Source organism: Scardinius erythrophthalmus, assembly GCF_964197995.2.
Source record: "Scardinius erythrophthalmus genome assembly, chromosome: 11".
In the NCBI taxonomy this organism is placed as follows: Eukaryota; Metazoa; Chordata; class Actinopteri; order Cypriniformes; family Leuciscidae; genus Scardinius; species Scardinius erythrophthalmus.
Genome location: NC_138231.1, coordinates 35,214,026 through 35,780,161, shown reverse-complemented (window position 1 = coordinate 35,780,161; position 566,136 = coordinate 35,214,026). Strand labels below are relative to the sequence as shown.

The 566,136-nt window shown below is 37.8% G+C and overlaps 24 protein-coding genes and 1 long non-coding RNA gene across 59 annotated transcripts in view; 12 read left to right on the top strand and 13 right to left on the bottom strand.

Moving 5' to 3' along the window:
- The window catches only part of katna1 (katanin p60 (ATPase containing) subunit A 1), a 6,096-nt gene extending 3,793 nt beyond the window's left edge, over positions 1-2,303 (top strand). Inside the window, exons 7-11 of the mRNA XM_081378748.1 lie at positions 428-586; positions 685-811; positions 893-1,024; positions 1,151-1,277; positions 1,383-2,303. Coding sequence (XP_081234874.1) covers positions 428-586; positions 685-811; positions 893-1,024; positions 1,151-1,277; positions 1,383-1,581 — 744 coding nt within the window. The 3' untranslated portion in view covers positions 1,582-2,303. The remainder of the gene's footprint in view (positions 1-427; positions 587-684; positions 812-892; positions 1,025-1,150; positions 1,278-1,382) is intronic.
- Positions 2,304-2,347: 44 nt separating this feature from the next.
- Positions 2,348-5,637, bottom strand: ginm1 (glycoprotein integral membrane 1). The gene is made up of 8 exons (XM_081378749.1): positions 5,464-5,637; positions 5,088-5,150; positions 4,887-4,986; positions 4,613-4,770; positions 4,278-4,437; positions 3,976-4,184; positions 3,382-3,545; positions 2,348-3,193 (listed from the first exon to the last, which is right to left on the bottom strand). The coding sequence occupies exons 1-8, from the start codon at positions 5,551-5,553 to the stop codon at positions 3,082-3,084; spliced, it is 1,056 nt and encodes a 351-aa protein (XP_081234875.1). The 5' UTR covers positions 5,554-5,637; the 3' UTR covers positions 2,348-3,081.
- A 5,841-nt stretch (positions 5,638-11,478) lies between these two features.
- LOC308698719 (tripartite motif-containing protein 16-like) lies at positions 11,479-15,499 on the bottom strand (the record flags this gene model as incomplete). Its single annotated transcript, XM_081378978.1, has 6 exons — positions 11,479-12,005; positions 12,150-12,209; positions 12,301-12,460; positions 12,666-12,887; positions 14,373-14,468; positions 14,897-15,499. 6 exons carry the CDS (start codon positions 15,497-15,499, stop codon positions 11,479-11,481), a joined length of 1,668 nt encoding a protein of 555 aa, XP_081235104.1.
- A 5,616-nt stretch (positions 15,500-21,115) lies between these two features.
- LOC308698753 (uncharacterized protein) lies at positions 21,116-23,651 on the top strand. Its single transcript, XM_081379039.1, has 5 exons — positions 21,116-21,430; positions 21,579-21,677; positions 21,778-21,846; positions 22,047-22,108; positions 22,211-23,651. Exons 1-5 carry the CDS (start codon positions 21,175-21,177, stop codon positions 22,322-22,324), a joined length of 600 nt encoding a protein of 199 aa, XP_081235165.1. The 5' UTR covers positions 21,116-21,174; the 3' UTR covers positions 22,325-23,651.
- Positions 23,652-24,598: 947 nt separating this feature from the next.
- Positions 24,599-74,479, bottom strand: sh3rf1 (SH3 domain containing ring finger 1). Its single transcript, XM_081379038.1, has 12 exons — positions 74,158-74,479; positions 71,353-71,912; positions 46,474-46,749; positions 45,895-45,990; positions 43,058-43,375; positions 35,987-36,097; positions 32,818-32,948; positions 32,110-32,280; positions 31,197-31,480; positions 30,423-30,751; positions 27,423-27,769; positions 24,599-27,335 (listed from the first exon to the last, which is right to left on the bottom strand). Exons 2-12 carry the CDS (start codon positions 71,776-71,778, stop codon positions 27,167-27,169), a joined length of 2,658 nt encoding a protein of 885 aa, XP_081235164.1. The 5' UTR covers positions 71,779-71,912; positions 74,158-74,479; the 3' UTR covers positions 24,599-27,166.
- A 6,281-nt stretch (positions 74,480-80,760) lies between these two features.
- On the bottom strand, positions 80,761-109,210 carry nek1 (NIMA-related kinase 1; the record flags this gene model as incomplete). Of its 4 annotated transcripts, XM_081379034.1 has the most annotated exons (35): positions 80,761-81,940; positions 83,026-83,158; positions 83,612-83,745; positions 84,828-85,177; positions 85,256-85,395; positions 92,195-92,400; positions 92,620-92,696; positions 93,210-93,318; positions 93,440-93,655; positions 93,754-93,924; positions 94,675-94,815; positions 95,698-95,938; positions 96,094-96,159; positions 96,242-96,397; positions 96,489-96,584; positions 96,804-96,878; positions 97,138-97,221; positions 98,886-98,988; positions 99,093-99,218; positions 99,318-99,559; positions 99,659-99,739; positions 99,840-99,887; positions 100,664-100,723; positions 102,039-102,104; positions 102,310-102,464; positions 103,089-103,161; positions 103,337-103,537; positions 103,898-103,952; positions 104,977-105,063; positions 105,143-105,210; positions 105,572-105,655; positions 105,893-105,990; positions 107,081-107,177; positions 108,049-108,188; positions 109,117-109,210. In XM_081379034.1, 34 exons carry the CDS (start codon positions 108,163-108,165, stop codon positions 81,927-81,929), a joined length of 4,170 nt encoding a protein of 1,389 aa, XP_081235160.1. In that variant the 3' UTR covers positions 80,761-81,926. The 4 variants fall into 4 exon arrangements, with proteins under 4 accessions (XP_081235160.1, XP_081235162.1, XP_081235163.1 ...); XM_081379036.1 differs by lacking the exon at positions 102,039-102,104 and having other exon boundaries at positions 109,117-109,189; XM_081379037.1 differs by lacking the exon at positions 102,039-102,104 and having other exon boundaries at positions 96,242-96,394; positions 109,117-109,189.
- A 499-nt stretch (positions 109,211-109,709) lies between these two features.
- Positions 109,710-115,160, top strand: cbr4 (carbonyl reductase 4). Its single transcript, XM_081379033.1, has 6 exons — positions 109,710-109,867; positions 110,556-110,707; positions 111,001-111,121; positions 112,301-112,434; positions 113,778-113,912; positions 114,009-115,160. The coding sequence occupies exons 2-6, from the start codon at positions 110,563-110,565 to the stop codon at positions 114,185-114,187; spliced, it is 714 nt and encodes a 237-aa protein (XP_081235159.1). The 5' UTR covers positions 109,710-109,867; positions 110,556-110,562; the 3' UTR covers positions 114,188-115,160.
- Positions 114,623-205,380, bottom strand: palld (palladin, cytoskeletal associated protein). 5 transcript variants are annotated; one of them, XM_081379022.1, is made up of 23 exons: positions 205,148-205,380; positions 201,777-202,700; positions 170,466-170,641; positions 167,534-167,600; positions 165,974-166,091; positions 165,418-165,486; positions 158,321-158,462; positions 157,634-157,657; positions 156,411-156,530; positions 154,383-154,764; positions 151,578-151,613; positions 129,653-130,273; positions 127,868-128,006; positions 126,767-126,868; positions 126,221-126,259; positions 123,462-123,680; positions 121,996-122,145; positions 121,028-121,116; positions 120,099-120,231; positions 118,491-118,698; positions 118,121-118,286; positions 117,452-117,585; positions 114,623-116,356 (listed from the first exon to the last, which is right to left on the bottom strand). In XM_081379022.1, the coding sequence occupies exons 2-23, from the start codon at positions 202,697-202,699 to the stop codon at positions 116,196-116,198; spliced, it is 4,218 nt and encodes a 1,405-aa protein (XP_081235148.1). In that variant the 5' UTR covers position 202,700; positions 205,148-205,380; the 3' UTR covers positions 114,623-116,195. The 5 variants fall into 5 exon arrangements, with proteins under 5 accessions (XP_081235148.1, XP_081235149.1, XP_081235150.1 ...); XM_081379023.1 differs by lacking the exon at positions 126,221-126,259; XM_081379024.1 differs by lacking the exon at positions 126,767-126,868.
- A 2,111-nt stretch (positions 205,381-207,491) lies between these two features.
- Positions 207,492-217,864, top strand: anapc4 (anaphase promoting complex subunit 4). Of its 3 annotated transcripts, none has more exons than XM_081379031.1 (29): positions 207,492-207,747; positions 208,518-208,634; positions 208,756-208,861; positions 209,293-209,425; positions 209,502-209,576; positions 209,721-209,747; positions 209,884-209,928; positions 210,003-210,087; positions 210,266-210,373; positions 211,016-211,099; positions 211,186-211,272; positions 211,452-211,516; positions 212,223-212,265; positions 212,373-212,449; positions 212,520-212,620; positions 213,380-213,431; positions 213,518-213,573; positions 213,824-213,870; positions 214,115-214,171; positions 214,252-214,308; positions 214,397-214,490; positions 214,626-214,723; positions 215,300-215,361; positions 215,506-215,544; positions 215,717-215,818; positions 216,498-216,584; positions 216,680-216,847; positions 216,998-217,121; positions 217,457-217,864. In XM_081379031.1, the coding sequence occupies exons 2-29, from the start codon at positions 208,527-208,529 to the stop codon at positions 217,700-217,702; spliced, it is 2,433 nt and encodes an 810-aa protein (XP_081235157.1). In that variant the 5' UTR covers positions 207,492-207,747; positions 208,518-208,526; the 3' UTR covers positions 217,703-217,864. The 3 variants fall into 3 exon arrangements, with proteins under 3 accessions (XP_081235157.1, XP_081235158.1, XP_081235156.1); XM_081379032.1 differs by lacking the exon at positions 207,492-207,747 and adding an exon at positions 208,085-208,250 and having other exon boundaries at positions 209,727-209,747; XM_081379030.1 differs by lacking the exon at positions 207,492-207,747 and adding an exon at positions 208,105-208,250.
- Positions 217,865-219,525: 1,661 nt separating this feature from the next.
- Positions 219,526-241,102, top strand: slain2 (SLAIN motif family, member 2). Of its 9 annotated transcripts, XM_081379014.1 has the most exons (12): positions 219,526-220,283; positions 223,781-223,923; positions 232,470-232,640; positions 233,380-233,550; positions 233,736-234,077; positions 234,193-234,333; positions 236,950-237,030; positions 237,275-237,301; positions 238,316-238,354; positions 238,958-239,165; positions 239,254-239,285; positions 239,440-239,603. In XM_081379014.1, exons 1-12 carry the CDS (start codon positions 219,826-219,828, stop codon positions 239,466-239,468), a joined length of 1,842 nt encoding a protein of 613 aa, XP_081235140.1. In that variant the 5' UTR covers positions 219,526-219,825; the 3' UTR covers positions 239,469-239,603. The 9 variants fall into 9 exon arrangements, with proteins under 9 accessions (XP_081235140.1, XP_081235142.1, XP_081235139.1 ...); XM_081379016.1 differs by lacking the exon at positions 237,275-237,301 and having other exon boundaries at positions 239,440-241,102; XM_081379013.1 differs by having other exon boundaries at positions 239,254-239,475.
- Positions 241,103-241,124: 22 nt separating this feature from the next.
- On the bottom strand, positions 241,125-251,082 carry LOC308698744 (uncharacterized protein). Its single transcript, XM_081379011.1, has 4 exons — positions 250,636-251,082; positions 243,867-243,957; positions 243,285-243,627; positions 241,125-242,209 (listed from the first exon to the last, which is right to left on the bottom strand). The coding sequence occupies exons 3-4, from the start codon at positions 243,616-243,618 to the stop codon at positions 241,560-241,562; spliced, it is 984 nt and encodes a 327-aa protein (XP_081235137.1). The 5' UTR covers positions 243,619-243,627; positions 243,867-243,957; positions 250,636-251,082; the 3' UTR covers positions 241,125-241,559.
- On the top strand, positions 245,326-251,540 carry slc10a4 (solute carrier family 10 member 4). Its single transcript, XM_081379010.1, has 3 exons — positions 245,326-245,984; positions 246,607-246,817; positions 250,664-251,540. Exons 1-3 carry the CDS (start codon positions 245,455-245,457, stop codon positions 251,204-251,206), a joined length of 1,284 nt encoding a protein of 427 aa, XP_081235136.1. The 5' UTR covers positions 245,326-245,454; the 3' UTR covers positions 251,207-251,540.
- A 138-nt stretch (positions 251,541-251,678) lies between these two features.
- Positions 251,679-255,586, top strand: zar1 (zygote arrest 1). The gene is made up of 4 exons (XM_081379012.1): positions 251,679-253,981; positions 254,160-254,252; positions 254,355-254,429; positions 254,660-255,586. The coding sequence occupies exons 1-4, from the start codon at positions 253,334-253,336 to the stop codon at positions 254,801-254,803; spliced, it is 960 nt and encodes a 319-aa protein (XP_081235138.1). The 5' UTR covers positions 251,679-253,333; the 3' UTR covers positions 254,804-255,586.
- Positions 255,587-255,793: 207 nt separating this feature from the next.
- Positions 255,794-363,739, bottom strand: fryl (furry homolog, like). Of its 10 annotated transcripts, XM_081379006.1 has the most exons (63): positions 363,467-363,739; positions 346,218-346,293; positions 315,082-315,296; positions 311,922-311,975; positions 309,352-309,491; positions 309,063-309,159; positions 308,818-308,897; positions 308,162-308,242; positions 307,122-307,290; positions 305,736-305,828; positions 304,048-304,146; positions 302,010-302,111; positions 300,485-300,529; positions 298,986-299,089; positions 298,669-298,777; positions 298,362-298,448; positions 297,342-297,513; positions 296,724-296,856; positions 296,486-296,593; positions 295,806-296,043; positions 291,963-292,127; positions 291,767-291,853; positions 291,343-291,611; positions 290,964-291,174; positions 290,719-290,843; positions 290,372-290,429; positions 290,095-290,186; positions 288,560-288,732; positions 288,310-288,470; positions 288,104-288,214; positions 287,861-288,015; positions 287,669-287,768; positions 286,833-287,001; positions 286,435-286,691; positions 285,742-285,882; positions 285,433-285,601; positions 285,093-285,177; positions 284,623-284,735; positions 283,802-283,952; positions 283,613-283,716; positions 283,332-283,514; positions 283,005-283,200; positions 281,614-281,735; positions 281,290-281,477; positions 279,350-279,444; positions 278,639-279,267; positions 278,252-278,520; positions 277,329-277,469; positions 276,816-277,016; positions 276,562-276,723; positions 276,383-276,457; positions 276,127-276,303; positions 275,273-275,467; positions 273,205-273,387; positions 268,665-269,047; positions 266,675-266,882; positions 266,192-266,341; positions 265,856-265,954; positions 263,674-263,742; positions 262,437-262,454; positions 261,568-261,678; positions 258,548-258,741; positions 255,794-257,696 (listed from the first exon to the last, which is right to left on the bottom strand). In XM_081379006.1, exons 3-63 carry the CDS (start codon positions 315,199-315,201, stop codon positions 257,393-257,395), a joined length of 9,279 nt encoding a protein of 3,092 aa, XP_081235132.1. In that variant the 5' UTR covers positions 315,202-315,296; positions 346,218-346,293; positions 363,467-363,739; the 3' UTR covers positions 255,794-257,392. The 10 variants fall into 10 exon arrangements, with proteins under 10 accessions (XP_081235132.1, XP_081235133.1, XP_081235124.1 ...); XM_081379007.1 differs by lacking the exon at positions 300,485-300,529; XM_081378998.1 differs by lacking the exons at positions 346,218-346,293; positions 363,467-363,739 and adding an exon at positions 337,295-337,984.
- Positions 363,740-364,673: 934 nt separating this feature from the next.
- On the top strand, positions 364,674-369,377 carry ociad1 (OCIA domain containing 1). 2 transcript variants are annotated; one of them, XM_081377935.1, is made up of 9 exons: positions 364,674-364,768; positions 364,866-364,936; positions 365,116-365,200; positions 365,375-365,428; positions 366,542-366,589; positions 366,723-366,855; positions 367,134-367,363; positions 367,534-367,683; positions 368,646-369,377. In XM_081377935.1, the coding sequence occupies exons 2-9, from the start codon at positions 364,868-364,870 to the stop codon at positions 368,681-368,683; spliced, it is 807 nt and encodes a 268-aa protein (XP_081234061.1). In that variant the 5' UTR covers positions 364,674-364,768; positions 364,866-364,867; the 3' UTR covers positions 368,684-369,377. The 2 variants fall into 2 exon arrangements, with proteins under 2 accessions (XP_081234061.1, XP_081234062.1); XM_081377936.1 differs by having other exon boundaries at positions 364,677-364,722.
- A 3,887-nt stretch (positions 369,378-373,264) lies between these two features.
- On the bottom strand, positions 373,265-376,389 carry ociad2 (OCIA domain containing 2). Its single transcript, XM_081379677.1, has 7 exons — positions 376,161-376,389; positions 375,076-375,169; positions 374,417-374,470; positions 373,987-374,034; positions 373,741-373,864; positions 373,557-373,639; positions 373,265-373,326 (listed from the first exon to the last, which is right to left on the bottom strand). The coding sequence occupies exons 1-6, from the start codon at positions 376,242-376,244 to the stop codon at positions 373,558-373,560; spliced, it is 486 nt and encodes a 161-aa protein (XP_081235803.1). The 5' UTR covers positions 376,245-376,389; the 3' UTR covers positions 373,265-373,326; position 373,557.
- Positions 376,390-383,869: 7,480 nt separating this feature from the next.
- On the top strand, positions 383,870-402,527 carry dcun1d4 (DCN1, defective in cullin neddylation 1, domain containing 4). 7 transcript variants are annotated; one of them, XM_081378483.1, is made up of 12 exons: positions 383,934-384,294; positions 387,813-387,883; positions 389,139-389,178; positions 392,015-392,102; positions 393,219-393,307; positions 395,164-395,201; positions 396,682-396,752; positions 396,841-396,932; positions 397,034-397,142; positions 399,033-399,137; positions 400,141-400,243; positions 400,385-402,527. In XM_081378483.1, exons 7-12 carry the CDS (start codon positions 396,711-396,713, stop codon positions 400,438-400,440), a joined length of 507 nt encoding a protein of 168 aa, XP_081234609.1. In that variant the 5' UTR covers positions 383,934-384,294; positions 387,813-387,883; positions 389,139-389,178; positions 392,015-392,102; positions 393,219-393,307; positions 395,164-395,201; positions 396,682-396,710; the 3' UTR covers positions 400,441-402,527. The 7 variants fall into 7 exon arrangements, with proteins under 7 accessions (XP_081234605.1, XP_081234608.1, XP_081234609.1 ...); XM_081378484.1 differs by having other exon boundaries at positions 383,952-383,993; XM_081378485.1 differs by having other exon boundaries at positions 383,965-383,981.
- A 146-nt stretch (positions 402,528-402,673) lies between these two features.
- Positions 402,674-414,334, bottom strand: lrrc66 (leucine rich repeat containing 66). Its single transcript, XM_081378476.1, has 5 exons — positions 414,217-414,334; positions 413,436-413,867; positions 410,294-410,463; positions 409,724-410,066; positions 402,674-409,556 (listed from the first exon to the last, which is right to left on the bottom strand). The coding sequence occupies exons 2-5, from the start codon at positions 413,854-413,856 to the stop codon at positions 402,925-402,927; spliced, it is 7,566 nt and encodes a 2,521-aa protein (XP_081234602.1). The 5' UTR covers positions 413,857-413,867; positions 414,217-414,334; the 3' UTR covers positions 402,674-402,924.
- Positions 414,335-414,722: 388 nt separating this feature from the next.
- sgcb (sarcoglycan, beta (dystrophin-associated glycoprotein)) lies at positions 414,723-420,093 on the bottom strand. Its single transcript, XM_081378477.1, has 6 exons — positions 419,824-420,093; positions 418,310-418,519; positions 417,456-417,641; positions 417,160-417,351; positions 416,843-416,974; positions 414,723-416,567 (listed from the first exon to the last, which is right to left on the bottom strand). The coding sequence occupies exons 1-6, from the start codon at positions 419,836-419,838 to the stop codon at positions 416,361-416,363; spliced, it is 942 nt and encodes a 313-aa protein (XP_081234603.1). The 5' UTR covers positions 419,839-420,093; the 3' UTR covers positions 414,723-416,360.
- Positions 420,094-473,252: 53,159 nt separating this feature from the next.
- On the top strand, positions 473,253-478,947 carry spata18 (spermatogenesis associated 18; the record flags this gene model as incomplete). The annotated part of the gene is made up of 12 exons (XM_081377906.1): positions 473,253-473,339; positions 475,084-475,189; positions 475,341-475,456; positions 475,598-475,716; positions 475,989-476,084; positions 476,215-476,349; positions 476,434-476,665; positions 476,921-477,079; positions 477,251-477,426; positions 477,668-477,791; positions 478,030-478,095; positions 478,891-478,947. 12 exons carry the CDS (start codon positions 473,253-473,255, stop codon positions 478,945-478,947), a joined length of 1,473 nt encoding a protein of 490 aa, XP_081234032.1.
- A 29,291-nt stretch (positions 478,948-508,238) lies between these two features.
- On the bottom strand, positions 508,239-529,024 carry usp46 (ubiquitin specific peptidase 46). 2 transcript variants are annotated; one of them, XM_081379446.1, is made up of 10 exons: positions 528,904-529,024; positions 528,153-528,385; positions 521,897-521,977; positions 518,842-519,055; positions 516,740-516,981; positions 514,853-514,929; positions 514,681-514,764; positions 513,729-513,926; positions 513,315-513,393; positions 508,239-508,435 (listed from the first exon to the last, which is right to left on the bottom strand). In XM_081379446.1, the coding sequence occupies exons 2-10, from the start codon at positions 528,186-528,188 to the stop codon at positions 508,331-508,333; spliced, it is 1,116 nt and encodes a 371-aa protein (XP_081235572.1). In that variant the 5' UTR covers positions 528,189-528,385; positions 528,904-529,024; the 3' UTR covers positions 508,239-508,330. The 2 variants fall into 2 exon arrangements, with proteins under 2 accessions (XP_081235572.1, XP_081235573.1); XM_081379447.1 differs by having other exon boundaries at positions 508,239-510,838; positions 528,904-528,998.
- On the top strand, positions 528,567-530,565 carry LOC308698947 (uncharacterized protein). The gene is made up of 5 exons (XM_081379449.1): positions 528,567-529,161; positions 529,527-529,590; positions 529,759-529,832; positions 530,067-530,111; positions 530,374-530,565. The coding sequence occupies exons 1-5, from the start codon at positions 529,081-529,083 to the stop codon at positions 530,437-530,439; spliced, it is 330 nt and encodes a 109-aa protein (XP_081235575.1). The 5' UTR covers positions 528,567-529,080; the 3' UTR covers positions 530,440-530,565.
- A 4,023-nt stretch (positions 530,566-534,588) lies between these two features.
- Positions 534,589-542,728, bottom strand: LOC308698651. Its single transcript, XR_014031090.1, has 3 exons — positions 542,638-542,728; positions 542,076-542,197; positions 534,589-535,121 (listed from the first exon to the last, which is right to left on the bottom strand). It is a non-coding gene; the product is annotated as an uncharacterized lncRNA (long non-coding RNA).
- Positions 542,729-557,818: 15,090 nt separating this feature from the next.
- Positions 557,819-562,006, top strand: rasl11b (RAS-like, family 11, member B). Its single transcript, XM_081378882.1, has 4 exons — positions 557,819-558,189; positions 558,328-558,384; positions 558,485-558,561; positions 559,653-562,006. The coding sequence occupies exons 1-4, from the start codon at positions 558,078-558,080 to the stop codon at positions 560,139-560,141; spliced, it is 735 nt and encodes a 244-aa protein (XP_081235008.1). The 5' UTR covers positions 557,819-558,077; the 3' UTR covers positions 560,142-562,006.
- Positions 562,007-562,221: 215 nt separating this feature from the next.
- The window catches only part of scfd2 (sec1 family domain containing 2), a 139,656-nt gene continuing 135,741 nt past the window's right edge, over positions 562,222-566,136 (bottom strand). Inside the window, exons 8-9 of the mRNA XM_081378879.1 lie at positions 565,031-565,150; positions 562,222-562,583 (exon numbers count right to left, since the gene is read on the bottom strand). Coding sequence (XP_081235005.1) covers positions 562,491-562,583; positions 565,031-565,150 — 213 coding nt within the window. The 3' untranslated portion in view covers positions 562,222-562,490. The remainder of the gene's footprint in view (positions 562,584-565,030; positions 565,151-566,136) is intronic.

The window sequence follows — 566,136 nt, the reverse complement described above, 5'->3', positions numbered from 1 at the left end:
TCAAAAGTTTGGAGTCGTTAAGACTTTTTATGTCTATTATGCTCACCAAGGCTGCATTTATTTGATCAAAAATAGAGTAATACAGTAGCATTGTGAAATATTATTACAAAAATATCTTATCTCTGATAAGTAGAAAGTTTAAAAGAAAAGCATTTATTTAAAATGGAGATCTTTTGTAACATAATAAATGTCTTTATTGTCAAGATTTGTTTATTCTTTTGAACAAATTAATCCTTCCTCGCTGAATAAAAGTAATAATTTCATCCACAAAAACATCTTACTGACCCCAAACTTTCGAATGGTAGTGTAATTGTTGCTTGGGTGTAACATACTTTCATGTGTGTTACCATCCTCTTTTGTGGTGATCTTTGCTGCATTATACAGTATTTGTCATGAACATAATAACTGAACTCGCATATGATTTTAGGGAGTGTTGATGGTGGGGCCTCCAGGCACAGGAAAGACATTGCTGGCCAAAGCTGTCGCCACCGAATGCCGAACCACATTTTTTAACGTGTCCTCCTCCACCCTCACCTCCAAATACAGAGGGGAGTCTGAAAAACTTGTACGGCTGCTGTTTGAGATGGTAAAATCACACACACTTCCTGTATTACCCCTCATGCAAACATGTACAGTAATAAAAACAGAAAGCAAGTTTGGCTAACATTTTACATGTTTATACAGGCACGCTTTTATGCCCCCACCACCATCTTCGTCGATGAGATAGACTCCATATGTAGCCGCAGAGGAACCTCAGAAGAACATGAAGCCAGCAGACGTGTCAAAGCTGAACTACTCGTCCAAATGGATGGTATTTCTGCATGCAAATGATTGAACAACATCCTTTAATTGGGGGGAAAAAATCAACAAATACACTTCTTTTGTTATCCAGGTGTTGGAGGGACGTCTGAATATGACCCTTCAAAAATGGTTATGGTTCTGGCAGCCACCAACTTCCCTTGGGACATCGATGAAGCTCTGAGACGGCGACTAGAGAAGAGAATTTACATCCCACTGCCCTCAGGTGTTCAGAATTACCCAGAATTCATCACTCATCATACCATATTACATGCCATCAGCTTAATCCATCTCAGCTCAAGACCAATCAATCTAATTGAAGTATTTAAAATCACATTATGTATTTCCGTAGCTAAAGGCAGAGTGGAGTTACTCAAGATCAGTCTAAAGGAGCTTGAGTTGGCCAATGATGTCAACATGGACAAGATCGCTGAGCAGCTGGAGGGGTACTCTGGTGCTGACATCACCAACGTTTGCAGGTGCAGCTATCGCTTTATTATGACTTTGAGTTGAGCCTGAAATTATTTTCAGTGTTTAAAGTGCCACAGTTCTAGAAGTGATTAAATGTTTTTAAATAATTGCAGAGATGCATCCCTGATGGCAATGAGAAGGCGGATTGAGGGTTTGACCCCCGAGGAGATACGGAACTTATCAAAAGATGACATGCACATGCCCACTACAATGGAGGACTTTGAGGCGGCACTGAAGAAAGTGTCCAAGTCTGTATCTGCTGCTGATATAGAGAAGTATAAGCAGTGGATAACAGAGTTTGGCTCCTGCTGATGATGCCAAAGAACCTTGATTTGTTTTTTTTCTCACAATCGCTGTTAGCACTTTGAAAGACTGAGGATCAGTTTCTCTAAATCTTATAGCGCATTTCCATTCTGGACCAGACTGAATTCAAAGAGCCCAGATAAATCTGGCTATAAATGAAGTGTGTTTGTATGGCTGTACAGGTTAATAGTTTAATATTTATTAGTATTAGGTTGGGTTTAACATACACATAACTTTCAGAGCTGGTTAACTCATGTTAAAATTACTTTGTAATGATAAAGGCAGAACTAATATCCAGGAAAACCAAACTGGTTTTAGTGCTCTTATTACAAACTCACTATGTGTTGCTCTATTATAGTGTGTACAGACAATAGTACAGAGGTTGTGGGCATGATTTTTTTTTATTGGCTTGATTTGTCTGTTCCTATAAAATCACTGCCACTGACCAAAGACCAGCAAACCCTTCGATCTCCAAACGCTCCGTTAAGTGAAGAGTTAATGAATTTGCTGCTGTGCCAATATGGTTGTTTTAAAGCCAAAGTTTCCAGAGTTGGACAATTGTCTTAACTAAGTGATGAGACTAAGTGATGTCTTAAAGGTGTGTTCAGATCTTGACTTTTATGAACACTATGGAGAACCAGTTTCTGGTTTATTTCATTAGTGACATTCCATTGACATGATGACTTTGAAAAATTATATATTTTGTTGAATAAATATTTTTTAAATTTGAACAGGACTGTTGTTTTTATTTAAAATAAATCACTGAGATTTAAACTAATTTGTGAAGAATTTACTAAAACTGAAGAAAACAAGTCATAACATGCTTCAGAATGACACAAATTACAGATTTCATTAACAGCCAATGACAAGGCTACATGAAATGTACATGTCCAGTTGAAATGCTTAAAATGACTGAAAAGTTTGACCCACTGCCCAAACCAAAATGTGTTAATTTAACTCGTGCAGGTCAAAGCTGAAATGTATTGCTGGTATTGATGCTTAATCTAACCACAATATCTCAAGCAACATGAATATTACATTAAGCAACATAGGCAGTTTCATACAGGCCTATAAAAACGGTAAGAAATGAGGAAAAAATCCATTTAAATAATATTAAAATTATGAGTTATTTTGATGGTTAATTACATTAACCTTGATGGATTTTCCCCCATTAGTTTCATAGCCTTCACATTTTCATGTCATTTCCATTAATCAGGTAAAGATAATTCACCGTATAACCGTGAAACAAACAGTTTAGTGGGGGTAAAAGGCAGGGGCATTTTAGGTACTGTGCTTATTTAAAAGTGTGCACCTTTACCATTCCACCTCAGCACAGTGTCGTCAAGAATAAAAAAAGTCTGATTATGCTTTCACACAGATGCAGATGTGAAAATAGAAATCGGTTTCTTTAGGAAATGTTGGAGACATTTTTTTTTTTCTTTTAAAGTGCTAAACTGAAGTCATTGGTATTATCAACCAAATAAAGCCAAACTGATGAGAACACGTCCATCACTTTTCTATCAAAATGCTTTTTTCTGGTATTTCTCCCTCCATGTTATCTATTAGACTCTGTTTTTCATCATCTGGCATCAGAGTCTCTGGATTCAGATGAAAGAATCCCCTATGAAAGACAGAAAAGAAAAATGTTGCATATTAGTGCTCAGGTCTATAGTCCGAAGCGAACAAAAACCCTGATTGAGTTATAATCCTTGGTTCTTCAAATCAAATCATTTGAATATCACCTATACGGCCGTGCATTTACTATAGGGTCTGTTGAGAGACCCAGTGGCAGGTTGGTGCAAGTCGTACCTGTGTTCACAGGAGGGGAACAGAACATCAAGGATCTTAATGATGATAGCTGAGCCTGCAACGCCAACCACCACCACCCACATGATCAAGAAGAAGAGCGGGACTGAATCAGAACAGAATCGGCGAAGTTTATCCCTCAGCTCCACAACCCACTGACACGCCACCTGCCCAAATAATAAATGCAACAGGTCTGTGAAAATGACACTACTGAGAAACAGGAAATTAGAAAGAAAAAATGGAATGGAATATTACAGCATTTACTCTAAATGATTTATCCGTGCACATCACAATTTTATTATTATTAATCTGCCCTCGTAATATTTAATCAAAATAACTTCCCCTCCCTCTTGCAGAAACATCTCTTCTCTGATGACACGTTTAATGGCGCGAGGGCGGGGCATCCTGTCACTCACATGACATCATAGCAAACTACAAACATCCAACAATACAATCCATTCCAATGGACAAAGTCAAGTCCTACCCTACATTTTATTCTTGTTTGTGAAGCCTCTTCACTCAGATCCGTTTAGAGAAGCATCTATACCACATTTAATAAACCCCAAGAGTTCACAGTGGTGGTGTAGAAGCACTTACACTGTAAGAGGATACGGATCCACTTAAAGGAACCCCAAGCAGCACTGAATCGGAAGTCCTTTCCTCTTCCTCTCTGGACTCATACAGGGTTTCAGGGTCCATCCGCAAGGGTGTTTCAGGAAGTTTCCCTGGAGCTGCAATCTCCTCCTGGGTGGTCTCTGCATGTTTGAGTAGGTAGTGGCTAGTGGTGTTACGCACTTGGTCTTCAACTGTGAAGAAAACAATACATAGAAATTATTTCGGTTAAAGCAACACAGTCACTTTTCAGATTACAAAGAGGCATTTTACGCCACATAATCTACCTGTATTGTGTATGGACGCATCAGTAACCAAGACGTCATTCTCTTGTGGAATGACGGAGAGCTTGCTTCTTGATAAAGGGTAAATATTGGTGACTTGTGTGATCTTCTCAGAGCTCTGGTTCCACCGGATCTCCACCTCACACACGTTAGGCTGCTGAACCTACAAAACACGACATCAAGCGCTTGATCACATTCGTGTGCACTGCCTCAAGCTGGAGTTTGGTTTCTTTTCATAGCATTAAAGCTGTAATTTTGAATTTAAAATGACTCTGTGAAAGCCGTATAACAAATAATTAAATTACGTCAGTCATCATTTATAGGGTAACGGTTAAAACCTTTTCATCTGCCAACTGGATTATCTCCTGACTCAGGAGGAGTAACAGAACCTGCTCTCCAGCATCATTCTGAACATATGATTGATTGATCATCAGCCTCAGCTCACTGCTGACCAACCCGTCCGCCAGATTACCAGAGCTCACGTTATAACCATCCACTGCAAACACAAAGAACAGTAATAAACATGATCATGGTCACTGTTTCTCTTAAATAGATTTTAAAATCAACAATACGTTTGATTAATAAATAAAAAAAGAAGACAGAGATGCATACACAAAAATGCAGGACATGTCATCCTTGTGACTCCTGTAGACTTGAGAGGAGCTCCATTAATAAATGTTTCATTGTCCAAGAAACCTATATTCAAATTAATCTGAAAGAAAGAATGAGAAATCATTTTAAATGATCTTTCCATAATTTTTTTTTTTTTAATTATGGATGTAACAATGCACTATTCCCCAAAATACTTATTACCTGTACACTGTACTTTGTCTGGCTATTTTCACTAACCGCTGTCACATTTAACACGATGGTCTCCTGTGAAATAAACAACATACAACGTTAATAACAAACGCGTTTGTTTACATGATTCTGACTTTACAGTCTTTTCCTGAAGTTTTCAAAGCTTATGGCCACTGCTTTGGGTAAATAAACCGTGAATATTATATTTACTTAACGTTAAATGTGTCAGTGACAGACAAACAATGGTTTAAGCATCTTTATAAACCAAATTGATGTCTAATAACTTGTCCGTTATTTATAATCTGATAAGCATTTTGTGTAGCTAGCTACACATGTGATGCAACAGAAATACATTAAACTACCTCAAAATATAAGAAATATCACTCACCGTGGTTATTTGTTTCGATTGGGTATTGGCCAGAATAAACAAGACGATCAGATAAACCATCGTTAAATGTATTTTCCATGTAGACGCCATTTTTTTTTATCATGCTAGTTACTGCGCGGATGACGCTCTACGCGTCATGGGTGACGCAGAATTGTTTATGAAAACTCTTGAGCCCTCTATTGGTCTTTAGAGGTACTACATGAAGCTTCACACAATAATAGCCTCATTTTGAAATAACGAAGAACTTTAGGATTTGCAACCTTTTTGTTAGATGAACCCCTGTGAACAGTTATTTACCTGAAGTACCCATGAAATTGTTAATAATTTTAACCTTGTAAAAATATAATGAATTTCACATTTTTCCACTTTCATTGTTGAAATATTTCTGTTGATATTATTATTGAATTTTTCATGAAGATCACAATTTTATGAGCTCCAAGTGGTCAGAAAATCCCTGGAAGGGGAACCACAATTTACCTGACTGTGACAATTTACATTGTATAAAATGTTTTATTCAGTCCTCAGAACTTTCCTATTCAAATATGAGTGAACAATGTTTGTGTAATAATACCTGTCTAAAAATAATATAATTAATAAAGAAAATTTTGGAAAATTTTAGAATTAAAAAGTCTAAAATGCCTATATTTCACTTTATTTTGATGGTCCCTTTTGAACATTCTGTTGACTATAAATAACTTTGCAACTACATGTCAACTCTCAGTAGCGTATTAATGAGTAGATTGTCTGCTTAATATCTGCAAACTCTTTATTGTGACGCTCCTCCAACAGACATTCTACTACTGACCATAAGTAACTTTGCATCTACATGTCAACTTATTCTAAACCTAATCCTACCAGTCTACTAATACTCTAACACTCTAGTGAGAGTTAGTAGATGTAGGTAAAGACAACAGAATGTGTTAAAGGGACCATCAAAAAAAAAAAAAAAAAAAAAAAAAAAAAGGTGAAACCCATTGCTCTGCTCAGATTTTGCTGAATTCTTCCAACTCAAGGAGCTAACAAACAGATGGGGGGCAACAAAAATAAATGTATTTAATATCATTTTAGGTATTCGTTGTTTTAATTCAGAGGTAAACATGAAATCTGTCTGGACAAACAACCAATTTTAAAAAGTTTTGTTTTACGAACAAAAACAAATTTTCCTGTCATACTTGTAGGCCTACTCCTTTTTTATTTCTCGCAAAGTAAAACAAGGATACATAATGTCAGTTATTCAATGATTTTATTGTCATACCAAAAACATGGTACATGATCTCGAACAAAATTAGTACTGAGGTTAAAGGAGAATTTTAACAATTTTAACATTGAGCTCATTTTTTTGTAAATTTGGAGTGCTGTCAATACAGAGAACAACGACAAAAATCGGTGTTGCCTACACCGTGTCAGAGAATGTCTAATAAGGGACCGTGTTATCCTCTTTTTAAAATTTACACCCTGTTGACTTCAATGGGGCACGTTTTAAACCAGCTTTTAGCCTCTTAACATCCTTGATGTGTCATTACAAGTGCACAGCTAATGTGAGTGATTCCTTCAGAGTGATAACGGGTGAATCTGACTGCAGTAGATGCGAAAGATATTAATAAAAATGATGTTATTTCAGCCAGCGCTCATACCTGTATTTTCTTCCTGTTTTCGGTCGAAGTCCATAGTAATCGATTATCGAGTTCACACGCATAGGTTTAGTTACCTATGATCACGCGCGTGAACTCGACAATCGATTTATGGCTGGCTGGAATAACATCATTTTTATACATATCTTTCACATCTACTGCAGTCAGATTCACTCGTGTTCACTCTGAAGGAATCACTCACATTAGCTGTGCACTTGTAATGACACATCAAGGATGTTAAGAGGCTAAAAGCAGGTTTAAAACCATTGAAGTCAACAGGGTGTAAATTTTAAAAAGAGGATAACACGGTGTAGGCAACACCGATTTTTGTCGTTGTTCTCTGTATTGACAGCACTCCAAATTTACAAAAAAATGAGCTCAATGTTAAAATTGACCAGAGTTCTCCTTTAAAACCAACTCAAGTAAATAAAAGATCAGCAACTCATAAATAAATAGCCTACCCACACATATACACACTATAAACTTGAAGAAATAGCCACATAAAAGTGCAACATAACTCAAGACAAGAAGTTCTTATATATATTATATTAGATGAAGGGATCACAATTTTATAGATCACACTATTTGACAGAAGGTATTGGTGTTGAACCCAGAGCACTCTGGGCTGAGCAGATCTCCAGAACCTGATGCACTCACTGTATCAGAGACGTTGTAGAAAGAAAGAGTTCCTGCTTTGTATTCCACATAAACATTGCAGACTCCAAGATGTGTTGTTATTTCCAAACATACGGACTGCTAGCCTATTTTGTCTGCCCTACTCATTTGTTCCTATTTGTTTAGGCTATATGAGACTGATATGTGCACACATCTCCCGCCAGAGGTGGACTGTAAGTACACTTTTTGAGTATCTGTACTTTACTTTGTTTTTTCTGGAAACTTTTTACTTTAACTCCACTACATTTGAAAGGCAAATATCGTACTTTTTACTCCACTAGGCCTACATTTCTGTCAAGGTCCTTTAATGGAAAGTTGTAAAGTCAGTCAGGGGATGATTTTGATTCCAGGGGTTGAAAATGAAAGTCGGGTTGACGTCAGAACACAACATCAGATTGACGTTAACAACGACGGACAGACGTTGAATTTTGGTTGGAAATGAAAGTCAGATTGACGTCAGATCCCGACGGTTGTGTTGTGAACTTTTGCAGCGCGTTTCTGTATGGTTGAGTATTTGCAAAGTCCTTTTAGATAAATTGTCTCTGGTATTTGGAGCACACGTGTGTTGCAAAACTGATGAAGATGTTTTCTCAATTTGCGGTTTTTTTTTCTATTTGCATTTGTTTTCTTAAGTTGCAGCGTGAGCTCTCGGCCACCGTAGATTTCTGGATATTGGTAAAATCTGAATTCTTGCCACTATAAATGAACAGAGTTTAAAACTGTAGTTTGCATTCTGTAGGCTATATGTAGTGCAAAAAAAAAAAAAAAAAAAAAGTGGGGAAGAAAAAAACCTGAGTGAGAATTCCTTAAATGATTTGATGTAGGATGGATTCTCTTGCCAACAGAGATGATCGATCTCCTCCTGACAAAAATTTTCAAAATGTTGTTTTAGATCAGAGAGAGATTTCCTCAGTCCATCAAATATATCCATACTGATGATGACTCCTCGGATTCAAAAGAAGCAGAGTGATTCTGCAAAGTTCATATTAAGATTTTTTTTTTATTTTTTTTATTAAGTTTGAAGATTTAGACTAACTCGAAGATTTAGATGTATTTACAATTTGCATTATAGATTCCCATGCATAGCGTGACCTGCATACACTGAACCAGAGAAGATGCCTCAGGCAACCACTGGTTTTACCTTCAAACGAAAATGTTCTGCTGTGTGTGAAAGTTGATCCAGCTTTGCGTCTCTCCTCTCGAGAGCTGCTCCACGACTCACTTCAGTCCTCTCAGTCCTCTCCTGATCTCTGATCAGCTCTGTCACCTCATGCTGTCTTTCCTTGATAGAGGATCAGCTCAGTGACATAAAACAAAGACAACACAGACAAGGCTGTCATCAGAACCCTGACAATTTCATGGAAAATAGCGACCAGCAAAAATGATCTTCCTTTATGTTGCACAGAGGTAAGAAATGTTTAGAATGGCATGAAGGTGAGTAATTTTCATTTTTGACACCTTTAGTTCCCTATAGCTACAGTAACTGTGCCTCATAATACACTGATTCTTGAGATAAGGGACAAAACAAGTTTTAGATGTTATGAACACACTATTATGAACAATCCAGGTCCTAAATTCCTTAATTCTCAACCCTATTTTTAATATTTATCGTATATAACCAATATTCTTAGGTAAATAAGACATAATATAATGTAGTTCAGTTGATTGTTTTAATATTTTAACACAATAAATTGAAAAAAAATATATATATATTTTTATATACCTATTTCAGTAACACTTTACAATTAGGTTCCATTTGTTAACATTAGTTGATGTATTAACTAACATGAACTAACCATGAGCAATAAATTTGTTTCTGTATTTGTTCTTTGTTCTTTGTTAACGTTAGTTAATTAAAAAATATATATGGCTGTTCATTGTTTGTTCATGTTAGTTTACAGTGCAACTAATGTTAACAAATACAACTTTTAACTTTAATGATGTAAAGTAAATGTTGAAATATAACATTAACAAAGATTAATAAATGCTGTAGAGGTGCAGTTCATAGTTAGTTCATGTTAACGAATGTAACCTTATTGTAAAGTGTTTCCAATATTTCTTTCAAAATTCAACAAGAATACAAGAGGGAGGGGAAGTTGTTTTGATTCAAGAATATGAGGGAACGCTCCATTTTGATTTCATGGTGACTTCAGAATGTTTACACAAGGAATTTGTTCTGGTGACAGAAGCTTCAACACAAACAGAATGACAATGACAAGACAGATAATAAAATGAATAAAACTAGAATACGAAATATATATATATATAAAAAAATAGACACAGGGCTGTGTGTGCGTGCTTGCATATCTGTAGTAAATATGTTATGTTTACAAGGCATGTAAATTAGGCCAAATATTTACAGTAGCCTTTGTAAATAAAATCATGATTTAACATTAGAATAATTCCCCATATGCAAAATATATTTTATTATATAACTCCTGACGGAGTTGACGCAAAGTGAGGACACAGCGACCCCATTGTAACATCCTACAAGGTAAAAAAAAAAAAGGATGACATCTAGTCGAGAAGACTAATAATATTTACGTTAATCAGAGATTGGTTTGTATGAATATGTTAGCCCTACTGTTATCTATAGGCTAAGCTAGTGTGCTTCAAAACAATGACAAAATTTGCATTTAGAAGACCAAACCCAACGTTGGAAATGAAAATCAGGTTGATGTCAGAATCCATCGTCAGATTGACGTTAATCTTCAACATTGGACAGACGTTGTATGTTGACGTCAATCCGACTTTCATTTCCAACCAAAATGCAACCCCTGCAACCAAAATCATCCCCTGACTGACTTACTACTTTTTACTTAAGGACCTTGACAGAAATGTAGTGGAGTAAAAAGTACGATATTTGTCTTTTTCCAGTTTCCATAAAAAATATCACTCTATTAATAAAATAATAATAATATTAAGTACAGTAGCTACTCAGGTAAATGTACTTTTTTACGGGGGGGGGGGGGGGGGTATTCAAGAGTTACTTTTTGCATTGTTTGATCTTGCAGATCTCTGCCTTTCAATTTAATATACAGTATTAAGAATCAAGGATATAAACTTTTGAACAGGGTCATTTTTATAAATTCAACTTTTATTTTGTCTTGTGGACTGTAAACATCTTTCATGTAAAATATCTTACTCAGGACAGTACTAAATAAAACATAACATGCATTTTGTATGATTAATTTTGTTAAATTAATTAACATTTTGCAGGTTCAGCAAGGTAAATTTTTGATCACAAACCTTATATGCATATAAAATAAAAGCATATACATAACATACATTCCTATTCATATCGTATTCTTTAGATAAAAGAACCATTTTAATATTTTTGGTTATATTTTTTTTTTCCCCACAGAAATCAACATATTAACATTTTAATACTTCACCATTACATAATTGGAAAATATTTGTAAAAAAAAATATTTTAATGTAAATGATACAATATTTGTAAAAAATATTTGTATTTTTGTAATATTTGTATATTTGTAAATATTGTATTTTACAACATTTGTAAAAAAAAGTAACATAAATGTAAATGATAATAGTAGGAAAAGTATATGACTCATGTCTTCAAACATTTCACTATTCTTGCTTCTCACAGCATAGAACATTTGTGCAACAAAAGTGTTGTGATATGTTTTACTTTCTTAATAAAAGTAACATCACACAAACATTCCATAAACAGCAAAGGCAGCACAGCTCAGAGGTCACACAGCGTTATTGAGGAAGACATACTGAACCAAAACCCAGGATGAAGGGGCTGAGTGAATGTGGTCTGGACTGTGTGTAAGAGAGTCATCGTGTCGGAAATGTCATAAAAGGACAGAGTTCCTGCTTTGTAGTCCACATACACACCTATTTTAGAGGACAGAAGGCCTGAGATCTGAGTTTTTTTGTTGTTGTGCCAAATACAGGGAGTTGAAGAACATTCCAGGCTCCAGGACTTACTGTTGTGTCCAAACCAATGCGCACGATCCTGTCCTTTTCTTCCCACCCCTTTATATGAAACTGCAATATAGACCCCCGCTATCCCTTTCTCCCATTCAACTTCCCAGTAACAGCGTCCAGATATACTTTCTTTGCATAGTATCTGGGGCCAGAAATCAAATCTGTCTGGGTGTTGAATATACGGTCGGACTGTCTCACGGCATGTTGCTTCTCTGTTGTTTTCAGAAATGCGGAGTTCACTGTGTGCAGTGGTGGTGTCCATTGTAAACTTCTGAAAAACTGAAGATAAAAACAGACACAAAACCAGAAATGTGTACATTACCTTGTAATTTGGAGGGAACAGATTAGTAGCATTTTTAAAACAATTCACCACCGATTTACAACATTGTGTTCACAAATGTATATACAGTATGAGTCACTTACAATTTAGAAAATGCCTGCTGGTTGTTGGCACAAAAGGAAACCTCAACTGAATATTTGCAACTGTAAACATACAGAAATGGTGCATTATTATTGATAATCTATGTGAATGGTTCACTTGTGTATAATCATATTGATTTATATTTTCTCTCACCATTTGAAATTATTTTGTATTCCTCCTTGCCAAATTTCTGGAATTCCACTTTAAGATCAGAAAGAAATTTCCTCACAAGATCAGGTTTAGTGTGTTGATTGACAGGTAAGCTGGGTGAGTTCACAGATGCAGACACTGAAGAAAAAGACTGAAAATGCTGCTGAAAGAAAAAACAAAAATACTTTTATATTTATGTTGGATTTCAAATAAAAAAAAAAAAAAAAAAAAAAGAAAGTACAGAAAATCCACAAAAAAGCACACATTAATGAGGGGTTAAACCTATGAGGATTATGCGTAGGGCCCCTAAATGAGGAGCACCAGAGGGTCATAAGGTTGTTGCATGTATAGCAAGAAGTAACAATTACCTGTAGGAAAGAAACATTATTATCCATGTTTAAAAGCTTCTGTAGCTCAGCATCTCTCCTGTGGAGCTCATCAATCTCCTGCTCCAGCTGCTCATGAAGTCGGGCAACGCGACTATACTCCATCTTTTCTTGTGCTCTGATCAGATCTGCCACCTCAGAGTGTGTTTTCTCAATGGTGTGGATCAGTTGAGTGAAGATCTTTTGGTTTTCCTCTAACGCAGCCTGTGCAGAGCACTGTTAAAGCAGAGTGAGCTGGCATCTCTCCCTATTGACCTCATGCAGTGTCTTCAGTTAGTGAGGAGGACAAAGTACACAACTTCCTTACTTGAGTGAAAGTACAGATACTACTGGTCAAATATTACTCCGTTACAAGTAAAAGTTGTAAAGACCGATTTTTACTTAAAGGGGGGGTGAAATGCTATTTCATGCATACTGAGTTTTTTACACTGTTAAAGAGTTGGATTCCCATGCTAAACATAGACAAAGTTTCAAAAATTAAATTGTACGTTTGAAGGAGTATTTCTGTTCCAAAAATGCTCCTTCCGGTTTGTCACAAGTTTCGGAAAGTTTTTTTTCGAGTATGGGCATGTGTGACGTCAGATGTGGCGGAATTTCCTTATACGGGTCCTAAGGGCACTTCTCAGGAAGGACGCCCGCGCGCACGCGCAACCGTAGACCAGAGCGAGAGAGCGAAAGCAGTACGCCCATCAAAGCGCTATGCTCGGCTTTAGGGAAGTCAGTGTCACCAAAGAAGTGGGTTTTTGGTTGCCAGGGCAAGACAACCCTGCACAGATTCCCAAAGAACCCAGCGTTAAGGGTCCAGTGGATGGAGTTTGTTTTTTCAGAGCATCAACGGAGGTTGTGTAAGACTGTTTGTTCCCTGCATTTCGACGATGATTGTTTTATAAACAAAGCCCAGATCGATGGATTTGCAGATCGTCTAATGCTTAAGGATCGAGCAGTCACAATAATAAAGGTTCGCGGTCGTGCGTTGGAACCGGGCGGTGAGTAAAACTGCCTCAAATGTCTCTGTGTGTTGTTAGCTCGGCGCGTTAGCACAGCTTTAGCTCCGCCCACACGGCCCGCCTTCAGCCGCTCGTTTTTTTCCGGAAAGACTCGGTACAGCCTATCTTTCTTTTATAAATATAATAAAACTAAAGACTTTTTGGAGATATGAAGGATGCAATACTACTCTATAGGTACTCAAGATTAACATGAGATTGAGTGAAAATGAGCATTTCACCCCCCCTTTAAGTAAAAGTACAAAAGTACTCGTTTTTAAAAGTACTTAAGTATCAGAAGTAAAAAGTAAATGTCAATGCATTGTTTTATTATTGTTGCATTGTTGTATGTAATACTTACAGTACCTTATGCCTCTGAATCTATGCCTGCCTACCTACCCTCATATCAATATCAAATTTATTTCTAGAACACAGTTCCAGTAGTGGGATTGAATGTGAGATTGACTAAGTGCACTCAATAACGTCCGCAATGGTTTCGGACACCCAAATGGCTGTTCCCTCAAATAGTGCCTTATTTAAAGTTTTCTGGCTTTTAGTATGAATATGTTAGCCTTACTGTTATCTATAAGCTAATGTACTCCAAAACAATGACAAAATTCACATTTAGAAGACCAAACCCAACGTTGAAAATGAAAATTAGGTTGAAGTCAGAATCCAACGTCAGATTGACGTTAATCTCTCTCACCTTCAGTGCATCAAAAGCCTGTTTCAGCTCCTCCAGCTCTTCCTGTTTGTCCTTGATTCTCTGCTGCACTTCCCTTCGCTTTTCTGCAATCTCAGCCTTAAGGGTTGAAAAAATATGAAAGATATTCCTCAAAAAAATGTATCATAATGGCTTCAAATGATTGGCGCTTTTGTGTCATCATTCATTGTAATTGCATAGAAAAGAGCGACCAGCACAAATGATCTTTCTTTACGTTGCACAGAAGTAAGAAATTAATACATGTTTAGAATGGCATGAGGGTGAGTAAAGTTTGAATTTTCATTTTTGACACCTTTAGTTTCCTTTGGCTACAGTACATAACAACATTTGTTACTGTATTTGAAGGAAAAGTATCAGGTTCCCTGACAGGTCTAACTAGTTTACTGCTATGATCATGTGCTCTCATGTGCATCTTTATTTTCACAGCATTTTACAACCATTTTACCACAGAGAACTGCATGTAAACATCATCAAAAGTCAAGCATATAACACAAACAAGTTCTGACCTGTTTCTCCGTCCGTTCTGTTTCAGCTTCAACTGTATCATGTCCTTTGTGTTCATTCAATGCACACGAAGCACAAATACTTTTCTGGTCTGTGCGACAGTAGAATTCATTGATTTTTTGGTGTTGGGAGCAGATGTTTTCCTGCAGGTCTGAGGAGGCTTCGATCAGCTTGTGTTTCTTCAGAGAGGGCACTGTGGTGTGAGGTATTAGGTGACTCTCACAGAAGGAAGCCACACAAGTTAGACAAGACTTGACGGCTCTGTGTTTTCTCCCAGTGCAATCATCACACCATACGCCTCCAGGTATGTTGTCATAAATTGGTTCCAGAGGAAGGGTTGAAGAAGATGGTTCCAGTTTTTTCATCCTTGCCAACGCTTCATCGACCTTGACGCATCTGCGTGGAACAGGCTTTGGAGTGAACGTTCCACACCGAGGACAGCTGTGGGAGCCCTTTTGACTGTCCTGCTTCCGTCTGCCGTGAACACACACCGAACAGAAACTCTGTCCACAGTTGCAAGTCACTGGATTTTTCAATCGATTTTGACAGATTGGACAGCTGGCCTGGTCTTTTACTGATGTCCTAATACTAGCGTCTTCTGCCATGTCAATGAGAAAGTGGAGTGTACAAACTGGACTCCTTTCTGAGAGTATGCAGTGCTTATTTCAGCGTTAAAATATGACAAACATTTGTTCCCAGAAATGAAAACTTCTTCATTCCATCGGCATACTTTCATTTCTGAGAAATATGTTACTATTAAGATTTACATACCACTTATGAATAAGGCAGTTTAGTCCAACATTTTTGAAGAGACTCGATCATTTTATGATGAGCAGATTTAATTTAGGCTTTTATTCACATATAAACATTGATCAGGGAACATACACAGAAGCTCAACCGAACCTGCTTGAAGAGCAAGAACAAGCCTCATTGGTTCTTGTGGAAGCTCAAATGTGCTGCGTAACATAAGAATGAACCTAGGGTTGCAAAGGGGCGGAAGATTTCCAGTAAATTTCCGGAAAGTTTCCGGGAAATTTCCATGGGAAGTTAAGCTGGGGAATTTTGGAAATATTCCCCCCAAAAAATGTAATAAAATGTCTCCAAACATCGGATAGTGCACGTGGCATTTTTCTGTAAAATAATACAAGAGCTTGTAAGAATACTAATGCAATGCAAGAGCTTGTAAGAATACTAATGCAATGGCATGAACAGATATATAAATAGTAAGGCTAGCTAAACAACTGGAATGATCCTCAAAACATATTGCAGGAGGCAGAGAAAAACAGCCACATGAGGTAGCTAGCATCTGCCTTATGTGGTAAATAAAGTTATGCTACCTTATTTAGCATCTAACTTATCAGCTTGCTATCTACTAGATGAATACATTTGTATGTGATATTTGCAATTTAAACATTTAATAAATATATTTCCCCATAATATCATCAAAACTTACTTCACTTTGTTTAGTCCACAGGCTCAAATGTGTGCCTTCAATAGTCTTGTGCTTTGGGCTTCTGTACATGTGATGGAGGCATGCACAGTGCCAGTAGGGGGTGTGGTCTCAATAGCCATGCAGTAAGCAGTGTGCTATGTGCATGTGATTGAGGAATGGCATGGATATTCTAGTGTATTTGAATGGCATCTGTTTGTTTTAGTCAAGATTATGCTAAAATATACTTTCCTCAACTATATTTAAGTTCCCTATGAAGAGCCAACCCTCAGCTTTGAAAATTCCCAGTTTATTCCCGTTTATTCCCATAAATTCCTGCTAATTCCCTTAAATTCCCATGGAAAGTTTCCACCTTTGAAAATTCCCAGAATTTTGCAACCCTAAATGAACCTCACTGGTTCTCGCACGTCAAGCGAATATGCTTGAGTTTCTGTTTACAAACTTTTTGAAGCGTCAAAGTGGTAGTTGCGTAGCTGTCTATGGAGGGACAAAAATCGTTCAGATTTCATAAAAAAAATCATTTGTGTTCTGAAAATGAACGAAAGTCTTACGTGTTTGGAACGACATGAGGTTGAGTATAATAAATGTGAAGGTGAGGATTCTGGAATCCACTGCTTCAATGTATATCTAATATGTGATTATAATCAAGGTATTAATCAATATTTTTCCTTCTAAATATCACATGAGTTAAATGACTTTTTTTTTTTTATGTATTCTCTAATGTCTGTATTGAATATCTGAGAGGTGACTGAAGGTACTGGCCCATGCCAGGAATGCAGTTACAGTGCTTGGTCATTTATTCTGGCTTCCAGAAATGAAAAATGGGTTTGTGTTTGAGAAATGTCTTCAACATGTGTCAATACATCTGTTTTTCTGGGGTACCCTGACAGCTATGGTCACAGGGGTCATTGCATAAAGTCTTTTCTTTACTGTGTTAGATTAAAAGTGTCCTCTCCTTGATAGAAAGAACATGTTATCTTGATGTTGTGAGAAGACTCTCCTGTTTATAGTTAGAGCCTGGCCAAATCCAACCTTGAAGAAGCTGTGTGTCTGTGTGTGTGTTAGTATTCTTGGTTACAGGGTATGGGAACAAGATTGACTGACTTGTTATCTTCGACATGTTGGCAACTAGAAACGCAGATCTGCGACCTGGAAGGCCAAGACGTGTGGCATTATCGATGGAGATATGTTTCAGTCTATCTGTTTAGGAAATTGTGGAAAATGTGTGTTTATCTATTTCTTAGCCAGTCAGAATCCTTCAACATGGAAGCTTGTTTCTGCCACAGAATAAAAAATAAAAAAGCAATTGCAACTGGTTACATGCAATGCTGTGCGTGCAAGTGTAGCTTTAGTTATGAACAATCTCTTTCTCTTTCTCCAGGATGAAGTGGCATCTTCTGCTGTAGTCTATGTTGAAACAGCATCCACACCTGATCACAATGACCCAGTAGAGCTCACTGTGTACATCAGTACCAATGCTAAACGGACTTTCTTTTAGTATTTTAAACTCAGAATTCACATTCAAAATGTTTAGTAATTGAGCTTATGACCTTTGCAGTCATGGTACTCTACATGTCACCTGATTAAAAGTAGTAACCATTGAAACATGAACAAACATATAGTCTATAATTGTATGTAGAATATAGTGAATCTACTAATAAGCATTTTTGAGTTATGTATTGAAACAGCCTTATTTTGTCCAATATGTCTGGTAACTGTTTGAAGCAAAAGCATAAAACTGCTTTAATGTCTATGGGATAATGGGAAATGGGATGAAAGAATAATCAATACAGGCTTTTTTGGCGTGTAAAAGGAATACAAATGTGTGTGTAATAAATCCTCATGATTAGTTTGTTTATGGGAATGAGTGACAGACAGACAAAACGAATTATAACAAGAGGAATTATAAAGGGGTGGTGCAACTTTATTGTGTGGGCACGCGTGTGATTGATATAAATAGATGTGTTTTAAGGAAGCAACTGTGTTTGTGCGTGTGAGGTCATATGTGCTTTCATGCGGAAATTGACACAACACAAATCTGTGCACTTCTGTTTTCTTGTGCAGCTTCGTTCAGGTTTTTTACATAACAATTACAAAAGATGAGCTCACAAAACAGAGTATAATGAATAAAACACCAGGGCAAGACAGAAGATTATCATGTGTGTCCTAGACGAGTGAGCATCTCTCTCGTCTGCATAGCTTCTCTTCATGTTTCCTCTGAAGGTTTGTGGCTTGAATCAGTTCTGCTCTCTTCTGCCTCTCAAAGCCAACAAAGAAGCCATACAATAAACATACAGTGGTCAAAACTAGATGTTTTTGGTTTATGACTTATTTGATGCTTTATTCAAAGAATATTTGACCAAGATATTACCAAGATAATATTGCCAAGATAATCCTGTTGTTTTATTATTTGAAAAGGCCATGAATAAGAAAAGCAATGGAGGAACACAAGTGAGTAAACTGTACAAATATTGCTTAAATATGGAGATTTATAATGAGGAAGTTGTGGTTTCTGAGAGCTAACAGGAGCTAATAAAATAAGACAGAGTCCACATAAACTCGTGAGTGAGAACCAATCAGCCATGAGGGACCATTTATATCTATTCCTCTTCATGATTCATTTTAGTACTGGTAAGTTAAGATTTGTATTTATTTATGTTATTATTATTTTTTTTTTATTTAGGAGGAATTGGTGTGAGATCAGTGTGAAATGGTTGTAGAAAAACATACTAAAGCATCTTTTAAGAAAATTTAAAATTGTATTTTGTAGTTTTTCTAAGACCATTCACACATGCAGATCAATGAATTTGTCAATTGCAGAGACATTCAAAAAATGGTCTTTGAATTCCTAAAAGAAGGAAATTTACATTTTGGTTGTTTTATAATAAATCAGGAAGGCAAGTTTTTTTTTTTTTTTTTTTTTAATAGTGAAGTCATACATACAGAAACTAAAATTTGTATTTGTGCATACAAATAAAAAATTTTTTTTCCTCTGACTATTATATATTCCAGTAAAGCCCATTGTAAACTTTTAACAAGCTCTCTCGTTTGCAGGCTGTATTCTTTCAAGTGTGCAGCAGACAACAGAAATAACCGGATACAGCGGTGGTTCAGTGGTGCTGCCCTGCTCCTGTGCTGATCCTCAGTCTACAGCCAACACATTCACCTGGCGGTTTGATAGTCAAAGACAATGGGTTCAAGTATTTGATGATGAGAAGTACAGCGGCAGACGTGTGCTGTTTAATGAAAGTTCACCAAAAAACCTGTCTCTTCTCATTTCTGGCCTCAGAATGGAAGATGAAGGGTTCTATCAGTGTATTACAGAACAATATATTATTTCATCCATTCTGTTAAAAGTGAAGGGTAAGTGAATGCTTTTTCTAGAAATATAAATAGATCATGTTAGACATGATTGATAGCTCAGCAACAGACATAAAAAAATTGTTACAAAATGATTATTCAGAGAGTAAAAATATATACTGTTGTGGTCAGAATTATTAGATGTCTGTTAAAAAAAATCTGCATTGTTTATCCTTTTGATCTTTCATTCAAAAAATCGAACTTTTCCCTTAAGTACAAGATTTGAAAGTGACACATTATGAAAAAAAATGCTTTTCTCCAAAACATGTTGGCCATAATTATTGGCACCCTTTTATTAAATAATATTTGCAATCTACTTTTGCCAAGATAACAGCTCTGAGTCTTCTCCTATAATGCCTGATGAGTTTGGAGAACACTGACAAGAGATCAGAGACCATTCCTCCATACAGAATCTCTCCAGATCCTTCAGATTCCCAGATCCATGTTGGCGCTGCTTCTCTTCAGTTCAGCCCACTCATTTCAGGTTCAGGTCAGGGACTGGGACGGTCATGGCAGAAGCTTCATTTTGTGCTTAGTGACACACTTTTGTGTTGATTTTGTTGTTTGTTTTGGTTTGTTGTCCTGATGGAAGATCCAAATATGGCCCATTATAAGATTTCTAGCAGAGGTTGTCAGGTTTTGATTTTTTATCTGTTGGTATTTGCTAGAATCCATGATACCAGGGATCTGAACAAGATGTCCAGGACCTCCAGCAAAAAAATAGGCCCACAACATTAAAGATCCAACCGAGGACATGGGGTACTTTTCATCCCTGTTTGCTCCAAACCCATCTGGTGGATTTGCTGCCAAAAAGCTCTTTTTTATAGTTTCATCTGACAGTAGAACTAGATCCCTTTTGAAGTATTATGTGAAGCTCAACAATCTTTTGCTGCAAATCAGAACAATATTATTTGGTTTTGTGATGGATGATTAAGAGAATTTGGCCTTTGTGTTTACTCATATTTATACTCCTGTTAAACAAGAAGTCATAGCTAGACAATTTAATGTTCCTAGTCACCCTGGTGTGCTAATTTTCTTTTAAAAATATGAATGGGAATATAATTCAGAGACATATTACTCCTAAAAAATGATAGGGGTGTCAATAATTGTGGCCAATGTGTTTTGGAGAAAAACATTTATATCATAATATTAACACACTTTCAATTATTTTACTTCAATGAAAGTTTGAAAAAGATTCAACATTTTTTGAATAAAAGATTTATTTTTTTGATCATATTTATCAGGGGTGCCAATAATTCTAATCTAACTGTACTAAGAAATTTAGAAACTAAGAAAGAACCACTGACAGACGGACCGTTGAGTTTCACTTGTGTGCTTACTACAATGCTAGTCAGTGTGCTTACTAGTCATTCATGGCTTTTTTCTTGCATAAATATTGTTTTAGGCTGTAATTTGGTTGAGAACACACCAACGTCAACTACTGTTGTGACTGGATATTCAGGAGAGTCTATGGTTCTGCCCTGCTTCTGCACTGAACTACTGGCTAAACCTGAAGAGATACAGTGGATGTATTTTCTAGAGAACACTTATGAAGAAATTTACCCAAATGAAAAGATTGAGAGCCACAAGAACAGAGTCAAACTGTTAAATCAAACTCTTCCAGGAAATCTCTCTCTACACATATCAGCACTGACCGCAGAGGACAAAGGAGTCTATATTTGTTCTGTATCATCTAAACGAGTCTCCTACATACTTCACGTTGAAGGTAGTTTTGTTCTGTTGATGCTGTCACTTTGATAATCGTTAATTTTGTTTATGAAGAATCGAAATATTTAAAGAATGAGGCAAGCTTGTTGGATGACATGCTGTTTGCATTGTTAAATTATCATTGACAGTTATTCTCCTCTGAACAGAGAAACCACACATCCATACAATCAGTTCATCAACACATCAACCTTCACACCAAACACAACAACTTACACCACCTCGACAACCACACCACACACCTCAATGTAAGTCATAGGCTTGGTTTGCTTTTCATTATACAACAGTGATGATTACAATAATGAATTTTCTCATTATCATCAGCTTTCTGTTTTTTTTTTTTCACAGATGTTTTCATCCTGTTGGGGGTGATTCTCTCAGTACTGTTACTGGCATTTATCTATTGGAGATACAGAGGTAGATGAACACACATAATCACATGTTCTATACAGATATACTCGTAAATGACCAGCTAATGGAGCTGTACTCTTCAAACACTGTAGAATAATAGCCTAGGTACAACATATTTAGTGTTATCATGAAACAACATATTTAGACCGTATCTGATGTTTAAATTTGACATGAAAACCTTCTGGCTAAGATGTTTTATGTTGTAGGAGGCAGAAATGTGAAAAAGATAACCAGTGATGAAGAACTAAATAAAGAGCAAGACAATCAGGTCAGCACTCACTCAGCACAAACTCACTGTTGCACAATGGTTACGTAACTTATTGAAACATGCAATACTGTAATCATCCCATCTGTGTCCATATCTCTCCAGGATGACGTGATGTATTCTGCTGTAGTCCACGTTAAAAAAGATTCAACACCGGCTCACACAGAGAGTAACCCAGCAAAGCACACGGAGTACGCTTCAGTCAAAGTTAAACGCTAAACGGCAAGAAAAAATATAGTCAATTTATTGGCGCATGAGCATTTTAAAGGGATTGTAAGGACTTGAATTAAGGAGTTGCCTGTTTCTAGTTTCCAACAGCTGAGCTCTAATAGAGGAACAAAGAAATGAGTCAGACACTGTGCATGCACTTTCAACAAAACGATCACGCAAACTCACAACCCTTGGCATATTTAAAGGGTTAGTTCACCCAAAAAAGAAAATATCGTTCCAAAGTCCTTCGTTCATCTTTGGAACACAAATATCTTTTTGATACAAAAAGTATTCTTGTCGCTTCACGACATTAAGGTTGAACCACTGTAGTCACATGGACTATTTTACTGATGTCTTTACTACCTTTCTGGGCCTTGAAAGTGGTGATTACATTGCAGTCTATAGGGGGGACAGAAAGTTCTTGGAGTCCATCAAAAATATCTTCATTTGTGTTCCGAAGATTAAGTCTTACGGGTTTGGAACGACAAGAGGGCGAGTAATTAATGACAGAAATTTCATTTTTGGTTTCATTTTTGGTCCCTTTAAGGTTTAAATATGCCATGAAATGATTATTGATCTCATAGTTAACAATTCATCCATGCTCTTTTTTTTTCCTTTTCTTTTTTCTTACTTGAGCCTGTAATTTCTAAAATGTAAAACTAAAATGTCAACTCAATCTTCTGGTGAAAACAGCAGACTTCTCTCTCTGGTTACGCATGTCAAACTTCTTCAATCATTTTTGTCCTCATAATCCACTTTCTTACAACTGACTGCAAGCTCACATTCAGATCTGCCTCCAACAGATTAACAACCAATGGATAAAACCAAGTCCCCTCCATCCATTTTTTACTTCTCTGTTTCACTCTGATGAATGTCACAATATACATATGGTACTACTTTTGATTAGGGAAACATATTCATTATTAACTAGTTGATTATTAGCATGCATATTACTAGGATATTGGCTGTTTATTATTAGTGCTTATAAAACACATATTAATGCTGTAATCTGCATGACCATATTCTAGAACCTACCTACCTATATATACACACACACATATTGAATTGTATAATCAGTCTGAAGTGCTAACACTAATTTTCTTGTGCATGTAGCTTCTATTCACTTGCACCAAGCTCACATATAGATCTCAAACATACTTCACTCACAACAGCATTCCAACATGTTTTATAAAGGTTATTACTTTATTTTATACCCCTCACATCTAACACACAGTTTAATGAGTTTAAATTAAATGTTAAGTGATTTTTGTTCTGCTGTGTGACTAATACGCCATTTACTGACTTGCAATCTTGCGTGAGTAAAATCTTGTGACCGAAATCAACTGTCTTTTTAATGTATCAACTCTGAAGATCCTCCTGGTTTAATCTAGAGAGGGCTCAGTAATGTAGCGGTGGGACATCAGGTAGTCCATGATTAGAGATGGAAACCAGCTATCAAAAACAGAGAATAATGATTCAAATAAAACCTTTTAACAGGCGGTCTGCTAAATTTCAACAATACAACAACTGAAGGCCATCTTGTTAGTTGTAAAGGCATCAAGACAACAACAGAAGAGAGCAATCTCCAAAATAAACCAATGTTTTAAGGGGCATAAATCATATCTATCAATACTAAAAACAAATCTATCAAAGATCAATTTTGTGCTTTCAAAATAATAATAATAATAATAATAATAAAAACATTTCATCTACGGTATAAAGCATAGAAATACACAAACACCATTTTCAAGTATACAGAACATGAAATATCACATAAAATACAGCAGACAACATCAGATCAGACCCGACTTAAACAGAAGCAAAAACCAATGTTTGTGAATTTGGGGTTAGACATTGTTTTTAAAGGACATTTTAACTCGCTCATGTGAAATCAAGCAGTTTGTAATGTCAAGGCTACTGTCAACGGCGTAACTGTAATAATAAATGAAAGTGATTTTCAGGAGCTCAAACAGAGGCAAACGGGTCAGTTGGTATCCATGTATGGGTCGGTACAGCATTCTGAAGGAAACTAAAGCAGTTGTAAAAACCAGAGAGGGAACAAACACACAAACCCATGCACACAAAAGCAAAATGGCATTATCACTGTAAGATACCAGGGTGAATGTGCTTTTACTACGGTGATTGTTTATTTTCTGTGTGTTTAACGACTTCTCTGCCATCCAAAACCATCAATTATTAGACCATAATGGTATTGCAAAGGATTATTAGTACTATTTCATTAAAATGTCTGAGTGTAATCCTGATCTTTTTTTTTTTTTTTTTATGATATGCTATCCTTCAATCCCTCACTCAAACCTTTACAAATGCCTATATCCAGTGTTGGGTGTAACTCATTACAAGTAACTTGAGTTATGTAATCAGATTACTTTAAGTAACTAGTAAAGTAACGCATTACTTTAAAAATTTACAACAAAATATCGGAGTTACTTTTTCAAATAAGTAATGCAAGTTACTTTGTTTTCCCATTTTTGACTGACAGCTCTCCTGTCCTCATGTTGAGACAAATTGAAGTGCAGAGGCGTTGTGTGTGTAAACATTAGGGGTGGTTAATCTGTCTGATTTCCCGATTCGATTCGATTACGATTATTGAAGTCCCGATTCGATTACAGTCGATTTTCGATTATTAACGATTTTCGATTAGCGATTATTGATTTTCCAGTTCACAACAGTAAATAAAAATACACTAAGTGATTGCAGTATTAAAAAAAGTCAGCTGCTGAATTACATAACTCTTTTATTGAGTAACAACTCAAAGCACTTTCTGTGTCGTGTAGTTATAACTTCAGAATTATTTGTATGTAGCTTATGTTCTGTAGAACACAGAAATGAATACATCACATTGTGTTGTGACTCATCAAGTTGAACCAAACTAGCTTTTAATACAATGTTGGTATGAGCCACCACAGTATTTTACAAATATAAAAAATAACACAAAGTGAAAATAAAGTGGCATTTTGGCGTTAATATTGAAACGACAGTTACCATGGTGAATACACAATACTAACAAGAACTGTTAATGAAACATGGAAACTGCTCCTGGTGAATAGAATGAAAATCATGCCTGCATGCAAATCCTTCTCAGCTAACACATGACGTAGCCTACCAGTAACGTGATTTATTGGTATTTTACTTTTATTTCATGACTTACTAATTTACAACGAACAACGTTGCATGCTCGTAGTTTCCTTTGCACTTTGCACTATACAGTGAAGCGATACACGGCGCGCCCCTCCGCATTTGCGCGTGCAATTGAAGAGTGTGCGCTACGAGTACAGTATAACGGCTGACAGGACAGGAACGTCCGTTTTTCTGAGGTGAAATACTTTTTATTTCAGCGTACACATACGTCACTGCCTGGTAGTTCCTATACTGTGCTGGGTTTTCTGAAGTAGTTGTGATTCGCCTCTCATAACATAACATGCTCTAAATGCACGCAGAGTGGATTTTTTTTTTAAAATTTTTTTTTATAAAAAATCGATTTTTGAAAATTTGATAATCGATTCATACTCGTCCATAACATACTCGCGATTAATCAATAATCGATTTTTTTCACCACCCCTAGTAAACATAACAATTATTGTAGTTCTAGACTAAATGTGAGCGTGCATTTACTCATCTCACTTGCACAAAAAAAGATTCAGTATTCCTCAAAATGAATAAAATCAGTGAAATGCAGAATCAGAATACTACATGCAAACCTCCAATAACTAAATATGTTAAAACAAATTTTATGCATTTAATCTCACTTTATTGACCGAGGCACTTGCTTCTGACCTTCGATGATTCAGTTAAACCATAAGCAAAAATGACTAAAGATTTTTTAATTTATTTATTGGTAAAGTCAGTGTTAAACTCTCTTCTCCTGCATCCTATTCTTCTGTTCTCCAGAACCGAAGCAGCTGAAAGGTTTGTTTGAGGGGCGCCCTCTACTGAACACGCGTGAATCTGCATTTCCTTCAGCCTGAGGATTATTATTTCACTTTTGGTGTGAAAGGGTCTTATAACACTTTTTATGTTATAAAAAAACAAGCCCAGTCGAGGTGGAAAAAAGTAGCCTAGCGCATTACTTTTCTAAAAAAGTAACTAAGTAACGCAATTAGTTGCTTTTTAAGGGAGTAACGCAATATTGTAATGCATTACTTTTCAAAGTAACTTTCCCCAACACTGGCTATATCACCTTTACAGTTTACACACTGTTTGTCGTGTCGTCACTCCTCATCCTATGACTCAAAGAGCCGATTACATGCAAGCTGAAGCAAATACGGATGGTCAAACCAACCTTTCTGAGTTCTTCATCTGGTATTGATGTTTGTTTTATTTCAAGCAAATGACCATCAGTGACATTATTCAGGCTCTACAGGCATTCGACCAATCGGCTGACAAAACAAAACGTCCCTCAAAAACTCAGTCCCTACAAAACAAAAATAAGTTAAATGTTTTTCAGAATTCATATTGTTCTTGTCATGACTCAGATCAGCTTCGCTTTGCTTATATACAGTAAAGTGAGACAGTACAAGGCACACATTAAACGTCTTTGAAATGTTACAGATGCATAAATTAACAAATCCTATCACAACTTCATCTACTGTGCTAAAAATAGGGTACTTCTGTGTGTTTTTAAGAAAAGAATTTGATCTAATGCTAAACGACTTGGACCGGTCTAGGTGGTTTTGAGATTTTCATAAGAATGTTGTCAAATTTGATGACTGTCATACTGATCACTGCTACACATCAATCTGAACTATTAAGGCTGAAGTTCAGTGTTGTATTTTCAGTGATGGAGAATTTGATATCTAATTATTACATTCTAATTATTAGACACCATGTGCGTTAGATACTGTCAACAAAGCTGCCAGGAAACAGCCCGGTTCGACCGTTTCTCTGTAGTGTTCCTTTAAACCAGCCGTCCTCTCGTTTTCTGTGCACGAAAACAATGTCTCCCTCCTTGAGTTCCAGCTCTGCTTCGCTTTGGGGAGGGTAAGACACCACCACACGGTACCTGGAGGAATAGTCAAATACGATGTTTAGAACTCAGGCAATGTTTCTTAAGTATGAAGTGAATGTTGATTCCTGGGTATTATTGTACCTTTCGCACACGATTGGTCGTCCGTCGTGCTGCATGGAGAGGAGGGAGGAGCACGGCTGTCGTGGAGGCGGGGCGATCGGGGCAGTGTTGTCCTGGGAGCTGCACCTGTGTGACGCTGCGTCTGTGTTTGACACAGAGAGCTCAGAATCCATCGGACAGGCCCCAGCACGACCGTTGTGTCCTACCGCCACCGATGCCGTGCTAGGCGGAGCCATTTCAGGTCCAATGGCACCATGGGGCATCTCCATGACTATAGATTGCTCTGCTTCCAGTGTAGGGGAGGATGGGGGAGATGGGCGGAGCTTCTTTTTATTAGAAAGCAGTTTCAGCAGGCCTTTCTTCTCTCTCTGAAATGACACATTTGATTCACAAAGAGGCTGAGTGCAACCAGCCTTTTACGCAAACATGTAATCAAATGGAAATCATGTGAAACATTTTAAGTTGTTTTTGCAAAATCTCTCAATTTTGCAAAAGTAATTTGCAGATAAAACAGCGTTTCTGTTTAAAGGGTTGTCCCTATTTTCTTAATGAGTAATGGGTGTGTTTTGGGCTTCACGTGGAATAAACCAATCAGAGTCTCATCTCCTATTCCCTTTAAATGCCAGTTGTGCTCACGTCTTGGCAGATTCGCTATTTACATGACGGAATTTGAATAGTGGAAACACCGAACACGTCTCCAGAGCGCAAACGGATATGCTCCTGCACGTGCGCTCGGATTCCACCATATCTTTATGTACACTGTACACAGTTTTACATTGTAAAACTTTTATTTGTAATATTTGGCATGTTTGTGTGCTGCTGCACGTCCCTGTGTGTTTAATAAGCAGAGTGTATGCGTGTTGTGGACCCGCCTATAGGCTCACATTACTACCGCACTCTTTAAATACAAAAAAAATATAGTGTCATTGACTTTAGACCAGGTTTCAGTTAGTCAATGGCGCAGTCTATTTCATTCAGTTGCTTCAAAATAGCAACGAGACAACAATGCGCCTGAACACACCTCGTTTTCAGACCAGCATGCCCATAGACGCACTGCATTTGCTATTTAAACAACGTGGCACAGGACGTGAAAATGATAACTGCGTTGGGCTGAAACTAGCAAAAAAACACTCGCGTCGCGCTTGGAGCTGCGTTGCGCCGGGTGTATGATAGGGCCCCAAATGTGTTTCGACACACAGCATGGTTGTGCTTGTTCCAATCCCACACTTTCACTTCCTGTCACCTCTTAATCTTTCCTATCCGTCATAAAATATAAAAGACAAAAAGACACAAAAAAGTGGATGTGGAAAAAGTCTACTGCCATGACATTATCATACTAGTTTTATTTAATTAATTTTGTTCTTATTTAAAAGACTGTCCCTCTCTTTAATTGCTCTACTTTACATTCTACTCATCACTTTTCTTCCTTTTCCTTTTTTCTACATCTTTATATCTTCTAGTATCACAGCTATCTAAAGCAAAAAGAAAAACATGTTTTGGGAAAAGAAGGTTTATAAAAGTGAACTATGAAGATTTGTGAGTCAGCTACACTGTACATGTAAGAGTAGTGAGAAATCTCCCAGAACACTGAGCCATAGAACACTCAGGGTTGTGTCCTCAGGGTTCGCAACAGGCAAAATCATGAAACAAAATGATGATTTCAGCTCCATCCAGCTCAGCAAATGAGGTGAAACAGAGAGAATTTCTAATTGCCAAATGCCCTAATGCAGTACATTAAAGGGTTAGTTCACCCAAAAATGAAAATTCTGTCAGTAAATACTCACCCCCTCATGTTGTTCCAACCCCATAAGACTTTCGTTCATCTTCAGAACACAAATTAAGATATTTTTGATTAAATCTGAGAGCTGGATCACTCCTCCATAGGCTTCTATGGGATCGAAACTTGCCGGCCCAGAAAGTTTCCCGGCAAGTTTCGATCCCATAGAAGCCTGTGGAGGAGTGATTCAGCTCTCAGATTTAATCAAAAATATCTTAATTTGTGTTCCGAAGATGAACGAAAGTCTTACGGGGTTGGAACAACATTAGGATGAGTAATTACTGACAGAATTTTCATTTTTGGGTGAACTAACCCTTTAAAATGATACAGATGGGGGGAAAACACAAAAGCAAGAAACCATTAAAAAAAATGCTGTAGAGGGATTCAGGAGACCATGATACCTACATTATTTGGAAAAGCTTTAAGCCCCGTTCACATTGCCAGCGACACGCAGCGACAAAACGACATGATCCCACTCATTTCAATGGAGGGCTGGCCACTTCCGGCAACACGAGCGACAGTGACCGTTGGCGACAGAATGTGGGTGTGTCAAGCGACGCGAGACACGCAACAAAAGTTCAGAAATTTCAAGTTTATGAAAATGAGAAGCGAATTTTGCGAGCGACAACCAATAGGAGTGAAGACTGTCAGTGGAGCTCACGTAACTGTCTCGACTGCATTCAAGACAGAACAGAGTTTCGGAGCGATTTCACTGTTTTATATGATTTGACTAACCACATACATGGAAATAATAAAACGATGCATGGAAAAGAAACTGTTGACAGTCTTCATACATTAATAGTTTGTGTGTCGTAATTTTATGATGCAAATTTAGCATCATTTTACAGTTTACCCTGCATTGTGTTGTTTATTAGGGACAAGAACATTTATTATTTGTCAAATTTGAATGACATTTTAGTCATTTTTGACAGCATGAGTGAGTTTCATTTGTCAATTGAGCACTGCTGTGGTTAATATAACAACACCCTCCAACAGCATAATGTTACTTTTAATTATTTTAAGCCTAAATCCTAGTCAAATTAAATGATATCTTAGTTTTATATATCACTCACTTGTGTACTGTCTATAGATATGGCAAGACGTGCAGTCTACCAGTAACATTAGAGTGACAACACTAGGAATGCCCACAAGTGACTTCACAGTACAGAGACTAGCGACATACAGCGACATACAGCGACAAAGTCGCTGGCGGTGTGAACGGGGCTTTAGTTCAATGGTCTTACCTTGCTGTCTTTATCCAATCTACAAGCAACACCATGGTTCGAGGCTGCACCCAGAGATTTTGTGCTGCCAGGGTTCACAGGAAGTGCTACCACAGAGACAGGTCTCATAACATCACCATCCAAAGAAGCAGCGCTAACATTAGGAGGGGTCAAGGAGGCGGCTGCACATCCCATAGCCACACCGATTCTGGCTGAGGAGGATCCCGGGCTGGAGCCGAGGACAGGCGAGGCCTGAAGAATCACAGCTGTGCTTGGAAGGTAGGCCACAGAATTGTGGGATTGGATGGGTGTCACTGCTGCCGTAGGCCGGTCCTGACTATGACTCACAGCTGGTGGGGAAAAAGGTGGAATATGACTTATAGTTTTAATGATAAATTTGAATGTCCATTAGATATATATAAATGTAGTTCAAAACACATGCCAAGTTTTTAGAAATATACTCTTTGTATTAATGTTGGTTTTACACGATTTTGAAAAATGTTCACGAAAAGTATTAATTTAGTGCACGTGATTGTACACATTAATTATGATTTGCTAAAAATAATAATAAATGGCAAAACTACTTAAGGTTTTCTTTTTTTAAGAAATATTTTTTCTCTTTTCTCTTCATTATGGTATCTTTTTTTAATGCTTTATTCCCCCAAAAATATCAAGATGAATTTTAATTCAGAAATCAAAAACATGTTTGGATATATCAGGAGCACATAGGCCTGTTTTTGTATTAAAATTCTGAGTGGTGTCTATTATTAGGTGTGTGAGTGCATTTATTTCTACCTGTCCTGACCGCACTGCGTGCCTGGTTAACAGTCATCTGTGACGTCACATGCATGAGCACTTTGGGGTGCTGACCAGTGGGTATGTGTGCAGCTGTTACTACAGCAGCAGGCAGTGAGCAAGATGGGGTGGGATTGGGGCAGACTGGAAGGGATTTGCTGGGGTCGACACTCCCAAGGGTGGCTCCAAGAGGAGCAGAGGAGGGGCTAACAATGGTGACGCCACGTCCAGCCTGGGAGCACAGGGTCAGGGGAACTTTTGGCTGACTGCTGCCAGTAACAGTCCTGCAGTAAAAGAGAAGTGTGAGGTTCAAGACCCTTTACACTGATTATGCAACAGAAACATCCATACATTTAACACATCCGCCCGAACATTTAAAGGGCTATGTCTGGTTATATTCCTTCTTACGACATAGGTCTGCTAAGGAAAAACTAAATTTAATAGGAGTTGATATAGAAAAAAAGTTACTTGACTGTGAGGAGGACATTTTGTAGACCTCTGTACTTTGAATGTAAATGGCTAATCATGATGAATGCTTTTCAGGTGATGCATTTTCATTTAATAAGTGAATGATAATGTCTGTAATTCTCATGCCTTCCACAAGGTAGTGCTGAGGTGAAAAATAAACTTCATTGTCAGTTCATATAAAAATTTTTTTTGACTTGCCCCACATTTTATACTTTTTTCAATTGGTAATCGACATTCTGTCAATAAACCGTACCTTTTATTGAACCTGGAACCTTTTATTCCTAAAACAATTCCATGTGTTAATGTGACCAGCTTAGATTTATCTGCAAGTGGTGTGTGTGCCTGAAGGACATAAACCACTGGAAAGCCAGAGGACAATCTAATCTTTCCATAGCTTACAGGGTGTATGAGTGATAACATGTACAAGTGTGTGTGTGTACCATACCTGTTGACAGGACTCATGTAGTTACCAGGGAACACTCCAATCTTGCCAGTGTGCATGGATGTTCCTTTAAACCAGCCGTCCTGACAGCGCTCCAGCACCAGAAACATCTCTCCCTTCCTCAATTCCAACTCATCTTCCTTACGGGGTGTGTAGGGAAACATCGCCACATACCTGAATACCACATACCATTTTGAATTAGTTTATCCTTATTATTAAAAAGTTTGCCTTACATGCAGTACTGCTGATCAAACAGGCATTGGCGCTGTTTCCACATGGCAATCATACATCACAATCTACTATCAATCTACATAATCTTAATTTCTAAGGACACCAAAAAGGCATGAAGTCTTTAAAAATTGCCTTGGAAATGGGAATGTCATGAGTAACAGGCATAAACATACTCCACTCAGGGCACTACGGGCGGATCCAACAGAAATCAGGTGTGTATAGTGCTGTGTTTAGTTAATATGAAGGCAAAAGGTGAAAGGCAAGGGATCAGGGTTCAGGTTAAATCCCCAGAGACAAACCTAGTCCCCTTAGAGATGACCTCTGACCCCTCACCTGTGTGTTCAGTCACGCTCAGCTGGCATTGGGTAATAGCAGAGAGGTGAGTTAGAGTTGAAAGGACTCTCTCATACTCTCTCCAATAGCATGCACTATAAATTGAATTAACTTTGTATATTTAAAGTGAGTGGATGTTCTACTCACACTGTAGGTCTCTGACGACCACTCTGGTCACCCACTGCAGGTGACGGCCTTTGACCAGCATTCAAGGCGGCAGCGCCCACAGCTGAGGACCGAGACTGAGGTGGAGGCGGAGGTGGAGGAGGAAGAGCATCCTGCAATAATCAAACACATCTGTTAATACATCACAACGCCTACTAAATTATGCATACCTAAGAAACAATGCATTTAAAGTAGCCTACATAAATTCTTGTTATTTTCATATAGCCCATATATTTTCATATATATCATATCAGCCCATATTCATTGTTATTTTGCTGATATATTTCATATACATAACTCAGATTTATGTGTAGCAGGAAATTATGTCAGAGAGATCCCTACAAGTTTGGACAATGCCATTAAAACCATAATCCCACTGACTGTGACTTTCCAGCTTGTGTGTTGGTTGCTAACAAGCGGGGAGTTTGGCAGGTGTTGTGATTGGTGGATATCCAGCCTGGGCTACATGTCTGGCTGAAGACGGATAAATCGGTTCCATATGGACCAACGCACACACACATCTGCAAACAGACTTTATGAGCCCAGTGGCACCACTACGAAAGCAACTCTCACACTATAATGCTTGTTTTGTTGCTTTAAGTAAATTCTTTTTGTCAGTAAGATCTGTTCATTTTTAAGTTCTCCTACAAGGCATTTGTCTACTAATGCTCATCTAATTTGTTTTATGAATTCATTTGTCTTGTGTTGTTATTGCTTAATGTGGATTTACAGCAATTAGAAAACAATGGTCTTGCTCTCTGGTGCTTTTAAATCCCGTATGCGAGATATGAGAGGCAACTGATGCACACTAAGGCCACAATTACAAAAACAATGCGTTGAAAACAAAAGGAAACAGTACCCACATAACACTGCACACACATCAATCTCAGAGAGCCATTAGTGTCCACCCTGAGGCCCACACAACTCTCTGAAAGTGTGTGTGTGTGTTTGTATTGAGGGTGATCAGATGGCAAACTGTCCTCGTTTAGAATTAGCACTTGAGTGTATGTGTATGCAAATATATATGAGAATGAGAGAGAGAGATTATATTCTGCCTTGTTTATGTGAGTGTGTTTCCATTTTGATGAACTATGGTTTTAAAAGTTTGGGGTCAGAAAGTACACATTAAACTGATCAAAAATGACAGTAAAGACATATAATTTTACAAAAGATTTAGATTCCAAAGAGACGCATTTTTTTTTTTAACTTTCTATTCATCAAAGAATCCTGGAAAAATAATATCACGGTTTACACAAAAATATTAAGCAACAACAACTATTTCCATCATTGATAATAATGAGCAGTGACATTTCACAACATTATTTTTTTACTGTATTTTTATTCAAATAAATGCAGCCTTTATGACTTTTCAAAAAGATCTTACCGAACACAAACTTTTGAACAGCAGTGCACACTGTTAATGCTGAAACTGAGTAAAAGATTACGTTGCATTCTTAATTAAGCACTCAGCTTTAATACTGTTTTGCTTTATATGGGATGAATTTAGAAACATAACATCTTAGAGAGTTTTTAGCTCACAGCATGCTGGGTTTTACTGTGCTAAAAGTCATTGTTACTGTCAGCACAAAAAAAAAAAAAAAAAAAAAAAAAAAACCTAAGAAGCTGCATCTTTATATTCTTTACCTTTCAACAACCTAGCAACAGCCATCAAAACAGTCATTTAGTTAAAAAAATCCACCGCCTCCAACAATAAACTTTAGGACAACTGCACTCAGAATCCAAATACTTCTTGCACCATAATCATTGCATTTTTATAAAAAGATATTACCATGATAACTATAGAAAGTTTGGGGAAAAGATGTCAAAATTGGTCAAGATCATCTTTAAAACTCATGGATGTCGTCAATACCAGTATATTGCAACACCCCTGCTTTCTCAGTTTCATTCTGTATTTGAACAGAAGAACGCATCTTGTGTGAATGCCCCTAAAGAAAATCTATAAAAAAATAAATAAAAAAAAATCAAAGTTTGCACATCCCTAGTTTTTATCCATGGCACTAGAGAGCAGATAGATGCTGTAAATATTGTGCACTTTAAAGGGTTAGTTCACCCAAAAATGAAAATGCTGTCAGTAATTACTCACCCTCATGTTGTTCCAACCCCGTAAGACTTTCGTTCATCTTCGGAACACAAATTAAGATATTTTTGATGAAATCTGAGAGCTGAATCACTCCTCCTGCAGGCTTATGGACACGTTAACTTGCTGGCCCAAAAAATTTATTAAAGACATTGTTAATATAGTCCAAGTGACTACAGTGGCTCAATCTTAAGTTTATAAAGCGACGAGAATACTTTTTGTGCGCAAAAACAAACAAAAATAACGACTTTATTCCACTTTTCATTTCCTTCTCTCTGGACCTCGAGTCTTTTTACGTAGTGTTTAAGCGTAGCGCGTCTGTGTTTCACGTCACCACGTAGGCTCACTATTGGGCGACTCAGGTCATGTGTGATACGTGGTGACGTGAAACACAGACGCGCTACGCTATTACACTACCTAAAAAAAACTCGAGGTCCAGAGAGAAGGAAATGAAAAGTGGAATAAAGTCGTTATTTTTGTTTGTTTTTGAGCACAAAAAGTATTCTTGTCGCTTTATAAACTTAAGATTGAGCCACTGGAGTCACTTGGACTATATTAACAATGTCTTTAATACATTTTCTGGGCCAGCAAGTTATAGTGTCCATAAGCCTGCAGGAGGAGTGATCCATCACTCAGATTTCATCAAAAATATCGTAATTTGTGTTCCGAAGATGAACGAAAGTCTTACGGGGTTGGAACAACATGAAGGTGAGTAATTACTGACAGAATTTTCATTTTTGGGTGAACTAACCCTTTAAACCGAATACTTTTCAAAAGTAATCATAACTTGAACTTTCTAAAACTTTGCTTAAAAAAAAGCTTAACGATTCTGTTAATTCACCAGTTATCGGTCAAAACAGAAAATCCTGAAATGGCGAACATCGGCCACTTATTTGGCCTGGCTTATATATCAAGTAGCACTGAGTAATAGGGTTGCGTGTGAATACTGATGTACAGACAGGGTGACTATATATACAGGTCAGAAGAATGTGATATGAGTAAATGATAGGATGATGAAGATTTTTGACATACTAAGTAAATTTATAGACTCACCACTGGAATAGAGGCATAGCTGGTTTCTGGGGGAAATGTGAAAACTGTCGCTGTGGTGACAGGACTGCTTGGTGGAGGAGTAACAATGAGTCCCGTTGTGCAAATGTGAACCTAAGAGAAGACAAATGAGACGAAATGACAAGTTAATCAACCTTTCCTAAACCATTCCCACTCCTGTATCATCAAGCAAGTGGAAGCACGCTATGACACACTGAAATTCTGCTCAAGGGACGACATAGAAAGGCATATAAGCGAGAGAAATTTGGGCAGATAGCCACACACGTATGTGCACCCGATGACTGTTGTTTAGACAAATAAACTTTAATGCAACTAGACATCATCTAAGATGCATGTCGGCCTGACTCTACATTTGTAGTTCATGCCTGAAATCAATCCACCTCAAGAACACTGATGGCCTAAAAATGTCATGACCAATGAGAACTTGCCTTTGGTGAACTTAAGCATGTGTCAAAAAGACTTTGATTCTGATTGGTCAGCTTGGAGTGCATGGGTGAACAAACTGATTATTGATTGGTTGACAGAGAGCATATGAAATATTTAGAAGGTTTCTAAAGATTTCCATTTCAAATAAATGCTGTTCTAAACTAACTTAAGCATCTTTTGAATGATCAACTTATAAGAGTCAACTTGCAGCAAAACAAAGCAAGTTATTTTTGTATAGCAGATGTTTTAAATGCTGAGATGAACTTCAATTTCTCCCGGTTGTCGGTTGTCTCTAGTCAGTGATCAATCACATGGCATGTTTCCAAAACCAACAGCCCATAAAACAAAAGATAGCACTCTTCAGGTTACATACTTTCAAGGGGTCATAAGCCACCTGAGCAACTGCCACTGAGTCTCTTTAATTCTCCTTCTAACAAGAGGTCATAGAGAATAAATAAAAAAATGAAGCTTTATGCCCAGACTTTGTCAGAAAACATTAATACATGAATGGACCACCTAGGGCAGCTACAAGTGAAGTATCATGTATACATTATATTAAGTCCTCAGATGTTGGGATCACAGGGCTTCATACAGAACCTTCATAAATAAACTTTGAGAAAACATCTGAGAGACACTACAAACAAGCGAGAATCAAACAGATTTGTAGTTCAAAGGGATGTGCTGCTGAAATTTTCTGTTGTGACATATCTATATCAAGTCCTGAGCGAATTATGTGCTCTTTTTGAGTGAAACCACTTCATGTGTGCTGTGTGCTTCAGCAAATCAGTCACAAGAGTCTTCAGACAGACAATATAGAACATCTACAAAAAAAGAAAAATCTGCTCCTTGTGTCTAAAGGTATTTAGAGAGGAGCTCAAAATAGTCCTCATCAAAAAATAGACACGGACATAATTATACAGAAATATGCAATTTATTTTTAAGTTCGAATTAATTTCCTGTTCTTTCATTCTCCCTTTGCCTGAGGGAAATGCAACTATTCTGCATACTGTATCTCAAGGTGGCATTTGTCATTAATGACATGGCTTTTTCTCCCATCTTCACCTCAGGTCCAGATTTAGATCTGTACCTCTCACTTCGTGACCTGAATGTTCCCTAGCCAATAAGCCCAAACTACAGGCTTCTCCGGGTTAGCCTCTTCTAAATTAATTGCAGGTAATGAAACGGGCATGAGAGAAGGCCAAACCATTTCAAATCTGCAAGAACTGACATTGCTCTCCACACTAAAGAAAGAAAGATGGACTGTTGTGTGTGCATATAATAAGAGTATTAAGAGACTTAAAGCTGTGATAAAACTGAAGTAGTGAAAGATAATTTCTTCCATATCCTCACATACATCCAATGGAAAAGGATTTTCAAAAAGTAAAAGAATGTAGGTCAGGGCCTTGGTTCTATCTATCATTTTTATCCGAACAATTGGAAAAGTCCGGAATATGTCACCAGAGAGACTAGTGTTGTTTCACTGGAAGCTAATCAGACAAGGTTAAAATGTTTTCAGAAAATTTCACCTGCACAGAAAATAGGGTGAATTTTCATTTCATGCCAACTTTAAAACACTTAAAGGTGCAGTATGTAATATCGACAGCTAGTGGTTGAAATAGGTACTGCAGTACTAATTCAAAATATTGGGAGAGGGTTGTTTCTCCCGCCCCCTCCTCCTCAGACTTGACGCTCACGTGGGTTTCCAGATTGAGGACGCAACAGGAATGAGCGCAATTCACAATGGAAGACGTCGAGCCTTACACTGTAAGTTGACGAGTTGATTTATCCGCGTTTTAATATGCGTCTGTTCATAGAGCTTTTTGTGGATGGCGAGGCTTTTAAGGTCGGTTAGAATCTGCGATCTTTGATTCAGTTCGTTTGCTGGCTTCGATGGCTGAAATACACTGTTTTATGGAAAATGAGGTGTTGAAATACTATTGGGTAAATTGGCAGTGGACGGATTCATAGAGGTAAACGAAAAAAGACATTCCGACACGGAACGCACATTTCAAAGTAGAATAACCGGCTGTAGCATTGTTTTTCAGAGAAATGAGTATGTAAATTTAGCATGTTTCCTTAATATCTGAAACATTATGGTATTTTTATGCTTTAGTATAGTCAAAAAAATTACATATAGCACCTTTAAAAAATGAATGTCACGAAAACTGCTCTATTACATAAAATATAAAATCAAGTGGCATACAAAAAAAGCATTTTTCAGAACTAACTTTAGCAGAACGTGTCCAATTTTTTTTTGGTCGTTCTGAACAGTATATCTTCTGCATGAGCGTGTTGAGCTGGGAGCTAAAGCTGAATGTTTTCTCCACAGAGATCTCACAAAGAGTAAGTGCTAGAGGAGTGTGTTGAAGTACATGAGAATCTCTGTGTGTGCATCACTGCAAACAGCATATCTGCCTGCCACAGGCCCGCTCAGCTTCAGGGTACATCAGCTCTCAAGTCGCACCCTACAGGTTAGATTGCACAAGGTACTGAGTGAGTCAATGTGTGGGATATGAACAAACTGGAGGGCACACAAGCTCTCACAAATATTGTGTTATTCTCGTTGACAACACTTCCTGCAGGTGAGAATGACATCAGCGATTGCCGACTGGATAAAATAAGCCAACAGCTGGATGATAGCACAGCTGCGTACAGGCCTGCATTTCCACAATGCTGAATAAATCATGTAAATTAACTTTGCCAAATACTTTTTTTCTTACAAGGACCCTATTGTAATTCAACCCCCAAATTTATGAGATTAAAGGGTTAGTTCACCCAAAAATTACAATTCTGTCATCATTTACTTGCTCCCATGATGTTCCACAGCTTTTTTTAAGTAAGAAAGACTTACTTTCTTCTGTGGAACATAAAAATAAGACATTTTGAAGAATGTTTAATATTGGAGCCCACTGACTTCCATTGTATGGACAACAAAACATTTCTCAAAACATTTTCTGCAGAAGAAAGCAAGCCATGTGGTTTTGGAAGGAAATGAGAGTAGGTCAACGATGAAAGAATTTTCATTTTAGGGTGAACAATCATTTAAGGGTCTGAGCAATTAACTCATTTTGTACTCTATTTTTTTTTACCACATATATCCCTTTGTTACAGAAAGTCTCTCAACTTTGTTGGTAATGTGGCTTTTCTCATGAATATTAGACTAATAATTAATTATTTAATGATTAAATGATATTTTACCATTTTGATAAATAAATCATCTATGTGATGTATTGATATCTAGTACTTGTACTGTTTTTAATTTCCAAGTCATAACTGGAATGCAAAAAATTAACATTACAATTAGAAAAAAAATTCTATTGAGTTGTCCATTTGAGCCGAAAGGGCAATCATTCTTGCTGACTTATTCAAGTGTGCTCAAATGAACTTGTGACATATTAGTTTGATAACTTCATTCCTACATCTGCCATTGTCAGTCATGGGGTCAGTGGCTCAGCAAAGTGTGATGCATATCTGCATGTCTCGGACGATACTCAAAGCTGAGACTTTGGTTTAAAGGTTTTATAAGTTACAATAAAAGTTATATTAGGGTGGATTTAAGTCAGTAAATTTCTATCAGTAATTTTGCAGTTTGTGACTTTTTTTGTGAGCTGCAAAATTGGAGGGGACGTCTGAGAGCTGTGTGCTGAAGAGAACATTGTTGCTTTCGTTTTCCGCCACTAATGATAACCGCAATGACCACTCAGCAAAACATTAAAACACACACTAACGAAATGAAAACTCCTGCTCGGTAATTAGAGAAGCATCCCTGCTGTTTTTTATAATGCAGTGGGGACAAAATCAGCTGTGGTAAAAAGTGAATGTAAAAGCGCATATCATTCTTTCTCTCTTTTTTATCACTTCAAATATCCTCACCCTTCTAAATGGCCTTTTCCCTCCGTTTTTCCTTTCTCTCTTTCCCTCAAACCAGAATTATATGAGAAAGCAATAAGTCTGTGGTTCATATATTCCAAATGTGTCACAAAAATCGTGTAAATCGATACATCACTCTCATAAGAGGGCATAACTGCTGCCACAAAGGAGGGGGATCACTTTACAGGCTCAAACAGGCTTTTATGAGATCTGGAGTGTCTGGATAATTATTAGCGCTAAAACGCCTAGATAGGAATGTTAAAAAGAGCGTGAGAGAAAAAACGTGGGCATGCAAGAGAGGGACAAAAAGGGAGAGGGAATGAGAGAGATGATATCGATATTCATAATACTAGATGACATAAAAACAACAGATCAATTGTCATTGTGTTTTGCTGTAGTGCAGTTGCCTGACAACATTACTGATGAAAAAACAAAAAGAGAGCCAGTATGATGAGGGGAAAAAAACTTAATGAAACAATATGCTGCAAGTCTGCAAAAGGTAAAGGAAAAACTAGGACAAAAACACCAATTATAGACTTATAAACAGACTGTAGATGATAAATATTCTGGTTACGCATACAGGAAATGGACTGGTGTCTTGTGTAAATATACTCACTAGGTGTGAGCACAAAACACTGTGCTGGTTTCATATTAACACACGATGACGAATTCTGTCGCTTGAGAAACCATCTCAAGTTCTTAAAGCGTTAACACATGTTCGCTAAGGCCAACACACATGCTTCCTCATTCCATCTGCACCAAGTATTCACTCTCATAAAACTGAATTGGGGTCATCTTTCACAACACCCCGTCTCAACAGTTCCTTTATTAAGATGAAAATGGATCCAGAAGCATACAGACAGGCCGAAACTAAAACGAAAGGGGTATAGTGTGTCTTCTGTTGTGTTCAGTGTTTTGTCCCACAGAAGAGGACTCCAGAGGGGTTCACAGATAGGTGATGACATTAATGGAACAAAGTTACCAGTGGAACAAAAAAATCCAGTTACCAGTGGGATTCTTACACATTCTTATAACTTCAACAACAAGGAAAGTCTTTAATACTATGAGAAACATGGAGATATCAGTTCAACTATAAGAGAATTTCTTTATCCTACTTCTACTTCAGGTTGGATCTCTGACTGTTTCTGGTCACTGAAACTAGGGGTGCCAGGTCTGTTAGAAACACTTTCTTGTGTTTGTATACCATCACAAACTTTACCAATTATGTGACAAAATAAAAAGAAGGGAACAATAAATTAAGTTTACAAGTCTACAAAATATTACACACTATCGTCCTAAGGTTTTGTTACTCTTATACTCAAGTCTGCATTTTATTTGGTTAAAAATACAGTAAAAAACATAACATTGTGAAATACTACTACAATAAAAACATTATATATATATATATATATATATATATATATATATATATATATATCAGGAAATATGATATGATGACGAGGCTGAATTTTCAGCATCATTACTCCAGTGTCCTTAGTGTCAATTTTTTATTTTTGAACGGAAAATAAATTCTAAATCATTAACTGAAATGACAGCTTTGTCTGTAGCACCGTTACAAATGCATTTTTTAATGTTTCCAGACTATTTTAATGTTCAAGTACACTAGTTTTGCTATTTTATTAACGTTAGGAAAGACTAAGCTAGGTCATGGATCTGACTGTTACATTTTAATTGGTCTTTTTAAGTAGAGGGGGAAAAGCCACATTCCGGGAAATTTCCTAGAACTCCCCCCACCCACCCCAGAACATCACATGAAATGACAAGTCTGTCTGCCATCTCCTTAGAGACAGCATTGCTCGGCAACCAGCGGAACAGCTGTGAGTGACTGTCATTCCAGGGTTGCTGCGGTAACCTCTGCGAGCAAGTGGTGGGAGTGTTTGATGTGGTGGAGCGCTGTCACGCATCAGTGCTCTCAAACGCTCGGACAGCATGTTGGACAGTGTGGAATGAGAGGGAGTAACTGGTGACAGAACAGGGGAGAACAGTAAGCTGCGGTGGACAAGCATCAGAGCTCTGGAGTGTGGGTGGGATGCCTGACTCGATGCTCACTTTCCTTCCCCTTCAAGCTATTATTTGAAGTTATTTGTCAAATTTACCAATTGGTACTTAACCATTGTTGCACATTCCCTCTATTTCACGGTTACTCGACAATTATTGATTTTCAGCTGAAGCGATTTTAGAGCAACATACAAAAGTGCACAGATCACCTTTAAAGAGAGATCGTGGGCAATTGGATATAGCGCAGCATATTTTATTCACCAGCCCTACAATAAATTAATTTTTATGATACAAAATATACTAACAGTACCATAATCAAACATACCAACAACAGTGCTATCTAATGAAGATAACGACAGACAATTAATATCTCCTCCCAGAATATGAAAAAGTCTTGTTGTTTTAGGTGTGTGTGTGCGTGTGAACTTATCAGGCTGTGTAACCATGGCCACAGCTGAGAAGCTCATCCTCAGTGAGAGATGATGTCCTTACCTCCACTCAGTATGAGTTCTAATCTATATATAACATGGAGAGAGGAAGAGTGGATGAGGAACAGAACATTTAGAGGTCAGCTATTGTCATGCTGGAATAATAATCGTGTTTTCTCATTATCTTCCTCTCCTTTCTATCCTGCACATCCATCCTCTGTTTCCCTATCACCAAATCTCTCCATCCATCACAAGGCTATATGGTGGTCTGATATGCTGCATGAGTGCCAATCCATCCATCATCTCTCACCTGTGAAGGTGCGCTGGAGGACAGGCCTCCGCTGAGCTCTCCGATCCGGGCCGCAGCTGTGGGGTTGGAGGAGCTGATCAGAACCGGCCCGCTGATCTCCATGGAGTGTCTCTGAGGTGGAGGGGCCAGGCAAGGCTTATGGGACATAGTTAGGGAGGTGAAGGAGTGCCGCTTTTTACTATTCTTCTTCTCCCCAGTAGCTTTCTGGGAGCCGTTGGCCTGGGGGCCCGAGGAAGAGGACGATGGCCCTTCACTGGAGTCTCCTCCACCTTCAGATGGCTTGTCCAGTTCTATGAGCTGTCGAGCTGCACTGTTAAACTGAAAGTAGAAGAGAGAGTAAACAGAAATAATACTTTACTCCACATGCTATTATTATTGTACCTATTTTTGGCCTTTTGGAAACATTGAGAGCCAGATTCAACTAACAGTGCCCGTATGAGCACCAAGGCTCAATGTCACATGAATTAACTGCTAGGCCACAGTTCTCACACTTTCTTTATATGTAATCTAACGAGGAGTTGTAGAGAATGAAAGAAACAGGAGTACACAGAAAGGTACAGAAGTTGCTATAGTCTTTTCTTCCCTATTGTGACATATATCCAAGTAAAACCAAGAATGTAAACAGGGATTGGAATTTGTCCTTCAGGAATTCATAGGAAGTCCCTACAAAGTACTGAAAGTGGGCTTTATGTAATAAATGAACCCCCACCCCCCTTTTGATCTGAAAATCGATCCGATCCATGACTCAAAAACCGCAATATGATCTGAACCGTGAGTTTTTTGATCTGTTGCACCACTAGTAAAAAGTGATGGAAAAGTTCAAAGACTCGTTGGTGTACAGTATGTGGGGTGGTGGGTGTGATGTGATGGGACTCCAGGCCATGTCTGATTTCATGTGAAACTGAAATCAAAGGCATACAAGCAGAGAGTCTCCAGCTAATGACAGAGTAACACACATTGCCCCGAGAAACTCACTCTGCACAAATGAGAGAAGCCAATCAGACCACTCATATGAAGAACCCTACATTCTGAATTCAGCTGATCTAGGGCATAAAGATTGATTAAACGCTGCTATAGATAGTGAATACAGACGTAGAGTGCTCAATGCATTCTTGGAATTTATTAATTTATTCAAACATAATCTGATTTGTAAAAGTATTCATAAATGAAACCATATGAGATAGGTACATTGGCGAGAAATTAGACCTCATGCTCAAAACAGCAGGAGTGGAATTAGCATAGATACACTAACAGTCAAAAGTCTGGAAACACGCTTGATGTTTCTCATGACTTTACAAACCCTTTTGATCTCAAGGCTTACAGTAAAATGCTTGAAATAAGTTTCATAGGCAAACATAAATTGTGCCTACATATGAATTTCTTTACTAAACTAAAATTTTAATAAAAAACTAAATTGAAATACATGAGTTTGACCGCCTAGAGAAGGAAAGCAGTCGATAAGTGTCCAGCATACAAGCCAACTTCAAAAATATTTAAAAGCATTCTTGGATAAAGTTAGCTCAGAGAACAACCAGTGTGTGCAGAGCTGTAATCTAAGCAAAGGATAATGACAAAGAAAAAGCTAAAATAATGATAATTAAAAGATAATATAATAATAATAATAATATAAAACATTTGATTATAAGTAAATATAATAAAATATTTTGGGTCACTTCTAAACAATGAAAAATGAAAATAATAATAATAAATGATAATGAATTGACTAGTAGAGCAAATGATATTAGACCCAAAGCTACAGCAAATCCTAGAATCAAAAACAATACAGGGCTGCAACTTATGGTTCACCAAGCATGAATGGTAATATAATGTAATAACTTCAAGATCAGCTCATCATAACTTAGTGCTGACCTTGCAAACTCAGGTAGACATAAAATTGTCCATATATGACAGCCACTAAAAGACACATGCCTGATTCCATTTCAAAGTCACTTTGAAAACATAAATTTACGGTGGCAGGTGACATGGGAACAGAAAAAGCTTTTCCCCCTTTTACTCTATCTCAAGTACCTGAGTGAATGTCACTTTTGATGTCACTGGTATCAGAGATTACTTTCTCAAAAGCATTCACTTGGAAAAAGTCTGGTTTAGTGAAAATTGCCAAGGCTTTTGTGTAAGCTCGAAGCCTCCGCCCCTCTTTTCCCTCGTCCTCTCGCTCTGAGTGAGAGAGATGCAATTCAAGAAGCACCATTCTGACAGAAGCTATTTTTGAATGTCTTTTGATGGTTATTTTTTCCCACAGGTTAGACACGTGGCTGGCAGAGCTCACGCTGGCTCTGCCAGGGTTCATAAAGGTTGTTGTCTATGTTTATGGGAGTAAAGATGAGAAGTGTTTCGAGAACTGAGATGCTGCGACTTTCAGGAGCGCACATGAAGTTGGCCACGATAATTGGGGCTATTCTTGTTTGAGGTTGAGTGATTAAAGAGAGCAGTGTTTTAAAATTGTGCATGTCTGATTAAGAGACACAAGGCTGTTGGTGTTTTGAGATTTGAGGCTGATGAGAATTCAATACAGCTCAAATAATTAGCACCAATTTGAGAGCTCTCTGAGATCTGCATGCTTAAAGAGCTGTGGGTTTCAACAAGAGCAGAAACAAAGAAATGGTGGGGATGAAGAACTGGCCAAATGAACAGGATGTCATGTGACAAAAATGGCAACAACTAATGCTTTTGAAAGCAAACTCTTTAAAGGGTGGAGAATTGTTTGAAGGTTTCCAAGACTAAAGTCATGCTGAAGAGTACAACATCTAAATATAAAAACATTAAATGTGAAAATGTCAGGAAGCAATGAAAGTTTTAAATGCACTGATATGACTCACCTCTACATAAGATATGGGGAAGATGCCAATCTTATCTCCCAGCATGCCTTCCGCCCAGTTCTCATCCACACGACGAATCACAGTAAGAATATCATCCTGAGGGTAGACGGAATAAAACCGGATCCTTGTTATTCAGCCACAAGCCTTCACAGCAATTTGTTAAAAAGTTCATTAAAAATGTGCAACTCGAAGGCATGAATGAAAGCCAGGCATTTTTTTTTTTTTTTTTTTTTTTTACAAAAATCTATCCAAAACACAAATAGCTAGAGGGTAACTTGCACACTTATGTTGTAAGCAGAAGAAAATGTTTCTTTTTGTCTCTGCAACATTATAGCAGTGCTGTTCGTTCACCCTTAAAATTAGTCACTATTTGTTTTCACTAGTGGAACATAAGGAGAAATTCTGAAGAATGCTCATGCTTCTTTTTCCATTCAAACTAAGAATATCTAATGCATTAACTAATTCTAATGAATTGACTTGTAAAGTGTTACCATATTTCTTTATGAACTTGTGGATGGGTGTGTGTATTTGAATGGGAGAGTAAAGACTAATTTCGAAGTCTTTACAAATGTTCAGCACCTTTGAGAATGGCAAGCAGTCCTTGTCAGCCTCCTTGTCTTTCAGCTCAAAGTCATACAGGGCCTTGCATTGAGGAGGCGGCTGTGGGAGAGGTTTGATGACCTGGACAAAGTTGGTGGGGAAGAATCCATGAACTCCGCCCATCTCTCCATGGTACCAGTTTTCATCCACCTGCCGGCGCAGGATGATGATGTCACCCTTGCTGAACTTGAGATCTCCGGGTTCTTTGCCATCATAGTTGTATAAGGCCTTGGCACAGGGTAGCTGAGGTACTCCCTGTAGTAAAGAGAAATAAAGGAGGAGGATTACTAAAAGTGAAAGTTCAGGGTATCCAAAGTAACTTGGATTCATGGATAATGCAAGATCAGCACTCAAAAGCACATTCATTTTTCAAACTCATAGGACAGGCGAAGGGTGACCATGATAACCACAGCCAGCTTTCATAGAGCGTGACGATGTGTGGAGTGGAGGAGTGTAAAGTGAAAACAGCGATTCTATAATAAACCCTTGGCTGCAAGTTTTTTAAAACGTATACACTGCTATCTTTGGAGCCTTTCACACACTATCCTTAACATTGACATCTGCAATATGAAAAGAAATAAAAGAACCACACTTTGCTCAGCTATACACAAAGTCAAAATGCTAACATAAGCTCAATGATAGCTTTTGTGCTGTATAAGAGTGATAAGTCTGTCTGGCTTCTCTTTCAGCCTGACCTTGTTGCCTTGTCTCTCTGTTTGACTGTGCCGGGCTGCTTTTTCTGTCTTCCTTGCACCGTTTGTGTTGCTTAACTTACTGACTGCCTCCTTGTCTGACAATCCCAAAATACCCTGGGATATGCCAATGGATTCAAAATGTTGTGGGGCAAGCCCATTTATCAATGTGTGTGGAGTTTTATGGTGCAGAACCAGTCGTCTGGAACCGGTCAAAGCTCCTTTCAAGCCTGACAATGATCCACAGCCAGAAAGAGGGAGGAGGAGGCAGACGCAGTCCTGCTCAACTGAATGAGCCCTTTTCAGGCAAACTGTTCAAGAGAGAGGCCCTCTGTCCAAGAGGACCCCCTCCAACCACACAACATAAAGCGCAATGGGCTTCCTCCACTGTAGCATGTATCTCATGCCCATAGTGAGGAGAATGATAATCACAACACCAATAACAAAGAGAATCAGAAAATAACCATGAAAGACATAAAGGTATTGGAAAGGTATAGGCATAAGTACTGTCCCCCTTTACTTAACATACACACAAACTGTAAGAATATGACTAATACTGACAAATAAACAGTAGGCCTATGAGGTAAGGCTTTTAAATAGCAGTCCCAAACTAGTTTTTGTTAATACAATGTTGGTATAAGCCACCACAGTCAATAAAAAATAAACAATATATCCCAAAGTGAGAATAAAATGGCATTTTGGGGTTACGGAAACCCCACACAATACTAAAAAGAACTGTTAATGAAACATGGAAACTGATGTGAGAGATTTTTTATTTCAGCATACACTTACGTCACTGTCAGTTCGTATTGTGCTGGGTTCTCTGAAATAGTTATGATTCGCTAGCCTGGTAATACCAAACTCTGCTACTTCGCTTTGCTTCGTAGACAGAGTCTGGCATGGCATAATTGAAAAACGTTTTCTTTCTCGCGGGGGTCGCTTGTCTGAAGTTTAAAATCATTGGTTACCTGTAAGCCAATCACATAACGTTTGGTAATGGCGTGTGTTATGTGCATGCTCAGCCGAATCTAACTTCCACTGTAAACACATGTATGATGCGAAAACAAAACCATCGAGCGAAATACCGGAGTGAACATGGCTGTGAACGACTTTTGCAGATTATGTAGTAAATCTACGCATCCACGGTACAATCAGCGTCTACGTCACGGCTCTCAGCCCGCCCTCTGTTCGTTGATTGGCCAGCTGTTTTGAGGCTGGAGGAAAACGGGGAAAACGGTCGCTATCTCAGACTGAGTACAGAAGCGAACTGAAATTGAGCAGAAGTACGAAGTCTGATGTAGTCAGGCTAATGATTCGCCTCTCACAAAGTAACATTCTCTAAACACACCTCTTAAGCACACACAATAATGTAAGTGGACTTTTTTTTTTTCAATCGTGGCTTTGCACGATTACGTAATCGTGGCATCCGTAATCGTGATTAGAAATTCGATTAATTGTGCAGCCCTAATGGAAAGAAAAGAAGATGGTATACAGGTTGGCATGTATTTGGGTGGGTAGGAATAAAGGAACAATTGTAAAAAGGAAGGAAGGAAGAAAGGATGGACAAAAAATTAGATGGTATGCAGGTAGGCAGGTACTTAGGTGGGAAGGAATAAAGGAACAATTGTAAAAAAGGAAGGAAGGAAGGAAGGAAGGAAGGAAGGAAGGAAGGAAGGTAGAAAGGCAGATTGAGAAAAAGAAAGAAAGAAAGAAAGAAAGAAAACAAGGGAAAACAAAGAGAGAGAGAGACTGATGCGGTACTTTCAGCCCAGAGTAGGATCAGACAGTGACTAAGCAGCACTCACCACAGAGAGGACAGACGGTCAAGCCAGACAACGAGACGACTAACTAGAGGGCAAACTGACCGTTCAGAAACCACATCCTTTCTTCAAACTTAAAAAACAAACCAAAAAGGAAATAAAGATTAAACTAAGAAATGTTATTTGCTCACAATTCTATGTAATTTGGACCGACAGCTTTATTTGATGTAATGTAACTCTGTGCCAAAATCCGACTCGAACAACTCAGAAATCAAAGCTCCATCCGTCTGTGCACCTCTGTGCACTCTTCGAACCCCCTTCTGCTGGCCTCTCTCAAAGGCAGCTGTCAGCAGATCAGGAGATTTACCCACTTTGCACAGCTTAGAGCATGAAACAGACAGAAAGAGTGAGAAAAGAGGAAAGACATGAAAGAACAAGGGATAAGATGGAAGGAAAAGAGACAAAAAGGGTAGGACGGTAAGAAGGAAAAGGAGGAAAAGAGAAAGAGTTTGATCAAAAGAATTTTAGGATGGCCGGTGTGTGTTTTTCCGGTCCAAGCCTTGCGTGTGAAAACGAAGGGTACTAGAGATTGCTTGAACTGGACTGACATTAAAGAACATTCAGGCTTTTATCCAGTCCAAACAGAGCACTGAAGGTGTGCGTGTGTACGCTTGCCCGTTTGTTAAAGTTACATGAATCTCAAAGAAAATTGTGCCCACTTGCAGTCTTTGAGGTTTTCTGATCTCAAAACTCATTCTGGTCCAAGAACTCTTATATGAGACTGGAGGGATAAACACCAGTCTGTCTCACTAAGGATCTAAAGAACATGATGAGAACTACAGGATATTATAAAAATAATGTCCAGTGGACATGAAATTACTCAGCGCTGCACAACTGTGCTAAACTTCTCTCACTGCAGGGAAAAACAACAACACCTTTATTCTTTAAAGTGCTGAAGCAAATGAGATTATAATGTAAACAAGATACCTAAAAATACCTAGTAACAAGATACAAACCTTTGGTGGTTCACAGAGGGCAGGCATGCTGATTTCATCCTCTCTAACTGACAATTACAAGTGATTTTTCATTTAGCAGATGCTTTACAGTGACTACAGTTCACCACGATATGGGATTCCCTCAAGCATGGAAATTTGCAACTATTTCACTGCACCAATCAAATTGGTAGAAGTTGTCATGCTGTCACTAGTAGGCATTCCTTTAGGTTTTTTTCCCCCTATTGGACTTTGGTCCAATCGTTTCAAATTAGATGATAAATTAGTGGCCAAAATCGTGCAGTGTGAACTTGGCTTATTCATGTCAAAGATTTCCAGGACTAAGCTGTTACTGAAAAATTGAGATGAATCAAGAACTATTGGACTCTGAACTGAATCCAAAGTGCCATAAGATTCCCAGTCCCACCCCTTATATCATTGTTAAATGTCTAGCTCAAGGGCAAAATGGTAACCATTCTCTGGTCATTTTATGTGGGGTTTGATTCTATAACCTTTAGGTTACTAGCACAGATATTTAACCACTCCCCAATAAAAAGGGTGGATAAAGTAGAACTGGAAAACAAAATTACATCACAATATGTCGAAATACATGTGCTAACCACTAGGCCACGACTATTGGTAGTGATAAATTTAATAAAAAACTGAGAGCAAAAAAAAACTAAATAAACAGGGGATCTGTTCTTTAGATTTCATCACACAATTTGGCTGGCGGCGATGTTTGACGTTTCTTAGTGGAGTGTAACCTGCCTATAATTTGTCAATGTGTGACAGCTAGATGTGCCTAATAGACCACTAATGAGAAATGTGTAATCCAATACTAATGAGCTCTCCAAGTCAACAAGCCATCAATCACTATTAAGACTCTAATATCCACAAACATCCCGACCGTCTCTAAATCACTGTTAGAGGCAATCTAATGTCATACCATACATCCTTTTAGCTCACTTGGGTAAGACTTTTTCTAGCCACCCACGTATTCCTCGTTCATTCACTTTCAATTCACACCCATTTCATCTGTGACCCATCAGTGTCTAGATCATGTTTTGGACAGGTTGGCAGGGCTCCAGAGTAAAGAAATGACTAGAGAGCCACTACAATGAAACAGTTAACTAAGGCTCGTTCACACCAAGAATGAACACTGTAAAGATAACTATAACGATTTCTATATTAGCATTCACATCAGCGGCCTATTTTGTTCTGTTTAATATAAGCGCATGCTGCAGTTCTGTTGTCTGCCGCTTTAAACGCTTGAGCGTTTTAAAACCGAATGGATTCTGATTGGCTGTCTACGTTCATCAGCTGGAAGAAATTGTTCTGAAAGTAATTCCAAATATATTGTTTCTCTGTACCATTATCATCATTTGAGATGTGGTGTGGACTCCGATATTCTTTTATATTCAGAGTGATTTGTAGAGCAATATGTTTATAGTTATCGTCCTTGGTGTGAACAGGCAAATAAATTATTTTACTTGACTTCTTGTCACTTTAATTACATAATAAATAAACATTTCAGTATATAGATTAAGATGACAATTTAATTTATATAAAGTTTAATTTATACAATTTTATTTATTTAGTATAAATTTGCTCAAACACCAGTTAATTATTAATTAAAACAAAACTCTGTTGTGGAGATATATCTTCAATTATAGGTCATATGAACAACAAATCAGTGAACGGATTGAAGTCTCACAATCCTAAAGTATTATCAAAGTAGTGGTTCCCAGTTCATCTGAATCAGGCATAACTGAAAAATTACGTTTTACAATCAGTTTACAATCTTCTTTGTGACTGTCTCCTTAACAAGAAGATTCATAACAATCATTCGTTCATGAATCGGACATCGCAGCTGGTGTTGCTTCGTTTTATTTTAGTCACAGTTGATGATCTATTAAAGCAGTGCTAAGAGTCGATGTTAAAGGCAAAATTACAATGAGAAAGTAATTAAAAAAAGGTTACACCAGCTGGGGTGCAATACCAAACAGACACCCCACACATCAAATGAATCAGTGCGTGTTTGGAGTTATAGAGGGTGCATTAAAATGTACACAGTGCGTAGAAGAAGGGCAGTGCAATGTTTCCCTGATGATTTAGAAAAAAGCTGTTATAGGAGTTTGGGGGAGGTTTGGTAAGGCAGGAGACCATCTGACCCCCATCTACATGTAGATCATTTAGCTTAAGAAATCCCTCAACACTGACAAAGATGACAGGAAAAAGAGGACAACTCCCAAGGGGCACAAGCAATCAAACCCATCCATCACACTTTAGTGCTTCCCTCATAACCCTAGCACAATCAGAATCACCAAATGGAGATGACGCCGTGCAATTGACAGGAGTTTGTGCGTGTGGCGTCCATGTTGTTTTCATTACGGCTACATTAGCTGAAATGGGCTGCTAATGGCTCTGTTTATGACCACTGGGAAATGACCTGACCTGTCCCTCATCTGTGTCCTCAGCTAAAAATGGACTCCCACCCACAGCTGCTGCTGAAGCCTCATACTTTTCACCTCAAGACTAACGGGCATCCCTGCTGAAGCTTTAGTGGATAATTACTTTGTAAAGGATGATAGATCAGGTGTGGAGGATGCTGAGTGGGCGCTTACGACTGAGGGAAGGAGTGAAATTGATTCAGTCAATGCAGGGCTGAATAGCAAAACATCAGGTTTAACCAGGCGAAGGAAACAAATATTCATCTGCAGCAATGATTTTAGTCTGTCATGAACCCAGTAAGGAGCAAAAGTTCATCAGACTGCAGCAAGACCTTGATGAGGAACGGAAAGAACAGTGTTCACGTTAGATCAGAGAGAGAGAGAGAGAGAGAGAGAGAGAGAGAGAGAGAGAGAGAGAGAGAGAGAGAGAGAGAGAGAGAGAGAGAGAGAGAGAGAGAGAGAGAGAGAGAGAGAGAGAGAGAGAGAGAGAGAGAGAGAGAGAGGGAGGGGGGAAAAACAGTTAGAGAGCTAATCAGGTTAGACATGTACTTGTTGTCCTGTCCTTCTACATTCAACCCTTGACCTTTATATCCAGTAAATGAGTAGTGTTCTCCGATGATCAAAATTTAAATGGGGTATAAAGTTTCCATGGCAACATCTGCAGAAGATTCACAGTTCTTGCTGTCACTTTCATAGCAGAACACAGAAATGAGAGATGGGGAGGTGGCGAGATGCAGAAGTTTCATGGCATAATGTTAGAAAACAACATTTGCTTTCACGCACTCTGAGAGGGAAAAATAGCTCATAGAAAACAAATGATATTTAACCCCTTCATGTGCAAACTTAAGATATATAACAGACGGCCCCAGATTATTGTTGTTCAACATTCACTGCATTTTAAAACATCACACCGCACCTACTTGCTCGGGACAAACTGAGTATCATTAGAACGATTAAAGACTCAAGCTTCGAAATTTTACCACTGTTTATGATAAAACTGGGTTGCAGTGACGTTCATTTCTTAATTTCTTAAAATATTTTATCTGTAATTTTTTCTATTTTGAATAGAATATCATCACGCATATGAATTCTCTCACGCCTGCTTCGGTTTATTTGTGTTCACATAGGCTAGATGCACTAGACAGCGTCCGTTAGGGCTCTTAGTCCAAAGGTGCGCATATTTGGAGAAATATTGATTTATCACGTTTGCCAAATATTTTGTCATACAGAATACCATTTCTATTCATTTCACACTGAATTGTGCGATCTGAAATGATGCCTACTTAAAATTCAGTTGAAATTTCATTGATTTGATATTTAAAAATGACATTAATGTATTATTTTATTGCTTAACTGAACTAATAGTAAAATAAACATTTGAAATTAGGGGTGCACCGATCCGATATTAGGATCGGATATCGGCCGCGATACTGATAAAATAGCTGGATCGGGGATCGGAAAAAATAACAGATCCACGGGCCGATCCAGGTTTTTTTTTTTTTTTTTTTTCTCTCGTCGTCGCAGCAGAACCTACGTCATTCGTCAGCTTCACGCGTGTCGCATGCTAGAAGCAACATGGAGCGAGCCAGAGGCCGTTTCTCAATACCAAGTACGCAAACTTCGGACTTGCGTCCTCCTTGGTAGTTCGGACTTGCCAAGTTCGACTCAGGAGAACAAACTCCCGAGGACGAGAGGACGCGAGTCCTGTTATTCTGCAAATGGAACAGCATGCGTTCTTGATCGCGTCACTCAGCTCGCTCTGGCTACTCCGGTAATCTCTTTATGTATATTTTAGCCAAAAATAAAACGAAGTATGTTATACAACACCACTCTGCCTCTTTTCATTTAAAAAAAAAAAATCTTAAACATATTAATGGCCACATAAATGGTTCAGGCAAACGCGTACATTGATTATCTTTACTGCATAATAACAACACGAAATATAAAACACAACCCTGCTTCTTTTTGTTTTCATTTTTTAAAATATGAAACATAATGATCATTAAAATTGACATTTAAATTTGCCATTCCTGATTAAGTGAGCCTTCACAGGTCATGTTTGTGATGGTGGTGTGACACACATTACAATGTTTGATTATTATTATTTGTATGTGTGATCAAGTTGTTGTTCGACCAACTTTTTATTTTTTTATTCTCAGGTTCAGCTGCTATGTTGCATTTTAAATTCCTGTTGCAGGACTTTGCACTTTATATTTTTACATGTTTACAATTTTTGGAAACACAGTTTTTTTGTTTCCACCGCTACATGTTAATTTGATTTTTTTTACATTTATTTAAAGAAGTTTGATTATATTCCATTTTCGATTTGAATGCACAGTTGTTTTTTAAATAAATAAGAATACAACACATTACATACATCTGTTATTTTGTCTTAGTTATGTTTAGTTAGTAAAGTCTGGTGCCTTTAGTCTCTTCAAGGAAGGTGGAAGGTGGAAGGTATACAGTTTATTATTAATTCAACTATAGTATCGGATCGGTATCGGGTATCGACAGATACACAAAGCCCAGGCATCGGTATCGGTATCGGGACTGAAAAAGTCGGATCGGTGCACCCCTATTTGAAATGTTATTGTTTTTCATTTTTATTTTTGAATAAATTAATAATTGATTCCTTTTTATTTTTAAATCCTAATCCACTATAGTTTAACACTGCCTTTTCAACCCTTTAGACAGAAACACGTAACACACAAATGCAATCTTGTCAACAGCCTTGTTATTTTTATTTTATAGGATGCTGGAAAAAGGGCTGATTGTTTAAATTACTTCTAGTCTTTTTTTATTAACTTGCAATGTAGCGTATACACAAACACACAGACATCACACTTTATCGTGACACTGCATGAATGCCTGTGAGATATTATCCCAACACCAATAAACAACAGAACAGAGGAAGAGAGAATCACAAAAACAGGAGGCAAAGTAAAGCTCAGAAAACACATGCGGCTAGCTGTCTGGACCCCAGATGTGCATCTGGACCACGATCACAGATGAAACTGAGCAGAATGGCTTTCTCCTGATCCCTCTTTCCCCAGCACTCTCATTTATCTTATACTTTAGTTACGGCCATGGCCATCCAGTCACACACTTGTGTCTATTTAAGCCATGTGACCATCCCACCAGACATCCACCTCATAACAACCCACACCTGTTCCACAGTCACCGACCTCCATAAAACCTCTGCATTTCACCTTGCCGCGGGGAACCGGACTACACTTTAGGGGCTCATGGGAACCACGGCCATTACAACTCGATTGAGTCAATCTGCCACAAAACGGTGTACAAAGTCTCATGGGAGTTGAAGTCCTTTCATGAGATCAAAGCTGCCCAGCCTAAATGTGTGGACAAATGAACCATGAAATAGGCATGTGTAAAGCTAAATTTCAAACTAGAAGCAGAGGCCTAGTTAAGAGGAAAAGAAAAGCCTTTTTCAATGAGTAAAACACTAAACATATGGGAGTACAGAGGAGATGTTGCCGAGGCAGAGACTTTTCTGTAAGCTACAGATTAGTCATCAAAAAGAAACTGTTTTAACATGGAGGGGGTCTGAGCTTTATAGTGGAATTATGGAAAAGTAGCATGTGGTTTTCATGAAGCTTGTGCGTAATGGTGTGCATTTGTAACTTACTTGCTGGAAAACTAAAGTAAATGTGTGCTGCTATTTTGCATGTGGACAGTTTTTCTCTCACTGTGGGTGTGTGTGTAAACTTGCCTGACCTCACTTACTACAGTAAAGACAGGTGGTTTGGGGTGTGCTGAGGATCACAGATTGTATATCTTAACACTGCATGGGCAGAATAACACAACCCTCAATCTACAGCACTGGGGAAAACTTCTATTTAGCATTCAGTTTTAACCTCACCACATCATCTTTATTCATCAACTCATATACCTCAAAGAAAACCACTGACCAGTCAGACGGGTTCAGTGCTTTCAGACCCCAGGGTTCCAAACTGCCATTTTCCCCACACAATTTTGAATGAACCCAGCTTGATTTACACCCTTAAAAAGATCATACACATATACCTGTCCATCAAACGCATCATCGGAGCCTTTTCTATCATGTAAATAGGACTATCCTTATTTGAGGCAATGTCCGTTTTTTTTGTTTTTTTTTTACATTGAAAGTTAATTCAGCAAGGATCAAAATTCACAGACATTTATAATGTTACAAAATATTTTGACTTCAAATAATTTATTAGAATGATTTCTGAAGGATCATGTGACACTGACTCGTGATGCTGAAAATTCAGCTTTGCCATCACAGGAATATATTACATTTTTAAATATAATAAAACAGAAAACAGTTCTTTTCAAGAACTAATATTCAATTGTAATACTATTTAACAACATTACTGTTTTTACTGTGTATTTAGTCAGCCTTGGTGATGAGCATCAGAGATGTCTTTTAAAAACTCTAAAAATCTAAATCAACCTACCGTTAAAAAACAAAATAATCTCATAAATCCTCACAATTACGGTATATAAAAACTCGGGAAGACAATTAATGTTGGAAATTCCAGCTGGAAACCAGTACCTTTTTACACTGTATTTGGGAATGTAGTCTTGTTAAACCATTCTGGAAACAAGTCATGGATGTTTTAAGTGTAAAATATCTTAAACTCCTAAACTGTGTTAAAATGAAAAAAATACCTAATGTTTAAAAATGTGTATTTTCGGTTATTATGGTATGTATTACAATGGCAAGTGGGATTATTTTGAGACACTAGAAGACAATGAAAGCCCCAGAACTGAAAGAGTGGGCCAGTGCAATGGTAGAAATAGCATCTTATGAATCTATGCTATAGCAGAGTGAACGATGTTAGAAAGTCTCCTTGGGAAGAGTTCTGGACACATATTACAGTAAGGTCTTAAAATGAATAGATAACTTTGTGTGTGGTCTTGTACTGTATTTTATTTTTTTATGATCAAAATGTGCATGTAACCCTGTTTTTATCGTAATGTTGTACTGCTGTCCCCCATCAACCTCCCAAAAGAAGCAATAAAAAAACAAATCAACTCCAAACTTTTGAACGACAGAATTCCTAAAGGTAACATTTTTGCGTATAACGTATAGACACATATTACTGGATGTTTCTTGCCTGTTTTGAACCTACAACCTTTCACTCATGAACCCGAACAATAATATCCAACAATAACCAACACGCCACACCACCACATTGCCTATAAACGCTGTCTCTGAGTATTCTGTAGCCTATCTCTCAACCGCTATTTTCTTTTTTTTGTTCCATCTCCTTCTCTGTATTTTTCTCTCTTTTTACTTAGCTGACAACACTTCTGGTCTTTATGCACGCTCTCTCTCTCTACCGCAGCATGAAGCCGTTACAAATGCAGAAATAATGACGAAGCAGTGTGTTTGAAAGTCTGTGAAACACATAATGTGAAGATGAGTGTGTGTGTGTGCACATTAGTGACAAGACAGACTGAGTGAAAAGAGGCAAAGAGAAGTAATTAGCACTGGAGAGTGCATTCTTTTCTCTTTCCCCTCCCACCAATCTTTCTCAAAACCAATGCTTTTGGTGCAGACCAGAGTCTCTTTGAGTTGGTGTGAAAATCGCCTGAAAAGGTGGTCTTAGGTAGAGTTCTCTGGTACGTTTTGCAGTTGGAATGAATGCAATCGTTGGTAAAATGCTACTGATGACGTATAATTTGCATCTTTCATGCTCCTGGTCACATTTATACTATAAGCACATTTTTCAAAGCTGTTTATCTCTGAATAAATTGTCTTCGGAGAGCAGCTTGTGCATTTCGCATCTCTTGCATCCGTGGCAGACAAATGAAAGTGCTGTTCTGTGCATGTAAAGTTTTGCCGGTAAATCCAATGCGACAAAAACATGAATAAAACAACTTCTCAGTTCCAAGTCGTCAGGACTAAGCAATCAAAGTAAATGTGAAAAAAAAAAAAAAAAAAAACGCCTGTGTTTTTCCGCCTGTGCTCCCTTTTTCCATCTATTCCTGCCGGTTCTCCCATTCCATGCAATTCATCTCTACTTCTTATACAGTTTAACCCTCAGAGACGCAAACCCCCTCTCTATCTCTCACATGTCAAATCTCTCACCTAACTGTCAAGGCTTCGGTTAATTTCATTGGCTGGTTTATTGGGCCCAGAATGCAATGCTCTGCAAGCTAGGTGACGATACAGATACAGCTTGGCGAAGTGTTAATTCAAAGTCTTTTTCATAACCCGACATAGAGCAGAGTAACTTGGTTACAATCACACTTACATATTCACTTTCGAACATTCAGAGCTATCAGAGGAAGTAAAAAGAAGAAAAAGAAAAATTGAAAACAGTGGGCTGGTTGCAATGGTGACAGGAAAAGGTCTAATGTAATTTGGTGTGATCAGAGGGGGAGAAGCCTGAAAGAATGAGACTAATGAGGTTAGCGTAGCAAACTTTATTAAAACGCTAAACACACACTTGCACTTTAGTGCCAACAGGCAACGCAGAAGCTGTTCCATCCCGAGTTCCCCAGGCCTGATTAGCACAATATTCAGAGCTGATTCCTGCAGTTTCATGCACACCCACAGAGCTGCCTCTCTAATCCACTTCATAGTGTTACAGTCACACAACCATCAGCACTTAATCACACATCAGCTGAGATAGAGCTAGAGATAGAGAGAGGAGGGGGGAGAAAGAACGGCATAATAGAGTCAAAGACAAAAAGCAAAAGAATAAGCCAAACAAAACGAAAAAGAAGTGAAAGGATTGCAAAGAGAAAGAGAAAAAGCAAAGAAAAAGAAAAAGAAAAAAAGAAAGTGAGCACAAGCAAGAACAAGAGTAAAAGAATAAAGCAAAAGAGCAAAAATGAAAATATTAAACAGCACAAGAGGAAAATGAGCCAAAAAGAAAGAAAGAAAGAAAAAGCAAAAGAGAGCAAATATGGATATGAATGAAACAACATAGTAGAGTGTGCAAGAAAGCAAAAAGTTCGAAAACAATTGGTGAAGGAAAGGGGAAGGCACAAAAGAAAGACTTAAAGAGAGCAAAAAAAAAGAAAACTGAGCACAAGGGAACAAGAAAGAAAGAATGAGCACATGAAAATTGAAAAAGAAAATAAGAGAAAAGAAAAAGAAAACAAAGGATAATAAAAAAGTAGGCTAAATGAAGGAATAAGAGCAAGAAAGAGCAAAAGAGTGTGAAAAGGGAGAAAGCAGGATATGAGTATAGGAAGAAAACTAAATGGGAGAAATGAGGCATAAAGGAAGTTAAAGAAACGTCACTCGAGGGACAAATGCAGATGAACTGAGATGTAGAGCCCCCTGAGGACCTCATCTGAACTTTCACAACAGACAGAGCCGCAGAAGAGCGTGACACACAACAGAGCCACAGGAAAACTCCTCCACACATCACAGTCAACCACAAGACCAGAGAGAGGTGAAGCAACATCCATCTCACACACCAGAAGATCCTTGAAGGAGATCTCGGAGCGGTTTTATAAGCGGTTTAATACTAGAACTCAAAAATATTCTGCATGATTATGGAAGAATGCAATTATTAGGCTTATTATTATTATTTATAAAACACACAGCCTCTTCAGAATTAATGGAATATTCTTGGAATGTATTGGATTCCAAAACAATTTTTGTTAGACGAACCCCTTTGACCTAAAATATTTATTTTTAAGTAACCCTGAGATTTTAAGTGTTTCTAATGTTTTATGAAAAAGTGTTTGTTAATTTTTGTTAAATTTATCAAGACGTATTTTGGGGATGTTTTATGCCTTTATATATAGAGAGAGAGACAGAAAGCAAAATGGTAGAAAGAGCCAGGATTCAATCTCGGGTCTCCGAACCTCAAATATGTGTTATATGTCAGAGCACTGGCTGTCGTCTAAGACTACATTTTTATGATGTTCCCTCCTTTCTGCAGTTCCTTCACGAACCCACAAAAGTTTGGGAAACCCTGCCCTACAGCAAAGGAACGTCCATCCTGAAAGGATGTGGATTTGAGGAGGAGGAAGGGAATGTTTGGACACACACAACCACTGAAACTATGTGCAGCTTAATCTTTCGGGTATGGGGTCAAAAGTCAGACCCCAAAAAGCCCATCAATCAACATGAGGCAGAAGACCTGTCAATCAATCACCTTTACCCATCAGCATTAAGAATGAGGGAGCGTCTCCATTTCAAATACTAAACAACTCCTCGAATAGAGCTATTATTTATAGATAATTTAAAATGCTGATCAAGATCAAAACAGACACACAAACGGTGAGATTAAGCGAATCAGATTCGTCTGATAACAGCCATGAGAACACACACGGTGACGTGTAGATTTGTGAGTGTGGTTCAGTCCAGGTGGGCCATCACAGGTGTGACAGATTTACTACAAAACAGCACCAAAAGAAAACATTACAAACACAAAAACACAGCTGTCAGGAGAGCTCAGGTGTCTTACGAATATGCCACCCATCACACACACACACACACACACACACACACACACACACACACACACACACACACACACACACACACACACACACACACACAGTGGCATGATGAAATATGGATTGGTTGGAGTTTATTGATTGGTGAATAATGACCAGATGTGACTCAGCTGGGAAAGATGCAGATGGCAGCAATGAATGAATGCATGCGCGTGTGTATGTGAGTGTGTGTGTGTGTGAGTGTGTGTGTATGTATGTGTGAGGAGCAGATGTTAATATTACCAAATGAAATATTCAAGGGTATATTGGTCTAGTCCAACCTACAGATTGAGATAACCTAACCATTTACAATCTGACTGGCTGGTTTAGGAGTAAGAGCATGGAAAACAATTTTTATGTGAATGGTCCTGATAGTAATGCTTAAAAAAAAAAAATAATAATAATAATAAAAAAAAAGACAAAATCTATATTTTAAGGCCTGTTCATTCCAAGGACAATAACTATAAAGTTGTAATAGCCTAATCACTGTAACTCTACACCACAGCTATAACGATAAAGACACAGCTAATGTAAGATACCGTCATTAACAACCAATCACAATCCACCTGAGCATTTAAAGTGCATGCCAGATGACAAAACTGCAGCACAAGTTTACAATCAATAGAACGTTATCTTTTGTTAGTGTGGACACTAATATAGTTTAGCGTTCTTACTGTGAACTGGCCTTTACTCTGTGAATGGTGCTAGTTGAATAGTCCAAAATGACAAGTCATTGATTTGATTCAGCCTTAACTTCTGCCCTGTGAAATATACAGCATTAGCAGAGAGAAATCAAACATTACGTGAAACATACTAATTGGAATAGAATCAAATAAAATCAGAATCAAAACAAGAGCTTGTGAATCAGAATAAAATATAATCTAGAAATCCGTATTGATACCCAGTCTCCATGTTTAGTTAAAATTTCTCAAATAACTAAGTGACTCTCAGGCAGAATAAACTGAATGAGGACCAAACCGTGAACAAAAAAGTCAGTGCAAAAATAATATCGGTCATTCGCACTTCAATACACCAAAAAATTAAACACTATTTTCAAGGAAACCATGTCGGAACTGAAACTGCAATTAGTCTAGTTTCAGCTTAAAGACATGAGTAATTCCTGACATCGAAGACACTTAAACACACAGAGACAGAGAAACTCACACACCCTTCCCCAAGGGCCCACCGGCGTTCTCCACTAAACAGAGAGTCAGTCTCCATGGTTACGCTTTTAACACCTGATTAGGTCTTTTGATCCCTACCCTGAAATTATGTAACCTCAGGGCAGAGAAATGGACAGTCACACCCAGCAGAACCACAGCATACACAAACACATCCAAAACACAACAAACCCCAAAACACCTGCCTGCGCCGCAGCATGCTAACACACACACACCTCTGAATACGCTCAAAAACAACAAGGCTTTTCACAAATAGCGGGCCAAACTGTGAAATACAACTCACATCAGCCTCATTTATTGTTAATACGCACATACACACTCAAACACAAACCATCTGGAGGCCTGTGGGACACATTACGCTGTTGAGAATGACTTCCTGCTAACGGCTGTGAGAGAAATGAGGGAGGGAATTAAAAAAGGCGAAACAGATGAAAAGGCAGAGAACAAGAAAATGGAAGCAAGGGAGTAATGGGTAATGAAAGGGGAGAGAGGGGGAAATGAGCTGATACGCTTGCAGAGACTACAGCGGGAAGGAAAAGAGAGAGGGGGGATCTGCGTGCACTGAGATCTGTACAGCGTTGCCTACAGGGCCTTAATGAAGGGGTTATTCGACACAGGCACGGGTCAGCCAGAGGATGCCGCGGTAACCATGACATCATCAAAAAGGGCCAGTGTGAGTCAACGCCGCCCGCTCGGCCACAGGGAAGCAAAGGGGCGGGTCAAAGGAATGTCACTTGTATACGTGCCAGGACGTAATAAACAGCATTCCTTGTTCCTTGCGTAAAACACCAAGTACCGCCAAAAAAACACAGCGAGGCGAACACAAGCAAACAGACTGCTGAGAGGAGGCAGGGAGAGAGGAAAAGCTTTACACATCAAAAGAGCGGCCCGCAGAGTTTAGATTTTAGGGCTTTTGGGGTTTGAGGAGGTTTCCACCAAGGAGGTTGCTCTCACGAAACTGTCACTAAAGGACTAATGGTCCCAAGCGGTGCGTGTGGGTGTGCGACCGGGTGAAATGTTAAGGATTTCTCTTGTAATCTGTAGGGTATGTGGGGTAAAGAGAGAGAAAATGAACTTTGTTCGCAGTGATTGTAGTCCAGCACTCAGACAGACGTTCTTTTTTTGTTGTTGTTGTTTAGCATCTCACACTTGATCCAAATATAACCAGCTAACTTTTTTTGTAATAAATAACTTTGAAAAAGCTTAATAAGCAATTAAAGCACTCTTTCAATGCCATGAAAATCGCAAACTTTGACAAATACTGTCTATTATTGTTATTCTTCTGAAGTGGTTATTGTTTACCGGTGGACTGATAAAAATGTGCTTTCCAAATCCAAGAAATTGGCGTTAGTCCAGCCAATCAGATCTCAGTTTTTTGAGAAATTATGGACATTACAATGTTGTTTATTGTTTCATGTTTAACTTCTTTTATCAGTGACAAAAATGACTGAAGAAAATCATCAGTGGATTCAATAGACACTGTGTCAATTTGCAGGGTAAATAAGAGTTACAGTATCAATGATTATAATGGGATGGGATAATCAAAATACATTAAGTATTTAAATGTTAAATCTATTAATTGAAATAATAATCCCGATCACATGTTTAGGGAAATATGAGCAAGCCATCTGAAGAAGAGACTAAGCCTCAACCCACAAAGCCATTAAACCAAGCACTCGTTCATCAATTAAACTTAAGGCCTTCACCATTTTGCCATTCATATCAAGATATTAGATTTAAAACGTGTGCTCTGGGCTAACACAGCAGCTGCTAACGCTTTCTCACTGCCAGATATGGAGATTCATTACATCATTCCTTCATCCAAAGCCGCTTTAGAATCTGATTAAATATTAATACATTTCTGAATGCGTGTATGAGGAAGATCAAAGAGTGGCTTTGAATTGCATTACTGCTCTCTACCTCCTGCTCCAATGCTGACCCCAGTCACGTGACCTCTCACATCTGACCTACGACCCATGAGCTGTTCCTCTTTGTTTCATCTCTGACAACCTAGCTGACCTGCTGGCCACAGAAAGCCGAGTCCCGTCGTCTCTGAACGGGAGGAGAAAGTGATGAGGTTAAACCATCATTATGTCGGCGCACAGTTTCCTGAGTCTCACAGAAAATCAAGACACCAGTGTTTCCTGCTGAGTTCTGTTTTTGCTGAATGTACACTACCGTTCAAAATACTTTGATTCAGCATTGATGTATAAAATTGATCAAAAGACATTTATAATGTTACAAAAGATTTATATTACAAATAAATACTGCACTTTCTATTTATCAAAGAATCCTTAAAAAAAACACTGTTTCCTCAAAAATATTAAGCAGCCCAACATTTTTTAACAGTGATAATAATAAGAAATGTTTCTTGAGCAAATCATCATATTAGAATGATTTCTGAAGGATCATGTGACACTGAAGACTAGATTCTTCCATCACAAGAATAAATAACATTTTAAAATATATTCAAATAGAAAACAGATATTGTAGACTGTAATAATATTTCACAATGTTTTGTGACAAAATAACACTTTTGAATGGTGGTTTTCAAATAAAAAAAAAATTGAATATCAAAAGAATATCTTTCAAACCAGACAGTTGTACAAACCTTACCTATACAAAACAGGTCTTGGTCATTTCGATACACGTGTCATGATCAGTAACAGAATCAGATATTAAAGGGGGGTGAAATGCTATTTCATGCATACTGAGTTTTTTACACTGTTAAAGAGTTGGATTCCCATGCTAAACATGGACAAAGTTTCAAAAATAGAGTTGTACGTTTGAAGGAGTATTTCTGTGGCAAAAATACTCCTTCCGGTTTGTCACAAGTTTTGGAAAGTTTTTTTCGAGTATGGGCATGTGTGACGTCAGATGGGGCGGAATTTCCTTATACGGGTCCTAAGTGCACTTCTCCCGGAAGGGCGCGCGCGCACTCGTAGACCAGAGCGAGAGAGCGAAAGCAGTACGCCCATCAAAGCGCTGTGCTCGGCTTTAGGGAAGTATTTGCCGGATTTGCAGATCGTCTAATGCTTAAGGATGGAGCAGTCCCAACGATAAAGGTTCACGGTCGTGCGTTGGAACCGCAGGCGGTGAGTAAAACTGCTTCAAATGTCTGTGTGTTGTTAGCTATCGGCGCGTAAGCACAGCAAGTAAACAGTGAACAGCGCTCGTGATTCTTTAGCTCCGCCCACACAGCACGCCTCCAGCCGCTCGTTTTTTTCCGGAAAGACTCGGTACAGCCTATCTTTCTTTTATAAATATAATAAAACTAAAGACTTTTTGGAGATATGAAGGATGCAGTACTACTTTATAGGTACTCAAGATTAACATGAGATTGACTGAAACTGAGTGTTTCACCCCCCCTTTAAATGATTAACCATTCTGACTGATTCAATGAGATCATACAGTGAGTGATTCATCCCGACTGAGGTTTTTTTTGAGCAATTCATTAAAGAATTGGTTCACAATAAGTGTCTACGCTAGTTGTGCTACGTGTTTGAATTTGAAGTATAATTTAAAATTTAATAAAGACTATAAAATCAGTTCAGGAAACATTGCGAGACAGATCCGCATTCATTCAAACTAATAACCAACTCAATGAACATTCTGCCTCCTACACAAACTGAACACAAGCCTCTTCTCAAAGTCTGTTCATAAAAAGGTGAACCCCAGGCGGCATCCAGGCAAGTCATTCACAAGCACACAAATACATATGCATCACACGCACAATAAAACTGCTTGTGATTAGTCAGCAGGCATCCCTCTGAGTTGTTTCAGCGAAGTGGCTTTCTGAGCTCTGCGGTAGGGAGAATCACCGAAACAGCTGACATTCAGCCCTTCACCGTACGTGTCCACTGGTGTGGAGTGAGCTGAGAGGAGCAGGTCTTCTCGATTTATTATCTATGGGAGCTGAGAGACAGGCACGCTCAGGGGATTGTGGGATTGACAACAGATTAGAGCAAGTGGTGAGCACGTCAAAGAAGATGAAAATGTGTGACTTTATGCAAATGTACTTTTCAAGTAAGAAAAGCAGACAGTTTATCGCCGTGAGGTGAAGGTAGACATCATAAGATCCTAATCTGCCGATAGTGCTGGAGTTTCAATATTTAAATCATATCGTTACATATTCAGATTTCAAATACAGTTTATATACACTAACATTTAAAAGTTTGAGGTTTAAAAGTTTTTTTAAAGAAATTATGCATTAAATTGATCAAAAGTGACAGTAAAGAAAAACTACAAAACATTTCTATTTCAAATAAATGCTGTTTTTAAATCTTTTTGAATAAAAAAAAGTAAGTAGCTAAAATACTAAGCAGCACAATTGTTTTCAACATTGATATATTAATAATAATAAATATTTCTTGAGCAACAAATCAGCATATTAGAATTTACATGGACACCTTTTGCTTCAATCAGAATTAATTAATTCTGTAAAAACATTTCACAATATTACTGTTAGTACTGCATTTTATATCAAATGAATGCAGCCTTGGTGAGCATAATTAGACTTTTTTCAAAAACATAAAAAATGACTAATCCTTAGTCCTACCCTAGTGTCCTTCATTCTCTTTCCCACCTATTCAGCCTCTTATTTAAATCTAAAAGACAGCTGTAGGGGTTCGTACGCCTCACGCAGACACACAGTGTATGGTGTTCACCCCTTCACTGCCCTGAGTCTGTCAGATCAGAGGTGGCCGCTAACAATAAGCTGTTATGCATCTGTCTGCTAGACCGCACCTCCTGCTATTCTTCAGCTCTGATAGAAATCGGACGGAGAAAGACAAAATCAGAAAGAGAGAGGTGAGAGGGGAGCGGCACCCTTTGCCCACTGGGACTCATGGGTATCAGTGTATTCTTTGATCTTTCAGCTTTTCAGCGGCTCATGGAGTCCACCTGCATGTCTCCGCACCCCACCTCTTTCCCCCTCAGAAACACTTGAATCCACTGGATGAGGTCCAGGGATGGCATGGTTTCAGCTTCAGACATCCAATGCATACCTCACGCAAAAGCATTCACTGTTTGGGACAATTGTTTGTGAACCAGGCTACATTGGTAACTTTGTGTGTTTCAGATTCATTAAAAAGAACAGGAGAAAGTCATTTGTTCATGAATCGGACTACACTGGACAATCACGTTCAGTAAACACTGCAAACTCGTATTCAGACTTGGACTCTAAAAAGTAATGGTAACCTGTTACACAAAAACAAAAGTAAAAAGTAACCTGTTACCACAACTTAAAATTCATGGATGCAAGTTAAAAATTCAAATTTATTGATTTAATTAAAACTTTTAAGTTATTAAAACATTGTTTTTTTTGACATACTAATGTTGATCATTACATCAACTCTTGTGTATAATTTAGACTCAAATTATGCGTTAACTGATTTTTTTTTCTTTTTTTCTTTTTTTTTTAAGTTGTAGTAACTTAATGAAATTGTCTTGATAACTGAATTTTGGGCACTGGATAGTTCCCAGCATGCTTTGTATAGGACTGGATAAAAAGAATAAATGTTGAAATAAAGTGTTATTTTGTTTCTTTTTTAGTGAAGGGAAATACCTGTTATTGTTTAATGCTGTTTTATAGTTCTACAGTTCTGAGTTTCTGTTATGTTGAAGTTTTTGTGGTTACTACTGTGGTGAAAAGTAGACTACATGAAGGCAAACACTACATTGACTCTCTAAACAATAACAGCACTAATGTTAGTTATAATTAATATCTTACTTGATCATTAAATTTAAATGCTAAATAAGTCACATTAAGCATGTGCAGTGACAGCTGTGGATTTTAATTGAAATCAGTACGAGTAATTGGTTCCAGGGCCACAACTCAAGTACTTGGAGCAACTTAATTTTTTGAGTTATCAGCCTATTTAGTTCTCTAACTCAATGTAGTTTGTTGGTTCAAAGTTGACATAACTCAAAAAGATTGATGCAAACAGTTGTGTTCATTTTTGTTGTTGTTGAGCCTACACTTTTTTTTTTAGAGTGCAGATCAAATATGCCACCTACTTGTACACACTAGTACGCAGGTGCTGAAACAGCCACATAATGCAACATCTGACAACCAAGATCTCAGGGGTGTGGATGTCTGCATGCGTGTATCCCTGAACCAGGGAGGAATTCTTCTCCTTAACGCTAGTTTGCTTCCATGCGTGAGTGCGTGTTTTGTGCATCTCCAAAGCAGAGCATATCATGTGTCAGATTTAACAAAACCTCTCTGAAGACCTAAATAACAGACCTGCCACTCACACAACGCTCTGTTATCATGTAGTCTCAGATGCATTCCTGGTCCTTACACCCCCTCTGAATCACAGGCTCTGTTTGAAGCTACAACTGCTGTAAAAAGCCCATTCCTCCGGCAGCTAGGCTGTTTACAGCATCTCAGATACACCCTTAAATAGGTTGGCGTGCGAAAACACAGTGGGCACAAAGAGAGAGAAGATAAGAAACAATCACTGCCAAGTTTGCGCGTGCAAGAGTTGAGGGGAACTTTTTTTTTTTTTTTATCAACGAGTTTTAGAGTTTACAACAACCTTACATTACCTCACTTTGTTGGATTCAGTCGGCTCTTTCAAACAGCCTAATGCTAATGACTGTGTTCTTAAAGCATGATATGTACACTGACAAGCTAATTAGATAAGAGTGTGTGTGCGGAAAATCAATCAGATTTGATTATTTTCAGAGATGTAGTCGTGCTCTGAAGGTACTTTAGGATAAGGAGGAGGTGCTATTGAAGTGATGCCAATTAAAGGAAGAATACGTGTAATCACAAACAAAGGCAAATTTAAAAATAGTGGGTTTGGGATTCAGTTCAAGAGTTTACAGAAATAGAAAACAGACTGAAAATATGAGAAGTGATTTTATCATCCAATAACTGAATCTTCAAAATGTAAAGAAACGTTCATGTGAAATAATCCAGATTTAAATGGATATAATGTAGAAGTAACCAACAATGGATGATATTCACAGAAAAAGGGGTCTAAGTATCTTGTGCTCAGCAAGGCTGTAATTGATTAAAAAAATACAGTAAAAGCCTAATTGTGAAATATATTTAACAATTTGAAATAACCGTTTTCTATTTTAATATACTTCAAAATGTTCATGTGACGGCAAAGCTGAATGTTCATTAGCCATTAGTCCAGTCTTCAGTGTCACATGATCCTTCAGAAATCATTCTAATTTGTAGGGCTGTCCCCAACTAAAGATTTTCCTAGTTGACTGTTAATTGTACATTGAAGCCTTTAGTCAATTATAAGTCAATTTCTTCTTATTATCAATGCTGAAAACAGTTGTGCTACTTGAAAAAGTTAAAAATAATGTATTAGCCTAGTTTCGAAACATTCTAAATGTCTTTACTGACACTTGATCTATTTTATGCATTATTTAAATGCATAGAGTAAAATTCATGGCAAAAGAAAAAAAACTTTATGAAAAATAGCATTACCATAGATTATGGGGGAGACAAAGAATGTCAAACTTGGTGAGTCAGAGTAGATGAGCTTCTTTTGAAGACAGGAAAATAAGATTATCTTTAAAACTTAAGTTTGTTGAATATGAGAGGGACGACTATCTTATTAGGCCAATCCAGCTGTCATTTCACAGCACTGATGTTTATGAACAACAAAAGAAGGACATTAAAAGATTATAGACCGGAGATGTCTGCCTTAGAATGCCGCCACCCATCATGCTTTGGGTGGAGGCCTCTTTCTGTCCCATAAGTCTGTGTGGGAGAGATGACAGAGGGCTTGATTGTAGGGACACCTGTGTTTTGTTACAGTGCAAAACCAAAAGGTGGAACACAACAAAACACACAATCACAAAACTGCTGCTATGACAACTATCCTGATCTGCAGGGACACTTTGTTTGAAAGTTATACGGGCAGAAACGTGTGCGCGCTCACTCAGACACAAACAGCCACAAACACAATGGTGTCCGCTTGCAACTTTTTGCTTCCTTTTTTTTCTCCCTCTCACATAGAAAAAAATATAAAGACATCCAAATACACAAACACACCCAACAACAAAAGTGCTGGATAAGATGCAGTTAATGCAACTTTCTCTCAGCAGGGAAGAAGGCTTACCTCAGCTGCTTGAGTTGCTTTAGAAGCAGCACAATGCCCTGAGCTAACAAGATTTTCTCTAGTTCTCTCTAGTCTGTTGGGGCTGCGCAATTAAGCGAAATAAAACCCAAATCACGATATGGCTTAGTGCGATTATCAAATCGCATAGGCTGTGATTTAAATGAATAAATATATGCACCGCCATTGCATATTTCAGGGTGAAGTGCTGGCACTGTGTTCAATTTCACATGAGTAGCTCATGATCTGTTGAGTTTGGGTTGCATATCGTGCATTTGGGAACGGAACATGCGCCAACCATTAACCAAACTTGTAATGAGAAGTGCTTATTAACTGGCTATTGTCAAAAAGGAACGCCTGTATGAGTTGAACAGAAAAGAAGATATTTTAAAGAATGTTGGTATCCAGACAGTTGGTAGCCAATGACATCCATAGTATTTGTTTTTCCTACTATGGAAGTAAATGGGGTCCATGAACTGTTTGATTTCCAACATTCTTTATAATATCTAATTTTATCAGCAGAAGGAAGAAATTCATACAGGTTTGGAACAACATAAGTGTGAGTAAATGATGACAGAATTTTTTATTTTTGGGTGAACTCTCCTCTCTGGGGTTTAAAGAATAAATGGTTTTAGTTTTGAAAATAAAGAAATTAAGTCTCCACAATTGCAGTATCTAGGTCTGTTAGTCCAAATTCACAAAAAACGAAACGGTGCGATTTCAGTCAGACTAAAGCATTTACATGACAGTCCGACTGAAATCGAACTTAAGTGCACATAAACGAAACATCAGAGAAAGTGGTTTCTTCTAAACTCCTAGAAACAGTCCACCCAGTATTCATTTTCCTGAATGTAAATTAGACTCATCCTAAACAAACTCTTTATTTAGAGTTCATTAACCAAAATAATGATATAGATGACAGAGTGAACAAGAAAGAAACATTTCAAATTCCCTAAACACCTAATTATTTCAGAGATATTTCTTCCATTCATATCAAGCTTGGGCTTTGCTGGAAGTCTCCATGGTCTGATTTACACCAATAGTGCGGTACCACTCATGACCAGACGAGATGGGGCAAGACAAACAGTTCTCCACCGACATAACCATTAAGCTAACAGAACTCCATTCATTTAAGTTTTTCTGCATGGAAAAACAAGTTAACTGTATCTAATCAGATCTGTCTGGTATATGGGACTGTGTGAGTCCACCAAAACCATCTAAACTTACCCTAACTGGAGTGCTCTTGGCCTGGGCCCTCTGAGACTGTGCCCCTGTGGAACCTGGATCCCTCTGGCCAGCTCCGGCACCCTGTGCTCTGACCCCCGCCGCTGCCGATCCATTAGTACACGTGCCATGCATGCTTCCCGTCCTCCTCGGCCTCTGCTTGATGCCGTCCAGTAGCCGTACCAGGAGGATGTTGCTAGGCAACTCATCCACGCCACTCTCCACTAGCGTGCGGCACTCCGGGCAGCGCAGTTCTCCACGCGACCCCACAATTCCAAGCAGGCATCGCCGACAAAACGTGTGCTGGCACGGCAAAACCTTTGCCGTGGTGTCCAGTCGCTCCAAGCAGACCGGACACTCTAACAGGTCCAGGAGCGCAGACTCATCCATTTTCACACTCGCACAATCTTTCTCAGTGTAGTCGTTCATTCAGTCAGTTTTGTCTCTCCGAAGAGAGAAGCGCATGGTGTGGGAGTGTGGATATAAGGTTGTTTGGAGGGAAAGGCCAATCCTGCTGTCACGTCACTCCCATGCCGCAGTCATGATCATATCTCTAGCATTCACTGCAGAGAATTAAAGAAAAAAGATATCATATAACACTTATAGAGCATTACATAAATGCAATATATTTGGTGGTTTCAATAGCAGGCGCATGGGAAAGCAATGTAATGAAGATGTTTAAGGGAAGTGTCATAAGAAGCCTAATTTCTAAAATCCAGGATGTTCAAAAACATCTTTGATTTTTAAATGCACAGCAAACTTGACACAAACAGCAGTAGAACAGTATGAACTGGAGCAGAAAATAAGCTTGAAAAGATGTCATCACCAGGGATGGGAATCATAAGGAATTTAATGAATTTGTTTCAGATTCTGGCTCCTCTTAACGATTTTGTTCCCTGATGGTTCTTTTTATACTTCTGAGGAAGAAATATTTGGAAAAAACTGCATTTAATGCCAAATGATGAGATAATTTCAGATTTTAAGAGAACAGATATAAATCATTACAAAGTAATACATCTAAAACAACTCTTGCAAAGGAGAGACTTTTAACAAGTGGCATAAGTGCAATACAATAACTATATAATAAGAATAGCAACAACAAAAAAACAGGTTACATATGTAATTAATGATTTTATCTATTTTCATAAAACACCACTGATTAGTACAAAACTCAAATTGTGTATATTTAACTATACACGTTGTAATATTAACAACCAGTCCTTAACTACACTGATTAATGTCACACAATCACAACATAACACAACACAACAAAAGTTCTGACCGAATCGTACACTAAAATGAATCAATTCATAAGAGTCACTCAGTCGGGAATCGGACCACACTTGCAGCCGTGTAATTTGTGATTCACTAAAAGGAACCGGTTCATAAGAGTCATTCGTTCGGGAAATGGACTACACTGGTCACGCTGTAAAGCTTCGCGCTGCAGATACAGAAAACAAAACTAGTAAACACTGAAGGTGAGTCCCAATTCGCGTACTTTTAACGGGAAAAACGAGATGTGGAATGTTGGAAACTTCATTTACTTAACTGTCACAGCTTTCCTATTTTTAAAACATTATAAAATCATAATCAAATGACCCAATGTAGCTACACTATGCACTCATACTATGTAGCCTACTATTCCATCTAGCGTATGAATTTTATGAGTCAAAAACATGAGAAATGCAAGTTCGACAACAGTTAATAGAACAGACCGGTCGAAAATCATTCGGTTCAGTATTTTTGGAACCGGAACAGGTCCTGGTTATCGGGTCTCAGTCCTACACACAGACCCCAAATGAACTTGGCAACGGGAATTACGCTTCAACAACTAAATAAGAGTTACCGTCACGTTTGGTCGGTTGGCGAAATGAGCCTTCGTGTCTAAACTGCAAATATGCTCGCCCCCGTCCCGTCTCTCCTCGAACCTCATCCACTACTATCCTACCGGTTAACCCAATTCAATATCTAACGTTACTAACTTACCACGATTACAATTTAAAATAGGCAAGCAGAACACTGAATGGAGACTTAATAAAAGAAGATCTGCCAAATCAAATATCTTTATTCTACTAGCTCGTGAACAACAAAACCTGAACCAAAAATCAAATGGTTGTATACAGAATAAACAGAACAAACAATGTTACTACTTAGCGAGGCAATGTAGTTCAAATACAGCTAAAGAGAAAGTTCCCCCCAAAATACAAAAGGATGTTAGGTAAATTGACAGCCCCAGTCACTATTCGCTTGAAAAGATGGAGGAGTGAATGGTGACTGAGGGCGTCAGTCACATCATCTTCAGTGAAAGTCATACAGGTTGCATAGCATGATAGTGAGCAAATGAAGAATTTTCAATTTAACTATCCCTTTAAACATTAACTGCAAACACTCAACCTCGTCCGCTTTTGCGTTAACGTCTTGAATAAAATCCGAAATCCAATTTAATTACTACAAAACATTAGCTACATTGTAACCGAGTAGCGGTACAGATATATCGGCCCCACAACTGCTGTCTGAGTCTGTTTAAATAACTCCTGAAACTAACTAACCCATCACCAATAGTGATTTGAAAACCACGGCAAAATGAGAGAAAAAAAAAGAAAAAACGAACAAAAAAGTATAGTGTTGTGCGTGATGTGTCACAATAAACAGGGCACGACACAGACGCTTTTCATCGACACGTTTGTCTGTAACTCGTGTTCATGTTGCTTGTAAGTAACCTACGTTAGATTAACAAACTTTAATCGGATGTTCAATTTTAATTTAGTGTCTTATTACAGAGAGATATGTGAGAGCACGAAACGCTACCTTAAATAAGGGCCCCTTCTCACTCCTCCTCTTCTTCCAGAACAGTTTCTTTCCCGAGTTCCTCAAAGTAGGGAATTCGCTCTGGAAAAGGGATCCTGAAATCTTGATCGCCCAGTTGGACACAAGTTTACATATTCAGGTCCGTAAATCACAGCAAAGGACAGGTCATCGCTCTTGAGCCGTTCGGTCGAAAAAGCAAAAGATCCAAGTCCGAGAGATTCAGGTAGATTAAATTGAGAAGAAAGCAAAGAAAAACAGGAGAAGCGAGTTCCTGCGTCCGAGCGCCATGACGAGCTCTGTTGATACTGTGGGACTCTGCAGCGGACGTGTAGTCGGGAGGGAGGGTTTTCAAAACGCACAGCTGAGAGAATGCAGCAGCCTGCGGGTTTTTTTCTCTGTTTACGCTTTGTCCTAGATAAACAACCCAAATTCTGCACTTTTGATCGTCAGAAATAAGCAAAATGTATTTCTAAACCTTGCTGATTTAGTCTATCCGTAGAGGATAGTACACTCGGCAACGTTTTTCACTGACGAATAGTTTGTTTAGAATCTCCGCCTGCGTCATATAGTGTCACAAATCACGAGAGTCACTGCAGGGGGAATTTTTATTTTTTTTTTAAATCTCGGACACGGCCAGACTCGCAAGAGAGACACAATTTTCACTAGCTAAACCTAAGCTATGTTCTGAATAGTATACTTATTTACTACACTACTATTTCTACAATTAGCAGTATGCTAATTGCATTCGACGATCTGTTCGCAAAAATGTGCAGTAACAGAGAACAATGCAAAAGATACTGTATTCAAAAGTTCAACTTCACATTCTATTTCATGAACTGCTAGAAATGTTAAATTAAATATCTTAATTAACTCATTATTCGACTGAATTTCCAAGAGCTTAACAAAACTGGATTAAAAAAATGCAAAATGCATAGTAAATAAAAAAATATGCACATAATTACAGCATGTGACAATGGCAGACTACTTTTTAAAACATTTAACCTTGTATAATCCATATCATTTAACATAGGCCTACTATTTGTATAAAAAAAAGAAGAAAAAAAAAGGGCCATTTTCATATTATAGCACCATGAAGTAAATATTCATTCTCTCAAACATAAATGTTCCCCTGAAACTTGTAGGTTATTCACCAAAGCTTTGCATCTCTCCTCCAGCTTGTGGCTCAAAGGTCAATTTTCCGCTACCTTCCACATGCACACTGGCACACACAAAGGTTAACACGGAGGTGAGGCTGTCAGAAGATCAACCGGTGCGTAAACCATACAAGAGACCTTTTAACATGACTGTGGTTCACATCAGATTAGATGCTTCCCTGTTACATGATGATGGCCAAATACCTCATAGTTTATAAAACAGGAAGTGTTTTCCACTTTAAACACATAACCCTATATGCTTCATTCTACAAAGGCGGGGTTTCATCCTACAAACAGAAGCCTCTGGCATTCCTTTCAGGAATGAAGGAATATTTTTCACAGGCAATATCCAGTTATTTAAATAGGAATAGGAACATTATTGACAATTTTTTTTCTCTGAAATTTCCACCAATGTGAATGCGTGGTCTGTTCTGTGTTAAAGGGATAATGCACAAAAAATTAAATTATGTCATTGTTTACTCTCATGTTGTTCCAAACCCGTATAACTTTTTCTCTCTTTCTCTGGAATACATGTTTCTGAACATATTGGACCCCTTTTGACTTTCATCAAATGAACAGTTGAAACATTCTTTGAAATATCTTATGTTTCATGAAATGAATTTTTTGGAACAAATGATGGTGGAATTTTCATTCTTGTGTGAACCACTGTTATTTTAGAGTCATTGAGATGATATTATATATTTAATATTTTCTGTTTTAGTTAAAGTTTTAGTAATTTTGTTGTGTTTTTGTCATTTTACTAGTTTTTGTTTTAAAGTCTATAGTTTTTGAGTTTTTTTGTTTTAAACTAAACAATGATAAAAAAAAGTTTTTTTATATTGTATTTTATTTCAAGAAATGAAAATGTTTTTTTATGGTTCTAGTTTTAGTTATAACGATAATAACCCTGGTGTGAACTATCCCTTTAAGATGGCAATATCTTGTCATCCTATAGGCCCCGAAGGCAAAGTTCTCAAGCCCTAAAGTCAACAGGAATTACATCATCAGTTTTCTACCTCACTGGCTCTTATCATGATGAAGTAATATATCTTGTAAGAATTTATTACATTAAGCATAAACAGAGTAAGTCAAAGGCAATACATGTAGCCTACTAGTTCAAAAGCATGAGAGTCTTCTCCGTGTTTATTAACAGTAGCGCATATACTTCCGCAAACAATTTATGTAATGACTCATCAGTTTTACAGAGCCTGCAGAAAATCTCAACGCCAAAATGGACGTGATGGATATGCTTCACAATGTTAGACTTGATGTTGAAATGGCCCTTTATTAGTGTTTGGCTTGTCCTTTGTCTGCTCGAGGAAACATTACAAGACATCGTCGTGAGCTATTTGCACTCTTAACTAAATTGGGCCACTATAATGGCAACATTTGGTAAGCAAGTGTGTGTAATTGAGCTGAAACAGTTCATGAAGGGCTCATTTGAGCACATATGTGAGTGCTGTGTGTTTTGTCATGCCTTGGCTAATGAGAACAATAAATCAGAAAGAGAAAATAAATATGGTAAATATGTATGGGACACAGAAAAAAAGAGGTGAGAGGAATAGTATTGCGAGAGAGAATAATAAAGAAGTTAGATTTATGGTGGCACGGCTCTTGGATGTCAGAAGTGATCCCGGCGGAGCAGGCAGCAGCCCTCCGGTCATATTTCACTGTTGCCGGGGGTCATTTAGCCCACCCCTGCGGGAGGGGCAGAGGCTGTAAAGCCTGGTGCAAATTTCTTGGATAACCCCAGAGGGAAGGCCCGCTTTGATTTATCACTGACCCCGTCACGGCCCAGTCTGAGGAGTGCAGGTGATTCACAATTACAAGCATATACATGTTTTTATAGCCTTACGCATCTTCATTCTTTATGCAAAAGGAGAAAATAATGCCATTACACTCAAAGTGCCAGAGCCAGAAAGTTATGTCGGCTTTTATTTTTTCCCTCGAGTGAGTTTGTGATCAGCAATTTGCAGCCACACACACACGAATCTGCCACGTCTGAGGCGACAGCTGTGTCACGGGCAATAAAAAAAAAGCATGGAGGGGTTGAGCGAGAGAAACAGATAGGAGAGAGAGAGAGAGAGATGTGACAAATGCTTTTTCCTCAAAACATGAGAGCCTGCTCTGACAGACAGAATAATGGATTAAGGGATCCTTTTGCAGCTTGAACGCATCTGTTTTCCAAGGCCGTGACAATCTTCCACAACCATCTAAATCTTCAAAACTCTGAATTTATGACCTAATGTCAGACACAGAATAAGTGTGAGTCTTCTGCATATTCTCTGGTTTCATTTTAGGAAACGCCAACATGATAATCATTGAATCATTAAAGTCCAATCATTGATTCTTGGCTGTTTGTAGTCGTAGCTCTCAATTAATAAGTAACAAAACTTTTATAAGTACTTGGTCAACCATCTTCAAGTGGACATAATATTATTGCCACTGTCACTGGATGATGTCCTTTGGTCAGTCCAGAATTTATCCGTGCATTTGACATTAGGGATAATTCTTACACCCCACACTTTTAGTGTTTATGAGGGGCGTTCATATACGAGATGGAGACCGCACCTTTCAATCCCATCACATCAGTGCTAAGATCAATGTCAAATACAAAATAATCAGGATATAGTTTTATAAGATAATTAGAAAGACAATAATTAAAATGAAAAGCATTAGGGATGCATGATATATATATATCAGAACCGTATCGTTATTGACCACTACTGACTAGTATTAAATAAACATTTTTGTGAAAACTGTGATACTTTTCTTTTCCAGGATTCTTAAAAAGTTCAGAAGTAAAAAAAAAAACAGCATTTGTCAAATAATTGTCTTTACTCACTTTTGATCAATTTAATGCATATGCTGAATAAAAAAAAAAAATATATATATATCTTACTGACCCCAAACTTTTTAACAGTGTAGACAATGGCAAGCTAATCTAAATTTAAAACTATAGATGTAAATAAATCAACAACTTATCCTAGTGGTGTTGTAGGCTATAACACACTGTAAGAAAAGTTTCTGCCTTAAATTTTTAAATACTATCAACTTAGTTGTTTAAGTCATAACAACATAAATGACATTAAACTGACTTAAAAATGAGTTAAATCTTGTATAACTAAGCTCAAAGTCCCCCTGTAGTCAATTTTATCCCTTAGAACTCATCTTTGATCACCAAAATGAGTTTTTTCTTGATTTTTTTTGTCATGCCTTAAAATACTTGAAGGTAACTCTACACCCTTGCTTAATTTAGTATACGCAGTTCTATGAATATGCAGATTAGCGCCTCCTCCACTCACTCGCACCAGCTCAGAGATCCACTCGTCGATGATAACACGATGACCTCCCCATATAAACACATTTCTTTGCACCAAATGTTCTCTTCAGTTCATCATCTAACACATCCTGCTTTGTCTTTCCCTTTCTAACCTACTCAAACACATCTATCAATATGATTTCAGAACTTCAGCAGGATATTGAATGTCTGTTTCCACACCAGAGACTGTTAATAGTGCAGAGGTTAATGAAAGAGCAGTATTAATCTGCCTTCAGGTGGGGGAGGTTTTTAACTTAACCTAACCTACTTTAAGAAGCCCACTGAGAGACTGTACAAATAAACTAGCGTTTCAACTCTCAGAGAGAGAAAGACTGCAAAATTATACCTCCAGGCAAAACACTTGACAGATTAGGCACAAAGCCATCGGTGAAATTAGTCAGGTCAGATACGAGACATAAATGATTCATTCATGTGTGCGCATGGCAAACGGAGCGTGAGTATGTATGCATTGCATATATACATAGGAGACTCGCATATCGCCTTTTGGGAACCGAAACCAGGAAGACAATTAACTCAACCTCTGGGATTTGATAAATGGGTAAAAGATTTTATAGGAAGGGTGAGGGTGAGACAAGGATAACAGCTTTTTCTTGCACAATCCATTCTGCTGTCTTATTGCCTTATTCCACTGACCTCATCAGTCCTGAACATATTAAACATCCCCAGTGTCCACAGGCCTTGATTAAAAGTCCCCACGAACTCCATGACTCCTGACTAGGAAATATTGAACATTTTATCAATGCAATGATTCATTGCATGAAATGTTTGTATCATGAGCCCAAGGTTTTCTTGCAATGGTAAATGAGTATCATCATATCAGTAAGCAGTCATTCAGTTGATAAATAGTTAATTACATTGCCTTTTTTAATTGAAAGCATTTCAGGAGCATTAATGGTATCAGTGTGATTAATGACACCCTGCCATTTCTAAAATTGCAGTACAACATACATACCTCTTCCTAAAAAATTAAAAGGCACTCAAATGAGAGTAAAACTCTTGCCATGTTGAAGAAAATATAAAATCCACTCTTCCATCCATCAGTGCTTCTTTGTACACCCTAATTTATTCTCCCACAGGATGAAGTAGCTGTATTTGCATAGCGCAGAGCCATCAAAGAGGCATAATTAACTGTGACAATGGATATAAAAAAAACATACAAAGCACAAAACAGAGTGAGGCTAATTGATATCACAGAAAGTGTTTGCTGGTAGTTCGGGGCAAAATGCTTATTATATTTATATTTTAGTGATATTTTACTTTTTTCCTCACAGATAAAGTCATTTACCAATACTACTACCATTTATTAAAAAACTGTTTTCTGTTTGAAATTAGAATTGAAATCAATGTAATTTATTCCTGTGATGGCAAAGCTGAATTTTCAGCATCATTACTCCAGTCTTCAGTGTCACATGATCCTTCAGAAATCGTTCTAATATGAGAAACTCAAGAAACATTTATTGATATTATCAATGTTGAAAACAGCTGTGCTGCCTAATATTTTTGTGGAAACCGTAGTTAGGGCTGGCGAAAGGTGGTGACGACTATAGGGGCCCAAAGCAACAACCTGCACCGGGCCCTGAATACCCCCAGCTATGGCCATAACCGCAATACTTTGTTTTCTTCTGGATTCTTTGATGAATAGAAAGTTCAAAAGAAAAGTATTCACTTGAAACAGAAATCGTATGTAACATAATACATGTCTTTAGTGTCACTTTTGGTCAGTTTTATGCATCCTTACTGAATAAATGTATTCTGACCTCAGACTTTTAAACAGTAGGATACATCCACAAAATTATTTGATAATACAATTATCTTGGTCGGAATACACATAAATGAATTCAGAAAGGCTTGATTTAATGAAAGCAAACACTATGTGACTCAAGATATCCGGCAAAGACACAACTTCCACACACACACACCCACAACAGTTTGTGGTTGTCTGAGAATGCACGGGTGTTCTGTGATAAGGGGAAACCCCTACGTGCTTCCTGCCAATTCTTGTGACAGCTGAACGGTTGCTGCTGACTGACAGCTCACCAGACTAATCAGGCTGAGGATAGGTGAAGAAATCTAGATAACTGAAAACAGATATTGGCAACTGATTTTAGCTCAGCTGTTTCACATCCAAAGCGAAGTGTTTTATTGCCAAATACCCACACACAGGCACATTCTTTGAAAAACCAAACAAAACAAGAAGTTTATTTCAGTACAAAGATATATATCCTGACATGCAATCAAACAGCAACTTATTTAATAGTTTTCTGTACACTTTCAATTACCATATTCTGCCAGCAACTAAAACAAAGAGGCCATCTCAACACACCCTGCTGGAGGTGCATCTGCGTACAACATGCAAAGCATCCGCACAGCATTAACAAAAGCTCTTAAAGGGATAGTTCACCCCAAATTAAAATTCATTCTATGGAGAAAAACATTCTTCAGAATACCTTCTTTTAAGAAAGAAAGTCAAACAGGTATGAAATGACATGAGGGTATGACAGATGTTAAGGGTGAACTATCTCGTTAATAAACAAGTGTGTTAGTGCACTTTATATGCATAGTAACTCTCCCTAACTAACAGTTTTGTCAAGTCCTGAAATAATGTTTTAAGATTCACCAGTAAGAAATCTTAAAAGAGGCTAAATAATATTTGAGCATGTTATGAAAACATGTAAAAAGTATAAAAAAAAGGTTCAGAAAGTTTGAGAAGACTGGTATTTTGAGACTATAAGTTCTGTTGTCTGAGGTAGACAGCTGGTTAAAACCCGCTGCCTGTTGTGTGCAAGCACCTGATATTGGGCAGATAATTGACCTCTGACCCCTGAACTAGACCTCCCTGGGCCAGTCTAGAGCTTTAAAAAGCAGTTTCCATGGATTCAGCTGTCGTGAATACAGCAGGAGCAGCGTTTTCACATGCAGTCTGTCATCAGCTAGGAGGACACACATGTACATCTCTGTCTGAGACTTATTACTTCTCGCCTGCTAACACTCGGCTACGCTTTGGTTAAATATAATTATCCACAGCACATTTATATGCACAAAATTTACAGAGAAGTGCTTCAGTTACTTGGGATATGGAAGTAGAACTACAGTCAACCGTGGACTCTAAACTGCCCATGCTTGAGTGGCCCATTTCCCCTTTTCCCCCTCTCTCTCTCTCTCACTCCCCCCTTCCCCCATAGCACCTCCTCGGCCTGTCAGAGTGCATCATGGGAACACTTCAGCCTGCCAGCAGATTGTCCAAGGCTGCCAACGGGACGGATGAATAACTTCTATTCATCATTATCTGAGAGAGAGCGAAAGAGAGGGGCAGAAGAGAAAGAAACAGAGCAACTGTTATAGGATAGTCAACTCACTTACGAGAAGAAAACTTCCAGGCTATATTCCTGATGTCAGAGGTCACATTAAAGTCCATAATCTGGAGTTAGCCCTGAACGCACAGTGTAAATGCCAGGAATACCCTCACATCAATCAGAGGCTGCTACATACACAAGCAGACACATGTATGCGCCTTAACCCAAATGATGTGACCTGACCCGAATGCCCTGGAACTGCTCAGAGACTTATTCAGCGCATCTTGTGCCGCAAACATCTGCTGTACGAGCAGGCACTGCTTATATGAACTCAATCTGTTTGGACTAGTGAAAGAACCACATGCATTAAGATCTGAAATGAGCAAATTTTTTATTTTGTTTACATATGTGTATAGTGTTTTTACTATTACTACTACTACTATTATTATTATTGTTATCAATTTATATATTCTTTTTAATATTATTGTCTTGCATCGGTAAGTCTAGGGAATAAAAACAGAGGAAAATAATAACTGGGTGAGGTAGACGCTCACATACCTGTACACATATGTATATTGTGTTAGAATTATTACTAATAATAAATATTTTGTTAGTGATAGCAATCATTTAATAAACATATAATACAACAATAGAGGGTCACTGTCCTACAGAGTTTAGCTCAAACCCTGATATATTACATTATTATTATTCATAATAATAACAAATTATATTTATAATTTATATGCATTTCATTTTTTCATATTTCATATTTTTCATATTTTTTTTTATTTCTATATTGTGAAAAAATAACTGGGGAAGGTATACATAAAATGTGTACACATTCAGACAGAATAAAAAACAGTCAATGTGTCTCTTTATGAATGTGTGTTTATGCATCTCTAAAGTGCCTGAATTGCGGCACTGAATGACATAATTGCCCTCTTCTACACCCATCCATGTAATAATGCACTATTTCTGCAAACATCCGACTGAATTAACAAGTGCATATGTAAGAACATCAGATCATGAAACGGTATACATGAATGGATCAGAGAGAGAGAATGTGTGTAAACACTACCTTCCTGGTAAGCTCCATCTGCCATCACCAAATGGAGGATTTTAGGATACAAGTGCTGGTGCTCAGTTCCCAGAATGCTTTGCACCATGCTGGAGCCCATTGCAATGTTCTCATCTTCATCCTCATGAATCGCCTAAATAAACAAAGAAAATTCATACAAATAACAATCTAATACTGGGTAAAGTCATGCAAACCGTATGAAGTCGTACATTTTGACTACAGTTTCTTCCTTTTAGTTTTTTGTTTTGTTTTTGCAACTGGCAGCAAAAATTGCAGCAAATTACTGCAGTTTATTACACTTCCAGTGTGACAAACCATACATAAAAAGCACATTTAACATTCTTAAAGGTTAAGGATAACATCTGTATCTAATTCCCAGAACGAACCCCAAGGCTAAAAACAAAACTTAGACGAGTGTCCTCATCTGAGAAGTACATGGCTGCATTGTTATTGGTGGCGTTTGACCACTAAAGACCTCTTAGATATGCAGAATTTCCGCAATGCGTTCAACTGGGCACAAAACCACAGAATCTCACTGGAGACTTGGTGAGAGTTGACATTTAATGCAAAACGGAGGAACTCAGACCTTGATCTTGTTGTAGGCTTGGATGAAGTTCTCAAAGCCCATGGCCTGCTCTAGATGGAACCGCAGCTCCTCCAGACGACTGAAGATACTGTCCTGTTGCTCTAGGTCTTCATCGTCTTCTTCCTCGCTGCCATCTGCACTCATACCCATGCATAGGTATAAAGACATGCTATAATCTATCACTAAGTTCACACAGTGAGAGTGTACTGTTGTGGAACATTGGCTGATACTATGCTGACCTATGTCAGTACTGAAAGTGTTATTTGCCAGTGTCACTCCACACACTGTAGTCATACAAAGTCAATCAATCACCAGATTTAATTAGCCAAAACAATATTTGGCTCAATAAATATTTGTTTTCATTTCTAGTGTGCTTAGCAACAAAGTTTTGAACGTGATATTTGATTGTGGTGTATTTAGGGTGCGGTTCTATTGTTTGTGGATGCAGTCAGCAATGTGTTCATAGATGTGGTTAGCTGCTGTGTTGTGTTCGTGAACATGACAGGCCTTTGAGTTGCATGTGAAGATGTTGTCAGCTGTCCTACTTTTGCGGATGCATTTGGCTGGTATGCTGTGTTCACTGCTGTGCTGTGTTGTGTTAGTTACGTCAAGCTATTGTACTGTTTTAGTGGACATGGTAAGCTGTTGTTATGTGTTAGTGTTTGTATCTAGCAGTTGTGTGGTTTTAGCGGATATTGTTAGCTGTTGTGCTGTTTTAGGGGATATGGTTAGCTGTTGTGTCTAGTCACTGAGCTGTGTTAGCAGTTGTGTGGTTTTAGCGGATATTGTTAGCTGTTATGCTGTTTTATAGGATATGATTAGCTGTTGTGTCTAGTCATTGAGCTGTGTTAGCAGTTGTGTCTAGCTGTTGTGCTGTTTTAACAGATATAGTTAGCTGCTGTGCTGCTTTAGAGGATAAGGTTAGCTGTTGAGTTGTTTTAGCAGATAATGTTAGCTATCATGTTGATTTAGTGGATATTGTTAGCTGTTGTGCTGTTTTAACAGATATGGTTAGCTGTTGTGTCTAGCTGTATGTATTGCTCTATTAGCGGTTATATCTAGATGTTGTGCTGTTTGAACGGATATAGTTAGCCGTTGTATTATATCAGTGGTTGCGTCAAGCTGTTACTCAGTGTTTCCGGAAAGTTAGTTGTTGTGTTCAGCCTTTGTGCTCTATTCGTGGATACACAGCTGTAGTTGTTTATGGATGCATTACCCGACTGCCACTCCTCATTGAGCTGGCCTTCACTGCTGTTCTGCTCTTCATCTTCCTCATCCTCCATTCCATTAGTAACTGGCCCTCCTGGCTCTTCCTCACCATGGCTAACATCATCCTCTTCCTCAGCCATTTTATTAAAACACTCCTCCTCTGGACTGCATTTGTCATCAACAGCACTAGCCAGCCCATTAAGAACAGCTGCCTCTTCATCGGCCGGGCTGCCATTGGATCCACCACCATCGTCCTCCTCTTCATCATCATCATCATCATCATCTTCACTGTGCTGCTCCTGGAGAAGCCTCTCCATAGATGCTCTGAGCTCCCTCAAATCTTCATCCTCATACACACTGAGACAGAGACAGTCATAAGTGAGGGTGTGTTTATGTGAGTAGGTACACATGCATTAAGTTTTGTGTGTGTCTTACTCCTCAGGTTCAGACTGCTCATCCGCTTTATCCTCCAGATCCTCAATCTCCAGGTTGTTGTTAGGAACGGCGGCACCTTCAGTTTCTGCAGCAACACTGAACACTTTACTGAGGTCTGGTAAGGAGCACGTCCTCAACATCTGATACAAAACACAAATGATTTCCTACATCACAAACCAGATACCCACACAAGAAATTGAAAACAGAAATATTCATGTTTTTATGAAGCAAAAAAAACTTTAGTGAACTATGTAACACTTCAAATGCAAAGCTTCCTCCCCAGTCCACTCAGATTGTTTAATAAAAATAAGGTGCAAAAATCCTGAAATCTTCAGGGTTGTGTCGTCATAGCCATGAGCATGTAAAAATATGCACAAGTTCAAAATACTACTTCGTATCTAGGAGGTGCAGGAAGTTTACTCGTGCTGTTCTGTAACACCTGTGTCCCTGCATAGACAGAAGTATCCTAATGTTAGAAACAAGCATTTGAAGCTTATTTTTAACAACATCCCTGATCGTTTCCGTCTGACCTTCACAGTTTGTGCAGCACATTTCAGTGTGGATTGTTTTGTGAACCTGTCACAATGCAATGCAGGCTTTGCAAAGAGGTTGTCATTGAATGATGAGGCAGAGCCAACTATATCACACCCAACAGCAAATTTAAACGATCTTACATGCGAAGAGGGCATTTACATGGAAGACTTAAAGGCACAGTGGCAAAAAGTGTCCCATTTAAAGCTACATTTCAAAATGAAAAGAAAAAGTGCATGTTTGTTTTAGAGAGTTTATTTATTTTTAGAAAAAAATGTATTATATATTTTTTAACATATGCCTGGATAAATTGTTCTCAGTCAGAATAACATTTTAAAACATTTCCTAGAATTTCCTTTCTTGCGTACTTAAACCCTTGTAAATTGATTCAAACAGCCACACGATCTAATTCCTAATTGACAATGATTCTCCTGTGACAAAGAAATCACACTGGAATATTCAGATCTGCACGTGGCGCTGCCGCTGACCCAGAGAAAGCACTTGTCATGTATATGTACGAAACAGCTTCACAAACAGTCTTTTCAACATCACAGTATGGTTATTTCTGTTATAAATATTTAAATTATCACAGAAGTACTGGGATAAAAGTTTACAGTTCAGATATAAACACTGATGTCTACGGTAGCGATCAAAATAGAGCAAATCACCTTTTGAAAGTAACTTGGCACTTCAAATAACAATTGTATCATTACATTGTTATGCCACTAGGTGGGGACAAGCGTGTTAAAAATGTATTTGTCATTGAATCAGTCATTCATAAGATGTAAAAAAAAGTAAAAAAACGTGTATCTTCTGAACAGCACAGTGGTAAACTATTGTTGTTTTCATTTGTGTTTTATAAATAAATAAATGAAATAAAAAACGCTGATTCATCCAGTAATCGAATACGTACTAACAATGATTACTTATACAGCATTTACTAATACATTATTAAAATAAAAAAAGTTATATCTGTTAATATTATTAAATGGACCTGAGCTAACATGAACAGTTATTTTTTTTAACTAATGCTAACAGATATTAATAAATACTGTAACAACATTAGTTAATGAATGGTAAAGATCTTATTGTAAATTGTTACCAAAAAAATCTGAACAATTTTAATGCATAGCTTTAGATATGCACCGGTGTATCGGCCAATAATCGGTATAGGCCGATAAAAGCAATTACTTTTACTATTGGCCAATTGTTTAAAAACAGCTGATGATCAAGGCCGATTATATCCTGTCAATCAAAAGGGGGCGGAAAAATATGTCAGACTGCAACTCATACTGTGTGTGAAGAAAATGTCTCATGTTGAATTTAGAGCTGATTTATGGTTGGATTTTTACCATTATAGCGTGGTTGTGTACACACACTGCCGACACATTTATGTTCAAACACCATGTAAAAGTGAATTTTGCATAATAGGTCCCCTTTAAGAAAATCAAACTATCAGTATCCGCAGATAACATGATGGGCCCTATCGTACTTCACCTCGCGCACAAGCAGTTCCGTTTGCGCTCTGGAGACGCGTTCGGTCTTTCCACTCAAATTCTCAAATTCTGTCATGTAAATAGCGAATCCGCCCTGGCGCGAGCGTATCTGGCATTTAAAGGGAATGGGAGATGAGATGAGACTCTGATTGGTTTAAATCCCAAATCCCAAAACACACCCATTACTCATTAAGAGAATAGGGACAACCCTTTTAGAACATACATGTGCTGGGCGCGCAGACCATTTTTCCCGTCGTTAAACTAGCAAAAGTGGATTCGGATACGCCCTAACTGAACTTGCACCCTGCGCTTTAGACCATGCGCTTATATCGTTAAAATAGGTCCCGATGAATAATCGGCTATCGGTATTGTGCATCTTTTTGTCGTGCAAGCTTTAATTATAAGGGTTGGACATTGTCATAAAAAAAAAATAACTTACGATTACTTATGGTGCAACAATCCAACATTATAAGTGTACTACAAATGTACAGAATACGGTTAGTCAACTTGAATTGGAATAAAAAATGCACAAGCACAAGCACAGTCTCTAAGTCTCCAAGTTGTTCGATCTGAATCGTGCACAGGAATAAAACAACTTGGCTATTTAACACTCAGCAGGGACTTAAAATTGTCTCCACAGAGCAGAGGAGGGCTTTAATATCGGCGCGGTCATCCATCTCCACTACAGCCGTCAGTACAGAGACGCACTGTGTTCTCGCACTTGGACAGAAGAGAGGAGTGCTAAACTACTGATTAAACAGACTGACAGCCTGTACTGAGAAAGACAGCATTTAGTGTGTGTGTGTGTGTGTGTGTGTGTGATCTGCCTGTCCAGTTGTCCAGAGGGTTGGGTGCAAGCAAGCCAAAAGGCCAAATGAGCGTGCGTGTTTGCGAAAGTGTGGGCATGGGTGTGAATGTTAATGTGCTTTTGTAAGGGCAAAGAAAAGAATTTGTGTATGTGCGCCTGTGGGGTGGGCGAAAAAAAGTACACAGGCCAGCGCAAAGTCTTTTTGGTTTACTGGCACATCAAGGATGTGGAAGAATCGCATTAATAACGCTCCACTCAGGAGCTCAAACACACACACGCATTCAGCAGTCCTTCCAGCACAGATTTGCCCCGCGGCACATCCACACTCATACATATGTCTACCCCTGCATGCACATACCATTATGTGCACACAAACACAAATTTCAGTCTGTGGGAAAACAAATCACCGCAAACAAAAACTCTATGAGATACAAATCTGAGCTCCTCTATCATTCTGTGCTAAGTGCTATGCATTATCGGAGACTGCCATCTGTTTCTCCTGCTATAGTGCCATCTCTTTCTTCCTTATAGTATTTCTCTAGCTCTTTCCAGAGCTCTCTTCCTCTCTCGCCTTGTCTAGTGTTTTTAAGAGATTCTGCTCTAATCAGTGTGATGAATAGTAGTAGTGTGGTCCTCCATTATGCTCTGTAATAATCTCATACATTTCAATTAAGAAAAACACACACACCAACATTTCTTCAGTCCTTTGCAGTGTTGTTATTGTAAACTAAAACTATTAAAAATTGTGGTAACACTTTACAATAAGGTCCCGTTAGATAACAAGTTAATGCATTAACTAACATTGACCAACAATGAGCAATGCATTTGTTATAGTATTTATTAATGTTTGTCATTGTTTGATAATACAAATACAACTGCTCATTGTTAGCTCAGGCTCATTAAATAATATTAACAGATACAACTTTTGATGTTAATAATGTATTATTAAATGTTGACCTTAACATTAACTAAAATTAATAAATACTTTAAAATCATTTTTCACTGTTACTTTATGTTTGCTTATGTAGTTAACTGATGTTAACTAATGGAACCTTATTGTAGTGTTCCCAAAATAGTTTTCTGTGACTGAAACAAAACTGATGTAAAATAAAATATAAATATTAGATGAAAAACTTACTGACATAAGTTGAAGTACCAAAAACACTAAAACGGAAAAACAGATGTATAGAAAAAAAAACTGTAAATGCCAAAAGCACATAACATTACTAAAACCTAAACTAAAATTAAATGAAAACTGAAAATACAAAAATAAAAGCCAACTCAAATAAAAAAATTTATCAATAATATAATAGTAAATAAATAATACTAAAAAAACATCCTTCATCAAGTAGAATTACGCAGAATTTTTCTTTGAAAATTCCTACAGGCCTTTCTAATTTATCACCTGGTATTTCTCATTTTACACCCCACTGTGTGATTTATATGGCTGATGACTTTAACACTTTTTTTCCTGAGATGAAATAACAGTCAGTTCTTAAAGGGATCATTCACCCCCCTCAAAAAATAATTCTGTCATTAATTAGTCCAAATTTTCTAAAGAGACACGATCGCTTTAAATGATAAACAGATTTAATTTAGGGGTTTATTCACATATAAACATTGATGAGTGAGCATAAACAGAAGCTCAACTGAACCTGCTTGACGTGTGAGAACTAACCTTGCGGAAGCTCAAATGTTTACCACAACTGATGTGTGAGTAAATGAATGTTTATATTTGAATAAATGCCTAAATTCAATCTGTTCATCAATAAAGCAATTGTGTCTCTTCAGAAAATTTTGTACTAAACCGTTCAATAGTCAGTTTTACGATCTCTTCATGAACTTTTTGAAGCATCAAAGTGGTAGATGCGTAGCTGTCTATGGAGGGACAGAAAGCTCTCAGATTTCATCAAAAAGATCTTCATTTGTGTTCTGAAGATGAACGAAAGTCTTACGGGTTTGGAATGACATGAGGGTGAGTAATTAATGAAAGAATTTTCATTTTTGGGTGAACTAACCCTTTAACACCACAAATTCATAAACAACAACAACCCAACCACAATGCTCCACTCTCCAGGCTAAGGTCTGTAAACATTCTTGAACCATCCTACTATCTGCCCCCTTGACCCTATTCCCTCCCTTTTTCTACTAGATCATATGTGATTTTAGAACAGACCACTCAGCACTCAGTTAGGTTTTAAGAGCTGGCATTCACAGGCCTGGTATCTGTTACTGAAGCCGTAGGAGCATCTTCAAGATCGTCCGTCTTCCTTTGGCTGGACTTGTCTGCGGATTCTACACTACCAAATATTTCTGTCTACTCTATAATGGGTTGCATAGGAACTGGGGTGGTTTGAGTCCTACCTCACAAGGAGATCTTAGAGGAGAGTGGTGTCATGTCAGCTAACTGCTGGGGTACCTCAGGGTTCGGTGCTCGGCCACCACCTCTGCTTGACACAATATCGTTATGAATCTCAGCCTGCCCAATAGACATCTCAGCCTGGATTAATGAACACCACTTCGAACTCAACTTAAAATCCCCTATCCAGGAACCTAGGAATACCTTGGCAATATTGTCCTTGAAATTCATTTGGTCGTCAAAGCCCACTTCTTTGCAGATTTGCAAGATCAGGAAAATTAGACATAATATCTGAGCATACTCTTTGTCCAGGAACGCCATTTCCAGACTGTACTGCTTTTAAGCTGACTTTAATGCATGTGCATTCAAACCTCTCCAAATGATCCAGCATGCAGCGGCACATTTGGTCTTCAATGAACCCAAGAGAGTGGACATTAAGCCTCTCTTTGTTTTACTTCACTGGCAGCCAGTTGCTGCCCTCATCAAGTTCAAGGCACTGAGGCTTGCACACAGAAAAGTCACTGTATCTGCATCCTTCTAACTACACTCACTTGAAAATGTATATTACCTGCAGAAATCAGTGGTCAGTACATCTGTTACTCACAGAGTCTTACCTACATTTGCCTGGATTTTTGCCCCAATTCAAAGTCTGAACGTGCTGACGCTAGTTGCCAAAAGTCAAAGCCAAATTTTTGGAAGTCAAAGTTTTCAAAGAAAATCACGTAGTGTATGATGGGCACAGATTTGGTCTTTTTTGGCTTAAGATTATGATTACATCTTAGCCTAGAAATCTAGACGCACCCTAGCGGCAGCAAAATGTATTTCGCAGCCAGGGTAGTCTAGCAACTCTCAATAAACCTTCTCGCTGCAAAAACCCAGATTGGGTCAGGCCAATCATGTTGTGTATAGAGTAGGCGGGGGCGGGCTTAACATACATGACAGAGTTGCGACGGTTACCTGGCTGCTGCTACTTGAAAACAAAGAATGGCGGCTGCTGATGGAGAACAACGGTCTTTCGAATCGGCTTTGGCCGCGACTCTGGAGGACTTGGAGTTAAGTTTTTCTTTGAGAAAAGAGCAAAGAACGGCACTTAAGTCATTCTTAAAAAAAGGAAGATGTGTTCGTCGTTTTGCCGGCCAGATATGGCAAAAGTTGAATCTATCAACTAAGCTCCGCTGTTGGGAAAACGCTCTGGTTGGTTGAAGCGCTGTCCTATTGCGTGCAGAGGGAATTTGAAAGACAGCCGTTTATCCCGCCCCTCGGATTGAGCCGTGACTATGGTGAGTTTCCAGTCCTAACATCTTGATGTAGGTCTGGCTTGCCAGGCTAATTACATCTAGTTGGAGGATATCAAACATATATGATATTTTGAGCTGATTTTAGAACACATTGTTTACATTTGTTATGCGTCTCTGAGCAAAGAAGCAAGTTTCTGCATGAGTTTGTTGTGTTCGGAAAGTCTGATTGATTGTTCAGTGTGTGATGCCCTGTTTTTCTCTGTAACCAATTGCAAAGTGGACAAGTGTATGATTCCTAGTGTTTTAAAATCGGTTCTTAAATTTCGGATTTTAAACGTTGTGCAGTGTATTCCAGCCTTCAGTACTTGAAGATTTGGACAGAGTTTAGCTTTGCCGTTTTGCAGCCTGAACTAACATGTGAGAGAAAGAAAACAGATTTTGTATGACAAAATGCCACACACTGAGACCCACACACAAGTACAGCGAGGTTCCAATTGCGATGCTCACCTTTGGGTTGTTTGAATCGAAGAGGCCAGTGGAGAGGCCGATGAGGAGAGCGTCGTCATGGTGGCGGGAACGCAGAGGAGAGACGGAGCGGGAACGCGAGGTGACGGAGGAAGAGTCCTCAAATGAGGATTGGGCAGACAGGATGGCCAATGCTATTGTACGTCTGTGAGCTGGACTACTACTTAGCTTCACAAACAGAGGCTCATCTATTGGTAAAAGAAAGAAAGAGGTCAACAAAAACTTTATTTGGTTCTTGTTTTTGACAGTGGAGCTGCATTTAAACAGGCCTTAAAGCTTCTGTGTTTTAACATTGTTTAAAGGTAAATGTTAAAAGTGTAAAGTGGAAGCCGGGAGCTCTTTGGTTTATAATGAGACATGCTTGTGTGAGAGGGAGATAAGGTGTCTTAGAATTGCATTGAGACTACCTGCAGGTTCAGGATGTTTCTCCTCTCTATGCGGTATCTCTGAGGATTCTGCTTGTATTACTCTGCCCTCTGCTGGCCTAAGATAAAAAAAACAATGATTAAAGGGATAGTTTATCCAAATTATGGAAATTCTGTTATTATGTTCACTACTGTTCAAAGGTTTGGAGTTTGAAATGTTTCTTGAGCACCAAATCATGGGACACTGAGGCTGGAGTAATGGCTGCTGAAAATTCAGTTTTACCATCACAGCAATAAGGCCTTTTTTATATTATACATATCACACAGGAAAGCACAGGGCAGAGAGGGGAGTGGGATCGACAAAGGACCTTGAGCTGGGAATCATACTCGGGCCGTTGGAGGCATAGTTGCGCTATATTCAATACAATAATGTTATTTTTATATACAATATATACAATTATTTTTACTCTATTTTTTATCAAATAAATGGAGCCTTGGTGAGCATAAGAAACTTCTTTCAAAAACATTTTTAGAAAATCTTACCAACCCCAAACTTTTGAATTGTAGTAGTGTGTGTTCCAAACCTGTGTGCTGTTACTGTAAGATTTCATTTCAGGAAAAAAAGTGCTTACAGAGAAACTGGAGTGTCATTTGTCCATGCCTGCATTACTTCTGTTGGAGGCTGTTGTGAGGTTTTCTGTGTGACTTCATCCAGAACTACTGACTCAATATCATCCACCACTGGAAGGACAGAGAAATGTGATTTTGTAAAAAACATTAAATGCAAAATACAAATTTAAATCTCAGAAAATGGGCTACATAGCTACGTCTAATGCAGTCACATTCAGTGTAGTATTCTCACCCTCTGCCTCACTTTCTCCAGATTGAGACTTTTCTATCTCCTTTGGTGCTGGGGGGATTAGTTCCTGACTTTTAACCTCTGCGATGATTGGCACTGTCTCCTGACATGTCACTTCTTGTTTGGTGTGGCCACTGACAAGCTGGCAGTGTTGAGGGAGAGGCACTTGAATGGCTTCATTAGTGGCATCTGACGCCTCTTCAAAGGGATTAAGGCTTTCTGATAAAAAGAAACAGAATTACAGGATTAACAGGAAGCTATTGTCAGTAAGTCTGAGCACGTCATGAGAGCAAAAAACACACTGATTAAAGACTCACCAGTCAGTGTGTGGTCACAGGTGCTGGCAGGATCTAGTTTCTGAGTAAAGGACTGGAGCTCTGCCCCTTCCAACACCTTCAGAACCTCGGAGTCTGGACTCTGCGCCCAAGCCTTCCTTATCCCCTCCCCCTGCCAAGCATCCATGCAAATGACTTCACCGACTGTTTTCTCTGAAACAAGTAAAAAATAGATTTTACTGCATATAAATAAGACACCTATTTTACAGTATACAAACAAAAACACATGATGTTTGGCTTTCCAAAGAAAGAAGAATAGAGATCTAAAAAATAACCTAAAGCTCTGTTTGTTATTAAGCCGGTTGCTATAGAGTGGCTGGAGTCCCAGTGCATTTACTGTATTACAACACACCCTTCCATGGTTACAAAACAAAACGCTCTCCAGTACATAATCTATTCACTCTGGAAATACTAGGGATGTGTACAAATAATTGACTACCGGTAGTCTTATTCTGCATCTAGTCGACTAGAAAAAACAATTTTCAAATAGCCTGCTGTAGCCACCAATTTCCCATTGAAGCTCACCTACATTTTTGTCTTCATAATGGAATACATTGGATGGCACTATAAATATGTGATGCTGATGTAATGAGAGCTGATGGCGTGTGCTTTCAGATGCATCCAAGTGCTGCAATATTTTGATTCTTGTTGGTACATTTGCTTCTATTAGAGTCATGCAAATGCAAAGTGATATAATAAACTCAGTCACTTGTCAGCTCGGCATCTGTGAGTCTCAGCAACTTGTGCTGCAGAGCACATTTTCTAAGTAGGCTAAGAAATTGCCTTTCACCTTTTGTTTTTCACCATTGTTCTATTTTTCAGCAAATACTAAATGACAATTTGATCATTATTTGTCAAATAGTTCAGCTGTAAAAACTACAGAATCTCGAGGAGAAAGTTTACCTGCTAGTTGACTTGCTGTTGTAAGGCAGGTTTCTTCCAGTGTCTGCTGAGCCACAGACAGAAGAGGTGCACCATCAGTCTGCCATTTCTTCCTGTCTCCACTAGTGGGAGAATTCGTCTCTGGAGATGCCACCTGAGAAACTGAGATAGGATAACAGAGAGGAAAAATCTAAAAAGAATGTGTGTTGTGCTCATATGAAATTAATCTCTAAAATAAGGGTTGGCAATTGGCTTACGGAGGTGTATAATCACTCAAATACTATTAAACTGAGATTCTAATCTGAGCTAGCGCAGTCCCGACAAACCATTTGCGTGCTTCTGCTTATCCCTCCACGTGCCAACCCCTGGCTCTAAAGGATATGAATTTCATCCTTTATTACTTACTCACAACACAAGAAGAAAAACAACAACTATTAAAACAATCCCTGTTCTGACTGGTCTTTAGTAATCACACAAAAAAGAAACAATAAAAGATGTTGGTGTTGAACCAGGGTCCCCGGCTCCAAGTCTTAAAGTCATAAATTAAATTTGAACAAATATAAGCTTATAAAATGTCTTCAATATCGTAAAAGGTCGAAAGTCTTAATTATCATTGTAAGAGGTCTTAAATTTGAGGATGGGAAAATTAAACTTCAAAAAGCTATGGTTTAATTAAATGAATGTGCTGCACATTTCAAAGTAAAATTCCAATTTCATTCGAGCTCTAATTCATATGTTGTGATATATTGGTACATAAACCAATTTCAAACATGTGTATATACTTAATAAAACACATACTGAGCATTTTAAACTTTAAATGAGCATTTTATACCGTTACCCCATTTTGCTGATAAGCAAAGTCCGTAGCCTGTTTAATTAGGTAAAATGTAAATGTGTGCCTCTGCCTGATTATATAGGATTGTTCTGTATGGACACACAGTATTAATTTGAAAGGGTCTTAAAAAAAAAATCCCCTACCCTATAAACAAGACTTAATTATAGACGTGTTTCACAGCCATAGTGATAAAATTGTTGTGTTTATACCTGCCAGAGATGCACAGGTCTCCTCCAGAGTTTGTTCAGCTACAGACAGTAAGGGTGGAGCTACAGCTTCCCATTTTCTCCTATCACCAGCTGTGGGTGGCCTTTCCTCTGTGACTGAAGGCTGGATTGGTTGAGGAGTGGGGCATGGTGCACTGCTGCAAGGTGTGGGATCTTTCTCAGCATCATCCTCAGTGGTCTGGACCTTCTGATTGAGTCTGCGTAGAATCTCCTTCTTGTCACTCTAAAAATAATAATAATAATAATAATAATAATAATAACAATCTATATATAAATTTTTTTTTTAAACTTTGAAATACAAAGTGTTCATTGGCAATTATTCAATAAATTGCTCTCTCAAATTAATATTATTCTCACATACAATTACACATTTCCCACCTGTACACCTGATGTTTCTGCTTTAAGGGAGTCCTCTTTCATAGGAGAACTCTGCCCTGATGAAATCTACCAAAAAAAAAAAAAAAAAAAAAGTAACCATGAAATAGCTGTTCTAGCAAATAAAAGAAGAAGTGTGATGATGACTAACCGCGCCCACGTCCTTCAGAGCAGCAGTCATGGAGATGGCTGGAGTGATGGGTCTGGAGGAGGGTGTGGCTTTGGAAGCAGCTTCCTGAGGGGTGGAGTCCGGTGTCTGAGCGGGAGCGGCTCCAACAGCAGCCTTCACTCCCCGTGCAACAAGCTGCTTTATCACAAAAGATAAGGCAGAATTCATCACATAAGAGACGGATGAGCAGAGATGAGAAAGAAAAAGATTGGGAAAGAAAATGACATACATGATCCTCCCACGCCTTCTTCTCTCTCTCGTATGCTTCTCTTCTCTTCTTTTCCAACTGTTCTTTAAGTACAGCAGCACGAGCCTTTGACTGGGCCTTGCAGTAAAACAGTGTTATTGTGAAATCACATATTTTGTGCATTTTAATCAAATAAATGTAGCCTTGGTGAGCAAAAGAGACTTATTTCAAATAAAAAAATAAATAAATCATACCGACCCCAATCTTTTGAACGGTAGAGTTTGTCATTCAGTTTTTTAATTCTAAATATTATGCTGTGTATATATGTATTTTTTTTTTATTGAAACATATATAAACCTTCAAAGCCTCAATCTTCTTCCTCCTGAGCACTGCCTCTTCACATGACTCCTGACTGTCTGAGTCACTGTCACACTGAGAGAGAAGGACCAAAAATTACAAAAATGCAACAAAAAAAAACTAAAAATCCAACAAAATATAATAATGTATAAAAACACTGAATCTGATGGGAATATGGATCGGGATATATGGGTATTAGGGTATTATGAATATGGATATATGGGCATTAGAAAGATTGTACAACCATACTGTATAATGATACAGCTGACATGCCAGCAATAAATCTACAGTTTAAAGAAATGTCAAACATACAAAAATGTATGGGTGTATATACCTTTTCTCCTCTGAGGCGAGCTTTGATCTGCTGACGCTCATTAAAGTTCTGTAGTCTTATCTGTCGTAATCTCGTCAAGTACTCCTGAGGAACACACAGATTGCGAATCATCTATCTCTTTGTTCTTTTCCCATTGTCTCCTTCCAACAAATATGTACCGACAAAAATACGGACAAGTCACATACTGTACATGAATTGGTGAAATATACTGGAAAAGAAAAACAACATTAAACATTCAAGCTGTAATGTGGGAACAGCAAACTCAAGAAATACTAGAGGTGAGCAGTTACAGCAGAAATCAAATTCATTGAATCCATTGATGAGGACCATAAAAAGCAGCGGTTAGATGGTCTTCAGCTGGAATCCTGAAGTTACACACATACCTCTTTAAAAGTAGTAAAAATAATGAAGGATCCAAAACAAGGGGTGCTGAAGCAGAATAATATCATCAAACAAAAAAAAATTGATACAAACCAAATGGGTAATTCTGAAGGAATGTGGACAAAATGAAATGATGAACTGGAGGATTTCAGGGTGGGTCACGCTCACATACACAAACACACTGTGCAGGGACTGGACAACAAATGCTGGTGAGCAGCTGCAGCAACTTCAGGTGGACACCATAACTTAAAATAAGGAACCGAGCAATGAGGGGTTCAAGTGATGTGATGAGTGAGGAGCATTGATTGGTCCCAGACAGGGCTCCTACCTCCTCCTCTTTGTTCACTTGTGGTCTCCTGCATCGGGAGGAGTTTGTCCAGCTTGCAAAGATGGCAGCCAGGTTTTGTCGAGCCCCCTATTCACCCATTGGTTAAACCGATATTACAAAAGCCACATAATTTTATGGAATATCAATCCCATCACTGACTTGAACACCCAAACATTCTGAAGTAATCAGGATTTTCAACATTTAATTTCCCTAGACTAAGCCACTAAACTGGGAGTTAAAGAAAATGTTTCAGGTTCATTACATCAACAAAAAACAAAAATGGTCAGTTTCTTCAAAGCAGAAACTAATTTCTCATTCTTTTTGAGGTTGGAATATGTAGATGGATGAACATCTGGTTACGTGTGTGCAACATAATACCTGTGACCTTTTCTGGTCTCTGTGCATGTATTAATCAAATGTCACTGGGTTTACCAGCGGTACCCGGTCAAGTTCAAATATTAAATATAACTTTACACAAGGCTGCTAAGCAACTTCAACAGACTATTCTTTGTTAACATGTATAAATGTTTAAGTCTCATTGCTATACTTTTGAAACCATGTGTATTTCAATGTTTATAGCCTGGCATTATGTATTTACATTGCAGTTATAAGCCATTTACAATTTTTGCATAGTGACATAATTTCATTTGTTGATCGGATAGAGGCAGATCTGAATGCGAACTTGCATTCGATTGCAAAAAGGGGTGGGTTTAAGCAGACTAAATGATTGGAGAAGTGTCACATGTCACCAGAGAGAAGTCTGTTGTTTTACTGGAAGATCGGGTTAAGGCATTTTGATTAGAAATTTTGGTCAAATAAAAAAAAAAATTTACGCATTGATGAACCGTTCACAATAAGTTCAATAAGATGCCTTTAGAAAATAGATAGGGTGAATATTAATTTCATGCCGACTATAAACTGAGGGACGAGTCAAAATTATTTTCAGTGAGAATTGACATTCTGCCACAAACAGTGTTGATAAAGTACATAACCCAGATCATTCCTTTAACCAGAAGAGATCGAGGTAAAAGACTCGTACCAGCTGTCCTTCTGCACGGACTTTATTCAGCATGGCTTCTCTTTTCCTCTGTAGAAACTCTTCCACCTGCTTATGCTTCTCTGCCGCCAGCTGACCTCGAAACCTACAGACAAGATAAAAGTAGATAAAAGATAAAAAAAACTCTATTTGACAGATGTGAAGGCAGACTGAATATCTGACAGACATTACTAATGAGAAAGAGCTGACCTATTGGCATAGTCGTTCTTTGAAATCTGCTCGTTATGGAAACTTGTTTTACGTGGTTCTTTCCTGATAACAGCCTTAACAGGGATGCCGGCATGACCATTCAGAGTTCCTGAGTCTGTAGCAGTCCTTTAATGATAATAACATATGAAATATAGTTGCATGTTAAATTAATAATTCTTAAAAGAGAAAAAAAATTACAAAAACAGTGTCATTCATCTCATTCACCTGCCATTGTCCCCTGAAGACTTGGCTCCTTCTACAGCACCGTCTTTAGGTGTAGGTTTGGATGTTTTTTCAGCTGCTGGGTGGATGTGGTCACATGGTGCTCTGCTTGGAGCTAAAGAAGGAGCACAAGAAGGAATAGGGGTGGGGCCAAAGTGATAAGGTGTGGCAGGGGTGGGACCAGGCACAGGGGAGGGGCCTATTCCAGGGGAATGTGGTGCTCCAATGCCACCACCTCCAAAAAACTGTGTGAAAGAAAGCATAGAAAGAGAAACAGTAAGAGTGACAACTATATTAGCAGCTTTTATCGACTGATCCGTGGCAGACAAGGAAGCCCATTGTACCTTTCGCTCAGGACTGCTACCTCCACTAGAGCTGAGCACATGTCTCCAGCCCTGCTCCCGAGCCCGGTTGATTCGGTTCAGCTGAGATGAAAAAGGTCAAAGTTTTAACACAAACAAATCAAACCAACATCAATTTATTGTAAATAACAACCCATTTGCAGATGGGCACTGATCAGTTCACCTTTTCTCTCTCAAATCTCTTCATCTGTGCAGCCTTCAGTAACAACATCTACAGAGAGGAACACAATTACTGAGGGTAACTGACTCAATTAAGAGGCTTTTAGATGTCTTTCTACCCAAGAGACATATTACAAATAGCATCCATCCGTCAAACGAAACCAGAGCAGCCATCTGCTGAACTTGATGTGAACTCATTCAATCAATAATACTACAGTAACAATAGTGTTCAGAGTTATTTTAAATAAATATATATATATATATATATATATATATACACACACACACACACACACACACACACACACACACACACACACACACACACACAATCTTTCAAAAGTTCAGGTTTGTTAAAAATGTTTAATGTTTTGAAAGAAGTCTTATGCTCACCATGGCTGCATTTATTTATTTGACAAAAAAATTATAATAATAATTATAATAATTATATATATAATAATAACAGTAATTAAAGTATTATTGTAAAAAAAATATTATTTAAAATAACAGCTTTCAATTTTAATTTATTTTGAAATGTAACTTATTTGTGTGATGGCAAAGCTGAAATTTCGGCATCATTACTCCAGTCTTCAGTGTCACATGATCCTTCAGAAATCGTTCTAATATACTGATTTGATGCTCAAGAAACATTTGAAAAACAGCTGTGCTTCCTAATTTTCTTCTGGAAACCATGATACATTTTTTTTCAGGATTATTATTATTTGAGATAAAAATCCTTTGCAATAATGTAAAACACACATCACTTTTACATACAGTAGTAAAAAACATGTGACATGAAATCATTCCATAATGTCATTAGCAGCTCACCTGTTCTCTTTGTTTCCTTTCCCTCTCCATCATCTCCATCCGTTTCTTCCTCACTACTTCCTGAAACAGAACATGATCAAGATGCTTTTAAACATGAGTCAAACACCAAAAACAGTATGTGATATTTATTTCCTATGACTTATTTTATTTGCAATAGTGATGACGTAGCTGTTGTAAAGCTGTATTTGTTTTAAAAACTCTGTCTATGCGACAGAAGAGAGGCAAGAACAGTCAAATGACCATATACTTAAAGGAAACTTAACTTATACATAGTCAAAGAATATTTAAAGAATATTTGTTCCAAAATGAATCAGTTGTTGAACATTTATTAACTGTTTAGCACACCTTGGGGATCAGAAGGCACAGTAGGTCTAAACACATTTACAGTATGAACACTGTATTGGTGAAAGGGTTAATAAAGAAAGGGCTGGAAAGGAAAATGAAATGTAGATGCCCACCATATGGATGACGGCAGTTGGAGAAAAGCATGAGGACACCAACAAAAAGGGAAAAGAGTGGAAAAGATAAAAAAAGGTTTCACTTAAGAGAAAAACATAACATGTTTGTTGAGAATATTAGATTGTGATACTACAGCAGTAGGTGATAACTAAACCTATTTCTTATCTTTCTCATGTTATTTAAATAATTAGCTGATTTTATCAGCTAATTATTTAATTTTATCCAAAGCAACTATAAGCACACACAGCGACAGTGCTGCTGGACCAACCCATGGCAGCGGGAACTAGGTGTGCTGTCTACAACAGCACTTTCACTGCATTGGAATTTAAGATTTAAGTTTTATTTTTCAACCTGTTTTTATTTTTCACCTTTATTCATAAACGTACTATAAAGATTATTTAGTTTTAATATGTTGTCGAACTCACGACGTGAGTGACATGAATACGCTGGTTGAGGAGCAGCATGTCTCAGAACTCATCTGACACTTATGCATGTTCACCCAGACTGAATATAGAGGTCTTGATTAAACTAAGCATTCATCAACATTACTCCTGAGCACCCAACTACATAGTATAATAAGTTAAGATGCAGGTTTTTTACATTTAATCATGAGTTCTGAACATTCTCATATAACTCTGTCCTCATTTGTATGTTCATCTGTAAATATGTTCCCGCGGCTAAGGACCAACATGTGGATAAGTATTCAAAGGCACAATACTGATAATTGACGCATCATCCTTTGCAAGATTTGAACTTAGGGTAAATGAGGGTAAAACTGTCTAAGGCTTACAGGGAAAATGAGATTTTGCTAGAGGACAGAGTCGTGTATTTTTTTCAGGGCTAGGTGGGTTAATAAGAAGGATCAAACGGGCTGTTTGTACAAGGGGATGTAGATAGGGGGCGCTGTCTGATGTACCTCATGCTTCCTCCTCTCCTCCTCCACTCGACTCACTCTCCTCTGAACTGCTGCAGGAGGGGGAGCCTGGACAACACATGACACCGGGGACGAGGATCAATAGGTCTCTCACTCTCATATATAGCACACAGCGGGACAACATCAACAAATGTCTGAATGCTACACAATGATCCTCAATGCCCCTCCTAATATTCAGACATAATGGGTGGTAATGCATGGGCAAAACATGGGCAAGTGGATTAGCAAATAAAATATTTCCCATGGTTCTCACCTGCTTGAGTTTGACTGGTTTCTTTGCTGCATCGGGGACCTTCCTGAAAGCTTCAGATGGTCTCCGGACTGTTAAAGGCACTCCATATTTGGCTGCTGGCTTGGTAATTTTCTGAGCTGGGGAAATGGAGATGGGGCCTGGGGCAGGGCGTTTGGCTGGGGAGTTAGGATGAAGAAAACATCAGTATTTGGTTTTTGGTATTTGAAGATCAAGAGAACAATTTATCAATATACTCCATGCACATCTCAACAAGTCATTACTGCTCACTGAATAACCATTAAACCTGTCCATGAAAAATATGACTAATAAATAAATGTATTTTTTTTTCTCTTCAAAATTTAAGGTAATATTTAGAACCAACTCACCACACATACACAAAAAATAAAAATATTTATTATTCTGATATAATCAGCATATTATATTTCTGAAGTATCATGTGACACTGATGACTGGAGTAATGGTGTTGCTGATGATGTTGACAGTTGATGTGCCCCATTGACTTCCAAAGTGTGGGGGGAAAAAAAATACTATGGAAGTCATTCTTGACATTATTTAAAATATCTTCTTTTGTGTTCAGCAGAAGAAAGAAATTCATACAGGTTTGAAACAACTTGAGGGTGAGTAAATGAATTTTCATTTTTGGGTGAACTATTTCTTTAACAATATTAGACAGATGGAAACAACAAATTAATGTGCAACCTGAATCTGGTGGAAATTTTGAGTGACAAACTTTTCTGTGCACTTGAACACAACGATTAATTATTAATGAATGTGTTTACCTGGTGCTCCCTGGGCCACACTCATTTTAGGGGGATTAAGGTGAAGTGAATGGCTGAATTCCTGAGCAATAAGCTGCAACATACAAAGGGACATAATAAGCAAACAAATTCTGCAACTCATGCTTGAGGTGTTCTGGAATTAGATCTGAGCGTTACATAACATCTGAGTTATATCTGAGTCACAATGCACAGACTGACTTATATAATTTACACACAGTGATAATCAAGTCTGTTTGAGTGCATGTCACCTGAGGGCTGAGAAACTTGTGAATCCTGCGAGCAAGAAAAGGCTTGCCCAAAATTGCTGAGACGGAGGGTCTCTCCCGAGGGTTGCGCTTGAACAGCTGGGCCAGGAGAGAGCGCAAGTCTTGGGAGTAATGCACGGAAACAGGCGGGTACGAACCACGAATGATTTTCAGTACCAGGTTCTTCATGTTTCCGGCCTCAAACTGAGTGAAAGACATTATATGATTGGCCCTATTTAATAAATGATTACACCATATTCATTCAAGTCATAAATCATGGAAACCCACAATCATATCAAAGAATACAGGAAAAAAAGAATCAACAGTGGAATTTCTTATAAGCTGGAGAGAGTCATCTCGATTTTAAAGCTGTTGCAGTTCGCTTGCATCTCCACTGTAAAATATTAGTCTCCTTAGAATATTCATGGTGTAAATAATGAAAGAAGGTAAGTGAGATAGGAACAGACATGAAAGGACTGATTCTGTTTTATCATTCACATCACAAAATAAGCACGAAATCTCTATCACACACAGAAGCAACTACTGAGAACATGAGGTACTTACTGCATGCTTAAGCGTGCACATTTCATACAGGACACATCCCAGGGCCCAGATATCACTAGGGTAAGACCCGACAGAACAACAGTGGAAAAAAGAGCCAAAAAAAAAAAAAGCAGACAGATAGGAAAAAGGAGGGACAAATGGGTAAATTTTGGGGTTGCACATGTGGATTATTATCACATGTACATGCAAACATATAGATTATACACAAACAGCATATGAAATTCTCTTAAGTGATCTTGAATATCAAACAATATGGCTTTGTACAAAATCAGGATTGGGAACCACTGTTTAAAATAAATTAATACTTTTATCCAGCCAGGATGCGATAAATTGACCAAAAGTGACAGTAACGACTTATATAATATATACTTACATAATGTTACAAAAGATTTCTATTTCAAATAAATGCTTTTCTATTTGAATATACTTTCTATTCATCAAAGAATCCTTACAAAATGCATTGTGGTTCTCCAAAAAATGTTAGGAAGCACAACTGATTTTAGTATTGATATAATAATAAGTAATAAATCAGAATTGAGCACTAAAGGTCCTTGCACACTTAAGTCCGAAATTTTCGCATGCGTTTTTTCGTATTCGTGAATATTCGTGATTCGGTGGCTCTAAATTGTCAAAACACCATTCAAAATGCTTGCTACGGACGCGAAAAAATGCAGAAAATCGAACCTGATTCGATTTTTTTTTGACGGACGAAAGTTTCGGAGGCAGTGTGCAAGCGTGATTGACATAACGTGAGGTCGTATTTATTTTTTAACATGCGAAAAATTCGGATGCGAATTTCGGACTCAGTGTGCAAGGGCCTTAAGGCTTGCAGTGTGAATGTAGCCTAATACAGCTGGTGTTCATCAATAATGGCTAAGAATATTCAGACTGATCACATTACAAACAGTCCTGGAGCAAATAACTTGGGATCAATATGTAGCTGCTGTGATCAGAGAAACTCGTATAAACTGACATCACCACTCTAATGATTCTGCAAACTGTACAAGAGTCACTGGGTGTTATGTAGCTACTGTACTGCCCATATATACCCCTCTGGCTCATAACAGGAAGTACTTTACCTCTTGTTGTTGTATGGCTTATTTTCACATATCTCTGGCGACAGGTAGTAAGGTGTGCCGATACAGGTCCTCGCCAACTCCACGGTGCTGCACACACAAACACATTATCTATGAAGGTCATTCTCACCACATTCCTTGTGGCGTTTTGAAATCAAAAATATCTTGCCTGTTCAAAACTCTAGCGATTCCAAAGTCACCCAGCTGTACAGTACCATCTTTGGTCAGAAAAATATTCTTGATAGAAAACAAAAGCAGAAATCATGTATTAGACATTTACGTAAACAAAGTATAAGGATATTGTATATTATGCTGTACTTTCATGGAAATGTTTGTATGTGTTTGTAAGAGAGAGAGAGAGAGAGAGAGAGAGAGAGAGAGAGAGAGAGAGAGAGAGAGAGAGAGAGAGAGAGAGAGAGAGAGAGAGAGAGAGAGAGAGAGAGAGAGAGAGAGAGAGAGAGAGAGAGAGAGAGAGAGAGAGAGAGAGAGAGAGAGAGAGAGAGAGAGAGAGAGAGAGAGAGAGAGAGAGAGAGAGAGAGAGAGAGAGAGAGAGAGAGAGAGAGAGAGAGAGAGAGAGAGAGAGAGAGGAGGGGTGTACCTGTGATTTAATGTCCCTGTGTAGGATTTTGCGGTCATGTACGTGTTTCAGAGCCAGGCAGATCTGCACTAACCAGTCAATAATCTTCCAGAAAACAACAGACAGGAATCAGTACCTCAGATTAGATGACATTGCAAGATACATCTTTAAGTTCAAATGTAAAAAGAATAACTTTTTATTTTATGATAAAAGAAATTCAAAATTTACACTATTATTTTGTGGCGTATTTAAAGGTGTACTAAATTTTTGAGTGCACATTTGATAATTTGCAGTCTGTTGGGTGCAGAGCTTAACTTGATGTCTCTATATTGTTCCTCTTACCTGTTCCTCAGAGAATAGAGTCCCTCTCTGATTATTGATCTTCTTAAACAGGTCTCCTCCCTCACAGTAGTCCATTACTATGTACAAACAACCACTCTCTGAAAAAAAGAGAGAAACATTACTGTTCAATGACAAAGTAACAACAATGCTTCAGTTCACTGCCTAGGTGGTTTCTTGACATTTAAACAAAGACCACCGTTCAAAAGTCTGGGGTCAGTAAGATTTTTTTTAAAGAAATTAATATTTTAATTCAGCAAGCACACATTCAATTGATCAAAAATGACAGTAAAGACATTTATCATTTTGAAATATTTCTATTTCAAATAAAAGCTATTCTTCTGAACTTTACATTCATCAAAGAATCCAATCATGTCACGTTTTTCACAAAACAAAATTAAGCAGCACTGTTTTCAACATTGATAATAATAAGAAATGTTTCTTGAGCAGGAAATGAAGGATCATGTGACAATGAAGACTAGAGTAATGTCTGCTAAAGAAATTCAGCTTTGCCATCACAGGGGTTTTAAAATATATCTAAAAAATTTGACATTGTAATATTTCAACATTTTTACAGTTTTCCCCGTGTTTTTGATAAAAAAAAGTAACCCTGGTGATCATAAGAAACTTTCAAAAACATGAAATAATCATACAGACACCAACTTTTGGGATGGTAATGCATCTGTACAGTATCTGATTAAATCAGATTTAGACTCTTAGGCTTCACTGTAAATTTATAATGGAATTAAGCAAACATTTTGCCCTCTATTGGTAATATCATTAACGTTCATTCATATACCACCCCAGGTTTATGTCATTAATTAGCCTGCCATCCGGATGTCAGAGATACTGCATGACTTCATGAACCGAAACTATCATTAGCTAAACGACATCCTCTCTGTAATTTAATTCAAAATCTTGGAGCTCCTCCAGATCATGCAAACCACCCCGATCTATCAACCAGACACAAACCTTTAGAACAGAAACGCAGTGGGTATAGTTTGTGCCGGAACTAATGTTCTCAGATTAATCAAGATCAGTCAACTAAAGACCAAAGACCAAATGCTCACTCGTAGACACCAGTTTGACATGCCTGTCAACATAATAGCAAAGCTGGGCAGCAAAGCATCATATTCCAATATCACTTAATACGGATTTCTGAATAAGGATGTCCCTTGAGAGGGGCTTTACCTTCAAAGGATTCCTTGTACTGGACGATGTTTGGATGGCTCATGTTAGCCAGAACTGCCACCTCTTTACGTGATTCTTGTCTTTCTTTGTTTGACATCTGATGAGAAAAAGAGCACTGCATGTATATATAAAGGAAGATAGCCCATCAAATATCACATAGCCTATCGTTTTTAGGGTAAGGGGACATATCATGAAAATCTGACTTTTTCTGTGTTCAAGTGCTATAATCGGGTCCGCGATGCATCTACTAACCTAGAAAACGTGAAAAGTGACAACCCAGTAACTTTGTTTTAGAAAGCCTTTCTCTGCAAGCATGTCAAAAAAAATAGGCCGTTCAGAGTTCGCTCCACTTCTGACATAGAAAGGGGATCTTATCATAATATTACCTCCCCTTAATCTGCACGTTTCCAGATTTCCAAATCCAATCGCCGCCATTTCCAAATCCAATTTGGTTTTCGCAAGCGACAACAGTGTAACCAGTTCTAACGCAATGGCAAAGGTTCAAGCAACTACATAAATGTATCCACTAACCATTCAGAAATGTACAGGTGCGTTTAAAAGTTGCAACCTCTTCCTGAGTCACTCTGTAAGGCTGCAATTCGCTACTGGTTATTTCTGAGATTTTGCCTGAGTGAAATTATTCGCATGTTTTGTTATTGTAAACAAAAGAAACTCGTGTAAAGGGTCGGCACTCCTCTGAACAGGAGCGGGGAGCAGCAGCTCATTTGCATTTAAAGGGGCACACACAAAACGGCGCGTTTTTGCTCACGTCCGAAAAGGGGCAAATTTGACAAGCTATAATAAATGATCTGGGGGGTATTTTGAGCTGAAATTTCACAGACACATTCTGGGGACACCATAGATTTAAATTACATCTTGTGAAAAGGGGCATAATATGTCACCTATAATGATTGAAATACCCATTTACGTTGCCATGTGATGTCAAGAGAGAGAAATGATCAACTCACCCTGGAGATGCCAATCTCCTTGATAACATATTGTCGGCCATCTGTTCTTGACTTGACCAGGATGGCTTTCCCAAAGGACCCCTCACCAATCTTCTTCAACCTCTCATATTTATCCATGTCTGTGCAAATGATTTCTCATGCTGAGGCAGAGGGAACAAAATACATGAAAATACAATTATCAGAAAAACAGTACAAGGATCTGCCATTTTAAAAGTCATATTCAGCTGTCACCCATTCACGGAGCCAGCGGGAATTATTAAACCAATTCAAGCAGAGCACCTCCTGATGAGTGAAAGGTTATTATCTTTATCCACACAGAAACCAGTTACATGCTGGGAATCACTACAAACTCCAACCTGAAGCAAGGGCATGAAGCAAAGGCAGACATGTATTTTAGACAAACTAGTGGGACAAAAATAAAACATAACAGCAATGCAGCCTTGGACAAATGCTAAAACTAAGCTAGTCTAAAAGCAAAAGCCAGACAGTGTATGTGGGCTTATGAATTAAATATGAAATGTCAGGAGGAATTACCCACCACCCTTTAAAGAGAGATTGTACAAAGGCACAGGATAAAACAAAGATTCAGGCTGACAGATGGAGAGAGAACCTTAAGATAGCAATACATTAGATTAACAACCTGATGAAAGCTTTGTCGTCCAATAATAATGAAGCAATGCTGACAAAACATAGAAACCAACAAGCTGTACATTTAAATAACAGACCAGGACAAAAACACTGCTTGAGACTTGGACTGACTTACACAGTTTACCATTTACAATATTAGACCTATACAATCAAGATTTGGTAGGCTGCATCATCGCATAAACATTACATTGCAAAGTTTCAACAACATCAACTGAGGTCTCATTTAGCGGGGCCTTGAACGGGTCGCTGTCCAAACTTATGATAATATAAGCTACTAAAAGCGTGCTAATGAAACCTGTGAAGAGAAATTAGCAGGCTCATTGAAATTCCGCGAAATTACACTGACAGTCACTTTAAAGCAGAGCGCTGCAATGTGTTCAAGATAAAAGACAGAAGTTGGCAAAATAAATCAGTTCTTACCTTCTATATTCAGAATAATGAGCGAGTACTGGCAGCATCAGTGCAGCTCACATGAAGATTATCTATTGTGGGCGGTCTCATGTGTGCAGACGGCACACGCGAAATGAGAGGAGCGATTTTGATAGGTCCGCTCTCACGTCGAGTCAAAGATGATAGGGTGAAAAACATGTCGCTCAATCCTCATGGCCGTTAAGTTTGTCTGTCAATGTTTGGCGCAAAATTCCTCCTTAGCAACCGTCACCGGTTGGTACACGGTCATGGAGCCACTACAGAGGCAGTCTTTGGCCACTATCCGCTTTCATGGCCTTTACAAATGTGAAAATGGACAGACAAAATGATTAACGGATTCAGGTGTACATCATTTTTGATGTACAAAGCATATTGTATTTGTTTTTATATAGAAAAAATATCCTCATTATTTTTTATTAGATTGATTTACAATGCGCATTATTTATATTATTATTATAATATTTTTTCTATATCATACCAATGTTTTAATATGCTTGTAAACAGCGAAAATAATCTCTAAGTTTTTTTTCCACTTCAACCGATTTCTTTACCATTTCTTTACTATTTTATCTTTCTGAACCAACACTGCTGCCTGTAGTAGTGCGTTTGGCTCCACCTATTGGCTGACATCGCGCAGTGCAGCCAATATGGCGGCACCCATTCCTTCCTAAGTTTCACATTTTAGCGACACAATTTGACCTGAATGGGAATAAACGAGTGTATCATCTTATCGATATTTAACGTGAGTTCGATGTCTTGTCGTCTAAAAGCCTAAATCCAGATGTAATTGTGCAACCATTTAACAATGTCGCCGTGCATGCTTGATTAAATAAATGCTGGTTTCATTAGTTATCAATCTCTGATAAACCAAGAAATGTCGTATTAGCGCTATATGTTGCTCATTATCAGTGGCAATAATAACTCTTGCTGCTTTACACCTTGCTGTATCAATAACTTTTATGACATACCCTTACAAAAAGTACAGTGGCGGTTATACATTATACTTAGAATACTTCTAAGAATTACTTTTATGAATACCACTGTACTTACATGTCCAAAAAACAGACATTATGATGGCCCTTTTTACAAGTGATGGTTTTAGATGGTAAAAATATGGTGCTCAATGGCTATCATATTCATGTGCAATATATTTACAGATATTTTTAAGTACCTTGGAGTGCCATGCAAATATATACTTAGTATTATGCATTTGTACTTGACATTGATTGGCATGTCAAAGAAATTTTATTTTAAGTTAAAAAAATAACATTTATTGGACATGCAATCAATCAATGTCAATTGGTTTCTTTATAACCATTTCTTTTTACTAAGACACAGTCACTATTTTCAGTTGTATTTTCACCTTTACTTGTTCAATATCTGATCAGTGGCCAGCAGTCGTCATTCAGCACTGTTTTTTTCTGTTGTAGGGTGGCGATGTCCAGACTGGCCGTAGTGTTTGGAGGTTCTCGTGGCATTGGGCGAGCAGTTTCTCTGCTGCTGGCACAGAGGGGTCATAGGGTTGTGCTGCTGTCCAGGAATAAGGAGGCTGCACAGGCTACTGCTGAATCTCTGCCTGGAGGTGAGTCAGTGAATACAATGATCATTTTGAATTACTTGCAGTGGTTCGTTGATGAAAATTATATCACTTCAGTTTGGCAGTGTAGACGTCATACACCTTCAGGCCTTTTTTTTAACTTAAATGTCAGTGATGTGTAATAGTATGCATCTATCAAAGGGCACAATCAAAACAGCTGGACCAATGCATGCAACTAAAAACGCATACGAAAATTTCGGACTCAGTGTGCAAGGACCTTTAATCTTAAATGGCATTATAATAGATGTTATAATTCTGGAGTATATATTTAATTTCAGAAAAACATTTGGGTCTTAGCTGTGATGTTTCTAAAGAAGAAGATGTTCAGAGAGCATTTGAGACCATCAGTAAGAACTGTGGCACTGTGGGATACCTGGTTAACGCGGCTGGCATCAACAGGTCAGAGACGCCACAAAGCAATGATGCAGAAAATGTATTGTGTTTTTGAAAAAATAGATCAGTTTCCATGGCCAAAAAGAAACAATTATATTAAAAATAGCAGATTATGTCATTCCAGAATTGCGGGTATATTTTAATTATATAAAGAAAACAAAAAAATATGATTTTCTTTTTCTGTTAAACCTTTTTATTTTCATAGAAGGCACTTTAAATTCAACATTTTAAATATTTGCTGATCTTAAACTTGTAAGATTTAAAATATTAATGCTGAAAATCAATTTACTAACTGAACATCAATGTAAAAATCTGTCAACTCTGTTACAGACAAAATGGGTTGATTTATATGGGTTGATAACAGAGTTGACATTTTCCACCATTTTGTGCTTTATCTCAAAATGCTAACCTCAAACCAGATACCACATGGCATGTCTAAAATCATAATTTTATGGGTTTTCACCATATTATCGTTTTTTAAAAAGTGAATGAGAGATTCACTGCAATATCACAATAATAGATTTGACAAATAATTAATCTACTATTGGTGTATACTAAACATTTTGTACAAATTAATGAGAGAAGAATAATGAAATACTTCACGCTTTCCCACCAGAGGAAGTGACATCCCTTGGTGCAAGTCACATGCTTTTTCTACAAATGCTTTGGAGTTTTTTTGTTTTTTTATAACAGAGATAACAGAGTTGACCAGAATGTAGGGACAGACACAAAATCTATTTATTTATTAATTAAATTACAAATAATACAGAAAATATATATTCTATGCAATTGTTTATATAACTTAAAAGAGTAAACAAAAAAATATTTGAAAATTAGACTTAATTATTTCATGATAATTCAAGTTGAATGTATGAATCAGGAGGCGGAGACAGTCAATAATAGGTGCAGTGGGAGTCATTTAGTTAATATTTCCCCATTAAATTGTATTCCTAAATATACATAAAGCATTCATTTTAGTGATAGTGTAATATAATTTGTGTTATTATTCAAAATTGATTCAAAAAAGTTTTTTATTATTTAAATAAAAGAAGGTTTATCTGGGAGACTCGAAATGTATCCCCAATTCTAGAATGACTATATATATATATATATATATATATATATATATATATATAAAATACTGCTGCATTCTAATATATTATTTAATGTGTATTTATTTTAAAGAGATGCATTGTTACTGAGGAGTAAATCTGAAGACATGCTGTCTGTTCTGCAGACCAACCTCCTGGGCTCAATGCTCACGTGCAGAGGTGCTTTACGCAGCATGCTCAGCCACGGAGGAGCTATCGTCAACATTGGTGAGCCATATTTATCTATGTCCCACTACCTTATGATCTTATGATAATTATTATAGTATTTCAGTTTTGAAGTTTCACAAAGATTAAGCTGGAGAAAACGGGAAAATTCACCCTGCATCAGCAGCTGGACAATTTGGGTTCATTTAATTACCACTAGATGGCGCAAAAACTCCAGATTTAAAATAGTATTGCGAGTTCTGCATCATTATATAGTTCTTACACTTGTCAAATTCTGACAGTGCATGTCAATTTTCTCTTGACATTATGTAACATGGTAAATTAGAATTTCTGATGGGTGTAATCAGAATAAAAACATTTTTACATGTAAGTAAGTGTTAGAAATGTTTATTCAGCATTAATGAGACTATGTACAGTATAAACCTCCTGTGTATGAATGTTAACCCCATAAAGCCTGACATAATGAAATAAGTCAAATATATATATATTTTTAAATGGAAGTTCTCCCAATAATATGTCTGCTATTTAAATACTTGGTTTTATGATCAAAGCTCTGTCGTTTTAATTGTAGGGGGCAAAATATAATGCCGTGCAATACATTGATGATTGAGAGATGTACAAATAAATGTTAACATCTTAAAAGCCTGATGTTACTGTATATGTGAGTCTCAAATATAATACATGATTTTTCTAAAAAATTAAGTATGGATGAAGTAAACATAAGCTGCTTTAGTCTAGTAAGTGTTTATCTTGAATATTACTAACAATATAAAAGTTATTCTTATATGTTACCCTGGACCACAAAACCGCATGTGACTACATGGGTCAAATTTTTTTACATTGAGATTTGTACATCATCTGAAATATGAATAAATAAGCTTTCCATTGATGTATGGTTTGTTAGGACAGGACGATATTTGGCCGAGATCTGAGGGTGCAAAAAAAATTGAAACATCGCCTGTAAAGTTGTGCATTTATGTTCGCGATTCTGCTGCTTTCACTCACAAAAATAAATGTTTTATATATTTACGGTAGGAAATTTACAAAATATCTTCATGGAACATGATTTTTGCTTAATATCCTAATGATTTTAGGCATAAAAGAAAAATTGAAAATTTTTACCCTTACAATGTATTGTTGGCTATTGCCACAAATATAACCATGCGACATGTGATCCAGGGTCACATATATACACATCAGTATCAGATTTCACAGCAAAAAGATACACATGTACCATGACCTGCAAGGGGAAGATTTTAGAATTATACTAAATGGCCTTTTACTTGCTAAAAAAAAAAAGTATCCACTATTAATCAGTTGGCAGAAGACGACAAGATTTGCTTATCAAGTATATGGTTTATAGGGTTAATGATGTGTTTCCTCAGGCTCTGTGGTGGGTGTGAAGGGTAACTCCGGCCAGTGTGTGTACAGTGCCAGTAAAGCTGGACTGGAGGGATTCACTCGCTCCCTGGCAAAGGAAGTTGCTACCCGGAATATACGAGTGAACTTGGTGGCTCCAGGTTGTTCGTCCTCTCTTTTTCTCACTTCTATTACTTCTTTTGCCTATTAACCTACATATTAGCCGTCATACGAGTGCACTCACTCGCCCCTCTCAGGGTTCATTCTGACGGACATGACGGCAGCGCTGGAGAAGGAAGAAGCAGCGAGGAGAATTCCACTGGGCCGTTTTGGGGAACCTGCAGAGGTGGCCCAGGCTGTCCTTTTCCTCCTGGAGTCCCCTTACGTCACAGGACAGGTCCTGCTCGTGGACGGAGGACTGCGACTTGCGTTGTGATGAAAACGTGAGCTGACCGAGTCACTGAAGTGTTAAAGTGGATACTTTTGTTTCGCTGATAAAGCACAATATCTCTATTTACATATTGAATCAAAGCTTGATATTGTTGATCACCTCCCCATCTCTCCATGGAAATCTGAGTCACACAAAACTGTGTAAGAGTAGTTTTGGCCCATCTGGATTGGATTAATGTTATTTTTGGGTTTTGGTTGCATGTTCCATTCTTGGGATGACAGAGGTCACAGGTCAACGTTTGGAGGATATGACTAGCTTTTTGAAGTCATAGTTATTTTCAGATAATAAAAAAAAATGATTAAAGTATAAAATCGGGCCTTCTCACCACATCAAAGTACAGATCACTAAAAAGCTCATTCAGCTTTATTGAGAGATGTTTTTGCCAAGAGCAATTGGACTCGACCCAGACTCAATACTTTTAGAGACATTTATTTATTGTACTATTCATAAACCAGAAGAGAATAAGGAGAACAGTCCGTATACAGGCACAGGTTGGCTTGGAAATCAGAAAATATTGCAAAAAAAGAGCCTCCAAAAATCTGACTAATTTGAAGGATAAACAGCTGTGTAAGAAAGAGCATATGCAATCACAGGCTTACATGTATACATTCTGCTATATTGTGTGTATATACGTTGCAAGTGTGTATGTGAGATGATGGCTAAACTTGAACTCCCAACTGAGTATTTGATATTCAACTTATCAAAGAGCAAGTGTTGAGAGAACGCTAATATCATTTTAAATGTGTAGTCAATTTTGCTTTGTGTTATTTTGTTATATAATGCTTTCAGTGTTCTTTTTTCTTGAAAACGCCAATTAAATGAACAAATCCGTGCTGCCAATTTCACATTTTGTGTTAAGTTTCTGTAATTCCAAACCTGAAAACTGAAGCCTACCTGTCAAAGAATTGCCATCTGCTCATTCCATGCACCACCATCATCATTAAAATCCATATTCATATAAATCTCCTCTTCATCCACCATCAGCCAATCCTTCACAAACATGTGCCGATTCCACTTCCTATACTTTCACTATAAGCGTTCCTCCTCCCTCTCGCTTCCACAGAAACACAACAAACATCTGTCCAAATCTGTCAGTCAGCCAAAACTTGCAAAAATCTCATCACTCATGTAAATGACGCATCAGTCTCCGCTTTTACCCTCTCGTAAAAATGAACAAAAAGACGGGGTGGGGAAAAGGTCATTAAGGCCCGGCCTTGTGAGACATCTCTGGATTGTAGATCCAGACGCAGCTTCTATCTATGGCAGTGTGCATCTGATCAATGTGTGGGATCTCAAGGACCCTGAAGCTCCAAGGACGATGGGATCCGTGGAGTTTCAGGTGTGTCCATCTTCCCGTTCCCTACTTCCAGAGAACCCCCCCCCCCTCCCCAACCACCCAAAAAAGTCCTATCTCCTGTGCTGGAGAGGAAGACATTTCCTCCAGCATCTCATAAATATATCTAATCTAAGGTATTATAACTAAATACATAAAAAGTGTTACATGTTGGCACTGTAGTAACATGCACAGCTAGATTCTAGTTATTTGAATAAATGTTTTTTATTTATTTTTAAAGTTAATTTAAAATTAAATATTTCATAGGCACTTGTGAAAATCTAGAGATGAAAAACAAGGTGATCATCGGTGTACTACCTCCTTCCTCAAAGCCGTGCTGGTGTGTGTGTGTAATGTGTATGTTAAGTGCGCCAGCGAACCATTAAGTCTGTTTACGACCTCTTTTAAGCACCCACATCACTTCCCCTCAGGAAACAACTGAAATAAAGCATAGTGAATGGTCTAGTCCTCCTCGGGCAGAGAAGTGATAATACCAAGAATCAAACTCTCTGAGGAAATGCTGAGCGAAGCCATTCAAAGTCATTCCATCACTTTTTCATCCGACCCCCTTAAGAGAAAGAGGTTCTTGTTGGGAAATGGGGTGGGGATTATGGAGTACGCTGGATCGAGCTTCGAAGGTCAGATCCTCCATGCTAGGCTCTACAGGTCGTCGCTCTCCACTAGGGCGCCGGGAGGAAGAGGATTGGAGTCTGGGAAGAAGGCTGCCTTCACGTCCAGACCCCGTTCTGTCAGAGCGGCGTAGCGGCTCGTCGATGGGCGCACCTTCTTTGGCTTTGGGGTGTGAGTTTGCTGCCACTGGGCTGAAGGAAAGGGTGAGGATAGAAGAAATAACAGGATGTAAAATTGATGTCTACATAATCAATGTAGTTTCTCAATTACAAAAACATATGGAGACTTTCCTGTAATAATAGAATGTTTCATTTAGGGTTAACATGGTACAAAAAAGTCAAATATGTAGTATAGAAAGGAGTTCAAATAATGTAGTTATTCATATTCGTGTGTATCCGCTGGAGCAAAGCAAAAGTTATTTTCTTTCTCAATTACAATATATATAAAGTTCATTGTCTGAAATATTTGGGAGAATATATGCTGAAACATGCACCTCTGACACAGTTTGACTGGAATTTGGACATTCGATTTTATTTATTTATGTTCCTATCAACTGTCAATATGTATGATATATCAAATATCATTATCATATAGTTTACTGTCTGATATTGGTGTTTTTTGTTTTCACTTGTAGCATTTAAAATGAATAACTTTAGCTTTTAGTATTTATCTTTTAATATATTAATACAATTTATTAAAATATACATTATATATTATTTATTGATTATCGGCTATAAAATAAGATAAAATAATAAATAAAAAACGTATATTGGTATCAGCCAGAGTTTTAATATTGCTAATTTGATTTAATATTGGGGTATTAGAGCTGGTATTGTATCAAAGCATAAATGAGTGTTGAGTCACAATTCCCAGTTCCAATTCATTCCAGACTGGATACATTTCAATTTTAATCATGGTATGATGGAGATTATAACATTCATTCAGTGTTAAATCACACCCCTTCTGTGATTCTAACCACTTTCATTAGACTCTGCCAGCCCATTGTTAGTTTAACCTTAGGTAATGCATCTGTATTGTTAAACCTGTTGTTGATGGCAAACACACAGCACTGGCTGATGGGATTGCTATGGGAACAGCACTGGGCGGAGGAAGGGAGTGTGCTTTTCTTGGACAGATTTAATACGGTTTCTTCCTTAGTCTGAAGCAACTAATGCAAGAACATTGATCAGATAAACCGCTTAGTCTGTATTTAGTGTATTTTGGTAATAACTCAGCATTGTTACATGATTTCGTGAGATCCGTTTCCACTGTGTGTTTAAACTAACCATGAACATCTAGACGTGCTGTACTGGAGATGATGCCAGCTTCATTCTTCGCTGAAACCGTGAACCAGCCTGCGTCTTCTTTCAGAGCCGGCTGGATGATCATACAGAGGTAACCAAAGTTGTCCTGGTGTATGCTGGGAAATGGAATTGAACATCAACATTGTTTGCCTTCAATTCATGCCAGGATTGTTTATTCATGCTACATGAACATATTAATTTGATTTGAATCCTCATGAGTAAACCGCATCCACAAACAATGTGACTGGAGACTTTACAGCTTGTGACTAAGTGTTCTTGTCCCTCTGAGGTGGTATAGACGGTAGCGTCTGTGGTTGGGTTACTGTGTGTATGTTTCTTTTACAAGGCCCTTTTCATCTGCATTGTGTGTGTGTATACACCACTTCAAACACCAGTCTCTCAACTGCTGCCATTTACAGACACATGGTGCAAAGTGAGTAGAATTTCATTTTAAAATATATCTATGAGGACAATAGTATTTAACAGGCGAGTCCATTACTTTCTGGTCTGGTTTATGCAAGTATAACACAACGATGATGAATAAAATTACTTGGGGTCTTAAAATATGTTCTCATCTATATTACATAGAGATTCTACAGTTTGATTGGTGGAATGGCTGCAGGAGGGCTGTGATTGGCTGAGGTCTCCTACCTTATCCTGTCTGTGTTGTGAGTGAAGGACTCGTTCTCTTTCTTCCAGAAAATCTGTGGGAATGGGACTCCAGACACACGGCACTCAAGACGCACAGGGTGACCCTCAGCGACACTTGTGTTCTGGAGTTTCTCAATGAAACATGGGGCTTTATGCATCTCTTTGGCTAAAAAAGAAAGAAAAGTAATAAGAAAAAAACTAAAATAAGTACCCATGTAATGTTTTATATTTAAAATAAATGCTGCTCTTTCAGCTTTCTATTAATCAAAGAACCCTGGAAAAAAATGTATCACTGTTTCAACAAAAAAATATTAGTGTATTTTATCTCTAGTTGAACTCTATGGTTGTGTAGAAGACCTTGGTTGAGTACCTGCAACAATAAGCTCAAGGTTGAATGAGTTCTGTCCAGCCCTGTTGCTGGCGATGCACGTGTAAACTCCAGCATCTCTGCTAGTGACAGGCTCGATGACCAATGAGTGAACTCCGTTCTCCCTCACCAGCATCTTGTGGGAGGAGTCTGGACGGATGGTCTGGCCATTCAGCTGCCAGATGAGGTCAGGAGTTGGCAGACCACTTACCTATGTTTTGAAAAAACAAATGTTTTCAGTATAATTTATTCTCTCACACATTATCTGTGCTATAAAATGTCAGTTACAGTGCAATCGCCCTTTTAAAGTATTTTCAAACCTAAAGCTAGTGTGTATGTGTTTGTCCCTGTGCGCCTGGACTGTGGCGTCTGTATGCGTGTGGTTCTCATGGGAAATGAGTCTGTGCACAATGCCTGAGATCTGTTTTCAACAACTCACATTCCTGAGAAACAACACCTGCCTCACCTGAAGTTGTGCCATTGAATGTCCCTGTGTGTTTATGAGTGTGTGCATGTGTTTGTGTTTACACGCATGGGGCTGAGAGGGGTGGACGGAGATGCTGGGTTATCCATCTGCATTTATTGTGATGTTCCTGAGAACACACTGCTCAAGTGCCGTTCCCCTGGGTGTGCATATTCCCTGCGTGATGCTTACAATGTCCATCATGCATCTCACTACAGCCATCTTGAGTGTGTTCATGACTTTTATTGAAAGAACAGCCTGCGTAAGTGAAAAAGCAGAAAACGCTTTGATTTTAGACCTCCTGAACTGCATCTAGGGACATTTGTGGCCTGGAAAGTTTAGAAAGCCTCAAAAATCAGCTCTATAAATACCATTGACATTAAGGACTCCTGTTACTAGTGAGGTCTTTTTATAGCGTGTGAATCCCTCCATGGCACAGTGAGCCTTTATTCTGAGTATGCAGTTCGCAGCCAGACATGGGCAGCGGTACAGAAGAAGAATGTAATACTACAGTTAGACGACAACATGAGGGAAAGAAATAGACCTGATAAGAGGTAGAGGTGGGGGTCACTGAAAGGATGCACTTTGCCTTAAGAAATTGTCAAACGGAGCAGCTAAATATTACATGAATGGTTGAATTTTTTATTCATTTTGTATGAGATTTGAAGTATTCTTTTTAGAGGAAGTTGGTAACACTTTGTTGGTTGGGCATGAGCAAGGCGGCAAATGAGGAGAAACAAAGAAATACGGGACAGACAAAACAGCTGCAGAGACAGAGGGAGGGAAGGAAGGATGGATAGAGAGGACAGTCTTCAGAGACAGCGGTAAGCCAATGGAAACACATCTGAGAGAAAGTAGAAAACTCAATAAAAGGAGAAAGAGAGAGAAAACTGAGGATAATTCCAGCCTTTTACTCGAGGTTATTCATCATTTTAGAAGTGATGAAACATCAACTTTATTTAAGCTTTTTTTTTTCTCTCTTTCCTTCAGAATGCAGAGGGAGGAAACTTTTCCCAGATAATCACACACAGAATGTTTCCTCCAGCCTCTGAAATGCCCATGCGTTTATTTATTTGTGAAGTAACCATGTAATAAGCGTTATGGTCACTATGGAGTTAAAGTGAGTGTGGCAGTGTTTGTGAAGTCACCTTGCAGTCCATGCGGCAGAGTTTACCCTCTTGCACAATAAGGTCACCGGGGGCCTGCAGGAAATGAGGGCGGAAGTGACGTTCCTGAATGTTCTCATTCTCATCACCACTGTCCCTGGACCTTGAGCGTGGTCTGGGAGAAAGGAAAAACAAAACAATTTTTTTTTCTTTTTTTAAATAAACATCATAACTGCATAATGTAAATATCAAGGTGAACAATTTAATAAAATGCATACTAATAATAAAAAAAAAAACTACATCAGATTGGATAAAAGGGTGGCATGTTAATGTCTTATATCAATTCAACAGACTGTCAAATTAAGACACTTCTATTGGACTTTAATATAGTAGGCAGGGTCAAGGTGAGGAACCATTTTAAGAGGAAGGGGGAATTGAAAATGTATACCTAATAAACATATCTACAGTAATAAGTGTTATATCAAAAATCATGGAAAAACAACTTTGTCTGTAATGCATTAAAAGGAAAAGGAGGAAAATGGAAAAGTAACAGGACACCAAAGTGCACTATAAGTGTAGACAGACAGGCATTTTTTTTATGGAGAGCAGCTCCGATTACTTCATGAGTAGGGAATCATTTCTACTTTTATGAATGAATGATAGGTTGGCACTTTGCATTGCCTTTGGAGACTATTGACTGTCAATCAAAAAAATGTAAAGACCTCAAAGGCCTGAATGGCCAGATATATTATATCCAATCCAGAGGAAACCCCACCCTTTGAAAAAGATTCACATCTTCTATTCTGCACAAAAGACTTCTTAACTTGTCCTTGCATCATTGTCCTAAATACACAGGTGTTCTTTACATGGGCCACGCCCTCTATTACTGTTAGTCCGATAAAGCAAACCTGATCCTGAACCTGAAGTAATCCACTGGCTGTGTATGTTTAGAAACAGCTCTACTTATATACCTGCGGATGTGTCCAGGTGTGGAGCGCTGACTTCTCCCCCTTTGGTTCACAGCCTGAACCATCATCCTTCCAGTACAGCTCACTCTCCCCTAAGAGAGAAAAACAGAATATATAGAGAGAGATAAGTAAAGAAACCCATAGTACCTGTTAAGCTTTTCTTATGGTCAATAGCTGGAATGCAGGAATACAAAATGTCCCCACAAAGATGGCAATATCCAAAAATCCTTCTGGGGACATTTTTTGTTCCCCATGAGAAAAACAGCTTATAAATCATACTAAGTGATGTTTTCTGAAAATGTAAAAACATTGAAAGTTTTCTATGATGGGTAGGTTTAGGGGATAGAATATACATTTTGTACAGTATAAAAATCACTATGTCTATGGAATGTCTCCATAAAACATGAGAAACCCAACGTGTGTGTGTACGTGTGAACTCTTGACCCTTCCGAAGGCTGTATGAAATATATTTCTTCTGGTCAGTCACTTCCCCCTGACAACCGATGTTTATCCGTCTCCACCAAAACACTGGTCAAGCTGACTAGCCACTTGACTGTGTGTGTGTGTGTGTGTGTGTGTGTGTGTGTGTGTATGTGTATGAGAAAACTATCAAATGATATCAAACTCAGATAAAATGCATCATATATTCAGTAGCAAAACTAACATTAAAAAAATGAAGTTAATTATTACTATAGGAAAGAAAACTAAATATTGCAAAAATATTGTCTTTTGCAATTTGGGCGGATGACTAGTCTCCAATTTTCTGAGAAATGCATGCTCTTGTGTTGCATGTGTAAAAACACAGACAATTCATCAGCTTGAATCAGTTAATAGAATTAGAATTAGAGTGTTAAGTTAACTTTGCACACTGAGCATACTTTTAAAATGAAAGATGATCAATCTTTTCAACAATGTTTCCCTATGCCAATATAATCATGTCTTATGTATTATATTAAGAGTGTATATCTCACCGCTGGGTTTCCTGCCATGATGGTGTAGTTCCCATCATCATCTAGTGAGGCAGCAGCTGTGTGCAGGGAGCATGTGCCGTCCGGATCACGACTGATACGGTAGTGTTCACTGCGCTTGGAAATCTGCTTTCCGTCCTTAAACCAGTACACCTACAAACACACACACAGATATAAACATGATTATGCAACAATCCAAAGCTTGTCCTGTTGATCCTTTCTTTTTCTCTTCATCATCGCTCTTGTTACTAAGTCTGCTGTCATCACACAGTCATTACAGTGGTCTCATGGTAGTCAGGAGACACACAATGATCGCGAGACAGCCATATATGGCAGGAATCTCAGAAGTGAAGCAGAGCTTCTGATGAAACCAGCCTAGTCACAGATGATAAACTCCACCACCAATCCCAGCTTCCCAGACTCCTCTCCTACAAACCCTTAACACAACATGCAGTACATGCCACTTTGCAAAGCACCATTAACCGTAAAATAAACTAGATTATAATCTACAATGAAATAAGATATAATACTTAAAGGGATAGTTCACTTTGAAATAAAATTTTGGTATGTTTTAGCTTACCTCAAGGGCATCCAAGATGTAGGTGTCTTTTTTTCCGCAGTAGTTTAAATTTTGATATTTTTAGGTCAAACCGTTCTTGTCTGTCAGTCATATAATGCAGGTCTATGGTCACTGTCTCAAAGAGCATGCACAGAGTCCAAATTAAAACAATTCCCCATCGTCCAAATTAAACAATTCCCCATTGTAAGTACACATTGATGGCCTAAGACACGAAACGAGCGGTTTGTGTGAGAAAACGAACAGTATTTATATCGTTTTTAGCTCTTATACACAGCCACGTCCAAGTGATCGGAGGGCGCGCGCGCATCCTGGTGTGTGACGTGTACGCAGACTGGTGCATAGATATATACACTAGATGTCGCCTTAAAGACATTCGTTCCAATGAACTGCTGTAGACAAGGCGACATCTAGTGTATATATCTATGCACCAGTCTGCGTACACGTCACACACCAGGATGCGCGAGCGCCCTCATATCACTTGGATGTGGTTGTGTAGAGCTAAAAACTATATAAAAACTGTTCGTTTTCTCACACAAACCGCTCGTTTCGTGTCTTAGGCCATCAGTGTGTACTTACGATGGGGAATTGTTTAATTTGGACGATGTGGAATTGTTTTAATTTGGACTCTGTGCATGCTCTTTGAGACAGTGACCATAGACCTGCATTATATGACTGACAGACAAAACGGTTTGACCTAAAAATATCAAAATTGAAACTACTGCGGAAAAAAAGACACCTACATCTTGGATGCCCTTGAGGTAAGCTAAAACATACCAAAATTTTATTTCAAAGTGAACTATCCCTTTAACTAGCTGCTGAGAAAGTCACTTTGATAAGAATCTGCTTACAAGCAATATGAAATGTAAATATGCATGTGACGACTTCTCACCTTTGGCATTGGGTCTCCGATGACCTTGCAGCTGAAGGTCACAGGCATGCCCTCGAAGACCTTGTAGTGCTTGAGCTTCTGATCGAAGATCGGTGCAACCTCTCCGGGTGCGTCTTCATCATGCTGAACATCGTCGTCAGATTCCTCGACAGGCGAGCGCTCCAGACGGAACTCAATCTCGCTGATCAACCGCTGCTCGAAGCTGGACACTTTATACTCCTGTCACACATACAAACACAAAGACTTTCATTTATGATCTTCTCCTCAAGTTACCAACTCATTCAATCACTCGTTTTATTCATTCAAGCACACATCCTCTCATCACCGTGCCCTATAATCTATTCAGTCTTGTATCCAACTCTTATTTCACTCTTTTTGATCTTTCATCTGGTCTGTTTCTTGTCTTCTGTTTCTTTTTATTTCACTCTGCAGCCAGAAGGAACATCTGGAGGAAAGTGTGTGCTGATGACACATCACAACAATAATTGCAGGTTTAAGACACAGCTGCAGAAACACACACATGCGTAGACAACGAACGCACACTCTCAATCTTGTTCTCTTGAACGTCCAGCCACATCCTCCCAAAAGCGCACACACATGCACATATCCTATGCAAACACACAGACAACCGCTATTTGCCCAAGGACGTGTGTTGAGCTCTAAGCACACTTTAAATTTATGGCACAACATTAACAGCATATCCACTTCCCACAGTTCAGAGGAAGAGAAGCATGTGCATTTTAGTGTCTCCACTCGAGTGTAGGAAATGTGCAAAGCAGACGCATGCGGTCTCCAGTGCCTGATCAGTTAGCAATAACATGATGACATGATGATGTTAGGCAGCCAGCTCAGTAAAAAAAAAAAGTCCTTTTCAAGACCTTTAACAATTCATCGATTATTCAAAATTGTTACACAGCTAACTGGAACATATTATGATGATTGACCTGTTCGGTGGCCAAATGCTTTTGCATAATGTTCGCTAAACTGCATAACTGACCGCTGTAAAAAGCAAATGACTGTATTAATGATTTTATAATATTTAGAAATGGTAACACAATTTCGATAGTCCACATTAGATATTCTACTATAAGAAACTTTACAACATGTCAACTACCAGTCAGTAGAGTATTAGTAGACTGTCTGCTTAATATCTGCTAACACTTTATTTGGATGAATAAAGGGACATTCTACTGACTATAAGTAACTCTGCAAGTATGCCAACTTATTCTACTAACCCTAAGTTAACAGTCTACTAATACTCTAATGAAAGTTAGTTGACATGTAGTTGCAATTAATGAGAGTTAGTTGACAGTTGCAAAGCTATTTAAAGTTAGTAGAATGTCTAAACCAGACATTTTAAATAGTTACTATTGTCATTTACTAATTACAGTTACTTATTTTCTTTCTTCTTAGATAAAATGATTTAAATTCACTTTCCATTTCATGTCCAAGTATCTGTGTAATAAATGGGAATATGTATTATACGTAGTTTTCGATAACTGGCTGACTCTACCTCTTACGTACACTACCATTTTATAAAAATAAATTAATGTTTTTTTTTCCAGCAAGGTCACATTTATTTAAACAAAAGTGACAGTAAAGCATTTATAATGCTATAAAAGATTTCTATTTTGAATAATTGCTGTTCTTTTAATTTTTCTATTCACCAAAGAATCCTAAAAAAACATGCATCATGGTTTCCACAACAATATCAAGCAGCACAATTGTTAGCAACATTGATAATAATAAATGTTTCATGAGCAACAAATCAGCATATTAAAATGATTTCTGAAGGATCATTTAACACTGACGTAGAAAATTCAGCTTGCAGCCTTAGTGAGCATAAGAGATTTCTTTTAAAAAATGTTTTACACAGTGTTTGAATTACAGGGGTGCTTTAAGGAACACAGACCCCCTAGTCCCAGTCAAAACACTCTAAAATCAGGCTTTCCATCACTGATATATTCAGTAATGCATCGTATAGTAGGGGCCTGGTTTAGAACAAGGGAAAACAGATCCTGGTTATCATATTAGTTGCCCATTCATTTCTATGGGTAAATGAGAAGAAACCTTTATTAGATTGATTTCTTTGTAAAAATACCTCACTAAATAGCATACAACTAAAAGTTATGGAGCTTTTCACAATTCAATTCAATAAAAATTGTGATAAACAAACATTATGTTGTGCCATTATATGACTCTTACGTTTAAAATAAGGCTCATTAAGTTTAAAATATAGGCTAGCAAACTGTTTACAACAGCTAAAATACAATGAAGCCTGCTGGTTAAAATATTTCACTATAGAACAATAAGCTGAGGTCATGCAAACTACTTTCTTCCTAATATTGGACCCCCCAGGAGTTTGCTATAATTCAAACACTGAATGCACTGCTTATTTGATCAGAAAGATTGCAATGTAAATCTCCATATTTGATGATTTTCCCAGAGACTACAATAGTCATCACTGTCATATCGCTGTCAAAGACTTTACCACGACGCTTACTCAGGACTCAGATATTCCATAAACAGAGACACATAAGAAAACATAGTGGATAGAGTAAACACACAATCACAAAGAGTAGTGACTGGCCAAAACATGGGGGTGGCCACACACAGAGGGGTGAGACAATTAAACAATCAGGGGTGGTCTCATGAGGTGAAGCAAAGGGAAATACAGGGGTGAGACACTCAGAGAACAGCGAAATATAAGGAGGACAGACTGCATGATGTTTGTAAAAGACAGGATGAGAATGAATAACCTTTTGAGGGACAGACTCTGAGTCAGCTGAGCTGCCTTCCTGTAGAGAGATCAGACAACAGGCAAGGGGGTTGAGGATGATGTCACATCCTGCACATATACACACCTATTGCACAAAAGTGCACTTTCAATGTGTGTTTGTGATGTGCTGCTTATCCTGTTGTTATGAACTTACCTGCTCACACACCTCCAAAATGCCTCACCGAAACACTCTCCTTGCCAAAATGACATCACCTTACTACGTATCCATTGCATATGTACAAGCACATGCAGGAGCTTGTAGCTATTAGCTGAATTAAGACGCATTTACAAGCACGCAGGCAAACCACAATGCTCTAAACGAAATACAACCGCCAAGTGGTACACTGGAAAAAGTGCGCGTACAAATTTGTAATGGATGCATTTTGTTTATAACCCATGTTTAAAAAGCCAGCCAATTATGAACAACTGCTTTGTTTGCTGTGACACAGTGGAGACATTGTGTAGGTGGGTTTGTGTGTTGTGCTCATGAGTATATGTGAATCTGTGTGTATGTGCGTGTGTATACCTGTGTAACTGGCTCCTCCTCCACCTGTTGTGTGTTAAACACTGTGGCGGCATTGTCAGCACCCAGCAGCCTGCGAGCCATCTTCTCCTCATAGGTTAACCTCTGAAAGCAAGCAGGATTAATCTGTCAGAGCCTGGGTTATTGTGTGAGAAAACACACATACACACACACAAGCAAAAGCATTATGATTATTTGGTCGCCTGTACTAGTAAATTCAAGGCTGTTAGTCGTGCTGAACACGTGGTGGTGGGTTTTGCTATGTGTGGTGGGGTTGATTGATTTTGGGGCTTCTATATTTTCAGTTGGAGGAACTGGTGGTGGAAGGTAATTTTCTCCATTTATTAGGTGTATTTTGTAAGAATGAAAGGTCACAGTGAACGTATATATATATAAAAGAAAAAAAGAAATTCCTATTATAGTCAACTAAACAGTTGTCACGTTGTGTAGTTCAGACACTTGCAGGAAGCAGAAATCAAGAGCCAAACAAAGTTTATTTTAACACACCAACTAAAATACAGGAATTCATAGGAGAAAGCACTACACAACAACTAATACCAGAACAAAGACTAACTCAAACTGAGGGCTTATATACACAGCAGACAGAGGGAGAAACTAACTAGACACACCTGAACTGAGGAACCTAATCAATATGTAACCATAGAAACAAACAGGGAGAGAACGGAGGAGACCTGAACTAATTAACAGACCAGATAAAAATAAATAAAAAAACGTATACCCTTGCACATATAGAAAGATATTTTGTTACATTTACATGAAACTTGTTTGATTTAACATCAAGCCATTTTTTTTGTACGTTGGAATACGCTGAGGTGACTCTTTTAGAACTCTTTTAGAGCTAATTATGACATTTTAAATTTTTAAAAATAAAATAAAATAAAGAAAGAAATTTTTATTTTCCTTACAGAAAAAGACCAAATACACTCAAACATGACTGCTTATGTTAATTGGTTATAATGGTGGTGTACATAGACATTATAATCAATATGGTAATGCTAGTAAGGCTAGTATGGTAGTACTATTAATGATCTATTGTAATTCTTTAGTAATCCAAACATAAGACCTTTGACACACATATAGTACCTGCTGTCCATTGCTGAGTCTCTCCTCTTTGAAACGTAGTTTCCTCTCTAGATCTTGTATGACAGCGTCTTTGGAGCCCTGGATATCCGAATCAGAGAAGATGCGAGGTGTACGGGGTGTAGTCTTACGTGGCAAAGCTCTGTAAAAACACAATCAGAAAATACTGAAAAAAGCAACAGATTACAGACTAAGCAAGAAACTCTGGCTACAGTGTTATAACCACCTGTCCACAAAACCTTTCCAGACAGCGGCTAGGATTAATGCACACTCATAAACAAACAAACAGAACAACAGCTTTTATAATACGTTGCATCATAAAAAAATTTTTTGCATATGCACTGGGAAGCAAGAATAATTTCCGTTATCTATTTGAAAATTCCGCAGCGTCTCTTATCTTTCCCCCTCTGGCTCTGGAATGCCAGGAAGAGAGAGAGGAATGAACAAGTGGGAGATAACAGAGAAAATAGAGATGGAGAGGTTGAGGACAGGAGCAGCAGCTTTGAAGAAAAACTCTCTCACACACACCCTGGATGAGTGGAATAAACTCAAGTTTCATCAGACCATCTTAACTGAAGATCAGAATCATACATCACAAGTAATAATAAAGCTGGAAACATTCTCAAAGATTCAGTACTTGATATCTGCATTACTTGCAGAAGATTTAATAAATAAATTATTTTTGAATATGCCAGGTGGATTTAAAAAAATATATAATTAAAATAGCTACTTGTGAACAGTGACCAGTGGCTGTTTGTCCCAGTGTATTTTAATAAGTATATACAAATACAGAATTTATTAATCATTTGAATTTGCAATATTTGAGTTTTCAATTTAAGTTTAGTTTATGTTTTAGTAATTTGGGTTACTTGATAACTTGACACTTGTTCAGTTTTTAAAAACATATTCTGTTCAGCTTTAATTTTTAATTTTAAGTTATTTTAATTTTCACTTTAGGTTTTTTATTTTCATTTTAGTACATAAAGTTGTGTACAAAATGACAAAATTACCATAAAAGTAGTTTTGGATTGTAGACAAAGTAGAAGTAAGCCATCCAATAGCTTTGAGGTAATTTAAAGTCATTATAATCTCAAAATCTTTTCCACCATAGCAATCAAATCTCATTCATCCAGTGTGTTGTGATCCATCACACTTACGAATCAACAATTTATTTATTTTTGGAGCTCAATGATCAGTGGTCGCCTTCTACTTTTGGAAAGATAAAAAAGCAGCCCAGACATTTAGTAAAAATTCCCCCTTTTGTGTTGCACAAAAGAAAGAAGCTCATACAGGTTTGAAACCACATGAGGGTGAGCAATTGAATTTGTTATCCCTTTAAAAGCACTCATTTCCACTTGTGAAGCAGTGTGCTTTATACTTCTGTAGGATTGAGAATGAGAAAGGAAACCTCCGTAATACACAGGCCTGACCCTCAAGGTTCCTCAGCTCCCATTGATCCCCGTGTCTCCATAAACATGCCATGGAAGAATGCATACAGTACATGTTTTCCATGCAGCTGCAAAGCAGGAGCTGCACTCCAAATTACTTATTACTTACTTACTTACTTACTTTATACTTTATTGTCAGACTGAAGTCTGAAATTTTTCTTACATGACAGTATCCATGTTATTAGCCCAAGTGTTCACACTATGTGCCCTTTATAGTACTCTACTGGAGCTCTTGATTAAGTGCTCAGTATTTCTATAGTATAGAGAATGACTGCACACCTTCAAATCGAGAAGCATTTAAGATGCGTTCAAACCTTAAGAGATGATTGTGGGTACTCACATTGTGCCGTTACCCTTGGGCAGCCCAAGCGCGTTCATTGGTGGTGGTGGAGGAGGAGTGGCTGGGAGCACCGATACCAGAAATCCGGCTGGTGATTGGGGAGTGGACGTGAAGGGCGAAGAGCTGTCTGAGCGGGTGGGGCTTGACGTGACAGGTGGTGGAGGCGGCGGAGGGGGGAAGTCTTGCGGCAAGCCAGAAGGAGAGGACAGAGTGCTGGAGCTGAGGAAGGGCGGAGGGGGTGGCGGGAAGGAAGGTGAGCTGGGAGACTCCACGCTGCTTCCTTTGGACAGTAGCGGCTGCTGCTGGAAGGGCGGAAGAGTGACACGGCTGAAGGGCTTGTGGGCTGTTATGGGGGACAGCGGACTGGAGCTCGAGGAGGTCGAGGACTGCGTGCTGTATCCAATTGGTCCACCGCTTGTTGTGGGACTCTGGGCAGCGATGAACTGCTTGGGTCGGGCATAGTTGAAGGTGCTTGTCTGCATGGTGCTACTCTCCAGCTCCTGGAACGAAGGAGGAGGTGGGAGAGGTGGAGAAGGAGGCGGGACTTCCTGAGGAGGGGAAAGCGGTTGTTGCTGCTCTTGAAGGATCTGATCTTGAAGCTGCTTCAGTTGTGCCGCGTTTCTGCAAGGAGAAAATTACAAACAAAAGGACTGTTTAGCATCACACTAACTATACACATTTTACTACAAGAGTCTGTCGGGTAATAGGACCGTCTAACTGTACAGTTGCACAACCTGACAAACATAACCTGAACTGACGTCAACACATCTTAAGATAAGGTTTGGAGAGCATGTTTGCTGGGACTAAACCTGGCTAAATATAACTCTGTACACAATTATAAAACTGATAGCTCTGGTCCTGGATTACTCAAAACAGCATTCCTATCAAAATCCATGGCATATTGTAGAAAAACAGACGTAAAATACCTGTTAACCATATAATTAATGGATCTGCTTAATAAATTAAGGTGTCTTTAATTTTTTTTTTCATTATGCATTGACCTTTTTATAAAAGCAAAATGGTAGCTGGTTTGGTCTTTACCAGCTTGAACCTAAATGACCAATTTGCACCAGCAAGAAATATGTTTAAAAACACAGTTAATAGCTTAACTTGGTACTGCAAACTCCTTTAATGATTCATTATAGATGTAAAGCCACACACAGAGTTCAGTGATTTAATGAAAGGCCATCTCAGGGACAGTATATCATCCTCACAGAATAGATGACCCGTCGGGAGGAAATTAACTCCAGAGCCTGCAGAAATTGGTGTAGTGTGCGTTACTGTAAAGTCAGAAGGTGTTATGCCTAGTTGTTGTGTGGTTATGCGTGTGTCTGTGTGTATTTGTGCTGAGTTTCTGGGAGGAAACTAAAGCCCACTGAAAAGCGAGTGATATGCTATCTTGAGAAAAGGAATTGCCTTTTCAGGGTTGTGTCGTGCTAATATGGGTATGGGCTGATGATTGAGCATATTCTGTCAAATGTCACGGTTCAACCACATACACAAAAACACTGGAGTGACGCACTGTCCTTTTCTCTGCTTAACATCAGATATTTGCTGTCTACAGCCTACAGTTTTCCATCATCTGAATTCCTGTGTCCTTGGAAGACATGTTTTGTTCAAAACAATTTGTCTCTCTTCTTTTGCAGACTCAGCCCCACTCTCCCGCTGCCTTTTTTGGCAACTCCTAGACACTTTTTGTGAGCCTCAACAAATGGATAACCTTCAACAAACCAATAACCAAGTCCAGATGCTTTTCATTGAAATTTTATTATTGGTCTCCAACAGATCCATTCAGAGCAGCGTTCAATGCTTTTCTGCTAGTCACCCTGTAAAGAATTGCAAAACGTGAATTAAATGTGCGATTTCAGTGTTTGTGTGCATTTCACAAGGAGATCTGGGTGGTAGGCTAGCCACACTCCAAACCCCATTTAACCAAATTATTTCCAGATGTTGACTAATGAGTCATTGTGTTTTCACTCTTTTCATTCATTTTTTGTAATGAAGGTGGAAGCCCTCCCTCCATCCAACTGATAAATCCTCAGAGTTTGGGTGAAGAAAAAGAGAAGGGGAGTATTCACAATGTGTTGTTAATACTTCGCCAAGCCTTAACCTAAAACCTAGAGTGCAAGTTCATCAAATAAAAGGATTCATTGAGGAAAATAATAGATTAAATGAGGTCACTTTGTTTTGGCGGCACAAATGGTGATTTGGGCCACATTAAAAGCAAAAATGACCACCTAAAACCATCCTTTTCCCTCTTTTTCCCAGTCTGTATGCTCAAGTATCCGTCAAAAGAGCACTTTTACTGGAATACTTTGGCAGCTGGTGAAAGGCTCTTGGACTCAACTGCCTGTGCTGCTTTGCTTTCATTCCTTTTTTGGCTCTGTTATGAGTCCGAAGCACCAGCGGCTAGACTCTCACTTCTCTTCTTTCTGTCTTTGGGTCATGCTTTCCCTCCCTCCTTTTCTTTTTCAATCCCTTCACACTTTTCCAAATTCCATCACCATGTCTCCCTCCTTATTCACTCATTTTTAACATCAAAAAGAACAAGAAAGTTTTCAAATCCAATCTCGTCTTTTTCTCCATCCTTCTGCATTTCTTCTCTCCTCTACCTCCTCCTTTGAGTGAAAACTGCTGGTTAACAGCCGGTGGAGGTCTGGCATTACAAGCCCCTCCAGAAATACCGCTCCGACTCTAAATATCCCACTTAATAGTTTCCAGCAGTCAAGGAATATCATAATGTTCAATCACAGGCAGCCATTTTCTAAAAATAGCTCTTGCAGGTTTCTCCGCTTATTTTTTCCTTTTGCATTTCTGGAATTCCTCACAAGCAAACCTGATTTGATGGAGGGAGTTCAGCCGGTACTGACATAATCAGTTCGCCTTAAAAGGCACCAAGTCTGCAAATAGAAAATGCTACGGTACCCTCCTACGTACAATCACGTTCATTTATTACAAAAAAAAATCTGAAGGGATGAGTGCAAAATCAAGCAGTAAACTAAGTTTCTAAATGTAGTGACACTAACTTAAATAAAAAAATTGGTCCCACTTTATATTAAGTGGCGTTAAGTACTATGTACTTACATAAAAAAATAAGTACAATGTACTTATTGTGTTCATGTTGCATTGTAAAACACTTTTGCTGCTATTGAGGTGTGATACAGGTAAGGTTAGGGACAGGTGTGGTGGATTGGGTAGGTTTAAGGTGTAAGGGAAGGGTCAACTGTGTAATTACAAATGTAATCACATAAATTAATTACAGCTGTAATTACATGCAGGAATTTTTAAAATGTAAGTACAATGTAAAAACATGTAGTTACACAATAAGTACATTTTTATCAAATTATTAATTCCAATGTAAGTACATGTAAGTGCATAGTACTTAAAGCCACTTAATATAAAGTGGGCCCAAAAAATTTAATAGAGTGAAAGAAGTTTTTGTCATTTATTTGTTATTTTTCCAGTAACATGCTACTTTTTCCCCTCAACTAGTATTACATCACAAACATTTTTTTTGCTTCAGATCCTAACTAATTCAAGCAAATCAACTGAATATGTTCTCCTAAACTTTAGAGCTGTAAAGTCAAACTCATTCTATGGAGTTTTTAGGCGCTTTTCCACCCAAACTGTTCTCATTTCTTATTCGTTCCATTCTGTGCCGATCCAGCCCAGCCAGTACGGATATGGTTTCATTGTCCACTGTGGGGCTGATAACAGAGCTCTTTTGAATATATTACAAATGTGTCAGTCGTTGCCTTGGTAACAAGAGTTTACAGAAATTTTGAGATGTAAATAGCGACCGCGTTATGGAGGATGATTAGATATTCCTTTTAAATTTTATTATTAACATGCGTTTACTTCGCTCAAATAGTGTGTTTGGCCAGCTACAAAGAAACTGGTAGCCTGGCAACAGACAAGTGACCAATCCTGAGTGTCGACAACGTCACTACACGCATTCTACCAGCACAGTTCAGGACGATTAGCCAGCTGGCCCGACGGTGAAAAAGCGTTTTTTTGTTATTGTAAAAAAAAAAAAAAAAAAACATTTAAATTAATATCGGCTGTTCATTTTTTTTAAATGAATCGATTCATAAACCATTCAGTCCTTTTGTGGCATTTTTAAACTTTCTATAGCAAATTATTCACAAATGCTGCTGATGTTGTCGACCAAGTTAGTTTTTGTAGTATTTAGTTTAAAGTTATCTGTTCAAGTTTAATGCCGTTTGTTCTTTTTGTTCAACCACTCAATGCTTTAGTGCCAGATCTCTGATTTAATGATTTGAACGCATCACGTCCCTTAAGTAGCTTTAAATTAGTTAACTACACTACTAATTAAATGTCGCCAACTACTTTTTCAAAAGGATAGTTTGACTTGGAAAGCTACTGTACAGTTTCAAAGAAGGTTCTCCAACATTATAAATAAAACACGGCAGACCTAGACAAGATATGTTTGCTTCTTTTTTTTTTTTTTTGCAATGGAAGGGAAAGAATGGGATCAGTTGCAATACAAACTCCCGTCGCACACAAGGCCAAGGCTGCAACCACATTTATGTTTTTTGAATCTACAGCTCTGCTGGACTCAGGGTCAGTTCTGTCATAGTTTGGGTGATTTAGAGATGCTAATGGAAGAGAGGTGCATATGGCGATGTGTGTCCATATGCTGATAGCACGCAGCACAGCTTAAATAATAACAGCCTTCTGTCAAAGGTTACATGAAGTAACCCAATCAATTTTCTGCCAAATTACAAGGCTTGTTACTAGTGGAGATGAAGCAGACCCCTCAGCAGACACAAAACACTCTCTCATATTTCTGCACTTACACACATTCCTGTCTAATTCAGCTACATGTCTATAAAATGCACTTACACAAATCCAGCTCCTACTGTTTTATGGGAACTCCAGAGAAGCGCTTCACCTTGCATAAAAATCACACACACATTCGTCAAAATCTGTTTTGAATCAAAGGAAACTGTTCAGAGATTAGAGAAATCATTATATATATATATATATATATATATATATATATATATATATATATATATATATATATATATATATATATATATATATATATATATATCAATTGCAAATAATTTTAAAACAAAACTAAAAAAAAAGTAAATAAATATGCAGCATATGACTTTTCAAAATGATATACTAAGAAATGTGAATAAAATTGGAATGTGTATAACAACAGATGTTCGATCAACAAAACTCCTTACATGTCCCAAATAATCTACGAGTGGTTGGTAAGTAAACTGTTTAGCTGTATGCAGCTGACTTTGTTGTTTTGTAATCAAAACTATTAGTTATTTGTGTTATATTAGTGTCAAAAGTTCATCTTTTTACTAAATGATGTTTGTTCATTATTGATGTCTATTATAGCCTATCCTTATATAAAGCCTTTTTTGTTCTTCTCTTCAGAATCCACTTCATAAGTTACAAACGTCAAACAAAACGCACACTTATTTTTGTGCTCTTATCTTCCTCCGTTGCATTTTATCTGAATCATATGCAGACAGAAGTTAGTGTTTTTTTCTCTCCTCCACACCATAATGTAGAATCCAGAGCAGATGATGTTGTTCACATTACACACTACAATTTGTCGTACTAACCGCCATGAAGGTCAGACATTCGCTCATTAGCTTTGAAGTGTTTTTTGTCAGTGGCATTTGTGCCGCTATAAAACAGTGAAAATTACCACATACAGTAAAAGCCCTTCACGAAATAATGGCAAGATACGGGTCAGTGCGAATCGTGGTTTAATTAGTCCACCAATCAGCTTCTGTCCAGACTTTTAAGGTCACTACATCAGACACGGGCCAGTGTTAGTGAGCCGTACTAAACAATGAGGTCAGTGTATTCTCTCTTTTTAATTGAATCTTTTTCTCAGTCCAACTGCAGTATCTTCTGAATTTTCCAAGTCTACTCCTCTAAACATGACTGATACAAGCTGAAAATACATCCTGTAAACAGATTTTCCGGTGTTAACCTTAACCAAAAGTCTGTTAAATATATTCTGAAGACTAATACAAGAGCGATTTTATGCTAATAATTGTTGCTCTTGCAGCCAGTTAAAGCATCTATGTTTTGTCTGTGTGCAGGAGTGGAGTTTCAACTGTTTTTAACCAGCTGCTATCACAGGAAGAAGCTTCAAGAGGACAGGAAGTTGTTGAGTTTAAATATTTGCCAATTAGAGGACAGTGTTTACAGAGCACGTCCTGCATTGTGCACATCGGTGCGAGTGTGTCTGTGCGCAAGACATGCAATGAGAAAAGGACTAATAATGAGAAAAACAAGCTTATTATCTCTAAAATGTTCCTACATGTTGTATTATTATTGCATACAAATTGTATAAGGCTATGAAAGAGGACTGTCCTGCCAAGTGTATCCTAAAACAGACAACAAACACTACTGTGGTAACAAAAACCTTCTTTGCTGAGGATGACAATGTGCTAGAGCTAAAATGTGTTTATCCAATAGTGTACACAAACCGAGATCAAGGAAGGAACATGTGGGAAGATACTGAAACAAACAAGAAAAACATGTGGACACACACACACGATGCAGAGCAGCACACCTGGATTTAGCTATAACCACACCCATCATCATGTCATCATCATGCCCCTGGACAATCCTCCACCTAATGATTCCTTGTTAACTAACTGATTCAATGCTGAAATATAATTGATTCAAGTGACTGATTCCATGTCAGTGTCTAGAGAAATAAATGATTCATAAGCTGTCTCTACACAGTAATTTAGCAAGCTGGCAGCCTGGGAGACAGCTGGAGTGCTGGACCGATGGATGAATGTCTGAAAAACAGACTGAAACAACATCCCATTGTTTTATCTGAGCGAAATAGAAATTCTGTGTAATCAACAAGAAAAATATTTTTTATTTGTGGAACAGTATCAATTAGAATGTCAGTATGTTAATAGATAACTACACTGCTGTTCAAATGTTTGGGGTCTGCAAGTATTCTTATTTATTTTTTAGAAATGAATACTTTTAATATTAATATTAAAAAAAGATTTGTATTTCAAACAAATGCTGTTCTTTTGAATATTATATTCAATGTCTTATCTAATCAAACAATCCTGAAACAAACATCATGATTTCCACAAAAATATTAAGCAGCACAAATAACACTGCATGCCGTCCTGAGTCCTGTTGTTCTCTAGTTTGTTAACGCATGTTAAGCATGTTCAACAGGACAATTTACTAACAATGCGTTGGCTAAAAAATTCGGGCTTGTGTTTGCTTGGTGTTCCTGGCTCAACAATTAGGCTAAACCTCTTTGAAAAGTTGCATCTCTGAATGGATCCGCTTTAAAATCTCTGCTACAACAGTTGACTACGATAGTTTTGTGCTATAAAAGTTTGTTGCCTATTTATATGTTATCTTTCAATGCATTATACTCAAACGAGATTCGCTATTTCAACCTCTCAATCTTTCAATGCACTTTTATGCACATTAACATCTGAATTATAACCACACCCAAACCCTGTTAGCTCATGTACACCGACTTCAGCTTTCTTTTATAGTTCCACTTCACTATGATCCAAATACACCCTATAAACAGTCATACTAACCATTGAAACAGCAACAGATCTTGTTCTTTTTAACTGCAATCTACAGACCGGCCCTACAATGCTCCAGAGTTTAAAGTTCTTAAATTGCAACAAGACTCACGTTTCAGGAAGAAAAGGTATCTCATGCTGCGGTATCGGACTAGCGTCTCTCTCATTCCCTGTGGATGCTCATACACACGCACACATACACACCCTTCGAAACAGTCAATTCATTAAACAGAGCACAGACAGAGTAGAAGACTGCATCTGATCCTTCCATTATATCTGAGCGTAATAGCAGTGCTGTCACTCACACAACCAAACCGGACACTCATTCTCTCACCACTAATGTGCAGAAAATCTTTTGGATTCTTGCCACGTTACTGTGAACAAAACTTCCAGAAATGTCCAACAGTAATTTTGGCTCGTAGCTTTTCAAGAGGTCAACAGAGTACATAAGAGGGCCACATATGCACACACACACAAAAGGTCTGGAAGTGCAAGTTTTCAAGCCCTTTCTCAGATTACATTGGTATTAGTAGAGTGTGTTCCAGCTTTAGGAGCAGTTTGACCCAGATCTGATCTCACAATGCGGCTCCCACCCAAGCCAACCGGCTCTACATGCACTGCACTCCCAACCAGACTCCTAGAGGAAATGTCCAACTTTCCATAAAGACGTCAGGCCAAAATTAAAAAGGCTCTTTCTCTTCTCCAGCTCCCACACTCTCACTTTCATGCTTTCTTTTTTCTCTTCTCTCTTTTCTTTTCTCTAATTTCACCATCTTGCATTCTCTAAGTCTCAGACTTTCTCTCTCTCCTTTGGTCTGTCTGCTCTCCATCCGTTCTGTCCACCTATGGTCTATTCGTTGACCTGGGAAGTACAAATCTGGAAAGCACTTTCAAACTGGCAAGCTCTAATCTGATTGGCTGACTTTATGCAATCAGGGGGGGTTTTTTGTAGTCTCCCTGAAAACAAAGAAGAAATAATCTCTGGATTTGGCAGAGTTTGCAAGGTTACTAATTTAACGACTAAAAGAAGAAATTTAACATGCTGAAAGGAAATTTAGGCATCACAACAAAGATTACTTTTAACAGTGCTATAAATTATTGTATCATTCAAGATTAACTTTAAGTGAGTGTAAGATGACGGCAAGGTCAAATACACAACCGTTCAAAGATACAAAAATACAGTAAAACAGTAGTGTCAAATATTATTACAATTTAAAATAACCGGTCTATTTTTAAATAATTTAAAGTGTAATTTATTCCTGTGATGGCAAAGCTGAGTTTTCAGCATCATTCCTGTCACATGATCCTTCAGAAATCATTATAATATGCTGATTTGCTGCTCAAGAAACCTTTCTTATCAATTTTTAAAACAGTTGTGCTTACTGTTTTTCTGAAAACCATGATACATCTTTTTCCAGGATTCTTTGATGAATAGAAAGAATAAAAGAACAGCATTAATTTGAAAAAGAATTATTTTGTAACATTATAAAAATGTCTTTACTGTCACTATTGATCAGTTTAATATGGAAGCTTGTTTCCGCCACAAAAAAAAAATGATAATTGCGACTTATCTCACAATTGCGAGTTTACATCTCGCAATCCTGACTTTATTTCTCAGAACTGCGTGAAATAAAGACGCAATTGCGTGTTATAAAGTCAGAATTGCGTGTTATAAAGTCGCAATTGCCTGTTATAAAGTCAGAATTCTGACTTTTTTTCTCGCAATTGCAACTTTATATCACGCAATTCTGACTTTATAACATGCAATTGCGAGTTTATATCTCGCAATTCTGACATATTTTCTCAGAATTGTGAGATATAAACTCACAATTGTGAGATATAAAGTCCAATTCTAAGAGGGGGAAAAAGACAGACTTTTTTTTTTTTTTTTTACCTCGGAATAGTTTATCTCACAATTCTGACTTTATAACACGCAATTGCGACTTTATATCATGCAATTCTGACTTTACATCTCCCAATTGCGTATTATAAAGTCAGAATTGCTTGATATAAAGTCGCAATTGCGAGAAAAATAGTCAGAATTCTGACTTTAAGACGCAATTGCGACTTTATTTCGCACAATTCTGACTTTATGACACGCAATTGCGACTTTATTTCACGCAATTCTGACTTTATAACACGCAATTGCGACTTTATTTCACGCAATTCTGACTTTATATCTCAAAATTCTGAGAAATAAAGTCAGAATTGTGAGATGTAAACTATAAAAAGTCTCAATTATCTCTTAAAATGTTTTATTCTGTGGCGGAAACAAGCTTCCATAGGTTAATGTATTTCTTTAAATAGGGGTTGTGACTTTTTTTTTTTTTTTTTTTTTTTTTACATCCCTTGGTTCACTTATAATGTTAATTAGTGTTTGCAATATCTTTCTGAGGTCTTTCGTCACAAACGAACTTTAAAAAGGACACGTCAAAGTGAACAATCTTTTACTCTTCCATATTTCATGTTGTCAGCAGACTCAAGTGCATTGAGTATATCAGAAACTGTACGGGTATCTGTATACTGTATCCAGTGTCGATGGTGTCAGTGATTATAATGGGTTTTTCTCTTTGCTGTTGATGCAAAACAATGCTCATGTACTTACCCTAAACTTTTGAACAGCAGTTAAATGTATGCATATACATACACACAGACACATATATAAAGAAAGAAAGAAAGAAAGAAAGAAAGAAAGAAAGAAAGAAAGAAAGAAAGAAAGAAAGAAAGAAAGAAAGAAAGAAAGAAAGAAAGAAAGAAAGAAAGAAAGAAAGAAAGAAAGAAAGAAAGAAAGAAAGAAAGAAAGAAAGAAAGAAAAACCTTTACCAATAACAAAAACGGAAGCAAAATATTGTGCATCCTGAAACAGTCTTGGAGTGGCAGAAATTCCTGTTTAGTTTAGTTTTTTGCCATTTAGCCAAATGAAGGACTACTGTAATTTGAAAAGCATGAATGAAACCTTTGGTCACAGCAGTTGCAGGAAAAGTTAAAGCACTTCATTTTCAGACCCATTCACTGTTGTTTCGTTCTCTTCCACTCTATTTATCTAGTCAAAAAGTCTTGACCTGGACAGTCCATTATTCCCGTTTGCTTTCACCATCTCTCTCTCAGACCCCTCCCCCATCTGTTTGCCTCTAATTGCATGCACAGCACATAAAACAGAACCAGACTGTTTTCTTTTCACATAGAATGTCTCATTGCATCCCTCTCTCTCTCGCTCTCTCTCTCTCTCTCCTTCTTACAAAGTGGGTATATGCCTGGATTGTAGGAATGTGAGCTGAAGACATTCCTCTCCAGATTGGCTGAAAAGACATCACCCATCACCATCAAATGAGATTACCAGCAGGGTAAGGGAAAGTAAGTGAGAGAGAGAGAGACACGGGAGGGGTATGAGCAGAAGAGGAATAAACCCTTAACAAGGAGAAATAGGAGTCCAAACTATTCTCTGCTGGCAATAAAACGGTTAGTACAATGTCCTTTATGAACCAAGACTCCACCAAGCAAACCACTGCTCCAATACTGCTGCCATGAGCGAAGTGCCAACCCATACACACATTAAAGTGCTAAACATTCAACTGTTCAAACTTGGAACACAAGTGAAAAAGACACTAACATAACATCTTTTCCAGATATTCTGGAGGTTTTGAGTTTGAATAAACTACTTTCTTGCCAAAGCCCTGTGCAAAACTAGTGACTAACATTATTTTTACTGAGCAGAAAATTTCTGAATTGTTTTCTGTACCTCCTTTAATATATTCTATTCTTTTCTGGAGCTCTAATTCGTCCTTTTGTCTTCAAGTATCCCACTTCACTCTCAGATATATCATCTAATATTTAATCCTCACATGTATCCACATGACATCAGTGGATTAAATGTGTTCTCTGTTTATTCTTATCTGTAGTTGTGAGCATTGAATCATCCCTGTCTTTTTCCAATGGAAATATGTTGTTAAACAAAAAATACAAAAATCCTACATTAAAAAAAAAAAAACCTACATTTCAAAATAAAAACAAATGTCAAAAAAGCAACAAAAGACAAAAACTCCTAAGTAAACAAAGTGAGCAGGTTCTCTCACATATCAATGGACAGAAATAAGTTGGTTTTAAAATGCCTCATTCATCCATGCAAGTTACTCAAAAGAAAAAAGAAATAGTTTGTACCTTGTTTTTTCACCTGGGTAAAGTTATTCCCGTTGCGTGTAGGTAATTCCTTACAGGTGTGTATGTGTGTGTGAGTGTGTATGAGGACTGCGGCTCTCAGTCAGCTGCTCTTGTCTTTATATTAAGACGCGCAGACACGCGCTGAGTGACGCGTCGTCTGCCTCTCGAGCTCTGCTCTGACTCACTAACTGCAGTCTGTGCTAGTCTGACATAAGTAGAGTCCTGCAACTTAACTTCCACAATAAAAGTCCCCATGCTCAACTTTATTTAAATATAATACCGTAGGCTAATTCATATTTATATATATAAATAATTTATTATTTAAGCTAGGGCATGTTTAACATTTGACAGCTCAGGTAAATGAAAAAGGAATGTTATAACACTTGTTTTTAAGTTTGATCTACTTTTTTAATACGTTTTTTAAACATCTACAACTTATATGTAAAGTAAGCTGTGGTGTGATGATTGTTTTGCTGATTTTTTTTTTTTGCTAAAATATCATCTCTGATCACCACAATCATTTCAATATTTAATGAGACACGCTAGTCAAAAAATGGAAACAAGTGGTAAATAATATGGAAAATAAAATCCCTTTAAAATTGGAAACAAATGTAAAAATTACTTTACAAAACTTTGAGAATGTTCGAATTGGCGGTGTTATTTAAGATTCAATAACAAGACTGCAAATCAAATCATAAACTAGACAAGACATTTAATTTTTTCACCTAAAAGTTGTTTTACGTCCGGTAAATATTTTTTATAAATATTGATATTTTTGCAAAAACTTCTACTGTCACTTCAGGAGGGGGTGGTCATGTACTAAAGCTCATTTCTAATCTATTTAGAAAACCAACCCTAAAAAACTAACCAGAAACTATTCTTTGTCACAATGTAGAAGATTATAATAAAATAAATCCAGAATGTTTCATATAAAACATCCAAAGAGAAATTTAAGCCACTTACATCACTCCTAATACATGCGCTTGCTTTGTGTTACTCCTCCACTGTTTAAACCTTCAACTCAGATAACATCTCGCTCTTGGAAATGATATGAGTTTGTTTTAAAAACATCCTCTAAACCATGTAAACTGAACACGCACTCAATGAGCAGAAAAAAAAATCTAAACCTTATAAAAAAAAAATGGGGGGGGGGGGTATCTTTGATTATCTGCAAGGCTTATTTTTTTCCACCAGTCAGTCTCTTTGTTTGAATTTCAAGAGATTGTTTTAATCTGCGGTTGTTTACTCAGATAAATCTGTATATCTTGCGATGTGTAGAGACAGATTACTTGATTATTGGATCATTTCTACATCTGCAATAGATAAAGTGTTCTGGCACATTTTCCAGCCTCTTTATCCCCCCAATTCACTTTCTGTTCTTGACAATTTTGTTCTGCCGTGTTATTTGAGTGTGTGTGAATGCACTGTGTCTTATTTTAGACTAATGGGAGTATGGGTGCCGTTATCATTTATATGAGGGTGTGTAATGTCTATTTTCAGAAGTGCTCTGTATTATTCTATGTCCCTCTCTTGGCTCACTTGTGTGCTTGTGTCAGGGGTGCAGATGAGTCGCCCCTTCAACGCTCATGCTAATCCTCAGGAGTGACTCATAACATCCAGTAAAGAGCTTGTAGACATCTGCTGGTGTCAATCACTACAATAGCCGTTAAGCAATTTTTTTATAAATAATTTTAAGTAATCATGTACAGAGCCGGTTCTAGACATTAGGAGGCCCTAGGCAAAATTCATGTTGGAGGCCCCCCACCCCCAATAAAAAAAACACTTGAAACAAATATGATTCCTAACCTTTTTATTTATACAACATTTAATTTTAAAAGCAGTATATTTTTACTTACACAGTACATAAGTTTGGACACATTACTATTTTTAATGTTTTTGAAAGAAGTCTCTTATGCTCATCAAGCCTGGATTTATTTGATCAAAAATACAGAAAAATAATATAGTGAAATATTATTAAAATTTTAAATAATGGTTTTCTATTTTACTATACTTTATATTTCTGTGATGCGAAGCTGAATTTAGTGTCAAGTGATCATTCTGATTTATTATCAAATGTTAGAAAGGGTGCTTAATATTTATTTTATAATCTGTGATACTTTTTTTCAGGATTTTTGATTATTAAAAAGTTGTTTTAAAAAAGTCTTCACTATCATTTTTTATATATTTAACACATCCTTGCTGAATATTCCTGTTTTTTTTTCTGTATTTTTGATCAAATAAATGCAGGCTTGTAGAGCATTATAATAAACTTCTTTCAAAAAACATTAAAAATAGTAATGGGTCCAGACTTTTACCGGTAGCCTACTGTATGTACATATTAATCAAACTTTATCTAAGGTAATCTCTTTTTTGTTTAATGAAGATGTTATTGTTGTTGTTGTTATTTTGCTGTTTTATTCAATTTATTCACAGTTCCAGAATCCCACTTCAGTAAATGAGCATAAGTGCTTTTATATCGCATTGCTACTTTAAATATGCTATACACAAATCAAGTGGAAGAGAAAGACACGATCGCTACTGAGCAGAAGAAAATGTATAAACTGATATTATTGGCGTAATGTCAGGGTATAATCTAATCATCAGCAGAATTTAGAAGATAGACCCATGAGATCCTTTATTTGAAACATTTAAAAATGTTGTAGTGTGTTGGCTTTTTAACTTAGAATACAGACGCCTTGTCTTTTAATTTTGTAGCTTTTTTACTAGTCAGCTCCCGACGCGATGTTATTCATTCATTGTACGCGCAAATTCAAAGCGTCGCGTCTGGGCACGTTAATGACGCTCGCGCTCTTTTAAACTCGTAATAAAGCGGTGAATGATTTTTACAGAAATGACGCTGATCTACAGGACAAGTTTATATTTAGAATACATTGCAATCACTCCAAAATAGATGACGACAACTCACACACCTGCATTTTGAGCTGTGCTTCTTTGTGTGCTTAGGCTTTTGCCTCGCAGCACCTGATGGATGCGTTCGTTACACATACTTTCAGAAGCCGGCACCCGCTTTGTAACGGACACATTAATTGGTTTAACTGCAGTAATGTAACAGTCTATGGTGAAGATAAACATCGTCACTATTTTTAGTTAATTAATAAATATTGAAATAAATTGTAGATAGGATATTTTTACATTATATTATTATTTTTTTTTTTTGTCCCTCTGTCTGGGCCCCATCCCGCCAATCGGGCCCTAGGCACGTGCCTAGTTTGCCTTTGCGTTAATCCGGCTCTGATCATGTATTTGTATCATGTACATGATGTATCGTGTCTTTTTACAGTAAAACCGTAATATATATATATATATATATATATATATATATATATATATATATATATATATATATATATTCGGACCTGACACATTTCAAGACGCACTAATGAATGTACACAATTACATGAAATTTAGAAGAACAGATTTACCAAAAAGTATTAAAATTCTTTAAGGGATAGTTTACTCAAAAACGGAAATCACTCTCATAACTTTCAAGCTGTCCAAAATAATCCTAAGTAACCCTATTTGCAAACAATGTAATTCCCAGAATGCTTGAGACTTTGAGAATGTGTCATAGATAGTGTTTGTGAGAGAGAAACACTCACTATTATATGTCTCATATGCCAAACATCTCTGTCCAGACAAATACTTTTAAGCTCTTCAACAGGCCATCATTTAAGGTTCTGACATTCCATCTTGTCAACACACTAGTGAACCACTCTCACACACACACATTCAAGGAATAGTTTATCTAAAAAACACAAAAGAAGATATTACTATCTATACACTTAAAGTCATTAGGGTCTAATGTGGTTTTGGACCCCATTGACTTACATTGTATGGACAAAAACAGACACATTTTTCAAAATGTTTCCAATTTTCTGTAGAAGAAAGTAAGTCATTAAATTTTATAGAATTTAGATTTAAATTACTATCCCTTTAAAAATGTAGTTTTATATCAAACTATTCATCTAAGAATTAGATATTTTTGTCTATAAATGTAAACATTACACTTCTAAATGACTTCAACTAGTTTATCTTCTAAATCTAAAGCACTTTTGTGTCTCTCTGCAGTCATCGAGTAGATTTTTTTTTAATTTTTTATTGAGATGGCCTGCTCTGGACTCTCTCTTCCATATTTGGAAAGCTGCTCTATTCCCAGTGGGTCACTTTAACACCGTTAGCCAATGCAGTGCTGAGTCTCTGAACCCCTCAGCCAATCCCGCATCCCCCTCATCTCCTTATAAGGACTGCACAGTCAACAGTGTTCGCCTTCCCTCTGGCCTTCTTGGCCACACTGTGCAGCTTAATCATTCTAAAGTAAACTGGCGGAATTTGTCAAAAGCAAAGCTAATGTTTTTGATCCATAAGTTATCTGTGATAAGTCTCTTTTTGTCATGCTGTGGTTATTAAAATATGCATTTGATATCATAACCGCATTTAAGCATCAGCAATATTACTTTCAGGCCTTTCAGCAAGGATGCATTAAATTGATCAAAAGTGACAGTAAAGACATTTTAATTTTCTATTCATCAAAGAATCCTAAAATAGGTGTCATTGTTTCCAAACAATATTAAAGCATACATAAGGCATGTTTCTTGAGCACCAAATCAGCATATTAGAATGATTTCTGAAGGATCATGTGACACTGAAGACTGGAGTAATGGCGCTAATTTCAAAAATTGATTTTAAATTGAAATAACATTTCATAATATTACTCTTTTTTACAGTATTTATGATTCAGTAAATGCAGCCTTGGTGATCATCACTTTTTTCAAAAACAATCTTGCCGACCCCAAGCGCTTGAACAGAAGAGTACTTTCAGGCTACTTACTAATTAGCTACCTTGCCAATTAGCAATTGTCTACAGTATTTTTATGAGCCGCAGTTGTATTGTATATAAATAAACACAAAATAAAAAGTCACAGTCCACAGTGGAAACTCTGGGTTAATTTCTAAAATTAGGCTCGCATGTCCAAGAAAAACCTATTTGCGCTATTTATCAGCAGAGGTGCAAGAATGATAGGAAAATGTTTGGTGAGCTGTGTCACTCAACAAAACTGTGCGAAATAAACCATTAAACTGAATTTTCCTGCAGAAAGCGTCTCTATATGCTTGTTTTCTTTTGGATGTGCTTCTAAACCACACGCAACGCCTGTGCAAGAAAATGATTGTTAATACACCATTTGGGTCTTTACGAGCAACACCTCATAAACAAACCAGCTTTGAGAAACAGCGCTGAGTCACATGCCAGAAATGCAACTGGCTGACCAGAGCTCCACGGATTTAACCATAATGCTGGGCATAACGGCATGGTTTAAACACTACACCCGTGCACCGTGACCTCAGTGCTAAAGCTTTATCTGTCTTCACTACCATGACTATTTGAACTAACAAAAAACCGACCTGGGCTTCGTTTCTCAAAAGCATCGTAAGCTAGATCGTAGGACCATTGGCACCAATATTTTCTACGATCAACTTAGCTCACAATAGTTTTGAGAAACGCAGCCCAGAGAACCTGATTGCAATGGGGAGAAGAAATACAGACATGGGATATGAATATTAAAACCTCCTTCATTGGAACTAAATTGGTCAGAATATAACTGACACACTACCACAATAACCACATCAGCACTGTAAACTCAAGCAAAACATCTGAAACTAAAAACCCCATGAGTTTGAGAGAAAGCTAGTGTGGTTGTGGTCAAGAATAAGAGAGCTCAATGAAATGTGACCAGGTTGTTTGAGACCGACCCTCAGTTTGCTGCAGTTGTCTCGAGTGTCCATGACAACAACCCCACAGTGGCTCATGGCGGTTTGTGGCAGCCGGTGCGGTATGGCAGCAATGCAGTCGGCACGAAGATAGCAATACACAGCACTTCAGCGAGGATTAAAGACTTCCTTTCTCATCTGTTATCCTTTCTGTCTCGCTCTTTATCTCTGTCTCTCTTTTTCTCATTTACTTTTGCCACCATGGCGATCCACTAATCCAAAATAAACAAAAATCCTGAATGTTACGTTGAGTAATCGTTTAAATATAAAGGTGAATTATTGCATCATTTACTTCAAAGAGACTTTGTAGGAGACATTCTGTGTCTGTCTGTCTCAGCGACACGTGATGGATCGGTGAGGATTCCTGGCTCCTCAGGTCATGAACCAACCCTCACCCCTGAGCCAATGGTGCATTTATACATCACTCTGGTCCTTTTGGCTCAGGAAGTGAAGGATTATAGTCTGACTTTCTGTCACTGGTGTGGCTCTGACAGGAGACAACACCTTTTACTTCATGGAAAAATGTAAAAGGGTCTGCTGTACCCTTCACCCCTGTACACACACCCGTCACTAAAAGACTGATACAGAAAAATACAGATTCACTGTCACATATGTTTGATCCTAAATCTCATGAGAGTAGTATGACAAAAGAATAATATCTTGAAAACTTTCTGACAGCAGGGTATCAATTGGTGCAAAAGAGTTATTTACAGTAATTGCGTAGAACAAAAGCATCATCCTGATTCCCCCTTTTATGAATTTTAAATGCAACTTTAAATTCAGCATCATTACTCCAGTCTTCAGTGTCACATGATCCTTCAGAAATCATCCTAATATGCTGATTTGGTGCTCAAGAAACATTTCTTATTATTATCAATGATGAGAAATTTGTGCTGCTTAATAGTTTTGTGGAAACCGTGATAAAAAAAGAAAGTCAGGACTCTTTAATAAATAGAAAGTTCAAAAGAACAGCATTTATTTGAAATTGAATATGTAAAAGTTTTTAGTTTACCTTTTGATCAATTTAATGTGTCTTTCCGAATAAAGGTATTTATTACTAAAAGAAAAACGAAAAATAATAATAAAAAATGAAAAAATTCAGACTGACCCCAAACCTTTTAACGGTAATGGTAACGGTAACACCAATCAACTTTTTTTTCTTCAGTCATGTCTCATCTCGCCTAGTGGTATACAGTCTTCACCAACTGGTATCAGAACACTTTCAGTGCTCGCTTACTTCTCAAAAATCTTCAGATATTGGTGGAGTGGTGGTATCACATAACCACTCTATGCTGATGCCAAGAAAAGATCCAAAGCCAAACAGACAGTACATTTACGAAAACACACACCGTGTTCTCATGAAGAATTAAAGTAAATTTGATCCAGTGAAAAAGATGCTTCAAACACAAGGTTTTCAGAAGGCTCTCACACAAAACCTACAGCACAAATCTAGTATAATCCAGCTTTAATTCAAAGGGGCTTTTGTGAAATGTCTCACTATCTTAGCACACACATTCATCAACCTGTACAGTTGATATCAGATACCACCTGCTGCGTATCTTTAATTCATCATACGCACACAAATACATACAGAAAATGGACATATGCGACCCTAGAGCATAATGCAGGCAGTCTTCTCACTTTCTGTCTCTGTGTTTCTTTACAAGCTCCAGGTGTTATCATTTCAGTGTGGTATGGACTTTACACACTGTGAAGCAAGTTCCCATAAAACCCCTGTGATTTCAGCCCAACAAGATCGTAAATCAGAGGTGCACACAACCATCTCTCTTCTTACACAGATGCTCCTGTAAGAAATTGTAGTCTGCCTCGACCCAGATTCCACTCCAAAATATATTTTAGAATGAGCTCATCCCCAAAATGGCTTAATTATCATAGAGATGAAAGAAAGTCAAGTTATATTGTCTCTTCACCATTTGGGTTGATCACATCCTGAACAAATGGTAGTCAATTGTAGAATGGGACTGGGTGTGGGACACAGAGAACTTTCTCAGACAATGGGATGTCACAACTTCATTAACATCCTGTTGCAACAAGATCAACTTAATTTACATTAAGAACAGGATAAAAGGTTTAAGATTTGGATGTTCTGGGTTCATTCTGAAGGTGCTTGGTGTACCTTGCCACTGCTATGCTGTAATAAACTTCATTTTTGAGATCTTCGACGTCCACATCATTTTTTCTTGCACTCCTCTGAAAATAAAACTTTGGCTGTAACAGGGATTTAGTTGCTCAGATAAATGTCACAATTTGAGTAATATGCCTTCATTATAAGCTTAATTTTATATGCCATATTTGCCTCAAAATGGACCCACAAAGCCTTTCCTCTTGGTCAGCTGCAGGTGAACACCCACCAAACACCCTGTTCATTCACACCTTCCTCTTTTTGGGTCTATCTCTCTGTCCCTTCCTGTGCTGAAGGACATTGGGCCCTGTCTATGCCATCAAAGTCTGCCAAAACACACTGTGTGGTTTCCTGTATGGCGTGTATCCCCGCAGGGTGTAGCGTCAGTGGTAGGGAGAGCGATAAAGGGATCAAATGTGAAGAGATGTTAATCAAAGTTCATAGTGCAAAGGTGTTAAACGTTAAAGGATGTTCACTCAACACTTGGTTAGAAACAATGAAGAAGCACATGTAATGCCCCACCAACATAAATATGTTTAAATAATTGGTATAATTATCAGCTGAGTCAGTGTCTCCATGTGAGTCTTATTTAATTTAGCACTGAATGTCTTAAAACGCTTACATTTGGGTGAAAGTTGATAATAAATAATTAGTAAGAGATATTATCAAATAAAATAAAAGGATAGTTCACGCAAAAATGAAACTTCTGTCATCATATACTACTCAGAAATGCATGACTTTATTTCTTCCGTGTAACACAAAATCTGTTATTTCCATGCATTTGCAATGAATGTGGCCTGGGACATTCACACTTCAAAAATGTTGCACAAGCACCATAAAAATCATAAAAGTGGTTTGTGTGCTTTTAAAGTCATACAATAATAACACAGACTGAAATTTAAGTAATTATTCACTGATTTTCTTTAATCATTGAGCTGAACTCAACTGTATTGGTCTGATTTGTAAAAGAATCATTCAAAGTTTTGTGAACTGAATCAACTGATTCACTTAAAAAGAATCTGACTCAAAAGAATGATTTGTTCAATAAATCAAACATAGTTACTTCTCTCATAACTTTCAGTGAATAACTCGAATATAGTCCATGAAGACTCGTAATATAGTCCATGAGTCATCTTCTAGACCACTTTTATGATTCACTTTTATAATTTTGTAGCTTGACAGCCCCAGTCCTCATTCATTTCATGATATGGAAAAGAGTAGCCAGAACATGTTTAAAAAATGTAGTTGTTTTGGGTAAACCGTTCAAGATGGACTAGATATATGAAGGGGGAAAATTTTGAGAAAAGAACAACATATTTGCAAGCGAACAAACAACTGCTTCAAAACAAAGCTTTTTAGTAGGCAGCATCATATTGATTTTATATTTCATTTTATATAACATGCCTCACTGTTGTGCCAGCAAATGTCCAAGTCCCATCGCTGAAACATGAGACCAGGTGAAGTTTATCACCCTTTTACTAGTTTACCCAAAGAACATGACCAGAGCTGCAAACTCATACTTTCCACTTGTCCTCTAATTGCTTTACGGCAATTCTGCAAATAACATAATCACAGATGTAATTGATAAATCACTGTAACGCTGAAATAAAGTTGAACTAAAGGAGAACTCAAATCACAGGGGACCTGTAAAAGATAAATGTCTGCAGCTACAACGTGGTCTTAAATCCCCACTTCATCATCCTATTCAAAGCACTAAATGTGAACAGCAAGTATGGGAATATCCACAGGAAATCAGCTGGAATGTGTAAACGTGTTTGGAGGGTCACAAGGCAAGGTTCAGGTCCGTTTGTACCCGGAGGATGCTAAGAGACGATAACATGCCACACAGCATGTAGAAATGACCTCGGGGTAATTATACAATTATGAAATTCCTGTTTTTACAACCAAATGACATGGTGAAGTGACTAGTGCTGGGTAGAGAGCAGTTGGATGGTGTGTGTTTTTTTGATGGGGTGGAGGTTCTCATTATCCGCTCCCCTGTTGCGCCGTTTCTAGCGGTTGATTTGTGACGTTACGGTGGAAAATCTTTTGGGGAAGCAGCTTTTTAAGGCAACAATTTGCAGAAGCTCAAGCAAAGACAGGGTTTTGCCAAACGGCATGCCATTTAAACCTCAGCTTGGACCTCGTCCACAACTAGAAACAATTTTCCTTTCATAGCTAACACATGCCTGTCAAACCCACGCACATAAGCGTTATTCACACTCAGGTTGCATCAACCTATTCTTTGTTTTACCTTTCATTTGAGAGGTCGTCTGCTTGCTCACTTGATCTGGAATCACAGAACGGATGGGGAGATGTATGGAGAAAAGTCACGAATAAAACCACAAGGACTAAATGTTGCCCTGTATTCCCAGTACAGCATGTACACAATGCAAAGCTCGCCATTTACATGATTTATTGTGTATACACTAACAAGAATGCACACAATTTACTTTTTTTTTTCTCTTTCTTCCCAACATCCACCCACTAAACACACACATGGTTGTAAAGAAGAAAAGGCATCTAAATTAAACGGAAATCAGCTAATAGCCACAGAGACAAACAGCCCTTAAAGGCTTTTCAAACAAATAAGTAGTCCTGTGTAAAGGTATGACCACAAGAGCCTAAAGTCACATTCACACACACAAACATATTTCAATGCCACACACAATCCAGACAAGATTACAGAGCTGAACTACATTTATATACAGTATAAGACTGACTCTGCCTAGAATCAACAAAGAGTCCCTCCCTCTGAGACACTTTTGCTTTTATGTTGCTGCAGTTCACGTTTATGTCATCCTTTGATCATAGCCAGAATAAAAGTTTATGTAACAATGCTCTTTTACTTTGCTGTGAACTAAAACTTTTAAATAATATGGTAAATGTTATGTTGCTTATGTTTGCAACATGTCATCCACTTCACAGTTTACATCATTACAACTGGATCTCACTATGTTAAACGATGTTTTTGTCAAATATGTAGTTTTAGAAAATATTATCGCTATCATGTGAATATTTATTACATTTGTCATATAAAAAAGTCCACAGATCTGAAGTACATCACATTAACTGCTCCAGGTTCGTTTCGTGTAACAAAAAAAGGGGAAAAAGGACTTGCGATTCAGCAGCTGATAAACAGCAGCTCTGAATGATTCACTGACCGGGTGATTCTGAACAGAACGGGTTTTAGCGTTTAAAAGCTGGATCAGGATAGGGAATGAAAGACTGAATGTCTTCATTCAGAGGCAGCAAAAACGCCAGTGCAATGGTGAAACACATCTGGCGCATGTTTACAAAGAAAAACAATGGAAAAGCAGCCCTGCATAAACGCACTCTGTGTGCATGAGTTTGAGGCTATTTCCAGAATCTTTTAGACTGATTCATTAAAAAGAATCCATTTTGAGTCATCTGTTCGGGAATTGGACATCAAGGCTCGTGTTGTGTTCACAGCTGTGTTCAGGACACATCAGCACACGCTGTAACAAGTTTTCCTAACTAGATTGTAAATAATAAGATTGTCACAAATGTTTATTTTCTGCATTTTTGGTTTTAGTCACAGGTTTAGGATCTCTGTACATAGCACATTTGTTAGGAACGGTATAGTTTGGAAGGTCACTGGGAATCTTTTCAGGCATGTAAGTACTGGCTTGCCCTGCATGTTAATGTTGTGCCCTTGGGCAGTGCACTTAACCTTATCTTGACCCTAAATTTAGGGATGTTGTCTTTAAAAACTGGAACAGTGCTAGTGAGAGTCAAATTGCACGTACTGAGTAATCTACAGCCAACTATCTTGAGGCATTGAACATTACACCAAAATCCACTGTCAGATCAGTACTCACTATAACCCATGATAAATGATAAAAAGAGAGTGCAGTATGAGATACATCTAATACAAAAGATCCTTCTGAAATCTGTCTGGAGTCATAGCACAACTGCTAACACATATGCAAACACATACCGCACACACCTCCCAGTGATTTATGGCACGCGGCAATGCCCGGCCTCTGACATGGTGATAAAGGGACGGAATGCATTTGTTCTCTAAGTGGGGCTTTCCCATTAAACCACCTACTGACATACAGTACGTAGGCAGCTGGGGTAGTATATCACCACAGAAACATTGGTAAATGTTAACACTTTTGATCAGAATCAGAATCTGTTTATTTTACTTAAAGTATATGTTTTAAGGTTTGATGTTGGTAGGATTTATAAGAAATATTATAAAATATGCCAAAAGATGCATGTCAAATAAATGGTAACACGTCAAATGAACCCAAATTTGCAGTATTCATGACAAAATATCTGGATGACTCATTGTGCATCTGATAAACACTCTACAGGAGTCAATTTGTAAATGGAATGGCAACACAGCTAAAATCATATGGTCAATGCTATAACAAGTTTTCGTAATGTTTTCTTATGCACTTATTTGATCAAAAATGCAGTAAAACAGTAATATTGTAACGTAATATTGCCATTTAAAATAACTTTTTTATTTGAAAAAGAAAAAAGAAAAACTTTTTAAGGTTAAACTTAGAAATAAATGTTCACCTGCTGCCTTAAAAACTTGAGTAAACTCAAGTGAACATGAGTAAACTCAACTTAAAAATGACCTTTGTTTCACCTAACAAATAGTCAAGACAATGGATTATATTAAGTTAAATTTTTGAAAACTTATAAACTTGAGTTCAATGGAGTTAAAGAGAAGAAATTAGCTCAAATAACTTTTTGATTTTGCAGAGTTAGAAGCATGGGTCAGCATGTTTTGTTGATCCTGGAACATTCCTGTCTGAAAATTTCCTCCTAAACATATCCCTAACTTAACATAACTTATCCCTAAAATCAGAGGGAAATGATAGGTGAGTAACACTGATGTAGAATCACCTAACCCTGGTTTTAAGCCTAAACTTGACATAAACTGTAAACTTGTCCCTCAAATCTGATTGGTTGATTGAAACATTGTTTCAAAATCAACAAAGATGTGGATACACAAATATGCAGTACTTGGTGAAATCAGATTCTGTGATGATGCACAAGATTCAGCTGCAGTACTCACAGTTTAGGTTTGGGTTTGGTGGGGAGAGGTGGAGCCTTAACCGCTGAAGGTGATGGAGGTGGAGCCGCTGTTTCCCTCACACTTGAAGGCGATGGTAGATTCTCATCTGGTGGCTTGTTTAAGGTCTGACCGTTTTGTAGAGGTCTGTTGGGTAGACTTTCATGAGGCTCTGTACCTGTGGAGACCTGAACAGGCAATGCAGTGATGCTGGGCCAGATGTCCAGCTCGTTGATCTGGAAGGCCTCAGCACTCGGTGGGGTTTTTGGTGGGACTTCCAACAAACTAATCTCAGTGGGTGGAGGAGGTGGAGGCGGGAATGATTGGTTGTCCTCAAACACACTATCGTCCCCAGATACACCGTTGCTGGGAAACTCTTCTGCAACTAGAGATACAAGATGACAGAAGACGTACAGCTCATTAAAGGGTGAGAACAGATTACTTTTCCTATTAAGTGTGTTGAAATCCAGTTGGCCCACATCACAATCCATTTCAGTGGAATAAAGAAGGAAATAAAGGTCTGAATAACCAGGGAAATTAGTTCCTGGTTTTGTCACTGTAGAAGCAATAGTGTTTACAATGATTTAATCCTCATTGCAAAACACCAACACACCTACAGTGGGAGAAAAAAAAACAACCTTATAATAACTACCTATAAGGGATCAACAGTTAATCCACAGCTAAAATGTAATCCTTTATTAGACATGAAATCTGTCTTAGATTGTCTCAGGTTTACTTAAATGGCTCTGTAGTAAACTTGAGGCTTGAGGACTCCTGGAAATATGAGTACACATAGTATAAACATTCATCCCTCTTCTGCCTTTGCAATGTGACATACACAGCTATCAGCACATACTACATCCTCACTCCTCACCCCACACTCAGATCTTGGAGTGATGTAGACAGGACGTGGCTGGTTGAACTCATGTAATTGACATGTTTTCAAGATGTACCACACTGGGCCCCATAACATGTCATCAAAAGATCACTGATGGAGTTGCTATGCCTTTTTGGAGCCGGTATTTTTTGTTACTGCTTTGTAAATGCATTAAGTCATTACAACTCCTGTGTTACATCACTAAAATTTACTGCTTAAAATGAGAGGTTGCTGTAATGTTGAAACTATTAAGTGGCTGTTTACTTTGGTTAATTGCATTTGTTTTCAGAGGTTTATCCCTATAGCCTCCTTTCAAACAATGTCATATTTAATACACTCAAACAAAGGAATAATTGACACAGAGAATAAACAGGAGTCATTCATTTTGTGCAAAACTCTTTCTTATGGTCATCACTAAAGTATGTTTTAAATCATTCGTACAGTATATAACTTTATATATATATAAATATACACACATACACACAACTGGTCGAAAGTAAGATTTGGTTTATATATATATATATATATATATATATATATATATATATATAAAAGGATATAAGGATGCATTAAATTGATCAAAAGTGGCAGTAAGTACAACTTAGAATGTTACAAACAATTTGTTTTTAAATAAATGCTGTTCTTTTGCTGTTCTTTTTAACTTTATTTTCATCAAAGAATCCTAATTTTTTTTTTTTTGAAAACTGTTTTTAATACTGATAATAAGAAATGTTTCTTGAGCATCAAATAAGCATATTAGAATGATTTCTAAATGTTCATGAGACACAGAAGATTCAGTTCATTCATCACAATAATATATGATTATTATTAGTTTTTAAAATTGCAATAACATTTATCAGTGTTACTGTTTTTATTATATTGATTAAATATATGCAGCCTTGGTGAACATAATGAGAACAATAACAAAATCTTACTGACCCCAAACTTTTGACCGGTAGTGTATACATTTACAGTCTATAAGATAGATATTTGTGATATATGAATGTTTGATCACTGTTTTTCTTTTTACATGGACATAAATGGATAAATTTTAACCTCATTCTACCCCAATGTTTCACTAAAATATTTAAATATTTACATGGCCATTAACTTTGATCTCAGATATAGTCATTGTAAATACAGTGTAAACGCACCTGGTGTGACAGTGAGTTGTGCAGTGCTGTTAACTGAGCCGTATTGGTTGGTTGCAGTGCAGCAGAATAAACCTCCGTCTTCAGGGAACGCCTCTGCAATTACCAACGTGCAGATTTCCTCTGCAAGACCAATCACAGAAGCCATCAATTACAGAGTCATCAAGATCACAAGCAATATCAGATTAGAAATAGATTTAGTTAATTACACTGTGACACACACATAAACTTAAATTATTACAATGAATTTAACAACAGTCCGATAATTCAATGCACAAGCTACTGCAAATGGCCAGTTTTACAACACAATCTATTGCAGTCAAACAATGCTATCTCCAGAAACATGAGAATCACATAAATATTGCTTGTAATGAGGAAGGGATGTAGACCGGTATTAGACAATTAGATAGACAGGTGTGGTGAATCTAGACAGGTAATTGATGGTTACAGAGGTGATTCAATAGCAGAGAGAAATCTGCTGCCGCAGACACAGACTGTGTGTCTCATTCCTTTTCCTTGTTTCTCATGAGGTGATTCAGTAAATTGCGAATACTACTTTGGGCAATAGCAAGGGCCTTGACCCCTACACATTGGGACACTGATGACTCAATTGCCCACAACATCATTAAGGTTACATGGCTCGTAAATCATTTGTTTATCATACATATTCGTTTTCGCTGTTAAAATGAATAAAACCATTACGAAATGTGCTCACTTCTCTTTTCTGATGACTTTATGACATTTCTGATAAGTGTATGGAGTGAGTGGCTGATATTCGCAAATTTGTATGCAATATGGGAATTTCTATTGAGAAATTCCGTTTTAAATGACACAGGCCTAGAAATTAATGACTCCCACCCACCCCCAGCTGTGTACGTCTTTTGAGACACTTTTTGAGACCGATTGAGACACACCCAAAGATAGAGGTGAGCGTTAATACTCTTAGAGCAAGAAGGTGAGCCATACTCATGTACAGAGAAAGTATGTGACTCATTAAAGGTTTAACCCCAGGTGCTGATATACATTCGTGCCGTTCATTTGTTCTGTTATTCAGAGATTTTCGCATATTGCATGCATAGCGATGATGTCATGTCATAAACATAGAGCTTTCTGACAGGCTAAGAGAATTATCATTTTGATAAATCCACATGTATCTGAAGGAAAGTGTTTTATGAAGGAGTGAAAAGAGGGGAAAGTGGAAGCAGGAGTAAATATAAAAGACTCACCGGGTTCTGCTGCAGATCTTGGCTCTGATGAAAGAGGGATATGGGAATTGAGAGAGAAAAACAAAAACCAACACAAATGACTACATATCAGTACATCGATAAAATAGTTTAAATAGTTACTCGAATAGAAATTTCGTTTTGTTCAAAAACCCAGATGACTTGCTTTCTTCCCTGGAACACAAAAGGGGGAATTTCGCTTCCCTGATAGCAGAAGTTGAAACATTGGGAATAAAGACATGGCTTGAATCACTCACTATTGTCTGTGCATTCTTAAGAACCAATGACTCATAAAATACTGCGCTTCATCTGCTTGCTCTGAGGCACAAGTAATTTATTATGTACAAAAAAGGGGCTACAGTGGCCTCCCCAGTTGCCTCCAGAAACGTCCATTTTTATTATTAATACTTTGCACAGTTTCCCAGGAAGTGACACTTTTTTTTAATCTTGAACACATGGGATGGAAACAGTGCTTTATGCGCAATGTTTTATGTAATACACCAAATTTTTGCAATTTTTTTTTTACATAAGAAACAGAGGCGATCATTCTGATCTATGTCGATTGATGGCAGTCAGCGTCTAACACCATTGTGGTATTGGTTTTTAGAGTACAAAAAGAATAGCAATACTAACAATAGCAAAGAACTACTGAATGTCCCTTTAAATGGTTGCCTGAGTAGTTCCTCTTACTTTTTTGCAGGATGCGGAAGTCAGGGGAGTCCTGGATCTCCCGGCCCTCTCGAAACCACTGGACCCGCAGAGGAAGACTACCTCTCACCCGGCACTCCAGAACCACCACCTGACCTTCAGATGCCTGTGCGTCCTGCAACATCTACAGAACGAGAAACACAAACTGAGAGGTAAACACAGGGAAAGAGGAGAGACAGATGAATGGAAAAACTGAAGTGACAGATGAAAAGGTGTAAATCCACTAATTCTGCTCTTTCTTCAGCACCTCTTTCATTCCCATGTACTGTACATACTCTTTCAGGCTAAAGACATAACAGACATAGAGGTAAGAAGCTGTCAGCAACCCATAAAAGTAAAAAGGCGGAGAGTAGTTTGTTTATATGTGTGTGAGAGTTGCTTTCTGTTGTGTGTTCACTCACTTTGAAGCTTTGTGTATGTGTGTGTAGCATGCTTAGTTCCCTTACGAGAACGTTCTCTCGTACTGCGTTGCAAACGCTATGGGAAAACTCCTTTTCTCGAGAATATTGAAGCCTTTATTTTAAAACGCATTTGCTACAGCACAGGCTAGAGCATCAGACCCACGTGAGTGAGCTGATAGGCTGTGCTGTGGGCAACTGCACGAACCAATGGCGGATAGACAGAAGCGCGCGAGCCAATCAGGGCGCTTGGCGCTCTGTCACTGTCAAGCGCGCGAAACTACACGTGACCATAACATATAAATACAGATAGAATCCGCCATTTGACAGATTTAATCTCCTTCAGCTCGACTCACCTCGTCGCTGATTTTCTCCGGTCGTAAGAAGCCCTCGTCGTGGAAAAGTCGTCCAGCGGAACAGCTTCGCATCCAGGCATCTCGCCAGCTGAGCGTTTCCCTGTGGCATCCGACGAAAAATTATATCCTTTTCATTGCATATTTATCTAAAAGAGCAAACCGCTGTTTTCACAGCGCGGCATAATGCCTCTCTCCATCTGTAAGAGCTGCGGGGTCTCCCTGCATGCATCCGACGGACACACCCAGTGTGCGGCCTGCCTCGGCCCTGAGCACGCCGAGGCAACGCTCATGAAAGGCGGCTGCCAATTCTGCGACGGGATGCCTGTCTCCGTTCTCCGTTCAAGGCTGTCTTCGACGGTGACCGATTCCGCCCACCTTCCGTCTTCGGCGCCCCACGAGCCCCGTAGGAAGAAGCGGCGCGATCAGAGGCGTCCTGAGCGCGGTGAGTTTAGCGAGTGCACGCCGGGCCTTTCTCCTCGTGCCTCGCCCACGCCTTCTTCGCCTGTCCTGTTCTCTCGGAGCGAGCAGCGCCCCTCGTCTGAAGCGGCTGGACTCGTCTCTTTCGGCGCATCTCCGGATGACGTCGATGACGCACTTTCTATGGCGGCATCTGAGAGCGAGGATTGGTCGGGCTCCGCGGACCCCGCCCCCCCCTCTCAGCTAGAGTTTTCTGATACTCGAGCGAGCATTGACGCCGAACTTCTCCGTGTCATGTCTCGCGCTGTTGACGAGTTGGGACTCGATTGGCTTTCTCCAGCTGAGCCCGCCAGAAGCCGCCTCGATGAATGGTACCTGCCGGGGCGCCAGCAGGCCCCTCGTCAGCGCGCCGCTCCATTTATGCCTGAGGTTCACGAAGAGCTCACAAAATGCTGGCGTGCGCCCTTTTCAGCGCGAACGCGCTCATCCGCCTCTTCTACGCTCTCCACTGTTGACGGCGCTGAAGAGAAAGGATATGTGTCTCTCCCCCCACTGGAGGAAGCGGTCGCTGCACACTTATGCCCCCCCCCACTGCAGGTAGTTGGAGGTCTAAGACGGTGCACCCTTCTAAGCCGTGCAGAACTACTTCGGCCATTGCCAGCCGCGCATACGCTGCCGCCGGTCAAGCCGCCTCTGCACTTCACGCCATGGCGACGCTTCAAGCCTTCCAGGCCAAACTTCTCCGTTCCATGGATGTGTCAGGCCCGGACCCAGACACATTTAAAGACCTCAGGAGTGCCACGGATCTGGCACTGAGGGCCACGAAGACCACCGCTCAAGCCCTGGGCCGCAATATGGCCAGCCTAGTGGTAATGGAGCGCCACCTCTGGCTAAACTTAACCGAGATCAGGGACGCGGATAAATCTGCCTTCCTCGACTCGCCCGTCACAGCCTCAGGTCTCTTCGGCCCATCTGTCAGCGGCTTCGCCGATCGCTTCACTGAAGCTCAGAAGGCTTCCAGCGCCATGAGACACTTTCTACCAAAGCGCTCCAGCTCAGTCCAACGGCGCCCCAAGAGCACGCCGCGACCTGAGAAAGTGGTGTCCCAGGTCCTCCAGCCCCGCCCAGCGGCTGAGACCAGTAAGCACATGAAGCCAGCGAAACGGTTCCCGTTCCCTAAGCGCCAGGGCCCGCGGCCGAAGCTGACGCTCGATCACGAGCCCAAGAAGCCGTCCTAACCGGCACAAAGAGGGGTCACTGTCCCGCTGCGGCCGGACCAGCCCCAAAAATCGCTCGACTACTGCTCACGGCTCCCTCTTCAGTTCAGGCGGCTGCAGCAGTTCTAAATGCAGTTCATGGGCCCGTCACATGTCACGCACCCCTGCAAACAAACGCTGTTTTAACAGCGACCCACACAAAGCACAAATCGAGCATAATTTCTCACATGCATACATGTCAGTCCGAGCCCCCCACTCTGGGTGTTCCAGATATGATAATGCCTCTAGCTCTGCGGGCTCTAGCTTGGCAAGCTATCCCCGGAGTTTCAGTATGGGTGATGAACATCATAAAGCATGGTTACTCGCTTCAGTTCGCCCGCAGACCACCGCGTTTTCGCACGGTTATACAAACCACGGTAAGGGGCACATTGAGTCATGTCCTCCGCACCGAAGTGTTAAGTCTGCTGGCGAAAGGGGCCATCGAGAAGATCCCCCCTTCTCTGAGCGAGTCAGGTTTTTACAGCCGATACTTTCTTGTTCCAAAGAAAGACGGCGGCCTGAGACCCATTTTAGATCTCAGACATCTGAACAAGGCTCTCATGTCACGGCCGTTCAGAATGCTCACGACCAGACATATCCTGGCGCAGATTCGCCCAGGCGACTGTTTTTTCTCAGTAGATCTGAAAGACGCTTACTTTCACATTCAAGTGAACCCCCACCACAGGCCATTCTTGAGATTCGCCTTCGAGGGGCAGACATACCAGTACACAGTTCTTCCATTTGGACTGGCACTAGCGCCTCGTACATTCACGAAGTGCATGGATGCAGCTCTCTCCCCCCTGAGACAGCGGGGAATGCGCATCCTAAACTACCTCGACGACTGGCTCATACTGACCCAGTCGGAGGCGGAGTCACATACTCACAAAGCCTGGCTCCTCAGCCATCTAGAATGTCTAGGGCTCAGGGTCAATGTTGCAAAGAGTGTTCTGTTGCCCAGCCAACGTATCACGTTCCTGGGAACAGTTCTCGACTCCGTACTTATGAGAGCATGGCCCACACCGGCCCGTGCTCTAACGATTCAGCAGCTCACGGCATCGTTCATAGAGGGCTCTCTTGTACCCCTCAGAACGTTTCAGAGGATCCTTGGCCTGATGGCCTCTGCATCATCAGTACTCCAACTAGGCCTACTGCGTATGCGTCCTCTTCAGCTGTGGCTGGCTCCTCTGGTACCACCCCACGCCTGGCATTCAGGCCACTTGATTATCAAGGTGGACCAGCGCTGTGTTCAAGCCCTGGCCCCTTGGAAAAACGCCAGCTGGTACCAGCAGGGCGTAAGCATGGGGGTAGTTTCAGAGAGGAGGATGATTTCAACAGACGCCTCCAACTCCGGTTGGGGAGCTCTGTACGAGGGCAGGCCTGCCTCCGGCCTCTGGTCGAGCTCGGAGAAACGCCTACACATAAACTGCCTCGAAATGAGAGCAGTTTTTCTAGCCCTAAAAACATTCCTCCCATACCTGGCGGGACACCACGTGTTGGTACGGACGGACAACATGTCGGTGGTCTCTTACATAAATCGCCAGGGCGGCCTCAGGTCCCGCAACCTGTTTGCCATAGCCTCACAGCTCTTGCTATGGGCTCACACCAATCTGCGCTCGCTCAGGGCAGCTCACGTGCCAGGCACGTTGAATACAGGAGCAGACATGCTCTCTCGGGGCAGAGTTCCCCCAGAGGAATGGTCTCTCCACCCTCAGACAGTTCTCCTACTCTGGGAGGTCTTCGGGAAGGCAGAAGTAGATCTTTTCGCCTCAGAAGACAACTGTCAATGCCCAATCTTTTTCTCAAAGAGCAGGGATGCGTTGGCCCACGACTGGCCCAACCTTCCTCTCTATGCGTTCCCCCCGGTCTCGATGCTCCCTCAGGTCATCGAACGGATCAGGAACACGAAAAGCGCAGTGCTATTAGTAGCTCCTCTCTGGCGGACCCAGGTTTGGTTCCCAGAGTTGATGCAGCTGTCTGTAGCAGACCCGTGGCCAATCCCAGTGAGGCGCGACCTCCTGACTCAGGCCAACAGGACAATCTGGCATCCCCGTCCCGACTTATGGGCCCTACATGTATGGCCACTCAACGGGTACCCCAGAACCTCCCAGAGGGCGTCCTGAATACTATAAAGGAAGCTAGAGCTCCGTCTACCAGACACCTCTATCTCAGTAAATGGTCAGTGTTTTCCAGCTGGTGTTTAGCTCGAGACCTCGACCCATACACTTGTGAAGTACCAAGAGTACTGTCTTTTCTACAGGAGATGTTGGACGCAGGTCGCTCCCCCTCCACTCTCAAAGTGTACGTGGCAGCCATTGCTGCTTTTCACGTATTGGAAGCCGGGGCCTCCTTAGGAAAAAGCGACCTTATAGTTCGCTTCCTCAGGGGCGCCAGGAGGCTTAACCCGCCTCGGCCACCGTCTGTTCCGGCCTGGGACCTCTCCTTGGTCCTGCGGGCTCTTAAGGGACCTCCCTTTGAACCACTTCAGTCAGCTGATCCTAAGTCTCTCTCTCTGAAAACCGCCCTGCTTCTAGCACTGGCGTCAGTAAAGAGAATAGGGGATTTACAGGCGTTGTCTACCAGCGCTTCCTGTCTGGAGTTTGGTCCTAATGACTCCAAGGTCATTCTTAGGCCAAGACATGGATATGTTCCTAAGGTGCTCTCAACTCCGTTCAGAGCCCAGGTTATTTCTCTGTCAGCTCTCCCCTCCTCCGAGGAGGATAGCGATTCTCTCATGCTTTGCCCAGTCACAGCTTTGAGAATTTATCTGGAGCGTTCGGCCTCTTTCAGACAGTCTGAACAGCTCTTTGTGTGTTTCGGGGGCCGATCCAAGGGCCTCCCGGTCACTAAAACCACACTGTCCAGATGGATAGTTGACGCCATTGCCCTGGCTTACACCTCACTGGGCCTCTCTTGTCCCATAGGTGTTAGAGCTCATTCCACGAGAGGTGTTGCCTCTTCGTGGGCTTGGTCAAGTGGTATTCCCATTGAAGACATTTGTGCGGCGGCCGGCTGGTCCGCTCCGTCCACATTTGTGAGATTCTATAAGCTGGATGTCCCTGCTCTGCAGACATGCGTTCTTTCTGTCTAGACTCTGGCTCTGTGGATCCAGACTAGTTTTGAACCATGGTCACTTGGGTATTCCCATCTATAGCATATGTGCGGCGGCCGGATATCCGCTCCGTCCACATTGTTGAATTATAGCTTTAATGCCCTTGCTTGTAGCTACAGTTCTTCTGTCTAGACACTGGCTCTGTGACCCAGTCTAGTTGATATTGAACACACGGTTTTCACTTTGTGGGCTAAGTGACTGGCTCTGGCCAGATCCGATGAATTATAACTTTAATGTCCCTGCTTTGCAGTTACAGTCTTTTCAGTCTAGACTCTGGCTCTGCTGACCCAGGCTAGTTTGATATTAAACACACGGCTATCACCTTGTGGGTTAAATGACTGGCTCTGGCCAGTCTTTATTACGGATAATTGATGGGCCCGATGTTCGGTCTCTTTTTATCCTGGCTATTCTGTACTTCCCGGAACTCTGGTGAGTCAGAGCGGCCAAAAGATTAATAGCACGGCGTTTTAAATGGAAACGTTCCCATAGCGTTTGCAACGCAGTACGAGAGAACGTTCTCGTAAGGGAACGTACTGGTTACTTTCGTAACCTCGGTTCCCTTAGAGATAAGGGAACGAGTACTGCGTTGCCTTGCCGTGCTATTTTTCTTATGGCAGGTTTGTCGCTTCAGTCGATTATACCTGTCAAATGGCGGATTCTATCTGTATTTATATGTTATGGTCACGTGTAGTTTCGCGCGCTTGACAGTGACAGAGCGCCAAGCGCCCTGATTGGCTCGCGCGCTTCTGTCTATCCGCCATTGGTTCGTGCAGTTGCCCACAGCACAGCCTATCAGCTCACTCACGTGGGTCTGATGCTCTAGCCTGTGCTGTAGCAAATGCGTTTTAAAATAAAGGCTTCAATATTCTCGAGAAAAGGAGTTTTCCCATAGCGTTTGCAACGCAGTACTCGTTCCCTTATCTCTAAGGGAACCGAGGTTACGAAAGTAACCAGTACGTTATGTGTCTAGCATGCTTGACGTTGTTATAGGTTTATTTAAAGTCAAGAAGTACGTCAATATATACAGCCATTTCATTTGTGTGCCTGTTTGTTTAGGACTGTGATGATGATTCAAAACTATGTATTATAAAAAGGCACATCCTTCTCATTAGAAAGATTAAAGTCTCTCGGAATGAAGATGGAGTGGGATGATGGGGGTCTAAAAAAACTAACTTTTATCTTTAAGGAGGTGGAAAATTATTTTGCACATTGAGAAAACATAGCATTTGGCATTGAAGTCTGAAGCTCTGCCTAGGCCTGCTCAGAGCACTGAATCACATGAGTCACAAAAAAAAGTCACACACACACACACACACACACACACACACACACACACAGAAAGAGAGAGCGAAGAGGCCCTGAATAATTTGGGAAGGGTCATACCATGATTAATTCACCCATTTCTCAAAAGTTTTGCATGTACATGCAGATAGAGATATGTGTGTGTGTGTGTGTGTGTGTGTGTGTGTGTGTGTGTGTGTGTGTGTGTGTGTGTGTGTGTGTGTGTGTGTGTGTGTGTGTGTGTGGCTGGCCATGTCATTACCTTAGTGAAGCTAGGGGGCGCTTTGACAAGAGCATCACTGGCATAAAGTGAGGAAACTGGACTCTGGACCTGAGGGAGAGAGAGACAATAAGTGTGGTTACGATGGATCTTTCCAGAGAGTGTGAGTTTTTTATAAGTCCATCTGCTGTTGTCATTCCTAATGAGTCTTCCAGACATATTTGAGCATGTGCATTTCTCTGTCATTGAAGTAGATAGCAGTCAGTAAAAGTTTCCATAGAAGTTTACTAAATCTGACAAATCTGCCGTGATGACTTTTAATGTCCCCGACAACCTCCATAGCCACTTGTTAGCAAACATTTTGTTCAAGACACATAAAAGCTTTGAAAAATTAATGAGTGGGGGGTATAACTGACTTTTTTTATTGTAGACTAAAAACGTGAAAACATTTTGAGGTTGTGTTACCCACAGACCTTATTTCAGGCATTTAACCAAAAACCCATTCAAAAAGCTCATTGACTTTGGGACAATGGAACTTGCAGCACTTTTTAACAGTTTCGGCGCAAAAATTGTGTATGTGTGTGTGTGTATTTCTTACTCTCTGTGGTGTAGAAGAAAGAGGTTGGACTAGCGTGGAGCGGTGAGGTTGGCTCTCTGAGCTCTTTGGTGATGATGTGTGAATCGTCAAGGAAACTGAGCTAGTTTTCTTCTGTGCCCTGAGAGAACATATCAGCAATACTAAAACAAACCTCATTCAGACCTGAGAGAACATATCAGCAACACTAATACAAATTCATAATTAAAAAAAAACATTAAGATGTAAAGTATAGGACACCTCTCACATCTTGCAATATTCATGCTTTGAGTCATCCTGGCTGAAAGTTAAAGACATTTTCTAAAGCTATGACAAGCGAATCAATCTTTTTGCTCCATCACAGTCTATTAACATTTCTTCCCATAAAGTTACAGTTCATTATATGTGACCCAGTTAAAGAGGTGCCGGAATTTTGGGGCAAAAATACTCAAACAGCTGGGTTGTATTTGCCTCAGAATAGGTCAGTGGTCAGAAATTTGTTCCAGCGCTGGTCAGGGTTATTATAGGTAACTAAAACTAAAACCATAAAAACATTTTAGTTACTTGAAATAAAATAACTGTTAACTATAATAAAACAAAATATAAATATCTTATTTCAGCTACTTGCCAAGGAAACATTTCTAATTTTCTTTGAGCTTAACTTGATGTACTAAATACTGATTTACTAAAATAACTAAACCGACAACTGAATCAAAACTATACAGACAAAAAACTACTAAAACACAACAGAAGTTCAAAACTTTAACTAAAATGAAAACAAAAGTGGAAAAATATAAATAAAACATTACCGTAATAAAAACTATAATAGTATTTTAGTGATACTTAAATAATACTGGTGCTGGTGAATAGATGTCTACTATGAGAATGATATCATATTTGAATGCTATATCCACATATAATCAGCCTTTACAGGTTCATTTAAAGTCTAACAGTGTTTGTCTGACTTTCAAAACATTAGGTTTCCAACAGCAAATATATAGAATGTAAAATGTAAGTTAAGAAAGGTTAACAGAATAATTGCTCTCTAACACGCACCAACTTACACACATGTGTACAGTACATCACTCCACACTGTATGAATTTTCACTATGCAGTTTGCACCTTATAAATGACTTTGGTGCCAATGAGAGCGTAATCCCAAATGGCTGTGATGATGTCAGAGGCAACCAGAGCCAAGCGCTTAATAATTTGTGTAAACAGAAGGGGAAGACTGAGAGGCCAGCAGAGGCAAGAGAGGACAGGAAGAGAAATGAGCAGATGAGTTCAGAGGTGACTGAAGACAGTTCAAGCAATGACACAAAGAAATAAGGTTAGACAACACGATTCCTAAATTCTTGATTAATGGATTATTGGCAGTTTAACAGCCTTGGCTATTATTTAAGGTCAGTTTAAACCCAAAGAACCTACCATGTTCTTCGCGGTGGAGTAACATGAGCCTTTATGTCATTGGGTGAATTAGGGGCTATTAGATAATGCATAGTCGAGGGCAGTAAAGCTGTCAGCTGAGGTCTGAGTAAAAGGGTTGAAGGTCATGCAAGGAAGAACATGCTGAAACACACATACTGTGGCATGGCTCCAGACCTAGACTTCGACACGGATCCTTCACCTTCTGAGTCTGAGGAGGAAACACCTTTATGGAGAGAAATACAATAAGAAAATGAAAAAGAAAAAAAATATATTGCAATTCCTGGTTTGAAACATGTTCGGCTGCAAGCTGCCTTCATTTTACTGAATGATATTAATCCACAATCTGACCTGTGATGCAGCCTGAAATCAAACCACACCATGTTCTAGCCAGTACTAGCCAGAGGAGAACTGGCCCCCCGACTGAGCCTGGTTTCTCCCAAGGTTTTTTTCTCTATTTCTGTCACCGATGGAGTTTGGTTTCCTTGCCACTCTCGCCTCTTAGTTGAGGACACTTAGGGCCAGATTTACTTAAACAGGGCAAATTAACGTCTGGTTTAAGACATGCTTTTTTAGGCAAATAATGCTGCAAATACCAGTACATTGAAAAGTGCAAACCTTAGTAAATCACCTTGCATTATTCATTTAATTACTCTCCTCCAATAAATTTTGCAACTGAAATGTAAACTCCTACAAATGCATAAGGTCAGCCGCAAAAATAACCATGTCCACGCCTTTTCAGAGCTCATTTTTCACCGCGTGCCTTTGGTAAATCTTGACAGTAGTTTTTTAACGACAAAAAATAACATTTACTGTAAGTAAATCTGGCTCTAAATATTCAGCAATATTATTGATTTGACCGCACTGACACTATCAGATGAGAACTGAACTGCACTGGATGATGACAGCACTGTTTTCTGCAGACCTTCTTTATAGCTGAATTGAACTCATTACATAATTGATGAAAATTACACAGTTATTGAACTGAACTGAACCAACATAGAACTGATCTGATTTCTATGGAAGATTGTTTCCGCCACTGAATAAAACATTTTAAAAGATAATTGCGACTTTTTATCTCACAATTGCGAGTTTACATCTCGCAATTTTGACTTTATTTCTCAGAATTGCGAGATATAAAGTCAGAATTGCGTGAAATAAAGTCAGAATTCTGAGATATAAAGTCAGAATTGCGAGATATAAAGTCGCAATTGCGTCTTATAAAGTCAGAATTCTGACTTTTTTTCTCGCAATTGCGACTTCATATCACGCAATTCTGACTTTATATCTCAGAATTCTGACTTTATATCATGCAATTCTGACTTTATATCTCGCAATTCTGACATCTTTTCTCAGAATTGTGAGATATAAAGTCCAATTCTAAGGGGAAAAAAAAGACGGACTTTTTTTTTTTAACCTTAGAATAGTTTATATCTCACAATTCTGACTTTATAACACGCAATTGCGACTTTATATCATGCAATTCTGACTTTATATCTCCCAATTGCGTGATATAAAGTCGCAATTGCGAGAAAAAAAGTCAGAATTCTGACTTTATAACACGCAATTGTGACTTTATTTCACGCAATTCTGACTTTATATCTCGCAATTCTGACTTTAAAACACGCAATTGCGACTTTATTTCACGCAATTCTGACTTTATATCTCGCAATTCTGATAAATAAAGTCAGAATTGCGAGATGTAAACTCGCAATTGTGAGATAAAAAGTCGCTTTTATTTTTTTTTATTTTGTGGCGGACACAAGCTTCCATTGATTTCAGCTGAATAATGACACTGTTGTCTTTTTAGAGATGCTTTACAGCAGAATTTAATTCTGTTTGCATCATTGAATCATTTTCCTGTTATCACTGTAAAGCTGATTTGTAACAATCGTATTGTATAAAGCACTATATAAATAAAGGTGACTTGACTACTGTTAAAGTACAGAGTACCTCAGCAAATTTGTGTTGGCAAAATCATTTCAATAAGAAACCATGAGAACGGGAGTTTCGTGTAAGGGTGAAAAAGTTCCCCACGCAGATTTTGCACGTGTTTGAATTGGTCACAGCGTTGACCAATAGACAGTTGCTTGTTCTGAAAGTGACTTCTGTGTGACCTGTAACTTCTTAATGGTTTATTGGCCATCAAAGACAAACAGCCTAACAGCCTTGGGTATTATTTATGGTCAGTTCATACCCAAACAACCTGCCGTGTGCTTTGGGTGGAGTAATATGAACTTTTATGTCACTGGGTGAATTAGGGGCTATTAGATAATACACAGTCAGGGCCGGTTAACCTATCAGCTGAGGTCTGAGGTCAAAGGGTTAAAGGCCATGTGAGGACAAACATGCACACATACTGTGGCATGGCTCCAGACCTAGATTTTTAACACAGAAGCACTTTTAAAGTTTCCATGCAATTTCCACAAAATGTTGCTAATGTGATCGCACCATAATACTAATAAACATAATTTAACGTGTAAAATACAATTACTTTGTGGTAAGGTAAGTAATTATTTATGTTTTCATTTTAATGAAATTGTATGAATGTGAAATGTGGAACAAATCTTTCAGTACAAAATAAAAAAATGTGTAAGATAATTATTTAGGCATTATATCTTGAATTAAAACCTGTTAACAAATTGAAGCATAAACTTCATTAAAAGGATAGTTCACCCAAAAATGAAAATTCTCTCATCATTTACTCCGAACCTGTATGAATTTCTCTAGCTGAGTTTCCTGTATAAACACAAAAGAAGATATTTTGAAGAATGTCGGTAACCAAACTGTTGATGGGCCCCATTGACTTCCATTGTATTTTTTTTCCACACTATGGAAGTCAATGGGGACCATCATATCTCTTTTGTCCATCAATATCTTCTTTTGTTTTCAGCAGAAGAGAGAAATTCATACAGGTTTGGAACAACATGAGGGTAAAATGATGTAAATGATGACAGAACTATGCCTTTAACAATTGTAAGTCTTATGCTTATAACATAAAAAAGAAAATAAGAATTTCAAGTAAATGTATATTTTTTAAAGGATTTTTACATATTTTTTAAATAATTTTGCGACGTAGCTGGGAGCTCACCTTCAATATAAACCTCTGCAGAGGTGTTGTCTGCTCCCAGTGCGTTGGAAGCTACGCAGGTGTACCTGCCGGTGTCGTCTTCAAATGCTTCGGTTATCACCAGAGTGTGCAGGTCACCATCACGGCAGATCTGAATATCAGGGCAGTGGTGCAGCTCCCGCCCCTCACAAAACCACCTGTGCAATTAAAGAGAGAGCCGCATGTCAGTCAAATGGTGTAGCCAATTACAGAGCTATAATATTTCTAATTAAATCCGATTAAGCTCTGGTCAAAGCAATCATTGATTCCTCTCTCAAAATAATACAAACACTGAAAAAAATGGAAACTGTGAACTATTAATCCAACAATCAAATCTGTAACAGTATTAAGTAGCATGGTTATACTGGAGGTCTTTTGTAAGAGTGTGATTTATGTGTGAGAAATTGGCTAAATAAATGTAGATGAACAACTGAGGTCATGTTTACAGTAAATCCACTGTCCGCTTAGTTTGCTGCAATCAATTTTCTCTTACAGTCTCAGTGTGTGTGTGTGTGTGTGTGTGTTTCTGGTATCACTAATCCCCGCCAATGCTCTCATCTCAGGGTGAGTCAGCTCTAAAGAGACAGAGAACAGATTTCCCTGATTAGACAGAAATTTCTCAACTCATCAACACTGAACCAGATGATTCGCTCTTTCATCAAAACCTAAAGTCACCATGTAATCAAAATGGACAATTCTTTTTTTTTTTATGGAATATTGCATTATGAATGATTTATTTATTTATCTGTGCACATCATTTAAAAAAAAAAAACATCTACCCTCGTAATCTTTTAAAAAAAAAGATCTCTTTTCTACTCTGATGACGTGTTTTTGGCGCGAGGATGGGACAACCTTTCACACATGATATTACAGCAAACTACAAGGATTCAATGATCCAATCAATTCCTGCCCTCGGATATACGTCACAATCTGGAAGAAAAGACTATCGCTACTTCCTATTCATGCCGACTTTAACATTCGGTGTTGGCAGTCAAACTGTAAAGGGTTTGTGTATGTCTTTATGGTGAAGTATGGAATGTTAAAAAACGTATGTAAAGTATGTAATTGCTGTGCTATAAATTGCACCAAAATCAGTTAGATTGTTTTCAAACAGGTTTTCGGCTATCCTGCCATTAGTTGGCCAAACAGATTCCACTGCCCTCAACTCATCATGTCATTAGTTAAGCTAGTGTTGCAGTGTCAGACGGGATGCTAAAAGAGTTCGGATAGTGTAAATACACTTTACAAACACTTTTCATGAAAATCAGCCTACAAATGGCACATTCTGATAGGTAGCAATATTTATTCTTTTCATTTCTCAGCGCCGCCATATGTCTTATTTTTTAAGCGGAAGAACACATTATTTGCAAACGCTTTTTCAAAGACTGTTTTGGTTTGGGCCAGTACTGCATTAACAATAAAAAGGGGTAGGGGGCAGAAGAGATATGCTAAGCAAGGTGTGATAATATTAAAATAGTTTACAAATATAAAATATATTATAAATTTTTTTCCATATGAAACATTTCTGATCTGTGCTTTTCAAGTCTTTTACTAAAGGTAATGCTTAAAATGAATGTAAAACACTGAGCAGATTCTCTAAAATAGCTGAATGTAAATCAGTGTGTCTGACAGGTTTTGCTGCTTAGTCATTAAATTGGCTGATTCTCAGACAGGGAAGAATGTTTAGATTGATGTGTGTGCACAACTGGAATATGACACATAAAAACACTAAAGCGGGGACACCGCACTTCATCGTGACACAAGGGTCTGGGAATCATAAAGTCTATACAGGGAAAGTCCTTTACTCACCACATACACACCAAATGCAATTTCTGTTTCTATAAATCAGTTATTTGAGATAATGAGTCAGTGTGTGTTCTAAGGCCCTGAGGCATGAGTATGAAGACTAGTATACCTGTCTCGAGCACCTGTGAGTGTGAGTTACGGGAAGCACTGACACACACACATAAACACACTGTCTGGGTCACTATACATCATACTGCGCAATTCTTTCAAGTTTTCTTTGCACTTCAAGTGTCTCAGACCACTTTTATCCATTCATCTAACCTATAACACTCCACACACACACACACACACACACACACACACACACACACACACACGCTTTAATGTGTCTAAAGTCGTCTGGAATGAGTCCTGGTTTAGGAGCACAGCTGTTCATTCAGCTCGTCTCCGGATCTTAAAATACTCTGGGACATCATTAAGACTTCTATAAAGAATCCCAAAATTCCGGAGCCTGCTGAGTCTGTTTCATTCCATCCCGGCAGTCGAAGGCTTTATCCATTTTCTGCTTCATTCTCATTACCAAATCAAGTACTGCTCAGATCTGCTTCTTTTTGTCTCTGCATTTGAAACCAGATCCCTAAACATGGCTTCTTTCTCCAAGGCTATAAAAATGAAGGATGTCTGTAACATTACAACTGAAATGTCTATTCTGTGTGCTTTTGTGCAAACTATTGGAGTCACTTTTAAACACCTTTGTGAATCCTGGAAAGATTCCAAGACATTCCAAGGTTTGGCGGCTCTGTTTCACACCCCTCTGCCGTTCATGGCTCGGACGACAGCATGCAATCTATCACTCATGCTCTTTGACTTGTCAGTACACACCGAAAGAACAGACGAGCCAAGCGAGCATGTCAACACATTATATTATATCCACTGATTCAAATTTTATCATCTATGATCAGAACTGATGGTTGATGGTTGAGTTAATGTCATCAGGTGAAACACATTCAGGCAATGTTCAGTTCTCAATATTCATATTCTGTCTGTCTATCCACCTCTCTGCAGGCTCATGCAAGCCTAATACACTCATTTATCTCAGAGAGAGAGAGATTTTATGATGCCAGGACAGGTGTGTGTCTGATTCACCACAGCCTCAAACTAGCTGCAGTCTTTGGTTCTGCAAGGGGGATTTTCCCCCCTAAGGATTATTGGTGGTCTAGAATCAATTCCAAAACCCCAAAACACTTAATAAAACTAATTAAAGTCTTAGAAAATTGATGGCAGAAGATCATGTCTAAGGCTGGTGATTACATGTTGTCTAGAAAGTATGTCTAACACCTAGAGGTTTCAATCAATTTTATAATAATTATAATGAAGGAACGAGCATAGTAAAGATGAATTTGGTCCACTTTAGACGTTCTACTAACTTTACTTTGCAACTTACATGTCAACTAACTCTCATTAGAGTATTAGTAGACTGTCTGCTTAAAATACACTTTATTTTGATGCTCCTCAACAGACATTCTTCTGACTATTTGTAACTTTGCAAGTCAACTTATTCTACTAACCTGAACCCTAACAGTCTACTTATACTCTGAGTTAGTTGACATGTAGTTGCAAAGTTACTTATAGTTAGCAGAATGTCTAAAGTGGGCCAAAAAAATAAAGTGTTACCCCTAAAAAATGTTTTTAAAATGTTGAACAGAAATGGCACTTTCACAAAAAACCGCCCACTCTAACGTTAAGCGCTTTCCAAAAGTTTCTCATCCACACCGAAATGGCAGGCACAATAGCCGTATAAACATACTTATCTAGTTCAATATGCGTCACATGACTAAACATGCATCATCGTTTTCTAATACCTCAGTTTTCACAGTCCACACTACAACACGAAAACGTTTTAAAATGTATCCACTTGGGAAAGCATTTTGAAAAATGCCGCCTGAGTGTGAACAGAAGGCCAAAACAGAGAGAAAAAGATGTGTTTTCAAATTAACACGTATTAGTGTGGACAAGGCCTAAGATAAACTGCTTGCGTTTTTCCTCATCTTCAAGTGGCTCTGGATAAAAGTGGATAAAAATGTAAACGTAAATGAGTGTGTCCCATGTGTTACGGGAGTAAGGCTTATGACAGGACACAAGAGTGAACAGAGGCTCGGGTCATCTACGTCCAACAGCTGGAATATGTCACATAAATCACTGAGACAGGGAGACATGTTGTGTTTGTTATGTGGTGAAATCAGTCTACTCTCATTCTAAGACATTCTGCTTGTGACTGTCATTGAGGTCAGGAAGCAGAGTGAAATGTGCATTAGCTTGAGTCTGTGTGATCACATTCAGATGGAGGAGCTTCTAATTGCTCGAAAAAAGCAGCATGTCCATCTGGTTCAGATCCCGTGTGAAGGCAAAACGTGTTTGTCTGCTTTACCACAACTATGGCAAAATTAAGCCCAGATATGGCATCAAGGGCATCTGTCGTCTTCACCCCTTCCTCTCTCAGTCTGCAGTTATTCCCTCATTTGTCTTCATTATTAATTCTGTCCTGTCTTTTCTCAAGTTACCACTCTGTAAAGATATTTCAAGAATTAAGGCTGGCTGTGGCACTTTTAATGACCTTTTAATAACTTTAAGTCGAACCAACATGCGTTGGCCTACACTGAAAAAAAAAAAGTTGGGTTCATCCCCATAACGCCCTCTTCCCAGCTGCATGCGATATGAATAATTATTATTTGCATTGTTTGACCATTTACCTATTTTAGATTTTGTTGAAATGAAGTACCTAAAGTTCAATAATTAAAAAAAGGTAAATTGAGTTAGTTGTTACAAGTTTTTAAAAGTTCAATAATTAAAAAAGGTAAATTTAGTTCCAGTTGTTACAATTCAGTGATGCCAACTCAACATTTTAAGTTGTTACAATTCAGTGACAGCAACTCAACATTTTAAGTTCAGTCAAGATATTTATTTAAAATTACAGTCAAATAAAACAATAGTGAATAAATCACCAAATTTTTTAAGCTCAACAAAATACTCCTGTTTTACAGCGTACAGAAACAAACCCAGGCTATCTTTCAGACAAAGACTGACTGAATTGCCTTGTGCATCGATGCTAAACCTGCCTCAAAAGACATCCAATTAAATTTCTTACACCATCTCATGGAAGCTCATCCACCCCTGGGGTGCGTTTCCCGAAAGCATCGTTAGCCAACTATGGTCGCAAGTTCCCTCGTTACCAATAGAGTTCAATGGACATTGCGATGAACTTGCGACCATAGTTGGCCAACGATGCTTTCGGGAAACGCACCCCTGGACAGCAAACCATACTCTTTTCAACCAAATATGCTCTGAAATAAAGGCCTCTCTGCATTGCTTCATGGCTACTTCATTGTGTCTGTGTCTACATCCCGACCACAACTCACGAGAAGCCGTCGGCCTCGGTGCCCTACAGGGAATTCTCCCCATCATCATAAGTAAAAGAGCAAAAGGAATGACAAATGTGCCATATTTATTCAACTTTTTTAAATGGAAAACAGTTGATTGTCTTTTAAGGATCTAGTACCATGCTTTTAGGATGCTGTGGTTTAATTATAAGGCATTTTAATTGTAAACAACTTGTTGTTTTTGAATGCAAAAACATGTTTCATAAGGAAATGAGACCCACTGAAGCAGTTAGATCAGCTTCTGATACAAAACAGACTAATCGCAATAAACCATTAACTAACTGAGGAACAGTTTCAGAAAAAACATCCACGGGGTAAAACGCAGCTTGTCACGGTAATGGAACTAAACAAACAATGTGTTTGCCATAAACACCTGAACGTGTAACACAAGACATCCTGTTTAGGGATCCTAGTTTAGTTTTCCACTGGAGTTCTGCTGCATGCTTTACACTAATTAGATGTGGGTGGATTGGGTTTAACAGGGCTTACAGGCAGTGCTGGAGCTTGCTATGTTGGTATGTGTGTGCAAGTGAGAAACCCTGTTAGTTTCAATCTCCAGAAGTTGTTATATATACACTGTTGCAATTAATGTACATTTTTCTCATCAAACATTAACATTTATGCACACGCTGAATTCACAAAGCATTATGGGTGGTGGAAGTATTGGTAATAGAAAGTATGCACATTTTGCTAGTCATACCCACTAACCAGACCTAATGAACAATCATTAAGGGTAATTACTGAACCATATAAACCAATTCAGCAGTGTCCAACACTGTGTGTGTCTGTGAGAGAGAAAGAGAGGGAATGGTACAAACTCTCTTGCCGCCACTTGTGGTTTGGCCATGATGTGGCCAGTGTAACAGAGCCTCCCTATTTAAACTTTCCATCTACAACAGCAAATAACAACAAGTCACAGAGTATGTGTGTGCGGATACTGGCCTCATTCTCACATGAGAAAGACACACACTTCTCTGTCAAATTCACTATCCTGCCAAGTAACAGGTAATTTCATCTCTTGCACTGTCAATGTTGTCCCCATTCTCACACTTTCACTACCATCCAACAACAGTCAGATAAATAGAAATCGAAATTTCAAGCATCCACGGGCATAGAGAAACACTGGATGGAAAGAAAACGCCACTCACTGCTTCCATGGATAATTATAAGCCACCTTCAAAACCAGAGCATATTGATCTTCTGGCAAGAGTCAAACAAGTTAAAAACCCAAGAGTACAGACCAAGGGAGAGTTTGATGGTCAGCATTAAACACTACTGAGGCTTTCAATGAAACCAGTGCTGGTCTTATTCTGAAAACTAGGAGCTTTTTGACAAGAAACATTTGGTTTGCACTAAAAAAATACATTTATAGCAGTGCAGAATCAGCAACACAAAGGCATTTGCACATAAATCACAATTAGAGAAAGTTATAATGTTGATGTTTCAAATATGAAATTATAAATCTAAATAATATATATTTATTCTGAAAAAAAGTAAGTGTTTCTAACAAGAAACACTGATCCCCACTAATACATTTATAGCAGCATACACAACTGGAGGGATCTACAGAGCCAACATAAAGGCATTTATACAGAACATTACAAATATTTATATATATATAGTACACACTGCTGCAATGTTATGACGTTTCTGACTCTTTCAATATGAAAGTGTGACTATAGAAACATGAAATGATGAATGAAAAATATGTATACTGTCACAGTTTTGTTCCCTTGTTCTCCTTTTTCCGCCATTATCAGTTACCATGGATATTCATTTAATCATCACAGCTGTTCATCATTTAGTTAATAACCATGTGTATTTAAGTTCTTCACCTTCACTCATTCTGTGTCCGGTATTGTCTGTGCATGGCACAGTGTTTTGAGTTCTGGCTTATGTTTATTAAAGACTGTCGTTATTTATACCTTCTTCTTCATCATTTGACTTATACCGTTATGTATCCAATATTTTATATATTTTATATATTATATTTTATATAATTATTCTGAAAAAAACTTGTAAAGTTTACAAATAAATAGAATATTATCCCTGTTAAAATGCATCACCGTTGCTTGTGTTAAAGCAATCTGCCAGGTAAAGCTAGAGTTTTGGTGAGTCTAAGGTCAATTGTGGGATGTTGGCCGTATGTGTAATTCTATTGATCTCTTTCAGTATAATATGCCCCATATGTACTTCATCTATTGAATGATGCAGGATAAATCTATTTGTCCTTTTCTTCTTTCTGTCTTTCTTTTTTGCTTGCTCTCTTTTCATGCATGAAGACCTGAAATAATCTGATTTGGCTTCCCTTGAACTTGGCATATCAAGAGACCTGAAATTCATTCGGATCTGTTAGTGTATCTGTTGGAGGTGTTTTGAAAGAATATGCTTCATGTCACTGACATCAGGCCAGACAACACCTCAGAAACACAGGAAAAAGTCTGGAGCCAGAATTAAAACACTGAGCAGCTTTGGGAGACAGACTGAGAGGATGAGGGTGGGCTTGGGGTCACCGGGAGTTGGGTGCATGTCTAATGCGGTGGAAGACAAACAGTGAAAGTTTAAAAGGTAAGACAACTATGGCAACTTTTAGAACAACCTTATCATGATAGAATATAGTGTGTGCATGTGTGTAATCCGATTCCCGAAGGTCATGACAAATGCTACATTCTCTGAGTGCAATCAGTGGAGTCAATTTGCGCCTGGTTACAATTGACCTCACAGGTCACATGCTTAAGGTCAGAGGACAGGAAGGGAACACAGGGAAGAAGATAGGAATGGAGAGAAGACAGCAAGAGATGCCCCAAATAGAAATACTGATAGATGCATCTGCAGCAGCTGAATTGTGAAGTTCTTGTAAACAAACACACACACACCATGGCAGCAACCCACCGTCCACATGATATTTACCAGCCTGTGTCTGGAGAAAACTCCACACACACTCACACTGTTTTACAAACAGTATGAAAACTTCACATGGTATTGATCACAGAAGCTGCATCTGAAGTGAGATATATACCAGAAAAAGTTGCATTTACAATTAGAAAAAATGTAATGAAATATTTAAATATTAATTTGTTATTGTAAATATTAAATGTTTTCTAATATTTCAAAGATATAGTTATGAGAGACAAAAATGATGAATAAAACCAATTGTGAATAAAACTGATTTAGTTCATGACAACGATCCGCCTCCATTTACACAGAAGCAAAAATCAAGACCATATACTATACAATTATTTATTGCAATGCTCAACACATTGTTGCATTTATAAACACATGTAGTTTAGAAATAACGTGACAAATCACCTTTATCTTTTCTGATAAATGTGCCATAGTCATTAAGTAAAACAATCTCAGATAAAAACATGAAGATAATCAAGTGTATCCAGATAAACAGATCTGTAACATTTGTTTACTTAACATTTAAAATAACTAAATTATTTTAACTTCAAATATAAATGCTTAGTATTAATTTAATCAAATCAAATAAAACCTTTTCTACAAATGGCTTTTAAAATGTAGTTTTTTTTTAAGATAAGGTAAAGAATAACTCATTTCTGTAAAGTTCAAAGTTCAGTAAAACTTACCAGAGCTCTATGCTTATCTTGCTTCTTAAAATATATCCAGAAATGATGACTAAACACGCAGATTTTAGTCTGCAAGAAGTGCTCACACACTCCCTTTGAATGCCTACACAAGCCTGAGAGTTCAATCACTCACACATGTACACACTCTCTGCCACACTGGGTAGAGCTGTGACTGAAGCACATATACGGCTGAAGAGAGAGAAAAGGGAGGGAACAGGAGGCTGTATAAGAGACAGACACGCTGTAACTGTGAATAAAGATTCAATAGCACACTAAACCTTTGGCATACGTCCAGCCCACTCATTATTCCTTTCTTATCAATTCTCTCTTTAGCAAATCGTTTCAATCTCTAACGTTGACTTCACACTGCATCTCTTCAAATTAACATTCCAATGTCACAGGAACTTTTTGACTATTTGACTTTGGTCTGCCATTTGAATTGGTCTTGAATTGAATTCAAGATTTCCTAGAAATTGAGAAACAACTCAGATTTGAGTAAACAGCTTCCAGAGGTGAATGGAGGACATCTCTAAAAGGAAGAGTAACATAGTTGGTTTCACTAACCACATTGACATGCCCCTGATCTATAATAAAGAATATGTATAGAAAACAGTGTTACATGCACATTATTTTTCAATTAAACTCCAAATTATGCTTAAAACGTTATTCCAAAAATGAGCTACTGGAATATTCCTGTGTGCATGAAAACAGCATATTCTAAATAAACTAAGACATACATTCTTTTCCAGCGATTCTCCTCTGGTAATACTTGACTTGCTCGCTCTTGCAATATTGCAATATATATACATACAGTATTACAAAATGTAGTTAATTAACATAATTCACTCATGAATTCTCATTCATATCCTTAACAATAAGGGCATGATCAATTGTTTGTAACAGTCAGTTAAAACACTGACCTCTTCACTTCAGTAATGTGTTTCTTGACTTTAACAACTGTCTGTATCTAACAGAATAACCTTGTAGTGTACATATGTGACCCTGGATCACAAGTAGCACAAGTAGGTATATGTATTTGTGGCAATAGCCAACAATACATTGTAAATAGGTCAAAATTATCGATTTTTCTTTAATGCCAAAAATCATTAGGATATTAAGTAAAGATCATGTTCCATGAAGATATTTTGTAAATGTACTACCGTAAATATATCAAAACATTATTTTTCTGAGTGAATGCAGCACAATCGCGAACATAAATGAACAACTTTAAAGGTGATTTTCTCAATGTTTTTATTTTTTTGCACCCTCAGATTCCAGATTATCAAATAGTTGTATCTCAGACAAATATTGTCCTATCCTAACAAACCAAACATCAATGAAAAGCTTATTTATTCAGCTTTCATGTGATGCATAAATCTCAATAAAAAAAAACTGACCCATGTGACTGGTTTTGTGGTCCAGGGTCACATATATAAAATAACCTATGAAAAAGGCTATGTACTCTAACATTCAAAAGTTTTAGGTCTGTAAGAGTTTTGTTTTTTGAAAGAAATTAATACTTTTATTTAGCAAGGATACTCAAAATGGACAGTAAACACAAAAACATTGCACTGTACGTCAAATAAATTCTGAATGCTGAAAGAAAAATCTGTCATGGTGCACGGATATGAACACATTTTCTGTTTTATTATATTAATATTCTGTCTTTATTAAATTCTGCTTTATTATATTTTATTATTATTTCTAGTGTTTGCATGACCCAAAAAATCTGATTAAAGTAGTATTTGAGGCCCACTGTATTCTGGGTATTATTCTAGAACTCTATTGAGCTGACACAATAGCCAAACACAGAAAAACAGTTTCTTGCTGCTTCAGCTCTGCCGTTGCCCATGCCAACATGTCCAGGTCACAGTCCAACGGGCACCTTACCAACATTCCCTCACTGACACATTAACACAATCAAACGGGTTGCAATTTTTAACGGTTGGCAAACAGTGCAGTATATATGAATATGAAAAAGAAAATTAAATATATATGCAAGAAATAACACAATTCCAAATTCGTAATATTAATATAAAGCTGAACAATTCATTCATAAACCAGATTTTGTGATTCTGAACAGAATCTATGAAAAATCCATTGCAAATATTTTATACTTTTGTGTCGTTTAGTTGGGCCGTATTAAGAATTTCAGTAATCTTTAGGACAAAAATAGAACTCTTAGTCTTGGTTAGAAGAGCCCACTTAGCATTGATCTAAAAACAGAGCTAACGGCACCTGGTCTCAGTCAAACAGATGGCATTCACCTGTTTCATCAGTGCATTCTGGGACAGTGAGAGACAAGATACAGAAGTAAACAGGCTGTCTTATCACTGATCACTTTTTTTGGAACTGGCACAGGCATGTTTTATTTGCACAATAACACAATTGTGTTGTATACAGTACAGTTAATCCTTTATTTGGGGTGAGGTTAGACGTGTTGTGGCATATTGAGATTGTAACTTTTCGCAGACCTTCATGGTTAGTTAGTGACTCTCGGTCTTTCAGTCAATAAACAGGTGGAACACTTGGGTGGGGTATTTATGGAGCATGTTGCTTAGAACGCTCAGAAAGTACACATACCCTCAGAAATGTGTCATATGTGCATCCTAGCATTTTTAAACACACAGTGTGATGCACAGACACATCCACATCAACACCTTTTTATATTTAGAAAAAACGCTAGCATTAAGAAGTGTGATTGCATGACTACTTTCTCCGTTACTAACACTACTGCAAGATTTGCATGTACACACTCCGTGTCCCACACCTAAACAGTGCCTCTCTGTGTTTATTTATCTGACCAATGAGGTGCTCATGTTACACAACCATTCCTTTGGAAACAAGACAAAGTGACAACACAGTTTACTTTCTTTATTCATTATATTTTACACTTGATTATTTTAGGTAAATTCAATTATTTATACCTTTACCTCAGAGTAAAGATATAAAAAGTCAATTGTAAGATGTTTAAAATAAATAAAGCTTGCTGTGAGATATTTACACTGCAAAGGCGGCACAAAAGCAGCATCTAGTGTCTCCAAAAGTGGTGATGCTTATTGGACGAGTTGTTTTCTCTGTAATTAATCTCCCATTTTTACCAGTTTAATCAATTTGCGGATTGGTCGCAGGCATTATAATGTTGACAAGTTAAATCAACTGGCTTCAGCCTTCCTACATTTACAAAAATGAAAAGTTCTACTGTATAGGTGACTCTACTGAAACATTTGAAAATGATGTTGAAACCTATTTTTACTAAGACCAACCAATAATGTAAAGATGCCTTATGAATACATAACAATCTATACAAATAATTTATTTTTCAGAACAACTAGTAACAGCACCTAAAATAATATTAATAATAATAATAATGCAAATTATTATGCTCTTTATTTTCATCATTTCCGCCTGACTCTCATCCTTCTGTTCAAAAGGTCTTCCAAAGGTCATCTCAGAATCATCTCAAAATGCTTTTCCAATTACCATGACAACCTTTGCATTTCTCCAAAGAAAAGAAAACACAAAGTAAAACAAACTCTAGTCCTCTCCGGATGCACTAAGATGCTGAATAGTACAAGTTAAGCAAACAACACTAACAATTGCACTCTAAATAAATAAACCATTAATCTGACAAACAAATCTAAACACAAGGATTAATGATGACTATCATCTATTCAGTGAAGTTAATGATGGTGAAATACATACACAACATTGAGAAAGATTGTGTTCAAAGACCAGCACTGAAGCTCAGATGAAATTGACGAAAGGTTTTGAGCTGGTAAAAAGGTTTCTTTGTGTTTCTGTTTGAGTTTACACAGCAGATATACATGTATTTTACAGTTCCCTCCCAATTCTCTTGTCTCTGGTGTGTCGTAAACCTGTATTAATGTGTTGTGCACATAGTTGGACCAAAAAGTAATCTTATACTGTATTGTGTGTGTTTGGGGTTGAAATATGGACTTCAGTTGTTGGTAAATCAAAACCTGAAGAAAATAAAACTAGATCCACTGCATAAACACAGTCAAAAACTCTCACTGACATCTGCCTCAAACACACATTCATTTCATTTGGCTTTTGAAATTGCTAAGGTTTCCAGCACACACACAAATCAATGTATGCCCAAAGGCACGAATGAGCTACAAAGTTGACATGCTCCTTATTTTATAGTACACAGACAGTCAATGTACAAATCATACAGATCCAAATCTGATGGCGGTATTCTAACTGCTGTTAAACAGATCCATTCAAGGACAGATACACACACCCACAGAACTGATGTCATCTCTCATGCAGGAAGCCTTTTCTGGCTTTGTTTTGCATCCTTTTGCTCATGGACATCTGTTGAACTGTATCTGTTAAACGGTTCAGAGATTTCCAGAACATTCTCTAACAATAGCCTAACGTGTGTCTTTACATTGTGTTCACATATGTAACATTTGAGTCGTTAAGGTCACACTGCAAGATATGAAGTCATACTGCGATATATAAAGTGAGATATAAAGTCATAGTGAAAAATATATGGTTACACTGCAAGATTGTCACAATGTGAGATATAAGGTCACACTGTGAGACATTAGGTCACTGTGAGATATAAAGTCATACTGAAAAATATATGGTCACACTGCAGGATATAAGGTCACTCTGCAAGGATATACTATATATATACACACACACACACATATACCCTAGTCAAAAAACATATACCAAAATGTATTTCAAATACATTTATTTTATACTAAGTATACTACAAATCCATAACATATTTAATGACATATCACTTGAGACTTACTGGTATAAATATTATAATTAACATTTATTTGGAGTACGTCTTATTAAGCCTAAAATGTGTTTTAATATCACTATTATATAGTAAGGTTAGTATGATCACTGTAAAGTCGCACTGCAATATATAAAGGCACACTGCGAGAAATAAAGTCACACTGTGATATACTGTATAAAGTCACACTGCGATATATAAAGGCACACTGTGATATACTGTATAAAGTCACACTGCGATATATAAAGGCACACTGTGATATACTGTATAAAGTCACACTGCGATATATAAAGGCACACTGTGATATACTGTATAAAGTCACACTGCGATATATAAAGGCACACTGCGAGAAATAAAGTCACACTGTGATATACTGTATAAAGTCACACTGCGATATATAAAGGCACACTGTGATATACTGTATAAAGTCACACTGCGATATATAAAGGCACACTGTGATATACTGTATAAAGTCACACTGCGATATATAAAGGCACACTGCGAGAAATAAAGTCACACTGTGATATACTGTATAAAGTCACACTGCGATATATAAAGGCACACTACAAGATATAAAGGCACATTGTGAGATATAAAGTCACACTGCGATATATAAAGTCATTGTGTGCGAGATATAAAGGCACACTGCGATATATAAAGGCACAATGCGATATATAAAGTCACAATTTGAGATATATATATATATATATATATATATATATATATATATATATGAGGAGCTCTTTTACAAAACGCTATAAATTCACATAGTTTTCAGGAAAATAACATTTTTTACCTAGACCCACACATTTTGTGAATATTCAATTTATCCTATTACAATTTTTTTTTGGCTCAGTCTGAACATGTTGAACAATGATTATTAAATCAAACAACAAAATTGTTGATGATAAATTCAAAGTTATTTTTTTTTTTTCAAAACGCTATAAATCCATCCATTTTTTTCCCAAAACGCTAAAAATCCATCAACTTTTTCAAAAAATTGATGGTTTGTCTTTAAAAAAAAAAAAGGGAAAAAAAAGCATAATAAATACATTGGCATTCAGTAAAGTGTCGAACCCATAAAAAGTAGAACCATTGTCCACTTTACATAGAACAAATCACGACATGACCTTTAAAAAAAAAGTGATTTCGCTACCACCGCTGCACTGCTATCGTGATTTTTCTAATTCTAGGGGTGTATACTTTGCCAAAAAACAATGATAGCATTTGCCCCCCCGTTGATACCGATGGACCCCCCTGGCTCATGGACTACTTGTGTGAGTGAGACAGTGGCGTTCACACCAAACGCGAATAGAGCGTCTGGCGCAAGTGATTTGCATGTTAAGTCAATGTAAAGACTCGTTTACGCGCATCTGGAGGTCCTGCGGCGCGGTGCGGTGCGGACGCGCGAATGAAGCGAATTGAGCGTCTGGTGCGATACGCGCGAGTGATTTCTGATTTCTGAGAATTCTGATTAGTCCAGAGGATATATCGCGTTTAGGCTAAAAATAGGTTCGGCGCTTATCGCGGATTGGAAAGAAACTGCATCTTGCAGTACATTTTAAACAAGGAAATATAGCGATTTGGCATGAAACGTAGATGGAGCAGTGAATAGGTTCAGTACACAGCAAAATGACACGACAAACTAAATTTTTTTTTAAATGACGTTTATCGCGTTGAACTCTTCATATATAGCCTAGCCTATATATATATATATATATATATATATATATATATATATATATATATATATATATATATATATATATATATATATATATATATATATATATATATATATATATATATATATATATATATATATATATATATATATATATATATATAGTGGTCCACATTTCTTAATTCTTGTGTCAACTATCCCTTTAAATTAAAACAGGGTTCTGTCCCTCAGACAAATTGGGTTTAAAGCTTAGTTTAAGGTTTGTGTTGGACATGTCTCATAAACTGCTAAAACCATCAGTGATATTCACCAGCATACACAGCACTCCACATCTAAATCAACTTTACATTTAATGGCTTTGCTTCAAAAGACGCACTAAGGTTTATATTAGATCACATATCATACTTTAAAAACAGCTCAGTTTCATGAATGAGCAAAAGTACAATCATCTACAGTTACACTATTAAACATGACACCGTTCAATGTGAAATGGAAAAATTTTCACATTGATAAATGCCAAAATACATTAATCTTCATGTACACACTCGATGACTTCAGCCGTCATAATCGGACCACTGCCAATACAGACTCCTTCTGCCCTTTCACGTGCAACTGTGGCCTACATTTGACTCCAGTAAGTTCCTGCACAGTGAGCGAAGCCATTATATAAGTGAATGATTCAGCTGACCCCGACCACTGCCTCCCTCAATGCAGACGTTTATAGAGTCGGTAATATCACAGGGGTCAGTTTAACAGGCGAAACTAAATGCTCAGAGACACAACTCCCTAAGATTGTGACATCATCACCAGAACTCCGGCGCCTCACGGTCGAACCCCGCAGAACCCGAAGAGATGGACAGAGATGAGAAAGAGGACTAAAAGAGGAACAAGACAGAGGGGAGGAATTATGAGCAGCGCGGAAAGAATTTTCTTGAAGGGACAGTTAAAACAAGAAATAGACAGATGGAGATGTGATAAGAGTGTGTGATAAAGAGGAGACATGAGGAAAGAAAGACAAATGAATGATGTGATATGGTACAGGGATTTATATAAGGAGATTAAAGAGAGAGAGAGAGAGGTAGGCATGGAATGAGAGTGAGAGAAATGACCAGATGTGTTAGACAGATGAAGAGGTCTGTGTCTTCTGACAGTTTAATAGAGAGATTGTAATCCTGTCACAATCTGCAGGGTAACATATTCTGCTTAAAATATTTCTGAATGAGCTGGAAATATAAACTCAATATACACATTCCTTAACACAGGGGTTTTCAAACTTTTTCCACGGACCCCCAAATATGATGATTCCCTTGAACGACCCTCTAAAATAAAAAGGCAGCTCTATATTTGAAAGTATTAAGAGCCACAAATAAATAAATATTTATGAGTCAGAATTTAATATAAATACAGTTTTTTAAATGTTTACAATTATTCAACCCCCATTGCAAATCAGGTTTATTGGCAAAATGTACAGCCTTTCAGCTGCAATGAACAAATCAAACAAAAGTAATTGAAATAGCTCAACACAACAAATATTTCAAGTGGTTTCCAAAGAAGATAACCAGATACCAGCTTCTGGCAGCGTTTCGGAGGAATCTTAGCCCATTCCTCATGAGCAATGGCCTTCAATTCAGTGACATTCTTGGGGTTGCGTTCTGCAACCGCTTTCTTCAAATTTCTTCAGATTTTCTATGGGGTTCAAGTCAGGTGACTGTGATGGCCACTGTAGAATCTTCCAGGTCTTCTTCTGCAACCAGAAGAAGACCTGGAATTTGACTTGGTGGAATTTGGTGGACTTGGTGGAATTTGAGGTATGCTTGGGATCATTGTCCTGTAGGAAGGTCAAATAACACCCAAGCTTCAGCTTCCTCACTGACGGCATGATGTTTTCTCCTAGAATTTCCTGACACTACAATGAATCCGTCTTGCCTTCCACACGCTGCAGGTTTCCAGTGCCAGAGGATGCAAAGCAGCCGCAGAGCATCACCGAGCCACCAACATGCTTAACTGTAGACAGTGTCCTTTTCAGCATTTGCTTCATTCTTCTTCCTCCAGACATACCACTGATCTATAGGGCCGAAAAGTTTGTTTTGTTTCATCGTTCCACAGAACAGAATCCCACAACCTCTGTGGCTTATTTATATGAATTTGAGCAAATTGGAGCCGACTTTTCTTGTGCTTTTGGGTCTGTAGTGGTGTACGTCTTGCAGTTCTGGCATGTGTTTAGTACGCACCTTACTGTGCAAGCTGAAACCTCAGTTCCTGTTGCCATCAAGTCTTGCTGCAGGTTTTTTGCAGCCTTCTCAGAAATCTGGTTGCAGCCGTTGATAGCTTTCTTTTTCTGCCCTGTCCAGGAAGTGTAACCACTGTTCCTTTAACTTTAAACTTACAAACTATGCCTCCAACGGTGTCTCTAGGAACATTTGATGCTTTCGCTATCCTTTTGTATCCCTTTCCTTGTTTGTGAAGGGCGATTATATCTTCTCTTAACTTTTTGGACCATTCTTTTGACTTAGCCATATTTCTAACATGCAGTCAACCGTGACACTCAACAATAGCCCGTTGTTTAGATATTTCAAGTGTTCGAGCTCAAGCACACCTGGTGCAAATAATTAAGCCCTTGATTAGATGCATCAGGTGTGCTTGAGACAACACCTGTTTTACAGATTTGTGCTGTTGTGAGGGATTCTATTCAGGAGGTTGAATTATTTTGAGAATGCAGAAGTCATTAAAAGTTGAATTTTCAGTTCAGTTTGGGGAAACCACTTGAAACATTGGCTGTGTTGAGCTATTTTAATTACTTTTGTTTGATTTGTCCAGTGCAAACTTATGAAAGTCTGTAAATTTTGCCAATAAACCTGATTTGCAATGGGGGTTAAATAATTTAGATTACAACTGTATAAATATGTATATTACAGAAATATTAAGAAGACAGAATGTAGTCAGACTTGAACTATATGTATATTATGAAATAACATAAGGATATAATACAAATATGTACACTGCCGTTAAAAAGTTTGGGATCGATAAGATTTTTTTTTTTTTTAAACAAGTCTCTTATGCTCACCAAGGCTGCATTTATTTGATAAAAAAAAAAACAGTAATATTGTTAAATATCATTACAATTTAAAATATCTGTTTTCTATTTGAATATATTTTAAAATGTAATTTATTTCTGTGATCAAAGCTGAATTTTCAGAATCATTACTCCAGTCTTCAGTGTCACATGATCCTTCAGAAATCATTCTAATATGCTGATTTGCTGCTCAAGAAACATTTATGATTATTACCAATGTTTTTTCAGGATTTTTTGATGAACAGAAAGTTCAAAAGAACATCATTTATTTGAAATAGAATATTTTGTATCATTCTTTCGTAATACCAGGCGTAAGCAGGGTCATTCATTCACAGACATGCACACACCCACATACACTTGCATGTACACACATACAATAAACCAGTCATAAACACAAACACCTGCTTTTCACACCAACGAATCAGAATGAAATAATCACAATACAATTACACCACAAACAAATCCTAACATTCAGTCTTCAGATATGAGAGATAATGTATAAGATGCATAATTGATAGCAGATTAAGGTTCAAAGACTGTCAGTCTCTTGGCCCAAACACAAGAATTCAGGCACATTCAAAGCTAACAGCCATATCAAACCCTGCATCACGGTACACCCCATGAATCCAACATGCTGCTACTTAAGTGTGTGTGAAAGTCTTTGTTCCATACATGGCCTGACCTGACATCAGCCAAGATAACGCAGAATACTTTCGGACGTCAGTATGCATACGTGTGCACTAGCAAACAGACGTTAGCATGCCAAAGTGACAGAGTCCTTGTTAACACCACCCTGTTCTTTACGTGCGTCAGTGTGAGTGTGTCTAAGAACCAAGCAAGTGTGTGAAGTTAGTTGACGTGTGTGCCGTTTCACACAGCTCTGTCAGTATAAAACCTTTGGTGGATTTTTGGTCTTGTTATTGTGACGTTTGACTCTCCCCACGTCTTTGGCTCATTCACACCAGCATTATTGCGTTCCTCTCTGCAGCTGCATTTGGATATTTCTCTCTAACTGTCCCTGTTTTATCGTGACTGCCCTCATGACTTCATCAGTGTCATCATTATTATCCTCCTGTCACTGTTGTAGTGCAGCATTGTGGCTTCAGGACCACAGTTTTTACTCTTATCAGTTCTGCAAACAGGCTGCTGACTTTGTCTATCAGCTTACAGGGCTTTAATTACTCTTCTTATCAACGGGAAACTGTTCTCACAGCACAAAGGAAAAGAAAGGGAGAGTAAAATGTACACTTGAAGATTAGTTAATAACCATTTACTAAAATAAATGGTATCATTAAAATAATATCGTGAGAATGAAACTGCCATATAAACAAGTTTTTAAATATTTATATTATGATTTTATTAATAGCTTTTCTTTAAACTCACGAACACCCTGCAGTTCCATCACGAAACGCTGATATAATGTAATATTTAATGCACTTTATGTGGTTCATAACAAAGAATGGAATATATTTTCTTCTTTTTGTATTCATATCAATATGGTACAAGATTGTCCTATTTAAATTAATGTGATAAACGAGTTAAGTAAAAGTAATCTAAAAGTAGTCACCTACTTACATAGTTACCTTAAATGTGTAATACAATGTTACTAGCTACAATATTTGTCATGTGAGCTGGAATCACTAATGTACAACAATTTGAAAGATTTCAATAGTTGTCCATGACCATTAATCAGTATATTATCTTATTTATAATTAAATCAACATTGTGATAACTGCAGTGCATGTAACTATAACTAATGTGTATGTGTTTGCTGTCGTTTCAAATGAGCTCTTGCAATGAGTGTTTGCGTTTGCATTTCTCTGTAATCAAGTGTTTCTTTTTCTTTTTATTGTTTCTCAGTCCCAGGTTGCTGCTGTACACGGCACTGTCATCTCGGCATAAACAAAACACAACAGTACTTCATGGGAACACCGTTGCTAAGGGTTACGTCATACAGTAATGTTAATCTCTCAATGTCTAAGTGCCCTCTGCTGAACACAGATACTGTTCTGAACTTCAGTCTATACGTTGCGTGCAGAATGTAGTAAAAACGGCAGGGTAAAGATCATCATACACAAAAGACAGCTTAAGTTTATGTTTGAAATGTATGATTAGGTTGGGATTGCATCAGCTAAAAAACTTGCAGTATTAAGACACATAATAAAGCATATAAAAAACTGTATGATCAAGTGAGCGAATACTGTCGACTGGCAACAAAGCAGGTTGATAGGACCTCCGCAGATCCTCAAGACTTACAGATAATTACACTGACACTTTTGCTTTTTAAAAATGGTATAAAAGTTATATAGACATGAAACAAAAGACGCAAATATTACATTTCTAAGAATTTGGCACATGCATTTTAAGCTAGATGTTTCCTTTCTTGTCACTGACCCTAAAATCAACCATTATTTGTAAAGATCTAAAGATCTAAAGATGTGGAAAAGTACACCAAGGAAAACAGTAAAATCTTAAGTACATCACATGATTCAAACACATCAGAGGGTTGTGATGACAAAGTCAGTGTTAAGTCATAATGAGCTGGGATTTAGGCCAAAATTGAAGTCAGCATTTCCATCATGGAGATGTGTTGAGACTCCTTGCTCAAATCCCAGGGATCATGATAGCGATTAACATACACAACAAAGATACAGGGTCAGAGGTCAGTACCAAAGGGGTTTGAGAGAAGACCAAGATCTCATCATTGACTCATTTCTGATCCGTATGTTTTAAATGTATCACACAAACACATACTTGAGTCATCCACTGCAGTTATAAACTCATGTTTATGAGATGACATCATAATTACAAGCTACCAAAGAGGAGAAGGTATAAAACCTGGCAGAGAACTTTTCCCACAGATCAAACAGTGACACTGTAATACTCTAAAGTCACTTAAAAAGTCACTATAAAGTCACTTATGCTCACCAAGGCGGCATTTCTTTGATCAAAAATACAATAAAACAGAACATAAAAAAAAACAATTTAAAGTAAACAACAGTTTAAGTATAATTTAAAATTGAATTTATTCATCTGATGGCAAAGCTGAATTTTCAACATCATTACACCAGTCTTCAGTGTCACATGATCATTCAGAAATCATTCTAATATGCTAATTTGCTGCTCGAGAAATATTTATTTTTATTATCAATGTTAAAAACAGTGCTGCTTAATATTTTTGAGGAAACAAAGATCTTTTTTGATAAATATAAAGTTTAAAAGAACAACTATTTTAAATATAAATCTTTTGTAGCATTATTAATTATAATCAAAATTCATTGGTGTCTTTATGAGCTCGCACCATTTAACAATAACGAGTGTGTCTTTTAGCATGTTAGCATCAAGTGTTGGTAGGACTGTTAAACGCCAAAAAGCAAAAACGCCAAAGCAAAGTCTGCGTGTTTGTTCAGTGTAGCACAGTGACACACTTGTGGTTCTCCTAGCTGCCAACCAAAATGTTTCCGCCAAGCAAGAATTCCTCACTTCTTTCCCAAGCAAGATTCTTCCCTACATATACATGCTTCTCCCTCGCTCTCCTCCCTTCACTGTTTTTCAGCCCCTCTTAAATTCCAGCTCTTGTCAGAAAATGCTCTATTTCCATGACAAGTCCTCTTGTGGTTCATTCCAAGAATGTTGGCACAGACAAAAAACATCCTTATTCATCCTTATTCCCTGTTCTCTTTCCTTCCCTCTCTCCCTCTAGCTTCTGCTTCCTCTCGCTCCATGTTACAGAACATGCGTCAATGATTATTCACCTATGTTCTGATGTTCTTCCTTTTGAGGAAATTTCCAACTGTGGCAGACTACGTCTGAACATTTTGTACAAACAAACACACCAATAACGCTTCGCTACGCTGTTCCGTCCCGTTAGCATTTGAAGAAACATTGTAAACAAGGAGAGTACCAGGTGTTCAGGGATTTACAACGTAGTCGAAGGGCTCTTCAAACACAGTACACACCATTCAAAAGTTTAGGGTCAGTACTTCTTTCTTTTTTTTTTAATTGCCACTTTAAGTCGGCAAGGATGTATTACACTGATTAAAATTGATAGTAAAGAAATGTATAATGTGACAAAATATTTCTATAAATACTGATCTTTTGAACTTTCCATTCATCAAAAAAAAAAAAAAAGTCAGTTTCCACAAAAACATTAAGCAAAACTGTTTTCAACATTGATAATAATAAGAAATGTTTCTTGAGCAGCAAATCATGATTACTGAAGGATCATGTGACTCTGAAGAATGAAGTAATGATGCTGAAAACTCAGCTGTCATTTAAAATATATTTAACAGAAAACAGTTCTTTTAAATGGTAATAATTTTTTTCACAATATTACTTTTTTACTTTATTTTAACACATAAATGCAGCCTTGGCGAACATAAGAGACTTCTTTCAAAAATCTTTTAAAAAATCTTACCAACCCCAAACCGGTAACAAGATGAATTGTTATTTCAGTTTAAACGTTTTTAGGTTAATTTCATATTCATTCACAATCTTTCTCTCTTCCTCTTGAGAGTGGGGTGAAGGGGGAATGCTGGCACGCAAAGCTGTGCTTATTATTCAGAGTGACTGCAAGGGGCATTTTTAGAAGTAAGAGGGAGGATCTCCTGCTAAGATCTGGCAACCTCATCAAAGAACATGCCCAAGGGAAACAAGTGATAAAATGTGAAAGAGCCATTAACCAGAGAAGTAATGAATACACACACATGCTCACACTCATTGCGAAGCTGCTCCCATGGGTGAACATAACTTCCACATCACTTTGTTTCCAATTAGTTTTATTATAATGAGAACCTTGTCCTCCCGCAGTGTGTGTGTGTGTGTATGTGTGTTTGTGTGTGACTCATGGTGTTTGTTATATGCTGTATTTATTTACCCTTTTCACAACAAATTCTTGCAAAATGTTCCTTAAAATATCAAGATGCGTATTGTGGAGCATCAGCATGCACACATGCTCACGGACTAGTGACATTTGTTTGCCAACAGAATCATGCAGTCATGTTGAAAATTATGCATGTCTTTTTGACTAAAACCATTTATGATCCATTACAGAAGATGACGTTAAACAACAGTTCAGATAACAGGAATGACAAATGAAGCCAAGCCATGCACACAATGACAATAACCCAGACTCAAATAGAAACATTATTAACTACACAGTACACAGAAATTCAGTACAAGCGTGTAATTAGTTTTATGTTAAACATGCAATCTATTTTTAATTGTAAATTTTAACATATTATTTATTTAAATAATTTATATGGATACATTTACCTAAGCTCAATTGTACATTTGTGTGGTTATTGATGGAGATTGATGATGTAGGCCTATTATGTTTCCCCTTTAAATGCATTTTAGGAAGTCTCCGATTATAAAAGTCATAATGTTTTTGCATTTGGGGGCTGAATTTAAGAAAACTGTTACAACATGGCATCTCTGGACTTGTACCTGTCAAAATTAAACGGACAGTATGGCATTTTTCGCCACTAGGGGTCGCTAACCTATTTACAATAACAAAGGCGTAGTTTGATGACGCAACATTTGCTAAGAATTATGGATCTTATCGTCAACGTCAAGCCGACCGATCTAATAATGTTTATGGATGACTGAATACATCAATGTTTTTATCATGACTGTGATATGAAGCAGTTCGGGATTGCTAAGAGACAGCTATCAGCTCCACACGCGACGCGAGTCCCGCGGATATAAAAGGAATATGGACATTTCATTCTACCGAACTACACGCAGAATTACTACTCACAGGTCAGTTTATTAGACAAATTAAACTTGTGAGGTAACGCAGCGCTGTTTCACTTGGTCTAACATTACACTAGCACACTAAACTGCATTTGAATGTGTTGAAATGTAGCCTATGTGTTAGTTTGTCTGTATGAGACTAGCAGTAAACTAGATCAACATTAGAATAACATACAGATCATATTCTGACAGTTGTCTGACATATTCTAGTTGTTGAACTATATTACATTGATTAGTTTTATGTAAATGTGCTCACCTGTTTAATAAAGTACATGTAGGAGCGGTCGAAGTCTCGGACGTGGAGCTCTTGTTTATATACTGTCTATGGGAGCTCTAGGCATCTCGAAAACGCAGCGCTGATATTGATTCTCATTTAGTTCTCCTTTTTTTATCCAAAGTCTGCTTGCCATGGTCCATATGTTTGAACAAAACAACAACAGCGTGCAAATAGACACTGCGAACTGCAAAGTTGTCCGCGTCAGTCGCTTTGGTTACTATCAGACGGCTCTGGTTCATAGCTCTGGTTGCCATGGCAGCACAAGCGGAAACCAGGGACAACGCGGATATGACGCCATTGGCGGCGACAAAACGGAAATAAAGAAACGGGACGTTTCTCGAATTTGAAAGTTGTTGAAAACAGTCGAGATAATGTAAGTACACAACTAAAAAAAATATATAACATAGATATAGTGATTTTTGCTATTTTTAAAGCAAAAAAGTTACATATTGTGCCTTTAAGTATAGAATATGTATATGTATTTTTGACATTCTTACATTCAAAGCTTCCCAGCAAGCTAGGAGGCTGAAATTTGGGTATGTTCATCTCAGAGCTGTCCTCTGTAACTCCCTAAAGTTTCACAATCCTAAAATATTCCTACACCTTACTGACACCCTTTAAATGACCTTAAAATGCATATTGAGAGGCCTAGTGCAGTTGAATTGAGATCTTTCCAGTAAACTAGAAAGTTGAAACTTGACTATTATGTGAATCTCAAAATAGACAAGGCTACATTAAGATACATTGAAAATCATTTGAAGTACTTTTCTGTTATTTACTGAACTGTCAATTTATTTTTTCCACCACTAACACACAATTGCATTTCTGGAACACCTAGAAAAACTGTCTCATAATTATACAAGCTTATATGTCCACCCAAGAAGAGTAATCTTCCCAGGCAGACACTGTGATCAACTACACTAATAAATAAATGAGTAAAAGAAGAATGAAATGAAAATTAAGAATATAATATAATTGATACCAGAGAGAGTGTGTTACATCTCCACTGACTGTACTGCCGTAAAGGCAATACTGATGAACAGATGTGAAATTCTGTGGAGGACACACACACACACACACACATTCTTGTACATCTATCTTTATGAGCACATTCATTGACACAGCCGCTTACCCTAACCTTACCCATCACAACTAAGTGCCTAACCCGAACCCTTACTCTAAACCTACCCTGAACCTAATTATAACCTTATCCCTAAAACCACGTCTTGACCCTCAAACAGGCCTTTAAAGGGGTCTCAAAAAGTGAGGACCGGCCAAAATGTCCTCACTTTACTCTCTTTGTCCTCACTCCAATGGTCTAAAACTCAAACTGGTCCTCACAAAGATAGCTGTACAAGGACACACACAAACACACACACACACACACACACACACACACACACACACACACACACACACACACACACACACACACACACACACACATACACACACACTACTCTGAGAGTTTTCTGGGTTTCATTCCTTAGATACATAAATCTACAGAGGCACCTCTATCAGCCTGGGCACTATATTTCCCTCTCTGCCAAACCCAATGTTTACCCAACGCCTTGCCTCTCCACACCTGCAAATGATTGGGGCTAATGGTTTAAATCAAAGAATGTGAAGAGGGAAGATATACTCCACTCTCCTATAGATGATGTCACCTGGTCACTATCTTGAGTTCAGCACGGATCACTAAAAGACAAATCGAGAAGGCAGTCAGCCACACTGACTTCCTGTTTAGGCCGATTTCACAAACATATCAACCTTACAGTGGAAAAATCCTTTTTTTTCCTGAAGGAAATCGTCCATTAGGTCTACATTGCACTGCATAGCCTATTATTTATCCTCACTGACACACAGAAGAAAGGCATTGAGTTGGATCAGCCAGTCAGTCAGACAGACACGGAACAATGTTGCACAGTAAGTATGAATGTTTAATGCGCACACTTAAAGTAAGATGCATAATAGCTTACTGACTCAAAATGATGTCAGTCAACTCTGATGCATTCACACTGGAGCTTGACACATGCTGATGATGTCATTTACAGGTTCAGTAGACGCAAACGAAAACTGGCGCTGTTTCGTCACACACGATTTGATTTCAGAAGGGTGCGTGAGAAAGTCTTCACACCCATGACTGAACTACAAAAATCCTGAGCCGATCAACAAGTTATGAATGAATAGTGCACATAAAAGGTAACATTTGATATTCACATCGGCCAGTAAACATTACAAATATAGTAATTATTAACATGATATGAATATATTACAATAGTAGAGTGTACTCAGTTTAAAGACATGATTGTTGAATTGGTTCATGTTATATAAATGGAATGTCCATTCAGCGTGATTCATTGCCATTTGACCTTCAAGGAGCAAATCAAGTTAAGACAGAGGCAAGAATATGCATGTCTGATTCAGACATTAGATGCAATAGATATTTTCAAGAACTCATAATTCAACAGTCTGTTTATATTAAACCACTGTCTTACTGTTTAAGATGGAAACTAGAGACGTACTCTATTTACTCAGTCACAATTTCCATTTTTACACAATATGTGATTATGTGTAAAGAAACTGTATCGTGAGATCATGGACCTGACAAGAAAAAACACTATTTACTAATAATCTCAACTCCTAATGGACAGTAAAAACCTTTTTTATTTAATTCAATCCTCTCATTTTGTTGCCCAGTAAAGATATCCAGTATAGAACATCCCTAAAATAACAAAAAAAAAAAAAAAAAAAAAATCTGCATATTTTTTGTTTTAAACATAGATATCATTCAGTTTAGCTTCTCTGTTTTAAATATGTTTAGATATTATTACTGGAAAACAAGACAAAAATACTGATTAAGAGAAAGATTTTGTTGTGCTTGAGTTTCAGTTCAAATAGTTTCTGTTGCAAACAAAACAAAAAACAAACACAGATCAATATATTTTCATAAATTCAAAAATTGTTCCCATTTGTTACTTCTTGGTTATACTGTAGATGAACTGAAGTGTTAGTATTTTCCAAAAGAATTTCCTGATCTGCAAATTTCTGTCTCCTGCATGTCTCCAGAAACTTCAAGCTACCCTTGTCTACCTTATGCCCATCCATGCAAACTGCGAAAAACATGTCTCAATAAATATAACCATGGGTTATGTAACAGCTGTATGTAATCATTACAGTATTTATTCCAAGGGTCTCTGTAGTGTCTACGAGAAGAACGTTTCTGAGAAAATGAACTATATCTGGTCTTGCACAATCTAACTCAAACTTGAGATGCAACACTCCCACCTAGAGGCCAAAAACAAGCCGTCAGCAAATCTTGGATAAATGGCAGGTCACATACTACGGTAAACCTGATTTAAATCTTTGTTGATCCTGGAACAACATTTCAATCAATCAATCAGATTTGAGGTACAAGTTTAAAGTTTATGTCAAGTTTTGGCTTATAACCAGGGTTAGGTGCTTATACATTAGTGTTATTCACCTATTATTTCACTTTGATTTTAGGGATAGGCTAAATTATGGGTAGGGGTAGGGATAAATATTCGGACAGGAATGTTGTTCCAGGATTAACTAAATATGTTGACCCAGGAACATGTCTTACTTGGCAAAATCACTGTGACCCACATGCTACATCTCCCTGTGGAGCTTTTCTCTCTCTCTATCTCTCTCTCTCTCTCTTTCCGACATCTACATATTCCCTAAGAAGGTGTAGAAAGGTGGAGAAAGTAAAGCCGTATGGAAAGTGTCAAGTCATGGCATGGATATCATTCCAGAGCCTGGCTCCTCCATGCCGACCAGAGGACTATTTATATTGACAGGATGAGGCCCGGTTGCAGTGGCAGAGGGAGACGGACGAGGCTTTGCATTTCCAGTGTGCAACCACTACGTCCCTGGAGTCCAACTGTATCTCTGTCCCCTTTCATTATGCAACCCTACGTGGGCTTAAATCCCATTTTACTGTTGCCCCTCTCTAGCTCGATACTGAACCTCCTGTTGCTGGGGTGGAAAACAGTGTGTGCTGCTGTGCAGAACGGAAAACACTGAGCTCTGTGTTTATGCACTCTGACTAACAGAACATCAAACATCTGATGTCAGGCTAAAAACATTAAATATATATATGACTTTTTTTTCTTTTTTTTTGTGCTTGAAAATTCAACACTGCTTTTTTTTCTTTCTTTTTTTACACACTGGCTTGAATAATTTTGATACTTCCCCCTTCAATTCATAATTTCTATAATAGCAACTGGTAAGTGCAGGCTGAAATTACTAACTTTCCTTGCTGGTCCAGACTGGTTTATACTGGTTAGATCTGGATTAATGCTATTCTAGCTGGATAACTATGCTGTTTGACAGCAAAATATACAGTAGGACTGTTTCATGCCCCGCATGTAAACAATGCATAATCAGACCAAATTAACAGATTGCAGCATTCATACTGCCTGTGTAAGCAGCCTGAAATTATGGTGAAAATGCACTATAAACCTATTTATCAACAAAATCTTTTGAAAAAAAAAAAAAAATTATTTTATGAAGCAACATAAAAAAATCTGGAGTGTAAGCCTACTACTCACCCATTAAAAAAAAAAAAGTTTAGCCACACAAACCGTACTTTCTGTTTGGTAAATCTGACTGAATTCAGATGATTTAAGCAGTTTATAACTACACTTTGGTATTTTGGTTACTCTTTTGTTACTAGGCTATTTGGATGTACATGTAGTGCCTCTCCTCATGTTATTTAAAGGGGTGGTTGATAGTTAGTGTATAATGTTGCTGTTTGAGCATAAACAACATCTGCAAAGTTACAACGCTCAAAGTTCAACTTCAAAGCAAAGGGAGATATTTTCTTTTAAAGAAATTGCTTTTTAAGGACTACAACAAACGGCTGGTAGGGACTACACAACATTCCTCCCGGGTTAGTGACATTACGAACCCTAACATTTACATAAACCTGCCCCCGGAACACGATTTATAGATTATCAAGACAGAATATGCTAATCAATGACTAGAAGATAACTACACATAAGCTACATAAATTCATCAACTAACTCTCTATCTTTCTGACTCCGGTTTGAACATAAAAGGCTAAACATTTTTGAAATTTTCAGTGCATGTCTGTGTGAGGTAAAAGGACACAAGTTGTTGTAGCTCCGCCCCCTGTGCCGGAAGCAGCAGCTCATTCGCATTTAAAGGAACAGACATAAAAACGGTGCGTTCACCCTCAAAAAGTGACAACTTTAACGTGCTATATAAAAATATCTGTGGGGTATTTTGAGCTAAAACTTCACATACACACTCTGGGGACATCAGAGATGTATTTTACATCTTGTGAAAAGAGCATTATACCACCCCTTTAAATTTCACAATGAAGTTAATGGGTCAAGTTAATATTTTCAATTACTCAGTCATCATAACCATTTAAATTACTTCCATGTTATTTTTCTCCTACTATGGAAGTCACTGGGTGTCGTCAACTGCCTAGTTACCAACATTCTTTAAAATGTCTTCTTTTGTGTTCAGCAGAAGAAAGAAACTCATACAGGTTTGGAACAACTTGAGGGTGAGTAATGATGACAACATTTTAATTTTGGGGTGAACTAACCCTGTTTTTTAGTGTAGATTATGGACAGTGGAAACACCACCACCAACAGCCTTACATGCCAGTAAAAACAACGGCAATAGACATCACATTAAAGAAAGTATCTGACTGATAGCGACTGGTAGTTCTTAGAATATTTCCTCAGTGTTATCAGTGGAGTGGGGAGATCAGCTCTAATAAAAATAGCTTTTTAAAACCACTCAGGTGTTCAGTTGCACTTTTAATTTTAATGAGAGGGATATGGGTAGCATATTAACAAAAATGTGGAAAGTGAGTTCACAGACCTCATCACTTCTTTGCAAGAACACCCTGCGCTCCAGAACAACATCAGTTATTAGAATGAAAGCGTCTGCTAAATACAAGTAAACAACCCCACTCAAACAGCAGCTGTACCAACATGATTCCTAAGGTGGGTAATGGGACCACACAGACATTCTGTGATCTGTTTGCCGCCACTAATTTCCACATAGTGTCTCATTGGACACTATGCCCACACGATGTGGGTAGTTGCACCATCAAGAGTATTTCTGAGACATATGTACACACAAATATGCATGCTGTCTTAAATGATCTCAAGCCCATGATTCTGTTCACTGATCAGTGCCACCATCTCAATAATGTCTGCACTTAAAGCATATAGGTATATACTGATGAATTTCAAAACTTGCCATGCCCAAATTGAGAAAAAGTTGATAGAACAAATCTAATATGATAACTGAGGTGTTTAGAGCATCAACAAATATATGGCAAGTTGCCAAATTTAAATTTAGAGTATAACCTTTGATGAGATTATGTTCAATGTCCGCTCTGATCCCACTGATTAAGACTTCAACCCCACCAAAGGGAGTCAATACAAAAGTTTAGGGGACAGGGGGTCTTAAATGTACTATATGTTTTGTTATATGTGTATTGGACGGTACATCTACACAATAAAATGATTGTCATTATCACTTTAGTTTTACACAGCACAAATATATTATCAACATTTGCATTGCACGACAAACATCAATAACCTTAACCGTAATCTCGAAAATTACTAGAAGTTCTATTTAAAAGTCGATTCTCCTTAAAATAATTCTAGAATTCGCAAACATTTGCAAGGATCGTTTTAAGATCCCACAATACTGAGGAGTCCCCTCCTTGCAGGCTGACTGAGTCTAGCGTCGCACCAAGGCTTGCAGTGGTATCACTAAAAATAGCATCTGTTTGTTTGTTAACTTTCCAGTACTGGCATAAAAAAATATCTGCAATGTCTGCTTTCATGAATCTATAAGGTACATTCAAGAAAACAGCACAACCCAATGCTAGCAGGTACTGGAAATACCTGGATAACATAAAGAATGGTTTTCATACCTGACTAGCGGAAGGGGGTTTCCAGTGACCCGGCATTCCAGGCGGATAGGACTTCCTTCTGCTACTTCCTGGCTCTTCAGTTTCTGGGTGAAGTGTGGAGGAGCCATGGGTCCATCTAGACTAACACCTCGTCTCTGATGCTCATCTGACCCAACATCAACTCGGCCCTGCTGCACGCCTTCCTGCTTGGGCTCAGATGAAGATGAAGAGGATGAAGGTGGCTGAGCCTGCTGCATGGCCAGTCGGTGGCTCCTTGGAGACAAGTAGCCACTGTCGGGTGAGGAGGAGTCTTCATCAACTTTCTGCTCCACACGTGTGGAGCCTTTGAAGATGGAGGAGAGCTCCTCAATGAAGGTAGCAGCTCGGCTGCAGAACTCAGTAGCTGAAGCAGCTCGTTCGTTGAGCTCCAGGCCTCCATGGACCAGCCGGGGCCGGTCCTGCTTATATACTGGCGTGATTGTTTTTTGGCAGATGAACTTTTCGGGCGATTCAGGAGCAGTGCAGGGCTGGTTAGGCCTGCTGAGCGGCATGCTCTGATTGGATGTGACTTTGCCAGATGTGGCGTCAGCTGACTGAGATGTTGAATCTTGGAGAGCGTGGTCTTTGGTTTCTGAGTAAAGGGGCAGGTGCTCTGAGGAAACGGGTGGCTCATCTAGGTCATTTGGGTCACCTGCGTCACTCATGGCCTCTCGAGCCAGGTCCAGACTGAAGTTCATCTCGTCCTGGCTCAGGAAAGCAGAAAGTTCTGGAAAGCCCCCATCCCCACTATCCAGCTCAGTTACTGAGTCCAAGTAAACCTCACCATCAAGAGATGGCACTGAAAGCACGCCCCCATCACCCTCGAAGGACACGACCCCTGGAGGACACGCCTCTTTCATCAGCAGAGAGAGGGGGAGTGTGTCATTCCAACTCCTGTCCTGCATCCTGCAATACACAAATCCATAAAAAGACAGGTGGAAAAAAAAAACATTGCGTTTATTTACGTTTTATAAAAATACATAAATCAGAATCATAGTACTGAAGATGAGCAATTTCTGTGTTCTACGCCATATTCAAGCACTCAGATTAGTGTAAACACACTCACACCAGAGATGGATCACGGGCAGTTGTCGTATGATGACTCAGTCTGGCATACTTTGAGCACAGCTGTCCGGCATTAACAAGGCATGAGTGCCATTTAACACTGGTGCTGCCTTTACCTTGTTTATTCCCTCGTCTATTATCTACTCTTTACTGTCCTCACATCAATCTATATCTATTTTTCCAGTGACTTCTGGAGACAACCCAACACTGTACATTTTTGGGTCTCAGTAGTCTGACACATTAAATAAAAATAAACATACACAGTAGCAACTGTTTAAAACTTTGAACAGTAAGTTTTTATTTCTTGATAAAATTGGCAGTAAAGACTTCTACATTGCTACAAAAAAGTATCTCAAATAAATGCTGTTCTTTTGAATTTTCTATTCTTAAAGATGGAGAAGAAGAAGAAGAAGAAATGTTTCTTAAGTATTAAATCAGCATATTATAAAGTTTTCTGTGACACTGAAGACTGGAGTAATGATGCTGAAAATTCAGCTTTGCCATCACAGGAATGAATTACATTTTAAAATATATTAAAATAGAAAACAGCTATTTTAAATTGTAATAACATTTCATAAAATTACTGTTTTTCTCTATTTTTGACTAAATAATTGCAGCCTTGGTAAGCATAATAAGAGACTTATGCTTCAAAACTTTTGAACAGTATTTTATGTAAATAAAAAATGGCATTAAATATATTCATGCTACTTATTTATATGTAGACATTTTTATATAAATGTAAAAAAAAATAGCATGTGTATGATGGAATCTTATTAGGTTTCATAAAAGGCGGGTTCATTAAGCACTTCATAAAGCTAATAGTCTAATAATCTATAACAGATTCTTGAGTAAATATAAGCAAATTTTGAGCAAATATTTACAGACTATAATGCTTGTTTATTGGTATTAATTAAGTCATAAGTTTCATTTCAATCAATTTAATAGGCACATTTTTTTATATTTCAATCAATCTCCCAAATACACGCACTGGATTTTGGGATATCATAGTCATCGAGGGATGCACTTTGCTGCCTTCAAAACACAACCTCATAAGGGATCTTAATAGACAGAATGTTATGCAACAGGTAAACTTATTAAACGCACTATCATCTTGAACTTCACTCTCAAGTACAGTTGTTATAGTTGATACATAAATGTAAACTAATGTTTTATTACCTAAATAAAAAGGTTTTGTTTTAATGTTTTATTGGCTGCTTCATGACCCTATTGTGGATTTGAGTTTTGTGGAAAAACACCTTCGAATCCGACAGTGAATGATTGCATCCTCAATAACCTGTGGAGAGGATCCTTCGCCATAATTCAGGGAAAGTGTTTGGTCTGACATACCACACATTGGTGAAACATTAATATGAGACAGTGTCTGCAGCATAGCGAAACCCTTCAACCAACAGATCAGGTCTCTGAGAAAACACACCTCAGCTCTGAATACGTGCAGGGGAACTGGCCAATGTGTGTTAACACTTCATGCACATGTCTGAGACACGTTAATGTGTTCCTGCTAACTTTATGACTACTTTTCTACTGTAAAAGCGTGTTTGTACATGTATATTTATTATTTATGGTCTATTAATTGATGACATAAAGTGCTTTATTTCAATCATGTCTTCAGGTTTTGTTAAAGTCGACTTTGTTTACACAATGTTCACATAAAGTGACCAGGTGTTGTATGTAAAGGTGTGCGGGCATGTGTGTATATGAAGAGACGTGACAGTGTGACTTTCTCTCCATCATGGCGTCCTGAAGGCCAGCTGTTGTTATTTTTAATCCTCAAGGGCTGCATTTCACAGCAGCAACCACCTCCCCACCAAGAGCCTTTTTTACACATAAGCACACACACATGCTGCTCCTGTATTATTCATGTGGAAATTATGGCATCTTTACTCTGTACTGTTGAATTATAGATAGCGGAATATAAATGTGACAAGCCAAACAATTGTGAAAGCCAAGACTGACAGACTGACATGCTTGATTTTCCATCTCAGATGCGAGCAGTTGAATGCACTTTATCCGAATCATTTGTAAAAGTGTTAAGTATCAATCTGATGAAACGAAACTGGATGAAATACTAAACTGAATGTTAAGCTGAAATCAAATAGCGCAGATGACCATTCATTTGAGAACTGTTCTGAATCTAATTGTATAATTTACTATAATTTGTTGTTTTGTAGCAGAATGAAAATTATTCACATTGGATCTTCTACTTATAGTCAATGACATTATATATAAACAGCAACAACAAACGAACAAACAAAAAAACAGGCATTTACCTTAAGTCAGTTTCTGGAAATATCTGTCCCCGTCAGAGGGTTCCAGTTTTCCCTCAAGATCTCTATGCCAGAAAATGAGAAAAGATGTCTCCTTTCCTCAAAGAGTTGTGGGTCTTTTCTCTGTCCTAATTTTCTTTTGTCTTGTTTTACTGCGTGCTCTGAGGTGAGCCGGTTAGAGTGGCTGGAGAGTGGCCTGCTGTCCCATCTGTCTCGGGCCCTGACGCTTCCTGAGTACCGCTAATTTTGGACCCTAGCTCAGGTTACACAGCAAGAGAGAGAGAGAGAGAGAGTGAGAGAGAGAGAGAGAGAGAGAGAGAGAGAGAGAGAGAGAGAGAGAGAGAGAGAGAGAGAGAGAGAGAGAGAGAGAGAGAGAGAGAGAGAGAGAGAGAGAGAGAGAGAGAGAGAGAGAGAGAGAGCTCTGGGGTGTGTAGCATCCATGTGCCCACATCAAAGACACACATACATCATTTTCATATCCACAAAGGCATGTAAATGCATTTTGCAGACATACACTTGACTGTTCGGTTAAAAACAAACCACCAAAGCACTGAACTATGCAAACCTACAGCACAGGTAAAATAGCAAATAAACTACTCATTTAAATTCTCAAAATATCTTTGTTTTTGTCTTCTTATGTAGTATCATCTGTCCAAGAAACTTAGTAGTAGTGTGTACATTTTTTCATAGTGCACTAATTTTATATAAAAGTACTATGACGCTTTAAGTAATATTCATCATTACGAATCCATTTTAGTATGGAGACATGACACTTTCAGAAATCAATGTGTGCCAGTCACTAAAGACTCTAAATTTAATCTTATATCAATAGCTCAGTCCCTAAATATACTGTTATCCCAATAAGACACCCTGCCATTAACAGAGAACTTTATATAGAAACGAGGACACAACAAAAACTGCAACAAAGTTTACATGCTCAGAAGCTACATTGGTAGACTATGTTTTTTGGATATGAATTCCTCTTACTGTATATACTTGATGATACAGCAAGATAAGCAGCTTCATGTTTGTGGGATTTGTGACACACTTTCTGGCTGAGTAAGATGGAAATTTAACCACTTTTATAGTTCTTTTAAAGTCTTTTTGAAGCCTGAAAGCTCCCGTTAAAAACAGCAACCAGGATTGTAATTTCTGCTTTAGTGTTTGAAGGAAGTAAGAAATTCATTCGGGTATGGAATGAAATGAGGGTGAGTAAATGATTACAGTTTTTTCTGTTTCTTTAACATGTAAAAAACGAGAGCCTCTCCGTGGTTTAAGAGAGGTGTTTGAGACGGACGGCAGACGTGGCCGTGAGTGTTGCAGTAGGAGTCTATTTCAAGACACTTATCACATTCACTTCATAAACACTGACAGCGCAGAGCTATTCCCGTTTCCCAACAATCCATGCACTGATTACAGTTGAGCCTCAATGACAGGGACAAAAAGGTCTGTCACAGCGCAAACATAGAGAACTGACTGATTCAGCGCTACAGTCTCAATCAGCTGCATCAAAGAGTGAAAGATTATACCGGAAAGTTTGTTATCCTGTTTCATTTTTTCTTTTTGTTAAATGAAGGACACATAAAAAGCTTGGAAATGTTTCTCTAATTTGCACACTAACAGCATTTCCTTAGACTGGACAGCAAAAGCTCTTGGCCATACTGTAGCTTATTTAGGCCAAGAAGCAACCGATTTGACAGTAAGTGACATTATAGTGACATGCAAATTACTTAAACAAACTATTTCACAGATGTAAAACAAAGCCCTGCAGTTCATCTAGTTTAATACTAGATGCTACAAGTGCATCCAAACAAAAATATACATATTAGATTTGATTTCACTAACCTGATAAACTTTAGTGAATCCAGAGATGATTCCATCTTCAATGGCACTTGCTGTGTCGACCATGACTTTGCTGACAAGACTGTTTCCAGTCAGATTGGTAAAAAACAACAACAACAACAACAACAACAACAACATGCTGTTGCTATATAAAAATGCATAGAATTAACCATACTAAAGAAGAGCTCCCTCAAGCTTTGCATCAGTAAGCTCAGACAACTTGATAGTACTGTGAACAAATGTGAGAAATGTGCAAGCTAAGCTCCAAAGTTTACCACAATGATACCCCCCAACCCTTTTTTTTTATTAAACCAACAGAAACTCTTAGAAAACCCCAAAATAACAGAATATTAAACCAAGTACCAACCCCACCCTTTTTCCATATTATTCTTGTGCACAAAAACGTTCAAAGATGTATCTCAATCAATCAGTACTAATGCAAATCATGCTGGGAATTGGTGAGGTCCTGCCCTGTTTCAGCAATGCTGTGTCAACAAAACACAACTGGATTAAGTAACTTTCTATGTTTTTTCTGATAAATATGTTGTTTGATAGTTAATGTTCTCATTTACCAAGAAAAAAAAAACAGTATGCATCAGTTAACAGTATGCTTAATATGAAATATGTTATGTGGGTTCAAAATCCAGATTTATGTGAAATCATATATTTATTTTGTGGTTAAATTTAACCGAACACGTAGGCCTGATTGACAGGTTTCGTGATTTTCACCCAGGCTATCCACAATTTTACCTATTTTTCAGGTAAGAGCAGGCGCGGCCATTTGTATTTGTGTTTGGCTTACGGTGTCATTTGCTTCCAGTAATTTTTAGCTGTACAAAAGCTCGTTATGCTACTTGATATAGTAAACCGGTATTTCTTAACACATATTTTTAATGTATTATCTTAATTAAACACGCTGGTTTGTAGCGAAAACAGTTTTACAGTTTCCTGTACTTTGATATATTCTTCTTGTTATTTCCCTGTAGCGGCTGAATAATTCTGATGTCTCGCACACGTTTCGCGTTTTTCAAATGTATTTTGGCCTGTTGGAATGTCCGTAGTCATCATCTCATTGGCGGGTCAGAATCATGTTTCATTGGTCGCCGTCGCACAGCCATACTCTTTCATGAGGTTTATGAATATGAATCTGGTTACGGTACAAATAAGAATATATTAATGTAATAAACCAGTTTCTCTATACGTTTGGAAGGAATTTAAAAGAAGAGCTGGATTGCGGAGTTTATCGTTTGTCGTCGTTTATCTAGTAAGTGCGTAAAGTCTTAAAATCAGGCTAATGTTGTTGTGGAGCATTGTGGAATAGCAGTCACTCCAGTAAACTACTTTCTGTCATAAAGGGCTGTAGTGCATTTAAAGTTTCAGTTTACTATAGTATAATCTGCGTTCATCATAACTGCTGTCACTCATGTCCAGCAGCAGGTGACAGAAGTCTGCGGTCCTCGTCTGATCAGTGATCAGTTAGTTAGTAGTATTGATGCTGGTGGTTGTACTAATGACAGTTTTCCTTCCGCAGGGTTCAACAATGCCTGCTTTTCGCCAGGTCGGGGAGAAACAGCTCCCCAACCCCATTCTGTACATGGCCTGGTCTCCTAAGAGAGATCTTATAGCCCTGGCTAACACTGCAGGAGAGGTTAGATCTTTTATAGACATACACATACCTGTCTTCAGTTAAACCATACTGTTAAATGTCAATAGATCCTAATCTGTAGGATTGTATTGGGGGTTCATTAGACTATATTCTGTCATTACAGCTTCTCTTGCATCGGCTTGCCAACTTTCAGCGTGTGTGGAGTTTACCGCCCAATGAGAACACCGGAAAAGAGATCACATCACTGGCCTGGAGACCTGATGGGAAAAGTAAACTCAAATAGTATTTCTCTGCCTGATTCTTCTCAGTTTTATTACTTGAAATACAATAAACGTTAACTGAAATATAATTAATTATGACAAAAACACAATAAAATGACTAAAACTAACTGGAATGGGAAAAAGTTTACTTTAAAATATATGTACTGAAGTGCACTTTACTCATGAATACAGCATTCATATAATTTTTTCATCTTAATGTACACTTTTTTTATATTGCCATATAGTATTATGCTGCTGCTGATTCATTGCAGATTTGACAAATAAACCCAATCTTTAAAGCAATTGTTAATGTCCTGTTGTTTGCAGGAATACATACAACATTAAGAAAATAAAAAAATATATGCCTGCCACATTCTGAAGTATAAATAGGCTACCATTGTCATGTTAAATGATTAGTAACATTGGATTGTTGTCTGCAGTCCTGGCATTCAGTGTGGGAGACACACAGCAGGTGGTTCTGTGTGATGCAGAGAAGGCAGAAATCCTCCACCTGTTCCCTGTGGATTACCCAGTGTCCTGCATGCACTGGATGGAGGTGCAGGATGACAGCAGGTGTGACTTTTTACATAGAGGGGATCCATTTTCTCTCTATTGATTGCTTGGTTTAATCCATTTTTTTTCCCTCTAGCACATTGTCCTTATTCAGCGAGTCTGAAGATGAGTCCAGCCGTTTCCTTCCGAAGTTACCCACTTTACCTAAGAGGTGAGACTCTGAGCTTCACACATTAAGGAAAGCTTTGGTTTCTCTAGCACAGGGCTGAATGAGAAGTGCTTGGGTCACTCCTTTGTTTTTATATTTTTTAATTGTTTTTATGGCCATTTTCCTTTGTGCTGTGTTTTTGTTCAGCTACAGCACCACATCAAAGATATTTAGGTAAGAGGACATTTTATGTGCTTGAAATGCTGATTATTTGTCTTTTTCTTTGTCATACTTTTTTTGATTGGTCATCTGCATGTGCTAATGTGTGTCCACTCTGGTTTGTTCTTATGTATTGTTTTGTCTCTTGCAGTGAAGAGAAATCAGATGAAGTCACAAACCTTTTGGGGGAAGTGAGGTCAGTGTTGTAGGCTTTTGACCGGATTGGTTAAGCTTGGTGTATTGTGATTGATGTGTGACGTTTATTTGCAGACTTAATGTCTTGGTGGTGGGAGGACCATCTGGATTTGTCGAGCTGTATGCGTACGGCCTGTATAAGATCGCCACGCTGAGTGGAGTAAGATATAAAACCTCAAACATGCTTTAATTTTGACCTCACATATATATTTTCTTTTCAATCATGATATTTCTTAATTAGCTTTATATATAAACAATAGAAGTCTATTGAATGCATTTAGAAAGCCAAGTACCGTAAATGTGTGTATTTGTGTTACAGTATTTTATGTCTGCTTCAGATCTTAGGGACGTGCCGTAGTCTTGGACTGTCTAGTGACCTCAAGTCCCTCTCTGTTATTACAGAGATAAGATCTACAGAAGACAACCCTGAGATACATTACATACAGGTAAAGAATGAAAAATCTTGTCATTTTTTTCCAGTAATGTCATTGTCAGTACTGTACTTCTTGACAAATATAAGTGTCCATGATAAAAATAAAACAATTTAAAAATCAAAATTCTTATAAATGTGAGTGTGACAGTCGCATTGACCACACATTTATAAACTCAAGTCCATGTTAAATGTGTGGTCAATCCGTGAATGTCACATTATAATGTATTTATAAGTTGTAACTTTTAACTCTTTGTATTGTGTGTGTGTGTGTGTGTGTGTGTGTGTGTGTGTGTGTGTGTGTATGAGTTTTTATGTGTATGTGTGTGTGGTTTAGGTATTCCCTACGTTACTATAGGCTTAGGCACTTGTGTGATGATGGTAAAGGTTAGGGGGTGTGTGTGCGCCTTTTGGGGTGTGTGTGGGTGTGTGTGCTGTCTATACACGCTGAAACAATAACTCCAGCAAATAGCCTCTTTGTAATTATATAAGTACTATCTATTTGTTTGTAACTGCTATTTATTTAAAGTTGATGAGACCACAGTCAGTTTACAAGTAAACAAAGTGCAAACAGGTTGAGTCACAGTTGAATGACAGCTGTCAGGTTACGGGTGACGTCTCTGCATTGAGAGTGATATCAGTGGATTGACTGTTGCAGCTGGACACTGGGCTGCTGTCTTCCTGTCTGCCTGAGTTGACCAAGATGGCTCGCAAGTTTACGCACATTTCCACACTGCTACAGGTGAGTGTCTTACTCATAGAAGCACCTGTGTTTCACTGTAACTCAATCTTTATGTTCATCTTTCATTCTCTTTCTCTGTCGTTTAGTATTTGCGTCTCTCTCTCACCTGTATGTGTGAAGCATGGGAGGACATTCTTATGCAGATGGATCTCCGCCTGACTAAGTTTGTCCAGGTAAGAGCCCATCACATGGCAGCCAGTCACAAACAAGTAAATATAAGGCATCTGATACAATGGCATTCATTAGGGCATTTAAACGCTTCATCCTGATAATTCAATAATGGACTGTGATCCATGGAAGCCATTGCTTGTTGTTCCTTAGAGTTTTAGAAATGATAGTTTGTTTTTTACAGGAAAAGAACACAAGCACTCAGGTTCAGGATGAGTTTCTGGAGCTACTGTTATGGGGACATGCAAGGTACACACAATTCATAAATGAATCACACTAGGTATTTCAATGGCCCATATTGCCATACCACTGCAGTCATAGTGGTGGCAAATTAAGGTTTCTGTTTCATCATTCTGTTTTCATAATTATTTCTTATTGAGTAATGCTTGTAAAATTGTACAACATTACAATTGTAAAAACATTAAATATATTTAACATAAACATACTATGTATAAATAATAACATTTGTATTATATTATTATGTAATTTTGATATTATATATATATATATATATATATATATATATATATATATATATATATATATATATATATATATATATATATATATATATATATTTAGATTGTTTTGATAGCATGCCAGATTGAATCTACTCGTGCATGTGTTTACTCTAAATGGCCAACAGGGGGCAACATATGTTCACAAATTTATAGCTACAGTCAGAATAGGAAAAAATACAATCTACAATACATGTCCACAATAGAATATAAAAGAAAGAACAAGTATCCATTTTTTTAAAATGTTAAGATTTGAATGAACATAACACAACAGCTGTGCACATGTCTGGTCTTGTTGAATTCTTGTTGAAAATTTTAGCATACCTGATAATGTGCTGTTGTTATATTTTTGAGTGTTCATTAGCATAACCAAACCAGACGATGACATGACAAATGATCACTCTTGTAGAACTGCATATATCCTTTTTCCCCTTTAGCCCTGAACTTCAGGCTCTTCTCATGAATCAACTCACTGTCAAGGTAAATCTACCTGGAATTAGATTCACTGCATTAGTTATCCTACTGTCATTAGCGCAATTATTATCAACTTAATTTATTATTACTGTTTGCTTTTTTTAACCACTCAGGGCCTAAAGATGTTGGGTCAGTCCATTGATTCTTCATATTCCAGCATCCAGAAACTTGTTATCAGTCACTTGCAGAGGTGTGTATTATTCACCAGATAGAGAATGTTACAGAGCGGCCTGTGCATTGAGTGTTTGCTGTGCACGCAGTGGCTCTGAGGCGCTGCTGTATCATCTGAGCGAGGTCAAAGGAATGGCGCTCTGGAAGCAGAAGTTTCAACCTCTCGGCCTGGATCCTGCAGCCATTGAGGGTAAAAGAATGACTATTTATAGACCAGTGTTATTTTACTTATTAGTGATGTCATTTCATTTTTTACCCAAAGCCCACTTTAAATACTTCTATACCACAGCAAAAATCTAAAGACATTTGAACAGTAAGTATTAAAACAAGAACTAATACACAAAACCTACAAGCATAGATAAATACAATATAAAAAAGTTACAAATAAAGTCTAACAATAGCATTCAGGTACAAAAATGTAATCATTAAATGTAAAATAACACTATAGTGTTCACTGTATAAATGAAATGTAGATTAATCTTTGTTAAAGCTGTGTTTTGTTGTATGATTAACATTAATGGCATAGACAGGAGAGGGTATTTATAGGCTGCTGTCACTTTAAGACCAAATGCATGGCCACACAGATCAGCTTTTATTTTGATATTTTCAGTTTTTGTTTTAATTTTAGTAATGTGCTTCCATAGTTTTGATTATCTTTATATAATTTTCTATAAAGCATTCATTTGTTTTTAAGTTTTAGTAATTCTAGTTCTTTAACTTAAACTTGTTTTATTTCCAGCAAAACAACATTTCTAGCTTTATTTTTAATTAACGGAAACTTTTTAAAATAGTTTTAGTTGTAGTTAACAATAATAACATTGTTATAGACAACTTGTCCAGCCTACAATTAAAGTCATACTACTTAAAATCTTATAAAAATGATTTTTTGTAACTAAAAACAAGCAAGTAGAATGAAATATTTCTACATTCCCTTTTGTTAATGGTTTAGATGCCATCGTAGCTGTGGGCTCTTTTACCCTGAAGGCCAGTGAACTTTTACAGTAAGTTTAATCTTATACTATCCTCTTTATGTCCGTTCTGTACATGTCGTTATTAAACTTCACTCAAATGCTTGTCTTGATTCCAGAGTCATTGATAAGAGTATGAAGAACTTCAAAGCCTTTTTCAGATGGCTGTATGTTGGTAAGCTGTAGTTTTTGTGAGAGATTTAGCCTTCAGATCAATTTAGTCAAAAACTCAATGTTCCATTACCTAGTCTTCTAAGGGAGCTTTCTAACCACCATGGAACACAAAGTTGACTGATTTAGAAAACAAGCCATGTGCAATTATACTGAATTATTTTTATTGTTACTTTTCGGTATTGAATGAAGTTTATTTATAATCAATATTCTTATTTTAAAGTATGTATTGTAACGGCTTTTGCTTTTCACAGCAATGCTTCGAATGTCAGAAGATCACGTTCCTCCTGAGCTTAACAAGGTGAGATATCAACATGCATGAAGAGTGAAAGGAAGAAAATGGTGGTAAATTTAATAATAATTTAAAGAATCAAAACATAAAAAAATGTATATATAATAAATAGTAAAATTACTATATATATATATATATACAGTATATATATATATATATATATTAGGGCTGTCAATTTAACACACTAACACACATTTGTTTAAGATGTGTATATTTCTGCTGTTGCAAATGTAAATATTATTGTGTGTTTCAGATGACTCAGAAGGATCTGGCTTTTGTGGCTGACTTCCTGTCCGAGCATTTTAGTGCTGTGAGTGAATGAGAAACACAATTTTAACACTAAGCATACATTTGGTGAAAGCCCATTTCATTTTCTGTTCCCCATTTCAGAATGAGGAGCTGTTTGATCGGAAAGGGAAGTATTTCAACGTTGAGCGTGTTGGACAGGTACGGAAACTTCTTACACGTTCTTACACAAGAAGGGAATTCTTTTCCTCATTTCATAACATACTTGGTCTGTTGTTGTTTTTTGCAGTACTTGAAGGATGAAGATGAAGACTTGATATCTCCACCCAACATGGAGGGCAACCAGTGGGTGACGTTTGTAAAGCAGAGCACTCATCTAAAAGGTAAAATCATAACACCTTCTTCCTTTATTTGACCACATCACTGCTAATGTGAACTTATTGTTTTGGGGGAAAAATAAAATTGAATATGAGAAATGTAATTAATTACGTGTATGTTTGATACTTCTTGTGTTGCAGACAGTCCGCTGCTCTTCCCCACTTACCCACAGAAGTCTTTGCATTTTGTCAAGAGAATGATGGAGGGGTTCATTGATCTGTGCTTACAGAAACCAGCCGTCAGTCTCTAACACACACACACACACACACACACACACACACACACACACACACACACACACACACACACACACACACACACACACAAACAAACATTACTACTCTTTCTTTATCTCTGGAAACACTGGCACGACAACAGTTGTACATGTTCTGATTTGAAACCTTTTTCCCATTTAGGGCTAAACAACTTGTTTTCAGCTCTTTATTATGGGTTGAGATTGTTTGAGTCAGTGTCAATTTCAGCCAACCAGAATAACAATAAAACACGAGCTGCAATATGAGGGCCTATTATATTTATAGACAACAAAGAGGCTTGTCATATTATTACCTCCCCTCAAAAATTTACAACCTTTTCTCTTTCACAAAATGGAAATCCTTCCATCCTGTTCTCTTTTCCAGAGGATCCTCTAACTTGCCTTCTCACACACAAACGCCATCCATTAATGGTCTCCAGCACATATATAACCGAAGCATTAACTGCATTAACTGGAGTGTTTCACCCTTCCTTCTGAGCGTTCTTTTCCTGAGCACTAATGCGTCTGACTCCTGATCATGTGCATGTGTGTGTTTTTCAGGAGGTCATCGGGCATTCAGTAAAACAAGCTGTGTGTTTACGCTTGTACACTGTTCCTGAGAGGTAATCCATTGTTTAATACTTGTTTAACAGTAAAGATGCTCTAGTGACTTATGATTGCTAATGATTTGACAGGAAATAACAGATTGTTTGTATTTTGTCTTGCTGTTGGAGTTATAATGATTTCTATATGTATTTTTTTAATAGCTCAGAAAATACACCAAGGCTGTTTGAGCTGCCTTCACTGTAAGTGGACTACTTATATTCCTGTAATTTATAATGGTGAATTTTGAGGTTGTAGTGTCTGCAAATAATGTAGGGTTCATAATGTAATTACAGTCTGCATGTGTAATAACAGTGATTTTTCTAAAGATGATGATGATGATGATGATGAGGATAAGAGTGTGTTTTAATGCAGGTGGAATAATAAGAAGGCTGGTATGCATTACGTAGTGTTCTGCATGCCAGAGATCTCACCCTCTAAAATCTATATTCTGAGGAGAGCAACAGACCCCAACAGGTAAACATGCCTCTTTTGTTGTTCTCTGTTGTATTTGACAAAAGAAAAGAAAAGAAAAAAAGAGAAAAGACATTTATAATGTTACGAAAGATTTCTATTTCAAATAAAATGTTTTCTTTTTAACTTTCTATTCATCAGAGAATAATAAAAAAAAGAAAATGCATCATGATTTCCACAAAAATATTAAGCAGCACAACTGTTTTCAACATTGATAATAATAATAAATGTTTCTTGAGGAGAAAATCAGCATATTAGAATGATTTCTGAAGGATCATGTGACACTGAAGACTGGAGTAATGATGCTGAAAATTCAGATTTGCCATCACAGGAGTAAATAACATTTTAAGATATATTAAACTATAAAACAGTTATTTTAAAATGTAATAATATTTCACAATATTATAGTTTTTACTGTTACAAATAAATGCAGCCTTAATGAGCATAAGAGACTTCTTTCAAAAATATCTTTTTTTTAATCTTGCTGACCCCAAACTTTTGAACAGAAGTGTATATAGTAACTAAAAAAATTGTGACTCATAAAGTTAGTCTCACATCAGTGACTCATTGGTTTGAATCTGGTTGATTGGTTTGAATGAACTCTTATGATTGTCATGAATCGATCTAGAATCTTTTGGGAAAGAAGCATATAGCATGACTGAATTTGTGTGTGTGTGATTAGGTCTGTCCCTAATGGTCTGGTGGCCCTGAACCTCAGCACTCCTCTCAATTCTAGTATAGAAGATGAAACGCCTGCACCAACTTCTACGTGAGCTCATTTGTGGAGATAACATATTATGAAAATATTGCCATTATTTAATCTTTGTATGTGTCTGTGAATGACTGAATAAAATTGTTTATTAGTGACTGCTCGTACAGTTGCCTTGATGCCCGCTTTTATGATGACGAGACATTGACGGTGGTATTGCAAAGTGTGGAAGATGACGAGAATAAGATGCGCATCCTTACTCAGCTTCCTCTAAACTCTGCTATGAGCTGGGATGAAGAGTTCACTTGGGACCTTACCCTCAGGTACAGCACACTTGTTGATTTCCACCAATCAGTGACCTTTCATTCTTTTGAATTGTAAGTAGTAGCAGCATGATGCATATATGATGCTTAGCTTGGCTCGCCCCTATTGAATGTCCTGAATTTGCACTCTTTTGATGTGGTGTGTTTTAGGCTGGAGCAGCAGACTGAAGGGATCCCAGTACAGGGTCTGGCCTGGGGAAACCAGAGCAGAGAGATGGACAACATCAAGGCTCAGTTTGTGGCAGTTAACGGGATCCGCAAAGTGGCCTGCGTGGTAAGACTCTACAGCTTGAGGATATTTTTAACGATTTCGGGAAATAGTTTACACTTAAATGTATCTAATTAATGTATGAAAGAAGTGAAAACTGATGTATAAATATGTTTTAAAAAACAGCTGTATAATATAGAGAATAATTAATGACAAACTGTTTTATTTTACTGAATTATTGAAAAGGAATGTAATATTGCTGCCTTTAATGTGCATTTAAATCTCAATAATTAAATTATTTCAAAAATATAATTATTTCAAGAAATCAGAATTAGGAATTCAACTCGTATAGCATAGCATGTAAATGTTAAATGCATTTCTTGTCTCATCTCTCTCATCAGCTCAGTGCCAATCTGAGACACATACGTGTGTTTGAAATGGACGCAGAGGAGGAGGAGGAGGAGGAAGAGCGTGCTGATGAGTCACAGGAAATGAGCTCGGACCAGGACAGACTTGAGGAATCAATGACTACTCAGAGTGACGCCGGGGAAGGTGGAGATGGAGCAAGAGGGATTGACGATGCTCAGGTGACAGATCAAGGGTCAGGAGACATTTTGGATGACACTGCAGGGTCAGATATACTTTGAACTCTTTTTGCCACAAATGAACTATGGACTCCTCTACTATTCCTGGTCATGTTCTTTATGTATTAAAAAGTATTTTGTGACAAAGATGAGCTGATGAACATTTCACGTTCTCATTTGTAAATAAATAGAATTACTGTTAAAAACCTTGGGTTTGGATCAATCAAAACTTTAATGTGTCAGTGTCTCCCCTGGTGAATGGAAAGGCTTTTTTTATGGTCCTATGGGCAAAATACTTCCAGATGCACACTATCAGCCTACTGATATGACTATTGGGATTTTTTTATCTATTTTACTATTATATTGGGGGTTCCTGGGTTAGTTGGGAGTCTGTGTTGGTGGCCCCTGGGTCTGCAAAGGTTGAAAACCCCTGCCCTAGGACAATAATAATCTCTTAGCTTTGCTGTCTTGCTCACCTGGAACTTAAATGACTGGAAAAACGTGAAGTTCAGTCGAGGCCAGGGATTCGTGAGTAGGTCTGAGTGAACATTTTAAGGTTCTAATCCAGATTTATCCCTCTGTACAAGAAGATAAATCCTGAAGTGCTTGCAGCAGTCCTTCTGGCTGATGCCATTCGTTCTATGTTAAAATGATGGGCTGTGAGGAAATATGGTACATGTCCAAACAAGGCCAAATATTATTTTTTTAAATCAGTTTTCTTCCCACAAACAATAAGAAGATTTCTGTCAGAGATGGTTATGCCATTAAACATCAAGAAATTCTGTTTCATTGGAAAGTGAAACCATAACAGAAAACAAAAATCTAAAGACACTATACAATTTCAGAATGCATCTCAAAAACAGCCAATGCAAATTTTAGATGCAAACTTTTTAACATGCAAAGATTTAGTTATTTAGCCTATACCTCAAAGTAAAAGTATATTTTTAGTGGAAAAATAAATGATTAAAAAAATTCCTTAAATATTTAAAAGTAAAAGAAAAAAATATATATCTTAAAGAAAATACTTAAGGATTCCAGAATTTTAAAAATATATATTATTTATTTATTTATTTATTACTCAATTTCTGCCAGATAAAATATTTTAGAGCTTTGCATTTCAAGTAAAATGTATATTTATTACAAAAAAATCTCAGGGCTTTAAAAAAATATTATTAAATTACATGGCTTTTCCATTTTGTATTTTTGGAGCAAAACAACTGAGCACCTGTTATAGTGGAAAATTTGTCCATGACTTCATATTTTTGATTCGGGTTTGTGAATGTGTTTTGCACCATATTCACTGCAGCAACTGCAGTGAAAATTTGAGTGAATGAGTTTCTTAATTTGTGATTCATACAATAGGATTAGTGCACCTGCAGTAGAAGAAATTGTTGTTTTTAAATTCACCAGCTAACTTGTTTGACATTTGAATATAGTTGTTTATAGACTGAGCATCAAGTCAATTTGTTAATCTTTAGCAATTTTGTGTTGTAGTGACTGAGACATCCCTTCACAAGGTAAAAATGTCCATATTTGTGCCCAAATAGTTGTTATCAGTTGATTTTACAACAATAACCATAAATTATAGCCAAAACTAAATTAAAAACCAAAAAAATAGTAGCCTGCAAACATATACTTTGTACAATGTCTAAATAAAATCGTACAGTAAATGTATTATACAATGCCTTAGAAATGTTATTGAGTAAGAGTACTAAGTATTCTGTTTTAATAGTGTCCAGGTAACGTGCGAAATCCCCGCAATAACACGTAAGTAAAGCACTGAGTACAACTACAAGTATTCTGTTTCAATAGTGTAGTCGAGTCGAGTGTGTATTTATCGAGAGGGTTATCAAGAGAGTTAAAGTGCGCGTGCCAGGTTCCAGGGAAGGGTCGCTCCCAAAACGTGCTCGTCCCCGCTGAGACACGTGATGACGTCTCACCTCTAGCTTCTCAAAAGATTTCCCAGTTAGCGACTGGCGGACAGTAAAGATGGCGACGGTGCTTACAGTGTGTTTGAGTGCCCGGAGAAGATGACGACGATAAGATTAATAACTTTCGAGCCGCGGCGTTGACAGTGCTTCCTTTAAAGACCTTGCGAAAGAGGCTCGCGAACTTGCTGACTTTGGCTGTAGTTTGAACAGACCTAACAGACACGAGTGACGCGAGGACATATCGTTGCTTTTGATATGGAGGATATCAACTCAAACATAAACGCGGACTTGGAGGTGCGGAAGCTCCAAGACTTAGTAAAGAAACTCGAGCAGCAGAACGAGCAGCTTCGGAGCCGATCCAGTCAGCTCTCTTCCCCCGGCGGCTTGTCGGGGATCACCAGACCCGTGAGCGCCGGGTATGATTCCCCGGGAGCGGTGGCGGGGCTCGCCGGGGTGGGGTTCGGCGGATCGAGGGGTTATGGTGGGGTTTTGGAAAACTCCCGGCTGAGCCCCAGGCGATCATATCACGGCAGCAGTTACGGAGGAGGGTATGACAGTGACATCGTTTCTTGTAACGCCTCGAATGTTAGTCTCGCGTCTTATTACAATGATTCGCTGGATTTTATCGAGGACGGAGAAACTTCAGTGCTGGACGAGGTGGAGATCCTCGATTTGGAAGACATGGATTGCCTGAACGAAGAGGAGGACAGCTGGTGAGTAAGCTGCCTGGACGAGGTGTTAACCCCGATCAGAGGAATAACCTTCTCTCTCACACACACAAACACACAACCTTCATGTGTTTGACAGGTGTGCGTGCAGACGCCACAGAGAATGACGCGCATTTGGAGGAATGCGCTTGATGCATTGTTGCTCCCAAGAGCTGGGGTTAGTTTATCCAATGCATTGACTGCAATACGACTGTCATCTGATGATTAGTGTCTTATGTCTGAGCATTTAGGAGCAACAGTTTGCTGACTGCTTGTTTTCAGTCAGCACCACGGCCTGTCTTGCAGTGCGAGTCCTTTTCATTCGCCCTTCAGTTTATTTTAGTATCAAGTTGTGCTTTATAAATCTGCTTAATGACAGCCATTGTGTCATGCGTCAATGTCATTACAGCAATGATACATTTACATCTAGATGTCTTTCTGATTAGGCCTTAGATTTTCTGCATGATCTGAATTGTAGCCTATATTGCTAATTTGTTTCATCTAACGTGAACATTACTTGATCAATCTGCGTTTTAAAGCAATACATTAATAGTGCTTTTGAGAAATAACCATACAGAGATGTGCAATCACATGAGAAAACCACTCATCTCATATTGTTGAAATGAATAAGAGCCAACTGAATGTAAACAAGTGTGTGTAGTAGTTGTCACCTGATGGTGTGCCTCAGTTCTGATACAATGACCCATTTCAAAATAATGATCAATGCAGATTTTTGGTCACTTAAGCTTACAATTTAAAATAACTGTTTTCTATTCTATTCTATTTTAAAAGGTAATTTATTTGTTATTTTTTCTTTTCTTTTTCCAGTAGCCATCATTGCCCAAGTCTTCAGTGTCACATCAGAAATCATTCTAATATGCTGATCTGCTGCTCAGTAAACATTTATTTAAATTTTTTTGAGACCGTGAAACCTGATTTATGAATAAAAAGTTCAAAAGAACAGCATTTATTTGAAATGGACATATTTAGCTTCATCTTATCAGGTTTTGATCTTGTGTGGATTGATGTCAGTGTGTAATCCGTTGTTTGTTTTTGCTTTAATCAGTGTCTGTGAGATTCTGTGGTTTAGGTCAATGTACACAGACTCAGAATGCTGTAATCCGGACACTCGATCCTGTTTAGTCGGATATCTTGCTGTGGCAGCAAAATGCTGTAAAATCCCTTCAACAGCTGGAGTCCAGCAGATCAGTGAGCTTAACACCTGTTTACCACTACAAATAGTTAGTAGGACAGAAAGTGTACTTGTCAAACCAAACCGGTCATGCATGATTACAACAAGGATACGTAGGCCTAATTGATTTAATCTTCTTCCTCATGACTATAGAGCTGGTAAGTCCCGCCCATCCGTAAAACCCCAAGTGGACCTCTAGGTTGAAAAATCGTCAATGCAAGTGAAAGGGAGAAAATAATTATTTTCTGGTCCCGTTTGAATTGTGCCATGAATGTGAACATATGTTGTCTGTGAATTTTTTATATAACTTTTCATGTTACGAGTTTGACAGTATATTGTATGATTCTTCGGCTAGCAGTTGTGGAAAAGGCATAACGAGAAAGACTACGTCGCCTATGTGACGTCACCCCATAAAATTGACTTACCCGTGGTTTTCGCCAACCTCAACGATTTTGTCCTCTCCCTGAAAGAAGGCGGTGAAGTGCACCAAAGACACAGCCATGTTTAGCGGGATCCGTGAGCTAGTGTCCGTGTGCTAGTGGTGTTGACGTTTCAAACGCGTCGAAAGCAGCGAAGAGTTGTAGTCCACAAAGTGCTCTCACTCAAAAGTCTAACCGTATCAAACTTCTACCTGCTAAATTGTAGCATTCTTTACACAAAAAGTTATATAAAAAATTCACTGACAACATATGTTCACATTCATGGCAAAATTCAAACGGGACCAGAAAATAATTATTTTCTCCCATTCACTTGCATTGACGATTTTTCAACCTAGAGGTCCAGTGGGGTTAGCGGAAGGGGCGGGACTTACCAGCTCTATCGCAGGATGAATTCATGTTTGCTTGTTTTATTTAATGGTGTTTAAGGTCACAAATAGTTTCAAACCACACATTTAGCAAATCTGTTGACAAGATAAGAAGATAATGTGTTTATAATTGTGTTGAATCAATCAAGCAGCAGTCAGCACTGTCATAGCTCAAATGCTCTGTCTATGTGAGGGATTCAGATTCTGCCACCAACACTGCAATCCCGCATTGCTATCAGCCCTGAAAAATAAATCTGCCATACCTATAAACAGAATGGTTTGTGTCAGCCTGTTTGACAAACACCATTAAATCACAGTCATTGACTTGAGAGATGTATCCAGGATGCGTCGTGCTCAAGTTGGTCTCTGTCCGAACTTCTCAATATTCTTATACTACCAATCAAAAGCCTTTGAGAAAAATGTTAGGGTTTTTTTTTTTTTTTTTTTTTTTTCGGCTAGGAGTGATGCATTAAACTGATCAAAAGTGACAGTAGAGACTTTTACAGTGTTACAAAAAAAATCTATTTCAAATGCTGTTTTTGTGATGTCTTTTTAACTTTATATTCTTCAAATAAGACTTCAATTTTTAAGGATCTTGTGACGCTGAAGACTGGAGTAATGATGCTGAAAATTCCGCTTTGTGACTCATCAGGATTAAATTACATTTTAATAATACAGTTTTCTTTATTGTGTCTGTTAAAAAAAAAACACTTTTGCTACCACTTGTTACTGTCAGGTGATCCTGAGCAACAGCTGCCGCTATTAGACCAGAAAACAAGACTCGGTTATAGACTGCAGTTATAACTGTTCACTCCTCTCCTATATTCTCAACAGCTGGCAGTTCAGAACCTTCTTGCCTTAATACCAGCGCTAAATTTAATCTTTTAAAACCGTAACATTCATGCGTTTTGGGATCCTCAACAAAATCAGGGGTCAATTGACTAGTTTGTGGGTTTTGTGATCACCTGAATCAATAGAGAATATACAATTCCCTTATCTGGATGTGAAGTCATGTACACAAATCAAGAAACATGCTCAAATTTACTTAAGCTAACTGATAACATCACCGTCTAATACTAACAAATGTCCTCTCCACTACAGCTGTCGTATTGAGAATTTGAGATGATCTGTTGTTGTCATATGGGCCATATTTAGCAGATAGTAAACAAGCTTGTGATCAGCTGACCTGAACAGTTCTCCACCAGGCTTTCATGTGGCCCTATTAATTTAGGTCTCAATGACTAAGCAAAGCTGCTTGCACAATATTATAGAGTGCAGTTTACACCTTACCTTAAAGATGACAGAAAGTTTTAATGGGTTGTTTTCCTGTATGCAAGATTTAATTTAAACTGAAATCACGCTTTTGCTGAATAAGCCACTGTTAATCGAGGCATCTCAAAACTTCACCACTCAGCATGTTTCTTGGTTAAATGTTTGTGAGCCAGATATGTAGGCTAATGAGAGTATTTATTCCATGTGACTAACCACTAGCTTGTGTTTCTAAAGGTTGTACGAGGCGAAATTGAACAGTCCTCTGCAGAAAGCCTTGAGTCCCATCGTGTGGTGCAGACAGGCTCTGGATAACCCCAGTCCTGATATGGAGTCTGCCAAACGCTCTCTTTTACACAGGCTCGACCTTACCATGTCAGGTACCACATGCACATCATTTTCATTCATGTAATATCTCCCACTGTTGTATTAAAAGGATGTATAGGATATATATATAAACTGAAATTTATCTCATAATTTATCCCATAATTTATATCAGCCGAACACAATCGGAGTTATATTAAATAATATCCTGGCTCTTCCGTATCTTTGTAATGGCATTGAATAGCGCCCGAGTTTTTGAAGCTCCAAAAAGCGCATCCATCCATCATTAAAGTAATCCTTACGACTCCAGTGGGTTAATAAGTGCCTTCTGAAGCAAAGCTATGGGTTTTTGTAAGACAAATATCCATATTTAAAACTTTAGAAACTGTAATCACTGGTTTCCGGCAACGGCTGTGTACATGATCACAAGAGAGTTGAGTTCTTAAGGCTGAAGGGTGACCTCAAAAACCCATTGCTTTGCTTCAGAAGGCACTCGTTAACCCACTGGAGTCATAAGGATTACTTCTACAATGGATGGATATTCTTGGGAGCTTCAAAAACACTATTCAATGCCATTATAAAGCTTAGAAGAGCCAGGATATTTTTTAATATTACTCTGATTATGCTCTGCTGAAAGAAGAAAGACACCTTGGATGGCTTGAAGGTGTGTAAATTATAGGGGTTTTTGCACCCGAGGAACCTTTTCTTAGTTAGAACTATTGGCGGAAGTACCCTGATTTTGCCTTGTTCACACCGCAGGAACTACGAATGATTTTAGTTCTAGGAACTCCTTTTGAAGGAACTCATTTAGCTCCTACTTCACAGTAGGGTCTGACCCAGCACTATAGGAACTACCAGTGACGTTAGTGTACGCTGATTGGCTGAATGCACACGAAACACCAGCACTTTAAAAAAAAAAGCTGTGTAAACACACACATTATATTATAGCCTATATATTTACTCCACAAACTAACTCTACGAACATGGAAAACAGTAATAGATGGACCTCTCAACCATTACGCTAAGGAGAAAATCCAATGCAACTTTGAGGGGACCAAGTCAAACAGGATTATGTATTTCTGCTCAGCTTGCAACACTGGACATCAACCACACGGTTTACGCTAATACCTTTTCATATACTGTCTACTTTCTATGCATCTAATAACGTATTTGACAGGACTGTTAGACAGATCATAAACTAATGAAGAAGGAGAATAGGAGTACTGTGTGTTCAGGCTCTGGCTTTCTCAGCACTGTCAAAATAAATGTCTGCCGTGTCGTCAAAATAAAAGTCACAACAACAAGCGTGGTTTACGACACTTCAGAGTTCCTACTGGCGGTGCGAATACAACCAGGAAAATGTTCCTTTAAGGGAACCATTAGTTCTCGGGGAACCACCCAGATGGCTAGTTTCTATAACTATCCAGTGCGAAAGCCCCTTATGGGATCATTTTTATTTTTGGGTGAACTATTCATCTAAGTAGGTTTTTTAATTTGCATTAGAATCTGAAATGTATACATATTTACACATTTTATAAAAAAAAAAAAGTATTTTGTTGCTGAATAGAAACTGTCACACAGGTTATTTTGCCTTCTCTTTAAACCCTTTGTCTTTGTTGATTTTATTCTAACCTATCGCTTCCTCTTTTTCAGTCTCCGTTCTTCCTTTCATCTCTCTCTCACTCTCTCTCTTTTGTCCTCTACCCATTCATTGAACTCAATTTCTGGCTCTGATTCTCCCATCCCCACTTCCTTGCTGTGATCAGTCTGTCAACATGTTTTTTCAACTTGTGGCCTGGCAGTTTGCTTGGATAAATCCTTGCACGTTCGGCCGTGTCTTGTGTACCATCCGTCCGTGTCTATTCTAATTATAGGTAAAGAAGAGTTATTGCAGATTCCCCCCAGTCTTATTCGTAGTCAGGAAGGCTATTGCTGTTTTTAGTCAGGTATGCCCATGTGACATGTCTTAAATTGAGCAGCTCTCTATAGAAAGGCACTGACTGCTTTTACTGACATGCAACTGTCTGACTTTTACAACACCCACTGACATACTGTTACATCACACTTTTATGTACACCTATATTTTACTTTTATTATATTGCTTCAATGAGGAAAGTCTAGAGACAGAGCAAATGATCTTCAGAGTCCTTTTGAGTGATTCTCTCAAAGATCATTCCTGGTTCATTTCCTACAGTTCACTGAGTGACATGGGAATCGTTCCAGAGGACTCTGTTCATAGATCAGATTTTTCCATTAAAAGATCCATTCTGCAGTGGCTGCATTTGATTCATATTTGGAACAGGGCCAGGTGTGAATCACTCTTGTCATTGTGCGAGACAAACTGGTGTATGATGTCATTGTTTTAAGTGGACTCATCATAATGTCATCACAGAGCAGACAGCAGAATATCACCCATATATTGGTGATATAAAATATCATATATATATATATATATTATCAAAACACTTTCAATAAAAATATATATATACTCATCCACGGCCCGACTGTGTAAAGCTTATTGATAGCAAGCATTCAGCCCATGCTGACTGTGTGTCGGGTGTGTATTGCGGTTTCTAGGTTACCTGAGGCATCGCTAATTCCCTAGAGCCGTTGCCAAGAGAGTGAAGAGAGCCAGTGCAGATGTGTGGGATGCATGTCAAATCTCTATCCTGTTAGGCACACCTTTTAGCTTCTTTGTCTTTCTCTCTTATTGCTTGTTTCTTTCTTTTATGCCTCTCTTTTGCCCTCTTCAGAACCGGCTCTGTGGAGTGCATCTGCGTGTATGTGAGAAAGTAAAATAGAGACGGACATGTGTGCACACATTGATGAATTCCATCCAGAAAGTTGAAAAGTCTGACTCAGCACTCTTTTAAGCTAGATGTACTCTTTGGGAAAAGGTATTATATGGCTAGGCAGCTCACTAAATTTTGAAACCGAGCTTGGACGCAGCTGCTGTAAACTTTATAGCTTGTGAATAAGCAATTTGGTCATTACAAATTGGTTGTCTTTTGCATTGTAAAACTTTCAGACAGCTGATCTGTTATAGTATGTCTGCTGTTTGGTGAGTCTGTTTTCCCGGCCATGGTAACTCATTCCAGGGCTTTACACTTCCCTCAGAAATGCAAACAGTTCCATAAGGCTGTAGTCATAACCATGGTTACATAACTCACTGGACACGAGGACAAAAGGAGAGGCTGAGATTTGATAGAAAGAGTACAAGTGATCTTTCCTGACATATAGTTTAAACAAATGCAGTCAACACTAAATTGTGTAAAATTAGCAATTCTAATTTTGGATGTCAATTTTAAAGAATGTTATTTTTTTTTATGGGGAAAATCTTGCGGTTATTGGGTTGCTTAGAGTTTTGGTAATTAAAATAAGTTAATAATTAATTGTATAATTATTTACAAATAACTGAATATCTTTATTATATTGTTAGAAATGAACTCATTTTAATAATAGTTTATCAACATATCTAAGAGATATATCTTTTTCATTGTTTGTACCTCTAAATTTGTGCTTTTTTTGTGCTTTAAAAACAATAAAAGGACACCAAAGTGTACTGTCTGTATTAATAAGAAGTGTTATCTATACTCTTGAACATTGTTATGCAGTGATTCAGCAAGTTCTTTACAGCCTTTAGAGCCTCCTTATGACTGGGTACAGCAGAGATTCACTTTCCCCTGAGCCAAGAACATTCATTTCTCTCTCGGTGTGTCTTTTTCTCTAGCTGCAACCTCAACTTGCCCCTGCAATCCAATCCGCTATTGCAATCCTGTTTGGAGTACACTCTGTTTCCCTGTTGATATCTTTCTTTTTGTTCTTTTCTCTTTTTTTGTTGCCATTTCTCCTTTATACTCTGCCTTTTCCATTTTCCTCTACAGATCTGTCAGGTCTTATCCTGTACACTTTCAACATCATTGCATTCATTCTGTCTTCCTTCTTTGTCTCTTTCATGTCATCTATGGCTCTTCATGCTGCTGTTTGTGAACTTTTCTTTCTCAAAGTATCTTAGGGCGTTTTCACACCTGGCTCGTTTGGATCATCCCCTAGTTTGGTTAATTTAGGTATATATGAACACAGCAATTGCACTCGGATCCGCACCAAAACAATCGCTATATATATATATATATATATATATATATATATATATATATATATATATATATATATATATATATATATATATATATATATATATATATATATATATATATATATATAAATTAGTAAATATAGCTAAAAATATAATCAGTTAGAGTGGGAATGACTGCTACGTTTTCTATATGTGTTTGCATGTGTCACGACAGCTACAGATAAAGCCACAATAAGCTCGCAAAGCAAACTTGTCAATCCATCTTGATTTATTATGCAGAGGAAACTGACCAATTTCATAAACATTTCGGTACATTTTGAACCAATAAGAAAATGCAACATTGTAACAAATTGAGTCCCGGATTCAGAACAAAGCAAACAGCTCTGAAAATGCCCTTAGTGTCTGTGTTTGTCCTGAAACAGCCCATGTTGCTCTGATGACCTTTCCTTTCTACAGAACTCTCTCCCACATATTCTCCTTTTCTCGTCCACCCCCAACCCTGAAAAAAAAAAAAAAAACGTTCATATGGTCTGATGGACAGCCTCATTTTCATGTAGACTGTCCACTGTTCCTGACAGACAGCCCAGATTTCCTGTAATGAGCTCTGCCGTCTTATTAGCCTATTTAGTCCAGATAAAAAGCACAGTTAGTGAAGCATCTTTTCAGTGTCAGAATTATCTCTGGGGTTTAACTTGTCTTCTTGCAGTTTATGGATGTAGTCAGTCACCAGAGTTATGACCGATTAGCTGTCCTCATTTCCCCTTCTTCTCTTTCTTGGCTTTTTCTGTCTTCGAGATACACAAAGCCAGTATTAGTCTTCTCGGTGTGGTGTGCTGCTGGTGGAAAGAGCATGGTTGAGCCAAACCATCTGATGGACTGGAACGTAACGGCCATTTGCTCGCTTCGGCCACATTTATGGAGTTAATGACATTTTGAAAGATGGAAAAGACTTAGTGTATTTCTGTTCTGGCTGAGATGCAGCTTTCCTAGATAAACGTCTTTGGTAGCATCAGTTTCCCATTTCAGAAAAACCATGATCTCTTTACATGTCATTATGAAATCAAGTCATCTTTATTTATATTAGGGATGCACCGAAATGAAAATTCTGGGCCGAAACTGAAAATGACTTATTTTATTTATTAATTTCTTATTTTAAATAAGTAAAAAAGTCCAGAGAAATTTCATGTCGAAAAGTTTTTTGGCGGACTTTGCCATTTTTGGCCGATAATTTAATATAATACAATACAATATAAATTGTATCAAAGCAGCGTTACAGTGACAAACAGGAAATAATGATCAATGGTGCTGTAAATTTGGTGCTGTAAAGCAGCTCTAAAAATGATGATACTTTTATTATTCAGCTTTAGTCCATTAGTAGTAGTTGCATGGAACTTTCAAATTTGTTGTGAAGCAGCCATTACCCTCTGCTTATTTACCATGGCAAAATTAATGAATGCATGAATATATCCACACAAAGCAAATGCCCACCAAAATGTTATGTAATTATTATAAATGAGTTATTTCGCACATAATTATTTATCACCACACATAGATTAACATTTAAGTGTAAAAATATTGGTTATCTTGGTAAGCGCTTGTAGCTTTGATTAGAATACGTCAAATCCGGTCATGTGGTCACATACAGTCTAGCTGCAAAAGTTCCCAAAGCTGAAGTTGGATCCCAGAATTCTGCATACAAATATGTTCGGAAGTGCATGCAGCTCCTGTGCTACTCTCCATTAGAAATAAATGACTTCTGCTCTGTTGTTTAATCCGAGATGGCCTGAGTCAGCATTCTGGGAAAGGATGAGCTTTATGTGGACCACACTTAAAGCCTGTAGTCAAAAGTCTGAACTGGGTTGTTTCAGGCTAGGTTTTAAGGGCACATCTATTTTTGTCTGTTTGAAGGCTGAAAAACACGCATGACACTTTGAGACAGTTTTAGATAATGAATTTCAGACACTTTTGTGGACCTACGTTGTAACGTATTAATGATCCTCCACCTCGTACGTCTAGTCAGCATGTAGTTAGCATTGTATCTGATGTGTTTTGTTGACTTTTGATGGTAATGTCCTTGATTCTAATGTCCTTACAGTCTGGTGTCAGTGGCTTAGAGCGGTCTCAGCATCACTGATCCGGGCTCTGTGTCAATCCTCATTTCTTCTAGTCCCTGCTTAATGAGGACAGACCTCCGCTCTTGGCTTCAATTTTAACACATACACACACAAACACAGAACTGTCAATAGTCAGAGGTCATCTACTCCAGTCTCAATCCAAGACCAGCCATTCTCAGCATTCCTCTCAACTGTGTGCAGTACACACACACATCCCTGTTTCAAGCATTGTGCATGTGTGCGTGTAAGCATGGCTGATGGTGTGGTGTTAATGCAGTGCAGTGCCTGATCTGTAAGGAAGTAAGTGGAGAAGGCATGTTGTTGTTTTCTTTGAATAAAGCGCACTGAGTGATGGCAGGAATGGAGGGGGAGAGAGTCATTAGAGAGGAGAGAGCGAGAGAGAGAGAGGGTGGATGGATCCATGGAAAGAGGCAAGGAAAGAGTAGGTCTGAGGAAATGTGCTGTAATGACCTTGTGAGTGTCCAGCTGCACAAACACCCACACACACACTAAAGGCTGCTGTGCATTCAAATATTTACAACATATTCAAGATAGTTGTGCTGCCATTATAAAACGATACAACATGTATAAAACTAGGATTTTGTGTTTTATTTTACCAAATATTTTCCTAAAGACTAAATTATCAAAATATGTTTTAACAGGATATCTGATTTAAAACTTCAGCAGCCAAATGGTGTTGCAATTTAGTAATTTAAGTAACACCAAGTCATTTAATCTTCATGCTTTTGGTTCAAAACTTGACCATTTTAATGGAAGTCTCTGTGTGGCATACCTTCAAATATTTAAATAAGATATATTTATTTAATAAACCTGGAATAAACAAAGTTTAAGGATTGTGAATTGTGAAGTATTTTAGATTTGTTATAAAGGAGCAAATTCTTTTAATCCTGCACTATTTCTAGGTCACTAATCAAATAAAGCAATCTTTTAATTATTTATTTTGTTTAAACCGGGAATAAAATAAGTTTAAGGATTTGGATTCTCAAGAAGTACGATGAAGAATTTTCAGATGAAGAACGTTCATGGAAGTCTTTGTGGCATTTCTTCACATATTGAAATGCTGTAGGTAAAATATTTATATAAGGTAATTTAATTTATATATTTATTATATATAAATTTATTATAAAAATGTATATTACAATAAAAACAATTATTTATTAAACCTGAAATAAATAAATTTTAAAGTATTAAAGATTATGATAAAGAAATGTTTAGGCCTACATCTCTTCACTATTTCTAGGTCACTAAAAAGAATGTTATATTATACTGTAATATATTCATCTATTTTATTTCTTTATATTTTCTTACTGAGCAAATACACAAAGGTGTAGAAGTATTTTAATTAGTAATTTTTCATATTTTTTAACTTAATAGGATTTTTCAAATATAATTTTCCAGCACACACACACACACACACACACACACACACACACACACACACACACACACACACACACACACACACACACACACACACACACACACACACACACACACACACACACACACCTAGGGGTCCAGTGATGAGCAATCATGTGAGAGTATATCCACAGGGAGAGCAGCTGAAGTGTCTTCTATTTATGCTCTGCTCTTGAGAGACACAGCACAGTCTCTTTCTTGGCTGATATGCAGACTTTAGATTCTCTAGCCGTCGGTTGTGCCAAAAGCTTTAACCGCAATACATTCTGACTGCTGCAGCTGAACTAGAGTTTGACCTTATGACTGAATCATAGACCATAGATTCATGCTGCTGCTTTACTCTACAATGCCTACAGTGTGTGTGTGTGTGTGTGTGTGTGTGTGTGTGTGTGTGTGTGCGTGTGTGCGTGTGTGCGTGTGTGTGTGTGTGTGTGAGAGAGAGAGTGAGAGAGAAAATTGACTGGATGGTAATGGCAATGGCGTTGTCATCCACTAAATGACTGAGTAAGGCTCTTGTGTGTGTGTGCATATGCATCATTGTACTCTTCTTAGACTGTGAATAGGCTGTATTGTTTGCGATCAAGTGCACTCCACCAGGATCCAGAATGACACTCTCTATTAGACTTGGCCATGCCGTATGCTTAAATTGACTCTCGGAGATGCATAATACACTGTGAACCATATTGTGCATGTCTGCGTAAACATGCGTGCATTAAAACAGCATCTGTGTAAGTGTACTGGAGGGGGGTGGGATATGACCCTCTATTGTTTTTTTGTTTTGGAGAATGTCATATAAGTGGCCTATTTATTTATCCTAATGATAACAGCTGGTGTGGTCTGAAATGTTACTTTTTAATGAATGGTGTTTGTTTAAACAAACTACATTACTCTTCGTGTTCAACAGGAAGTTCTTAAGTGCCCTTACTATTTTTTTATTTTATTTCTCTTGCAGCAAACAAGCGGAGGAGTCTATATAACAATTCCTACAGTCCCCAAGTGGGCTACGGAAGCCCGTACGGCACATACACGGCAAACAGTCCCTACAGCAGTGGCTTCAACTCCCCGTCCTCAACTCCATCTAGAGTGCCTATCGTCAAGCAACTCGTTCTGCCTGGCAGTGCAGGTAAAGGCCTCATTACTCCAAATCTATTCTATTCCACATGTATTTTTCTTTTTTTTTTTTATCTACTTGACATATTGCAAGACAAAATTGGAATAAAAAGTCAAGTCACCTTTATTTATATAGCGCTTTATACAATACAGATCGTTTCAAAGCAGCTTTACACTGATAACAGGAAAATGATTGCAGATGAATAATAAAAAAATGAATTTTTTTACTTTCAATATGATGATTAGACCAATCACTCAATGTAATATGCTGTTTGGTAACAGTGTAGCGTACTACGGTTACATATTTTCTACTTTTACATGTTAATAAATGGTTATCAGTTTCAGAAATTGTGCTACAGTCATTATGTCACTCATGGATGACTAACAAGTTCTATTTATTCATTTGCTGTTACTTTAGTGTGTTACTAATCATTAAAGTAAACGCATGACATCTTTGCTTAAATATGTATTTGTTACTTCTGCATGGAAGCATTTTTCTCATTGTCATTTGGCTAAGAGCTCTTAAAATGTACTGAAAATTGAATATTTTCTGTTAATGTAACCACTGACTAGTATATGCTGTCCAGTATACAGTAAATAGTATGCTGCTATTTTATCACTCAATATGACTTAAGCAGAAAACGCACAATTTCTATCCAGTGCTATCTATAGGTATTCTTATGACTAACACAGAAAAAGTCACTTTTTTTATTTTATTTAGGCATTTTTGAATGTAAATATTGTGTGTGTAGGTCACCAGCGTGGATCGGCTGACAGGAACGCACAGGCAGTGAGCCCCCAGTCCTCAGTAGACAGTGAGTTAAGCACATCAGAGATGGACGAAGACTCTGTCGGTTCATCGACCACGTATAAGCTCAATGACGTCACAGACGTGCAGATACTCGCCCGCATGCAGGAGGAGAGTAAGTGGTAGCTTTTCTCTAACAAGTGCCATTTTGTGTTGCATTTAATCTCAACAGTTATTGTTATACATTTGATTATCATGCCACTGAAATGGATGATAAACAGTGCTAATAGTGAATAAAAAATGCCCAAATGGGGCACTTTGAGATTTAAACTCAAGTGTATCTATGTTTCCCTGTTTTAGGTTTAAGGCAAGAATATGCTGCAACGGCGTCACGTCGTAGCTCTGGTTCATCGTGTCAGTCGTTGCGGCGAGGAACTCTGAGTGACCAGGAGCTGGACGCACAGAGCCTGGATGATGATGAGGAGGCGGTCCACCATTCCTTCCACACCCCCGTCAACCGCTTCAGCCCCTCCCCTCGGCATTCGCCGCGCGTGTCCCCCAGAAACTCGCCCCGATCTCGCTCACCTGCCCGCTCTTTAGAGTACAGCCGCGGATCTCCCCAACCAATCATCAGCCGCCTTCAGCAGCCCCGCCACTCTCTGCAGGGCCACGATACCCAGACAAATACCATTAAGAATGAAGGTAGATCTTCATCCAGTCACATTTCACTTGGTCTATTTCACTTTAAAACACTGAAACTTATGTACAATGTCTGTTTAAATGTTGGCTTCTCCATCCTTTCTGTCTGTGTGGGCAGAAAAGTTGAGGCGGAGTCTCCCTAACCTCACACGATCCAGCTCTGGACCGACCGCAGAGCCGGTCAAAAACAGCAGAAGCTGTGAGTCAAACCTGCAAGTGCCAAACGGAGGGTCACCCAGACATCAGAGTCAGTCTGCCAGTGAGTGTACAGACACATCAGTCAGCTCATACATGCATAGGGCTCGAGCACCCACGGGATCAGAGCATATGAAAACGCGAGATATTCTCCATTCATTTTATCCAATCAAAAAATGATTGAGATTCGGGAACCTCTCTCTCAGGCGGGTCGTAAATACAGGTAGTTCTACCGTTATATTTGGCATTATAACATAACAACCTGACACAAAACTTGTGCTTTGTTTTTTTTACACAATGATAAATTGCATTTTATGTAAATAACTCCAAAATCATCAGGTATATCAGCGAGAGAGCGACTCGCGACAACATTTATTGGACAAATATGTGTTTTAGTTTGGTTGATAATCATAGGCGAAAAGGTGAACCAACTCCAGGGCAAGGCTGAGATGCTCTCCCTCTTTAAAAACTCCAAAATTTCCTTGTAATAGTTTCCATATACATGTTGCCACACAAACTACACGTCCCAGCATAAACGCTCTCAATAATTTTTTTAAAGCATCAACGTTCACAAACCACTGTTAATTTGAACAGAAAGGCAATCACACTGTATGCAGGATTTAAGCGCGCAGAGCGCTTCTGTTTATAATCACTAAAAAGCTGTCACTCATCTTAGATCTTCGCAATCTCACAAAGTTCTGTTCTAACAAATGAAGCCGATTGCACAATGACATTTATATTATGTCTACACTTTGTTATAATGAGGATTTGTGAGCATGCAGAATCAGAATCAGAATCCTCTCAGAACGCTGGAGTTTTTGTCCAGTGCCAACTTAAACACCTCTGATTAGCCAATGTGTTCAAGAAATAAACGAATGTTTGTGATTGGCTACATTGCTCAACACCGCAAAACGTGTTGTAAATAGAAACCTTTGTCGCTCTTTAAAGCGCAAACACAGATATGCACCAGATAGTTTGCCAAATCTGTTTCGCCAATATGCTATTATTATGGACTGATCCTAGACCAGCAGTTATGGGCAATGGAGTGTGGGCACCCACTGGCGCCCATGCATCACATCAGCCAATGAACACACACACAGAACTTTTAACATTTAGTAAACGGCACATGCAGTATTTATCGTGAATGTTATTTTGTCCATAAATGTTTATATATGGTAACATTTGACTCTTTGTGACTGTCAGAGATGGAGTACTTCTTGGCTGTGGATCTGTGCTTCTGACTCATGTTCACGTCGTGCTCTTAACTGCAGCGCTGGTGTCTTGGCTTGCTGGATGAGGCTCTTTGATCTTCTCACTCTCTCTTAGATCACAACTTATTGGCATCTTGGCATTCCCTCTAAAAGCCTGACTGACTTTTAAACAAAGCCCTATAACTTACTATTCAAAGCTAATTTTACATTTTCTTCAGATTATGGGTCTTCAAGGTGTTGATTATGGCATAGGAACACTAAAGTTGAGTAGGATAAAACATTTCAGATTTTCTAATATGCCAATACACATAGGCCATGTGATTCAATAGTCTTAAAGCATTTAATGTCATCAAATGTCATTTTTGCTATGGCCGATTTTGTCCCTATCACTGGATGACATAGCTTTCGACAGGAATTTATCCAATTCTTGAGCAGGAGTTTTGATATGACATAGTGTATATCATAGTCAATGTTATATAGTGTAGTGATCCAGTACTAGAATTTGTCATTTTTAATGTTAAATGCTTGTGGTTTTGTCATTAGCGGTAGAAAGCGACAGCGGTATCTTATTTAGGACTAGTTCTGATTAAAAAAAAATAAAAAATAGAATGACATTTGGTTCCATTAACAGTTCTTCTTGCACGTGCATTCTATTGCAAATTTTGACAACAATGTTCTTAATGTTCATTTTTTGTGTGCATAACCTAACTTAATATTCATGAGCTGACCCATTTGGCATTTCATGGCATCACAACCAGCACGAAAGTGAAAGAAGTGCAGCTGGCCCCCTATAAAACAGAACATGACAGCAGACTGAATCATTTTATGCATGCAAGTCAACGAATAAGGATCTCTCTCTGTCAGTGGTCTGTCTCTCAAACAAGGGGGGAGTAAAAATGAATATCCTCTTCAGTACCCAGGGGTAAACGGCCATCTCTTAAACAGCACAGACAGAGACATTAGCTTGCTTAAGTGATTTCACACATTGCGCCTTAGTATTTCTGAGTTCTTCAGGCTTCTCCCTCGGTAACATAGACAGTCTTGTTTTATTTCTGTCCTTCCTGCCTAGCATGCTCTGCCTCTCCCCTTCTCTCTCCGCCTTTTGTCTCTTCCTCACACCCTTTGTTTTTGGCCGAGGTGCTGGTCGTCTGGATGTAGTTGGATTCACTCTTGGCTTAGTGCTGCCCCTTGCCTGTTCTTCGCCCAGGGCTTGTTTTTCTCTTGACTGTGGCGCCCTCTGGTGGCTGGTTAGAAGTGGTCTTCCGTCTTAACCATGCATGGAATGGCTCTGCCTTGAATTAAACCCCATCCCGGCTGGCTGTTTTTTCCTTGGCACTCCTTAAAGTATTCAGTTAAAGCTGATTCTGGATCAGGTCTGGTTGGAGGTTAAGTGCCTGCAGGTGGAGGTGGACGGCTGAACTCGGATTAGCCTGTATCAAAACGTAATGTCTGCCTATTTCTCATCTCAGCGTTGCAACAAAGGCTCTCAGCACCTGCGCGCTCCTCCCCAAAACCAAAAGAGAGACTCCAGAGCCCTACGTCTCTTCGAGGTAATGCACTGAGCAGGTCACCCAGACACGGCTAAAGCATTGTGAAGCCAAGTTACCAGACAGTGCTGGAAGTATTATGGCGTTTTGACACTTTTATGAACTCAACATTAGAGTTCGCTGTTTACTGACCTCAGAAATCACATCCAGTTCTGCTTGAAAAGAGGGGTCTGGATTCAAATTGAGTGATTTGCTTAAATTGTTTTCCCTTTTTTTTTTTTTTTTTTTTGCTGTGTTTCTATTACAGGAGAATATTTTATTGCATACCAACCTGGTAGGTTTGGGAAAAGTTATGAAGGGGATTTTTAGCTCTGAAACTGTTTTGGTGTGAAAGCAATTAGGCTTAAATTGAGGAAACGAACCACTTTGATGATGTTTCCATGAACAATAGTATTAACAATAATAATAAATATGTCTAGCCTGGTTAAAACCAGACCATTCTCAGTAGTAACTGAGTTATGGTCTGGCAAAACTTCATTAATAACTAATTTCCAAAGGGGCGTCACCAACGGACGTCGCTCAAATGCCTCTGGGCACAATTGGATAGACCTAAAACCAATCAGAGCGATCGTCATCGTGTAAAGCCCGCCCCAACGTTTCTGATTGGTGCCGCGATTTCGACGGATTAGAAATCGGCTTGAATGAGCTCTTTGCCAGACTACTTGCAGAGCAAATCTAAATTTGCCGGAAGTTGTCTGGGTTTTCCCAGGCTAAGTCTGTCTCTAAGGTTTTTTTTTTTATTGTTTGTAGTCTACTGACAGTTTAGTAATTGTGTCAAATTAATTAAAAACAGGTCCACATTGGTTATTGGTCATGTAAGCATAAAAATAATATATATTGGTCATTAAAAAGGCCACGTCTGTCGATCGGCAGTTACAAAGGTCATCTCGCAGCATTGAGTCCAGATTGAACAGGATTGAATTATGTGTCAGTTTGTAGTTTGTGTTGTACATTGTTTGGGAGTGGCTGATTGGCCGATTGTTCATCTGTAATTGTGAATGCTGCTGCTGCTTTGCAGTATTGTATGTTGAGGGATGCTGAGGGTCTTCTGGTATCTTTTTATTAAATGGAACTGCTTGAAAGTTGTCACATAACCAACTGTTCCAGTAGTCTGTGAAGACACCGGTCTCTGCAATTTTATAAATGCACTATTTATTTAACTTTGATTGCATTAAAGTCACTTAGTCTCACTTGCACTTTAAAAAGAAACACATGATGAGTCCTGAGCAATTCGACAGCCTTTGGGACGGATGCAAACCAACCCCTCTCTTTTCCATCTTTTACCCAGTTCCTCTCTCGTGTTGCTTCGGAGAGGAAGCAGATTTCAGTGAGTATATACACTGATGATGATGATGAAGCTTTTCAGTGCCGTGATATTTTATGTTGTGCAAGTGTACGTGAATGGTAGATTGTGTTTGTACTGTGATTTGTGTTTTTACCCCATTTTTGCAACAAGGGGACATTTGTAGAACTAGTATTGTGCAAAATGTTTGTGAACAACACTAGTTGATCAAGGCTGTTTTAATCCATCCATTCTTTTAGTTTGATTTTCTTTCAGCTTTGTGTTGAATGTCATTAATGTTCTGTGACTGTGGAAAGCGGTCTTCTGCGTGTTGCATAGAAGCGTGGTCGTTTTTAATGTGTAGCTTTATGAATTGGAGATGTCTAACTGCATTATTTTAGTTTTTAGGGTTGAATCCATCTTTTTTTTTTGTCATTTTAACCCCATTCCCATTAACTCATGACTGTGGTCCCTTGAATGGCTTGTATCAGGTATTATATTAATGGAAGATAAACTACTGAATAAAAAGCACTTTCTTTTATTCAGTCTTTAATGTTTTATTCCTTACATTCCATCTGTTGCCTTTACTCTTGTCCCGTAACCGTCATTCCCGCTTATCTTCACGATTTGTTTTTTCTTCTCTTCCAGTGCCCTCTTCCAGTAAGTTGCGGACTCCGGCAGCCCCGTCTCCCTTGGCTCTCCGTCAGCCCATGAAGGTCATGTCCAATCATGGTTCAGGCACGACCACGCCCACGCGCTCCATGGCCCCGCCCCGCAGCGGCCTGCCCCGCCCCGCCACCAATGCTGGAGGAGGTTTACCAGTGCCTCGCAGCAAACTGGTCCAGCCAGTGCGCAGGTACTCTCAGCTTCTCGTGACTCGATACCGATAAATAATAAGCGTCTGAAGTCCAGCATACCGAGTGAGTGTGTGGTTTGCTCCGCAGGTCTGCTCTGCCAGCTCCAAGGACGTATAGCGGTATGAGAGACGAGAGCTGGAGAGAAGGCTGCTACTGAGCATGCCTAGAATCAGTTCAACCAGGCACTTTATAGAGATACGTCTTTAACCCCCACAAACAAGAGACTCATTCTTCCAAACAAATGATTCTGTCCTCTTTCATTTGACGTTTCAGAGCTCTCATCCCAGCAGGATAGATGTTGAAGGCAGACTGGACGCCACAGAATGCCAAAGAAACATACGAAAGGGATTCGCCCTCACCTAACCAAACAGCACCTGTACCGCAAACGGCTCGAACGCACTATCCTGCTTGCAAATCCCCCAAAACCCACCACAGAAGAACTTGTTTTCTCTGTGATAACATTAGTGGCGAACCCTTGTTAGTTTGTGCAAATTGACCTTCACTTTTGGCTCACGTGGGAAAGGTTTGTATGGCAACGCAGAGTCCACATGGCAATTGCATTCTGTCAGAATGTCTTTCATATCTATGTGACCTCTTATTTATTTGAAATCATTATTTAAAATGTTTCTTTCAAAGATTATTCACACAGTATTTGGTCTTTAAAAAAATATATATATGTATGTATCTTTATTTCTGAATGTCATTGTGAAACCTCAACTGCAAAGCTACGTTTCCAAAGCATTTTAAATGTCTGAATAATGGATGCATTTCAGAGTTTTTGAACAAACGTATTTAGTTTGAGCCTTCGGATACACCGCGGGATTGATCCTTTTGCTCTTTTCGAAAGTAAACATGGATCGGTGAGAAGATCAAGTCAAATTTCATGAATTGTGTTTGTATGTCCTTACTGGAAAATGGGAAATTCGTTGAATATAAAAGCCTGAGATCAAATTGGGTGAATTGTTGTGTGGTCAAACTTTGTTCATCAGATGATGTCCTAGTGATAATATCTCTGTGGCAAGGGTCATAAAAAGTTGTGCTTGTGTGGGTGAAATGTAGTGCTTATGTACTATTAATTTTGGAATATCCCTGATCATGTAATTTGTTGTCATTCTCAGAGTGAAATGATTGATAAAAAGGAAAGAATTAAAGGGATAGTTCACCACAAAATGAAAATGATGTCGTCATTTACTCACCCTCCAGTTGTTCCAAACCTGTATGAATTTTGAAGAATGTCGGTAACCAAACAGTTGACGGACCCCATTGATTTCCATAGTAAAAAAAAAAGGGCCCATCAACTGTCTGGTTACCGACATTCTTCAAAATATCTTCTTTTGTGTTCAACAGAAGAAAGAAACTCATACAGGTTTGGAACAACTTGAGAGTGAGTATATGATGACAGAATTGTCATTTTTGGGTGAAATATCCTTTTAAAAATGGGGTAACTGAATGGCAACGCCACCTGAACATCTTGCTGCACACTAGCATATTATTGAGGTTGAGCAAGTTTGTTTAAAAATGAGTGCCTATAATTTATGAAATTCTGTGATTGCTACAAATGTTATTTTTTTGTTTGTGCCAATTGCTTTATTTTGCCAATATTATTTACTTCAGGGTTCTTTGCATTTCTTGCTCGTTTTGTTTGATTTTTGTAATTGCTTTGATAACATTTATATTTGCTTTTTTGTAACAAAGGTATGTTCGTTCTGAAAGCCCCTTGATATTTATGACTAAATACTATGCGCTGATAAGAGGCTTATTTATTAAACGGTGAGATACCTCCGTGTGCTGAGATAGACTTAGTGGGATGCTTGAGCCTGGTATGGTCATGAGTACATGACATAAACATTTTGTGGATTGTTTTTTTGGTAAAGACTTTTATATCTCCACAAACATGATGCTCGGTTTCCCCTGCGTTAAATCATTTCAAATAAAAGTTGAAGAAAAAAAGCTGTGTGGTCTGTCACTTATTTATTCATGTGAAAGAACTTCAGTGTCAGAAGAATTTGACTGCTGACCATAAACCACTGTGGAAAATGTTGAGAGTGCAATGAATTCATTTTGGTTGTAATTGTCCGTCTTTATAATCTAGCCTAATGTAGGATATATGAGATCTTAGGTCAAAATTAAGTGACAATTACTTTAAAATGGGATTTTAAATATTAAAAAAAATAAAGGTTATGTGTTACAATTATGTGCTGTTGCAATTTTTGTAAAACAAACAAAAAAAGAGATTAAAGATTAAATCTTTATTTGCAATGCAGTTTGCAAACATTCACATGATCCATTTTTGTGAGATCCATTACGGCGAGTTGCTTTAAAAGTCCCCTCTCCCTCCTTTTTAACACATTTCCTTTTACTTTCCTCTACTTCTATTGTAGATCTCGTTTCTCTTACTCCGGCAGGCCCATTTCTTTGCGGGTGAGTGTTGCGATGACACGATCTTTCAGATTCTCTGGTGTCGCACATTTGGGCTCTGATTGCAGGGACTCCATGGTCAGTTTCCTCCACAGGTACTCTATTTTAGTGTCACAATGCCACGGGTTAAAGGTCAACTCCACCCAACTGGTATTAATATCTAATACACCAGGAGACAGAAACTGCAGCCTGTTTTCACTGAGGTCAACATACTCCAAGCGCTTGAGCCCTTGAAATACAGGTGGCGGGAGGCTGTCTAGTCGATTTTTCTGCAGGAAGATGTGAGTCAGGTTAGCAGAAAGACTAAAGGCTTTTACATCCAGGCACTGGATTTTGTTCTGGTCCAAATGAAGTCTCTCTAGAGCAGGGTGAGCATCTAGACACCCAACTGGAAGCTCTTCGAGTTTGTTCTGCGAGAGGTGCAGAATCTTTAGGTGACTCAGACTTTGGAGTTGGGCCATTGGGAATTTCACAAGATGGTTTCCGGACAAATCCAACCATGTGAGATTGCTGTTGCTGGGCAGCCAGTCTGGGTGGAGGTTGGAGATGCGGTTGTCTTTCAGCACCAGGTTGAGGAGTGGAGCATGATGGAAAACATACGCAGGCAGCTCTCGAAGTTCATTGTCTGTGCACAGTTTGGATGAGAAGAGTTAGAAAACAGTCTGCGACCTGCTACATCGTTTCAGTTGTTTTGGCTGTCATTAAAACTTGAAACAGAAAGTGGCCTTCAAAGATTTTTTTTTTGACAGAATTTGGAGATTTCTGAAAATAAAACAGTGGATTTAGAACAGCTAAGGTGCGTTGTCAGGCACAACGCAGAGCAGAGTTCCTAAAACCCCCTTAGCTGTTCTAAATCCACTGTAAAACACGGCTTCAAGGGGCTTATTGCTTTTATAAAAATAAAAAATTCATAAAATAAACACCAGCAACAAAAAAATATAACTTTATAACACATTTATTCCTCCGCCAAGGAATGTAGTTCCAAAGAGTAAAGCTAAGCAAGCAATCACGATAAAAGAATCACAAACGGCAGTTGCGCAGTAATACTAATGTAATGCGGTCACAGTGTATGTTTGAGTAATTTACAACGGCTTCGAACGCGGCTCAACCAATCAGAATCAAGGACTGGGACTATCCGTTTAATAATAAAATAATAATGCATATTCAACACAGTGTACATTTTTTAAACAATATATTTACGATTTTAGCGATATGCTCTAGCGAAGAAACGAGCTTTCTTTACATTGAATGACTACTGAGGTAAATGTAAATAATCACTTTGTGGAACAATCAAAATACGTTTTGGACTGGTTGGCAGTCGTCCACCCTTACAAAGAGAAAAACATAGTAACTGTGGCGAAAGTGTTGGGGAAACTCCAACTGAGAGAAAAGGGAGAAGAGCACCTGCAAATGAGATTGTTGTTAAAAAAAAAAAAAAAAAACCTGTATAAAAGTGTGAGTTGCCAGTGAGATAGTCAGGTGTCCTGCACAGGCATTTTGGCTTTGTTGCTTTGTTCAGTAAAGCCTTATTTTGACTTCTGGAACTCTGCCTCTTGAGCTTCATTTGCAAGAAAGAGAAGACTTTTCTCCACAACACTAAAATGAAGAGTCTCATTGCGACTTCCGCGCACATAGCTACAAAATACACGTAGAGAATCTTAACCTCTACACAAGGTGCTGTTTTATACACACAGACTCACCCGTGAGGTCTATGGTGTGCAGGTAATGAAGGTCCTTCAGAAGATCTGCTGGTAAGCTGCTCAGTTTGTTCCCGGGCAGGTGTAACTCCTCTAGCAGTGGGATGGCTTTCAGGTGTTGAGAGGTCAGCACGCTCATGTTGGTGAACTGGATGGTTAAGGAAGTGGTGTTGCCTGGGAGACCGTCACCAGGGAAATGAGAGAGGCCAGCATCAGGACACACCACCTCGGTGCTTTTGGCGCTGAAGTGGCACGTGCATCGCTTTGGACACGAGAGGGCGTCACGGCAACAGAAGACGAGCATCACCGAGAGCGCGTGCATGAGCCAGGAATTCATCTTCACGAGCTTCAAAAGTTGAAGTTCAAATTATTTTTTTGTTTTTAAGCTGCTAATTTATTCCTAGCATAGAGTTTCCTCGTTTTTTGAGAAGATATTTACTCGGAACAAAAATCATTTCATGAATGTAGGCTATAATAAAAGAAGAAGGGCGAAGAAAAAGGAATCACATAGAAATGTAGATTATCTAAGTTCCCGAACTGGAGCTCAGTCTAAAATGATAAAATATCACCAAAACGTCATCTTACCTTTTATTGTTTAGATGTCCAGTTATTCCAAAACTCTGCTCATTCCCCTCAGTTATATCCTGACGGAGACTGTCCGTGTGTGACTCGAGCACTGTTTACAGGAAAGTAGGACAGTCAGAGAAACCCCGTCACTTATGTAAATAATGAGAACATCTGGACATGCCTGAAGGGTGAAAGTACACAAGACTTTTACTAAAAGAAATGTATATCAAATTTAAAGTATAGGTGGTTACACGGCTGTTGTATTAATAAAAGTGGAACAATAAATAGGCTGTGTAATTTGTAAAAATGTCAAATTTGAATGTAAACTGAGGAAATGTTTATATGGAACGCTTTAAAACAGTAAAGTATTAGATCAATACATGTAAATGATTGATGCTTTGGCAGCAGCATCAGCATTGCACAATGAACAAAAGGTTGCACAACAAATGTTCTACACAAATGGACACCTTTTAATTTCAAATGTTGTTATATATAACAACTGTCCCAGTGATTTGTTTATTGCTGATGAAATGTTCACCTGTGCTAAAAAAAAACTCTATTTGAGCTAGTAATAATTAGTTAAACCGTTTATTTTGGTTAAGTTATTATAATGTGAGGAAATTTAGCTTTTTAACGTTTTTTTATTAGGCTATTATCGTTGTTGTTGTTTAATTTCATTTCATTCATTTGTGACACCGCATGTGATTTTACGTGAACTGATTTTGTTGAATTTTCAACAGGGGAAAAAAGAGTTACAAATCAGATACCCAAATGCATAATAATTGAATAGATTTCTTACATCATCAATTGTCTTTTACAACAACAGAGATGTATGTTGTTGCTGTTGTTCTTTAGTCTATATAAATTAATCATAAAAAAAAAATCTTTGTCAGTTGAAAACAATCTAATATTTGGTACAATTGACATACATTTTACTTGTCATATTTTCCAAATAGAGTATAAGAACTTTAATTGAATTGTCAATACAAACAGGTAGGCTACGACAAACAAGACTGTTGAACAGGTTTTTTGAGGAATTTGAAACAATGTAAACAATTAACGAAATTTGAGACCAAACTGATTTATGGTGAACATTAGATGACCCTAAAATTTAACGCTTTCCTTAACTATATTTAAGGTTTTTTTTCCCCCCACCTAAATATTTTCATCTTTGTCAGTATGTTCTTTTTGCTAATTCTGACCAAATGAAAATAAAGACATGAATTAAATTATAGCTACTGAGTGAGTGCATGAAACAGAATTGAAATAAAGGTCCTAAAACATTAGTGCTGAATAACAAACGTTGATGTCCAGTTCCAGCGTTCATGTTCCAATCCAATTCCAAAGAATTTCTCCAGTGTGTCTTTGTGATCAGTTTCTGAGTTAATTGTTGTGGATGGCGCCTGTAATGGCTCTTGGTGACGCGCGCTCTACGCCAAACCCCTCCCGGTGGCACCGCGCGCTCAGCGCTGGACATGATCCCAGTGTCCCTCAGTCACTGCTGACAGACGTACAATGATCCTGCGCCGCTAGGGGACCGGTCAAGGAGGAGACACCCGCGGAGACTTAAGGTTCATTTGGAGAGCTCCAGTGCTCTAGAGACGCGATGGAGACCTCCGGCAGCGTGCCAAACACCGCCGCGCTCACGCAACTTCTGAACTTCACGGAGGATCCAGCCAGCTTCTCGGAGAAGCCTCCCGTGGCAGGGTTGCGCGCCACAGAAGAGCCGCTGTCTCTCGTGCTCAGCAGCTTCAGGACTGATGTGGCTCCAGCGGGGCTCCTGGCGGGTCCGTTCTCGCCCTCTGAGGAGCCAACTCACCTGATTGTGGCTTTCTGGGATTCACCCTTGAGTCACTGGATTAATGTGTTTGTTGGCTTTGTCCTGTGCTTCACCATGCTGGGGCTGGGCTGCACGGTGGAGCTCAGTCAGCTGGGCGAGCACATCCGAAAGCCCATAGGAGTCCTGCTGGCGGTGCTGTGCCAGTTTGTCCTCATGCCCCTCATCGCCTTCCTCCTGGCTCTGGCCTTCTCCCTCAATGATGTGGCCGCTATGGCTGTGCTGCTTTGCGGCTGCTGCCCTGGAGGAAACCTCTCCAACATCCTGACATTGCTGGTCAACGGCGAGATGAACCTCAGGTAGCTATGATGTCTATTACATCCGTCCGGTGATCATCTACACTCTTAAAAATAAAGGCTTCAAATGGATTTATTTTTTTGTTTGTTTCAGCGATGCCATTAAAGAAGAATTATTGGTTTCCCAAAGAACCTTTCACTAAAAAGTTCTTAAAAGAACCATTACTTTTTAGTTAAGAACATCTTAATAATCTTTGTGGAATGTAAAGGTTCCATGAATGTTAAAAGTTATTCGTGGAACCATCGATGACAATAAATAATATTTCTTTTTAAGAGGGTATAAAAATGTTTGTGAGAATATGTTATTAGGCTCATTTAAGAAAAATGCGAAGATCTGTGAAATATAAGTGATCGTGAATAATGTGAAAATCCGTCTCAGATTACACAGAAAATAAAAAATATATATTGCGAGAATTTGATAAAAAAAAATTAATTTAAATGTTAAATATTTATGGATTTTTGGAATATTTTTCAGCATGCTCTTTTCATTCTGACCAAATTACAATATCGCGAGATATAAGCATGAGTGCATAGAACACATAAATGAAATAAGGGTCAGAATAACGCGTCAACTTTGTTTGGCTGACTTGGTAATACATTGCTTTTGGTGGGTTTTGTTTTCCAGCATCGTCATGACGATCTCGTCCACTGTCCTGGCGCTCGTGCTCATGCCGCTGTGTTTGTGGATGTACAGTCGCGCTTGGATCAACACACCCGTGGTCAACCTTCTGCCCTTCGGCGCGATCATTCTCACCCTCTGCAGCACCCTCATTCCCATCGGGCTCGGGGTCTGGCTTAGACAGCGCTATGCTCGAGTGGCAGAAATCATCATTAAGGTGACCTGTTCAGTTGTCTAACAGCGGTTCAAGGTATAGGGCCACAGCTGCGCGCATTTGCTATTAGGAAAAGGAAACTGAAACATCAGACATCACTAGTGGAATATCTTAATCACAAGAAAATCATTTAGAATTATGATTATGCTGAATTATGCTGTCTTTTCTTAAATATCACTGGTGATGGATTTCTTATGTCGTCTTAACGTCCACAATCTCTGGCCATTATATAGGAGACTGAACTCATTGCCCAAGGGCAAAGTGGCCACATGCGCGCATGGGTTCCTCCTTTCAGTTGAGCTTATCTAAGAACAGCCTGGACAGAAGAGCACAGTGGCGACTGTGAGATAGAGAGAGGCGGAGGGGTGGGGGTGACGGAGTGTGTGATAAAGGAATAGGGGCAGTTGGGGAGGGGGTGGGTGGGACGGGAAAGTGGAGTGGATAAAAGTGGGCTGATTTGTCACTCATCATGGCTTGCACTTTTCTCCTCTAGTAGTATCATCATGTGTCTGTCTGTGCCACTCACTCTTTTCAGGATTCATTCCCCAGGCCATACATAGCTAAATATGTCACATCAATTGTTCCCAGACATATTAATGAAAACCCTTTTACGACTAATTGCTGCCCGCTGAATCCTGTTACACAGTGCTATCTTCACAGCAGTTCTCGACCAGGGTAATGTCTACCAAGTAGTAGGCCCAGGGACGTGCACAGAAATTTTGAGGGGCAGGGGCTCAAGTGAAATAAAGGGCACTTCTCATAATTACGTTTTTTTTGTTGTTGTTTTTTTACAAAAAAGTATATATATTAACGCAACTCTGACTTCCTTTTAAAAAAGAAAAATAATTAAAAAAGTGAATCAGTTCACACAGAAACCATGGTCTACTTAGTATTCACTATATAGAGCAGCAAAGGAAACCATTCCGCAATGGTTGTGCATGTTTTGAAAACATTTTCTATGCTACTAGTTTCAAGTATATATTTAGAATAACCTAAATAACTGCATCAAGCAGAGGGGCGTGTTTTACTAATAATTTGTTTATTTTTGCACAAGGCACTACATCATTTTAATTATTTTGGTGTTATCAGAATACATAACACTTTAAAATCAGCACAAATATTCACTCTAAACTGAAGAGGGCTGTTGCTGCGATTTTGTTACAGATAGCAAAATCTGCTAATTTATTAATTACTCATAAATAAAAAGTTAATTTATAAATATTGTTATTTTTAATGTTTAATGTTAACTTATTTCTACTCAGTTTTATTTATTAATGTACCAGATGCAGTTACTCAGATTTACTACATTTTTTAGAGTGTATCCTCCATCTGTTTGCATCTGTAGATTTCTTCTAAATTCACCAATTTAGATTTCTAAATTTCAGGGGGAAAGACTTTTGATGCAAGTCATTACTGGGGACGTTCTGTATGCAAATAAGGCATCAACTAGTTAAAATGTGCACATTTGCATCTAATTGACAGGGTAATGCAGGTAAATAGGATAAACAAAATAACTAAAGCATGTCACCTGGTGGTGATATATGCTTATTTTATTACTTGGCTTGGTTGAATTCCAATGTAGAATGCGGTCTGTTATTTCCATAGACTGTAAAGGTTATTTCTTGATAACAGACCACTGTGCGGAGTATAACAGACCGTTGACATGAAAAACAGAGCGTTGCTAAACAACTGTTACTGAAAAACTAACTGAAATAAAATAATTAGCAAAAATAAATAATCATTTTGTAATTAAAGGTAGGGTAGGCAATTTGTTTAATAAACACTTTTTTTTCTACCTGGAGCTGTTCACGTTTGTCATTGTCAAAATGATGATAAGAATTCCAACACAACGCTTTTAGTTTTTACAGTGAAATAGTGTGTGAGTACAGTAATACTGTAAGTAGCTAAACATTTAACTCTTTCCCTGTCAGCGTAAAAAAAAAAAAAAAAAAAATTGCTGCCAGCATTTTTTTTAATCATTTTCACAAAAGTTTCATGGCCTCCAGAATATTTTGTTGTATGAATATCTGGATAAGTAATATATCAAAAGAAAGAACAGACTACTTTTAAACAAACAAAAAAACAACAACAAAAAAAAAACGTTTTATTCTAGCTTAATAAAAAAAATTATCAACACTTGAAGAAAGTTTAATAAAAAAAAGGCAACATTTTGGTGAAAATATTGTGTTTTTGTAAAAGACTACTAACCAATCACATCAACGTGTGATCATCAACAAGTGGTTCTCTGAGCTGATGAGTGAGTGGAGGCGGGGCTAATTTGCATTTTTATAGAACCAGTATACTATACTAAGTATACTAGATGAGGCAAGGGTGTAGAGTTCCATTCAAGATATTTTAAGGCATGAATATTTTTTTTTCCAAGAAAAAAACATTTAAATATGTAATTTTGGTGATCAAAGATGAGTTTTAAGGGATAAAATTATGGGGACTTTAATATGAATGAGTTTGTCTGAATGTTTTATCATTTTTACTTTTTTATAGTAATTTATACTTTAGTATACTTTTCATTTGCATTTGTTTGGTTCTTTGTTCAATCTCAAACCATTATTTTATTTTTAGTTATTAAGAGGTTTGCATAAGAGTTAACTGTAAACTGTGCAAACATTAAACTTTGCAGTAATAAATGTCTTGCTTTGGTTTACGCTGGAAATATTTTGTTAACTCTGCTAAACTATAATTACTAAAACTAAAAATGAAACTAAATACATAAAAACTTAATAGAAATGTTCACAAAATAAAAACTAAACTAAAACTAACAAAACCATTAATTAAACTAACCAAAACTGAACAAGTTTTAGATGAAAGCAGATTTGAAATTTTATAAAAAAAATTATAGAAAAATTGCAAAACTACAATAACCTTGATAAGGCGAAATGAATCTCAGGTAGTTGGTCAGAGTCCATGATAGGGTGAAAAAAAAAAAGGAAATTTGTTTAAGGATAGCTTAATGTTTAAAATATTTAGAAATTGTCTCCATTAGAAAAAAATTATCCATTAGAGTAGACCCATAAAAATAAAACTATTGTGAGGGTCATTGGGCCAAGAAAATAAAATTATAATATTATGAGAATATGTCAGTTTGACCCATAAAAAAACAATAATATTATGAGAGTATTTCCATTAGATTCAAAATATGAAATAAAAATATTGTTAGAATATCTCCATTACACCTTGAATGTAAAGTAAAAAATGTAGCAATAAAATAAAATAAAAATATTGTGAAAATAAAGTGTCAATTAAAAAAATAACATTGTTATAATAAGTCAATTACACCCATATAATAAAATGAAAATATTGTGAGAATATGCCCATTTCACCCAGAATATAAGTAAAAAATATTGTGAGAATGTCCATTATCCACAGAAAATACAATCAAAATATTGTGAAAACCTAGAAAATATTGCAGATTCTGTTTGCTAAATAACTAAGATGACCTAAATGGATCAATAGCCTGTATAAATTCTATTGAGAAATTTCAATGAGATCTGAATGACTGTTTGACCCTTGTATGTCTGTATGACACTTAATATTCAACAATATTATTAATCTGCCTGCATCGACACCATTATATGAGAACTGATCTGAGCTGGACAATGACATCCCTGTTTGCTCCAGAGCGGCTATATATATATAAATGAACTAAATTAATAACTTTTTTGCAACAAAAACAAACCATCACTGAACTGCAGAAACAAACTCTGTTGCATAATTTTCACCGTAAAGCTGCTTTGAAACAATCTGTATTGTTAAAAGCTCTATATAAATGAAGATGACTTGACTTGACTGCTTGTAAGATTTACCAGCCTATGCTTTGTGCTTGTGGTCCAGGTGTCTCTGTGGTCTCTCCTGGTCACTCTGCTGATGCTCTTCATCATGACTGGAACTATGCTGGGCCCGGAGCTGCTGGCCACCATCCCCGCCTCCGTCTACCTGGTGGCCGTGCTCATGCCCATGTCCGGCTACGCGGCAGGATACGGCCTGGCCACGCTCTTCGACCTGCCCCCCAACAGTCGGAGGACCGTGTCTTTAGAAACCGGATGTCAGAACGTGCAGCTCTGCACGGCCATCCTGAAGCTGGCGTTCCCTCCGCAGCTGATGGGAGGCATGTATATGTTTCCTCTGCTGTACGCACTCTTCCAGGCAGCGGAGGCTGGCATCTTCATCCTGGTTTACCGCATGTACAGGACTGAGGTACTACATAAACCGGACCTCATGCAGGATGATGATGATGATGATACAAGCATATCCTACAAGAGAATGAAAGAAGAAGATGTGCCGTTTGATTCTACGTATGGTGCGGTAACAGTGAGCGATCCCAATGTCATTGTGCTAGAGTCACAGGGTGATGTTGGAAGCCCCACGCCTGTATAAGGGGACGAGACTCGCTATTGACACAGGACCTGCGTATTTACATTAGGATTTATTCATGCCATCACTCACTGTTGAATTTTTTACTAATTACTCACAGCATTCTAACTAATATGTGCCAAAAAGGGTTGCAAGACTGTGAAATTGGAAACTAATATCATCATGGCATCACACAGTGGCGATACTGAATTTGAATATCCCGAGCCAATGTTTGAAATCTTTATCTAAACACACTAGCCAGATATTACAATTCAGTGGCATTTTCTGAATTAGCTTAAAATATATGCCGAATTCAAAAACAAATGCACATGCTGGGGGACAGTTATTAATAACAATTAAATAAACAAAAAGAATAATACCATTTGTAGACAAATATAATTATTATATTAAATATATAATTCTATATAATTCTTAAATTATATAAAACTATAAATTTATATATATATATATATATTTATACACACACACACACATAGAGAGGGGTGTATGTCTATATAAATGATATATTTTTATTTTTTGTTCAGAGAATTTATTCATATTCATTCATTCATTCATTTATTCAAATGATGTATAAGACATTTTCAGAGTGTCATGGGTGTATGCAAATCCACCTTTAATATAGATTTATGCTGCTGTTTGTAAATGAATCCTGCTATTACCCCAGTAAAAGGATTACATTGGCTTATTTGATTATGTGGACCCAGAGGATGAGAAGACTGATTCACATCCCACGCCTTATATTGCACATCACCCACTGTCAGTCTGTTTCTGATTCCAAAACAAGACAAAATATGTTTTTTGAGATTCTAGCTTCAAAAATAGTGGAATTTTACAGGATTACCATTGATCGGCTTGATATGACCGATACCAAGGCTACAACATGTCAGCGTCAGACCAAATGTGGTTTTGGAAAACAGGAAAAGCCTACGGCAATAAAAACAGACTTTATTTGAAATAAGGTTTATTCTAGAAAAGTGATTATGTGCTAGTTTCCTTCTGAAAATATCCAAATACGCAATCCATCTCTGTAATCGAAATGAAAATATTGTATATTATCAGAATAAAAGAAGAAAATGCCCGCAAGATGAATAAATGTTTACAGCAAGCATTTTTAATTATTATTTTTGTTCCTCCAATATCACTGCCAAACTTTAGAAATTAGCCTATTTTATATGCACTCACAAAAAACAACAACTTTTTAGTAATAGGACAACTGAAGTGGCAAACAATAGGCAGAATTTGTATTTTTTTTTTTTAAATAATACAATTTAGTGCTATGTATTTAAATTGAATTATTATGCTATTCAGTAAAATGGAAGCCATTTTTAATTCATTTTTAGTCAAATACTGTGCTTATGCTTATGGCACTGATGCAAACTACTTCTGTCTGTATATTTCCACCTGGGGAGAGAGTATTTAGCACAAATTCAGACTTTTCAAAAATGACTGCTGCCATCATGATATTTTCAAGATCAGGGGGCATTTTAAGAATATTAATAAGACATTATTTCTCAAAAGATCAACCATCATCTGCAATGGCCTTCACACAGAAAGTAGTCCAAATAGAAATTGTCCCTTTTCTTAAAGGAGTGACATCCATTGCTGTAAATTAGGGGACACAACTTCTTAAAATATAATATGTAGGCAATTTTTAAATCAATTATATATTGACATTATAACTAGTTAGTGTTAAAATGTTATATGGTTGCAATTACATCCAAGGACAACTCTTTGGTGTAAGCTGGGAACATGCACATTATGTTACAAGTGAAATCTCTCAAATTCAATGAAATATGTATTTTAAAAGTAAAATATGGAACTGTGCATGACCAATTAAGATGATCCATCTGGTCAAGATGTGTATTCCTGCTTGGACAAACACGCAACAGACATGGTGACTGGTCAACACCATGTTCCCAAAACAGCTAACAATTTAAATCGTATTTTCCAACTAGAATTATACTATTCAGGTCTGGAAAATCCCTTTTTAAAAGTCCCTGATATTTTCGGATATGTTCACTAACCGTGGGAATCCCGTTAATTGGAGTTAATTAACCACCTGACCTCAATCTGTGTCCTTGTGTCTACTTAACCTGCTGGAATGCGTTTGCCCTTCGGCTAAGCGAAAAAATGGCTACTTATGGTAACGAGACAGTCGACAACTATATTTACTCTTCTTACAATCCTTATTCCTACAAAAACCCCAAGTTCAAGGGCTGGAGGCAGAAAGCTTACTTCGCTAACTGCGGTGAGGGCGAGAGCTACTTCGATAATTACCACAGGGCGCAGCTCAAGTCCATCTTGTCTCAGATCAACCCGAACCTCACCCCGCGTCTGAGGAAAGCCAACACCAAAGACATCGCGGTCCAGGTCAACCCGAAGACCGACGCGTCCATCCAGTGCTCTCTGGGCCCGCGGACCCTTCTGGCCCGGAAGCGTGATGCCCTGCGCCAGCGGCGGCAGGAGGTCCAGACCCCCGGGAGCCCCATCAGCGGCGGCGTCCGGTTCCCGCGCACTCAAGCCGTGTACTCCCCGGTCGAGTCCAGGAGACTAGTGTCCCTCTTCAGAGAGGAGGAGGACGAGGAGGAGGAGAAGGACACTGAGACGGTGGACCGCGCTGAGAAGGTGGAAAGTGCTGAGAGTGAGGAGAGCGTGAAGGAACCGCTTAGTCCAGAGAAAAATGAAAACAAACAGACGGAAACAAATGAGGAGAACAGAAACGAGCCAGAGAAAACCGGACAAAACGAACCCAAGTCCAAGGCTCGCGTGAGATTCCAGGTGAGGGGAAGTTGATTATCCTTGACGCCAAATCATGTTTGTTTGTTTTTTTCACTGAATTTAAAGTGCAATTGGATATTAATTATATTACATTACAAATGGAGTAAGTTACCTTCTAAAAAAACAAGGTGGAAAGCAGTTTAAGTTTTCAGCAGTGTGTTAACTTGTCTTAATGTAGTTTTTGGAGCAGAAGTATGGCTACTATCATTGCAAAGACTGCAACCTGCGCTGGGAAAGTGCTTATGTGTGGTGTGTCCAAGGCACAAACAAGGTAATAGATGGCATAGCACATGTTAAACAGACACACAAATGTTTTCCCCCTCTATTGTTGCGAGTGTATAGTTATTGATTCACGCTTTACTGTCTCTTAAAGGTTTATTTCAAGCAGTTTTGCAGAACATGTCAGAAATCATTCAATCCATACAGGGTTGAAGACATAACCTGTCAGGTAAGCCAGTCCTGCCATTGTTCTCAACTAGAGGGCCCGAGGCTTTCTATGGGACCACAGCAAACTTCCAAGGGGGGTAGAACTAAACCCAAAACTATGCTTAAATGAAGGCGCAACTCTTAAACTAATCAACTGTCCATTTTATTGATGAACAGTCTTGAACTAACTAGGCGTGTCAATAGTTTACACGTATATTAACTGTGCACTTTGCATTATCTATTCATTTTCAGACTTGTAAGAAGACTCGCTGCACATGTCCTGTAACATCGCGTCATGTGGACCCCAAGAGACCTCACCGGCAGGATCTGTGTGGCCGCTGCAAAGGCAAGCGGCTCTCCTGTGACAGCACATTCAGCTTCAAATACATCATTTAGCACCTCTGTGTGCTGTGCTCAGGCTTTGTTGTTGCCCAGCTGGATTGTCCACTTCAGTCTCTGCATCCTCGCTCCACAAAGACTGCAGTGGGGAGGCAGGTCCATCAGTCTCTGCAGTCTCATTTGTTTTTGTTTTGCTTTAATTTGTACAGTACTTGCAGTAACTGCAGGTGTCAATTCTGAAAAATAAAAATGGCAATTACTAGCACATCTGGAACCAAAGTTTTATGTGAACTGTTTTGCAGAAGGATGATTTGAATGGTTTACTTTTAGGGTACGTTTACTAACGATGTACTAAAAGTTTTATCTTGTGCGTTTTGGCAGTTCACTTATGAAATGCAAAGTTCAGTTGACTCGTGTTCATTTAAGCTTAGTATAATTCTTTAAAAAGCTGATTTCTTTTTAACTGATACTTTGATATACTGTAGTTTCTAAAATTGCATAGTCCAGAGGTCATACAGAACACAAGTGCACATTTTACATCTCAATACGAAGTGACAAACCTGGGTGAAATTGTGCAGTTTATTTTAACAAATTAAGCTTCAAACTCGAATATAAGTTTTAATGAAATGGGGTTGTTTGGTTTACAGTGGTTAAGAACCTAAATTAAATGAACAAATGGTTAACTGGTTACTTGCATATTTAACCATTGTGGTTATGGTTTGCAGTAACTTTAAAATAATGCAAAACCAGTAATTTATGTATCAATGTATGGGGGTTGTTACAAAAAAGATTCAAAGTTTCACATACTACACAACCTGAAAAGACCAATTCACACCAAGGAAAATATCTGCAGTAGAACTATGGTACTGACACAAAGGAACAACCCTGTTGGAATCCCTTTCTGAACAATTTATTCCAGCTGATGAACGATAACTTTGTGTCAGATGACATAACTGCAGCACAGGCTTATAATAATGTTGTCATCCATTGGTGTGGGCACTAATATATGTGGAATGAGCAAAAAAAAAAGCATATTCAATCAAACGTCAGAGTTGCTTATAATCAGGTTTTTATTTAACAGTACAGGAAAAAGCAGGTAAATCAGATAACAAAGACAAACCAGAGAGAAATGTGAGAGGGGGAAACAGAAAAAAAAAGAGATAATGCACCTCTAGATAAAAACTATATTTTTCCAGGTAAATAATATATCCATTAAATAATTAAGAACAGCATTCAAAATGTACCAAACAAGCAACAGAAGAGATCTCTGAGAGGAATGAATACAGTGAACGTTTTATTTCTCAATGTGCCACGACAAATTAAACGGTTCCTCCCTACGTTTGAGGATATCGCTTTTGTCTCTTGGAGTTTGGCAAGCGAAGTGCAGTGCCTTTCAGAAGCGTTGCAGAGCCCACAAACCCTCAGTGCAGCCCTGAGTCTAGGGTTAAGACAGAGCCAACATGGACAAACACTAGCCCCAGTTTCCCCTCAGCAGGGGCTCCAGCGGGGCCTCAGTGGGGGACTTTGGGCCAACATGGAGATCACAGTGGGTATCAAGGAATGCATATGGCAAAAGCTCGACCTGAGAAGCCGAGCTCGTTCGTCGGGAAATATTGAAGATTAAGGTGGCGTATTATCATAAAGGAGAGGGCAGCCCATGACTTCCCAACATCTATTCAACTCGCAATTTTTTTGCATTAGTCTTACCCTCTACTGAGCTCTCTCTGATTGAACAGTGCATTACACAAATGTACAAGGAAAAATACTGCTTTTACACTATACATTTTCTAAAATATATACAGAGTAAAATAAGTTATTGATATTTCCATGAGTTGCAGCCAGTTTGCACTTCACCTGTGCATCTCGGTTTGTTAACGTGCATGTATGAGAGAGAACGGGTGTGCAAATATCAGTCCATGTCAAACGCACTCGCACGCACACTCTCACACTCACACTCGTCCTCGCACGCGTACACAAGAGTCTATGGTTTCCTACAGGCAGCTACTTATTTGGTTATAGTTTAAGGGTTTTGTAAGAGCGGCCCAGTGAAAGCTGAAAGTTCTCCCCGACGCAGGTCAATAAAGTTAAACAGATAAACCTCTTTAAATGGAGGGTGTGGCCCCCCCAGCTTACAATTACTCGTTAAATATCCTAACATTTACAACCTAAGACTGTTAAAAAATACAATTCTCAAAAAAATATTTGTTGCAGGCTTTTCTCTTTCAAGCATGCTTTTTGCAATCGACAATGCGAGTCTCGCCGATCCATTGCGATCCTCTGATTCTCACAATCACGCTTCAAATCCCATCTCTGCCCCAGTGCATAATGGGGCAGACGGATGTGGATCAGTCTAAAAAAGGATACCACCCAGAGGTCATAGGTCATTCCGCCAAAAAGCTTCCATTTTAGCATCATTATCGCCCAGTGTCCCTCCTAATGGTTCTCGACCAGTCCCATTCTTCGTACTTTTTACAACATCTGAAGAGTTTAAACTATTTTGGAGAAAGGGGGGAAGAAAACCGCGGTACGTACGTAATAGTTTTGAGTAACTAATGTCCACACATTCTTTAGCCCTTTGAGGTGAAGTCTACGTGGAAATCCCCAAACCCACCACCCCGGAGGAAGAGAGTTGAGTTTGTGAAGCTCTCACAGTCCAGTGCTGAGGACTGTGTTTTGAGTGTCGATGTGTGTCTGGATGTGGGCCGTGGGGGTCGGTGACATGATGCACGTCTGGTGGGTGTGCGGGTGAGTCTGAGCCTGGCAGAGAGCTTCGCGGATCTGAAGGTTGAGCTCCATGAGGCGCGTGCTGGCCTGAGAAAGATCCCTGCTGGGGCCCACCACAGCCAAACAGCCCGTCTGACCCAGAGTCTGGTGCCTGAAGTAAATGTGCAGCAGCGTCTGCACGGCATCATCCCTCTCACTGCCAAATATGTCATTAGGCCACAGGCACCTGAGGGAATGAATGGAAGTAAGAGACATAGAAGGCGGTTTTTAGAGGAAAATACATACTGGAATCTATCAGATTTATGCAAAAGAGAACTTGAGGATGTTAACGAGATGGTTAATTTAGATTATGGATCCTAACTGGACATGATGTAATACATGTTGCTAGCAACAAGCAATTTGTCTGTCCACTCTGAAATCAGCCAATCAGAATATGGTTTCTGTTTAACAAACAAATTATGAAGAGCAAGATTTTGGACCACTGAGACTGTACTGTGGGTAGAGCTCCTCGGCGTAAATACACAGTAAGTGATTGACAATATGCCACATCGCTTGTCTACAAGACTAGTTAGGACAAAAAACGAATAAAAGGAAAGAGCTGTTCAATGCGATGTATTGCTTTGTGCTAGTTATATGAGAGAATATAAATGTCCATTTTTAAACAGACTTCTTTCTGGTAATGTATGATGGACTTCTTTAATTATTTAATTCACTTAAACCCTGCTGCTTTCTTACAATTGATGGATGGAATCAAGTCTATGCCCTACATTTCTTTTTCTTTTTTGATAATCCAATGTACGTCACAATATGGAAGAAAAGATCTGTTGCTACTTCCGTTACATTGCGACTTTAAAGTCACCTTGAAATCAAAACGGACAATTCTTATTTTTTTTTATGGAATATTGCCGTTTATTATAAATACTTTATCTGTGCACATCATAATTTTTTTAATTGATATTACTGATATCGCTGCAATTTTCGAACTACCACCTACGTTTCACTTGGCTATACATTATAATACGGAAGAAAATATCTGCTGCTACTTCTGTTTTACTGTAACTAATCTGTTTATCATACCTGAAGGCTTTAACTTGTGCGATAGCTGTGCTGAAGTCCCGTGCTCTAAGACTCTCTATAAGTGAGTGGATGGCCGTCTCTGTGCTCGACTGGTCCACCTCAAACTCGCCCACTCCTTCCTGTCCATCACCAACTGACTCCGCCTCCTTCAGACAGCTCTCTAATATGGCCAGCTCCTCTGACATGTTAGTTACCTGAAAAACACACAAGCATGTCATTTTAAATCATCATTTAGTCAATATTGTCACAAAAAAAAAAAAACACCACACCTGAAAAACGACCAATTCGCCAATACAAAATCAATCAGCTGAGACACAATTAAAACACACCGTAGTCATGTCATATTAAAGGGCACCTATTATGACTCTTTTCACAAGATGTAAAATAAGTCTCTGATGTCCCCAGAGTGTGTATGTGAAGTTTTAGCACAAAATACCCAACAGATCATTTTTTACAGCATGTTTAAATTGTAATTTTTTGGGGCTCAGAAAAACGCGCTGTTTTAGTGAGTGCCCTTTAAATGCAAATTAACTGCTGCTGCACGGCACAGGGGGTGGAGCCTCACAAGCTCGCGCTTCAGTCAGGACAATCTCATCTGATAATATCAGAACAGAAACTCTCAGTTGCGGTGTTCATTTCGACTCGGAGTCGGACAATAATGCCCACAGAGCCAGAGAATATATGCTGTATGGACATAGAACAGGTATAGTTTAATTATGGTTATAACTTATTTGTCATCTGCTTTTATCCACTAATACAAGCCTGCTGTAGCAAAACCCGTCCGAATGATGACCAAAACATACTGACGAGTTCAGTGAAGTTTATTGTACATCACACAAAAGATGAGCGTTAGTTTTACTCCAGAGAATCTCTGTAAGAGCTGAATAAACACAGTAAAAGAAGTGCGCATTAAAGTCTTATCCATAAACTCTCTCTCTCTCCCTTTCATTATCAACAACATACACAGCGAAGTACACAAAACACTCGTTACAACTAACAGTAAACAAATATACACACCTTTTCAGTGGGTACTAAATAAACTGGTAAACCTTATATTCGTAAAATGACTCAAAGAGCTGTCATAAAGAGCTCGCTCGCACTTTCATTTCTTCCGTGTCCAGTCACGTTAGGCCTGTTGCTCCGGAGAGTGTAAGCTGGATCACAAACAGTACAGATCCATCCTCGAGTAAATGAAGACTGCTATGTTCATTCTTACATCCATCAACAACACACCTCAATCGCTTAGGAGACATTCTTGTCTACAGCTGCTCAAGCGTCGAACAATGGCGGACTCTGTATCCAGCTCACTCAGGGCGGGTCTGGGCTCAAACTGAAGTGTCACTCAACAGTTGTGGGAGGGGCCTGCTCAATTCTACGTCACATTGCGCCGAATCTGAGAACAGCTCATTCTGAGACAGTGCTTATGATTTATTGAGATTGTAAAAAAAACACTGGGTGGATTTTTATCATTCTAGGGTGGTTTTTCTCACACACTGCCAACACACATTTATGTTCAAACACCATGTAAAAGTGAATTTTGCATAATAGGTGCCCTTTAAGCATAAACGCATTGAAAATTGAAATGGATATTCCTCAGGCAGTGCTTATTAACTCACGTCACAACACAAATATAACAAAACCGTGTCTGCCCCAAGCTGAACATATGAGAACTGTTATATTTTTTCTACATAACAGAGGTTGCTGAGGTCTGTGTGTGTCTGTGTGTGTGTGTGTCTGTGTGTGTGTGTGTGTGTGTGTACGGTCTATAAAGTGTAAGTGAGTTTGTATTGATGAGCGATAGGCTGAATGGCTTTGCTCTGGTCTGTGTTAAGCATATCAGTCTCCCTCAGAGAGCTTAATAAAGTTACGCTGCACTAAGAGCATTATTTGCAGTCAGACCTTTATGTGTCCATACTGGCACACATTAACACAAACTACCACAAAATGCAAAAAGAAAACTGACCATCTTCTGCCTGTATGGCTGGCCTTACATCTTTCTATCTATCCATCAATCCATCCATCCATCCATCCATCCATCTATCTATCTATTGACACGCCATCTTAAAGTTGCAACAATCTTGCCTTGAGATGCTGAAAAAAATAGCTATATGTGTTGCAAGTCAAAGATGTCCTTTTAATGTAATTCTACATAAAAAAAGATTGTTCACCCAAAAATGATTTTGTCATCAAATCACCCACACTCAAGTCGTTTCAAACGCATAAGGCTTTCATTCATTTTCAAAACACAAATAAAGATATTTTTAATGAAAGCTGAGAGATTTCTGTCTCTCCATTTAAAGTCTTTTCACCAAAACGTTAATGCTTCAAAGATTTCATAAAGACATCATAAAATAAATCCATTCAACTCCAGGTCAGAAATCCAAGTCTTTTGAGGAGACACAAACAATTTATATGATAAACAGATTCAATTTAGGCTTTTACTCACATAAAAACATACATAGAAGACATCAAATATGTTGAACTCAAGCTCAAATGCGCTTGCTTGACGTGCAAGAACAAATAAGGTTTGTAAGCAAGAATGGCTGAGCTTCCATATTTGATGTGCTTTATGTATCTTCATTTGAGTTTCAAAGATGAAAAAAAGTTTTATGGGTTTAGATTATAACGGCATGAAGGTTGATGACAACATTTTTATCTTTTGGGTGAACTAACCCTTCTAAAATGATGGATGCAATAATGTTTCCTGTGTAAACAGTGTTGTGCAAAAAGTCTATCGGTGGAGACAGACAACAAAGCCAAGATAATGCCTGGAGAACATCTAACCCTCTCATTCAAAACGTCTCATTCATATACAGTCTTACCAAGTGTTTACAACTTTGCTCAATCAATAAGCATTCATTGGCTTATCTTAATTTTATTAACCCATCCTGCTTCGTCCGTTTTTTTTTAATTGTCTTTCTTGCCATTGTCCAGGCTATTCTACAATCATATCTTAAGTATCTAATTAAAATATACTATAAGAGCTTCTAACTATACAAGGAAACACAGCAGATACAAACCTCTGCCTCTCTCTTGATGGTGTCCACTCTGCTGATGAGTTTGCAGTAGGCCTGAAAGAGCAGTAGGAGCTGGAAATGAAGTTTATACAACCGTCGACACAACTCCAGCTCCTAGAGATAGAGATAGAGAGAGAAAGAAAGATCATGACACCATCACCTCAACATCTTCAGCTCTCTAATCATTAGCTCTGTCAGTAGCAAAACAGCATGATCAGATGAACGGACGGCCAGATGAATGATCAAATGGAGGGATAGACAGATAGGAGGATGAACGTCCTGACTTTGAGATGGAGAGGAAGGGTTACACCCTGTTGAATCATTTTGTGCAGCATGACTATATGGTTCCCCAATCAGAACGAAACCCTGAAAGAGTGATGTTTCTGAAAAACTTCAGATCTGAATGGAGTGATCCAAAATATGTCAGTGAGCAGATGAGTTAGATGGAGCATGCAAAAAAGTGCTGGAACAAGGAATCTAAGCTACTTTTCTCTACCATCCTCCACTCAGCTGTTCATGGACACACTCCATTCACACACTTAATGCATAATATGATTTCTAGAAGCATTAAAACACCAGTAACCTTTTAGCAAATTAGCATTAGCAAAGTTAACACTGTAAGTATGCAGAACTCATTTAAGCCATTAAATAATGAAATTCATTAATGAAGCTTGTAGTGATGATATATGAATGATCATGAATTGGACACATCTGTGGTGTTGTTAAGAGATCAGATGTAGGGGTTGTTCTGAATTCTGATTGGTTGAGAATGATTTTGCAGATGTATAAGTGAAGAATAGATGAATGCTCACAGTGTGCATGGCTGAATAGAAAGGATTGCGACAGTCTCTAAAATACAATAAACAACTTACTGCTAGCATTTCCATTTGCTAAGCAAGAAGGACAGCCGGTCACAAAAAAAAGAGGAAACACAGGAAATGAGAGAAAGACCAAAAATTAGTGAGCTCACAACACCCCAAGACCACCACAAGAGAGAGAAAGAGAGAGAGAGAGAGAGAGAGAGAGAGAGATAGAGAAATATTGCTCTGTTGATAATTACCAAATGACATAAATGTTGCAGTCACATGCAATGCATTCGGGGAGAAATTACTTTGAATATATTTTCACTTTTTATGCACACTCAAACATATGTAACGTACCTAAATATATGCAAAATAGGTAGAAAAGCATGAGAGAGATTGAAACCAATGCAAGTAATAGTAAGAGAGAGAAATGTTGGCAGAAATCATTTCCACTGTGGCATCACAAAACCTGACTTTAACGCTATGACGTTGCAGAAAAAATAATGCTAAAGATGCTAGATTAACATTAATCTAGATTAATAAATGCTGTAAATAATGTGCGTTTATGATACCTAATATAAATATATATATATATATATATATATATGTATGTATGTATATGTATATATATATATATATATACATATATACATATATACATATACATACACACACATATATATATATATACATATATAATATACATATATAAATATATGGCTATGTATGTATATATATACATACACATATATATATATATATATATATATATATATATATATATATATATAATATATATATAATATATATTTTTTTATTATTATTATTATTATTATTATTATTTTTTAAGAAGTCTCCTATGCTCACCAAGGCTGCATTTATTTGATATAAGATGCATCTAAACAGTAATACTGTGAAATATTATTTAATATATTTTAAAATGCAATTAATTCCAGTGATGGCAAAGCTGAATTTTTAGCAGTCATTATTCCAGTCTTTTAGGGGGATCCGGCTAAATTGTGTGGATTATAGGGATGTGCAGAACTTTTAACACTTAAAAAAGACATTTAAATACTGTAGAAATCTGTGGTGAGTTCGGCTTGCACAGATTCTGTGTGGACCTGGTTATGAGTGGTAGAAAGCTGTGAAAATCAGTTGCCCTCGAATCACCTTTGCTTACACTCTTACAGATGTTCTTACATTCTTATTTATTTCTCAGAGATAAATAGAAATATGTAAAGCACAAATGTTCACGTTTGCATGCTGAAACAGGCATGCAGTGATGTGAGTGGTTTTTTTTTCATACCTGAGCTTGAGTGTTGGGTCGCTGGTTACTGTCTTTATCACCGAAAGTCTTTCTGCAGTTATCCAACCACTGCAAGGAGAAGATGAGATGAGTTACCTTGTTAACCAAGTGCAGGTGTAAATTTCTGATGTTATTGGTGAATGTGAGCAAAGACAGATGACGTTTCTGTGAGTGCGAAACAGAAATGGAGAGAGAGACAACTAGTGTGTGTGGGAGTGTGTGTGTGAGGTAAATTTAATAAGAGTGAACTACTTAGCAAATTAAAGAGGGTCTGTTTAAGCACAGAGGGGGTCGGGATATAATGTTAGAGGCAGAGCCTGTGTCTCATCCAATTACTGTCCCCTAGTCATCCACTATCCCATCTGGCCCCTCTGCTCCCCTTCCTGCAGCCTGTCCGCCCAGCTAAATGATTTAGGGGCTCCGTGAGGCTATTCTTAGTGACCGTGCATGAAGAGATGGGAGCTGACGGAAGCTAGCGCTGGCTAAATCAACTCACATCCTGATATGATTTAGTAGCCAACAATAATTGCAAAGAGACGTCAAGGAGCATTTTATGATCCTGCACTGTCAGCTTATTCTCCTCTGCTGTCTCTCCTCCATTGCATAACCCTTTAAAGATGGGTTTAAAGATGAAGCTTTGACGAACAAACAGCACAGAAAATGCCCAGGTTATTTATATACTTTCCATATCTACCAGAATTGGGTATAGCTGAAAATGAGTCCACCGCTTCTATCTTAATGCAAACAAAGATGTTCAGTTGCACTTTATTCTACAGTACGTTTACCTACAGTGTACTTACCTTAAAAAAGTAGTGGTTAATGTAAGGTATATACATGGGTTAAGCTTAGGTTTAGGGGTAGGTTAAGGTAGGTTTAGTACCTAGTTATTACCCAGTTATTGTAATAACTATAACAAGTACATAGTATGTACATGGGGAACAGGACTGTAAAATAAAGAGCTACTGATGTTCTTTCATTAATTTACTGAATTTAAAGAAAGAATTTCAGTGAGTAATTTAAAATTCATTTGGTTCCTCACACAAAGCCATCATATGGCTTCAAAATACTTTGAAATAAAGAGCACAGCTTATAATAAGGACTACATTTATTGTTCTTTTTAGAAAAAAAGTAAGTAATCATAAATCACCATCAGTGATTACCATGTATTCCATGGAAGGCAAATAAATGATGTGGGTATGTAAGGATATGCAAGTCAGTAGTTAATGTGAGTTCCCTTTCAATGTGGTTCTCTCAATGCTGCGTAATCGATGGCGGTATGGAAAAACGCCTCTCTTCTGGAAAACTGAAGCCTGATTGGCATAACAACATTGTAATGTCCAATGGTGTTCAAGCACAAATTAGGTATATAACGCAGTGCTGGGCGCCATTTCCTCAGAATCTTTCTCCTTCATACAAAACTGCGACATCTATCGTTAGTTTCGCTTTCAAATCATTTGCCAAAAAGAGGATTTTAGGACTACAAAGATCCTTGTTTCGGTGACCAAGAATGTATTTAAAGCCTTGTTCAGTCTGCACAGGGCCCATTGAGCTTCTCGAAGGATTTGAGATCTATGTATTTTGCCTGGCCCGTGCCCACGCAGAAGCCGCTGTCAATGCATGCCATGAGCATCGTGCCTCCTACTCTGCCAATTTCGATTATCTTTCATTCTCAAACGAGAAACAAATGTATGGCGAGATTTAGTTTTGTGTATCGGGAATTGATTGGATGGTTGAATCACTGTTGTTTGCTAATCGCTGTGATCTCATGAGGGGTTGCTGAAGGGGAGGGATTATCTTCCCGCCCTTACACTGATGCACACACAATCAGAGAGGAGATGTAAGGGGAAATTAATGTTTTTAATTAAAGATTACGAGGGCACATGAATAAAAAAAAAATAAAAAAAATTATTATATATATATACCATGAAATCAGAAAAAATCTCAATCTTATTTTTATTGAATATTGCATGAATGAATGATTGAATGAATGAATGATTTATCCGTGCATATATATATATATATATATATATATGCACGGATAAATCATTCATTCATTCAATCATTCATTCATGCAATATTCAATAAAAATAAGATTGAGATTTTTTCTGATTTCATGGTGACTTTTAAAAAGCATTACACATGGTTTGTAGTTAAGGTGTCTGATATTAAGTTAGTGAGTCACCTGTTCAGCTGCTTCTCTCTTGCTGTTGTAAGTGTCCAGATGCTCTTGTAACTCCAACACACTGAACTTTAGTGGCTCCAAAAGCCCACAGGAGACCAGCTAAAATACACACACAGTTCACTAAATATAGCAATTATGTCACACTATCACACTTATAGATAAATGATTTGACATATGCTTTGTAAACAGGCAAATGTAACTAACCCTAAATGCAATGCCAATAAATGTGTGATTCAGTGTGTTCCACTGTCTTCAGGTATTTTAAGATTTATAAGCATTGTAAGTATTCAGGTGTGAGGTGCAGAGGAAGTGCATACTCTAAATGCATGAACTTACAGTTTCAGCATCCAGCAGGACTGTAGGGCACTGGGAGCAGGAGGTCATGACCTCTAGAGAGCTAAGGAACTGGTTTCCCATTCGTTGGAGCCCCTCCCCAAGGAAGCGTACTGAAGCATGGGTAATAGAGTCAAATTTCTTCTGCATGTGCTAAAGAGACAGGAGAAAATCAACATTTCTTATTATTACCAACAGTTGCTGCTCCTTAATATTTTTGTGGAAAATGTGATACATTTATTTCAGGATTTTTTGATGAACAGAAAGTTCAGCATTTATATGAAATAGGAATCTTTTGTAATATTATAAATGTCTTTACAGTCAGCTTTGATTAAATTCATCCTTGCAGAATAACAATATTAATTTATTTTAAACGAAATCTTACAGAGATTTACAAGATCTTTGAACGGTAATGTATTTGCAGAAAACGGTTATTGATATTCATGCAATGTGCAAGTACAAACTCACAAACACTCTTAATTTTACCTGGAAGAGTCGTGAGAACACATGGAAGGTATACACAGCACAAGACCCATCCGAGTCCGACAACATCTGGTTGACATGGCAACGCCAGGCGTCCTCCTCGTCGTCATAGGCTACGGGTTGGAATGCTGCCAAAATAGCCGAGAGAAAGGGCGACGGAGGTGGCGAGGCCTGGAGTTCGGGAAAGCCGTCTGCATCACCCTCATCTTGACTGTAAACAAAGATGGAAACAACAAGACTCATGTAAAGACGTGAACACCAACACAAAGAGTCACATCATTCAAGAAGGAAAAACGTAAACAGAGACATGCTGTTCTTTCTCTTAAGCTCTCCCTCCTCTCTCTCTCTCTCTCTCTCTCTCTCTCTCTCCCTTTCACTGCAGATGTCCTGTGCTGCAGTGTTGTTACAGTCTAAATCTACTGCAGATGCACAAAATCAAAATAAACACACACAGATAAACACACACTTACAGGACTGAAGGGCCGAAGAGCTTGATGAAGCATACAGAGTAGAAGAATTTGAGACCAGTGCTGCTGAAAGATGTGGAGGACATGGCCTTCATCTTCATCCTCACTAACAGCTTTTATCCTTCCCTTCAATGTCTTCCTGCTCTGACGCTCTTTTTATCGCAGTTGCCTCTCTGAGCTCTTTACCTCACGTGTTAGCCTAAATTCTCCCGCTGCGTTTGTGACGTTCTCTGTTTTTCCCTCTCGATCCCTCCCCCACCCGCTGCTGCACCGCACCAGAGCAGTTCCCACACGCGCGGAGTGGCGAATGCAGCCTCTCTTTCTGTTAAATGGATCTCAGCAGCAGAAAGTTGCCAGGAAGAGTAAGGGAAGGCCCTCATTGCGCCGTGTATGCGCAAAAATCTAATTAGAGCCCTCTGTTGAATCACTACCTATAATTTTTATTAATAAATCATGTAAGAGTCAGACACATCAGGGCTTAGAGGATGATCTATTGCATTGCAGAGGAAGTGTGTGTGAGTGTGTGTATAAGAATGAATAAAGAGAGTAGTGGAGGCACTTTCTGATGTGCTTGGGTATAGATGGCTGACCTTCAAGAGCAATAATGTTGCCAAGTATGAGATCACCATTCACAGCGTTAATAAAACTCATCCTTATTATTCACAGCACAACAGAAGCAACACTTAAATGGTATTAAATTGTACAGTGCTGAGCAAAAATAGACTCTGTTTACACCTGGTATTAGGATCTCAGATGATCCGATCAAAAGTGGACAGCAATAAACAGTGGTAAACAGGGTTTAAAACGTTTTGTGATCTGATCACTCAAATTCACTCAAAAACATGTTGCATTTGCAGTGTAAGCAATAATCCATCCTGATGCATCCCAGAAAATAATGTGTTATGTTAAAGTGATGTCTGTTTATGCTAAAATTAAAACTTGGAAGTATATTTGGAAGCAATAGCATGCTGATAATTTCTGTATGCTCAATAAATGCAGCCATGATGAGCATGTGACTTATTTCAAAAACATTAAAAAAAAAAATCGTAGAACCAAAACTTTTGAACAGCAGTGTACATAATTCAATTGCTAAGAAAACTTGCTTGTCATTTCTGCCATTTTAATTCTACCACACTCTATAGCACTGTGAGTGGCCTAACTTAGACAGCATACTAGGCGCCCTCCTAACCAAAGCAGTTACAAATTATAGGGAATAATTGCAGTTTGGTCAGCCTTTAACTATATGAGAGTATATTTCATAATTTATTTAATATGCTTTCATAATTTAGAATTTCATATGCAGCACTTCATGTGAGAAAAGCTAGTTGTGTTGCATGCAAGTGACTATTTGAAGAATCCTATGAAGAAGCCTATGAAGTGCATTTCAGATCAGTTCCTTTGAGGTTTCATTTTGGTTAGGATACTGCCGTTGAAGGTAGCTGTCTATGTAGGTGGTAGGATTTTGGAACATTTAGTCATGATTGACTTTCAACCCCATGAATGATTACCACAGAAATCAAACCAACCTGGACATGCCAAAAAAATCTGCCTCCTCTTCTTCGCATCTATCATCTAGCTCTTTCAAAGCCAATGTCACATCCTCGTCACATACTGAATCGGGGGCCGAGTCCAGAGCCAGCGGCAGAACCGTCTCCTCCTCACACATGGAGTCCAAAGCGGAGTCTATGATGGGGTGCGGCAGCACCGGCTCCTCATCGAAAAGGGATCCAGGCGGGCTGTCAATGACCGGTGGAGGAGGGGGGGCTGGATCCAGGTCGTCGGTAGGGTCCTGGGAGTCAGGCAAGTCACATATTTCAGAGCGGTCTGATGGTAGAGGAGGGGCACTGCCAAACCCCGTATCCTCACTGACACTGCTACTTAATTCATCCGCTGCAGTTACACTGGCATCCTGCAAATGTGAACATGGACAGTAAATCAGGAAATGCGGCAAAAGGGGCACCGTTTTTTTGGAGGCCATTAAATAGTTTTGTTTTTGTTTTTGTGACTGCTTTATACTATAATAATACAAAAATCTGTATTATTAGTGCATATTATTGAAGCTACTTTGCTGTGAATTTGTGTGCATTAAGCACTTAGCAGACCTACTGCCATATTACAACACTCCAGAGCTGTGGCGGTAGAAAGTGTATTTATCTTTACTGTGCTGTAAAAACATTCAGGCCAGGTGGGCAGCATGAACATTCTAATTTAGTTTTTTCTAGTGTTTTTATTTACAGAGCACATTTAAAAACGGCCACTGGCCGACCAAAGTGCTGTACACATAGAAAATACAGCTAATAGAAATTAGTAACAAGTAATACTAAACACAGTTTAAAACAAAACAATCATTATAAGCTAAAAGCATCAGAAAAGAAATGTTTTTGAGACATGACTTGAACTCATTATACAGTGGGAGCTTGTTCCACAGTGTGGGGCCAGCCAATTCAAAAGCTTGGTTACCCCTTGATTTTAGCCGGGTTCTAGGTATCTGAAGGAGAAGTTTCGTTTAAGATCTAAGACTTCTAGTGGGAGAATATAAATGGAGTAATTCAGACCGATAAGAAGATGCTAAATCATTTTAAGATTTATACACCAGTAATAAAATTTTATATTCAAATTTATCAGTAACCAATGAAGGGATCTCAAAAGATCAATTCTCCTCTTTCCCTTCAGGAATCTCGCCGCAGCATTTTGAACAACCTGTAAGCGTGCTGTTTGGGACTTTGATACACCAAAATAAAGGGAGTTTCAATTGTCCAAGCGCGAGGTAATAAGAGCATGGATCGCAATCTCCATCAAGCGCTTGGGAACATTAAACTTAGAGTGAATGTCACCAAGGGACCCTTAAGCAACGGCACTCACAAAATGGCCTTGCTATACGCTCTCGGTACTTCTATTAGGAGAGGGGGGAAAAATCAATAACGGTAAGGGCTAATCTTTCACCATTGACTTATGATGTAAATGTGACCTGCAGAGGAAAAAACCTGTGACATCAGAGGATCTATATTAAATGGGCCACTGTGTCTCCATTCATAAATCACATGAAGCACTGAGCTAAATAGCAGCAAACTATAAAATTTATCAAACTCATGGGAAAACATCTTTACCCATAATATGTCTGACGAACAGGACTCCACAGATACTTCAGTGAATGACTAATTCTATCTTCTACTTCATGAGAAGGCAAAAATAAAAGTTATATAAGATATTCATCCATCCATTCTTCAAACCACTTGTCCTCTATAGAGAGACGGGTATACAAGATATTACACGATGCAATTAAATGCATATTTATTTTACATAAAATGTACTAAATTAATATACTTTGAGAATAAATCAATATGCATGTGCCTTTTTTGCCTATTACTCTAAGAAAGACAAAAACTATAATACTTTTTTCATATACTGTTTAGTTTCTTTGTTTAACATTGTCTAAATATTTATTTCTATCTAATAATGTATTAGGACTGTTAAACAAAGACAATAAACTAATGAATATGGGAAAGGGGAGTTTCTGTGCTCTCGGCACTGTCAAAATAAAAGTCCTACTTTTGACACTTATCTGCCAAACTTATATGCCAATAATTTAAAAATAATTATCGGAGATACATCTGCGTTCACAACTTAAAACTGATTGCTGAAGGTTCAAACTCTTCATTTATCACACAATAAATGCAATGGGTGACAAACTCACATGAGCTCAATTTCACATAAAACTACAAATCTTTGAGATGCATGATGGACAATTTGTCATTATGATAAATTCCAGCAAACAACATGAATGATGGTAAAACATCTCTGGGAACAAACTGTTCCATCTCCGACTCATGTTTTATTCAAACTTTAAGGAGACAACTAAGAAAAAAAAAAAAACACATCTAATTGAACGAACTTGAGTTTCTCTTTTTCCTTCTCCTCCTCCTTTCTATTTATGAGTCTAATGCATTAACAGAAGAAGGGAGGGTGGCGTGGAGCCAAAGTAGAGGCGGTATTAGAGAAAGCTTTTAGGCATTCTTGGCTGTGGTGGCCACGCAGATAAGTAAGACTATCGATGGTTTTATCTGGACTCATTACGCTAAGAGCTGGAGAATGACAGGAGAGATGCCCTTGAGCTGATATTGAGGTATGACTGGACTGGACTCAACTGGTCTTAGCTGGACTAAGTATTGATAAAAAGTTGTTCATTCATTGACATCAAAATAAGGGGTATATTGCTATGAGTTGTATAAATGTGTCATTTAAACATCAACCAAATGAACTGGAATAAAAAATAATGCAGATATCAGCAGTTAGTTAAGTTACAGTGTTAGTAACATGGCTGGCTAAAGCCTGTTAGTGGTCTTTAATGTTCTCTCAGTCGGGCTGTGCATCCTTTTTTACTTGATTACAATACTGGATGGCTGCTCTTTACCCAAAAACTAACATTCATCACTTAGTCACCCTTATGTCTTTCCAAAAGGTATAACAATGAAACACAAACTGAACTTTGAAGAATCTTCACGCCGTTCTTTCCACACAATGAAAGCATATAGTGACCAGGGGTTGACAAGTTTCACAAAGAACACAAAAGAGCTCCATAAAAGCTGTTCAAACCATTCGTGCGATATATTCAAAGTCTTCTGAAGTCATACGATAGCTTTGTGTGTGAGGAACAGATTGATGTTGTCATTATTCAGGGTAAGTCTTCCTCTCTGCTGTAGCTCTCAAATATCATTCCAGTGTTGTTGTTAGTGTCGTTTTTGGTAGTTAAAATAAAACTAAAATAAAATATAGATTTAAAATATAGAACTTAAAAAAAAAACTTAAATGAGAAATTATTAATTATAAAAATGTATAAATGAGAGATGTTGCAGCTAACCATTAAACTAAGTTGAAGTACTAAAATTACTAAACCAAAACTGAAATAAAAATGAAAGCTATAGAAATATATAAAAATAAAAATTAAATAAAAAATATAATACATAATACAAATAACACTTTGAACGATGTCAGTGACACCAAATGTCATTGGTTAAGTTTAAACTGTTATTGTATTGCTTCAGAAGACTTGAAATATAATATATTAATAATATATAGTAATTTGAACTATCTTTTTTTTGGTAGTTTTGAAGCTTGACAGCATGCAGTTACTATTCTTTCATTGTATGGAGAAAAAAAAAATTGTATTTGTGTCCCACTGATCAACAACATGAGGGTGAGTAAATGATGACAATTGTCTGGGTAAATTATTACTTTAACAGTGATTTAAAAAGGACAATATCAACATACATGAGTTTCTGCTCATTTTCCACACTGTGTGCTTAACCTCATCCCTAACTGTATTTACAGGCAATCCCCACGCGTCTGGAAGCTCTTGCAGATGCTATCTGGAGTACAATTGATGGTTGGCAAATAGACAAGCATGTTTAAACGGATCATTTGATATCTATGACTATAATTAGTCCATGTAAAACAGTCAGGGATTATGCAATACAAATGGCCAAAATGAAGAAAATGCACCTACAACTCATGTTTGTGGATACTGCCTTTTAAACCCCCGTAGAATGGTGGTATAGTTTTCCATAATACTTACGATGAGGCTTCAGGTCCTTGGATAGCAGCGAGAAGTCATCATCAGAGCCTAAAGCGTGTTAACGTCTGTGTTTTTCAACCTTTCTGGGACCAAATTTGATGTAGTTCTAGCACAGCAGGCCTGAGGTGTATTTTTGTCCCTGATGATAATCTCTTCCCCAATTACACATCAAGCAAGCAAGCAGGCCCCACCCTCATAGCAGTCAATCATTATCTAATGTCAGTGATGGCAAGTGTCCCATAAAGCAACCCAGTGTGAGGAAAAGAGAATGTGCCAGCATTTTGGCAAAGGAAACAGACAGTGCCTAGTGTTCAAAACCCAACAGTTTCTGGACACACTCTAGCAGCAAAAGATTGACATAGACACCATTGGATGATAAGGGGGAATTTGATAGACAAGAAAACAGCAGCAGTTAACTCCACAAGAGAGCAAAAAGCGAATGGCTAAATAGCATCCGTGCACCACAATTTATTGAGATTCCTGATTGATCCCACCTCAGGCAGCTGGCTGCTATTGCTGTCAGAGTGGGCGGTCTCATGGGTGGGGCTGTCTGGGCGGGGTAGCGGTAGGGTGGGTGTGGCCTCTTCAGTCAGGACACTACTGGAGGACTCTTGCGACTGCTGGAGCGAGTCCAAGTGATTGGATATGGCATCATCCGTCGCAGAATCACTATTAAGCTGCGTAAAAAAAGGAAAATTGATCAATATTTAGTTAAAGTGTAGTATAACATAGCATTTGCTGTAGAAGTCTCTGCACTAAGTGTTATGTTGCATGGTGTACATAATGGATTAATGAAAAGTAGTTCCTGAGTTCTGCACTTTTTAATATTTCATATCATGACATCATGCGGCATGCCCGACAAAATGATGTGAACCTGGCAAGACCAATTGACCATATGCACGGTTACTTCCTGATTTCCAGTGAACTGTTAGCTGTCATTCTGTACTTGCTGTACATCGATATAAAACTATCAATGGTTGACTTTTTAATTTCATATTTATATTTTAATGCAGTTTTCACACTTAACTAATTTGCCAATAAACCAATTTTATTGATTGCATTAAAGATGAAGTTAATGGGAACGTTAAGAAACACGATGTCTCTAATTGGACACGCACACAGAACATTTTTCCAGCCCTTCAAATGTTATTATTAAGGCGATGACCAAAAGCATTATTTGTTCATCCTTCTGAGATTGTTCCCATTTGTAAAACCAAAAGTTTCAAGATGTAGGAAATACAATATTTGATAAATACAACATTGAAAATACAGACACATGGTGATATTTCATCTGAATTTTTCAAGCTGGCTTATATCATTGCGGAAGTTCTTAAGAACGTTCCATGCATATGGTCAATTGCATTCAAGTCTTATTCAAACAGTGTAGGAGGAAAAGGACAAAAACAGGAAAAGGAAGATGACTTTCACTCAGCAGCATTTAAAAGATCAGTTTTCTTTAGCTCTGTTTAGAAGCTCATGCCCCATAGCAAGCGAAAGGGTGCAATAATAATAAATTATTAGAGGTTTGAAATATAAAATATTATTAAGCTTGGATCTAAACATTCATGCAGCAAAACTATATGAAGCAGTTTAAGTAATGAGAGGGCCCACAAGGAATATGCAGATTATTTAAAAATGTTTGTGCATTTTTAGCTGATTTTTGTGGAAATTTAAACATGTTAAAATGTGTTAAATTAAAGGCCGAAACACACTACAAGACTTGTACCAAGATTTTTGCACCGATTTACAGACCAGTCGATGCTAGTCGATGAAAGTCATCAAGACATCAAAGAAAATCACATTATGATGAATACGGACTCTGACTTTTTTAGCTTCAGGCTATGAATCCATCCAGTCCGAGGATTTCAAACATGTTGATATTTTAAGCAGATTTAAGAACACATATTGTTTTCATTTGTCATGTGTCTCCTAGCAACAAGGCACATGTTTCTGTGATTTTGTGTCAGATTAAAAAATGTGTGCAGTTCATTCCAGATTTAATTAGAGACTTAAATATCTTCTTGTCTTTAGCTGAAAGTATAATCAAATCATTTATAAACACGCAAGACGACATGCAACCGTATTAAAGACAGATGTCTAAATTTTGTGTAAATCTGGAAAAAATTCTGTGTGGGCACTAAAATGAGATCATGCTATCTAAACAACTATGCCGAAGTTAGTATAAGAATGCAAGAAAACTAAACCCATGTATTAAAAGTTTCTATGACTGGCTAATAGATAATAGAATAATGACTTTGTGGCTAATAGACAGGGTCCCCATCACCTTTCTTAACCCCATCAAATAAAAAGAGGGATTCAAAACAGAAGTAAGGGTCAGACAAGGGCTTTGAAATGCTAAAAAATCAATAGCTGGCTTGGCTGGGCGGCAGGGAAAAGTGCAGAGGGCACTTATCTAAATACCCCGGAAGAGCGGGCTATGCAGAAAGCAAGCGTCTAACCCCGCCTAGGTAGGCCGCGGCAGCGTCTAAGCCCAATTTGGCGCACAGACACACCATGCCGGTGCCCCCTGTGTGGAGGGGGCCCAGAGGAGAATGGACTTACGAGGTTGGAGCGGGTGAGAATCTGGCTAGCACTCAGTACCTCCTCCTCAGATGACTCATCGGTGTCCTCCGGCTGGATGAGACTGGGCGTGCTGCCGGAATACTGGCAGTCCTGCAGAGACGGAGTGTCACCTTTGTCAATGCTATCCAGAGAGCGACGCCGCACGCCCCAGTTGAAATTGTCCATACTCTCCCCCTGCAGGTGGAAAAGAAGAAAGCCAATAAGAGGAACGCAGATCAACTTTAAACTGCACACTATGTGAATTATACAGAAGGAAAAGTTTAAGAAATTAAATGAATACAAAAGACGACAATATGCACAACTCAACCACAGAGCACAGTCAGGGAACACTGAGAACTCAACAATGACCATTTAAAAGATGCTTCATTTTCTACTTTAAATGAAAATGGTTTAATTTGCACCATCCATGTACTTGCGACAACCATTAGCTACAATTATAAAAACAAATCCTCTTGATTGGCTAGCAGAAAACGGCATTTTGTGCAATTTCTGAATGGGTGCAAATTTTCAAATGAATAACGACACCAAACAATTATAGATTAAAACACAAACTTTTCCCTGAACACTGCTTAAAACTTACCTGAAGCTCCTGGACGCAAAAGAGGAAAAAAGATAATAAGAGTGTTAGGGAGAGTTAAGACACTGAGATAATGTGGAGGTGCACAAACGGACACAGGTGATGTCAAGGAAATACACACACTGACTCTTTCTTTGTTTACTTTTGTTAAAGGTGAATCATGTATCAGTTCTGAGATGTTTGTAATAAAAGACTTTGAGGATTGATTGCTAATGATAAAAATATGAGGCAACATGCCCAGAGCATTTGGGCTCACCTCTCCATCCTCCAACTCAACATCCAGGAAGTCAAAGTCCTTGAAGACACCAAACTGCTGTTCACTTCCACAATCTTCAGCTTGCACCTCCTCCTCCCGTGTCACTTCCTCTACTGTGGGGATCAGACTAGTCTGCTGGTCACCTGCATCCAAATCCTCATTTGAAGAGAACACCACCTACAGAGAAGAGATGTAATTAGCCATTGCTAAAATTATGCAGCCTAATATCATTCTGATTATTAGAAGAAAAACATACAGATGGGTTTTTAGGCAGGCCGGACTCTGGGCCACATAGAGACAGGACATTCATCAGTTTCTCCCGAGTTCTCCTCTAAAAGCAGATAACAACATTACCATTAAAATTAAAATTAGAATTGAAATAAAAAATATCATTCAAAGCTCTAGTTGACAGGTTTTCATAATAGTTGACACTACCTGTGAGAGCTGTGGTCTCTTCCAGCTGACTGGCACCAGCCCATTTGAATTGGAGCCAGAGGAAGTAGAGGAGGTGCTTCTTGTCACGGCAATTACCTGTGGTTTTCCGTTACGCCCCGCTGCGCTTCGCTGGTCTCCATACTTATGACCTATGATAGGTGTCTGTGGGTCAAAGGTTAAAAAAATACTGTCAAAAAAGATACTATGATGAGGTAACTACAAAAGACATTCAAACAAAATAAAAGACCAAGCACCTCTGAGATGTCAAAGTGGAAGTCCAATGTTTTTCCTGGCAGCTCTTTAGATGAGTTGTTGAATATGCGAGTGAAAGCGATCTCCGGAGAGCCGGTCGACTCCGTGCTGTAGGAGCGCTGCACCTCATCAGGGACCACCAGACTCGCTGAGCGGGACACCACCAACTTCAGAATGTTCTGGGCCTCCTTCCAGTACGGACTCTGTGGCAACGCACAGACACAACAAACAACAAAACTCTTGAGCCATTTTTTTTTACAATACCCATTTAACCTCGAAGGACTCACAACATGAAAAGCTTCAATAAAGACCACAGAGTAGGAAAGCGATGATGCAGCTTAAAGTTACTCAAAAGCGCCTCCAAAAGCAAACAGCCTCCGGGCCATTCATACAGACAAATACACACTACAGCAAAGTCCACTTTCCAGTACCGTGAAATGGGACAGGCATACTAAAATAAACCTCTGGAGGATGTTCTAATTGTTAACAACAGAAAGAGTAAGTTGTAAACACACCTGTACATATTTGCCAATAATCTTCATGATTTCCAGGTTGAACTGTTTGACAGGAGCAGCAGACAGGTCAATGTGACTCAGTAGACTGTAGATGATCTGTAGTAAAGACTGCTGCATGCTGTTTAGTCCTTTCTCCAATAACTAAAACAGAAGAGGTAAAAGGTCAAGAGATTATATACATATACTCGAGCACAAAGTTACATGACAGTGCAGTTCAGCTTTGAAAAATGTGTCTTGAGAGTCTTGTTAAGTGAGCAAATACTGTTGATAAATACATAAATAATAATAATAATAATAATAATAATAATAATAATATATAACACATAATATAAGCATACATTTGTATACACTGCCGTTTAAAAGTTTGGGGTCAGCAAGATTTTTTGGGGTCAGCAAGAAATTAATAATTATATTCAGCAAGGGTGCATTAAATTGATAAAAAAATACAGTAAAGACTTTTTTTATTATTATTTTTTTTTTACAAAAGATTTCTGTCAAATAAACACAGTTTTTTTGAAACTTTCTATTCATCAAAGAATCCTGAAAAAATGCACCACAGTTTCAACAAATTTTGCATTAAGCAGCACAACTGTTTTTTAACATTGGCGGCGTTTTTTAACAGGGAGGCAGATTTATAGCTGTTTGAATCAGTGGTCTCAAACTCAATTCCTGGAGGGCCACAGCTCTGCACAGTTTAGCTCCAACCAGCTCCAACTCACACCTGCAAGGAAGTTTCTAGTAATCCTGAAGACCTTGATTAGCTGGATCAGGTGTGTTTGATTAGGGTTGGAGCAAAACTGTGCAGAGCTGTGGCCCTCCAGGAATTGAGTTTGAGATCACTGGATTAGATACTTAAAACTGTAAACACTTCAACAATATCCCAACTTAGTTCCAACTGTATGACTCAATCAAGTTCATCTCACCTCAGCTAGGTATGTGACCAGGTTGAAGGTGATTTCAGAGAAGGAGTCGTGCAAGTAGCGGCACACCACGTTGATCCAGTTGGTGCTGTCTCGCGAGTAGCTGTGCGTTGAGTACAGGCTCATCATGTGAGCCAGGTTGGCCAGTGTGGCTGACTTTTCCTCAGCGCACACTTTGGCGATCCGATCAGCAGTCTCTTTACAGAACCCCGTGGGGTTGTCAAAGTGCAGGACCAGGTGCGGCAGAAGGCACAGGATATTCAGAGGAAAACCTAACAGGGAATAAGTTAAGACAATAAATACATGGATACACACTCTCATTCATTTTTAAGACCCAGGAATTCATAACAAAATCTCAGATTTTAAAATGTTCCAAAATCATGGGCGCACCTCCTAGTTGTGAGGGGTCTATGAGTGTGTGTCGGGACACAGTGATGAGTTTACTGAGGAGGTGAATTGTGAGCTCTTGCGTTGCAGCTGAAGTGAAACCCTTCAGAAAAAGCGTCAGCAGGCCGGGGAAGTTGTACCACTTCAGTTTGGCCTGCACTCTCTCCAGCTTCTCCCTGCTGTCCACCTTCTCCAGGGGCATCTGGGCCAGCAGTCGGTTCAGCAGCCTGAGTGCCAGCAAGTACTCAAACTCATAATCGGACTCTAGCAGCGACGTAGCAATCCAGAAGACCGTCGCCATCAGATTGGTGGGGTCCATCGGTGGCACCACCTCACCAGATCCTACTCCATTTCCACCTCCTCCATCGCCACGGCCACCACCCTCTCGTAAAGATGATAAGCTCCGAGTGCGGGCAAGGTTGCCGTGGCTGCCGCCCAAGCGGTCTGCTACATCAAGGGTATTGCTGCGGCGACGGTCTCCAAGGCGCTCACCCATCAGACTGGCACGGAGGGAGTTGCTGCGAGTGTGGCTGTAATGGACATGCAAGAAACTTCCACTGCCGAGGTTCAGCTGACCAGTACTTTTCCTGTTACTGGCAAACTTGGTACCCTGCAGAGGATCATGGGAGGCCCTACAGGCGATGGAGACAGCATTTTTAGTAATGTGCTGTATACGATGGAAATAATATTTTACCGTAGCAGAGCATGTCTTACTGTGAGAGTGCAGTAAGCAGGTCATAGCTCTTCATCGTTTCAGCCAGAGTGTCTATACCAGCCTCTAGTGTCAACAGCAACTCAATAACAAAACCCTGGGGGAGACAGATGAAATGTTTGATTATGACTGTTCAGGGATCAACACTTAAAGGCCCACTGAAGTGCCTTGAAACGTACTGCATTATTCAATGTGTTGATGTAATTTCCACTGAAACAGGAAGATAGGGCGGGACATATCAAACAGCTCCTCCCCTTTTTCAAAATAGCCAATAGCATTTCATTTATATCACAGCGCGGCCAGAGACGTTGAGCTTGGTAAAGCCGCAGTGTCCGCTTCATCCCTAACCGTTTCTCCTCCTAATCTCCTCCATATCACTTTAAAATATAGCAATACGTTTTCAATAAGCTTTCTGGTCTGCGCCAACTCTTTATAGTGCCAAAATCATGTATCTATATTGGCGGAAGTGAGAGACTAAGTTTTGAATGCTTATATCTTCTAAATGCAAATGTTATCATTGTTTTGGAGCACACTAGCTTATAGATAACAGTAAGGCTAACATATTCATACTAAAAGTCAAAAACCTTTCATTTTGATTTCATGGGGACTTTAAGACAGGCTGGGAACAGTGTGAGAGTGATTTGGGCCAGTTAACACGAATGCTACATGTATGATCGGGCCAACATAAACACTGATTTAAAAATCAGAGGTTTTGTTGAAATTAAATTTTAAATTGAACATTGAAAATTTGTTGAACAATGAATCTTGGAAAGTTAAGGATATTATATTAATATGATTACTCTTTTCTGACAAGAAAAGTCAGCAAAAGATTTTCTTTACTAAAACAGTTCTCTTCATTAAAAATATACATTATATTTAAAAACATTTTTTTAAATATAAACATTATATTTATTTAATACAGAGAAAGTTTAATAAAAATCTTTTGCTGACAAAAATATCAGATTTTTTAAAAAAATCTCTATTAAAATATATAAAAATGTATTTAAATATACATAAATATAAAGAGAAAGTTTAATAGAAAATAAAAAAAGCTTTGACACATTTACACTGCAGGTCTTGATGCCCAATTCTGATTTGTTGCCTATATCCGATTTTTTTGACCATTTGTTTACACGTTCTTTCAACATTGACCCATATCCGATTCATGTGTTTGCACTTGCCATACTATCTGAAACATGCTTAAAGGGTTAAATTCTCTTGCACAGGTGGACGAACGCAAAATATGCTTGATGCTAGCTCTGCGATATATGCAAAGTTCGCCAAACATCACCATGATTTTGAGGCGGAGGAGGACGAAAAGTGCCATTATTGCAGCCTGCGCATTTGCTTCAGTTATTGTATGTGAGAGAGATCTCAGGACTGGTGGGACCATATTGTGTTTAAATATTGGCTTTATGAGGAGAAGTAGGTCCGAAATTTTAGGATGAGCAAGCCAACCTTTGATATGTCGTGTCAACGTTTGTCCACATTCCTCTCCTACGAAGACACCTGACACCATCCGTCCCTTTGCAGATGCGCTTCGGGGGTTGCTCTCGTCATTAAACCGCAGAGACGTAGCCTAATGCCTCAGAAAATCCGCTCTGCCTGTTTACATGACAGTCGCATTGGCACATATCTGATTTATATCTGATTTATTTCCAAATATGAATGAGGCCAGAAACCGATCTCGAAATATCCGAATGCATGCGTTTTTTTCCTGTTTACACGGTCATAGAACACATCCGATCTTTGTTACATAAATTGGGAATTGGGTCACATTTCACTGACAGTGTAAACGAGGCCTTGTTGTAGTAGTAGGGCCAATGAAAATCTGAAGTACTGGCCCTGATCAGGTCAGCAGGCAAAAAAAAAAAACTTATTATTGAGCCCTGCTGTTGCTTTCTCATCGGTACTTCCGGAACAGTGGGACACTTCTATATACCTGAGCCTCTTCCCCTGGATCTCCCACAGTCTCTACCAGACGAGACAGCACATCTGACAACGTGGAAGCTGTGAGTGGCTGTTTTAGCGCTCTGAAGATCTGGAAGGAGCGACCGGCATAGTGCCGTGATGAGCAGGACAGAGCGGTCTGCAAAGCAACTTCACTCAGCTCCTGCTCCAAATGACAACCTAATCAAACATACATCACAAAAATCAATCACAGACTAAACATTTCGATTCACTACAAGTAAAAAATTATGTATTCCTCCAAATGGAAGTTGGTCCACTACATAATGCAGTGAAATTAGCATATGCCATGTCTTACCGGATGGTGTATGTTTGAAGACGTTGACAACATGACGAAGGAATACACTAAGCTGATCAGCACTCTTGATGTTGGGGTTTTTAGGAGAGACGTCTTCATGGTTCCACAGCGGACCACGCTTCCTATGGGCCAACCAATCAGAAGAACAGATTTAGAAGAAGTGACACGGCAGAAAATATCTAACAGAGAACAAAGGCAAAGCAGGCTCACACAACTCCCAGTAAACAAACAAACTGTATGTATAAAAACACTCTAAATCAAACATTCACACAGAAACGAGACTGAGCACACACACACACACACACACACACACACACACACACACACACACACACACACACACACACACACACACACACGCGCATGCAAGGCAACAATACCCTCTCCTGTTAGACATGGCTGCAGGCAGAGGGAAAAATACAATAACTTAACACAAAATAAATACCCATTCAATATGTATCCAGGGAATCTTGCCAGGAACAACATTAATGTTTGGTAACAAGACTGAAGAAACGCATTGTTATTTTACCCACCCTTCCCATCTTAATATGCAGAGACAACTATGAGGAAAGTCATTTTACAAAAAAACATGCCCTATCATGGACCCCAGTTGGACTTGAAGTTCTCCTTTAACTTCAACAGGGTCAACAGTTCTGAAAAGGGATGTGTAATATGGCCAAAAATATCATAAATTTTTTTTTTCATAACATTTGATATCAATATTTATAAAGATAGTCAATATCTGATATTTATTTCATATCATTAATAGGGAACAAATGCATTCTATATATTTGTTAGACCTCAAGAATGAATGTAAACATAACTTATTTGAGTTAAGTAAACTCCAAAGGGTAAGCTGTACCTCTTAATTTAGGGCCCAATGAAATATATGTTAGTTTTCCCAACACATTTTTACCTACCTAAATTCTGTGTTTCCTGTTTGTTGTCTGTATTTTCTGTATTCTATGGTTTACAGTTTAATACAAATGAATCCTCAAAAATAGTGTCTATTAAAATACATTTTAACACATTTTTGGAAAGCTTTGAGTTTCAGTGTATATTGGATGCTAACTTTATCACATGAAATTGTGTGAGAGTAGATCCGGTGATTAAAATCATGCGGAGTTTCTCATATAGTGAGAAGGGAGATGCTAAAATCACGTAGTATGTGCAGTAGACTTAACTGTGCTGCTCACACACGTGAGATTCAATTACATGTGTCGAAAATTACTCTCATTACACAAAAAGTTTAATACTGACATCATGGCATTTTGTTCGATATATAAATTATGATACCAATCTATTGCCCAGTCCTAGCTCTAAAGCACCCTGGAGTAAAATTTACCCTAAGAGGAAGAATTTGACATAGTGGCGTACAGTGACTCCCTCACCTTGAGCTGATGAACTCAATGAGGTTTTTGACCTTCTCGTCCTGCTCTGCAGACAGGTCCACCTCATTAAGGAGAGTAGGGGGGAGGTGAGGCAGGACTGTGCTGCCCAGACTGATACTCGAGGATGTGGAGCTGGAGCTCAGGCCAGAGTCTGTCATTGGAGATGGCTGGTAGTCTGGCATCAGTTCTGTGACACCTGGGAGACAAATCAATTCACAATTATTTTATTCTTAGTATAAAAACACTGGGACATTGCAATATTGTAATTGGTCATTATCAATTAGGTAGAAATGTCTATGTAACAAAACACGCTGTGCTTTAAAGTACCTGTGAGGTTGAACTCCTGAAGAGCGGGTTTGACTGTCAGAACTCTGGGCTCGTTCAGCTCGCGGTTGCGGAGCAATACAGATGCCAGTGACTGGACGCTGCTGTTGGTGCCCTGGACCACCAGCAGGTGGAGCAGTAAACGCTTGCAGTGCTCATAGACCTCTGGGTGCTGATGGTCAAAACCTACACACACAAATAAACACAGAGCATTACAGGACATACAATGTGGCACTTTCCAGGGTTAATGATTTAAATCAACTGTAGAGCTGTGTATGTCTTACCTATAAAGATGGCATGCAGCAGCAGGTGAAGGTACGCGCTCCATTCCACTTTGACCCCATGGTCTACAATGAGGTCAGTCAGCAAGATCACAGCAATGTTACACCTGTAAAGAAATGACAGTGTGTTGTCAGTGGTCAAAGGTCAAGGAGAACAACACTGACATAGGACACACTGAGTATGTCCTTCACCTGTGCAAGGAGACTCCAGGTGTGGTGGTCTCAGGCAGGTAATCAATAAGTGGTGACCAGCAGCCGCCAGTGGGAGGAAACGGGAGAGGCTCTGGCTGGTTATGATCCATCACCTTTAGACGCCAGTTAGCGTAGACAGGCATAGAGTCACCTAAAGAGAAAAACAACGAGATCATAAACACTACAGTTCAAAAGTTGGAGGTCAGTGAGATTTCTCTTATGCTCACCAAGGATGCATTTATTTAAACAAAAATACAGGAAAAACAGTAATATTGGGAAATATTATTCAAATTTAAAATATCTGTTTATCTATTTTAATATTTTAAAATGTAATTTATTCCTGTGATGGCAAAGCTGAATTGTCAGCAGCCATTACTCCAGTCTTCAGTGTCACATGATCCTTCAGAGGTCATACAATACATTTTCAGGATTCTTTGATGTATAGAAAGTTCAAAAGAACACTGTTTATTTGATATATAAATATTTTACATTATAATAACATTATAAATAACAATAAATAATTTTGAATGTTTTTATAGTAACATTATAAATGTCTTTACATCTGTGCTAAATAAAAGTATTAATTTCTTAATAAATCTTACTGACTACATATTTTTGAATTGAAATTCACGTACAGTAAAACAAAAACACAGGAAAAAAATCACTGAAATGCTACCCATTCAATTTGGCAGTTTCTACCTTTAAATCCACACATTTTTGAGTCTGTCTTCAGACTGAGTGTTTTTGATCTGAGCAGGGGCAACATCAGAAGTAAGAGGGAGCACTGATTTGAAGTATGACAGTGAAGCTAATGTACTCACTCTTTTCCTCCTCATAGGACCCTCCTGAGCTGCTGCTGTAGCGGGATTCCAGACGATGGTGCTGTCGGTTCAGATTACTGTTCAGACCAGTGTAGATGTCCAAATGAGTGTAACTGTGCAGATATACAGAACGTCAAAAAATTCATGTTTCACTTAATATTTCCATAATTCAACAAAGTACTATTGAGGAAGCACCAAGTAATAGCTAATAAACAGATCTTGGTTTATTTTCAGTAGTATACAATTATACAATACTTCGGCATTTCGATGAGATTAGTTATTTTGACTAATTAATTGCAAAGGCTTGTATGATTAATTTGTTCACGACTCGGACTACACTGGTCGAGCTGTATGTTTTTTGTTGTGGGCAAACACTGAGGACAAATGCAACAGAATTTTTTTCCCCCTTAAATATGGACCCCATTTCCAAACAAGATTCCTAATCCTGTAGTATCAGTATTAACTCTTACCTGTCCTCCATGTTGGAATCTTTGAGTTTGCTGTCATGGTGTCCATCAGGTCCAGGAACCATGGTGTTACTACTGGACGTTGTTCCTGAAAAAGCAAACATTTAAACAAAAGAAAATGTGAAAATATGACCGTTTCCTTAAATGTCATGATGTTTATCAGGAAGCTTTTTGTAATACTTTGGCTTCCTGAATTGTTCCTACTTCAGTGAATTTTCTTTCGGGTATCTATAAAGATAGTCCATGAACAGTCAAGATTCATGGTCTTATGATTCTAATCTTTGTTTGTATAAAGGTCATGTTGAGAAAGATACATAGTCAGACTGGTTTAAAGCATATATACCTGATGTAACAGAAGGGATCTTGTAAGAGGAAGTAATGCGGTAGTAAGGTGGGTTATCCATATGAGTGACAGCTGAGGATACAGGGTCTGTTAGCTCCAGCTCATACATTAACTCCTCCAGCAGCTGCATCGTCTTATCCCTGCCCAGATACACCACCACTCGCTTGACCTGAAAATATAAGAAAAAACATTCAGAAACACAATAGTATCCAACAAACTAGTTAAGTAACATGGCCTCAAGTCTCAAGTGCAGCCCATCTACTCCGGTATTGAGTATCTGGTTGATTGGCAGGGGCAGGTGTCACTCACATAAGGCAGGAGACTTGGTTCACTGTTGACTCCAGACATGCTGATGAGGAAGTGCAGGATGATCTTCAGATTTTTGGGCCAGCTGTCAGCTAAAGTGGTCCAGACATTCTCAATCTCTGACCATGCGAACTCATCGCCATACTGTAAATTTAGACCATATTAACATTTATGTAATGATCTTCTTGAAAACTTTGGTATAAATGTGTTTACATCAGGGTTTTTTATTAATTAATTATTTTTTTTATTTTTTTTTGAAAGTAGAAAGTGGAGGGCAAGAAAGTTGAGAATCCCTGATTTACATAATAATAAAATATAACTCAAATAAATATTCCAAAATTATTTTGGAAAACGTACACAAACAAATAAAAATAAATAAAAAATATATAATTTAATTAATTAATGTGTGACAGAATACAAGTGTGTAACATTCATTAAAAATTAATATATATTATAACTTGTAATACTTAACATACAAATACCTCCATCCAAACAAAAAGTCTAGCCAATGAATATCAAGACATGCTGCCAAAGAAATATTTTACAACTAGAAAATAACAGAAAAATTATGTTTTCTATAGAAACATATATTCACTATATATATTTAATTTTTTCCATAATTCAATTTTTTTTGCGACAGTAGAAACCCTGTCCAATAGTCAGCACATAGTCTGCATGTAGTATGTGGGCACTTACCTTCGCAGTCATGAACATGAGGTTATTGAGGATCATGGTAGTGGCATGTGGTGAACCCCAGCCCTCTCCTTTCAGCCAGCGACGGCTGTTCACCATCATCATATCTCTCTCCTCTTCCTCCGTCGACGAAGGTTCATCTTGACGCCTTGCTGAAGGCTTGAAGTCCACCAGCTCCACGTTGTTCATCCAGGGTAGGAGATAATGCAGCATCACCTGTCGCCCACCAGGGTGTGCTGTCTGTATTCTCTGACTCACCTCTAAATAAAACCACCCGGAATCTCATTACAAACACAACACGCGTTTAAGGGGGAAATGCTGCCATTATTGATATTTTATTTTATTTCAGCATTCAATTTACAATAGTGATGTTTATTTTCAGTTAAGAACAACACTGGTACCCGAGAAGATGGGCAGGGTGAGTTCAGGGTAAGTCCGTGCCAGTTCTTCACTTAGCTGGTAGTAGGACACTGAGTACAGGTGAGGAAGAGGGGAGGCTGGAGACAAGACCCCATCAGCACGCTGGATCTCCAGTTTATGGGCGTAACGGAACAGTTTGGGCTCCAGAATCTAACATGCAAACACATGCATACACATTAATATTTACTACAAATCAAACTACACTTGTTTGACCATAAACTGTGGCTGGTCACTTGACATACATGGTCTTTCAGATGAGCCCACTTGCCAGTTCTTCGCCAAAATAAGCTGTAAAGTAGACACGACTTTATGCTAAAGGCTGGAATACATTACACGATTTTGTTCAGATTTTTGGATGAGTCTATGCTAGTTGCTGAAAGTCAGAGCCAGTATAACAAAAAGAACCCCGTTGTGTGTGGTGGCACAGACTTAAGTCTTTTTGCTTAAGACTATGATTTCATCCAGTCGGAGGATATGAAACATGTTTGATATTTTGAGCCATTTTTAAATAACACTTTTTTTTTTCATGCTTCTATCAACGTGGTGCATGTTTCTATTTGAGTTTGTTGTGTTCAAAACGATGCCTGGTGTGTGATCCTCAGTCATTTAGCGTATGATCTTTAAACAGGAAGCAAGTCTTTATACAGGAAGCAGAGCATGGTCAAAAGGCATTTCTTCCTAGTTTATAATTTTTGCACTTTGTTCAACATGAGAACTGATATTTAAATGATTTATGTATTTTTTGTGTTTATTATGATATATTATTATATAGAAATCACATTATTTTCCCTTGACTGAAAGAAGCATCTTTACTGACCTGCAATAGCTGCATGGCAACCTCATAGATGTCTCTGGAAGAGTCGGCAGCTTTAAACAGGATGAGATTCAGCAGAACCACAGTGTCAAACTGGTAATCCCTGCAAGAGACAAAAAACACACAGTATTCATTGAATCTGAATTACTGACACAAATTCAATCACATTCATCACAGGGTCATTGTCATATGTACCTGTTGTGAAAGACATTGGCGATTGCTCTGAAGCAGCCGGCAGCAACCCTGCGTGAGCCAGTGTAGCAGCGATCCACCGCCCAGAACATCAGATTGCTCTGATCTGGGTTCAGCTCTAATAACAACATCACTGCCTCACAACCCAACTGATGCACCTGAGTACAAAAATACAACCACAACACAGTTCATAAAAGTCGATTGGTTATTGATGCTAATGCGGGCACGTGAGTGGCGTGTGGATACCTTGCGGTCTTGAGAGTCTAGAATGTTGTCCAGCCACTTATACAGATACCCATCAGAAGACAGGCCAACGTTATCAGCAACCGGACCACAACATAGCACTGCGGACATGGCCTGTGCAGACACACATCATAGACCATATTTCAGACTCGATAAAAGTTCAATTTGAAACGGCTGCAAAGGCAAATGTTTGTTTTGTGAGAATGTACCTTCAGTGCGCAGTACTGGTGTCTGTTAATCTGCATGTTGCGGTCACTGTATCGGTCCAGTGGTGTGAACATGATGCTGAAGGGTCCAGCCCAATGACTGAAGAGCATGAACAGACTGTGTCTCAGTGACTGCTGAGGGAATATACTCCTCCTCTGATGTACTGCAGAAACACAATCATGAGGTCAGTTCAAGTTAAATTTCAGTTTAGAGAACTAAGACCTGCTGCGAAAAGGCCTTGTGTATGTGTACCTGGTACATTCTGTATGATGTTGGCCACTAGGGCACTGAAGTGAGAGCGGATATCTCTCAGTGTGTCTGAATCTTTGTCGTTCTCAGCCTCCAGAAGCTGTCGGGTGAGATCCACATACTCCAGCAGAGTGCTGTTCAGAGAGTGAGACTCCCCATCCAGACCACCACTCGCACTGCACAGACAACGCACAAATTACAGCTGTGGAATATAATTGTTTTTTTTATGACGCATCGCAAGGCTGATGTGAACGATTCTGCATCGATGCAGAGAAAATAATCGATTTAAAACTAATCTAATTTAATAGGCATATCATACCTATTAAAACATACCGTTTTATTTGTAAATTAAGTACTCTTATTATAAGCTTATATTAATAAAACGTTGCAAACATGTCCTTCGTAAGCAAAGCACTTGCGTCTAGTGCTTCAATTTAGTTTTTTTACGGAAAAAACATGTATGACAGCGAAAATAAAGTTGCGGGATGTGTTTGATGTTAAAGAGAATTATTAAGCGTAATAAGCCACGGATAATATATAATCTCTTTTGAGGCTTATAAATGATCAAATACACACAATTATAAAATACACCTCTGAATTGTAACTGATTTGGATCGTGTAAAGATTAAAGATTCACACCTCTAGCATAAACACCTCGTAAATAAGGATACATTAGTGCTAGCAATGAAATTAACTTTAGCAAAACTAAGGAGTCGAATATTTTATTCCAAATATGCTTAATTACATTTCCATCACAGAATGCTGTTAAACACAATACATCACTGAGATGTTATGGAAATGTTTAGAATTCTCCTGTGATGCATTTTGGTCTTTGTTAATATTTATATGATAAACTACTGAGTGTGTGTGAAAAGTGGCACCCCAAGTTTATGAAAGATTTCGCAAGATTTTATAATATTTTTGAAAAAAGTATTTTATGCTCACCAAGGCTCCATTTATTTGATTAAAAATACAGTAAATATATAAATATTGTTAAATAATATTATACTTTAAAATCACTGTTTTGTACATATTTATAGATGTAGAATATATTTTAAGATGTAGTTTATTCATGTGATGTAAAAGTTTAATTATTCCAGTCTTCAGTGTCACATGATCCTTCAGAAATCATTCTAATATGCTGATTTGGTGTTCAAACATTTCTTATTATCATAATGTTGAAAACAGTTGTGATGCTTTATCATTTTGTGGAAACCATAATACATTACATTTCAGTATTCTTAGATGAATTTATTTGAAATAGAAATCTTTTGTATGTCTGTACTGTAACTTTTGATTAGTTTAATAAATCCTTGCTGAAGTATTCATTTATTTAAAAAGAATATATTTTTCAAAAGCAAAACTTTTCAATGGTAGTGTAAAGTGTGTGTGTGTGTGTGTGTGTGTGTGTGTGTGTGTGTGTGTGTGTGTGTGTGTGTGTGTGTGTGTGTGTGTGTGTGTGTGTGTGTGTGTGTGTGTGTGTGTGTGTGTGTGTGTGTGTGTGTGTGTGTGTGTGTGTGTGTGTGTGTGAGACTTACGTCTGACTGATGACTCCAGAATCGGCCAGTAGTTCAAAAATCCGGACCAGCTGGACTCTGAGAATGTCACGACGCCGGCGTCGTTTCATATTCTGTGCAAACAAACAAAAAATCCACAAGGATCAAATATTTTATTTTATGTAGATCTGCTACTGTATCATGGATACATGAACAAAAAAGCTTGCATTTAAATGGTCTAGTAGAACATTTGTCCATGAGTCCTTGTAAACAGGGATTTCATTGGGTCAAGTGTCAAACTGTTAACGGGTCAACTCACCTCTGGCCTTCTCTCAAGTGCCTCTTTAATGATGGGGTTTAACTCTTCCAACAACTCTCTGCAAGACATATCACTGGGTTTAACCATATACTTATTTATAGCATATATATCATATTTCTGCACTTTTTTTCTCTACAGTTTTGTCAAGTTTGTCTACTTTGTTGTAACACACTGACATAGTAAGTGATGCATGAGCCATGAAATCCAATCACAAGTGGTCACAGGAGGTTCATTTCAGATGCATTTAATTTAAAACCAAGTGTCAGCCCGATGTCAGTCTGACCACTTGTGAGTGGTCCCGTTTAAACCTAGTAATAAGATCTAGGTCAGCTGATCCTAAGACGCACCTGAAGGCTACAGGGTTGGTCCGGCCAAGCCCCAGGACAAGAGACTCAGTGATGTCCATGCTCTCAGAGCGCATCATGGGAACCACATGCTTGAACAAGGAGGAAGGGGACGGAATGCTAATGATCTGCACAAACACAAACAAACTTGTTTATCATTTAAACTATGGTGTCCCAGATATATCACATTTAATAGTGTTAATCAATGCATTTGACATTAGAGCTGGTAGGATGATAAGACCTCTGACCTTTGAGTCATAACTATATCCGCTGTCTGGGGTGGATGCCAGCGTCTCAGGTGGGGAGCAGCGGACAGAGCCGGGGGCCGATGAGGAAGAGGATGAAGATAAGGATGAGGTGGCAGAACTGCAACAGAGGATTAGGTAGTTCCTCCAAAGCCCCACGTATGAGTCACTGCTACTGCTCATGCTGTTCACCTTCTTAGCATTGATCGGGCTGCTGCAAGATCAAAGGTCACAAAGGAATATTATGTCTTTAAACATTTGTATTTTTTTTTTTTTTACATATTTGGCAACAATGGCTATGAAATATAGGGTGAAAATATTGAGATATAGTTATGTTTTTAACCCATCCCTACTAGAGACACATTTGAAAGTGAAAACATACTTGATGTCGACTTGTGGCGAGAGCAGCTGAAGGCGTGTGGAGGCGAAGACCCAAGCGTAGCTCAGCGCAGTGGGGCAGTGCTTGGGCAGGTGCTCTTGCCGCAGATAACTAGACAGGCTGATGACCCAGGGGTCCTGACCTTGCGTCACATGGGCAAACACCCAGATGTGGGAGGGGCTTACCACATCAAACTGGTGGCTGATGGGAGATGAGCTCCACTCTGCCAGAGTCTGAAGGTCTATTCCACTGGGACAGTACAGCAGATTTGTCTACAGCAAAAAGGGGCAAAAAAAAAGGATAAACTTAATAAAAAAAAACAGTCTGAGATTTTATTTTTTGATTGTTTTGGACAGAAGGTTTCTAAGAATTCCTGTCCGGAGGGGACACTAATATCCAAAATACATAATGTTCCACATTTCCTCACCTGATCGGCCCCAGTAAGGTGAATAAAGCTCTCGAGGACTGAAGAACTCAATCTGTCCATCACGTCTATAGCTAACTCCTCATCTCCCTGAGAGAGAGAAAAACAAGACAATGCAATGAATATGAATATGAAGAGCAAAAAAGAAGGTCATCTCATGTAGGTGAACAACAGGAAGTCATTCAGAGCGGGTGGTTACCTTAGCGATACAGAGAGCCGTGTGCAGTGATCGGACCTCTTTCAGGACATTGACAGCGAGTCTGCGTGTTGCAGGTCGACAGCTGCACAGCACGACCAGAGCCAGACCCTCCACCACATGCAGAACCGTCCAGAGAGGAGATCGCTCCAGAGGGAGAGAAGGGCTCTAAAAATATATACAATAAATACCATGTTAAACTACAAGTTTAAAATGTATGATAAGCTACTTTTTTAAGAAAAATAAAAGTAAGAAATACACAGTCTACCGTTCAAAAGTTTGGGGTCGGCAGGAACGTTTTTGAAGGAATTGCTTTCCAAGGCTGCATTTATTTGATCAAAAATTTAGTAATAAATTAATTTTTTTTTAAATATTATTACAATTTTAAACTTTATTTTAATGGTAAAATGCAATGGTAACACTTTACAATAAGGTCTCATTTATTAAAGGGCACCTATTATGCCCCTTTTTACAAGATGTAATATTGGTCTTGTGTGTCCCCAGAATGTATTTGTGAAGTTTCAGCACAAAATACCCCACAGTTAATTTATTATAACCATTTGAAAATGTCATTTTTGGGGCCTGTTTTAAAAAGAGCTGTTTTGGTGTGTACCACCTTAACCCTCTGGAGTCTGAGGTGTTTTCTGGGCCCTGGAGGTGTTCTGACATGCTCTGACATTTGTGCTTTTTTCAGTTATTTATAAACATGTTAATGGCAAAGGTGTAAATTCACTCTATATAGCACAAACAGGGCTACCAAAATATGTGATCACCATGCATGTATATTTTTTTATTTTTAAGAGAATAATGCTTATGCGTGGTTATTGAAAAAATAAAAAATGAAAGTTGCTGAAAGAAGACCTCAAAACTCATAATAAATATGCATGAATAAGACTTTTGAGAAATGGATGTTCTTCCTTCGAGTTCTGGCTTCAAAATTATGTGAAAATAGTCTTGCTTTATCGTTCAGATAAAACCATACATTGATTTAAATTGATGTAAAACAGGTTTTGCTTGGAAAGCCATTATGCGAGTGGGCGTGAACGAGGAGTGGTTTACACCTTGGAATACAAAATGTCCCACCCATTATGCATAATGACTCTGCAAAATTAGCCATTCATTCAGGTGTGACTCTGACTGACTGAGCCACAATGCAAGGACAAAAAATTAGAAGAAGACTTATATTGACCATTTAAGATTTTGCTTACATCTATCTTGTAAATATGTTTTGCTATTTTATTAAAAAGGTTACAATTACAACAATAATTAAAATTTCAACAATATTTCAAGTGTACTCTTTCTTTGTAAAAAAAAAAAAGATTATAGGCCTACATTTTATGCCTATCTATGTATTCATTAGTTTGAATATAGCCAAAATTGGAACAGCTAACATCTTAGTTGATGACTTTATTTTATATATATATAAAAATTGCTAAACAAAAGCTTATTTGATATATATATTCAGTATATTCTACAGTAAAAACTGTACTCAAATCTAGTCAACAAAATGTTGTCTTTCATATTTCGCCTGACTGTAACGTTGTTTTTATGAAATATTAGGGCATATAAATGTTAATTTGCAGTTTAATACGTATTGCTTATACAAAAAGCCTACATTTTATTTCAACATATTTCAGTCGATTTTTACTCATCTCAGTATAGTAATACAGTTTGCTAAAACATCCTCATTCATTCACACACGCGATTTAAATTTAAACTGTCTTTTTGCGAGCTGTGGTAAACAGCGCGCATCTCTGCCGTTCATTCATCAAAAACAGAAACCCGATTCACGTGAGAAGAAAAAAAAAACTTACAGTATTCCTCAGCTCGCTCCTCGATATACCCGCACTTCTGAGGTACATTTTCATCAAATGCTTATGTGGCAGTATATTCTACAGTAAAAACTGTACTCAAATCTAGTCAACAAAATGTTGTCTTTCATATTTCGCCTGACTGTAACGTTGTTTTTATGAAATATTAGGGCATATAAAATTGCAGTTTAATACGTATTGCTTATACAAATAGCCTACATTTTATTTCAACATATTTCAGTCGATTTTTACTCATAGTAATACAGTTTGCTAAAACATCCTCATTCATTCACACACGCGATTTAAATTTAATCTGTCTTTTTGCGAGCTGTGGTAAACAGCGCGCATCTCTGCCGTTCATTCATCAAAAACAGAAACCCGATTCACGTGAGAAGAAAAAAAAAACTTACAGTATTCCTCAGCTCGCTCCTCGATATACCCGCACTTCTGAGGTACTTTTTTCATTATTGTTATTGCTCACAGTGCTGCGAGACGGTGTTAAAGTAATGATCTGAATAAACTGATATGTGGGCGTTCACAGGTTTGCTTGGATTGCCTCATTCATTTGCGTTTGAATAGTGCGCGCTCTCCGTAGGCGGAGTCACATTACATTTGAATTAGCTCTAATTAGGTCGACTGGAATCGCTCTCTTTTAATACAGATTTCACAAAATGAGAATATTTGTTTTTTATATAAATTACTTCATTTAAGAGAAGAGAATTCAAGCTTCATGCCTGTGTGTCTGAATGCCTGTTTGACTGAGTATTCGCTGAGTTATTGTTCATTTTAAGACGCGTTTCAGAATGGACGACACTGGCAGATAGAAGGCAGAACTCGCATCACGTATATTTTTCTTTATTTGGCAAAAAGCACAACACTTTGTTTTTATTGTGAGTATACACAAAAATAATACACATTTAACAGAATCGATTGATGTACAAAACAAGCCTAAAAGATAAAAATTAATATTTTTATTTTATTATTTTTTTGCACTCATACGGAAAAAAACGAGCCTATCGCGCCGGCGCGATAGCCGACCTCAGGGGGTTAAATGTAAATGAGCTGCATATCCCCGCCCTGCTGGACCCAGATGATGAAGAGAGTCCGGCACAGAATAAACACGAAAGAGAATGGACTAAACGTCTCGGAATGGTTATTTGATACATTTATGTACTTACAAAGTTTTAATCGCGTCCCCTTTGCAATTATGGATGTGCAACACACACACACACACACACACGAATTGTGATAACGTTCACGCAATTTTTTGAAACTACACACACACAAATACTGTGATAACGTTTGCTAAGTACAAACGAATTTATTTTTTTTTAAGTACAAACGAAATTATATTTATGCCAGGGGTGCTGTTGCGTCATGTTGACATTACTTGTCGTACAGGTGCTTAGAAAACATATGCTGCAGGGCTGCAAAAAATGATACGTGACAATAAAACTGTCTGACGTTGTTTGTAGAGACATCCTATGACGACGACAATAAACAGCTTTAGACGCATTTGTTGTTGAACTGGCTGACATCGATTGAAATGACTATTTGCTCAAAAATCATAAAATACACTTACTTCTTCTGGAGGTGATTTTTATCATTCTAGGGTGGTTTTGCTCACACAATGCCAGCAAACATTCATGTTCAAACACCATGTAAAAGTGAATTTTGAATAATAGGTGCCCTTTAACATTTGTTAATGCATTAACTAACATGAAATAACATTTTTATTTTACATTTATTACATTTACATGTATTAAAGGTTAAATACATTTATTAGCATTGGTTAATGTTAGTTAAAACTTTTTGTTTTCAGGATTCTTTGATGAATAGAAAGTTCTAAAGAAAAACATTTATTTGAAATAGAAATAGATTTTTTTTGTAACATTATAAATATCTTTAGTCAGTTTTGGTCAATTAAATGCATCCTTGGTGAATTAAAGCATTCGTTTCTTTCACAAAAAAACTTGGTAGAGTATATAATATTATATCATATCAAAACTTAATTCTGTTGTGACTATGACTGCACCTGTGATTCATGGCTGCGGTTGCTGCTCTGTACCGCCTGTTTCCACTGTATGATGAGCTGCAGCAGCATCTTGACAGCGTTGTCCAGTAGTGTGGGGTGAACATCAGTCACCTCCCTCACAATGAAATACACAAAGCCAGACAACACATCCTCTCTCCAGTCCGGGAAGTCCAACATCAGAGCCTGCAGAGTGGCGAACGCCAAACCACGCAGCTCCTCATCCATATGGATGGTCAGTCTGGATGGGTGGGAGAAAGAAAGAGTCATTGTTTACAAAATGCAATAAATAAATGATTCACATCATCATCTTCATAGCAGCATCATGCGTCACCAGAACCGCAGAGAGGTCAAGTGGGTAACAGCGATATACAGGTTCTGACTACATGCTATTAAGACTAGAAGTCTGACTCAGACTGCAGTTGTTGTACAGGAAGTCATGAATATAGCAACTGCGCTACATGTTGGAACGCTACCCACAAGGCTATTGCCTCCAACAATATTGAATCATATTGAAAGCTTGTGAATCAGACATGAATAATGAAATTCGTACTAATCAAGATATGTCTGCTGAAGTGAATGATCAGTAGGTATAAATACAACAACAGAACTAGTGAATTGGGGAAAGGGAAGTTTTCTTGCGGTGATGAATGAGGTTTGACACGAGGGTCACAGGTCATTACTTGGCCAGTAGTTCGATGAGATCCTGTCTGCTCATGCCGTCTGGGATTAGTCTGGGAATGGCAGCTACACATGTCCGGAACAGATCAATCTTCGGTTTACGCTCCCCACTAAAACAGAACACACACATGTATTAAACACAATAAAAGCCAAGTAAACCACACCATTTATTCTCATACAGCTTTAAAATTTCAAGATTCTTATATCATATTTAAGTCAATAAAATCTCAAGAAACTAACGTGATCATGTCCTCTGGCTCTTTGTTGGACATCTGAACATTGGTCATGCTCATGGATCGTCCCACCTCTTTATCCAAGTGCCTGAGGATGTTATCCAGGGCCTTTCTAACCTGAGGGTAATAAAGAGACATGCCTAGACAGACAAACACACACAGAAAGAGAAAAGCTTAGTTTACACGCAGAACAGAAAATGTTACAATGGACTACATACAGAGACATTTCCTCAACCTCTAAACAATGAAGCCAGAAAAATGCACCACCATCTGAACTATTGGGCAGGCATGCGATGTATTTAATTTTTATTAAAAATGATAAGTCAAATTCAGGTATAAAGGGAAATTCAGACTAATGTCAGAAGACAGCAGATGAAAGGACCACAAATACTTTCCTCAAAATATTTCAAACTGTCCCACTTAAAAACTAACACAAAAAATTACTTGGCAGAAGTCTCAGCTTCATTTATACAGAAAGCTCAACGAGGGCAGCTCATGCTCAAGGAATCACAATTGCATTAAAAACCAACTAATCCAATTTGACCAAATGCTTTGGGGTAGGGGAAGCTGTACTCAAGAATATCTTCTTTTTGGAGAACTGTGTAGGAACAGTAAGGGTCTTTACCGATGACCTTGGCTTCCTCGTCTGTGAGGGTGGTGTTGAGGAAGATCTTTTTGACCCGCAGTGTGTTGCCTGAGGGTAAGATGACGCCTGTGGTGGGCATAGGCGGCTCGCCGTCTTTCTGTTGTAGGCTGTCAGCTATCACCAGGAAGGCCCGAAGACCAATATTCATCCTCTGAGAGAGAGACAAAGAGAATGAGAGAGATCATTTATTTTTGTATTTATATTTTTATCCATCCAACATCACAGTCAGAGGCCCAATCGCCTAATATTTTTTGTGGTTTTTAACAGAAAGGTTGGCGATATATTAGATATTTATATATGTATTGGTCGATATTGGATAATTGAATTGTTAGATTGCCTTTGCCGTCATCTAAAGCGCAGTAAAAGTTAATAATTAAAAACACTAATAGTTTATAACACTGTTAAATGTAATCTTTAGCAAATCTCAAAATGAATATACTTTTTTCATGTTGTAATGACTGAATTCAATTGTAGCCTTTTAACTAATGACTTTAATTCTCAGTGTTTTATTATTGACCTATTTACACAGAATAGCATACATTTGATTTAATATAGTTTTATTTATGTTATTTATATTTAAATTAGTTAAAGCAGTATGAATTAACGGTCAAACTTTATTTTAAAGTGTAATTAAATAATTAAATATAAATAAATTATATTAATAAATAATTAAATATGAATAAACAACATGCGCTTACTATAGGGTTTAGGATTTGGTTTAGTGCTAAATGCTTGTAATTAAGCATTTTCTGTTATACACAAATACATTTAACGTGTAACAAGGACACATTACAATAAAGTGAACATATTCATAACACTTAATATTCAATAGCACAATGTTTATAAACAAAAATTAACCACGATTAATAAATGGTGTAAAAAATATTGTTAGTTCATATTCTATTAATTAATCTTAATGTATAGAACTTTGAGATAAAGTGTTAATTGTTAAATAAAAATGTCTGGTCTTGTGTGTATGTGTAATGTCTCTTCACACACCTCTGGATTAATGGTGAAAGTCTTGTGAGACTTGCCCACACACAGCAAGTCATAGATGATCTCTTTCATAGCAAAGTCCAGCCTTTCCTTCAGAGAGGAAAAAACACACCACACAAAAGTCACTTATAAAAGCAAAACAACAACTCGTGCATTAAATCAAAACCACACTACCAAATGTTGTTCTTCATTGTACTATGAAAGTGATTGGTGAAAGCGGATAGATAGAGAAGGGGAATGGGACATCGGTATAAGACTGGATCTGAAATATGTTCAGCTGTTCTGAAATATGTTTTGAGTGAATTTTTACCTGAGCGATAAACTGAATGATCTTAACGAAGATGTTGAGGGGTGTGTCCCTGGGCACCACGCTGCGAGAGCCCTTCGGGAAAAGTGCTGTAACAATACCGAGGAGACGACTGTGAGGGGAAAAGAGATAATGTGAGATGATATAGTTATACAGAAAAAGTCTCTAGTCTTTTTGTATACATTTGTTAGAGGTTTCCCTCCTCCAATAATGGTATGTCTGTGATTGGGTGTTTTACGTATTCTAGTTTGTGTGCATTTGTCATAAATTTATGCTATTTTTGTAAATCTGTATGCTTGTGTAAGGATCGTGTGACCCACCTCTGTGTGGTTGTGTTGCTCTCACACTTGATCCTGATGATGTAAACCCACAGCAGCCGATACAGAGACTCCAGTGCTACACGTGACATTTTGGGGTCTTTGTTCTAGAAAGAAGGGCACAAAAACATTCAGGTAAAATAGTCACAACCATTGGACAACAAGACCTCATGACATGAGCCATGAAAAAAAAAAAAGATCAAAAGTACATTTTTGTGAGTCTTACAAGTAAGTCAAAATGACCTCTAAAGACAACAATTCATAAATTAATCCAACCCATAAAAAATTCCAGATTCATTCATAAAAAGTTGCTGCTTCATCTGTATCATGATGGATGATCAATAGTTCACTTGCTGCTCATGATGAGCTAATAAGGAATATGACGCACTGGTCTCCATTTACAAGCCAATAAGAGCAGTAATTTCTGCTTTAACTGCATTGATGAACAGAGAGTGGAGTCATAAATCGGCTGTTCAGCAGAAGCAATGGATGATGAAAGAGGGATTCATTAAAACTCTGCTAATGAATCTGTGATTAACACATCGCGGCTCGTCCAAATCGAGACACTGACTAAGCAGTGTTCTCTCTCACTCTTTCTGCTACTCTCTCTCTCTCTCACACATACACAAACACACACACAGCTAATCAGACTGCAGTAAAGAGCATTAAGCAAGCTGTAATGACCAACACTCACCATAGGGGGCGTATGATCACAAGGTTTTCAGCTAATATCAACTACATAAGAAATGAGCACGCTTGTATAGTGAGTGTCTTTCAGTGACAGAGATGCCATATTTACATTGAATTATCTGGAATACTTTTTTTTCTTGACAAATGAGATGCATTTAAAATGTATGTAGATTTAAAACAAACCACTGCAAATGTAACAAACATGTAAACTCTTCAAAGTTCTACAGAGGAAGATGGAGATCAGCGGCATCATGGCCATTCAAAACTTATGGTCATTTGAGCCAAAACCATAATCCACTCAAAACTATAATCTTCCAGAAGTAAAACTCTGCTGCAATTTTGCTTGCAACACCCCTCGCAAACTGAAATAAAACCCTTAGATTAGAAATTCATAATCACTTTAATAATTGACATAAAATTTGACATAATAAAAAAAAATATTATATTTTTTTACCTACATTAAAACATCTTGGGGAAAATGCATAGTTCTATGTTGCACAGGTAGTTAGGCTTATTTTATATTCACTTTGGTTTAAGGGCATTAAGTGAATTTTGGCCTTAGATAAAACATCCCTCACAACCATAATGGTGATGTTATAAAGTCTATATTTCCATTAATTACTCCCTGAACTTGGTGGTTTTCCTGTGCAAAATCTTGAGGATGGCAGGACAGTATTGAAGCTATTTTGCATTGTTTCATTTATAGACAGGTGAAAGCCAGAAGTCTCAGGAAGCCCATTTGGAATACAGGTCAATCACATGACCTCTCAGAGGCAGGGCAAGATTCCTTGTGGGTAACCATGATAACTCACCTGTAAGGTCTCAATCTGCTTACGGATGCTGTTGTTTGACGGCATCTGGAGCCAATAAACGTGCAGGAGAAACAAAAATGATGACAGAGGACAGGGGGTGATGGTGGGGTGGGGGTGGGGGGGGGAAGACATGCAGGTTAGAAAAATAACAAGAGACAAACTTAAGAACAAAACAAAGCTTTGTGCTACAACAACATGCAAAACAAAGTGTAGGGTGCATGGGATTTAATACTTCAGTGTCAGATTCTCTACAGAATCAACACAAGTATTCCTACATTTATCTATATTTCCCTAAGGAAAGAAAATGTCCCATTAGACAAGCTTCAAGGAAGATTAATTTCGTTTTCATTTATATATAGGTGGTGTGCTGATGAAGAGTTTCAGACAAACAGCAGGACTGGAGATAAAAAAAAAAGGGGAAGCAGGATTAGTGTGTGCAAACAAGCAAGGGTAATTGTGAAGACTTTATTCAGAGTAGACTAAAACAATGCTTCAAATATAATATGGCATCCACTCTGACTAAAGTCTGTTGGTCAGGGAAGACAAACTACAGCAGGGTTAGAACAGACAGGGAACCAGACAGGCAAGCAGAACTATAAAGGCAATCCATGGATCAATCAGGAGAGGAATCATCCACCACTGAGACTACAAATCCAATCAACCTGGGCTCAATGGGCTCAAGACATTACACCAGATCACTGAGGAAAACTTCACTTCTGATCCTGAATCATTTACATGAAGTGTAAGAAGCAATCTAAAGTGGATTAGGAGCAAGATTCACACTACAGTCCCGATTCTGATCCAGTCCTGATCTAGATTAACGGGAAGTGAGGAGAGGATTTAATCGGTACTGCCGGGAGTAACATCAAGTTTGATCACTCATTCCTAAAAATCACCACCACCAAATCAAAGCATCACAGATCACTCCTCAAGATTCACATGATAAAGTTCCATAGATTGGAGGGAAACTCAATCATTGTGGAAAGTGAGTTAGGAAACCAAAAATGATCACATCCTGGTAGCTGAACCAGCAACAATGAAAAAGAACGAGAACGAGGACAAGGACAAGCACAAACACGTTTTTGAGATATAATTGAGAAAGAGTGGATGACACGGGTATAATTATTTGAACAATATAAGCAAGAGGCATTTTACAAAAGTCAACTGTAGCCACACACCTTTCTCCAAATTTATGTAACTGAACCAACCCATTTACAGAGTGTTTTTTCATATTGAATAACCAAATCTACCTCCAGGCTTCAGAATCTGTATATATCAACTGTATATATATATATATTTTTTTTTTTTTTTTTTGCTGCACCCAATCAACATTTGATTGTAATGTAAGATTTATAGCTACTATAAATCTAGTAAAACTAGTAACTAGCTATTTGAATAGCTACTTGTAAGCTATATTTTACATGGTGCAATTGGTGTAAAACTCTCAGCTGCAGGAGTTTTCTCACAGGATATCACTAAGCTAAAGTAAATACTCTGTAGTCATGCTACTGTTAGAAAACATTACCTTTAGGTGGGAAAGGCAGTTCTGAAGGAAGATGTGCCAATTATTGAGGAAGAACTGCTTCTGACTAACACACAGCAGACATGTGACCAATGGATACAATGCCTGCGGAGAAAAAAAAAAAAAAAGATTGAAAACTTTAAGTCAAAAAAAAAGAGAAAAGGAAATGAACACTTTTATTTACAGCAGCAAGGATGCATTAAATTGATTAAACCAGACATTAAAGACATTCAGAAAGGTACAAAAGATTTATATTTCAAACAAATGCTGTTCTTTTGAACTTTCTACTCAAAGAATCGTGAAAATAATATCAACGTTTACAAAAAAATATTAAGCAGCCTAACAGTTTTCAAAATTGCTAAAAATAAATGTTTCTTGAGCAGCAAATCATCATATTTAATATTTTCAGAAGGATCATGTGACACTGAAGACTGGAGTAATGATGATGAAAAAAATCAGCTTTGCCATCACAAAAATAAACTACATTTTAAAATGTATTTTAAAAGTATAGTTCACCCAAAAAACTAAAGTATGACTTTTTTTTTTTTAAATGAGTTTCTGAAAGAAGCCGCAGTGATGTTAGATTCATGAATGAATCACTTTTGTGAACTGGATCAATTTATTAATCGAATAGAATAATTCATTCACAAATCGCATTGCTATTTCCTCTCATGCATTTCATGAGGAGAACTGGGAGAGATTTGCAGAAAATAACAACTATCTCACTCAATACTTTTGATTGAGTAGAGTTAAAAGAGTTTTAAATACAAATACCAAACTCTTAAAGGTCCCATTGCACGGATTATTTTATTATTTTAGAATGTTTCCTGGGGTGCCCTTATGATGTTAGTATGTTTTTTAGATCAAAAGTTGTTATAATTTAGAAATAAAAGGCATATTTCCTAGCCTGATTTTAGCCTCTGATTTGAATGCTCTGTTTGAAGGGGCGTGTCTGCTGTGAGACTTCAGTGTTAAGGCCCACTGCTGTGATTGGCTGACATGCTTGCATATGACATATCTAGCATTACATGTGGAACTCTCTCGAAAACTTTTACTGTTACAGTTATTATACGTTTTTACTATTACAGCTATCGGGATTAACGAATCCTGAGAAGTTTTTTAAGTATTTAGATCTATTCCCATCACATAAAAGGTTGCAGTGATGAGCATTGAGCAGATGACAGCCTGTTGATCGCGTGAATGAAGATCTTATCATTGCAACGCAGTTTCTGCACTCTCACTAATTATTTCACCAATGCAAACATGAGGTAAGTACAGTAAGAGCTTCGTTGTGCAGTGTAACAGCATCATTGATTTCATAACAAGTTTTGGCAAGTGTCCAGATAAACTCGTGCTGTGTGATTGACAGCTTGGGCGATTGGAAAGGGATTGTTCTTTGATCGCTTTCTGTATATATTTTAAATCACAGTTTAAGTAAGATTACTTTCATCCTACTAAGAGAAACGACGTGAAGTTGATCATTTAGTCACTGGCTTGATTTACTGATGCATAAAGAGTTTGGAACGACTTTGAGAGAAAGATTATCTGTCTGAACTTGAACAATTACACATCAGAAATTCACATAACCCACTGGTTCTACTGAGGCTCGGATGAATGAACTAAAAAAATACTTTTGTGTTCATTTGTATATCCAAACACTGAGCAACTGCCAAGGGGAGGTAACCTTTCCCCTTACGACGACATAAGGGGAAGATTTCTGATTTCTGATTTTCTTCCGTCTGAGCTTTCATTTTCTCAAAAATACCCAGGGCTTGGTTTACACCCATCAAAACGTCTAGCCACTGGGGGACTATAGGCAGGCTAGGGAAACTCATATTAAGGTTAAAAAACCTCATAAAGTGAAATTTTCATGAAATGGGACCTTTAAGGACCACTTTAATGATAGTGTTCTGGTACTTTTTGAAGCATCAAACTTGTCCTTTTGGGATCCACAGAAGTATGAAAGCCTTCTGGGTGGCAGAATGTTCTAGTCTACAGAGGATTGTGGGAAAGTATGTATCAAAGCAGAAAAGCACTGTACCAGTGAGTGCTTCTTTCTTGAGCTGAGGTCAAAGGTCGTCTGGTAGAGCATCTCCACAAAGTTCTTCAGGCAGGGCACATTCACTTCATTCTTCACCGCCTTCAAACACACAAGCACAAACATATGAGTCCTCATGCTGAGCTACACCCGCTCAGAGCCTAACAGCACACAAATCACTCAAGTGTTATTCATCTTGTCAATTCAAACCGAAATATATTTCAATTGTGTTTCTGTAGCAACTTCCACAAGCTCCACCTCAAACCACTTGACAAGACATGTACTAGTGCTGGGCGGTTTACCGGTTCATACCGAATACCGGTGTTTATTTTTGTTACGATATGAATTTTTAATATACCGCAAAACCGGTGTATGTCGCTTTAATCGGAACGCGGCGCTGCGCGACAGTCTCACTCCTCATTTACAACACACGTCTGCGGCGCATTACAGCTGCGACAAGGTTTTATTCCGTCCTCCACGCGGTGCGTCAAAATAGACCAGGCGCCTATATTTAGCGAAGCGGCGCGGAGAGCCGCTTCTGGGAAGCTTCGATCTGAAACACAAGCATTGACTAGAGTGGGCACGAGACGTGTGGGGGTGAGAGTCTTTTTTCTTGCGGCGCGCGTGTTTTTATACTGTATTAACGTATCTGAAGTGAACTGACGGTCTTTAGAAAAGTTTCTTTGTTATTACGATTGAATCTTTCTTTATCTTTCCTGATAAAGCAGTGTTTATGAGCGTTGCTGCTTTGTGTACAGCCGTTACCGGGGAAACCACTGTTTCTGCCGCTCCTAAAGCGCGTCCTGCTGGCACCTCTTTGTAAACAGCCTTGCAAACCTGTATTATTAATATTAGTGTGGATTTTTTCTATAATATTCACTCATGACAATAAAATAGGGCATTATAAGTAAATCTACTGCACTATTTCCTCTCTCACTCAGTAGAAAATGTGGTAAACACCCATCATGCTTGAGAAAAAAAAAAAACACAAAAAAAAAACCGGTAAAAACCGTGAAACCGGTATAATTTAGAAAAAAACCGTGATGTTGATTTTTGGTCAAACCGCCCAGCACTAACATGTACCATCATGAACTCTGGAGAAGCGTCACCAAGCCTCTGTCAAATGATATGTATACAAAATGCACTGTTTTAAAGGACTAATCAGTATTTGAAACAGAGTATGTGATAGGTGTGAAGCAAAAATAGAGCAGGGAGAAGAGTTCTGTGTTTTTGCTAAGGGACGAGGTGCAGGTTTTTTAAAAGTCACTTTAAGTTTACCTGAGTGGCATTTAGCAATGTTATTAACTAACTCAAAGATCACTCTGATTTCACTCCATCAGACACATAACCGGATAAAATTTAGGGTTTAAATAGAACATGAATTTTTATAAATGTCTGGCCATAAGTTTTCCTACGAAGAAAATGTAAAAACCCAGAATGGGACTGGAGCTGAGTGTTTACAGATCATACAAACATATTCTGATTTGAATTAATGAAAAGTTGTGTAATGTTCTGCTTTCTGGGTTGCCGTATTGTGAAATTGCGCTGATCTGAATCAGGGTTGATGTAGCAATATGGCAATTTATTCTATGGCAAAATTTTTGTGTGAAATTAACTCATAGGAATGATTTTTGCACAAGCATGGGTGAAATTATATGACTTGAACGAATGGAGAGCTCTGCATTACTTACAGCAGCAACAGGGATGAGGATCTCAACAAACAGGCCAGCCAGTGCATGTTTGATATCTTTATCCTTCACCTCCAGGAAATACTGAGCACATTCCTGCCTCACCAACACAGACACACACACAAAAAAAACATTTAATCTATTAAATGCTAAACTTCGCACTAAACATTCAAGAGAAACTTGTAAATATACCGTTTTAGTAACTAAAAAGGATGCACTATTAAACCTTTTGTGAGGCCTGCACACTCAAACACGATGGTTGGAGAAATATGAGGTCTACAATAAAAAACAGCATCACTTTACAGCTACTGGCTCAATAAAAATCTCTGGAATAAGGTGCTTGTTAAATGCAGCACATATTGAGAGCAGGATTTCACTGCCTATACTGGCTAATGTAAAGAAATAGCTCCACACAGTCCTGTGAGCAAAGGTAGAGCCAACACACTGAGACTGTAAATAGATTTTATGAGACATGACTACAGAGAGCGCGCAAATAAAACAAAAATACTATCTGACTGACAATAGAGGAGTAAGACTCAAAATGTATTGACCCCCAAAACACTGTGATGATGTGGCACTTTTCACAAAAGTGGAACAAATTAGGTCTGAAAGTGTATTTTGTATTTGTTTGTTTTTTGGTCAAAATTCTTCAATTCTTTAATGAATATAAATTCAAGAGATTATGTAAAATTTATGAGGCTGTTTTAATTGTTTTATTGTTGAAAATGTCATGCCCTCTTTTATGCTAGATATTGGTTGATCTAACAAATTGAACAGATTTATTTTTTTAAAAATGACTGTGCCTCTAAAATTAAAATCCAGATATATTATTCTCTATTCATGAGAAGTTCTGAACCCATAAGACTTTCATCTTTGAAACGCAAATGAAGATATTTTAATGAAACCGGAGAGAACACTGTCCCTCCGTTGAAAGTCAAGTATATTTGAGCTTCTGTTGACTATATTTGATGTGCTCTATGTATTTGTGTAGATCAATGTTTATACGTGAATAAAAACCTGAATGAAATCTATGTAATCTAAAGGAATCCTGTCTCTTCAGAAGACTTTTAATTAAACCAGTCAATTCATATGAATTTCTTTTACTGTACTTTTTTTTTTGTCTTTATGAACTTTTTGAACTGAGAGACAAAAACCTCTTTTTACTGTAAATCTTTCTATCACTCCTAAAATATTTTCATTTTGTTTAGAAGATGAACAAAAGTCTTATGGGTTTGCAATGACATGTGAGTAAATGATTTTTCATTTTAGGGTGAACTAACACTTTAAAAGACCCTTTCAGTGGATAAATCATATAATAACAACCCTCAGCAGCTCATTAAAACACTACAAGAACGTACAGCACATGTCTGTGTTAGTATGTGTCTCGACCTGCATGTACTGGAATGAAGCCTCAAAGTCCTCAACGGGGTACATTTTGACTCTGAAGAACTTCATGCCCATGATGAGGCTGATGATGCTCTGCACCACATGAGGACTTTGCTCTTTCAGCCTCAGTTCCTTCAGCTCTGTGATGAACTTCTTACGCACTGCCTGGAACCTGCACAGACACACACACACACAAATAGAATTAATCATTCTTATTTCACTAAGGGCTTTAACAAATTCCCTACTCCATCTAGTCAATTCGCACAAACATTGATGAGAATGCAGTGTCAAGTTTCAATCAAGTGCTCAACAAATATGTGTAGCAACCTTTAACCAAAACTAAACACTCCACATAACAGGTTGAATAAAGTTTAGTCTTATTATTGTCTGTGAGTTTAAGATTTAAAGTTTCCCTTAAGAAATAAAAAATCCCAGATGCAAAAGCTTGTTATAGCAATGCAAACTGCCTGGATCCAAACAAGCAAGGACAACAGTCAGCGCATCATGCCTTTATCATATTGTGTAAAACGGCTGCTTCAAACACTGTCCTCAGGGCACAGGAAATCATGAACTGTAAGGAAGGTTGAGCAGTATGGTAAATCAATTTCAGGCCCTGACTATTACAGCACATGGCTAAATTACATTACAGCTTAAACAGACAGTTTCATGTAGCTGTGAGGGAGTCTTAATGTGTGCCGAGGAGAGAATTACAGTAACAGTAAAAGTGTCCAAAGACTGTACAAATCATTGATGGCTCTGTATTCAGCTCAAGGCGAGTTAGAATGAGAGCGGTTTGAGGGCTTTGTTAACTGATGGGAGGTCTGAATGGATGTGCTAGCATCAACTTCATCCTTCTGCTTTACATGGCTTTATACTTCACAACAATTAAAACAGCTTATAGGCCACAAATAAGACTGAACTTATCATGAGAGTGCACATTATTTTCAAATTTTTTTTGTCAAATTGCTTAGAGAATATTTGAAATGTGCAACAGACCACATAAGGTATACTGTAAGCTCAGTGTGGTTTTGGGATGGACTCACTTGGATTGGGCGAGGACTCCGATGACCTCAGCGTACAGGTCAGCGATGATGTGCACATTACCAGTGTTGGGGCCTGAGTACCTGTTGAACAAGCCATCACAATCAACATCAGTAACACAAGCCCTTCCACACTGAATTAAGAAAATCTTTTTTATAATATTTCCATTAAGTACAAAAGCATTTGTACACAGTAATTTAAATTTTTCATTTTTTGAAAGAAATTCATACTTTTATTAAGCATGGATGCATTAAATTGATCAAACCTGACATTAAAGATATTTATAGTTACAAAAGAGTTTTCAACACTGATAATTATAAGAAATGATTCTTGAGCAGCAAATAAGCATATTAAAACAATTACTGAAGGACCATGTCATGTGACACTGAAGACTAGCGTAATGGCTGGTAATACTGTAGTAATACTATTTGACAATTACTGATCAAATAAAAGCAGACTTCAAAAATATAAAAATATCCTACTGACCCGAAACTTTTGAAAGGTAGCGTATATACATACAAAATGATTTTGTGCACATGATGCAATGTAGCCTAACTTTAGATTCATTTGTCTGCATATTGTCATCAAGTTTGCATTTTTCCCAGGTACACCTGTAGAATTTGCATAGAAAAGTGTGTGTTTGTGTATGTGCACTCACCCCTCTTTGTGTTTAAAGTGCTTGAATGCCAGGTTAAGGACTTCTTGTACTAAGGCGTCTGGCACAGGATGAAGGGGAATCTATAGAAAATATTTCATCAACATCAACTCTATGATGTAAGGGTCACTGTTTTACTTCAGGATCCCTGATATACTGTTAGCAAGTCTATGCATGTTAATGCCACAACACACCTATCTCTGACTTCAGAGACACCACACCTAAGCAATGAAACACACAAACCTCACCTGTTTCAAAACTTCCACTGAAACTAAACAAAAAATGAAGTCTATGGCTAAGTCCCTTCGCTCCAGTAGGTAGTCTTTATCCCGATGTTGTTCATCTCTAAAGAGAGTTTAAAAGAGCAGGATTCACAAGTTAGAATAACAACTAATTATTAACTCCAAATAAAAATGCACAAGAACATCTGCAGCTCTTAAAGCTCTTGCTGAAGAGAAGATAACAGAGACAGCAGAGAAAAGAGAAACCTAGGATACTGTGTATTTGTTTAAGATGTATAATTGCATGTTCCCCCACCCTTTGGACTTGGTGCTGGAGCGAGGTCTGTACTCGTACGACTCGTCTTCTGTCCCGCTCTGTCTTCTGTACCAGTCAAACAACGTCCGCAACAGCGAAGGCAAACAGTGTTCTGCTATGGAGCTCATAGAGCTTATTAACTGTAACATACAAACACAATAATACAGCTTAATAACACACTATTCATGTGGATTCAGATTGGCCACAAAATTGGCCTATTTACTAAATGTTAATGTATCTAAGTCGGCATGAAATGGAAATGCACAAATTGATCTTGTTGTGAATGATTCATCCATGCACACATTTCTTTCTTTTTTTTACCTTGTAATGTTTATTATATCAAAATATCATAATTCAATCTTCCAGTGAAACGACAGACTTCTTTCTGGTAATGTATACCGTACTTTTAGTCTGCTTAAACCCGACCCTTTCTTACAATCGACTGCATTCCACATTCAAATCTGAATCTGTTGACTTTGATCCATGTCACAATAATAATAAATAAATCTAAAATAATAAATGGCTGTGTGGTTGTTGTGCATGATCCAGCAGTGCATGTTATTCTAAAAAAAATATTTTACAAACTTTCTCCACCTTCAAAATATGTTATCAGCACCACAAAGTTTGATTGTGAAAGCTATTTTATGTCTTTAAAATGTAAAATTACTGTATTTGTCTTTAAAAAACTAAAAAGCAAAACATACTGTTCAGTTGATTTGAGAGGAAAATCTAAACTGAGAACAATATAGAAATGGGTGAAAAAGGAAAGGAAGGGGAAGAGAAGGAAGAGAGATGGCAGCACTTTGGAGTGCATTCTGGTATTGATCTGTCCTATTGTGAGGGCGGGATGGGTGTAGGATGATACATCACGTGGTTACTCAACCTTTCACTGCAGTAACCCAGCACCAAGCATCATGAGCGCACAAACACACACACACTGAGCTATGGTGTAGAGTAGATGTGTGTGTATGCTGATGAGTGTGTGAGGGATGGTATAGTTCACTGTGGTGTGATTCAGCAGAGCTGATCTCTCTGCAGTCATAACACGTCACTGACTGAACACGCAGTTCCCGAGACTCGGCACAGCCAAATCCAATAATCAAATCAGTGTGTGCGTGCTAGCGATGTGGGAAAAAAGTGCAGAGTGAGTAAAAAAGTGTGCTTATTAATAAAGTGAGATGTTTGGAGGTAAACTGGGATCTAAAAGTCTGAGAACACTAAATAAAATTTTACATTCTGCTAATTTAATACATTTTTCATTGCATATTTTATCATCATAAGAACAATTTGAAATGGTTGAATGAAAAAATCAACATGAATTTTAATAATGTAGTATTCTGTTTGTCTCTCTTGCTGTAATGACAGCAGCACTCGAGCTGCATGAACTTCACACAATTATATAAAATAGCATTGTATTCATTTAGAAGCAGTGTGGTTATTGTTAACTAAAACTATTAAAAACTACTTTCATTAATTGAAATAAAGCTGAAATAAAATATAAAAATTTGATAAAAAAAATTAATAATGTAAATGAAAATTTTAATACAACTAACTCAAGTAAAATAAGCTTAAGTATTAAAATTACAAAAACTAAAAAACATTAAAATATTAATAAATACTATAAAAGTATATAAATAGTAATAGTAAATAGTAAATATATAAAATAACAGTTTAGCAGACGTCTAGCAAATTCCAAATGAAGAAAAATCACAAGTAAATCATCAAACCTGGTGATCATGTTCTCCAGCATGATCTGAGATGATCCAAAGCGCATCTTGGGTTTAAATGGAAGAAAGAACATTTGACCCTCTGTAAAGAGTCACATGCTTACAAATTCACTCATTTCATTAAAGACCTAAATTAGAGCAGAATCTCAAATTCATCTCATTCAAATTACGTCATAATGTTTCTTTGTTTCAACTGCTTCAAAGTCCCTTGTTTATTTCCAGGTTCAAATTTGATTTTGAATCCCAGACTTTTAGACCCCACTGTATATGCGGCCTGTATCAGGTGAGTGTGTGTGTGACAGGATGATGTATGTGGTTAAGGAGAGTTATGTAACTGCTCTCCTGGCCCTCATGGCACTTGGCAGACACACTCCAACACCCTGAACTGAAATATTCACACACACACACACACACACACACACGTACGCACACACTCCCAGCAGCCTGTGCTGATCTACTGCTGCGGATGACACAGCGATTCTGCTCCTGGCAACGTCCAGCGATAACACACACACACCAAAACTCTGTTCACTCTAAAGTATAGAGACACGCAGACACATATTGCTGTGGTTTTCTGCATACAGAGCACATTCTCACTGGCTCATTCTTTCTCACACACAGGCTAAATGGCACTGACTGGATCCATTGCAGAATGATGTCTCATTTGCTTTGCGTTTTGCTAAACAAAGCACTTTGCTGCAGCTCTGCTGTTAAAAGTTCTGTGCTAATCAGAAATGAGTGATGGAGAGCGAGAGAAAGAGAGAGGAGGACTGAAAAGCCAAGAGGATGAGAGAGAGATATACTACAAAAACTTGAAATAGGACACACACGGATACTACTAACCTGATCAAATTGTGCATCTTCTCCTCTTTGCAGCGAGCGGGAAAGGGGCTTCTCCTGAAAGAACATAAAGATACATGCAGTGTAAATGAATGAATGAAAGATTAATCTTTGAACTGTTTAACAAGAAAAAGTAGGGATGCACTGATTTTGAAATTGCAAAAAAGTAAAACACTAAAAACTAAAATCAACGAGTGAATTCATGTGACAACATTATATTGTACAGAAGGACATTTTTTTTGCTAAAGATTACATTTAAGAGTGTTATTAACTTATTCGTGATTTTAAAGATGAACTAAGTAAGCGTTAGATGACCGCAAAGGTAATCTAAAACATAATTACACAGCATGAGCTTACACATGCTTTGGCCCACTTTATTATCCCCATAACACACGTCTCGTCTCTCTCTAGATCCCGTACTGGCTCTTATGCTCACCAAGGCTGCAATTAATTGATAAAAAATTCTGTAAAATATTCAGTAAAATATTGCAAAAAAATATTGCAAAATACTATTACAATTTAAAATAATTGTTTTCTACATTAATACATTTTAAAATGCAATTTATTCCTATGATGGCAACGCTGAAATTTCAGCATCATTACTCCAGTCTTCAGACTCACATGATCCTTCAGAAATCATTTTAATATGCTGATTTAGTGCTCAAGAAAAACTTTTTCCAATTTTGTGGATTTTTTTCCAGTATTATTAATGAATATAAAGTTCACAAGAACAGCATTTATTTGAAATAGAAATCTTTTATAACATAAATAAATAATTAATTTCTTTAAAAAAAATCTTACTGACCCCAAACTTTTGAACTGTATTGTATATACATTCATAAAATATAATCTACTTTCATTTTACACCATACAAGTGATTTCACAGTGATTTAGCCATTTTCAGAGCAGAAGAACTGCAAAGAGCAGGTCAGCATAACAGTTAAGTGAGGGAGTAAAATAGTTGCCTTTGTGTTACTAAAGTGAATTAATACACCAATGTGAGCCATTTACATGAGGAATTGCCCCAATTTTAAAGGGGACATATCATGAAAATCAGACTTTTTCCATGTTTAAGTGCTATAATCGGGTCCGCGGTGCATCTACCAACCCAGAAAACGTGAAAAGTGACAATCCAGTAACTTTGTTTTGGTAAGCCCTTCTCTGCAAGCATGTCAAAAAATAGGCCGATCAGATTTCGCTCCCCTTCTGACATAGAAAGGGGATCTTATCATAATATTACCTCCCCTTAATCTGCACGTTTCCACCCACGGCGCCGCCATTTGGTTTTCGCAAGCGATAACAGTTTAATCAGTTCTCTAACGCAATGGCAAAAGTTCAAGCAGAGCATGCAAACTGTTCTGTTGCTGCACAGACGAGCACAGAACACTATTTGACCAACAAATGTCACAGCTGTCTTAGAAAGACCTCAGGGAATTGTGTCAACTTGTGTAAAAGTTAAACATGACATGCAAATCGATCAGATGAATCAATGTTACTCCACAACAACTTCACAAATTTATCCACTAACCATTCAGAAATGTACATGTGCGTCTAAATGTTGCAACCTCTTCCTGAGTCACTCTGTAAGGCTGCAATTCGCTACTGGTTATTTCTTAAATTTGACTGAGATTTGCGTGTTTTGTTATTGCCGGAGTATCCGAAGCTTGTGTAAAGGATCGGCCCTCTTCTGAACGGGACGGGGAGTAGCAGCTCATTTGCATTTAAAGGGACACACTCAAAAATGGCGCATTTTTGCCAACACCCAAAAAGCTATAATAAATGGTCTGTGGGGTATTTTGAGCTGAAATTTCACAGACACATTCTGGGGACCCCATAGATGTATATTACATCTTGTGAAAGGGGGCATAATATGTCACCTTTAAGACTTGAATATCAGGCCCTGAGAAAATGAATCTCTCCAGTTCTGTAAAATGACAATGACTGCTGGTTACTCACACGAAGACACTTTGAATGCTCTGTTATCTGGTTTACATTTGAACCAACATTTTATTTTGAGGGAAGTTCAAAGACAGAGAGATGATTTATAAAGCAGCTCCTCTCTGCAGCTGCTAGATGCAGTCATTACCAGTTTAAACTCTTGCTGAGTAAACTGAGAGAGCTCAATCTACCACTGAGTAAACACACAATGAGAGAGGAGCGAACACAGAGAGGAAGCGTTTAAGGACAAGTCTGGAGAGAAACAGAGAGAGAGAGAGAGTGTGTGTGTGTGTGTGTGTGTGTGTGTGTGTGTGTGTGTGTGTGTGTGTGTGGTGTGTGGTGTGTGGTGTGTGGTGTGGTGTGTGTGTGTGTGTGTGTGTGTGTGTGTGTGTGTGTGTGTGTGTGTTGCAGCACAGGGGGCCCTGAGAAGAATCCAACATAACAGCATTCCAAGAATCCAAACCTCTGCTTCTGTTTCTGGGAATATATGAGGACATGTGTGTGTTCTGTTAAGCCACAAGTTTGAAAATGCACACAACAACCTCTCTTTTTCCACTAAACCAACAGGCTCAAGCTCATGTTCAAACAAATGAATTTTCACTCAATCCCCAAGTTTTTCACTCAATCCCCGAGTAACAAGTAACACAAAACTTGTCACACCACACAAAACACATCTTCATCAGAAGTCGGCTAACTTTTGGACATAAAGTGAATTATACTGTGCCATATCAAGACCCTACACTACCTTTCAAAGTTTTGGGGGTGCTAAGATTTTAAATTTAAAGAAGTTTTTGTTAATGCTCACCAAGGCAGCATTTATTTAAATAAATAAATAAATATATATTTTACTTTGTAACATTATAAATGTCTATACTGTCACTTGATCAATTTAAAGCATCCTTGTTGAATAAAAGAATAAATTTCTTTAAAAAAGTGAAATTCAATTCATTTAAATGCAATACAACTCATTTAAATTACCAGAGCTAGGCCAGCAAAAATAAAATCCTTACTTTTGAGCTTTGGTAATATTATATTACCAAAGCTCAAAAGTAAGGATTTTATTTTTGCTGGCCTTGATTTTTACTTACCCTGCTAACATTTTTACTGGACCCAACACTAAAACATGATACATTTTTATTTTTAGTACCGCATGATTTTAATATTGCCTAGAATATTTTTTATTAAATGTTCAGTTTTCTGTAATAAATCTGTGGGCAGTACTGACCAGAGGTTCAGCCATGACCACCTCGATCTTCTTCTCGGCGAGCACAGCGAACTCTGCGAAAAGGCTCTTGATGACAAACTCCCCGGGCTTGAGCTCGGGGTCGATGGTGATGCTGGACATGGTGGCGAGGTGGATGCTACGCTTCTCCCAGCTGGGCGGGGCCGAGGGGGATGCTCCTCGCCTACTCACACTGCTGTTGCTTACAGGGACAGAGGCTGTCAGGAAAGAGAGACAGATATGTAGCATTATCAAGCATTTTGAATGCACAATTCAGTAGGTGTTCAAGCAGAAATTGGCATTGGCAAATATGAAGAGAAATTGTAATTAAAAAGACAAAGCAGTCATGGTGCACCAAATTTGAGGCCAATACAAATGAATTGTTAACTATTGCAACCAGGAACCGAAGAAGATTGCACCTGTGGATGTGCATCACACATTTTTTCAATCCAGCCGTGAATGCAGAAAGACTGGAAAAAAAATGTGTGCGTGTGTGCATGTCACATGTCAAGCCCGCTCAGGAAATCCCTGCCCTCACTTCCCACAGGTTGCTGGAGAAACCACGATGAGGCGAGAGAAGTCCAAACAATAATAGGAGGATGAATTAAAAAAAAAAAAAATCACTGTGAAACTTAATGAGTTTTTCAGAGGAGAACACGGTGTCACACCTAGCAACTCCCACATCTCAATAATAAAACACAAACATTCACACACTCAGGGGATGAAAGAGGGACACACGCACATTCACACAACTCTCTCCCCAGAGCTTTTTGTTTGTCTATGTACAAACACTCACTCTTTGTTTCCTCTTTAGCAACACCTCCCCATCTCTATGATGTCACACTGCCAGCTTTCATTGGCCGGTGGCATAACAGGGTCCTCAAGTCCACATCTGATTGGCCAACGGCAGGCACTCTAACATTGTTTGTACTTTTCCACTCAGTGATGCAGAAAGGATGAGCAAAAGAAGTGAGGAAGAAAAATGCAAGTCTCTCTCAGTTCATCTTTCTCTTCATTCCTCTGGTAGATACGCCAGATAGTTTGTGACACACTGGGCTGCATTGCTGACCCCATAGCACACATTTGTACCTCAGAGTGAGGCAGAGAGTCACATGGAATAGTTTAGCACAGAGAGGCCATTAATGCAGAGTCTGTTTGTTGTTTGCAGGACATTCTGATACTCTGAGCTACACAAGACATGATTCCCTAACTGCATGTGAACTCACACAGCTGGGCACCGAGTGCTTTAGCACTCACACTCGCTGCAAATACTGCCTGAACCCCCATTCGGACGAGATTAGTTTCTAAATGACCTTTGAGTCACACTTTCTGAATGCACCGTAAGAGCTGCAGATGACAAGGTTATTTAAAACAACAGAAGCAGGTTAACTTTGTTTTGTCCTCATGAGAGTTTTGATTATTAGATTGTACATTGTTTGTATTTAGTAGTTTATTACTTTGTGCAAAATATAAAAATGGTCCATACTTTTCTTAAGAGGTAAACCCTTCACTATGTGCCATACAAAAAGGTGTCTAAATAAATAAATAAATATATATTTTTTTTAATATTCATGTCCAGTTGGGAGAAATATTTACTTTTTTGGTAAAATTCTTAGACATCACTTCTTTAGCTCTCTGGGCCCAAGATTCTCATCTTTGATGGCTATTTTGAGCGTTTAGGATTTTTTTTGGGCTATGAAAAAAATGGCTATGGCTGCCCCAATGGAAATGTATAACTGTTCCAAAAAAGTATTGTCTGGACCTCCGTTGGGAAGGAAATACAGAGACCGGACCTCTTGGAACTTGGTCTATTCAATAAATTAATCATTATGATTCTTTAAAGAAGAAAAAGACGACTCATAAGAAGTATTTTCAGATCATTGAATTTAAATTATATTACAATAATAACATGTAATGTCATTTGTGATAGATTTGGTCTTTAAAAAAATTATTGTATTTCAGACCAATTAATTTTATATATTTTAGTTTTGTATTTATAAACAATACAAAATATTTAGTATAATTTAATAATAACGCTAATACATTCTGGAGAAAAAAAAAGTCAAGAGTGATTTGCTCAAGATCAAAATCAAGTCGACTAAATACTTTAGATCGAAGCTATCTTGAAAAAGCACATTCACCTCAGTTAATATATTTTGTTGTTTTCACAATTAAAATAATTTCACAATTAATTTCCTTTTGGTTTCATTAGCCAAAAATAGTAGGTAACTTGCACCAAAAGTATCTGGGAGTTGTATGTCTACACAACACATTTACCTAAGCTCCACAGGGAAACTAGTCCCATGCAAATATGGCTTTAACTCTTTCCCCAATAGTGTTCTTGAAAAAAAGTTGCCAGCCACTGCCAGAATGTCTGATAATTTTCACAAAAGTTTCATGGCCCCCAGAATATTTTGTTGGAACAGACTCTCTGCTTTTAAACAACAACAAAAACAAAAAAAATTATTCTAGCTTCATGCATTCTTTTTTTTATCAACACTTATTGTGGGCAAGTTAAAAAGCAAAAAGCTGAGAAAAACACCTTTTTGTCAAAGACTCAGAACGATGTTAAAAACATAGATGGAGTAAATCGAGTCCAACACCCCTAATGCTTGCACAGTCCTATAACCAATCCTGGGTCAACATGTAATTTATTAATGTTGGGCAGTTTTGATTTATATGCTTTTTAATGTTGATGATTGCGTTATTTTACATATGCATCTGCTTACATATCCTATCGCTTGTTTCTGGAGGGAGTTCCACGGTGGGCAAGTGATGTAACCGGTGTTGCAGCTAAACACCAGTGACAACCGCAACACCGACAATCACAGCAAGCCTAATGGCGGGGAAAGAGTTAATTGTGTAAGTGAGATACAAACACAGTCACACACACACACACACACACAGAGAGAGATGAATATGATTTCCAGGAGAGTCATGTGGATGCGGTCTGTCTAAGAGAGAGTACGCCGATCACACACGGAGATCAAATAACCTGAATGACATCATCATCTGCATTATACTCAGCTAGTTAAAGCCCAACACAGACAGACGCTATCACTGGTTTCACTCACTCACTGCAGTGAGTGACTGTGTGCTTGATGCAGTTCAGGTATCAAAGACTGGACTCGGGAATGAAAAGTTGAATGAAGTAACTGCATTGAAGTAACTGAACGCCACACACAGAGTCAGGTCAAGTCACCTTCATTTATATAGGCTAGCGCTTTTTACAATACAGATGGTTTCAAAGCAGCTTTAGAGTGATAATAGGAAATTAATGCAGCAAAGATTGTTTTGGCTGTACATCAGCTCTAGAAGAAAGTCATTGTCCAGTTTAAGTACATTTTTGATTGATTCATTTCCGTTGTAAAAATCATTAGTTATTTTCTTAGGGGGCGCTTACACGAAACCGTTTACACACAGAAAGACTGTTGTACAATTATTTTTGCTCCAAATTGTGAAGATAAAGTTCTCAGTATGTATACAGTATTCTGCACTCCACACAACCTCTAAAGCACAAGAAACAAGTATGCAAATACAGGAAAACGAATGCTTGTCCAATGCATTGCGCTGTACATAATTTAACCTGCATCCTTGCGCTTGTGTGGTCATTAACAAACTTCAACACTCAACAGGGAGAAATAGTTGCTTTCAAATGTCTGCCGTCATATCTTATTAAACCAGAAGCGTTATGATTCAGGTAGTTAGCTATAAACATGTAAATTAACTTGACTCAACACACTTTGCAGTCAGCAAAACTCTCCCGACATTTTAATACAATTGTAGCTTTTCATCTGCTATTAAACCAGATGTGTTATGATTGAGGGTAGTTATATATAAACATGTAAATCTCCTACCCTGGTAATCCAGAGTTCTCGCGAGAGCACAAGTTGAATTTGCTCAGCAAGTTACTTTGGTGTCGAATAATAATACTCATTAAATATGCCCCTCGATCTAAGCTGCACCAATCACATCGGGTTATCTGATATAGGCGGGCCAGAGGCGAGCTAAACAGATGACGACAGTGCTGTGACGTCGAAGTCATTAGTAAACATTGCAAGATGGCTATGGATGAATACTAGTTGTTTGAAACAGCTTTGGCCGCTACAATGAACGAGTTAGACATGGCTTTTTATCTAAAACAGGAACAGAAGACGGCGCTCAAATCCTTCCTTTGCAAGAAGGACGTTTTTGCTGTTTTGTCGACTGGATACGGTAAGAGTATAATCTACCAGTTAGCTCCGCTGGTAGCTAAGAGCGTATGGGGTTTATTGTTGTGATTGGTCATAGTGTTATCCAATTGTGTGCAGCGAGATTTTCAAATGCACGATTGGTGCCGCCCTTCGAGCTGGGCGATTTTCATTAGTCGACGCCAGACCATTAATTTTTTTAGATTTAGGCCTGGATTTCCAGGCTATAAATCTCCACCATTTCTATATGATTGGACACAGAGAATCCAACAAGTATGGGTTCTGACACATTCCGTATGCAAAAATGCAGCAGTTTTAACTAAAACTTTCTCCTATTTTCTCCACGGTGTGCTTCCACCTGCTTCATGCATGGTGAAGTGTAAAGGTATTTGAAGTGTAAAGGTATTTGAAGTGTATGTGTGTATTTGAAAGAGGGAGAGATTAATTTGCTATGGCTCTAATAGTCAACATTATTTTTATAGTGTCTCAACATGCCCAAATTCCACCAATCGAGTCTATCTGCAGACCTACATACATCTACCAACATCACACATTTCACATGCAGTTTACTCTGTTTAGTAATTCTTATTTGGAGACATAAAGTTATGTCTTTGACCTGACTTCTAACCAGAGATGGGCAGTGGGAAGATTGGAAGAATCTACTGTTGCCAGCTCTTGAAACTAGGTCTCGCTCCTCATTGTTTGAGCAGAGAGGCCCAACGCACAGGAATTGGCACCAACACACAAGGAGAGAGGAGGGCGCGAAAGCAAGAGAGACTTACTGCATGCCAATCCAAGTGACATTTCTCCAACAGTGCTAGACGTCACTAGCTGTTGATCTACTTAACCCTAGTCAACAGTGACCAACAGAATTCAATCTACATCCTACAATGAAGCAGCTGCATTTTAAAAAAAGCACAAGCTCATAAAAAGGACTAAAGGATTTTTTGGGTATCTGTGTGAAATGCAAAGTGGAAAACTGCATGTTCATGACAGATGCAAAGTAGGGGAAAAAACAGGTGACAATAAAATAAAATAAATCATACCACATTAATAACTGCATGTTCATAATAGATGCAAAGTGGAAAAACACAATATTTAGAATAGCCTATAACTAATGTGAATGTGTAAATCATTACATTTAATCCCCAAAACACACAATAATCTGATTTCACAATAATCAAATCTTATGACTTTGCAGACATGTATTAAACACGTAGTTCTAATCCTCTAATATTCTCATAATACAAACTCATGTACATGTACAAATCAAATCAATAGGTCCAGCAGACCTATTTAAAGTCCTAAGAAACAGGTACAAAAACAAAGTATATTCCTAAGAAATTCATTAGGTGCCTACGTATGTGTTTGCGTGTGTGCGTCTATATCAGTATCCGTGTATGATTACGATAGTATTGCTCTTTTGCTCTACTGGGATTGCTAATGTTTCCTTTCATTGATCGGACTCTTCACTGGCTCTTCCATCATTATCCTACACAACACTACCTACGCTGTCAGGTCATCATCATGTGAAACCCAAGACCTTCAAAGAGGACATCAGACGAGCGGAAGACAGAAAAATGTGAAGAACCTAGCGAGGAGCAAGAGACAATGACAGAGCCACATTGCTTAACTCAAGAGTCAGCAGTCACACACACACACACACACACACACACACACACACTCACACGCACCATTGGGCACTTTGGACCCAAGAGAGAATGTGAATGATGTTTGAACACATCAAGTGGTACAGCTCAAGCTACGGGTTGAAAAAGGTCAAAACAAATCATTGACCCTGTAAAACGTTTGTTGAACTATCCTTTAAGTCAACTATGTGCTCTGCTTCAATCATGCAACTCATAGGCGAACCTAATTTCAGGTACTAACACCATTCACCAACATCGATCCACATTAATCTGCATCTATGCAGAGAAGAGGGTGTGTATGTGGGCCTGTCGCAGCCAGCACTTTTTAGGAACATCATGCACTATCCCGGACAATATACGCAAAAGCTGTACATTTTATCATCATAAAGCACACAGTGTATTCATCAGTGTGTCTTACTCACAGTTCCCACTCCAGGACTTGAGCAGAGATTTGATGCTGATCTCAAAGAACACAGAATCCTGCAGACTCAGCATGACGCCACCAGAGGACTGTGGGTAAAAAGAAGGCACTGGTTTCTCCAGCCAGTCCCGCTGGCTCTGCGCTCCTAATGTCCGTTGCACTCACCCACGCATCCCGTCTCACCTGCAGGCAGGCAAAGTTTCAGCCTCTGTCTGGGCTTGTGAAGAAGCGCATGCTGCCGAACGTGCACCGAGACACATGTGTGCGTGTACAAACACACACACACACTTAGATCAGCTGCGGGGCTCTGAGAGGCCCATAAGGATCCAGCAGAGTGGAAGCACTTCAATAGGATGAACTGCGACAAGAAAATCAACAAAAATAAGACTAAGTCGTGTTCTCAGACGGCATGCGGGTGTATCATCCGCTCTGTCCAGCCTGAGATGCAGCACTGGGAAACTTTGTTCCGGGAATGTGTGAGTGTAAGTGAGTGTCTAAGTGAAAGAGGGAATGGTGAGGATGGCCTCCCAGCAGAGAGTTGCAATGCTCTCTCGCTCGCGTAACTCTTCCTGTCCGCGCTGGGTCCTAGAGCCCAGCGGATAAACAGCCGCTCTCATTCACTCAGTATGGTTTAACAGTACTGGCTCTCTCTCTCTCAGTCTCCCTCCCTCTGTTATTCTCTCGCTCTGTGAAGAGAGCGTTTGTTTCAATGGCAGAATAGAAGGAGGGGAGGGTGATATCATCAGCACGCTGCTAGCCCGCTCTGGCTCCACTCCAGTGCTTCAAATACATGTCATTACGACTACCGCCTTGCTCTTTCTAATTCTCTCCTCTCTTTCTCCATCCTTTTCCTCTGAGGCTTGTGAAAAAGCACACTTCCTGTTTGTCACCACCAACTGCAGTAAAGTGAGAGAGGGAGGACAAAGAGAGAGAGAGAGACTGGAATCTAGAGGTGGTGTGTGAGACAGAGGTGATGTAAGTATCACGGACTCAAACACTACGCCTGAAAAGCAGTATACGGAAGGAAACAAGGCACAGTCAATGTCTACTAACAATCCTTCAACCCACCATTAATTACAGTTTTTGTTTGGCAATCTCTACAGCTTACTTTACTTTGTTTTAGATAAAGACAGTGTTATGATGCCTGGAGGCCGAATTTCAATAATTTAATGACATATTCGCTGATGCTGGTTAAGGGTCACATGACATGCAAATAAAAAATATTGCTCTTTTTTTTTAACAAGCATGTTTTCTTAATGATATTATTTAGGTTGCTATTGCCCTGTTCCCCACTGAAGTTAAGCAGGGTTGAGCCTGGTCAGTAACTTGATGGAGAGACCTTCTGGGAAAATGATGTTGCTGCAGGAAGAGGAGTTAGAGAGGCCAGCAGAGGGGGCTCACCCTGTGGTCTGTGTGGGTCCCAAAGCCCCAGTATATTGATGGGGACACTATACTGTCATAAAGCAGACTGCCTCGGATGACACATTAGATGTTCATCACTTTCAAACATTCAAACCATCAAGCTTCTATTTTGGCAGAATATTGGTTAAATGCTGTAAACTTCTGTCCACAAAAATGTTGGAAATTGTGCAAATGTGAATGTAAATGAAGTGAACCTAACATACATTTGCATTCCCAAATGCAAGTTAAACTCACATCGCATGCAGAGATGCAGAGTTCATGAGAAACAGCATTTCATTTTGATAATTATGATTTGATAAGACATTTAGTTTACTTCAATTCATTGTTCAGCCCCATTTGTTCATTTTAATGTTAAATTTGGTTTAATTAATTATTAGCTTTCAACAAATCCCCTGCAGTTCCATCGTGAACCCTTGTTAGGGAACCCATGCTTAGGGAGGTTCCTTTATTCACAAAAAGTTTCAGACGCAGCTTAAATACCTTTATTTTGTCAGTAAGACACACACACACACCAAAAAGGAAACTGCTTGACAAAAAAATACTGTAATTTTCCCCCAAGTTCAAAAAGTATACATTACGCAGGCGGGTAACTGTTTGGAAAAATCGTACCCCTGCAATTTACATTGACGCACTGACATCCACACACACAGCTGGAGTGAGTGATGCCTGACCTATGAGGTAACCGATGCCCTGCTTGCAGAAGAGGGTGCGGCAGTCCGGGTCTATTAATTGAAGAATGACAGAGCAGCGCTGAGAGATCAGAAAGACAGAGCTGTCTCACACCCTGATAGCATAAGCTAATCATACTTTCACAAAGTACATATATAGTATGATGGACAAATCTGACTGCCTTGTTTTTGCACTGCTACCTGAGCTGGGCGACACTAAATTCTCACAATATACTCACATTGATTTTGGTGCCAATATAAATTTATGCAACACTGTGAAAATTGCTATGCTTTCCATGAGTTGTTTATGAGGCCATTTTGGTCGAATTTAAATTAGATTATGTTTCATGACTTATGTTTTAGGAGTATAAGTGTGTTAAGAAAGAGGTTTGTACTAGCATCTCCGATTTAAATTTCAGAAGCAAAAAAAAAAAAATGTTGAGTGATACAATTTTGTGAATTAGTTTAATTAGTTTAATTAGTTCTATTTGTATGGGGCTTGACTTCGTCGTAATGCACTTGCTGCTAGTGCCCTCACCAAAAATTCTGCATTTTTTTCTTCTGTGCATAGCATTCAATTTGGCGATTGCAATTTATAACTTGCCCAATTGCAACTTATTGCAGTCCAGTCTCCATTTTCTATGCGTGCCTTGTTTTATTTACTGTTGGTTACTAGGTTACCAATTCCACCGTCATCCGCTTAAACAACTTCATGGAAACGCACCTAATTCGCATTTTTCTTTTTAATGAGAACTTTGAAAAGATTTGCTTCACACTTGGATGGAAACCCAGTTAATGAATCAATGCAAAACTCTGATTCAACAATTACTTTAGATCGCCTTAAAATGTCTCCATGTGTCAATGTCTCGTTCATTTTTCATACTATTATTCAAATGTTTTAGTGCAAAATTAACATAACACTGTTAAATATTGTTATATATTGGTGGATAAAATGAAAATGATAAGTGAAAACTAACAAGCTAAAACTACAATAAATCATTTTCATGAAAGCTGACATAAAAAATATAACAGATGAAAAAGTGAAATAAAAAGAATTTAACATAAAGTACTAAAATAACTAAAATTTAAATAAAAGCTGAATAGAAATATAAAAAAACAGAAACTAAAAATGTCAAATGCACATTACAAACTGACTAAACCTAGTCAGTTTAGTCAAAAATACAAAAATAAAAATTGAAAATATAAAAATGAAAGCTAAATTAATTTGTAACAAATACCATTATAGAATATAAATAATGCTAAAATACCACTGCAGTAAACACCTTGAATCTACTTGGCTGTTTAGTTGAAATATTGAGATATACATCAAAATATAATAAAAAATATTTTTTTATTTTTGTTATATCACTCAATCCTAAAGCGACAATCAAACAGTCTGGAAAGGCAGAAATCCACATGAAGCATTCAGGGGATATTTCAAACCTATGAAATTATATAACAACAATTATAATATTAAATAATGCATATATTACATGGATCTTTTTTAGAACTCTGAATAGCAAATTAGATCCATTCAAGAATGGTTCAATGAAGAATAAGGTCATCTATAAACAAACTCTGCAACCGGAATTTCCCAGAACCACTTCTATGACGTGCCATACAGGACGTCAGTGAAAAAAAGAAAAGAAAAAAGCATCAAAACAGGTTGAAATTGATCCCAGATATGAAAGAAGACAACATGACCCCATTATTATACAGCTGTAATGAACTGTGTAATTAACATCACAATTTGTAAAGGTAATGTAGGGTAGTTGGCGATACCCAGTTAAAAAAAAAAAACAAAAAAAAAAACGCCTTTTTCCTCCTTCTCGAAGCCCCGTCACCTCCGATCACAAAAGACTTTAGTGCATGACATCATCTGACCAGAAGCCTGAGACGAGATTAAAGAGTGCACACAAACAGATTCCACTGATACCACCACTCACAATCTCTCTTTATCTCTGTCCGTCTCCTTCACCCGCTCTTTCCATCACTTGACTGTCCCTCCCTGCTGGAGTTATGCAAAGCGAGAAGGCAGCATTGTAAACAAACACTGGGTACAAAAGGCCGTATTGTGACTGCAGCGCAGGGTTTCCACTCTCACACAAAACATAAACATATGCACATGCACAAATAAACACATTTTATGCAGTTACGCTCATGGATTCACTGATCAGAATCGCTCCAATATGCTGGCTGAATGAGTAAAAGATTTCATATAATCAGTAAGAAAGCAAAAGACCTGGAAACGTCAGTTCTGTTTTGCATTTCCACGCAATCTTAGACCTTTAATCTGTTGTGCTGTTAGTCCAGAAAAAAATAACATTTCAATCAGTTTTAAAAACTTCACGTGAAAGTGACCTCACTGTCTATCTCATGCACTGATCTGAGAACAGGTGAACGATGGTAGAACACGGCAATGCAACAAGAATTCTGCAAGGCATTTAAAGTGCCCCTATTATGGTTTTTTGAAAATGACCTTTTATGTAGTGTGTAACATAGTGAATGAAAGCATTCACTATCTAAGTGAATGAAAACATCCTGCAAAGTTTTAAATCTGAAAGTTCACCATATATAAAGTTATTGTCTTTCAAAAGTAAGAGTCAATGAAATGAATCGTTTTGCAAACTAGTCATAATCCGTTTCGTTGTGACGTCGAGACAAAACATTAGCGTATAGCGCGCGCAGACACCAGGGAAAACTTGAACCTCAAACCAGCAGCTGATTCCTGTGGATACTGGATAGCATCATGTCGAGAAGACACTGTGCTCTACAATGTGAAGGTAAAGCCAGTTTTTTTCACTGCCCAAGGACGAGCATGTGAAGAATCAGTGGTTAAAATTCAGCAGTATAATCCTAAACTTTTGCTGTGTTCCCTTTATTTTACTGATGACTGCTTCTCAAATCTTGGAGTTCAATGCAGGATTCGCAAACCGCTTGCTCTTAAAAAATGGTTCTATATTGATTCAAAGTTTTATATTGTGTAGGTCTCCTGCTAACTGGTTAACTCACATTATTACTGTCTTAGGGCCCTTTTACACCTACCTTGTACAACAACTGAAGAAGAATATTTATGTGCAGATATGTCAGTCCTGCCCACAGCGTTTCAGATTCACAGATTCACACGCGCACGCACGCACGCACACACACACACACACACACACACACACACACACACACACACACACACACACACACACACACACACACACTTTTCCTGCCGGCACAACAAGGTTCGCACAACAAGGACGTTCATTTGGCGGATTTTAACTAGCCTAGGGTATAGTTGGTGCTGCAGGAAGTAATGCCATAATAATAAAAGTATAGTGACAATATGCGTCTGTTCATTCATTCTTGTCAGTTTCCACATGTTCACCGCAATAAATTAGAAAAATACTCTGTAAATAAATAAATAAGAAAAATAATCGGTTTGTTGATGGACATGCACTTGTTAATGCTGATGGCAAGGAATTACTGTTGCAACATCCCATAATGTACCTCAAACTGAGTAGTGTATCACTGCGATGGAGGTTCGGGTTGAATGAATAGTTCTTCCATTGTTTCATCATCGGACTCATGCTCGCATTGATATGTTTAGTTTACGGTGTAGGAAGCCTCAGGACAAGCAGAGCTGACGTTCTTATGGCAATGGGCATGTAGACCAATCACAACAGACTGAGCTGTCTGGCCAATCAGAGCAGAGTAGCTCGCGGAAAGGAGGGATTTAGAGAGATTGATTCATCTGACGAGTCGTTTGAGAATCATTGAAAATGTGGTGATGTGCAAATGTATATTATGAGAAAATTAAACAGTTTTTTTACCTTTGATGCATGTAAACCTGTTGTAGGAGACTACAAAACAACATTAGGCAACTTTAAAATAGCATAATAGGGGCACTTTAAGAAATAACTTATTATTGCAACTAATACTATCTGTTTTTGTCCCTCTGCACCAAAGCAGTGTATCTCTTCTTCACTTTTGTGTAAGCTAGGTTTGCAAACTGGCTGTTCCCACATGCACCACACCCAGTAAAATAAGTCAGTCCAGAATCACATGATGGCCAAAGACTGCCATTTCTCTCTCAAACAAACACACAGTTTAGGGTAAACAGCAGGATCCTGCTCAACACAGCAGGAAGGCTGATCTATTGTCAACACAGGGTGCGACTGTTACCAAGCACTTTAATATACAGCAAAAACATGCAGAATCAAACACAACTCTTCTGATCAAGATCATAAACATATCAATTCAAATCAAACCATAGACGTACAGTAACTAAACCAGATTATAATCCAAATCTGGTTCCAATTCAGATCAGAAACATGTTCAAACCTTATATTTACAATAGCTGAAGCAGATTCTGATCCAGATCAGAAATATACTCAAACCCCATTCCAGTTGAACAGTAACTATACCATATGTGTTTTATGATTTTAAAATGTAATCAAATGAAAATATAACAATTAATTTACAACAAAACATTGCATTTATATTTTTTGTCAAATAAGATGCTGCACAACATAACTATAAATTTAAAACATGGATGAAAAAATACCTTGGTTGCATGATTTTCCTTAGAAATAATTATATTATTATTATTACTTTGAGAAGTAGCCTACATTTTTTTATACAGTAGAGATACTGTATATTTCTGTAATAATTTCTTGAAGTTAAACCAAACTTTTATTTTTGACGGTTTGTCATGAAGAACTTTCAATTTTACATTTTTACATGTATGCATTTGGCAGACGCTTTTATCCAAAGTGACTTACATTGCATTTCAAAGTACACATTTACATTCCTATCAGTTCTTGTTTTCCCTGGGAATCAAACCCATGACCTTGGCGTTGCAAGCGTCAACGCTCTACTGTTTGAGCTACAGAAAAGCTTATTTTAGTTTCAGTTTCAGTGTGTAGGCCTATTTGACGGTAGTTTTTCTCAAATGTGTTTTTCTCAAAAAGTGACTCAATGCAGCTCTGGAGATGAAGCTCATGTTTTCATGTCCTCATATATTGAGTTGGCAGATGCTGAAAACACCTTGAGCGTCACGTGTGCAAGTTTGTGTATCAGACGAAACAGTGGCACTCATTCACACAGAGACACGCAGAAATCACTTATTAGCGACATGCAAATATAATGCATTGTTATTGCATTATATTGGCTGTTATTGTGTTTATTTCTGTTGTGTGATAGGCTGTTAAGATTAATCCATTTAGAGAAAAAATGATTGTTTTGATGACATATTTTAGAGCAATCTCGATATGATATTGTTTATCGCCCAGCCCTAATTTAAGTGTCAAGTTACTTTCAAATGGTGATTTGCTCTATTTTGATCATTACCGTAGACATCAGTTTAGATCTAAACTGCAAACTTTTATCCCAGTACTTCTGTGATAATTTGAATGTTTGTAACACACATCACCATAGTATATTATACTTTTACATGATAACAGCTCTCTCTGCGGCAGCACAAACGCATATTTGAATGTTCCAGTGTGATTTGTCAACGTTTTAATATAGCAGAATCATCGTCATTTAGCAATAGATCATGTGGGTGTTTGAATTGAGATCACCATCTTTTAATGATTATTTGTGCAGATACACCATATTCTGTTCCAGATCAGAAACACATCACCTCAAACCCAATCCCAGACTTACAGGATCTAAACCAGATTTTGCTCCGGATAAGCAAAATTCATCCTCATTTAAATCTAATGCAGAATGGGAAGATAAAACAGGCACTCTGTTCAGAGATCGACTGCTGATGTTTCAGGAGAGCAGACAGTAAGTGCTTTTGGATAGTGAGCAGGGCATACACTGACAGGCAGACAGTCTGTGAAGGCCCTTCAATCCCATGAGGCCACAGTGAGAGTGCATTTCCTGTACTGTGAATTATAGCACCCAGCATAGGGAAAAGGAAAGCCAAACAAGGAGGAGAGAGGGTGAGTGATGGAGGGAAAGAAAGAAGAAAAAAGAGACTGATCAATACAATCAGTCATTCAATCTGAGGTTATACAATTTTCTGAAGGTTTTAGTGGACAGTGCAAAGCAGGCTCCCTTGTGTAAAACTGCAGGTCCCATGATGCAAAGTGCAGACAACAAAGAAAAGACAGCTGTGCAGAAAAGCGACAGCACAAACTTGAACCTACCGCCTTCTTATCGTCTGAGACATTTCCTTGTTAAAGATCTTAACAAGTTTATGTCAGGTTACTAGAGGTGAAATGATTTCCTTGGCAAACAGTACAATTCCTATATGGAACAATCCAAGGTTCAGATGTTTAAATTGATCTTGTGTAATCAATTTAACAGTTCAACGCTCCGCTTTTACTGTCGTTTAATATATTTGGCAAAAAGCTTGTGTTAAAGACGAAGTGCTATGGCTATATGTGTTATGATGCTGTATTGGCTATGACTAGACAGCAAATACCAAACTAAAACAACTTTTCTCCACTCCTCAAATGCATAAAACATTAGCCTTACACATCGTGTTTTGAATAAAGAAAACGCTATACTTGAGCCAGTTTTTTTTTTATTTTCACTTGCACTGCAAACAAGCAAAGACAGTCTTCCAAGACGTGTACAGGACTTAATTTACGATTGAGGCAAGTGGAGCTACTGTATGAGGTTTTGCAGACAGTTTGAGGAATTACTCGAGTTACGAGGTTTAGTCGCCAGCTCAGGTCCTTGCACTGAGTCCGAAATAGGGCTGAACGATTTTGGAAAATAATCTAATTGCGCTATTTTTATTTTTTTTACCAATACTGCGATTGCGATTTAATATGCTATTATTTTTAAAGCTTTTTTTCTAATGAATTAATCTTATTTATAGAATTTAAAATCTTTTTTTATTTAATTACATATGTAAGTATAAGAACTCTTTAAAAGAATTGCACATTAAAAAAAGTATTATAACAATTGCATGAAAATAATTTTAAATAGGCTATATAAACTAATACAGCTTCTAAAACTTAGCAGCTAGTAAGTAAGAGGAATAAAAAAAACAAAGCTGGGTGTTCAGGATTCGTTACCAAACGAAAACATTTCAGCTGAATCACAACACCATCAGCAGCAGTGCAAGCTAGAGACCGCAGTACACTGCACACCTTGCCAAGAACAAGCACACCTGTCAGCACCAAAGCAACAAACACACACTCCGCAGAGAAAAATAAATTATTGCAAAGTGGTGAAACCCAGTGTGTTCAGAGAGAAAGAAAGAGAGAGAGAGAGGGACAGTGGGCGTGCTAGCCTAACATTTCCACTGATCACAACTCTGAGTCAGCAGAGACACTCACACACATCAGCGGCAGATCTCTATAACACCCTCCATCCCAAAAACTGACAAAACACGGCTAAACCGAGAATGCTAAGTCATGAGAGTGAAGGAAAGAACAAACAAACAGAAACAAAAGGAAGGAGTAAAAGACGACAAGAGAGACATACAAAAAAGAAAGAACGAACAAGAAAAAAAAATAACAACAGGTGAGACCAAAATGGATGAGTCTGAAGGAAAGAATGAAAAAAGAAAGTAGGAACAAATGAAGGATGGAATGAGAAAAAAGTAAAATGAAAGAAATAAAGCAGAAATGAATAAACAAACGAAAGCATGCAAAAGAACAAAGGAGTGAAAGGGGAGCATATAAAGAAGGGAAGAGTGAACAGATGGCAGCGAAAGCATGAACAACCAAATGAAAGGGCGCAAAAGAGAAATCAAACAAAAATGTGAAACGAAAGAAAATAAATCAAAATTAACAATCAAAATGAAAAGTTAGACGTAAAATAGAATGTGAGATGGAAAAGAAGAAATAAAGCAGCAAATAGAGATGCCTGAGATTTTTTGCAGCTGATACCGATTACCGTTTTTTTGTCATCATGATCGGTCGATACCGATCCCCGTCATTCAAGCTTTATATGCTTTAAGCTTTGAATGTCATGCAGTGTGTTTTTTTCCATATAAGTAATACCACAGACATTATTTACAGTAATGCTATAGATTGTTGCTTTAATTGAGAATCAAATAAGCACAACAAATATTAATTTTACAATGAACATTTTAATAGGCCTTTAAAAACAGGGCTTATGCAAAACTATCCTTAATAGGATACTCTAGCTTATTAAAGAACCTAAAAGACGTAATATCAAACTAAACATAATTACAACACATAAGGTGTATAAACAATATATTGTCCAATATGTGGCTGAGGTTGTGCTCAGCAAGTGCTGAATATTTGCGTCTTTCCATTCCTACATCCTACTTAAGTAGGTAAGGCAGGATTCTCTTTATAAATTCAAGCATTTCTGCATTTTGGGAGAGTTTATAATCTTCACAAAAGGGAAGTGATTTAGTTAAGAGCAATTAATGACTGTTTGATTACCATGAGGTGCTTTCGCACCGGGTTGCTATAGGAACTTAGTTATAGGAACTAGCCACCAGGGTGGTTCCCCAAGAACTAAATGTTCCCCCAGGGCTGTTTTCCTGGTTGTATTCGCACTGCCAGTAGGAACTCTGAAGTGTCGTAAGCCACGCTTGTTGTTGTGACTTTTATTTTGACGGCACTGAGAATGCTAGTCAGCATACACTAACGTCACTGGTAGTTCCTATAGTGCTGGGTTAAACCCTACTCTAAAGTAGGCGCTAATTTAGTTCCCTCAAAAGGCATTCCAGAGCTAAAATCATTCCTAGTTCCTGCGGTGCGAACAAGCCAAAAAGTGGGTACTTCCACCTAGGAACTATGAAAAGGTTCCTCCGGTGCGAAAGCCCCTATAAATGGTAAGAATATGTGCCTGCGTTCCAGGTGTGTGTGCTGACTGCGCTCAGGACCAGTCAAGTCAAGCCAAGTCACCTTCATTTATACAATACAGCGCTTTTTACAATACAGATTGTTTCAAAGCAGATTTGATAACAGGAAAATTATGCAGCATAGTTTGTTTCTAGAAGAAAATAGTCCAGCTTAAGGAAGTTCAGTGATGGTTCATTTTTGTTGTAAAAAAGTTATTAATTTAGTTAATTTATACATCTAGCCGCTCTGGAGAAAACCGTGATGACATCGTCCAGCTCAGATCATCAATTCACGATCGGTTGGTGAATTAGGCCTATTTTAGTGACTGCCATTCGAGTCCTAGAATGGGATTATCGACCGATAACGATTTGCGGCCGATCAGTCGGAGCAGAAAATGCACTTACAAACAACAAAGCAAAAAACAATCAATTGAAAGGGTAAATAAAAGGAGTAGAAGAGTGCACAAAAAAATTAGACTGAAAGTGTGAATGAACAGGATTGAAAACTGCAACAGAATGAAAGAGGGTGAACAAAAAATAGGAGCAAAAGAGAGAGCAAACAAATGTGACAAGAAAAACAAGAAAATTAAAAAGTTAAACTAAAGTGAAAGAACAATGGAAACAAAGGAAAAGTTAAATGAAAATGAAGGAGAAAATGAGAAATAAAGCAGCAATGAACAAACAAATAAAACAAAGAAACAGAATGAATGAAGAGCAAACAAGCAAAATGGAGTGCAAAGAGTTAAAGAGAAAAAGAAAGGAGGGTGATAAAAAAGCAGAAAGGAGGGTGATAAATACAATTCATTGCTAATGAACTATTTATATTTTGTCAGCTTTGTCAACTACCCTGTTTAACTCCATGAATTGTTGTGTGGCCTGTTTTTAACTTGCATTTTCTCTCGTCCATTCCTGATTATGAATCACGTGCTGCCTAAAAGAAAACACCACATGCTCTAGAGCACTCTTTTTTCCAAGATAAACTTCCATTGCAGTTTAATGAAGTAAGGTCTGTTCACATGACTGTGTATAGTGTGTATATATATATATTTAGAGAGAGAGAGAGAGAGAGAGAGAGAGATGGATATTATATATATATATATATATATATATATATATATATATATATATATATATATATATATATATATATATATATATATATATATACACACACACACACACACACACACACACTGTGTGTGTGTGTGTGTGTGTGTGTGTGTGTGTGTGTGTGTGTGTGTGTGTGTGTGTGTGTGTGTGTGTGTGTGTGTGTGTGTGTGTGTGTGTGTGTGTGTGTGTGTGTGTGTGTGTGGCTGGAGCACTACTGTGTCTGTTTGAGTGTGTGATCACTGATTCCAACCCTGGCCTGGAAAGCCCTTGAGGACCAATATTAGACGCATTACATACTGCAGAGTCGCCATATCCTTCCTCTTCCTGCATACGGCTTGTGTGCATGCAGCAACATCCAGAGCAGAAACACAATAAACAGAGGCACCATCAAAACACCTATAATATTAGCAGCAGCAGTGAACAGAGCAGGTGTGTTTGTGTCTGCAAAGCTGCCTTACAGGTGAAGAAACAGGTTGAGCTGGGGACGGGCACTACCCAACCAAACAGAAAAATGTTCCTGCTAAACCAAAGAAATATAAATGGTAATGCTGACTCATTCAATATCCATTCAGAAACAAATCAAACTTATTAATGAGAAAGAATATGCCTCTACCTTTAGGGTAGGATATGGTTGATTATTTGTAAATCTATTATTAGTTACTGCAAAGGAAAACTGTTAAATAATTAAAACAATCAGATACTTATGAGGGTTTAAAATGTCTATTTAAGGCCTATAGAGTTTAAGCCTGTGGTACAATGAGATCTGTTTGTGTAACATCTAATTTAATGAAAATTATCGTCAAGACAACCATTTCATTATCAATTATCAGGACTTTGGGCTGTGCAGAGAACTTGAATTCTAATTTTCAAAACAGCTCATCCTGACAGCAAGTGATTAAATACTGCATTCATCATTAAACTGCAAATACTTGTAAGTGTGTGTGTGTGCGCCTGTCAATCAAATGCAGAGCAACAGAAAGGGAGTGTATGATTAAAACGATAATCATTGCTAAACATCCAATTAAAGTTTTAAATCACCAAAATGAAACATTAAATCCTAAATGCAACTCTATGTATTTACAGAACATTTGTTTATTTACAATAAAAAAGAGACTACTGAAAAATAACCAGTCAACCTTTTGTTTATTTATGGTTTAGTTATTTTAACTGGTGTTCTGTTGCATTAATTTGTTTAAATTGTAAATTACTGTAAATTGTACATTTTAAACCACTTTTGCAGACAATGTATATCATACACACCGTTAAAGTTTGGGGTCAGTAAGCTTCTTTTTTTTTTTTTTTAAGAAAACTTTTATTCTGCAAGGATGCATTAAATTGATCAAAAGTGACATTAAAGACATTTATAATTATGTTACAAAGGATTTCGATTTCAAATAAATGCTGTTCTTTTAAAATTTCTATTCATCAGAAAATGTATCACAGTTCCACAAAAAAATTAGCAGCACAACATTATTTCAACCTTTATAATTAAAAAAAAAATGTTTCTTGAGCAGCAAATCAGCATATTAGCATGGCACTGAAGACTGGAGTAATGGCTGCTTTGTCATCACAGGAATAAATTACATTTTATAATATATTAAAGTAGAAAACATTGTTAAACAAAAGTTATGATACTTCACAGTATTACTGCATTTTTGATCAAATAGATGCAGCTCTGATGTGCATAAGAGACATCCTACCAACACCAAACATGAACTGAAATGCAATATATATACTTATTTTTGTATATTTTGAAGGCAAGCATTAATAAGCAAGATTCAGAACATCATATTAATTGAAATATTAATGCAATAGATTATGTGATACTGAGTTGCAGCTCTATTTACTTAAAAAATATAGAGAACTCAAGAACATGAACATGTCCTGGCTGGTACATAACCCAAACCCTCACCTGAACACGCAAGACTCATCAATTTGTGGAGAGCAAGGTGTGGTTTGGTTGCAATGTAAACACCCACTAACACACACACGCACACACACACACACACACACACACACACCACTACCTGTGTATTTTCACTTATCAACACACACTAAGAGAATCTCAGCCTTCGAAGGATTCAGAAAAAAACTCTTTTGGTCCAGTTTGAACTGGTGTTTTCCACCATATTTGAATGCGTGGTGGTCAATTTGCATTTTGAATGCAGAGTCACATGCAGTGATGCAACTTCACACTCCCCACACTGTTTTCCTGTAACCAAGGAGCTGACATACCAAGAAGAGTGGTCGTAGCTGGATCAGCCATGAATGACACACAAAGATCCTCATGTATCCCCATATAACCCCGTACGGGAGGATTGTTTCAATACATTTATGGTCATAAATGCATTCATCTGCTTCCTGCAGCCAAGTTATAAGCACATAAACAAACACTGTCTTCCCTGATTAAATGCAGCACCGTAGGGCAACTTAACCATTAGTATCTCTTCACAGAAGGAACGACTTCCCTTTCACACAGGCCCAGTCTAGGGTCAACCTTGATTTCTTTTCTAGTAAATCAGTCTACATAGTTCAAAATGTCAAAATAAAACAACAATGGGAATTTTACTTCACAATCTGATAGATTTCCAAATTAAACAGGATATGGGACTGGGAAAAAGATAGGGTGTGACTTTCTCCATTGGGATTTGAGTAGATGAAAGGATCATGAAAAGTGGTCTATATATGACATGATGGTTGGTGGGAATTTTGATGAAAACTTAGTCATTATTTCTTTGGAATAGTATGCAACAATGAATCATTTATAACAAGACTGGGCACTTCAAAGGTCAATTCTGATGTGATAGCGCTGAAAAAAAATGAACATTTCATGAAAATTATGATCGCTGTGACTTTAAAAAATACATTATTTTTTTTATTTTTTTCTAAATGTTTATTGCGGCATTTTGGGCGGTACCTGAGGTCTGATTGGTTAGCGTTAGGACAGCATGCCTTCCAGACCGGCGAAATAAAAGTGAAACTATGGATTTGAAAGCTTTGAAATTTGAAGAATAATATTACTTATATGTTGTATCTGATTAATCTCATTTAGGATGCATGTGGTTGAGTTTATTAACCTGCTAGCAAAGCGCTTCAGTTTACCGGTGTTCATTCACTTTTTCAGTTTCAGCTCAAATGCAACGCAGACAAGATTAATGATTAATCTCATTTAGGTTGTGTGCTTCAGTTTACTGGTGTTCATTCACTCTTCAGCTTCACCTCACGCAGCTATTCCTTTCCAGTTGTTTTTTTCTTTCTTTGATGCATTATTGATCATCTAGAAGTGTTATATTTCTAGTCTTATTTTAATATTTTGATAGACATTTTTATGTAATTTTCTATTTTTCAACAAATTTTCATAACAGTGTTTTAATTTAAATATTTTCATTATCGCTATCACTACCTGAAATAAAAAAATGCCCATCCCTAAAAAGCACTGTTTTTCTCCAGTTAGCAACACCTTGAAATCAATCCTAGTCTACATGCACTACAGTTCAAAAGTTTGGGGTCAGTAAGATTTTTTTAAGTCAGTGTGATGAAATTATTAAATAATTCAGTGATGAAATCTAAACACTCAATTACCCAGAGCTCCCTGCTTCAGATCAATATGGATGCAAAAAATTAAGGACAGAATGATTGGGAGATCAAGGGCAGTATACAACATGCTTTATGCATTTGTAATGTTTAAAATGGTTCTGATCCTATTAGATTTCTGATTTTGTAATAACTCTTATATTTGAATAATTCTCACTTTAGACTACCCGATGAGCAACTTAAGACTTTGCAAACGGTTCGGTTACACAAAGTATTTGCTTGTTCTCTCTTGTCTGCGATTAATCTTATATCAGAGTCCAACTATAAACAAAAAGTGCAAACACACACACACCTCGCACACACACACCTCCTAATCAAACAGTCCTCTCTTTACTAGAGTTAAAATCATGTTTCAATACCCATCCCTTCATCTTTCTTATTGGTACCTTTGGCACGATGTCGTTGAAGACGGACAGCCGGTCGGCTGGTTGGACTGGATCCGTCTTGTTCCTCTTCATTGGTCTGTGAAACCAGCCGTTTCATCCTCAGCAAGCGAGGGCCGGTCTCCCTCGGCCACACTCCCCCCGTGTCCGTAGCCTGCAGCCCGCCGTCCCCGGAGATGACCGTGGGAACGAGGCTCTTGAGGAATTCCATGTTTGCACTGTGACACTTTCAATCCAGGCGCCTGTGCGGGTGCACAGTGACGGCCCTGCCACCCACCATCACCTCTGAGAAATCAAGCCGTCTGTGGCTGGACAGACAACTGCAGAATGTCTCCACCCAGGCAAAACCACAGCTTGTCAAACTCTGACTTCACTGCAGGTTCCTCTTTGCCTTGTCAGTTTAAACTAGAAGTGTCTATATACACAACAACCTAGACGAAGTGCATATGATCTCCTGTTGCAATGCAGAAGCTGTTGGTGGTAGATCCAAGACGACAAAAGCTGGAATGAGGTACAAGCGAGCACCTGTAGATCCAGCCGCTGTGTTCTTCAACCCTCCCGTATTCCACATGCCACAGGCCAGCTGTAAGCACTTCCCAAAACGAAACCCAAAGTTCACCTGAGCTTTTACACAGCGAGAGACCAACCTTACTACCTGTCTGTTCATGCAGGATGAACTAAACACTTTGATGTGATGACAGTAGGCGGAGCATTTCAGCTAGAGTGCATAATCTGGGCGGAGCCAGGACGTGTCCAATGGGAGATAACGTATGCCTGGGAGATTGGCCAATCAAAACACAGCTGCTACCAACCACGCCCTGATGTTTCTCCTTTCTGAAGGAAGGGAGGAAGACCCATCCGTCTGTGATTGTGAGGGAGTGCATAACGAAAAGTGAGAAGGCGTGGCCTCTTCAGCATGCTGCTGCGCTCTGATAAGTTTTTTATCAGGTTTTAAACTAGAGCTGCTCTTCACATCCCCCCCTCTCACACACACAAACACACTATCTATAACTTCCCTTACATATTTCCCCTAAAAAAAAGGATAAAAAAATAGCTCAGAAGGCATGCTGTCAAACAGACAAAGTGTCTCACACCCACACACACTGACTGCTGGTTTCACTTCCAGTTTGCAGCAGGGCAGCGAGAGAATTCGTTTAATGTGAAATATTTGATCTGCTTGACTGCTTGTTGATACACACGTATCTAACTTCACTTAAAAACACAAACATGCTTATATAAAGACTATTTGGACAAATAAAGTGCATACTGGAAAATGTATGCAGTGATACAAGAGAGCTATTTAAGATACAAGATACAGATGATTTCTACTTGACTGGACAAATGTAAAGTGTCCTGAGGAATATCAATGGAAATGTTCTTGTTGGGAGGCATTTTGCATATGGCAGGCCTATGCGCTGACTCATTGTAACATTCAAATGAGCAGGCTGCTTTTGCTGAAAATGGACGTCATAATAATGACTCTAACTCTTACTGTGTCTTCAATACACTCACTGACAGCACCACTGACATAACAGACTCTTTGGAAGAGCATGGAGTTGTGGAAGATCACTGATATGCAAAAATGACAATAGTTTGAATAACTTTTACAATTATAACCCTTTCCAAAGTGACGTTATCAGATAATAACACACAGATCACCATCATGAAACATTTGAAAGTACATTAAAATAGAACAGTTATTTTAAATTATAATATTTCATAATATTATTAGATAATAACACACAGATCACCATCATGAAACATTTGAAAGTACATTAAAATAGAACAGTTATTTTAAATTATAATATTTCATAATATTATTTTAGTTTTTAAAGTATTTTTGATCAAATAAATGCGGCCTTGGTCAGAATAAGAGACTTCTTTCAAAAACATTTAAAAAAAACTGAACATTTGAACAGTAGCACATTTATAAATACTGTATTTGGTTCAAACTGTAAAAGCTTGCATTATATTATATCATACATGTGAAGGACAAAATAAACAGCTTCTTTCAAAATACAAAACATCTATAGTGCCACCTGGAGGGTAGAGAGGAGCTCCAGGAGGAGGAAATGACCTCAGCACCATACAGAAAGTTCTCTGTTTCTACTGTGGCCTAATATAACCTCATTCGTTCAAAAGACTCATTGCTCACATAGACAGACAGAACAAAAAAAGTGTGCACAAATGATTCATAGGAAGTGCTCACACCCTTTAGCTCCGTGTGAACATGTCAAGCAAACCATGTAATGTTTCAGTTCCTTAATGTGTGAGCAGACAAAACATATGTGCATAGATTGTTATTAGTGGCCCAAAAAAAGTCTCTTAATCTCTTTGTGTCAGTGTTACAAATGTGTTACCCATTTCTGGCAAAAACACCCTTTGATATTTAGTGACCAACAAATGAATAGTGTTACATAAGCTTTAAGTAGAATGAGAAGAATAAGTTCAGACTGAGGTGTGTGCGTGTGAGACCATGCCTTAAATCTCTTTACAAGTCTGCCCTCTAGGGGTGGCCAAAAGCAATACAAACCTCAGGAAGAGGTAAGAAATAATACAGAAATTTAATAAATCAAATGTAAAAAACAACAACAAAAAAAAGTACAAATCAATTCATTATTATTAAAGCTATAAAATGTATTCAGTCAAGAGCAAGAGTGATGATTACCTCTTTTCTTTTGGTGTTTCTTTTAACACAGCAGCAGGTTTATTTATAATAAGACCTAATGTACGGATCTAACAATAGCTGCGTTTACATGGACACTTATAATCGGACTGACGGCTCAATCGGACTAAAAAACCGTCATGTAAACACCTTAATCGATCCGATTGAGCTCGATCCGAATGAAATTTCGATCCGATTGAAAGGGGTGGTTTATCCCTTTTGTAATCCGATCGAGAGAACATGTAAACACTTGATCGGATTGAAAACCGAAACTAAAAGGACTGCGCATGTGCGATGACGTTAAATAGCGTAATGACGTATGACGCGCGGAACGAGCTGTTCTTCCTGTTGAATAAAGTGTCATATTAATAAGTTTCCCGTCATTCTAAAATCCTAATTTCACTCGCGCGTCTGTGAAGTGAAGCAGGACAACGTCCCACCAGTGCTTGTTTTGGATTCTCATCCACAGACGACTGGTTTTGGCTGCGGGGAGGGGCATTTTTACTGCGTGATCAATAAGCAGCACAGCAAAACGGTTAATATGCTCTAAATTATGACCAGAGACGAATTAATATTACGTCTGCTGTTTTAAACAAATAAAGAACCAATAGATGAGAATATTTATGCGGGAAAGTCTGTATATTCGTGCAGTGTGCGCATGTCAAAACATCAGATCCGATTTGAAACTTGTGACATATAAACGCGCACATCAACCCGATTACTTTATTTATCATTCATGTAAACACCTTGTTCGGATTCATCAATCGGATTGATTTCATTCCGATTGTGTCCATGTAAACGTAGCTAATGTTACACGTCAGATTAGCCCCATCAACCATTTACGTTCACTTAAGGCATAACCGACTATATGTTTACATCAATACATTGAAATAATAGTGTGTATTTGAGCATTTAAGGGCAATAAGAGATCTGGATTCAGGGTTGCATGCTGTCTGAGAGAGGTGGCTGTCTGTGTGTACGCTTTGGGTGAGTCAGAGTGAGTAACGCACGCATTGAGATCTTTTTCGTGGCTTATTGCGCTTAATAACTCTGTTTAAGATCAAGCGCATCTTGCACTTTATTTTCAGAAAACTATGATATTCCACAGCTAGGGCTGCACGATATTGGAAAAAAAATTACATTGCGATATTTTTTTCCCAACGATATATATTGCGATATTGCGAGCCATCAATCCAGGCTAAAGTCAATAATTACCATTCCATGATATTAATAATTTCACTAATAAGCAAGCTTCATTACAAGTAACAAAGGCCATAACATTTTATTCCAAAATTAGAACATATTTTTTGTCAGAATTCAGTGAACGTTCTACGCAATCCAACGTGGCGGTGCTCTTAACAGATGTTTGTTGTTCATTAGGCTATAATTCCTCAAAATAGGTAAAAAAAAAAATATTCTCTCTCTCTCTCTCTTTGTCTATGTTTTCGGTGCTGATGCAGTGACGCGTTCATGTAAACGGCACCTAAAAGCTGTCACAAAGAAACAGCAAAAGTAATGATTATGAATTTGTAAAACATTACAATGAATGAGACATTTTAATTGTTTATTAATAAACAAGTGTTTTCTGTAAAGATGAAGTTGACAATACTGACTCGCGATCTTCGCAGTAGTGATCGCGCAGGAGAGAAATGCACTTTTCATACGGATTACGTAGTTTTATTTTGTTTTGAATGGTTCTGTTTAAAAGTAGAGATTTCTGTAGATAATAGATATATTTCTATTTTTTTTTTTTTTTTTTTTTTTTTTTTAGGTGTGTGAGGCGAGTAGGCTACCTTATACGCTGAGTTTCAGTTCATGGATGATAGCTTAATCGCCAGTTCAGGCGCTGGTGCCTCTGTGTCGTGATTATGTCTGCTAGATTTACTTTTTATTTATTAAATCCACGAAATTGGACAATGAAACACTGATTAAAATTAAGATACAATTAATACAAAACGAAATTCGCTTTAAAGAAAGGCTTTGTGCTTTCTGTTTGAGGTCTCTGTGAAAGTTTTAAAGCAGTCTTTTAGTGCCGGTTTCATAACGGTCGCGTCCGTAATGGAGAACGGTCACGTAACATTATTTTTTCCTCATAAATGCGAACACGAAAAATAAAAGACTTTTTAAAAAAGACAACCATCCAAAACTTTAACATTCCAGCAAAGTACCTCTTTTTGGTCAACATCCTCCTTTTTGTAGACGAAATAGTCCAAAATAGCTGATTTTGATCTTTTTTTTTTTTTTGCGGCGGATCCTCTTCGTCGCCCATTTTTATCTATAGGATTGCCAGTGAATGTTGGCTGTCACGCTGAGCGAGGTGAGCTGCGGCACAGCAAACCAATCACTGTGCAGGCACGCGGAACGTGTATGTCACCCCAGCAAAAAGCCATACAACATACTCGTGTTTACTGTGTGCTACCGTTCTCTTAATACACTATGGGTATACTACCCTTCACATCGCATGTTCCGGCGATGTGACTATCGCTCATTCGCACATCGCAATGTCGATGTTAAAACAGAACATCGTTCAGCCCTATCCACAGCTCTAATTGTTATTGAAGCATCAACGAGAGATGGATTTTTTTTTCTGTTTATGTTCCACAAAAAAAAAAAAAGTCAAATACATCTGTGATGGCATTTTCATTTTCAGAGAATTTTTATTTCTGGGTGGAGTATCCCTTTAAATAAGAAAACGGTAGCTACAGGTCAGGGGCTCAGGTCAGCACCAATGGCTATCTCAGTGCACCCATGAGCCTGTACCTAGCCCTAAGGGGCCTGCAGTCCAGGCGAGCATGCTGGAGAGGGAAAACAAAAGAGAGAGAGAGAAAGAGAGAAAGAAAGAGAGAGGCCCGTAGATTCAAATCAGCGCAGGAATGTCAGAGGGGAAACAGCATGAACAATGCTCAACAAGGCTCTGATACAGCAACACAAAGACCCATATGGGCAAAACAGGAAAACCAGCTTTCACAGTAAACTGAAGACGAAACTGTTCCTGAATCAGTGCTTTAACGTCAGAGAGAGGCAACGCTGAGAGTCTCTCTAAATAACGATTGGTTCAGGATCGGTTTTTGACCTGTGTGACGATGCAGTGATCTACGATCTACACCAGCAAGGCACCACAAGTCCTGCTATTGTATGAACACGCATCTCTGCTTAAAATCTCTTTTCTTAGGAAATAGGCTTTTGCTCAAAACGGTGTCGTTGCAGATTGTTCCTGATTCATGTTTCCTGTCTTGCACAGGATGCAGTTTTCAGCCACAAAATGTTATCTAACGATTCTTTCCGTTTGTGTTTTATTACACCCCTCCATCTCTTCTTGTTCACCTGCTGCTCTGTTCATGGACTTATTGGTTTTGGTGTTGATTGACATTTCGGGTTTTTTTCTGAGGTGCCTGAGCCGTCATCAGTCAAGAATGTGAGAAACACATATAAGAGGTCAAGGATCGAACTTGTTAGACCGGTATATCCCCTTAACCCGTAAGTGATTTACAGTCGATTAACTGAACTACTCAAGCCCAGTGTTTCCCCTAGGATTTTTTTCAAGGGGGGGGGGCGCGCGCGGTGGCAGGTGTGTTACAGATACGTGGTGGGTTAGGGTCACAATATTTATAGGTATTTAGCAGTGATAAAGCATCTTAGAAGCACATGATTGACAGTTGTCCAGCATCAGTCTTACGTGGCTTTCACATGTTCAACAGATGACCAACTGACAGGAAGCCGTTACTCGCTGTTCTCTCACACACAGAGTGTTTCTAACTAGGTCTTTACTCATCGCTAAAACTCACCTCATTCACCTCACTGGCTGACTCAGGGCTAATCTGTTAGAGAAACATCCCACACAGATTCGACACTGATGAGAACTCTCTAGTTTCCATATCTTACAGGGGCATCCAGCCACATTTATGCTTGCAACAAACTGCCTTATAAATAGTACTGATCTGGTATTCTCAACTGCGAATACGCCATTTTTATAGGTTGATTCCCTTCAAAAGTGTAAACATTTGGCCTGTGTGTAGCGCCATTAAAATGTTGAAATCAGAATTGTTTAATAGCAACAAGTATGCTATTCGAAATTACGCCATTGTTCTGTTTGCTTGAGCAACCTGATAAAAAGCAACATTGACAACCACAGATGTGAGTTTGGAGGTGGGACTATCTGTTTGTCCAACCAATGGTAGACTGCTAAAATCAAACTTTTTTTTGCAATTCTGTTTGGTGGAGCAATTACATATTTCAAATGTAACATTACAAAAAGTCCTGTTCACATCAACACGAATAGTCAGCAGACTCAGCACATGTATTTGGTCTGATTTACAAATGCGTAAAATGGATAAAAAAAGGTTGATGAGTAGGGCTGCCCTTGACTAAAGATTTTTCTAGTTGACTATTAGTCGTTAATTTATGCGATTAGTCGACCAACAGCACGTGTATATTAATAAGCTAAATCATAACAATGAGCCTTTAATTGCCTATCCATAGCCTAATTAACGCTCAAGCGCACACATCAAGCTTGCCACAGAGCACCGGCAAAAGTAATGATTATGAATGTGTTGTGACAAAACAGCAAATTATTAACATTTTAATAATTTATAGATAAACTAGAGTTTTCGGTTGCAGTGATGAAGTTGACGATGCTGATTCGTCATCTCCGCAGAAGTGCACGCACCTATTTGCACATTCCATAACAATCTTAGAATATTTGTCTTCTCTTTGAATTGGTTCATCTAAAAATAGAAATTTCAAGCTTTCAATAGATGTATTTCTCATTTCTGTGAGGAAAGTTCGCACTGAGTAAGACCAAAAAATGACAGAGTGCAGTAAGATCGCTAATAACTTCCACACTCCGCACAATTGAATATGCGCCTAATGATGAGTTACCATTAAATCCAGAAGCCATTTTAAGTTGCTACTACTAACATGTTTAAAATGATAAGCCATATTTGAGGTCAATTTTTTCCTGCACATACTATAATTACCACAAGGACCATTAACAAGGTTAACAATCTGTCTCTCACGGACTGCGTGACTTCACCACAAGGTTTTTTTTCTTCTTCGACAAACCGACTAATAAAATAATTGGTCGACTAAGCCTCTTCTAGTCGACTAACGATTAGTTGACTATTAAGGGCAGCCCTATAGATGCTAAATAAAAATGCAAATTCACTCGCTGATTAAAAATGCAAATACCCCTGTTACACCAGTACACAATGTGCTGTGCAACTTTGTTTCTGACAACAGTCAAACAGTATTTATGTTTTCTAACAATTTTTGTATTCGCTATGGTGTTTATCAAACCAAGCACAGAGACAAAATAGTCGGTTCCAGATTCTTCCTCTGCCATTTACTGCTTCAGCGCCACCAAGCCGTAGGTTTATGTAACAGCAGCATTGTGGGTATGTGACCAAAAGCGCAAATCTTATTGGTTGTCCAGATTTCTTCCCAGTGCAATGTAATAGAGATTAGTACACCTTTAAATTCTGTTGCATTAACAGTATGTGAATGTTTGTGTCAGTCTGAGCAGATGCATTAACAGCTGTTCATTCTAATTAAAATGTTATCGCACCAATTTTCGCACAGAACTCTCATCTTGGTATGAACAGGCTTTTGACTGGTTACTTGACATTTAACCATTTATTAAAACTTGCATTCCCCCGACTACATGGACAGTTCCCTGGCCTTACAGAAGGGCTCAGTGATAAAATGCTGGAGAGGGATCTTCTTAACTCCAACCCATTGGTTTCACTACATGGGGTCAAACCTGCAAACCTTTATGTCAAGGAACCCAAACCTCAACCTCCAAGCTATGACCACCAGGTCTCGAGCCAATGACTCACATTTGACTAATGATGACCGCAGAAACATTGCACTGTGGCTAGCATTCTTTGATTATTCAGACTTCCCAAAATAATTTTTTCCTGCTCTTAACAGCGAGACGATCTGCACAGACACAAGATGATTGTGTTTTTTGATGAAGCAATCCATAAAGCAGTATGATGTAACAGATATCCAGCAATTTTGACTTTAGTCAACATGATTCTGCTCAAGCCACTGTCTGCAAAAACTCCAAGCATGTAACCATCCGCATATCATGTTTCAAACGCTGCTGTTGAATCATGTACTTTGACATAAGTTATGAGATATTGATATGGATTCAGGTTTAATCTTAATTATAGTTTTAGAATTATTGTGAAAGACCAAGTTAATAGCTCAAAATATACAGTGGTAGACACAAAACCAGAAGAAAAGGTGTGGCAGACATACCCGAGGGCCATAGAGCTTAGGCAGGGAGGGTTGTGTCAAACTGAGCGGTGGGCCAGCAAGGTCGGGTCACGTCAATCTGAGGGGAAAAAAACAAAGTCGCATGTGTTCATGAGGCAGCAAATGAGTAGGAAAAATATTCAACCAGCATAAAGGGATCAGAAAGAAACCCACTTGCTCAAATGTCAACATGGACATGTACTACATGACAATTACAGTACACCAATCATAGACATGTGAAAATGGAAGTTGCATTCAAACATTTTAAATGTGAGCCAGGATTACAGGACTCTTTCGGTGGTAAGCTACAGACTATCTTCCGCCATCCCTCCCTCCCTCCACCCATTCATTCATCCATTACATAAACTCGGTTGCACACTACTCCCTAGTCCCTACACACAAGCGCAGAAAGGTTCGCCACAGCTAAAAAAAAAACACACATGGGCTGCCAAAGACTTATTTATAGGAGTGTTAAGTGTTAGGCAGACTACCTGTGTCTCATTAGCTATAATTACTACTCAGGGCTATTGCTGCGCTCAATGACACCGCGGCTCAATTAAAGGGGCGGATAAATGAGCGTATTTACACTGCACATCAAAAGAGCCAAACACGGACCACACAGCAAACCCAAGACAAACAACTTGTGCTTTGTCTCTCTGTCTGTCTTTTAAATCCTATTATGTGTTAGTGAAATTATCTTGTGGAGAATCTATGCACACACTCAAACATATATATATCGGGTCAAAGACGAGACATCACCATTTTGGTGTCCGCATTAAATTAAATGGATTAATTTTATATACATAAAAAACATGTTAAATGTGAGTAAATTGTATACTTTAATATTTCAAATAATGTTGGTAAAAATAAAATGTCATAAAAGGACTGGACTTTACCATTACATCTTTAAATAAACATATATTACCAAGTAAAAAAATATATTTGTGTTCTTGGCATTTTCAAATAAGTGTTGGCTGTGTTGTATTAAAAGGACTATGTCATCTTACTTTTTTAAGTATTTAAATAACCAGGGGACTTTTTTTTCTTCTTCAAAAATGCAGTTTGTAAGAGACCATTAAGTGTAGTGTTTTTTTGTAGCTTGAAACCCCCTTTTCGTCTTTGACCCACATGCAGTATCAGCCGATAATCACATTCTAGGACTCAATCTGTAGTAACTAAATTTAGCCGTTCTCACAAACCGTTCGCAATTTGTTGACGTAAAACCGTAAAAAGTTGCTGCCGACGACGTGCATACATGTAAACATTACACAGATGAGGTTTTTGCACCATGTTCTGCTTTGTAACTTTGCGAAACATTAGTGAACCATAGTACATAGCACATCTTTATTTAGAGCAGGCTGTCTCAATATAAACAAAAACCTTAGATATCATTCACATTTAGTCTGATAGCAAAACATTTAATTGTAGCTAAATATCATGAACAAAATCAACAGGCTTAAGAAGACTTAAACAAGGAACTTTTGCCTGTGGTTTAAAAACACCATAGAAAAACAACTAGCCTAGCTAATATAAACTTCAAGCATTATTAAAGGGATGGTTCGGAGAAAAATCAACCTAGGGGTCCTTTGCACCATGACCTCGAGCCAAACACCCCCCCAGAAGCCTTTTTTCCCTTGGTTGAACATCATTAAAGTTAGAGCTTATTTAGAGAAATCAGCCGGATGGCTTAGTGCAGGCGGCACTAACGGATCCAAGGATGTATCTTGTAAATTACCCCACTAATGCCCAGAATGGTACAAAACTTATACAGTAGTACAAATAGGTTCTGTACTCATAAAACGAGGCATTGGAAAGTTTGTAAGTACATCGGGAGTCTATTTAAATAACACTTGCCTGACGGCTCATGCTACTGCTAACCTTGATTTTGTGGGTATGTGTCTGTTTTGCGAAAAACACAACAACTAGAAAAACACAACTAATCCTTTGCAGGTTCCCTATTAGCATTGGGTTTAAATCTAAAATATTGCCAAATAGGCGCTTTTACATTTCAAAACCAAATCTTCCGCCATCGTCTTGTCAGTCAGCTCCTCACTCTCGTACTGCTGCAACTCTCGTTCAGCTCAGACACGGTCAGTTTTTATTGTAGTGTCTATTCTCTAACTGAACGAAATTACTATGAAAAAATGTAAATGACGGTGGGGGCGCCGTGGGTAAGTGATGTAACCGGTGTTGTGGCTGAACACCGATAACACCGACTATCGCAGCAAGCCTAATCTGAATAATCAATTAGGCCTACTCATTTATATTACAGTAGGCCTACTTCCTGAAGCAGATGATCAGAGAAAGCAGGCTACAGTAGCAACTGTCAGCCAAATATAATGACACATACACACATTCACAACCAATCTTCCTCTTCTAAGGCCACACGCAAGATACGAATAGTTCATCTAACTTCCCGTTACACCCAAACAGCCACAAAAAAAAAAAAAAAAATAGACACTCACAAAGCTTCACCTTCAAAAAAACCTCACACCCTATACTGCATATATACAAATTTACAAATCGCTTCATACCTGAGACCCCCAAATATTTTCACACATAAGCATTCACGTCTCTCACTTACATTTACATACAATTTTTCATTAAGTCATTAACACACAGTCTTTATGAGTAATAATAACCCCAACAGAACACACAGACAAAAAGAGCTACTTTCCCAGGACAAGGAGGGGCTTGTTTTCTTTGGCAAGGCCAAGGGCCAGAGCCTGAAGCCAAGCAGTAACAGAGGAAAGAGTGTCCAGAGCAGAGTTAACATGAAGAAAAGAACACACATATAAACACACAACAGAACAACAGTGTAGGACATCCATCAAACATCTAACGATACGATGCATCGATGAGGTACCTTTATTTTCACACTCTCCACATCCTCATGTAACGTCCGTTTACGCATTTCCACCAAAGCGCACATTTTCGTTTATTCACCATACTGTCTGCCTGTGTGTCAGATTGCGAATGCGATGCAGCAATAAAGCGATTGTAGCAGCGATAAAAAAGACAGCAGAAAACTTTGTGCCTGCTGTCGGACGTAAATTGTGGGTTTGGAAACATTTTGTATTTGCGAAAACAGATAGGCAGGCAAAGAAACCCCATGTTATTTGTAAACGTTGCCAGTACCAGCTGAAATACTCGGGAAATACTATAAACTTGTCAGCGCATCTGAAAAGGAAACATTGAGGAAAGTACTTCGGCTGACGAAAAACAGCCTCTGTCACACCCCATGATGAACTTTTTCGCCCAGACATTGGCCCAAAACTCCAAAAGAGCAACTAGTATTACGTCCGATCCCTCCAATCCCACACCTAAAAAGAAGTAGGCTATACTCATCCACACTTTTTGAATAGTAGACTGCTAGACTATACACACAACCACAATATACCAGTTTGGAAGGTGGTGCTTTTATTTCCTTTTTAAGTCTTGCAGTTCTCTTCCAAGTCCACACTTTGGTGACACAGTGTTGCATGGGCAGTTGGGTAGTAGTCTGCCATGAAGACACAATAGGGATGGGCATTTTTGTATTTTGTATTTTTTTTTTTTTTTTTTTCGAGGGGGGGGGATGATGGATCACCATCATGGTGATCATAAAAATATTTGAATTAAAACACGGTTATGAAATTAATGTTGACAAATAAATATATGATATAAAAATGTATCTATGGAAATATGACTAGAAAAATAACGCTGCTAGATTATCAATAATGCATCAATGTAAAAGGAATAGCTGCATGAGGTGAAGCTGAAGAGTGAATGAACACCAAACTGAAGCATTCTATAAGACACGTCATATGAGATTAATCAAATATCCGAGATACACAACATAAACGTTACTGTGGCAAGCAGGGCAGGGCCGAGAGCCATGTTAACAGAGCAAGGCCTTGTATCTCTTGAGATGAGATGAGATGAGATGAGATGAGAGAGGACCAGGCCTGGACCTCTCTCGTTCTTCACTGTCGTCGCTCCTCCTTATATCCATCCGGAGCTCCTCCGTGAGATACAAGGCCTTTGTGGTGCGCAGGTGACGCTCATTAGCAATCGCTCCACCGGTCTTGCTCCGTTCTCATGGCTCTCAGCCCCACCCTGCTTGCCACAGTTACATTACAACTTGTATCTGCACAAAAGACTGAATGAGTCTACAATGTTTGAAGTCAAAAGGCTTCACAATCTATGTATTTTAATTTGGGTAGGAATGGGCGATATGGCACAAAAAAAACATATTTCAGTATTTTAAGTTTTTCTACTTGGATAAAAAAAAAATCAGTATTTATTTAAAAAAAAAAATGTTATTTTACATCCTGCCCAAAATTGTCCTACAAACAATGTTCATATTGAAGGCTATGAAACAAATATAGTGAATGTAACCATGTAGGCTGTGCTATAGCATAAAAGGGTTAAAATCACATTACATTCAAACATTGTAACATTACAAACTAAAAACAAAAATAAAATAAAATAAAATAAAAATGAAAATAAATGCAAACAAAAGTACAGACTAATTAGCTTACATTTGAATACCCCATTAATAGTCACTTTAATGCCTTGTACACACATTTATCGCCAGCGTTTTTCAAGACGTTTCAACCAAGCGGCAACCTCCCCGTCTCTCTCTTGAAACCAACACGGAAGTGAGTTAAACTGCAATTCGTTGACTGGCCGCTTGAGGCTGTTGTCAGAAGTGAGTCAAATCTGTATCTCCCCCATGTTAAAATGACCAACTTTACAGCAGAAAAAAACATGTTTACAGCCTGGTGTCTGTATGTGGATTTGGTATATACAGCTAATTTTGCCCTTCATAACAACTGTGAGGGGGGTGAATTATTTTATAACTCGTCCGTTTAGTTGATTAATATTTAAATTTAAGGGTGTGGCCAAGCCACTTGATTGACAGATGGATTGCCGCTGTCAGTGCTAGCCGTTTGTCTGCTGTTACTAGCCGTCACTTCACCTCAGCAATGTTAGCTGCTGAACTTGCCATCTCTGCAGTGTTTGAGCTTTTTTTCGGGATTATGGATTCCGTCGTTATCGTTCGAGAGAACAACCAGCACTGTATTTCAGTTGTTTTCCTCTGTGAACATGCACTAATGGATGTCTGACAATTAAAACGTCAATAAATGCTCGTTCGTTCTGCTCCCATGGAACAGATGGATTATATGCTTATGTAAGTTACCGTCAGATGAAATCATGCAGGCGTCGGCGCTTTCTCCGTCCGTGCAATAAATGCACATGAATGAGCGCGGATTTTCTAGCGCATTTATTTGCACTTCAAAGGCAATATATCTATGGTTTAACGGTTAAACCATAACCCATTTGAGAGACAGCCAACATCAGAATTTAAAATGGACTGAATAAGCTCTCTACGAACTTGAGCGATGCCGCGGTGACGGACCACGAAAGAGTGACGGACATGTCACAAGTATGCACATAAATCACTGTCATACACAAACACTCTCGAAGTAATACACAGTCTCACTTGTAGCCATGTCTTTTAACTATTATAATATTTCGAAGGGCAAAAATAGGAACGTTTAAATGGCTTTACATCATCAGCTAACTCGAACACGTCGAGCTAGGTGATTTCAGATAGCCAGGCCAGGCTCCTCAGCTCCACTCACGCCCCCCCCGCCTGTTTGTCTATTTTCTGTTATCCGGGAGTGACGCAAGGCCAAGATGGCGACGGCCGGCTCCGCCCACTTTAGGCTTCAAAAATGCTCTTCAGAAACCTACGGGTGACGTCACGGACACTACGTCCATATTTTTTTACAGTCTATGGTTTCAACGCATCTTTGCGTTCATACCCAAGCGATTTTCACAGGCGATGCGCCGAGTGAACGTGTAAATTCACTCCCTGACTGTAGATGGCGCTTATTGAAAAACAGAAAAAATGCAAAACGAAGGCGTTTTTGCCTTTTATTAGGATAGGACAGTAACTAGACAGAAAGTAATGTGTGATAGAGAGAAAGGGGTACGGGATCAGGAAAAGTCCACGAGCCGGGACTCGAACTTGGGTCTCCTGAAGCACAACGGTGCTACATGTCAGCGCACTTGCCCACGAGGCTATATGCGCCGACGAAAGGCGTTTTTTTTTTTAATTACTCTTTTAAGCCTGCCGCTTTTCGCATCAGTGTGCATACTCACATTGGCGCCCTTTGTTTAGTCACGAGGCGTTAAATGCTGGTGATAAATGCACGCGATAATCGCCCCCGTGTGCACGAGGTTTAAGAGTTAATGCTATAATTAAAATACACTTACTTTAAGTCACTTCACTTACTTGTAGTTTTAAAACTCTACATATGGCACCTTTTATTTTACTAAATATTTTAGCAATATGTATTTAGTCAGATGTATTGCGCTCCTATTCTATTACGCTCCGTCTATTTGGCACGCATGTTTAGTGGAGATTCACTCCTGACAGCAAAATGGAAATATTTTTTAACTTTCTAACATTTACAGAAGGAGAATATACCTGTGAAATGCAACTTATGCACTGAGGAAAGCACATCTCAAAAGCATTAAACAGCACAAGTGGGCTATATGTCAGCAAGTGAAGTCTCAAGCCACTTTAAACTATACGTGTTATATCTTACTGTACCAGTTATTTTAAAGCCCTTAATATAAAGCATGGCTCAATGTTTATGATGTTTATTAATGTTTTCTTGACCAATGACCATGCTTGTCTGAATGTGTAACTCCCGTTGTGGATGCGCTCTAACAATAACGCTGAAATACGGGAAACTAAAGCACAAAGAATTTACAACATTCTATTACAATAGTGTTCTCAATATGCGGCAAATTGCTGCTGCACATCTTGCATCTACCTAATATTATTTTAATGATGAAAGTGATTCCAGGCATCACTGCGCATTTTCAAATCCATAGTTTCACTTAATTTGCCAGTCTGCTGACAGTATGCTGTCCTAACGTTAACCAATCAGACCTCTGGAACCACCCCAAAAAAAAATTTTATAATTTAAAGACACAATCAATAATCATTATAGCCAATAAATATTTACATATAAAATTAGGGCTGAACATTGAAGCGTCAAAGTGGTAGTTTGCGTAGCTGTCTATTGAGGGACAGAAAGCTCTCAGATTTTATCAAAAAGATCTTTATTTGTGTTCCGAAGACGAACTAAAGTCTTACGAGTTTGGAATGACATGAGGGCAAGTAATTAATGACAGAATTTTCATTTTTGGGTGAACTAGGCTATCCCTTTAATGCATATTAATGCATGCAATTAATTCAAAATCCTTAATGTGTTTTTTTTTTTTTTTTTTTTTTTATGATGACTGCATGGTGCAATAATGAAAAGAGTTCAGCTGACTGATCTGGACTGCAGATCATTAAACTAGAGGGGAAATCGATCTACACACACAAAAGAATGAGGAAGAGCCGAGTCTCACAAATAAAAACAGGTCTGTGTCCAAAGAGGTGACAGGATCAGGAAGTGTTGATCAAGATATACACTGACAAAGAAGTGTGACAACATGTGAGATCAGACAGCTAAATTTTAGGCATTTCCTTTTTTTCTGAATCCAGAACTAGGGGTGTGCAATTTCTCCGACAGAACCACAATCCACAATCTTATCACTATTTTAAGAATATTTTGCATTGCAAGTCACTGAGCAGTACAGAAAAAAAATGTTTAAGCCTTATTTTTAAGTAAAAGAAAAAAGAATGACAGACTATTTAGGCCAAAGGCCAAATATTATTTCACTTGATTTTATTTCATTATTTTATTTGTTTTATTAAAAATAAAGATGCAAATTATAAATTACAAATACAAAACAAGATACAAATGAAAAAATGTCTGCATTGAAAACATTTTGTTGCGGCTGTCAAAATGAATCTTTGTTCCGCCAACGATTTATTTGATCAGTTAATGTGATGATACCTGCTGTTCTGCAGTACTGGTACCCACTGATCACTGGCTGCTTTAAAATTATCTTATGAGTGTTTGTTAGGGCTGGGTAAAAAATATATAGATTTCTCAATTTTAAAAACACGTTTATGTTTAAATTGGATAAAACCAATATCTATTCTTAAATCCCAAGAATCGATCTTTAGTCTATTCTGCTCTTGGTTGAAGAATGAACAGAACATCGCAAAGTCTCTTTCAAGAAAAGTCTGTTCAATTGGCGGCCGTATTTGCAACGTCTCCGGGCAGCTATTTCAGGCATCCAGGACCAAGTCTTAGCCTATCTAATTGAATGGTGGAATCCTGAAATCTTAAAAAACTGCTTGCTAAACTCACAAATAAATAACATATTTCAAATCAGCAACAACATCTGACATTAACTGCCCAAAAATGTTGTTTTTATGCTCAAATAGCGTTAAAAAAAAGCATATTTTTCAGGCTAGACCAGCCAATGCGCATGTGCTGCAGTCCGAAGCGCGAGTCTCTGGTTTCTATGGCAGCAACGGTGACATAATGACTTTACCAATCAGAGATTGGCTCTTTAACTTAGAAGGCGGGATGTATTCCGCCATGTTCCGGGTTGCAGTTTCTCCCATTAAGTCATGAATCGTCTTTCTATATAGTCTTTAATTGTAGCGTGACCCCATTCCAATAAATTGAAATAAGCTTTATGCTCTGTTACTTATGATATGAAAAAGTCTCTGATTTCAAATTCTGTCAATTTTATTAAAAAATTCAAACAATAAATACTGTTTTGGTGCTCTTTAATGTGGCATGATATATCACTGTTGCTCCCTCAGATCAAGCGAAGCGACAGCGCTTGTGAAATGATCATCTTTTCCACTTTACTACTAGCTACACGAATAAACATGAATGAACATCAGAAGAAATAAGATACTGTACAACTTACCGAAATCAGTATCATGTCTCATGTAATCGCTTAATATGTGTTTCAACCATGGAGAGACATCAATAAAACAGCATTGTAAACAATGTCATAATTTTTTTTTACTGTTCTCCTATATTTAATAAAAATAACTTGAATTTAATAAAAAAAAACATTCAATTAAAATAAAAAAAAATATAAAAAAAAAAATGATATGTCCACTCATCTTCCGAGTGGACATTTCTCTGAACTCGCTGAGAGCGTCACAGAGAAAACCAACACGTGCGAAATCTGAGGTAAAATGAAATTATTTTGTTTTCATAAGCAGATATAGCTTACATTTTTCAAAATAATATTAATTTCAAGATGTAACATGATGGCAATTTTAACATATCCTTTGTAAAAAAATATATAAAGCAAAAATGTAAATAGTATTTCCAAGTCAACTAGCAGAGGTAGTGATATTTAATCAACTAGTCGGCTAGTCTCATACATCCCAAATAAAAAAAACTGACCATGTCTGCTTAATAAATCGTGAGCCAAATGAGTGTCGCAGCGCAGATCAGCAGCAGTAGTCAGACTTTATGAAGAGAGTGAGGAGCTGACTGACAAGATGATGTAGGAAGATTTGGTGTCAAAGCGAAATGTAAAAGCGCCTATTTAAGCGAATTGTTTTGTGTTTTTCATTAAGAATAATTGGCTAATGATCTCACCATTCAAGCAATCCAGCCTGGAATTGGCGTTAATTTGAAAGTGAAAGTAAAATGTGCACGACCACACAGGCATTCATAGCAGTGCGTGTCCACTGGCGCAGAGCGAGCGTTTTCAGTTCATTCCTATGGATGGAAGCTCAACTTCTGCACCATTATGAAAGCCAGTGCGGACGTGCGCATTCTACTTTCGCTTTGAAATTAGCGATTTAACCCTCTGGGGTCTGAGGGGTTTTTGGGGTCCTTGAGATGTTCTGACATGCCCTGACATTTGTGCTTTTTTCAGTTGCTTATAAACATATTAATGGCAAAGGTGTAAATTCACTCTATTTAGCACAAACAGGGCTACCATAATATATGAACAACTTGCATGTACATGTTTGTATTTTTGATAGAATAATGTTTATGCATGGTTTTTTCAAAAACAAAAAACTAAAGTTTCTGAAATAAGGCCATAAAACACATTCTAAATATATGTAAATAAGACTTTTGACAAATGGATGACGTTGCCTAGAATTTTTTCTTCAAAATTATGTGAAAATCATCCTGCCTAATCATTCACATAACACAATACATTGATTTAAATCTTGTAAAACACTTTTTGTTTGGAAAGGCCATATGCGGGTGGGCGTGATTCACACCTGTGGAGTCAATGGGGCCCGCATAATGAGGCTGCATACGTAATGAGCCTTTCATTCAGGTGTGTGAATGAGCCACAAAAATGCAAGGACAATATATAACTGGTTTGTTGTTTTTTTCCACAAATTTTGCTTGCAAATTGTACAATATCCAAGGTAAACATTTCTAGTAATTGTGCAGTTAATTGTTCTCATACTGTATTTTCAGATTTGGAATATATTCTCTTCCCAAATGTGTCACTAATAAAGCATAATAAAATTATTTAAAGAGAAGGCTTATAATGACCTTTTAAGATTTTGTTTACATCTATCCTTATATATATATATATATATATATTTTTTTTTTTTTTTTTTTTTTTTTTTTATACAATTAAGGTTATACAATTACAACAACATTTAAAATTGTAACAATATTTCCAGTGTAATCTTTCTTTGTATTCGCGATTCATATTAAAACAGTATTTTTGCCAGCTGTAGTAGCTCCACAACAGCGCGCATCTGTGCGTTCGTTCGTTCATTCATTCATACACAGAAACGCAATTCATATTTAAACAGTATTTTTGCCAGCTGTAGTAGCTCCACAACAGCACGCATCTCTGCGTTCATTCATTCAAACGCGATTCATATTATTTAAACAGTATTTTTGCCAGCTGTAGTAGCTCCACAACAGCACGCATCTTTGCGTTCATTCATTCAAACGCGATTCATATTATTTAAACAGTATTTTTGCCAGCTGTAGTAGCTCCACAACAGCGCGCATCTGTGCGTTCATTCATTCAAACGCGATTCATATTATTTAAACAGTATTTTTGCCAGCTGTAGTAGCTCCACAACAGTGCGCATCTGTGCGTTCGTTCGTTCATTCATTCATACACAGAAACGCGATCAATATTTAAACAGTATTTTTGCCAGCTGTAGTAGCTCCACAACAGCACGCATCTTTGCGTTCATTCATTCAGATTAGAACAAAGCAAACAGAACTGACCTAATTCCTCAGCGGGATCCGTTTGCTCCTCGAAATGATACTTCCAGAACTTCTGAGGTAAATTTTTGCAGGATTATTATCAAGATAGTAGTATTCCTCACAGCATCGTAAAGTACATAAGTCTGAAAGTGAACTCGCGGTGTGTGTTATCCAGCTGATGTGGGCGTTTCACAGGTTTGTTTGGATCGCCTCACATTTGCGTTTGAATAGCGCGCGCTCTCCGTGGGCGGAGCACATTAAAACTTAATTAGCTGAGATGAGAACGACTGACATCTCTCTCTTTGCATACATATTACATAAACTGTGAATATTTGTTTTTCATAAAAATTACTTCATTTAAAAGAAGAAAATTCAAGCTTCATGCCTGTGTGACTGTATGCCTGTTTGACTGAGTATTCGCTGAGTTACAGTTCATTTTCGGACGCGTTTCAGAATTGACTTCACTGACGGAGAGTAGGCAGAACTCGCATCATGTTTATTTTTCTTTATTTGGCAAAAAGCACAACACTTTGTTTTTATTATGAGCATACACAAAAAAAATACACACTAAACAGGATCGATTGATGTATAACACAAGCATATAAGATAAAAATTATTATTATTTTTTTATTTTTTTTTTGCACTCATACGGAAAAAAACGAGCCTATCGCGCCGGCGCGACAGCCGACCTCAGGGGGTTAAAAGCCCCCGCCGGTGATACTGGTATTACCGGTGTTATCACACATCGATTAACCGGTGGGAAAATGTCCTCACCGTCACATCCCTACCGGCTTTCTGTTCATATCAAAAAAGCGTGCGGGTAAAAACTTTTAAAATTTAAACTGGCAAAGGCATACAAATAAGCAGCTTTCATGGTGATAAAGAACTGCAATGTCCCATGCAGTGACAAAAAACTATGTTCCAGCCCTATATATGATGTTAACTGCTGTGTCGCAACTAGGCTACATTCACACTGTCAGTCCAAATCCGATTATTTGTGTATCCGATTGGAATCTGATCTAAAATTATTGATGCCCACACTGTGTATCGCAACTGTTCAGATCCGATTTGTGTGTCCATGCTGCTCTTTCGTTTCATTTTTTATACAAAAAAAGTTTAAATACAATTCTCAAATTGCACCCAATTCATCCATAATAGATATCTGTAGGAGATAAAAATGAGCTCATAAATGACAAGTCATTTTCTTTCATACAGCACCTTGAACGACAATGCAAATGAGCTCCAGAGAACATAAAACATTAAACTCATTCTTCCAGTAAAAGCTGATAAGAAACCTTTATAGACCAACGTTCAGACACATATGCAAACAAAATGCCATGTTGCTAAGGCCAAGCTGGTTGAAGAAAATAAACCGGCCAACTAGGTCATCGCTCTTACCTTCGACCCTGAAACAAGATTAAACTTTTAGTTTCTCTCAGTTAGACTATGGCCATGGCTTTGCTTTTATCCAGAGAGTTGTGCAAGTAATTTTATGATTAACAAAACAAAAACAAAAATCATAGACAGACAATAGGTTGGCAGCAGCTGCTGGCTGCATTAGGGAGAGAAACAGTGCAGTTTGCTTTTATCTGTCCTCTGTAAATCTCCCTCTCTCTCATATGCTTATATTAGTAAGAGTAATCCCCTGTCCTTGTCTTAACTATGAAGAAAGAACCAGACGGCAGAGATCATGCAAGCATGTATGAGATCAGAACATGAGCCACAGGGATAAATTATGGGGGGGGGGGCACTCTGTTGGGCAGAGAAGAAAATTACTGGTCAGGGTCAGACAGAACCGGCAGCCTGGACATTAATAATGCACTCTGTTCCCTTTGCATGCTGATAGAGTTTCCCCTACTGCAGTACTTCAGCACCCAATGCAAACTTTAGCATAAACAGCAGGGCTCAACAATAAGGTGGACCGATGTTCCAGGCCAGGTGATAAATCAGATCAAACTTTATGAAGTTTTTTTGTTCAACTGAAGTTATGAACATGCATGCAGATAATCACATAGTAAAGTGCATGTGCATAACCCAGCTGTCAGCTTATCCATCTATGAATTCCTAGGATTCGTCCCTAACAAATTACATTTTTATGAATAACCCTCACGTCATTTGTCTATAATATAACAGAGTCTTTTATCTAGAAGAATGCTGTGTTAATTTTCTTTCCAATCTCAGCGAGACAGCTGACAGCAGATCTGCGGTGTCACAACAGCAAGCTCCAAGCACAGTAGGCGTATGGAAAATATGGTCATGACAGTCATCCCCAGCGTTCGCCGGTCTGCCGAATACAAGACTCTGTGTCAGTTCACTTAGCAAATGCAATTACGTAACACTCCTGAAGGGCACAAGTGGCCAGGGGCAAAACGATGTCTGATTATTTAATTTCTGTTGGGAAAAAAGATGGGCCATTAAAATGCCCCTTTCATTTGTGGTCAAATCCAGCTCTGTAAGGCCCGAGTTCCAAAATGCCCACGTGCATTAATTTGCCACCTACACCAGACTGTGCGGCCCCACTCCTACAAGACCCTTTATACTGCACCAGACAACAGAAGATTCAAATGAAAAGCCCTCACTGTTTTGGCTTCTTGTTTCATTCTTTCATGGCAAAAGTAAAGCACAAAAAAGAAGTGAAGAATATGTTTCACATGCCATGCAAACCACGTCTGTAATGTAAGCTGGCCTATATTATGTTTTCTAATTGCCGCTGTTGTGATTATGCCCTTAATAATGCATTAAACAAGAAGAGGGTGTTCATGAGGGCGTAAAAACACTGCCACCTCAGGCACGTTTAAATTTAAATTAGGATGGAGGAGTCGTAAGCCAATTCATCCCTTCCCCTCCCTCCTAAGTGACAAAATGATCCCATGGGATTACAACTATATTGCACTGTATATCTCTTTCATTAATGTGGAACTAATTAGCAAGGGGCATTAGTTCCAGTGAAGAGGCAATTTCTGAGAACACCTCTTAAACAAGGTAATTTAGGTTATCAATGTAAATAGCACAGTAAAGTCACTAGGATTCTTGTGAAAAATTTAATAGGAAAGAGTTCTTGAAATATTCAAACAGCTCACTGTGTAAATTGTCATATAGGGGATGATCCTAACAGCAATGTATTGTTCATTAGATATATCAGATCTGTGCTTTTATCTGTGCTTTTTAGTCATTAAGCACATTAAAGGTGGTATCAGTGATTTCAGGCCCAAAAATATTTTTATCACATTCATCTAATCTTTCCTAACGATCCGCTAGCTGCCCGCCCCATAAGCATGCCGTCAAAAAAACGCGTCTCTGTAGGCAGCCTAAGCTCTGAGATCTGCACACAAAAACAAATGGTTTAGCCAAACACTCAAAACCAAAACAAATAGTGTTCCAACCAATCACCGACCGGGGGAGGGTGTTGTGAGGTTTTGCGCCCGTGCACGGCTGCACGCGAAGTCAGAGCTGAAGAAAAAGCTGGCTCAAATTTAATTCATGTAGTCAATGCAGTGTTACTAGTTATTAGTTTTACATTTGATTATTCAGTTTCTGTATTGTTTCTTACTTGAGTGCTACTGTTAAATACATCTTATTATGTAAGCCTACCTGAAAAAATTAAAGCGCTGTTTATTTCATTTGTATCTTTGTTTTATTGTGTTTGTTCTATTGTTTGTTATTTGCCACTTTGTTCCTATTTTCATTTTCATTACCAAGTTATCCAAAGAGTTGTTGGTATTAAAAAAAAAAGTATATATATATTGATGTTAAAATGACATTGTCAGATATTTGACATTACTTTTTATGTAATACTAAAACACTGCTTTTCAGAAGTTGTAGTGATGCTTTATTTTCCTATAAAGAATGTGAAACATCTATTGGTTATATAATTTTCAGTTTTCAATATTATTTACATTTATTTTACACACTTAAAGCAATATTGTATTGCATTCCGAATATTGCATTATTTAAAAAGTTATCTTGTTATCTCAAGCTATGGAATATAGCATTTTTCTTTATATTTCAATATTGTGCAGAAAATATTGTGCCTATACATTTATATATATATATATATATAACACACACAAATATACACGCTACTGTTCAGATGTTTAGGGTCAGTAAGATTTGTTACCTTTTTTTTTTGCCTCTTATGCTTACCTAGGCTGCATTTATTTGATAAAAAATACAGTAGCCTAAATACAGGAAAAACAACTATTGTAAAATTGGGCCATTACGTGTCAAATCAACCAAATTTCAGAAACTTCCCCAGCTCAAATTTTGGATTTTTTTTATATTGTTTCTGAGAAAGACTAACATAAAAACAGGAGTGTAAAAATGCCTTTATAAAGATGGCAGAGATTGGTAGGCCTATTATAAAATCTGTTGACTTTAGTAATCTTTGTTGCATTATGACAATGGTTGTTTGGCAATGGCAGTTCAAAACTGGGAAAAGGCACCTCTTGTGTTTTTTGCCCTAAATTTCTAAGTTTGCATGCCCAAGAAAGAAGTATTAAAGATCTCTTATCCTTTTAGATTTTGGTTTTCAGCAAACTTTTCTTTTGGTATCCATGTATTTTAAGGCCCTTCAATTGCAGAGATATTGGGATCTCAATATTGCGCAATAAAAAATGCTGAATAGTACACATTTTCAGTGGTCAAAAACCAAATGTGGGTCACTTTTCATAGAGGTAGCTAAAGAACAAATAATGTTGAAACTAGAAATGTTTCATCTTTGTTTTCAATCCAAACATTTGCCTGTGTGAGTGCCATGTCTGACTGAGTGCCAAAAATACTGTTTTTTCAAAGTTTATGTGCCTGTTTTCTATTTTATTCTATTTTAAAATTCAATTAATTGTTTATATTTATACTAATACTAAGCTTTTTCAATTATATAGCATATTCGTTTTTGGCATCAAAAATAATGAAATTTCACTGCTACTGGTCTCCATGATACAATTTTTGTTATGGCGATGACTCCATTTAAAAGGCTTTTGGGTTCTGATGCCGGAGTTCATTGAAGCATGCAGAGATTTCAGATTAAAATATATTTCTACATCTATACATCAAGATTTAGGACCATTAACTGAAAGAAGGACGTCCAAGTATTTAACACCAATGCAAAATCCCCACTACTGTTTACAAGAGACACACTACTGTCATGACACTTAGAGCATGTCATGTTCATCAGCAGTAAGCAGGAAGAGTTCACACTCCTCTCAAAGCTGTGTTCAGGAGTGTGAACTCTTCTCTGCTCACTGCTGAACATGCTGCTCTCACACCAAATGCTGAGAGGCTGGCTGGGACACTAAAGTTGTTAACATCATTTATGACTCATGCACATGTTTACATAAGGCACGCAATAAACATCACTGAGCCTTTCAAGTGACAGATTTTATTAGATGGACAAGATAAAGGGAAAAGAGGTAGTCTGTATTGAACAAAGCCATGTCTGCAGATTAATAACTCCATCACTAACAGCTTTGGGTTTTTTACTACAATTTCGTACTTTTTTCAAATGAAAGGAAATGAAAGAGAAAGCAAATTAAAAGATCGTTCAATGTCAATCTGTGGTTTCAAACCAGTTGAGAGTTGTCAATGAACTTGGTGGGTTTTAAAACATAGCTTAGTAACATCCTGTAACTAATACCGCAGATCTTTATATGATGCCAGCAGATGTTTCCATCAAACTACAGCTTTGTAACCGTCTCCCTTCAGTCAACCTTTTATACATGTTTCCCAAAATACACACTTCTCACGTTTTTCTGATTGGTTAAACGTAGTGTTGTCTCACTAAACTCTATAAAAAGTCACAGAGCGGACTGTGCATTAAGACTTATGCTTCATATGGTCTGGTTAACTCATGTACGTCACCAATGATGACCAAAAACGCTGTCTATTTAGAAGACTCACTGGGTTTTGTGACACAACACAACCACTGACTCCACTCATCTCTTCGCTTCAAATGCAGGTCAACATAACATAACTTGACTACCAACTGCAACTGATAATATCCCACCAGGGAAAGTGCATCTGATAAGACAACCGATAAGCGTTAAAAGTGAGAGCTGGCCCTCTCGGTCTTAAATTAGACGTCGGTTATTTGAGGTTAGTCAAAAAGAATTCGGCCCTTCTTACCTTTTTAGAGCAGCTGCGCTTTTCCTCGTCAGTTAGCCTGCTCGCGCTAGCTCTGAAACCCGATGAATCTTTCCAAAAGATGACGAGACCAACTCGAGCTTTACAATAACAACATTTTACATCCGTTGAACTCTTATGTTCAATCCTATAGCTAATCTTCTCGGTCTTTTTTTAGCAAAACACCTAAAAACTCGACGAATGACAACGTGCCCACCTCCCTGTCTAACAGATTGGAGCAGCGCTGGCTAACGGCTTTGACAATCCGCTCTTCTGATAGGGGAGCTGCGGTGTCAAGATTGCGGAGCTAAGCCCCGCCCCGTGCTCGAAGCGATGAATGCACACTGCATTCACACGCTTAACAAACGGACCATTCTATTTGCTGATTCAGCCATCAATCAATTCGTACTGCTATTGGATTGGCTGTAGCACATGATTCTGTGATAATTCCCTCGGTTTGTCAAAATACACGTTCGTACACTGCGTATAAGTACATAGACTAGAAAAAAATCAATACTTTTAGATCAGACCCCTCTGCTGTTCGTTGTTTATGAGGTTTACTTTTTCGTTGTGAGGTCAGTCGATAGATGATGCAATTAAATTGCCATTGACATAACCCTAAAAGCTATTAATACTCATATTGACAGTAAGTTATTTCTCTGAAGGTGTCTAAATCATTTCGCAAACATCTGTATCTGCTCAATTAATCTAATCTCGTTTTTTTCTATTTTCAGACCACAGTATCAGTATTTATTCAGGGTATAAGATAAGAAATATTAGTAAGTGCTCGAGTTTATCGAATAATCAATACTTTACATATGTTTACATGTACATACATGTTTGTCTGAACGCTTGTTATTTGAGGCTTTCTTTTTCTGTATCTTTTATTCATAAGAATAATAAACATAACTGACGAATATCACATGTATTACAAATTAAACGTCGACAAAATCTTCGTTAAATCTTATGAGAACAGTTCACATATACAGTCAAATTCACTCGCACAGGTGAAGAAACAGAAACAAATATTTAGATTATGATAGTTATATAATGTTTTGTTTCTTTCATATTCGTGAATTACAGTTGGTATTTGCATTTGTCTACGTTTAATTTACAATAAAGCATTCTTCATCAAATGAACATTTATACAGAAAACAAAGAATAAAATAAACAACGGTTATAAATAATATCTTTCCAAATATTTTGAGGTGGTGTGAGATTTTTGTTTGGTGCTTCCGGCTTAACTCCTGCACTTCCGGGTTAGTGTTGTTGCTGATAAGAGTCGACTGGAGGTCATGTAATAAAGTGTGTCGTTGGTCTTGTTGACTAGTTATCCGCGTAATCCTATGGATACTGCAAAAACAATATTGTTTTAGTAATCGCACTGTGTCTCTTGAATCAGTCATGTCGCAAGCATCGTCTGGATTTAACGTTACTCCGGCTGCTCAAGTCCCACATGCTGGGTCCAGTAAGGTAGGCAGTAAATTCACCTGACAGTGTTTATAAACCAAATATTCTCTCTCTACTGCTGTATCTCATGCAGAAGTACTTCAAAAGCAAAGTGTGCGCTCGGTTTTCTGTTTACAGGATCAATTAGATCGTTGGTAGGGAACTTTCATAGAGTTTCCTCACGCATAGTTTTGTCTTCTTAGGGTCCTTTTGGGGCTGCTTACATTCCCAATGATGAAGAGAGGCGTGTCTTCAAAGAATGCAATTCAGAAAGCTTCCGGTACAGATGTGAGTAGTGTACTGGACCTAGACTGTTATTCAGCAAAAAAAAAAAAAAAATTAGCGTTCCTTTATTTTGTTTACTTTGCAAGGTATTGTCTCAGGAGGCTTTGGCTTTGCCTCTGATGAGAAAATAGTTAAGAAAGAGACTTGTGAACATGTCTGCTCTCTTATTATTTGCAGCCTTGCCATTTTCCGCCATTGCAATTGGAGTCACTCAGGTAATGGTATCAAGAGGTAAGTTCAAGTCCAATATTTCAGTTTCTTTTTACTCATGGTTCCCATTGTCATGGAAAACCTAGAATTATCTGGGAATTGTAGGAACTGGAAAAGTCATGGAATTAATAAAATCTTAAAAAGTAATGGGAAGTTCTATAGGGAATATAATTTATTATCTATATATGTTATAGCTAGAAATTGCTCTTGAAAGTGTGTTCAATCTCAATTATAATGATTTTAGTTATTACTAATAACTATAAAAGTTATGGGGAAGTCATGGAAATTTTAAGGATATTTCAACCAAAAATGGAAATTCTCATTCTCTTTTTTGTTGTTCCACTTTCATGCATCTTTGAAACACAAATTAAGATATTTTTAATGAAACCCGAAACATTGAAAGTCCATTCCATCCAAACTTTGAGGCTTCAAAATGTTCATAAAGATATCCATATAAATAAAGAAAATTCCATAAAGAAATCCAAATGAATCGAGTGGTTTAATCCAAGTCTTCTAAAGACACATGATCGCTTTATATGATGAACAGATTTAATTAAGGTTTTTATTCACATGAACATTGCTCAACATACAGTACAGGCCAAAAGTTTGGAAACATTACTATTTTTAATGTTTTTGAAAGAAGTTTCTTCTGCTCATAAAGCCTGCATTTATTTGATCAAAAATACAGAAAAAAATGGAATATTGTGATATATTACTACAATTTAAAATAATTGGTTTTCAATTTATTATACTTTAAATTATCATTTATTTCTGTGATGCAAAGCTGAATTTTCAGCATCATTACTCCAGTCTTTAGTGTCAACGTTGACATCCAGTCTATCACATGATCCTTTAGAAATCATTCTAATATTCTGATTTATTATGAGTGTTGGAAACAGTTCTGCTGCCTAATATATTTGATGAATAAAAGGTTAAAAAGGATCATGTGATAGACTGGAGTAATGATCCTGAAAATTCAGCTTTGCATCACAGAAAAGCCATTTAGCACATCAAAAATGCTAAATGGAAGCAAACATTTTAAGGGTTAGAAATGACATGAGACAGAATTTATTTAATTTTTTTAATATGTAAAAAGGTTTATAAAAATCTTGTATTGTTATTGTTTATCTCCAGGAATACTTGCTCCATCACCCCGGTTTGGCTCTCTTCCAAAAGTTGCCAGTGAGTATCAAGAGCAACAGCCGGTACAAATTTTATAGAAAGACACTTAAAACCAAGGTTAAATGAAGATGGAGGACTATTAAAAGGCAACATTTTTCTCAAGTTCCACTGAATGTATGTGATTTTTATGCAGTTGCTGGCATATTTGGATACATTGCTGGGAAAATGTCTTACATGAGGGTCTGTCAAGAAAAGTTTAGGAAACTGGAGAACTCCCCACTGGGAGAGGCGCTACGACAGGGACGTCTGCATAACATGCCTTCTGCGTAAGAAAATGTTACATGCACAGCTTTGCACACTTTTTCTTACATATATATCTATTTTCAGAAACAACTATATATATATATATATATATATATATATATATTTATTTATATTTATTTTTAGTTGTTTCTGAAAAGTTATTTTATCATAATAACATTTAATAATCATAATTTATCCTTTCAAACAAATATACATTATTATTTAAGTAATTCACTTTAAGACAAGTAATTTTTACACACAATAATAATAAAATAAAAAATCTTTTTTTTTTCTTTTTAAGGACAAACCAGTCAGAATTTTCAGATCTAAACACATCAGAATCTCAACAGTCTGGTTCTGAGTCTGTTTCTCAACCTGCAACAGAAGTCAGTTCTATGCCTGAGAGTTACAGCAGTTACACAAGTGACTATACCTACAGCAGCCCCTCCCAATCATACGACCCCACTCCTTTTAGTTCTGGATTTAGTGATTCTGGTCCTGTTAACATCAGGGATGATAATTCTTCTCAAGGTACTGCCACCCTTGCACATGACGACCTGAACAACATGTATAATCATACAAACTTCTATAAACAAATATAAATGTGTACAATTGGCAAAGAGGAAGGACATTCGTCATTGAATAAGAATTTGTCATCTGATTGGTAGATGTTTAACAAGTAGTTTGCATTTATCCCAAAGCGCCGTTCTATCCAGATGAGGATGCGCCTAAGAAGAAGCCAGTGTTGTATGAGGAACTGCGTAGCAAGAACAGAGAGAACTATGAGGTCACTCTCACACAAAAAGCTGAAACACTGCTGAAACCACAAAGAGAGGCGGCACCTAAGGAAGGTGAGCTTCAGTAACTGATTTCCCTAAAATTTTAATAAGTCTATAGCAACAATGATTTGTGATACCTATAAGGATTCTAAAAGCCAGTAAAGTTATGAGTTGGCCTTATCCCGTTGAATATTTAACATAAATGTCAAAGCATCCATGAAATAATTCAGAAACAGTTTTGTGTTGGATTGCCAATTGATGGTGAATACACTAGTTAAAGGGATAGTTCACCCAAAAATCAAAATACTGTCATCATTTACTCACACAAATGTAGTTCCAAACCTGTATGAATTTCTAAGAAAGAAGCACAAAAGAAGATATTTTAAAGAATGTCAGTAATGAAAACAGTTGATGGTAGCCATCGACTTCCATAGTATTTTTTTCATACTATGGAAGTCAATGGCTACCGTCAACTGTTTGGTTACCAACATTGTTTAGAATAATTTCTTTTTAGTTCAACAGAAGAAAGAAACTCATACAGGTTCGGAAACAACAACAATAAATGATGACAGAATTTTTTTATTTTTGGGTGAACTATCCCTTTAATACTTCCACTTACATTGACTGTTGAAGCGTTGCATAATGATATGGCATCTGTATGAACATTGCCATTAATAATTATTTAGACTTTACTGTAAGGTTCCACTTTATTAGTTAACATGAACTAACAAGGAATAATATGTCTAAATATCAACACTTACTAATAGATCATTCAAAATCAAAATTTGTATAAATTCTTAGAATATTATTTAACAGGCCAGAGCTAACATGAAATAACAATGGCGTTTTATTTGTATTAACTAAATTTAATGAATATTAATAAATACTGTAACAAATGTATTGCTCATTATTATTTAATGCATTAACCACTGTTAACTAATGGAACTTTTTTGTAAAATGTTAGCAATTATTTATTAATCTCAATGTCCTTGTATCTTTTAATCCATAAACCGGTTTCTTTCTTACCTCTCCAGTTAAAAAGAACCAGTATGGAGATGCTTGGGAAGAGTAAAAGTGACCTGGAGAATCAACTGTCTGAAGAGCTCAAGATCCAAATGCAGTGACTTCTGTGGAGTTGTCACGTCTCGTTCTGCCAGATCAGACCAAAAGCTGCAATCAAACGATGATTTGAAGATGATTGTATTTTAAGGAGCAAAACTTAGTTTGGGAAATGAATGCAAACTTGTTAGAATAAAAATGCTTTTGATGGCATATGTGCTTTGAAAACAAATGTTTATCTTCTTGGCTTCTAGCTTTAAGTGGATTTAAGCTAAATCATTTTAACAAAGTATCAGTGTTTTATTGAGTAGGACATTGTCCAAATATGCTTGAGATTTGTTAATAAATAAATACAAGTACTTTAGATATAATTTTCTTCAATATAAACCCAGGAAAATGGGGAGGGAAAAAAAGCGTCAAAGATGATTTCTCCACTGAAATTATAGTGCAGCCAACATTAAAGTTGTGCACAAGTGATGATGACAGTGTTGTAGGTTATGACAATAGAGGTCTTTAGACTTGGACCCATGATAATAATGACATCATTCACTGATGTTGCAGTTATTACAGTCATGTCCTCTGAGCTGGAGATAAGAGATAAAGATATGTGTGTTCTGAGGTTTAAAGTCTTTTTTTATTTTTATTCTTTTGATTAAGATTCACAATTAAATGTTAAATTCAATTAAAGCCTTTGACATCTGTAATTCATTCACTGTACTTTGAATTCTTGTTTGTGGATATATATATATATATAGTTATATATATATATATAGTTTTTTTAAAGGAGTCTGAGATCTGGATGACTTCTTTCTGTAGTACAATATTATGATCCAACTCAAAAGGCATCTCTTTACTGTCATAAAATTGAACTGAAATCTCCACTCCCTCTCTACTTAGTAAACAAAGAATGAGAAAAGTTGAGCAAATATTGGTTTATAACAATATGAGGTTAGTCTCTTTCCTGGAGCAAGACTTGAGTTACAATTTCTAATCTGCAAATATTTCCAGAAATAATCCCGGCCTTCCAAATAAAATTTTTCTTTTAAACTGTTATAAGATAATAACTTATCATTACTAAATAATTCCTTTAGGGTACGTATTCCACTTCTAAACCATTGTCCCCAAAACAAGGGCTTTTTCCCTACCTTAACATAAGGGTTTTTCAATATTGATGAGTAATGTTGACACATGTGAGAAATCTTACACTTTTTGTGAATGATTTTCTAAACCTCTTTGGAATGAAGCAGTATTGGGTTGGCCATATGATGTTGAAAATCCCCTTCTGGGTTTTGTAAGAAGGCCTCTATTGGCCGGAAGGGGGAAGTAAGTTGTTGTTCTATTAATACCCAATCTAAATCAAATTCATCTTGACTAAATGAGGCAGGTTTAACTTATGATTAACGTTGTTTCTCAAAGAAGACATGTTTTACTTAGATACATAAAGTCATGGTCAGAATTATTGACACCCTTGGCAAATATGAACAAAAAATTCACAAAAACCTAACCTTTCATTGAAGTAAAGTAAAACAACTGAAAATTTGTGAAGCTCAACTATCTTTCGCTGCACATCAGAACTATATTTGGTTTTACTCATTGTGGTGGATGATTTAGGGAATTTGACCTTGTATTGTTCTCTCATATTTAATAGTCCTGTAAAACAGGAGGCCATGTCTGGACAGTTGTACCCTGGTGTGCTAACAATTGTAAATATGAATGGGAACTTCAGATATTTTACTTTCTAGTTTAGAGCCTAATAACATCTGGCAAAGGGCCTACCAATGAAAACTTGCCTTCGGGCTAATTTGGGTGCATTTACATACACTCACCTAAATGATTATTAGGAACACCATACTAATACTGTGTTTGACCCCCTTTCGCCTTCAGAACGGCCTTAATTCTACGTGGCATTGATTCAACAAGGTGCTGAAAGCATTCTTTAGAAATGTTGGCTCATATTGATAGGATAGCATCTTGCAGTTGATGGAGATTTGTGGGATGCACGTCCATGGCACGAAGCTCCCGTTCCACCACATCCCAAAGATGCTCTATTGGGTTGAGATCTGGTCACTGTGGGGGCCATTTTAGTACAGTGAACTCGTTGTCATGTTCAAGAAACCAATTTGAAATGATTCAAGCTTTGTGACATGGTGCATTATCCTGCTGGAAGTAGCCATCAGAGGATGGGTACATGGTGGTCATAAAGGGATGGACATGGTCAGAAACAATGCTCAGGTAGGCCGTGGCATTTAAACAATGCCCAATTGGCACTAAGGGGCCTAAAGTGTGCCAAGAAAACATCCCCAAACCATTACACCACCACCACCAGCACAGTGGTAACAAGGCATGATGGATCCATGTTCTCATTCGGTTTACGCCAAATTCTGACTCTACCATCTGAACAGTGGCGTGGCGTGGGGAAAATTTCTGAGGAAGCCAATTAAGACTGAAGCTGTGTGTTTTAAGGGGTGGGGGCAGAAAATCATACGTTACCATTTATATGTTGCTATTTGGATGAACTATTAGAGCGCCCAGCATCATCTTACCGGGACTTACGCTTGTTACAATCCAACACTTTGAGCACGTAGATGCCTAAAATATGTTGCGCATACAGCTCAACTAACGCGATTGTTATAAAGGTGTTTGAACAACAAAACACATCCTCTTGCACATATTTGACAAACGGAATATCAGATATATCCTGCTATAGCTAATAAATTTGTGAAATTTTGAATAAAAAAAGGAAATAAAAGCTGATCATTCAGCGCTATTGTGCCTGCGGTGTGACAAGCAATGAAAGACGCGTCTCCATGGGAACCATAAAGTGATACTACGATCAATAACGGTCGCCTTGAAAAACTTACGTGTGAAAAGGTTGTTTGTAAGGCTTACATTTAAATGTGTCTTTGTTTTGTTTTGAGTGTATGGTCAATAAATAAAGGAATTAAAAAGATGGGCACAAAACCACAAATCTTCCGCTATTTCATTCATTCATTCATTGACGATGATAACGTGATGTGATTGGCTTGATGCCAACAAGTTCATGGCTTCCCTTGACACTGTCCTGACCAATCACAGGGGAGCAGTGTCATGACAATAGCGTCACCTGATTGGTTAGTCATTCTTTTTTTTTTCTATCAAGGGATGCCAACTCAGCCTGGCCTCCTCACAGACACAGGGTGCAGTACCATGTTTTCAACGCTCATTCACCATGTCACTTTTATAGGGGCGCTGTTTTACACATCATAAAACACTCAGTAATGAACGAAGAGAGACGATGAGGAGATGACAGAAGGATTGCGTAAACTGTGAAAACAAAAGTGTTTATTAAATGACGATTATATTCTGAAAAAGTGAGGAAGCCTGGCTTCCCTTGGCCTCCGCAAGAAAACGCCACTGCATCTGAATGTCTCAACAGAAATCGAGACTCATCAGACCAGGCAACATTTTTCCAGTCTTCAACTGACCAATTTTGGTGAGCTCGTGCAAATTGTAGCCTCTTTTTCCTATTTGTAGTGGAGATGAGTGGTACCCAGTGGGGTCTTCTGCTCTTGTAGCCCATCCGCCTCAAGGTTGTGCGTGTTGTGGCTTCACAAATGCTTTGCTGCATACCTCGGTTGTAACGAGTGGTTATTTCAGTCAAAGTTGCTCTTCTATCAGCTTGAATCAGTCGGCCCATTCTCCTCTGACCTCTAGCATCAACAAGGCATTTTCGCCCACAGGACTGCCGCATACTGGATGTTTTTCCCTTTTCACACCATTCTTTGTAAACCCTAGAAATGGTTGTGCGTGAAAATCCCAGTACCTGAGCAGATTGTGAAATACTCAGACCGGCCCGTCTGGCACCAACAACCATGCCACGCTCAAAATTGCTTAAATCACCTTTCTTTCCCATTCTGACATTCAGTTTGGAGTTCAGGAGATTGTCTTGACCAGGACCACACCCCTAAATGCATTGAAGCAACTGCCATGTGATTGGTTGATTAGATAATTGCATTAATGAGAAATTGAACTGGTGTTCCTAATAATCCTTTAGGTGAGTGTATATGAATGTTAATTAATGTACACGGTCCCTTTTCTAAATAAATAAATAAATTATAATAATTAGGGGTAGCCTACCAATTATTGTCTCCACAGGACTCCATTAGGTGTTAGTTAATCTGTACTTCATCTGTATTTTAGAAAGCCATTTTTAAGACACAATTAACTATTCTAGATTAAAGCCTACTTAGTCCTGGCTTAATTTAAACCCTGTCCGGGAAATCGCCCTTATAAGAAATTACAAAGAACATTATGCTAGCTTATTCTTATGAGGTGGATTCATTAGCCTACCAGATTTAACACTGCTTGAGAAGTGTCAGGATTTAACAGTCCTTATTGTTACATTGTTCCCTCAAATCCACCTCATGCACAAACACCACAACTATTAGTGCTAAAACATCGCTGCCATTTGAAACACTATGGCTCATTTCAATAAATAAACTATGTTGCACAAAGGTTGTCTAATTTGCCAACAGCAGTGTATAGCTGCAGTGTCTTGGCGCCCCCTGCTGTTTAGTTAGTTTTAAGGTCCATTCAAGATGATTTCAGCTGCTTTCTGTTGCGTCATTTTTTATTAGAAAAAAAATACATAGAGTGATGAACAGTGTCCTGTTGATCCTGCAACAGAAAAACGAATATATTTACCTTTAGCCTTGATTACACATATTGTTATCCTCATGAACAACGCCAGAGTGGTAGGTGTGGTTTAGTGTGCAGGTGTTGACTTCTTAGGTGGATCTTTTGTGTTTAGATATAGGGGTGTGTTTGGACCTGTGTGTGTGTGTGTGTGTGTGTGTGTGTGTGTGTGTGTGTGTGTGTGTGTGTGTGTGTGTTTTATTAAAAATTACCTCAACTCTGAGTGGGTGTTGTAGGCGCTGTTGAAGATTGTGCTTCTTGTTGCTTGCACTTTTCACACACATGGATGCAGTGACTGTATAAAGGAAACCATGAACAGACATTACTAAAATTGATTTCAGTTCCCATCATGCAACACGTTAATGACATGTATAATACACACATTTTGATACTCACTTATGTCTAAATCCAGGAGGACCAAAGCCTTTTGTGAACTCTGGTCCCAGTTTATTATTGAACTTCTCTTTGCAGGCCCCAACATAGGACGCTTTGCCTACTGCATAACCCACAATACCCGCCACTGCAGAGGAAAGTAGATTGATGAGTTTGTATTCCAGCTGTATATTGCCACTGTATTGATGATACAAAGCATGCATGATAATATGAAGTGGGAAATTACATTATTATTCAAAAGGGACTTACAAAGCAGTTTAGGGAAATACCCAAATCGCTTGGACTGTTTCCAGACACCTATAAAAGATGTAAATTACAAACTGGATTATCTGTTTTTAATTAATCAAAATAGAAATTTTTGAAAATTGAAAGACTTTACAGGGGCTGTTCATTCAGAATGCATTTTTCAATTCAACTGCGTTGCTTTTCCATTCTTGTTCTGTGTAAACATGAGCTAGATGGAAATATCATGGCAATCTCTGCACCCAAGTTAAAAGTTGTTCCACAACCCTGCATCTTTAAATAATTTTTAAAGAATAAGTGTTTCATTCATAAATGCATGAATGACAGACTATTGTAACCAGAGTTTTTTTAGTACCTTTGCCTCTTAACTCTACGTCTAAAACCCAACAGCTTCTTGTAATGAATGCTTTTTCACATTATGTAGACTGAATCTTACCACTGTATATAAGGCCACCAGTCACAGCCACGCTCCCGGTAGAGAGCGGAAGAGCTGTGGAGACATTAACAAGAGGTTAAAAAGCTGCACATTATGATTCCAAATTCAACATCTAAATACCAAATGTTTCCAACACCCATTTTTGGAAATGATTGCCGCTCTCCAAGGGGGATGGTTGGATAAAAGGGTGCTTATAGAAGTGCACTGACGATGGAAAAGGAAACTACAGAATACCGATCAATATCTCATATCTAAAATTTTTACCTTCTAATGAATATTTGGTTACAGTGGAGAACTGGGTCACAGATCACTGTCAGCGGCAAACAGGCAGACTAAACTTGAGGCTTATGTTTCCCCCAACACAAACAGTGCTAGGGTTAAACCAAATTCAAAACATAAGCACTGGATAATAGATGCACCACTGTTTTACTCCATTGGCTAACATTCTTGAAAATACATGTACACACCTGTCAAATCCCTTTTGAAGCAAACAACCTGTGAAGATGTTTTGTTTCCCATACAGTGGTAACCAAAACTGTTAGGCTACCAGATTTATTCAAAATATCTTCTTATGTGTTTCAAAGAAAAAATAAAGTAAAGTTTGAAGCAACATAAATGTTAATGATGGGGATACTATAAATGAGTAAATATTTCTTTACCTCGATACCAGAAGCTCTCGTACTGACATTCCTTCCATATCTGCTTCATATCTTCCCTGGGAAAGCGTCGATCTGTTATGGGGCATTGGAATTGCTGTAACAGCAAAAAGGTCAGAAAAAAGTAGTCCTGAATATTCCTCTCCTTTCAATGAACTTTAGCATACTAACATGCATTACTGCTGGTTAGATGACACGGGAACTCAAATGTATAAAGTTGGCTCAACAAAACATTCTTATTGTACATACCTAAACTAATTCTATGTAAATGTTAATTTAATTAAGACAATTAAAATCAATTTTAACACAGTTTAATTATTATATGTAATGTATAGATAAACATACAAGAAGCTTTAGTAAAATTGTTACTCACTTACTGAATCAAATAAACTCACTCTATATCAGCCCATAGCCTATAAGCACAGCACCATTCTTCAACACAATGGTAATCACAAAATAAAAATAAAAAAACATTACAGAAACTCTTAAAAATGTCCAACATAACTGATTATTAAACACCAACATGTTTTTCCCTTTACTGAAAAACACATTAAAAAACAGCATGCTAGGAATTACAGATCCACTGTCCAGTTAGTTGTCATCAAAAATGATGAATAGTCCCAACACAAATGGATTAAAAAACTCAAATTTTAATTTTATTGGGTCATTTGTTTTTTCTTCAGGAAGTTACAACCATTTATCAAGCTATACCTATGTTAAACAATCATCAGGTGGTTCTTTCAAAGAATATTCTGTAGAGCACATTTCTAAATGCATCTAAAATCTACAAAACCCTATTTACATTTTCTGTCTTTCTGTGTAAACATGGTGACCACCATGCAGAAGATGCAGGCCTGGTATCACAAAGTGCAGTGAACACCTGGTTTCTACCATATCAACCACATGAACATTGATCTGAACTAACATTCAGATGCCGTACATGCATTTAACAAGCTATTAAACACTGATACAACAAGACCCACATTAATGCTAAAGATCTTAATTTTTATTCAATGTTAAAAGACACTACATGAATATTTAGCTGCAGTCTTTTTAAAAGATAAACAAACCTCTCAACACTCTCCTACCTTCCACCCAGACTGGCCGGGTTTTGTGTCCACCGGTCCTTCTGTACTCTGATGTCCTTCTGTGGTCATGCCTTTTTCAGCCATGTCTTCCTCTCTTTTCTCTTTGTCTGTTCTGCTTCTTCTGTTTCTACTACGTCTTTCTGCTGTTTTTCTTTTGATCTGCTCATTGAGCTCCACCTCTCCTTAACTTTGTACATGCACCTCCCTTTGGGGGCAGTGCTGTGATGTCCTGTAGTACAGAGGGCAAATTACATGCACATGAACACTGTGATATTTGAATTTAATCACTGTGATTTTGTGTTTTTAGTTGAAACTGTGTATTTGAAATATGAAAAAAAAATATGAACCTAATGATTTGATACTTTACCCAATTCTGCATGTTTTTTTGTAGCAGTCACATTTCATCATGCTTAAAAGCCCTTAAGAGTGCTGGTGTTTTACCAATGTCAAATGTCATTTGAGTTTTTTGAAGTGTGCCGATTTCCTGTTTTGACACACACTCGTGTCAGCAACCTCACCTCTGTTCAACATTCACTGCATACTCTGATAAATCTTTATCGCACAATTTCGCCCTAGATAGACGCACCCAGATACATTCACACCACTACAATTCACTCTGTATCTGTCATTTTCATAAACGTGAAAGAGTAAGGGTTATACATACTTGCACTGCTCAAAAATAATCTTTTAAACTTTAGCATTCGAAGACCTGACCAATACAAGAAAGACATTTTAAAGACACTTGTTATTTTCAGCAGAAAGAAAAGGTCATAAATCAGTAGGAAGAAGAAGAGAAGATAGAGGCAACATAAATAGACTGCCAGAGAAATAAGGGTCCATCAACTCATATTTTTAATAGCTTTCATGCATTGGCAAGTAATTGTGCATATGGCTATTTTATACCTAGACGCTGTACTCAGAGGTGGACAAAGTACACAACTTCCTTACTTGAGTGAAAGTACAGATACTACTGGTCAGATATTACTCAATTACAAGTAAAAGTTGTAAAGACCGATTTTTACTTAAGTAAAAGTACAGAAGCACTAGTTTTTAAAAGTACTTAAGTATCAGAAGTACATTTATTTTATTATTGTTGCATTGTTGTATGCAATACTTACAGTACCTTATGCCTCTGAATGCCTGCCTTCCTACCCTCATATCAATATCAAATTTATTTCTAGATAAGTGGGATTGAATGTGAGATTGAATAAGTGCACTCAGTAACGTCCACAATGGTTTCGGACACCCAAATGGCTGTTCCCTTAAATAGTGCCCTGTTTAAAGTTTTTTGGCTTTTAGTATGAATACGGTAGCCTTACTGTTTTTTATTAGCTAGTGTGCTCCAAAACAATGACAAAATTTGCGTTTAGAAGACCAAACCCAACGTTGAAAATGAAAATCAGGTTGATGTCAGAATTCAATGTCAGATTGACGACTTGACGTTAATCTCCAACGCTGGACAGACGTTGTATTGTGGTTGAAAATGAAAATCGGGTTGACGTCAGAAACCAACATCAGTCGGGTTCTGACGTCAACCCGACTTTCATTTCCAACCAAAATCCAACGTCTGCAACCAAAATCATCCCCTGACTGACGTTACAACTTTCTACTCAAGGACCTTGACAGAAATGTAGTGGAGTAAAAAGTACAATATTTGTCTTTCTTTGTCTTTGTACAGATACAAAGTAAAGTACAGATTCTCAAGTACTGTACTCAAGTAAACTTTGTTACTGTCCACCTCTGGCTGTACTTGAATCTACAGGGCAAAGAGAAAAGACATTCAGAGGACTTCAAATAATGAGACACATATTAGTGTCTATTAAAACATGTCAATTTCAATAGAAACAAATATTCTTGTTGATATGGACGATGAGTGGTTATTTTCACAGGTGCTTTATTACATACCTGATAGTGAATCCATCTTTGTTTAAAAATAAAAATACTGGCAGACATTTACACATTGGCCAGTAAAGCATGTCTTCTGTTTAAAGTATCACACCATCGTAACCACACTTGACAAATGTTAATTAACAGTGTTTAAAAAAAAAAAAAAAAACTGAAAAGAAAGTCCTTGGACATCACATTAACAAATTAGATTTTCCTCATTGTAGTCCTCCCCACTACGTTTTTTATGTGCTCTGTGGTGAAACATGAGTCTAATTTCTACAACATGAATGTGATACCGGCTACTGTAAACCCAAATTTAGGAGGCGGGTACTAAAAAAGTAACAATTAACCAACATGTGTCATCAAAGAACAAGACTATATTTGAAAAAGAATGGTTAGATAAGTGAATTATTTGTGTTTCAGATTTGCTAAATAGTAATGGTGAGGTTCATATACTTATCAACAATCTTCCTTCTCAGGGCTTGTGTCTTCATATGATTACCATTTGCTTGTGTAAGCATCTCATCTAAATTGATTCACCTTGTGAAAACACATATCCATTATAACTCAACTGTTGGGCAAAACTTTTTATTGGAGGTATTCATATTTTGGATGAACAAATTTCCCACTAGAAAGCGTCTCAATCAAGATTCTTGTCTGTTGCCTCTTTTGATAAAATATGGTCAGAGAGTAATACGTTTTTATTGCCCAACAAGATAAAAAGTATATTGCAAGATAAAATATTGCAGAGAGAGATATTATCCTTGCAATTCTTTTCTTAATAAATTGAAAGATGTCTCAATAGACTGTAAAAGGTCTCAACGCTATGCTCTTTTTGCAACCTTGAACCTGAAACTAATTCTACAACTATTCTAAAGACTTTTGGAAGCAGATATATATTTTGCAAATTAGTTGGAATAGACTCTTCTTGGACTGTTATACCTGTTCTCCTATAACTGACAACACATTAAAAGTTAATAATTCTCAGAAGTTTCACTTAGCCTAAGCTATAGGCCTAGGTAATGTCTATTAAGCCATCTCTTGGGGTATTTTGGTAAAGATTTTAAAATATTCTATGACTCATTGAATGCAATTTCAAGAAATAAGAAATGTATAAAAACCATCTCTTATTCTGAAAAACGTTATTTTCATAATGTAATAGGCCTACTTTACCTTGTGTGGAACAGGACAAATATATAGCTAGCCTAAATGGATCAAGAAAGACCAAATCATATCTGTTTCTTGAAATGTATTTTTTTTTTTTATGTATGCATAGACGTCACTTTGCCACCAGAACACGGAACCTCAGCCGAACTCAGTGGCAAAATCCTACAACATTATAGGGGAAACTGCGAAAGACCGGTGGACACGACAGTCATCCTCACAGCTCACCAAAGAACTAGTGGTCCATGGACACTGACATGTGGCCAAGAATGGGGTTTACACGAATTTGACGCCAGGAAAACATAAAACATCAATCGCACTTCGCACAGTTCTTTCCCAGTTTAGACAAATATGCGGATGACACGGAATAAACGCACCAGACTAGCTTATATATAGGCTAGGCCTACATTTTATTAGGCCAAAGATGCATCTGTGGAGGTTTATTTCAAGCATTGTTGTCAACACTCTGCAGTACTGTCACTCAATGACAACTAGACAGATTACAAATCGAGCTATTCAAATAAAATGTAAAAAAAAAACAAAAAAAAAGAGAAAAAATTAATTGTATTATCATGGACTAGCATAGGTTATTATCTTGTACTCTGCTGTATCGTTACGTTACCATTTATCTGAATGCCTGTATAGGCCTAATCATAAAGGTAAATTGTGGAACTAAAAATTTAAGGAACTGAATATTGTAACACCGGACACACGAATCTCAGAGACGGGTAGGCTACTTGTGTGACAACCACCAGCGTAATGAAGTCGTCAAACACAGCGACTGATCTGTAGACCATCACATCACAGTGGGAAAAGTAAACTACACTCACAAACCTGACTCACCTCACCTGCGTTCAGTCTCTCAACAAAATTGGATTGAAGCATATAGGCCTACTAAGAATATTTGGTTATATTTAACTAATAAAATATTTGAATTCAATTTAAACTATTACATGTAGAATCAGCATTATCATTCATCCTGATCAGATTTCATATTAGGTTCAAGTATATTATTTCTTTCTTTCTTTAATTTCCCACAAGAGCCCATAAGCAGGGCATATAAAATGTTGTTATACTCATTGTGTTCTGCCCCACGGAAATCTTTAGTAAAAGGCAAAAGATTTATGTGATATTAGGTGAAACATGAGTGTTTTTAAAATATAAAATCAGGGTCCAGTAGGCCTAAGAGAGGAAAGACGACACCAACATAAGTGACGATACGTGGACTACACTGTGATTAGCCTATTACAAAGTAACACCAACCAAATCAGTACATTACAATAAACAATTAAATCTACTAGAATTTGTATTTAAGATGTATTGATGTAAATAAAACACTAAATATGATACTAATATGTTAAAAGTTGAGCGTGCAATGAATCATGGGAGCTCCTGAGTTAGTCACGTGAAAGTGTCTTTACATATTTTTTATTTTTCAGCTGTCTTCCCGTTTCTGATGTTCGCAAAACACATGATCCTTGACATTCTATACGACTGAATAATAAACTGTAGCCTACTACAAAACGATAAATTATCCCACTCAGCTTTTGCAAATAAACAACAGAAACTGTGCTTAAACATTGTCATTTTCATAGAGATGTAATGTCGACAAACTGATAAAATGAATAACTTGCGCTCCCTGCTTGTTTATCCACGTGATATTTCACAAATCATGTGTTCCTACCAGTTTTGGCTCTTGCCAGTGATATCCTATCCTAGCCTAGCCTAGCCTATCTGGCGACACCTAATGGTCATTTGATGTCTTACTAAACTGCATTGAATAACAAATAACACAATTAACGGAACAAAAATGGACAACTAGCTAAATATAATCAAAATGCAAGATACAGTCGTCTTTTGCACAACAGCAGTAGAATAACAGGTAAATATGATTGCCATGATACATTGCCACTGTCAAAAAGACCTATCATGAAGACAGTCAACACTAGCCTACTAAGTCAGTGCTTTCTGTTTTTGCCTTTTTTGCTGTATTAAAGCAATTCACTTATCAAACTGCTTACCAATATGCTCTAAAAACATTGCCTTCACTGTGTTTGACCCACCATATAAAACACAAAAAGAAAGAGACAATGAAAAATACAAGCAATTAACAATGTGTTTTTAGAAATCTTCTAACCACACTATATTAAAGATATTTAATAAAACTATCACCTGCCTGCACTATACATCCTCACAGTGTTCTGGTTCTCACTGTGGTGACTTCCATCAACATGAACCTATGTGAGGTAAAGTTCATTAGTTTAATCAGGGTTTGTTTAGAGTTCAATTCACACTGCCCCAACAGACACCAACAAATTGAACGTGTTCAGTCAGGTGAAAGCAAACCCTGACCAACGCCAACAGACGACAGGGGTAACACTGATCCAATGCGGTGTGAATGGGCCTTAAAGGAATAGTCATCTGTAAAATTCTGTCATCATTTACTCATCTATAGTTGTTTCAGACCTCTATGAAATGCTTTCTTCTGCTGAACACAAAAGAAGATATTTTGAAGAATGTTGGTAACCAGACAGCTGATGGACCCCATTGACTTCCATAGTAGGGAAACATATACTGGAAGTCAATGGGGACCAGCAACTGTTTAGTTACCAACATTCTTCAAAATATCTTCTTTTGTGTTCAGCAGAAGAAACTCATACAGGTTTGAAACTTGAGGGTGAGTAAATGATGACAGAATTTTCATTTTTAAGTGAACTATTCCTTTAAGAATTGAGTAGCCAAAGTACTCAATTCCCCCAAAGTAGTCAAAACATAAAATTGAGAAACTTCAAAGTTTTTTTCTTTTCTTACTTTTCTACTTTCAGGAACCAGCTAATCAAGGCCGACAGTATCCACCTGTTTCAATAAACGCTGATCGACAGAAATAATTTTCCTGAAAAGGAAACCATATAGAAAGAAACTTTGACAAAACATACTGACTAATCACTTTATTACAGATTTAAATATTATAAATATTCACAATACCTTAGTCTGTTGTTACAAATAACAAACAAATAAAGGTGCTTTATTGGCATAGACCTTAATCAAATACCATATTTAATTTCAACAAAATTGTTCAATGTTGTTTAACAACATACTGATTGTTCATCTGATGAAATATCTTTCTAAAAGACTTTAATAAGACAAAATTCCATAAAAAAGTTCTGAGAGTTGTGAGAATTACGTGATCTAGGATCTTTATACAGCATATGCCTCTCTCCCTCACATCCTTTTTTACCCTAAGGTCACTCTGGTTTCATGGAAACATCCATGCAACCTTCTCATTGCACAAAATATTCTTTATTGTGGAAGCAAGTTTTTCAGATTATAAAAATGTTCTTCACACTAAGAAAACGTTATTTTAAGAACCATACTGAAAGGTTCTCTGGAGAAGCCAAAATTATTCTTCTATGCCATTGCTGCGAAAAACCCCTTTTGGAATCTCTATTTTTAAAGGCCCCAAATATATCCATGGTGAAATTACAGTTGAGCTAGTTGAGCTAACCGTGCTTGGGGTTGTGTGAGATGAAAACAAGACCTTGTTTGGGGAATTTACATATTGAATATTGTATTAGGAACTCTAAATGTAGCTATGTAAGCTTATTTGCCAGTGGGTAACTTAACAACTAACCCATATGAAGCTTGATATGCAGTCAGAGACTGTCAATCAGTACTGGAGACTAAAAAAAGTTTACTTTCTGTCACAAGAAATACTTCCACCTGCTGCAATTTATTAGAACAATTGATGATTTAGTAGTTTTGGGGGTTTTTTTGGTCTGAAATCCCATTTAACATATTCAGTGCATTATAAACAGCATACAGTATGCCTGTTGAATGCTTGTAAATGTAGGAGAATTAATGATAAGGAAAGATGGCAGAACTGATCCCACACAAAACTCAGTGTAGAATATTAAATATTATAATTGCGATATCAGTAGTGAGCTTTTGTATAGATTAAAGACCATGTAATACTAAGCACTGGCCACTGGGTATGTTTTACTGAATTACTTTGAGTAAAGCATACACAAATATATCTGCTAATCTAAATGGGTCACTAGCTCAGACACCATTTGCAAATATAATATCGTTTGTCTAAACATTAAAATAAGTGGTGACTGAAGCTGCTAGTTTGCAAAGCATATCATTTTACGCTCCACAGATAAAAGTCATAAAGGTTTTAAACAACATGAGGGTGAGGAAATGATGATGTGGGTGAGCTACACAATGGCTAACATTATTGTGGTTCCTGCTTCTTGTGATATTTTCCATTTACTTTTGAAACTTTTCAATGTTTTGAATATCAATAGCGCTCAATCAAGCAAAAGTAGCTGCCTCGTTCAGTAATGCTTTTCTCTGTATTCTTTCTCTCACCATTGTTTTGTTAACCCAAGCGGACTCTGTGTTGGTGCACAGCTGAGCCAATAGCGTGTCATCGTGGGCTGGCTTTCTTCTTTGCACGAGGAAACTATCGTAACTGATGGGTGTAGACATACTTCTCAGCCAATAATATGCTTTGAGAGGAGGGGCTATGAAAGCACCTTAACCAATCACGTCGGTTTAGAGGCGGGATGTACACATTGCTTCTTGCGCAATGTATATGACACTCCTCTCGACCAATCAATGACACTAGTGGGCGTGGTGCCTGAAAATTTGGCCCATCTAAATCATTTATGGGCAGGAATAATATTGACGTGTCCCGCCCACTGGCCGGTCTGCAGACTCACACAAATACAGTTGTGTGTTTCATAAAAATGCACTCAGATGCGTCAAGTAAGTACAATAGTACGTTTTCACTGTTATTCGTGTTCTGTCGACCTGTGATGGCACCTGCGAACTTGCTGAACCCTGACAAGTCGCCGTGACTTCTTTTAAGACGTATGATTTGCTGTATTGACGCATTTTGTGAGTAAAGTAGCCGTTACCCGAGCATACAAATCATCAGATTGACTCTGAGCTTGCTAGCTGCTCTCTTTGTGTTTTTACTCCGATGTCTTGGGCGCTTGCAAACGACAACGACCTTGCAAGGAAGATCGTTGTATTTTAGCCTTCTTTGCTTGAGTGTATATACAGCAATCCGAGCAAGGTATCTGATCCTATTTACACAATACACTTGTACACTAATTACCTTTAATACCCAAATAACCTTAAGGGATCCATCTCATCACAACTCGAACGAGTAATGCAAAGCCACCGAAGAGCAAGTTAAAGGTTGTTGTTTTAGAGCTAAACGGGTCAGATTTTTCCCAGAAAACTGCGGAAAAATGACAGGGGGTGAAAATTGTGACGCAGTTGTGTAAAAATTTAGTGCTTGCAAACACGTCAAATGTGATCTGACGCATTACTGTAAGGCCACCTGAAAGACCAACTGCACATCGTTGTGAAAAAATGTTTTTTTATCAAAGATAGAAAATCTTTTTTGCAGCATTTGGGTCGCATTCATCAGTTGGGGAGAGTACCGATTGAAATTATGATTTGGGGAATTCTGGGAAATGTGGTTTATTCAGCCGAACCATTTCATTGGCAAACGTACGGCGTTGTTTGTCGTTAGACTACATTCCCCAGAAGTCCACAGACTCTCCAGATACTTTGTAAAGTCGTTGCAAGTTATGTGTGTATACACTCTTGTGTTAACCAACGTTATGTGGCAGAACATTTTATTTTAAAGAACTGTCAGTATAGAGCGGTGAATGTTTGAAACATTTTGTTGCGAATTCGACTAATACTGTTTATTACATGTTTGGGGTGTTATGTATCTACTGGTATTCCTGACAACTGCGTCAGAGGTTCATAAATAGGTCTCATTTTATATCGAGTTTGCTTTAGTAATGTATTAAATTAGATACCGGGCATTATTTAAATGACATACTTTTCATTATATCTGAATTTAATGTTGTTTCAAAGGCCTGCCTACTCGCACATCGCTCATATAAGGCCTGTACGATATTTTTTTTTATCAGAATAACGAGAATGTGGAAGTTTATAATATGTGCAAAATGAATCATATGCTTACGTAATTTTCATGGTGCTACGCCAGTCTTTAGTTTCTTAACAAATGAATAATGCTAACTTTCGTTTTCATGCGCCCAAAACACGTTTAGGCTAGGCTACGTTTTATACGCCGCATATTGTGTTTATTTAGGTATTCCCTTCGTAAGCTACATATTTTCAAGACTGCAAAAAATGTACATCAAAAACAGAATAATAAATGGCAAATAATAAAACCATAGAAAAGTTACAGAAAATATAACAAGCATTTACCGTGTAAACATTGGTGTCGATACACTATGTAGTTATTTTCATTTTGACAAATGATTTCAAGAGATCCATAAACTTTCAAATTAGTCTTCTTTATACTTTAGAATATATACATCTTTTCCATTGCACTGCATGAGGATAATTCTTTATTCTTTTTACTTAGTTATAGTGGGCCTTTCAAAAGATGCCTTTGACCTTTACAAATGGATATCTATTCATATCTGAATATCTTGTTTTGATATTTAGGCCATATTATCTGGAAGAATAAAAATGAAAAACTGTGGTTCAAGGGTAAATTAAAAAAGACCAATACTGATATCACATTATTGACTTTCTGAATTTCTTCACATTATCACATGCAGTGAATCAATGCACCTTTAGAAGTGTTAGGCTACGTTTAATACAAGTATCATTCTGGAATATCGCTGTGGATTTTATTTAGATTAACTGGAGTTATGTTTATCTTTGTAAGCCAGTTTCAATTGACTATTAACCATCTGTATTTGGGTCTGTGCATATTTATTCTTAATTATCTATACCTAATCCCAAGTTTTGCTTCCACAAATTTATTCTAGATATCTGATATTCACTAGGACCTGATATTAACATGCTAGAGAAATATGACCTCCACACTGACATTTACTTTCTTAATGATGAAACCACACTAAAATATAATATAAAGCAGTGGTTCCCAGACTTTTTAGAGTGGCGTACCCCCTGAGGCATTTAACATCCTTCACCCCCCTTTTCCACTTAGACTGCGGTCACAACATTTTCATTAATGGACAACATTTGCCCTCTTTACCTTTATAAATAACTTTGTACAATAAATAATGTTTAATATAAATAAAATAAAAAAGTCCAATAGAGAAATATGCAATGATGTTATAAACAAAGTGATACGAAGTGAAGAATAATCTAAAACTACCAGTAGGTGGCAGTAAGGCACTGTCTTAATGAGTGAGTCATCAAGTCGTTCATTTATTTATTCATTCATTCCGTAATGAAACAAGTGGCTGTATTATGAATTGGTAATTGGATCATTGACTCTCATGATTCGTTCAAAAACACAGCTGTGTGTTGCAGTTCTGCTGTGGCTTTCGTTGGAACAATTATTTCATTGCAAAATAGAGCAAACAATACTGTTTTTAAAATGGACATTACTTGAAGGTGCAATAGGTGATCTGGGAAATGCTAACTTTAGCCTGGTAGCATTGAAAGCATTCAATCCTCACTGCTAATCGCCATCCAAAGTCACGCCTCCTCTAAAACACATGAACACACACAAACCAGAAGCGAGACGACCAGAGACAATGTTATTGGATTACATCATGTATCATTCACCGGTGAGAAAACTTTACAGTACAGTGAGTAACAGTACTACAATAAAGAACATAAACAACTGTTTGCCTGCCATTCTCGCTCTGTCTCCAATGCAAGGAATGCAAACACACGTTGACTGACATGGAACACATGCTATCTTTTAATTCGGGCCGAATGCAATAATTGAACAAACATTTTATGGTCCTACGCCTTCCACAGATTATATATATTTCTAAAAATACATTTAGACCTCTTAACATAGTGATTGCTATCAGGATATGAGGAGACTTTCAACCAGCATAACAAAAAAAAAAAAATTCTGTAGGGAATCACCTATTGCACCTTTAATATTACCCTATTGTTTGTTGTATAAAATGAATATCGCAATTTCAATTGTGTGGATATTTGGGAAAAATTGCATTCTTGCCCGTATAATATCAACATTAAAAACTAGAACTTTTTTGTATCAAAGAGAGTTTTGAGTCTTAATCGATCTCTGTGCACCACAGTCTGTGTCTATAGTTGTTCTTCATGCTAGTAAGTGCTAAATCCCCACTTTTACGAAGGTACATTATCGAGAACGGCAGTAATGTAGCTCGATTTGCTAAGGCAGCATACTTTAATTAAATGAATGGCAAAACTCAGCATTTTGTTAACATACCCCTTCTGTCACCTCGCATACATGAAGGGGTACGTGTGTACCCCAGTTTGGGAACCACCATATAAAGATTATGGATGACAATGTTGATCGTTGACTATGCTTATAATGAAGGCACATAAAGCAGTTAAATGCATTTTGTATGCATTAGCTTATTAGAAACACTTAAGTATCTCTCATATTTATGTCACTCTACAGGCTGACTGAAGCGGATGCTTCTTTTTTCCATATTCTCTATAACTTCTACATCTAGAATGAAGACACTGTGAACAAACACGCAAACACATAGAAACCCATGTACAGCCCAGATGCTTGTACATAACTGCCAGAAGTAACAGATGTTTATTTTTATATCTCCCTCACAGATTTCCAGCTGAACTCTCATTTGTCCACACTGGCCAGTATCCACAAGATCTACCACACCCTGCACAGGCTGGTAATAATGGACTCCATTTGCCTGCACTTAAATACTCATCAGCTTTTTTTTTTTTGCCAGATTGAACATTCCTGCCTTTAAATCGTTTAAACCAAGAGCATTTATACAGATGGGATTTGTGCACATTTCATGTTAAGTTTATCACTAGATGATTGATTCTTTTGTATCAATATGATTCTGGCAGGTATGCCACTAAATCCACACACACACACAAAAAAAAATCAGTTTTCAAGGTCAATAACGAAGTTTACCAATATATCATTGATTTCTGTGTAGTTTTAATCTAAGTTTATTTAGTGAAACTATTAGAAAATACATGGATGAATCTCTCTGAAAAAACAGATATGTTCTCTGTATGCTATTGCTGAAGTTGAATCCAGCAAATAAAGGTTTGTGATTATGATTATGAAGTAAAAACTCTTGGTCAGCTATTTGTTTGATTTGTCAGCCTTCAAACTTGCTTCAAACATGAAGATATTTAAAAAATAAAACATGTTAAAGAGGCTTTAGATCATAGATGATCTATAACCAGGTCTAGATGAAATCTGGAGACTTTTTTCACACACATATGCGCTATATTTGGTAAATGGTAAAATGCATTGAACAGAAATGGGGTAGTAAAATCTTATTAAACAATCGGACAATGGACAGTATATGAGTAAAGAGTGAATGATGGGCACTTGAAATTTTACATTTTTCTTCACACAGATTTTGTGTAGGCTGTTTATACAGTATCGCATGCAGAATTTTGCAAATATGAGCTGATATTGTTATGTGAATATTATTAGATCAGGCCATTAATCCCCTATTCCCTAGTTAAAGGACAGACATTCTTATATTGAGATTAATTCAAGAGCTGACAGTGCTGTACTGACCGGTGTACTGGTAGATTAGCATTGTCGGATTGCTGTGTTTGGCTATATGAGAGTTTAAGACTCTCAACGGCATTATTACATACTACAAAATTAACCTTTGATCCTGCCATTTACTTAAATAACTACCCTCATAACCCTGATTGACACAGAATTGTGCTCTACATTATCTTATTTCCAGAACGATGTCTTTGATAAAGCTGCACTGGTAGCATCTATAAAGGTTACAGGAAAAAAAGATGATCAGCCACCTACATCACACACTTGCTTACTGTCTTTTTATTGGTGCGGTGCTAATAGCTGCTTGTCTGCTGCAGAATGTAGAGAAAGAGAGAGAGAAAGAGTGATGGTGGTTGTTAAATGCAGTCTCTTTCTCACCGTAGAACCTGACAGAAGACGTCGGCCCTGAGACTCACGGCACAGGTAGTGACCTGCCCAATCTCTCCATAACCTAATCAACTAATATCAATTTTATATATATATATATATTTGTGTGTGTAATTTTTACTTCTACACTACTGTTCAAAAATGTGTCAAGTAAAAAAAAAAAAAAGTAAATTAATACTTTTATTTAGAAAGAATGCATTAAATTGATCAAAAGTGACAGTAAGGACATTGCAAAAAAGGTCACTAAAGATTTCTATTTCAAATAAATGCGATTCTTTGAACTTTGTTTATTAGAACATTTAAAAAAAAATTCTCTGTACGGTTTCCACAAAAATATTTAGCAGCACAACTGTTTTCAACATTGATAATAATAATAAGAAATGTTTCTTGAGCACCAAATCAGCATATTAGAATAATTTCTCAAGGATCATGTGACACTGAAGACTGGAGTATTGATGCTGAAAATACAGTTTTGTCATCACAGGAATAAATTACATTTAAACATGTATTGAAATAGAAAAGAGTTATTTTAAGTTTTAATATTTTACTGTATTTTATTTATCAAATAAATGCAGTCTTTGTGAGCATCTTACTGACACAAACCTTTGAAAGGTAGTGTATTTTTACTGTAATCCTCATATTTTTCCCCTATAGAAGTCCCATTCCTCCAGGTCTTAATGTTCAGGCTTTATAAAGGCTATATAGAGAGCCTAAGTCCCTCCCCTTCCGGTCGACCACCATGGGACCTTAGTTCGGAAAAATATTGTATGGTAGTCAATGGCGAGAGACAACAAATATTTTGATCTTGTTTGAATTGTGCCCTGATTTACACATATGATGTTTATCAATTTAAAAGATACATTTTAAAGTCAAGAAATCGCAGCTTGATGTAAAACTGCTGAGGTATAAGACTGTGAAAATACGTAATTACAAAGACTACAAACCCAGAAGGCGCACATGGGACGTCATACCTTTTCTCTCAATAAATGAAGCAAACTTTACTGAAGCTAACGTCTGTCATTTTTTCTATAGTCTTATCTTATAATCGTAACGTAACGCAGTCATGCCTGAGTGTTTTGAGCCAGAATACACACATACGAGCAACGGATCTTGTGACGTACATAGTGCGAGACGAGAGATGTAGTTCATTGAGCGATTTTCACATAAAACTAAACGTTACTCTTCTGTTTTATGACAAACTGCGACTTTCTTGACTTTCATAATTACCTTTTAAATTGACAAACATCATATGTGTAATTCAGGGCACAGTTCAGAAGGAATAAAAAGATAAGTTGTCTCTCGCCATTGACTTCCATACATATTTTTTCCGAAATAAGGTCCCATGAGCCGGAAGCGGAGGGGCAGGACTTAGGCTCTCTATTGAGCTTACAAGATGTCTCATCAGGCCCGGTTCTACAGGGGTGCTTGATGAAAGCTTGTAATAATAGCATATTGGCGAAACAGATTTGGAAAATGCTCCAGTGTGTATTTGTGTTTGTGCTCTAGAGAACATCAAATGTTTCTATGTACAACGTGTTTTTGCAGAGGTGAAAAATGTAGCCAATCACAGAGATGTTTGTTAATCTCTTGAATGCAATGGCCAATCAGAGGTGTTTTAGTCCACTCGCTGCTTAAAATGCCGTCGTTTTTGTTCAGTGCTGAGTTCTGCACATTCGTGAATCTTCTCATTAGCAAATAAAGTTACAAAGCAAGTAAGAGATTCTTTGTGCAGTGTAGACAGCTTCATTGATTATAATGGAACTTTGTGAGATCGTGATGAACTGAGATGAGTGACAGCTTCTTTAGTCTTTGCGCGCTTTCAAGGCTATATATAAACCATTGAATACATTTTTTGTTGATGGCCAATTAACGTTACACATGCTACGAAGTTTCGGAAGTGACATCTAACGTTACATATAAATGCGTGATTCACTCTCGAAATTTCAATGAGCAATGTAAATGCAGACTAATAGATTAATAGAAAAATATTAATATCAAAATAACTTTTAATTCTATTCAAATGATTTATAAAAGTAATGACTTGTAAATAATCAAATATCTCTGTACAAGGAGCCTTTGCTTACACTTACTTTATTAGAGCATCCTCACTATTTTCAGAAGCACTCTCAATTTTTTGATTCTGGAACCGGGACTGCGTCTCACACCGTGTCCTAACTACACGCGACACGACGCGCGATAAAAGGTATTTTTTGGTAGTTTACCTGATAAAAGGTATTTTTTGTCCTAACCAGGCGCGACGGCGATACGCGTCGATTCTATTTTAGAAACGGTTTCTATTTTTCTGCGACGTCGCGGCTGGAACAACAAACACAAAGTGTGGCAATGATAATCTCAGGTACTGTTTATGTGCTTTATTTAATGTTAAAAGCGTGTAATGTGACTTTGAATATCATTTAGTGCTCCAGCTTTGTAGCTGTAAAAGCAACAATGGATAATTCACCTCAGATCTTGAAATGAAACAAATGGAAACAAGAACGTTCAAACTGTGAACAAACAAGTGTATTATTTGACAATTTTTTTTGTTTTAGTAACTCAGTAGCCTATGTATTTGAATAATGTTTAAATGGTGTAACATTTGTGAATTTGATTATGTAGCCTACTTATCCACTTTCTTGCGATTGTCCCCCCACACGCTGTTCTGATTAGCTGTGGGTTTTGATTGATTTTTACGCATCTCGCAGTCGCGTCTAGTGTGGACAGACAAATAATTTGTCACTGGAATCTTATCACATAGCGTCTGGTTAGGACAAGTGACATGAGGACATATCCCTGGTTTGTGGGAGGGAATGGCTGAAAAAGAGAAACAAAAATAATCATCATCTTTGTGTTCTTTCTCTCTCTTTTTTTCCAGCCTGCTGCTCCAGAGCCATGCCCCCCAGGAAAAAGAGGAGACCCACTGCTGGAGATGACCTGTCTGCTAAGAAGAGCCGGCAGGATAAGTATGCTCAAAACATCACCTTTCCATTCAACCATCTCTCCAGCCTCTCCATCTCTGTCCATTCCATCTGTCTGTTGACCTTCCTATAATTCACTCATACATACACACGCATTCATCTACCCAACTTTTTGATTAACAACTAAACTAGGTACCTATCAAATCATATTAGTTAAATGCCCCATGTGGTGAAAATCAAGTTTTTAATGAACACTTATGTCTATGTGGTGTTTTTAATATGCTTTATGACAAACCATGTGCAAATTCATAAGTCAACACCATTGCTGAGTATTTTCTCCTTAAAACTCCAGTGAAACAAAGACCGTCTCAAAAACATGGTTTGAAATCGCCTGCGTTTCTTACATCACAAACTACCTTGTAACCAATCACGTCAACGTGCGTGCGGGCGGGCTTTAGCATATCGCTACTATGCTCTAAAGCAGGGGAGTCTCAAGAGAAGCCAGCAGGTTATCCCGATATATTTTTTCTGTTGATATGAAAAATTGGGTAAATTTAGCAATATAGCGGGTGAATTATGCGTGTGATGTATGTTATGATGAACTATATGCCTTTCTCCACTGATGTTCTATGATGTTCAAAGCATTTCTAAAGATGATGATTTTTAGAAGGCAGGCTGAGATGGTGAATGGGATCATGGTTTGTTTAACCTTAGCAACACATTATTAGCTGTTTGATAACATAGTCAAGCAAAAGTTTAATCATATTAATTACTGTTATGTGTCCGACGTTGTAAAAAAGTGATACCATTGTGCAGTGTTTACTTCAGTAAGTTGACAGTGAATCTCTGAGCTCGCGTATTTTAATAAAAAACATTCACAGGAAAAAACGTTCAAATATGTCATTTTGGTGATCAAAGATGAGAATTCTGTATTTATTCACAGAAGGAACTGAATGTTATAATAATGTAAAAAGTAAATTGCACAACTGTCATAACTGTTAATTGCACCATCAGATCTGTGTTTGTGGGTGGATTTTTGCCCTCAGAGCATGTGTCTTCTTGTTTGTATCATATGCAGCACATTTGCGCTTTAATGTTCATACAAGTGTGTGTTAAAGTATATTTAAATAGCATCTGCTCAGTCCTGTCTATTCATTTCAGTGTTTACAGAAAACAGGAGACATTGCAAATCCAGGAGGCTGAAGCTTTTTCTAGCAAGAGATGTCTAGAGTGGTTTTATGAATATGCAGGTATGTACGCTAAATCATTTTGAGTTTTGTTATCATGTTATGAACTATCATAAACGACTTTTTAATGTCATTCGGTACGTTTACATGGACAACAATATTCCGATATTAAGCAGATTAAGACAATACTCTGATTAAGAAACTACCATGAATAGGGATTTCTGATTACCTTAATCCGGCTAAAGTCATACTCAAAGTAATTTAGGGGTTAAGTAGTGGTGGTTATGGGTGTTGGTTTTACAAGTAACATTTATCTCACCTAAATGTTTGCTTACTCATTGTATTTGTGTTTTTTACAATGGGGTAATTTTGTTGCTCAAGAGTTTACACAACACAAGGAAGCTTGATTTCAATCTTTGAATTAAATTGTCTTTCTGTACATGAATGCTAGTGTTAGACCCTTAGAGTCTAACACTAGCATTCAGGTACAGAAATACTACAGAAACTGAATAAAGTAATCAAATGTAAAATAACACTGGATAGTATTTTAGTCCTGTATTAAGTAAATACATAGGCTATTAATCCTAATTCTTTACAATTAAAGCTGTCTTTTGTTGTTTTATGAACATTAATACACTGTCACTTTAAGAGCTAGTGCACGGATTCATTATGCATGCGTTTTCTTTCTCAATTTATTGTTTGTGTTTATTTAAGACATAACCACCTGTGTTTATGAGGATACTGGAATTTTAACAATTTTGTGTGTTTTTGACCGTTTTCAGCCCTATAATCCGTGAAAAAGTAGTCAGTTTGGTTACTCGCGAGCTGTTTGTGAGGCTGCTTGGATTATTGGATATTATTGGATTATTGAATATGGATTATTGAATGTTTATATTCACAGCATAAATATACAACCATGTTGAATTTCAGCCCATGAAAATGCAAGCCTTAAAAATACAATGCATTAAAATGCAAGCACGGTTAATGCAATGCATTTTTTTTTTCAATGAGTGCAATTCAACAAACTTTTTTGTTTAAAAAATGTTTGCCATTATTTTACTTCCATATATTTAAAGAAGTCCAAATTATAAACTGTAGTGACGATGCAACACTGGCCCGATTGTGCAAATGACAATTCCATCAACTGTCCCAAGTCCCAAAACCCGAGAGTCTGGCACCGCTGAATCACTCACGCTGTTTGTGAAATTACGTTTCGCAGAAAGTTTTAAAATGACTGATTTGATTTTATAATATGTGTGGATTAATTTACTCATACAGCCTACACGCTAGAGTGAATAAATGTTTGTGGGAATTTCCCGCATTATAAGTTCAGTTCAGTTTATTTATAGAGCACATTTAAAAACGGCCACTGACCGACAAAGTGCTGTACACATAGAAAATAAAGCTAATAGAAATTAGTAACACAAGTAATACTAAACACAGTTTAAAACAGAATAATCATTATAAGCTAAAAGCAATAGAAAATAAATAAGTTTTGAGACATGACTTGAACTCAATATACAGTGGGAGCTTGTTCCACAGTGTGGAACAACAAAATTCGAGCCCTGTGAACTGTATGTTGATAAGGAGAGAACGTTGGACGGCGTGGCATGGTGACGTAATGACGTGTGCCATTAATCGAACTATGTTCTATAACATGTAAAACAGGAACATGAAAGGAATATTTTAAAAGCAACTCATGTAAACACCTTAATCAGAATATTGTCTTATTCAGAATAAGGTAAATAATTTAATTACTGCTGTCCATGTAAACTTAGTCACTGGTAAGGTCTTAAAAATGGTATAATCACATCAAGAGCTGATAAGCTCATATAATTTGACTTGAAATGTCTAGAAGGCAGTGAATAATGTCAGCTAAATTTACGCTAGTTTTTTTTTCCTTTTCTTTTTTTATTCAGAATTCCACCCTTGTGACTTCAGAGACTTTCCAAATGAAGTTAAGATGTCAATAGTGACTATAAGTATATACTAAAATGTATTTGGGCACTTAAGTCACACTTAAGACACACAAAATGTCTGAATTTAAATGCATACAAAATATCAAATAACAAGATACAAAATATCAAACCAAGTGGCATCTGCACAAATGATGCTTTTCTCAGAACTTCACTTTTTAGTTCACACAAGTGTCCTAGCAGAATAGAGTTTGACAACCAAAAATGTCCAAGACTTTTTGTCTTCATCTTGAACAATCTGTTGCTTCATATTTTGAATCTTAAGATTAGATTTCAAACAAACCTTTTTTTAAATGTTTTGATTGAAGTGTCCTTAACCCTTAAATGCATGAATGTTTCGCCAGTCATTATTACATATTCAGGTGTTTAGCGACCCGGATCTATTTCTAACACGGATGGATCTCTACGTGTCTCGATAACATAAAACTCTCCTGGTAATAGAGTAACAATTACAGAAGAATAAAATAAAGCATATTTTGTTACCTTTTGGAGCTTGGAAGAGTTCAGTTTGAGCAGATGTTTTATACCATCATCACTGTCCTCGTCAGAGTTCATTTCCCAGTACATTCAGCATCTGGCTCATATTCTCGATCTCAAACATATTCTCAAAACTATCATTTTCAACATCTTCAAAATCAATCTTTTGATCGCTGAAAGCTTCTTCGCCAGATCCACCATCAAGTCAAGTCAAGTCAAGTCAAGTCAAGTCAAGTCAAGTATATTTGTATAGCGCTTTTCACAATACAGATTGTATCAAAGCAGCTTCACAGTATTAAATTAAAATAATACAACAAGGTTTGTTTCTAGTGGAATTTATTGATTGATAAAATAAAATAAAATATCCCCAAAATATCCCCAGTGAGAGTGACATTAATATTTGATTGCGTTCAGTACTTGCTCTGCAGTAAATCACTGAGCCATTTCAAGTTCTGCTGATGATTCATCCTATTCTTTTGTTTTCTGCCTGCGGTAACTATGAGTGAAAGTCACTTCATCATTGTGTGACATTGCCACCTTGTAGAATAAAGTTTATTTGCACTTAGTCAGTCATCAAAGATTCAACTGTTGTACAGAAAAAATATACTTGCACTGTTACACGCCTCGGGTCGTTAGCGACCCTATACATTTTTTACAAAAAAATAAATGGGAAAACAGGCATTCTTTTATTCTTTTATTATTGTTTTCTTGTTATATTGTTTATAATGAATTGATTGAGGAATACTAAGAAGGTTGATGTCTAACTTTAAAAAATGAATGAGGAGGAGGGTAGTGAATGACGGCCCGGGTCTCTAAAGACCCACGGTATGCGTTTAAGGGTTAAAGGCCACTAGTTTTAAAATGTTATGCAATTCAAATACTTAAAAAAAAAAAAAAAAAAATTATTGTGGCTTAAGTGTCTAAATACTTTTTGGGGCCAATGTATATAAAATTAAATTGTGTCTGCATGTGTTGTGTTAATAGGGTGTGATGATGTGGTTGGACCAGAAGGGATGGAGAAATTCTGTGAAGACATTGGAGTGGAGCCAGAGAATGTAAGAAACTAAATTAATCTGATATGGTTTTACATTTTCCTCTAAAAACATCTCATCAGTGGTCATTTTAATGTATATTTGTACGTAGGTGGTGATGCTGGTATTGGCCTGGAAGCTTGATGCCCAGAGTATGGGTTACTTCACTTTACAGGAGTGGCTCAAGGGAATGGGCTCTTTGCAGTATGTCTGGCTAAACATGGACCTTGTATACATCTACTACCATGCTACTACACTTCTTTCTGTCCCAAACTTTACTTTTCCTCTTTTTCTGTCATATGCAGATGTGACTCTACTGAAAAACTCAGGAACTCTCTAGACTACCTGAGGTCCGTCCTCAACGATGCCACCAGTTTCAAGCTCATTTACCGATATGCCTTTGACTTTGCCAGGGTGAGTATGTGTAGGACTGATTGATGAACACTAATCATCGTCTACTTTTAAAGCTCTTAAAGTGTTGAAGTATTAAAAGAATACATTTGGTTTAATGATTGCTTGTGACTGTGCATCTGGACCCTTTCTGAATATTTTTTTTTTTGCTCATCACAGTTCGTCAGTTACAACAGACAAGGGCTTGAGACTGCTGAGAGATGGTGCTATTTTAGGTTGTTTTACCTCTTATTCTGCTCAGCAGAAGTATCTCTTGTCCCAATGATTATTTTTTTCCCCACTCCCTTGGTATGAATTATAAAGCGAATGGAGATTTGCTGAGTGAAGCTCTTACAGGAGCCATTTGATAAGGCCAATAAAGTGGATGAGTACAAATAAATAGCATATGGCAACCTTGAATGGATAACATGACATCCATCCTGTCTAAAAAACAGAAATGTTCACGCCTGGGCTCATCTTGTATAGAGCACTTAGTCCATTCTCCAGCAGTGAAACCATATTTCATGGCTGTTAGAGAAATGATTTATCTAGAGTATTTTTGCTTTTAAATATTGGGCACAGAGAACCTGAAGCATTGCTATGGTGTCAAGGTGTAGGGACAATAATCATGTCTGCCCTCAGGCACTTGTATTATCATATGTCAGGCATGAAAACTCCTCACCTTTGGGCGAAATTCGCCCTTTTAAAACCAAAATGGCTCACCTACGTGATTTGTGCAGATCCGATGAGAAAATATTTGATGGGGGGTAGGGTCGTGAGAAAATCTTTTCAATGAAAATCTCAAATGAAGATCGCGGAACTCCAGCTTACTTGTCTGTGTTTTCAGATCACCCGCTCTTCTTCAGTAGTGTAGAAAGCGCTCGCGCGTGTGCGTATGGTTGCCAGATACCGGGTAGAAAACATGCTCTTTTAACTGAAAAGCTCTGACTGGGGTTTAAATTATTGAAATCTGGAAACCGTAAGCATGAGCGCTCGTAAAAACGGTCTTTAATGTGTTGCCTTCTCCTTTATTCGACAAAAATAAGTGGTTTGGGTCAAATTTTTATTTTTTAAATATAAAAATATTTATTGTTTAATGATGTGGGTGTCTCTCATCGCCTTGTCTTGGTCAGGGGAAAAAAGGTAATCGACGTACATTTTTTAACAAAATTAACACTGGTGACAATAAATATTTTTATTTTTTGACAAAATTTGAGACCCCCTTCAAATTTTGCTCTTGAGGCTTTCAGGGGGTCTCATGGGTTAATCGGGGATGTTGAGCCTCCCCAGACCCCCCCCGTATTTCACACGGAGAAATAGGAGAGAGTGATGCACTGCAAAGGATCCAGTAGTGCCCAGGATCTCAAAAAAACAGGCAGCTGAAGTGGAGAAGAGGGCAAGGCTGAGACATGCTGCTAAACAGAGAAAACGGGCCCTTGAGATTCTGGTTCAGGCGAAAAAGAAAAAATAATCTCATGCTGTGTGTTTTGTGTAAATACTAGCCTTCACACATTAAAATGGCCCCCATATTTTATGTGTTTTATGAGTTATTATATTTTCTATTTATTCTTTGTGCAGCACTTTGGTAACCTTGTTTTTTAAAATGTGCTATATATTTAAAGTTGATTGGATTGGATTTTTTGCTGCCGTATCCTTCTCACCTTTTTTACCCCTGACCAGTTTTCATGCCTGATATGTTCAAGCTCAGACTGCTTAGAGTATAGAGTACATACACAGTACAGTAATTTCTGAAACGGTCCTTCAGGAGCAACCTGGATTTAAGTACTTTGGCAATAATGGGTCATTTATAGATTGTTACCTCACTACCATAATTGCCAACTCAGTATTTTTATTGTGATGTGTGAACTTGTATTCAAAATGTTTAAAATTGAATCTGGTTCCACCCCTTTGCAGGAGAAGGATCAGAGGAGTTTAGACTTGAATACTGCCAAGTGTATGCTGGGACTTCTGCTTGGGAAGACCTGGCCATTGTTTCCAGTGTTTAACCAGTTTCTAGAAGTAAATATTTAAATCTTTACAGTTTATCAGTGTAACTTTAATAATTTTACAAGACCAGTCAAATGTTTTGACACACTTGCAGATTCATTATTACTGATTTCCACATTTTAGAATAATATAAATGTCATAAAAATGATATACATACAAAACAAACCTTAAACGGCTTATATTTGACATTCTCTCAGCCAGCTTCTTGGATCTCGGAATACTTTTTAAACCGCATTGAAGGTGTTCACAAACTGGCCATTTTGTTGGCTGCTTTTATGTTCCAACTCATCTATGTTCCAGAACAATTCATTAAAAAAATTACATTTAAATTGCTCCATGTAGACATTCATATGTAACCACAATTTAGTTTAAGAATAGAGCTTTAAAGGTGCAGTATGTAATATTGACATCTAGCTGTTGGAATGGGTACTGCAGTCCAAATTCAAAATATTCGAGTAGAGTTGTTCACCCGCCCCCTCCTCCAAAGACTCAATGCTCACGTGGGTTGTTAGATTGAGGACACCTAATAGGCAATTGAAAATGAAAGCCTATGCTTCTGTTCATACAGATTTTTAGATGGATGCTTTTTAGGTCGGATAGAATCTGCAATCTGACTCGTTTGTTTATTGACTTCCATAGCTGCAATACGCTGTGTTTTCCACCAACTGGCAACCTGGGGTGTCGAAACACTATTGGGTAAATTGGCAGTGGGCGGAATCACACAGATCAAAACAAAAACAGACATTCTGACACAGAACGCACATTTCAAAGTAGAATAACTGGCTGTAGCATTTTTCTATAGTTTCCTAAATATCTGCAAACATATTATGGAATTTGTATGCTTTAGTACAGTCAAAAAATGACATACAGCACCTTTAAGTATAAGGGAAACAAAATCAGTACAAACTTTTGACTGGTATTTAATACATATATTTGCACATCAGTACATATTCTCTGTCAATGAAATTTTTGACAGTGACATATCCCCCCCCCCCATTTTTTTATCCCCTCACAGCAATCGAAGTATAAGGTTATAAATAAAGATCAGTGGTGCAATGTTCTAGAATTCAGTAGGACTATCAACCTTGATCTCAGTAACTATGATGAGGACGGGGCCTGTGAGTACAAGCACCCACACTTTAACACGCCTGTATGCTTCTAATTATACCCCAATTAAGACATCCATCATTATTATGTAAAATGCAGCTGGAAGTACATCAGATTTGCCTTTTGACTTTTTTTTTCTTCTCTTTGCTTAGGGCCAGTGCTGTTGGATGAGTTTGTGGAATGGTATAAAGATCGAGAGATGTCGTAGCGACAGCTTCCCCATGCCTACCACCATCACCAACTAGAATCTAATCGCCAACAATCACCATGACAATGACGACAGAAACGGCTTTGAAACAAACATCTAGGAAAAAAAGTACAAATCAAAACTGAAGAGTTTGGGATAGACTGATGGTGGCCTCTGTCTGTGAGGGCTTGAGTGTGTGAGTGTTTGCATAGAATGTAATATCAATGCACATGTTTGTATGTCGCCCTTTTAGTCGGGGCCATAGGAGGGTCACTGGTGGTTGTGTGTTGGAGAAACAGCACCTCACCGACTCCACCTAATACCTCCCATAGCCCACAATGCATTGTGGGTAAGCACACGGCCAGCCTCGGAGCCGCCTTCCCACCCCACTGTGACGTTTCATATTGCTGTGAATGTGAATGAATAGGCTCTTAAAAGGAGGATGAATTTCTCCACAAGGCAGGGTAGGTAAAAACTCCCATACTGTCTGAAGACATTTAGGTAATTTAGGCCTGGAAGGGCAGAGAAAAGAAGGAACTGGCTTTTTATTGAAGGTCGGCGACTAAATACTAAGACTTTTTGGTTCAAAATGGAAATAGCTCACAGTATCACTCTGCTGATGTGGTCCAAACACTGTTTACTACGGTTTTTATGTTGGAGGAGGAAGACATTCAGAGCATGTTACCATAGTTACATAGCGACCTATGCCGTAAGTTTTATTTTTACCAGTCTCACTGCACTTGGTTGCCATTTAATAAAGCACACCACAAGCAAGAGTGTCATAGACATTCTGCTGTAAGTACTTCCTGTGGTATCAGTATACCTATCATGAACATAGAGCCCAGTATCTTTTTCCTGACTCGCATGTCCATTGTGCATACACACTGGCAATGGCAGATATGGCCATCTTGTAGAGGAGTGTGAGCAGGTTAAATTGACTGCAGAATGCATTAATTATATCATTTGATTCTTTAGCAATGTAACTAAACTGTGCATGTCATTAAAATGACAAGACATAGATCTAAGTGATGGAAAAGAGACTGGACAGAAGAAAGCTGTTAAAGTGCAGTTTTGATTTCTGTGATGAATTGCCACAAAAATATAAAAACAGGTATTCTGCCCTAAACACTGACTCTCATTTGGCCACATCCTCGTCCACAGATCTTGTGGTCAAATATGATCAATTTAACCCATAGTGACCAATGCCTAGCAACTATTTAACGTTCTAGTTATGTTTGTAAAACTGTTGAGTTTTGTCTATGGCTGTGGCGTGAAGCTAACTTGTCATTTGAACAAGAACAAAAGCATGCATGCATTCTGCAGTTAGAGCTGTCTTTGTGAATGAATGAGGTTTTTCCTTTTCCTGAATTTTTTTCGTTCTTTTTTTTTTTTTGTACAGGTATTTGTAGAAGTGGACTTTTTGTGCTTAATTTGGGTATCCGCGGTCATGCAGTCTTAACGCTTTATGAAAAACATGATTGTGTGATGGTATTTAGAGCTTAAACACACTTGTAACCTCATCTGTTGAGATGTTCTTCTCTGCATTGCCTCCTCCACCATCTCCACCAAGTGCTAAACTACCAAGTTCATGAGTGACTGCAGCATTTCAGTATATCTGCAGTGTCATGAAAATGTACTAATTTTGTTATATGTTATAAGGAATTAGAGTATATTTTGGGTAACAAAAGTGTTTTTTTTTTCTGGTTACAAGACATTTTTGTTATGTTCAGATTTTTTTTCTCTGAAAGATGGAGGTTGCTAACCATAAATTATTTACCAAGTATTCACTCAGCATCTTAAAAGCCAACAGTCTATGTATGCTGTGCATGCTGGCCAGAATCCATTTGAAAAATGTCTACAGACACTTGTCATAATCCCATTCATCTGCACCTGTTTGTGCCTGAGGGAAATGGTGGTTTAAAATTACTTTTGAACAGATAGACAAGCTCCCCTGTGTCATTATGACTTGCTTTTTTTGGGGGGAGTATGTAATGCAGAGGGTTGAGCATTCTCATCGGACTGTATATATGTATGGATGTGTGTATAAGTGTTTGTTTTCACTGTAACCTCTCTACATTCAATATATATAAAGGGGTTTATTAACTAAATGTGGAGTTATTTTAATCTGTTCTAAACGTCATGATTTGAAAGAGAAATTACTTAGACTAACTATTCTGGGGTCATCCTGGTGGCCTCCCGCTGTCATTGTGTGTAATTAATACCCTCTGGATTTTTTTTTTTTTACTACTGCATATCATGACTCATAAAATCAACACAATGTTTATGATCTTATACAATACACATTCTTATTTACAGTCATACATTGTTTCAATTAAAATTTTTTATGAAATACTGAAAGAAGTTTAGGTTATGCTCATAATTATATTACAGCATTTACAATACTAACTAAAAAGCAAATCCCCATCCTCAAAGCTGAGATTTTAAAAGTATCAGGTCAGATTTGTGCAATATTGTTTGTTTGACAAGTCAAAATGAACTCTTTATCTAAATTAAAAATTCCTTTTGAGTTGAGATATTCTTAGTTTTAAGGCCCCGTAAAACTGGGGCTTCAGCTCCTTCTGTGTGGCTGGAAGTGGCTGTGTTTCTTGTAGAGATACTGCTGTATGTTTGTTCTGTTTGTAACTGTGTCGCTCCATAATCTTTAGGGGATTTGTCCTGCTGGTTGCCCTCTTGTTGCATGGAGGAAAGGGATGCAACGTTGAACTTGTCCATTTCCGCTCTTCTTTGCTGCAGTAATCGTCTGCGTTCTTGCCTTTGAAGGACTTCGGAATTTTCTCTGAGATATTCTCTTGCATCCTCCTGTTCCAATGAAGGTGGGGATGTCTGTGGAACTGCTGGTAATTCATCTTGTGGTGGTTTTACATCCATAACCTGATGTCCTACAGATTGTTTGTCTATAGACAAGGAGTCCATAGACTCTCTTGTCATAATGTTGTCCTTGAAACTAAAGCTAGACATCCGTGATTCAGATGCAGTCTTTATTATCAATGCAGACCCTTTTTTCATAGAGACAGGAGGTGACCCCTCAGATGATAAACCGGGCCATGAGATTTCTAGGTCTGCATTCATTGTAGGTGTTAAATCTTTTTTCATTAATTTGGTTGAAGTAGGTTCACTCTTTGTGAATGTAACGTACCTCTTTAACTTTGGGATTTTGTCAAGAGATATACCAATTTCTTGAAAGAAATTGTCATGATTTCCTCTTTGTTTAACATCGTCATATGAAGGTCTGTATTTCTTTTTTTCTTGTACTTCCCCTATATTTATGGATTTTACAGTGTTTGAACTAAGAAATGATGAAACAGCCGAGGAATGAGGTTCTGATTGTGTGAACTGAATGTACTTCTTTACTTTTGGGATACTGCCAAAAGATTTGTCTGTTTCTCCAATGATATTATAATCAGTTGAAGATGGTTTAACATATTTAGATGAAGTGCTTGATATCCTTGTTTCTTGAGTTACCCCAGATATTCCAACTCTTTCAGTTAAGACAGCAGGATATTGACTTTCAGCAGGTATGAAGTGAATGTATCTCTTAACTCTTGGTATTCTGTCAAGATTATCAGATGAAGTGCTGTGTGTCATTGATTCTGCTTTGTTTCCATTAGTAGCTGGTTGTACATCATCTTCAGTTGATGTGCTGGATCCCTCTAATTCTGTTGCTGTCACCTTTATGGATTTAACAACATTTGAAGAAGGAAGTTGTGACTGGGCTGAGGAATAAGGTTCATATTGTGTGAACTCAATGTACCTATTTACTTTTGGGATATTGTCAAGATTTTCACTTTTTTCTCCAGTGAATGGTTTAACATCATCTTCAGATGAAGTGCTTGGTCTCCTTGTTTCTTTGGCAACCACAGATACATCGATTCTTTCAGCTGAGAGAGCAGTTGTTGCCTGAACAGGAGATTGACTTTCAGGATGTGTGAAATGAATGTATCGCTTAACTTTTGGAATTTTATCAAAATGTGCTCCTGTATGTCCACCAAAATAGTCTTCCTTAGCAATTAATGTGTCATCATCCACAGATGAAATGCTTAATCTCCTTATTTCTGAAATGACCTCAGATATTCCAACTCTTTCAGCTGATAAAGCAGTTGTTGACTGCTCAGGGGATTGATTTATAAATTGAATATATCTCTTAACTCTTGGTACTCTGTCAAGACGTGCTTCTGTTTGCCCAAAGACTTTGTCTTCCTTTATGTTCTCCTTAGGAGATGGTTGTGCATTATCTTCAACTAAGGTACTAGATCCTCTTGATTCTGTTTCTGTCACCTTCATGGACTTTACAGTGCTTGGAAGAGGAAATGGTGCAAGACCCTGGGAAGGTTCAAATGGTGTGAACTTAATGTATCTCTTTACTTTTGGGATTTTGTCAAAAGATGCACCTCTTTCTACAGTGACATTATTATCATGAGATGGCTTATCATCAACTTCAGATGAAGTGCTTGATCTTCTTGTTTTTTGAAACCCCCCAGATATTCTATCAGATAAGAGAGCGGTTGTTGTCTGAACAGGAGGTTCACTTTCATGCTTTGTGAATCGAATATATCGCTTAACCTTTGGTATTTTGCCAAGAGATGCTCCAGTATGTCCAATGACATTGTCTTCCTTAGCAGTTAGTGTGACATCTTCCTCAGATGAAGTGATTGATCTCCTTGTATCTTGATCTACCCGAGATATTCCAGCTCTTTCAGCTGAGACAGCTGACCGAGCAAGGGATTGACTTTCAGGATGTGTGAATTGAATGTATCTATTAACTTTTGGTACTCGATCTAGAGATACTCCTATTTGTGCAAAAACATTGTCTTCCTGAGCATCATCCTCAGATGAAGTGCTCTCTCTGGTGGCTGGTTGTCTCAATTCAGTTTCTGTCACCTTAATGGATTTTACTGTGCTTGGAGGAAATGGTGACAGATCTGAGGAATAAGGTTCAGACTGTGTGAACTTAATGTACCTTTTTACTTTGGGGATTTCGGCAAGGTATTCACCTGTTTCCCCAATGATATTATCTTCTTTAGCAGATGGTTTAACATCTTCTTCAGATGAAGTGCTCCATCTCCTTGTTTCTTTAGCTACCACAGATACGTTGACTCTTTCAGATAAAAGACCAGTTGTTGTCTGCACAGGAGTTTGACTTTCAGGATGTGTGAATTGAATGTATCTCTTAACTCTTGGCACTCTATCAAGAGATGCTCCTGTTTGTCCAAAGACATAGTCTTCCTCAGCAGTTAGTTTGACATCATCCTCCGAAGAAGTGCTTGATCTCCTTGCTTTTGATTTGGTTTTCACCTCAGGTGTGACATGCAGTGTATCTGAAGAGGGATCAGACTGTTTAAATGTGATGTATCCTTTTACTTTTGAAACTCCATCAAAAGATGCACCTATTTTCCTGAAGAAATTGTCTTCGTTGGTTGTCGGTTGAACATCATCTTTTGAGGATGAACTATATCTCCCTGTTTCCATTATAGCATCTTTCTTGGTTAAAGAATGTGATGGCTGAGTTGGGGTATGAGGTTCAGACTGCTTGAATTGAATGTATCTTTTCACTTTTTTTATATTTTCAGGAGATTCCTCTATTTGCGTTAAGTAACTCTGGTCTCCAGAGGATCTGTCTATTTTAGCTTCAGTTTTCACTTCTATCTTAGGTGTAACTTTTGTAGAAGAGGATGAAGCTGATGACGGAGTTGGAGAACGTGGTTTGGACTGTGTAAATTGAACATACCGCTTAACTTTTGGTACTGCATTAAAACCTATTTGGCCCCCCAAAAATGTTCCTGTAGCATTAGATCTGTCATCTGACTTGTCAGATGTGCTTGAACTTGTCTCCGCTGCCACCACAGGTCTCTTGGTTGAAACCGGTAAGGATGTTAGAGTTGGAGAGTAAGGTTTAGGCTGACTGAATTGAATGTATCTCTTAACATGTGGCACTGTATCGAGAGAAACGCCTATCTTTCTGAAGAATTTGTCTTCATTAGTTGTAGGTTTGATATCATCTTCAGAAGACGTACTTTGCCTCCTTGATTCAGGTTTTGCCACTTGTTCAGTTGAGATACTTTGTTTGTTCAAGGGCAGTGTTTTCGAGTAAAGTTCAGTGTGTGAGAATTGAATGTATCTTTTTACTTTTGGAAGTCCATCATAAGATACATCCACTTGTCTAACAAATTTTTCATCTTCAATGGTTTGTTTGACATCATCCTCAGATGAGAAACTGGATCTCCTGGACTCAGTTGTCGCTATAAAGTCAGGTGTGACTACCCCAGTGGTTGGTGGTAAAGATGGTAATTGGGCTTGAAGATAGGAATCAGAGTGCGAGAACTGAAGGTATCTCTTCACTTTTGGTAAGTGATCAAGGGATAAACTCCTTCCGAATAGACTGTCTTCATTAGTGGTTTGTTCCTTAGTTAACTTTCTCGGCTTGTTAATAGAGACACCACTGGTTCTTCCAACATCCCAATCAGTTGGTGACCTCCTCTCATCCGTTTCATTTTCTTGTCTGTTGAACAGTCGTGCACTTAATGCTCTTAGTCTCATTAGACCTTTAGAATGTTTCTTCCCAAATACATCTGTGCTGCTAGAGGAGTTATCAAAGTCAATGTTGAGGACTTTGTCTGTATTTTTATCTGATGTGATGGATCCTCTGTTTATCTCAGGTGGTATTGTAATCTCTAATTTTCTTGGGTACTCCATAAATTGATCTTCATCTTCACTGGAAATTGATCTATCAGTATCATAGCCCCTGTTCAGTCTGTTTATACTTGATCTATAGACAGGATGGACATGGTATAGTGGAAGGCTCTCATGACTCCCATAGTATGATTGATCATATCGTTTTTTGTATTTAGTCTTTTTCCCTGATAAACCTTTCCTGCTTGAGGTAGGTGATGATGGCAGAGATGAGGAATGGTGTTCATGCTGCTTAAAATGCATGTATTTCTTTATGTCTTGACTTGCATCTTTTGGTGAAGTGCTGAGCTGTATTGTTGCCTCAGTTGTGCTCACAATATTAGTTGAAGGTCTGGATATTGACAGTGTTGGGGAAGAAGAGTCAAACTGTTTAAATGAAATGTATCTTTTTACTTTTGAAAATTCATCAGAAGATACATCCATTGTCCTGAAGAAATTGTCATCCTTAGTTGTCAGTTGAGCATCATCTTCTGAGGATGAACTATAACTTTTAGCTTCCATCATAGCATCTTTTTTGGCTAAGGAAGGTGATGATGACAAAGTTGGGGGATGAGGTTCAGGCTGTTTGAAGTGAATGTATCTCTTCACTTTTTGAATTTTATCAGGAGACACCTTTATTTGACTTAAGCTTCTGTTATCTCCAGAGGATGCATCAATGTTCGCTTCAGATTTTACCTCCATCTCCGATAATGATGGCAGAGTTGGGCGTCCAAAATGAGGTTTGGACTGTTTAAATTCAACATATCTCTTAACCTTTGGCACTGTAACAGGACCCACATCTAAAGATATTGCAAATTTGTCTGATTTGTTTATATACTCATAATTCCCCTGTGAATCATCAATAGGCATACCCTCATCATCATCAACACTGTCTCCGCGAGTAAAAGTCAAATGTATGTCCGAAGGCTCCAAAGTGATAGTCTCTTGTTTTATTAGAATGCCAGCACTAGGCATTCTTTCATTAAATGTGACATCTTCAGGAGTGCCGAATCTGTTTAAAGTGTCCAAGTTTGCACCGTTCTCTGTGTCTGATTCATCAATGATTTCTGATTCTTCTAACTCTTTGTTTACAATATAATGGTTTGGTCCACCAACACTTTCATCACTGTCACTTGAATTAGACAGGCTTTCTATGTCAGAGAGCTCAAACTGCTTTACATCATCAACAAGAACTTCTTTAACAAATGGTTTGTCAAGATCAAATACCTCTGAATCAAATTTTATTTTGTCTGAAGGTGATTCTACTTTGCCTTGCCTCCATGTGTCATCGTCCTTCAATGGGTGTCCCAAAGCAGAGCTGGAGAGGTCCCGGATACTTGACCTATCAGAGCCCTCAGTGAAAGAAAAGCTCTCCCCACTGTCATTCCACAACTCTGGGTCCAAATCATCAACATTCTGTTCTGTCAGCCTTGATGACCATTCTGAAAATGGCTCTGTAGTAAATCCTGGAATTCTGTTCTTTCTATTTTTGTTTGCAGGTATAGTGACAGGAGGAGGGTCAACACTTGATTCCCTTAATTCTCTTGAAAAGTTATCTTCCTGACTTGAGTGAGATGATGCTGAAGAACTGCCCCTTCTTTTTAACTGGATGATATCATTTGCATCTGGAATTGGCTCAAAGTCCATGGATTTTGGCATGTCTTCGGTTGCAATGGGCAGCAGTTTCTTACCATTTGTGACTAAAGCATTTACTTCGCCTTCCTGAAGTGAGCTGCTACTACTGCTGACTGCTCTTCCTCTATGATTCTCCACATCAAAGGCCTGCTGTTTCCCACCAGTTATTGAGGATTTCTTTTTTTCAATTTCCTCATAAAGAGTATCAGGTTCTGTGTTGCTCTCAGAGGAGCCATCTGCGTGGTCATCCTCTACAGTGACATAGTAAGGCACTTGATCTTCAACTGTGATTCCACCAAATGTAACTCTTGAACCCACTCTCACTTCTTGTTCTTGGTATTCTACATCAGAGTACCCCTCATTCACATATGGCTGGGGTCCAGTTGAGGAGGTTGTTGGTGGTGGTGGTGGTGGTGAAGATTGTCTCTTGGATCGTATTCTCCTCCATAACTTGTCTAACAGTGGTCTCAAAAAAACACCAAGGATAAAGGCTAAAATGAATGTAATAATGACAGACAGGCAGACAGCAAGAACAAATTCTGACTGGGTCCTTGTCCCTTGCCGTATAACTGGATCATTTCTTGGAAAGTTAACATTTTCTTGCTCATCCAAGATAATTGCTGCTTCCCTACGTGGTCTTGAGCCACTGTGTTTTTTGTAGACCTGTAGATCAAATACTGATATGTGCTCCCCTCGGGCACCTGAAATGCATATATAAAGTCCTGCATGCTGCTCTGTGATGTCCTTAATTAGTAGTTCTGGTTGGTTATTTGTGGCTTGGCCCTGTGGAGTCCACCAATGAACCTGCATAATATCTAGAATAAAAAGTGAACTTTATCACCATAGGTAGATTAACATTTACATTGTTTACATGCAGGTTTTAGGAGTTACTTAAATAACGGTAAAATAAAATATTTAAAAATGATGAATTAAAATAGTAAATTGGACTGTGGTTTTATAATTTAAAATACAGAAGTAGCACCTTTACTGTCATTGCTGCAAGGAATTGATATCTTCATCCCCTCATAGACAATCATGTTATGATGGTGACCAGATGTGCTGTATTCATGTGTTGGACAAGTGAGCTCTGAGTCCTTCAGGTGAAGCAGATCTTTTCCAGCATGATGCGGTGGAGAGGCACACACCACTTGCCAGGAAACATTACCCAATTCATGATCAAAGCTTAACCATCTTCTCAAGGTCTGCAAGTTGCAGTCACACTTCCATCTGTTGAAGGAGACATCGACCAAGGCATTCAGGTACCGCAGTGACTGGTAGGCAGGGACAGGAATGGTGACCAGCAGATTATAGCTCAGATCAAGGACCTGGATGGAATTAGTGAGTCAATGAAAATGTTTCCCAAGTTTTAATGCACACTGGGCTAAATTTGTTGATTTACTGATTGAACTACAGTCTGTCAAAAGAGTGGAGCATACTGGACCAAACATAAGACACACTCTTATGATGATATTCCGCTAGGATAAAAAAAAAAAAAAAACATCTGACCAGTATTAAAATATTACACAAATAAGCTAAATATTTGAGATGTTACCTGCAGCTGTTTTAGGTCTACAAAAGCATCTGGGTGAATGCTTGTGATGCTGTTATGCTGGAGATGTAGCTCTTTCAGATAACTGCAGTTGTCCAGGTCAGTAAGACCTATCTTAGATATCTGGTTATAAGACAGCTGAAGAATCTGCAGGGACTTCATGCAGCCCAGCCCTGGAGGAGAAATGGATATTGGAGCAAAAGGCAATGATTAACAACCATGCACTGATAAACTTTTTAGTTAAATATAAATGTATTCTTTGAGGTACAGAGTTTTATTAAATTGCAAAGTCAGACATTCTTCAGTTGTTTTGAGTTATAAAAGCCAAACGTTGTAATAGTTATAAAAAAAAATGTTTCAGCTGTCCATGACACCACAAACATAAGCATCTGTTTGTGTCAATATCTGTCCATAACAACACCTAACATAGTACTGCACACCACGTGAGCACTATGTGAATCACCACTTGTTCTAGTTGAGGCTTTTGCAGCAACACTTCTTGGACACCTTCAGGACATCACCATCAAGTTGTTGGTAATAGTATGCTAAGTATTAGTAAATAGAATTTGCATCTTTGTGGCAATTTTTTTTGTCTTAATATCTATGACTGAAGCACTTTAAATTTTTTAGATGTACAGTATGTGAAACAAGTACATCCCAAATATACTTAAACATGTCAAGAATTGAGTTAATTCAGAGTGGAAGGCTTACAAGGGCTCAGGTATGTCTGTCAGAGAAGAGAAATGGAGAATTATCTTGCCTATTTTAAGAACCGTGTTGACTACTGAGCTGAAGCGAGGGTCTGTTGAACGAGTTTATCAGAGAGAAACATTGAGACTGTGCCCTGAATCACAAAGAGGTGAAAAACATTGAGGCACCATCATCTAATTCACAGTGCTGCTTACAAGCTTCCCGGACTGGCATCTGCTAAGGCTAAGGCAACAATTTAAAACCTGATTCTTGGTCTTTGTTTACCAAGTCCATTTAGATTTCAAACAAACGATGAGTTTCAAAGCAGACACAGAAGCATTAAAACCTTGCTGAAATTGCTGTAGTGGCTATCAACACTGACAATCACATCCTGGATTTCAGAAATGAAATGAAAAGAAATATTAAGCTATTCCCTTTAGAATAGCACTGGATACAAAATTTAAGACAAACCTCGAGACCATATTTAAAACGTGTTTGAATTGGCTTTCTGGTCCCTAATTTAATATAAACATTATCTAAGATCCCCAGTTAAATGTCCTATGCTTCAGACATTTTAACAAAATAGATTGATTAAATGTAATAATAAATGTAAATAAATTGATAAAATTATAGTTGTGTTCCAAATGATATGCTATACACTATTTAAGCTACCGCCTAATTTATCAATTTTATACAATTATTTTGCCATCCAGCAGCTGGCTGATAGCCCCTGCGCGAGGAAAGCTGCGACAGTTGAGTGCATGAAGTGTTCAACCTAGGCCCTGTCACAAATGGCACCCTAAACACTCGTAGTATTCCTACGAGTCTACGCTTTCTTGACATAACGGCACTTTGACTGTCGTGAAGAAGTCTGCTTTGGAGCTCGCTTCAGTGTGGGCTCGGCAAAAGTGCACATCGACTGCAAAGGGGGCACCCTTCTGAAACCAAAAATGACAAATGGGACACTCTACGATCTCATTGACCGTTGAAAGATTCGTAGACGGTAGACGCTCTGACGTAGATCGAATGCTTGGTCTTTTTGTAAACTTTATTTAAAGGGGCCGCAAAGCAAACAAGCAAGTTGATCGATATTTGTGCAGACTGACTAAGTAGGGTATAAGTTAACCTCATGGAATATTTTAAACATGACAGTAAGAAATTGATCGATGGAAAGAACTTAACAATTATAGCGACATGTTTGCTAACGGAATAAACCAATTAAAAGCCATTTGTGTAATGCGGCTTTTGTGTTCATGGTTAAGTGCTAATCTAATATGCATTCCCGTTGAAAAACAAGGGTTCTAGCGTGAAAATGTTGCATATAAATAGTGTTGCGTGCCTTCTTATCAAATTCACATGATCAACCTCTCTATTTTGCTTGGGAACTATGTGGTCGGAACTAAAGTTAACTTGACTGCGTTCTCTGGAATCCTCTCAAGCGGAGGACTTCTACATTCCGATTGGTTGCTGCCGGAGCGCGTCATAGCTCATTACCATAAAGTTGACCTGACTTCAACTCTCCTCGCCACCCTCACCGTCCAAGACGCGCCGCCCTCGCCGGAGCTTGCCGCCGGCTCACATTGAAAATGAATGACTTCTGGCCACTTTGACGCTCTCGCCGGTGGCGGTGTGAAACACATGAAAGAACAATATTGTAAGTGCATATGAAGTGTGCCATTTGGGACAGGGCCATACTTTATTTTTTATGTATTTGAAGTACACTTTTTTTGTGAATACACTACTCACACTATGTACACTACAAAATGGCATAGCGCAAGTACGCAAAGGCTTTAAGACACCTTTGGACAGACTAGAATCCCATGTTAGAGTTAATGTGAAGGTTGGTCAAAATACAAGGCCCTAATAAAATTCACTCTCTGGAATGTTTAGACTATTATTACCCTTTTATAGCCCGTTATGAGGCACTGGAATGCCAGCGCCCAACCCTTGTGACTAGATGATAGGTGATTTCTTTTCACTTCATCCCGAGGGTGGACTGGTTTAAATGGAATCTAACAGGTCAGAAGAGAGTGTGTAATCGCAACAGATCAAAGTTCCACTGACGATGCAGTCATTTATACCTGGGCGGAGAGTGTGTGGGTTTTATGAATGTCACAGATTAAATAGTACAGAGATCTAATTATTTAAGTATTAGTTTCAATGTTTGTAGTAGTTCTCATTATTTAATGATTAAAAATGAATAAATAAATGATTCCTTAACAGCAAGGATTTAAATGGCATGATTCATTTTAGAATTTATTTTATTGTTTCCCATCACACGAATTAACACTAAGGATGGGAATGTCATCATTATAGTAATGTGACCAATTAAGTCACCTTGATTTCCTTTATAATTTAAATGTTTTTCAGGACAATGAAGAGCAGAGATGTTTTTTACAGTATAAATTACTAATGCTGTGTGTATCATATGCATACTCTTGCTGCATGCACGTACCCTTTGGTAGATGTTTCAGATGGTTTCTTTCTGCAGACAGCAACTGAAGGTCAGATGCCCAGGATGTACATTCCTGTTCTCCACTTGACAGTCTCCTAGTGCCTGACCGGCCTTTCTTCAAAATCAAAGACAGGCTCTCCAGAGCATTACTTCCCACCCAAAGGTGCAGAAGTCCCATCAATTTCACTTGACCAAAGCTGAGAGGAGCCAGAGAACGCAGGGCATTATTGGATAGGTTCAAGGAAACCGCAGTTGCTGGAATGCGTGTGGGAATTGTAGTCAGGCCTAAAGAAGAGCAGTTCAGGAGAGGACCTTGCTGGCACAGGCAGGGAACAGGACAGGCAGAGGTGGGGAAGGAGTGTGTCCCCCAGAGGTGGAGAAGCAGCACTGCCACACCAAGCACTGACCTGTATGCTGACATTATAGTCAGCCCTGAAAAATATAAACACAACAAATGATGGATCTAAAATGATGACAGGAAATGGCATACTCACATTTGTATGGTACAATATAGAGAAACAAACAACAACAAAAAGATATAGGATGAAAGCTGAAAAAATGATCTCTCATGAAATCCATTGCTGCACCACAGAAACGTTAAAATAAATTATATGTACACACACACACACACACACACACACACACACACAGTTCAAGTCTAAATTATTAAACACCAATCGTTTACTTGCCTAACTAAGCTTAAGGTAAAATTAAAGTATAACTTTTACACAAATCACAGATACACTGTATGAAAAATTGTGAAGGTTTATTTAAAACTAACCTTTTTAGAGTATCGATGCTCCACTCGGCTCGGACAATCTGACTGTAGCCGGATAATTTCCAACAAAACACTGAGACTTGACTGAGAAATTCTTTGACTTTAACTCCAACTTCCCTGAGATCAAAGTCTGAATAGCATTATGGCACCAGAAACACACACACAACAATAGTTCTGCAATCACTCACTTGCCTGAGTTAATGTCTTACTCAGGTTTGTTCCCTCCCAAGTATTTTAAAGGCATTAAAAAAAAATCAAACAAATAAAATATAACAAAAACTATAAAAAGATTTCCTATTTAATAAATAAGAATAAACAGGTGTTTTACATAAATATGTATATGGATTGATATATTAGTGAATTTAATTTCCACCAGATCATTAACCAAAATTAATAATTGAAAAGTAAATGAATCCCTTAACTCAGTCACTGCATGACCATACTTAATATTTGTTAACACTGAGATTGTTCATGTAACAGTACAAACAATGACAACAGACATCTCTTTTCAATCAAAACCTGCTTTTGCATTTATTAACAAAAACATTGCAATGTGAAAGCATTGATTTTCCCAATCAGAATACTTGTGATTTGAACTAAAACCACAGTTCAGATGGTTTCAGACTAGCGTAATTCATTGCAGGGTTGAAAAGAAAGTCTGACATCTGACAATTAGTCTCTTAAGCACAGAGCTTGGACATCACAATAATACTGTATTCAAAAACAACAATAAATACCACACATGTACCCAGAAAAACCAGGCCAAAAGGTTATATTGCACAAAATATCACACTTGGATAACTCGAATATATAATCACAGAAGTTTCCTGTTATTATCTTATCAAAAGATATTAGATGGTACACACCTCTGAACATGTCATTAGTCCATGGCACACTAAGAATGGCACTATAATACAAACCTTGAAAATATGTACCAGAATTGATGTGTCACTAACCACTGTTTCAGGATCAGGCTTACAGTGTTAGTTACATAAGATGTGGCTGTTCTGATCCTGCTTCAGTGAAGATAGAGATTGTTACAAAGAAATGAAAAAAAGTTTGTTTGCGCAATAAACGTAATGATTTTATCTAACAATTTCTTCTCTTCTGTGAAGAGAACGTGTGTGATGCTGACGCAAGATCCCGCCAACACTGAGCCGGTGTTTTGACATAAAACCTGTGTTTACAATGTTAAAAGAAGACATTGTTGAATAAAGTCTATTTTTTTTTTTTTTTTTTTTTGCGCACAAAAGGTATTCTCCTCGCCTCAATAACATCAAGGTTGAATCACTATAGTCACATGGACTATTTTAACGATGTCTTTACTACCTTTCTGGGCCTTGAAAGTGGTAATAACATTGCATTCTACGGGGGACAGAAAGCTCTCGGATTTCATCAAAAAGATCATTATTTTTGTTCCGAAGATGAACGGGTTTGAAATTACATGAGGGTAAGTAATTACAGAATTTTCATTTTTGGGTGAACTAACACTTTAAATAATATTGGCCACTTTAAATCCCCTCTTCTAAAGCCAAAAGGACCATGTACATCTAGTCTTTCAGACTAAACAATACACAGGGTTTATGACACTATTTTAACATTTGGCCATTTGATGGTTATTAATGACCGGAGGGGATTGTAAAAGAGTGTAATAATACTGCTCAGAAAATCACTGGACTCAAATTACTCTGCTATAACACAATATATAAAGCACATGCAGTGAAGGTTGAAAGTTGGCAGCTTAAAGACTGTGTAAATCACTGAGGTAAGCCAATGATAATGCACAGGGAGCTCTCTGCCATAAAAGAAAACGGTACTGTTTGTGCTCGGCCGGATTTATGGTTGTAGGGAGCGATTATCATCATAGAGGTATGTGTGTGAGTGTGTGTTCTTAGACCTCCAATAAAGTTGAATGGGCATGTAGTAGAAACTGTCCTTGTGGGAGTGTGAGAGCGGATTGTGTGCATTTTTGGTATATTGCATTGAGTAAACTAATATTATAGGCTAATTATTGTCCAGTTAAAAAAACAAAACAAGAAAACCCACATTATCATCTGTGTATCTTTTGGCAGTTCACCCGAAATGTTATGTTTCATTTGAAAACGTTGATGAGCATGTATATTCCAGTGCTATTCATCTCACTTTCATCAGTGTGCTGCTCCACAGGGATTGTCGGACGTTTGGCAGCCCATGTTAGAGTATTTGACCTGCACTCTGAACAGTGTCCCATCTGCACACATACAAAGTTTATACCTCTCCAATCCCTCATTGAAGTACAAGTCTCCCCCCAGAGAGGAGTTTGGTATACGTGAAGGACTGAACATCACTGAGCCATTTAGAATAATGCTGTTTTCCTGCAAACAAAACAGAAAAAACATTCATACAACTCATACTTACATGTTCATATTCATATTTATGATAATTTTCAAAGGTTTGGGGTCAGTAAGCAGCTCAACTGTTTTCAACATTGATAATAATAAGAAATGTTTCTAGAGCACCAAATCAGCATTAGAATGGAGTAATGATGCTGAAAACTCAACTTTGCCATCACAGGAATAAATTACATGTTAAAATATATTAAAATAGACAACAGTTATTTTCAATTGTAATGACATTTTAAAATATTTACCGCTTTCAGCTCTATGTCCCCACCCATGCTGAACTCCACAGTTTTGCCCATGATGTAAACTCCCTCGTTGCCACGAATAATGGCCTTACCGTCTCCTTTGATAGTGAGGTCAGATGATGCATTGCTGGTGATCTGCAAAGTATGGCACTGAGTCACTGTACAAACACACCTCTAAGACGATCATAAATCTCATATCAAGGCTTTAAGATTTGTCCCATTGTATGCAGTGTGATTGGGTACATCTACTTGTTTCAAATGAACTCAATTATTCAGGTTTCATAAGCCTATGAGTCAGGACTATGAGTACAGTTGCTTACTCTCTCAGTGGAAGCTTTCTTCACATTGAGAACCTTGACCTCTTTGGGCAGGTGGAACTCATGGTTGTCAAAATCAGTGCTAAAGAACGTCGTCTGAGTGCGGGGGTCAGTGAAGGAGATGCCCAAGTCGCTGACGATAGACGTTTTATCTTCCTCCACGCTCAGCTTAGTGTTGCCTTGCTGGAACACCACCTGTAACACGCAGAAAAACCCTAAATTAATACACATTCTCATTTAATCACTTAAAGGATACAGATTTGCCCGGAGAAAGTCAGATACTATGCTGACAGACTGACTGGGTTATTGTTGCCAGTAATGATGAGGTCCTGGTCCTTCCTGCCGCCCACTGTGCTCTTGTGCAGCGGGTGAACCACACCCATATCGGCCTTCTGTTTGAAGCGTAGCAGGCCGCTCTCGTGGAACTCCATACTTTCACAACCTCCCGGACCTATCCGTATAACTGTCCATATCACTAGAGTTATCTAGAAAAGACAGACAGTGATAATGTATGAGTGTCTCTGTATTCAAGTGAGTAGTAGAGATGTAACTGAAGTGGTTGTGAAAGAAGTCACAAAGTGACTCACATATTCACAAGGCCGCATTTATTCAACACTGAGAATTTTTAGATTGTTGAATATTATTACAATTTAAAAAAACTGTTTTAAATGGGATGACGAAGATGAATTTTCAGAATCATTACAGTCTTCAGTGTCACATGATCCTTCAGAAATCATTTTAATATGCTGATTTGGTGCTCAAGAAACATTTCTTATTATCAATGTTCCAATCAAAACACTCACCGCACTCTCCCAGCTAATTAGGTGCTGAGATTTTAACTTTATCTCCTTAAATATTTTTAGAGTGCAGACCTTTTTTGCATTTTTTTATCATCAATGTTTTAAATCAGTTGTGCTGCTTAAAATTTTAGTCGAAACTGTGACACATTTTCCCCCTGGATTCTTTGATGAATAGAAAGTTCAAAACAGCATTTATCTGAAATACAATTTTGTAACATCATAAATGTCTTTGCTGTCACTTTTGATCAATTTATTGCATCTTTGCTATAAAAAAATATAGTAGATGCTAGTTTTTAAGTATATCCTATCAGATTAATAATATCACAGGCACAACAAACAACCGATAAACTCACAATGAGATTAATGAGCGCAAGCAGAAAGAGTAGGATAACTATGCCAATGGCAATGATGCCCTTGCGACCCCTCAGTCCTGTCTTGTGGAGTCGCTCCTCTTCAATTGGAACATATCCGGCCTTAAAATTACTGTTGTGCTCTTTATTAGCTGATCTGCGCTCGATAGCCTTCTCCCTCATAGATTTCTTCACTGGGGCATTTGAGATTTCCTGTGGATATAAGGAAAAAAGGATGACTAGATGTTACAATTATTGTATGTTACTGCACATTTAATAGACAATCCATTACTGCTACAAGTGGTCTACCATTAAATTTCACACCAACAAGAACCCCTTCAATATTCAGCTTTACTTGCACAGATTGCAAACAAGATATTTTCTAGGCTTCTGCTGTCAGTGCTGCTGAGTTTGGGTGTAAACATTTTTATTTTAGAACCAAAAATACTTAGGCCTCATTTAAAATGTATCTAATGCATCTAAAAAAAAACTTTTCCAATTACTTTCAAAGCAAATTTTTAGTGGATTCGAGCTCACACTCACCTAGCAGAAGAGTCATATAAACTATATTAACATGTTCACTAATGTTTGACAGCCACAAAGTATCAAAATACTTTTTCATCTTAATTTGAACATTATACCTATTACATAACATTATACATATTATTCTTTTATATAATAACAATATATCTATTTTTATCATTTTAAATCTAACAAATGTATTTTTGTTATTAAACTATATTTTTTTTAATAAATATAATTTCAGTTTAATATTTTATTATGTCTTTAAATGCTGAATACCCACTGTATAATATAGACTAGTGTAATATTTAAGCAAATATATATTTCAATCTTCCCTTTTGAACTATTTAAGATACATTAATTTTGAATAGCGCACTAAATAGTGACAAGTGATGTCAAATTCATGTGAACTACTTATGTGGTGGTCTGGTTTGGGAATATGCAAATAATTACATAGCCTACATTGAATAATACTGGAATGAAGAGATTATGAAGTGGCATATGGTTCTGCAGTATTTCAGCCATTTTTCAGTGAAATGTATCTTCTTATATAATTAGTTAACAATAAACACTTTCATGCTATTACAGTGTGATAGCTAAATAAGAAACCAGTGCTGCAGTCTCAGGAATGCAGTATATGAGTTCGTCTGTCTACATGTATGCCTAAAAATAAATGACACGCACCCCGTTCCTCAGAAATAAATTAGACCGTATGATGTATTTAGACAGAAAAAGGTTTTATTTTAAAGCTACAAAGTATCATCATTCGGTATAACAAGAGCAAACTTAGAAGCAAATGTAACCCTGCAATAATGAGTAAATTTTTCCATAAAAGATCCGGACATAAATTGCGCAGATGATCGTTACCCATTCACATACATCGCTATTGACATCGTTTGAGGTTTGAAGTTAATATACTTTGAAGTTTGAAGCCGAAAATCGCTGAAAAAGCATCACAACGTAGAAAACATGTACATTTCACATTGAAAACAGACCTGCTCCGACGCCATGTTGACCCTCCCTCTCAGAACACTGACTGCACTGACAGCTTCACCACAGCCTGAGGAGGAGAAACCACTGCGAGAGAACCGTTATCCAAACAATAACCACAAATAGCCAAACTTTCACGTGGACTATACACTTCAAACATGTCTATCCTGAAAAAAATAATTCCATAAATACAGCCCAAGTTTGAAGAAGAAATGACTTAGCCTACTTTTAAGGGAGAACGAACTGATATGCTAGATGGTTTGTTCCTCCGCTATAAAGAGCCAGTTGGGAATCACAGACTCGCCGTATAAGGAAAGTACAAATAAAGACATTTTCCCCCGTTCAATGTTAACGCAAGAGAGAATCAGTTATAACTTTTCTATTATGTTTTTACTTTTGTTTATTTTTCCAACCCCACTTTTCCCATTTATAAAATATTAACAGAAAGAAATAAAGAAAAAAAAAATTAAAGTGAAAATTATAAACCTAAATATTTTAAAAGACAATAGGGTGGTGAATACGGGCCACTCTTTGTTAAACGTGTAGCCTAATTTAGATACCTAGATGTTTTTTTTTTCTTCTTTGGTCTTAAAGGAGAACTCCGGTCAATTTTAACATTGAGCTCATTTTTTTGTAAATTTGGAGTGCTGTCAATACAGAGAACAACGACAAAAATCGGTGTTGCTTGCCAACACCGTGTTATCCTCTTTTTAAAATTTGCACCCTGTTGACTTCAATGGGGCAAGTTTTAAACCTGCTTTTAGCCTCTTAATATCCTTGATGTGTCATTACAAGTGCACATAATGTGAGTGATTCCTTCAGAGTGATCACGGGTGAATCTGACTGCAGTAGATGTGAACGATATTAATAAAAATTATGTTATTTGATGTTATGTCAGCCAGCGCACATACCTGAATTTTCTTCCTGTTTTCGGTCGAAGTCCATAGTAATCGATTGTCGAGTTCACGCGCGTGATCATAGGTAACTAAACCCTGACTAAACCTATGCGTGTGAACTCGACAATCGATTACTATGGACTTCGACCGAAAACAGGATGTAAAATTTGAATACAGTTTATATAGGCTAATGTGTTATTTGCAAGGTAGCCTATATACAAATAAACATTTTGAGATCATGCACTCCAGACAAAATTATTTTCAGGTAAAGAGGGCCATCCCCGACTGAAATATTATGATATCTGAATATCAGAATATTCAGAAATGTAAAATGGTATTGTAAAACTTTTTTTCTGTCTATGTTTTCTTATGAACTTGAATTTATTGTGTTTATATTGTGTCCGTATTTCAAAGCTTTATATTCTGCATCTACATTTTGCTCCTCTCATAATTTCTCCACCCCAGATTGAACTTAATGCCTCATCTTTTTTTCTGCTCTTTCTTTCCTCTCTTCCATCTCTGACTCATAATGCTGATTTCTGTTTTCCAAAAAAGTAGATTATGCATGTTAACTACAAAATAACCAGTGAATGTCAATTTATTTAATGAGTTTGAGTGTAATTACTGAAGGTTAAAGGTTGCTCACTTTACCTGAATCTCACTGGCCCACTTTATCTAACACATGTAGCCAAAGTGGACCAGCAATATTTGAACGCCTTACAAAAAAAAAAAGAAAAAAGATTTTTAAGCATTTTATTCTTTGCATTTTATTCCCTGTTAACTGAAGTTACAAACAAAACAGGACACTGTCTTAATAATACTTGTTTACATTTGGTGAACAACCTAATTGGCTGGTTTCACAGACAGCTTAAACCTAGTTTCTAAAATGCATGTTTGAGCTGTTTTAACTGAAAGCAACAATAGCACATATCTTAAAATATGTCATTGCCATTGTTTTGTCTCAAGATGTACACCAGTAAAGGTTTTTATTTTAATTTTTTTTATGGTACATTTATATAAGCAATTTAAATGTCCTAATTGAACTGGACCTTATAGTTAACAAGAGTAATAAAGAAAAGAAAAAAAAACATCTAGCTATCTACAATCCTTGCCCAACCTAAGACCTGTCTGTGAAGCCAGGTATATATAAAGTAAAGGGTTTTCTAACCTTGTGGGAGTCCTCCTTTGAGGTGTGGCCACACCCACCAGTGTCATATTGCATCAACCAAAACTATTTTATCATTGAAATACTATACTATCTCTTTAATTAAAGGTCATTGTCATGCTCTGAAAGTTTAAACCCACTGAGCACAACAATCAAACCTAAACTGCATTCACCCTATATGCAATTTTACGTGTAATTTTGTAAAGTATGAACTATTTTAATTTGCAAACAAAATATGTTTACTGTAAAATATGATTAAAGTTATGTAGTATATGCATTGCTTTAATAATTTTAAGTTTTTAAGTAATCAGGTAACGTGTACGTTGAGGTGTTTTTTAATATTATTTATTATTATTATTATGATATAATATAGGCCTATGTTTATGTTAGTGTTTTGTGTCTTATGTTACTAGGTCACAGTTGCTGGATAACTCAATTTTATCAATAGCTTCAATGCATTGTCTAAAATAATTATTTTTTTATTTAATGGCTTATGTCACGTGGTATAAAGTTAAATAACGGAAAATCAATTAAGGCATTATTACACCTGTTCTTCAAGAGAATGTAAAAAATAAAAAGAAAAAAGATCTTCCTGCACTGGACATCTGACACCCACTTAACAGATCACTGAGAACTGAGCTGCAACTTCAGAGAGACTCTGTCTGAGTGACATAATAGATGCTCATATGGTCCGGGCTGTCCATGTACAGCTTGTCCTTATACAGCTATATTTCCTCAAACTGAGATGTCTAGCAAACCGTTGCTACAACCAGTGCTCGAATTGAGGGGGGGCTGGGGGGATCCCGGATCCCGGAGGTATTAGGGACCCCCCATAAGAAGTAAAAAATAGAATTAGGGGGGTCCCTCGGATATTTTTATTTTAGTAAAAATAATAATGACAAATCAAAATAAATGCATGCAAAGGATACAGTAAATATCGTGAATTGATTATTTACAATAATTTACTTTAAGTGTGTTTATAGGCTAGTTGTCATGTCTCTAACGCCAGTCCGCCACTAGAGCGATGTGCGCGCGCATGACATCGTCGACTGACAGGACTGTTTGTTTGGCGCCGCTCCGGTGAAGCTAATTTTAGCTTTTAAAATATGGAGAAAAATAAACCTCCACTCGCAGTCGGGAAGAGAAATCTTCTTACTGACTTTTTTGAGGGGTAATTGTCTCTCGCTATATATCTTTCTACTTTATATCTAACAGTTATCCACTCCATGTCGGGGCTTTTATATTCCTAGCATATATTGGAAACATTTAGGCTTACGTTACTATTTTTTTCATAATTAACTGTCCTGGTTCTACAGGAGTGCTAGTGCTAGAGATCTCGATGAAGATGGATAACAGATTTTTAGCAATTATATATGGGGCGCCGTTTGTAAAGAGGCTCACGCTGAAAATAACAGCAACATTTTGTCACATTTAGCTTCAAACAATGTTTAAAAAACTGGTATGAATTTTTGACGGTCACTTTTTACCACATTTACAATAATATTTGTCAACTTAGAGATATTTTAAATAGTTAAATCTAAATATTAAATGTTACACCTAAATGTTAAATGTTAAATCTAAATGCTAAATCTAAATCTAAATGTTAAATCTAAATCTAAATTTTAAATATAAATATAAATCTAAATGTTAAATCTAAATGTTAAATCTAAATCTAAATGTTAAATCTAAATATTAAATCTAAATGTTAAATCTAAATGTTAAATCTAAATCTAAATGTTAAATCTAAATGTTAAATCTAAATGTTAAATCTAAATCTAAATGTTGAATCTAAATATAAATGTTAAATCTAAATGTTAAATCTAAATCTAAATGTTGAATCTAAATCTAAATGTTAAATCTAAATCTAAATGTTGAATCTAAATGTTTGGGTTGAAACTAAATATTTAACTAATATGCAAATTCAAAATGCCGGTAACAGGAAGTGCCAAAATAAAAGCTCGAGGTGGTCAGTGTGTGTTTATAGCATGGTTTATAGTGTCAAATAACGAATAAAAACCATCTCATCCGAGGAAATGGACTCTTGGACATAGATTATCGTGATAATAACTACCTAAAATAATAAACACGTTTGGAGAAACTGTATTTGAAGAGTTGGCTAGTGTCACTTTTATGAAAAGTGCGGGACTTATGACCTGTAGCCATAATAGCCAGCCACTAGGGGGCTCACTTTGACTGAATGTCATGTCATTACTCTCATCACGATACTCTACAGTTTCTCCAAACGTGTTTATTATTTTAGGAAGTTATTATCGTTATATTATAGTTATTATTATGAGATGGTTTTTATTCATTATTTGACACTATAAACCATGCTATAAACACACACTGACCACCTCGAGCTTTTATTTTGCCACTTCCGGCATTTTGAATTTGCATATTAGTTAAATATTTAGTTTCACCCAAAACATTTAGATTCAACATTTAGATTTAGATTTAATATTTAGATTTAACATTTAGATTTAGATTTAACATTTAACATTTAGATTTAACATTTAGATTTAGATTTAATATTTAGATTTAATATTTAGATTTAACATTTAGATTTAGATTTAACATTTAGATTTAGATTTAATATTTAGATTTAACATTTAGATTTAGATTTAACATTTAACATTTAGATTTAACATTTAGATTTAGATTTAACATTTAGATTTAGATTTAACATTTAGATTTAGATTTAGCATTTAGATTTAATATTTAACATTTAGGTGTAACATTTAATATTTAGATTTAACTATTTAAAATATCTCTAAGTTGACAAATATTGTTGTAAATGTGGTAAAAAGTGACCGTCAAAAATTCATACCAGTTTTTTTAACATTGTTTGAAGCTAAATGTGACAAAATGTTGCTGTTATTTTCAGCGTGAGCCGCTTTACAAACGGCGCCCCATAATAATAAAGGGAGCGCTCGTTGTGCGGTTTCTATGCTTTCTAATATCCATTCAGAATTTGTATTTATTTGTATATGACTTGTTTTTCATGCTGCTAGGACCAAAGGCTGTATAAACACGGCAAAGTTTTGGGAATTACATACGCATTTATGCGGGATTCACTCTTGAAATAGCAATGATTTATTTTGATTGCCATAGTATTGTTTGTTTATGAAGAAAGCAGCCTTTTTCGCTGAAATGGTTGAATAGTCTGCTGACTCACTCACTCATGAGTCATGACAGTGCTTTGCCGCCACCTACTGGACGTAACTATTTAAAAATCGTATGTGCTGAAATAGTAGAAAAATCCCAACCGACAGCCTGTTTTGCCACAATTTATAATAAACAAGTTTCATGCATTTAATCAAGTCTTTTGGAACAAACATTATCACAGTGTCACATCAATCATTATTTGAGTTTGCTTCTGTTGCAATTTGTTTAACCTTTTTTCATAAAATGACTGGACTATGTTTGTGCTTATTAAAAATAACTCTTAGCCTATCTCTCCCTTTCTTTTCATGTTTCATGTAATCTTCATTGCTCCAAATGAAACTTCCTTTCTACCCCCACTCAAATTCGTTTGTTATGATGTTTAACCCATAGACTGTAAAAAGGTTTAACTATGGAAGCTTGTTTCCGCCACAAAAAAAAAAAGAAAGATAATTGCGACTTTTTATCTCACAATTGCGAGTTTACATCTCGCAATTCTGACTTTATTTCTCAGAATTGCGAGATATAAAGTCAGAATTGTGTGAAATAAAGTCAGAATTCTGAGATATAAAGTCAGAATTGCGTGATATAAAGTCAGAATTCTGAGATATAAAGTCAGAATTGCGAGATATAAAGTCGCAATTGCGTCTTATAAAGTCAGAATTCTGACTTTTTTTCTCGCAATTGCGACTTTATATCACGCAATTCTGACTTTATATCTCAGAATTCTGACTTTATATCACGCAATTCTGACTTTATAACACATAATTGCGAGTTTATATCTCGCAATTCTGACATATTTTCTCAGAATTGTGAGATATAAAGTCCAATTCTAAGGGGGGGAAAAAAGACGGACTTTTTTTTTTTTTTACCTCAGAATAGTTTATATCTCACAATTCTGACTTTATAACACGCAATTGCGACTTTATATCATGCAATTCTGACTTTATATCTCCCAATTGCGTGATATAAAGTCAGAATTCTGAGATATAAAGTCAGAATTGCGTGATATAAAGTCGCAATTGCGAGAAAAAAAGTCAGAATTCTGACTTTATAACACGCAATTCTGACTTTATATCTCAGAATTCTGACTTTATAACACGCAATTGCGACTTTATATCATGCAATTCTGATTTTATATCTCCCAATTGCGTGATATAAAGTCAGAATTCTCAGATATAAAGTCAGAATGCTGAGATATAAAGTCAGAATTGCGTGATATAAAGTCGCAATTGCGAGAAAAAAAGTCAGAATTCTGACTTTATAACACGCAATTCTGACTTTATATCTCAGAATTCTGACTTTATAACACGCAATTGCGACTTTAAAACACGCAATTCTGACTTTATATCTCGCAATTCTGAGAAATAAAGTCAGAATTGCGAGATGTAAACTCGCAATTGTGAGATAAAAAGTCGCAATTATCTTTTAAAATGTTTTATTCAGTGGCGGAAACAAGCTTCCATATTTAACCGCACGCCGCCATTGCCATGCACGGAGGAGCAGGACCGAGCCTGTGTAAAATAGCTCACTGAATGTTCTAATGAGCGAGTAACTTAGCGGTTGCAGCACAGACAGCGATGAAACGCCAGAAACAACAGGTAACGGTACGTGACTTTAATGTCATCATGGATGAAAAGAAAGAAAGGAGCTGTGAGTTGGTTCAGTAAATTAGCTCAGGTCAGGATAATCATCTTTTCTGTCTACACCTGTTGATAACTGAGCTAACGTTAACATACACTGCTCCTTGGTAACTTGACTTGGCTAAATATTTAATTTGAATATTTAATTAAACATTCTGTGTAGGCCTACCATGAAAACGAGTCCACTTTAAACCGCAGCATTTTCTGTCAGCAATGTACAACAAGTAGCCTAACGTTAGTGCTGTCAACGTTAACGCATGCGATTTAATATTTGTCCAGCTTTAACGTGTTAAAATATTTATCGCAGCGTCTGTTCTTTCTGTCATCCTTTGGGTTATATGATCATGCTCTCCTTCACGCAAATGTTTTAAACTATCAATGCGAGAGAAGACAAAAGAGAACGCGCTGTCAGTGAATGAATGTCCTCCTGAAACACACACACACACACACACACACACACACAGAAAGACGCGCGCCAGTATCGCATTCGCAGTCGACAGCGCGCCATCGAGTTCCCTTTCGCGCTTGTACGAACCATAACACACACATTTAGGCAGTTTTGTCGAGTATCTTCACAAGAACAGTAAAATGAGTTAAATACAATCTTAAATAGTTCGTAAAGAGTAGAGAATGCGTGAGATCCTGTCAGCAGCGGCTGGTAAGTGACAGCAATTCTCTCTGTTAGTAAAGTTAACCAAAGAACAATGGGAACAGAGAAAATTACTAACTGCCAAACGCTTAAGGATTAATCTATTTTTCATTTATAATTTATGCAGTGCGGACTGTATTATAAACGTATTCAATTTCTATATAATTCACATTGGTTAGACAGGTAAGGTACAGGTAAATATTACATTTATTATGGGTTTAAGTGTTGATTGTTTTGAGTTTACTTAAATTAAAAGTTATATTTTTTAAGCCTAATAAATGTTTCAAATTTTGGACAAAGAGACATAAGTAGCTATATTATGGGATGATTATAGTCTCAAAAAGATTAACACGTGTAAGCACACTTATTAATGAACTTGATACATGTTGCAGAAATGTTTTATCCATGCCTTTCAACTTGCGTGTGCAAAATTCAAAATTGAATGAATGTGAAGCAATTTATACAAATAGAGACATTTTTGTGAATACAAATGTTTTCCTTTGTATTAGTGTATCATAGTTTGCACATGCAACACAGAAGACGTGCATGTGTGGATCAGGTGACACGCATGCATTCATTGACGTCTCCTCTGAGTCGATCTCATTTGATTCATTTGGATTTTGAGACTTTCATTTCGCGGTTTTTAAGCATTTCACAACCCACACACAAACAACTACAAATGAATAGGCCTGGTGCTAATTATTAATGCGTGCACAACTACCCATCTATTTGACAAATTCACAAATGTGCGTCACTACATTTAAACTAATACAATACAACTTGTGTGTGCAAAATCCAAAATCACATGAATGTGAAGCATTTCGTACAAATAGAGACATAGTTGTTAATACAAAACCTCGGTCTTGTATTAATGTAGCCCAGAATTTGTGCGTGCAACAAGTAAGATGTGCATTTGTGGATCAGGTGACACGCGTGCATTCATTGACTCGTTTCTGAGTCGATCCTATTTGATTCATTTGGATTTTGAGACTTTCATTTTGCAGGTTTCGCCTTGCACGATCCACACACAGCTGTCTGAGAAAACCTGCTACCACTAGATGGCAGTAGTCTGCTAAAACAGACAACGGCAGCATAATAAAGCGTTCTTCCCCATTTAAGACGCTAAATGAGAGTGATATTGAAGCACCAAATTTAGTACACAATATAGGCCTACCTTATACTTTATAGAGGCAAACAGATTAAATCAGATTATGAACAACACCCATAGAAAACCACTATAAAACGCTTAACGTGCAATCGCGCGTTGCATGTTCAATAAGGTGTATTGGCTACTGAGTTTAAATATCACCGTCTTACTGCATTGACGTTAAGCTTTTTCTTTATAATATGCTCTATGGGAGGAAAACGTCTCCGGTTACTTTCGTAACCTCGGTTCCCTGAAAGGCAGGGAACGAGACATTACGGATGTCGTATATGGGAACTCCCTCTCTTCTTCACATCTGCTGAAATCTTATAGGCTAACGCCAGCTGACACAGCTGGCCAATTGACGCAAAATATGCAAATACTGACAAGGCACCTGGCAGTATAAATTGCATTAAACGCGCCAATTGCATCAGAATAACGAAAAACGCTAAAATCTGAAGCGAACACGGCGGCTAGCGTAATGTCTCGTTCCCTGCCTTTCAGGGAACCGAGGTTACGAAAGTAACCGGAGACGTTCCCTATCAAGGCGGAACTTCGACATTACGGATGTCGTATATGGGAACTGTATAGAATCCCGCCGTGGAGAAACATACCACTTGAGACTGACAGAACCCACAACCAATAACCGTCCTTCTGGGATGCGATCATCTGATAGGGCGAGACTGTGAAAGCAAGCCCCTTACCCTGATAGGCCGAAACTGGCCAATAGCAAGCTCACCTGAACCTTGCTAGAATTTGCATATCCCAGGCAAAACAATGAGGAGTAGGATGCACTGACAGTTATTCAGGGCAACACAACTCAATAGAGAACAGTTCAACGCATAGCGGCGACAGTGCACTAAGCATAACACAGTAAAAACACAGATGACTCATGAGCAAAGCGCAGAGTAGAACAACTGTAACTGTGTAAGGGTTAAATTCTTAACTCACCGAAAGCACTTGAGATGCTACAGAGGGTATATCCAACTTGTAAAATCTGGCAAACGTATTGTGAGAAGACCAGCCAGCCGCAAGGCATAAATCCTGAATAGAAGCAACCGCTCTCGTCGAATGGGCCTTGATGTTAAGGGGGCATTCCTCCCCCATGCAATCGTAAGCCAAAGCAATAGCATCCACAATCCAGTGAGCAAGCCTCTGCTTCGAAACTCCCCGACCTTTGTTACACCCGCCAAAGCACACAAACAGCTGGTCCGATTGCCGAAAAGCGGCCGAGCGAGTAATATACATCCGTAACGCTCTGACCGGGCAAACAGGACTCTGAGCATCAGCGTCACCCGAGGCTGACTGCTCAGCAGATAAGGCCGGCAGGGAAACTATCTGCGCTCTGAACGGGGTATTGAGCGATTTAGGGACATACCCAGGTCTCGGTCTCAGCGTAACATTACAGTCTCCCGGTCCAAAACGAATGCAGTCGTCGTTTATCGAGAATGCCTGTAAGTCCCCGACCCGCTTCGCCGAAGCGAGAGCTATAAGAAGAGCCGTTTTTATGGAGAGTTCCTTGATCGCTATCGAGGCTAGGGGCTCGAACGGCGGAAGAGACAAAGCCTTCAAAACCAGAGCCAAATCCCACGGCGGTACCGAAGGCGGTCGCGTAGGGAATAATCTCCTAGCTCCCTTAAGAAAACCGATCACAGATGCATGCTTACCGATCGACCGTCCGTCGACCGGGGGGCGAAACGCCGCAATAGCGGCCACATACACCTTTAGCGTGGATGGTGAACTCCCGTTATCCATCCTGTGCTGAAGGAAGCGCAGGACATCCGACACGGAACAGTTAACCGGGTCGATCTCGACATCCTGGCACCATTTAGAGAAAACACCCCATTTCAGAGCATACAAACGTCTGGTCGACGGCGCCCGCGCCTCAGCAATGGTGTTCAAAACCCGCGAGTGCAGCGCGTCCTGACCGCTCAGCGAGCCTGCAGCGGCCACACATGGAGGTTCCACAGCCCAGGATTGAGATGCCAGATCGTGGCGCTCGCCTGGGACAAAAGATCCCTCCTGAGTGGAATTTCCCATGGCGTTCCCGCTAGTAATTCCTTCATGTCCGCAAACCAAGGCTGGTTTGGCCAGTTGGGAGCTACAAGGATTACTGACGCTTTTTCCTCCCTGATCTTGCACAACACCGTGGGCAGAATTTTTACCGGAGGAAAGGCATAGAGACTGGTCTTCGGCCAGCGCGAAGTCAACGCGTTGCCCAGCGGGGAACGAGTCAGCGAGAAGAACACCTGACAGTGCGTGTTCTCGACCGTGGCAAAGAGGTCGATCTCTGCTCTGCCGAAACGGTTCCAAATCAGTTGGACCGTCCCCGGGTGGAGCCTCCACTCCCCTTGAGGGATCCCGTCCCTCGACAGCATATCCGCCCCGCGGTTCAGGACACCGGGGATGTGCGCTGCTCTCACGGAGAGAAAGTGCCTGTCTGCCCATAGCAGGAGAGCCTCCGCCTGCTTGAAAAGGGCTTTCGAATGCACTCCGCCTTGGCGATTTATATAGGAAACCACGGATGTGTTGTCGGTCCGGATCAGCACGTGTCGTTGTTTCAACTGAGACCGAAAAGCTCTGAGGGCTAGGGAAACCGCCATGAGTTCCAAGCGGTTTATGTGCCACTTCCTCTGCAGTTCTGACCACTGACCCGAAGCGGGTTCGCCCAAGCAGACCGCTCCCCAGCCTGAGGTCGACGCATCCGTCAAAACCTCTATGCTTCGCGTCACGATGCCCAGGGGAACTCCTGAGCTGAATAACTCCGTGTTTTTCCACGGCGCCAGAGCGCGAACGCAGCTGTGGGTAACCGTGATACGCTTGTGGCCGGAGGACCACGCACTCGGAGGGACTCGATCTTTCAGCCAGAGTTGAAGCGGTCTCATATGCAGCAGACCCAGGTGACAAACCGAGGAAGCCGCTGCCATCCGTCCCAGTAGTCTCTGAAAGTCTTTCAGCGGGACCGACCTGCCCAGTTTGAAGAGACCCAGAGATGATCTTAGAGCCTCGACTCGCTCCGGGGAGAGACGGGCTCGCATCCTCACCAAATCGAAACACACCCCCAGAAATGTAGTGGTTTGACTCGGCGTGAGCACACTCTTCTGGACGTTTACCCGCATCCCAAGCGTACTCAGATGGTGAAGCAGGGCTTCCACATGACCGATCAGCGTTTCTTTCGAGTGAGCTAGAATCAGCCAGTCGTCCAGGTAGTTTAGAATGCGCATTCCGCTCGACCTGAGGGGAGAAAGCGCCGCATCTACACATTTTGAAAATGTGCGGGGGGCTAGAGCCAGTCCAAACGGAAGCACCGAATACTGGTAAGCCGTGTTCTCGAACGCGAATCTTAGGAAGCGTCTGTGACGCTTCACTATTTGGATGTGAAAGTATGCGTCCTTTAAGTCCACTGAAGCGAACCAATCCCCGGGACGAACCTGTGCCAGGATCTGCTTCAGCGTCGTCATTCTGAACGCGCGTTTGTGGAGCGCTCTGTTGACGGGTCTCAGGTCGAGTATAGGACGGAGACCTCCTCCCTTCTTCGGCACCACAAAGTAGCGGCTGTAGAAACCGCTTTCCCTCTCGCCCGGGGGGACCGGTTCTATCGCTCCTTTCTCGAGCAAGCCGCGAACTTCCTGTCTCAGGACATGGGCGTTTTGGGGCAAAGTCAATGACGGAATCACGCCGCGGAAGCGGGGTGGTCTGCGTTTGAACTGAAGCGTATACCCGTGCCGAATTATGTTCATTACCCACGGCGAAATGCCCGGAATAGCCGCCCACGCGGCTTGAAAGTGACTCAACGGGGCCGTGTCTAGATGTGCGGTCATCGCCGCTGCCGGTGGGCTGCGAACGATTTGGGACCCCTCGCATCCGCGAGGTGGCCTTATAGGTATGAACCGCGACCCTGTGCTGCTCGCGGGCAGGACGGGAAACACGGTGTGAGGTGTAAGAGGGGGAAAGAGCTCTTTTTGTGAAGTGGTAGCATGCTTTATTGAACATTTTTCGTTTGAACAGCAAACAACACTCACAACATTTACACATTCGTCGCTCAGCGAAGAAACCTGAGGGACGTTGAACATGAGAGCACGGCGCTTGGGGGAGGGCCCTCCCTGGTACTCTCTCTCCCTCTTGCCCGGGTTGTCAGGACGACTGCTTGGGAGCCAAGGGGGGTGGTTGACTTTCCCTCTGCGCGGACTCCTCCGCTGGTTCAGCCTCTTCCTCCCGGGTCCCTGCCACTGCCCGCTCCGTCCCGCGCAAGCATCTGGTTCGGCGCGGGATGCCGCTGGCTGACTGGCTGAGGGCTGTGGGCGACGCGAGGCAGACGATGAGCGGGAGCGGTGCTGAGGTGGCGGTGCCCTGCGCGGGATGACGTGGCTCATGGCCTTCGCGCGCTTTTGGGTCTCCGAGTAACGCTCCGTCACTTTTTCCACAGCGTCCCCGAAAAGGCCGGCCTGGGTGATCGGCACGTTTAACAGCGTCTTCCTGTCCGCTTCTTTTACATCGGAGAGGGTGAGCCACAGGTGTCTGTGGAGGACCACAAGAAAACCCATAGCGCGGCCGATAGCCTGGGCGGAGCGTTTGGTCGCCATCAGGGCAAGGTCAGACGCCGAGCGGAGGTCTCGGATGACGCCAGCGTCGACTGAGGCGGCGTCATCGAGGGACTTAAGCAATTTAGCTTGGAGGACCTGGAGAACAGCCATAGCGTGGAGGGCTGACACTGCTTCTCCTGCCGCTCCGTATGCCTTGTCAGCCTGATGGGCGGTGAACCTGCAGGGCTTGGACGGCAGACTGCGGTCCGAGCCCAGAGCAGGCGTCGATGGGCAGAGATGGGAGGCGACGGTCTCTTCCACGGGCGGCACGTGAAGATATCCGTGTGTCTCTGCGTCGTCGACGTGGGGAAACAAGGCCTGGGTAGAGGCGAGGGTGCGCGCAGACTGGGGCGCAGCCCACGACTTTACCACGTGGTCGTGCACGTCCGGGAAGAAGGGGTTCCCCTCTTCGATGCGGCCTGGCGGCGGCTCGAGTTGAGGAACCACGAATCGAGCTTACTCCTGGTAGGCTCATCCGGAGCGCTCCAAGAGAGGTCCAGCTCGGACACCGCCTTACTGAGGATCCTGAAGAGCTCCTCTTGGAGGTCTGCAGGGCCCTCCTCTGGCTTGACGGATTCAGATGCCCAGTCCTTCTCCGAAGCCGACAGGGACATCGAGTCGTCTTCCACGCTCGCACCAAAGGAGATGAAGTCCGCGACTTCGCGAGGGGGGTGGAAGGAAGCATCCAGGAAGCTTACCGCATCCCGTTCTTTGTCCCCGGGGGTGGCGGGACCCACCAGCGGCTCGCTGGCGGCAGTGGGTCCAATCCCCGCTACTGTACGAGCCATATCCCGCCTGGCCTTGAGTGCTCTCATGGGCATTTCAGCGCAGAGATCGCACGCGAGGCCGTCCGTGAGCGCTGACTCGGCGTGAGCCAGGCCCAAGCAGGCGATGCAAAAGAGGTGTGAGTCGGGCTGCACGATGGGGCCCGCGCACAGATTGCATACGGTCGCCATCGGATGCTGAAGACAGTAGGTATCTTCGGTGCACCTTCAACGATGGCAAGGTTGATTTTTATTTTCAGTCGATAAGTATAGCACACTTGATTTGAGCGTGAAATGAGAGATTCTGATGCAATTGGCGCGTTTAATGCAATTTATACTGCCAGGTGCCTTGTCAGTATTTGCATATTTTGCGTCAATTGGCCAGCTGTGTCAGCTGGCGTTAGCCTATAAGATTTCAGCAGATGTGAAGAAGAGAGGGAGTTCCTATATACGACATCCGTAATGTCGAAGTTCCGCCTTGATAGGGAACTATATAGCCTACAGACTAGCGCCTATGAACGCGACGCGCGGCGTTTCATGTTAATGGCATTTCCCTTCCTGATAGGGGTGGGCGATATAGCCTCAAAATTATATCACGATATTTCAAGAATATTTGCGATAATGATATTTATGACGATATAGAAAAAAAAGTTGACACTTTTTTATTACATTTATCTCACCTAAATGTTTGCTCACTCATTGTGTTTTTACAATTGGGTAATTTTGTTTTTAAGATTTTACACAACACAAGGAAGCTTGATTTCAATCTTTGAATTAAATTGAAAAAAGTTGCAAAAAATATATACAAAATAATAAAGATACAAATAAAGAGAAACGTTTTTGGGTAGGTCTAACACTAGTATTCAGAAATGCTACAGAAATTTTATAAGATAATCAAATGTAAAATAACACTGATAGTCCTGACTAAATTAAATGCATAGGATATTAATTCTGATTCCTTACAATGAAAGCTATCTTTTGCTGTTTTGACGACAACAACAATGACAGACATATGGCTGCTGTCACTTTTAGAGCTAGTGCCCGGATCCATTACTGTTTTCATGATACTGACTGTCACACTGTCACACGCGTTTTATGCTTATTTCAGACATAACCAACTGTTTATGAATATACTAACCATGACCGGCATTTTTGCACAATTTTGCGTGTTGAAAAAGACCCTTTGGTTACTTGCGAGCTGTTTGTGAGACGGCTTTACTGTATGTATGCACGCAGAGTAAACGGAGCGCGCGAGAGTACTGAATAGTTTAAAATCGCAAATGTTTAAACTAATAAGACTTAAAAAGAAGTGAAAATGATAAACTTTAGTTACGATGCAAGTGACCTTCATGTCCTGACTGCTAAACACGAATGTGGTATCGACGCTTGACTTGTGCAACCTATTTTGAGAGCGAGAGAGAGAAGACGCGGCACCGGTTGGTATATTGCGTCTTGGAGAAACTCACGCGTCTTAATACTGGTAATACTGCGTCTTGGAGAAAGTTTAAAAATTATTGATTTGATCGTCATTGGAGGCTGACTTGCTGCTCTAACGCTCAGACAGGTGTTGTTGTTGTGCGTGTTAGGGAACGTAATGTGCCATACGTCATTGCGTCAATATATCAGTGATATTGCGATATGACGCTTTTTTATCATGTAAAAATGTATACCGGTATTATCGTGGACGGTATGATATGGCACAGCCCTACTTCCTGAGCCTGTTAAAAGAAGCTTAACATGAAATTCTGCAGTTGCGTTTAACTTTGCATGTGTATGGGAGAGAAACCGTCCGAGAGCGCAGTGAAGTAAGTTTTAGGTTTGATATTCGCCGCATTTTCTAAAGGGACCATCTGCAAATTCCACTCACAGTCAAAAAAAATAAACGTCCAGTCATTCAATCAAATTAATACTTCCAAGGTTGTGGTAAATGCCTAGTGAGCAGACTGACTTAGCCTACTGTATGTCCAGCCAATATCCCGATTGAACAGTAGGCCTACGATTTTTTTAATTAGCCTACTGTAAATTGTTTGTCTATTCATGTTCCAAAGGTTGTATTACGTTAATGATAGTCAGGTGAAATGTTGCATTATTCACCTTTAGTAAGTCACCAAAAACCTGTTTGGTTAATTACAGTAATTTTTGTTTAAAAAAAAAATATTGTTTACTGTAAATAGGCAAGGGCGGTATTTGGACAATTTCACCTGTAGTAAGCCAGTCTAGTCACTAGGAACATACTACAGCCATTTTGAACATGAAAAAACCCTTTTAGTGAATTACAATATTTTTCTGCAGAATACAGGCTACATACAGTACATGAAGTAAAGTAAGAAAGTAATTAAGTACATTTTATTTATAAAGCACATTTAAACATAGCAGGGCTATCCAAAGTGCTGAACAAAGTAAAAACAAATAGAATAAAGCATAGAAACAACCAAACAGAACAGGCAGAAACAGCATCAGGAGATCATTAAAATGCCAGGGAATAAAAATACGTTTTCAATTTAGATTTAAAAATAGCAATTTAAAAATGAAGGGAAGACTTGTCCAAATTTTACTTGTAAATCCGTCTTACAGGAACCTTCTACAAGCTTTGGAATTTGAAAATGTCTGTTTTTAAATATTAAAAGTAATTTGAATGAAAACAAATTATACGTTTTAACGCAGTGGAATTGGCCGACGTTTAGACGTTTAGTTTTCCTCCCATAGAGCATATTATAAAGAAAAAGCTTAACGTCAATGCAGTAATGACGGTGACATTTAAACTCAGTAGCCAATACACCTTATTGAACATGCAACGCGCGATTGCACGTTAAGCGTTTTATAGTGGTTTTCTATGGGTGTTGTTCATAATCTGATTTAATCTGTTTGCCTCTATAAAGTATAAGGTAGGCCTATATTGTGTACTAAATTTGGTGCTTCAATATCACTCTCATTAAGCGTCTTAAAGGGTAACTAAACCCTAAACCAACTTTTTTTATTTAATGATTTGTAAGAATGAGGCTTTATTAGTGCTGTTCATTGATTCGAGTAACTTTTTTGACATTTGGGTATAAAGTGTTTTAATTTTACAATATATGGTGTAAAAACGTCTGAGTGCTGCCCTCTTAAGGTTGAACGGTGGCTACTGCAGTTGAATTTTCCTATTGGATGTTGCGGTGGCAAGTGACGTAAAAGGTGGCAGGTGACGTAAGCAGGTTCCAGCTCTACCACGCCCCTGGTACGAGCTCAACACGCCCTTGGTATGAGCTAGCGTAGATTTATCTGTGTACAGTGGTCAGGAGGGTACGTAGGTGTAGTGTTGCTGGTTGCAACAGCACTGCTGGACTGCATAACTAGGCGCCAGTGTTTGCATGCACTTGGCCTGGAAGACCGTGAGTGTGAAACATGCATTTTCGCGGGATTGCTTCTCCAACGCAATAGAGGTAGAAATGGGTTTCTCCACACAGCTCGCGCGGAAAAGCGACGCAGTGACAAATGCTGCTCCTCCTGCATGGACTCCACCACCGCAGCGGCGTCTTGATGTGAGTGATCATATTTAATCACAATTTATGGTTAGGCTAAAGTTATTCCTCTGGGGTCGACAAACGCGTCGGCGCATTTTGCTGGATTTTTTCACATAGCGGCAAAATATGAATATGCCTATATAGAGAGCGCGCGCTATTGACATCAACTGGATAAAACCAGAGAATGACGGGCTCTGATAAAACTCATCAGATGCATGTACTTTATGTCGTCTTGCGAACTTGTGAGCAAACTCCATTTTAGAGTCTGACAGCAGGTCTCAGGTGCACGCCCCCCCGCTCACGGTTCGTCCCCTCTGTCTCCGCTGGGGTCTATGGGATCAAATTCCCGCCAAATATATAGCGGTCGCGTATAAAAAAATAATAAGCGTAAATCAAAAATTTAAAAACACATGTAAAAATATATTGCACAAACTGAAAAAAAGAATGCAAAATGATCAGAATAGCAAACAACGTGGTCACGGATCAAAATATAATAAGCGTGAATAAAGAAATAACAAGCATGAATAAAAACTTTAAACACATTAAAAGTTATTTTGCACAAAACTTAAACTTATGGTCATGCTTTGTTAAAAAGTATGGTTTTATTACTGTGTACTTTGTGCTTTCTTGCATTTTCTGCTCATATTTTACTCTTTTGTACGCTTGTGATGTTTTTCTCTTCGCTCTTCTTTCTATGTTCTGCGCTTGCTCTTCCAAATGTTGCAGTTCGAGTTTCATGTAAATTAGGGCGGGCTTAAGCGTCACCATTGGTCCACTAGTTCTAGATTGACAGATACTCCTCTAGCCAATCAATCGAAGAGGGGAGTTGACGTCACACCAATGCGACTCGTGGCTACTGATGCTTACTTGTTATACAGGGGAAGACGACCATCAACAGGACACCTTTAAACTGCATGTGTGCCTGCAACTCAAACTGTTGCCGGTATACGTATACCTGGCAATATGGTATAGTTAAATTCGTCATCCTAACAACGACCTGTTACAGTTATGCCTGTCTGATGATCCATCATTCACCTCTAATGCACTGGACCTGGCACCGCGAACGTCGATCTTCTCCAAGCAGCCACCACCACCTACTGGCCGTTTTACTTTCATATTTAAAATCATATTTAATCAATAACAAGGATGTGTAATGTCGGTCCTGACTCCTGGGTGCAGAGTTTAGCTCCTTCAACCCTAATCAAACACACCTGAACCAGCTAATCATCGTCTTTAGGATATTTAAGACAGGTGAGGTTTTTAATCGGAGTTGACGCTAAACTCTGCAGGACAGCGGCACTCTAGAAACAGCGTTACCTATCGCTGATGGAGATGTTACTGTATTCAAATTTTAAGCTATATTTAAAACATTAATTCTAAAGTAATATGCAATTATGTAGCTATGTAAGTAAACACAGTAAGTTTGTAATAAACCACTGTATTAAATTCAACTGGTTTCTCTATATCTTCTCTGTAACACAATCATTTTCAATAATCTTGTCAAATTTGGCGAGGTTAATAAAAAAAAGGTAGGCAATGCGTAGCGGCGAAAGGTCAGTCCTAAAGTCTTCAGACAATGGCCGTTTTTAACTTAGTTTTTGCGACGAATTGTAGTGTTTCATAATTGCAGGATGTTTCGCTTACAGCAGCCTTAACATATTGGCATCATGAGCCAAGTAATATTGTTTAACACCAATTACCTGTGTGCACATTAACATTCTCATGTATCTAAAAAAAAATGAATTTAATTATTTATGTCCAGAGTTCAGATAGCTTTACTGCTTGAAAGTCTTTGTAAAGTTAAATTGAACTGCCGTCTTCCCTTGTAAGTGTAGCACTCCTGAAAAAGAGTATAATGATTAAAGAAAAATGAAACAAAAGAGAGTGCAGCAGTGCTTCTTTGTTGTTATATTTACTCAGAATGAAGTGCTTCACGGGCGCGCACCACCCACTGAAGTGTGCGGTGACGTAATCACGCTGGTATGCCAAGCGAAAATAATTAATTTAATAAATGCACATATCAAAGCACAAATAAGAAATTGAACAGTATATAAAAGTATTAGAAAATAACATTTTAGTATATTATAATGGGATTGAAGAAATTGTACAAACATAAACAGCTTGTACCACGAGTCGCATTAGTGTGACGTCAACTCCCCTCTTCGATTGATTGGCTAGAGGAGTATCTGTCAATCTAGAACTAGTGGACCAATGGTGACGCTTAAGCCCGCCCTAATTTACATGAAACTCGAACTGCAACATTTGGAAGAGCAAGCGCAGAACATAGAAAGAAGAGCGAAGAGAAAAACATCACAAGCGTACAAAAGAGTAAAATATGAGCAAGAAAGCACAAAGTACACAGTAATAAAACCATACTTTTTAACAAAGCATGACCATAAGTTTAAGTTTTGTGCAAAATAACTTTTAATGTGTTTAAAGTTTTTATTCATGCTTGTTATTTCTTTATTCACGCTTATTATATTTTGATCCGTGACCACGTTGTTTGCTATTCTGATCATTTTGCATTCTTTTTTTCAGTTTGTGCAATATATTTTTACATGTGTTTTTAAATTTTTGATTCACGCTTATTATTTTTTTATACGCGACCGCTATATATTTGGCGGGAATTTGATCCCATAGGGGTCTGCCCACTTTTCTAGCATTTTTCAAATATTGACAGTGGGTGGAGTCAGGCTCTGACCAGGGGTTTAGTTACCCTTTAAATGGGGAAGAACGCTTTATTATGCTGCCGTTGTCTGTTTTAGCAGACTACTGCCATCTAGTGGTAGCAGGTTTTCTCAGACAGCTGTGTGTGGATCGTGCAAGGCGAAACCTGCAAAATGAAAGTCTCAAAATCCAAATGAATCAAATAGGATCGACTCAGAAACGAGTCAATGAATGCACGCGTGTCACCTGATCCACAAATGCGAATCTTACTTGTTGCACGCACAAATTCTGGCCTACATTAATACAAGACCGAGGTTTTGTATTAACAACTATGTCTCTATTTGTGCAAAATGCTTCACATTCATGTGATTTTGGATTTTGCACACACAAGTTGTATTGTATTAGTTTAAATGTAGTGACGCACATTTGTGAATTTGTCAAATAGATGGGTAGTTGTGCACACATTAATAATTAGCACCAGGCCTATTCATTTGTAGTTGTTTGTGTGTGGGTTGTGAAATGCTTAAAAACCGCGAAAGTCTCAAAATCCAAATGAATCAAATGAGATCGACTCAGAGGAGACGTCAATGAATGCATGCGTGTCACCTGATCCACACATGCACATCTTCTGTGTTGCATGTTAGGCTTGGGCGGTATTCGAATTTTGATACCGTCAAACCCCCTCCCAATTTTACCGGGGTATACGGTATTACCGTGACTAATTAAAAATGATGACATAATGGGCTCAGACGGCGTCACCAAACTGTTGGTTTGTGCCTACACAGTTCAGAAACTGAATGCCAGATCGGGCAAAAAAAAAAAAAAAAAAATCAAGCCGTGCACGTTGTGTCTGAGTCCGGTCGACGGCATTAACTGTTATTATGAGCCCGAGCCCACCATTATTCAACATAATACTGTGTGCGTGCAACAAGCAAGAAGTGCCTTTGTAATCCGGTGACGCGTGTCCATTTGATTTTTAATAAAACTTTTCTGTAAAGGTGGAAGTTGACGATCGCCATCTCTGTAGTGAGCGCGCATATAGAGAGAAATGCACATCATTGATTAATCAGACTATATTTCTTTTCGTTTTGAATTGTTTCGTTTAAAGAAATTGACGATCACCATCTCCATAGTGAACGATAGAGAGAAATGCACATCATGGATTACAGAGAGTAGGCTAGTCTATTTCTTTTCGGTTTGTATGGTTTCGTTTGCTGAAATTGATGATCACATCTCCGTATGAACGCGCCTAGAGAGAAATGCACATCATGGATTAAATAATCAGAGTGGCCTTTGTCTTTTCGTTTTGAGAAATTGACGATCGCCATCTCTGTGAACGCCATAGAGAGAAATGCACATCATGGATTAATCAGAGAGTAGGCTACCCTATATTTCTTTTCGTTTTGAATTGTTTTGTTTAAAGAAATTGACGATCGCCATCTCCAAGTTTCGGTTAAAGTGACCGCGGCATGCCATCGCCCATCATGTCATGATTATATTAAATATATAGGCAATTGGTTGATGAAAAATTTATTAAAATTAAGATAGAATTTATACAAAACGAAATTCGTTTTAAAGAGGCCTTTTACAAAACGAAATTTATTGAAGTGGTCAAATCGTCTGACTCCCGATGCATCCCATCTTATTTGTGCTGTTCACTTTTCATAATCAAGAAAGATGGAAAAAATAACATTATAATATTTTAACCAATACGAAACAACGCGCTTATTTAATGAACTCGAGAACAAAATGCATCCTGGCAGCAGTGAGTGGGTGGTAGTTTCGGAGATGCGACATTAGGTTAGAGGTGTTTACATCTCTCGCGGTCACCTTTTTATGGAACAATTTACAAATTGCCTCATCAGTATTTACCGCCTCTCCCTTCTCATTCGGTTGGAACCAGAAATATTGCCAAACTGCAACCACACATAAGCATTTTTTAGCCAATAAATAAATTATATATATTATAGGCTATATAAGTGCCGGTAATGACGGTATTGAAACTGATACCGGTGCTATTTTAAGATCCCGCGGTATCCGATATTACCGTAATACCGCCCAACCCTATTGCATGTGCAAACTATGATACACTAATACAAAGGAAAACATTTGTATTCACAAAAATGTCTCTATTTGTACAAATTGCTTCACATTCATTCAATTTAGAATTTTGCACACGCAAGTTGAAAGGCATGGATAAAACATTTCTGCAACATGTATCAAGTTCATTAATAAGTGTGCTTACACGTGTTAATCTTTTTGAGACTATAATCATCCCATACTATATCAGTGATACTGGTCTTTATTCATAAAAATATGCCATTAACATGCTTGAAAATAAATGGTGCCAATGAAGCCCAAGGCACCCCCCCCCCCTACCCGCGCCTCCCAAAAAATTTTCAGGCTCAGGATTTTTTTTCACTTTAACCCCTGCATTGAACTAAAGGGATTCCCTGTTTTTTAGGTGTGGACGAACAGTGGTTAGCTATTGTAAGTATGGTGACTGGATTTGTAATGTGTTGCATTTATTTCTTGGGTGATCACATCCTTTGTGAGCATGTCTGCGACTGACAATGCATACAAGGTAAAGGTGAATTTTAAGAGTTAAAATTAAAGCTATTTGTTTATTGTTTGTATTTGTTAAGTTTGTTTATTCAACAAATAAATACAAGGTGGCTCTGATGATATGATGGCATGATATATATATATATATATTTTTTTTTTTATTTTTATTTTTTTTATGTAACCTTTATTTAACCAGGTAGGCACATAGAGGACTCATTCTCATTAAAAACGGCGACCTGGCCAAGATAAAGCGTCAAGGTGCAGACAACATAAAGTTACACATAGAAGACAAAACAGCATAATAAAAGTTACAAACAGTTGTTCAGTCAAAAGTACATCGTACAAAAATAAATAAAAATACAACTAGACAGTATTCCTAGTGAATCAATGGTAAAAACAATTTTTACACAATAGTAAAACAAGATATTTTAAACTGTAAAGTGCAATATGCATTAATTGATAAAAAAAAAAAAACTTTTTGCACAAGGGAAAAAATGACAATACTAACATGAACAATGATGTGACAATAGGTTAGTTATTAATCGTTTGAAAGTGGATAACGGTACAATTGATTCAAGCCTTAAAGATTTTTGCAGTTCGTTCCAATCGTTAGCTGCAGAAAACTGAAAAGAAAAACGGCCAAAGGAAGTACGGACATTGGTAGTGGTTAATGTGATAAACCTGCTTGATCGCAGATTACGAGAGGGAGAAACTACCAAAATTAGGTTTCTCAAGTAGGTAGGGCCTTTGCCTAGGATAATTTTGTAAATGAAATAGAACCAGGGTCTTTGCCGTCGGATGTGAAGAGAAGGCCAGCCAATGAGTGTGTAGAGGTTACAATGATGAGTGCTAAATGGAGCGTTGGTGGCAAAGCGTATAGCACTGTGATATAATACATCTAGCTTTCTAAGAAGAGTGTTAGAAGCGGATCTGTAAACTACATCACCGATAGTCATATTCACAAGAGCATGTTTAGCAGAAGTAGTAAAAGAGGCCCTGTTACGAAAAAGAAAGCCAATCCTGGATCTTATTTTAATATAATAATAATAATAATATGTTTATTTTATATAGCGCCTTTCAAGAACCCAAGGTCGCTTCACAATGCAATACAAATAGCAAACAAACAGCAAGCAAACAGATACAAAGGCCATCTGCTTATTACAGACAAACAGATGGAAACAAGCATACACTAATTGACAAGAATCAAAGAAAAACACATTGTACTATTTACCCAAAATATACAATTATGACAAAGTATGTAGCAAATAGAACTAAGAAAGTGGAGAACAAAGAAAACGGTGTTGAGGATACTTATTTATTGGGCAAGCTTGAATAAATGAGTTTTGAGTAGTTTTTTGAAAGTCCGGATGTTGTCGGTCGCACGAAGATTCAGGGGCAGCTTATTCCAAAGCTTAGGGCCAACAACACTAAAAGCCCTACCGCCCACCGTAGAGAGTCTGACCCGGGGTACCACAAGTAGGTTTTCAGTGCTGGACCTAAGGGCCCGAGTTGGAACGTATGGCTGTACCAAATCAACAAGGTATTTGGGTGCCGGGCCATGTAAGGCTTTATACACTAGGACTAACAGTTTGAATTGGATGCGGTTTATGACAGGAAGCCAGTGCAGTTGGTGAAGGATAGGAGTGATGTGGGCAGATTTTTTATTATATGTGAGGGCTCGTGCAGCAGAGTTTTGTACCATTTGAAGGCGGTGTATTGCTTTGGTGGGTAGTCCGCTGTATAATGAGTTACAGAAGTCCAGTCTGGAAGTGATGAAAGCATGAATAACAATTTCCGCATCTATAAAGGTAAGAGAGGGGCGAATACGAACAATATTCCGCAGGTGAAAGAAGCATGATTTGACAGTCTGACTAATGTGTGAGTGAAAGCTGAGCGTGGGGTCGAACAAAATTCCCAGATTCCGAACAGTTTTTGAAGGCCTAATCTCAATACCATCTATATCAATAAAAATGTCATGTCCGGGTGAACTCTGTGATCTAGGGTTAATCAACAGGATTTCCCTTTTACCAGCATTAAGCTGTAAAAAGTTAGAGGACATCCATGTTTTAAGTTCGTGGAGGCAGGAGGTAACTGAAGAGGGTGGAAAAGATGATTTGGGATTGATCGTGAAGTAGATTTGAATATCATCAGCGTAGCTATGAAAGTTGAGAACATGCTGTCTGATGATCTGGCCTAACGGTAGCAAGTAGATCAGAAATAGAAGCGGACCAAGAACAGAGCCTTGGGGCACACCGTGAGAAACAGACACAGAACGTGAGCGATTCTTACCTATCTTAACAAATTGCTGTTTATCACATAGATACGAGGTCAACCACTGAAGTGCCGCACCCGTGATTTCCTATTTCAGACAATCGTGAGATAAGTGTAGAGTGGCACACAGTGTCAAATGCTGCACTGAGGTCAAGGAGAACCAGAATACTACATGCACCAGAATCAGAAGCCAGAAGGAGATCATTTAGTACTTTTAATAGAGCTGTTTCTGTGCTGTGGTATGTACGAAAACCAGATTGAAGGGGTTCAAAGAGATTATGTCTCTCTAAGTGTGATTGCAGTTGTGCCACAACTACCTTCTCAAGTAGCTTGCCAACGAATGCAAGGTTTGATATTGGTCTATAATTGCTATGAGTGGCGTTGCCGAGGCCGGGCTTCTTGAGGATGGGAGTAATGGCCGCTAATTTCAGATTAAGCGGAACAGTGGCAAGAGACCTGTTAATAAGTTGGGTAATAGGTTGAGTGAGTAAAGACTAATGAGTTTTTAGAAGGTATGTTGGAATAGGATCAAGTGTACAGGAGGTAGAATTTGATTTGTTAATCATTTTTTCAACCACAGATGTAATAGTGAGTGAAAAAGTGTCTAGCGGACAACCAATCAAATATGGAGTTGAAGGAGTAGTGGCAGTAGAAGAAAACGACTGATAAATGTTGTCAATTTTTTGTAGGAAAAAAGACTGAAAACTTTCACAAAGATCGGCAGAACCAGTAAGAGCTACGGTGGACGGTTTGACCAGTTTATTTATTTCTGTGAATAGAGCTTTAGGTTTGCACTTAGCTTTGTTAATAACAGTAGAGAGATAGGTAGAGCGTGCAATGTTTAGTGCCTCTTTGTATTTCACTACTGAATCAGAATTGGCTATGGCGTGGACAAGAAGGGAGGATTTGTTGTGGAGTCTTTCAAGACACCTACATTGAGTTTTCAGAACTCTGAGCTCAGGGGTAAACCAAGGAGAGGAATGAGTAGACGGAACAGTTCTAGTTATTAGAGGAGCAAGCTTATGGATTTATCATACGTAGAAACTATCTCATCAGGACACAGCAGATTGAGTGAGGAAGGAAGAGCAGAAACAGCAATGGCAGCAGAGAAATTTTCAGCAGTTATATTTTTCAGATTTCGGTAGGATATAATTGTGTTAGTTATAGGTTTAACAATGGGAAGTGAAAAATCAAAGAGAATTAGATTATGATCAGAGATGCCAAGATTATGACCCTGAACATGCACATTGTCAATACCAACAGTACAGAGCAGATCAAGAGTATGAGAGTGAGAATGTGTTGGGAAATCGATATGCTGAGATATTTCAAAATAATCCAGAACTGACAAAAAGTCTTTTGCAGCAGTACAATCAGAATCAACATGAATATTAAAGTCACCAAGCATCATTATTCTATCATGCCGGGCAAAAGCGAGAGTGAGAAGTTCAGTCAGATCAGAGCAGAAGTTTGGGTTGTTTCTAGGGGGTCTATAAATCAATAGAATCAGAAGCGGAGCGGGGCCAGCAAGTTGAAGTGAAAGACATTCAAAACTTGGAACATCAAGAATGTCATATTTAGTCACTTTGTAGTTGTTCTTAAAGATCACTGCCAGACCACCACCTCTACCACTAAGTCGAGGTTTTGTCAGATAACTATATCCAGCAGGGGTTAATAGGTTCAGCTCAATGAAATCGTCAGGTGTTTGCCAGGTTTCAGTCAGATAGAGTAAATCCAGGTCTCTCTCAGATGTAACTTCATTCTGTAGTGTGCCCTTGCCAGTCAGGGAACGGGTGTTCAAGAGTGCGCAGTTGTGTCGATGGGGAACATGCGACGAGTAGGTCACATCTTTGGTTAGCGGTATGAGAGTTCTGGCGCGGTGGATAGTCACATCGTTACGCGGTGGATAGTCACACATGGTAACGCTCCGATCTCGGCGACAGAATCACAGGTATTGAGAGACAAGAGTCGTAGTTATAAGACCATCTACGTTTAGCAGACCGATGGATATAACGTGTGCGGCGTGCAATTCCGAGAGTAGTACACAAATTAAACGTGGATGATTCCAGACGGAGTGGACGATTTAGGTTATGCAGTTGCAATGAAGTGTAATTTAAATCCATACCGTGAATGAGAAGCAAAACAAGGCCAGCAAAGCCCAGGGCCAGCAGTCTCAATGCCGGAGAGTAATTAATGGGAAAGTACATCTCTTTGCAGTTTAAGACAGCACTCACAGAAAGCCGAATGGCCACTCACTTAACTAAAACACCACGTTTTATTTTAGATTGGAGTTTATTAATGCCATGGAGTTTATTAATGCCATATATAAATATTTCAGATAAACCAGCTACGATCCTCCACATTGTTCCAAAAGCTGCCCAGAGAGTTGCGCCAGCTCACCACTGCCGAGTACAAGTGGCATTGGGATAAGGAGAACATCCTAAACATTGTCTCAAAACACCTCTAATTGGTTTCTAATTGATTCATAAATATAAACTTCAGATAACACACAATAAGTTCTGCTGTTCAAATGGCTCAAACAGTGTTTTTTTTTATAGAAATCATTTTTAATAGTGCTATGTTTTCTGTTTTAAAGGATATCATGGCAGAGAGATGCTCCAACCTGTTGAACAAAGGCTTGTTTTTTTCGTACAACGAAGAATTCCACCACGCCATCTTGATGAGGTTGGACAGTGAGTTCTTCAAAGCTGGTGACATCATCATTTATCAGAATGCTCAACCCAGCAAAATGTTCTTCATTGACTGTGGACGGGTGCATTTGAAGAACGAGGCTTTCCAAATGGAGCTGTTTGATGGAAATCACTTTGGAGGTGATGTATGAGAAACTGTTGTGTGATTCGGTTGAGAAGTAGTCTTGTAGAGTAATGGTCTGGTCCAACTAAACCAAAATGTTCACAGAAGATTAAAAACTCCACATTGCAGTGCTAGTCAAGTCAAATTTAGCGCTTTTCAAATACACATTGTTTCAAAGCAGCTTTACAGAAAATCATGTTAATGGTTATAATATCTGAATTCCTGCATGCCTCTGATAGTCACATTTATCAGATTAGAGCTGGGCGATAATATAGTTTATATTTTGCAACAATACAAGCAATCAATCAGTTGAGATCTGCTACTGTATATACATTATGCTGATGCTGTATGAATGCGAATAAAGTTGGACATGCTTAAACATCCAACCTTATATAAAGAGCTGGGCAAAAATGTTTTAAAGGGGACATATCATGCCAAATGCACTTTTTTAGCCCTTAAATGCATTTTGTTGTATATTTGGAGTGTTTATAAGTACAGAAAGTATGAAATTATTCTCTTCAGGTGCTTCGTTGATATCTTTATATTCTGTTTTGGTCATATTTTTCAACCTGTTCCGATTTTTCTGTTATCTATGACGTTTTTTGAACTATTACGTCACAGTATTTGCAGCGGAACTGCCAAATAAGGAAATTGACTTCCAGCCCACTACTTCGAGCAATCCGCCATTATTATTTCTCGCTGCAATGTTGTAGTCCAAGCTAAAGGATGCAGAAGTTACGAGAGGGTAAGTTAAAATGTTCGGTTGTTGGATGTACCCAGCTAACACAGTACGTTGTGACGACGTCGTCATTGGTCAGCGTGACATTACTTTATGACAACGATGTGAGGACGTCGTGGTAAAGTTCCATTTTTTAGTGTCTTGGCGAACGTTCCAGAAACGTCGTGGGCACGTCCTCAAAAGACGTCGCTAGTTTATCCCATGGAAAACGTTGTAGAGACGTGGTCAGCTGGTCACCAGATAACTTAATAAAATCTTTAATGAATTAAGTAGGCTACCTTTCCCATATATCCAAATGGCATACATCACTACTAGTACTGTACGCAATTTTCTGGAAAGTTATCTGGTGACCAGTTGACCACGTCAAAAAAAAAAAGAAATTTAAAGTGAAATTTTCTTCTAGAATTATCATTTTTATCAAGCTTGTATATGTAAGTTCAGTAATTTCACTTAAATGGCAATGAAAATGACCTATTAATAGTCATTTAAGTGAAATTACTGAACTTAAATATACAAGCTTGAGAAAAATGATAATTCTAGAAGAAAATTTCAGATGGCACTTAGAGGCTTTTGCATCTGAACTCTTCAAATATTCACGTAAAACATTCTCAGCACTAACAATGCTAATAGTAACAACAAACGAATCCCGATGTACTATTGCAATTGATTTCTGGATATAGTGTAGTTATGCTATATTATTATTGTACACATATTGTAGGCTACTAAGCATTTTATTAGACAAAAGCCTTTATTAACTTTTGCATTATGTATACCATAAAATGAATTCTCTTCTCTTTTCCAGTATCAATTGCCATCTGATTATTGTAAGTGAGCAAGCAGTATATTTTATTTCAAGGCACGTAATTTCCTTAGTTTCACTTAAATGTGTTCTCCATAATTTAAACAAACCTTCCAACTTGATAAAGATTGTTTTTATATATTTGCAATTTAATTTCATGTTAATTGTTCAATATATAGCAAAGTAACATTTTACCAATTAATATCGATTACTAGTGCCTAAAAATAACAAGTCATTCACATTGATGTGTTGCAGTTTTTATCCACTAGTTCTTTCATTTCGCCTTTAACACTACAAGGTAAGATATTTACAAATTTACATTAGCATGTTCTCTCTAGTAGGATTTGTTTTTAGTGTAGAAAGATCACAAAAGGACCAAAAAAAAAAAAAAAATCTGTTAATCGGTGGTCCCTAAATATTTCTAAAAATAAGCTTGACATTAATTTCACTGACTTGAAAGCTCAGATTTGGTATATAACAAAATGGTGTACAAATTAAATCTAAATTAAATAAATGCTACTCTCCTAGAATGAGCTCTGAAAAGAGAGAAATACACAGGAAATATGTGCATGCTTGGAGAACCACAAGGCAGGCATTGTCCAGATCGCCATCTCACCTGGACACTAATCCAGCCGTTGAAGTACAATCACTTGATCTTCCACTTGAAGAACAATCAGAAGGTGCTGACGGAGTAGTAATGCCAGTTGATATGGAGCAGAATTGTGGGGAATATGCATCTGACACTGAACACCATTTGCACTCTGAAAATGCAAGAGAACAGCCAATAGAAACAACATGGGAGGTAATTAACATCTTAAATGAATCCTTGGCCTTTCACCTTGAAGACGACGACAGTAAGGACATGTCACTGGCAGAAGAGCTGTCCACTTGGGCCATAGAACACCAAATAAAACAAAATGCACTTGACAACCTTCTTAAAATGTTAAAAAGGCATGGACACAGTGAATTACCCTCAACTGCCCGGACCCTTCTGCACACTCCCCGGCAACTTGACACGCAGCAAACATCTGGAATGGAATACGTTTACTTTCCACTTAAACAGAAACTACAAGAAACATTAGAAAGTTATGTTTTCTGTTTTAAAGGATATCATGGCAGAGAGATGCTCCAACCTGTTTGAACAAAGGCTTGTTTTTTTCGTACAACGAAGAATTCCACCACGCCATCTTGATGAGGTTGGACAGTGAGTTCTTCAAAGCTGGTGACATCATCATTTATCAGAATGCTCAACCCAGCAAAATGTTCTTCATTGACTGTGGACGGGTGCATTTGAAGAACGAGGCTTTCCAAATGGAGCTGTTTGATGGAAATCACTTTGGAGGTGATGTATGAGAAACTGTTGTGTGATTCGGTTGAGAAGTAGTCTTGTAGAGTAATGGTCTGGTCCAACTAAACCAAAATGTTCACAGAAGATTAAAAACTCCACATTGCAGTGCTAGTCAAGTCAAATTTAGCGCTTTTCAAATACACATTGTTTCAAAGCAGCTTTACAGAAAATCATGTTAATGGTTATAATATCTGAATTTCTGCATGCCTCTGATAGTCACATTTATCAGATTAGAGCTGGGCGATAATATAGTTTATATTTTGCAACAATACAAGCAATCAATCAGTTGAGATCTGCTAATGTATATACATTATGCTGATGCTGTATGAATGAATGAATCCTTGGCCTTTCACCTTGAAGACGACGACAGTAAGGACATGTCAATGGCAGAAGAGCTGTCCACTTGGGCCATAGAACACCAAATAAAACAAAATGCACTTGACAACCTTCTTAAAATGTTAAAAAGGCATGGACACAGTGAATTACCCTCAACTGCCCGGACCCTTCTGCACACTCCCCGGCAACTTGACACGCAGCAAACATCTGGAATGGAATACGTTTACTTTCCACTTAAACAGAAACTACAAGAAACATTAGAAAGTTACCCACTTGATGAAGTAGTTAAACTACACACTGTTGATTTATCCCTGAACGTTGATGGATTGCCACTGTACAAAAGCTCCAAAACATCTATGTGGCCAGTCCTTTGCGCAGTCATGCTAGATCCTGTTACCATTTTCCCCACGGCTCTGACATGTGGTGCTAGTCGACCAACAGATCTTGGCTTTTTGGAAGACACAGTAAGGGACCTGGGTCATCTGATGAATGATGGGATTTCCTTCATGGGAAGAAAAATAAAAGTCAATCTTAGGTGCTTTGTGTGTGATGCTCCAGCTCGTGCATTAGTGAAAAATATAAAACAGTATTCCGGGTACTTTGGCTGTGACCGATGTGAGCAAAAAGGTGTGTGGTTAAACAGAGTCACATACCAAGAGACTGCTGACCTCATACTCCGGACAGATGAAGCATTCAGAAATCAATCACAATTTCAGCATCACCATGGGAACACACCTGTGTCTCACCTCCCCATAGACATGGTGAGGTGCTTTCCCATTGATTACATGCACCAGGCTTGTCTCGGTGTAATGAAAAGGCTCCTGCTCATCTGGACCAGAGGAGACAGAGCTGTGAGGGTTTCAGCCAGCCAAAACAAAGAAATTAGTGCAAGACTGCTGTCTCTTCAGGACTGCATACCATCTGCATTTGTGCGAAAGCCTAGGGGTCTTGAGGAGCTGGACAGATGGAAAGCAACCGAGTTTCGTCAGTTCCTTTTGTACACAGGAAAGATTGTGTTAAAGGGAATACTGCCAGATGACGTGTACTTACACTTCCTTTCTTTCAATGTGGCCATGGCAATCCTAGTATGTCCAAGTCTTGTGCAGGAACATTCCAAATATGCCAATGAACTGCTGCAATACTTTGTGGAAAAAGGTAGGACACTCTATGGACAGGAGTTCCTCGTGTACAACACCCATACCATGCTGCACATAGCAAGTGATGCAGAAAACTTTGGTTGTCTGGAAAATTGTAGTGCCTTCATGTTTGAAAACTACCTGCAGTCACTGAAGAAGATGGTGCGTTCTGGCAGACACCCACTGATTCAGGTTTCTAAGAGACTGGAAGAGATGAGCAAACAGAAAAAAACTCCAAACAAAACAAATGTACAGAAAATCTCTACAAAGGCCAGAGACTGTGCATACATCCTCAGTGGGGGTCGATGAACAAAAAAAAAAAAAAACACAATCAAATGGATTTCAACATCAGAACTCACAAATCATGCGATAAAGATGATTACAGAAGACAGGAGTGTGATTTTTCTGTCATTGCTCCATAAGTTATAATCAAAGGTAATAGGTTGTTGTATGATGTTATGAGGTGATTGGTAAATATAATCAGCTCCTTTTCCATTTATAATGATTTTTCTTGCTTCTTGCAGAATGTATGCAATAGTTGAATTTTTAGAGGAGGGGACTTGTGATTTGGTTCTACAGACCTGGCTTTTTGAAGAAGACGAGGTATTAAATCTCACTTGTATCAACAACATACATTAACAGATATATCAACAACATACATTAACAAATATCTTTACAGTCACCATGAAAATCAAAATTGAAAATTATTTCTTTTATGGAACATTAGTGCATTTATAAAATTATTCATGCAGTTTTTGTGTAAAGCCCTTTTAATCTTTTTTTTTTACAAAATTATTTTCATGCCCTCCTCCTCCTCTCTTTTCAAATTTAACCAATTGTTCTCCCAACAAATGTCAGTTCCATTTAGCATGTTTTGAGTACAATTCCCAATTATTAACATTTAAATTTAACTTTTTACTTGAGTTAGATTTTCAGCAGCTGTGCAGTCTTCTGTGGAGAGCTCTGATGACGTTCCCAAGAGGAAAAAACGTCCAGTGTGTCTCAGCAGCTCTGATGAAGGTATGAACCTGAGAATGTGAAATAAGTTTACAAGTAAACAATTAAAGTAATTTTAGAATCATTTTGTATGCATGTTTTTTTTTTTTTACAGATACTTCAGTACCTCACCCCAAAAGAAGAGCCGGGTGAACTGTACAAAAACTGGTAGGCCTTTCTTTCTTTAATTCTTTTACTTCATCATTTGTGCACATTTTCATATTAAAAGGGTTTTCCAGAATACCATAATTTCATTAGTTGATTGAAACCAATAACGATACATTTTATAGCTATGCGTTTGTTCCTATTTTTTAGTAATTAACTTCTAATTTACAGTGGAACCTCAGCTGCCATGTCCCCCACCAGCATTTAAACCAAACAGACCAACCACACTAATGCCTTCAAGACCTGAAGGTTCTGCATCAATTCTTGATGCAACATTAAGACCTGCGCCTCCTAGAGAAACCCAAAAGAATGGTAAATGCAAAACATAATTTGAAACTTAGTTTTTACCTTTATTTGAATGAATCAATATTGATTCTCCCAGATCACCTCCTGAGCCTACTCACTCAGAGGATCATCAGCATAGAGAGTGAGATGAAGGCGATGAGGGCCTCAACAGCAGCCCTGTATGAACTCTATGCTCGTGCCCTGGGTGATGGGACTAGTCAGCGAGTGGAGGAGATGAACCTTGATGTGTGTGGCACTATGGAGGAACTCCTCTCTCTTGAGAAAAAAATGAAAGAGGAGACATTTCGGAATAGAGTGGTATGTTAATAATGAACTAACCGTGAAATGCCAAAAAAAAAAGGTTAGAAGTAAGTTAAATAAAAGTTATTACCATTTTGAAAATGTATTCCATCTTGTAGACACACCATTTAAGTCTTGTTGGAGGTCCAAACCCTGGGGAAAACACACGGCGGGTGATGCGGGCACTGGCCTCCTACAGTGTTTGGAAGGAGTTTAGTCTGAAAGGGAAGAAAGGGAAGAGACCACTACTAAACATGAACATTATGAAGGTCATAAAAAGTAAGTGCAATATGTTAGTGACTCAAAAAACCTGTATTGCCAGTACTTTTTAACCCATTGCTGTATATTTATGGTATTTAATTTTACAGAGGCAGTCATGATGTCCAATCCTAAAATCCAGCAAGCAACAGTGGAGGACATTGTGGCAGACACACTTAAGCATGCTCCAGCAAGGTGTCAGAATGTAAGCTCCTTTGGTGCAGTTTTCTGTAAAAATAGTTGTTATTAGGGACGTCAATTTTCACAAATTCCCATGATCGATCGTCGTTTAAATTAACAATTTACGATCAATTAATTAGGGCTGTCAACTTCAGTCGTTTAGTCGACTAATCGGTCGATGCCGTCTTGGTCGACTGACATTGTCATTGGTCGACCAGTTGCATATTTTTTTTTTTTTTTTTTCACCAATAAAGAAATTTTCATTGATTTACTCCTTGATATTTATTCCTTTATAAGCAGTTATATATTACTGTATTCTAAATATAATTAGCCTATGTTTTATCCCCAACTTTAAATACTTTAATTCAGGCTATTTTGTAACAGCGCCACAGTTTAGCGCATCACGTAGAATACTCGGGACCCGCACCTGTGGCTGGCTGCACTGCTGCTTCGCGCTCAGTAACGAATATAGGTAGTTTATTAATAAAAATCAATGCACTCATCACCGGATTTATGCACATCTTGCTTGTTGCACGCACACGTCGAAATAACGAGATATTATGTTGAAATAACATTATTAATAATAGCCTACATCTTTTAAAATATTTGATTGAATGCTGAATGCGCTTGATCAATTTAATAATAATTTAAACAATTTAATAACTCCGCTTCGCGTCGTGACCGCATTACCACCTCGGGTGTGCATTATTTTTCTAATAATTCAACGGCCTGTCGTCAATTATTCCTTACTTGTTCCGTTACCTCCAACCCCTGTTTTAAATCGCCGGATCCACCTTTCCTTTGCGCTCCGGGACCTCCCACTTTACAAATTAAGCACTGGTTCTAACTGAATGAATACAGCAAAACTAGTGTTTTCTGACAGTGTCGGCTGCAAATATGAAGTTGACGATCGCCATCTCAGTAGTGAACGAGCCTACAAAGAGAAATGCACATAATGGATCATAATCAGAGAGTGGCCTATTTCTTTTTTTCTTTTTGAATTATTTCGTTTAAAGACATTTCAAGCTTTGTGTATTTGATGTATTTCTCATGTCTGTGTGAGGCATACACTTTCGTTAAGTTAGGATGAGATGCGCTCCAGTTAACGTGCAATGTGACCGCGCGGGCGCCCATTATATTGTCTGTTATACCGTATTTGCTTCTTATTTATTACAAAATAAAACGAAAATAAACCTATTGGCCTTACTTCTATACAGCCTATTATTAGGATTGTTTTTTAGGCTATTTGGTTTTTTTGTGTGTTTGTTTTAAAACGCCTAGATCGGCTGGACAAAAGTTAACCCATAGCTTTGAAAGTAAAGAAGAATATAGTTACAGCCTGTATAAATGAGAGCTTTTGTTAGGTTTTTTCATTATTTGGCAATTTTAGCAGTTATATTTTTTGTAGCGTGTGGTGTGGTCAGGTGCGCGATTGTGACTGTCACTATAGACCTAGGACAGAGCTCCTCACTTTGCAGTTAAAAAAAATCACTTAATTTTCAAAGAATTGTATTATTATTATAGTTTTATGTATTATTGATTTTTTTTCGTTGTTGTTTTATAAATGCTCTATGACAATTGTTTAATATTTTTTTTTATTAATAATGTTTAATAAATGTCAAAACATCGCGTCTTTTTTTTTTTTTTTTTTAGTCGACTAATCGTTGCGCAGGACATGACTTTGGTCGACTAAGCATTTCTTTGGTTGACTACAGCCCTACAATTAATCGATTAATCGTTAGCCTTAATACTGCGATATGCGTCTACTGCAGTGGCATAGTATGGCCAACAGCATGACAGTCTGCAAATGCTGCTCAAAACGCTATGTAACTTAACGTTACATCATATCTTGGCCACAACATATCACGTTCCCACGATTTAATATGTAGCCCACGATACGTGAACTGAACATACCCTCCTGTTCAACATAGTGATAAACGCTTACCAGTGATGAAGTCTAATAAAGCCAAACATTGATTTTGTGCTATAAGCTAACATGATTAGCGCATCGCACCCATAAACAGTACAGTAGATCTCACCTCGGCATAATTTACATGATGTAGTTGACATCTGACATTAATAGTAACAAATAAAATATTAAAATGAAAGATATGATTCATGGTTACTCACATAGAGCGCAGCTGCAGTTTTTTCTTGTTTCGTTCAACAACAACTGCCGAACAACCGTCCGTTCTTCTTCATTTGGTTTAATCAGGGTTAAATGGCGGGTTGCGAACCATGTTATCATTAGGTGCATGCCGCCACCTACTGTTATGAAGTGTGAAGAGAACTGGTTTAGTCGAGTAGTCTATTTTTTTTACAGTCTATGGTTTTATTTATTTTTATTGTCTTACGTAATCCCTATATCCTATTTTAAAATTGGCATTTTTCGATGTATTTATTAAGATTAATTTATTTATTTAATTATTAGTTATGGATTTATAGTATATTTATAGTTATCTTACATGATTAATATAATTAAACCATCATATTTTAAATCAATTATATTGACCAGCTGAATCTAACACTTAATTTCAACAAATATAAAAGTAAAAAATAAAATAAAAAGTGCAATTACTTGTATAAAACTGAAATATACTTTTCATTTTGCAGCAGCAGGACCAGAGAAGAGGTGTGCAGCAGCATGATGACGATGATGATGAAACACTCCTACTTTTTGAAGACGAATAAGACTTTTTAATTCAGTAGAAATTTGTTTTCTTTTTTTTTCAAGATCAAATTAAAATTAATGCCAAATTGTCACTTCTCAATAACTTTGTTAACTTTTAAAATATATATATATATATATGTGGTAAAAAGGTATTTTAATTGCTTATCATCTGGAAAATGTCATTAACTAACTGCTGATTAATAAATTATATAAATGTTTTCTAGTTGATTGATTCTTGATGCACACATGTGTGTAACACATTGATCCATGCGGTGCACACACAATAGTACAGGTAACACACTGAATAAATGCTGATTAAATATAGGCCTATGCAGTGTATTTTGGTCGTTTAATATGGTCCTTTGATGTTACGTCCTCGCAACATACCAGTTTGGTCATTGAGACGTCCTTATCACGTTCTTGTGACGTACCACTATAACGTCGCCACGACGAATACAGGAATCACAAAGTTACGTCGCTGGAACGTTATGTGGCACGTCGCTACGACGAATATGGTCTGGTCCGGCTACGTCTTCACAACGTAACTGTGTTAGCTGGGTAGTAACCCACACGCTTCATTACACCGTCTAATGTAGATGAACTGCCGCGCTTGTGACAGGACGCATGTTTAACTGAAAGAACGAGCAGAGAGAGAGATAGGCGGCGTTCACATATCGCTCCTAAAAACGCATAGAAAACGCTAGGCGCGCCGCGTTCTCCTTTTTCCAAAGCGCTCGGGTGGTTGCGCTCCGGAGGCGTCTGTCGTTGCTAAGCTTGGTTCTTGTCACGTGACCTGCGGTGCGCTTGCGGCATTCTGAAAAGTTGAGATGTTGACTTAGAAAAGGCATTATCCGCTCGCCATAGAGATGTTTTTATCTCGATGCGGCGCGGACGCGCTTGGAAAAAAAAACGAGCGCGTTGCACCCACTGATCTATATAGAACAGTGTTTCTCAACCTCTCCTGCAGGGACCCCCTGACAGGCCATGTTTCTGTTTTAACCCTGAAATGGCACACCTGATTCAATTAATGAGTAGTTATTAGAGTAGGAAGAGTAGGAATTATTCAATTAATCAATTAGTCAACTACTCATTAAGCCTTTAATTATTTGAATCAGGTGTGTCATTTCAGGGTTAAAACAGAAACATGGCCTGTCAGGGGGTCCCTGCAGGAGAGGTTGAGAACCACTGATATAGAATGACCAGTGGTCGCACCGCGTCGCTTCCATTATGAGCGCGCATACCGCGCGCCTACATTTGAAATAACGAACTTGCGCTCACTCTCTCTCTCTTCAGAGCCAGGCGAAAGTGTAGCTAAACAAAACTTCACCATCTCCAAACTAGACGCTGTCTTGCTCTCTCTCCCTCGCACATATTAATCAAAATAAATCGACACGGTGGTAAAAGGTCGGAAGACCAAAGTTTCGTGTGTAAATACAGTAACACACCATTGGGATACATACATCCATGAAGACGTTGTTCTGCAGGTTCGTCGTCTACATTTTCATCTCGCTCCGGCTCCTACTCTGGCTCGAACATGTAAGGCTGGCTGGACAAGTCTTCTGTTGTTGACATTTTGTTAATTACGTGTGAATAAAACGTTTCTGTGCCACTAGATAATCGTATCTCTGCTATCAAACTACAAAAATGGCCGAACGGGGTGGAGTTGAACCGAGTAGGGGAGACCGGGGACAGTTGCAACATGTCATTTTTCTCCAATCAGAAACAAGCTAGAGTGATGACACTCACACTGAACATGCACAGTTAGACCCTCCACCCACCAAAAAGACATCAGACATATTCAACATCTGCTGCTGCATTTATTGAACAAAACTTGTTTTGGAGGTATGAAAGTAATTTTTTTCATGAGATATATTTTTGTCATACTGTCCTGAAATTTTGTATGAATGAATCAAAACCTACTTAGTTTGAATTATTGTTTTGTTGACTTCTAAGTGACATGGTTAGCATGTGTCAAAGTCAGTGTGTCGAGCAGGCGTATGATGTTCTGTCATGGCTGATAGGGTTGGGGACGGTTGCAACAAGTTATAAATTGCATGTTTAATAAAGGTTTGTTGCATTGCAAATTGTTCAATTCTTCATGTCTGACACTGAAATATGGAGAGATTGAATATCATCTGTAATTCCTGCACACTGAATCTATGTAGGCCTATGTTTTACACATACACAAACAAAACTCAATAACTGTTATTTGATAAATATGACTAAATAAATAAATTATAGGCTACAATAATATTATTGAAATACATAATACTATAATACTATAGTAGGCCTAAAACAGTTAATATTTTCAGAATTATATGCTCATTGAGACAAAAAGCTCAAATTAATTAGAGAAATTTAAGGTATTTTTAACGTGTTGCAACAGTCCCTGGGTTGTGTTGCAACCGTCCCCTGGGTCGGGGTCAGTTGCAACATCTGACTTCTTCCATTCAAATAAATACTGTGAACGATATGTCATATATAATCATCTTTAAATGGTATGGGTAATTAGCAGACAGATGCAAGTTTAATATATACAAATTTGGTTGGTCTACTCCAAATAGTCTCTGAATAACTGAGAGAAATGCAAAAAGTGTTGCAACTGTCCCCGGTCTCCCCTATCACCTCTGCATCCTGGAGAGGGGGCGGGGTATGAAGTGTCTCATTTGTATTTAAAGAGACCGCACCAAAACGAGTTGCTCTCAGACGCACATCAGAAAAGGGGTAGAAAAGGGGCCTGTGGAGCTATAATAATGAGGAATTCAGACCCAAGCATTGCAGTTCCGCTTTATATAGACTACAAATGTATGATTTATATGTAAAAATGAACAATTTAAAAGCATGATATGTCTCCTTTAACATTTTGCAATAAAATAAAAAATCTGGCACCTGAGACTATTTAATTAGTTTCAGCTGCCTGATTTATATATATATATACAGACATGTGGTGTGAGAGCGTGAGAACAGCGTCAATTACACAAGTTTCACACTCAAAAATGCTCAAAATTAGATTACAGAGCTTGCAAGATCAAGAAAATGTTTTCCCAGTTTTTGTGTGATAATCTTTACTGTGAAACTCCAATGTGTTTTAAACTACTCGCCATTTTAAGAAGTTTTGTGTTTCTGCAGAGATCAGCTTCCTGTTTGGTGAAAGACAGTTGGCCGCAGTTTCTGCACTGACCACCTGCAGCCTTTTCAGCATGTCATTACAAGGGTTTCAGGAGATTGAGGAAGAGTTCCCACATTTTGTGAACGAACTGAGGTGAGCAGTTTAACAGTATAAAAATGATGTAGAAAGTAAGTCTTGCATTATGAGTTGCTTTCATCGGGAGGGGACATTTTCGGTTCACTTAGTTTTGTCATGGCCATGACACATTAACTTGTGGGAACGTGATAAGTTGTGGCCACGAGATCATTTTGTCGAGGTAACGCATCCTTATTTCGTTTTGTAGTGGGAAGTTCGGATCATTTTACTAACTCGGATCTTTGAATCTCGTTCATCAAAATGAACGAATCTTTTTTTCGAGTCATTTCGTTCATTTCAGCAGAATGTATTTAAAATGTTACATGTTAGCCAAATTCCCCAAACACATCAAATGTTGATCGCATTTAGAATAAGAAAAAAAATTGCAATGCAAGGAAAAGACCAAATTATGAGAAACAGAAACGATTAATTAATTGATCTTGGTCTTCAGGCAATGCAGTCTGTTAGTTTACCTCACCTCCTGATCTAAGCTGTTCGTTCATCCCGTGACATCCTCATAAACTGAGCTTTGCAGTCGGTAGTACCGGATACATTAGTTCATTAGATACAAATTGATTAGTTCATGTTTCGAGTCTATCAACTTCGGGTTCGAGTCATTCATTCATCACGTGACAGAAGAACGAAATACTCAGAAGAATCAGACCCGAAGACTCGAGAGGTGAACTAATCATTTCTGTTTCCAGTACAGAACCTATTGGATGTTGCGCATGCGCGGTCAACACAAAATGAACAAATCACTCTCTGAGACAAGTCATATTACACTGTGTCCTAACTACACGCGATGCTGCAACGCGCGATAACAGGTTCTATTAATCCTATTTTAGAAACGGTTTCTATTTTTCTGCAACATAGCGCTGGAACAACAAACACAAAATGTTGCAAATTGATAATCTCAGGTTCTGTTTATGTGCTTTATTTAATGTTTATTTACTTATGTAATGTGACTTTGAATATCATTTAGTGTTCCAGCTTTGTAGCTGTAAAAGCAGCAATGGATAATTCACTTCAGATCTTGAAATTAAACAAATGGAAACAAGAATGTTCAAACTGTGAACAAACAAGTGTATTCTTTGTTACGGCCTAAGCCTTATGGGTGTTGTATTTGTTTTTTGTGTGTATCTGTTTCTGTGCTCTGATTGGTTTCTTTCTCTTCTGTGTTAGGCTCCGCATCCGCGCACCCGTGCTGTTGCTCTAATGGCTCCTTGAGTATAGAAAAGGAATTTGAAACGGAATGAGGCACGCAGCGGTGAATCCCGGCTTCATTAGCCTTATAATAAATGTTTGAACTGCCTCGCGTGTCCTTTTATGTTGCATACCCCTTTTCCAACGAGCATTTTAAAAACAGGTTTTTTTTTAAATAATGTTTAAATGGTGTAATATTTGTGAATTTGATTATGTAGCTACTTATCCATTTTCTTGCGAGTGTCGTCAAAATTACTCTCTGGTGCTGTGAACCTAATTCTATTCTCAGGATATTTTTATACCCTATACAATTTATGATCGTTTAAATATCGATTGCAAAGGATGGAAATCGACTCAAACAATCTGTAAAATTCTGTAAACTAAACCAAAATGTTCACAGAAGATTAAAAACAAATTCAGTTAGAATTTTACTTTTGTGAAATTGAGGGACTGAAGAGATTAGATTAGCAGGATCTACTAGCACTTTGCAACCCCTTTTTGAGAAATAAAGTATGAACTTTAACCATAATTTACAGTATAAATGTGGAAATTTGATCTAAACAACATTCCAAATAAAATCCCATGATTAAATTAAGTGGCAGTAAAGCTACACGAACCAGTCCAGTAATAATAATAATAAAAATAAAACCACCAACACCTGGGGCCTATACCATGAAGCCGGTTTAGGTGGCTAGCCAGCTATGTTTCAGTTTAGTTTCCGCCAACCCTGGGTTTTAGGTACTATGAAAGTAGCTTGGCTTTAATCGGTGTTCGTTGCCATGGTATCTTGCGCTGCACGGCTAACCTGCTCCGGGGCAGGTTATGTTCGGGATTCAAGATCTCAGACTGAAGTTTGACCAATCAGCTGAGAGCAAAGAAACATATAGGTGACGTAACTTATTCCCAGTGTCTGTTACAATTACTTCACCTTTTCTTCCAAATCTCCTAGACCGGTCCGAGCGCTTCAGATGCGCCCTTTCATATGGGACGGAGCTGTAGTTAGCAACAATTTGTTAATATTGTGACAATAGGCCTACATTTTGTTACTTTAATTTTCAAAATAACCAGTGGTGGTATGTAAGGAACTACATCGTTAATACTCGAAGTGATTTCCCCACACAGGACAGCAACACTACAAAATTATGTTGTTTTACAATATGATGCATTGTTTTAAATTAAACTACACAAAAGTATATAGTTTAAAAATGTATCAACCTTGAAAATATTCAGAAGTAAAATGCAACATATGCAGTAGGCAGGCCTGATATAAAAGCAGAACCATCATAAAAACCCTGACAAGGTTTTTTTCCTCCAGAATTCCTTTACTTTTACTCTTGAGTACATTAGAGTATGCAATATAATTTTGCTTAACTAAGGTTTGAAATATATGACTAGTAGTTTTTCCCCAATGCGGTATTAGTGGTTATTAAAAGTACTTTAGTGTGATAAAGTATCTCAATATTTATTCCATGAGTCAGCCCTGCAAACCTGTTGGTAGACAACTTAGTGAATAGTGGAAATATGCACTCAAACACTCTGGAGACCATCCCAGATGATGTCCCACCAGCAGGAGGCCTTACCAGGGTCTCTATTGTGGAGCCCATCCCAGTCCAGCAGCACACCAGGGTCTCCCACTCAGCTGAATAAAAGTCTACATCATTTTTTCTTATTTTATGTACTGTAAATTTAAATGTTTATGTTGATTTTGATATGTTTAACGTATGTTGTAAATAGTTGGGGGAAAAACGTTATAGAAGAATTTGTTTCATGTAGAAATTATGTAGAACATTTTTTTTTTTTTTTTTTATATACAAGTGAAAAAAAGTTAAACAAGATATATATATATATATATATATATATATATATATATATATATATATATATATATATATATATATATATATATATACATATTTCTCAATCATTCTTTCAAGAAGAGAAAACAGCCTGTCCATTCTCTCTTGTGCTCTCCTCGCCTCTGCAGTCCCATGTCTTCTCTAATCAAGTCCAAAAACTCGTCCTCTCTGTCTCACCTTCATCGTGGTGCTGGTGCTGGTGCTGATGCTGCTGGTGCTGGTGCTGGTGCTGCTGCAACCCCTGGCTCCACCTCTTCTAGGTCACACACTGCTGAACTCGGCCCTGGTGTGTCCTCAGGGATTGAGGCAATGAGGGTGCAATGCCTCTGTCCCAACATCTCATCCATGAGGACAAACCAGGGCCAAGTTGCAGCAGTGGGTTTCCCACTCACACCATCACCTGTCCCAGGGCACGTGCAATCGTAAGGCAGAGCAAATTAACCATGGCTTGTTAACAACAACAGCACAATACATTTCAGCAAAGATGTGATCTCAACTTTCTTAATTTGTATTTTTAAAATCATATTCATATTCAGAAATCATATTCATGAATACTCAAATTTGGTTAAAACCTTTGTAGACATAGCTTGCATGACAGCACTACAAAAACACATAAAAGTGAAACCCCATTGCCTTATCTACTGCTTTTCTTATTGTTGTGGGCTTTATAGGGTGAGTGATATTTCTTATTTACATTTAAGTTAGACTACTGCAAATATTACAATAGAATTTAATTTATTTAGTTTATTTATTTTTTTAATTGCAGTTTAATAAATTGAGCTGTCTGCTCCTTGCTCCCTGAAACAATTATTAAACTAATATTAGCACAAGTTTGCCTCAGACCACCTGACAAATGAAGCCACGCAATGGTGACGAAGGAGTTAAGATGAAGTTTATAAGAAAGAAAGAAAAACTTGTGGCTTTTAACTCTGGTTTCGCTAGCTATTTGAGTAAGTGAAAACATAATACTTACATTTAAATGTGAATTTGCCGTTCACCAGCGAACTCTCGGCCGTCATTTTTTTATTTATTTTTTTAATAAAAATGCTGTCGTCACCGCCGCGCGATGACTTATGGGGTAGGATAGTCCGCTAAGTGTCCATTTATAGCATACTGTCTATAGGCTTGTTCGACTTCATGCAGCTCTGCGCAGACCGATCGGCGGCTGACTTAAAGCAGTGCATGCCGGTTAGAAATTTTGTCCGACTTGATACCATAGATATATACACCATAGTATATCTATTAGAAATCGCCTAAAATCCTCCTCCCCGCCTGCACGCGGCTACTCTCGCCGATCGGTTACATCAGAGCCCGTCTACGGAGAGCCTGCCCACTCCCTATTAAGCCCTGTTGTACCGAATTTTGGTTGTAGTACCACCAGAGTTCCACCAAAGAGTATATATTGGCCCAAGAGGCGAAACTCTGTTGTGTTATGGGTAACAGTCTGTAGATGGCGCTGCGGAGGCGCGTCCGCCATTATGGACTGAAAGCTGCTGAAATCGTTAGCGCCAGTCAATGGCAAAATCCATTTTAGTAGGTGTTTATAGTTCGTGTGTGCACTTGCTAGATTGCACATCTTTTTTGTACCTTTCCGCCTGTAATAGGACATTCACAGATTGTTTTTGTTCTTCCCATTGAAACGTTCACTGTGTGCACTTTCACTGAAGATGTTGAAAAAACAAGTTGTTAATATTTTTGTGATATTCTATGTAAAATATTAACTGTCTTTAGAAATGTTCATTTATAATTTTATTTATTTATTTATTTTTCCAAATCATATATATGGTGATGTTCACTAATTTCAAAATCAACATTTGAATAAACATCTTATTACTTATATCTTATTACTGTGTGTCTGCCTATAGCCTATATTATTTCATGAATTTCTGTTAGTCATATAACTAGGAAAATGCATAATAGAACATAAATATTGATAGATTAAAGTTTTGCAGTAATTTTATAATTGTATCTTTGCAAACCGTAAGTGGTAGGCTAATGAAGCCGATTCGGTGGGGGACATACCCTTACTAAAAAGTACTATAGGAATCTTATAGTATTTTGGGACAAAATATTATAGTAATCTTATAGGAATACTATAGTAATTTGGGACATACTACAGAAGTACGATAAGACTACTATATAAATACTGTAGCAGCTTTAAAATATTATAGAGGTATTACAGAAAATCACAGAAGTATGTTATGTTCTGTAATACCTCTATAATATCCTAGAGCCGCTATAGTATTTCTATAGTAGTCTTATAGTACTTCTATAGTAATATTTTGTCCCAAAATACTTTTTTCCTAAGGGAGGCCATGCATAACCAACACATAGACGTATATTTTCTGTCATTTAACGTCATTTAACGTCGGTTATCCTCATTAATGTATTTTAAATTGTTTTCATATTGAGATATGACGGCCAGAAAAAATTAAGTTATGTTAAGTTTTTGTTATGTTAAGTTTTTCAGTGCCATTGACTCCCATTATTTTTCGGCGTTTTCCTTCAGTTTTCAGTCCATAATGGCGGCCGCGCCGTCACGTCATGGGGGCAACTGTTGCTATGGAGCGTTCTATTGAGTTTCGCCTCTTGGGCTTCTATACTCTTTGGTTCCACTGGGGGGCGATCGCCATGAGTGCAAAATGAATGGGAGTCTATGGGGATAGATGGCTAAATGTGTCTCTTTCACCCGATTGCCATTGATAAATCTCAAATCTGATTGTAGATTTTGCAAGTTCAACATGGGTTTTAGGTCGAAAGTTGAATGAACGAGTACTTATGTCCTTTTGATATCTTACAGGTTGAGTTGTTGTTGCCCATAACACGCTAGCATTCTGCTAATGAACGCTGATTGGTCAGTGAAGGACTGATTACGACCAGAGATACCGCTTGATGGCATCGTGTCATCCGCAGCGGGACCAGAAACAAACAAAACAAAAACTCTTCTAGCAAGTGTGTTTACCTGTGTCAGCTGTGTTGTCGATGCCTCGAGTGAAAAGAAAGTGCAGAGCGCGAACGCACCAGAAGGACTGCCGTGAAGCAGTATCTCGGGTCGTACATGTATATGACGTCATTGACACTTTAAAAGACTTTTTAAAGCAAATAAGTGCCTCAAAAAAATCTAACACCCAGCAATGTGTAATTTATTTGCATCTCCTTTCGAATACAACATTCAAATTACTAGACAAAAAATTATATCCTGAGAAAAGTGGATTTTTATTGGTATAGCGCCATAGACCTCCATTCATTCTGCACTCGTCCTGTGAGCGCCCTCATATGGAATCAGAGTGGAACTGCAACCAGTTCAGAAGCCGGAAGTGTACTGAGAGTGAAACTTCTCGCCATATTAGACTCTGGTTACATCCAGCCGCAGCCGATGTCGAACACACCGAGTAGTATGAAGCTGCAGACTCGGAGCCTGCTGCATCTACAGTCCCGCACCCAGAGTCCCGCATTCTCAGACCCCTCGTTTTTCGAGACAGCGCCTCCTATCAAATTAGATCGGATAAACATGTGAAGAACGTGAGTGTCGTCAATTTTATTTAGCGAATCATACCTCATTCGGTTTCTTTTTTAATCAAACTACTTTATAGCTCATCGATACACCAACATATGAATAGTCCATTTAATATTTGTAAAGATAGTTTGTAACAAAATTTGAGCCGTTAATGTGTGTTTTTTCGCCTCTTTTACTTAAATTAGTTCTTATAAAACGTAAGTATTAAAATGAATCAATAATAATTTAACTGATATGAAGTTGTTGCCAGCCAAAATATTATTTATTATTACACAATATTTTTGACAATGGCATTCATCTTTTATTTTAGTGAAGTCGAGGAATTTGACAGAGTGATTGCAAAAAGAATTAAAAAAGAAGGAACATTCGCCTACCAGAAATTATTTTACCTTATGCATTTACATTAGCCTACATTTTACATTTATTCATTTAGCAGACGCTTTTATCCAAAGCGACTTATAAATGAGGAGGTTTTTTTAAAGCAATTGAAGAAGAAAAGTAAAGTCACTAACACAATTCTTTCCTTTTTTCTTTGCTTTGTCCTGTTTACAGCAAGATGATGTTTAGGTGATCGTTAAATAAAGTATAGAATTGTTTATTATTGGTGTTTTGTCTATTCTTATTTGAGTTTTGCTTCGCATTCAAAATATAAAAAAAAAGGTTTTGTAATGTTAGCATGGTATAATGTTAATTACACCATTATAGGTTGAACTGAAAGAAAAATTGGAATTTGAAAAAAAAAACGTAGCAATATAATAGGCTATCACATAATATTTTTCAGAAGATAGTTCAATCTGCAATTGCGACTTTATTTCTCAGAATTACGACTTCATATCTCGCAATTGTGACTTTATTTCTCGCAATTCTGACATCATATCTCGCAATTCTGAGAAAAAAGTCAAAAACTCTGACTTGATATATCGCAATTGTGAGGAAAAAAAAGTCAGAAGTGTGAGATAAAAAGTCGCAATTATTATTATTTATTTATTATTCAGTGGCGGAAACAAGCTTCCATAGTAGGCTAATTGTATCCCTTCCATCAGTAATTTTCTTTCAATTACACCCACGCTCAAAAACTACTGGGTAATTTGTTAGTCAGAGAACACAATAAGTTTTTTTGGCACATGCATTAAGCAGGGAACGCAAATATTTATTTGGATAACTTTAAAAACGAGACTGTAATATTGCATCCTATTGTTTTCAATGGCATTTGGATAAGGGTGTTATACGATCTTCTGAACAGCAGGAGGCGCTGTCTCGAAAAACGAGGGGTCTGAGAATGCGGGACTCTGGGTGCGGGACTGTAGATGCAGGCTCCGAGTCTGCAGCTTCATAATGGCCCTGTCCCAAATGGCGCACTTCATGCGGACTTTCGGTCTCGTGGACTTGAATTGCGCGTGCTCGCTGAGTCTACGAGTCCGTAGGCTGTCCCATTCAGCATTTTACCGCTCTGAAGTGTGCTCAACAGCGCCCCCTTTGTGCCCTTGAAGCGGTCTTCCGCGAAGCCCGCATAGATGTAGGCTTCACGCACTTTAACTACCCAGGAATCCTTGCGAAAGGCCAATCAGACAACAGATGGGAGGAGATTTTACTCACGGATAATTGTTGACATGGCTGAGAAGAAAATATTACGGTTTTTATGACCTAAATGCACATTTTACCAGTTGTTACCTACAGTTTATACAAACATTATGGTCATTGACCAGTGGTTGATGTCTCAAACATAATAATAGTGCGTTTAATAATACGATCGCATTATGATTCATTAAATAAATAGATCCGAATGTCAGGGCTTTGATATGTAAACTTAGTATTAAATATTGAAACCTGTAAATTGAAAAAAATTATGTTTAAATTATGTTTTAAAATTGTAAGTTCAAATGGAACATTATGTAGCCTATTATTACAACTGTATACATCATTTAAATAAGCATGATATATCTATTTTTTAATGCCCTGGTGATATGCACAACATCAAAATATAGAACTGTAAAATTAGGCTGTGTAGTTGTGATGGAGATAAGACGTCGGAGCGCAAAAATGTGATTTCTCCTGTCCAACAATAACCAGACTATTATTTCCGGCGTGCCGATCGAGTCTGTCCCAAAAATACCTCTCAATGCGCCCTCGTGGACTCGCGCCAAGGGCCCTATAGGTCTGCACTACATGACGTCACCAAAGTGTGGACTCTGAGGAAGTCCACAAGTCCGGAGTGTGCCATTTGGGACAGGGCCATAATATTGAACACACCTCTTGAATTGGGACATCCTTCGTCGCTCCGCTGTGACGCAATCGGCCTTCAAATACGGCCTTCGGAGGATGCAGACTTCACATTGGGACACAGCTCTACTCTGGTACTACTACACCAGACAGCAAATGAAGGCCTATACAAGTCTGGAGTGGAGCCATACAATTTTTTTTTTTTTTTTTTTGTCTGCGGGCAGAGCCGGATTAACGCAAAGGCAAACTAGGCACGTGCCTAGGGCCCGATTGGCGGGATGGGGCCCAGACAGAGGGACAAAAAAAAAAAAAAAAAAAAAATGTACAAATGTCCTATCTACAATTTATTTCAATATTTATTTATTAACTAAAAAATAGTGACGATGTTTATCTTAACCATAGACTGTTACATTACTACAGTTAAACCAATTAATGTGTCCGTTACAAAGCGGGTGCCGGCTTCTGAAAGTATGTGTAAAGAACGCATCCATCAGGTGCTGCGAGGCAAAAGCCTAATAAGCACACAAAGAAGCACATCTCATAATGCAGGTGTGTGAGTTGTCGTCATCTATTTTGGAGTGATTGCAATGTATTCTAAATATAAACTTGTACTGTAGATCAGCGTCATTTCTGGAAAAATCATTCACCGCTTTATTACGAGTTTAAAAGAGCGCGAGCGTAACGTGCCCAAGACGCGACGCTTTGAATTTGCGCGTACAATGAATAACATCGCGTCGGGAGCTGACTAGTAAAAAAGCTACACAATTAAAAGACAAGACGTCTGTATTCTAAGTTAAAAAGCCAACACACTACAACATTTTTAAATGTTTCAAATAAAGGATCTCATATCTATGGGTCTATCTTCTAAATTCTGCTGATGATTAGATTCCTGACATTACGCCAATAATATCACTTTATATATTTTTTTCTGCTCAGTAGCGATCGTGTCTTTCTCTTCCACTTGATTTGTGTATAGCATATTTAAGGTAGCAATGCAATATAAAATCACTTATGCTCATCTACTGAAGTGGGATTCTGGAACTGTGAATAAATTGAATAAAACAGCAAAATAACAACAACAACAATAACATCTTCATTAAACAAAAAAGAGATTACCTTAGATAAAGTTTGATTAATATGTACATACAGTACCGGTAAAAGTCTGGACCCATTACTATTTTTAATGTTTTTGAAAGAAGTTTATTATTATGCTCTACAAGCCTGCATTTATTTGATCAAAAATACAGAGAAAAAAAAACAGGAATATTCAGCAAGGATGTGTTAAATATATAAAAAGTGACAGTGAAGACTTTTTTAAAACAACTTTTTAATAATCAAAGATCCTGAAAAAAAGTATCACAGGTTATAAAATAAATATTAAGCACCATTTCTAACATAATAAATCAGAATGATCACGTGGCACTAAATTCAGCTTTGCATCACAGAAATATAAAGTATAGTAAAATAGAAAACCATTATTTTAAATTTTAACTATTTTCACTATATTATTTTTCTGTATTTTTGATCAAATAAATCCAGGCTTGATGAGCATAAGAGACTTCTTTCAAAAACATTAAAAATAGTAATGTGTCCAAACTTATGTACTGTGTAAGTAAAAATATACTGCTTTTAAAATTAAATGTTGTATAAATAAAAAGGTTAGGAATCATTTTTGTTTCAAGTGTTTTTTTATTGGGGGTGGGGGGCCTCCAAACATGAATTTTGCCTAGGGCCTCCTAATGTCTAGAACCGGCCCTGTCTGCGGGTGGGTCCCCAACTTCGGCTCCAAACGGCTCCACTACGTTATAGTGTTGGTTTTATATTCGCACATTCGCGTATTTAATTACACGTGCAATAAAGCTAATGTTTGCAAATTAATTCTAAGCAGCTACATGATATTGACAACAAAGATGGTCAACTACAAAATTTTCCACAATTGATCAAAATGGTCAAGTATTGTTTTATGGCATACTTTACTTGCGAATGTCCAGTGTAGTGTGGTAAACAAGATAGAGGCTGTCTAAAAAGTAACGTTAGACCGTGCGTTCTAATGCTATAGTATGTCCTTTAGCAACAATAAAAACGGCATTATAATAATGGTGTTTAAAAAGTTGTTTAGGAAATAATAAAGAATTAACATGAACTGTAATTTGGTAACAATCCAGACTGTAGAAAGTGGAAAATCATGTGTAATCTCCTGAACATAGTTAAGCGCTTCATTTTACAACTGTTTATATTTATTTATTTGAAATCAAAATGAACAAGAACTGTGTCGGTGTGTTGGTTTTAATAATGACATGATTTATTTCAAAAGGTTTTGCAAGCATGGGCCGACTGCTAAAGCAAGTTGGATCATCTTGTCTGGACTCTACAGAACTACAGCCCATGTCTTGCAGTTTTATTTACTTATTTTTTATTATTATTTTATTATTTTTATTCACCGTTGTTGTGTTTTTAAGTGCGATAAAGACTTTACATTGTAACAGAGTTTTCCAGGTGTTGAATAAAAAGAATGGCAAAACTATCTTTTATGTTTTCCTGTTGTGTGGCATCTTTGTTTAACATTAAACTCTCACAATAACACAATTCATGTGCATTGATTGATGTTTACAGTCCTGCAGAAATATCGCTGTCCGTGGGACTGAATCCACAGAAGTACACAGAAAGCATGACAGCAGACATGATGTTTATTTTGGGTGTGGATTTTAGAATAAACTTGCTTCAATGTATATGTAATAACTGATTTAATCAAGGTATTCATCAATATTTTTATTTCTGAATATCACATGAGTTGAATGACTTCTCTAGGCTTGTGATATTTAGGGCCCGAGCACTAATCTCCTGTTAATCTTGATTACCTATAGAGTAGTATTGCATCCTTCATATCTCCAAAACGTCTTTAGTTTTATTATATTTATAAAAGAAAGATAGGCTGTACCGAGTCTTTCCGGAAAAAAACGAGCGGCTTTTGAGAGAAAGAACGTATTATCTTGAGGTTTTGAGAAGACTCTCCTGTTTAAAGTTAGAGCCTGGCCAAATCCAACCTTGAAAAAGCTGTGTTCCAGTATGTGTGTTAGTCCCTGTTTACACGAGAACGCTCGCGGGTGAAAACGTAAACACATTTTATCAGATGTGCCTTTCGTTTAGACGGCGATGGCGTTTTCGGGGCTTAAAAACGCAAAAAAAGTGAAACCACCCTCCAGAGTGGAAATCTTAAAAACGCTCCACCGTTGCGTTTCCGTCTAAATGGTAAAAACCAGAGCCCGTCTATTCTCTGGTAAAACCGCAAAAGTTCATCTAAAACATTCTGCAAAAACATCTAGCTATCTACAATCCTTGCTTAACCTAAGACCTGTCTGTGAAGTCGGGTATATATAAAGTAAAGGGTTTTCTACTTTTAACCTTGTGGGAGTCCTCCTTTGAGGTGTGGCCACACCCACCAGTGTCATATTGCATCAACCAAAACTATTTTATCATTGAAATACTATCTCTTTAATTAAAGGTCATTGTCATGCTCTGAAAGTTTAAACCCACTGAGCACAACAATCAAACTTAAACTGCATTCACCCTATATGCAATTTTACGTGTAATTTTGTAAAGTATGAACTATTTTAATTTTCAAACAAAATATGTTTACTGTAAAATATGATTAAAGTTATGTAGTATATGCATTGCTTTAATAATTTTAAGTTTTTAAGTGATCAGTTAACTCATGTGTACATTGAGGTGTTTTTTAATATTATTTATTATTATTATTATTATTATTATTATTTTTATTATGATATAATATAGGCCTATGTTTATGTTAGTGTTTTGTGTCTTATTTTACTAGGTCACAGTTGCTGGATAACTCAATTTTATCAATAGCTGCAATGCATTGTCTAAAATAATTTATTTTTTATTTAATGGCTTATTATGTCACGTGGTATAAAGTTAAATAACGGAAAATCAATTAAGGCATTACACCTGTTCTTCAAGAGAATGTAAAAAGAAAAAGAAAAAAGATCTTCCTGCACTGGACATCTGACACCCACTTAACAGATCACTGAGAACTGAGCTGCAACTTCAGACAGACTCTGTCTGAGCAACATAATAGATGTTTAAAAAAAACCCAGCTCATATGGTCCGGGCTGTCCATGTACAGCTTGTCCTTATACAGCTATATTTCCTCAAACTGAGATGTCTAGCAAACCGTTGCTACAACTAAAAGCGCGTCCATGGTTTCGCTGAAAGTCAAGGGTGTGAATGGTGGGCTTTTACTAGCACTAGCAGTATAAAAACAAAAGCGCGCACCCGCGCTGCTGGATTAAGTGCACTGGGACGTCCTGAAGCAGGATTACAGCAGCAGATCTGCAGCTATGGCTGACACTTTACGAAGACTGGTGAACTCATCTCCGTACAGTGTTTTGCAAGACAAACTGGAAGCTTGGTACAAAGACTACCATGTAAGTCATCATCATCACTTCAAACTGCACTTAGTCTGCAGATCACATCTAACCGCTAGAGTAACGTTAGTTTACAATAGTTGCCAGACTTTACGTTGTTTAGGCACTTATGTGTGATATCGTGCATACATTCAGGAGTCACTGATTCCAGATTGGGATATTTAAGATTCTGTCTGGACTGGAGGCTAAATGCATATAAACTATTTAAATGGATCTGCTTTATGGGTGGGGTTTAGCATAACTCAATATGCACAGCAACCTACAGTTAGACGGTCATAGTATCTGGAGTATGAATGTATGAATACATTATACAATGAATACAATGTATGAGTATGAATTTATATGCTCAATGTGCTTCTATGTAGCAACGAACATGAGCAATATTTGCTTTATTGCATTTAGCTTTTGCAGCAAAGTTTGGTTTCTATGGACGCTCGTTGTCAGGACAACGGCGACTCCATTCCTGGGCAGTTCTGATAGGCTGAGAGGCAACGTGCGCGCTCCCGTCAGACTTGTGTTTTCTGAATGGAGGAACTCATAGTCGTTTTTGCTCTTTTCTTATTAAGTGGAATTTACAGTATAGTCGTCGCAACGAGGCTGAATCCAGCTTCTTATTCGCAGCTTCTTATTGACGCTATCCGTTCCACCTTAAATGACGCGAACTTCCGCGTTTGATGGCTTCTTATTGACGCTCAACTTAGGGACCGTGCGGTTTTTCTCTTTCGCGTTTTTTAACGGAATTGTGTTACTTTTGTGTCTATTTTCAGAATAAAAGTATAATAAGAAATGTTTAAATGCAAATAACACTGATATATCAGCGAAAATGGACTGTAAAAATATAAAGGCACATAAGGCTACGGTATTCTTTAATTATTGTATAGGCTACATGTCATCAGCTCAATTTAGGGACCATGTGGTTTTTCTCTTATTTACACTTTTTAGGGACCCTGTTTATTGTAGGCCTATCTATTTTCCGAAAAGAATAATACACTATTTTGAAAGGTAAATAACAAATAATAATAACATAAAATGATTGTAAAAAAAATATGAGACCTATACATCAATCTTTAATTAGGCTACTGCAAATAACATAACTTGAATGTATTTAAAAATAAATACATTGAATACTTTTTAAATTATTTTTTTTATTATTATTACAAATTAAAATTTCACAATAACCAGAGATTATGCTCCATCTTGGATCCAGACCCTTATGAGGACTTCAGACACATTTGAAGAGATGAAACCTACTCCTGCAAGGACTCCAGAACATCAAACATGGATGATTATAAATAAATAAATGATCATTTTATGATTAGGAATGAGGAATTCGAAGCACACGTTTAAGGGTCAGTCTTCTAATCTATTAAGTTATTCTTCAAAAATGTCTGTGATAAACATGTTTTCAGTTTCTGAATTAAAGTAGCCTAATTTAAATATTTTTGCGCGTCAAAAATTTCTATTTGGTGTCTCAAATCTTTGAGAAATGTAGTAGTTTTTCATAATCTTTTACTATTTACTAAGCTATTATGTTGTCAATTTTAAGCTAAAATAAATAAATAAAAATATCTATATATGTTTTCATGCTACCTGAGCAGGAAGTGCAATATCCGATTCAGCACATTGTTGCAGTTCAGGGGCATTTCACAGGTGCTGCTTAACTTCTCGCTGTTATACCTGATGTTGCATATACTACCTAGCCATATCTTATCTCATTACATCATTTGGTCATATTTTCTCTCAGGTGTTCTCTTGTGACCAGAACCTGAATAGGTGCTGTGAGCTGGTGGAGCTCACCTCTAAAATTCAGGGTCAATTGTTCACCATACTCAATCTTACAGCACAAGAGGGTAACAAACGGATTCACTCCTCTATTTACTTTCAGTATTTATGTACAATATTTAGTCTCATTTAGCTCTAGCATGTACCAAAACCATTCCCTCTAGCTGACTGTTCAAAATTAATGTTCAATCAGATTCTATTGTCCTCGTTCTTCTTCAGGAGGACATTATTCAGGGGTCGACACACTAAAATCTCGCCTTTTACCATGGCTTGGCTCTTGCTTCACCATTGCAGCTTCGTCTGTCTCCACAGATACCAGCCTTAGCCTCATTCAGGTGAGCTGGACATCCAGAATCATCTACAGCTGTCTTTAAATGGTTCCACATGCCTGTTTCATGAGTGAAATAATGATCCTGAGTCACCACTTGCCAATATCTCTGTGTTGACGCTTATATACTTTTGTATGTGCCGATTAGGAATCTGTGGAGAAAGATCGTAAGATTCGTGAACTGTCCTCATTTCATGAGAGTGACATGCTGAAAATAGAAGACCGGCTGTCTTCTACACGTATGGAGTTGGATTCAGTTAAACAGGAGTCAGTATCATAAGTCTAAACTAGATTGGAATGAAATAGATCTTATTGTGAAGTATGGATATCATCTATTTGAAGTTTCTTTAAAAATGATTTATTTCCACTGGGAAAAAAATAGCTTTTTTCTGTTTTAGGTGAACTATCCATTAAACATAAAATTATATTCATTTATCCTTATACGCAATACATCAAAATACAGAAAGGTTCACCTTTTACATTTTACACTTCATACAAATAAATCAAAATAATTGATTGTGTTATTTATTTGTTTCCAGGCTTGCTGACACCCAGATTGAACTGGATTCCACAAAGAATAAATCTGCAACTACCCTGTTAGCCACAGAAGATGAAATACTACATCTAAAGGCAGAGTGAGTCAGAGATGGTGAACTTTACCGAAATTTCTATTTATATCTTTGTGTGTTGAACTTTTAGACAGTTGTATGAGCAATTTTTGAGAACTGAATTTTCATATCATGTTAAATAATGGAATTGTGTCAGGTTGCGAGTTGCTCAAGATCAGGTTGATCTATATAAGAGAAAGCTGGATAAACTTGATGACTATGAGAGGCAGGTCAGAATCCTACGAGATGAGGTCTCGTTCCTCACCGCTGAAAAAACTGTTCTACAGGAGAGGTACAGTTGACATAAAAAACACCTCGTTGCTCAGTGCAAATGAGACTTAAGTAAGCCTTACTTACTCTTTTAACTCACTTCCAGATTGGTCAGGAGCCGTTCACCTAGTCCTCTTCCAAGGCGGAGTCGCTCGGTTAGCCCTGTGAGAGGCGAGTCTCCTACACGCGCCCAGCTCACTAGTTCCTCTCGGCATGCTCGGATGATCTCCCGTTTCTCAGACCTGTATGCCACAGAGAGGCTGGATTCCCAAAGTGTACTGCGCAGATACATTGACGACCTGGAAACAGTCCAGAGGATACTTTTTATCGCTGTTGTGGTAAGAATGGCTTTGGTTATCAATTACGATCCTGAGATAATCGCTAATGTAGGCTAGTAAAAATGTCATGGTCGTAGAACATATTAAAGAAATAATACTTACTTTGATTTTGAACTAATCTAATCCAAAATAAAAAAAAAGAAAAATTATATTTCTCTGGAAATAAAAAAATATTATATTATATTATATTACATTATATTATATTATATAGCAGCAGATGCTGTATTGTAATTAATAATTTGTATTGTCCAACAGGAATCATTTCAGGCTGCTAAACTGGCCTATCGGCAGTTTAAAGGACGTGTGAGAAAGACACTTTCCTCTACTCATATTGGTCCTGAGAGTCTGGAGGATGCAGTGGTGGATTACATTGTGAGAAATCTGGACCTGTATGATGTGCAGACCAGCGTTAATGTACGTTTGACCACACTTTTTGTGATTAAGTATAGCAACCCTGATATTCCTAATAAACACAAAGGTTTTTTTTTTGTCTTATCGCTTTCATACGTCAGAAATGACTTTTCTCTTTTTCTTTTTCTTTTGAATGGTTGAATTGTTGAAATTATAAAATTTCCATCTGTTTAGGACGTGATCAACGCAATGAACGTAAACCCACGCATCTCTTTCCCTCCGGAGGTGGACTTTGTTCTGATCAGCAGCTTCATTAGGGAAGCATGTCGAATAGCATTTGCCATGCAAACTCTTGACCCACCACTGGACCTGGCCTTCAGCTCAGATGGTGAACTCTACAGTGATGTTAAGTGAGTGGAGCTCATAAATCAGACACACTCACACATACACAAGGGGCATGTTACACTGAGACTTTTGTCAATGCTTCATGAGAAGAAAAAACATATTGAGACACACACACACACACACACACACACACACACACACACACACACACACACACACACACACACACACACACACACACACACACACACACACACACACACACACACACAGTGGCTTATCCATCACACTTTCTCTTCCTCTCAGGTACAGGCGCAGTTTTGACTCTGAGTTCACCGCTCCACTGGTGGCGTTTCACGTGTGGCCTGCACTGTTGGAGGGAGACACTGTCATACTGAAGGGAGAGGCGGTCACTAGGAGAGGAGCTCTGGTATGTGGAGGCCATTTGGAGAAAATCAATCAAAATAGCATTCATACTAGTCATGACATACTCATACTGCATTGAAAAGGCGAAAAGTAGGGGAAGAAAAGTTTTTGTGGATATTTTTGATAAGTTTTATGCATTATTGTTAAAGAATTATAAAATAATTGATATACTGTAGATAGATCTAAAATGATTAAATATTAAAATATTTAAGTTTGTGTGGGATGTACATGTTTTTCTCTAGTGGAGAAGCAGGAGTCGTAGTTCCAGTCCCGTTCGCTCTCGTTCAGGAAGCCCCAGCCGCACATTTGTGAGTTTCTACTGAACGTTTGACTCTTCCAATTCAAGGGATAGTCCACCTAAAATTTGTAATTCTATCATCATTTCTCACCTACACGTCTGAAACCTGTATGATTTTCTTTCCTCTGTGGAACACAAAAGGAGTCATTTATAGGAGAATTTCTAAGCTGCATTTTCTATACAATGAAAGTGAATGGTGGCCATGGCATTCAAAAAACAAAAATTCAGTGAATAATGATTTAAATCAGTCCCTTCATCACACAAAGCTGTCATATGGCTTCAGAAGAGTTGGAATATAGTGCACAACTTGCACTCACTGGCCACTTTATTAGGTACACCTTGCTAATAAAGTGGCCGGTGAGTGTATCTGAACCATTTTTGAAGTACATTTATGGTGCGTTTTTGCTCTTTGGAGCTTGAAAACTCCTGGTACTCATGCAGTTTCATTCTTTGAAAGAGAACAGCTCAGACGTTCTGCTACTTCTTTTGGACTCTCAGAAGAAAGTTAAATCATACAGGCTTAGAATTCAAGTAAATGATGACAGAACTGTGAACTATTCCTTAAACATTTCCAAAGGAAAACAATATGGTTTATTCATATTAGTTTAACAATTAAGTTTTCTTCATATTTCTCTTGCACACGCTTCCTCACTGAGTCTGAGGGTTAGTACAATTTTGTTACAAATTCTTCCATTCTTCTCTGCGAATTACCCAAAAACAATGATTTCTGGTTTTTAATAAGAGGCATTTTGCCAGCTGCTCTGTGAGTGATTTTAAGCTGTATCCTTCTCTCTCTGTCTGTCAGATGCCCAGTCGTAGTCGAAGCCCTTCCCCTGGACTTCTCTCAAGTAGTCGACTTTAAAGTTTGATACCTGACCTCACTTCACTGGAAACAGGACCAAACAAAAGCAGAATGATCAAAACATAAAAATATTTTTTCAGCTTTAATGTATTCTTTTCTATGTGTGGGATGAACTAGAAACTAAAGTGGAAAACAATTACCTTTACAAATGACTCAATACTTATGAAGAATGGAGTCATTTGTCATGTTTAAACAGAAAAGCACTATTTACAAGAGAAAATCCTCCAGAGGATAGAGCAGAGCAAAACAAAACACCGGTCAAGAATTAGAAGTGTAAAACGAGAAATTTTAAAGAGAAATGTCGGAGGATTTCGATATCAGAAAAGAGAAGCTTGAGTTTGTTTGATTCGTGAGAAGCGTCTAAGCTTACACTACTCCTACATCCTACGTCATACATCGTGTCAGGGGTTACTCTTTTGGTGTAAGCCAACTTGCGTAGGCCGTCTGCAGGAAGCTAGTTAGTTTAGTTGATAAAGTTTTAAATATGGATATTTTTCTTACAAAAACCCATCGCTTTGCTATAGAAGGCCTTTATTAACGCCCTGGAGCCATATGGATAGCTTTTTTGGACTTCAAAATCAGGACCACCATTCAGGAGAGTGGATAGAAAGCTTGGAAGAGCCAGGATATTTTTTAATACAACTCTGATTGTGTTTGTCTGAAAGAAGCTAGTCATATACACCTAGGATGGCTTGAGGGTGAGTAAATTATGGTATAATACATTTTTTTGGTTGAACTATCCCTTTAAAGGGACTTTGATTATAATGATCTGTGAAGAGATAAGCTCTCTAAACCTTAACATTTTACTTAATGAGTCTAATAAGACCATTGCACATTACACATTCAAAAGGTTGTGGTCAGTAAGATTTTTTTTTTAATGAATATTTTTGGATGCATTCAATTGATTAAAAGTTACAGTGAAGACATGTATGTTCTTTTGAACTATCAAAGAATCATTAAAAATGTATTACATTTTCCACAAATATATTAAGCAGCTCAACTGTTTTCAACATTGATAGTAGTAAGAAATGTTTCTTGAGCAGCAAATCAGCATATTAGAATGATGCAGCCACTGAAGACTGGAGATATGATGCTGAAAATTCACATTTGCCTTCAAGGAATAAATTACATTTTAAAATACATGAAAATAGACAGTTTTATTAAATCGTATTTTAGTTTGACAATATCACTGTTTTTACTGTATTTTTATCTCATCGATGCAGCCTCGGTGAGCATAAGAGACTTCTTTCAAAAACATTTTAGAAAAATTACAGACTAAACTTTTAAACAATAGAGTTTGAAGCAAGATATACTTGTTAAGGTGCTCTGTTTGTCTGATAACTGGACAAGTCATTTAAGGTGCTATTCTTTCTATTTTTTGTATGCAGATTTTTCATATATTAATGTGATTTGGATTTTTATCACTACAGTAGGAATTAGGATCCAAGAGAAAATTTGTTGTCTTCTAGGTTACACCTGCACACCAGCACTTTTAAGAAAACTAATGAGCTCTTTTATAATGATATACGTGTCTGTCATCTGTATATGTCATCACTCTAAATTACAAGTGCTGTTTGTGAGGTTTTTCTACTGAACTGTCATATTTTTTTTCTTCTAGTACATAATCTGTAGACACTAAAACATTTTTTTTTACAGACCATTGAATGCATTTCCACTTTGAGGCCAGTGCAAATGTCAGTTTAATAATTTTTGGTGCTATTTTTTTTTCAACTTCAGTACTAAAGAATGGTCTGTGTACTGCAGTGTTTTAGATTAAGCTGTTCAAAACCTCAATTTCATAGTTTTAAGCTACTAATTTTCTCATGTTAATGAGGTCTTTATCATGGAAAGTACTTTTTTCTGTTTTATCAAATCATTTATTAAATTTGTTTTGACAACCAAAAAGGTGTGAGAGTGAATCACCAGGAACATTCCTATAACTTATGGCTTAAGTTTATTGTTTAAGGGAAATTTAGTTTATTTTCATACAGTAAAATAATTTGTCTGTCTTGAGTGTTCAAATAAAACACAAAAATGACTCAAGCAGTGGTCATACCATTAATCGAATATTACTTCGTTTTCCTTGAGTAATAATGGTATTTATAAAGGAAGTCTAAGTTACATACATTATAAATGACGCCATTATAATGTGAGCACAAACGACACCTATACTGTAGTTCCAACACATTATTCTGTCTGTACTCTCTTCCACGTGTCACCGCTAGAGGACACTCAAATCCTTCTACTGAGGAAGATATTGATCGTCGCTGAATTCGGAACCCCACACCAGTAAAATCGTAATACTTTTATCATATCTTTCAATAGCAGAAATAGTAAGAATGCTGCTATAGCCTATAGTATGCGGTTCTGAAAGCACGTATTTTGGTTCTGGTCGCACTCCGTAATTACTAATTACTAATTTCTCCGTAATTTTTTTTTACACGTAAATGAATAGTTCTTTTGGAAAATCAGTTTAAAAATAATGTACACTTTTTTTTGAGAATAAATGAAGCAATGACATGGGTAATAATATTATAATTATAAAATAATTGCAAGATAGACAGCACAGCATGGACAAAACATTACTGATACCTTTAAGTATTTTCCCATAGGAATCCCATAGTATTTCCCATAAGGAAGAATAAAAAAAAAAAAAAAAACAATAGGCCTACAGTTTTCAAGAGTGGAGACATGGAGTTAAATAAATAAGCAGGCTATATGGTTACAGGAGAGTGGATTTATTGAGACGCTCCCATACCCTGCATTTAACGGTTCAGCCGGGCACCCATCCTGCCAAATAGATAAAAGCACTGCATCAGCCTCAAATTTCCAAATACTAGCGGTCAACTGATTCCAATAACCTGTTATCATAGTTATATTATAGTCCAGTAACCTGTTATAAAGCATAGTCTGATTCATTTTAGATTCTCGATTCTGATTGGCTGCAGGGTGTCCATTAAGGTTAATGCCCGACGAGGTGTCCATTGTCAGGTATTAATGGACGACGGCTAGGCGTGAACTGTCCGACGCGCAGCGGAGTCCATTAATACCTGACAATGGACACCTCGAAGGGCATTAGCCCGCTTATACCATGGTCACTTGCCAAATAACACATTTTTAGTTAGTTTTACAATCGAAATCTAAAGTTTTTACTAACAATAACTTGGTTTCCCTGGTTACGCCTGACGGTTTATTTACTAGGTGTCCTCCATATATAGTGTCCTCTATCACTTTTTAATGGACACCTTGCAGCCAATCAGAATCGAGTATTCACCCAGACCATGGTATAAAAAGTGATAAGAGGACACCTAGTAAAGGAGTTCTGGTGAAACTGACTGTTTACCATTCGAAATTAATAAATAAATGCGCTGGCTACATCAGCTGTGAGTAACCATAGCAACAGGCAGTCAAAGTATCTATACGGACTATAAATCGATCGGACTATAAATATCTCTGGTTGCTAAATAAACCGTCAGGCGTAACCAGGGAAACCAAGTTATTGTTTGTATAAACTTTAGGTTTCGATTGTAAAACTAATTAAAATATAAACTAATGTTTTAAAAATGTGTTATTTGGCAAGTGACCATGGTATAAGCGGGTTAATGCCCTTCGCCGTCGTCCATTAATACCTGACAATGGACACCTCGTCGGGCATTAACCCTTACTTATTTTAACCTGCCAAAAACAAGTAGATAAATAATGAACACTTTTTCACAACATATTATAATTTTAAATATAAATAATGCAAAAATAGGCATTTAACATTAGTGTTTGCTTCTGTGAGATGCTCAGAGGTCAGCATGACCTCATGATTGAAGCTTGTTACAGGTTACCTGTGGTGTATGGCTGGTCAGTGGAGTGGTAACAGTGGACACTGTTTTAAACAGGAGAGCTGGATGTTTGTGGTTCAGCATGTGATGAATCCATTCAGATCTGAGGCCAAGTGCAGCATTTAGAGCATCAAAGTCTTTAAAGATCTACAGTCACCTCTTAAAACACAAGTTAATGGCCACTTGAGACACATTTCCTGCCTTTGGAGTGGCCTCTCAGCCCTAGAACTTTTTACACATTTTTCACACACATTTTCTCTTGGTTTGACAACATGATTCTTCCTGATGCAATGGGTCTCTCTGGCCAACATGAGAATAAAATATATGATATCATTGATACTTATGATGGACAGTCTCTCTCATTTCCTTTAATTATAGCATTATATATTAAAGCAATTTCTGAACTCGTTCAACCTGAAAAATTTTAGTACTCTACCCAACTCTATTTCTACATTATCTCACACTCTCAAAGGGGCATTTGTGAGCTGTGCTAGGTGAGTTGTGTTCTGGCTGGCCATGATGGGATTAACACATATTTGGGCGTTGACACATTCATATATCACAGACTGACTGCTGATATAACCACAGGTGACTGCACCTCATAATATAAATCACAAGTGATATAAAGATCATGAAGGGAGGAGAGGTAAGAGGAGGGGATAAAGTCAGAATGTTACAGGGCAAAAAGAGGACAAGAGCAGAAAAAAAACCTGATAACTAAAAGAGATAACTGATACACCTGATAACTATATATATATACTATATATATATATATATATATATATATATATATATATATATATATATATATATATATATATAATAACCAGCAAACACATGTTTGAAAGATAAAAACATGGAGACCATGTGAATACCTATGCAGATCACATTAATACCATTGCCATGGATGCTTATGTTCGGTCAGATATGCAGGCACATTTTTTTGTGTGTGTTTTGTGAAGTTGTGAGATGCGAGGACCAATGGGTTTGGCATAATTTACGTAAAACGTCGTGTGATGTCTGCATTTTAGTTAATAAATTATAAAACATAGTGAAAAATATTTAGGCCTATGTTGTTACTAAAGTTGTCCACCAATATGCAAATGATTACAGAAAAATGCAAATCACACAAAATGGAGATGGCAGTAACAATCCTGTGTACATTATGCCTTTTAACTTTACACTTCATAAAAAAAAAAGTGGTGCTCATGAAAGCAGCAACACATGGCATCACAACCAAAGTAATCAGTCCAGCCCATTTTTACATAGAAACTTTTTTTTTAAAGGCACCCCAGCGGAAAGGGAAGAGTTATACAGGACAGTACAATGAGCAGACAGGAGGCGTGAGAGAGAAAGGGGACGGGATCGGAAATGACTACTGGCTCCAGCTTAAATGTGTTTTAATTGTTTTTCTATGTAAACCTGCACAGACCAATGTATAATGTACTGGGTTCTGTCCCGTATAGCAAGACACATTTATGAGACACTTTTGAGCGTTACCTATGTCTTGGCATACTATCCCTGACTGAGGTAATGGGTAGCTGGATTACAAATACATATTCCCACAAATACATTGAACAAAGTCCCTCCAGCTCCCTAGGCCTGTTAAATCCATCTGGTGATGTTCTACTGAGTGACCACTGAACTACAGTATATGACTAACAGGAGAATTGACAACCATGAGGTCATGAGGTTAAATCAAACCTCAGCCAAGACATCTTAGCTTACATTATTAATGCAAGATAAGTTGTCCCAGTGAACAAAAGCCCAATTAGCTGTGACATTACAACTGTCCGGTCCAGCTATGTCATGGTCCAACCCCTCCACCGAGACTAGGGCGCATTATCTTATTTCCTCTCAACAAAGGTCAATATCTTTCAGAAAATATTACATCTTTGGTCACACTCTGGTCAAATGTTCTCAGTCATGTTTTGTAGTCATTTCACATCTGCTAGTTTTCACAAGGCGTTAGTGTTCATTCAGTCACCTTTTTTCTGGAAGTGCCCATCCAGTTGCTCATGTGCTGAAGAGCTTTGACGCTGCTGGACGGTTTCTATTAACTTGAAAAGGGGCTGTCACAGAAAAAGAGATCTTTCACAGGGCCGTGACTTTTATAGGAATGTTTCTTTTTTTCCATTTGTCACACCTCAAAGTTCCCAGTTCCTCACTCAAAAGAAGTGGCTACGGTGAAAGACGACTTGCTTGGCTTCAACTGTGGAGGGAATTGGAAGAAAGGAAAGTTCCTGGACCATAGCTGGGAAATTAGTAAATAAATGTTTTGGATTAAAATTGGGCTTCATTTTATGCCACATCGTGAGACAGAAAAAGTGGCCATGTTACTCTCAAGTCTGTTGTTTACACATCGTTAAAAAGGTCAAAATGGTGAAATAGTAATGTTTCGTAGCCGACAAATAAAACAAAATGTCCAGTGCACCACATGAGGCCTCAAGCAGGGCATGCTTCAATGGGAAAGCTACATATGTAGTGCTTTAGACCAGAGGTTTTTAGGTCCCCAGGGGGCTTCAAGAGGGGGGCCCACAGAAAATCTGAAAGAAAAGATTATACAAAATGTACTATTTTAGTATTGTAAATGTCAACTAAAATAAATAAACTGTTTTTAACACAATAACATTTTATTGATCACAGTATTTTGTTGATAAATGTAATAAATTTTAAAAACTGTGGGGAAATCATATGGTTGTATTTATTGAGATTAATTGTGATTATTTTATTCAATTAACAAACCTAGATTTTAACAGTGAGAGGAGCAAATAGCATTAAACAACAATGTTCATCTCTCATTTTTTCTTATTTACTATAATTACATAACAATACGGATACATTTAAAAAAAAAAATCCTAAACCTTAAACTTAATATTACCTTAAGTTAAACTTTTAATATCCAGGTTAAAAATGAAAAGATTTCAATGTGGTCTCATAATATTGGACCTCACTATATAAGTGAAATGAAACATACAGACAAAGAGAAACATAACAGTGGGTAGCTCTAAATGATTTTTTGGGATGTATGAGCAGTCAGCAGCGCACATCGAGGTAGGTAACCCAACATAGAGCCGCTGACCAAACAAAACTTGTTGCACATGATAGCAGTGAGCACTGGTCCATTACCGCTGCCCTTATAAGAAACATATGGAGAATTATGATGATGGGAAAAACATTGGTGTGTTAGTGAGCCATGCTGCAGTGGGGAGGGTGAGCGGGTTTGTCCAGGTGTGAGTCTCTCTATTTCATAGAGCTCAAGAGACTTTTTAGTGAACAGGCTGATTTGATCCTTGCACGGAAAGCAGAGGACAAGGCTGTGTTGTAGTGCACTCCAATACCAATTACATTTCTGAAAAATACAGTCCACACAAGAATGGTTATAAAAAGAAGAAAGATGTTTTTGACTGAATGTGGGTACAGATTAAGAGGATGTAGTGATAAATGTGCTCACCGGGGTGGGGGTGCAGACATCACATTGCATTCATAAATCCATAGTCAGAGCCACTGACCACTCTATGGACCAGCACTCGTTCAAAATTAAACACTTAAAGGGTTAGTTCACCCAAAAATGAAAATTCTGTCAGTAATTACTCACCCTCATGTTGTTCCAACCGCGTAAGACCTTCGTTCATCTTCGGAACATAAATTAAGATATTTTTGATTAAATCTGAGAGTTGTCTCACTCCTCCATAGGCTTTCAGAGGGACCGAAACTTGCTGGCCCAGAAAAGTTATTAAAGAGATCGTTAATATAGTCCAAGTGACTACAGTGGCTCAATCTTAAGTTTATCAAGCGACGAGAATACTTTTTGTGCACAAAAACAAACAAAAATAACGACTTTATTCCACTATTCATTTCCTTCTCTCTGGGCCTCTAGTTGGTTCACGTAGTGTTTTTGCGTAGCGCGTCTGTGTTACACGTCACCACGTAGGCTCACAATTGGCCGACGCCGGTCATGTGTGTGATGCGTGATGACGTGCAACACAGACGCGCAGCGCAAAAACACTACGAAGCCCAGAGAGAAGGAAATGAATAGTGGAATAAAGTCGTTATTTTTGTTTGTTTTTGCGCACAAAAAGTATTATCGTCGCTTGATAAACTTAAGATTGAGCCACTGTAGTCACTTGGACTATATTAACGATCTCTTTAATAACTTTTCTGGGCCAGCAAGTTTCGGTCCCTCTGAAAGCCTATGGAGGAGTGAGACAACTCTCAGATTTAATCAAAAATATCTTAATTTGTATTCTGAAGATGAACGAAGGTCTTACACGGTTGGAACAACATGAGGGTGAGTAATTACTGACAGAATTTTCATTTTTGGGTGAACTAACCCTTTAAACACATACAACTAATAATTATAACTTGTGTACTGAAACATATAAATGATCTGATCTTGAAAACTGGACATGTACATGCATAGCGCAAAATCAAAGTATACAGTGATGTTGAGAATCTGCTCTCTAAAGTATCTGTGTAGCCTGGCTTCCTAATTAAGTCTCTACTCTAAATCACACAGGCCTTCATGGCAAAAGTGCAAGCAATGATTTTCAGTAGCCTTGTTAAGAAGAGTTTTCTTTAAATTATAGATGTTAAAAGTGCAGTTTAAAGCAGAAATATGAACAAATGTAGTATATTCCAAGTAATACACTGAAAGTGTTAAGCAGCAAAGAGTAAAAGGCAAAAAACACACACTCAGTGACTGTATAAGTCATTCAGCATTCACCACGCTACTTCACACAGATTAAATAACGCTTGTACATTTTATTGGAATTAAGCGCATTTAAACGAGTATATTAAACACTACATTGCAGAAAAACGTTAAAATCATACAGAAACCACATGACAAATCAGCTATTATAAAAAAAGAAGAAGCACAAACCAGTGGTGGTTATAGTCTTTTTCTGTTTATTCCTGTTCTTGGTTATACTTTTTTCTTCCACATGAAAGAATCAAAGGATCTTAATGGTAATTCTCTTGCTCTAGACACAGCAAACCACACACAACATGTATTACAGATGACAATTCAAGGCACTTAAAAGCTTTATGGTCTCATAATAACATAACATAACAGCCCTATTAAATTTAGGGTACTAAGGCTCCATGTTGTGGTTACTCATGCTAATTTTAGGGTTCGTGGCTTGTTTTGGGTCCATTTTTCCCAGCGTTAGATTTAGAGCTGTGCAAATGAATCAAATTGTTTTGGTTTTGCTTGTTATAGGTTAAAGATTACGAGCTTTCATTTACACTGACCACAGCAAAGAACCAGTAGGAGATAGCGGAAGAGAGAGAGAGAGAGAGAGAGAGAGAGAGAGAGAGAGAGAGAGAGAGAGAGAGAGAGAGAGAGAGAGAGAGAGAGAGAGAGAGAGAGAGAGAGAGAGAGAGAGAGAGAGTCAGAGTGAGACAATAACCATGTTTACATGCACATAATTTACTGATTAAATTCCATACTCTGGTTAAACCTTTCTTCTAAAAACATTTAGAAGCTCCACAGCTACGGAAATATTCCAGAGGAATAATATTTTATTGTGATACTTTTTAGCATTTTGAAGAAAGAATTTAATAAGTCTTGATTCTCATTCATGCATTTAAATTCATATTAACACAATGTCCAAAAGATACCAAAATATTGATTTAACCTGTTTTTTTATTCTGATTAATATTAGAATATTATTGTGCACGTAAACACAGTTCCTGGGAATGAAAGTGAGAGAAGACGGAAGTATTCCATAAATTTTAGTAACTGGGCCTGTTGACCTCTATGGCAGAGATGTGTGGAATCTCATGGGAAAATCCAGCTGAGACGTGGAGAATTCTTTAAGCATATCTCACCTTCATAGTGATTCAATGTATGTATTCAATATTTATTAACCCATTTATTAATTAATTTTGGAAATGCTGTAACTTATAACGCATTGAAGGTGTACATTTGACCAACTTGTGTATTCCCTTGGAGTTGAACCCTTGACCTTAGCATTAGTAAAGAAAGCTCCTTACTCATATCTACTAGGAAACATGATTACACAGTTTCATGGCTCTTTCTTTATAATGCTTTCATTTGCACTCACTCAGTCAGCCAGACACAGACACAAACTAATACAGACAGTGAGATTTCTGGAGCAGAATCAAACTAAAGGCATTTCCTTAGCAGGACTGGGAGCCCATCTGTGAGGTTATTGACATCCCACAGTGGAGTGTGAGCAGGGCGTTCAAGGAACATTATGTTGGAGAAATGTTTCCACTCTGTGGGTTTACACAGAATCACTACTAGAGTTTGTAAATTGCATTGCAGCTTCAAACATTAACACTTGATGGCAGTGTAACTCCATGACAACTCCATGCATCTGCTCCAGAACTTAGATGTACACACACACACACACACACACACACACACACACACACACACACACACACACACACACACACACACACACACACACACACACACACACACACACACACACACACACATAAAAAAAATGTGTATCTTTGTTCAAAGAAGATAACAAAGATTTTTATCTTCGTCACTTTGACCTAAATTTTTGCCATTCTTTATTTTATATTTTGTTATCTTGTAAGGCCTTGTTTTTAAAATAGGGACATTAGTTTGGCTGTAATGCTCAGTCACTTGCAAAATAGTAAAACCAACATGAAAAAGAATTGTGATAAAATCATGAATCGTAGTTTTCATGAAAAAAAAACGTGATATGATATTTTTGCCATATGTCCCACCTCTACGCCAGTACAAGTGATGGATTTCTCTCTCTCTTGTCACTATATCTCATGACACTTCTCTTGGAGTGCTCAAACATGAGGTATCTGCTGGCTGATAAACAGAGGGCTGAACTTCCCAGAAGGCAACCGGATACGCATCAGGTTTTTAGATTCATGATCATTCGTCTATTAATCGATAAATATCAAGCGGAGGTATTAAACCACATCCAGGACATTTCCTATGTCATTTCCTGTCAAATACAATTACAGCTTCTGACTAAACACATCAAACTGAGTCACCAAAGACCCCAGAAACATCAAACAGAGGTTTTGCAGATTCACAGAGGGAACATGTTTTATTGTGCGCAGAATGATCATAAAATCTGTTTCTCAATGGTGATTACTAATGCTGACAGAGTTTGAATAATCTAGCATGGTCTGGACTGGAGAGGGTAAAAAAAAGAAAAAGAAAAAAACCCTGTGTCTATGTCTTATATTGTCTTGGTCTGAAATTGATTTCTATGAAAATGGCCCCTCAGGATTTATATTCACTGTAAAATGTATACATACCCCTGTGAAAAAGAAGTAAGCTAGGCCTACATTTTAACATTTACTAATTTACTTATTAGTAAGCTACTTATGGAAATAATATATTTTGAAATGATATTAAAGTGCGAACCGAATGTAATGTTTTTGGACACTTAATTGCATGATACAATAAATGAAAAATGTATTATTTACATTAAATGTGTATTAAATGCATATTTAAATGCAAATTTATATTAGGCCTAAATGCATTTTTAAATGTATTAAATGATTTTTAATCATGCAAGCTATTAAATCGTTTTGGGGTTTTTATGCCAGTGTGTTAACAACTTGAAATTATTTCTCAACTTAAAAATGAGGTTGTCTAAAAAGCCTGTAGACCACTGATCTATAAATATCATTTAAATATAATTTAGATTAGTGCTGTAGACTGATTTTTGTGTAAATGACTTGGGTCCTTTTTAGCGGGAAAATCAAAAGCATGTTCTCACAGCTGTCATGTTGTGTGTTTATTTTGTTATTGAGAGGAAAGTGCTGCCCATATGTACATATTCAGCTAACCTCGCTTTCAGCAGCGTGGACGGCGTCTGGATGTTCGTTAACAGTATATTGCTGATAAGGTATTTTCAACTTCTTTTTTTGTACCGAAAAACGAAAAAGAACTTCGCCGTGATGGCCGTGAGTAGGCCTATACATCGGGGCATTGAATCACGTTCAGTCACTTGTACCCAAGCGGCAACATTCTGATCTGAAAAATGAAGCCTACCCGGAAGTGCGAAAAACTGCAATACATCGAAAATCCGCTAGGGGCAGGTCCCAAAAGGGAGCAAATGTCCATAAGCCCCCATGTTAAAATGTCCGTTTTCACAGCATAAATTCATGTTTTTACAAGTTGGTCCCATGGACTTTTATTGTATTTTTAGATAGGTTCCGAGTGCCTGACAACTGTGAGGGGGTGAATTTTTTTCTAACTCGTTAGTTTAGATCGTATTTATTTAGTTATAAAATATATGACAATAAGGGCGTGGTTAACTTTGATTGACAGTTTGATTGACAGCTGACAAGGCAGCGCCACGGAGAATGACAACATAAGAAGCGCCATTTTTTAATACAGTTGACATATAATACTACTGTTTCTGTATCATGAAATGTAGTTTTAAGAGTTTTTCAGGCGAGAATGTAGTTGTTTAAAGCTCAAATCTGTGGTTTATTAAAAGATTTATGAAAATTTTATCCAGTTGATCCAGCGATGACCGGGCGCTCGGCGCGATGTACCCCGCCTGGAAGAGTCTTTCATCGGCTTGACGTTCTGAGGTTTGCCGCCAATGCCGCGGACTCTGGCGTCTCTGTAGTGGTTAAACATGAGATATAATTAATCTTGTGTATATCTAATGGGCGATTTTTGGTCTCGTGAATCTATATTTTTTCCCTGGGCAATCGTTTTGGCTGAGGGGAAGTTTCATAACTTTATAAGCTATTTAACTTTACCGATGTATGGTAGACTCGCGCTGACTTTGTATGTTTGACTGAATTGTTTGCTTTATTTGAATAGCTTCTTATACCTTTTACTTATACTTTTATAATGGCTAACATTGATAAAACTGAAATTTAACAAAAAGAGACTGGGTTGAGTTTTTGTCATTTTAAATTTTAATACAACGAAGATGATATGTAATGTTTACTGCAAAATCTGTTGTTTAGTACAAATGCACATATTGCCTGGACCATAAAATGTTTAATATTTTTATATTATATTTAAAATAAAAAGAGGCAGGTTTGTGTTTTATATATTTTTTTTTTTTTCATAAATAGGCAAACGTTATGTGCAATTGAATGTAATCAATATTCGTTGCCTGAACCACATTTGTGTGGCTATAATGTTTAAGATTTCTTTAAATGAAAACGAAAAGAGTTAGTATGGTGTTTTATAACATATTTCGTTGCCTGAAATATACACAAAGATTATGAAGGACTAAAAATGACAGAACGAAAAATAAATAAATAAATAAATAAAAGTAGAAATAAATAAATAAATGCAGAAATAATAGTAAAATAAATACATTTTGGTAATATAAATGGCTATTTCTGTATTTTTACATGTATTTATTTATTTATTTATGCATTTCTATATGTATTTATTTATGTATTTATACATTTATTTATATATTTATGTATTTATATATTTATTTATTTATATATTTATATATGTATTTATTTATACATTTATTTATTCCTACATTTATTTATTTCTGTATTTCCACATTTCTACATTTATTTATTTATGTATTTCCACATTTCTACATTTATTTATTTATGTATTTCCACATTTCTACATTTATTTATTTCTGTATTTCCACATATCTACATTTATTTTTCCCTGCGCATGTATGCTAATTGACCAATGGCTAACCACGCCCCCTCCACTCACTCAGTCAACATTCGGTAACAGCAGCTGTCACAGTAGGAGACATTTCACAGGAGGCAATTGATGATTTTTTGGAGACAGAAAGATTATATATCATCTCGATGTCACCAAAAGGGCCTTAAATATGCATTGGAGGGTTATATTAATAATTTTATTGTTGAGAAGGCCGATAAGCTTCAGCTCCAGAACAAAGATTTACAGTTCACAGTGTAAACGTTATAGTTTGGTGCTATTTCGCTTCAAACGCTCGCTTTATACGCGTGTCCTATTCGCTTTGGATTCAAAATGTTCAAGCGTCGAACTAGACGCGGATACGCGCGAATTTGACGCTCTATTCGCGTTTGGTGGGAGCGCAGAATAATGAACAGGCTGCGATGTCAAGATTGCATTGCTGGAATGTGTGTGTGTGTCAGAGAGAGGCACGGGCGCGATCGAACAGTGGAAACATAAAAACATACTCCGTCATTTTGTTCATACAGGACATCATTAAAACTGCAAAGTGTTTAGCCTACTTATATTTGTGTAAAACACAACATTGTGCTTTTGTCAAACTGTAAACTCTTGTCAAACTGTAACCTACAACTGTCACCCAACCAAAATCACACACACACGCTGTTTAAAAGCCAAAATGACAAGAAAAACCATAAAAACGAATGAAAACTGATAACTGCAATGCATTGCAGTGGACGAGGAAGCAGAGAACGTCCAAGTGTATTGGGTTAGCTATGCGTACTGTGATTGGCTCATCGCGTTTGGGGGCGTGGCTTAATAAATGAATGTAGAAATGTGGAAATACAGAAATAAATAAATGTAGAAATGTGGAAATACAGAAATAAATAAATGTAGAAATGTGGAAATACAGAAATAAATAAATGTAGAAATGTGGAAATACAGAAATAATTAAATGTAGGAATAAATAAATATATAAATAAATGCATATATAAATATATAAATAAATAAATATATAAATACATAAATATATAAATAAATGTATAAATACATAAATAAATACATATAGAAATGCATAAATAAATAAATAAATACATGTAAAAATACAGAAATAGCCATTTATATTACCAAAATGTATTTATTTTTACTATTATTTCTGCATTTATTTATTTATTTCTACTTTTATTTATTTATTTATTTATTTTTCGTTCTGTCATTTTTAGTCCTTCATAAAAGATGACCGGAGTAGCATGCGAGCTGAGTGAAGGTGGGCGGGGTGACGCGCGCTGCGTTAGAAGGTGGGCGGGGTTAGGATTTCCCAAGATTTTCCAAGATAAAAGATAAATAAAGCCATAAACGGCTTCAAACCCGTTCTTCAGAAAGTCTATGGGTGACGTCACAGACGCTTTGTCCATATTTTTTACAGTCTATGCTTGTACCAGAGAATGTCTATTAAGGGGAGAACTTCCACTCTTAATAAACTTCCGGCTTCGAAACTGGTTGCAGTTCCACTCTGGTTCCATATGAGGGCGCTCACAGGACGAGTGCAGAATGAATGGAGGTCTATCATGGAGCTATAGCCTACCCCTCAAAATCCACTTTTCTCAGGATATAATTTTTTGTCTAGTAATTTGAATGTTGTATTCGAAAGGAGATGCAAAGAAATTACACATTGCTGGGTGTTCGATTTTTTAGAGTCACTTATTTGCTTTAAAAAGTCTTTTAAAATGTCAATGACGTCATACACATCGTACGACCAGAGATACTGCTTTACAGCAATCCTTCAGTCACTTTGGTGCGTTCGCGCTCTGCACTTTCTTTTCTCTCGAGGCATCGACAACACAGCTGACTCAGGTAAACACACGTGCTAGAAGAGTTTTTGTTTTGTTGTTTTAAAAGACCATCAAGCGGTATCTCTGGTCGTAATCAGTCAATCACTGACCAATCAGCGTTCATTAGCAGAATGCTAGCGTGTTGTGGGCAGGGCCGGTTCTAGACATTAGGAGGCCCTAGGCAAAATTCATGTTTGGAGGCCCCCCACCCCCAATAAAAAAACACTTGAAACAAAAATGATTCCTAACCTTTTTATTTATACAACATTTAATTTTAAAAGCAGTATATTTTTACTTACACAGTACATAAGTTTGGACACATTACTATTTTTAATGTTTTTGAAAGAAGTCTCTTATGCTCATCAAGCCTGGATTTATTTGATCAAAAATACAGAAAAATAATATAGTGAAAATAGTTAAAATTTAAAATAATGGTTTTCTATTTTACTATACTTTATATTTCTGTGATGCAAAGCTGAATTTAGTGCCACGTGATCATTCTGATTTATTATGTTAGAAATGGTGCTTAATATTTATTTTATAACCTGTGATACTTTTTTTCAGGATCTTTGATTATTAAAAAGTTGTTTTAAAAAAGTCTTCACTGTCACTTTTTATATATTTAACACATCCTTGCTGAATATTCCTGTTTTTTTTTCTCTGTATTTTTGATCAAATAAATGCAGGCTTGTAGAGCATAATAATAAACTTCTTTCAAAAACATTAAAAATAGTAATGGGTCCAGACTTTTACCGGTACTGTATGTACATATTAATCAAACTTTATCTAAGGTAATCTCTTTTTTGTTTAATGAAGATGTTATTGTTGTTGTTGTTATTTTGCTGTTTTATTCAATTTATTCACAGTTCCAGAATCCCACTTCAGTAGATGAGCATAAGTGATTTTATATTGCATTGCTACCTTAAATATGCTATACACAAATCAAGTGGAAGAGAAAGACACGATCGCTACTGAGCAGAAAAAAATATATAAAGTGATATTATTGGCGTAATGTCAGGAATCTAATCATCAGCAGAATTTAGAAGATAGACCCATAGATATGAGATCCTTTATTTGAAACATTTAAAAATGTTGTAGTGTGTTGGCTTTTTAACTTAGAATACAGACGTCTTGTCTTTTAATTGTGTAGCTTTTTTACTAGTCAGCTCCCGACGCGATGTTATTCATTGTACGCGCAAATTCAAAGCGTCGCGTCTTGGGCACGTTACGCTCGCGCTCTTTTAAACTCGTAATAAAGCGGTGAATGATTTTTCCAGAAATGACGCTGATCTACAGTACAAGTTTATATTTAGAATACATTGCAATCACTCCAAAATAGATGACGACAACTCACACACCTGCATTATGAGATGTGCTTCTTTGTGTGCTTATTAGGCTTTTGCCTCGCAGCACCTGATGGATGCGTTCTTTACACATACTTTCAGAAGCCGGCACCCGCTTTGTAACGGACACATTAATTGGTTTAACTGTAGTAATGTAACAGTCTATGGTTAAGATAAACATCGTCACTATTTTTTAGTTAATAAATAAATATTGAAATAAATTGTAGATAGGACATTTGTACATTTTTTTTTTTTTTTTTTTTTGTCCCTCTGTCTGGGCCCCATCCCGCCAATCGGGCCCTAGGCACGTGCCTAGTTTGCCTTTGCGTTAATCCGGCTCTGGTTGTGGGCATTAACAACTCAACCTGTAAGAAATCGAAAGGACATAAGTACTCGTTCATTCAACTTTCGATCTATAACCCATGTTGAACTTGCAAAACCTACAATCAAATCTGAGATTTCTCAATGGCAATCGGGTGAAAGACAAATTTAGCCGTCTAGCGCCATAGACTCCCATTCATTTTGCACTCATGAGTGATCGACCCCAGTGGAACTCTGGTGGAACTACAACCAAAATTCAGTACAAAGACTTAATAGGGAGTGGCCAGGCTCTCCGTAGACGGGCTCTGCTTGTACCTTACGTGTGCACGAGCATGAGCAGTACGTTGCTGACTTCAGTTTACTTAATGGCCACCAGTGTCGCCAATAACAATGGTTTCCGAATTCTAGGCTACTGTTTAGCGCATTTGATGTCATTTTTTTTATAGAAAATTGTATATTTGTAGTTACACATTTGTAGTGATGAAGTTGCAATTTAGTATATTTTAAATACATGAACTTTTAAATGTATGTCAAATGTAAAGCCTAATATCAAATAACACAATTAATTAAAATTATAATACCTGACATGTGCTTTAGTATAGTCAGCACATCAAATTAAGTGAAATAAGTGCATTTCTTTAAAGCACTACAAAAGATTTAAAACATAGCCTAATGATTTAAAATGTAATTTTAAGTAAATTCTCTGAAATTTACTGTAAACCAGGACTTCTTGCATGGGGCTTATTGATTTAATTTAACATTATTACATTGTGCACTTTTTAAAAGTGTACTTAAGTGTGTTAAGAAAAGTGTAGCCTACTCTCTAAGTACACTTACTGTAAGTCCCCTTTTATTTTATTGATATTGTTTAGCTGCAAGTACAGTTTTCAAAAATATACTTTTAAGATTTAAAGTACAGGTACAAGTGCACATTCGATACAATTAAGCACACTTCTTGTTTCACAAGGGTACTGTCACAGTGATTTAGACTTAAATGGATTGTTCACTCAAATCTGACAATTCTGTGCTCATTTACTGTCACTAACCTGTATGACTTTCTTGCTTCAGCGGAAATATATATATTTTTTGTCCATGAAATTAAAATGTTGTTTTGGACCCCATTGACTTTTCATCTTTTGGAAAAAAACTATTGAAAAATTCTTTAAAATATCTTCTTTTGTTTTTAATGACATGAGGGTGAATAAATGATGATACAATTGTCATTTTGTCTTTTTAAAACCTCACAGACAACATTCACTACAGATACACAATACAACAGATGTCATCAGATTATGGTGTAAGATTACAGAAAAAATATTTTCTAGATCTCTCACATAACATCTGCAGTTAGACATAAAGAATAGGGTTATAAATCCTTACTCTCCCCTGCGAAACAAGGACCATTCTTTGTTTGGCCCTTCAAAACAATCCCAGTCTTCCCCACATGTAACCCTTGTTAAACTAAATGCAGAAGTCCAACTATTGCTTAGAGGGGAAAATAGCAAAACTTATCAACACGTCTATTTGAGTTCTATATTTTAGGGTGAATTGCTGATCTAAAAGGCCACATAAAGGAACCTGATCTTAAATCAGTATCAGTTCATGTGTTTGGCCTCAATCCCTGAGCGCAGAACCAGATCACAGCCATAAATACAGTCCTCTGCATATATCTACTAGAAGGCTAAATATATGACTTTATATGAACACTTTGGAAGCCATGTGTTTGTAATGGAGGGCCACTGTGACACCTTAATGAGTATTTTGAAATGGTAAATACAGTACTGAGCATCCTCACAACCTTAGTGTGGGATTGTTTTTGGCTCATGTAGCTGAATAGAGCCACCGCTGCTTTTAAGTTAGCCTTCAGACTAACGGCCCACAAGAGCTCTGGAAATAGAAGCATTTAAAAGAATTTGGAGGCTGTCAGATGAGGCCAAAGGCAAAGATCACTTGTAGGTTTGTCACGGTGTCCAGCACTCCCAGAGGAAAGGGAAGACTAATGTTTCTGTTAACATGGCATCCACTGATGGTCTCCAGACTGGGGGATCACGGTCAGTGGCCATGGTCGATGCTCACAAGTTTTGACTATGTCAACGAGGCCCTTGACAGGGAACCCATTGCCATATTGGAGAACTGTTTTGGAGATCAGAATGATTGCATGTTGCTTAGAAACAACAGAGGCTGTTGCTGTGTAAAACCTTAGGAACACTTTGTTTGAGATCCAAAGAGACAGGTAATACATATTATCATCATGTGTGTTTTTATGTGTCAATGTATGTTTTTTTGTCTGTGTATGACTTGACAGTTTATTACTCACCTGTCTGTTTTCCTTTGGACCTCTTGGGGCTTGTAAGGAGTCTTATGGAGTTTTGATTAATCTTTGGATAGACTTAATAGTAGAAACCAAGACAGAAAGTGCTTTAAAGTCCGAACAAATTCATTAAACTATTCTGTTTTACAGACACTCAAAAAAACAAACATTGACAGATTGCATATGCAGACACAGACAGATATGTTGCTGATGTTTTCATAGCTGCAGAATCCATGTTTGTGCATGTCATTAAGATGAATGGCCTATTCAGAGCGGTCATGTGTTCAGCTGAGTACTGTGCTTGCACCTCAGCACATGTGTTTCCATGTGTGAGAGATTGTATGTTGTGAAAGTTGTAATAAAGATATTCATATTTTATTTTGGAATCTTTTGTATTGATTAGATCCATACAATTATTAGACATTATTAGATCCATCAGCATGACCGCAAGTTCCATGATTCCGCTTATCACTGCGTCATCAATCTACGCATTTGTTATTGTAAGAGGTTAGCGACACCTAGCAGCGGTTTTATATGTAAATATCATACAGAAACTGTATTTCAAACTAAATTAATAATGATAAATAAGTACTGATACAAAAAAATAAGAAATTACATTTATTGATTATGACTTTATTTGTCATGCTCAACACGGACTGATGGGACAGTTGCACACCGCTGTTAGGACGGGTTTGTGTTGATAAGCCGCTAACAAAGTAATCTACTCGCATAATGTTCTCCCTCCTAAAATGTAAGCGAGTGTCAATGTCAGCATTATCATATATGTCTAAATAATTTAAGTCTGTCTGGTAAAATTATTGATGCAGTTCAGTCTATCTGCTATTCTATTCAAACCGTTACTCCTGATCGGAGGCTTCCGTAAATATTTAGTTTATACATAGTTATATATATTATATAAATATTTAGTAATGCGTAAGTTGTAACTTAGTGTACATTTACAAAAATCTAACTATCCATTTAAACTTGAATAGAAACAACCATAAAGTGTAGCTTTTAGGAACAGTTTTCAGCTTTGAATTAAATACAAACATATGCATGGTTATTTTGAAGAGCAGTCTCTCTCTCTCTCTCTCTCTCTCTCTCTCTCTCTCTCTCTCTCTCTCTCTCTCTCTCTCTCTCTCTTTCTGTCTCTCTCCCTCTCTCTCTCTGTCTCTCTCCCTCTGTGTATGTATGTGTGTGTATATTTAATTGAAGACATTATGCTCAGTAAATATTCTCTATTCCATTGTTTGATGTGGCAAAAAGGTAATTTTGGACTCTGCTTGCCATGTCATGACAAGAACACAACACACTTCTGAATAGATGGATTATTGCATTCCAGTCACATGAACTCATTGTGTAAAGTTCACTGGACTGGGTCTGATCCCAGATCCGATTTGACCCTGTGCTTCAGTGCAGCAGCAGGCCCAGGGCCTGAACACAAACACACCAATGGGTGGATCTTGTTTTCACTGGCCCGCTGTAGGACAGAACAGAACCAGAAGTCAGAACAACACAAAACACTTGAAAGCTGCAAGACCAGTTACTATGACAACCAAACAGCCCCAATGCTGGCGGCAATTATAAAACTGCTATAAAGAATCGGCGCAATTTTACTTCTATTTTTGTTAAATATCAAGTATCAGAGATTGTTAATATCCAGGAAAGTGTTTTCACTGGAGTCTTTGTTCTTCACACAAACACACACATTACACAGAGATGCAGTGCCAGTAATGACTGAATTCCTTCCTTGTTAAATAGGGCTGTTTTATGGGTCTCTAAATATATCATAGATAGGGTTGTCAAACGTTCCATATAAATCGAATATCAGATGGTATTTTATTTGGATTATTTTTCATGAATGGAATATAATATAAATTGTTCATATCACATGTAATTGTATGTTGTTATGTGAATACATGGTCTGTTTAATCATATTTAATTTGTATAAGCAGTCTCTTGTCTTTTTAATCAAACCAAGGATATTTGGATACAAGGATATAAACTTGAAATGACATACACCATATGGTAGCCTACAGTAATATTTTTTGGTGTCCCTCATAGTGTCTCTTATTTTCCTATAAAGAACCAAGACTGTCCCTTATTTCCCTTTTCTGAAGTTGGCAACCCTAATCCTACTTTGGAGGTCACATCCTTTTCCTGTGACTTCAACATGAAATAGCAGATGATTCTGCCAAAACTCTCTCCACTGCCTCTGGGACACTATTGTATTAGCTCTATTTTACACAACTAAAACTCTTTCATCTAGAGTCTGTTCCTTTGAAAATAACCTTGCTAATGTCACTGTATATCAAAACTGAAAACTGCAGAGAAAAACTGTTCCTAAATCTGCACTTTATGTGGGTTTCTATTCAACTTTAAAGGGATAGTTAGATGCCCCAAAAATATAATTCTATCATTATTTTCTCACCAACATGTTCCATCCAAACCCATATGCTGTATTTTTTCCCTTTTTTTTCTTCTGTGGAGCATGGAAAAAATACTGAGAGTAAGTAAATAATGACTTGTTTGGGGTGAACAATTAACGGATTTAGAAATGCCTGTTAAAGGACTGGATTACTGTCAAACATCATGCTCTCTCCGGCCGCGTAGTTTCCAATCTGAGACTGTTGGCCTGCCGACAGTTTTAGGTCAGCAGAACTAAATTCTGGTCTAAAACTGCTGACCTAAAACTGCTGTCGCATATGGTTCAGCAGAATCAACTTCTGGCCTGAAACTGCTGTTCTGCAGAACCAACGTCTGGTCTAAAACTGCTACCCTGAAACTGCCGTTCTAAAGATCCAACATCTGGTCTGAAACTGCTGTCATGTATGGTTCTGCAGAACAAACACCTGGTCTAAAACTGCTGGCCTGAATCTGCTGTTCTGCAGAACCAATGTCTGGTCTAATGTCTGGCCTGAATCCAGCAGTTTTAGACCAGACATTGGTTCTGCAGAACAGCAGATTCAGGTGTTTGTTCTGCAGAACCAGCCTCTGGTCTAAAAAACTGCTGTTCTGCAAAACCAACGTCTGGTCTGAAAATGCTGGCCTGAAACTGTTGTCATGTATGGTTCTGCAGAACCAATGTTTGGTATGAAATTGCTATTCTGCAGAACCAACATCTGGCCTGAAACTGCTGTTCTGCAGAACCAATGTCTGGCCTGAAACTGCTGTTCTGCAGAACCAATGTCTGGCCTGAAACTGCTGTTCTGCAGAACCAATGACTGGCCTGAAACTGCTGTTGTGCAGAACCAACTTCTAGTCTGAAACTGTTGGCCTGAAACTGTTGTCATGTATGGTTCTGCAGAACCAACGTTTGGTATGAAACTGCTGGCCTGAAACTGCTGTGCTGCAGAACCAACGTCTGGACTGAAATTGCTGGCCTGAAACTGCTGTTAAATATGGTTCTGCAGAACCAATGTCTGGCCTGAAACTGCTATTCTGCAGAACCAATGACTGGCCTGAAACTGCAGTCATGTATAGTTCTGCAGAACTAGCTTCTGTTCGGAAACTGTTGGCCTGAAACTGCTGTTACATATGGTTCTTCAGAACTAAATTCCGGTTTGAAACTGTTGGCCTGAAGCTGCAGTCACATATGGTTCTTCAGAACCAACGTCTGTTGTGAAACTGTTGGCCTAAAACTGTTGTCATGTATGGTTCTGCAGAACCAACGTTTGGTATGAAACTGCTGGCCTGAAACTGCTGTGCTGCAGAACCAACGTCTGGACTGAAATTGCTGGCCCGAAACTGCTGTTAAATATGGTTCTGCAGAACCAATGTCTGGCCTGAAACTGCTGTTCTGCATAACCAACACTGGTCTGAAACTGCTGTTCTGCAGAACCAATGACTGGCCTGAAACTGCAGTCACGTATAGTTCTGCAGAACCAGCTTCTGTTCTGAAACTGCTGTTCTGCAGAACCAACTTCTAGTCTGAAACTGTTGGCCTGAAACTGCTGTTACATATGGTTCTTCAGAACTAAATTCCGGTTTGAAACTGTTGGCCTGAAGCTGCAGTCACATATGGTTCTGCAGAACCAACAGAACCAACTTCCGGTCTGAAACTATGAAGAATATGCAGTGTTTTATTTTTACCATTTATGTTTATTTTTAATAACAAAGATAAAAAACAAATATACTGTAACTATATTGAGATACATATTGTTATCGTGAAATAAAATTAAGAAGTTAGCACTGATGATCACTATAATGTTTACCATAAATTCCAGTCTGAGACTGCTGTGGCTACAAACTACTACAGCACATGGCTTGGCACATCTGCTACAAAGTAGTAGATCAGTATGTTGGCTCATAACTCATATACAAATGTACCCTAGCAACCTTAGAGAAACACCCAAGCATTATAAGCCTGGAATAGGCCTACAGTACTTCTAGTGAGATGGATAATCAGTTGACATCATTTCTACAGGTTCAGATAGGTTAACAGTACAGATAATTCTAGCAGTATCTGAAGGTATTCTGTTCTTTACACAAATGAGGTCATTTAAAATCATCTTTGACACACTTTGTTCTATATACGTAAGAATCTTTGGTATTAAGGTCACAGGTGAGCCATAAATTCCGGAAGGACTCCTCTCATCTGGGCCGCTGTTGAACTCTCCTGGAGACTATTCCTTTGGCATGGCAATAATAAACAACCCCTGCAAGCACAATTGTTTCCATTCAAGGCTGCTTTCCAATTCATTAAGAAGAGGGATTGTAAATCCACCCCATTCACACAAAACAATACAATTCATCAAATCCATTTCTAATACTTACTGGTGTGATTGTGTTGTTGTTTTCCTACCAAAATGATGTCACATCCTGGAGAATGATGTCATTAAGGATATGGCTTTGATTATTTGATGACTAACAGGATGGGAAATAAAATTAAGGACAAATAAAACCACTGTAACTGATTATTAATTAAAACAAAGTGGAAAACATAAAGAATTAGCTAGCTACCTGTTATATTTCTATTTCTTTTTATGAAAAGGTTGATGGAGACTGCAAAACTTTACTGGATTACAGGAATGACCCACAAACAGCACACCTTGGCAGTCTCACAGTTAGCCACAAACACATTCCTCTCAATTAGAGTGTCAGAGATAAACAGGTGGATAGGGTGAGAAAGCAGAAGAGAAATCAGTGAAGTGGAATGAGAGGAAAAATGAAAATAAAAGTTCTTCAAACTCAAATTTGACAATACATAATCAAATTCAGCAGTTAATGTAAACAGCAACGACTTAAATAATCAAGTTAAGTGCACCGTTGATCCTGCAGAGGGCGCGCATGAGCCAACAGAATCACAAGAGAGTCAGTGCAGCAGCAGATTCAGCTCTCAGGGCAATAACTGCAGTTGAGTAAACATTCCTAATAGGCAATAGTATGTGTTCAGAGGAAGTTCAGAAGAATTTCTAGCAATCTACTATGATCCATTTATAGCCTTACATCACTGCAGAGTCCTGGGTTATGTTTGTGTATGTTTGAGTGGCACAGAAATAGCCATGAGTCAGGACTGAAGCCTGCCTGATGGATCTCAGAACATTCTATAGAAGTGGAGAGATGATTATGTGTGCTACAAATGATTACATGTCTCAAAATAGTATGTATGAGCGCAAGCTGTTCTAGTGAAGATCTTGTATTTAACTGGAACGTATTTCTCAATGTGTGTGATTCATTGACATTGAAAGAAATAATTAGTGGTGACTTTTTAAGTCAGAATATTTCCTAACACAGTAATTAGTTGTGATGACAACATGTCTGAAAAATCCATTAGAAGCAATGCTAAATTAGTGATAGCATAAGATGCTCATGAGGTGATATCAATAGTGGACAGTTATTCACATTGACTCACAAATGAGAGAAGCTGAAGCATTCAAAATTGACAATTCATGTTTTTTTGGGGAATATTGTAGTAATTATTATAAAAGATTATCAATGCACATCATTATTTTCTAACAATTCATGTGCTGGATCATCCTGTCTCCAACTCACATGAGATCACAGCAATGGCAAACCACAACAATCCAATAAATTCATGATGGACAAAATCAAGTCCCACCCTACATTTTGTCTTGTTCAAGAATCTGTTTCACTTCATCAACAGGGACTTTAAATGGAGATGCATTTTCCGCAAGTACCAAAGTAGAACAGCAGACGACTCTTATTGCGGTTCATTAGAAGCCTAGACACACAGCAGCTCATTAGTGCCACATACCTGCCCTTGCAGAGCTGACTGGATGTGTGAAGAAGCTTTGAGGTGTTTCACTGAGCAGACACCTAAAGAACAGCAGATTAAATATAAATACAGAGGAGACCTGAACATTCTTGTCATTACCTTGTTATAAAGGTTTGTAGTGGCACATGCATGCTTCCCATAATAAGGTCACAAGGCAGCCTAAGACCATCCATAGGTTGTTGTTTTTTGTAACTATATGAGTCAGTTAGGGCATACATAAGGTGGAAGAAATCTTGGAAACAGAAGCTTTTTACAATTCCATTTCAGGACTCTCCCTCATAGTTAATAGGCAGAGCTGCTCTCTGCCCTCACAAAAATGCACTTTATAAAGTTTTAAAGCCAATTCCTTTGTTTTGTTTTTTTGTGCACTTCTGGGAACTAGGACAACAAATGCCAAAAAAAGCATTATTGGAAGGTTCATCGCTTCCTACAAGTCACATGGTTCAGGTCAGAACACTGATTGCTTATCCGTGCAGTGCTATGAAATTACAGTTCAAAGTCGGCACACATTCAAATTCATGATTATAGGTTTTTAATGTCTGGTGTGATGATTTGACTTGATGCTGCAAATATGGCACTTCCACCTTGAGTAGAAGAGATTGAATGATAGTATCTGTGATTTTAAAGCCTATATGGTTAAAATGTAATTGCTTCTTTACAATGCACAGTTGCACAGGCATACAATTTTTCTCCTGAAAACCAGACCTTTTCTCTGATCAAACTTCCTCTCTCTCTTTCATTCATTGCACCATCACAGCTCTCAGTCTGACGCATCTCTTTCTGCTCTCAGCCTTGAGACTGAATCATTCTGCTTTGCTGTTTCGTTCATCCAGTGGAGGGGAATAATGAGCCAGCTTTTCTTCATTCATTCATACATCCGACTTCACTTTATCTATCAGTAAACACCCATGGTAATCTTGAAAGGACATTTTACAAGAAAACTCCAATTATGGGATGCCACTTTTCTGATGAACATGTAAATACATCATATAATGTTATACCTACTTATTTTAGCTTTTATAATTTGTCTTAAATTGGCCTCTATAGTGACTGTAGTCATTTACAGAAAACATTAACTAAATAGACTGAAATGCAGCATAAAATATCCCCTGTTCATAATTGATGACAAAAAAAATAAAAAGACCTTGTTTAAAAAAAAAAATTGGGAGTTCTCTTTCTGATAAACGTCAAAAAGCAAACGTTTTACTTTTATAAAAACATAAATTTTACTATTTTCTTGTAAAAGTATTGTCTATTTGTCATCCATTTTACTTTAATTTTGGGGAATTTGGGAATCCATCTGAATGCATTAACAAATTTTTCTGTAACCTTTGCAATATTTTCAGTAAATTAGCTTATTCATTATTTTATTGCCTTTTTGAAATATATTTTATGCAATAAAGATAAATTACAGTTAATTATTTAGTCAGAATGCCATTTTACATTCATTTTAAAATGCTGAGAATTTGTACAGTATATGGACATATAGTCAGACTTCAGTGCCTGATCATACACTGTAAAAGTATGTACACAGTAACTGTATAATTTGAACCATGGTTGAGATTCTACCGCACACAGAAACTACAGACTGTCCCCCTGGTACAGCTAATTATGCACAATCATGATAATTACAAACATTTACTGGACTCTCATTGAAGTCTTAAAACACTGGCCTCTGATTCATAGGAATTTTTTTTTATTATCAAAATCAATTTCCTTGTAATAATCAAACAGATTCCTTGCTTAACGATGCATGCTTTCAAAAATATTCTTTTGGTCTAAATTTCAAATGAAGATTACTGAAAAGATGAGTTTGATTGCAGCAGTGCAATAGCAAAATGTAACTGCACTGAGTCATGTTACTCAATGAATCACACGCAACTGGAGACATCACAGGCTAAAACGGCAGTGTCAGATGCAAAAACTCACTTTCCGGGCCTATACGACTTCTTGCTGGGAAGGAATCATGTTTATTTTCTGAGAAACTTCCTTATTTCAGCTTTATTTCTCGAAAACGTTTTTAATTATTTTCTTAACTAGCCAGATAAGGTCTTAGGGGTATCATCAGCTCAGTGCTCAGTGCCTCTGCCAACAGGCAGCCTATTTGCATTTGCAGTTTCTTCATGAGACATGAATGAAGCAGGATCATCAGTGGATGGAACAAAGTCATGAATTAGCACAGAGAAACGTATAACGGCAAAAGTGCTTTGTGATCATTTCAAATGAAAACCCCAATGTGAAATATTATATTTCCAAACTGTCCAGACTGATGTTAGTCAAGACACAACACATCTTCAAACACTTGCCATATCTATTTCATTACTGAAGGATGTGCTTTAACAGTGAGTGATGATGAACAAAACATCTCATGGTTACGACTGTAACCGTAGTTCCATACTGTATGGGACGCCATCAGTGTATCTTGTATCTAAAGCATGTGTGAAAACACTCCAATCTGATTGGTTGGCCACAGCCCATGACATTATTAGCAGAGCGCCCGGAAGTATAAGAGGGCGCACGTGGCACACGTCATTAACTTCTTTGTTTGAAGGAGACGTGCAGTCAGACCCAATGTCACGGCAATAAGACAGTGTTTCCACGGTTACAGTCGTAACCTGAGACGTTCCCTTTGCGAATGGGAACCCTAGACTGCGTCTTGGATTGACGCTATGGGGAACAAATACCCACTCCGCCATGCCGCGGGGGCGCCTGCCTCACTAGATGAAAATATGCACAAACTTAACATACAGTGACTCAACGGATTACTTACCCAGAGTCAAAGTGTCCATCTGTGGTGCGCACATAGACAGACCGTCTAGTGGTACAATTCCCCAAGCCATTATCTTCCACAAAAATAGAAGATCCCTTAGCTTCAATTACTCTATAGCAGGGTTAGTCCCTGCCTCACTGGAACCTTCCTCCCTCCCCAGTGGGCTACTTTATCCCAAAGGCAGAGCTCTAAGGAAAAATGGCCAGGCTGTGACAGCCTTTTCTCATCTGACACACTTCCTGGAAACGCTTTCTACAGGGAATCTTTTTATGTATTCAACTATCAATCTAGGTAGTACCATAATTTTCATGTTGTAGGCAATACCTCAACTCACAAACCTGGATAACTGAGATAAAGGAGGGCAAGGCACCCTACTTAATTACCCAAAATAGACGGGGAGAGGACAACTCATTCAATCCACGGCTCCAAGGGCAGCTTGCCAAAAGTAAGAGAGCGATTAAAAGGAGGGTGCCCACTTAGACAAACAAACATAAGAATAAAAGAAACAAATCTGTTAAGCTCTCTCTCTCTCTCTCTCACACACACAGATCAGCATGTGACGCACATACTGTGATGCACACATCGGTTAAGGTCTTACAACACACACATGCATAAAAACAAAAGACATTGATTTTCAAGAGAAACCTTACTCGCTCTGTCGCAGGTGTTCTTTCATTTCATGTGTGCAAAGACGTCACACATGCCCTGCACACACACAGAGTTTGTTGCTGTTGATGCATCAGCATTTTAGGCACATAAAGGACTTTCTGTAAACAGGATTTTCATTTCACATCATTTCGATCGCTTGGTGAATCTATTATTCTCTCTTTTCACTCCCTCGTCCTGCTGTTTTCTGCCCAAAGCCTCTTGTGTCTTTGTACAAAATTGCCATGTCCTATCTTTTTAGTCACAGAAGAGGAAAATAAAAACGTGTGTCAGCCACAAAAAGGATAATAATTAAAAATGAACACACACACACACAATTAAACAATCACTGCTGAGCCAAAGCTGGTAAAGTTGTGTTTCATTTATTGAGGAAAGGAAAATAAACCAAAATAATCTCAGTCAGGATTCCAGTTCCTATGAGAAACCTTTTTGGTTCTGCTATGATAAAGTGCACTTACAGTTATCACACTTTCCATTAGAGTTTGAGTCCTGGTATTTCTCTCTCAGACACACAAACACACATTGTACATTTCTTTTGCGGACCTAAAAAAAAAATACACACATTAAAAGAGGACAAAACAGACAAGTGTGTTTTTGCATACAAGGTGTGTAACTGTGAAAAAGTCTAATAGGTTCTCAACGTATCCAGAAGTTCATGTATGTGTGTGTGTGGGGATTCAATCCACAGTAGTAAGAAGTTACAGTACTTAGTTTAGTCTACCCAACAGAACAAACTTAAAAATGATCCAGGTCTCCATAAGGGACCTGATTGAAATCATAAAATGTCCAACAAACAGTAATCAGCTTGTAATTTCTTCATTTGCAACCATGACTTCCCCATGCGAATAAAAGGTCCTTTTTAATAGAATCATTTAGTGTTTTAAAAATAGAATTTATTTCTAACCAATATGTCTACATACTAGTTATGTACAGTTTCATGACACTTTCGTTTTTCAGTTTGAAGGACTGTGAACACAAATTTTGGCACATTTCTGTTCAGTTTGATCCCTAACGAACCAAAAGAACAGGCATGGGACAAGAAACATGGTCTTAGTACCACTAAAACATCTTCAAACAACCACATATGCTCCTCTTTTTGAGAAACAAGCATTCTGCTAGTGTCACTGGGGAACTGCGTATGAACAAATCTACCGCCCAAATAATCACTCAGCATCTGTCGAGTCTGGGAAACAACAGGGCAAGCACAGACACTGCATAGTCAATCTCACATTGTCTTGTTACAGTGTTCATACATCTATATTGCATGTAGTGTGGCATTAACATATAATTACATATTATAAAGATCTTTGAGGAGTGTGAAAATACAAGTACCACAGACTTAGGATGGGCTCTAGAATCTAGATAACACTAGAAAACCTTTTCTTTCTAATCACTTATTCTACTGTTACACTGAACGAGCTTTGAACGGACAGAAAAAGGCAAATCATGAATTTTAGTTGTGGACTGCTTTTGCTCAGAGAACCATCTTACAGTATTTCTGAGAGAATAAAACAGTAAATGACTATAAAACATTAATCTAAATCAAACAAAAACATTAAAAAGCTATACACTGAAGAAACGGGAGTACCGATCAGTTGTTAGTGTTTCTGTGAGCTTAGAAATGTCGGTGTAAAACGAGCGTGGAATGTTCATCTTGTCCCTGTATTGCACCTTGTTTCCCTTCGGTGACTGTTTAAAGTCACTCTCTCCCATTTATATACAAAATTAAGGATTATCAGTACATTTCCCTACTGTCTTCGATAAAATTTCCCATTTATTCGAAGACAGATGCTCTTGTACGTATATTAAATAGTAAAAGCCCTCTCAGATAAAATGCCACTCACCACAAAGTTGAAATAATTGTGCGCGTTGTCTTATCGTAACAGCGACGTCGTATCAGATCCTTCGATAAGAGCTGAACTTTACAGATCGCAATGAAAAATCTCAAGGCCGCATGCTGTTGCATTTCATATCTGTGGGCCAGACTTTCATGTATTAACACCTCAAAGTAATGATAAAATGAAATGCCACGTCATCCAACTTCTAATAAATGACTAGGGACCAAGTTGCGACATCTATTTAGGAGAAAAAAGATGGGAGTCAAATCATGGATCCAACCAAACTGAAGAAACTAAATCAGGAATTAAATCTATATAAGGCCATTACCTACAACGGAAGTTAGGTAACAACAGTGTTCGATAAGAATGCAAGGGAGACAAAAGCAGCATTTCAGCCTTGCAATTCTGCCCTTTTTTTGTTACTGGAAGAGATTTCAACTTTTGAAAACTCTCTTGGTAACAAGACTATTTCTGGATGAACAGCAAAGTCACTTCAGAGCAGCTGCCTGCATTTACTGTCTAAATGCAGACACACGCACACACACACACAGAAATACACTCACTCATGTAACAGACTGCTCAGAATCATAATCCCACAACATGGTGAAATCCATGGAGTACCAGGACTCATTGCTCCGTTTGTAGCTTTTTGATTCCTTCAAGTTTTCACAAGTATTGTAGTATATGTTGTGATTTTTTTTTCATTGTGTTACTTATTGTTGTTTTTGTTTATAAAGTGCCTTCCAGATGCAGGTGACTGACTTGAGGGTCAGGTTTAAAGATGTGTTTTATTCCCCCAGTGTGCAGCGAGTTTGGGAGAAAAGGGACTTCTGGGAAATGTCATATTGGCAAATGGGACTAGAGAGGGCTTTTGGCACTCAGTCTCAGCTGGAGACCCTGAGTATGAGATGAGGAAAAGGAGAAGGATGTGGAAAAGTAATCTAGTGGACGTCATCTTCATGTATACCCTTCCTTTTGTTTCTTCTCATGTTCCTCCTCGGCTCTTTCATTCTCTGGACTGATAGAACAGGATGTATCCCGACTCAGAGTTCTTGGAAATGTCAGAGGTCAAACCGTAAAACTCCTCTATTGCCTGTGCATCAATTTTCTGTGAGAGAAATTAAATGGATTTGAATAGAGAAAAATGTGGTGAGAGAGAGCAGAAAAGAGGAACGTTATATTCTGCATGCATTAGGGTTTATATTTTTTCTGCATGTTAGCATTCAGTAGGTTTTTTTTTTTGTTAAAATAAGTCTCTTATGTTCAATGTATTTGATTAAACATACAGTAAAAACATAATAGAATTTCTATTTTAAAGGGTAACTAAACCCTAAACCAACTTTTTTTAGTGGATGATCTTTAAGAATGGGGCTTTATTAGTGCTGTTCATTGAATCAAGTAATTTTTTTGACATTTGTGTTTAAAGTATTTTAATTTTACTAAATATGGTGTAAAAACGTCCGAGTGCTGCCCTCTTCAGGTTGAACAGTGGCTACTGCAGTTGAATTTTCCTATTGGAAGTTGTGGTACACTCTGATGTCAGAGGGTACTAGATAATAGTGTTGTCACGATACCAAAATTATTGTTTCGATACCGATACCAAGTAAAGTATTGCGATTTCGATACTTTTTCGATACTTTTCCTGAAAAGGGAGAAACACTCTCAAATATCATTGCTGTGCTTTATTTTAAAACCTGGACAACATTCTAATCATATAACACACTAATAAATGAACATATGAACAGCAGATATATTAAACATTTGAACAAAATATGAAATATCAAAATATAAAAAATTAATTAGAGCAATGACATTCAAGGTAAAAAATAAAATAAATTTAGCAGCATTATCTCATTTATCATAAGAAACATAAGAGCTTTATCTTGATTCTGAACTGAATAAAAAATATGAACAGCAATTATATTAAACAATGTTTAATATTGGTATGATAAGCCTTATTGGTGATATATTTGACATGTGGGGAGAGAGTTGTGGAAGGCCTATACTTCATGTTAAACATAAAGACAACGTCGGCAGTGTTGACGGCAAAATAGGCTACAGAATAATTCGTTCTGTATTGAGAGGTGCAATATTTGAAAATCGATCATATTTTTTAAATTACATTTTATATTTTATAATTGTCAAAACTTTTAAACATCAAAATGTCATTGATTAATATGTATTCGTGTCAAAACATCTTTTCCTATTCTATTTTGCCTGGAAACGCTTCCAAGACGCGTGCGTGTCGCGTGAAAAATAGGCGTCGGTTCTATTTCTAGCATGTACGCGTTTTCCGCGCGTCTCGAGCTGCGCCCAGACGCATGTGTGTCACGCAGGCAGTTAACATGAGAGCCGAAATCAAAACGGACACGACACGCAGCCAGTGTGTGTCAGGCCTTTACAAATCTGGAACGCGGTCATTATTAGAAGCGATAGCCTAATAAATTAAGGAATCGTGACGTATTTAATTTCCGGTTTTCTTTTGAAGTATCGGTGCACCGTGCAACAGAGCAAGGTAGGCAACTTACTTCCATATGTCACTCCTCCTCGCGTCATCTTTTTCTACGAGTCGTGGACCACTTGTGCTCATAGACAGTATATAAACGATTGTGCTCGCACATGCAACCATCTCTGTAGTGTTTTGTCACATGACACTGACAGCGGCAGGTTCTTTGCTGCGTGCGTCAGGAAAAGAACACAGACGTCCATAGGGAGGCGGGTTTTTTTTGTTTTGTTTTTTAAGTATCGATACTGATCAATTTAGGTATCGTGACATTTTTAATTTCCGAGTATCGCGATACTTTTTAAGTATCGATACATCGTGCAACACTACTAGATAACCACGCCCTTGCCTGCAGAGAGATACGTCTCAGATGCACGCCCCCTCTCCACTGAGCTCTGCCTACTTTTCCAGCATTTTTCAAATATTGCCAGTGGGTGGAGTCAGGCTCTGACCAGGGGTTTAGTTACTCTTTAATATATTTTAAAATGTAATTTATTCCTGTGCTGCTGACAAAGCTGAATTTTCAGCAGCCATTACACCAGTCTTCAGTGTCACAGGATCAATATGCTGATTTGCAGCACAAGAAACCTTTTGTTAAGACTTTATTGGGTCCCACTTTATATTAAGTGGCTTTAAGTACAATGTACTTATTGTGTAACTACATGTTTTTACATTGTACTTACATTTTAAAAATTCCTGCATGTAATTACAGCTGTAATTAATTTATGTAATTACATTTGTAATTACACATTTGACCCTTCCCTTACACCTTAAACCTACCCAATCCACCACACCTGTCCCTAACCTTACCCGTATCACACCTCAATAGCAGCAAAAGTGTTTTACAATACAACATGAGCACAATAAGTACATTGTACTTAATTTCTGATGTAAGTACATAGTATTTAACGCCACTTAATATAAAGTGGGACCCTTTATTTTAGTGGCCTTGTTGCATGTACTTACTGTAGTAATAACAGTAAATTGTGCATCATTACACGGAAATAACCCTAAACCAAAAGTGTGTGTGGGTGTAAATGTATATGTGTATATGTACACTGTATATTAAGAAGGTGCATACCTCCACAATGTCATCATCAAACAGCAGCCAAAAGCCGTGACTCTTCACGATGCTGATGTAATGCCCTCTGTTTGGGCCACTAAAAGAGTTACAGAGACAGTGTTTACATTTTTCAAGGAAATCAAATCCTATTTTAAATATTTAGAAACTGAATATTTTCAATAAAGACATAAAACACCCAAAATTCAAGTCCAAATTCATATTTTACATTTATCTTTCCTGATAAATACATTATTCTTGAAGAAAAACCATTACCATTATGGTGTGCTTTCAGACTACGACAAATTCGCAAATATTCGCAGCATAGTGCATTGAGACTCCAACTGCTTATACTGTCAATATTTATCAAATATGACTGTGTTAAGTCAGTGTGTTTTATATGTTGCAGATGTGCATGTTTGACAGTTCTCGCACCTGCCACAGTGGACCACCACAGCGACAAGGTCATACATGCGGTCGAGGTTGACGGCGTCTACAGAGGTGTTGAAGAGGCGGAGCTCCAGTGGAAAGACCACACGATAGCTCAGTTTAGTGTACCGATGCAGCTGCTCCATGTACTTAAAGCGCTTCAGATGAAGAGCCAAGATCATGGGCAGCTTCTTCACACGCATCCTGCAACACATACAAGCCCAATCACAAAACAAAACAAAACAAAACAAATCACTGGCACATATACTTTCACATTACAGTATCTAGACCACTGCTTTTCTCCCACACCGCTGACACAGACTTTCTTAATCTATTAACTAATTACTTGTGCAAATTACAGGCCACAATATTACTTTATATTACCAAAACTACATTATTAAAACAAATGACACACAAACTTATTCTGGAATGGAATACTAGCATACTGTACTTTTTACATAGTATAATTAACAGTAATGAGAAATGTTGCATACAGTATATGCTACATTTTTGTCACATGACATCACAACTTTGCACATATAATTCTCCAATCGTGAAAAAAATTATTCTTTTTTTGTCTAAAAATGTCTACACTTGTGCCAGTCTGATCAAATAATGTTAAAATCATAGCTAATAATCATGTGCACAGTAAACATACTGCTAAAATACTATGGAGTCACTAAACAGTTACTGTAATTTTGCAGTATTTCAACTTACTGAGTCCTTTGGTCTTAATAAAACTAGACAGTTTTTGGGGAAAGTCTGCAACATTTGCATTACAGTTGATTCACATTATTTCTTTAGCAAATCAGGTGATATGTTGCAATGTTTACACTCAAATGAACACCATTAGCATGAGTAGTGAATTCCTCCACATGGAAAGTATTGTAGTATGTCATTCTGAATAGTAGTTATACGCCCTACCACATCATATCAACACACATCTGCTGACACTCACCGTTTCTGTGCCTCTTGTTTGCTACAGCACATCTCACAGTAGTATTTATACTCACTGCACAGGGTCTCTGTATTACTGAAGTCCCTGTAAAAGCCATCAGACAAGCATGAACACAGCGGGAAAGAACTGGTTGTGTCCATCAGCATGTGTGATTACTGTTATGTATGCTTACCTGAGACAGTGTGTTATTGAAGTGTTCTGCTCAACATCTACAGACAAATCCAAAAAGTCTTCATCCTTGCTACTGACCTGTAAAAATGCAAGAAACAAATCAGCTACACATTGAGGAAGAAGAGAAAACACATCTATGCCCCATTAACAAAACCTCTTCAGAAACGCTGATCTCCCTCGCCACAGAGACAATCTTAGTTTTCAAGCATCTTCGAGGGGTAGAGAGTTAGAGGGAACTGTTTATCACGCATTTTGGCGACGCCTTTCTACAATTTCAGCTGTTAAGGTGAATGGGCCGGTGACCCGATTGTCTCCTGTTGTCTTGCACTTATTGCAGATGTGAGAGAGGATGTGTTAAAGCACTGATAGCACTGTCGAGTCGAGTGGCAGTGTGTTAATGAGAAGAAAAAGGTGGTTAATCAACAGAGAACAGTTTCTTTCCTCAGGCAGCAAAGTTCAAGTGATTGACCGAATGTCGTTCTATAAGACCACTCACAATGATTTAGCAAAAAAAAAAAAAAAAAAACAGTCCTTCTAAGGCTGTCAAACAGAAAAGTACTCTGATGTTTTTGAAAAACAAAATATAGCTTTGCTCATATATTTACATATCCCTTTTAGAATTGAAATGTTTTGCATTTTTAAATAATTTAAGTATATTTTTATATTAAGTTTATTTATGTACAGTAGTATTGTCCTGAAGAAGCTGCATATCAGATATTAGTAAACATTTCACAAGACAAAACTTAATTTTAAACAAATTATCCAGAAAAATATTGTTTATATTGCGTACAGCGTTCTGTGATGTTTTGTATTAATAAATATGGTAGAATATTTATTTATTGTGGAATACAGTGAAACATCTGTAAAATAGCTCCATCCGCTGTATTAAATAAAAATACATATTTATGAGATCCCTCTTATTTTTATTTTTTAATTATATATATACAGTGCAATGCATAAGTGAATACACCCATGCTAAAGTTGACTAAAAAGAGGAATAAAAAATCATATTTTGGAAATTGAACTTAATGCCTTAATTTAAAAAATTAGGAAAAATCCAACCTTTAAGGACACCAATTTTCTTTGTGAATGAAAAATGTATCGTAAATAAATAAATGTTCTTCCTTAAAATACAGGGTGCATAAGTTTGGACACCCCTATGTTAAATTCCCATAGAGGCAGGCAGATTTTTATTTTTAAGTATTTTAAAAAAATTTTTTTTAGGATACTATGCATCCTGATAAAGTTCCCGTGGCCTTTGGAATTAAAATAGCCCCACATCATCACATAGCCTTCACCATACCTAGAGATTGGCATGGTTTTATTTCAGTTAGCCTAATAGCTGGTTTGATTTGCATTGAGAGATGATCCTATGGAAAGTACTCCATGCCAATCTCTAGGTATGGTGAAGGCTATGTGATGATGTGGGGCTATTTTAATACCAAAGGCCAAGGGAACTTTATCAGGATGCATAGTATCCTAAATTAAAAAAAAAAAATAAATACTTAAAAATAAAAATCTGCCTGCCTCTATGGGAATTTAACATAGGGGTGTACTCACTTATGCACCATGTATTTTAAGGAAGAACATTTATTTATTTATGATACATTATTCATTCACAAAGAAAATTGGTGTCCTTAAAGGTTGGATTTTTCCAAATTTTTTAAATTAAGGCATTAAGTTCAATTTCCAAAATATGATTTTTTATTCCTCTTTTTAGTCAACTTTAGCATGGGTGTATTCACTTATGCATTGCACTGTATATATAAACGTTGCAGATTCTACCAGGGTTATGTAAACTTTTTTTTCAACAAAAAACATTTTTTCACTTCAACAACATTTGCATCTGTGTATGAAGCAAACACTTCAGGTAACACAGCACTCATACCGTCTCACAGTTGAGACAGCGCGTCTCATTGGTCAGCGTGCCCTGGAAGATATCGTGAACCCAGGTGGGCTCGGCCTTGTTCTGTTCTGGCTCGGTGTCCGTGGCGATGGCAGTGCCGTTGTTCTTCAGCCGTCCATTCTGTTTCTCCTGTTTCTTCTCCTCTTGCAGGATGTCAGCCACAGTGTTCAGCAGGTAGTTCAGGAACTCGTGGGCATCCTGCTGCATGTAGTTATCAAACAGGTCTAAAGGAAAAGCCAGAAAGTGTAACATAAGAAATCAATCCATTTCAGTTTACTTGGTGGATATTTTGGTAGCAACCCCAGGTGACTATTTTCTATGTAATTAAAGAAAAAAATCTACTTTCTAAATGCATGTTATTGATCTTACTGTGTTTAAAAACATTTTTAGGTCGCAAGTTTTAATTAAAATTTCATAACTCGATCTTCCAGTGAATCCACGACCACCACAGAGAATCAACCACTATTTTGTCCTCTTAAACCCGACCCTTTCTTACAATGGACCAAGGTCACATTCAGATCTGCCTCCATCCAATCAACAACCGATGGATAGAACCAAATCGGTGGCCTACCTTTTTTTTCCTGGTACATCACAATTAGTAAGAAAATATTGGTCACTACATCTGTTTCTTGCAACTTCTCAAATAGATCAATAAATCACTTAAATGGGAATAAAATTGAAATCTCCAAAAGTTTGTTTTGCAAGATTATGTTTCAATAGCCTATTTCAAATCAGAACCATCTGACAACAATTGGCTCGTAAATCAAGCTTCTTTAGCATAAATCATGAAAGAAAAAATTCTGCCTGTTCCAGTTAATGTCTATGTAAGTTCTAGCGAAAACAAACTCTATAAAAAGTTGATTGACTCTTGAAACAGAAAGGTGAAGGTAGCATTTTGGACATGGTGTGATCATGTGAACTCTATGGTCACACATTTGAGCACAATGTCAGTACATGCCATGGCATGCGCAATCATATACCTAACTCTCTGTGAGTGTGTGTAGCTGGTGAAGTGACGTCTCTCTGATAGAGGTCTGTATTGTTAATTCATAGAGAGGGCCTTTTCTGGAATGAGACAGAAGAACAAATCCTCTTTTATACTACATATTATCCCTCCCCTCTCCCTCAAAACACACACACACCTGATCTGTTACACCTGCCTCTCATTCAGCGTATCACACAGAGGCTTACTGTTAGTGCACAGATTCGATTTTTCACATAGTCCCCTGTCTGAACGCCAGCAATAGCTCTATTAGTTGCCAAAAAATCATGTTAATATCTTTACCCTCAAATAGATACACAAGCAGTTTTTCTGCAAATATGAACAACATCAAAGTGTATCTGAGGATAGTTTAGCAGTTTTGTGGGATTCTGGCTTGACAACAGATGGCTTAGTCATAGCAGACACCATATTTATCTTGATGTGAAAGAAAACAGGGACAGTACAGTCTGTTCAATATGTCTTTCTTTTGTGAATGTGTCGATCATTCAGTCAACATTGGAAATATGTTGTTTCACGAATTTCCAGAGACACAAAATTGGATGGATAGAGCCAAATATGGCAATCTATTCTGATTAAGATCGAACAGATCGCAGTTCAGATGAAGATGTTGTGCTATTCATTTAGGAAAGTTGTTTTGGTTGCAGCTGAAGCTTCTTGATTCTTTTCAAGGAGGTCTATACCTGAAAAGCGCAATCCATCCCCATTCATCTCAATGGAAGCTGCTCAAAGCAGATATAGTTGCAGATATAGGTTTTGAGCCAATCGCCTAAGCTGTAAATGCATTGCGATTAATAATTTGAAGAATTAGGTCCCTATGATTTGCAGGATGCAGAAAACGTGGACACTTTGATGATTACAATTTAATTAAATCATATAAACAGAATCCAGAAAAATTAAAATGGAAAAAAGAAAATCCTTCTCTAGTGACTGCACATGTGTGTGTAAATGTTGCAATTTCACAGCTACTTTTAAATGGACGTCAATGGAGAAATATGCTTTCGTCTTCATAATGGTGTAGTTACATTCTCTACCAGCAGGGGTTAACTAAGCCATGCTAACCAGCTAAACCTCGACCCCTCACCATTCTCCTTCCGCAGACGTGAGATGAACTTCTTGGGGGGGATCACGCCCACCTTCTTCTTCTGCGTGGCGATGCTGTGGAAGAGGTCGGCTAGACAGGTGAGAAGGTTCTCCTTTTTCTTCTGCTGGACTTTATACGCCAACACATTCTCCCTGAACGGCCGGCAAAAATACAGAGCCTGCAACACTGAGTTACAGTAACATGTGTTCCCAAACTAGAGAAAAAGAAACAAAGAGAGGAATTCATTAGGTTGAGCTAATCAATTCTTGAGCGGGAAACAAACAAAGAACACTTGGGACACAATTAAATCTGATAAAATCTGGAACAGTCTATGCTGGAGGTGCACCAGGGAAGAAGCATGCATGGGTTAAACAAACATGGATCTAACGAGACATTTACAATCAAGAAAGACAGAGAAAAACTCCCTGCTCACCGCTAAAAGCAAATCAAAGGGCTGAAAAAACTAATGGTGGAATCAAATGCTTTTAAAAACATGACCTACACGGCTGTTACTGTGACAACAGAGCATTGTTCCCCTACCAAAGGCCTTTTCCTGTCCACACACACTGACAATGATGTGGTTTTAAGGGCTTTTTGGCATTTTTATTGACAGTGAAAGCAGAGATATGAAGAAGAAGAGGGTCAGAATAAAGTCATGAGTACTCGGAAGTGACAGCAATGAATGATCGTGAGAACACAATAATAAACAAAAATGTTTTCACACCAATCGAAATGTAGTAATTATTTGGAAATGAACTGAACCTCAAAAATGTGTCACTTTTTTTAAACAACTGTTATTAACTTGACACATTTTTAGTGCATGATTAATATTTTATAATCTAGCCTAACTTTTTTTCTTTGTAATAGTATGTTTTAATTAAAATCATTTATATGTTAATATAGCACTATACTTTCTTTTTCTCACCCTCATTGACAAAATCACACATTAAGATTTACTATCTGCTCGTATCAGCACAAACTCTCTTTTGGCGTTAAAAAATACTGTCAGGATTAACTAAAGACTTGCTGTGAAAAAAATAGAGCTGACATTTTTTTGCAGCTGATCTGTATTTGTAGGAGTTTACATTTCAGACGCAAAATTTATGGGAGGAGAGTATTTAAATGAATCATGCAAGGTGATTTCCTAAGGTTTGCGCTGGTCAATTTACTCTTATTTACACCATTATTTACAAAAAAAGCATGTCTTAAACAAGACGCTAATTAGCATTGCTCTTTGTAGATTGCGTTGGTCAATCTTTTGCGTTTTTGGCATTTAGTATGAATATGTTAGACTTACTGTTATCTATAAGCTAGTGGGCTTCAAAACAATGACAAAATTTGCATTAAGAAGATATAAGCATTCAAAACGTACAGTCTCTCACTTCCGCCAATATGGATCAATGGTTTTGATGACATCACTCTGCACTTCAGCTTCTCGTCAGTTTTTCTGTCAAATCAAATGCTCTCTAGAATCTAAAGTCTGGTTTCACATTAGTGTCACGCGAACCACCGCAGCGCGCACACAGTCTGCTCCGGTCCAGAGACATGATAGCACAGAGTAGCTCATATGCGCAAGTCAGCGCATCCCAGAAAATGTATCGAGCCCATTTGAATTCTGCACAGAATGCTATATATTAAAGCCATATGAAGGATATTCAGAGGACAAGCGGTTAGAGATTAGGAGGAAACTGCGGCTTTCCCAAGCTCAATGGCTCTGGCCGAGCTGCGATATAAATGAAACGCCTTGTTTTATAAAAGGGGAGGAGCTGTTCGATATGTCCATCCTTTCTTCCTAAATAATGACATATTTAAAAGTTTTTCCTGTGAAAAAAAATTCTTCATGCCTTGAAATAGCTTGAATGCAATTCTACACCCTTGCTTCAATTAGTATACGTGGAACCATGAATATGCAAATTAGCCCCGCCTCCACTCACTCACACCAACTCAGAGATCCAGTCGGCCAACTTACTGAGGTAAACGCTGCACAGTGGTATCACTCTTTAAAACATCGGACACATAACTGAAAAAATAATCAGTCAGTGGAGAAAGGCATATAGTTCATCATACACCAGCTATATTGCTAAATCTACCCGATTTTTCATATAAACAGAAAAATATATCGGGATAACCTGGCTTCTCGAGACTTCACTGCTTCAGAGCGGTCATAGTTGATGATATGCTAAAGCCCGCCCGCACATTGACGTGATTGGTTATAAGGTAGTTTGTGACGTCAGAAACATCAGTGATTTTAAACCGCGTTTTTGAGACTGTCTTTTTTTCACTGCAGTTTTAAGGAGAAAATACTCAGCAATGGTGTTGGCATATCAAAAACACCACATAGACATATAAACAACATTAAAAACTTGATTTTCACCACAGAGGGACTTTAATTAAAATTAAAGCAGTAGTGCAATTCTCATTAGACAGGGTGACAATTTTCCTTCTAATCTAAGAAAAGGAACAATAATAATAACTGTGACCTATTTATTGTGGATCTCCTTCTAATCTAAATAAGTTAATAGCAAGAAAAATAATAACTGTGACCTGATTTCTGTGGATCTCCTTACTGAATTTACTGTTCTGCCAAAACAAGAGGCAGCTTGACCTGAAAGATTCAGCTTCAAGGCTGAACAGTAATGTTCATTAATCATACCAGCTGTGCTAATGGCAGAAGGAATAAATACTGTTGTCAAGCTGCCCTGTTCTGCAGTGAAAATCACATGCTAATATATTTAGCAGAAGAGTACAAACAAACTGCTTCCTTTTCTTAAAAATAACAAAAAAAGTGGGTTGCCAAGGTTGTGAACTGTGCTATTTCACCAGTTTAGCATTTAAGCTGGTTGTTTTGCCTCAATGTTGTTTGTGTCCCCCAAATTTCCAAATAAATAAAACTAAGCAATACAACATGGCATGATAATGCACGTTCACTAAACAAATATGCAAAAAGTTACCAAATGCATATTTTTTTGCTTCCTAACCAGGTTTTCACATCAATGGCTCACGTGTGAAGCCATGAGTTTGTTTTAGGGTTAGACTGGCGCTGTGTGATACTTACGTTGACCAATCCAAAGTAGTGTTCATTAATGGGAAACTGCTCTGGACCAATGTCTTTCTCCAGAGCAGAGGCATTGGTGCCCTGAAATGACAGAAAGAGAGAGGAAAAAAAAAGTTAAATATCTGTTAATTATATTGAATATTCATTCTCATTTAGAATTTTTAAAACAAAGTGAAAACACTCACAGCTACAGTATAATTATATTTCAATTTTCTCTTAATGCCAACACATTAAATATTCCTTGCATTAAAGGATTAGTTCACCTCAAAATGAAAATTTTCTGACAATTTACTCAATTTACCCAATGCCATCCAAGATGTTCATGTCTTTCTTTCTTCAGTGGAAAAGAAATTAAGCTTTTTGAGGAAAACATTTCAGGATTTTTCTCCACACAGAGGACTTCAATGGCAACCAAGATGTTAAAGTCCAAATCAATGCAATTTCAAAGGGCTCTGAAGTGCTTCAAAGGGCTCTGCACGATCCCAGCTGAGGAATAGGGTCTTATCTAGCGAAACGATCGGTCATTTTCTAAAAAATAAATAAAAATATATATACTTTTTAACCACAATTGTTCGTCTTGTGCTGGTCTGCGACGCGCCACGCATTACGTAATCACGTTGGAAAGGTCATGCTTCACGTCATCTATCTAAGTTATTTGTCTGTGTACTCTGGTTCAAAAAAGTAGGGAATGGCGAAAAATCTCTTTTTCTCCTCCAACTTCAAAATCGTCCGACATCTTTTTTAAAATATATCATTGGCGCGTTTACATGGCGCGTCGCAGACTAGCACAAGACGAACAATTGTGGTTAAAAAGTATATACATATTTTTTTAGAAAATGACCGATCGTTTCGCTAGATAAGACCCTATTCCTCAGCTGGGATCGTGCAGAGCCCTTTGAAGCACTTCAGAGCCCTTTGAAACTGCATTGATTTGGACTTCAACATCTTGGTTGCCATTGAAGTCCGCTGTGTGGAGAAAAATCCTGAAATGATTTCCTCAAAACACTTAATTTCTTTTCCACTAAAGAAAGAAAGACATGAAAATCTTGGATGGCAGATTTTCCCCTATCTTGGGATGAGTAAATTGTCAGGAAATATTCATTTTGAGGTGAACTACTCCTTTAAGCAACCAAAATGGAAATATTAGAAACAAAATCACAATGTGCCTTCACATTTTTATGATAGAGGCAGTTTAAAAGATAGCTAGAGAAAGAGTCATCTTGTACATGATGCTGCAAGTGGGTCAATGACCTTTTTTTTTTTTTTTTTTTGCTAAATATTTTTATTTTTATAATTTTAGGCCTATGGCTATATCATAGTCGGTAAGACATAATTATGGCTGGTAAGCTTTGTCAATTCACTCACCATTGGCAAGTGTGGCAAACATTATTTTAGTATTATTTATATACTACTATAACTTTTATTTATTTTCATTATAAATTTAGTTTAAGTTTAGCCATTTTACTGTGGTACATTTTACAATTTAGATTCTGATCTAGTTACAGAATCATCTAGAAAAAGTTCTCATACATAACTATATACAACTCCTGATATCATTCACAATATGCAGTTACGTATTTGATTTTGAAGTCCAGTGACCATCCATTCAAACTGGTAACAGAGCTTGGTTTCAAAAACATAAACAAATATTACCGACCCTAAACTTCAGAGCAGTATTGTACATGGCTGCTGCCCTTTTATAACCCAACATATCTCTGGATGACTCTGAATGAGCAGATCAGGTAATGACTAAACACCACAATTGGATCCAGACATCAAAGTCATACATCAGTTAAGTCAAGACCATGACTGACAGTTGAAAGATGGGAAATAGCCCCTTTCTCTATCTGTGCATTGTCTAGTGTAGTGTTATTAACCTGACTGAGACAGCATCCTTTTATCTGTAGGAAATATGAATCCGCAAAGTCCTTCATTTCCAGCACTAATAGATCTTTATTGCCTATTGAAATATAAATGCGGCATTGTGCAAGATATTTTTGGCAACATTTGACTTTAAATAGGGGTAATTTTCTCATTGTCTACACACAATTGTCAGCTAAGCCATCTTATGTTTCTGCTCAGAAACACAAGCACACACAAATACATAAGGCAATATGTTGCCAGACGCATGTTCTCAAACTAAAGTACACGTAATAGAGTGGTGCAGGCATGACAAACATTTTGTTTTCTTTTTGAATGGGGTTTTGGTTAAATGGCTGAAATAAGGTCTGTAGAGAACACAAAATACATCAATACTACCCCACTTGTGATTTTTTGAAGCTGTTACGTGTTTTGAAAGGCAGTTGCTAACAAGTGGCTAAATGAGAGTACAGAGGCTGTCGAGGAGATTAAACGTCATCACACTGAAAATGTAAACTCAGTTCGCTTTTACAGCCTTGTTATGCTTATAATTGTGCTCTTATAAACTATTCTAACTCAAATGTTCTGGGAAAATGTTTTTAGATAAAAACTAAGCATAGGAATGGTGACGGAAGCATGGTTGGAAGCATAGGAATGGTGACGTTGAATTTGTGGGACCGTGGTGTAGTTCGTTTATAGTCTATAGGCTTCAAAATTCATAAACATTGTGTTCATCTGTGATTATCTTGATGGACAAAATGTGCAAGTATTATAAACTTTTGTTGTTCACAGAGCTTGTTTTTAGCGATAATCTAAAAGCTAAATGGGAAAATCCCGTTTTTTGTCGAGGGAACCAGCGTGATGCTAACTGCCGGTTGGTCTACAAAGTGACGTCATACCTGCACCAGTCTATAGTCCAGAGAATGTCTAATAAGGCGAGAAGTTTCACTCTCAGTACACTTCCGGCTTCTGAAATGGTTGCAGTTCCACTCTGATTCCATATGAGGGCGCTCACAGGACGAGTGCATAATGAATGGAGGTCTATGGAGCTATACCCTTCAAAATCCACTTTTCTCAGGATATCATTTTGTCTAGCAATTTGAATATTGTATTCAAAAGGATATGCGAAGAAATTACACATTGCTGGGTGTTAGATTTTTTAGAGTCACTTATTTGCTTTAAAAAGTCTTTTAAAATGTCAATGACGTCATACACATCGTACGACCAGAGATACTGCTTTACGGCAATCCTTCAGTCACTTTGGTGCTTTCGCGCTCTGCACTTTCTTTTCTCTCGAGGCATCGACAACACAGCTGACTCAGGTAAACACACGTGCTAGAAGAGTTTTTGTTTTGTTTGTTTCTGGTCCCGCTTCGGATGACACGATGCCATCAAGCGGTATCTCTGGTCGTAATCAGTCCTTCACTGACCAATCAGCGTTCATTAGCAGAATGCTAACGTGTTATGGGCAACAACAACTCAACCTGTAAGAAATCGAAAGGACATAAGTACTCGTTCATTCAACTTTCAACCTATAACCCATGTTGAACTTGCAAAACCTACAATCAAATCTGAGATTTCTCAATGGCAATCGGGTGAAAGAGACAAATTTAGCTGTCTAGCCCCATTGACTCCCATTCATTTTGCACTCATGGGCGATCGCCCCCAGTGGAACTCTGGTGGAACTACAACCAAAATTCGGTACAATAGGACTTAACAGGGAGTGGGCAGGCTCTCCGTAGACGGGCTCTGTATAGACTCATGTTTTCAAACTGATGGACAGGCCTGCGGTTGTGCTCACCAAACACACACTAATCGAAGTCATTTAAGCAGGAAAGAACATGGAAGACATAAAGAAGAACATTTCATTAGCTTGCCTTGTATCCATGGTCAATGAGCCACTACAAGACGTGGCCCCAAACACATGCCGATGAACAAATGAACCCTGTCCATCCATTAGTTACATAACTAGCACTAAACAGCAGTCAGACGTTAAGTCTGAGCCCCCTCATGCTGTGAATAATTCACTCTTCATGTTCCTAACCAAATCTAGCCCTGGCTGATGCAGCACCTGCAATTATCTAAGGATGAACAACTGACAGTGGTTAGAGGTTCAGGCCAGTTTCAGGCAATGAAATAATATACTCACATTAGCCTTCTTAAACCCCTTTTTTAAAATGGCTCCACAGAAAGCGCTACAGGGAGGATTAGTGAGATCAAATAAAACACAAATATTAGATGAAAATCTGAAACTTAAAAAAAAAAAAGCTTAAACCAAAAATTAGAAATGTTGCCTAACTTGCCTTGGCAACTAACTGAAAAGTTGAACTGCTTTTATTTTAAAGCCTTAAAGCTACACTGTGTAGGATTTTCTCCCATCTAGCGGTGAAATTGTTTATGACTACCAACTGAATATTACTTTCTAGCCCCTCCCATTCTGAGGGCGTTTTAACTCCTACGGTGGCCGTATTATTTAAAATCTGCCGGCAGTCGCGAGTAATCTCCCCCTCGCATTCGTCACAGTGTCACTGAGTGTAAAAACGTGAAAGGCGAAGCTTGACTTTCCAGGTATGTCCCTCTTTGGCTAATGTATTTTCAAGATGGAGGCGCAACATGGCTGCCGCCATTCGAGCGACTCGCTCGTATGTATTCTAAATGGCAGATTCTGCGCTTACGAAAATACTTGATTAGTTGGTAGAAGTAATTACACATTAATGAGCACATATCATTTTGAAAGAACAAAGTGTTTTTTGCTAAGAATCAACTTAAAAAATTACAGTGTAGCTTTAACTGCAGAACATAAGGAAACTGCAAGGAAACATTTAGATCTTTCTTTTCTCAAAATCGTAGCCTACTTTGAACCAGTAAAAGATCCTTAACTTTGAAAACTAATTTAACATTCCTATGGCAAGTTACAGTTCCTATATCCTCTTTCTTCAGTGAAAAACTTCTAAAGTGGGCATAATCTGCCATATGCTTGATGTGTCAAGTCACGCGGACCGCGCCAATCAAAACCTTCAGCGTGCATCTGAAGTGGTTCAACCAGAGGAAATAATCCATAATTTATCTGCTTTGCTTTATTTAATATAATTTTCTTATCTGGATTTCAGCAGTGGTGTGTGACGCAGCCCCTTTGGTGGGTTGAATTCTATATACATTCAATTGTAGTCCTTTAAAAAGGCACCTGAAATAATAAACTAAAAGTAGTGTAGTGCTGTCAAAAATATAGATCCTCTCAGTACTATATTTTTTTTATTTTTCACTGCTCATTGACCTTAAACAGTCAAATACACAAAAAATAATGTCAAAATGCCGGTCATGGCGACTAGGCTATTAAAGTAGACAGTCTGATATGTTTAAAATGAACATAAACAGTCGAAAGAAAACGCATGTGTAACAGTATAATGGATCCATGTGTCAGGTCTTAAAGTGACAGCAGCCTAATATACCTTCTGGGAAATTATGAGATAATATTACAAATATCTATATGGCAGTTTCTCCCCATGGTATCAATGTCAAAATTGTGGCCAGTGAAAAAGTGAAAAGGCTAAATGGCTAGTAACTTTGGAAAACCACTAGCTACAGTGGCTGGTGAGCAAAAAAGTTAATGTCAAGACCTGGCCAGTGGCCACCAATATATAGTGCATCCCAATAAATAATACTAAAATAACATCTAGTTCATATATAAGCAAAGATAAATCAGACATATTATCAATCCCTTGATGTCGTTCCAGCGGTTAACAGCTCAAAAAGATATCATATAGTTTAAGAAGTCAATATTGGCTACTTTTATGGTGCCGTTTCAACCTTTCTGAATTTTGAAAGTGCAGTCTCCATTCATTCTAACTGCATAAAACGAAGTGACCTGTACATTACAAAAATTTCAATTTTGGTTGAACTATTCTTTTAAGATCAGCTCTTTAAAACGCAATCATCTTTCAACACGTTTTATAGCTTAATTTTTCAAATTGGCATTACAGCAATACAAAGAGAGTAAATGTTTATGCAAAGCACACAGCCACTCATTTACATTTCAGGAAGCAAAAATTATAGATACCAATTAAAAACAGACTAGCATACTATTTTATCACTGAGACTGTTTTATCGATTAAAATTCCAAGATAAATACACAGATACTAACCTGAGCTATCAAAACACAAAGGGGGCATAACTAATAACTGCTATTTTTCTTTAGGTAAAGACATTTTATGCAATTTCTTACACTTTCAGTTGATTATTTGAGCATGTAAATATTTCTAGCTATGATAGATGGGTTCATTACAGCGGTGATCCATGCATACATCAGCTCATAAATGAGGTCATGCACCTGATTGTGAGGAAAGCCATTCAACCATCATTACGTAAGAGCTAGCCAGCGCAGTATCCACTCACTTACCATATTACAAATGGAGGCGATGTTTCTGACAGTCATTTAGTTTATAAGGTGCCCCTCGTTGCCATCTTTATGAATTAAACATGATAGTAACAGCAGTACACTGACAGGCCAAGCTGCAATCCCAACCGAGGACAGCAATCAGTGACCATTCAATTCCCGCTGCTCATGCAAAGTGCAAACAAAGCGAGAGAAAAACGTCTACGGCTATTTGTTTTCTTCATGGCCCACGGCAACTAAGAATAAAAATACAGAATATATTTATTGTAAACATCTTTGCCAGTTGTACGTACTAAACGAAACATTCACATCCTGGATTAGCGATAAAACCCCGCCCACTGAGACGCGATTGGTGCATTTGTTGTATACGACATGAAACGCTACTCAGTTGATTGACGGGGTGATTTACCAATGAATATCGAAGACATTCGTTCGAATTTTCGTTGTGGCCAATCGAATTAGGATTAGATAGTGTGGTGGGTCTGCGGGTTGTCCCACAGTTCACAACTTTACAGTACATTCAAAATCCATAATGAATTATGAAGAAACTATAAAGGTAGATTATACATATCTTCCAAACGTCAACATTAGGTACTCTTGTACATCACATACACTGATACATATAAATATCAGGCGCAATATTTAAATGCGAATGTATACAAAGGATATTTCTCGAGAAATAGTTTGTGAATATGACCCTGTTGTTGTAAAAACTGTCTCTTATGCCCTGCTGACTTTCATTAATTTACTTTACCGCTGGATTGCGATGTCTGATTCGTGAATTATAGTTCTTTTGAGTCGGATCTGTTCACAAAACCAGTCTGAGCTATTAGTTCACCCAATCGGACTGACTCGTCCAAGTGATTCTCGGAATCGTTGAACCGTTTAAAAGAACTGAATCGCGGAAATGAAAAGGAGGCGGTCTCTTTAAATGTCCCATAATTCCACGCAGCGGTCACATGTGTTCATTTCGCAGAGATCTCACACAGGATCGGACGCAACATGGGCCCTGGTAAGTGTCTGCATTCACAGATTTTTGTACTAGAATACTTTTTTTTCTTATATGTCTGAAGTTATGCTTCAGTTTACATCTAACTTACATGTAAATTGTGCTGTAAATATTCTGTTTACTAGAACAGTTACAGTTAGATTAATTTAGCATCGAAAATGCACAGAAAAGCGAAATAGCTAGTAGAAAAATAGGAAAGGCTTAATTAAATCATGTTGTACGTCTTGGTATTAAACCATGATCATAATGTGGAAGTGTGCACAAGATGTGCAGGAAGGCCACGTGTGGCTCGTGACGCACGTGGCGAATGTGCGGCCTGTCTTCACGCTGATGCATATTACATTCATGTGTTTTCTTTCTTTTAATAGTTTGTCCGTCTGAACCCCCTGACTGAAGAGAAACGTGCAAGTTTCGATGATGTTCACTATAACGGTAAGGAAGCATTTCTCAACTTTAATTTAAGGTCCTCAGTGACAAACAAAAGGGGGAAATCTTTCTCTTATTACTCCAGATCTTGCTCAAGGGAAGCCCTGCTCTAAAGCAATATTAGTTTATGCATTATTACTGATGTCTTTTTTCCCATTCAATCCCCATGTCTAGGTTCCTATATTGGTTTGGCCCTGAGCCAAGGCCACACTCCTGCTGAAGAATCCTTCTTCTCTAAAAATTCTTTGGTAAGTGATATAGCCTACCTGTTTTTCTAGTTGTTAGCCCCTTTTATTGCACACTCAAGTCCTGCATGTCTTGAGTGATCAACACGGAGGGGTAGAGGAATTCTCTCAAAAACCTGAAGTATTGGCTTAACATTCCTTGCTTCGGATCCTGTCGGGAGAAACAATTTTTGTAGTAGTTAGTCGTGCTAATTCTGTGGTGAGATGCCTGCTCATCGGTCTGAATTTATTTTGCAGCTAATAAACCGCAAAGGCAGAAAACCTAAGAACCACAGTCATGAGGTGAGTATTTATACAACCAGTCTGAAATACTAATGTTCCCTCCTTTGCTTTGCCCTCTGGAGGCTGTCGGTGTCTCTAGTGGCCATGATAGGGGGGTACAGTAAACTACTCTTGCTAAAACCTAGGTCTGAGGTCACTTCTCTGTGCCTGGATCCTGTCGCAAGAAACATGTTTATCAGGATTCAATGTTAAATTCAGTAGTTTAATCTGATTTGTCTTGATTTAAAAGTGAAATAGGGTTTTTCCTCTTGTTTCTCAACAGATCCCATTGATGGCTTCATTCCTGGGACACATGTACTCCGTGATCGTGGTGGCTTGTTCCTCATAGTGATGCAGTATGAGTGGAGCGTGCCTTAAATGAGTGGTGGCGTTACTATTGTAAACCATGTGTTTATATATAGTATGAGTGTTTTGAAATTTATGACTTGTAAACAATAAAGAGATGCTTGCTTTAGCTTTTGTGTATTGATTCATGACTTGATGTTAGAACATGATCCTGTCAGGGAGAAGAGTACTCTTAGTGGCCATGTTTCATCTGTATTTGGGTCTGTGCATTTTTCTTGGAGAAACTTTAGCAAACTTAAGCTGGGTACACTGATTTTGGCAATCTGAGACAAATTTTGCAGATCCTAAAAGATTCCTCTGATCATATTAGTTTGACATGCTGATTAATGACTTGTGATCAAGTTTTACCTCCTGTGAAGATTTGACTCAGTCCTGCAGTGTAACTTCTCTTATGATGACACCATTACAATCCCTCATGTAATGCAGCTCACTTTCACAGAATGTGTCATTGATTAATGGAAAAACTCCGGATGACTTGTGTGCATCCGTTTTTAATGTGTTTTCATGGCTGTACAGTCTGACATTAATGATAACAGATCTTACAGTGAGACTCGCATGTACAGTGACTAACCATTGTGAAGGACTATTATAAATTGCACAGCTTTAGGCAGGAAATATTTAGACGGAGGTTTAGCTATTGTCTTCCAGATGGGAGCTGTGAATAGTCCTGTTTCAGAGTGACTCACTTTTTGTCTCCATCCATGTATGACAAAATGGAGTATTAAATGTTGAAATTCAAAGAATATTTAGGATGAGATACCAGAGTTTGCAGTGAATTTGGCAACGTAACAAAATTGAATCAAAATCTATTAATATTACTATGAATTACATAGCATAAACAATTTGCTGAAATATCAATATGTTTGGTTTCTGCATTTGAGTTTTCTATTAAGTAATTTGCACGATTCAAAACCTTCTGTTTGTGGTCTTCAGAAATCATATTTATCATCATCGCACTTGAATACGTAATTCATGTAATCTGGGACATGTTTTCCTTTACCTTCAATTTTATGTTTATTGTTTTTGGGAATGAAGGTGTCACTTTGTATTGACATCTTCCTGATTTGCGGTAAAGGATATTGTTACTGTTGTTTCCCCCTGCTGTCTGTGGCCATCAGAACAGACCTGCAACCCATTTTTGGATCATGACCCACCATTTTAGAACCTCTACTGAAATAGACGATGTAAGTTTGAATGCAGATGTTATAATAACAGGATTTATGTGAGAACTCTAGCTGAACTAACAAACAAAGGGCCTCAGAACTGCATAGCACAACCACTTTTACCACAAATGGAAAGTGCCTGTCGCTCTGTTGTACAACACAGGGCTCTGACACATGGCCATATAGGTCTTTACCTACTCTTGTTTTAGAGCAGCGGTTCTCAACCAGGGGGCTAAGACGACTTAAAATTAGTTCAAATATGAAGAAACAAGCATGAAAATAAGCTAAGACAATTAAAAAAAATCAAGATACAAATCTAAAAGATTGTTAGGTAGAAGTTGCTCACAAATCAGCAGCACATAAAGATACTAAACTGGTGAATATATATTTGTGTATTTAGCATTTTTGTCCTGGAAATGACATTTTTGGAATAAAATGTCTGACTCTTTTGCCTTGCTAATTTCTTCACTAGCATTTGATAAATTATAAATACACTAAATGTTTTATAAGCTAATAACTCCACATGAATATATTTTCAGTTTAAATGACTTGTACAACCAATTTGATTATACTTCAATTTAAGGCAGCAACTGAACTCAAGTCTTTAAGTTATAATAGGTGGAACTTTTTTTTTTTTTTTTACAGTGCACAAATATTTTTAAATACTTTAAAATTTAGATTTGAAAATATGGACATTGAAAAATGTATTTATAATTTTTCTCATTTTATTGCATACCTTTCACCTTAAACAAGTACACTTGTTAGAGACAACAACATTTGGCCATATATACCACATATATGATCCACTTCAAATGTCGACATTCTAATATATAATTATATATATATAATTTTCACATAGTAAGTATTAAAAAGGAGTGTAATATATTTTTTACGATGGATTGTCATATTTTAAAACAAAAAAATACCAGTAACTAAATGGCATTTGAAAAGTAGCGAAATTAAATGATAAAGCCAAGGACAAAATGTTCCCTTTATATAACAAAAAGCTAAAAAAATGATTGTAAGTTTTAATAAAACCAACTCCTGGGATATTAAAGTGCCTGAAATAAAAGAATCACTTACCTGTAGAAAATAAGAAGGCATAACATCATTAATGCTCAATAAATCAGATTATAAACGCAACATAATGCATTTACATGATTCATTCTGTGTTGATGTAAGTTTAGAGCGAGGTCTGACTGACTACAGTAGAAAATGATATTAAGAATCTTAAAACAGTTTGAAACAGTAAAACTTGAAACAGTAGTTTGGTTATCAAACATACAGTGCAAAGTCAAATTTATGGGCACAGAAGTGATTAATGGTTTCATTACACAAATGGTCCTTAGTTACAGTTTCTATGCATTGTGAATTTCATTGTGATTGAAGGAACAGACAGGAGGAAGAGGAAACTGAATTTCAAACATTATGGTAATGGATGTTACATGATTTTCAAAAAGGGAGAGAACAATACTTTCCTTTTAGAAAGAAAGCAGGCTTTACAGGAATACTTGAGCACAGAACCCAAACACTTGCCTCTGCACAGGAAGACAACTATTGCGTCTTTAATTCAAGGAAAAATATGAGTGTTTCTTGCCATAGAGGCCTAGTGATGGGCAGATGGCAAATGTTGGATGTTATGGTATATGGAATGTTCAAAGGGTAAACTTAAGAGTTCTGTGATTGGCAGGTTTCCGCTTGCTACGGCCTATTTTGTGAATCACTTTTGATAGACACATATACAGTACAATTAAGATGTCTAGAAACACTATGCCTATGGACCATAATTATAAACCGTTGTGGCTTTTGTTCTTCTAAACATTGTGAATGTAGCTCATATTAATTATTTTGCCAGTTCAGCACTTCACTACCAGGAGGAACCAGGGTTCTGCTTCATGATAGCTTTATTCATTCTTTTAGTACTTGTAAGGAATAAATGGTAACACTTTACAATAAGGGCTCCTTAACGTTAGTTAATGCATTAAACTAACATGAACTCTTTCCCTGCCAACGTTTTAGAAAAAAAAAAATATAGATATATACACATCATGTAATTACATTATTGAGGGCATAAGAAACAATTGGGAAAAAAAATACATTTTTGAAAAAATATATATTATTCATATGTTATGCTATCTCCACTGTAGTGGACAACAGGACTTGTGAACAAAAAGACATGAAATGACATGTATAGGCAAAAACAATGGGATTTTTTTTCATTCACCAATCAATTTTTAGGTTTCAGGATTTTGTTTAAACACACCTTGTATAATGATGATTCTCAACTATTAAAGATATGAACAGAATGAATTGATATAACTACCATTTTACTTTATGCAATATGTGGGGGGAAATGAATCAATACAACATATCTATACACTGTATCACATTTGCAGATTAATGTCTTCTTGGGGCAATAATGGGAGTAATAATTGGCAACATTTTCATAATAATATAATATTTCATAGGAATATTGATCAATAATTTCTTTCCCTATTCACTTGTTGTGTCTCCCATAATGCCTGATAAACATGATTTAAGTCCTGGTGTCCTCTACAGTGGACATGTATGAAATCAATGCCCTGTTTTGTAACAGAAAGTCATATTTTGATTAGAAACCCCAGAACATTTTCTTGAGATGTTGATTTGTGACAAACAATTAGAAAATGAGTCAGATTTAAATGGTAATTACAAATATTGCAATAAGAGTGCTAAATTTAATCACTAAATTTATGGCAGACATTTTTAAAGACCAATAAGTTGTAATGGTGAAACCTCCAAAGTCAGTAACTACACTGATTAGTTGTGTGTATTTGATTCAGTAAAAGAACTGACTCATTAGAGTCATTCCTTCTGGAATCACAGTGTTGCGGTGCCATTGAATAAGTGAAGGAAAGTCTGTCAGAGTATTGTACTCTGAGAGTAACAAACAATACCTCTATGTCATGAAATTTAAACCCAAACAAGAACATTTGCTCTAGTTCTGGCCTGTACCATGCGGGACGTTGAAGAGTTGGGCCATACTCATACAGGACTGTGATTGGATCTGGACAAAGTGCCAGTCGGCTGTCTTCCAGGACCATGTCTGGTTACTTTGATGTGACCCAGATGTGGTACAGGATTGGACTGGATGCCACGTTCATGCAAGCTACATGTTTTTTGGCAGAGAGAACTCTTTCTGAGGAAAGGGGTTTCAGGCTGAATGACTTGGACATTTTTCAGAGGGGAATAACAAGATGTGTTTGGATAACACAGCAGTGAAAAACTACTACCCTTCATGAAGGGGTGCCATAACAAGTAGGGCCTATGTTTATATCTGAGGAGTGTCGAACACAGTCTCTCACCTCCATTGTTTTTGATGATGTGGGATGCTTGTGTCCCAAATGATCTTAACCAGCGAGCCTCATGTGGTCAACCAGTTTCATCAGAAAGCAGGACCATCGCTAGGGTTTCGAGGGCCCTGGTGCCTCGGCCCTCATTCGATTGAAATCGATGGTCATGTCTGAAAGATAAATCAGAAAGAATTTTTTGCTGGCAAATAACATGGCATGACCAACACCAAACCAGCTTGGACCAGCAAAGGCTATCATATAAATAATCTCTCTCGGTGTCTCTGATACAGAAACATCGTTCCTCCTTTCCCGCTCGCTCTCCTTCTATCTGTCTCTTTGTATTGCTCTCACATGAATGATGATCACTTTCATCCAGTGCAACCCCACAGCTTTATATATTCTCTGTCAAACACACACACAAGCGCTTTGAAGTCTGCTTGTAAATGGAGAAAAAAAAACTTCTTGACCTTCTCCAGGTCACCGATGGAACAAAGAGCTGAATTATGTAGGATCCTTTTACATTTCTCAGGAGGACAAAACAAAAATTCATCTCATGTAGAGGATCACTGTCAGACATAACACACACTTCACCTCGTCCTGCTCCAGCAGAGGTTGAGCTGTGGGCAGACAGGATATGTGTGTGGATAGATGCCATACTGTACTTTAAACTGACTTGTTTCAGACTGGTCTGAACCAGGTTTCTTCACATTTGGCATATTTCGACAATATTTGACACTTTGTTGTAGTGTAGATGATGTAAGCCTTCCTATTTAACCTCAATATTGCTCGTCAAGAGGTTTAATGTAGAGAAGAGCACATTACAAATGAGCTGAATGCATCATCACATCATGTTGTTAGATTTTTTGTTTTTGTATTTTCATGTGCAAAATGTTTGATAAGGCCACACTGGGCCTTTTGAATCTTGGTCTAAGCTAACATGCTAAAGCTATAAGCAACAACAAATGAGGGAATGTGGATTTATAATGCATGTTCCCTTAACTGGAAAACATTGAGTGTTACCTTGTAATAAAAAATAAAATAGAGCCACAGGATGTCTTAAAGATTTTGTTTTTAATTTAATTAAATAATTGTAACTTAATTAAAATGCAAAAATCAGGATGAAATCATGTATTTTTTCCTGTCTTTTTCCTCAAGAGCTAATATTTTGGTTACACTTTATTTTACAGTACATGTATTTACAGTGTACTTACCTAAGAAAGCACTGTAACTATATGGGTTAAGGTTAGGTTGATGGATAGGTTCAGGGTTAGTACCTAGTTATTGTAACCCAGTTATTGTAATTGCCATAATAAGTACATAGTATGCACATGAGGAACAGGTCAGCAAAATAAAGTGCTACCAATATTTTTATTGAAGAACATATGTAACATATATTCGAACCGGCGTTTCCGCTATAGGAGGAAGACGCCCTAACACGGACGTCTTACGCGTCTTTCGCGTGCGCCTCTTGAGATCAGGGGAGTGAGGTTTACCTGCACAGTTCTCACCAGCTGGTGTCCGTTTCACATTCAGTTTTTGAAACTTGAATATGGAAAAAAGGAAAAGACCTACAAGCAGCTTTGTCTACAGAAATGCTATATTAAGAAGGTTTCTTAACCAATATAATGGTGGACCTTCAAAAATTGTGTTGGACGATAACCTTTGAGTCACAAAGGTTTAGAAACACTGGTGTATAGTGTAAAGTGCAGTGTATGTGTGATGTATATTCTGGCATACTCTATCTTTATATAGTATGATCAATATGATATGTTATTCTGAACTCAGTGCATAACTTACAATTAGGCCTACCAGAGTTCATGTGACCATCACTTAAAAATAAGTTGAACTAAAGGCAAAACATTTTTTTTAATTGTATTTTATGTCATAAAAGAGCCAAACGTTGAGACTGATTTTGTTTAGTTTATGGCTAGAGTCTACGAGCTGTTGCCAGAATGAAAAGCAGGATATTAGTAAGCTCTGTCAATCATGAGAAATGCTGACAGACTTTGTGTATGCTGAACATGTGCTTTTGATTTTATGTTCTGTACCTTCCCACAGACACTGATTGTTCAAAGGAGCAGAATAAAAGGAAAGCCACATTTAGTCATGAGAAATTTGTGTCTGGCGAGGGACATTGAGCACTCCAGCACTGTGTATCACCAACAAATACTCTTATAATCACACATCCCTTAAATGTTTAACTTACAATTTACATAAAAACCTGTTTCTGATTTCATTTGGTAATAGTTTTTGCTGTAGCCTGGTGTTGTGGTAGTTTCAAGTTTCCAGTAGTCCTTGTCAAGCTTGACCATTACAAACATGTCTGCAGCCTTTCAGGAAATTAACTAGACTAAATCAATCAAACAAAATTCACAATAAACTATAGCTGTGATATTTAAAACCAACAACAAAAACAATGCTGAGACAATATTGGAGAGGCTTTCTGCCCATTTATGCTGTGTCTGAGGTTATAGTTTAAACCAGTCCTTTAAGAGTCATGAATTTGATCCTCTCACTGTATGTGTGTGTACAATATCTGTTTATGACTGAATAGCCTGAATAACAGCATACTAGAATCACGTTAATCAGGCTAATTGGCTCTGATTGGGCCCTCTGATGAAATTAAAGTCACTTAGAGCCCTTGTTTATAGGCTGAGAAAAGACAGATGATTAGTTTGCAGAGTTAGTCATTTATTGTATATGCGTACATTATTTAAAAATGATTAGTATTAAATGTGGACCTCCAAATGTAAACTTTATGGGAAATAATAAATAAAATTTGACTACAATACAAGTTGAGCTGTGCTATAAAGGCTAATGCTTCATTTATTCACTTGATGAAATCAGGGCAAGGTACATTAACTATTAGGCAGTTAATTACTTTCACATAATTACTCACATTTGAAATCATTCTGTTTTTTGTCTTGAGGTTATTTTACCTAAGTCAATACCAAAAAAAAAAAAAAAAAACCCTGAGTGTATTCAATGGTTTATTGAAGTTAAAAGGTGGTAGAGGCAAAGTAGGTATAGTGTGCAATAACAAATCAAAAAAGTTGGGAGGAAATTAAGTGCAAGAGAGAAATTAAAGGGTGACTTTGTGTGTATTGCAACCAGAAGACAAAGTGTTCCCAAGACCCATCTGCAATCCATCTGAACATGCCCTGTTGAGTCTTATTATAAACACACTGCGTATTTGTGTATGCATGACTTCATGACCGCTGTGATACCCCTCAACCACCAAACTAATGCCAGAAAAAAAGTTTAAAAAAAAGACTGCCCTAATTTAAGAAACATTTAGCAGCAGTATTCTAATCTATTCACGCATGCGCTTGTTGGACAGATTTGCATTTTTGGCACTGAATATCCTGTTACCCCCAGGAAAAGTCACATTGCAGTAGAAAAATGTGTTGCAAATGGCATTTCATGTTGTTTTTAAGTGCTTGAGTGAGTTAAATCCAATAAGAGGGGAGGAAAATAGGATTAAGGATAGAGAGGAGTGCATGATTCCCATGGTGCACCTGAAATGTGACATATTAAGATTTAGTCATCTGAGAGTCAGAGTTGGCTGCCATAGCAACAGCATTACAAAGTGTTCAATGTGTGCAGGGGCACAGGGGTTCACCCTGACCATTTCACACTGAGTGTCACTGTGTGTGTGTAGGTGCTGATGAAGACGAAGGTGCAAAGGCTACCTTTATGCCTCAGCAATTTAAGTGTTAAAAATAAAACTGGTACACACTGTGTTACAGTGCTTCGCCTGAATGGATAAAGACCAATATAATAGGTCTGTAAGCGTGCATGATGCATTTTGATTTTTTCGTTCCAGTGACCCAGAAACAAAAAGATAGAGAGATCCTCTAATGATTATGGTTATATAAACAAATGTGCATGAGAGATGCATTGCACATTTTTTGCCCAAAACCCTGTTGAAGAAAAACTGTATTGCAGGTTACCAGCATATGATGTGTACTTGATGTTGGTGCTCCCAGCAGCTTTCTTAAAAAGCCTAAAGGGACAGTTCACCCCAAAATAAAAATCTGACATCATTTACTCACCCTCATGTCATTCCAAATATGTATTCTGGATTGCAGTGAGAAACAAAAATACAATATATTTTGAGAAATGTCTCAGTGTTTTGTTTCCCTGCATACAATGGTAGTCAAAAGTAACCAAAACAGTTTGGTTGCCAAAATTGACCGTTCGCAAAGACCCGCCCCCCTTAGTTACTGTCGCTATGTCCGACAAGCTACGCCGTTCTCACGCCACACCATGCTCTCACGCAGTGAAAAATACATCGCGGAGCAGAGAGGAGACTGACAACACGCTGACAGACAGGACAGACCAGGTTACTTTTCGGTTACGTTTGATATTAAACATATTAAACAAAGTCTCACCTTTCAAATTTGGTCATTTTTTAAAGAAATGTAAACAATAAATACCGTTTTGTGGCTCTTTAATGTGTCGTGACAGATCGCTGTAGAGCATCAGTTAAAGCTGCTCGTGAACCGATCATCTCTTCCTTCTAGTTAATTTATAGCCTCAAATAAACATGAACAAACATAAGAAGGAATGTTGTTTTAACCACGGAAAGGCGTCAGTACAATCCGTTTTTCAAGTTCAAATCCTCCCATGTTAATCTACTAACTCTCCTGACTGCTTTGTCGGACAAAATGGCGGATGGCGAAGTATGATTGGTCAGATCACCTGTCAGTCAAGCTCCCTGCGAAGGGTCAATTCTTTAAAATATCTTCCTTTTTTTTTTACACAGAAGAAAGAAAGTCACAGATTTTAAAACAAAATGAGGGTTAGTGAATGATGACAGAATTTTCTTTTTGGGGTGAACTATCCCTTTAACCAGCAAGACTTCACTCACTGAAGAAATTAGCAAGATTTACTTATTTAACACATTTTTGGTAAATTGCAAAATTTTAAAACAACATACACAAATGTCGAACAATTGCACACAGTAGACTTTCCTTTAAGACATGAATAGATTTAACTTAACTTTCAATTTCTGTGAATAAATATTACAAGCTTTTTCTATGATAATAAAGTAAATGTAATAAAGATCTACAGTAACATTTACTTACAAATGTTAGGTAACTCTACTAAATATGTGTTCTGCTCTATTCACCACAACCAGCTTCATCATCATGGCTGACCAGTAGTCACTTTTGTCTCTATGTAGGTTCACCAGCAGCATGGAAATTCATAATCTAGTCTTTTCAACAGGGAACACCTTTTCAGTAACAAGCTCGATGATAAGAAGTTGCACTGGCCACTATCAGTGCTTATTCATTCCATCGTTTACGTCACACAACTTCAATTCAGTGATTCATCATGCTCTACCTCACAAAAACAGACTCACAACCTACTTTTACCAGTCAAACACGTGAACGATGAAAGAATTGTAAGTGTCCACGTTACAGTATTTCTATTGAAATACATGAATGTCACATTCCTTTCTTGCTGGAAATCTATCTCAAACTGTGTTTTGGACTGTGGTAGCCATTCATAACAGCTTAAGCTGGTCCTGTGCTTGACTTGAATCTCTTCATCTCTCCTCCCTTTCATCAGTACTTCACTGTCTTGATAGCACCTAATTCATGTGCCTTTCATAACCCTCTTACCATGACTTTGGCCTCATTTCTCTCTAAATCATCTGCTCTTGTTCTATCTCTATTCTCGTCCCTGCTGTCCTACTTCCTGCAAGCACTCCTAGCTAATTGTATTTGTCAAATTTGAATTATTCAAGCATTATTGAATGCACAGTTATAAGGTCAAGAGGACTTTTCAATATGTCTGGTTGTGCTGCTTTCTGTTGGTTTCTCAATCACTGGAAAGGCTGCTGCACGTGTCAGGCTAAATGTCTTTTTCTCTCTGCAGTGTGTTCTCTTCCTCTGCTGTTTCAGTATGAGTTACACAGGAAGATACAGGTAGTTCATGCGGCCCAAGCACAGATGAAATGATAAAAGGCTCATTTTGATGGTTTAGAAACTCAGCTTTAGCAGCAGTGTCTTGAGCATCTCAGTGATGTACAACTGTGGCTCATATCCTGTCCTGATGTGGTTTAAGGGGTACACCATGTTTTAACATCTAATTCAATTACTCAGTAACACAGTTGCCAAGGCTCTGATCAGCTTTTGTCTTGCCCTTTACCTTCCTTTTCCTTGCTGCTCTCTCCTCTTCCTTCTCTTAATCATTATTTGATAGTGAACTATTGAAAAAGCTAGTTTGTCAAGTTCATTTAAAATATCGCAGTAAAGCTAACCTTTTGAGGAAGTTGTTCATTCTTATAATTCTATCTATATTTGAAAAGTTATACTGTCTACTTCAATAATTATGATAAAGAAAAATAGACAATTGAAAAAGTTTCACTAAAATGAATCAGACATCCCTACACGTTTAATATGAACTGATTTCTCTAGTTACAAAATAGTTTAACTCTTTCCTGACCAGTGTTTTTTTTAAAGTTGCCAGCCAATGCCATATTTTTTTTTTCATTTTCACAAAAAAAAAAGAAAAAAAAAAGAATTCCAGCTTCATTGATTCTTTTTTTTTTATCAACACTTGAATGTGTGTAAGTTTAATAATAATAATAATAATAATGATAATAAAGTAAAATTTTGAACAAAAAGCTGAGAAAATCACATTTTTATCAAAGACTATATCCGGATCGGAATCAGAACAATGATCAGAACACAGATGAACCGATTCACAAGAATGAATCAGTATTTTGGAGAGGTGCCCGCAGTTAAATTAATATTTAGGAAGGACCCAGAGGGGCACAAAAATCCCCTCAGTCTTTAAAATCTGTAAACCACCAGTCATTGATTACGCAAGCAGCCTATTATTTTAATGAAGATTATATTCATTTATATATAAAATGGCAAAACAAAATTCTGGTAGCCTATAGGTCAGGCATTTTCAATTGAACACTGACTTCATAAAAACCCTTTGAAATGACTCCCTCGAAACACTGTGCAATAATAGTTATGATAACGATTATGCTGTGGTTGTCAGCTTAAGTCAAGTGACGTTACTGTAGAGTCCCAGTCCACGGAGGTGTGTGTGTGTGTAAGGGTTTCACACGCACCACAGGTTAACACAACTCTGTTATTCACCTACGCATAGCGTACTTCCGATGACACACTCGTGCAAACCCCCATTCAGAGAGTGACCTTGGCAGTCCAGACAGAAGCACACACATCTCAGGCATCTCATCGACGTCAGTGCCATCCTTATGCTGAAAAGAAGAAGAGAGTTAGTGAATGCCAGTTGGTTATATTCTATTGAATGATTCAAAAAGTGCCTAGTTTTTCTATGAAAATGTGTTTCATAACTCATTTGACATAAAATGGTGAATCAAAGTAACAAAACTGATTATTGAACAAAAAGCGAATGACTTTGAGAAGAATCAAGTCAAAATTGTACATATTTGATGCAGCACTACAAAAAATATATAAAATATTCAAATAATGACATGTATGGACAGCTTGCGCTGTGAATGTTTGTAATGGCATGTCTGTCTGCATGAGTCTGTGTATGAACACTATGTGTGAGAAAGAGAGTTTATGTTTCACTAACAGTTTTTGTCTGTCTAGTCCACATGTGTAGAAGCCGTTATGTGTGAGTGCAGCAGTCTTAGACGTACGGGAAATGATATTGTCTGGTCTGAATGCTTACATAAACTAGATTTTGAGTCATCCCTAACGTCTGCTGAGTCTCCTCCGTTGGCACACACATGCTTCTCAACATCTGCCGGCTGGACTTCCGCAGTGTCTATCTTCAAACAATAGAGGACACAGAGTTCTATTCAGATAAAACACTTCATAAGAAGATTCAGTTTTAGTACTGTGTACAAAGCGATTAATGGGTAGCAACGGATAGTGTGGTTGTTAGGTTCATGCTGAGCTGTTGTTTCGATTAGTGTTGTTTCTAAAGAACTGCAGTGAAGATATTCAGGCCAGGCAAGATTATTTGACTTCAGTCTAATATTCAGTCTTACTAAAATATACTTTATAATATACTTTTGCCAATTCATCTGAGCACTAAAATCAGTTCCTAGGCAATATATATATATATATATATATTGTATGATTTTTACATGTAAGTAGCATTTAAGATTTTTTTGAAGTCACATGGTTGCATTTATTTGATCGAAATACAGTAAAAAATATTATTATAATTCAAAACCATTTTATATTTTAATATGACATTAAATGTCATTTATTCCTGTGATGGCAAAGTTAAATTACTTACAGTTTTCGGTGTCAGATTATCCTTCAGAAATCATTCTAATATGATGATTTGCTGCTCAAGAAACATTTCTTATTTTTATCAATGTTGAAAACAGGCTTAATATTTTTTTAAACACTTTTTTTCTAGGATTCTTTGATGAATGGAAAGTTCAATTAGAAATAAAAATCTATAAAATCTGTATAATTTATTTTACTGTCACTTTTGATTAGTTTAATCAATGCATCCTTGTTGAATGAAAATGAAAAAAATCTTACTGACCCAACTTCTGAACTAGTGCAGAATGAAGGTATGTATGTACAATGAATAAAAGTTTTCGCTCAGAAATTGTAAGTAAATTTCACACACATTGGTACATGTTGTGAAAAAAAGACCCACAAAAATCATTGTCACCCCATCCTCCCAAGTTCAGGCTCATTATAGCTGAGTGAGACTCGACTGAAGGTTCATTTTGCCTCATCACCAGTGCGGTAAATTCACAACTTTACAGACACTGTTGTTTCCCATCATGACTTAGTTGGTCAGACCACCTGCATTTCTGGACCTACCACCCACTGCATGGCCCCTCCTTTCCTTTCACTGCCATTACGAGGGAAACTTTTTTTGTTCCACATTCGCCCCAATGCCACTTTTCTTACCTTATGTTTCTTTATTTAAAGTAAAATATTCTCTGAATATCCCACTGTGTCTGCCTTCAGTCCCGACCACCCACATAGAAACTGCACTGTTAAAGACAAAGAATTAGACACGATTCATCATTGAGTGCTCGACAAGTGCAAATGACCTGAGCGGAGAAAGATGTGGAAAAAAACAAACTCAGTGGGGCTTAATTTGCCTCAATATCTGAGGAGAAAACACAAAGACCCGCGGGGAGCAGCTGGGATGTGAAAATGAAGAAGACAGACAGACTAATGGAAACTCTCCGACACTAAATGTGCCATTAGATGCTTATGTGGCTGTAGGTCTCTCTGTTATAAAAGCCAATTCTACGTGAATTAAGATATTTGAAGCATGGATTTCACAAACAACAGCAAAAACTATAACTAGAATAAAGAGAAACTATTTTGCTTTTGATGATCTAATTGGTTGGACAGACTCAAAAATAACACACACACACGGTTTCACTATCTTTGTGGGGACTCGGGCGTAATGATTTTATACTGTACAAACTGTAGTTTCTATTAGCCTCATAGCTTCGTTAGAAAAAAGTCATTTTTTAATTAATTATTTCTTAGGCAATTATGCTATGAGGCTAACGATTTTCAAAAAAACATTGTTTAATTTGTTTATTAATCCATTTCCCTCATGGCTGGCTGGCTGGTCCCCACAATGTGATCTCAGGTATAGAATCCTTGTGGGGACATTTGGTCCCCACAATATAATAACTCGCGCGCACACACACACACACACACACACACACACACACACACACACACACACACACACACACACACACACACACACACACACACACACACACACACACACACACACACACACACACACACACACACACACACACACACACACACACACACACACACACACACACACACACACACACACTTCCCTCTTTGACCTCAGTACATTAACCTTTGAGTATTCTTTCACAATAAAGATACACAATGCATATAGTTCTCCGTGTACTTCGGAAAAGTAAATTTTTTACCCAACTAGAAAATAAATAAATAAATAAAACGAGAACAAACAATGTTTCAGAGGTGCCTCAGTTCACTGCACTTTTTGACAGTTCACATCTGTTTAACAAAAAGGACACATCGAAGGATGTCAGTCCTCGGAAAGCCTGTGGTAGTCCATTTGCGACAAATGAATCTTACATATGCATGATCACAGCAGACATTTTAGCATTTTCTTTTGGTATGGCCTTAACATAATGTGCCGAGGCTGATTTGTGTCTGACAGTGAGAGGACTCCTGAGTCTCAGCGGTGTCTCTGCACTGTCTTTCTCTGACAAATGGGCTTTCTCTAGACACTCTCTCATGCACACAGCAGACAGTAATGAGTATTATGCACATGTACTCCAACACACAACCACACAAACCACACACACACACACAAGTCAAAGCCAGTCACGAGGAAGCATGGAAAAACATTTAATACACAGACATAACGTGATTTGTTACACTGTTAGCAGTGCCACAGGTTGATGTGCCGGGACTGCGTTTTTCGATTATCATCGTCAATTGTTTTGTGAATGAAGACATTTAAAAACCATGGTCAAGGTTTATCAAATAGCCATAACTACCATCACTGTTAGAGTAAAGAAAAACTATTTTGCTTGGGATTTAGTTTTAGTCAACTGTCGTATGGGTATGGTGTTAAATATTCACTTCCATTATCCTGGAAACAATTTAGATTTAGATTAAAAAGCAAGCAAATAGTTGATTGTTGTTTCATCAATCAAATGGTATATCATTGGTTTTGTGCAATAACAACAAATAATAGACACATAGGAATTATAATTAAGATTAAAAAGGAATTATGTGAACTATAGACCTACTTGACATACTACATTAACTTATTACTAGGGATGGGCGATACCACACTTTTAGGATTCGATACGATACCGATACTTTTTCTTGCATTTTCATCGATACCGATACCAATACCGTTCATTTCTTATTGGCAATTTTTGTCAGTAAAAATATTATTACATTTAAGACAAATCACAAGACAAATACAGACCATTTATACAAAATTTACTATGGTCAATACATAATAAAATTAAAATTAAAATAAATAACATTAATATGAATGAAAACATCTCCTGTCACGTGACATGGGCCAGCTCAATACGCCGCCAGGTACAGCCAGGGGTGTCCCGGCACATAGTAGTTTAAGGAAGTAATCTAAAACAGCTGAGAGTGATACATACACCCCCAATTATAATTTTTTAGTTTATATCGATATTTTTTTAAGGAAATCGATGCCAAATGAGTAGCGCGAGTATATTGATCTATCGATACCACAGGATCGATACGCGCATCCCTTACTTATTACATGGCTTGGTTGAATTCCAATGTAGAATGCGGTCTGTTATTTCTTGATAACAGACCGCTGCGAAGTATAACACACCTTTGCCATGAAAAACAAAGCGTTGCTATGGACGCAGGATTCTAACCGTAGAGACGGAACGGACTATTTTCTTTAGCGGAAGCAATACAATCGTTTTTTAATCAATAAACTCCTAGTTAAATCAATATTTTGTGTCAAATTATTGATTTATTAGGTAGCCATGTAATAAGTGGGATAATGTAGAGCGAGGCGGTTGTTATAGCGAATACAACCCATTCAGACCTATTCAAGATCCCTTCGCTTCGCGTTGGGGTCCTGATCAGCCGGTCGGGGTTGTATTCGCTATAACAACCGCCTCGCTCTACATTATCCCTTACATAACATATACACATTGACTCACAGACAAGCAGACAAGTAAAAGTTAGTTAAAAAATGAGTAGCTCTCCATGATACATGTCACGAAATCTTGGTATTAGCATGTCTAAAAAGTATACACTGACACTTTTTTACAATTCGTAACTATTTCAAGTTTTGGTGAGTTGGTGGCGAATTTGTTAGATCTTATTTGAATGTTTTTTGTATGATCTGCTTATGCACCACTATAAGTTGGGTGGACCTTCGTGCTTAATTTTTTTTCTAAAAAGCAAACTTTTTGTGCAAATCAATTCATGCGAAATCATTCGAAATCACCAAAACAATTACGTTTTCTCGTGAGACCAGGTTGGTTTGACGTCAGTATACCCACATCATATTATGCATTAGTAAGTAATATAATTATATTATAAATGTTGTTTAGTATCTATTAGTACATATTTATATTAGTGTATCCTATATTAAGACTCACTTTTATTACTCTCTCTTCAACATCGCTCCATCCTGAAAGCGCCCTCCCCTCATCTCGCTCATTCCCTCTTGTTTATGACTCCCCACATGTTCCTCTCACTCTATCTCATTTTTAACCCACAACCCTTCACAATTAAATCTTCTTGCTCCGTCCCATCTCTCTCAGTCTCTGTCTCTCCGCAGCCGGAGCAGTAAAAGCTGGCTAGACGATCAACTCCTGAGGGCTGAAGCAAACGACACGGGTGTCTGACACAGACCATCACTCAAACACGAGTCTCACAAACCAAGCAAGATGTGTAGCATCTTATCCATCATTCCCATTTACAAAGAGAAGCAAATTAAAGAAATACAAAACAAAGTGTGTCCAGAGTGTGTGTCTATAAGATCATGTGTGAATGTTAAGCCCATTGGCACAACAAGCTGTCTCTGATCATATCTCAATGTGAGTCATACAGATAACCTTTGACCGATCCTCACAACACTATCATGAATTATCAAAACAGAGCTCTCAGACTGAAAGTGCTTGATGCATATCATGATTTTTGAGCACAAAATGCCTTAAAAGGAAAAACTGCAATCATTTATCTACTCGCCCTCATTTTGATAGCTTTGTGTGACAAACAAATTACAGTCATTACGAGAAAATCCTTCTTTTAAGTCATATATTTTCAATGTATCGGTTGATCTGGTTCACAAAACAAGCCTGGACAATGAATAAGCCTGATTAGGGTGACAGCTCATATAGCTGGAATTTTTAATAACTGAAATTAATTTAGAAAAAATATATTTCTTTTAGTTTCTTATAGAAGGAATGGAATACAATGCATGAGTTGTATGAACCACTTTTATGCTTTTATACCGTTTATTGAAGCTTGAAAGCTTTAGTCCCCATTCATAGAATAAAAGTGTGCAGCATATCACTATGAGGGTGGATAACAGGATTGACATTTTTCGGTGAACTATATATACGTTAAAAACAGAAACAGAAAATTACTCTTTGGTTTATGTTTTTGGGTAGCATTAACAACATACACTACCGTTTAAAAAAAGGTTTGGGGTCAGTATTAAGCAAGGATGCATTAAATTGCTCAAAATTGACAATAATAACATTTGTAATGTTACAAATCCTTTCTATTTTAAATAAAGGCTGTTCTTTTGAACTGTATATCCATTAAAGAATCTTGAAGAAAAAATGTTAATAAAAAAAATACTGAGCAACTGTTTTCAGCATTAATGATAATAAATGTTTCCAGAGGACCAGCTCAGCATATTATAATGATTTCTGAAAGGATCATGTGACTGAAGGAGTAATGTTGCAAAAAAAATCAGCTGTTTTAAAATATATTGAAATAGAGAACAGTTATTTTAAATTGTATTAATATTTCACAGTATTGTTGTTTCATGCAGCCTTGGTGATAAAAAGAGACTTTTCTCAAAAACCCAAAAAATCATACAGGCTATATGGACGGTTATCGATATATTCTCTTTGCAGGCATCTCAGTCAAGCAGTTATTTGCTCATTTGTGAATGTGTCTGATTGAGGAGCTAATCATTACAGACAGCTCTTCTGTTGATCTCCCATAAGAGAGCAATAAAGGGAACAGCATGACTATAAAAGAAGTTTTTGCATGTACTGTTCAAGAGGTCATCAAGAACACAAGTTTGTAAACAAGAATAGTGGAGATTACTGGCAAGTACTTCTTGTTTATTCTGACTTAATACTAATGCAGAATTTCCACTGAACAATTGTAAATCTTTCTGGAATTTCCCAGCTATGAGTCTCTTAAGGGATGAGTGTGTAATTCCCATGCAGAAACAATTTATCTATTTTTAAACAATTTTTCTAGGGAAATCTGTTTCATGTTTCAAATCTGTCATGTGTTGCGGCAAAACTCATAGTGAAAGCAAACAGGATAATCCCAGTGTTTAACATGTCAGTCTCTCCTTCCCACGATACATGCAATTATGCATGTAAGTCATGACAAATGCAACATAGATTATGAATGTTGTTCCTTTTAATATGTGGATAACAATCAGGCACACTTTTAAAGGATTAGCTCAACCGAAACTGAAAATTCTGTCATCATTTACTCATTCTCATGTCATTCCGAACCTGTATGGCTTAATTTCTTCTGTGGAACACAAAAGAAGATATTTTGAAGACTGTGCTGGTCGCTCTTTTCCATGCAGATACAATAAACAGGGACTGGAACTTTCAAAAAAGGAAAATAAGTAATAAAAATATAGCCTACATTCTTTTTTTGCCTTCTCCTTGCAAAGGACCCCCTTCTTAAAACATTTTCATATATTTTCATGCATAAAGATGCATACCCTGAAAAATAAAAAAATATATAAATATGATCTGGAATATATATATATAAAAAATTCTCACCCCTTTTAGTATGATGATTTAATTTAAGTAGACACATTTATAACCTGAAGAAAAACATGTCAATACAATAAATTGTATTTATTCTCTTGATTTTCAGACCTGAGTAGAACAAAACAATGATAATGTCAAATTCTGTACATTTAAACATTTTATTTGATGGAAGTGGCTATTTGCACTAAGTTCAAACTAACTAAATTAGTACTAAGTGTAAGTAGTTGTTTATTTATACTTAGTGTAAATAATGGCAGATTATATTTGCACTTCAGTGTATTGTACATAATAAAACAGTAAGCAATAACATGTTGAGTGTAAATGATTATATTTAATAAAATCATTGAATGTCATTTTTTTGGACAATAAAGTCCTCCCTATACCCCCCACCCCAGGGGTGCCCAACCCTGCTCCTGCCGATCGACTGTCCTGCACAGTTTATCTCCAACCCTAATCAAACACACCTGAAGCAACCAATTAAGGTCTTCAGGATCACTTGAAAATTAAAGGCAGGTGTGTTTGATTAGGGTTGGAGATGAACTGTGCAGGACAGTTGATCGGCAGGAGCAGGGTTGGGCAGCCCTGCCCTACCTGATAAACAGAATGCCCGTTAGGCACTTTATTTCCTCTTTTCAGATATTTTCTTCATCTTTATTTGAAATAAATGCTATTTCAATCTGATATGCTGTGGGAAAAGGGAGAAGAATGAGTTCGGAAAAATGACGGATTCGAACACGGGTCGATCATATCAAAAGTTACCGCCACCCGCCTTGTTCTTCACACCACTGCCTCTGTTATTAGCCAGGTTTTTTGTGATTTTATCTGGCCTAACCAGACATCGGTGGGCGGAGTTAGTGTAAATAGCCTTTGCCAACAAAGTACAGACACTCCGTTTATTTTATTTTTACACAGTTGATATTGTGCTATATTCCAAATCCTCTGAACTGAAGTAATATCTTAGCTTTGTGTAAGGAATAGTCAAGTTTTGGCGAATTGGTGGCGAATTTGTTAAATCTTATTTGTATGTTTTTGTACGATCTGCTTACGCACCACTATAAGGGTTTAAGGGTGGACCTTCGTGCTATGTTTTTTTTTCTAAAAAGCAAACTTTTTGTGAAAATCAATTAATGGTAAATCATTCGAAATCACCAACATAAACAGTTACGTTTTCTCGCGAGACCATTGACGTCAGTACCCACATCGTATTATGCATTAGTTAGTAAGTTATATCATTATATTATATATGTATAATATATACATTTCAGTATCTATTAGCACATATTTATATTAGTGTATTTTTAATGCTTCCTATATGTTCCGGATCCTCTGAACTGAAGTAATATGTTAGCTTTGTGTGAGGAACAGTCTTGATGATACTTTTATGGTGCTTGTACATCTTTTTTAAAGCTAGAAGGCTCCAGGCTCCATTTATTGCAATTGCATGAAAAAAAGAGCGACAGCACATTCTTCAGAATTTCATACAGGTTTGAAATGAGTAAGCAATGATGACATAATTTTCCATTTAAATGGTTTCTCAAAAACACAAAAGGTAAAACAAATAAATAAACATCATAACACTGCATATACACTATCTCACAAAGTTTGCCACACTTTGGAGCAGATGCTATAAGACAGTTGGTGCTATTACCCCAATCCATCTTACGCTTCAGCTCTGTTCAGGTATGTGAGTGCAATACTGCCCCGCTGAGCTCCTAGGACACAATACTGTACAAGCCTGGGGCACATTCCTCAATGTGTGTGTGTGTGTGTGTGTTTTGTGGTCCATTGTGATTCAGCCACCAACACGAGCACCCCCACCCACCCCACTTTTCTCTCCTCAAATCCTCAGCCCGCTGCAGTGTGTTGACATGCAGACAAATGCAAATAGAGTAAACATGTTTGAGTGTTTACATCTCAATGAGAAAAAACAATCTCTCATCCTTTGTCAGAACAGAGGGGTGAAAAAGAAGCAGGCGAAAGAATTTCCAATAGCTGTTGAGATGCTAACGGTCCTGTGAGTGAGATAAACAGCGCGGAAGAATAGAGTTATCAGTGGATCTTAGCATTCACATAGGAAGTTTTGTGGGAAAAGTAATTCAGTAGCATGACAAAATGTTTGTTCTGACAGTGATCCCTTATCAAGAACAAAAACAACAAGGACAACAGCATCTGCAGCTCTATACACACACTGTACCTCTGATGAGCTTAAAGCTAATTGTGAATGTAATGATAATATGCTGAGGTACAATGTGAAAAACCATTGGTATAATATTTAAAACTTTTTTATAGATATTTTCAGATAAAATAAAGGTAAGTAAAATATAGTTAGCTGAAATAGCTAAATATGGGCACCTTATAGATAAAAAAAAATAAAATAAAAAAAAAAGCTAAATGTGGACACTTAGCTTGTGGAAACTCAGACACCGCTAATATGAACTGAATTCTGAGTGCTGTTGGATACTTTAAACAAGCATGTTAAAATGAACCAATGCCATTAATGTACTTATGGTCTATTACTCAATACTTGATTGTATCTTTTGTGAACAGATTGGACCCCCTCAGAGAGGTCAGCCTATCAGACGGAGAGGAGCCCTCTCCGTGGATCCCAATGAAAAGGTTTGAGATCCTTTGAGCATATTGACAGGCCTCTGCTGGGCAGCAAAGTTAGCTATTTTAGCATATGCTACGTTCTGATCCTTAGAAAGTCCCTTCTTACAGGAAATCATAATTACAATGTGCGCAAAGTCATTACAGTTATAGTTGCTGGACAATTTATATTTCTCTATCGCTCTCATTTTCACTTCCCGACAAATATTTGTTGTGCTAATGCAACATAATGAAGAGCAAAGAAAGCTCATTAGGTGTGTAATGGATGTTATATCATGCAGTGTATTTTATCATTCTCATGATGTGGCCACAGAGAATGATGTGAAATGGGTTACACAAGCCAGTCTCCTCATAAAAAGACTAATTTTTCTTTATCAATAGTACTAAACATGCGCACAAACTTAAGTTTTACCGTCAGCACTCGCAGATTATGATCATACAAATTTGTTTCTATCATAATTCTTTAATTGAACCTTTAATCCCCAACTCAGAATTTGATCATTCCGACATGACTTAGAACAGAATTAAAATGAACCGATCAATTTAAAGTGATAGTTTACCCTAAAAAGTTTATAATGTTTATAGTGTCACATGATCCTTCAGAAATATGCAGATTTGCTGCTCAAGAAACATTTATTATTATTATCAATAAAACAGTTGTGCTACTTAATATTTCTGCGAAAACAGGATTTTTTCAAATGAACAGATTTATTTGAAACAGAAATCTTTTGTAACATTATAAATGTCGTTACTGTCACTTTCTATGCATTTTGCTGATTAAAAGTAATAATTTATTTACAAAAAATAAACCCCGACCCCAATATTTTTAACGTCAATGTATCTTATTTTAAATTTATATTTTAAATTAAAAATTTTGTATGTCACTTTAGATGTCTGTCGCCATTGAGGTTAAGAGGACTTCACATTGCATTATGAATAAGGTGCTTGAATCAGACAGTGGCATACATCTTGATTTATCTATTAAAGCAGACACACATCAAGTGTAGGTAATTGTGTTAATGTGAGGGAGAGTGTGCACACATCAGCAGCATTAGAGGCAGACAGGCCTATAATCCATCTAAATCAGCCCATTCTATGTCCTGATGAGAACGCTGAATCCTTTCAACACTTCAAACACTTAACCTACATATTGCTAAAACTCTTTAACACTGTACCATTCACTTCACATTCTATACTGCATCTCTAATCCCTGTTCGCTCAGACCCCCCCTGCCTCACTGACTGCCCCCCTATAGGGAGGCTGTATTACCCCGGTACTGACCCGACGTCCCACCAGCTCTGTTGTTACCCTGTGTGAGTGACACCTCCCTGCTCATCTCCTGTCAACCAGGCCTCTCCTGATGTGGATTCTTCATGTCAAGTGTCCTATACAAATACACACAGAAATGCATTTTAAAAATCATAATCCCCCCTGAAACTGACAAATACACATGGCTACACACATTCATGCCCACCTCACCCTACGCTAACTAGGTGACAATTAGATGAAAGACCAGATTGGACGTGTCCTCAACAACATGTTAATAACTTAACGTTGCGCTCTGTCGTCACCTCTGACGAGTGTATTGACGCTTCCTGTTGTGCAGCACCTGGGCCTTTTGTTATCAGACAACATACTAATAGTTAACACAGGCTTATTAGCGTTGACAGTCAGAGGAGAACTGGTGCTAGCATTAGCATTATAGACAAGACACTATCAGTAAACACCGCTACAAGAGTGGGAACTTTTTCACAGATGTGAGAGGAAGCTTCTGTAAAATCTGTTAAAATTAACATGTCTGCTTGAACTGTGAGGGAATAAAATCAAGAAAATGTAAAAACTAATGTAGGTTAAAACAAAAACAAAACTGTCACACAGCCATTATGTAAAACACAGGATCTTAATTTTAACAAACAACAAGAGTTATTTTAATATTTCAGTTTTTACTGTATTTCTGATCAAATAAATTCAGCCTTGGTGAGCATGAGATATCTTTCAAAGCATTTAAAATTATATAATATTCTCCTATAATATTATATAATAATATATATTGTCGATGTGAATTCATACCTTCAATATAATTCTAAATATAATCTGTCTCTTCTCCCCTCCACTGTATCTCGTCCTTCTTTCTCAGAATCTTTCTCTCTTCTTTCTGACACCTAGGCAAAGGCCAAAATATCATTGTAGTGCTTAATGTTGACAGAAAAAACATACATTAATACAGTTGCAGTTTCCTTTCATGCTCATTAAACACACACCAGAGGCCTTAGAAGACATCCACTCATTTAAGTGGCTCTGATGTGGTGAACGAAGCTGTGAAAGGTGTGTATTTGAGCATGTGAGTGTTAACGTTCCATAGCTTGCAATGGCCTGTCGAATCAGCACCATCAGTTTCATATTTCAGCAAAGGCCTACTGTCATCATTCCTCTTATCATATATTCATACCAGCTCATAATCACGCAGGGCCCGCCGCCAGCATACCTGCACAGACTAACCCATGAGCGTGGACGAAAGACGGATGGGGGGATTTGAGAAAGTTATCAGATGCAAAACAGGCCATAGAAGATGTGAATTCTGTCATCGTTTCCTCACCCTCACGTCCTTCAAAACCTGTATGACTTATTTTCTTTTGTGCAAGTCAAAATGAGATATTTATAGCAGATGCTGGGAAAGTGAATGGAGACCACAGCTGTCAAGCTAGATTTTCAAGGCAAGATTAGTGAATAACAACTCAAATTCCTCAGTCAAAACTATTGTATGACTTCATAGACATGGGAAAATAGTACATGCAGTTTAAACTACTTTTATGATGCTTTTAATTTTGTGTCACTTTAGGAGCTTGACACCACTTTGATTAAATGTAAAAGAACAGCATGAATGTTCTTCAAAGAGTCTCATTTTACATTCCCCAAAAGAAAAAAATGTCACACATGCTTGAAACAGTGTTATTTTAGTATGACTTTTTATTTTTACTATTTCTTAATATTTTAATTAGTTCATTTTTTATATTTCCAGTTTTTTTTTTGCATGTCTGTTTTAGTAATATTAGCTCTGTTTTAGTAATTTTAGTAATTCAACTAAGTATTTTGCCAAGGCAACATTTCTAATTGTCATTTAAGTTTTTAATCTAATATTTATTCTTTATTTGATTTTAGCTTTCTTTCAATTACTGAAAATATTTTTACTAGTAGTTTTAGTCAATAACGGTTAGTGTTGTTACATGAGGGTGAGTAAATGATGAAATAAATTTCATTTGTAGGCAAACTATTCCTTTAAATTTGCTTTAACAATACACACACAAACAATCAAGAAGATTTAGTAGGCGAGAGACACAAATATTCATTATGAGATGCAGAGGAGTGCATGTTCAAAAACAAGGTTATACTTTGATCTTCTATACCTGATGAAACGAAAACCTCATAACGCTTCAGCACAATGACATTAAACACAAACGCTGCAAGATCAAACATTAGGAAGACTTCAGAGAGAAAAGCACTTAGGCAGTGTGTTAATTACTCTCATACAGTCTGACATTAACATTTCATGAGCATAGAACTCATACACTTGCACACACTAGCAATGATAACTGTCTGTATGTACATGTAATCAGAGTGGGGTTAGCATTCTGTATGTGTAGGGTGTTGGGGGCAGGGTCAATGGCTTCTCTGAGATGTCAGCATCCCTCAATGACACACACTACCCCCGACTACTGCTGAGGGACCAAGACAAGTCAGAACATGCTGAAGACACCAAAGCACACCCACACACTCTGTGATGCACTTACTGTATGCACGCTTGCCATCGGAAAAAACAAGCGATGTAGAGTTCCTACACTAAAGGAAAAGTTCTATGGAACACAATGTATCAATGTTTGTTTGTTTTTGTCTATGCAATGAGGTCCAATGTTGTTTTGGAGCCTTTGGACTTTCATTGTGGATGAAAACAGTCCTTTAAAATACCTTCTTTTGTATTCCACAGAAGAAAGAGAGTCATACAATTTTAGAATGGGTGAATAAATGATGACAGAATGTTCATTTTGGGTGAAGTACTCCTGATGTTTGGCATCAGTTGAACATATTGGAGAGTGCACTAAATAGAGCTGTTCAGTCCTGACATCAAACTTGGAAGGATAATTCGCTTTGGGTTTCCTCAGGAATCTCTATTGTTTTATTGGTGGTTGTCCTTAAGCAACAAAACTTAGATTTGAGGTATGACGTTCACTGTGTGCTAATGTTGTAGAACAAAATGTGAAAGTCTGTTAAAGTAGTGTTAAGTAGGCTACAGACCTTATTGTGCTCATAAATCGAAAACCACTATTCCACAAAAACAGTCTAAATTCCAGAGGGAACCCCAGGCTCAGAAGTGCTAAGTTTGAAGGACTGCAAGCTGAACAGAGATAAATGGTCTCTGTTCTCTTGCTCTTGAGCTTCTGGATGAAGACAAAAAACACTCCCCTGACTAAAGCATTCACTGATCTTTTGGCTGTACACCGAGTCTCATAACCGCTTGTCATGTAAACACACGGTTGAATATGTCAAACATTTTGACTTTTGATGTTTAATGGCCAATCTATACAGCAAGCTAGCACAATAAGCTCTGATTCATCATAGAAATATGCCGTTTTGCCAAATACACAGATTTAGGAAAATAGAGATGGTGAGAACATAAAACTGAAAGCAATACAATACAATATTACAATAAACACTATAACTCCATGAGCGCATGCATACAGAAAAATACTATCGAGGTATGAGCTCTGCCTGTTACTGAAAGAGGACATTCGTGCATCTGTTTTTCGAAACCTTTTAGAAACCAACCAAAGCTTGATCAGCATTTTCAATGCAGAATTTTTTTATTCATTTACTTTATTAATTTATTTGTGTTTTTCCTGACACTGTTTTTACTGTGTATCATGCTATGACAATATCGCATGCAAAACAATCATGGCAATAAACTTTGACATTTAAATTATATATATATATATATATATATATATATATATATATATATATATATATATATAATATATATATATAATATATATATATATATATATAATATATATATATATATATATATATATATATATACACATATATATATTCTTTTTTTTTACCGTGAATTTATATGCATTTAGTAGTGTTTTATACATTTATTACTCAGAGAGAGAGAGAGAGAGAGAGAGAGAGAGAGAGAGAGAGAGAGAGAGAGAGAGAGAGAGAGAGAGAGAGTCATTTATTTTCTTACAGGTCCTGGGGCGAGTCTATGGGGAAGCTGATCAATAGCTTATTCTCATCGGCTAGGCTAAAGAAAAACAACACACACTTTGCAAGTGACACGTTAAGCGCTTAGAGAGATCATTGAGACAAGATAACATTCTCATTACACGCGTTTGAAGTCACATTTACAATTGACCGATAACCATTCAAAACCTCCAGTATCTACAGGCTATGTTGCTAGTTTTGTAAAACAACATCTAATTTTCCTCCTCAGCAGCGTCTTTTAGGGCAGGCTTTGCCTCCAGGTTTAATCATAGCTACAGGCTATATGGCTAGTTTTGTAAAACAACATCTCATTTTCTTCCTTAGCAGCGTCTTTTAGGGGAGGTTTTGCAGAAGCGACTGTCAGTTTACACGGGTATTCTCCATCTTTTTTCCAGTTAAAAACAGCTCGCGCATACACGTGAAGGAGTGGGCGGGGCGAGGGAATGTGACCGTTGTCTGCAGTAGCCAATCAGAGCCGAGTGCATCTGTGGCTGTATAAATAAACCCAAGCTCCCGTCTCGGCTGAGTCGGCTCAGTAAACCAAGTTACAGTCTTGGTGAGATCAGCTAGTAGGAGTTTGGACAAAATTCACCGACTTTATCATTGAAAGACAACATTTGCTTGTATGCCGTCGACTAACTTCGATTCTGACATTACTTGTACGGTGTCTGTGGATTTTTCGTAGTAGTTTGTCATCGTAGGCTTTGGATAGTGTCTTTCTTTTGTCAAAATGCGTCTCATCCAGAACATGTCCACCATCGCGGAGTACCCGAGCGCCGAGTGCCCGTCCAACCGGGTCATAAAGATCGCAGTGATCGGCGGAAGTGGGGTCGGCAAAACCGGTATGTTTGTGGAACAGTTTTACAGAATTTTAAAGCTCATAATAATGTCTATAATAGTATAATATTACAAAAACTAATTTAGTGTACATTCGTGTCTTATATGATATTCATGTCCATTTCTTGCCTTTTCCCGTGCAGCGCTGGTGGTTCGTTTCCTCACTAAGCGGTTCATTGGTGACTACGAGAGAAACGTGGGTAAGTTTTTCATCTTTCTAAGGCAACTGATTTAGTAAACACCATTTAAACTCAGTAGTGATATTGTCAAATGTATTAATCTGCATTTTTTGTATCACAGGCAACCTGTACTCAAGAGAAGTGCAGATAGACGGAGAACAACTGGCCATTCAAGTTCAAGACACACCTGGGGTTCAAGTAAGTATGCGCGATACAGGAACAGTAGTTCCTAATGCGATTGAATGTCACTTTTTTTTTTTTTTTTACCGTTATGTGCTCTCAGGGCATCTTTCCCACGCCGCTTTTTCACGGGTGAGAAGTGTAGAATGAGCGCATACCTTCGCCTTTTGTCTTTTAGCGCTTCCTTTGTGTTTTTCCGGGTTTGTGTTTAACACTTGGGGTTAATTGGCCAGCGGGATGCCTACTGTTGCACTCCTATATGGGGGTAGTGCATTCATGTACTGCAGCTTGACGAAAATTAGACTTATTTCCTCGAAATCGAATCGGTTCTTTCGAACAGTTCTTTTTCAAATAAACGGTTCGCACGGGATCGTTGTATTGACATCGCTGCGTGTCCTCCTCCTCACCTCCCGTTTATTGTAATTTCATGTGTTCTACTTGCTTGTTGCAGCAATAAACATTTACAATAAACATTGCTAAAATTCAACGGTTGACATGTTTAAAAATATATATATTTAAACCAACAGTTTCATGTCGAGTTTCGAACTTTATTATGAGCCGGTTCATGAAAAAGATTCGACTCCTCCAAAGAATGATTCGCTGCAGCGCTGTGGGATATTTGTAGCAGTGGTTGGGAGGTTTTGCTGCTTCAGCAGGGCTCAGCGGGTTTAGGGATATGAATAAGCACTTCAGAACAGTTACAGTAGACCAGCCCATCTAAATTATCCCTCTGCGTTTCAAAATTAGAGAATGGATTTTAATTCAATTACAGGGCACTTCTTTCAAGATGTCTTTAGCCAGAGATTTTAGTGCCAAGTTTGGCATGCAAGGCTCTTTTCCTAAACCAGGCAGTCGTCCAAAACCACAAAATGCCTTTTATTTTTGGACTAGGGTGAAAGACTCTGTAAGTTTAGGCGGTCAAATCTCACACTTTTGTGTAACAACAATCGTAATAGCCAATAGCAAAATACTTTTCCAGCTTAAAGTTCTCAATCAGCATTGCTTTACATATTATCGCTCACACCTCATTAGTTCTATTATTGAAGGAAATGAGTAAACTAACCAGACATGTTACATAACTGACAAATGTGCTTATTTTTTTTCTTCAGGTGAACGCTAATGGATTGAGCTGCACTGACCAGATGTCTCGCTCCATTCAATGGGCGGACGCCGTAGTTATGGTGTATTCCGTAACCGACTGCCGAAGCTTTGATCACATCGGCCAGCTCCACCAGCTTGTTCTCCGCACCCATACGGATAGGTCCTTGCCAATCATCCTAGTGGCCAACAAAGCTGATCTTCTCCATGTGAGGCGTGTGGATGCTCAAGAAGGTCCCCTGCTGGCTTCAGCGCTGGGATGCTCCTTCTACGAGGTGTCCGCCAGCGAGGACTACAGCCAGGTCCACGGTGCCTTCCATAGACTGTGTGTGGATCTGGCCAAGCAGCAGCCTCAGACCCCCATCAATGCAGCTTCATCTGGAACAGAGAAGAAAAGATCTCCCCTCATTCCCAGGCCCAAATCCCCCAACATGCAAGACCTGAAGAGGCGCTTCAAACAGGTGCTGTCGGCCAAGGTCCGGACCGTCACTTCAGTGTGAAGAGGGTTTGAACACCAGCAGGATAAAGGGCACGATTAAGAGAAAATGCTCTAAGGAGAGATGATCTTGAGAGCAGCCATGCTGAATGTATAGATCTCGCTCCTTGGACGTTCTTGAGATCCGTTGATGATCAGCAGACCGGTTCCAAACAGAGGCCCCTGAAACTTGACCTCTGATTGCGTCATGGTCGCTGAAAAAACAAAACAAAAAACCAAGCAGAGTCTGGTAGATTTTCACATGACCATCCCAGTGCTGGTGGACACTTGTGTTGCTGTCACTTATCCATGTGGACACAGCAGGATTCTGGGAGACGTGGTCGCATCGCCTTAAAGAGGGACAGTGCAACGAGAGTGAACGACTGAATGGAACAGATGGAGACTCATAGAAACACTATTGACACTCTGTCTTACCTGTGAACCTTTAAGACACAATTCTCTTGGTAACAGAGATGGTAAAGGCCGCAAAACAGACTATTTTAAGAATTGCTTTTCTGAAAGGCATGGGAGAGAGGGAGTTTTTTTGTTCCTCCTTGTGGTCAAGGCTTTTACGGGCTGAATGCAGGCATTGTGAAAGGACAAGGCACTCAAGCTAAGCATATAAAGAAAGAGAGAGTGTGTGTGTGTATCTCTTACAGCCCTGCTCTTGTGTACAAGGCCAGAATGTTTCTCCTGGTTTTATGTAAAACTGCTTTGTGCCACTTTTTTATAGTGGAGTAGAAGATTTTCTCTGTTTAAATGCACTTTAAAAAAAGCCAAAGGGCTGAAGCTCAGAGTTATTTATTTATGGTATTTGATTGTGATTGGAAATAAAGAGTTGTTTTAATAAAATAACTGTTTCTGAATTTTTAAGCACACTTTCAACCTATACACTCTACTATACACACACATTCATCCTGTTTAAACTGTGACTGGACACACAATGAAATTCTATACTAAATCAATTTAGCTGAATTTTCAATGGAGCCTTGAGAGATAAGGCCAGTTTACAAGGTCTATATTATCAGTGTATGATATTACGCTTTAAAATGCAACAACCCCGTTCATATTATATACACTACCATTTTTTAACAAAGTGACAATTAATTGACTTACTTGATACACTAAGTTGATCAAAAGTGACAGTAAAGATTTCTATTTCAAATAAATGCTGTTCTTTTGAACTTTCTTTTCATCAAAGAATCTTTTTCCACAAAATTATTATGCAGCACAACAGTTTTCAGATAAACGCAGTCTAGGTAAGTATAAGAGCCTTCTTAAAAATATTTTATTTTAAAATTATGCTATACTACATATTTTTAATGCTGAAGATTTCTACATGGTAAAAGTGAACAAACTACCAAGACCCCATTTAAACATTTAAAAAAAATCAAGCTATGCATGTGTGTGAAGAGAATGTAAGGATAAAGGTGTAAAAAATGAAATTGGGAGGAACCTAACTCGTAACTTCAAGTGTTTTTAGCATCTTTGTAAGACACCTGCTAGGGTAATCGTTTTTTGGCAAATGCGAAACACAAACTCAAAACTTCTGAGAGAGAGTGAGAGAAACGCATATAGAAGCATGTAGGTTACAACGTTTGTGTCTATTTTTTTTTTAGAAACACACACACTTGGATATGTGGTTTATGGGGACTCTATAGGCGTAATGATTTTTATACTGCACAAACTATATATTTTGTCCCCTTACATTAACCCTACCCCTAAACCTACCCATGACAGGAAACTTTTGCTATTTGAATTGAATTTTATAAAAAACAACAACATAGCCTCTTTATAGACAGCTGAGTAAAGTGTTAAGTGTGAGAAAGTGAAGGAAGCATAGAGAGAGCTGTCCCCACCCTTTTTGACCTGTGCCCTCTCCCCATCTGTCACTTCTCCAACAGCCTCACAAAGTGAGTGAAGGATGAAGAGGGAAGATCCTGTGAGAATCAACACATGGCTGATTGTAAGAACTGAACTGCAGAATGTGTTGTATCTGGCAATGGCACAACAAAAATTTTGTGAAATGTGAATCTACATGCTGTACAGACTGTGAAAAAATTATAATAATAATAAGTTTGTGCACACAAACTGTACACATGAGCAAAAGGCCAACCATAAGACTTTATTTAAGGGAAATAATTATTTATTTTTTTCCTTGGAGGGTCATTGGTCATAAAACAAAATGTGAAAATATTGGAATGGGTTGTTTTTTTAAATTAAACTGAACAGTAGTCTGTTCTGTATATGCATTAAACCTTGTTAAATGTGCAATTTTTTGATCGGTTTCATCTGAAACTCATCTGACACACAAAAGGCAAACTATGTTGGATAGAATCTATTTAACAGCCAGAAGTGTGTGTGTTCAGTCCCTTCACACTCCAATGTCAGGTTTGAGCCTGTCAGTGTTGAAGAGTAAGTGAGGGACATCGGAAGGTCTCAGTAGCCTAGTAGACATTACGAATACCTGAGAAAAGACAAAAGACATAGATTAGACAGTTATACTGAACAGGACTATTTATTCATACCTGAATCATTCTAACCCCCAACTTTCAGAACAGCAAACTTCATTAAAATGACTCTAGTCTTCAGTGTTGCATGATTATTCAGAAATCATTGTAATATGCTGATTTTGGTATCATCAGTGTTGAAAACAGTTGTTAATATTTTTGTGGAAACCATAATACATTTTGTTTTTCAGGATTCTTTGATGACTAAAAAAGTTCTAAATACATTATAAATGTCTTTACTATCACTCAGTGCATCTCTGCTGAATAAAAGTATGTACTGACATATATATATATATATATATATATATATATATATATATATATATATATATATATATATATATATATATATATATATATATATATATATATATATATATATATATATATATATAAAAAAAAATAATAATCTGCAAAGTGGACCAGACTAGACGCAACAATCAAAAGTCTGGCTCTGCAAGATTATTAGCTTACATGTTATTAACCAGGTCTTGAGGATGAATAGACAGCACATAACTGCACCTGGTGACGCATGTGCTGAGGTAAGTACATGCTTTGTGTTCTATGGTGAAAGATGATTTAGCTCGTCTGAGACCTTCATTTAGAAAATCACTTCAAAAGGGCTTTACAGAATGCCCGGTCCTTGTCACTCCCCTGGGCATCTTGTTAAGTTTGTCAAGTTTGGTGCAACTTCATTTAGTACATGACACCCTAAATTCCAATCTGTGTCTCTGTCTCACACTAGCGCAGCTGTGGGCCTGGGTCAGGCTATGTGTGGGCTTTCTGTTCTATAAGGGTCCACTCTGTGCTTTCATTATGTTTGATTTATTCATGACATGACACTTTGATCAACAAAACTCCTTTCATACTGACTCGACCCAGTTACATCTCTATTCACTCATGAGTGCAGATACACGCACACTCCAATCAAGTCTGAGTAAATGATACAGAAAAAGAGAAGCAGAGAGAGACAGAGAAAACAGGAGAAAGAGAGATGTGGGTTCCTTTAAATGGGCCAAATGAATACAAGAGAGATGAGGAACAGACAAAGAATACATTCAAAACATAAACACAATGGTATACCTCACGATTTTTTTCATTTCATAATGTCAATTTTTGATTTATAGGTATTATTTCAACCACAACAACAACAACACTGGAAACATGTTAACCAGGTATGAGAAAGTATGACAAGTTAAAATTTCATTTACAATACCGTTAAAACTTTTGGGGTTCATTTATTTGATACAAAATACAGTTTACACTTTATTTTAAGGTGTCCTTGTTACAATGTAATTATACATCTAAGTACTGAGTAATAACTACATGTACTTACTTTAGAGATTAGAGAATTAGGATTAGGGTTCCTTGCATGTAATTATGCATAATATATAGTTATTACTAGTAACATATAGCATATATATGGAAGCTTGTTTCCGCCACTGAATAATAAATAAATAATATTAATTGCGACTTTTTATCTCACAATTCTGACTTTTTTTCTCACAATTGCGATATATCAAGTCAGAATTGTGAGAAATAGTCGCAATTCTGAGAAATAAAGTCGCAATTGTGAGATATAAAGTCGCAATTCTGAGAAATAAAGTCGCAATTGGGAGATATAAAGTCAGAATTGCATGATATAAAGTCGCAATTGCGTGTTATAAAGTCAGAATTGTGAGATATAAACTATTCGGAGGTAAAAAAAAAAGAATAAAAAAAGTGTATTTTTTTTCCTTAGAATTGGACTTTATATCTCACAATTGTGAGAAAAGATGTCAGAATTGCGAGATATAAACTCGCAATTATGTGTTATAAACTCAGAATTGCGTGATATAGTCAGAATTCTGACTTTCTAACACGCAATTGCGACTTTATTTCACGCAATTCTGACTTTATATCTCGCAATTCTGAGAAATAAAGTCAGAATTGCGAGATGTAAACTCGCAATTGTGAGATAAAAAGCTGCAATTATCTTTTAAAATGTTTTATTTTGTGGCGGAAACAAGCTTCCATACATATATAACAAGGACACTGTAAAATAAAGTGTTACCAAACTGTAATATTGTAAAATATTATCACAATTAAAAATTACTATTCTCTATTTGAATATATTTTTTAAATGTAATTTATTCCTGTGATGGAGAAGCTGAATTTTCAGTATCATTACTTCAGTCTTCAGTGTCACATGATCCTTCAGAAATCATTATCATATGCTGATTTGCTGATCAAGAAACATTTCTTAATATTTTTGAGGAAACCATGATTAAAAGAAAATACTGTAACTTAATAAAAGTTAATTCAAAAATAATAATAAAAAAATAATAATAACCCTTACTGACCCAAAGTTTTGAACGGTAGTGTAATAGATAAAGAATGATTAAAAAAGGGTGCGACTCCCCACCTGAGTGCCTGACTTATGGCTAGAGACAACTTCACGAATGAGGCGGAGCTCTGATGGCGTGACCCCGCCCACCAGGAAGAGAAACAAGAGTGGATGATCACTTGGGTGGGGTCGGTTGACCTGCAGGGAAAGAGAAACACCAAAAGGAAATAAACTGAGAACATGAGTTGAACATAAATTGAAGTTATACAAACACTGACTGCTTCGTATAAAATATATCAGACCAAGGGTCTTAAAGGCTTTGGGTTAAGCTTTAAATGTGGAGCATAAAGAACTTAAAGATCTTTGGATATTAATTTGCATTCAATGAATCAGCTAATTCAATTGTACTTTATCTCTTCAATATCTCCTGCTCTGAACCCTCGTTATTTTTTTTTAAACCAATTTAAAGTCCATCTGAGGTCTATCTTTTATTTTTTTCAAATGTATGTTTTTCCTTTAATCATTTTGGTTGTGCTGCTTTAAAGGGGATGAAATTAGAGACAACTTCTCAGAAAGGATTTTGACATTCTGGCAGTGTTCTGTGCAGAAGCACAGTAAAACCGCTGTGAAGCGGTGTCTCTCAATTCATCCCACTGAAAGCACCGCAGCTACAGCCATCAAAACACTGGTTTTGTAACAAATTCACTGCATTCAACAATACAATTACTGTCAAACCGATAGGAAACAGCCTACTGCGAGCAATGTCCTAGTTACTATATACACAGTGTGAATAAAATAAAATTTAGGGCTGTGGAACGATTAATCGCGATTAATCGCATCCAAAATAAAAGTATGTGTTCACATAATATATGTGTGTAATACTGTGCATAATTATTTTGTATATATAAATACACACACATGCATGTATATATTTAAGAAAAATGTGTTTTTATATATAAAATATTTATATATAATATAAATTATATATATATATATATACACACACACACAGTATATTTAAGGAAATATTTCTTAAATATATACATGCATGTGTGTGTATTTATATACAAAATAATTATGCACAGTATTACACACATATATTATGTGAACACATACTTTTATTTTGGATGCGATTAATCACGATAAATCGTTTCACAGCCGTAATTATATTTTTTTATACATAT

Bases quoted from the DNA above. Each gene is read 5' to 3' on its own strand.
- ginm1 (XM_081378749.1), bottom strand. From the start codon at position 5,553: ATGGCGTCTACATGGAAAATACATTTAACGATGGTTTATCTGATCGTC. The intron at 5,151-5,463 runs GTGAGTGATATT...TTTATTTCACAG, and splicing joins AATCGAAACAAATAACCACG to GAGACCATCGTGTTAAATGT. The intron at 4,987-5,087 runs GTAATAAGTATT...TCTTTCTTTCAG, and splicing joins AGACAAAGTACAGTGTACAG to ATTAATTTGAATATAGGTTT.
- LOC308698753 (XM_081379039.1), top strand. From the start codon at position 21,175: ATGGTTCTGCCCTGCTTCTGCACTGAACTACTGGCTAAACCTGAAGAG. The intron at 21,847-22,046 runs GTAGATGAACAC...TTTATGTTGTAG, and splicing joins TATCTATTGGAGATACAGAG to GAGGCAGAAATGTGAAAAAG. The intron at 22,109-22,210 runs GTCAGCACTCAC...ATATCTCTCCAG, and splicing joins ATAAAGAGCAAGACAATCAG to GATGACGTGATGTATTCTGC.
- sh3rf1 (XM_081379038.1), bottom strand. From the start codon at position 71,778: ATGAACGACTACACTGAGAAAGATTGTGCGAGTGTGAAAATGGATGAG. The intron at 45,991-46,473 runs GTGCTGAACATT...GTCTACCCTCAG, and splicing joins ACTGCTTGCCATTCTCAAAG to GATGATATTCTTACTGTGAT. The intron at 27,336-27,422 runs GTACAATAATAC...CTATTCCTCCAG, and splicing joins CGACCAATCGTGTGCGAAAG to GTACCGTGTGGTGGTGTCTT.
- cbr4 (XM_081379033.1), top strand. From the start codon at position 110,563: ATGTCCAGACTGGCCGTAGTGTTTGGAGGTTCTCGTGGCATTGGGCGA. The intron at 111,122-112,300 runs GTCAGAGACGCC...TTTATTTTAAAG, and splicing joins AACGCGGCTGGCATCAACAG to AGATGCATTGTTACTGAGGA. The intron at 113,913-114,008 runs GTTGTTCGTCCT...CGCCCCTCTCAG, and splicing joins AGTGAACTTGGTGGCTCCAG to GGTTCATTCTGACGGACATG.
- palld (XM_081379022.1), bottom strand. From the start codon at position 202,699: ATGCAGGACAGGAGTTGGAATGACACACTCCCCCTCTCTCTGCTGATG. The intron at 158,463-165,417 runs GTAATGACATGG...CTCGTTCTGTAG, and splicing joins CGCCCCCTAGCTTCACTAAG to ATGTTGCAGGACGCACAGGC. The intron at 126,869-127,867 runs GTACTATATGTG...GCTTGCTTTCAG, and splicing joins GACTCAGCAATGGACAGCAG to AGGTTAACCTATGAGGAGAA.
- anapc4 (XM_081379031.1), top strand. From the start codon at position 208,527: ATGCCTGCTTTTCGCCAGGTCGGGGAGAAACAGCTCCCCAACCCCATT. The intron at 212,450-212,519 runs GTGTGTATTATT...CTGTGCACGCAG, and splicing joins GTTATCAGTCACTTGCAGAG to TGGCTCTGAGGCGCTGCTGT. The intron at 214,491-214,625 runs GTAAAATCATAA...CTTGTGTTGCAG, and splicing joins GCAGAGCACTCATCTAAAAG to ACAGTCCGCTGCTCTTCCCC.
- slain2 (XM_081379013.1), top strand. From the start codon at position 219,826: ATGGAGGATATCAACTCAAACATAAACGCGGACTTGGAGGTGCGGAAG. The intron at 220,284-223,780 runs GTGAGTAAGCTG...GTGTTTCTAAAG, and splicing joins AACGAAGAGGAGGACAGCTG to GTTGTACGAGGCGAAATTGA. The intron at 237,302-238,315 runs GTAGGTTTGGGA...TCTTTTACCCAG, and splicing joins TTTTATTGCATACCAACCTG to TTCCTCTCTCGTGTTGCTTC.
- LOC308698744 (XM_081379011.1), bottom strand. From the start codon at position 243,618: ATGAATTCCTGGCTCATGCACGCGCTCTCGGTGATGCTCGTCTTCTGT. The intron at 242,210-243,284 runs GTGAGTCTGTGT...AACTGTGCACAG, and splicing joins GCACACCATAGACCTCACGG to ACAATGAACTTCGAGAGCTG.
- slc10a4 (XM_081379010.1), top strand. From the start codon at position 245,455: ATGGAGACCTCCGGCAGCGTGCCAAACACCGCCGCGCTCACGCAACTT. The intron at 245,985-246,606 runs GTAGCTATGATG...TTTGTTTTCCAG, and splicing joins AACGGCGAGATGAACCTCAG to CATCGTCATGACGATCTCGT. The intron at 246,818-250,663 runs GTGACCTGTTCA...CTTGTGGTCCAG, and splicing joins TGGCAGAAATCATCATTAAG to GTGTCTCTGTGGTCTCTCCT.
- zar1 (XM_081379012.1), top strand. From the start codon at position 253,334: ATGGCTACTTATGGTAACGAGACAGTCGACAACTATATTTACTCTTCT. The intron at 253,982-254,159 runs GTGAGGGGAAGT...GTCTTAATGTAG, and splicing joins AGGCTCGCGTGAGATTCCAG to TTTTTGGAGCAGAAGTATGG. The intron at 254,430-254,659 runs GTAAGCCAGTCC...ATTCATTTTCAG, and splicing joins TTGAAGACATAACCTGTCAG to ACTTGTAAGAAGACTCGCTG.
- fryl (XM_081378998.1), bottom strand. From the start codon at position 337,502: ATGGAATTCCTCAAGAGCCTCGTTCCCACGGTCATCTCCGGGGACGGC. The intron at 290,187-290,371 runs GTGAGTTGACCC...TTGTTTGCACAG, and splicing joins CACTTGAGAGAAGGCCAGAG to AATATGAAACGACGCCGGCG. The intron at 266,342-266,674 runs GTAAAATTAAGA...CTGTCTCTTTAG, and splicing joins TGTTCTCACGACTCTTCCAG to CACATGCAGAAGAAATTTGA.
- ociad1 (XM_081377935.1), top strand. From the start codon at position 364,868: ATGTCGCAAGCATCGTCTGGATTTAACGTTACTCCGGCTGCTCAAGTC. The intron at 366,590-366,722 runs GTGAGTATCAAG...ATTTTTATGCAG, and splicing joins CTCTCTTCCAAAAGTTGCCA to TTGCTGGCATATTTGGATAC. The intron at 367,684-368,645 runs GTGAGCTTCAGT...TTACCTCTCCAG, and splicing joins AGAGGCGGCACCTAAGGAAG to TTAAAAAGAACCAGTATGGA.
- ociad2 (XM_081379677.1), bottom strand. From the start codon at position 376,244: ATGGCTGAAAAAGGCATGACCACAGAAGGACATCAGAGTACAGAAGGA. The intron at 375,170-376,160 runs GTAGGAGAGTGT...TTGCTGTTACAG, and splicing joins CCGGCCAGTCTGGGTGGAAG to CAATTCCAATGCCCCATAAC. The intron at 374,035-374,416 runs GTAAGATTCAGT...CATCTTTTATAG, and splicing joins TGGTGGCCTTATATACAGTG to GTGTCTGGAAACAGTCCAAG.
- dcun1d4 (XM_081378479.1), top strand. From the start codon at position 383,882: ATGGGCAGGAATAATATTGACGTGTCCCGCCCACTGGCCGGTCTGCAG. The intron at 396,933-397,033 runs GTATGTCTGGCT...TGTCATATGCAG, and splicing joins AAGGGAATGGGCTCTTTGCA to ATGTGACTCTACTGAAAAAC. The intron at 397,143-399,032 runs GTGAGTATGTGT...ACCCCTTTGCAG, and splicing joins ATGCCTTTGACTTTGCCAGG to GAGAAGGATCAGAGGAGTTT.
- lrrc66 (XM_081378476.1), bottom strand. From the start codon at position 413,856: ATGTCAGCATACAGGTCAGTGCTTGGTGTGGCAGTGCTGCTTCTCCAC. The intron at 410,464-413,435 runs GTACGTGCATGC...TTTCTCCTCCAG, and splicing joins TCTGAAACATCTACCAAAGG to GGCTGGGCTGCATGAAGTCC. The intron at 409,557-409,723 runs GTGCTACTTCTG...TTTTTATTCTAG, and splicing joins TTGCAGCAATGACAGTAAAG to ATATTATGCAGGTTCATTGG.
- sgcb (XM_081378477.1), bottom strand. The intron at 417,352-417,455 runs GTCAGTCTGTCA...TGCGTGTTACAG, and splicing joins TTACTGGCAACAATAACCCA to GTGGTGTTCCAGCAAGGCAA. The intron at 416,568-416,842 runs GTAAATATTTTA...TTTTGTTTGCAG, and splicing joins GGGACATAGAGCTGAAAGCG to GAAAACAGCATTATTCTAAA.
- usp46 (XM_081379446.1), bottom strand. From the start codon at position 528,188: ATGACTGTCAGAAACATCGCCTCCATTTGTAATATG. The intron at 521,978-528,152 runs GTAAGTGAGTGG...CTGTCATTTCAG, and splicing joins TCGCCTCCATTTGTAATATG to GGCACCAATGCCTCTGCTCT. The intron at 514,930-516,739 runs GTATGAGTGCTG...GCATTTTTACAG, and splicing joins GCTGTCTCAACTGTGAGACG to GTCAGTAGCAAGGATGAAGA.
- LOC308698947 (XM_081379449.1), top strand. From the start codon at position 529,081: ATGTCCCATAATTCCACGCAGCGGTCACATGTGTTCATTTCGCAGAGA. The intron at 529,833-530,066 runs GTAAGTGATATA...TTTATTTTGCAG, and splicing joins TCTTCTCTAAAAATTCTTTG to CTAATAAACCGCAAAGGCAG. The intron at 530,112-530,373 runs GTGAGTATTTAT...GTTTCTCAACAG, and splicing joins CTAAGAACCACAGTCATGAG to ATCCCATTGATGGCTTCATT.
- rasl11b (XM_081378882.1), top strand. From the start codon at position 558,078: ATGCGTCTCATCCAGAACATGTCCACCATCGCGGAGTACCCGAGCGCC. The intron at 558,190-558,327 runs GTATGTTTGTGG...TTTCCCGTGCAG, and splicing joins AAGTGGGGTCGGCAAAACCG to CGCTGGTGGTTCGTTTCCTC. The intron at 558,562-559,652 runs GTAAGTATGCGC...TTTTTTCTTCAG, and splicing joins AAGACACACCTGGGGTTCAA to GTGAACGCTAATGGATTGAG.